The following is a 453675-nucleotide window of genomic DNA, read 5'->3' on the forward strand; positions in this document are numbered from 1 at the left end:
ACCCGCGTGCAGGTGATCCCAGTGCAGTGGTACACCTGACCCATGTCTGAAGTGCCCCAACTCAATAAGATTAAGTGATTTGCCCAAGGCCATAATGGCCATCTGGAGCAGAGCAGGCATCTGAACCCAGACCTCCAGAATCTGCAGGCTGCTGCAAGGGGGTGGTTCAGTGAGTGAAAAACATGGATGCTACTAGCCTATATATAATCTAACTGAAACACTCTGAAGACAAAGGTTGGAATATTTAGGAACACCGTTTTTCATTTGCACTATTGCAGCTAGATCCCAGAAAGTAATCTGTATACATTATTAGTATAACAAAATCATTTTACCAATCGCTCTTTCCACTCAACTGTTTCATTAACCTCTCTTACGCACACTCATTGCATGGATATTCCAAACTCCTTCATATTTAAAAACACTGGGGTCCCATTTACAAAAAGCACAGAAGTTCCTGCATACAGGCCTGAGAAAATACAGAAGGAAAAGGTATTTGCTTGTTCCCATAACACAAGCACTGGTGGGGGGGCACCAAATGAAATAAACAGGTAGCATGTTTAATATCAACAAAAGGAAGTATTTCTTCACACAACACACAATCAACCTGTGGAACTCCTCACCAGAGGATACTGTGAGGATCAGGACTTTGAAGGAGGCTCAAAAAAAGAACGATATAAATACATGGAGTTTAGGTCCATTGGTAGCTATTAGCCAGGATGGGTGGGAATGGGGTCTGCAACCTGAGACTCTTTAAGGACTTCTTTGTGGCTCCCAACACTATAATGGCAAAGTACAAGAATAAATAAATAAATAAAACCCTTCCTGATTATTTTCAATAAACAGTGAAGGTCTAAAAGCCCAACAATGAACAACTCCGATCTAAATAGCAAACCATATGTGATCTCAAAACGCTGGATAACTCCCCCTTTAAATATGTGCAGTGCATTGTGGAACAGGACACTGTATCTGTGTTTTGATCATGTTGCTAATAAAGTCTTGATTTTGAAAAGGAAAAGGAAGCTTGCATCATTCTGCTGGGAAGGGGGCCTGCAACCTGAGCCTCTTTAAGGACTTCTTTGTGGCTGGGAAGGGCAACAGGAATTTTAAGAAAGAAAACAAATTAAATGTGAAATAAAATTGGAATAAATAAAATAGCTTTGGGAGTGAAAGTCAGGGGTGATACAAATACACTTGTGTAAACTGTGAGGAAATAGAATACGTTAAAAGTTTGTGACTGTCCTGCAGTAAACATGTATCACGTTACAAATGATTGTGTGCACTGTTCTTAAAATAGGGGCTGCAGAAAGGATGGCTTCACATTATTTATTAAAGACCATCTCGTATTCACATACGCTGCGGATCTTGAATTATTGAGTTTTTACCGAATTTGGAATTTCTCACTATTTTGGTTGCTGGTCCCTGCTCTCGCCTCTCTTTGTCATAAGGTGGGGTGGGCAACAGGACATGGTGATAGCCCGTTCTGTTCATTCCCTCTTCAGGGCCTGTCATCGGCCACTGACAGATGGACCTCTGGTCTGATTCAGAATGGCCATTCTTCTGTCAGGTGACCTCTGATGCAGCATGAATGATAATACTGAATTGCAAGGTATTATGACAGCATGAAACATACAGGCATAAACAAACCCCACCACCCATGTGCAGACAACACACACGCCACCTACGTCTCAAACCTTTCACTTTCACTCAGCCGGTAACTTCTGCACCTTAGCCCAGAACTTCAGCTCATCAAAATGAGCGTATCTCCACTGAAGTGAACGAAGCTAAAGCTGATGTACACCAGCTTAGAATCTGGCTCTTTGCCTGCACGTCCTAACACCCTTGTGTCATTTTCTGTCCTCTCTGAACATTCCTAATGTATTGGTGACTGTTTCAAACATGCCTCCGTACAGTCTCTCCCTCAGCAGGACCTTTCTAGTCTCATCAGCTCATGGAAGATGTGGGTCTTGCTCTGGCAGCAGCTGTTCAGTAACCTGTTCCTCTGGATGCGTGAGTGAGAGCAGGTTGAACACATTTAGTCTAAAGCCTTTTATTTATCATTTTAAAACTATCCATTTTTTAATCAACAGCAGTATGAGTTTCTCTGCTGTATTATCCATGCATAACTAAGAGGCTTAGAGAGGGTGAATCACTGCTTATCTCACGTGGCCTTAAAGAATAAATCCACAGCAGCTATTCAGCAACAGGGGGAGGGAAGGAATTCAAGGTCTGTGCATTATCCAGCAATGGATGGCAGCACCATTCCAACACCCACCTCCACCAGTTCCCACCTGCAGTGAGCACCTCAGACTCTCTTCTGCTTCCCTCTGGGCCTTGATCCCTCAGGAGGAAGAGATGGGAAGGGGAGGAGTCCAGGAGACAAGGGTCTGAAACTAGCCTGCCTCCAAGTCACATTCGGGATTCTTCATCCATCAAAGGACAGGCCATGCAAAGTCCAGTCAAGAGTGAACAGGTGGTACACCCGGGCCATGACACGGGCCAACAGCAACAGTCATCTTCATTTGAGATGTTCATTCCAGAAACAGCCCCGGACTGCCTGCTAGCACACCTTGCCCTCAACCCAGGTTTCCTGTACCCCCCTGCAAACACCGTCCAGCCTCAAATCCACCATACTCTTCCGTCCCCCGGCCTCTCCAATTCCCAAACTCAGCCTTTCCTAGGAGTGTGCATTCAAGGCACTTACACTGAAGCTGAGTCTACATTGTAGATTTTTCTTGACAAAACTGGGGTTTTGTCGACAAAACTCTGGAGCATCTACACTTAAAATGCATTCTGCTGAGAAACTGTCGACAGAAGGCAGCAGTTTTCTCAGGAGAGTTCTGTTGCTCCCGTACAAGGCAGAACGCCTCTGCTGAAAACTGCAGTGCAGACACTCCTGTGGGCTCTCTGTCGACAGACAGGGCTTCCAGTTCACCAGGCAGCCCTGTTTGCAGAGCTTCCGTTCAGACGTTCTGTTGAGAAAGGGCCAGAAAGCGTGGCTGCGACTGCTCTTTTGAGGTGCTTTTATGTGTAGATGTGATCTGTCGACTGAGGTTTTGTTGGAAGATATCTTCCGAGAGTAACTTCTGTAAACAGATAACTATAGTGTAGGTACAGCCTCACTGTCCCACTGGGGCAGAGTGAGTGGTAACTAGCCTGGACCAAAGTCACATTGACTTGCCAGGGCAAAAAAGCAGTCCAGTAGCACTTCAAAGACTAACAAAATAATTTATTAGGTGAGCTTTCGTGGGACAGACCCACTTCTTCAGCCCATAGCCATACCAGAACAGACTCAATATTTAAAGCACAGGGAACCAAAAATAGTAATCAAGGTTGACAAATCAGAAAAAAATGATCAAGGTGAGCAAATCAGAGAGTAAAGGGGCCGCGCGGGGGGGTGGGGAGTGAAGAATTAGATTAAGACAAGTATGCAAAAAGCCCCTATCATGACCCAGAAAATTCCCATCCCAGTTCAAACCACGTGTTAATGTGTCGAATTTGAACATAAAAGAGAGTTCAGCAGCCTCTCTTTCAAGACCGTTGTGAAAATTCCTCTTCAGTAGGATGCAGACTTTTAAGTCTTTAACAGAATGGCCCACTCCATTAAAATGCTGGCTGACCAATTTGTGAATCAGGAGTGTTTTGATGTCTGTTTTGTACCCATTAACTCTTTGTCTAAGAGAGTTTGAAGTCTGTCCAATATACAAAGCATCTGGGCATTGTTGGCACATGATGGCATATATGAGGAATTATAGGGGCTCTTTTGCATACTTGGCTTAATCTAATTCTTGAGTCCCCTCCCCCCACAACTCTACTCTCTGATTTGCTCACCTTGATAATTTTTTTTCTGATGTCAACCTTGATTACTATTTTTGGTTCTCTGTGCCTTAAATATTGAGTCTGTTCTGGTATGGCTATGGTCTGAAGAAGTGGGTCTGTCCCACAAAAGCTCACTTAATAAATTGTTAGTCTTTGAAGTGCTACTTTACTGCTTTTTTGTTTTGATAGCATATAGACTAGCATGGCTTTCTCTCTGTTACTATTCAACATGCATGACTTCCTAGGAATTCACTGGAGCTGTGTCAGAGAAGCAAGGGGGATGTGATGCCTTGTTCCCATCTAGATTCTTCTGCTGATGGAGAACTGGGTGATTTAGGATGAAGCTAAATGTCGTTGGCCTGTGGAGTGAAGGTTCCTGTTCCCTACACCCATCTGCAAAGAGGAAAAAATCACGTTAAAAGGAGCTTTGATTTTCCAACCATCAGTGAAGCACAAGAAGTGGAAGAATGCTGCTTTGTTGGAATACGCCGTTTAAGTCACACTGCCTGCAATGCAGGCTAACGTGAGATTATGTGCATCATCGACTATCCCTGACCTTCTAAACCACACAATTCCTCAACGTCCCGGACCAAGCCACCTCTTGCAGTGCTGAAAACAGCAGAACCCAAGCCTAAGACACCCAGAACATCTTGACTCCCAACATCAGAACTTCCCCTCCTGCGATCCCTAAGTCAATATTTATTTATGTTGGGTACAAGCTCAGAAGTACCCATGTGAATTGGGCGCTTAAGTTCCATTGACTTGCAACGGGATTTAGGCACTTACACATGTAAGAATTTAGCTGTCTCCAACACAGCCATAAGCAGAGAATTAGCCACGAATTGTGCCCAGGCTTTTTTGGGAGCATGTGATAAGTGTCCTGATCCCTGCTTGGTCCCTTTTGCCCCGACAATGGCATAACCCAGAAGCCATCCATCTGGGATTACTGATGTGTACCGCGGTCTCTTGCATTCGCAGTCGATAGCTGTTAATGCACCATAATTGGCACTAATGAAGAAATATGTTAATGTTCCAATTATTAATTCAGGCTACGCTTTAATGTGATTTGAATGATCTACATTATCGTATGCTGAACTATGCATTAATTGCACATCAAATTCACCAGGCTCAAAGCTGCTATCAGGACATTCAGTAAATGAATGGCTGAATAATGACAGCGTTTTGCACTAACACAGCGCCTTTCATCTCTTGATCTCAAAGCACTTGAACAGGCAAGAAGCCTGACAACCAGGACTGTGATAGGCATTGTTACAGTTTTAAAGGTGGGTAATAAAGGGCACCAAAGGTGTAAGTGATTTGCTTGAAGTCATGTGGCAAATCAAGAGAACAGCAGTCCATAGCCCCAGCCCCTTAGTCAAACCCCTAAGGCTCTCTCCTTTCCTGTTAACCTCTCCTGGTGTATCATGAGAAACAGAAGTAGAGAGTTACAGTATAGCCTCTCTGTTGGGCAGGCAAACAGAATGGGTAGGAGAAAACTCAGCTCAAGCCAGCAGTGATACAAAGCTGGAATACAACAGGAAAAGAAAGCTCAGCACAGTATGAAAACAACCCTGATTTTTAATAGCCCAATTTAAAACACTCTCAGTCTGGAAAACAAACACGGAAGGTCCCAGCTGGACCAGGAACGCACAGAAAGGGAAGCAAAGAGGAGGGCTGGGAAGGAAATGGTTAAAGGGAAGACCTCGATGAAGCAAAAGAAAAGAGGGGAAAAAAGAAATGCTCTACGTTCAGCTCCTCACCCCAGGGCTGCTGTAACACAAGGTTCCCCAGCACCCTGCTTCTATCCCGGGAGCCTACTGGGTCCGTAGGCTTGGCATCACACAAGCAGCTCAGGATGGTTTGCAGCAACACAGAGAAAGACAACAGCCAAGTGCCTGTTTCGAGACATGAGGGCAGGGAGAGAGGTATTTGGGGGGCTTGTGCTTGACGGAGCTGGGTCTGAAGCAGGATGACTGGCTTTTTTCTCGCTTAGACGCCCGGCATGGAGAAAAACATTCTGTGACTAATGCGGGACCTTCACTCGGGTTTGCATTCAAAAGCCTCTCACTGGGGTGCACCATCCAGCCTCTGAACATTCAGACCCCGACCACAGCCCCCCTGCCCTCCTAGGTTTACTGGGACAAAGTGGGGATTTGATTCCCCTTGTTATGGTGCATGCGATTTCTACTGCCCTGTAGTAACCTGTGTGTGTGCCTCAGTTTCCCCGGGCATAGCACCAAAACCAAGGTGGTGATGGGAATTTTAGATGTGACTTCCACCGTGGGAAGGCAGGTGGCCAAGGCCCTTCCTAACCTGAGCCTGGGAGCGGGTATGACCAGCTGACACCTTTTGCCCCGAGAAGGACAGCAGGGAGTGGGTCATTCTCAGTTGGCTTGGAGGGCAGGTGGAGGACCAGGTCTCTGCCTCTGTCACTCCCAGAGATGGATGAGGGGTTGTACTACCTGCTGCGGGTTCCTGTGCTGAAAAGTCTGTTCTATACTGCATCCCTGTCGACTAATAAACCTTCTCTTCTCCCTGCTGAGTGAGAGCCACATCCGATTGCAGATGGGGATGGGGCAGTGACTCCCCCTGCTTCACTGACACCGACCCCACGCATGCAGAGGTCATTCAGCTCCATTAAAGAGTTGCCCTGCTTTACCCAAATTCTGATTCGACCCAGTCAGCCCCACATCCTTCATTCTGCTGAGAGAAATGGGTTCTGACTCTGCCTCTCCCTTTAACAAGATAAATCAAAAGGGCCAAATTCACCTCTGGCATTGCCAGATAACTTTTGACTTGAGTGGAGCTTCATTAGAGGTAGCTCCAGCCCGGGCACTAGGATTTCCCTGTTCACTACTGATCCCGGGTCTTCTGCATTAACAGCTTGTCTCTTTGTCTGATCCAACGCTGAAAATGCCATTGATCTTTGCAACTGACACATAGGTCTGGAGCTAAGAAATCGCCGCTGATTTATTCCTCTGTTATCTACAACGTTACTTGAAATCAGCTCCCACCTATTGATTTCTACTCAGATGATTTAAAACACCTTGTAAAATGCAAGAGCAGTGATTTAACTGCCTGGCTGCCTGGTATTGGATTTCAGAGAGGAGATCAGGAAAGGAGCCCTCTCGGTCATCTTAAAAACTTGATAATATTGATCACATGGGCATGTCCAAATGGATGTCAGTTTCCAGAAATGATTAACAGACTATGAAATCAGATCATTTGTCCAGTATTTAAACTGTTGGCTCAGGCACAATGTGCAGGAAGTAACCCCCACATTCACCACTGCCAGAGGATGGGGGATTTCACGATGCTGTGCATTTGTAACTCCTCTGGGCAAACTGCAGGCTACAGTCACCAGGCACTGGGCAGCCAGAGACCTCTCCCATGAACAGAACTCACCCAGCCCTGTAAGAAGTACTCCGCACAGAGGTTAGCTGCACGCAGCTCAGAAACAGAGAAGTGACTGATAAAAACAGAAGAAAAGGAGGGAAAGACAAACAATGAAGGATGAAAGCAAAGCAGGAAACGCAAGAAATGTAAGTGGTGAAGAAAGGAGGTGAAGCACAGTTATATACCATATTTTAGATACATACGCAATATCCACACGGGGTGTGCATGTACTCACATACACACACGTAATACACACATATCCCGGAGAGAGAGAGCGTTGCTTTAACAGAATTGTAATATACGTAAAACATGTTAACCTCCTACTTCCAGCTCCTTCTAATTAAATTGAATATACACCTTTGGAGCTGAATTCTCTCCTGCTTGGTCGCCGATCAAAAGTGATTTGTTTTTTAAAAATTCATCCCTTCACCCACTTCTTAGAACATTGTGTGCTACATTATAATTAAACCAACAAATGTGGAGAGTTTTTAACTAACAAAGAGAATGAAAAATAGGAAGTGAAGACTGCTCCTGTAGGTGGCCATTTCAGAAACACCTCCACAGACACACCTATTCCATGGCTAAGCAGTCTGCTGCAACATAATGGGGGCTTACGAAGGGTTGCAAGGTCCTCAGATGCAACGTGTGAAAGAGACAAAGACTGCTACTTTTATTAACAATTATTACCGCCAATAGAATGGTAACAAGCCCAGCAATTCATACAGCACAGAGAGTACTTACCTCAACTCTTCTTTATTCAGCCCGGTTATGCCAGCTGCTCTTCTGTAATAAATCTGTCATTTTTGGACAGTTTTTAGGTTGTTAGAAAAATTTCAAACATCATGTCCCCTCCTATCTCCCTTGCATACATTTTGTCTTTTAAAATGATCTGAAAATACCTTTTGTGCATGTTTGTTTTACCTAACAACCAACCCTTTAAAACAAAAAGTTTGCAAATTTCTACAGTACATTTGCAAAAGTCTAATTTACTTTGCAAATTCCACTGTTGCTACTTCAGAGTTTGTTGCTATTGCTGCAGAACATAAGGCTTTTTATGTATAAGGGAATTCTTTTTAAAAAATGATGCTGTCCTTAACCTTCACATTCACATTCTACTTTATTTCAAAATTTGATTGGCATCAGTGTAAGTAATTCTGTTCCCTTTGGAAAGATGTGAGATCTAAACTGAAATGAAGCACGAGAAACGCATCTACATAGCTAGCCTGGGTCAGTAGCAGAGAGCTAAAGAGATGAAAAAAAAAAAAAACATCTGGGGACAAGTAGCCTCATCTGCATGTCTTTAAATAATTTAGCAATTGATAAGAGGTACTTGGCACTAGAAAGCACCCAGACCAGGGGTTTTGAACAAATCAAGTGCCTTTTTAATGACAGCATTGCTATCCAAGCTGCAACTGTGAATCATTATTTCAAGCTGAAATGCAAGGAAAGGAAAAGCGAACCTGAAAGCAAAGAATTAAATTCCAAAAAGTGCCAGATTCAGGGAAATGCAAAACTAACACACACACACACACACACACACACACACACACACACACACACAGGCGCATGCGGCTGGATAGATGGATACACACACACACACAGCTGGTATCTAACCTGTGTGTTCCTCCCAGTTCCTGGAGAGCTCCCCACCTGTGGCAAAGTTGGATGGAAAGTTTATTCTGGGCTCTGCAGGCTCCCTGAGAAGGTTGAAGGGTCTCTGCAGATTCTTTCTGCCTCCTTTCCTCAGCTTTCGGTTAATCTGGTCATGAGTGAGGGTGAGGTGGGAGGAAATCACTCTCTTTCTGCAGCTGTAGCTTTGTAGCTCTGTTGTCCCCTGACTTCGGTAGAGCAGCTGACACCGAGAATGGCAGAGCACCGATTGTTCCCCTTTGGAACTGCAGCTCCACTCTTTCTACCCCTCTTTTTATTGACACGGAGCTTCCTCCTGTCACTGAGCACCAGCTCAGCATAGGCTCTCCAGAGCCAATAGGGGGAGACGGAAGCTCTGAATAATCAGTCACACAGACTCCTCTACACCTCCCTGAGACGGGCTCCCAATGAGCCCCAGACCCCTTAAGCAGTAACTCCCTGTAGCCTTCATGAGGCACCTGCTCACAGCAACAGTGTGCAAAAGGGGGCGTGAAGGAGAGTAAAAACAGGTAAAAACACACACGCACGTGCGTGCACTCCTGAATGTAGCTTAGATTTGCAGATTGTCACGTCTTACCCATCCAGCCTGCCGTGTGCCTGCCTGCCCAAGTGGCTCTCCACTGATGCTGTTGGGCTGTGCGACTGCTGGCAGTAGCAGGATAAGATAGAGGATGCACCAGGCTGGGAGACAGGCCCTTCCACAGCAACCTGGAACTTACTGGTGAAAGTATCTAGCATGACAGAATGGGGCGAGGGGCTTCTCACCTCTGGTAGCTGATTCAAATCCAGTCTAGACTAGTAGCAACCTTAACGTCACCCATCGGCTGGCGAGCCAGTGTGAGATGAGCTTGGTGGGTGTCTGCCCAGCTCCTAGAAAACAGGTGAAACTCACTGTGAACGCACTGTGACTAAGATGCCCAGGACTGGAACTGAACTTCCCGCCGCTCACCAATAACGGCCCCTTTGGATCAGAGAGGAGGCCATCTTGGCAGGAGGCAGTCTATGGAGAAGGCACTGCCAGAGCCCTGCTCAGTCCTGTTCTGTGGCTCAGTAAAGGAATTCAGGCCTGCTGATCTCTCTCTAGTACTACATTCAAACACTATCGATAAGAATAAAAACCAGCAGAGCTGCCACCCGCCCTTGCCCATTTTCCAAACGTCAGATTGCCTTCATCTGCTAAGTAACGTCTCCGAGATGGAGTCCAGCTCCCACAGCTCTGGCAACAAGAAGAGAGAATGGGCAGTCAAAGGCCTGGCTCAACAAACCACCTGTGCATTTCCCAACTTGACACCCTGGGTCACAGGGCCCATCCCCTTCAGATTCCTGCCCACTCCAGCCCCACTCTCTTTCCCCTACTCCCACCACTCAGCCACCCTCATGCTGCTGAGACATTCATCACCAGGCCAGGAGGCCTCAAAGGCCCCTCCCAGGTTGTACTTCTGATAGAGGCTGTGCCAAGACACCAATGTTCTCCAGCTGCTGTCTTCTCAGAAAAGCACCAGAGAGGATCCAGCCAGGCAGCGCCAGGGCTCCTCTCCATTGCTTCCTTTCCCTCCTCCCTCCATTTTGTCTATTCAGTGGTCCCTGACCTTGACCTTCCAAGGCTGCCTACGGAACAAGCCTCTTTGTTTGTTCTAAAGCTTCCGCCTGCGCTTGCTTTTGAAAGGCAGGGCTTTATTCACAGCCCGGAGTTGTCCTACCACACACTCCACCTCCTCCCTCCCTGCACAGTGAGCTATTGACAATTACCTTGGAAAACAGACAAAGAGATGGGAATCCCATTAACATAGAGGAGGGGAGTGGGAGTTGGCCGGACATGGGAGAGACAGAAATGCACTACATTCTACTCCCAGCCCTGATTTTCATTCACGAGGGCCCAGCTTGGCATCACGGCAATTTTAAACACAGGCCAACCCTTTATACAGGTGTACAAATTAAGCCTTGAATTGCACACATGCATCAGGGGTTAAGCTTGAGAAGACTGGACATAGTCTGAAGTACATTGTGGAAAATCTAGGCCTGCAGGCACGTCACTCTGGGCCTCGCTTTTCCCATCTGTAATATGGGGATTCAATTTATCTGAGAGGAGAGTACTCATCCTATAATGGCATTAGATGAAAGACTACAAGGGCAGTGTTCCCTGTAAGCTGAGCTCTTGGAAAGCCACCCAGAGAGATTCAGGTGCCACAGAACTGATTAGCAGAGCATCCACAGCTACACACAGCCAACAGCATATGTTTCTATTAGTGGTGCACATCAGCAGGTGACTTGGTGCACATAATAATTTATTCCACCCATGGATGGAAAAAGTTAGAGGGACGACTGCACAAGGGGCATTTTTTTATCATTAAATCTTCCTGTTGCCATTCTTCATCCCAAACAGCAATTGTAGCCACAGAAACACACTGGGCTGAGGTTACAGCTTATCAGTAGTGGCTTGGGGGGTTGTCATTTAACTTTTCCTCTTCTAGACAATTGTGAAAATTGGGAACCCACTCACCATCTTTTCCTCTCTTGTCTCAGCAAATCTCAGATGAAAGAAACTAGCAGGGCCCACAAAGCAGGAGATGCCCAGTTGGGGTGATGGCTCCAGAGGTTATATAGCTGCATATCCTTTGTACCAGCATGGACACCTGGGTACAAACAGAAGTCCTCTCACCTCCGAGAAAAGCTTATACCTTAAACATGAAAGAGGTTCTGACATGATTACTGCACATGATGCCTTATAAATATTAGTGATAATCCAGGATTTGAAGAATGTACTATTTTTACCCTCTCTCCCCAGAGGGATGTTTCCCAGCAACCTTCCATTCTCTTTAGCTTGAAAACTGGCTTGCTGGATACTTCCTGTGAATAAAGGATTAGATTGGATGAGCAGATACATCTGAGTTCTCTACGAAAGCCTCGGGAGGCCACTTGGTAGGAATAGAAAGATGCCTGTGAGATTTCAGACACATTCAGCTTTTAGTACAAGGACTTTAAATCCCCACCCTGTCAAAGAGCTTCTCATTGGGTCGTGCATAAAGGGTGATTTTACACCTCCTAGGCCAGGCCTATTGCATATACAAACTCACCATTTGCATGTAAAGATGGGGAGCCATGCAGAGGTTAGCTTGTTAGGTGCACCACCACCCAACTGTTACGTAAATCTGAATTTTGCTCATGCTAACTTTGCAGGTGCACAGTTTGCAAGTCCTCAGGAAATCCAATCCCAGTTCAGAGCCAGTTACAGGGAACATCTGTGTAATCACACCTTGCTGCTAGGAGTATATTTAACCCTATGTTACTAGCCATTGAATTCCAAGAGAATTCAGTGTAACTATTGTTATTCCAAAGGCGGCGAGTGGAAGGGAATGGCCATGGGATACTAGACTACGAGACAGAACTCTCTTTTTGTGTGCAGGACCTTCGGCTCACCAGCCCAAGAGGAGAAATGCAGGGACAGCAGCATTTTCTGCCTCTCCATAAGATGCTTCAAGTCACAGAAGGTTAATGCCTTTGCGTTAATACTCTGAGAAAGAGCTACGATTGTTTCCAAAAACAGTCCTCGGGGACAGATAATGGGGTTTCATTTATCCACTGGAAAGACAAGCAGCTGCTCTCCACTTGACTGCTCTGGCCACGGAGTTTGAAAGAGGGGTTCCATAACCTACCCAAGGAGCAGAGAATCCAGCTGGCTGCTCACATCTGACTGGCTAACATGTATTAGATATGAATAGTTATGAGATCGGTCATGCCCCCTGTGCCCCTGCCAAAATTTTAATTGCTAAATGGGGGGCCCCTACATGCCTTTGGGGCAACCCCCCCTCCCCAGGCACCACCATCTTAACTCATCCCATTCTTCTGCTGGATTTGCACAGCTGGGCTCAGGCAGCAGAGTAACTAAAAGCAGCTGCCAACCACAAACACCCTGATTTTGAGGGCTGGCTGGTTACGATCATAGTTATCCTGAGAGAGAGTCAACCCTTGCTGTTAAGGCCCAGATCCACTGATGGGGGCAGGGGGACCTACAAAGGGAGCAGCTGTCCCAGGGCCCAGCATTTCAAAGGGACCTGAGGCTGCAGCCACTACCACCGCTACTTTGGCAGCAGCAGCTGGAGCTTTGGGCCCCTTTGAAACACTGCAGCATCGCCGCTCCGCCACTCCATGCATCTCTGAGGGGGAAAGGGGGCTCAGCGCCGTGGACCATGGCCTGAGCGGTGCGGAAGGTCACTGCCTGAGGCCCCACCCCTTCGCCCCTGGCTTCGCAGGGAGCTGGGTCTCCCCGCACCTCGCCATGGCGCAGCCCCACTGGTTAGGGCTGCTGGGCATGACTCTAAACCCACTGAGAGCAAGCCAAAGAATCGCATTAACTCCAATGGGCTCTGGATAAGGCTCTATGTGAGTTTAACTCTTAATACGGAAAAATATTCTCCATACGCTGAAAACTGTCATTCCTAGCAACCAACTCTCCCAAATTAAAGCCTGGGCTCCCTTTGACACCTATAATTATGTGGACACATCAGATGTCATGCCAGTGCCTGATCCCCTCTCAAAGACACCAATTGCCCGTCCACATGCCTGCGCAACTGTGGCCACGAAATGCAGAGCAGGCCAGGCCTGATTTGAAGCAGAACCTCACCTCAGCCATCCATGTTGCACCAGCTCTTGTGCGAGCTGAGACTGCTGTCAGATCCATCGCTCCCTGACTGTAACGCACCACTTAATCAAACACTGATATGACATCTGTTGTGCCCACACAACTGCAAGTGCAAAACCAAGAAGCTGGAGTGTTTTTTTTTTTTCTTCAAATCTCTCCCCAAAGGTATGACACATTTGAATGCACGCGTGCTCTGTGCAAGTCACAAATAAGGACAAGAAGGAGAGACAAGCTGCCTGCTCCCCATTCAACCTGTTCACCTTTAGAGATGCCAGTGCCATGACCAAATTCACAGGGAGAGTCGTGGCTGTCGGGTGGAATTCAGCCTCCACAGAAAGGCACCTGGAAGTCCTCACAGCTGCTTTGGTTTGAATCGGTTTAGTTCCTCCTTGGAAAAATCTGCTGTGGGAGACTAAGCACCAGGGTTGGTTTACTCATCCCCCCATTAAAGTATCTGGAAATAAGATTTCTTAGTAAGAGTTTGTTTCCTTTGGCTAGAGGGGCAGGTTAAATTGCTTCTGTTCCTCAAGTAGATGGAGTTCATTATTACTGTCGATTTATGTTGCAAATTCTCTCTCTCATTGTCAGCCTCTGCTGCAGCTAGTGCTGAGACTTCTCTCAACTCCCACTGCTGGGTTCCCTTCCATCTCCCACGGTCTGACTGCCGGGGCCACTCACTGTTCACTGACCATCTGGTGCCAGCTCAACTGCTCAGGCCAGGGAACAGCTAACGACAGGGCCTTCAGCGGAGTCAGGGAAATGACAAAAAAGAAAACCCACTCACCAGTAAGTGTAATTAATATTCATCTGTCTCTTCCTAATGGGAGACTGTCTCTGACTCATGCTGACATTTTGCTGGGACAATGGTAATTAAGCACCTGGGTAAAGGAGACAAATGTGCAGTAATAGAAAAGTTAAGTTTGCTCAACTAGAGCAGTTAAGAGCTGGTTAGGAGGGAGGAGGGATTAGCATGAGTTGCAGGCTAGTGAAGTAAGTGGGAGTCAATTTCAGCTAATGTCACACAGCAGTGCCTCTCTTTATCATTCTAGCTCCTCTCCACCACGGCCAACCAGTAGCTCCTTGAAAACCCCGAACTTTTTGTTGCCACTTGCAGCATTTCCTGGAACTTTCCCTATTTCCCTGAACAAAATCAGCTTCTTCCTGAGTCCCCCAGTTTTGATGGCCAAACTGATCCTCCAAGAATAGGGCGTGTCACCTTTGGTAAATCCCAAAGAGAACCCAAGGTGACCATTTGGACAACTTGCTCCAACCACTATACGAGCCTGAGGAGGTGGGCGCCAAGGACTACCAAATACCAGGAGCAGCAGAACGTTAAGGGGCTGCTGCTTTGCATTGGAAGCCGCATGTTGTAGCTGTGGCGGCAAAATAGAGTGAGCAGATGCAACAGCTACTGGGAAACAGTAAAGCAACAAACCCTGGGAAGGGCCCGGCAGAGCTGTTGTGTCGTAGCAAGTTCACTTAAAATCCAGCCACACCCAACTACCTGAATCTCAGCTCTACCAAGACAGATCCATATTTATAGGGCTGTCCCCAAACAAAGTACAAATGGCATCACCTAAACAGACAACCACTCAATTCAGAGAGGGGCAGGTAACTCAACACCCAGGAGCCACGCCTAGCTGCAAGTCCCCATGCAATTGTCACCAACATGCCCAAATGTGGAACAGTTCTGGGAAGGGTGTCCATCAAGACAGAGGTTACCGCTGCAATCTGCAGACAGGCAAAGTGGCACTGCTGCTGGCTAGACCCGAATGCAGAATGTGGTGGTCTCTTTGACAGACCAGCTATTCAGAGACCAGCTATTTCCTGAAGGCTGTTGAGCAGCTCTGATGGAACTACAATGGATTAAAAAAAAGCCGCAGCCATTGGAGATGGGATGGTCCACAGGCTTGGTCACAGGGATACAGCATCAGTAGGGTGCCAGTTTTCTTCCAATCTGTACTGAATATGACTGAAAATTCTTACTTTCTGATCACACGTTGGTGCTGAATGAGCAATGAGTTTTCTTGGCCTCTCTCTTGTTCCTTTATCATAAAACAACCCTAAAAGTGACAACTTGCCCTAAATTGCTCCTTTGTTGGCAGACTCAGCACACAGGCGGAAGGAGAAAGTATGTTATGTACAATGAGCTTCTCTCAACATACACGAGACTAAGAAGCGCAGTGGACATAAACAGCCCTTTGGAAGCTCTATATTATTGGCTCAGGAAGGCTGGGCACCAAGCTCCCTTCTCTTTCCCTTTACCAGAGCCCCAGCCTCCGTACCAAGTTTCCCACTTTGGACCTCCAGTGCTTAGACCCTACTTCTGTTCAATCTTTAAGCACCACGGACAGCAGCAGAGACCCACACAAAGAGCTGAGAATGAACAGGGGTGGGCAAAGGAGAGAGAAAGGGAGGTAAAGAAATCAGGAGGAGTCAGCAGGAGAAGCCCACATCCAGCTTTGTAAGGAGGCAGAACACTGTCTCCAGGGGGCTGGCAGAGGCCTCGCACTGTGGAGAAGTGGAAGGCAGTGACAGGCACCCAGCAGGTGAGTACCTCTCTTGGCTACCTTGCAGAGCTCCATCTGCCTTCACCTTGGGCCCAGCTACCTCCCATCCTACAACAGGGGGCCTCAATCATACAACAGTAGAACTAAGACCTGTACAATGGGGAGCGTGTAAAAACATGGGTAGATCAATCTTCGAGACAATGCCATTGTCATGCAGCAGAGAAAAGCCAGAGCTTCTTCCCATGAGGATGAGAGGGGGATGATTTCTTGGGTTAGCCAATGGCAGAGAGATCTGCCAACAATCCAGTGGTTCTCTACCAAGCAGGAGAGAAGAATTCACAGAGGCTGTGTCTACACTAGCTCTTCAAAGGGACCATGGTAAGTAGGGTGTTGGGAGATTACTAATGAAGTGCTGCGGTGCATATGCAGCACTTCATTAACCTAATTCTCCCCCACCGGCAACTTCAAAGCAGCAAACTTTGAAGTGCTGGCTTGCATGTAGCCACGACTAACCAGCCGGTACTTTGAAGTGACCAGGCTACTTTGAAGTCCCTTTACTCCTCAAGAAAGGGACTTTGAAGTAGCCTGGGCACTTCAAGGTACCAGCGGGTTAGCTGCTGCTACTGGCAAGCCAGCACTTCGAAGTTTGCCGCGGGGGAAAATTAGCTTAATGAAATGCTGCATAAGCACTGCAGCACTTCATTAGTAATCTCCCGACACCCTACTTACCATGCTCCCTTTGAAGTTGGGAGCTAGTGTCGACACAGCTAGAGTTCCTACAATGCTCTCTGCCACCAAAGAACAGAGCAGCCATGCCCAGGCCTGCTGGGAAGGGGCTCAAGCAACAGAGAACACTCAGGACCAGGCTTCCTGCTAAAATTGTCCATCCGTGGACAGAATAAATTTTGTTATGCACAGAGGCATGTGCACGTGTACCACAAGCAGAAAAGTGCTGCTGCCTGTGGGTGCTCTGCTAATCAGCTGGGTGGCACCTGAATCTCTCCTGAACTGATGCCCAAGCACTCAGCTGAGAGGAAACATTGCTCAGGACCAAGGTGTATTCCTCCTCCTGGGTAGGACCAGTCAAGAAGAGCCCACACTGATGAGGCAGACATTTGGTGGGTGCTGGTGGTAGTAGACTTTTGGTGGAATATGACAGAGCTCCCAGCTGCTCCTGAAGTTGCAGCTAAACCCAATTTAATTCCATCTTCCACACAGGTTTTTTCACTAATTATCTTTTACTCAAACAACAAGGAGCTCTGCCTAAGGAGGGACAGCGGCGGCAATTTTTTTTTTAAACCAAAGCTACTCTGGCTACTCAGAACAAAACTCTTCCTAATGCTTGGTGTCCATCAGTCTCACCACTCACCTCCCTGCCCAATGCCAGCAGCTGCTGTCCAAAGAGCTCCTTTCTCAGTGGGTCTACAGCTCTACTTCTTGCGGTGGCTTTCGGGAGACACCAGACACTCTTCCACTGGGAGAAGGAAATGTCTGTCTGGCATTTCGGTGGCGGGTACAGGGGAGTCTGGAGCAATTGGGCTGTTTTGTCACTTGACAGCCAAATACACCCTTCTACAATTAAATCCAGCTACTAACTGGATCAGAACAAACAAAATGCAACAAGCTCGAACAGCAAGAAGGTCTCATTTTACGTGCCGCCTCCATCCCAGCACTAGTCACAGTTGAGACGTTGCTGGTTTGAGACATCCCATGCCTATACATGTGCAGTAACTACATGGTCAGGGCGGTTCTTAGCACTCTGTGAACCCCATGGCCAACCTGGGGAGCTAATGCAAGGGTTAGTTGTCCCACAGTGAGAGACAGACTCAGAAAAAAGCACTGTGTTGTAGAAGGGGGATTGAGCCAGCAGAGGGAGCTGTATGCTGAGGTTTTCTAACATATCTTGATCTTTGGTGGTACCTCCCACCCTCCCCTCTGCAGTGGCCATCAAGTGTCCCTGGGGCTAGGCTGGGCATGAGTTGCAAGCCTCTCAGCCACAGTGTGCCCAAAGAAGGACATTACCCAATCTGAATAGAAGCCTGAGACAGAGAAATCACTGCTGCTACAATTAAAGTCTGCTTCTCTGATAACTGTAGGAGCTACACATTAACAGCAGGCAACTGCAAACGCTGCAGATGCCCACCAGCCCGACTTATAGCACTGAAAAGAAAAACCTGTCCCATTGAGCTCATTCCATAGCAGGGATACAAATGCTCTATTAAACATGGTACAACTGCAATAAAATTCTGTTGCATTATGGAGCAGAAAGGAGACATTGCTCTGGTTGTAAAAGCAATTTCTAAAGGACTCTGTTGGCTTCAATCCTGTTATGGTCCATGATTTTCCCAGAAAAGGTCTGTGCTAGAGAGCTTGTACACCCATCACTGTCCCTGAGCAAATGTAACCTGCTGCCCCACTAGGCAAGTAGGCGTGAAGACAGTGAATACAGGATGAGGAAGGACAGAGGTAAAGCAGAGGATAGGAAAAGCCACTGGCAGCCTTTGTGGGACAGGGACTAGGATCAAATATCCATTTATAGCAGCATCCCTTGTAGGATTCCACAGCACAGCCCAGAAGCCTCAGTGCACTGGTCATTTTGCAAAAATGTTAGTTGTTTACAAACCCCAATAAAATCCAGTGCTGTGAAACATCTCATGTGAGGGACAGGCCCTTTCCCTGGGGAATTCAGCTGCCTGCGCTTCCCAACACTCTGCGGCAGGGGTGGGCGAGAACTTTTGATGTGGCGGGGCATGCCAAGATTTGTAAGTGGTGAAGGGCCACGCTTTTGTACGATGGGCTGCGGGGTCGGGGATGGAGGGTGGGGTACAGAAGGGAGCTCAGGGTAGGGGACTGGGGTGCAGTAGAGGTTGGGGAATCAGAGACTGGATGAAGGAGGAGGGTGTGACCTGGGACAGAGGTCTGGGGTGCATGGTCAGGGGTGTGGTGCAGGAGAGGATTCTGGCCTGGGGGAAGCATATAGGAAGGGGTGCAGGATCCGGCTGCGAGGTGTGACCCAGGGATGGCAGGCACAGATGGTTTGGGTGGTAACCTTGGACAAGGAGTTTGGGTGTGGGAGGGAGCACAGCGCCAGATGCAGGCTCTGGCCAGGAGGTGCTCTCCTGGACGGCTCCCAGCCAGCAGCCCACCGGGATATCCCAGCAGACTCCCTGCCTGCCACAGCTCCAAGCTGCTCAAAGGGCCTCTCTGCTTTGTGGGCTGGAGGGAAGAGAGACTCTGAACTTTGCCCCCACTCCCAGCACAATCCTCACAGCTCCCTAAGGGAGCCTGCCTCCAGGTCCTGGCAGAGCAGGCCAGATCCAGCCTGCAGACCATCTTGCCCACCCCTGCTCTGTAGGAGGGCATCACACCAGCAATGTCAGTGAATCCAGGGTACATGTATTCTACCTTCAAGACCAGCAGTTTGGGGCAGCAGCTGGTAGAGGGCCATGCTTCTACCTCGCAGGCCAAGTGTGAAGCTGCACCGACATTTGCGAAGTACTTTGAGACCCTCAGATGAATTCTCATCCCATCTGCTTGTCCCACCCTAGCATCTATTATCCACCACCCACGCTCAGCATTCATTGTACCAGGCAGAACAAAGACAGTCCATACCCCAAAGAGCTGCAACTTCAGCATGTGAGGAAGGAACAGGTGGAGAAAACTTGAGATAGTGGAAGGCAAAATCACAGTAAAACGAATGCAGCTGGTATGCAGTGGGGTGGCTGCCCCACTCCAGCAAGGAAAGGGTCAAAGGCAGGCCAGAGGGAGCTTGTGCAAAGCCCCTCCAACGAGGGAGAGACTTATAAGGAAACGACCAAATGGGGGCTTGCTTGGGCAGCCCAGTTTATAAGGAGCTGCACAGCAGAGCACAGGGCAGTCGGGTTCTGACCAGTGAAGGGGAAGGACTGGTTCCCTGGGAGAAGCATCTTAGGGGGAGCTGGGCTGGGCAAGCTTGAGGGGGGCAGGAGAGATGCTCCTGCCGGACACCTCCTTGGCTGAGGGCCTGGATACAGGGGCGGAGACAATGTGAGGATCACAGGGAAGTGGCCCAGGGAATGCTGAGGGGAGTAAAGGAGGGCAGGATAAGCTGCCACCAGAGTTCCCTGGACCTGCCCCCACCCCACCTAACCACACTGCAGCGTGGCCTATTCACACTGTGGCTTCCCCCCAAGGCAAGGGGCTAGATGGGGCTGCAGCTGGCCAGAGTGGTGGGATAAGGTCTGAACTGCTGCTACTCTGGAAAGTGGTGAGAATGGAGAGGTGTGCTCTGCTGGAGGGCAGTGTCCTAAAGAGGACATCATGGTCCATGGAGCGGTGCAGGTCCACGAGAGCGCTGGCGTGGAGCAATGACAGATGGGACATCGGCCAGAAGGCACTGTGCTCAGTGGTCAGAATTAATTCCCAGTGTGACCAGCAGGAGGCACTGGGGCAGTGAGTCAACCCGGCTCCATAGTAAACTCAACCCTGACTGCTTGCTCTCTCATGTGTGTGGGCCCTGCAGCATAGGTGTGAGGTACCACCGTGCGCGTGTGGTGTTCTCTGAGTTGCTGAGGAGGAGCTGGATTATTAGAGAGCTACAATGGACATGCATTGGGGTCCTGTCTCAGTATACTGCCCAAGGCCATTGCTAAGCACTGGACGGGGTGATCCAGTGACAATATAAATAGCTGCCACATGCCAAGTACTGAGTTAAGCATCAACACAAATACATGTTCAGTTCCTGGGAGAAGCAGCAGCTAATGGGGTTGAGAGTGAGCCATGGAGCCCTTCTAGGTCATTGGCAGTGACTGGAACTTGGCATCACTCAACAGCTGTTTGGTGGCCCACGTGCAGTGAGACTGGAGGTCTCAACCCACTGCTGATAGACAGGTACCTGCATCACCATACTCTGAAGAGAGGCCAGAAACGGAGAAGCCAATGGGGACAACTAGCATCAGTTCTCTCCAGATCATGGCTAAAGCACGTTTATGGGTTTGCCCTCTTGATGCTCACATTGTAGCTGCCCTGTAGCCAAATCCAGCCAGTCCCCTGGTCCAGCTACTCAACGGTATTTATACACTTATTTCTCATTTTAAAAAAATCAATGGGCGCTAGGCCCCTAAATACGTTTGAAGATCTGGCTCAAGTTCTGACATATGCAGCTCTCTCTTCTTTGGGTTCCTCAGCAACTGAAAGCATGGGCTGCATCACTCTGGCCATCTACAAAACTGATTGAAAGCCCAAAGAAATCAGTACAAAGACTCCCATTTACCTTGAGAGTTGGTTCAGACTATCAAGAGAAATCCAGCCAGGAACTGGTTTCATGGGTGGAATTCTAAGATTTAGAAGCACCTGCTGAATTAGCCTGTCTCCAGTCACGTGGGTTATTCCTCTATGTGGACAAGATGAAGGATTCCCAAAGAAACAATGGTACAAACAAAGGGGTTAGACCACTCAGATAAGCCAAACCATCAGCTTCCTGTCCTGATGACACTATGAAACCACTATACACGCTGTTATCTCTGCACCTATGAATACCTTCTGATTCATTTCAGCCTTGGGAATTGAGACTGTGTGACACCTTGCTCAGTGCCGTCATCAAGAACTCTATTCAGTGGAATTCAGATGCCTGTGCTTGAGATGAAGTGACGTGGAAGTGAAAAAAACAGCTGTTGCTAATGAAGGAAATGAATGCCTCACAAGTGACCCGTTCCTTAGTTACCGCAAATGCACGTAACCCTGAGAGGATGCACCCGGCTAAAATAAGCCATTGCATTTTTAACATTCGTGGTGAAAATAGCCTTGATTTCCTTTCCACCTGAAGTCAATGCTGGGGAAAGGTGTCATACTGATGGCTCAAGAGAGCCTTTGTGCGAGTCCACTGGTGCTGAATAGGGTGAGTCTGACACCTCTACTTAACCACAGAGCAGCTGCAGTGGAAAGGCAAGCTGCCCCTCATTGCCCCACCAGCATGGCTTCACCCTAACCTGCAGAGACCACGGGCGTCACTTGCCCTCCAGGCCAAACCACTCAGAGCTCCTGTACGGGCATCTTCAACAAAATCACTTGTTCCTGCTGGTTACTGTGCTATCCATAGAATCAAAGAAATGTCAGCCCAGAAGGGACCTCAAGAGACTATAGTCCAGCTCCCTCCGCTCAGGCTGGGACCAAGGTAAACTTGAGACAATCCTGACAAAATGTTTCCTCAAAATCATCTTGAATAATTTATTGGAAAACCAAAGCAAATGCTGAAGGACCCAGGAATGGATGGCAGAAATGCATTAGATTTCTCCTGTGTTCTCCTCTTTGTTAAAAGACCTGAGCTTTACCTTATCTTAATGGGTACTTCACCACGAGGACCTCCCACTGTGTTTCAAGGGCCACAGGGAGGTGAAATGACTCTCTCTCCCCAGGACTACCAGCTCATCACTGTGTATGTAGGTGCACGAGAGGTAAGAGTATTGTCTCTTTCTACATCCTGGGCCTAATCCTTCAATATATCAAATGCCCTCCACGCACAGCATAGGCAGCAAGAGCCTAATGAGGGCATTCAGCATCTCAGCAGTAGTAGATGCAAGATTAGAAGTCAGAATCCCCTGCTTAGTAATTCCATATGCTACCCAGAGAGACACACGATAGCAAACTGGCAGTGCTCCTTCAGGAGGGAAGCAGGGATGATGCACGGTGGCAAACCCAGGAACACCACATAGAAACAGCCCCATTAGCCATAAATTCAAAGTGCATCTTCAACCGGTTTCTGCGTCTGGGTTTACAAAAAAACACTTGACCCAGTTCTTCATAAAATCCACCATAAATGTTCAAAGACTAAGGGAGTATCTACATACATGCCTCATGTACCTGCATTAACTAACCATTTACGTACATAGTTCTCACAACTGTGCAAAGTGAACCGTTTGCATTGGCGCTAAAACAAGCAGCTATATGGTGCAGTTATGAAAAGATGAGCCTGAGTAAACAAAAGACTCACACAACTTCCATTATGCCTGACATGTCACTGAGAACATTGTGAACCTCTTAAAAGTGATTACGCCAGCCTCTGATGCCCTGGACTCGGAACTCTGTCTTTGCTAACAAGGCATTACTGCAAGGGCTTGGCTGTTAGACATATTGAAGAGTCAGAATGGGCCCTCTCATTCAGAAGCAAGAGATTAAGTGGCTCTGTTTAAAAGTGAATCGAGTTTAAAAGTTTGATCTCTGCAGCCACCTACTCTCACTTTGTAACTTCAGCCGAATCTGAGCTTAATCAGATCTTCCATCACAGCATGTGCCAAGTGATCTGACACCAAACTGCAATTTCCATCCATCACTCTGCTCCTTCATATAAAATTAACTAGTGCAGAAGCTGCCAACTGCACCAACAAACCCTTCCAATCTTGTAATTAGAATCCCTTGCCTTGATAAACAGCCCTCCTGTTGGCAGGATAGTCAGGCATCCATATAATTTGTTACAAAGCTGCACTGGCACCAACGCACAACTAGTCCTGCAAACCCGTCCTCGCCAACAGCCAAGACAAACGGAACCTGCAGGCAAGTATCTCCCCCTATTAACCTGTCCACTTAAAGAAATAAATGTCTCTCTTTAACCTCCACCACTTCGTATCTGAAGACTTGAGGAAGTGGTGAGAGAGTAACCCTGCAGGATTTAACTGATCCGCCTTGACGACCGACTCCTTATGGACACAGTATGCAAAACTGGGGGAGCTCAGCTCCAAAGCGGAAAGTTCCCTGCTGCCTCAGTAGTGATGGAAAACCACTGAAAAAATACCAAAGGGAACTGACTACAAGCTCCTCAACCACAGAATGGTCAATGTGACCCACGGACCATAAGCAAGAGAGATGGGTATAACAAAACACAAAGCCCCTGCTTTAAGCGTGGTCCACACAGGATCTTCGCAGGCCCATCAGCTTCCCTGTGGCATCCCTCCTCCAGCCCCTTCTAAAAAAAATGTGATCTTCTTCCACAATGGTCACAACCACTAAACCATGCTCTAGTGTCACTCCAGCATGTGGAGCCGGTCCAGGAACTTTCTGAAGGGGCACTGCAGTAAGGAGCAGGCGGGTTCTTTCAAATCTTACAATTTTTGCTCAGCAACATTGAGTGCAGAGCAGGACGTCTGACAGTGCAGATTCAACCCCCAGCATCAAAGCCAAGTGAGACATGCAGCAAATCCGAGAGAGGTTGACCATTCGAAAAACGGTGACGTAGCTGTGACTGTGTAACAGCTGTCTCTTAGCATGGTAAGCATCTCTGACACTGAAGCCAGCAAGCGTTTTGCAGATACCAGGAACAACCATGAAGCTGGATTAGACCCATGGATTAATAAAGGAATATTTGCTTTTAAGGCTTCACTGCTTAGAGCAGTGAGCGGTTCCCCAACTTTTCGGCATCACGCCCCACCCTTTTGATTTTTGAGAAAGCCTCGTGCCCCTTTACCTCTTCTTTACCATCACCCAACCCCCTTTCCACAAAAAATTCAATTCATAGTTTAAAATAAACACAAAATCTTGATACAAAAATGTTATTTGAAATTTAAAATAAGTACAAATAGTTTTTCTTGGCCCCTCGTGGGTGCCTGGTACAACCCCAGCTGGCCAGCTGCTTGAGCCCCATGCCAGCCGGCAGAGCTGCCTGCCTGCCTGCCTGGGCCCTGACCCGCCAAAGCCACCCATTCAAGCTGAGCTCCACACTGCCAGAGCCAGCCACCCTCCTACCAGCCTGAGCTGCCCAAGCCCTGTAATGCCAGAGCCAGCCACCCAAGCCGGCTACCCGAAACCCATGAGCCCCCTGCCCAAGCCCATCCCCTCCCCAAAAGTCAGGCACCTCCAGTCCCTCACTACTCCATCCCCCTCCCACAAGCCAGGCACCCCTAGCCCCCATCTACCCCATCCTTCTCCTCCCCCCCCGCATGCACACTCACTGCCCTTTGCAAGAGGCAGCTCGCTCCATGTGAGTCTTTGCCAGCTGCCTGCTTTTCAGAGCGGCTGCACCGGGTCACTCACATAAAATGGCAGGGGATGAGAACTGGAAGCAAACGCCAGCTTTTTCTTTGGGTGGGGGAAATGATGGAGGGGCTGGGTCACCTCACGCTCCCCCTGGAATTTCTTCATGCCCCCCCAGTTTGGAAAACCATGGCTTGGTGGCAGGATTACTTAGTGAGACAGGTACCAGATACCCTACAACCAGATTCAAATCTTGGTTGGAGCTATTCTACACAAACCTTCCTCCTACCAAGATCTAGTAGATAAAATGACAATAATACAGTTGAAGATACAGCGGTCTTTTGGATGACCTAGCTACTCTGTATGGACATTACTGGCTAGCTCTTATAAGAGGGGGAAGGAGGCAGGCATGTAAAATATACATGGAATTATATATTCAATTTAAATACGCCATTCTGATTGCATGCACGGTTAGCTAATTTGTGTGCACAACTGGCTAATTAGGTGCATTTATATGAACAATGCAGGCAAATCAAACGTAGTCAGTGGCAAGAGGACTGAAATGGTAAGACAGTGACTTCTCAGCATGTGAAAATCAAATGCATCTTCCCACTTCTCAAGTTCACATCAAAAAAAGCTAAGAAACAAATTCCCCAGCCTGGTAGGGTTGCCAGTTCTGGCTGGATATATTTTCATTTAATACATAATTAAAGATTAATCTTTAATTCCTTGAAAATCCAGAACAATCCCAAAGGGTTAGCAACACAGCATCCCAGCACCCGCCATCACTGGTCATTCTGTACTTTCACCCAGCTTGACATAGTCCTGGCTGGGATGATTTAGTTGGGATTGACCCTGCTTTAGGCAGGGGGCTGGACTAGATGACCTCCTAAGGTCCCTTCCAGCTATGATTCTATCCATCACACAACACTTGAACCAGAACAGTCACAAAAGGACCATCTTCCAAGGAGGCCTGTTTTTTCCCCAACATATTGATCACCAGTGCTGTTTTTCAGACAACAGCGAAGGCTTAACACCACTTGTAAGGAGCTTTTTAATGCTGCAGATGGAGCACCCTTGCCCAAGATTCCACTCACGATGGGATCATTTTAAACAAATAAGAGGAGGAGGAATGCCAAGAAAATTATAATACTAAAACTCATGTTTAAGGTAACTGCCTCCAACTTTATGTGCCCATTTTTAAAGGCCTTCAATGTCACGTGGTACGAGAAAAGAAAGGAATGAAAAAGCAGCAAAAGAAACACTACTTTTCTTGTTTAATAAGAAGCTTTTTGTGGTAAGCTTTGTAAACGTGCAGGAAGTAATCTAGGGGATAGTGTGCTAGCAGGCTTCAAGGAAAGCAATGCAGGGAGAGAGAGAGAAAGAGAGAGAGAGAAAAAAAAGAGAATGTCAGGATACTAGCTATAATTATGAGTTATTACCAAAGCATCATAAGTTCAATGGCTGGATGAGGGAGGGCTTTGCATAAAAGCACTCATCTGTCAGCCTGAGTCCATGTGTGTACCTGGAGGGAGGAGGACTGCATTTTATGCTACCAGTATCAGCCTCATACAAGGCATAAACCTTGAATGCTCTGCTGAAGCTCAATGGGAAATCCCACGAGACTTCCTCCACCATGAGTTTGTTTTGCTGCCCTTCCCTTCTGCCTTTCCCCTTGCCAAACATCCCTGCTTTCCCTCAGCCTCCATGACTGGACCCCTTCTGGGTCTGCTCAGCTTTTGATTCGCTCTTGAAATGCACCTCCATCTCTGCCATTTTTTAAATGCTGAACTAACACCCTCTGTCACGAATGCTCCATTGGGAATTATCCCTGCCCCAGCACTTACCCATGCTGTCCTCATTCAGCATCTCCCTTGCCTTCAGAGCATTTGGGCATTGTTAGCAGTCTTTAAGCCCACAAATGGACACCTATAATAGGCACTGGAAACTAGGGGACCCCATAGGATGTTCATGATCAGCGTTCACAAGGAATTCTCTGTTTGAAAACAAGTTTATTAAATCATTGATAAGCTGGGTATGGGGAGCAGACATTTGCTTATCTTTGTCAGAAGAAACTAGGATTTGAAAATATCAAGTGAACTGGATGAACTCTGAGACAGATTTCTCAGCATCTTATATTCAAATGGGCGATCAGGCGATGCTGAACTACCATTGGGATTCACAAGACAATAAAGGCCTTTGCAAATTGCATTTGTTGGGTGTTGGGAACTACTGTAGCAATGCTATGTTGCACAGCAAACATATTCAGAAGATATCTGAGGGACCTGAAGTTTTCTGTATCAGCCTCCAGAAACAGAATAGACATTAGCAAAAATAAGTGGTTCCAATATCTAGTGCTACAGTACCTATGTTCCAGAGTACAGTAATCCCTTGATTTATGAGGAGGCTGCATTCTGGGCAACCTTGGCATAAGTAGAAATCTGCATAAACTGGGGAGGGTTTGGGGGACACGACAGGTGGGTGAAGTGTGGTGGGGCAGCCATGCAGCCCCCAGGCTTCTCCCAGCTGGAGGGCACACAGCTGCTTGCGGCGTGGTTTCTAAGAAACCATGCCACAAGCATCAGTCTGTATGCTGGGCTCCCGGAGCCCAGCACGTAGACAGAAGCTTGCAGCATGGTGTGCGCTGGGCTCCCCAGCTAGGAAAGGTTTGGGGCACAGTTTCTCAGGCCCATGCTGCAAGCCTCTGTCTGTATGCCAGGCTCCCCTGCTTGGGGGGCCTGGTGCACAGAAAGCTGCTTGCAGCGCCGGTTCTCTCAGCTGGGAGAACCAGTGCTGCAAGCAGCTGTCTCTCAGAGGCAGCAGCCTGACTCGCGGGCTGCTGCCCCTGACAGGAAACCGCTCTCATCAGGGGGGCAGCTGTGAGACAGGCTGCCGTCCCTGACAGGAGCGGATTTTTTCCTGCTCCTGTCAGGGACAATAGCTAGACTCATGGCTGCTGCCCTTGACAGGAGTGGCTGCCGCCCCTGACAAGGGCAGGAAACCGTTCCTGCCAAGGGCTGCAAGATTCAGGCTGTTTCCCCGCTCCTGTCAGGGATGGCAGCCTGACTCGTGGCTGCTGCCTGACAGCGGACGTTTCCCACTCCTGTCAGGGGCGACAACTGTGTTAACCGGAGACGTAACTGCGCATACCTCGAGGATTTATTGTACATCAAAGAACCAAAACTGTGGCAGATTTTAAAGTGATCTATACAGTTCAGTAGCACTACAGCAGAATATATTACTTGAAGACAAATTGGAGAAGGTCCAGAGAAGAGCAACAAAAATGATTAAAGGCCTCGAAAACGTGACATATGAGTGAAAGCTGAAATAATTGTTTGTTTAGTCTGGAAAAGATTAGACTGAGACATGACTTCATAACAGCTTTTAAGTAGCTAAAAGATTGTTACAAGCAGGGAAAAAATTATTTTCCTTAACCTCTGATGATAGGACAAGAAGCAATGGGCTGAAATTGCAGCAATGGAGGTTTAGGTTGGACATTAGGAAAAAAAACTTCCTCTCTGGGTGGTTAAGGACTAGAATAAATTAGCTAGGGAGTTGTGGACTCTCCATCTTCGGGAATTTTTAAGAGCAAATTAGACAAACACCTGTCAGAAATGGTCTAGAACTTGATGGTGCTTGGTTCTGTCATGCGTGTGGGGGACTAGACTTGATGACCTCTTGAGGTTCCTTCCAGTTCTATGATTCAAAGATTGGGCCCAATGTCTGTAGGCTTTATGAAACGTTTGATACCAATCTCGCAGACTAATTCATAGTGTGGATGAAAAATATTTGTCCAGAAATAAACCTATTAATTACCACCACGTGAACCTTAAAATCCACACATCGCTCACCTGGCCTGCTATCATCCTTGTTTTTCTCAGCTTCATCTTGTGTCTGTCCTCTTGTTTTCACCTTTAAATCATAAGCATTTCAAAGCCACTAGAGGCTTAAACAGACAGTTCCCATTAAAATCAATGTGAGTTATGCCACCAAATACTATGAGTCCTTAAAGAGTTCAGCCTCAGTCTTTCTAAGAAAGCATCATGTGCATTTGTGGCATTGCATAAATAAAAACAACAGATGGACCAAAACTGATTATTTTCAGCCGAACTATGGTCCTCTTTAAAAAACTATGGTGATTTAAATAATACTAGACCTGATTTGAATCACCTCTGGCTTTGGGTATTACAAAATCAAAACACGACCTCCAGTTCATCATTTAACCAACCGTTTCCTCTCAGTGCAGACTGCCACTCTCTGTGGAATATCCCAGGAAGTGGTGTTGTGTCCACAACTGAGAGTTAATGGTTTTGAGAAAGCAGTGACTAGCAATCTATGGACAAAACAAAGCTACTTTAGACTAATGCATGTAAAGGAGAATTTTGAGACAGTGCTGCTAAACACATTCAACTATAGGGTAATAACAGAGAGATAGCTGTGTTAGTCTATATTTTATCCAAACAAAAAAGCAGTCCAGCAGCACTTTAAAGACTAACAAAATAATTTATTAGGTGATGACCTTTCGTGGGACAGGCCCACTTCTCCCGTCCCACAAAAGCTCATCACCTAATAAGTTATTTTGTTAGTCTTTAAAGTGCTCCTGGACTGCTTTTTTGCTCCAACTATAGGGTAAGTTATTATGCAGCTAATAATCACAGGACACCCTCCTTTTCAGTACTGTTTGTTGATTTTCATTTCACCTTAAGAAAGGCCCAGCAGAGACTAAAAACCACCTAAAGCTCCCTATGATATCTGCAAATATGGCTGTCGCTTCCCAATTAACACAAATCAAACTCTTTCCTCTCTTCTCTCAAAGAGCCTGGTGCTGGGCTTCTGCTTGTACCATGATATAGTGGACATATGCAGCTCTTCAACTTTGAGCTGTTCAGGACAGAGAAGCTCTTCCATAGCCTTCACCTAAGAACACAGAGTGCACAGCTGGGTTTACAGCTCTGTCCCAAACAACTCTTACCCCATGGTACCATGGAAGGCCCCAGTCTGAAGTGCCCCATTCACACCCCCAGCCCATCCCTTCACTCCTCCGTCCTGCAGCAGCCCTCCCATTCACAGGCCCAGCCAGTCGCAGCCCAACCCTCCCCCTGCACCTTCCCGCAGCTCTCCATCACTCCCCCCACCCCACCACTGCCCAGAGCTCCCAGTCACACCCCAGTCACGCCCCCACACCCCTGCTCAACCCTCCCATTCACCCCATCACTCCCCATTCACACCCCTGCCCATTCCCGCCCATTCACGGCCCAGCTCGCGCCTCGCGCGCTGAAGGGAGGATTCAAGCCCCCACCCTGCAGCCGGGCCACCGTTACATAAGCGGTTACGTAAGCCGCTGCTGCGCTCCAGATCCAATCCCAGCAGCCCCCGCTGCTCAGGCGCGCGCAGCGCCCAGAGCCTAGCACTGCGCCGGTGGGGGGAGTTGGCGCGCAGTGGCGGCTCCGCAGCGCCCTGCGCCGCACCGGTGTGGGCCCTGCAGCAGCAGCTCCACCTCATAGACCGTCGCGACACCGGCTCCAGGCCCAGCCCCGCAAGTTTTGCAGTGGTAGGGAGAAAAATAAGTGCTTTATTCCCTCACTCCCTCCCCTGGTGCAGAATGGACTCTCCCACCTCTCGGCAGCCTGGTGCGGAGTGTTTACACTGCTGGGCACAAACCATTCTACGGGGGGGTGGGGCTAAACACTGGGCTGGGAGCTGAGCCAGTGGTAGCGCTTGGAAGGCTACTAAGGCCCTACTAGGGTACTGAGTTCGTTTGTCTACAACTGTCTGTGGAACCAGAGCCTTCTGTTTGTCCTAGAGGCGTTTAGAATGCGCGACCCCACTGCTGGCCTCCCTCTCCCCCCTAAATGGTTCGGTCTCACTCGCCTCGGCCGCCGCTATTGGCTCAACCCTTAAAGGGGCAGGGAGGGCGCGCTTTTCTGTCCGCCGACTCAGCTCCACGCCCCCTATCTCCATCCCAGTCTGTCGGGCTTGTCTCGTTCGCAGGCTCCGGTTGCCGGAGACGGCCTATGCTCCCCGCGCCCCGAGCGGAGGGATGAGGAGTGGGGGTCCGGAGCGGCAGCAGCCAGGGCCCCCGGCGGCGCAGCAGCCATGGAAACGGCCGCGGCGGACGGTGGCCGCAGAGGGACACAAAGGCCCACGGCGGAGCGGAGGCGGCGGCCGGGCCCGGTGCTGAGGGGCCCCATGGAAGCGGCGGCGGGTGGCGGGGCCGGGGCGCCGCGCTACAGCCTGGTGGCGGAGATCGGGCGCGGCTCCTACGGGGTGGTGTACGAGGCCGTGTCGGGCCGCAGCGGCGCCCGCCTGGCCGTCAAGCGCATCCGCTGCGACGCGCCCGAGAACGTGGAGCTGGCGCTGGCCGAGTTCTGGGCCCTGACCAGCCTGCGCCGCCGCCACCCCAACGTGGTGCGCTTCGAGGAGTGCGTGCTGCAGCGCGACGGGCTGGGCCAGCGCATGAGCCACGGCAACAAGCAGAGCCAGCTCTACCTGCGCCTGGTGGAGACCTCCCTGAAAGGTACCGGCCGCGGGCACCCAGCCGGCCCCCTGGTATAACTCCCTCCCCAGCCAGCTCTGCCTGCGCCTGGTGGAGAGCTCTCTACAAAGTACCGGCCACAGGCACCCAACTGGCCCCCAGCCCTGGTATCCCAACCCCCCCGTATAACCCCCTCCCCCGGGCATTCCACCGGCCCCCCAGTATAATCCCCCCAACAGCTAGACCTGCCTGCGCCTACCGGTGACCTCTCTGAAACGTACCGAACCCCCAGCCCTGGGATGCCAAACCTGCAGTATAATTCTCCCTCCCCAGCCACCAGCTCTAGCTGCACCTGGTGGAGACCTCCCCCCCCAGCCATCTAACAGGCCCCCCAGCACTTGGACCCCGACTCCCCCCCCAAGTCTAACCACTCCCTCTAGCCAGCTCTACCTGCATCTGGTGGAAGACTCCCTGAAAGGTACCGATCATCCCCTCCTCCGCCCAGTATAACCCCCCTGGCACCCCCCAGCCAGCCTCCTAGTCCTGGTATCTGACCCACCAGTGTAACTCCCCTCACCGGCCAGCTCTATCTGCGCTGGGTGGATACCTCCCTGTATAACTTCCCCCCATCGGGGGCCCCCCAGTATAACTCCCCTGGTCACCCAGCTGGCTCTTCAGTATAACCCCCCCTATAGCTAGATCTGTGCGCATGGTGGAGACCTTTCTGAAAAGTCCTGCCTTCTCCCCACCCCCACTGGCTGGCTAACACCCTCCCCACCCCCCCAGCACCAGGCACCCAACTGAGTCCCCTCGGACCCCAGCTGGCCCCAAGTATAATCCACTGGGACCCCGACTCCCCAGTATAATCCAGATCCCCCCAGTCCCCCAAATGCCGCCCCCCCAGTATAACCCCCGTGCCAGGCTCCCAACCTGCCCCCTACTATAACACCCCTCCCCGCTGGGCTCCCAGCCATCCCCCAAGCCCTGGGACCTTTAACCCTCCAGTATAACCTTCTCAGCCAGCATGACCTGTGCCTGGTGGAAAGCACCCTGTAAGGTACCAGCCCCCCACCCCCAGCTCCCAGCCTGCCCCCAAGCCCTGGAACCCTCACCCCACCAGTGTAACCCTCTCAGCCAGCTCTACCTGCACCTGGTGGAGACCTCCCTGAAAGGTACCAGCTCCCCAGCCCCAGGACCCTTGACACCCCCCCTGCCACCAGTATAACCTCCATCTCAATCACAGCCAGCTCTGCCTGCACCTGCTGGAGACCTCCCTGGAAGGTACCACTCTCTCCCGGGCCCCCATCCCTGGGATCCCCATCCCCCTAGCATAAATCCCCCAATGCAGCTAGCTCTGTCTGCACCTGGTGCAGACCTCCTTGAAAGGTACCACCCAGGCCTTGAGACCCCATCCATCCAATATTACGCCCCCCTAGACCTGGAACCCCTAACCCCCCCAGACACAGCCAGCTCTACTTGTGTCTAGAGGAGAGCTCCCTGAAAAGTAGAGCACCTCTCCAGCCCTGGGCCCCCCCCAACTCCTCTCTGCTGTAAAACCCCTCAGCCTGTGACTGGTGGTGATCACCCTGGAAGCTATTGCCCCCAGACTCCCAACCTTGGGACCCCAAACTCCCTAATATAATCTCCTCAGTCACAGCCAACTCTGTGTGCACCTTCCTGAAAGATATCCGCCAACCCTGGGACCCCTAGACCCCCATTGAACTGCCCCCAATATAAACCGTCCCAGCAACAGCCAGCTCTACCAGCACTTGGTGAGTGGTGGAGACAAGGCCCACAGAACCCCCAGCCTGTAGACCCCTAATCCCCCCAGTATAACCCCCGTGGTCACAGTCAGCTCTTCGTGCCCCTAGAGGAGACCCCCTGAAAGGTACTACCCACCCCCCCCGGATCCCCAGTATCCTCCCATGGGCCCCCCAGCCGAGGTACTGCTAACCCCACTGTATAAAACACCCCGCCATAGCCAGCTCTACTTGTATCTAGTGGAGACCTCCCCAGGACCTCCAAACCCCCCCTTAACCCTCCCTCAGCCACATCCAGCTCTACCTGCATCTGATGGAGAGCTCCCTGAAAGGTACTGCCCCAACCTCTCGATGGGGACTATACATGGGGAGGGGTGGGGGTCCAACAGCCAACTCTGCCTGCACCTGGTGGAGATCTCCTGGAAAGGTACTACACCCTCTGCCCCCTTCCCTGGCTCTGCATGCAGCCTCTGCAGGCTCCCCAGCTGCCCCATTCCCCAGCCTCTCAGTCACGCCTGGGTCATTTAAAAGAGCCCAGGCTTGGGGGAAGACTGCTGCTACCACCAGCAGCACAGTATGGTTAGAGTGGCTTTTGGCTCCTCTCTCCACCCAGCTGCCAGTAACACCATTGCATCCCTGTGGCCCCAAGCAAAGGGGGGCATCTCCTTCCCCTGTACCCTCTTGCACACGCTTTTCTTCCCCAGGTGCCTGTGCACCTATGCTGCCATTCTCTGCCCCAACCCAGAGCCCAGCCCCTCACCCCTTTTACGTATCAATCCCGTCTCCAGCCCTGAGCCTGCACTCAACACACCAACTCCCTCCCAATGCTTGCACCCCTCCCCTGCCTAAACTCCCAGAATCTTGGCCAGGTGGGGGGGTGACAGTTTGAGTGCAGGCTCTGGGTACCACCAAAACTTCTGCAAATCTGGTGCCCCTGCCTCCTGGGCCTTTCATAACACCCTCCTGTAAAGCAACAAGCAGTCAGCTTCAGCTGCTCTTAGTGGAGGTAGCCCTGGGGAGATTTGCTGTCACCCACCATAGCCCCAAATTAGGGCCTGCTTATCCTCAGAGAGATCCTCCAGAAACCCCTTCAAATATAGTGACAAGCCCAGGTTGCTGTGTCTGGGAGGGATCCTCCCCCAGCTGCCACACAACCCCTCCCTCCATAAAACTTCAGCTGGGGTACTTCCAGAACTCCTATATTGCTGCTCAGGTACAAAGACCAGCTGTTGCCTGTACCACACACCTGAGCCCCACTACATGCCCCCAGCCCCAAGGGAGTGGGGAAGCTCCCATAGCTTTGACAGTGATTCCTCCACATGCACCCAGGAACAGGCAAAGGCGACTATATCTGTTCCTCATGGAGAACTTTCTGAAAGGTAACTGGAACTCTATACATGGGTACCACCCTTGGCGGGGGGGCCACCGGTCCTCCACTGGGACCCACCTCATTTGTAGTAAGCAGAGCCAGCCGTCTCTGAGCTTGGCAGCCAGGTGGTAGGGCTATCCCTGTAATAGACTCTTTCCCTGGAAATGGTGGGGAAGAGGGCCCCAGGACAATATTCTCCTCTGGAAGAGTTTTCTATTTTCTTGTCTACTCTAGCAGCTCCTTCACTCAGAGGTCTGAAAGCCAGCCTCTCCCTGAGCCCTTTCCTCTTAGCGGCAAGTGAAGCCAGGTGTATATGAAAGTAAAAATTTTTTTTTTTTTTTTGAAGGAGGCTATAAATTGGAAAGGCCACCCTGGAACCCCAGTCCCCTTCTTATTCCCAAGGTGCAGACATGCAGTGTATTGCAACAAGTGAAGACAGATTGAACCTATGTTTGGTGAGAATTACTGCACCCTCCTCCTCCCCTTACGGATCTTGCCATCCCAGCCCTGTTGGGAAGCTTGAATTCTGTTACTTGCTAGGTGAAGCCCCCACATCTCACAACTCAGCCAGCTTTGGAGCTGTGTAACTCGCCCAGTGAGAAGGTACTGAGAGGTATTTTTAAAGTAGGTAGACAACAGGTGACGGAGACCTCCCCAGAAGCTACTGTACCTCATTCCCTCTTTCCCAGTCATCCACGGTGCTGGTGCTTGATTGTGCCCATCTTGTTCCAGGCCACTAACAGTGCTCTGGCCAATGTGCCAAGCACTTATAATCCCTGCCCTGCCATTCTGCAAGGCCACAGCTGGGCTCTTCACAATCATCTACAGATGCTGTGCTGACATGCCAAGTTTCACAACGTTGGAATTAACTGGAGACTCATCTAAAGTGAGGAACACACATAAGGGCCCACTAGACTTCTGGGTTCCAGTTCTTTACATGACAGATGTTATGATCTGAAATTCATTATTCTGAATGTACTGAGTAAAGCAAATGAGAGCTGAAACTGCACAGCTGGATTGGAATTCCAGTAGTCTCAGCTGAGGCCCTTTTGAGAGGGGAGCACACGCATGGCAATGTGCAGAGGTCCAGCCTTCATGCGGACACATGATCAGGGCTTGTGTTTGACCATGTGCATTCTCAGCTGTTCAAAGCCAATTGTGCCTGTGTACAGAACAAGTTTATTAGAGGGAAGCTGAGCATAAATAGGGCAGTGCTTACTCGCCTGTCAGCCAGCATGTTACAGCCTGGCTGGCAGCAGCCTGGACTCAATGCAGTAGCTCTCCAAACAATTCTACGGTGTCGGTGGTTATTCAGCCTGCACTCTAGCTGTAATGCAGCTGTGCATACCTCGTTAGTTTCAAACACCACCAGACCCTGCCCCTGTCTGTGGCCATCTCTTCTCAGTGCAGTGTGTTGGCCATGTCTGTTTGCCACGTGAATCTTAACAGCAGGTACCTTGAGCTAACAAATGTATTTCAAGATTACATCTAATTGCCGCAATGGAGAAGGGGACTCCAGTTCAAAAGCTGTTAAATTTGATCAGTGATTTGACTGAATTAAGGCACTTTGAAATATTGAGATTCTAGTCGGTATTTCAGGAGACCGTCGCTACAGCAATGCAGGGCACCGTGCACGTTGCGCATCTTACACCACTGAGGATGGAGTGTAGTGTCACTGAATTCGGCGAGACTTTGTGTAATAGCAGGTTTTGAGACTGGATGTAAATCACTTACTTTTTCCTCTTAGTCCCACTCTGCTGCCAGATCTCAGTCTAAAAACCTAGAAGCAGAAGAATGTTCCCAGTAATCTCCATGCAAAGTTCGAAAACTAACTAGAACCCAGTCCTTCCATGGGGCCTTCAGAGACAAAAAACCTGGGGACAGACCCCCAACAATGGGGGAGGGCAGAGGAGAATGTTTGGTGATTCATCCAAAAAGCTATCTGGTACAAATAAAGGGTGAAGCTCAAGGGAGGAGTGAAGGTGTGGCCAGATGAGGAAGAAGGCAGATAAAGGATAGATGGTGGGGACGGAGGGCTGGTGTTTCATATTGATTTTTTGCATCTTTTCTACAAAAGGCTTGCTGCTCTTGCTGGTCACGTGCGGCATTGCTGTGTAAGTCAAAATAGGAGACTGGGTCATTAGCAGAATTTAAAGTCGTGCCGTAGGGTAATGGCCTATCCTGCATGTGTAGGAGTCCTGTGAATATTTCCAATGTAGTTTATGGTATGAGTGTTAACCATCCAGCCCAACAATCGGCATCCTCCTCAAACCTCAGCACCTTGCAGGCATGCCACTGTAATGGTGAGAATGTGCACATGCAATTTGAGCACAACGTTAGTCCTAAAGTATTGTGTATACTGAGCTACTTTCTTCGCTTCAGTACCCTTCAGCTGACTTGCACCATCTCAATAGCATAGCAGTGCTTGAGAGCAGCCCTAAAGGCCATTGCCAGTCCTGTGCCACTCACCTGGTTTGTGGGTAAAGGTACGTGCCAGAGATGAGGGCTGAGCAGTGCTTATGGGATCACTGTAACCAGCCTAACTCAAAGCATCCCAAGGACTTCCCTACGTTATACTGAGAGCCATTTTGGTCCCCATCTGGCCCTGGATTTGGGGAGTAGTGAGGTGGCTTGGAGCTGCTTTTTCCCAGCTCTCATCACAATCTGACCTATTGTCTGAACTTCATTGTTCTTAGACACTTTAGGAGATTCCACTTTAGCTACTAATTGTTCAGCTCTTTATTTTGAAAGTAGCAATTTAAAAATAACTGTCTTCTGGGTCATAGAAAATATTGCTCTTGGCATAGACCTGATCAGTGTTCCACTCCAAGTTACTAGCACTGTACTTGGCCTACTGCTGTTGGTGCAGCTGTCTGGACCTGAGTGCTTGGCTTGCGGGAGTCCAGTGGCAGAGAAGTGCTTCAAAATTCAGCAGTTCTCACTTTGCTCTTAAACTGAATGCTTTTCCTGCATTGCAAAACCAGCATTTCAGCTTGGTGGCCAAGCTCAGAAACAGTAATTTGCCAACATCACATTGTAGAAAGGGGCCCATCAACAGCATTAGAAATCTGAGTGCTTTTGCATTCCCGCATGAGCCCTATGTGCTGGTACTGCCTGCACTCCTACTCCCATAAGCCATGCACACAAGGACTGTGGTGTTGCTGTTGATAAGCAGAGTCCTTACATCTTTCTTCACAGAATACCCAAAGCACAGAACAGCTGTTCAGTTACTACCAAAAACAGTCTAATTCTTTGCCAGGAATAGCCATCCCACCCAAAAATCTTAGTCAGGGCTGCTCCAGCCCCTGTAGTGACAGTTATACACACATTCTTGTGTCTCTAAGTGATGGTATAAGGGTTTTAATTAAGATTAATTTAAATATATATAAACACAAGTGCATGTAACTGTTTTGACTGTGCAGATGTTTCTGTTCCCAAGACAAGTGGCTCTCTTTGGTTTTCCATTCTGTCACACCCTTTTCCCCTTCTCCTGCCAAAGGCGGCTCAGACACTGGATAGTGTTCTCACCTTCTGAGTTTTCATCTCCAGAAACAAATAACTCTTCCCTCTCCAACAGATGGTTTGTTTGCCACAGGAACTCTTAACTTGGAGACTTTTTCCCTCTTTATTATCTTATTGCAGGCCCTTGATTTAGCCTGTCCAGCAAATCCCAACAGCACCCCACATGCTGAGGTCTTGTTAGAAGCAGAGACTCAACCTTTTTCATTCTGAGGCCCTCCCAAGATGCTATTAAAAACTCTCGGGCCCAACTATGCCATGACAGCTTTTCTGTATATAAATAAAGCCAGTGTTAGAGGGAAGCAGGGCAGTTGTCCAGAGCCCGATGCCATGAGAGGTCCCTCAAAACTAAATTGCTCCTGCTTTGGTTGTCTGCCCTGAGCCCCAGTGAATCTAATGCTGGCAGACTGCTTGAAACCTTGGACTGTTGGTTGAAAACTGCTGGTTCTAAGGGTCTCCCTCCCATTTCTCATTCTGATCTAACTTTCATCATTCACATAGGGCAGGAAGGTGCAGCCAGATTCTTTTTTTTCCCAATTTCCATAGCAGTAGTCTTGGTTACAGACTGTTTATGCAAATAACTAATTTCTCCCTCTTCACCCAAACTGATCACTGACCATCACAGAGACAGACATTAATAAGCCAGTGGCTTGGCTGGTTTGGTGTTCTTTGGCTTTCCTTACCATTGGAAATCCTGGTTTCTTTCTTGTGTGTTCTCTGGGATCTGTTACTAGAATGTTTATTTGCTGGAGGGTGGAGACATTTAACACTTTAAATTTTCAGCTTCGCTCATGAGGTGCAATAGAAAAAGTAGAGGCAGTCAAGTTCAGTGCTCTGGGTTTTTGGTTAAAATTAATATCCAGTGTCTTATGAGGAGATGCTTCAGTTGCCCTAGGAGGTTCTGTCTGTATGGCCACAGCTGACTTTCTGAATATAAAGTACTGACATGATGCAGGAGAGAAGATGGAAGTGCTGTGTGCTGGAAGGCAGCTGTTCGGGATTCCTCTGTCCCTCTGCTGGGAGTATGGCTGTTGGCAGAGGTATCATCTCAAGTAGTCTCTAATGGTAATCAGGCTGTATATTGGCACAACTACATCTACATGAGCTTTTACCAATATACATCTATGGGGGGGGGGATCATACCCCTCACCAACAGAGCAGTGCCAGTAAAACTTCAAGAGTAGGCCAGCCCGTAGTGGCTCCAGGCCCCCAGCAGAGGAAACGCTGCTATAGGAGAGCAAGCTCGAGTCTCTTGTGACTCCATCAGTAGCAGGGCCAAGAATTTGAACTGCAGAATCTTACTGGTGATAAGTTCAGGAGCTGACAAGCATTGGCTTGATCTTTCAGACTCCAGGTGGGGCCTCCAGGACTGATAGTAAAACTGTTCGCTTGCTGCAATCTGAGCTCTCTAGAAACTAGGGAGGATGGGTCCTTGCTTGTCTTCTCTTGGCACTTCTTATGGAACAACTTTTTGAAGCAAACCTTTTTTTTTAAACTGGTGTCTGGGATATGGTTGTGAGTGAGGAAGTGCAGAATGTTCTATGGCCCCCTTGTTCCACAGGACAGCAAAGCAGTTAAGCTATAGAGGTGAGGGGATCAGTCAGCAGCCTTCTGCATAACTTACAATGGTCACCAGCACGGGGTGGGGGGTGGGGTTCGGGCTAGACTCACCAGGGCTTTCCACTGCATTTAAAATGTAAGTGTCCTAACCTCTTGATGGTGCTGACATTACTATCTCTCTTTTTTGGTAAGGTGAGAGAATCTTGGGCTATGCAGAGGAGCCCTGTTATCTCTGGTTCGTCATGGAGTTCTGCGAAGGGGGAGATCTGAATCAGTACGTGCTCTCGCGGCGACCAGACCCAGCCACTAACAAGAGTTTCATGCTCCAGCTAACCAGCGCAATTGCCTTCCTGCACAAGAACCACATTGTGCACAGAGACCTCAAGCCAGACAACATCTTGATCACAGAAAAGTCTGGCACCCCTGTTCTCAAGGTGGCAGACTTTGGACTTAGCAAGGTCTGTGCAGGCCTGACAGCTCGGGGCAAGGAAGGTGGGAATGATAACAAAAATGTGAATGTGAACAAGTACTGGCTGTCGTCAGCCTGTGGCTCTGACTTCTATATGGCCCCTGAGGTCTGGGAGGGACACTACACAGCCAAGGCAGACATCTTTGCCTTGGGCATCATCATCTGGGCCATGATTGAGAGGATAACTTTCATCGACGCAGAGACCAAGAAGGAGCTACTGGGGACCTACATCAAGCAGGGCACAGAGATTGTGCCTGTCGGGGAAGCACTGCTAGAAAACCCAAAGATGGAGTTGCATATCCCCCAGAAACGCAGGACTTCCATGTCTGAGGGGATTAAGCAACTCTTGAAAGACATGTTAGCTGCTAACCCACAGGATCGACCTGATGCCTTTGAGCTTGAAACCAGAATGGACCAGGTTACATGTGCTGCTTAAATTCAGGGCAACGCGTTAGCGCGTTTTGCATTTGGGTAAGTGCGCTACAGTTCTCCAACTCTTCTCTTCCCCTGCTGTACCCACTTAATAGCTGTACTGTGTAATGACACAAGGTAGCTTTATATACCTTGTTTATTCACTGACTTGTGTAAGAACTAGCTCCTGAGGCTTTCATCCACCTTTACTTAAATTAAAAAAAAAAAAAAAAATCAGAAAGGAGATGGGACTGCTGATAGAACTGTCTCCAGCAAATGCTCTCCAAACCTTGTGTTGGAAACAGCGTCCAACAAAAGTCTCAGTTGCCTGAGAGGACCCCACCTCATTCACTCGCCAACAGAGCTGGCTAGTGTGTGGGTGAGGCAAGGGACCACTCAAACAGTTGGGACAGAACTTTCCTGCTGGCTCAGTCTCTGTGCATTGACCAACCAGAGGAAGATCCTGCAGGGTACGAATAATATGCTCTTCACATGATACAAGGATCAGAGGAGACTGAAGGCTTCACTGGCAGCCTTGTCAATAATTAGTGCTTCCCCTTGCAGCCGTGAAGTTCTCTTGACTGTGGTGTTTGCATGTAGTCTAGCAGCTGTCTTCTGCTTGTATACAAGTGGAGCTCCTTGCTGTTCTGAGACCTACGGCAGCTGTCCTAGGCTAAGGTGCCCTGTGCTGCTCACTGGCTATCTTTTTGGATATGATACAGTTCTGCTCAGCTACTTCATCATCCTTTTTTTCCCTCACACCAAAGAGCCTCCATTATGTAATGGTTGCAGTCAGGCTGACCTGAGTTTAAGCAGCTATGAAGCTAGCATAGTGCACATCTGATCTCCGGGGCTCTGTCTGTCCATCCCACCCCCAGGGATGGATAACATCCATATTGAGTTTGAAGTGCTAAAACAGTTGTGCAAACTGCTTTGGGACATGCTAGGTAAGGTGACAGGTGAGTTTTCTACATGCCCAATTGTGCTTTGCCTAGAAGGAATGTAGTTGGTCTTGTTTCATTTCTACTTTCTATTCTCAGAACAAAATAAGAGCTCCTTCTAGCGTGAAATACACTTGTGCAATGCCAGACATGTTCCCGTACTTGGCACAGTTGGGCAATATGTGCCTTCGCAGGCAGCAAGTTTACAGAACTGTTGTATTTTAACATATTGCTCTCAGCTCTGTTGAAATGGCACCTCTTTCTTTCCAAGCTCAGTTCCCTCAACCACATCTAGGAGCTCCAGGATTGAAAAGGAAAGATCTCGTAGGTTGCTGCTGCCACTGTTGTATTCAGAACCTAAAGGATTCCAGTAGCCAGAAGCATAATCTGTCAGAGCTGTGGAACTAGGGAGTGAGGTTACATTGAACTGGTGTCCTTTGAAACTGGGAAGTATTTATAGTAAATTCACTTTGATGCAGAAAGTTACCAGCAAGTGTTCTCCACACCAACCCCTTCCATTGCAGCCAAAGAACGGGGATGAAACTGGAAAATTGCAGATCTGGGAGAGAAAAGTAAAATTCTGGGGAGTCTTGGTCTGTCTTAAGGTCTTGCAGTGCTGCCTGTATTACACTGATCAGGAGAGATCTGTGATACTTTATTAGTGGAGGGGGGAACATGACTAAGCTGGAGTTTAGCTCACCTGTTCTGCTTGCTGTGATCAGTAGACTGAGGAGTTTGTACTTCAGTATTACAAGGAAATTACAAATTGGAGCTGCCTTGGCCCACTTCACCATTTTCCCCCTGCTCCTCATGGTGTTGTGCCATGCATAGTAAGATCACCTCCTAGACTAGACAGGGCTCTGCAATAATATGTATGTACAACAGGGTTAGTTCAGGGCACTTTGGCAGCCCTGGTTCCTAATTTCCTCACTGCTTAGTTCAGGGCACTTTGGCAGCTCAGGCTCCCTGCTGCTGATTTGTCTTGACCTGAAGTGAGCATTCCAGAGATCATGGAATAAATATGTGCTTCCCCCTGCCCCTGTTCTCCAGACATCAGTTTGAAATATGCCCAGAGAAGTATGTTACTTGGGGCATTTTTGACCAGTGTCAGAAATTGGCAGCTCATTTCTCAGCTGCAGAGCTGCTGTGATAAACTAGGATTTTTTGGTAGGAATCTGACTTAACCCAAGACAGGATGCTCGCCCTCTAGTACTTATGTATGTGATAAAAGTTACATCATAGTGAGTGACTGAATGGTGGGGCTCCTTTAGTGCATCGTGTGTTGACTCATTAGCTATGTGTAATGCAGGTTCCTGATGGGATTGGGGAAGGGAGTTAAGAATGAATCAGCAGACCTGTGAACCCTTGAAATGGCCTTGACTGATACTGATCCTTACCTGTTCCAGTATGAGTAGGCTATTCACCTGCTTCACTTTCTGGTCTTAAGGGAAGAAGTGAATGTTTTCCTCTTGTGGGGCCTGGGGAGATGCTATTTTTAAAGCAGCTGGCATCATGCATCTCCCAAGAGGTCCATGTTTTCCCTCTGCTCTTGCCATCTGTGATCAGTCCTGCTCTGCTAACATGATGCTGCTGAGTTATGTAATAAGCCAGTGCCCTCTGGGGAAAATCCATTCTGCACATATCTGCAGAATAGTAAATGCAGAGATAATAAACAGAGGACAATCCTATCCTGCAGCTGTTTACTTAAAACCCTAGCTGCTTGTTCACGTCCCCCACCCCACAACTCCCAATCCATGGATAGAACCAGCAATGAGCCTTCACCAGATGTTTCATTTACTTACATAAGGATAACCACCTCCACTACAGCTGGGTCACTAAACTGAACGTGCCATTGTGTCTCTAGTAGGTGTGCTGAATGCCAGGCATATGTTCATTGTAGCTTTGGTGCTGCCTGTTGCTGAGATTTCTCTGGTTCCTTCCCTGGGCGGCAGCACTCTTGCATGCATACACCTCATCGAGCTGGAAGGGACCTCAGATGGTCACTGAGTCTAGTCTCCTGCCTTCTTGGCAGGACCAAGCACCATCCCCCTTTTTTTTTTTTTTTTTTTTTTAAAAAGTCTCTTTGCCCCCTCCCCTGCCAAATCTCTAAATAGCCCCCCCTCAAGGGCTGAGCTCACAACCCTGGATTTAGCAGGCCAATGCTCAAGCCACTGAGCTATTCCTCCCCCTAGTACATGGCTTTGTAAAAAGAGCATTCATACCCTCTGTAGGTACCATTCCTTGTCACTGAGCTTTAGTGTAACATTCCCAGCTTGGTAAATCTGAAACTGCCTGATAAGCCTAAACGGAACTTAAATCACTGCCTGAGGCCAACACTATTGCCTCAGCAGCTGAGCATTTAACCACAAGACCATTACCACAGCAAGTGTATCTTTGATCCTTACAAGCTTTGTATCTCGAATTGCTGTACATGCCATTCAGAACTGTCCTCTCCCTGCTGTCTGAAAGAATTAATGGCAAGAGGCTTCAGACTTTCAAGTTCATGTCCTAATGCAGACAGCCCCTCATGCTGCCAGCCACAGCTTGCCAATTCTTGGTGTGGTACTGGCTCCTCAAGGTCCTAGGAGGCTCTTGTCTCTAAATTTAAGCAACAGCTATTGCAGATCTATCTGGGCAGATTATACACTTCAGTATTGGTTATGGTTTTGTGTAGGGAGGTGTTCCTGCTAGTCTGCTGAAGCCAGACCGAACCAACAGGAGACAGTGAAGTTGATCTTCCTACTTGGTTTTACAGCCTGGCTGAAGACCCCCCCAGTTATCCCTCCCACCTGGTTACTATAGTTGTTCCTGGCTCTGCAAAAACTGATTTTCTCTGTAAGAGTAGAAGGCGTTCCCTGCAATGTTTGTGTGCATATTTCACTGAAATGAAAGAAGTATTTTTTTTTCCTCTTCCTCATTTGAGTAGATGATGACAAGGAGTAAGATTTTCACAGGAGCCTGCTTCTGGAGGGTGCTGTCATTGTTACCTGAGGTTTTATGCACAATTTTACAACCTTTCCCTCTGTAAGTAGATGATATAAAAGCCATTATAGTACAAACAGAGTTCATTGATCCTGATGGGTGACCTCAGGTTAATCCCTTGATTCCTGTAGGTGTTTAGCATTGTTCCAGCACCTACCTTACACATTAACAATTACTTAAACTCACATGCCTCAAGTGGGGGGGCTGGCCGTGAGCACAGAAGTGATTGGTAAGTAGTTGGCGGCATTAATGTGGATTCCATCTGATTCTGCCTTTGTAACTTTGCCATGTTCTTTGGTGTAGAGCAACACTAAAGGGGCAGAAGCAGCCCAGTCAGCTCATTCATGGCTAGAGACAGGATTTCCTTCCTTGTTCCCTCAGCAGTTATCCTATGGGGGGAGGGATAGCTGAGAGGTTTGAGCATTGCCCTGCTATACCTGGGGTTGTAAGGTCAACCCTTGAGGAGACCCTTTAGGGATTGGGGCATATAGATGCCAGGGATGGTGCTTGGTCCTGCCAAGAGTAGGGGATTGGACTAGGTGACCTCCCAAGGTCCCTTCCAGTTCTAGGAGATGTGTATATCCAATTTTTTTTCCCATTTTTAAATTCTGGGGGAAGGATGTCCTGCTTGATCACAGACAGTGGCATCAGTTCCTCCCTTTCCCAGCTGCGCACTGTGTTCTAGCCTTGTGGCCACTGTGGAATATGTACATGTTGCGCTTCCCTTGCCTTGTGGTCACTGTGACAGCAAACCACACGTTGGCCCTGTCTACACTGGCCCAAAACTTCAAAATGGCCATGCAAATTGTCATTTCAAAGATTAGTAATGAAGCGCTGAAATACATATTCAGCGCCTTGTTAGCATGCAGGCAGCCACAGCACTTCAAAATTGCCACGGCTCATCCAGACAGGGGTCCTTTTCAAACGGACCCTGGGAACTTCAAAATCCCCTTATTCCTAACAGCATATAGGAATAAGGGGATTTTGAAGTTGGTGGGGTCCTTTCAAAAAGGGCCTCCCTCTGGACGAGTCATTTGCATGGCCATTTCAAAGTTTTGGGCTAGTGTAGATGTAGCCATTATGTTTACAAGCGAGGCAAGTTACTTACAGTTAAACATCCATTTTAGCATTGGACATATTTATGCAGCGAGGAACATTGGACAACTCATGCCTGCCAGGGTGCCCTCAGAACTCACTCTGCTCAGGTGAATGACATTTGGGGGTGTAGCACAAAAGTGAGAGCTCAGAGTTTGGGTGGTTTTTTCCTTCATCTCAGTGGTTCTAGTGACATTTAACAATAGAGCTACGCGGGTGAGAGATCTTGCCCCATCTATCTTCTGTGCCCTTCTGACAGCTGAGGTTTTGATCCCTCTAGAGTGAGCTTGCAAAATTACCTTTCAAAGTCTATATGCATCCTGATGGGCGCGCTCCTTATATTGCTTCAAGAGCTGCTTTTCTCTGAGCATGGAAAGGGCAATTTTTAGAACAGCTGAAGTGTGTTTGGAGGGCTGTGCAGAACCGCTAGCACACTGCTCCCTGGTCAGTAAGGCTAAGGCAGCTGTGCAATGCCTTGTGTCCTTCAAGAAGAGGGAGAGAAGCTAAAAATCACATCTGTACACTCTTTTCCTGCCCTATTTGAGTGAGGCTATAATGTTCCCATAGCATACGTGTTGGTGTGCTGGTCCTGCAGCTTGTGAAGAACACTCTGCCCTTTGATCTCACAGATGATGGGGTGGGAGTGGGCCTCTGACTCCATTAACCACCCCTCCACAATCTCAGATCTGTCAGGTGCTCTAGCTAATCCCTCACCCCTTCAGCAGGGCTGTAGCTAGCACTCTGAATGTAGCAGAAGTGCATGTAGCTAATTCCCTGTGGCTATTGCCCATTCCATGGGGGCAGAGTTAAGCTTGCAGTGCTGTGTGTTTTCACTGCATGTCCCTGGTTTTCAGAGGTTTATGTGTAGCCCCTCTTTGCACTAGGGAAGGGCTTGAAGCACCATGGGGTAACCTGAACTCTGCTCAGAATTTTTTGTTTTTAAAACAATTGAATAACCAAGAGTTTTATATGACCAGCTCTTGTCCTGGCACTGCCCCAGGCTCTCAGCTGTTATTAGCCTAGCCACAGAATGGGCTGGCTGCATGTTGGTACCATATCGGCGGCCTTGTGTTGTCTGCAGTGTCTGTCTAGCACAGCCAGCTTTGTCTTGAACTGTTCACCCTCTGCCTGGAGAGGCAGGCATCATCATGGGACCCACAGATTGAGGAGCTGCGGAGAGGTAGCAGGAATTGTGGTTGGGAATAGCAGGGGAGTTGAGAGACCTCTTTTTGAAGAGAACGTCAGAAATGGGAGGATGATCATACAGTTTGGTTTAGTGGTTGCAGGAGACCTGGGTTCCAATACCTGCTCTGCAACAGACTCCCTGTGTGCCCAGAGACATGTCTACTCTTGCTGGCTTTCAGCTCTTTGAGGATAACACTGGCCACAGGAGGATTAAGGCTAATTACATTAATGAGCATGAGATGCTACAGCAATAGGGGTCATACAGGGACCTATGACTGGAGATTTTCTTTCCATCTCACTCTTCCTTACTCTGTTCCAGCACCCAGGATGGCTGGCTCTAGGGCCTCCCAAGTGGTGCTCTGACCTTGGACTGCAGAGAAATAATGGGAATGATGGTGATAATCACTGGGCCAGAGAGGGAATAACTGCAGTCCAGGGGTTAGAGCACCACTTGGGAAGTGGGAAACTTTGGCCCCAGTCCCGCTGTTCTAACCACTTTCATTACCCACAGAGTGCAATAGCTGCTACCAGAGAGACTCTGAGAGCCCCACTTCAGAATTACTTCTAGCTCAAGGGCTAGACCTCTCCCAAGAGGTGGGAAGCTCTTGTTCAGATCCCTTCTGAAGTGAACCTGACCCTTACTACCACCCTCACCACCTTGTCCAGCCAGATTTCAAAAAGGCCTCATCAGGTTGTTGGCCTCTGAGCATGTGGCATAGGCAGTCAAATGCCCTCTAGGAGATGGGCCTCCAGTCATCCAGTGGGAGGCAGCAGTGCATATGCTCAGAGGCAGAAACACAGGCACTTAGGTAACTTTTTTAATCTGGGGGTGGGGAAGGTGCTGAGTCAGTTCAGGCATTTCTGGGTCATTCTTTTATCCTCCTCCTAGTTAATCAGTGCTGGAATGCTCCTTTAATAATGCTGCAGGTGGAAGAATGGCTACAGATCCAGCAATCCTCCTCAGAGCTGCATAGAACATCTAATTTATCTTTCAGAGACTAGTTAGAGGCCCTTCTCAATGAGCTGAACTACCCAGGACATGTAGCACAGCATATTAAGTCACCTTGATAGACAGATAGTAGCTAGGTGCCCACTGATCACTCAAACTTCTGCCAGACCAAAGTTTAAATTTATAGCGTGTACAACTGTGGCTTAGTAACAGAGGTAGCTGTGTTAGTTGGTATTCTAAAAAACCAAACCAGCAGTCATGTATATACTGGAAACGCTATTTATCTGAAGAAGTGTGTCTGTCCCACAAAAGCTCATCACCTAATAAATTATTTTTATTAGTCTTTAAAGTGCTACATAGAATCATACAACACTAGACTGGAAGGGACCTTGAGAGACCTTTAGATCCATAAGTATATTAAAAACAAGAGGAAGACCAAGGACCGGGTAGGGCCACTGCTCAGTGAAGAGGGAGAAACAATATCAGGAAACTTGAAAATTATGGTCTTCGCCAAGAAGTCTTCTGGAGAAATGACGAGAGCTAGTGGGAAGGGGTAGGTTGAGGATTTAAAAAAAAAAGTTAAAAATTACTTAGAAAAATGAGATGTCTTCAAGTCACCAGGGCCTGATGAAATGCATCCTAGAGTACTCAAAAGCTGATAGAGGAGGTATCAGAACCTTTAGCTATCATCTTGGAAAAACACTGGAAGTCAGGAGAGATTCTGGAAGAATGGAAAAGGGCAAATATAGTGCACATCTATAAAAAGGGAAAAAAGAACAACCCACAAAACTCCAGATAAGTCATTTTAACTTCTGTGCTGGGAAAGGTAATAGAGCAAGTAACTAAGGAATTCATCTGTGAACATCTGGAAGCAAATAAGGTAATAGGTAATAGCCAGCATGGATTTGTGAAGCACAAATCATGCCAGACCAATTTGATAGCTTTCTTTGATAGGATAACCATGTGGATACAGGAGAAGCAGTGGATGTGGTATACCTAGACTTTAGTAAGGCATTTGATTTGGTCTGTCATGATCTTATCAATAAACTAGGCAAATACAACTTAGATGGGGCTACTATAAGGTATGTGCATAACTGGCTGGATATCCCTTCTCAGAGAGTAGTTATTTAATGATTTAACAGTAATGCTGGAAAGGCATAACAAGTGGGGTTACCCAGGGGTCTGTTTTGGGACCAGTTATGTTCAGTGTCTTTGTCAATGAATTTGATATTGGCATGGAGAGTATGCTTATTAAGTTTGTAGATTATATCAAGCTGTGAGAGGTTGCAACTGCTTTGGAATATAGGGTCAGAATTATGTGGGCAAACTGGAGAAATGGTCTGAGGGATGAAGGTTAATAAGGCCAAATGCCAAGTGCTCCACTTAGGAAGGAACAATCAGCTTCATACATGCAAAATGGGAAGCAACTGTCTAGGAAGAAGTACCGCAGAAAGGGATTTAGCAGTCATAGTGGACCACAAGCCAAATGAGTCAAGTGTGATGCTGTTGCCAAAAAAGCAAACGTGATTCTGGGATGTAACGGGAGTGTTGAGAGCAAGACAGGAGAAGTCATTCTTCCATTCTACTCAGTGATCATTAGGTCTCAATTGGAGTACTGTGTCCAGTTCTAGGCACCACACTTCAAGAAAGATGTGGAGAAATTGGAGAAGGTCCAGAGAAGAGCAACAAGAATGATTAAAGGCCTAGAGATTGAGGGAAGACTGGAAGAACTAAGCTTGTTTAGTTTAGAAAAGAGAAGACTTAGAGGGAACATGATAGCAGTTTTCAAGTACCTCAAAGAGGGTTACAAGGAGGAGGGAGAAATCGTTCTCCTGGGCCTCTGAGCACAGGACAAGGAGCAATGGGCTTAAACTGCAGCAAGGGAGGTTTAGGTTGGACATGAGGAAAAACTTAACTGTTAGGGTGGTTAAACACTAGAATAAATTGCCTAGGGAGGTTGTGGAATCTCCATCACTGGAGATATTTAAGAGCAGGTTAGACAGACCTCTGTTAGGGATGGCCTAGACGGTTCTTGGCCCTCCTCTGAGAGCAGGGGACTGGACTCAATGACCTCTTGAGGTCCCTTCCAGTCTAGCGTTGTATGATTCTATGTAGCACTTTAAAGACTAACAAAATAATTTATTAGGTGATGAGATTTCATGGGACAGACCCACTTCAGATCTATAGCATTTCTGGTACAGACTGACAGTTATATCGCATGAAGGTCCAAAAAAAGAAACATGGAACTGAAGGAAGGGCAGTGAGAGAGAGCGCTATTAAGTATCTTTCCTGAAATCATTACAAATACCAAAGGAAGGGAAACAGTCCTTGCAATGTGTGAGATAATTGCTCTCTCTATTGAGACCAATTGTTAACATATCAAATTTGAGCATGAACTCCAGTTCACACATCTCCCTTTGTAATCTGCTGTTAAAGTCTCTTTGTTGTAGGATGCATATTCTCAGGACTTTAACAGAATGGCCCACTCCACTGAAATGCTCACTGACAGGTTTGTGTATGAAGATTCCTAATGTTTGCTCTGTGACCATTCATTCTTTGGCAAAGTGTTTTCCCAGTTCATTCAATGTACACAATAGAGGGGCATTGCGGGCACACAATGGCATATATAACACTCATGCATCTGATGAAGCAGGTCTTTGCTCATGAAAGCTTATGCTCCAAAATATTTCTTTGTATATAAGGTGCCACAGGACTTCTTGTTGTTTTTCAAGATACAGACTAACTCAGCTACCCCTCTGATACATATAACATTGTTTGAGGTACAGGAGAATAATTAACATGGTTAGGTCCAGAACAAATACGTGGACAAAGATGGCAATGGGATTTGCTGCAAGGAAAAGTTCCAGGATTAGTATTACAGTGATATGGCCTATGGTTGCTAATGAGAATTTTCATTAGGTTAGGAGGTTGTCTATAGGAGAGAACAGGCCTCTCACTTAGGGCCTTCGGGAGCTACCATGGAATTCTTCCAGAGTCTCTTTACCATGGGTCCAAATGACAAAGATGTCATTGATGTAGTGTAAGTAAAGGAGGGGTAACAAGATGAGAGCTGAGGAAATGTTGTTCTAAGTCAGCCATAAAAATGTTAGCATACTGTGGAGCCATGCGGGTGCTCAGGTACAGTGTCCACAGCATGTCCCCTTCAGCCACAGAGTTACTGTCAGAGCATGCTACCTGGAAATCCTCTTGCTCTAATCTTGATGTACCTGCACATCTCTGTCTCTTTGGCTTATGCCATTGTGATGATTTCCAAACAATAACTTTCCTGGATCACTTCCTCAGAGGTGCCCTGCCCTAGATGAGCAGCTTCAGACTGGTTAGAGACAAAGCTTGAGACCTGTGAGAACTTCCAAAAAAGCTGTAGGAGCTAGGTGAGTTTGTAAAATGGAATGGGGGTTGAGTATCTTGGGGACCATTTGTTCACATGACTCCCAGATTTGAACCACAACGCCTGTCTGTGTGCTTCTGAGGCACAGCAAATTTGAAGGCAAGCCACATAAATCAGAGGATTTTGCAGCTCCTTGAATCTGTTTTTAACCAGAAAGTGTTGCTCAGCCAAAGCTGTAAAAGCAATAGTGTTCCATTAGGATTAGGCATGTTTCTATTGGAGCTCAGGTGGGTTTTCCAATCTTTGACTAGCACAGCAGGGCAAGGGGTTAGATGAGAGACTGAACCACTGGAAGAGCAGCTGTGGCCTTTAACATAAATGAAGAGTGGTCTGACTACAAAGCACTTTGCAGCCTGAGGTGTGTGTGGAGTAGTGGGCAAGTAATGATTTGGTGGGATTTCAGTGCTCAGCAAAAGTTGTCTTTCTCTGAAATTGACGTGGTCTGTTGAATTATCCTTCCATTACCTCTTCTTTCCCCTTTGAACTACTATCTTAATTCTAAGAACGGGGCTGAGAGGTTCAATACTCCCCTGGAGTTTTGCTGAATGTCTTTACAAGCTGTATACATTTTTTTTTTCCATGACTTTATTGCCTGTTCATCAGTCACATCACTGTTAAGTGAGGTGGCGGGTTTTCTCCCACCTCACAATTGTATTAATGCCCATTTATTGTTTTTATGCAAAATCACAGAGACATCTTCAATCTTCTTTCTGATTTGCTGACTCATCTGTCTTGTGCCAAGTATGGACTGAGATGCCACTTCCATGTGTCTATCCATGAAGAATTCCTGCAACGCTTTTTGCGTTTGTTTCTTCTGATGCTTTTTTCTTTCCCAATTTGCAACTCGTGACATAGGAATCTGGTGTCTCATACTCAGCAAGAAATTCACCCACTCTCTCAACCTTGCTGTACTTTTCCATAAGATCAGTAGCCCCTTTATGTTCTCTGCTCCTCCAATTATGGCAGCCACAGCTGAACCCCCTTCTCTTTAGGGGCTAATTGTAGTTTGTAGTTTCAGAGGCCCTCTTGGAGAGTTGGTTTCTTTTACCAAGGCTTATACAGTAGGTGCTAATTACCATGTATTCTAACAGCTGTGTTCTGCTCAGGGCTTCCTTCAGCTAATTGAGAGTTCCAATGGGCCTCTGTCCTAATGAGCACATTTTACTGAACTAGGTGTTGTAACACAGATTAACCCAAACACGCTGCCATTGAGGAAATGCCTCTTGAGGGCCAGGTGCATGGGAATGGAGCTCACAAACAAGTCTAGTAATCTTCTGGCTTTAAAACAAAATGTTTGTTTTTTCTGTTCCTCTTATTTTCAAAAATAAATTTCTTGGGTCTTGATACCTCTACAGTGACTGGCGCAATCTTCTGGTCTCTTGTGGTGTCATTGCCGTACTTCACAGCTCTCCAGCTGCAACAGAAATGAGGACACTAAGGCTTGGTCTTCACTGTGAGGGCCCAATGACCTAAATTACGCAATTTCAGCGACGTGCATAACATAGCTGAAGTCAGCATACTCAGATCTACTTACTGTAGTGTGTTTGCAGTGGTAAATTGATAGCTGATGCTATTCCATCTCCACATCCTATTCTGGTGGAGTACTGGAGTTGATGGGACTCCTGCTGAATCGATGGCTACCTGTGGATCTGGTGAGTAGTGTAGACAAGTCCTTAGCAGTGACTGGCGTCCTAGTAGCTGACATCTTCCGACTCTTCCAGTCTCAACAGATCTGGCTTGGTAGTTGTAAAATCCAAACAGTTAGTGGGGAAAAAGAGAAGTAAAGGCAAGGACTGTCTCCCCACCGTCCCGTTAGGCATGCAGTAGTTTAGTGGCTTGCTCTGTCTCAGATGATGGGAGACTTTGGTACATCTATAGACATTCCAGTGGCACAGCTGCAGCTTCGCCCCAGTGTGGACACTTATTCTAGCAACAGATGGGGTTTTTATGTCACCATTCCTTTGAGAAGCTGTAGGTAGGTAGACAGAATTCCTCTATTGATGTAGAGGGGCCTACATTGGCACTTAGGCTGGTTTAACTATGTCGCTCTAAGGATAGATCTGCACTATGGGGTAATGTACAACTAAGGTAAGCAACGCTACCTACCTAAATAGCAGAGGGGTTGTAACTGAAGTTGATGTACTTTTATTTAGAGTTACTGCGGTGTCCCCACTATGGGGTTTGACAGGAGTACTGGAGTTGATGAGAGCGCAGTCAGTGGTCCATTTAGCAGTTTTTTACTAGACCCACTAAATCTACCCCGGGTGATCGATCTCCGCAGTCTGTCTTCCAGTAAGTGTGGACAGGGCCTAAGGCCGTAGACCAGGCTTCTGAAAACAAACGAGCTGATACTAACTTCAGAGCTGAACCTCCAGCTGCAATGCAAGGTAGAAGGGAATTGGTTCCTCTATGGTGCTATCTTTACCAGCTGCTTGATCTCTCAGGGGGTCCCTGGTTGTGGCCAGCCAATCTCCCGTCCATTCCCTCAGAAGAGATGGGTAGCAAACAGCACCTTTCAGATCAGGGTTACAGACTCCAAAGAAAGGAAGCAACCAACAAACCCCAAACTCTTACCCCTTTCAGGGGCCAAATAAGAAATTTCCCCCTCAGCTTACTGCAGCTAAGGTTCCAGGAACAAGAGTGGCATACCTCAGCCCAAAGCAAAATGATCCCGTCTGTCTTGGTTCAGTATAGTCCAAGAACACACAGCCCTCACCTTGCCTTCAGCTATCTGCCAGACCTGCTTGTTCCCTATGGAATTCAGTAATTCACCACAGCCAGTCCCACTGCCCTTCCGTCCTCAGCTTACAGAGGCTCCCACAATATCAGAGAGGTGAATTAACTGCTGTGCTGTTGGCTATCATTCAGTTCTATCTCGTGCTAAAATGTAGCAACAAAGGAACACCATTAATAGAAAATTATTAATCTAAACAGCCTTCGCACATTTGAACTAAGTCACGCAAATAACTTGCAGTCCCCTAAAGAGTAGTCTCTTGCTTTGTCTTTCATTTTTTTGAGTTCAGTTTTAAAAATGCTCAATCAACTGTCTTGGAGGAAAAAATATTCTCTATCATCAGAACAAATCAAGTTCCAGGTTGCTAAACAAAGAGATGTCAACCACCATCTGGAAGGACCTTTTGTGGGACTGAAGGAGCTCACCCTATCTCTTGTCTGAGCAACATGACTACACGTAATGTTGCATGTTGCTTTTGTCATTGGATGCTTATCTCCTGGAAAGTGGTCTGAAACAACACTCAGTTCACCCGGGTCTCAGACATACACTATCCAAAAATGACACTTGTTCACTACAAACCTGAGCTGAATTAATGTCTTTAGCCATTGTTAAACTTCAACCCCCTTCAAGTGCTTGGGCCTGGGAAAATTTTTTGGGAAACTCCATAAAGAATCCCAGTAATGTAGTGCTGGAGAGAGCTCATGAGGTCATCAAGGCAGCCTTCAGTTGGGACACAATGAAGTAAACCTGGACCATCCATGATTGGTGTATATCCCACCTCTTCTTAAAAACTTTCAATAATGGAGATTCCACAGCCTCTTCTGGAAGTCTGTTCCAGAACTAAACTAGCCTACTATTCCTAACAATCCATAACAGAGCAGAAAACTTATCAGGTCCCCTTTCTGCCATCTCGGGCTCAGGTTGTTTTAGTCCTTCCCCATAGGTTGGGTTTTCTAAATCTTTTCTCATTATTGTAACTCTTCTCTGGGCTCTCTCCAGGTTATCCACATCTTTCCTAAAATGTGATGCCCAGCATTGAACACAGTGCTCTAACTGCGGCTCCGCCACTGCTGAGTAGAGCAGGACACCTCAGGTGTCTTTATAGCACCCCTGTTAATATACTCCAGAGCGATACTAGCCTTTTTCACAACTTCACACTATAGACTTATACTTGTGATTCACTGTACTCTTCAGACCCTTTCAGGAGTGCTACCTCCTAGACAGTTATTTTGTAATTGTGCATTTGATTTTTTTCCTTCCTGAGTGCAGAAAATTTCACTTACCTTTACTGAACGTCATCTAGTTATTTCAGACCAATTTTAATGTGTAGAGGTTATTTTGATTCTAATCCTGTCCTTCAAAGTGCTTGCAGCCCCTCCAAACTTAGTGTCACCTGCAGATTTTTTTAAGCATCCTCTCAGCTTTGTTATCCAAATCAGTAATGGAAATACTGAACAGTACCAGGTGCTTGAAGTACCATTGTATCTATCTACTCAAGTTGACAGAAGCCCCTTGATAACTACTCTTTGCGGACAGCCTTTCAGTCAGCTTGATTTTTAGTAAAGCCACCCACCTTATCAGTAATTTCCGTTAGATCATATTTCCCTGGGGTGGGACTGTTTCAGAAGCCTTATTAAAATCAAGCTATATCACAGGCACTGCTTCTTCTCCCCTAGTCCCCTGACCGTCACAGAAGGCAGTTGGGTTGCTTTGTTTATGTATAATACTAAAGCAGCAAGCTGTAGAACTCAACAAACTCAGGTAGTGATTAACTCCCTCCCACCCTTCTTCCGTGCCCTTTCCTCCCTTCTGGGGGCGATAATATGATTAATATGAGAATCTGCAGGTTAATCTCTGCCTGACGCACATTAGTAAGAACGCACTGCTACCAAAAATAACTTCTGCCCAGTGCAGGACTACCCATATGCCATCGACTGCTGTCCTCAGTGTGATCTCTGCCATGGGTGCCCTCCTGTGCTGGGCACCATGTACAGGAGTTCCCACTTGTATGCTCCAAGTCACAGGATAATAATTGATATGCTATTGATGCCCCCTTGAATTTGTATAGCTAATTAACAGTGTAAGTGTCATAAGTGAAGGTTTAAAAACTGTTACAGGACCTCTTACCCAGTGTGCATCACCTCAGCTCTCCTTTTGTCAAAAGCTATTTTGAGAAACTTTGAACTTCGAGAAACCTGAATGCCTCAAATGAGGGATCTCTCTTGAGATCTCCTGTTTTAAGAAAAGCTCCAACAGAAGAGCCAGACTATCCCAGTTATGAGGCTGCAGCATAAGAGAAACATTCTAGATTTTTTCCTCCATAACTTCCTTTAAGAAGCATGCTCCTGACATTCCAGCTGCCTCTGCGTGCTGCAGAATGTTTTCCTTCGTAATGAGTTTATCCTGGAAGGCATGCAGTTAAATACAGGTTGAATCTCTCTAATCTGGCACACTCTCACCTAGCAATATCCGTGGTCCAGCATGATTTTAGTTAGCCAGACAACCACTTACATGCCAAGTTTCCCATGGTTCCATATAATTTTGTCTACAGCTATCAGTCCTGGCTCTGTGTTCTGTGCAGTTACTTAGCTCTAATTTGCCCCAAATGTCTTCCAAGAGCCTAGTAAGCCATGGAAATTTTGATAATGCTGCTAGACAATATTGACTTCCTGAGGTTTGGCAAATTCCCTCAGTCGGCACCAGGCAGATCCTGACGGTGCAGACTAAAGAGGTTCAACCTGTACACATGTTCCTATTTCACTGCTTCAAGCTAAAGTGGATATACTGATGAAAGTGATTTTTATTGAAAATTTTTGTTTTTAAAAAATCAACCTATTAAAATTTGACAACTTACACTTAAGAGCAAAAGTTACTCTGATTTATTAAAATAAAAATGTTTCAGCTGTACACGTCTACTGCCAACATTTAAAAGAAATCATCACTGACCTGCTGGAACCCAGAGTTTGTGGAAGTGGTAAACCAGATTTTGTCAGTAGTAATTGCTTTTACAGCTATAGACAATATCTTCTTCTTTTGTTTGTTCAATTAACTTTGTTCATTGATTAGTATAATCAAAGTTAAGCAATCAATTAGGAATTGAAAAAGCAGGAAAGTGTTTTTTTTAAACTTCCAATTAATGACTAAAAATTAGGTGAGAGAGGATAAGATTTACTAGTTCTAAAATCCTGAAAGACATAACCAGAAACAGTTACTTCAGTTTCACTAACTCTGTATAATGTCAAGTGCATTGGGCAGGGCAACAGCCGGAACCCAGTACAGCAGGGGTGAGGCTGTGGCAGGTGGGAGTTTCATCACGTGACATAACCTTTAATATTTATTTCTGGAGACACCAGGACAACCCTGAAGGTTTGACTATCCTATCTTCCCTGGCAATAATGTGTGCCTGACTCTAGTACTATTGGTTGAGCAAAATGAGACCCTGTATTCAGCGTGATGGCATTTCTCTGTTGGGATCTAACAATGTCAGGGAATGCACTTCCCATCTGGTTAGTGCAGACATCAGCATCCATTACTTACGTGGACAGGTGGAAGGAGACCTGGCTTATGCAATGAACTTGGCCTGCAGAAACAACAAAGTGTGTGACCTCCAGTGATTTGTTACCAGTCACATATGGAACAAAGGCATTTGGACACTCTCTCTTTGCTAGTGTAGCCCCTTTGAAACCTGACTTCTTGTTCTGTTCTGTAGGTCCCAGGAGTGTGCTAACTAGCAGGCCTTGGCTATTAGCATGGAGAGATGGAATCTAATATCCTGGCGAGCTAACATTCACAGCCAATAAGAAACATTCTCTGTTCCTCTTGAGTTTCTCACTGTGGCTGTGCCTAGATTGCTGATAACTATCAGCAAAAGATACGCAAACTGCACAACACATTTGCGTATCTCCTGCCGACCGTTCTGTTGGGAGATGCTTTCCCAACAGTTGGGCCGTCCACATGGGGCCAAGTCTCAGGACTGCTGAGTCATCCCTTCCTCATGGAATGAGGAAGACCGGGATGTTGGCAGAATGCTCCCGATGCAGCAGACTTCTGCCAAGAGACCTCTGGTCTCCTGATGGAAGCCTGCAGTGCAGACATAGGCTGGGTGTTCAGCAAAAAGGATTTTTTAAATGGCCTCCCATACAACAGTTGGAGAAGCCTAAGATGCTTTCTCGCTATTAGGGCAGTATACTGAAGATGTTCCTACCTGAGCGTGACAGCCACACTGGCCCTCTTTTAGTTGGACATTTGTATGTACAGTTGAATGTTTTTTCAATGGACATGCTTATGAGCATATCATACGGAGCCTCAGGAAAATAGGCTTTCACACTGAAATAGATCCAGCGCACCAGGGCAAGCCCCTTTTAGGATGTGGCTACATTATTTAAATATAATGTGGTGTTATCCATGGCTACGGGACTGATTTCTGTGATCCAACACAGTTTGGGCATTTATAACTAGTGTGTTGCCAAGATAGATACATAGATTATCTGTGAATATGTGTTGGAGAAGGAAAATGACATTCCAAGATCCAGGCCTGCAGTTGCAAGAGTGCAGGGCTGAGGGATGGGTGACAGTTTTACAGACAATATTTCAGACTTGAGGGCTGCAAACAAGTACTTATGTACTTAAATCTCTCTGCAGCAGTATCTACAGTCAGTTCCACCCGTGGCCAGATTTTGAAGTCAGAGACTTGGTAATGTGAACTCTGTTATGGTTTTACTTTTCCCTTCCCAGTTGACTTACAGACTAATTTTTTTTTTTTAAACACAACTGTTTTACACCTCTCAAAGCCATTGGTTTATATTGCTTTATATTGGATGAAAGCAAGTTGAATAGCTGATTCCAATCTGGGTGAAGCATTAATCTCCAATTTTTATTAGCTATCATCAACAAGGAGGCAAAAATGGTGCAAGTGAAATGCAGAGAGGTCAGAAAGCACAGTGAACAGAATGACATGATTTGACTGCTCACGTGCCAGGGCCAGCTACTTGGGCTGGCCCATGGAGAAGTTTTCACTTCACTATGTCTTTTCAAGTACAATCTCTAGAGCCGTGATTGGAATGGCACAATGGCAATATCTGATCTCCTGTTTTTGTTTTTGTTTTTCCAGGTTTATTTACCAGGGACCTACAGTCTCCATTACTTACATGCACAGAGGGAAGCAGATGGTGTGGAAGACCACCTGACAACAGACTCTCTGGCAATGAGAAGTTTTCCATTTGTTTGGGTTACATGAGATTTCAGAGGAGCAGAATCTTTTCAGCCCGTTTGGTTACAAGATTATTGAATAAGGTCAAGAAGAGCATGCCTCTCCTTCCACATCCTCACCCTTTATCTCCTCCTTTCAGCCTTGTTATTCAGTGCTACAGGTTCTTCTGAAAAGGACCTATGTCTTTTTACCAACACAGATTGGAATTAGAATCTCTGCAAAGCATTCCCTCAGTTGCAGACAAATGTCAAGGCTCAAAGTCAGGATGTGCTAGAGGTGTGGTTTTGTTTTTTTTTTTTTTGTAAAGTTAATATTCTTTATCTCGGGGAGAGAGGCTCGCTGGTGGCTCTGTAGTTGGGAGATGGTAGAAGAAGTAAAGTCTTGGAAGCTCCATGTTGCAAACACATGGCCATGTGGCTCAGAACCTAACGTCTCCTTAACAGGTGGGTGCTGCCCAGGCTATCAAGCAAGTGACACAAAAATAGGTAGCCCAACTATGAGATGGAAAGGAAATTGATTAAACAAGTTTGGTGTCATAGTGGAAAGATCCCTTATCACCCTCTGCGTGCCCCCCCCCCCCCCCCCAAAAATAAATTGGCAATTAAGAGCCTAGTTCTGTAATGAGCCTGTGGAGTGGATGGGACAGAGCGTCAGGTAACCAACTGATCCTTAGGGTGGATGTATACAGCAAAACCAGAAAGGAACAGAGTAAAGATCGAAGTCACTTGTGCCAAACTTCAGCTGTGCAGGATTTGGCAGGATTTGGGGCAGAGGGCCCCGAACGCTAGTCACTGTATGGTTTCAAGGCTCCTGTGGAAGACTGTTTGCCCTTTGCTGGAGAACTGTGGTCTACAAAGGGCAAAGAGAATGCTGGTCAGGCTGGGTCACTCAGTGATAGGCATCGGGGTACGAGGTTAAGGCGGTAGGAATCTCAAGCTGGCCAGTTAACGATTACTTTCCTGACCTGTAGTTGGAGAGCACTGCCATTCTGGGATTGACTGTACGTGATGGCTTTGGTAGCTCTTTAGACCTTGCTCACTGTAAATGCGGCGTAAAGCACAACATCCTTTTTACCCTGTGGTTCCTTAAACACACTAGAAAAGTCTTCCTCAACTGTAACAACCCCCTGCTGAGATACTGGGCTAGGAGACACTAGTTTGTGCTTTCAGACTAAGTATCTCCCACCTCGTTACCTAAATATTCCACTGTCGAATGGACTGACCCAATCCTGCAGGAGCTTTACGTTACTAACATGCTTGCCGTCTGGGTGGACGCTTCAGAATTATTTCTTTTCATTGACGCATGTGCGTACCTGTCTCTCAATATGTTGAACCATCCCATAAAAGCGACTGCAAATGCAATAACTCCTTTAGGCTGAGATTAAGGATGGTGTCTAGTTTTCGTTTTGTTTTCTTAATAACCAGTAAGCCTTGACACCTCTGCTGAGGGTGAATGCAGTGACCAGAGAAAATGTGGGTGGTGCCTTACCAGGAAGGTTGAGCTGTGCATTGGGAAACCAGCAGAGCAGTAGCATACAATTCTATTTATGTGCCACCCCACCCCACACCTGACTGAACACTTTTAGGCTTGGAAGTTTTCACACAGATGGGGTAACCAGCACAGAACAAGCAGGGGAATGGGACCCAGTCCCTGTTTTCTGCACTCCACTAAGATGTTTTTCTGTCCCATGCAGAGCAACGGTCGGACTTTGAACACATTCACCTCTTCCCAAGATAACTGTGTGGTTAAGCAGTCTGGGTTTGGTTACCAACCACAGGGGAGTGTCTGGCTTTCTAACACCTCAGTTCAGTTTGGTTAGTTTTACTCTTGATTTCCATCTTAGTCCGGGGCTGTTGTGGCAACATCTGAGCTTCCCTCTCCTTCTGGAGTAATGAAGTGAGGGGTTTTCTCACTATTGAATGCTGCTCGTCAGTGGCATAGTGCATGGAAACAGAAGGCAGGCTTAAGTGCCGTTCTGCCCAAGTTGTTTTCCCATTCCCCTTGCTGACCTGTGTTCTCCAGAAGCATCCCAAGACTCCTGTATTCTTGCTCACAAGAGAATTTGTCTTCCATGTGATGGCCTACAGCAGCAGCCAGCACCTTCCTGCAGGTGGAGGCTCTTTTCCCCACCAAGGACAAGGCTGTATTAACTACAGTTGTCTTGTGATCAGGATCTCATGCTTGTATTTAAACACTCTTTAGGGCACTTAGGCCACACTAGCTGTGCATGGAGGGGACGGCTAAGAGCAGAAGCCAGGCTTGAATAGCATGGCTACTCTGTGCAGTCTTTACAGTGGTTGGCTGCTAACGCTACACCTGTGGCTACGCCTGAAGAGTAGAGAGGACCTCCCCTTACTGTGCATGCTCACACATGCCTTCCCTGCCAGAAGGAAACCCAAGAGGGGTTTTGTGGCTCAGAAGACAATTTCCAGGCAGATTCCTAGGAGAGCTGTTTTGCTTGTCTCAAAACATCCCATTTAACTGGCTCACCACCTCCCAGAGGCTCCTGGGTCTGGCACTACCTCGGAGGCTGGGGGCTGTCTCCAGCACTGCTGTATTCAGTGGGAGCTGCAGTCCTAAAGCGAGGCACATTTCAAGCAGAGCGCCATTTGCTTCAAGTCCTCGCTTGCAGATGAGGTAGGAAGGAATGCTTTTCATTGGGTATCGCTGAGTGCCCAGACTCAAAAATGCACTGCTGGCATAGTGTGGGGCTAGTCTCTTGGATTGTATAACATCACCCTCTCAGCCCTGCCATGACCTCAAGCCACCTTCCGATCTCACATTTATGCCTCAGCTGTTGCATTTTAAGTATGTTTTTAAAATAGCTTGACATTAGCAAGATAGACCGTAGTGCCTTATAGGAGTTAGAAACCACTTCCTAGGAAGACTTCTGGGGCTGCTAGCCTTTGGCCATTGGGCCGTTTCCCCTTTAGTTCGTCATTTTAAATGTGCTTCTCTCCATTGGTTTCCTGCCTGAGACAGCTTTGTTGCAGATTGCTCGAAGTGCACTAAAATAGTGAGGAAGTCGCATATGGTCTGCAGATACTAGTGTCTCAGCCCATCCGTTCTCTGAGCCCTCTGGGCCTTGCCACTGTTCAAAGAGGGAATTATTCTAACCTGCAGCTTTTGCAAGTACGTAAAGCTTTCTGGGGAGGGGCACCTCTTTCCACTTGCTTGACAACATCTGTCTGCCCAGCTGTGCTGCCATGCTGAAACATCTCGCCACTCATCTATGTTTTTGGCATTGGGCTTTATAGCTGAGGATGTTCCAGCTTCCAGGCGAAGGGGAGCTCAGCCAGAGATTCAGGACTGTCTGGTCTCAGCAGCTCATGTTCATACAATGGTGCCTCCTGATTTCCGACTGACCACGCTTGATACTGAACTTAAAAACTGATGCTGGAAGGACAACTCTAGGTATCTGGAGAGCTAACCCTAGCCAGAGTGGGCGGAGCTAGGGGCTCCCACCAAGGAAGTTCCACTGATTTAAGATTTGCTCTCACTAGCCACGTTTTTGGTAGGGTCATGTCATCTATTCTGTCATGTACTAGGATTGTATTACAACTGTTTACTTCTCATAAGCCTGTTTGCAGTGGGGATGAGAAGAACTGGCCACGTGTCCGGAGGACTTTGAAACGCATTAGCTACACCAACCTGCAATGGAGGCCTACACCTCCAGTCTCACACCAGCAGGGGCATGGCTGTAATACCACATATGTATTCCATAAGGAGAAGGGTGCTGAAATGGGCTCAGTAGGCTGGTTAGTGAAGAGGTCAAACTAGTTTCCCCCTTGTTCTCCTGCTGCTGTGTTTAAAGATCAGAGGGGTGAGTGACAGCTAGATAGTGGTCGCCTTTTAGTCTTCCTTTACTCCTCAGGATCCAGCTCCTTAACATATCCGGAGGCTCCCAGAGCCTTTGTGGAGCAATAAGAGACTTTAATGAAAGTTACTCTCATTGTGGAATTCCTCATTCGTGTTTCTTGTAACTCTTCTCCATATGCAGTATCTGCTCTGGGTTTAAGCCTGCCCAGGAACATGGTGCAGCTGCAAAAGAGACCCAGCAGCTGCAAGGGGGTCAAAAATCAAAACATATGAAGTTTAATTTGCAGAGGCCATACTAGTGAGGAAACATTGCTGCTTTGTTTTGGTTTCCTCCTCTAGCTGCACTGGTAAAGCATGTTGAGCAAACCCCTCCTGGGGCTAATGGTCTTACTGTTGCTTTAACGCTTGGCTTTAAAGCCAGTCTCCCAGTCCGTCTGGAGTTGGCTTGGTGATCTTCAGAGACTTTTTTTTTCCCCCAAAAGGCTAGTCAAGCACTTACTCCATTCCTCAGCATCTGCCCCTACATCACCATCTGTTTATGGCTCTAGGCCATGCTGCTCAAATTCCCCTCAGTCCAACCAACCTTTTCGCAGACATTGATATTTTTATTGAAGCAATTCAGATTTGAGGCTTAGCTGCAGTACCCTGTAGCTGGTCCCCTTGTTTTGTCTGATACTTGGCAACACTGGTTTGTGTAGCTGAACAAAGCAAATTATTTGACACTTTGTATTTTATCCATTCCTTCCCTATTGCAAGCAACACACCCACTGCTGATGATTCTGGCTATGATTCCTGGAGCTCATTGCATTGGCTATTCTATTCTCTATGCTACAGTGCTTACTATTTCCTGTGTAAACTGGTGCCTGCTTAGCTGTGCTGCCCACTTGACTGCAGTGTAAAATGAGTCTGCCACCTTCCTGAAACAAGCAGCTTCACCAGTCGGATCTAAAAGCATTTTCACATTTTTTAGAGGCAAAGAGGGGAAGGAATGCAGGTGAAAAGCACAGTAGAAAAGTGACCTATTCTGACATCTTCCTGCAATTTGTTGTCTAGATACTTTTAACGCTAAGGTCTGGCTCCCAAGAGATTTGTGGTTGGACATGTAATACATCTTCTCTACTGAACTGGGTAGACAGGGAAGGCTTAAACCCAGACTCCAAACTTAAGTTAGTTCATGATACTAGTTAAGAAGTCTGTATTTTTTCTTTTTTTGCACAGAAGCTGGTAATCTAGGACCTATGTGTGAACTTTATATAAATATTTTTTGTACTTGGTTTACTTGGGTTGGTATGAGATGTATTTAAGTACCTTGAACACTGTGGATACCCTGATGTGTATGAATGGCAGAGGCATTGTAAATTAAGAGACGTTTGTGTGAATAAAGCTCTTTGATGGGGTTGAAAAGCCATATGCAATTTGAAAGGAGGATTTTGTTTCTTTGTGCTCACTCTTCCAGCTGATTAAGAGAAGGGAATCAATGGAACGGCAGCATGCACCAGGGTCTCAACAATCCTGACCCAGCCCTGCTGTTCTTTCTTTGACTTCCCCATAAGGTGTCTTCCAGCCCTGAGCTTCAACAGAGAAATGGCAAAGGTGTTCTTAAGACAGCAAGTAGCATCTCCCAGAGCTGTGACAGAAAAGGTAACCTACAGCTCTCCTCTCTCTGCTGCCCCAGAGAAGAGGGTGGGAGACAGCAATATGAAATCCCGTTTAATTGGTTAACTAGTTAAAGGGATGCGGGGCTGGGGAGCATCTCTTCCCATGGTTCAGCTACAGCTGGGGATTGCTGTGGCCTCGCTGACGCAGATGCCTAGCACGGGAGCTGCAGCGGTCAGGGACTACTTTGGCCCAGCTGAAGCAGTCCTGGTCCTGGCATACTGTAGCTGGGGCACTCCAACCTGGCCAAAGCAGCCCCTGTCCACAGCATACCCAGCTGCCCCGCCTCCCCCTCTAGAGGTGCCATAGCTGGGGCTATTCCAGCATGGCACCCCCATCTGTGGTGGCCCTGTGGGGTGAGAGCAATCCCCTGCCTGGGGGCGGGGGGGAGTTTGCTCTAGCCTACATTAACTGGTAAGCCTCATTCTAAGCACCTGAGGCTTGCCAGTTACAGTTAAAACAGTCCTAGTGGGAGAATGGAGCTGTCAGTCGCCATGGCATTTAGAACAGGAGCGAGGGAAAGAGAGGAGCAAGGCTGCCCTTCTGCCTCTGTCGTGTTCAAATTTAAACTACAGAAGCTGCTATTAATAAGCCCTAGTTTACTCACCACCTTTGAATGAGCCCCAAGCACTTTCCAAACCATTTGGCAACTGCTTAAAAAGGTGCAGGCAGTCTGGGGTGGAGGTCAGACACACAGCAGCAGTTCAGGCCAGGAAGAGAGAACTTCTGGAAACTGGGGGTGGGGTATATGTGTTGGGGGGATAGATGCTGGAACACACAAGTCACTGCTGGACAAGAGCTTTCAACCATTGCTCTGACTTTACTTGGGCTCAGATTTGGGAAGAGAAACATGATGGGGTTGGAAAAGGGGTTTACAGAAGACCTAGGCTAGTCAAGAGGAAAGCCAAGTACTAGGGCAAGTCTCCTGAAGTGCCATTAGAGTCTCCCAGAAAGGCACAGTTGTCTGGTGTATGCCTTTCCCCCACCCACTCAGAAGTTGAGGCTCAGGACAATACAGACAGTTCTTCCTCCAGCTTTTGAGATGCCAGCACCCCACCCTGTCTTGGAAGGCTCTCCTCTCCCACCCTGCTGGAAGACAAATCACAGCCCTAGCAACACGTCCCTCTTTCCCTGTGTTGTGTAATTTGGATGGAGTTTTATAGCTGTCGCTCCCATTCTGTTACCACAGCTTGGCAAGATCCTGCCCTTCTGGGGATGGGAGGTTAAATAATCAATTGAAATATGCTGGACTGAGTGCACATGTGCACCCACACCCAAAGGCAGGACCTTATATAAGATGTCTGATGTGGTACTGCACCATTCAGCATGCTTTTACAGACCTATTTCTCCAACAACTTGCTTTTTTCAGCGCTAGTCACCCTGAAAGCACAAACTGCACCTAGTATATACAGCACCACAGAGATGCAGACAGCCTTTGGGGTGATAGACTGCAAGCTGCATACAGTACCACAGTTGATTAGCTAAGCTATCCATTGGATGCTTCCGATGGCCCCAAGACATTCACGTCTTAAGCGCAGATTATTTTTATGCTTCACATCTCACCTGTTATTGAAATGCCCTCAGGCTTTTGCTTTCTGGAACACAAACTGCTTTTACTCCTAAGCCAGCATCCTGCTTTCATTTTTTTCTTATTAAAGTTTTAGGTAACCGCTCTTGCTTTGGCCACATGGCTCTAAGGGCAGAAGGATAACAGACAAAAGTAGGTATTGCGGAAGGGGAGGAAGTCTAATTAAAGAGGACTGATCCAGTAACCACTGCTCACACTGATCCAGGGTTCATGGGAGCATGGGTTTGGGGAATCAGATCCTGACATTTCAATACCATGATGAGTGTACCAGAAGCAGGTCAGATTCTCTAGCTTCAGACCCCCTCGGAAAGCTACCATCTTTCTGATCACTCATCGCAGTATCAAGCTAACACTACTGTGTGTTCCATTTAGGGAGATGATCAGGACAGACCAGCTTCCACATGCAGCAGACACTGGCGGTTCAAGTTGTACACCACAACCCCCACCCCAATATTCAGTGCTGTTACAGCAGAAGGCTGGAAAGCTGTGTGAGCTCAGTTGGGAGCTGACCCTGTAGTCCAAGAATATCCAGGTGGACTGAAGATCAGGGCACAAAGCCAACATGCTCAGGCCAGTGATTACCTGTAATGCTTTTTCCTGGCATACTATATCATCTACAGCAACAAGAGAAAACTGCTGAGGACAGGATGAGCTTTGTTCTTGCCAGGACAGATACAATGCAGGCCCAAGCATACAGCATCTCAGACACTAAACAGGGAATTCACAGTAGCATTTCCCTGTAGCTGGGGGTCCTGTGCAGGTGAGAGAGTGGAGGTCATGAAGTGGGGCTGATGCTCCCAGAGAGGTCCTCCTGTTCCCCCCCCGCCCTTCCCCCCAACAATCTACTGCACATCAGTAAATGGGGAATGTGCGTTCTGTGCAGCACAAGGAAAGCACTGGCTCAAAGCCACAACAATGCACTCACCCAAACAGTTACAGCTTCGCTGCTTACATCAGACTTATTCGGTAGAATCCCCCTGCTCGCTCTCCCCCAAGCAGACACAAATCAGTGCATTCAGAGCCACCCATTCAGCATGAGAGATGTGTAAATGCACTTTTAAATAAAGGTCACAAAGCAAGTCCATGGCAAAGCTAGCAATATGAACCAGGTGTCCCGAGTCTTGGCCCCATTCTAACCACTAGAACAGAGCTTCTCAAACTGCATTGCATTGGGACCCCTTTCTGATAACCATTACTGCCTGACCTGGGGAGCGGGAGAGGGAAGGGCCCTTTGAAAACCACCACACTGGAGGATCCCACTGTTATTTCCAAACAACGCAACAAAGGTCTGAGGGAATGCAGCTCCTGCTCTGCTAAGAACTAGGGCATCACAAACTCTACCTGGCTATGCGTGGCAAGACTGGCCTCTGGCAGGCACATCCATCACTATCTGGAATGCTGGAACTCAAGGCACCCCTCCCTCCAGGCAGTGACTACTCTGAGGTTTGCCATTGCTTGAACCCTTGTGGCACTGCTGTCACAGACACCAGACAAGTCCCCACCAGCTGGGCTGAGAGCAAGCTGGCTGGGGAACACAGCTGTCAAGTGGCAGCATGGCAATATGCAAGACGAAAAGTAACAACCAAGTTACTAAGACTTAAGAGACCATTGGTGTCCTCTAATCTATTGGTACCCACACCACCTAGATGAGAGCTCTCCCGGGTCCACCTCCGCATGCTGCAGTCACCACCCCCGACTACAGTGCAGACAGACTCAGTGATGTGAATGGGGTGAAAACCTCCATGTGGCGAAGACACCAGTGGGAGTCACGGTTTGGGTGGGCAGAGGGGCAGGGCAGGTCAGCCAATAGCTCTGTGGCACAGGTGGAAACAGCCCAGTCCCAGCCTGATGGCCTGTCATTGGCAAATCCAGTCAGCTGCCTCCTGCTGAAAGTGCCAACCACCCCCAGCAGATGAGCGTTCAGACATCCCAGTGTTGCTTGCTGGGCGGCCTGTCAGTGCCAGTAGCCTCAGGCCGTTGTGAGCACAATGCTCAGCGCTCCCCACCACACCACACACACACACACCCCTGAAATTCTCCTGGCAGCTGCAGCAGAACCCAGGTTCCTCTGCAGGTGCCAGGCAGCATCCTTGGCTATCCAGGTAAGCAGGTGGTCTGCTGAGCACCCCGGAGAGCTAAGGAGCCACATGACACAGCCCCAGCTCTTGCATAACAGCTGCCAGCAACTTTACCACGTTATGTAAACGAGCACAAGCCCAATCCCAGAGCCCACTGCGGCTTGGTTTTGACTGTGCTTCCTTCCCACTCCCTGCCCTGCCCTGGGGAACCAAAACAGCCCAGAAAACACAAACCACCCTGGCCACAGGCTCCCCAAACAGACCTCATCACCATTGTGCGCTGTAATCACTTCTGACAATGATCTTAAACGGATACATTCAGCCCGACTAGGCCTGAATGGGCCTTGTCAGTCCCAGTGAAGCGTAGTGAGAGACAAGGCTCAGGCGCTGAGCTGAAGAGAGCATCCTTCGTGCCAAGGTGCATCACACCCACCCCTAGCCACACAGGGCTTCAGCAGTCACCAGGCTGTGACCCATGGCTCTGCAGAACCACACAGTACCAGCAGGGGAAAACCAAAATCAAACCCACCCAACACGAGTATGAAATGGAAAACCGCAGTTCATAGCAGCACAGGGCCCATGACACAGCTGAAGAGCTTGGGAATGACCCACTACAGGTCAGCAGTGTGCACATTGCCCACACGAGACACGGTTGGCCTATGAATAACGTGAATGGTGTTTGTGAGGGGTGGTCGGCCCTGACAGAGAGCCCAGGAGACAGTGAAATCCACAAAGCAGAGACATCCGCAGTGCAAGCCCCTGGAGGTGCCACCTCTACGGACAAGGGGGAAGTTCATTCTCCATCCATGGCCTCTCTCTGTGTCACCAACAGCCAGGGTAATGTGGCTGCCCGGCCACGAGGGGCTGTACTGAGCTCGTTTCACAATGGCTGCCAGTCCTCCAAGCACCATCAGGCTCCTCAGCAGCTTGGTCTGACTGACAGTTGCTATGTCTCTGCGTCAGCAGCTCGGGAGTCCTCCCTGTGCCCTCCGATGGGTCCCTGAGGAGATTTATTTTAAAGAGAAGCCAAAGAACCTGGCACAAAGCAGGTCAGTGAACCTCCTCTGTGACCCAGCCATAGAGCAGAAACGGCCTCTGCACGGACCTCACCAGCCCCCATCCCAGCCACTGTGCAGCTCTGTGTGTCTGGCGTGCATTTGAGATGCAGGACTGGACCAGCCATTGTGCTCCAGGATGCTGGTGGTGGGGTGGAGTCTGGGTGTCTGGATGGAGGTGCCTGAGCAGAGGTGAGGGAGGATGTCTGCACAGTGCTCGCTGGAATCGTGGCTCAGCTCGTGCTGCTGGCCCCTCCTTTGGGGAGCTGACAAAGGAGATGGGGAGCCCTAGAATGTTCCAGCTTTCTTGGGATTGCTGCATGCAGGGGCCTGTCTCTTGGTCTTTCTAGGTACATCTTTTTTCCCCCCTCACCACCACTGCCCCTCCCAGCTGTTTCAGAGTCAGGTTCTCCGCAGGCTCACAACGGAACAGCCTGCGGTACATAAGCTGAGTCCTCGCCAGTTTTCAAACAGCAGCCGTTGTTCTACACAGAGGTCACGCGATCGGTCCAGCAGCATGGGCGATACCGTCAAGGGGCCCATGGTGACAGGCACCTGTCATGTCATCTCATTAACCCACCCGGGAGAGCGAGTGCCGGTACATTCAGACATGCTGCTCTGCCATCTCCTGTCTGAGCCTGCCCTTCAGTCAAGGGAGGAAGAGCTGTCACACCTCGTTAGTGGATTTTTCCAGTTAGTGCTTAAAAATGGATCTGGTGTGTCGAGAGACCTTTGAGTGGGAGCCTGTAGCAAGGACGTCAAGGGCCAGCTGCTGCTTCACACCCGATGTGGCCAACAGCTGGGATCCGCGCTCAGCCTCACTTCCCGGGGCTTCTCTGGAATACAGCTCAGCAACGACAGGTACTCAGGTCACTCCAAGCTCTGTCAGCGCTGCAGCTTCTTTGAAGTCTCTTCTGAATCTCTTCCATTACTAGGGCATCATGGTACACTGCCCGGGAGGGCAAGTAAAGAGGAGGGACTCTCTCACATCTCATTATAGCAGTTACACCCCAGATTCCCAGGACTACAGACAACATCAGGCAGGCACAAAGGTTACCAGTGAAGATGCACAGGGCATTTTCTCCAAGGATAAACTCCTGCAGGCACACTCGCCCCAGGAAACCTTCTCTTGCTTAACAGACATGCCTGGCAGCCCACGTCACTCAAGTGCCAAAGGCCGTCCAGTGGAGGGACAGTGAGTCAGGTCTGGGCTGTGCATCCCGGAGCTCCAGCCACCAAACCAGAGCTTAGCCCTGCAGAGCACTGGGAAGGGCTGCTCTAGTAATCGCACACACCCCAGTGGGTCTCACCCACTCTAGTTCCTAATGGCCAAATGTCCACATCACAATCAAATCCCCCAGGCTGGAGCCCTTGTGGGCTGAGACTGTCAAGGTCTGAACAGGCCATGGATTCCCAACTGATCCTCCAGGTGTGGATAAAGTCCCAGGCATGAGGAGTTGCACATCTACTGTCCATACTGTATCTCTTCTGTGTGTGGAAGGCTGCAAGCACCCAATCCAGGCGCCTTCCATCCCTTCAGGTGCTGCTGCTGCTGCTGGGAGTTTCGAACCTCTCCTATGTGCTGTACTCACACCGCACAGGGCCAGGCTCCGAGATGCTTGCCAGCAGAATCTTCCCAGATCCTCTTCTGTTGCTTATTCCCCCCGGCTGTCTGATTGAACAGAATTACCAAGGAGAGGCTCCCCCGACCCGCTTGTGCATTGTCCCCCAGGACACCATGGTGCCAGTTGAGCTAATTGCGTCTGCTGCTTCCCTGCATCACACAGCTGGGGAACTGTCTGGAAAAGCTAAAGCGAATGGTGCCAAAGGGAAACAAACAGCCTTATCTTCCCAGAGAGGAGTTTGGGAGCCCACACCTCTCATCACACATGCATGGCTGCACGCATGCACACATGCACTGTGCAGATGAATAAGTTGTAAAGGAGGAAATAACAAGAGGACACTAAAAACCTAGATCTGCTCTAGAGACGAGGTGATGGCCAATGACATCTGATACAGTAGCCTTCCTTGGTCCAGGTGGCACGGAAGACTCGGGAGAAGAGATTCGGGATCCACCAAGGATCGAGGACCAGGATGGAGAGCGAAACGCACACTGAGGTGCAAGCCATAGTGTCTCCACGTTGACTACGCTACAGCCTGGCGTCATCACTGGCCAAAGCAGGCAGAGACTCTCCCTCTGTGTCCAAGGCCAAGTCCAATTGATTAGGAGTTTGAGTTCCTCAGAGGAGATGATACTTCCAAGGACCTAGCAATACAGTGAACCGCCTCAGCACTTGCCGAGGTTGTAAACTCACAGATGAGCATTTTGCTTCCTCTCCCATGCGGGCTGAAAAGAGTTGAGTATGCCACAGCAGGTTCTGACACCCACTCTGCTGGAAGGGCTCCTAGCATTTTCCACTGGGTGCAGGGAGGAAGCACTAGCTGCGTGGGACAACCACCCAGATCATTGTGAGGAGCTCATGGAGTCTGGTAGCTAGAGGTGGAACAGAGCCCAGTTACTAGATTCCATGTCTGCAATAGCAGCTGAGCCATGTGAATTCTCTCAGCTGGGGCACTGGTAAAACTGGCTGCGGAGCTGGGTCTGTCTGAGAGCCAGCAGCTGCATCCAGGCTGATCTCTCTGGATACACAGATTCCACCCACATAGGGAGTGATGCCTCAGCACTGCAATGTTCTGCTGTGGGCATCGGTAATCCCAGGAGCACAAGCTGAATCACAGAGAGCCGTCCAGTCACACGGTGCCAGATCCTACTTTGTAGCTGTGAAAGGGTGTTAGAATAGCTAGAAATACATTAAATGCTCCTGCCGCACTTTGCCACAGGACTGACATTCAGTTTCCAGTGTGCAAAAGGCAGCTGTGATGCTGCATGGTGGCAATGGGGCAGTCCCATTATGTAATCTCTTAAAATATTAAAAAAATATGGAGATACACATCTTATAGATCTGTAAGGGCCCTCAGGAGGAAATCAAGTCCAGTCCCCTGCCCTCTTGGCAGGGCCAAGCACCATCCTCCTTTTTCTTTCTTTACCTATTTGTCCCAGATCCCTAAATGGCCCCTTCAAGGATTGAACTCACAACCCTGGGTTTAGCAGGCCAATGCTCAAACCACAGTAGGGAAGGACTAAAGAATTTAAAGAGATTCTCCTGGGAGTTTAGGCTGCATACAGGGAAGGGCAGTTTGGAACTGATTAAATGAAGGCTGTCGAAAACACAGCCAGTGCTAGGAACATACGCCCCATGAGCCCTAAAGGCATGAGGTAGTCTCTGAAGAAAATAACCACTGATCAGTAAAGAACTACAAAATTAATTGGTGGCACCAGCAGTTGGGATTTGCTGGCACTGTTGCTCATCTCTTTGCACAACTAACTCACAGAGACGCGCTGCCTACAGACAACATTTTCCCATTTCACAATGGGGAAGCTGCACCATGCGAGAGCATGCGCCCCCCTGCTGTCACTCCAGCAGATCCAGCTCCAGTGTCTGGGAACAAAGGCCCAGGTCTTTGCCATGTGCAGGCAGGGGGGCTGACAGATTGACTGGGCAAGGTGGGGGAGCGGCTCTATGCACCCTGAAGGTGGAAGGGGCGGTGCCTGGGTGGAAGAGGCGGGGCTGCTGCTAGCCTCCCCCAGGCAGCCCTAGCACTGCTCGGAGCATGCCACACAGGGCTCCAGCTGTGATTTAAATGGCCCTGTGGTCCCACCAACAGCAGCTGGCTGGGAAGTCTGCAAGCCCATGGAAGTGTCACACTCCCAAAAGAGAGGGGACATCCCACAACTGAGGGCCTGGCTACTCAAGCCATTGGCTTTTGCAGCTGAGTGGCTGTTACAGGCATTTAACATAGCACTCAGAGCCCTGCCAATGCTGGCTAGTTTAGCTTTCTCTTGGTGGCATTTCAGCTTACTTAGGTCCTGGCCTTCTCCCACTGGCCAGCCTGGAGCCCTCCCTTCTACCCACATAAAAACAGATGCTGTTTCTACCACACTTCCACTGTCAGCCTCACCTGCTCCCACGTACCTGGGTTCCCAACCCTGCTGTGCAGGAATCCCCATCTCCAGGAGAGCCAATAGGATTAGTCCTCCGTGTTAGCTCAGTCTCAGCCGGCTTAAAATTGCATGACCTAAACCTCCCTCTAGTGGAATTCTCATCCCCAGGCCTCAAAGGGCCCAAGAATCACCATCTTTGCCTGGTTCTTCCTTTTCCTCTGCTCTACCTTAGATTGACTGAAACTCCATCATCTCCCTGTGATAGAGGAACTTTCTGAGTCACTATAGGGGCTTGTTTGCATACTTGCCTCAATCTAATTCTTGACCTTCCCCCCCACCCCTCCACTCTCTGATTTGCTCACCTTGATTATCTTTTTCTGATTTGTCCTCCTTGCTTACTGTTTTTGGTTCTCTGTGCCTTAAATATTGAGTCTGTTCTGGTCTGGATATGGTCTGAAGAAGTGGGTCTGTCCCACAAAAGCTCACCTAATAAACCATTTTGCTAGTCTTTAAAGTGCTACTTGATTGCTTTTTGTTTCCGTCATCTCCATGCTACTTCCTTACTGAGTTCCCCCCACTGAGTCTTGCCAAGGGCCCCCAGCCCTGACGTGGACGGACCATTAACCCCATGCAACCCCTGCCCCAACTGGCTGGGGAGAGTGGGCTTCCCATGGTGAATGTTCTGCTGGGTGGAACCTCCTTTCCTCATCTCTCTATGCAGAACATGCTCAGAAGTGCTCACCTGCAGACCAGACCTCTGGCTGGGAGATAGGAAGCCCCAGTTCAGCTGGTTTTATGTTCTCCCAATTGACTTCTTCCCCTTGGCTTTCTCTGAATTGATAATTTGGGGGGAAAGAACCAAGCTTCTCCATGAAACCATACTAAAAAATGAGGCTGTCTGAAATTCCATCCCACCCCATTTCCAGGCAAAAAAGTGGCTGAGAACAAGGACATTCTCATGTTTCCTTTTGCTGCTCTAGTGTGGGGAGAATTCTTCAAGCCTCAGCTCTTCAAGAGTCAGTTCCCAGATCCCCAAAACAGCCCCTGCTCAGGACACCCAGGAGGAAGGAGAGAGAACAAACAAACCCCACAATGGCTGGGAATCCCACCGCTCCCTGTGCTAGAGGAAGCTGCTCAACTTGGCAGTGGTGACAGCGGTCAAAGACCCTGCAGAGAGGAGAGTGGAAAGGGAGAAGAGAAAACCCTCTGGCTAGCATTCATTTGCTGCCTCCACTGGCAAAATGGAAAAGGGAACAAAGGGAGACAGGGAGGAAAAATTGGCAGGAAGGTGATTTTGTGATTTTTAAGTGCAAATGGCTCCATCTAAAAACCTGGAGAAGAAGAGTTGTTTCCCACTGTCTTCTGCACAATTCTTGGCCTCCATCCTTAGCAAGAACGCAGCCCTCATCTTCCAAGTCTGACCTCCACCGAGGCAGCAGCACTTGCTCTGAACCCTCCTTGGCATCACGCCACTCGCTCCGTGGTCTCTCGGTGGGTTTTTGAAGTTCTGTTCCATTCAAATGGTTCACCTTCACCCTGACCAGCCAGTTGCCACAGCAACAGCAGCAAGCTTCCATGCACTTCAGGCAAGTCTCTGGAAACTGTCCTTAGAAACCACAGGCCAAATTCTGCTTCAGTTTGCAGGTGTAACCCTGCTGATGTCTGTGGAGTTGCTCCTGACTTACACCGGCAAAAGCAAGGGCAGGAGTTGAGGGCAAGCCCTGACCTACTCCCTAATCAGTGATGTCAGGACAAAAGGCCTTTCGTTCCCAAGGCAAATGGTGGTGCTCAGTAACCCTTTCCCAGCTGCAGCTCGGGTGCAGCCCATCTGTTGTCTGAAGCACCTGCCATTCAGAGGAGACTGGCCAGTTACATGGTGTAGCACAGACAGATGAGAAATGCCATCACCACGCAAATCCCTTCACTGCTTTGCCAGCTCCTTCAGCTCCCAGAGAATCGGCTCAGCTGAGGCCAGGTCCCAGGACCTTAAAGCACAAGGTGTCTTGGATGCGAGTTCTCTGGCACATGAGCTCTGCTTCCAGGACAAGACATCTCCTTCGCTGGAGCTTCTCTCTCCTTCCAGTACCAAGGGTCCCTGTTCTTACTTGGAACGCAGCAAAGTGAGACTCCTTAGCTGCCAGCAATGCCACCAGGAACTAGTTCTGCTTCTCCCCAGGGCTCAGGCAGCCCCATGTGTTCTCCAGTTCATTGTAACTGGATCAACCAAGTGATGCCAGCCACATCCACAGTCATTTTCTCATCCCCTCTGAAGGCAGGATTCCTCCCCAAGGTTTCACCAGGTTAGCGGGAATTGACTCAGTTAATAGAACTCTCGCTACTTCCCTCGGGAGTGAGTTCCACTGTCTAAGATCTCCATGTCGGGACACTGGTCCTCCCCACGACACACCAATACTAAGTCAGTTTTTCCTTCCTCACCCTCCTCATTAGTCCTCATGGTCCTTCCCCTTACAGCTGCCTAAACACTTCCTGGCCCTGGCATTCCTCTCCCAGGCAGTAATTGCAGCCTTCCTTGGCCAGCATGTAACCAAGACATACATGCATATGTATGTGCATGCATGTGTGCGTGCGCGCGCCTATATGCCTGTGTTCAGTTTGGGCTCCTGACACACCTCCACCCTTACCTCTGTCCTCTGGGCCCTCCACTTTATGTGGCACTTCTGTGAATTTCCTTCCCGTCGTGAACATCTCGCCCTGCCCTGAATGCCACATTCCAGCTCTGGCTCCCCTAGTTCTGGGGAGGGTGCTCGCGATCAGTGCCCTCTCTGCCAGGGGAGGGCACTGCCATGGCACGCAGGGGGCTAAGGCGAGCCGAAGACAGGACGGGACTGACGGGATGGTCTTGTTCTGTCCTGTTTGAAGGTGCCACTCCTATCGTCAGTGGCCCTCTGCCCGTGCACTGGGTCAACTGTCCAGAGATCTGCTGCCCTTGCTTCAGGATGAGTGGAAGGGACCCATGGCCAGCCACTGCAGGCCTGGGGGCAAGGTGGGAGGGGGGCCCAGCTCCCTGCCCCAGAAGGAGCAGGGCCCAGGGCAGAAGGGGATGGGGTTTAGAGCAGTTAGCTGTGGGGCCCTCCTCCCACACTGTGTGCAGAGCAGTGGCACAGCACTCCACTGCGTTTCAAAGGGGCCTGGAGCTGCGGCCACTGATGCTGCTACTTCGTCAGTGACAGCAGCTGCAGCTGCAGGCCCCCTTGGGCTTCCTGGGCTTGGGGGGAACTGCCCCTTTTGCCACCCCCACTCCCCAGTAGGGTCTGCCCACAGCCATTATTAACCAAAGGAAAAAGCATAACTGCAAAGCTCAGGCATGTATGCAACACCCCAAGTTGACACTAATAACCCCGGCGGTCAGGGAACACCCCCTCTGCCCAGGGCTGGCTAATGGGAACCAGATAGAGCTTGGCTTTCCTGCTGGTTGCTGGGATCACCAACCCTTTGAAATAGAAAGCTGTCCACAGTGCAGCAAATCAAACGGGGGCTGGCATGAATTACAGCACAAGGACCAAGCCACTAGAGGCATGGCAGGACATCAGCTCTGCCTTTCAGGCCAAGGGGGAGGCTGCCCGTGTAACAGCTGAGGCCCAGCTTCATGACAGGCGGGGATGAGCGGGCGTTTGAGAGGTTTTCACACATGAAGGGGGAGCTGCCTCCAGAAATCCCAGGGCACAAAACACACTCACCATTCCCCCTCCATCCCCCACAAATAGAGTAGGGACCCCAGATTATGCAACACTGAAGGATGTCCTGGGCAAGTGGGCAATAGCGTCCAGCAACTGGATGTGCTTTGCACACAAGTGTGGGCTTGTCCATTGAAAGAGCACTGCTCGCACACACACTCACTGAGCAACACTGCACACATACTTTGTACAATCAGCTATTCGGGCGGCTACCTGGCTGCCTGCATGCACTTTGCCAATTTGCATGTGCCAAGGAGGTGCTCAACTGCACGCGTTTGTTCAACTAGGCCCACATGGGCACGTCCTCCTCTCTACCTTGATACATGAATAGAAAGTGCTGTTTGAGTCCTCACCTTTGCCCTACCCCATTCCTACCCCCAACCAGGAGCAAGGGCTGCCTTTTGATTGGAGAGGAACCAAAAATGGAGACTTTAATCCACATGCCTTGGAATTTCATCAGCTGGGACTGGTCCCTGGGTACAAGCCCTCCCTACAGTTTGGGTTCCAGGATGAATTTAGAACTGAAAGGATGCTACATTCCAGGGCCAATTTGGAGACAGCCAAATCTGGACAAGAATGGTTGTTCCCACAAGTTCCTGCCCCAGAATGGTGGCACGCTCCCCAGGCTCGCTGCTCTCGGCAGATTTCTCTAGTCCTGATCCCAATCCTGCTGAGAACTGCTTTGCTGGGCATCGATACGCAACGCCCCCCAGGTCTGCTCTACCCCAAACCCAGCACTGGCCTAAACTGAATTTGAAAACAGATCAGAGCACTGCTTCTTGGCACGTTTTAATGTAAAGATTCCTCAGGTCACAATCTGTGTTGTCCCATCACGTCAAAAGCCACATTTCTTCAACCCTCCGTCAGTAACTACCCTGGAAGCGAGTTTTCTTGAGCTGTGGCTCAGGCCCTACATTCCAGCTGCCAGTTTCAGGTCAATAAGCATACTGGTCTGTCTTCCCCACCCACAATTTCCCCATAATCCCCTCGGGGACCCCTGGCTTTCCCATAACACAATTGTCTGCCCAGCAGGTACAAATGCAGTAACGAACAAACCGTTTGATTAAAGATCCACCAAAGAACAAAGCCACCATCCAGCCATTATAGCAACATCATCCCAGGTCGAGAAGACTCTCACCTGCTAGAGTTTTCAACATGCTCCTGCGTACACCCACACTGGTAAGTGCTTTTCAGAGACATGCACAGGGATTGAGTCACCGGCAGCAAGACTGGGAGAGGTAAGATTGTGCATTTCTGCTGATGACTGGACACTACAGACCATGGGGATGATAAAAGTCCTACCAGGTGCTCTACTGGTCATTGGTTTCACTCCTTTTAAACCAGTAAAGCTTCAAGAGACATTTCTTTGCAGTTTGCCAAATGACGCTGATTTCAAAGGCAAATTCTCATCCGGGCTGGCGTGTTTTGCACACACATCTAATTTGCATGTGCAAACATTTTAGAACACAGCACTAAGGCTAATTTATAACTGGCTAATCCAGGTACACCAGTGACCGGGTGTACAAATGTAAGCTGGTGTGCATCTCACAAGTGCCATTTCAGAGGCCATGTTTGAAAACGTGATTCTCAAACTGTCATAGTGTCTGCAGCAGTCACACCTGTCATTCCAACAAAACAAGGCTTCGTCCATCTGTAGCATATGTTGTGATAATCTACAACACAAAAACAGGCTGAACCTCTCTAATCCAGAACTCTCTCAGCCGACAACATCCATAATCCGGCGTGATTTTAGTTAGCCAGACGACCACTTATCATGGGCATGACCAAATTTCCTGTGGTCCCATAAGGTCTGTTTATAGCCACCAGTCCTGGCTCTCAGTGTTCCGTGCTGCTATTTAGCTGTAATTTACCCCTAAATATCTCCTAAGACCCCAGGAAGCCGTGGAAGTGTTGGTAATGTGCTAGACAGTATTGCTCTTCTGTGGCCTGGCAAATTCTCTCGTTCAGTGCTGGTCAGGTCCTGAGAGTTCTGGATGAGAGAAGTTCAACCTGTACACTATCAGGTAGGTCCACGTTATCCTTTCCTCTCAAGCCACCTTGTCAGGTTTGGAGGCTACTCTGGCTCTGTAGCAGCCAGCCCACTCCCTGCAAAAAGATGATCTCTGTCTGTGGCAGGGCTGTTGAAAAAGAGCAGCAGCTCCATCAGGAAACTTCCACACCACCACAGCCCCAGCAGCAGATCAGTAAACAGGGCCGATGCTGCTCCCTTGTGGCCAAAGGAATAGCAGCAGCATTGAGAAGCAGAGGAGAGCAAAGCAGGGCCCCATCCCACATGGAATGCCTCAGACAGTCTCCTGTCAGATGGATTTAAAACCTAACCTGGCCAGGGAGAAGTCGTTCCCTTAGGGACATCCCGAGGGTATGCGAGCCCTCATCGGGGGGTATGCAAGAAAAATCCTGTAATGGCGGGCAATGTGTTTGATGTGATAAGACGTGGCAATCTAATGAGAGGTTCGCTATGGCCCCATCTGAGATGGGAGTGTGCAGTACACTAGCTTATTTGGACAGGGCTACACACCCTACAAGCACAGTGAACCACAGAACCTTAAAGGACAGAAACGAGCACACTCACCAGTGGTGGCCTGCATGGCTGGGTCGGGGGAAGCAGGCTCTTTCTTTGTTACCACCCTCAGAATAGTCTCTCCCGATAATCAAGTCCTCCCAGGGTATTGAGTCTGGAAAATCAAAGTCCAACATCCCCGCATCAGGTCTCCAGGCTGACTCTGGGTCCCATGGTCTGTAGGCTCTGGGCATTGCAACGTCCTTAGTCCCTCACCTCAAGGGCTTCCTACCACATCCACCAGTGGCTGGCTTAGAAGCCTGGGCCCTCCCACTCCCCAGGGCTCTGGGTAGTGAGACGGACAGATCCCTCTGGCCACAACTGCCCCAGCTACCTCCCTGGGCTTCTTTCTGACCCAGGCCTTCCCCTGCCCCCAGCCTCACCTTCTCTCAGGGTGCTGCCCTGGGATTCCCTAACAAAGCCGCACTGCTTTTACCCAACTTGGGTTTGGCCTCTTATGTGTCCCTCACAATTCCTCCACTGCCCATTAACCCTTCCAGAGTCAGTATGGGACTCCCCTAACCCCCATATAACTACAGCCATCAGTCCTTGTCTGGCATCTCCCCTTGTGTTCTCACAGCCCTGGCTTTGTACCAGGGCAGGCCTACTGCTCTGAGTGCTGCCCCACAGGTCCTGAGGGACCAGCTCTTGTCCATCTCCTCCCAGGGTTCTCAACCTTATATCTCACAAGCAGCCAGTTCCTGCTCCCTTCTATCCCTAGGCCATTCTGAGCAACAGTTCCCCCTGTAGCCAGCCATTAACTGAGCCCTCTTCAACTTGCGCACACCAGGAGGAGGAAATGGGCCTGGAGCACTGGTTCCTATGCGGAGCATGTGGAAGGACAATTGCTCTGTTGCTCCTTATGCTCTACATCAGGTTTCCACTAAGGCCCTAGGACATTCAGGTCATCCACAGTCCTTCGTGCTGAGGGCTTCGTTAACTCACCCCAAGTCAGCACTGCAAATGCTACCACACCCCCTGTGAAACAGCTGAAGGCAGTGACTGATTTCTGTTGGCTGTTTGATGGCTTCTGGGAGATTAGGTCACCCCAGTGAGCAGGTCTCATCACAGAAACCATGCCAGGGAGTTTCCAGAGACCATGCAGGCTGAATTCACCCATTCTCCTGCCTTGGGGCAGTGGCCTCTGCCCTGGTGGGAGGTGGAGCATAGCCTGGAGTAGGGAACTTTGCACTGGCACCCTCTTGCGGAAAAGCAGAAGGTTCCACCCCCCAGTTCCCTCTAAGGCAGAGATTCCCAACCCATGGGTCGCCACTGCATTTTCTAAAGGTCACTGGCTGGTTGGCTCCAAGGTACATGTGGCTCTTTAAGGAGCCATTTGTGGCTCCCGATGCTGCCACTGGTCTCTCCTCCGGCTCCCAGTCACTGCCCTGCTGCACTGAAATGGAACTCAATTTAATTAGTTTAGCAGCCAGCAGGAGGGATCCAGCCATAAAACCAATTAAATTGAGCCCCATTTCAGCACGGCAGGGCAGCAAACTGCCTGCGCTGTAGGTGGGGGAAAGGAGCGGAAGGGATGGAGGTGGTGGTGGCCCAGCAAAGAAGCAGCAGAGGCACGCATGTGAGGTAGGTGGGGGGTGGCATTTTGAGGCTGCGAGGGTTTTAAGCCTAGGGGTGGGGAGGCGAATCAAGATTTATAAAAAAAAATGTTTCCAGGGGAGAATCCCTCCCCCGGTTGTGAATTGCTTTGGGTCACAAAGTCTTCTGAATTGTCTCCTGGAAAAGGTTGGGAACCAGTGCTCTAAGTAGTGCTAAGTTCCTGCCCTTGGAAGAGAGCTTTCTGAAGGTGCACATTAAGGGCCTAATCCTGTTAAGTGCTAGGTACTCTTGACTCCACCTGGCTTCAAGATGCCTGGCACCTAGCGGGACCAAGCCTGTGTGGCGCCGTGTGGGGGGAACCAGCATCTCCAAGGATGAGCTCAGATGGGCCCACAAAGCACAGCTAAGACAAACCCAGGAGTCTTTGGTGGTGAGAACCCCAGTTCAGCCTTTATGTAACATGGCTGATGAGCCAACCGCCAAGTACGGCAGTGAGTGGGTATGAGCCAGTGACCGCACCCAGCTGAAAAGCTTTTAAAATCATTAGCAGGGAGCTTGGTGTCAGTCAGTCACCTGGAGAGATGGATGACGCTGGAGCTGCTCCCCTGAGACCTTCCATTTCATATGCAAAGAGGGCTGCTAAATGCCGTGAAGACTTCAAGGAACAATTCCACTGCTGCCAAAACCCCTCTCCCTTTCTCCTGGGGTGCAGGGCAACCCTCGGGTCTGGTTCAACCTCTCAGGCTGCCTGAGGCCGTTTGGATTGAGGGAGGAGGGTGGTCCTTGTGGGATGGAAGGAGCACGGCAGGATGAGGAGTCCACTATACAGCCCTATGGGATAGCCCGGGGACTCCCGGAGCACTGCACAGACAGATCCGGCTAACAAGCAGTCATCTCCACTAGTTCCCAAAGGAGAAGCGGGGTAAGTCTGCGGACTCCCACACTGACCTCAGCCCCCAGAGCAGAGTCAGCCTCTCAGCGCCGCAGGATGAGCACGTGGTTTTAGAACGCCGCCTCTGGCATGACATTTTAAGGCTGGGACTCTAGATCATTCCACTCCCACCATGGCTGGGGGCCTGAATCCATACATCTCTCACCACTGGGAGCACTGCGGTCCCCACAGCAGGGTCCACATATGAGGGGCCAGCTCTGGCCAGAGGACTGGCTGAGCACGAAGCCTGTTTTATGGCAGCAGGAGCTCATCCTGGCTCATCAACGGGCTGATAAATAGCCCTGGCTGAACCGGCCTCAGGCGTGGCGAAGGCAGAGATAAATAGGCTACCGCTGACGCCAGCCCACGCACTCCCTGTGAGCAGGAAGATGACTCAGCTGAGGCGCACTGTGCAGGAGGAGCTGTAAATGAGATTTGGACTCTGCTAAACTTTACAGGTTGACAAGTGCAAGGTGGGAGCGGGTCAGCTCTACTGTCTGCCCTTCGCACTGGGCTCTTGGGAATGCTGGTGGAGGACACCAGAGCTGAGGCCATGTGCTTACCAAAACAGGAAGGAGCATGTAAGTTGGAAGGAACCTGACTGAGGGCTTCTTTTTCCCACCACCTGTCCCACCCGACTACCTCACCACTTCTGGGATGACTCGGCAGAGCTGGTCCCCATCAGCATTATCCTCCATGTGCCTCTGCTCTGGGGAGTGGAAAAATCTACCTCTGATCTCTGCCCTGCAGACAGCTGGAGACAGAACAGCTGCCAGGTGTTCAGCTGTGTGTAAGTCACATGTTGCACTACTGCAAGCGGCTTTTCCATGTTCCCCCGCCCCTCCCCAACAGGCATCTGTCAGGAATGGTGGATGTCCACTAGTTGTGAGAACAAGAAGAAGTCTTGCGGCACCTTACAGACTAACACATAAGGTGCGACAAGACTTCTTTTTGTTCTCGAAGCTACAGACTAACACAGCTCCCTCTCTGACACTAGTTGTGGAGGGTTCACAGCCACACCCGGCAGAGATCGTTGCAGGGAAGGTATTGGAAGTATTAGATTCGGGGAGCTCCCGTCTCCTCCAGTCTCATCCTCTGCCAGCAGCAAACACCAAGTGGGATGGAGTGAGGAAGAGGAACTGTAACTATCTTCAGAAGCCTGGCTTCCTATTGGCATTGAGGCAGCAGATCATGTCCTCTCTCTAGCGTATTTTAAGCGCTGCGCCCTGTCCCAGGTTGCAGGGGCTGCTCTGGAGTGGGAGGAGGCTGAAGGAGCAGGCAGGATTCAGACACACAACTGGAACTACGGGCCTGGAATAGCAGGAGGATCTGCGCAGGATAATGGAGGTGCAGAAGCAGAGTTCTGTGAAGATGCAGCACTGGCACAGTTGAGCCAGGACTGGGGAACTGGGCTGGGGGTGAGGGTGGAAATACACAAATGGGCCCCAAGTGTTCTGCAGGGCACTGGCCACCATTATTACACCATCAATTTCACAGACCCAAACAGCAAGATCCCATTCCGGGTCAACCCCAAGTCCAGAAAGCAAAGACACTTCTCATGGAAGTTTCCCTTCAGGGCGAATAGCCTGGCTGTCTCCTCCGTGGGCTAAGCATCAGCGAACAGAGACAGCGGGAGGCAAATGGCAACAGGGAATTAAGCCCTCCTTCCCTTACCAGAGAGCTTACAACTAGCTTTCAGCCCCGCACTTTAATATGGAACAAATTACCAGGGAATGTTGCTCTCCAGAATTGCATCCGCCCCCAAGCCACTTAGCACTGTCGAGGCCTGTGCCTCCCCCAGGACGAGCAGCAGAGACGGATGAGCTGACACAGGCATGACTTCACCTGCCTGCCCCACAGCGTGTGTGTAAGGGGGTGGGGGTAGCGGAGTGATGGGACAGACCTCTCCCCCTCCTGTTAGCACACAGCAACACACCGTGGCCAGGGCGCAGGGGGCTGGTACGGGGTTGCCCAGCAATAGCTCCAGCATGGCCATGCTCGGGTACCTGCTGTGCATGCCCCAGGCAGACAGCGCCACCAACGTCTGCTGGCTATTGCAGGTGCTGGAGTGCAGGGAAAGGTTGTTGTTCCTCCTGCCCTTTAGAACAGTGTCTAAGCTCCATGGCTCACTACCCAGCTGAGGAACCACGAACCTTCCTGTGATGTTCCAGATCCTCATACTTCAAAGTCCCTTTCCCAACAAAGGCCCTGGCTAGCCTGCCTTGTTAGAGCCCTCCTGGCTCCCAGGCAGGTGCCCTCTCTTGCCACATGGGCCTCCAGTTAGCACAAGGGCTTGGAAAGACAAGAACCCTTCGCTCCAAAGCAAAAGCCAACCAGTCACCTTCTCCGTGGCCAGAGGCAGGCTGACAGGCAGATGGGTCCCCACAGGAGGGGAGGGCTCATGATGCAGGGTGCAGTGCAAGGCTGAACAACTCTTGGAGGGTTCAGAGTACGGAAGGGTCCCTCCTGTCAGAAATGGCTGACTCCTGTCCGTAGAACTGACCCCGCCAACCCTGGAACCAAGGCCTCAGACCTCCGAGCTGCCTGAAATCCAGCCTGGAGCAGGGGATGGGCTTCGGTGCTCGAGCCCACCTCTGATTAAATCTGAGACTTCAAGAACGTCCAAACCCAAGCTGCACCCCACCCATTGCCCCTGCTGCCCCCTCCTTCCGCCCCAAGACTGATATGTGCAGGAGCCAAGAACACGCCTTAAACTGGAATGACCCACACGCACACATTCTGATCCAGTTGGCCTTGGACGCAGACTCGCTGGGGAGACATCAAAGGAACAAACTCTGCCCCTCCCAAGCATGTGTGACAGGAGTTTCTGTGGTAACAAGGGCTGGGATGATGCCCCCATTCAGCCATTCCAGCCCCTCACCCTCTCAGCCTCTGCTGGCTTCATTGAGAAAAGATCTCCCACGGTTCAGCTTGGGATTTGGGAGACCTAAGTTCAAACCCCTGCTCCACTACATGCCCCTTGTCTGACCTCAGACCTGTCACCTCATTGCTTTCTGCCTCAGTTTCCCATCTTTACTAATAACAGCCCTGCCTGGCCACATGGGGGGAGCTCAGTGGATGACTACAGTAGCAAACGGTGAGGTGCTCGGATGAGAAGTCTTGAACCCCAAATAACACAAACCCCAATCAAAGAGCGCGAACAAGGCAAGACAAAAGCATGGGCCTGAGACAGCAGCAGCCCACTCCCTGCTCAGCTGTATGACTACTGCCTTGCTGTTCTCCCCGGGACAGGCGCTGGGCAGAATCTGCTCCCCTCTCTGATTGGGGCTGTGACACTTGGCGTGGATTTACACTGTGCACTGGTGCTGTAAATTGAAGTGAGGGATCAGAGTGAAAGGCAGCCCGGAGCATGCTATAAATTACAGGGAAACAGGCTCCAAACCCAGAATGCGCATTTCATCTGGAGGTATTAGTCAGCGGGTTCCCAGCCAGGCTTGCAAACCCAAAAGCTCCAATCTCAAAGCAACTCCTTTGCCTGCTGCCCCTGCAGGGAGTGGGGAATTTCTACCAGGTCAATGAACTAAAGCCCAGCAGTGTCCCCCTGCACACAGCAGGGCAGTTTGGCAATGAAGTGGGGTGGTGTGTGATGAATTTCTGGAGAGCTGGGTGGAGGTAGAACACCTTGCTCAACAGGGCTGCGCTCAGTTCCCAGCAGTAACTGGCTTCAATGGAGGCCAGGATGGTCCCACACCACCAGGCACTGTTAGGAAAAGAGCCTTTTTCCTTACACCCGTCCCAGCACCCTGGTCTGAGTTCATATGGACAGGGGGCAGCACTGGGCTGCCCCTTTCTTCTTCAGAGGCCCTGCTCTCTCAGGTTCTCCCATTCCCCACTGGTCAAGCAGCTTGTTCCCAGAAGAAGCAGACACCTATGGACAGAGTTAGCTGAAGAATCCTAGCCAACCGCACCTGCTCCCCAAGAGATCAGTGTAATCACTGAGCCAGTCTTGCCTTGTCTGTGGCAACCCCTTGTCCTACCAAACTCAGCACTCCTCCAGCAGGAACCCAGCCTGCTTCCTCCTTTGCCCTGTGCCTCCTCGTGACTGCAAGAGTGCAAGGCTCTGCCACCAGTAGCAGCCGTTGTGGGGTGGGGTAGATTTAAAACACTGGCTCTGGCACAGACCATCAGCCCCTCTGCCTCTCCGGCCCAGTGTTGGGGATTTGTATAGCTCATCACACTCCTGCTTTTTTCCGGGACCACCCTCTTCCCATGCTCGAGGTGGCAAAACATGACTTTGAGACAATGTGCAAGGCAAGCGTGAAACACAGGAGCAAAGACAAACAGCGAGGACCAAGGCCCCGTTGTGCAGATGTAACCACTGAGAGGGGGACTCAAACCTAGGACCTCTGGAGCTTAGTGCAGGAGCCCCTAGAGTAAGAGCTAAAAGCCACCTGGCTCTCAGCTAAGGCTGCAGGGGACACTCATTCTTTCTCTTTGTAATTAGTCAAAGTGCCACTCCATGGGAGAATGAACCACCCGCAATAGGTGTGTGGGTTTCACAGTCCCTTGTGATGACAGGGGAATGACCGTACTGGATGCAGCCAGTTGAGCATGACAGCCCATCCCTTCTTGATGCTACAGAGGAAATTCTCCCAATGTCCCAGCCAGTATGGCATGGAGACCAACTCCCTCCAGGCCCTATAGTAGGTCAGCAGGCTGGGTGATGAGTCAGGTGGAGAGCACTGTCCAGCTGGGGGAACACAGAGCTGCACTGCACTACTTGCCAGGAATGGATGTGACCCCCTAATCGCCAGTGGCAGGGCAGTACAATGTTATTAACAAGGCATTCCAAAGGCTCAAATCCCCAGGGGCTGTGCTCCGCTGCACACAGAAAGCACAAAACAGACCCTGTCCAGAGAGCTCATAGTCTAGTTTTTCCCCCAGCGCTCTACAGCTTTCAAAGCAACTCCATTTGCCCCAGCATTTTAAAGTAGGCAGGAGCAGAACAATAGGCTTAAAAAGAATACAGACTGTTTGCCTTTCTCCCCGATATTTTATTTAGCACTAAATTACTATTTCATAAAAGTAATAGACAAAAGATGAGGACAGAGATTGCCTTTGACTTTTAATTTGGGCACTGCTGACTCCTTTGTTCCAAGTATTGATTCTCCATAAAGATGAATCCCAGCTCCTCAGCCCACCATGACAGGCAGCATCGAAGCATTTTGCTCACTCCTCAAGACTGGAAATATTTGTTTTATTTATTGTCACATCTCACTAATGAGGAAAGGAGAAAAATCAATTGGCTCCTTATATTTTGATCTTCAAGACAGAACCACCAAGTTCTTAATTTTGATGGTGTGGGAAAAGAGATAGGGCAGAATGACAGACTGATGCCACAGACAGCAGTTCTCAGCACTTCTTCAGCTCAACTTGGCTTGATGGGAGGAGGGGGAGAAACACCATACACAGAGTTTGATTTATAGTCACATTAACTTATAGAGATTCACAGTCTTATAAATTCTCATGGGCAAACTGATCCCTGGCGTAAAGCCGCCAAAGGCAGTGGAGTTACAACAGGGATGACAAGAAAGTAAGATCATCCGCCAGTCTATATTTATAGATTTATAAGGTCAAGATGGAGGCCCATCAGGCCATCTGGGATTCTGTGGAGGGGGAGAATTTTTAAGTGGAGGGGGGAAATTTAAAGAGGACCGGTCAGCCTTACTTCAGTCTCTGGAAAAATCACAGGGAGGATCCTAAGGAATCCATTTTGAAGCACTTGGAAGAAGAGAAAGAGATCGAGAGTAGTCAACATGGATTCACCAAGGGCAAGTTGTGCCTGACCAATCTGATTAGCTTCTATGGTGAGGTAACTGGCTCTGCAGATACAGGGAAGTCAATGGACATGACATACTTGACTTTAGCAAAGCTTTTGATACAGTCTCTCACAACATTCTTGCCCATAAATTAAAGAAGCATGGATTGGATACATGGACTGTAAGATGGATAGAAAGCTCTAGACAGTCGGGCCCAATAGGTAGTGATCAACAGCTCTACATCTGGTTGGCGGTTGGTTTCAAGTGGGGTGCCCCAAGGATCGGTTTTAGGGTTGGTATTGTTCAACATTTTTACTGTTTTTACCATTGCTGGACTGCACCCTTAGCAAATTTGCAAATGACACTAAGTGAGGGGGAGAAGTAGATATGCCGGAGGGTAGAGATAAGGTCCAGAGTGACCTAGATATATTGGAGGATTGGGCCAAAAAGAAATCTGATGAAATTCAACAAGGACAAGAGCAGAGTTCTGCACTTCAGACAAAAGAATCCCAAGCATTGTTACAGGCTGGAGATCAACTGCCTATGTAGCAGTGCAGCAGAAAAGGACCTGGGGATTACAGTGGATGAGAGGGTGGATAGGAGTCAACGTGCCCTTGTAGCCAAGAAGGCTAACGGCATATTGGGATGTGTTAGAAGAAGCATTTCCAGCAGGTCTAGAGAAGTTATCATTCCCCTCTACTTGGCACTGGTGAGGCCACATCTGGAATATTGCATTCAGTTCTGGGCCCCCCCAGTATAGAAGGGATTTGGATGCATTGGAATGGGTTCAGCAGAGGGCAATGAAAGTGATTAAGGGGCTGGAGAACATGACCTATGAGGAGAGGCTGAGAGATTTGGGCTTTTTTAGTTTGCAGAAGAGAAGACTGAGGGGCGATTTGATAGCAGCTTTCAACTTCCTGGAAGGGCACTCTAAAGAGGATGGAGAGAGCCTGTTCTCAGTGGTGACAGATGGCATAACAGGGAGCAATGGTCTGAAGTTACAGAGGAGGAGGTCTAGGTTGGATATTAGGAAAAACTATTTCACCAGGCGGGTGGTGAAGCACTGGAATGAGTTACCAAGACAGGTGGTGGAATCTCCATCCCTCGAGGTTATTAAGTCCCGGCTTGACAAGTTCCTAGTGGGGATGATTTAGTTGGGGTTGATCCTGCTTGAAGCAGGGGACTGGACTCAACAACCTCCTGAGGTCCCTTCCAGCCCTAGGAGTCTAGGATTCTTTTTCATATTTAATTTGGGGAGATTGCTGGTATTAATGGCTATGAGGAAGTGATGGAGCTGGCTGGAGCAAGGTCTGTGTAAGTTTCTCCACAAGCTCTAGCAATGCCCCAGTTCAGACAGACAACCCCCTGACTGTTAAAAAGTCCTGGAGGTGAAATCCTTGGCCTATCCAAGGCAATGGGAAAACTCTCATTGACCTCAGTGGGGCCAGAATTTCACCCGATGGCCCTAAAGAGCTCTGACAATGCATCCGCTTCAGACTTGCAACATTTCTAGTCTTATGCAACCCACCCACACCTTTTTCAGTTCAATTCTGACCTACGGTAACATCCCTGCTCTCCAATTCCTTGGCCTCTCCTGCCCAAAGATTCTGATGCAATGCATCATAGTGTGGCAGCCTTCTCTGCCGGAGAAACACGTGCTGGGGGCCAAAAGGAGGCCACGTTGCTTATTTCACTCATGACCTACTTCAGATTTGCCCATTATCCTCCAGACGTGAACCTCTGCTCCAGCACTTGATCTTTTCAGATGAAGTCCTTTTAAACATTACATGGCTTTGCAAAAAGCTCCTGCACTGTACAGGCTGGGGGCAAAGGACAACACCAAACAGTAATACGCAAGGACCAAACACCAGCATCTGGGCCTATGAACTGTATGAATTTCATCGGTTCCGTTATAGATTATGCACATCCTCTCTCCTCCCCATCAGCACCTGCTGCCCCTGGAAAAGTACTCTCTGCTTTCCTTTCTACCCATCTCTATCATCCTCCAAATCTGCAGCAGGGCTGCATCTGACCATTATCTACTCACTCTCGCCCTGACTGGGGAATGGCAAACTCAAGCTGCCTTGGAAAAGTGCATGGATTTTCTGAAGCAACAGCTCTCCTATTCCCACGTTCTTCCAACCCTTTCTCTGCTAAGGCCTGGAGATTGGAGACTGAAGAAAGCTATGAAGCTCAACTCTCATTCAGTTAAGAAACTTCCATAGAGATGTGTCTATGATTTCTGCAGAGAGTCAGCAAGCTGCTTCAGAGGACAGGATACACAGACTGGATTTGCTGATGAAAGCACCAGTCATTACACTCCATTGTCTACCAGAAGTGACAGCAGAAGGTCTTTTACTTGTAATACAGAACCAATCACATCCCTTCAGTGACAGCATATTCAAATCTCATCACTTAGAAAAGAGGTTGGATTGGGCAACATATGCCCAGTCCTGCTGTCACTCTGGTGAGGGTGGTCCTTACCAGAGGTGGCTTTATTTGCTTAAGAAGTTACAAAACTCCAAGATACTTTATGAAATAGCAACAGTGCCATGGTCAGGGGGCTGCAACTGTGACTCTTTAAGGACTTCTTTGTGGCTACCAATGCTTTCATTGCCAAGTAAAGAAAAAAAACTTCCTACTCTTTTTTTGATACATGGTGAACGTCTACAAGCCCTAGTATGAACAACTCATATCTAAATAGCAAACTATAAGTGATCTCGAAACATTGGATAAGTACCCCCGCCGGCATTGTCCAAAGATAGAAGGTTCAGGAGTGAAAATTAGGAAGACAGTGGTACACACACACACAGATGTAAAGTGTAAGGAAACAGAACATGTAAACGGTCTGTGAACGTCCTACAATAAACATGTATCACATTACAAATCATTGTGTGCGCACTGGTCTTAAAATAGGGATTACAAAAAGTACGGTTTGACATTATTTACTAAGGACTGTCTCATATTCACATGCACTGCAGCTCTTGAATTATTGAGGTTTTCACTGAATTGGAAAAAATGGCTCTTCTTGTTATTTCGGTTGCTGACACCTGCCTATGGTGGATGGCAAAACCCCGGCATACCAGAGTCATGTCAGACAGACTGTCAGCACGACCACAAAGACAGATATTCACTTCTGTCTACAACTAGCCAGGTGAACATGCCCCACTTTATCAAGCAGGGCACTGCCTATAGGGCTCCATGTCTCAAGGCAGGATCACTGCAACTCACTCCACCAAGGAACAGACACACCAAGCTTAAGGAAGTCCAAAAATGCAGCATCTACTTCCTTGGCATAACCCGGCGCTGTGCTCACCACACTGACTTTGCAGAATGCCAGGCCAAATTCCAGAGTTAATCTTCAGAGCCAGTTCTATGGGTGATCCCAGGGACTCCAGAAACTACCTCCCCCTTTGTGACCACCTCCCTCCACAGCTCCGAGGCAGCTGCTGCTCTCAAAGGCGAAGCTCAAGAGACCAGCAGATGGACTTTCTCAGCCAGAGTCAAGGCTTGGAGTCTTAGATTGACCACAAATCACACAGTCCTCAGGATGCAGTACAGTAAACCCTCACCATATGTGGCTTCAAGTTGCATGTAACTTGTTTTGACATGAGTTAAGCACAACTTGACACAGCCCTGCAGCCCCTTCTCCCAGCCACAGGCTGCCAGATTGACAGCGGTGCAGCTGGGAGAAAGTAGGGAGAAGTAGCCAGGAAATTGACCAGTCCTGGTGGGTGATCACACTCCCGGGTCTCCAAGCGGAGGGGAGCTGGGAACCAAGTGGCAGCCTGGTTCCCGTCTCCCCCCAAAGATGCATGAAAATTTGAGTTATACAGTGGGTGCAGGAACTCAACCTCCATGTAACTCGAGGGTTTACTGTACAGAACTCACATTAACAACTTAACATTCCTGCAGCCCAACTGGAAGCGGCAAGGAGAAGTAACAGTGAATCAAAATCTGCCTGATTACTTGGGGGAAAGCAGGGAGGAAATTAGGCTCAGGTCCGCAAAGGCATTAGAAGTTATGAGCCACAAGCTCTGAGCCTTGCTCCACAGGTCTTTGTGACTTCTCTTTTTCAAGGTCCTGAAGGACTGAAAGTCTCTTCCAGCTCTATGAGATGTGATATGACAGCCAGGCAGTCCCTGTAAAGATCCTCCCAGCAGAGACAGATGCCTTCCATTTGAAAGGTAAGATCTGGCAACATATTAAATGCCTCATTCTTAATCATGCTATCCAGCCTCTGTCCTCCTGCTCATTCCCAGCTGCCTGAGTCACATCTTCAGAATGAAAACAAACATATCCCATTCAAAAGGCAAACATCCCTCTCCCCCAAACAGACTCCAGGGAAGAACACAGAGGCCAGCTCCTGACTCCCTGGGAAAGAGGTTCTCATCTCCTCCAGTACCAAATTGCTTTCACACATGAAGCCCGCACTGTGGGACATGAAGAAAGTATGCCTGCAGGCAGCATAGCCAATTGGTTTGGAGTAGGAGCCAGGACACCTCAGCAAAATTTCTGTCTCATTTGCTGCCCCCCAGGGGTGTTTTGAGGCTGTTTGTGATAATTTGAGACACCTGAGCGAAAGGCACTGTAGAACTGCAAAGTACTACATGTGATTAGTTGGAGTGTGGCAGGAGCAGGGCTGTTTGGGAACACGTGCTACCACCAGCAAGAGTACTGGCGAACCAGTTCAAAGACCGATCGGGACGACCTCTGAGTGCTGCAGCTTTGCCCTTCCCAAGGATGAAGAGAAGCAGCTGGGTACTGAGCTGTTGAGTTCCCTGCACTCTGCCAAGATGGGAGGCATCAATGTGAACAAAGAGGGCACGAATAAAATATGAGACTCCCCAGGGCGATAATCTCAGTGACTGAAACAGGCCCAGGCACCTGACCACAAAACGAAATCCTGGGACCAGACACTGTGTGTGACATGCCACGCTGCCACCACACACACGTTATAGTGGAGCGACCAAGAGTGCTGTGCCAGTCATCACTTTCAAAAGCAGAAATCTGGAAGAGATCTCAGCAGGTGCATCCTGCAGACACCATCCAGAGACACACCAAACTCTAACACACCCATGAAGGAAACAGACGGAGGTCTCGTATCAGGGCTGTGAAACAGCAGCCATGGGTAGCCATGAGCACAGAATACAGATATTTACGGCAGTCATGGGACAGCCGCTGCTTTTCTGTTCGTGGTGATGCGTCTATGGCTGCACCTTAGTAACCAGGACACAAAGCAGGATTTTCAAAAGCTCTTGAGACTGACTTTCCATTTACCCTACATCTGCTGCAAGAAATCTCCTCCAAGTGTGATTCCCTGCCCTACTATACACTGGTACCTTGTGTGATTTCACGTCCCTGCACTGATGATGGGAAATCTCACTAATTAAAAAACACCAGGGATTGCATAGATGGCTTTAGTCAAGAGCACTTTAGCACAATAGGCCTAGGACCTCTTGGGAGTAGTGATCCTTTATTCTGCACCTTCAACAAGACCTAGGGGGAGGGGCACAGGTCTTCTAACTCTTGGAGACAGCTTAGCAGATAGCCACTTGGAAGAGCTTGCTGAAGTCTTTTGTCTCAATTCAAACGCAGCAGAAATTTAGTGCGATGTCCCTGGTGGATAAAAGTTATAAAGTGCCCATCACTTGCATCAGAACTGTGGAAGCCAGATGAGTCCATTGTAAATACAAAGTGCATTATGCAGTCAGGGGCAAAGGAAGACCCTTTAAAATGTGGAGGGGCCGCTGGCCCCTGAATCAAGGCCATCCTTCCCATGCTGCCCCCTCTTCCTGAGCTCCTCCCCACTACCAATTCCAAGGTGCTGCTCCTGTGCCCCCTCTACCCCTAACGCCCCATCCCCCACTCACTCCTTTCTACTACCTCTCTCCCACTTCTTACCCTTATGGCCCCCTGGCCTCCTCTGTTTCGATGCCCTATACACAATTACAACAGCCAGAGCCTGTGCTGGCCAGTGGAAGGGGTACAGGGGCAGGAGCCAGGAATGTCTCAATTCTAAGGTTGCCCTGCCAATCACCTAGTGTCACAGATCCACAGGAGGGTGGTACTATGTCCCAGCTTTAAAACAATGTCCTGGAGAAACCCCACCAGCCTTCTAGCCCCTGAAGACTCACCCTTCCTTCTTGGTAGCCACGTGGTTTCAACATCTCCAAAAGGGACCCTCTGGACTCAAGCACTCCTTCCTCACACCCTGAGGTCTGCCCTGGGAGTGCAAGCTGAGAGAGACTCCTGGGCAGCCACTTGTACCCTCGCTAGGACTAATGCAGCTCCACACATTTTTCAGTGACTCCACGTGGTGCTTTGAGAATGGAGCAGCGTTCGACACCCGGAACTCGGCACTGGGAATGCTGAGGTTAGCATGGAAAAATGAAGGTTGAAGATAGTCCTTCTGGTCAAGCCAGAGCAATCCACCAGTCAAGGGGTCTCCATTTTTTGTCTCTCCCTGGCTCCTTGGGCAGCCCCCAGTTCAAGCAGCCAGCTCTTCCAGAACCCTAGACATTGTCCTGGGTCTCCAGGCAAGGCTACACTGAGTTCACAACCCCACACACTGGAGTTCCCCAGCTGTTGAGTATCTATTGTTCAATCAGTGGAGCTTCCTGGCTGCCTGCAAATCCCTCAGCCATCTGGGTCAGTTTCAACCAGTTTCTTCAACGACCTATTCATGGTGACCCAGCCAGCCAGGTGACACCCTCATCTCATGCTCTGCTGTTAACCCTTTTGCTCCCACTGCCTAGCAACACAAAGGACAGAGGGAAGCTGAGGCCAACAGAGTTCAAAAAACATACAAAAAATTCCCACTTGGTGATACCGAGGACAAACAAACAGTCATGGGCCCGCGCTCCTTGGTGCTCATCAAAGAGGTTCCAACAGACCTCAGGGGAGCTTCAGCACCTCTGAAAAACAGGCCAATAACTGCTGTGCCTTAGTTCTTTCTCTGGGAGATAGAGCTGCAGGGGTGGGGGGGGGGCTTGCCTCGTGGGGCACTGTAAAGGCATGGCTGATGTTTGACAGCCTTCTGAAGACAGCATGCCAGAGCAGAACTAGGTAGCAGCTTCACCAAGGGAGTCAGAGAGCAGCAAGAGGAGGAATGCGCATGGATCAGGGTAAAGTGTGTGCGAGAGGAGAAATTGTGGGTGGCAGGTGAAAGTCCTGGATAGCGAATATTTACTGTGGGTGCTGTGCATGAAAAGGGCAGAGTGGGCAGCAGCACTGCAAAAGCCGGGTGGGGGGGAAGTGAGCAGCGTGCCTGCAGTGGGTGAAAGGTGAGCCTAGAGGTGACAGAGTGAGGACTCTGCTGTGGGTGGCTCCACTGCTCTGGGGGCTCATTAAAGAGAAATGAGCAGTTCAGTTCTCTCTCTGCACTGGACCTGACACTCCCAAACTCAGCTTCTCGTTTGTCCTGTTCTGTTCTGGGATGTTGTGGGGAGGTGACATGGACACTTCATGCTGAATAGCCAAAAAAAACATCTCACCCATATTTCTTCTCTTGTGCAGAAAAACCCTGTCCAGTCACTATTCAACAGCACGCTTGCACTGCAGCGAGGCAAAATTTAAAGCCGCACACACGTCTTCCTTCTGCAGTAATTGTCTTACACACTTATCTGCCTTTGTATTTCCACTCCAGTTCATCTGACAAAGTGGAATTTACCCACGAAAGCTCATGCTCAAAGAAACGTGTTGATCTCTAAGGTGCTACAGGACTCATTTTTATAACTCTTTCAGTGCTTTCGATGGATGGGGAGGGAAAAGAGGGACAATTGTGCTGCCCTCTTGTGGAGGAAGGATATAGAACATTTTAGAAAATCAATTATATTATTATGAATTATAGAAAATTATCTTTCACCATTTCAGATCTAAGAATCCAGAACAACGGCCTCCCCCAACACTTGTTTTTTCCACAAAGTTAATTGCTGGAAACCAAACCCCATGGACTTTAAGAGACCAGCACTCACCTGCTAGCCCATGAGGCCACTTACGATTGACTGAGACACTCCATCCGTCCCAACTGCAGAAATTCCCAGGAGTGGATGCACAGCAATCTCAGGAGAAGGTCCCTTGCCCCGTCTGGCTGCTTCATAAGTTTTTCAATACCCCTTCAGGGTAGTTCTCTGTCCACATTGCGATATGCTTCCTCCCTTCCTATACAGAACTGAAATGTTAAGGGCCATATTCTGATCTCCTTCCTCAAACTCACTAACTCCTCTCTGCCAGGAAGACCTCAGACAGCTCCCGAAGTCAGGTCCTCTGCAGTTCTGCGGTTGGGATCTGGTCCTAAGGCAGGAACTGCTTTAATCCCCTTTAAAGAAAATTAATTGAAAATGGCCTCAGGGTTAGGTATCTGCACTGGGGTCGTTTCGTTCAACAAGGCATCTTTATTAGGGCCTAAGCCTAGTTCTCAGAGCCCGAAATCCCTCCCCCAGGCAGATGAGGATGAGATCTATAGCTGTAGGTACCCCCCACCCCCTGGGGCACATGCAGGAAGGGACACAGGGTCCAAAGCCAGGCAAGCAGGAGCGCCATAAGAAACAAATGCTGCAAAACGAAAAAAATCAGGGCCGGCCTTAGTTCCTCAGAGAACATCTGCGCTGCTGTTTCCGGGCACAGACCCATCCCAGGGTGCCAGAAGGTGGAGGGGGCCATGTCCTCCCCCAACTTTTGGGAAGGCTCTGCTGCCTGTCATTCACCCACTCCCCTCAGGAGTCTTCTGCTCCCAACTCAGACCCCCTCGTCCCGCCCTGTGCTGCAGCACCATCCCAGCTGCCCCCCAGCCCCTCCCCACCTCCCCACTCACCTGCCCCTGTGCCTCTCCCACCTCACCTCTACCCCTCCCCAGTCCCCCTCCCACCCCACCTCAGCATCAGCCCCCCAGTGCCTCTCCCACCCCACCTCTACCCCTCCCCACCCCACCTCTGCCTCAGCCCCCCAGTGCTCCTCCCACCCCACCTCTGCCTCAGCCCCCCAGTGCTCCTCCCACCTCACCTCTACCCCTCCCCAGTCCCCCTCCCACCTCACCTCTGCCTCAGCCCCTCCCACCCCACCTCAGCATCAGCCCCCCAGTGCCTCTCCCACCCCACCTCTACCCCTCCCCACCTCACCTCTGCCTCAGCCCCTCCCACCTCACCTCTGCCTCAGCCCCCCAGTGCCCCTCCCACCCCACCTCTGCCTCAGCCCCCCAGTGCCTCTCCCAACCCCACCTCTGCCTCAGCCCCCCAGTGCCCCTCCCACCCATCTGCCCCAGCCCCCCAGTGCCCCTCCCACCCCACCTCTGTCCCAACCCCCCCAGTGCCTCTCCCTGCCCCGACGCGGGGTCCGCCCCGCCTCCCCCCTCGGGCGGGCTCCAGAACCCGGGGCGGGCGCGCACGAACAATGGGTTCCCATAGCAGCGGCCGGGGTGTGCCCGCGCGGAGAGCCCGGCCCGGGCCAGGAGGGGGGCGGCGGGAGCTGGCCCGGGACACGCTGCCCGGCTCGGCCACAGGTCAGGCGCCAGAGGGAGCCCGGGGGCGGGGGAGCGACGGAAGGAGTATGTGGGGGAGGGGCAGGATTGGGAGCCCCCCGGGGGGGGGCACGGAGATGGGGGGGCAGGATAGGGAACCCCCCGGGGAGGGGCACGGAGAGGGAAGGGGGGACAGGAGAGGGAACCCCCCGGGGAGGGGCACGTGGGGGAGGGACCCCCCAGGGCCGGGGTCTGAGCAGATTGGGTGGACACCCCCCCACCCCAGAAGCCGCCCCATGACCAAGAGGGGACCCGGGGCTCCCCACCACCAGCTGGGGAGTGCCAGTCCTCTGCGGCTTTTGCCCTCTGTGCCCAGCGCAGGGAGGCACCGAGAAGGGGCACCCCATACGCACCTTGGGGGCTCTCCTGAGCCTCTGCGCCGGCCCAGCTGTCTCCTTCTTGCCCCTCAACTTCCCCACTGCTGGAGCACCCTACTGGGTACCCCCTCTGGCAGGATGGCTGGTGTGCTCGTCAGCTGGGGCAGCAGGCACCGGCCGGCCCTGGGCTGCCTGCCGGAGGGGGACAATTTTCTGTCTTGGGTAAAAGAGAAAAAAAACCCACCAAAGCAGCTGCAGTTCAGCACTATCAGACCCTGTGTACTTTACTGACAGCCCCAGGCGCTCCTGAGCCACCCCGAAGGCCGGCTGGCTGGGATTGTCTGAAGGGCACCTGGCCCCCCCTCCCACTCCCAAACTACATCAGCCTCCATCACTAAAGCCAAACACCCTGTTAAAATCTAAGCTCGCCTCTTCTTCCTCCTGCTGCCTCTTCATTTGTCTGTCTCTGGCCAAATGGCCAGGTATAAGCCCCTTTCACTAGCAACGACAGGCAGCTACGCTATCGGCATTTCCCTGGTTTTATTTTTAGGCCCCAATTCCTACACTTGTTGCGTGCAGCTGGAGTCTCACTCTGCAGGTGCTTTAAAAACCTCTCTGCCCAACCCAATGCAGAAATAATTCCAGAACAGTTCTGTTTGATTTAGCTGAGTAAAAGCTTGTTTTTACATCAGGTAAAATAGTAGGCTACACGACCCAGTGAGCTTCAGGGAGGTAGCCCTGTTAGTCTATTTTTGCTGGAACAATGAGTGTGGTGGCACCTTAAAGACTAACAAACATATTTTAGGCATCAGCTTCTGTGGGCTTGTGGATCAGACATAAAGTGGGCTCCAGTCACTGAAAGCTGATACCCAAGTACATTTGTTGGTCTTTAAGGTGCCATAGGATTCCTCATTGTCATAACCCAGGAAGCAACTAGCTCATATTGTGGGCCCTAGGACCATGTCTCAGATTGTTGGATTTATATATTTTTTCCTGCATCACCTTTGTTAGAAATAAAGTTTAAAAAAAATCAGGACCAGTTTGAATTGGCAATATTTTTGAAAAGGCGTTATTGGGAATGAAGGGATTATCATGGGAAATAAGTGTATGCAGTATCGTTGCAGACATTTTGGTCTCAGGACATCAGAGACAAGATAAGAGAGGCAATTTCTTGAATTGGACCAACTTTTGCTGGTGGGAAAGATGAGCTTTCTGTCTCTTCAGAGATCTTCAGGTCTAGGAAAGGTGCACCCTTAAAGCCGAGAAGCTTCTCTATTGCACCAACAGAATCTGGTCCAATAAAACTTAATATCTCACTCACTGTGAGAAATAAGTGACACTTGTTTTTTTATAATCCAAAGGTCTGAAAGTACATTACAAATTTAATTCCACCTCACAACTTCCTCTTGGGGCATTAAAGTATTACCAGTCATATTATTTAAATGGGAATAATGGGCCATGGCTTGCTTTTGTTCTAGCCCCTAGGTAACAAAGTCTTGTCAGAAAACATGTAAACAGGAAAAATAAAATATCAGCGTTAACTGTAAAAACTGTATTTAAAAAAATCTGAAAATCTGATAATGGCCTGGATGTGGGATGGCTACCTGAGAACTATTATTGGTGTGTATCGCTAGCACTCGCTTTGTGGGACTGACTTGTAGCTAAGGCTAGCAAAGGAACATTTTGACATTGAACACTCCTTTTCTAATGTACCATGTTCAGTTTTCAAGTCTAAATACGAGCTGCAAACAGGAACCCACAACCAGCTGCATTCTGGTTCAATCATCACAGAGAGATGATTCAAGAACCAGAATTTAGCTGACAATTCTGTTTTTGATACCTGCACCATAGATATAGTATAGGCAGGTCTTCCATAACTACATCAGCTCAGCTGTGATATCCAACAGTACTCTTCCTTACCTTGGTCAGTGTAGGAAACATATGTTGAAGGAGACAGAGCAGAAGAGGAGTTGCAAAGGGCAATTTCCTTTGTCACTTCTCTGACCATTAACCATTACTTTGTTCATGTTTGTTTTTCATGTGTTTTATATCATGTTGTTACAATGAAATGTTTATGAAACATGTAATTCCATCACATGAAAATGAATATTATTCATTCTGAACCATTCTAGTGTAAATTAAACAAAAATGGGGGGGCGGGGAGAGAAGGATTTGTCATTCAAAACATTGATTTTCGATACTGAGGTGCAGACTGTCAAACAGAAAGGATAGGTGGTAGTTTTTCTCTTTACAACTCTGGTGAGGCTGTACTGGGACTGTCACATTCAGTTCAGGCCACTGCAATCCCACAGAGAAACGGATATATTGGAGTGGTTTTAAAGAGCAGCAGCCAAGTTGATTTGAAGCAAATTCCCTGCAGCTGCCTAAAAGGAAAGCCTGAGACCTACACATGTGTATAGTTTGGCTAAGCAAACTAAGGGAAGGGTGTAGACATGTACAGCTATGAGAAATGTGAATGACCAGGGGATGTAACGGAGTAAAAGATAACTTGGGATGGTACAGAGGGTTCCCATTAGCACTAATGGGATGACAATAAGGGGAAAATGTGAGCATATCAAGATCAGATATTTACCTCTTCACATAACACAAGTAGGGGGTCATCCAATTAGATTAGGAGGTGGGTTTAAAACAAAAGGAAGTAGATCTCCTTGTCAGAGGATGTCCAAAATTACAGCAGGCTTAAAAATAAAGATAAGATCATGAAAAAGATAGGTCCATCGAAGGCTATTAGCCAAGATAGCTAAGGATGCAGCCCCATCTGCTGACTATCCCTAGCCTCTGATTGATAGAAGCTAGGTGTGGACAATGAGATGGATCAGTTAATTGTCCTGTTCTGTTTATTGTCAGTGAAGCATCTGGCATTGGCCACTAGCGGAATACAGGACACTGGGCTAGATGGACTGACTCAGTATGACCATGTTTATGTCAACTATTAAATGAAGGTATAGTCTCTCAAGGGAAATAGTAAGAGCCCCATTGATTGGGATATTTTGGAGTAGACTAAACAAAACACTCAAAAATCAATGTTCGAAGGAAACATTTGTGCATTGGCAGGAAGACTGAGTAACAGTTCTTATCCTAGCTGTAATTTCTAAGCTATTTAATGTTAAAGGAGTATAAAGGAAACTGCAGTCATCATCATGGTATGCTCCATATGGACAGCTTTTTCCTTTGGTTCTCAAGTCTTGTTATTGCTTTCCTGCACAGCAACAATGAGTTTTGGAACCATGGATGCGTACTTGAATGAGATAGAGAACAATCTGCAGAGCATTTTGTACAACGAAGAGGAAGATCAGGAGAATGAAACCTGGAAGATGTACATGGAGAGGAAGAACATTGTGCTAGAGTTCCTGCACTCGGACTTGAGTGTCCACCTGCTGAAACGCCACCACAAGAGAATAGAGCTTCTGAAAAAGTGCTCTTATTACATTGAAATTCTGCCCAAACATTTGGCACTGGGAGACCAGAACCACCTCATGCTTCCTACCACTATGTTCCAGCTGATTGACCCCTGGAGATTCCAGAGGATGAAGAAGGTGGGAACCATCCAGACCAAAATCCAGCTGTTGCTTTTAACTGACCTGTTAGAACAACTGGAACAAGGGCGGGAGGAGTTGGTCCACTTCCTAGAGAACTATGACATGGTCACGTTCCTCGCCAGGTGGGATTTGGTCAAGCAAAAGCTGTCAAGTCTGTCTGAGCTGATGGATAATTTCCTTGCCATGCTAGTGCCTGGAAGGCTGTATGTCAAGCACCGTCTGGTGTCGGATGTTGGTGCTACTAAAATCCCACACATTAGGCTTGTTCTGAGTACCAGGATGCCAGTGATATTTGATCGAAAGGAATCTGTGGCACATGAGGACTGGGTGAGCCTCCGGTGGTTTATCACATGTCCACAGTCACAGCCTGAACATTATGAACTCAGGTTTAAGCTACTGGAACCCCAAACCCAGCAAGAGAGGATCCAGTGTGGAATAATGCCGGTCACATCCAACACATGTGAAATCCGGAACCTGCTGTCAGATAGCTCATACAGATTCACCATTAAAAGGGCAGAGACTTACATGCTTGTCTATGAACAGTGGCGTGATTCCATCACATTGAAGACAAAACCTTACTTGGATGAAGACATGGAGAGTACCATATGTGAACCCTAATGGACGAGACAGCAGATGAGAAATTTCTAATTTTATCAGTTCAAAAAAGTTGAATAATTAAAAATGTATTTTTAAAGGTTTTTACACAAAACTGAGCTTGTTCTGTCTTAAACTGTAAGTTTACGAAGTGACTCACATACATTTTATGGACTAAACACACCACAGTTTAACAGACAACACAACCCACCAGCACATTCACTAGGACTCTACCCCATCCTTTGCACCATCTGTTGCCAATAAAGGCCAGCTACACCTCAAAAGGAGCAGGCGAAGACGACTATAGCCATGGGTTAAAATACAAGCAACACATCGTGTCAGACACAAAACAATTTAGGGACAGGTTATCCACTGTCCAGGAGCCTTTCTACAACAAACAGAGGATCCCAAGAGCCTTCTTCCAATGCAACGTCCTCTTTTCATTGTCCTTTCCCCCCACTTCTCATGTCCCCTCCTCACTGTCCATCTACACACTCAGGGCACTCCCTTTCTGCACACAACTCACCTGAATCCCAGCCCCTAAGATCCCTCACCACTGTCCAGTCTCCATCCCCAGGTTCCTCTCACTAGCCTCTGCCCTTTCATTACCCATCCCATGGTAATGTTCTGAAGTGCAGAAAAAGATCTTTCTTTGACTTAAAGCAGGAGAGGGCAAAATCTCCAGGGGCTCTATAAAACTGTTTCCTCTGTTGAATATTGAGGTTCATGCTCACTTCCCCGTCTCCCATCTGTTTCAGTCCAGACTCCGTTCTGCAGAATCCTTTCAATTAAGGTACAGCACAGATTCTATTCAAGCACAGACACAAAGAGCCATCTTCCAATTGTCAGAAACAAAACATTTTTCATTTAATAAATTCACTTAATAAATTCAATTATCTTTACAATTATGGCTTAAATATGAAACAGGAAAGTTGAGGTTCTTATTTAAAAACATTAGATGCAGATAAAAATATTTGTATCCAAAATGTAGATTTAAAGCTTTTACAAGTCACGTTATGGACACACACAAGATTAAGAAAAGCCTGTCACATTTAAGGTGCCTTAATTTGCATTTCACAACATGCAACATTTTATTTCCATTTAAAAACTGATTTATTGCAGAGGATCATTCTGTGCACAGCTCCGTGGCTTCTCCAGAACAGCATAATAGGCCCAGGCCTACTCCGACCGAAGCGGCCAAAGAGGATTTTTTTGTGTGTGGTTTCACTGGGAATAAGAGCAACCCCAAGAGAGATTGCTAAAAATCACAACTCAGACAGACTGACACCTGAGATGCTGTTTCCACTAGATGTAGGTCGCCCTTCCTGAACTCACGTTCTAGGTAGTGCTGAGGAAAGTGATTCTACCATTCTGCAGAGACATGTCCCACAAAGCCAATTTTAATGTGTGCTTATCTTCTGGCTGAGAACCAAAGACAGCTACTCACCCCAATGTATTAGGTCCTGCAGAAACAGCAACCACTCTGGGGTGGGGACAGGAAGGGTGCTCTACTTAGATTATATTCCAATCTCTTCCACTATAAAACTGTAATCACACCATCATGACTCCTGTCAGAAGAGTTGCAGAGTGGGCTCCGCAGAACATTTAAGCAATTTCAGCCCATATGGCAACCATCATGCTGTTCTTTGGGCACACCCCTACGGGCAGCACCAGCTGGAGATCAAGTCAAGGTGTTCATGATGAAAGGATGTATGCCCCCATGTTCATGATCTCCCGTCATCGCATCTCTCTTGGAAACCATTCTGATCTCCTATTTTACCATTTGCAAGCTTGATTTTATCAAGCTCCAAGATATGGTGCTTTTGATGCCAGCCACATCCCTCTGGATGCGACATCCCCCCCACCAACTCCCCATAAAAAAAGGTTTGCCCTATGTCAACAGTTTTGTGTAAAAATATGTCCATCATAAATACCTGATTCAAACCTCTCTGCACATGTGAAGCTAGATTACATGTAATGAGTCTATTCCATATTAACTTTTGTGATTCTGATTCTCCATAACCACAGTGAAGAAAATATCCATAACGCACTATTCAGTTATCAGTAATAGTCTCTACAGAACCTTATGTTAATTGCACTTCCTGCTAACCCCAGCTACTGAGGCTGCATGATCAATTGCACAATTACCTATTTATAACATCCGTGTAAACCAGCCGTCTGAGCTGTGGTTTGTAGGCTGCAGGGCAGCATTTTCTAAACACAAAAGTTATGAGACCTACTGCCTTCAAAATAAGTTTCTTGAGAAGATGCTGATCTGCTGCCTTGTATGAGAAATGACTGAACAAAGTACTTCACTCCAGGCTTTTTTTTATCTCCTGAGGTATAGTAGTTTGGCTGTGGGGAGGAAAAGGTGAAAAGGAGGTTTTATTTTTCTTTTGATACAAGCAGGTGGGAAATGGTCCATGAAAAGGTAATGCAGCTAAATAATTCTCAGCAGTAACAAACTAAACCCCAAGGGGGCATCTGATTTGCCTCTCTTCTATACCAGTTGTCGGCTCGTGTCATCTACATACCGGAGTTGTAAAAAAAATTAGTTTGCAAAAACAAGGTCCCATTTGGAATTCTTGAGATAAGAGGCTTCAGTGATGGCCAACTGTCAGGCCTAAGAACTCCCCTGTTCTCTGCCTGTGGCACACAATATTCCAGTCTCCACAGAGCTGTAATACTTCAGTTGCTGGGCTTAGTGTGGGAATGGTGTGAAATGTTTGTGGCCTGTGATGTACAAGAGGTCGATCTGGATGAGCCAGTGATCCCTGCTGGCCTCAGATTCTAGGACCAGCCTTTACCTAATGCCCTTTAGGAATAGCCAGGCAGCTTTTTACATTCTTTCCTCAGCTGTGCGACTTGGACCCTTAGGCTACAGCACTAGGAGAGCAGAGGTGCATGTTCCCTGTCACTGTTAACGAAGTCTATCACATGCAAGACAGCAAGGAAGCCATTTCAAAACAAGAAGCAGGAGGAGAACTTTCTCCACAGATTCTGTCCTTTCCATGGCTGCACATGAGACAAACCTAACAGGGAGGAACAAAACACTGAAATGGAGCATGACATGACATTGCCTATTCCTTCATGTTGGGAAAGGAGCCCTGCAAAACCCCAGTCCATCCGTGGTGTAACTCTTGGTGAAGTTCCATAGGTCAGTAATTACACCAAGGATGACACTTGGCTCACCTGGTTTTCGTTTGATACACAAATGCTGCAATGGCAGCTTGGCTCAGTTTAACACAGACATCCCTCTACAGGTGTCCATGTGTTTGGTCTCAGGAAGTGTGGAGGTAGGCAGCATACACTCAGAACTGGAATTATGAGATAACGGTCTTATCTCGCCCTCTGTATAAATACCAGGCATCCATAAGCAGTTGCAGCTTAACAAGGCTCAGTTCTGAATGCTATTTCATTACAACACATGCAGTCAGAAATTATTTCTTGTGAAAAATCATTCCTGTTCCAGTCAGCCTCCTGTTCTCTAGTGATCCACATCTCCCAAATCATAACTATTTACAATATATATACACTTACGTACAAGCCACCTGCACAAGCATGGGTCACCAATTGTGAAGCAAATATTCACTGAGTTAAAAGTCAATAAGTTAAAAGCAGCTTTTAAAAAAGAAAAATAAAAAAAAGGAAACAGTCTTTACTAGAGGTAACATTTTCAAGTAAAACTAGAAGGCAGTTTTAAAATATCTTTACAAAGTAAAAATCTGCTGGTAGAAGTCATCCTCCACATTCTTCATTCAATTGATACTGCTATGACTTCCTTTGCACTAAGAGTCAATGAGCCTGTTTATAAAAATACTTGGCCTTGACTGAGTAACATTTACCCATTCTGAAAGGACACAAATATTTCATGATCTGAGTCTTGTTCTTCATTTAAAACTAAAACAAAGATTGTTTATTCTACTTTGAGAAATGAGATGCCTTGATAGTTTCCTGGCCTTGGTTTTAGATTTGGTGGTAGCACTCAGCAGCCTGAGTCGTGGTATATCAGATCATGGCTCAGACTGTAGCTCTACCATAGGCCATTGCTCAGCTCCTGATAAAGAAGAAATATCTATTTGGTCCCCCAAAGAATAGCTGCTCCCTGAAAAAGGCAGGATGGGAATTCCACTAAGGATTGCTGGGTTCTCACAAAACAGAACAATCTCCTCCCATATTCATCAGCTTCCAAAGGTTTTTGGTTTGCAAATGCTGAAAGTTTTGATCCAAGATTGCCCTTTCATTAAAAAAAAAAAAATAAAAAATTAAAGTGAGTGGTCAATATACAAGGAAAGTGCAGCTGTCAGTCCCTGGTGCATTCTCTACACTGGTGAATGCTTGATGGTCAGAAAAGAGGCTTGAGCACAGCATTGTTCCCTGATGGGCCCATCAAACATTTCAGGCAGGGAGTGGTTGATCCGGCTGTGATCCATTCACCTCAGTGGAGGGCTAACCTCCTCCTGACCCGAATGTCTGGAGCTGAAGTGAAGTATCCCATCTGTTTGTAATGTGCCAGCAGTCTTCTCCACAAAGGGTTACATTCCAGGAGGTAACGGTTTCCTGTAGGGAAAAGAAAAGAGTGAGCAGAAAAGGCTGTTTGCATCACGGACAGAGGAGCACCGAGGGGACCTCTGTCTATAACCTTTGGGCCTACAGAAAAAAGCCAGACTGTCCTGAATGGCCTTGAGGAACATTTGCTTCCCCCTCAAAGTCCCCAACCATGGCCCTATCAGCCACACTCTCACCCTGGCACATCACGGTAAACCTGTCAGGGACATAGCAACAGGTCAACTTCTGCTGGACTAGAGTTCCAGCATGCAAGCACTGAAAGAATATGATCAAAAACAGAGAAGCAAGGCAATATATGCTGAACAATATGCACGACCACCCACATGACCATTGCTCTTCACTCTGAGGAGTGCCCATATTTGGCTGGTTTTCAGCCATTCCAATTTCAAAATCACTGACATTGTAAAAGATAAAACAATGAAGCAAGACTATCTTCTTTGGCCTGTAAAGACAAGTCTTCACTACAGGAAGATCGACCCTGCCACAGTCAATGTTCCGGAGTTCAGTTTAGCACACTTCGTGGGGATGCACTAAATCGAACTTCCAGAGTGCCTGCGTCAGCACTCCAGCCTCCTGTTAAGCCTAAGAGAAGTGGACAGGAGCATGCACCTAACTTAGTGAAGACAGCACATAATCCTGAATTAAGATATGTCGACTCTAGCTATGTAATTAATGTACCTTGATTCAACCTTCCACTGTAGCATAGACCTGCCCTCGGTCTGGATCCCTTCTCCCTTCTACAGCTTTTCCTCTTCCACCCTAGTCCATGCCCTGTCCCCGGACACTCACCTATAATGCAGAGTCCCTCTTGAGCCCGAGTGATGGCTACATTGATCAGGTTTGGGTCAATAACAAACCCAAGATTCTTCTTCTGCCAGCTTTTGGTGGGTTTCCTATCAATTTCCGAACGAGAGCAGGAACGTACAGTGGACAGGATCACATACCTCCATTCACTCCCTAGACAAAAGGAATTGCACCAGTTGTATTGCTGGGGAAATTAAAGAGGTTTAAAGTGTACAAATATGCTGCCCTACTGGAATAACATCCATTCCTCTACTGGAAAAATATCACAGCCTACAGCTGTGTTCCTACAGCATTTGGAGCCATTGCTGCATGCCACTGTCATTTTCTGGTGAGCAGTTGCCATAGTGCAGACCCTGGCTCACTGAAGAATGCTCATGTTAGCAACTCCTGTGGGCTCTCCCGGCATCAATCACATTAAACTTCCTTGTTTATGTTCAACAACTGTGTTCCACCCATGCGGCTGGCTTTTGGGGACACAAATGCTTCAGGGTTTCTTTAAATAGGCTGCTGATTTTGACCAAGTCAACCAGAAAGCAGGCTCTGCAGGGTCTCTCCAGGCGGCTGAGGCAAGCCCTGTCCCCCACATCGCTTACTTGACACCAGCTGGAAGATTAAACAGAGAATGCTGCCACTCCTTACGGACCTTACCTTGGCTTTTCGTGATGGTGCAAACGGTCATCCCACGGACACCCTCCTGGGCGAGACGCTTGTTAATCTCAGACACCTGGGCGCTGTACGGACTCAGGATGGCAATGTTCTCCGGCTTGATGGTGCGATCCAGAGTCAGCTGCTTTGCTATCCTCACCTGTGGGGGGACACAACATAAGCTGCTGCTCATATGGGGGAACCAGCAGCCATTTCCATCGTTCCATGTACGGGTGGAGGAGCAGAGGAGAACAGGCCCCCTCTGGCTTCAGACTGGGAAGGAAGGAGTAAGAGAAGAGAAGATGATGTTCCCTTTCAGCTTTGTACAAACCCACTGAGTGATCATTCCAGTTTCCTGTCCACCCAGCCTCTTTCATCAATGCTGTTTTGGCATGCAGTTGCACCGCTGATCCCACCCCTTCACCAATCTCTGTCCACAAGGCCCAGAGACCAGGGCAGTGAAGGAAGAAGCTGGTGCTGAGCTCGTCTCGGACAGCAAAGACAGAGATTTTAATGTTAAAGCAAGAAAACACGATCTGACTTTCCTAGTTGGCAATGGTGCTTTCCTAGCAGAGCAAGGCCTGGTACAGCTCTTGGCTGAAAAATGTGTCAACTGGGGAACAAGACAAATAAAACAAAAAAAACAGATGCAGGATGATCACATCTTTGCTTCATGCCAGCAGCTGCATTAACTAGAGGTGAGTGAGAGGTTGAGGAGCACCTTTGCTAGCCACGATATCAACAACTCGTTTGAACTAGAGCTGAGTATTTCAGCAACCATGACGGACCAGAGCTGTGCTAGCTATGGCAGCGTTTAAAGGCAACAGTGGTTAGCAACAGAAAGCCCTCTGCTGCTGCTAGCCATCAGGGAAGGGAATGCCTCCGGGAGGTAGGGATAGTCTGTGCCTAGCAGGGACTTGCTGGACAGAGGGAATAGGGGAGCTGCCTGCGGGACAGAAATACAGGAGGCTCCCCTATCTCCCTCCCACCCCAGCAGAGTCCCTTGGTGGGACTCAGACTCCCTCTTCCATTACCACTTCAATCCTAGCTGGATAAGCTCCACGCGTGGAAACCTGTTGCTGCATCTCAGCGGGAAACATTGTGGTATTTCATAGATAGTTGATGTGTACAAAGACTGTCTCCAGCGTACACGAAGGTGGGGCCAAAGCTCACTTGTTTTGAGGAAAACAGGGAGGGATGGCAAGACACGTGAGACTCTCTGGGAGAATTTTGTAAACACAGAACGATCAAGGGTTTAAGGCAAAAAGTCAGTCCCCATTGGCACCAGCCTCAGAGATGGTGCAAAAACCATATTGCTGCAGTTCAGACGGCCAGCACAAGGACAGTTGTGCTGTTTCAATGGATGTGCTGACCTTTTTAAGGCTGAGTTCTCACACATCTCTTAGCAATTCCTTCCAATGACAAGAACATCACCAACGTTTATAGCTGACTGGCTGAAGAGCATTTCTGGCTGGATAACTACTAAATGGGATCCACCCAGCAAGCAAACAATACCAGTATGTCCGTAAATGCAAGTGCTCCCTCCCTTCCTGTTTGCCATTTGCCAGCAGAAAACGCCCTCTTAGTTACTCACCACCTGTTCCACTTCTTCCAGGTTAGCCTTAGAATTCTCGTTTCCCTCCTCAGTGGAGACCATCAGACTCTGCTGCTTCCCTTCTATGTGCCCAAAGATGATTGGACAGCTTCTGCCTCGGTGTTCAAGGGCACTTCTCGGGCGTTCAAGCTGAGACCAGGTTGTCAGCTGACTGTCATAAAACTCCTGGGATGGGAAACTACAGATGTCCTTTTGCTGAAAGATTAAAGGAGAGAACCTCGGGTAAGTAACAAAAGTGATGTTTCCAGGATCTACAGCCCTTCTTCAAACAGACTATCGACCACCAGTTTTTCAAGCCCTAGCTCTTCACACATCAAGCCACACAGACACTCTTGAGAGCTTCCAAAATGTTGCCCCGATTGAAAGGGCAAGAAAGTTGGTGTCATATGTATGCAGATAACTTATTTTCTAACTCAAGGCTCAGTCGAACAGAAGAACAAGACACGCATTTTGCAAGTGCAGTCAGTCATGACAGCTAGTTACCCAGCTCCTGAGTTGTGGGTTCCCATATCAATTCCAAATCTCAAAATCAGAGGCCACCCAAAATTTTGCCCATCTGCTATTTATAATATGGCCAATGTTAAACCAGAAGGCAAGGCCTCCTCACACAACATTGTGGCTACCAAACTGACCGGAGTCACCTAGATCAGCACCTGCACATTCTATCATCAGCAATTCCTCCAGAACAGAACCCACTGAAGGCAGCTATTGATAATTAATTCATCCAGGACTGTCCCACAGCCTGAGTTATATAAGAGGTCAGGTTGGGATCACAATGGTCTATTCCGCCCTTATAGTCTGTGTATTACAGGTATTGTGACAGCACTCGAAGGCCTGAGTCAGTGGAGTAGGTACATTGGGACAGAGGCTGTCTTTCCATAAGAGATTACAGTCTAATTTAGGACAAACAAGAGGATGGGGAAGGGCACTAGTGATAGAAATGTGTATTTATGTTGGCTAACAACATGCCAGTCAAGTCATCTAAAGAGAAACTGAACACATCAGCAACCCCCACTGCCTGTACATACCCATTATTAGTTTGCATTTACAAGGGGGCTTTGGTCGTTGTACTAGGGAAGCTTGGAAAATCACATTCAGAAAGCTCCCCTGCAGTGGAGTGCGTCCAATCCTGAACGAAGACACAGGTCAGAAATTTCCCCTAACGATAAATACTGAGGGCAGAAGAACATCATTTCTGAACCTGGGCACTCAGGATCTTACAGCAGAATACTCTCATCCTACCTGGGTGCAGCAACTCAGTAGCACACCCTATAGCAAAGGGACGAGAAAGACCACAGGGGACTCCTACCATGCGGTACTGCGTATCCAGCATACGAGCTTGGTGTCGATAACGTTCGAAGAGGGAAGTCTCCATGCCAAGGTTCTTGCAGAAATCATTCTGGATCACGGGCCGCAGTTGCTTATGGTCCCCAAGCAAAACAACCTAGAATACATGGAGTGAATGTGTCAGCTCTGGTTCTGTGCCTCTCCCACCCAACTCCCAGGAAGGAGTACGTGCGCAGGTACAGGCATTGTTACTACTTAATTCCCTTAGGGCAGGACCTAGGAATGCCAATCAAGGTCCAGAATCCCACCAAAGAACCTGGTCTCCAGCTCACAGAGTAGGAGTCACTTTTTATTCAAGAAGCTCTGCTGAGCAAGAGCTTGCCAGAATCTCTCATATTCTTCAACAACAGAGAAAGTGTCAAAGGGGTCAGTACCACCACCACAGCCCATCTCATCACACTGAGATGGCCTATCCAGGTGAGCATGTTCTCTGCTTGCACAACCCATGCCTCTTCCCAGGAATGCCGAAATAGCATCACGTCTTCCGTCTACCTCTCTCTGCAGCTCCATGTGTACTTGTAGAGGAGTCAAGCCAAAATATGGCTTTACCTTGTTTGACAGATTGCATGTAGATACCTCAGTCAAGTAAAACATAAAAGCAGGTCTTGTTAAAGACTAACAAAATGATTTATTCGGCGATGGGCTTTCATGGGACAGACCCATTTCTACTGAATTTCCAGATCCAAACAAGTGGGTCTGTCCCATGAAAGCTCATCCCCTAATAAATCAATTTAAGTCAAGTCTTTAAAGAGCTACAAAAGCACTTTTTTGTTTTGTGAAAATACAGACTAACACGGCTACCTCTCTGTGACTATTCAGTCAAGTAATTCACTAGTGAGCATATGAATCAGTTTTATATAGAGGCTGTCACCATCATAACAGACCCCATTAAGCGCGTGTGTGTGTGTGGCTGTGTCTACACTAGCCCCAAACTTCGAAATGGCCACGCAAATGGCCATTTCGAAGTTTACTAATGAAGCGCTGAAGTGCATATTCAGTGCTTCGTTAGCATGTGGGCGGCCGCGGCACTTCGAAATTGACGTGCCTCGCCGCTGTGCGGCTCGTCCTGACAGGGCTCCTTTTCAGAAGGAGCCCGCTTACTTCGAAGTCCCCTTATTCCCATGAGCTGATGGGAATAAGGGGACTTCGAAGTAGCCGGGGTCCTTTCGAAAAGGAGCGTGGCCATTTCAAAGTTTGGGGCTAGTGTAGACGTAGCCTCTGTGTGTGTGTGTGTGTGTGTGTGTGTGTGTGTGTGTGTGTGTGTGTGTGTGTGTGTGTGTGTGTGTGTGTACATACGTACGTACGTACGTACACACCATGTATTGATTGGGTGTGGATGATGTACTTAGGGGTGTGTGTTTGTGCAGATGAGTGTGAACTGGAAAGCGCAACATATGCCTCAGACTGTGATGCATCCTATCGTTTGACTGGATTTGAGCTTCATTTGCAAGTGCAAAGGGTCCACAATGGGCTAGAACGCCCAGCATGCTAGTGTTTCCGTGTGGTGCTCCTCCCTGCTGAGCGTAAGAGGAGCTGCTGCAGGAGTCCCTGTTCCACACCGGAGCCATCAGGGATGACCTTGTAATATGACTGCATAATCTGATGAGTAGTGTGGCATTGTCCAGAACTAATGCAGAGCCTGGAGAAAGCTGCTGAGCAATCCCAGGGACAACTAACAGCACACCCTAATGCCTTGCCTTCAAGAGGGACTCACCTTCTCAGCCTTGTCATAGCTGGCCAGAGGTATGAGGGTCTCTGGCTCCGTGGACATGGCACACTCGTCAATGAGGATCTGCTTGACGTTCAGGTTGTCCACGAGGCTGGCAGCAGAGGCAGCAGAGCATGTGCACAGGATGACATTGTGACGTTGTAGCTCATGCACACGGGCGTTTAACAATAGGCTTTTGTACCTGAGGGGAAGGTGGAGTGTCAGATTTGGCACCAGCAGCAGGCTTTGCTCAGTTCCTACTCTGGAAATACTCTTTTGGGGGGGGGGGGGGGGGGGGGGGAGGGGGAGAAATCTCAGCGGTTAGAACACCAGCCTTGTAAACTCAGGGTTGTGAGCTCGGTCCTTGAGGGGGCCTTCCAAGGGTCTGGGGTGGGCTAGATTTAAAAAAATAAAATAAACTAAAAATATTAAAAAATTAAAAAAAAACCTATCAGGGATGGCGATAGGCCCTGGTGTGAGTGCAGGGGACTGGACTCGATGAGCTCTCAAGATCCCTTCCAGTTCTATGAGATGTGTATATTTCCATATTAACAAAGGGGAAACACCTGCCCAAAGGATTACATCTGCCCCCTCCCCTCAGTGTGGGGCTCCCTGTAAAGGCTTTCTGACAGGCCCAGCTGGAGACACGCTGTGGGCTGCCACCAGTAGGACCTATGGCTTCAGGATATAAATGCAATCCGAAGTTCTTCTACTTCCCCCGTCCCAGCAGCTTCACCTCCCAGACTGACAACACCCCCGCCCCCGCCCCCGCCCCCGGGGAGTGGGGGAGGTGCCTGAAGGACCACACCAAGCAGCTGTCTCTAGAAGCACCCTCAGCTTGCACTGTCACACCAAGGGAGTAGCCCTTTGTGCTCAGTTCACCACAAAAGCTGCTCCATCTAATGCACACTTCCTCAGAGCAGTCAGAGCCCTACTGTCTCCGCAATGGATTCTGTGCTACGATTTGAACAGGATCGGGTAAAATACCTTTTTTTTCCCTAAAGCAACTTCATGAACAGGACATCATTTGTTTTGTTCTTGGCAGAAGTTCAGAGGGACAGATTCGGAGCTGGTGTAAATCAGCCTAACTCCATTGACTTCTGTGCAGATATGCTGATTTACACTAGCTGAGAGTCTGGCTCAGCAACTGCATCCCAAACCCCTCTGGGGGGTGGTATTTGAGTAATTACACTGTGTTGCACACAGGGACTGGCTCTTTCCTGCTAACACATGTTCCAATACAGCCAAGGACAGCCAAGTCTCACATGGGTCTCTTTTCACTCACTTCTTAACTTCGTCTTCTGTTATTGGCTCTCCTCTTTTCACTCGAGCATCAAACTCACGGATTTGTTGTGAGTGTGGATTCAACAGCTGCCGGATTCGGTGGTGCAAGATTATTTCACTGAATTTAAGAAAAGGAGGTGGAGAATTCTCAATATAAACATCGTAACCATGTCCCTCCTCCCACAATCCATGCACATCAGGAGACATCCAGTAACAATGGAGCGTACCAGCTTGGTTACGCCACCAGCATCCCTGAGAAAATACCTGTCAGCTTTTACACATGCTCCAGCCATCTGTTTATTTCTCTCTCAGGCTACATCTACACATGAACGCTACATCGAAATAGGCTATTTCGATGAATAACGTCTACACATCCTCCAGGGCTGGCAACGTCGACGTTCAACATCGACATTGCGCAGCACCACATCGAAATAGGCGCTGCGAGGGAACGTCTACACGCCACAGTAGCGCACATCGAAATAAGGGTGCCAGGCACAGCTGCAGACAGGGTCACAGGGCAGACTCAACAGCAAGCCGCTCCCTTAAAGGGCCCCTCCCAGACACAGTTGCACTAAACAACACAAGATCCACAGAGCCAACAACTGGTTGCAGACCCCGTGCATGCAGCATGGATCCCCAGCTGCAGCAGCCAGAAGCCCTGGGCTGAGGGCTGCTGCACACGGTGACCATACAGCCCCGCACGGGCTGGAGAGAGAGCGTCTCTCAACCCCTCAGCTGATGGCCACCATGGAGGACCCTGCAATTTCGATGTTGCGGGACGCGCAACGACTACACAGTCCCTACTTCGACGCTGAACGTCGAAGTAGGGCGCTATTCCTATCCCCTCATGGGGTTAGCAGCTTCGACGTCTCGCTGCTTAACATCGATGTTAACATCGAAATAGCGCCCAACACGTGTAGCCGTGACGGGCGCTATTTCGAAGTTAGTGCCGCTACTTCGAAGTAGCGTGCACGTGTAGACACGGCTCCAATGGGCCCTAAAGATTTTCTTATTTGTAGTCCAGTTAGTAAATTGAATTAATTTACAACAAATGTCAATTTGTTCAAGGGCGCAGCAACCTCTTATTGCTATAGTTATCCAACATAGGCAACGGCTTCATTCTAAATACATGTCTCAGGTATGTCCAAGCACCTTCCAGGGCAGGTGTGACACTGGGTGCCTGGGACATGCAAAAGAGTCCAATGGAAAGAAAACCCTCCACTGAACTTAACTCAGAGAGGGAAAACTTGTGGGACTTAACAGAGGACATGCAGAGCCTGGCCTGGCACAGGAAGAGAGGGAGGAGCCTTGATCGTGATTAAGTGGCATCTGATGGCCCCAGAGGGATTCCGATTCCATGCCCTAGATGAGGGTCAGCAGCCTTTCCAAGGCAGAGGGCCAAAATTTGACCTTTTGACCTCTGTACAGGCCAAGTGCCAGTGATGCTTTTTAAAGTCACTAACAGTCCTACTTACAACAGCTTCATTAATAAATAAACGAAGAGACAGAGCTTTACCGTGCAGGGTGGTTGGATTAGCTGGTCTTTTGTTAATCCACAGACGGCATGGCTCTGAGCAAGCTCCTGGCTACTTGGGGCAGGAGGGGCAGGGCTGAGCTCCCGCCTCATGTGCTAATGAAAATCAGCTTGTATGCCACTCTTGGCATGTGTAATGAGGGCTGCTGATCCTTGAGCTCTAGATTCTACACACCCAGCATGCAACTCCCCTGTACACGACAATCTGATGCATTTCCCCTCTCCTGGGCAGACCACAGGATGGCGTCCAGGGTGGGGTGAACTCAAGTACACGCTCTCACTTTAATCTGTTGTCCTACCTGAGCTCCGGCTTAGGTTTCGCATCCCGCAGGGCCTTCCGTGAGAAGTGCCGGGTGCTCCCAGGGTAGGGGAATTCCAGTGACTCCATTGCCTCACCATAAACCCTCAGGGGCTTCAGATTCCCCCTCATCTTCAACAACATCTCTGGGGAAGGAGCGGAAGAGACTCCATTGAACGACACCTGGATCCCTGACCAAACTCTGCTCAAGTGGCCCCTCAGGCAATAAGCTCTTTCAGACTCAAGGTCTCACGATACAATCAGGCACTCAAAAGGCACAGGTCCTCAAGCTCCTCTGAGAGCACCTCTGGGAGGGGTCCTTTATAGAACAAAGGGATGCTGGAGCAATCCCAAAACGTCAATGTAACCTGCACCAGTGTTCCCTGTAAAGTGAGTGCTTGTGCAGCCACCCAGGAGCAATTCAGATGCCACCCACCTGATTAGCAGAGCACCCACAGCGGGCAGCCTGTGCTTCTCTTGGGCTACGTCTACACCAGCCAAAAACTTCGAAATGGCCATGCAAATGGCCATTTCGAAGTTTACTAATGAAGCACTGAAATACATACTCAGCGCCTCGTTAGCATGCGGGCGGCCACGGCACTTCGAAATTGATGCGGCTCGTCCAGACAGGGCTCCTTTTCGAAAGGACCCTGGCTACTATGAAGTCCCCTTATTCCTATGAGCAGATGAGAGTAAGGGGACTTCGAAGTAGGTGGGGTCCTTTCGAAAAGGAGCCCCGTCTGGATGAGCTGTGCGGCGGCGAGCCGCATCAATTTCAAAGTGCCATGGCCGCCCGCATGCTAATGAGGCGCTGAGTATGTATTTCAGCGCTTCATTAGTAAACTTCGAAATGGCCATTTGCATGGCCATTTCGAAGTTTTTGGCTAGTGTAGACACGGCTTTGGTGGTGCACATAGCAAAATTTATTCCACCTATGGGTAGAAAAAATTAGAAGGAACACTGGTAGAGACCCTCTGCTCTTTCAGAAAGTGCACATTCTCGCTTTGTCAGATGGCTTGTTCCTACCCCCTCTCCAACTTCTGCTCTGCTCCTGCCTTCTTCACCTTCACGAACTTCAGCCCAAAAAGGGATCAAAAACAGGTCCTCTTCCCCCATCGTACTGTATCATGTGACCCCAAGCGGTCAGCGTGCCACTTTACCTGCAACAACGTCGACAGACTTGTTGGAGGGGCCACAATACAAGATGCATTTCTGTCCCTTTTCCGGGTCCTCAAGAGAAGGTTCCTTCTCTGACGTCTCCTCATTCAGCTTGTTGAGCCAGTAGACAATGTGGACCCCCACCACAGTCTTCCCAGTGCCTGGATGAAACAAGAAAGGGCTTCTGAGATCGCTCCCACAGACCCTCATCATCGAGTGGAAGAGCGAGACTTCCAAGTGGCAGGTATGAGAATTTAGAAGGGAATGAATTGGTGGAACCTTGAGTACTACTGCCCCAGCTCAGCTCTGTATCGCTTGCGTGTGGTTCCACAAAGAACACTTGACCTCAACGACTTGACTCTAATGTCACAAGCAGAGGCCTCAAGGACCTGCAGGCCCTGCCTCAAGCTGCTTCCAGAAAAAGTAGCGTTGCCCATGTGCATTGTGGCAGACCCCAGGTAGCACGCTACACGAGCCTGCTGGAAGGCAAATGCACCGGGAGCTGAGTCAGCGCCTTTTTGTTCCCCACCCAGGCTCTCAGAGTGCGGCCCAGCCATCAGGTCAGGCAGCTGGGGCTCATTAAGAATTAGTCTTCATCAACAAAGAAAAAAATTTTCCGCTAGGGCAGCTCTCCAGTGACAGTGGGGAGTGGACCAGGAAGAGGCTGGAGGGCCAGGGTTTGGAAGAGAGAAGCAGCTCAGCAAGGTGCAGGGGGAAGATGCTAAAGGGAAGTGGCCCAGGGGAAGGCTGCTGTGTTTGGGGGAAGGGAAAAGCCCCACATCACCTGCCTCCCATCTAGGGTCCCTAGGCCAGAGCCCATAGTAGTGGGTGGGCCTGGGCTCCTCCCACCCTTCCCCTGGAGACCTGCCCTAGCAGAAAAACAGGGGTGCCCGAACCTTCTGACGGGGTCTCCCCGACCTTGTGACTTGCCTGTGATCAGAATGGCTTGGTAAGTGGAGACCCCAGCCTCTGGAAAGACCCAAGGCAGGGGAATGTCCAGCGTCAGTCTCTGAGGCACACGATAAAATCTGCCAAGAAGCACAGGGCCAAGCAGCACGAACCCGTTCCTCTCCTCTCACCTGGTGGTCCCTGGATGAGCATGAAGGGTTTTCTCAGCGCTTCACTAATTGCCTGGTTCTGACTTTGGTTGAGCTTCCTCTGGCTCCCAGCGATATCAAAGGTCTTTTGAGTCAGGAGTTTGGATTTTTTCCCAGCTATGTTTTAAAAAAACAAAAACCAAACAAAAAACAACTTTACACTAAGATTACATGGTATTGTCCAAGAACTCCCTCCTTTAATCCTACTTTCACACCAACTCCCTCTGCCGCTGACCCAGCTGCAAAGAGCTGGAGGGTTAAATGTTACCTATTCTAACAAGGGGTATAAGGCTTGGGACTCCACTCCCCTTGGGGAAGAGGAATCCCTAGCCACAAAACAGAGGAAAGGCGATAAAGAGCAGAGCACCCTCGCTTCTCTAGCATAAGGACCCAGACAGACAGCTGCAACTACTGAGGATGTACCTAATGGAAGCAGATGACCACAAAGGGAGCTGACCCAGCCCTATCATGAACCACCTGCTTTTTGGCTACCCCTAACAAAAGTAACCTGTGTCAAACCTACAACCAAGATGGCGCATATCTCTGGGACCTGGCAGATCTCAGTTAAGCGACCCCACACAGGAACCAAAGGAGATTTTTTTTTTTTTTTTACTTTTTCTGCCCAAGTTCCCCCATTCACAGAGAACTCTTATTCCACTGCCTCACAGGGCCATTAATTAATGACTCCCAATGGCTCCAATGACAGTGGTACAAGCACAATGGATGCGACAGTATGGCCTAGTGGATAGGATACTAAATTGGGACTCAAGATTCAGTTCCTGGCTCTGCCACTGGCCTGTTGAGTAATTTTAGGCTGTCACTGCCTCAGTTTCCCCATGGGAAGAATGATACTTGAGCTCTTTCGCGTGTACCTGGAAAACTACACATGAATAGCACTGTGTAAAGCGCCACGTAGTTTTATCATTACCGCCAAGCAAGGTGTTCAACACTGCCCGTTTCTTTCGGCAACAGAGCCATGGAAGCCCGCTGGGTCCTCCGAACATTTTCCCTTACCTGTCTGAGGAGGCTCCTTGCCCAGCGCGATACTTTTGGCGAGTGCAGAGGCATACTGCAGCTTCCAGATTGCATTCTCCTTCCGGCTGGAAGAAGGAAAAACAGCTACTGAAACACAGCACCATGGGATGAAAGCCAGAAGGCCCAGCTCTGTGGCCTTGCCTTATCCCACCCTATTCAACACAGGTGCTAAACTGAGAGCTTAAAACCATTTTGTGAAGCAGCTGTATTGGAATCGGGTTACTCTGCACAGAGAGCCAAGCCAGGGGACGGGAGAGGCAGGGAAGACGGGGAATAATATTTCACAGAGCAGCAGGGAGCACACATCACATCCCAGCTGTTTTTAATGAATGGAACAAGCTGATTATCCTGACTGTTTCTGATGCTCAAGACACCAAGGGAGAGGTCACTCCAGGAGGAGAGAAGCTGGGGGGCTGTGCAGGGCTGCTGTAACTATGCCGGTCCCAGGATATTAGGAAGACAAGGTGGTTGAGGTGATATCTTTTACTAGGCAAATTGCTGGTGACAGACACAAGCTTTCAAGCCACACAGAGCTCATCTACCTCTGCTCGAACAATCACTAGTGGGATCAGCCACCCAGCTAGCTAATGAGGCTTGACTCTAAAAGCCAGCAAGGTACCCACGAAGCTACTCTAACAGTGGCTGTCCCAACAAGGCTTGGCTGCAAAAGGATCCAGCATAGAGGGACATAACAGTGAGAAATTGGGGCACGGGGCTGCCAAAGAAAGCACAAAGAGCCAGTCATACTGGGCTGTTTGTGATGCTGTATGACAGGTGAGGGTAACTGAAGCTGGCGCTGTTACTCCAAGGCTGCTTCCTTTCCTAGCCCCACAACCCGCTGCTCTAAGACAGCATAGGCAGCAGTATGGAGGCACAGCTCAGTGGTTAGGGTCTTGAGGGTCCTGAGGGGGTCCTTGAGGGTCATGGGCAGGCTAAATAAAAAAAAAACACACAACCCCAACACCTGTCAGAAATGGTGATAGGTCCTGCTGCGAGGGCAGAGGACTGGACTCACTGACAGCTCAAGGTCCCTTCCACTCCTATGATATGACCTGATCTGTCACTTCCATACGAGCTAGTTGGGCATTTGGAGAACGCCCCTGAAAAGGCGACAACGCAGAGCGCCAAGAGCCAGGGCTGAGTAAGCACCCAGAACTTCCACTGGACTGGCCAACTTTCCTGAGAAGACCCTCCATCCCCTCTGGGAAGACAGCCTGGGGAAAGCTATAGCCATGCACCTGCTTTGGTTTTCAAATTACTGAGATTACTAGCTGCACACTGAATGTTGCCAATGCACTTACACGTCTGGAAGCATCTTTGGAATGAGCTCCACAGTAAACCTTGCTGAGTCCTGGGAGATCTCCACAGGAACCTCCTCCATGGACATAAAATGGACATAAAAATTCACCGTCTTCAGTCCAGTTCTGTCCACCTTCTCATTGTCACTGAACTCTTCAGTCAGGCCGTGGGCTACCCACGTGTATGTAGCTGGATCGACCATGAAGATGCCATCCACTGTGGTGTCGTTGGCCAAGCTGAGTTTCTGGAGGCTGTGGCTAAGACATGCCTCCTCATTGTGGCATCCATGGAGCGTCAAACCTTCTAGCCGGATGCACAGGTAGCAGTGGTTGAAGTCTACTTCTATGGCACACTCCTCCAAGAAGGTTTTGGTTAAGGAGAAAGTGCCCTGTAGCTGCCCTTTGCTGGTCCTTTGCTTTTCCCAGGTTACTTTGACATCCTGAAGCACAATGGAGTCATTTTCCGCCACGGCGCATGAAGCCGATTCCATTGCGCTCAGTGGCTTCCACACCTTGGCATATTCTGATGGGCTCTTGTACTTGTCCTTTGACGCTTGCATGGCGTAATCTGAGAAGCACTCGATGGGCTTTTCAGTGTGCTCCAAACAGACGTCGAAACCTGGCGTCACGGTCCACAGCTGCACGAAAGGCACCAGAAATCCCCGAACAACATCCGTGGTGAGCTGCAGAAGCAGAGCATCGCCGGCGCTCAGCTCTAGAGAGAGCCCCGTGTAGTGCGAGCACTTGCTTCTCTCCATTCTCCCCACCTGCCTCTGGCGCAGGGTCCGGCCCTCTCGGAGGAGAGCCATCGCTTTCTTAAAGTCTTCACCTCTGATGGCCGCCAACACCTCTTGCCACACCTGAGCACTGAAGAGGGTGATGTGGCGGTCACTGACGGGCAAGGACCGTGGAACGTGCTCCTTTGAGCTTGCCATTGAGTACATTCTCCTCCTCCACGTTAGCCTCATGCTGTTCCGCTCTTGGATAAATGAGGGCTGCTCCACTAGCTGCAGAGCCCTGTAGTTGATCACTTGGGGATCTGGCAGGGTGTCTGTGTTTAGGGGGAACAATGCTTTAAAGAACCGATTAACTTCCTCGACACTCACAACGAATGCGATTTTCTGCAGCGCTTGGTATCTCAGCCGGGTGGCCATCTGCAGGGAATGCGCCCTCTTCTGGTACGTGGCTGCCCGTACGCTCTTCCTGTTGAAGTCGTGGCAGAGAAACTCGATGTCCTCTGAAGAGTACAGCACTGGCTTCTTGCTGAGCACGGAACGAAGGTGCCGCTGGACCACCACATCCACGTATCGGCGGATGGGGGAGGAGGCCCAGGTGTAAGAGTCAACGTGCAAAGAGTAATGACCGGCCTTTGACTGAGCCGTCGAGTTGGAGCGACTGAAGTAGGAGCGGCTCAGCAGCTTTCGGAACTCCAGGATGACAGGGGCAAGCTTCGGGTGAATGTCGTCGGTCACGATGAGGTCAAGTACCTTGTGGACGTTGCGAGCATCAGCAGCTGACTGGAGTTGCTCCCACAGCGGGGTCAGGAGGCTGAATTCACCACCCCCAGCAGGGGCTGGGCCAGCCGGCAAAGCTCCCAGGTGATGCGAGAGGTGGATGGACAAAGGGATGATGTGGCTGTATTTGCTCTTCATCTGAGCCACTTGCTGGGGGTTGGGCTCCATTTGGCACCGGAGAGGGGTGAGGTTCTTGGTGTAGTCTTTGTTCGTTAGATACTCAGCCACGAAGCTGTTGAACATGATCATCAACTCCTCAATCATCTGGTGGGATCCCCTGTTGCCTGGGATACTTTCCTCATCCAGCCGATCATAGTAACAGTCTTCCTGCAGCCTGCACTTTCGATGGACCTGGGAGAAGTGATAAGCCACAGCTATGCAGCCCTCGAGGGTGTCAAAGTGAAGACCCTCCAGCTTCCCACCATAGTGGTTCTTAATGATGCTCTCTGCCTCCTCGTAGGACAGCTGCCGGTCTGAGTGGATTGTGGACATGGCAAAGATCCCTCTCACCACCCGGTCTGTCTTCTTTTCTATGGTGACAAACAGGGAGATCACTTGACGATCCTTTTGTGGCAGGAGGCTGCAGAGGTCTTGGCTGATTTGGGGTGGGAACATGCACAGCGGCTCCATACCAGGGGCGTAATAAGTAACACCTCGTTTCCTCGCCTCCAGGTCCACAGCACTGTCTTTGGGAACAAAGCCAGCCACATCTGCGATATGGACCCCAATCTCGTAACAACTGCCCTTGTCTCGGATACTTATGGCATCGTCCAAATCTCTAGAGCCTGGGGGGTCAACAGTGAAAGTCAGGTGACTTCGGCAGTCCCTCACATTCTCCTTAAGAGGCTTGGGTTTGCTGGCAATGAATTTGGCCAGCTCCTTGGTCACCTCACTTGGGTACTTTTTTGCCAGAGAGTATTCCAGATCGAGGATCTTCAGGCCTTCTTCTAGCGTCAAAGCCATGGGCTGGATATCCGTTACTACGCCCAGAGGGTAGTAAAAACCTTCCCGCCAGGAGATAATTTGCACGTAGAAGAGTCGACTTCTTTTCATCTCCTGGCTTATCTTCTGACAGCTGACCACCTGGTACTTCCCCTTCACCAGCTTGCGGATGGGGACAACGTTGGGTTTTTCTTTCAGCCCCGGAACAAATATTTTGGTGATGGTGCGGTCGATGGGGATCATCACGCGGGGGTCAAATTCATCCATCATACAGACAAAGTTCCGCTCTCCCTCGGCCTGCTGAAGCACACCCACCACTTTCCCCTGGGGACGGAGGTTACCCTCCACAGCCATGGTTTGTAGGATCTGCACGAGCACTTGGTCGCCGGTGAAGGCCATGCCACAGTTGACTCGGCCTTTAATCTGAATGCTCAGGGGAGGTGAGTCCTCAAAGGCAATGGCAGATGCTCTGTCAAACCACTCCTTGATCAGCTCACACCTCTTGTATATTTTGGGCTGCATGCGAAGATAGTCCTGCATTGTGCGAAGGGAGAAGTTGACGTAGTCCAGCCGACCGTTCTGCTGGGATGATGCCTCAGACCTCACGTTCAACAAGCCTTCTTCCGAAACAGTCACCAAGACGTTCTTGCTCTCATCCAGGAGCTCCTGGAGAATGGGATCCTCGGCATTTGCGTTGTCAAACTCGGATGTCCAGGAATCTGTGTCGCTGTCGTCATCCTCGTCCTCACAGAGCTGCTGCTGGTCCGCACTCTTCCTGGCCCAGCTCTGCTGATCAGACACTGCCTGCTTAATCTGCTCCAGCGACAGCGTTTCGGGAGTCACGCTGCCCTTCTCAATGCATTCCTGGATGAAACGCTTCCAGATCTTGCTGCACTGGCCATGGGAGCACAAGGCCACAGCATCTCCCACCACAATGACCTGTGACTGGGCCCGGGTCATGATGGTGTTCAGCACCCTGGCTTCGTTGAAGAGCTCCATGTTGGAAGAGGCGGCGCTGAGCACGCTTTCTTTGGTGTGAACTGTGCTGATGATGATCACCCTAAACTCCCTCCCTGCATGGATCAAGAGGAGAGAGAGGAAGAGGTTAGCTAGGGGAACGGAGCGAGGAGGAGTCTCTCTGGGTGGAGCAGGTACCTACACAACAATGCATGTGGACTCGCAGAAGTGACAGGCTAAAACACACCACCCCCAGGTTATTTCCCCGAGTTATAAAAGTAACTCGAGAGTTAACCAGATGGAACAGATTCCTTGGAATTGCAAAGGCCTCACTCTGGCGAGCCACAACACAGACCAGCACCCAGACACCACGTGAGGAGCCGGAAATAAACCGAGAGGCAGAGCCAAGTGCCTAATAACAGAGCAGTGTTTGTGGGCTAACACTCCAATCTCAAACCGCTCTTTGATTGGACAACCTTCTGCCTCCTTGTTCTCGGCTCCTTGGGAACACCTGTGAGAATGGGACTTGTTCACAGGGGCATTTGAGAAAGTGATTTTCTTTCCAAAAATCCCCGGGGAAGCTCTGGTGCAGGAAGAGAAGCATTTCACCATTCACCTGTCTGAGAAAAGTAAGTTTGGTCATCCAGTTCGGGAGCAAAAACAATCCCATCTGGCTCTGGCAACCACCAACCCTAGGGACAACAAACGGCCAATTGAGGAGTTCATAAACCTCCCAGAGGCTGAAAATGGCTTATGCGAAGAGGGGAAACCCCCACCAGGCACTCTTTATTCCTGCCACAAGATGTGGCAGACACTCCATAAAATCGAACACCCAATAAAGAACTAGATCAACCGTTCTAGGCTCGATGAGATAAAATACAAACCAAACCAAACCCCCTTGTCCTCCTTCAGCTCCCACTGCAGAGTCACATTTTGGCTGACTCACATTTCAGCAAGCAGCCTCACTGGGAAGTCATGTGTCAGTGCCCAGAGCCCTTTGCACAGGGATACCCTGCTGGTTACAACATATCCCTTTCTACTACATCATTATTAGACTCTCCCCTTGGTACCATGGGAAACTCCAGTGTGGACATAAATGATATCTAGATACCCAGTCCCCGTGGCTCAGACAAATAGTGACATCTCTGCTTGTATGGCTGCATGCTGGGATTATAAGAGTGTGCTAAATTTTCATACTTCTAAGGAAATAAACAGATAATCAACTAATTTCACAGGCAGAGACTAGGCTATGGATGTGCATCAGGAGGCCAGGTTTCACTCTAAAATCCTCTTCCCATGTAAAAAGTTTTATGATAAAGTACTACTGGTAACCACTGTAAATTGGCTGGGTCAGTTTGGTGCCCCATACTCCTGCGACCATCACTGCATGCTGCTGATGCCTGGCATGACCAAGTAGTGAGGAGGTGGCAGGTAATGTGGCTGGGGGGAGGGGAGGCAGGAAGAGATTTTCAACACTGCTGGTGAGGGCTGAAAAGGAAGCAGAACCTTCTAAGCCACATGTTAAGGGGTTAAAAGCCACTCACCGATTTCTTGGGGGTATGGGAAAGCACTCAGAGCAACAAGAACGATTAAAAGTCGAGAGAATGTGAGCTCTGAGGGAAGACTGAAAGAACTGGGCTTGTTTAGTTCAGAAAAGAGAAGACTTAGAGGGGACATGAAAGAGGGTTACAAGGAGGAGGGAGAAAAATTGTTCTCCTTGGCTTCCGAGGATAGGACAAGGAGCAATGGGCTTAAACCGCAGCAAGGGAAGTGTAGGTTGGACATTAGGAGAAACTTCCTAACGGTCAGGGAGGGTAAACACTGAAATAAATTGCCTGGGGGAGGTTGTGGACTCTCCATCGCTGGAGATATTTAAGAGCAAGTTAGACAGACATCTATTGAGGATACTCAAGATGGTGCTTGGTCCTGCCATGAGGGCAGGGGACTGGACTCAATGACCTCCTGAGGTCCCTTCCAGTTCTAGTGTTCTATGATGCTCTATCCTATATAAGAATATGGCCAAGATTTTAAAACCACCAGCAATTCTGGGCACCTAATTTAGGTGCTCTAAAGGGGCCAGAGTCTCAGGGTGTGGTGCTCACCAAGATTGCTTTACAGGGATCTCCAGTAATATCATACTGATATCATATATGCACAGAACAGCACTAGAAGGCCCAGTTGCATGGTGGGCAGTTGCATGGTGGGCACAGCATAGGAATCTGAACAGAACGGCACCAGATGTTTGTGTGGCTGTCCCATATCCATAGGGATGCATCTGTTCTCCCTCTGCTGCTTTACAGAGGAGGATTCTGAAAGTGCCGGAACCACCTCTGCTAGCCTGCCAGCGTTCACTCTGTGCTGCCCTTTCCCATCTGCAACTTGGGAATATTCCCCCTGCTTTGCCCAAGGGTTCTCACTAGACTAGGCGGGGAGGCTGAAGTAGAACAGTGCCTTTTTCCTGTCATTGGCAATGGATTCCACTCCTGCCAGGGCAACAACAGCTGCTCAGCAAGATACAGACCTGGTAAGTTTTCAAAGTTTTCCACTGCCACCTCTCCCAGATGCTTCTTCCTCAGCTCTTGCCTGATCACATTAACCTGGTGGGAAAGGGAGGTACAAAGTCACAAATCAGGGAGCAGCTCAACAGCTCCCCCCAGCTTGCACCCAGCCCCTGGTCTCAGAAGAGCAAGTGACATGTAGCCACCGGGTGAGAAGATTCAATATGGCTTTATTTCCACCAACATGCAATGCAAGAGGACCTTGTTTAACAATCCAAAGTTCATCAGTTGCCTGGAAAAGCCTTTGTGTGAAGGAAGGACATCAAGGACAAGGGCAGGAGAATTCTGGATTGCCAGCTGAGCTGACGAATTCAGCCAATTCGCTGTACTATAGACTCTCTGCCCTCCCTACAGCTGTCCCACCCCACAGGCCCCCCTGCTCCACCCTTCCCTTATAGCCCCGGGGCAAAACACACAGGATGAAGAGGAATTCATGCTTCCAGCACCCAGGGTTTGTGAACAACGGTGGGGGGGGGGGTTGCAGCAAACCATCCAAGCCCAGGGTTTGGCATTTACAGGCAATAAAGCCTCCCATGCAGCTGTTGTGCAGAAGGATGTTTAGGCAACTCACCGGCTCACCCTGCCTACCTGCATGCCATGGGAGACCACACAGATCCTCCTGAGGTCACGGGCTCCCCATTCATCCGGCCACTTTTGGTGCATCTCCTGCACTTTCTCGACCACCTGCACGATCTCGGAGACGTTGTAACAGGATATCATGGCCATATCCCGCTCAGTGGAGCCCAGCACGTGGCAAAACATGAGCGGGTGGAGCTCAGGGTGGGGAGGGATGTTGCCGCTGGCATGGATGGCATTGCCTTTGCTGATGTAGAAGTTCTTGGAGACAAACTCGATGATGCCCGCAGTGGAGCGGTAGTTCTCATTGAAGATGATCCTGCTTTTCAGAGCCACGTCATGTTTCTCCTTCTGGTAGTACTGGAAGAGACGGTTCAGCAGGGTGTAGTCGGCTGACTGTTCACCTCCCAGGCAGAACAGCTTCGGGGTCACTTGCATATGGTCCCCAGCTAGGACGATTCGGGTCTCGAAAGTCGCATACGACAGCGGGATAAGCGCTTCGCATTCCAGCATCTGAGCCGCCTCATCTATCAAGATGTGGGTGAAATATCCAGGGGGAACCCTCAGGCTCTTGGAAAGCATGGATGTGGTGATGATAACACGATGCCTGCCGAGCTCCTCAAGAGTGGGTTGCCGGAAGGCAGTCTGATCCGGGGTAAGGCAGCAATATAGCCGCGTGATGGGGTCAGTCGTGCTGATGGAACGGTCTGTGTTTTTGATACTCAGTGGGACGGCCCAGGGGTGCCCTTGGGTGACATACTCATGGAAGTACTCACGGATGTAGATGTCAGCCGCACTGGAAGTGAGAGAGAACAGGAGAGGGATGCTGGTAAACCACCTGCCAGCTCTGACCAAGACCACACGCATGAGTTAAGAGCTGACAAACCAATAGCTAGAAAGTGAACCAGCACACTCATATGTTAGCTTTGTGCAAAATTCCTATACGAATTAATGCATGTTCAGACTCTGAAAGGCTTGAATGTATGCACCAACTCACATCTCCTTGGCAAAGTCTGAATTCCACACCATACGGAAATAAGTACATTTCAGTTTATAACTCTGCAGATGTTTGCTCTGAATCTATGAACCCAGACAAGAAAATCATCCCCCACTGCCCATCCAGGAGGGCTCTCAAAAATGAAGTGGGCCATCACCACTGTTCCCTCTAATTTATTCCAAGTGTGGAATAAATTTTGTGATGTGCACCTCCAGTAGAAACACAGGCTGCTGATTGTAGGCCCTCTGTGAATCAGCTGTGCAGCACTTGACTCTCCCCTGGGCAGCCGCCCAAGCGCTCAGCTTACAGGAAGCACTGGTCTCCACCCACCCCTTCTTCCTGCCCCTGTCTACCCTCCCATTTCTACTGAGACTGGGATAATGCTTTTCTCTAAGAAATAATGTTGTCATTTAAATAAGGGTCCAAATGTCTCAACTATTTGAAAAATTCTTCACATCAAAAGACAAATGTAGTCTCCTTACGGAAACTCTCATGTCCCTTCATCCCTATCATGGGTGAATCTGGCACAGCTGGGGCGTGTCTACACTAGGAACTAACTTTGAAGTTGGGCACTACATTGATGTAACCAGCAAAGAGTCTACACACATTTCCCTTACTTCGAAGGAGCCCAACTTCAAAATCCTTACTCCATTCTTCAGAGTGTGTAGATACTCAGTTTCGAAGTTGTGATGTAAGCAATTTCAAAGTTATTTCTGTAGTGTAGACACAACCCTGAGCACCCAGTTTTCCATCTACGACCGCTCGGCAGCCTCCCTTGAAGAACAGCTGGGAGGAAGCTTAGGAAGTTACCTGTTGGTGTGGGTGCAGATCAGCACTCGCATGTTGGGCTGCTTGATGATTTCCCTGGTGGCCATGGCCAAGGTGAAGGTCTTTCCTGTACCGAATGGCCCATAGATAAGAAGAGGAGGGACCTGTCTGGGGCTGGTGGCCTGGCCGGTGATGAAGGAGATGGCTTGCTTCTGCTTCTTATTTCCGCTCAGCAGGTGCGCAGGGGAGTGAGGGATGGAACAGGCTGCAACATCAGGCAGGATCAGCCGCTCATCCAGCAGCTGGTCCACGGCATAATGCCACAGCCGAAACTGCAGCCGGTCGATCTGGAACTGGATCTGCACCTGGCGGGAGGTGCCCTGCTGGAAGCCGAGCTCAACGCAGCATCGCTTGGGGATGAGGAGCCAGATGCTCTTCTCCGTCATGGCCTTGCTCTCCACCTTGACCTCATATACTCGGTTGTCTGTGGGGGGGTCCGGTGCCAGGAATGCCGTGCTCACAGACCGGCTCAGGAGGTACCCCTCATTGGTGTCTAGTGTTAGCATGTAAGGGATTGGTACTTCAGCAAAGAGCTCACCTGGAAGGGCAAACTTCATCCCCATGGAAAGGGTCTGCAGCATTGGGGTCAGGGAGATGGTGACCTGCAGGTTGAGCCTGAAACACAGAAAGCACCACACTGACTGCGCACGTCAATTCATCAGCAATATTGCAGGAGGGATGCAATCTTTCTCCCTCGTAGCCATTCAGAAAGCTGCTAGGATGCTACAGTAATACACACAACAAATAGGCAACAGTTGTGGAGAGGGCAGGCTCCCGATCCCAGACCCTTGCCCTGTTTACACTCAGCCTAGCAGAACATAGCCCTTTCATTCTTCTTTTACCTGTTCCAGTGCCCCACTTCTCTATGACAATCTGGCCTTTAGCTCTCCCGTGGGTCCATTCCTGTGCAAGGGGGCGTGTTGACTAGATTTGAAGTAGCCCCACAAATGCAGGGGCAGAATTCGCAGTGGCACTGGGACCACAGCAGGCAGGCCCCTGACTTGGATGTGCCCTTCACCCATCCAGACCTGCCACTACTGCCAGGACACTCACTTGTCAATCAGGGACTGCTCGGCTTCCTCTTCTCGGAGCAGGAAGTCATGCATCCTCTCCCTGTAGTTGAGGTGGGTGACGGGCGTGCTCCTGGTGCTGCCACGCTGGAGCATGAGGGACAGCGCTGGTGCTTTGTACTTGGCTAGCAGGTCTACCTCATGACTGGTCATCTCCACACTGGGAACGATCACCCGGTTGCCACTATGCCAGCGCTCAAAGTTCACAAAGCAGCTGCCCTTCATCCCTGCCGGGACGTGCTGGGGGAGCTCCCGCCTGCCAATCTTAGCCTGGATTTTCCGCACCAGGACAGGGCGGCTATCAAAGTCAAAGACCACCCACTGCTCGTAGACGCCGAACGTGCAGCACTCCATGCAGACCTCCACCAGCCATGAGAGCGACGGGGATGGCAGAACCTTCAACCGCTCCCCCCGGATGTAGGTGAGATCCCGCGGGAAACCATCCCCTGCAAGGAAGAAGGTGGCTCCGGGGTCTCTCTTCAGTAATGCCACGTGCCTCAGCGGCATCTGCCAGTCAGAAGGGAAGAGGAAGAAGTGGTGGAGAATTCCCCTGCGGGAGAACCGCCAGCTGGCCACCCTCCCCAAACAGCCCAACAGAAACAAGCAGGGAGTGAGATTTTGTCTTTTCCCAGCTGTCCTATGGAATTCCATCGCAGGGAGAGAATTCCAGGTTGGAACCTACCAAATGGTCCCAGAATCCTAGAGACCCAGTGTTTCTTAGACTATGTTTCGTACAAGACTGGTATTCCATGAACAACTCACAGGTGTGCTGCGAGCATCTGACACTTTCTTGATATCATACACTTATGGTCTATATTTTTGAGGGAGGAATAGCTCAGTGATTTGAGCATGGGCCTGCTAAACCTAGGGTTGTGAGCTCAATCCTTGAGGAGGCCATTTATAGGTCTGGAGCAAATAGATTTAAAAAAAAAAAGAAAAATCTGTCAGGGGTGGTACATGGTCCTGCCAAGAGGACAGGGGACTGGACTCAATTGACCTCCCAAGGTCCCTTCCAGCTCCATGAAATGTGTGTATCTCCTGTTATTAAAACCAGATACAATGTTACTTCCTCATTGCTATGATACCTGATTAAATTACTTCATTTTTTTTTTTTTAAGAAAATGTTCATAGGCATTGCACATAACAAATATCATTGTTTGATGTTTCATGGTCTCAGAAAGTTTAAGAAACTCTGCTACAGAAAGGTTTCCATTCCCTCGTCCTTTTTATAAGGGTGTACAGTAATGCCTGTGGACTGCTGTGTGGTTTCCTCTCTATTAAATGCTAACGGGTCAATCTGCAAAGGGAGCAGAGGTGGAATGTCAGAAGACAAAATCTCTCCTTAGCCCCACTGGCTCCCAACAAAACCTGCACAGGCTTAAGAACATTTCCATTTGCCCTGAGAGCCACAGCGGGCAGTAAAAGGGCTTGGCCAGCACAGCCAGGCCCTCAGCACGTCCCCAGCCCTGGTTGCAAAGCCTGGCTCCAAGACAGCCCAGGTCACAACTGCAGCAGCTGTGGGCAGAGCTCTCTCCCACCCTCTCAGTGAGCTCAGATCCTCACCCGCCTGCCCCATGCCCTAACCGGACAGAGGCTCTCCTGAGGCGCCGCTCAGGTGGCAAAGCAGGCAAGTCTCTAATGGTGAGGAAGACGCCCTACGCAGGGACACACCCACACCAACACTCTGGACTTGCTTTACACAGAATCCAACATACCTGAGAGTGAACTTTGAATTTCCATCTGTACCGCATCTTCCTGTCCTCTGAATGCACCCGCATGGGCTGCTCGCAGGTAACCCGGACACCCTCCACCTCCTCAGAAAGCTAAGGGAGAGGAGTCAGGAAGAGCCAGGTGTTTCACCCTGTCATCACATGCAACCGCGAGACAGGGGAGCATGACCGAGGACCCAGGCTATTCAACTCTATACACCGCCACCTTCTTCCCTTCCTGTCTCCCTCTCCCCCATCCGCCTGGCTCCCCCCAGCTATGTCAGCAGCAGCAGGGTGGTTGATAGGGCAGGGCAAGGGATTCAGGCCCAAATCCTTCTCCAACTTAGCCAACGAGGGCTTGGAAAGGTGGATGGACAAAGAGTGGAGCAGGACAGCTTGCTGTGCAGCGTGGGGCAGGCTGGGGAAGGGAGAGCACACACACAAGATTAAGAGTCGGGTACAGTTTTAAGAGCTAACTGACACATCACCATTTATCCCCTTGGTTTGCTCTCTGCCTCTCTCACTGCCTGCAACGAAAACAGACTCAGCTAATCAATTTCACATTCATTTCTAGCCCACTTCACTCCCAGGCATCAGGCGGTGGGGTGCACACAGGGCAAGGGAGGGTTTATTTAGGGTCGGGCCTCAGCGGGGATTGGCCCACATTGCTGAGGTAGGTGGAGGGATATTGGGAGGCACTTTTCCAAGACCCTCCAAAAACAGCCCCCTCCAAAAGCACAGCCAGCACTCCCGGGGTATCAGGCCCTCCAGCAGGTAGCCGGTTAGTGCAGTTGTGGGGATTTCACGTGCGTTAACACTGCCTCCATGTTTTCACAAGGCCCTTTATTGGGATTCGACGTGGAGCAAACTGCCAATCAGCTGGATCAGCCCGGGTCCCCCCAGCCGCTGGCAACGTACCACAAACACCTCGTTGCGGCTCTCCTGGTACTCAGCAACGAGCCGATCCTGGTAGGAAAGGAGCCCCTCTCTCTTGGCTGATTTCTTGCTCCTCTGGGCAGCCTTTGCTCGCTGGATCCACTCCTGCAGCTCCTCCATGGAATGGGCCTTCGTGCACCGGTCGCCATAATCACAGATCTCTCCCCTGCAGGGAACAAATGCCACATGCAAAACCAAGCACGCAGGACTGAGCAGCCTGAAACTGCATGGGAATGATGCGTGTCCCCCGAGCCCCCCGCAGGCTGCTCATCACCGGCTGCACAAGCCTGCCCTTGTACCTGCTGCACAGTGTGAATGCTGTCAGCCCATAGGGAGGGGTGCGGTAAGTCCACTGGACCATAGTGTCAGTTGAGACCATCTGCATGTGTTCCACCATGGAGCAGTGGTTCTCGAAGCTCTCCTGGGAGCTGAAGGTCACCAGGCAGACTCGGCAGTAGAACTGGACTTGGGGCTGGGCTGGCTGTGCGGCGTTCTCACTGCTCGTCACCGAAGCTAGCAGCAGGTCTGAGCGCACCAGGCCGCGCTTCTGCTCAGCCTCCCAGACCGCCATCTCCACCTCACTGTGCGCGTAGTTGCACCGCTGTGCCCCATGCTTGCACAGGCTGCCTCTGGAGACAAACATACAGTAGCGGAGCTGTGACATGAACTGAGGCCGCGGTCTGATGGCAACGTACTGCTTCTTCCTCTGTCCATCAGCAACCACATGGACCAGGAGAGGTTCCCAAGCTCTGTGCTCCTCGCAGAGGCTCGCCAGTCCCCTGGAGCAGATTTTCTGGGGACTTTGGTAAAAGCACGACTTGCAGATCTCCTGGAACTGGCCCCCAAACTCATTCCGGATTTCCCCTGCGGCGCTGGGCGCCTCCTGGCTCGGGAGGCCATTCGTGCTGCCTGCCACCTGCGCCTGGAGCACCAGGGCTTTCAGCACCCGCCGCTCCAGCTCGTGCTCCTTCTCAAAGTTCCACACCAGCGCCTCCTCCTTGCTGGTGGCAAAGGTGCACTGATTCCGGTGCCTGTTGCAACCTGCGCCCGGGGAGTAGTACCTGCAGACCTCATAACGCGCTGGTTTTGGGAAGCCTGGCCTTCTGCCCACCTTCTTCCATAGCTGGCTCCCCTTGCTTCGGCACCGGGCCAGGAGGATCTCGTGCATGCAGCGATGGTCAACCTCTCTCCTCCCATAGGTGCTTTCGTTCTCCCTCACGCTGCACTTGGAGCACACCAGGCACAGCTCCAGCTGCTTCTGCAGGCCATCCAGCGGCACTGGCAGGAGTCCGTTTGCGGCCGGCATTTCCCCACAGAGGGACAAGTAAACACAACTGCAAATCTCTACAAGTGGATCAGAGGCTCGGGGAGGCCCCCAGGAGCGGGCAGGGTCCTAGCTCGGCGTGTCCGTCCTGGCCATTGACGAACGTATAAAAACCTAGAGAGAAACAAGCAACATGTGAGGTATATGGATTATCAGCCTCCCTCTTGGCTGGGTGCACCCTGAGGCGCTGGGATGGGTTGCTGAATGTCTCAGTTTCCTGAAGTGAACAAGGAAAAATGCCACAGGAAAACCAAGCCAAACACCCGCTCAGTGCTTGGTCAGATTTTAGTGAAACTACACGCCTTGATGTTTGCATATTAACTCCACCTGACTGCTGTCCCCCTGCAATGGTACAGGGGGTCATCCTGCCAGACACATACCTCAGGGGCCACATCTACACAGCAGTGTTATTTTGGAATAAGCTATTCCAGAGGGGCTTATTTCGAATGAACGCTGTTACATACAAAAGACATATTGAAATAGCACTCGGCTCTTTCGAAATAGAGTGTCCACACACAATAGAGCTATTTTGGATTAGAGCCCTGGACGCACTATAGCTCATTTTGAAATAGCTCCTACTCCCTGTTTCAGAACAGGCACTCTTCCTTGTAGAATGAAGTTTACCAAATTCGAAATAAGTCATCCACTATTTTGAATTTCTTTTTTTTCCCTTATGTAAACGCTGACCAAGTTATTTTGCAAGAGCGGCCGTTATTCCAAAATCACTCTGCTGCGTAGACACACTCAGGCAGACTTACACAACAGACAAAAGGGACCTTCCAGTCCTAGTATTTTATGACCCTTCACTCAGTGACTCCTGCCTCCAGCCCCTCAGTGAAGCTGTTCCATGTGGCACCCTCCCTGTGAGACCCAGACATTCGAGTCACGGCTCCAGCCCTTGCCGCTGGACGGTCACGTGGGACTCTCCCCAAACCTCAGGCCTCCACACACGTTGCCACCTCTGCCTCCTGGGTGACCCCTCCTTCCTGGTGCACTTTCCCTTTCTCTTCTCCGTTTTTTCATATTTTTAGTTGACTCTCCGCCCCCCTTTAGTCTCTGCCCACTGCCCCTCCCCCCCCCCACACATGCTGGAAGCCTGCCTGAGGCTGGGGCAGAGCAATGTGAGCGGAGCAGCTCACCCTTGTGGTGCTGCAAGCTGCAAAACCCAGGCTTCCCCTCCCTGCAGCCTGGGGAAGCCTGGGCTTTGCAGCTTGCAACACCACAGGGGTGAGCTGCTCCCGCAGTCTGTAGCAGTAGAGATCTCACAGGAGGCAACCGCACCAAGCTTGGGATGGACGTGGGAATGAGGCGGCGCAAGGGTCCTGAAGCTGTCCTCACCCACAGTGGCCCTCTTCTGTCTGCAACGCCTGTAATCAGCCTGCCCCTCACCCCCCCACCGTTTAGGAAATGCTGCCCCAAAGGAACATGGCATCCCACTGCACCCTTCACAGCTGCACCTTCGTTCTACCCGCACCAGGGGCCTTCTGCGCTTCGCTGCAGCCTACCTGCTCTCAGGCTTCGCTCCATCTCAGCGCCAAGTGCTCACAGGTTTCCCCTCCATGCCAGCAGCCTCAGAATCTTGCTGCCTTTTTGTCCCATCAATGCTCCCCCACCCCCGCCCGAACTCCTGCTTCGGTTGCGCCTACCAAAGGCGAGCTTGACTCTCCCAGCAGTGATTCTCAGCTGCTGCACCCAACAGCTCAACACCAAGGTGACAGACACACTCATGAAACCATCCCCCAGCCCCCCGGAATCCAGGGCTGGGAAGGTGACTAGCGGCTCAATGCACAGCCCCATGGGTAACGGGCTGGAAGCCTTCTGCGGGCTATTTCCTGGGCAACCAGTGACTGGGAGCATCCCATAAACGACAGCTCATGTCTCAGGAGAAAGATGGAAAATGATGGTGGTTGCAGAGCTGCCAGCATGATGGGGCCTTGCTCCCAACAGGGAAGCCCACCCCCAGCCTACTTGACCACAAGACAAAGCTCCTGTGGTAGACAGTGTGTGCAGGGCCAGGGATGTGCCAGCCCTCTTAAATAAATCCAGAACATCACCTTGCTTCAACATCAAGTGGTGGAATCTCCAGAGACAGGAGGCTCAGTATTTACACCAGGGCAGAAGCTACTGTAAAGAATGAAACTGAGCACAGCAGCTTGCTTTCATTTGACAGAGAAATGCCTCATTGCAAAGCTTTTTCACAAACAAAGATCCTTTCACCCAGTTCTGGGGCGGAGCACAGCTGCTGTTTAACACGGCACAGAAGAACCATAGCCCACATCTAACTGAAACTACAGGGGGGATTCGGGCCCCCCTGCCCCAATTACAGATGTTGAAAGTGCCTCAGGATTTTTAGCGACCATACATGACCAAGTCCTTTGTCGTCTTCCTACCCAAACGCCCCTACTATGCTGGCCTCAGTTCAGTGCTCACTCAGAAGTCAGGCTGTGACCTACCGAAACCTCAGATACCACGCCACGATTTTCCTACCATGCCCTGACCAGGCCTGATCACAGGATCACTTGCTGAAACAAAAAGTAGTCATTAAAGCCAGCACGAAGTCAGCACATCAGAACTTCTCCATTCCGACTCAGCAGCCATCTACGCTGTACGTAGAAGTAAATCACCCTGACTAATCTGTGCGTGTTTGTTACAAAATCTTTGCAGGCAACACATGCAATTAGATGATCACATCTCAGACCGGAAGGCTGAGCTGAGAAGCTGTGTGCTTTTATTTAGCACGAGTGGCACCCTCTCTCTTACTGTAGAGGTTCTATTCAGGGATGGGGAACCCCCAGCCTGAGGTCTGGATCCAGCCCATGGCTTGCCTGGATGCAGACCCCAAGGCTCAGGGCTCCCCTGCCCAGCATTCAACTTGTGATGGGGTTGAGGGTGGGGAGCCCTGAGCCCCACAGGCCACATCAGGCAAGTGGCCTCTCAAGCCTGCAAGCTGTTAAATGGAATCAATTCCTATTTGCCAATGAGACCACCCAATAACTTATACAACTGTGCAGCACCAAGAGCAGCTTGGCTTTACTTTGTGGGGAAGCTGCTAGGTACTGCAGCAAAATGGATGCAGATGTTTTCCACGCAGGTGGAGGGTGGGTTGCAAGGAGCACAGGGGAACACTCAAAGGGCCATTTCCCAGACCAGTCCGATTGGAAGAAGGATGCACTTGGGGTGGGGGCAGCAGACTGGGACTTGGAAATCCATCCCTGCTCTGCCCAGCCTCCCAAGGGTGAGCGATTTCACTGCTCTGCATCTCACCGCCCATCAGTGCAATGGGAACAACAAGATTGATTTTCCCACCCTTTGCCCATCTAGGTGCAGAATGCTCCCAATTCACCAAACAGCAGCAAGAACACGAGTTTTATGCAGCTAACCCGTGCAGGTAACAGAGAGGGGAGGGCTGCAGGGGGCTCCCTGAACTGTCACAGGAATCAGGCAGCTGCCAGAAACTACTCCCACCTCAGGGGGTTCTCTGCTCTCTTCCCCACACCTCCACGTGGCCCAAACTCCTCCCTTGCATCCCCACCCTCTCCCCAGCAGGCAGTGTGGGGTTCCAATAATAGGGTTCCATAAAATCAAGCACAGTCTACACTACATACTCTCTGCAGCTAGGCCTGTCTCCCCACAGGCGTATGTACATCACTTAGCACAAAGAGCATTCAGTGGGGATGCTACTGCGATAGAAATAACTCATAATAACTCCACTCCTCAGCCTCTTAGTATGGTGGTCCATTCACTGATCACCCCTCACACCATCCCTGCCAGGAATACAGGTGCAATCCTCCTCACCTGTGCTACTGGGACACCAACGCAGACCCGTTTGGGATCAGAGCGGAGATGGTAGCCTGGCATTCCTGGAACCTCAGCTGGGTGAAATCCCAGTTAGACGCTGCTTTCCTCCCCAGCAGTCACAACCACAGTGGGATAAAAGCAGTAGACAGGCTGACCTCCACAGACCTCTCAGACATTGGCCCTACAGTATTAGAGTAGTTGCTTAGTCTGCCAGCAGCAACAGCTAGCTCCTAGCCCTGTATGCCTCCTGGGCTCCCCAAGGCCAGAACAAGTAACAGCGCTGGGAGTGTAACCAAAGCTCCCCTCCAAGCACAACAAGGAGAAATTCCTCAGGGGCACAGTATGGGAAAGGCCAAGGAGAGATTAGCAGCACACCCATGCTTTGGGGCAGGGCCGTCATTTACTGTGCGCGTCCCGGGACTGGCCCAAGGGGACTATGACCTGGTAGCCAGGTGCTTTCTGTACACGAGAGTTAAACAGTACAGGGACGGTGTGAACTGGAGGTTTCAGAGTTAGATTATGAAGCAAGTAGGGAAAACTATGAGCCTCTTGCTCGACCCCGTGCACACTGCCAGCCTCCGGCCATCCCTGCAGTAACTCCTATGTGAAGCATATCAGAACTTTTAGAAAAACCTGCCCTCTGGCCAGGGCTGCAGAACACCATTTAAAGTATAGGCGAGTGTGTGTGTGTGTCTGTGAAAGACAGAGAGAGAGAGAGAGAGAAGACCTGCCCCTTGCAGAAATGGGAGAAGGAGGAGTCCACGCTGCTCTCACCCCTCAGCAGCTCCTGTCCCGCTTCGTCCTGCCCCAGCACCACCAGTGGCGAGCCCACAGCCCAGTTGCTCTCTCAGCTCTGCAACCCTTGCAATTGTCATTTAAAAATGCCAGCAATGGAGCATCCCCCACAACCCAGCACTGTGGATGGAGAACACAGGGTGGCTGCACGACTGGACCAAGTGAGAGGATGGGAGTCATACCGTGAGCACAGAGCTCCATGGCCAGGATAGGCGTGGAATGGACTGAAGGAGAAATGGAACTGTATGACCCAGCCAACTGGAGGCGAGCTGATGTATGAGCAGCTGCACAACATCAAGTTCTCCAGCTACCAGAGAGCAACATATGCTGGCCTGGGAAGGACAGTCACCCTGAAATGCCGACACTCTGTGCAGGTCCTTGCAGTAACTCTCCAGCAGCCTGCAGTCCTGTTTTCCCCCAGTGTTCACTGCTTCACTGAGGACATTTCCTCCCTGCCACACAATCCCCATCCATGCAACTGCTTTGTATTTCTATCAGGGGGTAGCCCTGTTAGGCTTGTTGTCTCTGTGGCTAGAGAAGTCCTGTGGCACCTTACAGACTAACAGATTCATTGGAGCATAAGCTTTCGTGGGCAAAGACCTGCTTCATCAGATGCATGTCTGACAAAGTAGGTCCCTGCCCACAAAAACTTATGCTCCAAAAAATCCATTACTCTATAAGGTGCCACAGGACTTCTCATTGTCTTTGTATTTTTGTTACCCTGCTTCAAAATTTCACCAAGAAAACATCTAGCAGGAGGAAGTGTGCTTGGAGATAAGAGCAAGGCAGTTCTGCTTCGTTTCTCTTGGTTCCAAGCTCAATGGGGCACTACCTAATGCAGACATAGTTAAAAAGCTCACACTTACCCAACTCTAACTCTCAGAACTCCAGGCTAGAAGTTCAGGAATAAACACTGGAATGTATCCACAAGGCAAGCACCTTTGGAACCCAGCAAAGCTCTTTGGGTCCTAGAGCTGATGTGAGGCTGGCATTTCTGACTTTAAAAAAAAATGTTAAGGGGGCATAAGCGGTGTGGTGTGTGCGGCAGGGGGAGGATATCTAAATCTGCCTGGGACAAATGAATTTGCAGTTGCAGAGAATACCCTGACATGGAGGAGCCATTGTGAGACTGTCTGGGCTCTTCTGGGGGCTGTGGCTGTCCGGATAACCTGCTGATGTGCTAATAGCAAAGCAAAGATAATAGAATATTGACGGGGCTCTGGAGTCCCTGAATCCTAGGCCACCCACCTCAACAGGAAAACAAAAAGGCAGTCACGTAGCACTTTAAAGACTAACAAAATAATTTATTAGGAGATGAGCTTTCATGGGACAGACCCACTTCTTCAGATCTATACCCTTACCAGAACAACTCACTATATAAAGCACAGGAGGTCCAAAAATCGTAATCCAGATTGGCAAACCAGAAGAGTTTGGGGGGATGCTACAATCTGAGGCAGTGGGTCTGTCCCAGGAAAGCTCATCACCTAATCATTCATTCTGTTGTTGGCCTTTAAAGTGCTACATGACTGCTTTTTTGTTTTGACAGAATACAGACTAACACAGCTCTCTCTCTGTCACTTTGATAGCAGAAGGCAGAAGACATTGAGTCTATTGATTACACAGCTTTAGGCTGGGAATTGGGAATGACAAAAGCTTTTGTCATTCACAAGTGCTTAACCAGCTCCTCCCGCTTCCAAGAGTGACAAAAGCTTTGCCCCAGCAAGTCACTAGGTAAACAGAACCTTGTGGGAAGGAGTATTCTGCTGCCAACAAAGCGAGGTGTGTACATTTTTAAATGGCGTTTGCACTGCCTGACTTGTAGCTATACAGCTCTGTCACTACAAGCGTGTAGCACAGCCATATCCAGAAACAGTAGTCCTCAGGCCTGCTCTTTTCAGCCTTTCACCAACAGCCACGCTGGCAGAGCCATGTTTCCTGCCTCAATTGGCTACTGAACTTTAAAAATAAATTCCATCTGCATCAGTACCAAGGTCGTTCCCACGGGCGGGGGGGGGGGGGGGGGGGCGATATGTTTGGCTCAATCCAGAGTAATCCTAAAGTGAGTCACCCTCCCAACTTCAGGGAGCTACAGCCTGCTATCTCCGACACAGGCACCACCCAGCCTAAGGGCATCACCAAGGCAAAGTCTACACTTAAAACGTTACAGCGGGGGAAAGCATGGCCCCGGGGCCACCCCAGCACTATGTAAACCACCTAAATGAGGGGCCTGGCTCCCAGTGCTGTGAGTCTGGCCCTACACCAGTGCTCACAGCTGTGTTTGGGGGCTGTTTAACACCCGCTCAAGAAAGTTGCAGCCCACCAAAGTGGCAGTGTGGACATGGCCCTGTTATCATCTGCTGCCCCATGGCCACACACAATTCTCCCTTTGACCCAGCAAGTTCCATGTATATGGATCAGGCAGTATACGGCCATCAGGCCTGATTTTCTGCTTGGTGCACTTAATTCTCTCCTGCAAATTCCAAAGGACATACAAAGTCCTTCTTGGGAGAACACAGGAAGCCCCCTCTACAGTGCATGGGAGGGGAGCATTTGAGCACGCAGATAGGGTGCTGACAATGCTTCAATACCAACTGAGTTTAACTCCCCCACTTCACAACAATCACTGTTCTCTCCTACGGACAACCACCTAACCTCAGGAAAATTCTCACTATCAACCACAGGCCATACCACAGTAATACTAATCCTGGAACACTTCCTTGCAACAACCCTGTTACCAACTTTTTCCACATATTTATTCTGGAGACACCAATCACTGGACCCAACCATGTTAATTACAGGATCAGGGGCTCATACGCCTGCACCTCCACCAATCTGATATATGCCATTGTGTGCCAGCAATGCCCCTCTGCTATGTATATCAGACAAACGGGACAATCACTTCACCAAAGAACGAATGGACACAAATCAGACGTTAGAAAGCTGCATACACACAAACCTGTCAGTGAGCACTTCAATGGAGTGGGCCATTCTATTAAAGAATGTGCGCCTTACAACGAGACTTTAACAGCAGATTACAGAGGGAGATGTGTGAACTGCAGCTTATGCTCCAATTTGATAGGCCGAAGCTTGGTCTTGATCGAGGTAGCAAATACTACACACATTACAATGGAGAGTTTACCTGTCTTTGGCTGTGTCTACACTAGCCAAAAACTTGGAAATGGCCAGGCAAATGGCCATTTCGAAGTTTACTAATGAAGCGCTGAAATACATATCCAGCGCCTCATTAGCACGCGGGCGGCCGCAGCACTTCGAAATTGATGCGGCTCACCGCTGCATGGCTCCTTTTCGAAAGGACCCCGGCAACTTTGAAGTCCCCTTATTCCTACGAGCAGATGGGAATAAAGGGACTTCGAAGTAGCCAGGGTCCTTTTGAAAAGGAGCCATGCCAATTTCAAAGTGCCGCAGCCGCCCGCGTGCTAATGAGGCGCTGAATATGTATTTCAGCGCTTCATTAGTAAACTTCGAAATGGCCATTTGCATGGCCATTTCAAAGTTTTTGGCTAGTGTAGACACGGCATTTGATATCAGTAGTGATCTCAGGCAGGACACTTTAGTATTTCGCTTCCCTCCTTCCCACCCCTCACCCCCTCCCCTTTTCAGTCCTATGTTTCTGATGTCAGTTTTTATTTCAATTTTTTTTCGGCTTTCTGTGTTATAAAATCGTCCATGCTGTACTGGAAACGATGTATCTCCAGCTCTGAAGAAGTGGGTCTGCCCCACAAAAGCTCATCACTTAATAAATTATTTTCTTAGTCTTTAAAGTGTTGCATGACTGCTTGTTTGTTTTGTCAGTCCTTCCAAAGGAGGGTAATCAGGGAGGCTGGAAGTAAGCCCAGCCTGAACAGAATTGGGTGCTTAGATAATGGTTTACACCTCTGAATTTGCTACTAGTTAGTATTAGCAGGACAGAGTGACCAACACCACCATCCTCAAGCAAGCTGGAATCCCAACCATGCATACCCTCCTCAGGCAGCGTCAGCTCCGCTGGCTTGGCCACGTCCACAGGATGAATGATGGAAGGATTCCAAAAGACATCCTGTGTGGTGAGCTAGCCTCCGGCAAAAGACCTCCCGGACGCCCCCAGTTGCGCTACAAAGATGTCTGCAAGAGAGACCTCAGAGAGGTAGACATTGAGCTGGACAACTGGGAAGAACTAGCAGACGACCGCAGCAGATGGAGGCAGGGGTTACACAAGGGCCTTCAGAAGGGCGAGATGAGGATCAGACAGCTAGCAGAGGAGAAGCGAGCGCACAGAAAGCACACTAAGGACTTGCCAGACACCCACCACATCTGCAAGAGATGCAGCAAGGACTGTCACTCTCGTGTGGGTCTTCATAATCACAGTAGACGCTGTAAATGAAGTCCTCAATTGAACCTATAAAGGGCGCGATCCATAGTCTATGCAGACTGAAGGATGCCTACTACTACTAGTACTAGCACTAGCACCAGAAAGAAGTGAGTCTTAACCCAGGAAAGCTCATTACCTAACAAACAAAATTGTTAGTCTTTAAAGGTGCTACAGGACTGCTTGGGGTTTTTTGTTTTGTTTTTGAAGCTACAGACTAACACAGCTACCTCTCCGAGACTAGCACCAGGAGGGTTAACTAAGCTTCCACCCTGACAGCTTTGTCCCAGTCAGAAGAGTTGGAGACATGTTCCTTAATTTTAAAACTGAACCTTGGTCTCTTCAACAACAGAACCACAGGAGAAGTTACAGGAAGACTGTACAGATTCTCTGAGTCTCTGTGAGCACAGCTTAGCTAAGCACATATGTCCATGCTCAAACCTGAGGTGTGCGTTAGTTCAGGTTCACTTTTGCTACCAAGATTTCATCCTTATTTCTTTGGAGCCTTTAAAACGGAGTGCCTCAAAACAGGTCTTTCAATAACAATGACCAGATTTCTTCCAGGTATGTAGAACTCCCTACTGCGTGGAGTTCACCTAGAGAAGATTTCAGTACCTGATGCCTCAAAATCTATCTGACATCATGGGACTGAGGCTTGGATGCGAGTCAAAGCTATGCCACTGGTCTGCTGAGTGACCTTCATATCCCCACATCCTCATTTCTCCCCATGAGGATAATAGTCCTGTCCGTCCTTTGCAAAGCACTTGGAGATCTGCTGACAAGCACAGACACTACTTTGGGTGGGGGTCTAGGCAGGGAAGGTCTCAAACATGAACATTTTGGCCTAGGAGCCTTGCTTTTGTTTTGAAAGGCCATTTCTGGCCCTTTGTACTGTAAAGGAAATGCTCAGAACGTGGCCTGACCATCCCACCTGCACAAAGACAGCTCTGAAACCTCTCATTCTTTGCAGGGGTACCCTAACTCTAAAAACCTAATGAAAGGCTGGTTCCCACGGCTTGCATCCAGTCTGCATGGAGTTAAAGCCCAGGGAGCTTTTGAAAGCCACAAGCAGGCAGAGAAGCAAACCAGTGCACTGGGCAGTGTAAAGAGTGGCCATCTCATACGTTATCATGGGAATGTTTTTTCGCCAAGCCATTGTCGATGGTATTGTGAATCCTGGCTTTCTAAGTGCTAAGCCTCATGGGGATGCTGTCAGAACTCAACCACCAAGATCATTCACCACTCCATGGGGACCAGCCTTGTGGATAGTTTTCACTTGCCTGTAGAAGTGCACTCACACTTCCGTGGGAGACCACTCTGAAGCACGGCCCTGTATTTTAAGCAAGTTCTGTGCTGCTCTCAGGCTTAGATATCAATCACGGATCGTGACAGAGGAGGCCGGTTTATTACACCCCGACCAAAGTCCAACACATACGTGTCGTCATCCTGCCTCATCAGTATTAACAACTAGGCTTATTTCCCATAGGCTGTATTCTTCTCCTCGCACAAAGCCCTGCTACGCTGCACTGCCACTACTCCAGCCTTCTCCCAAGCAGCTCCTGGAGCCCAGTCTGCAACATTCAGCTTGTTTATCACTACCTCACCTGCTGCTTAAAACAAAAACCACACCAACGCACAACCAAATAGGAACATGCCCTTTAAATGCCAAAACAACAGGCACTTGGGATCAGGGCTGTGCACATTACGTCTGGAGGGCACCTAACACAAGTATCCATTCTGGCTGAAGCCTCCAGGTGTTAAGTTGATATGAATAATAAACAATTTCCTGGGAAGGAGAGAGCCCTGAATTTAAGGCACAGCCTCCCACACTCGTGCAGAGAAACATATTAATTGTACTTAAGGGGTCAGATTCTGCTCTTCAGCCGATCCTTGCAACCCTAATGAGAGCTTTGGAAACCCATGAACATTTGCTTTATATCTGCAAATAGCTCATGGACTTGGCTCAGACTGGGATACAAATTTTGTAGCAATCAGACGTGGATACAAGGTCTGCAGCCGCATAAGGCTTTCATGGTAATTCCAAAGAGGTTGAGAAAAAAATTGGCCTAGTATCTTTATCGTTACACTTTGCTTTGATTAATTATTTACCACTGATTCTCCAGCCTGTTGCTCAAAAGAGAGCCACCTACCTCCTTCAACAGGGGTGAGTTACGCAGGTCATAATCAGCGTTCCCTGGAAGCCTAACACTTGGGTGGCCGCCCAGGTGCTGCCCAGTTGACTTTGGCAGAGCATCCTCAGCTATCTACAGTGGGCAGCACGTATTTCCATTGGGGGTGTGCATCCGCACTTGCCTGGGTGGGCATAACTAGATTTATTCTGCCCATGGATGGAAAAAATTAGAAGGAAGCGCAGGTCATAATTTCAAGAGTGTACTCAGTGCGGGTTTGACACACCTGGTATATGGGCAGATTACAGCCCCTTCTGTTTGTGCCACCCATGGTTTTGGTAGCAGCGGCTCACCCCATCTCTGGGTGCAAACCTCAGTCCTACCCCACAGGCAGTGCCAGGCACGCTTTTGAGCTCCAGGGGAGGAGAGGTCTAGAAGAGGCCCTGAAGTGGTGGGCAGGCAGGCAGCTTCTCACTTCCTGACCCAGTGTCCTGCAGGGTGAGGCCATTTTAACCCAGCTGGCCTCTCTGTTCTGTCTAAGAGCTTAAAGCAGAGGGCTGGAAAATAAACCCAGCTGTTAAGAGCCACCAGTGGGCTGCCTGGGACGGGTCCCCGACGTGAGAAGGGACCAGTTGGGAGAGAGGCAGCCCAGCACATCCCTCAGGGCCCGCCACCTGGGGGCTGCACCGCACCCTCTCCTCGTGGTGCAAACGCCTCGCAGAGGCGCCCGCACCGGAGAGGTCCTTGCTCCCTCCACCCCGCGCCGAGCCGATGCGCCCCTCGATCGCGCCCCGAAACGCGCTGCCGTGCGCCTGGCGCGGGAGCTGCTAACTTCGCGGGGCCAAGACCGCAGAGGCTCCAGCCGGCCCGCGCCCGGGCTGCTCCGGGGGGCTCCCCGCAGGGCGCGCGGGGCAAGGGCTGCCCCAGCGGAGGAGCGCTCCACCGCAGCGACAAACTTCCCCCAACTTCCCGCGGGCCCGGCGGGGACCTGGGCAGACTGGCTCCCGCCTAACACTGCCCGAGCCCGCCTCGCTGCTGGCCCGGGGGCGGCCGGAGACCTGGGGCCGCATCCCCGTCCCCTGCCGCCCCGAGAGCGCCCACGCGGCCCGGCCGCCCCGGGGGACACACAGGGGCCGGGAGCCAGCGGGGGAGCTGGGCACCCTCGTCCCCCCACCCTGCCCGGAGCGCTCCCCTCCCCGGGCAGCCCAGCGCCTCACCCCGGCGGCCGCATGGAGAGAAGGGACTTTGCGTCCTCGGCCCGGCGGCGCGTCGGCTCCTGCCCCCGGCGCTGGCGGGTCCCGGGCGGCGGCGCGGAGGGGAGGGGAGAGATGGGCTGGGGCTGGCTGCGGCTCCCTATAAGCCGGGCTGCGCGGCGATCAGTTTCGTTTCTGGGCCCTCGCTGCATTCAAACCTATAGCAGCGCGTCGCGGAAATTACATCACTGCCGCCCCGGGGGGCCGGGCCGGGCCGGCCCCCGCCTGCCTCCCGCTCCCGGGGTGGGGGGGGGGAAAACCAGCACCGCCCCCATGCACTGCCGCCCCCTCCAGCACCGCCCCCTCCGTGCACGGCCACGCCTGCAGCACCGCCCCCTCCGTGCACGGCCCCCCACTCCTTACACGGCCTTCCCCCAAGGCTGGGGATGGGGGATAGAGGCGGCATCACCTGCTACACACACAACCACCCTCCACTTGTCTTCAGGCTGGGTGCAGGGGCAGAGCCAGCAACAGCCAGCCCACTCCACCCATCTCCTTCCCAGGCCTGGGGGAGGCCATGTCCTTGCCAGCACCCTGTCTCTCCAGGTTCTGCAGCTCTCCGCTTCTTCCCCTCTCCTGCTTCCACCCCATCCCTAGGCAACTTCTTCCCCTCCCCTTTCTCTGTACAGCTGCTTCCTTCCCTGCCCTAAGGGGCAGAAAACACCCAAACATGCTGCACACCCACAGCCCCTGCCTAGCCACTGTCCTCTGCAGGGTTAATGCCAGTGCTGATTTACTAATGGTCTCTGGGGTCCAAAGGCAGATCCATGGATTCCAAAGCCAGCAGCAGTTGCTGTGATCATCTGGTCTGAGCACCTGTATAACCCACACAGCTGGGGCAGTTCACTGTCCCATGGAGTGGCACCCAGCTCACTTGCACAGAGAAAGAACAAGTCTCCTCTCCAGCCTCAGCTGACAGCCAGCTGGCTTTTAGCTCAAACCATACAGGCTTCTGCACTGAGCTCCAGCGGTGCCAGGTTTGAGTCCATCTCCAGGCATAGTACACCCCTTGAGCCTCCCTGAATCAGTTCATGTCGCCCTAGAGCAACTCTTTTAGAAAAACACCCACTCTTGATCTAACCCTGGGCAGTGGTAGAGCATCTACCACAACCCACGGTGAATTGTTCCAATGGTTACTTACCCTCATTCATAGGTGATGGGTGTGGGGGGGGTGCAAATGGGGTTGCGGGGGCCTCCCCAGGAGCGGCACAGCACGACAGCAGCACAAGCTTCCTAGTTCACACTACTCCTAGGCCACCCTGCTCCAGGGAAGAAGGTACTGCCCCCCATGCACCAGAAGCAGAGGGTGGGGATAGAGCAAGGGGGCTGATCCAGAGCAGGGAAGGGTAGAGCAAGAGCAGGAGGGGGAAGGGCATGGTTGGAGAAGGGGTAGAGCATGGGAGGAGCAGGGCAGGGTGCACATAGCTGGTGTCCCACCTGTAATCCCCACACAGCTGCTATTGTTCAAAGGTTGCACCTTATTTGCAGTCCATATTTGTCCAGTAGAAGTGGAAGCTGGACAAAAGTTAGAACTGGATCTTGGTAGACCTGTCTGTACGAGCACAGAGGCCATGCCCTCCACTTCCCCCCAAGACCTGGAATGGTCAGAAGGAAAAGCTGGTGGGAGGCTTGTGTGGGACCCCCTTCCTGCCTATCCCCACCTTGGGTCAGCCCCACGGAGAAGCCAGCAGACAGAACACATGGTTCCCCTCCTGCTCCCTGAGCGGGAAACAGCAGGTAAGTTGTCTAGTCAGGCAGAAAAGTCAGAAATAGTTACAAGAAAAATAGAAGTTAAAATGTTTACTGGTGCCTAATTTAACAAATTATATTAGGTTCTATCAAAGTTTGTCACCACAGGCTTCAGCAGCTCTGTGGCCCAACTCACCCACAGTCCAATAACGGCCATTTTCCTTTGTTGTAGGTGAGATGCCAGAGACAGGTTGAGAGAGGAGCGGTCACCCTTCAGTAATCCTCAAGGCTGGGAGGAGCCTGGGTGCAGCTGACTGGTCGCTGCACAAACAAACATAGCTGGGAGTGATTTACATGCTATGGCTGTTTGTGAACATTCTGGGCTGGAAGAGAGAGCAGCTAGACACAGCAAAGGGTACCCCAGCTTACAGGGCAAAAGTGACACAGCTACTCGTTTGGCTGGATTGTCTCCTGGTATGCTACTGGGATTCATTTGTATCGTTGTAATTTCTTAATCAAAATCTTGTATGGTACCAAGTCAAAATGTCTAAGTATATTACATCAACACTATTACTTCATCTTATCTCATGTGAAAATATCACACTAGTTTGACTAGATCTATTTTCAGTAACCCATTCTGAATGAAAACAAAAAGCAGTCAAGTAGCACTTTAAAGACTAGCAAAAGGGTTTATTAGGTGAGCTTTCGTGGGACAGACCCACTTCTTCAGACCATAGCCAGACCAAAACAGAACAGAACGGCTTCCTCTTTGTTACCATTCTGACTGGTATTTGTTATATTACTAGTCTTTAACTTTTACATGAATAAAGTCCCATACCAACTGTCCAATTATTTTGTCCAGGATCGCTATTAAACTGACAGGTCTATAATTGCATGAGTTTTCCCTTTGAGCCTTTTTTAAATACCGGCACAACATACCTTTCTTCCAGTCTTGTGAAACGTCACCACTGGTCCAAACTTCTTGGAAAAAAACTCCCAACATTCATGGTACAAAGAACTCCTTAGCCAGCAGTTTTAATGCTCTTGGATGCAGGTTATCCAGACCTGATGATTTTAAAATATCTGGTAGTTGCTGTTTAACATCCACCAGAGTCCCTGTTGGAACAGAAAGTAGTTCATTCTCATCAATAATGACTAAATCATCTTGTTTTTTTCCCCGCCACTGAACATAAATATTAGTTGATCACTTTTGCTTTTTCTGCATTAATACTGAACAGACTACTAGTCCCATCTAATAGTGGCAAATACCATTGTTATGATTCCTTCTGTTCTTAATATAGGTTTAAAACTCCTTTTTATTTCCTTAGGTCTGCTGATAGAATTCTTGTGTTCTTTTGCTTCCCATAGCTATTTTGTACAACTCAATTCTTTCACTGTCTTTCTAAGTCAGGGGTTTGTTAACTAATATGGATTTCTTTTCAGCTGTCGCTTTCTGTGCATCTACTAAAACATTTTGAAATTGTTCCTAATTATCAACTTTTTCCTCAAATGCTCTCTCTCAATTATCATCAGCTTTGTTAAGTTGGCCCTTTGAAAGCATCATATATATATTTTTTTAATTGGTTTGGATTTTATTCTGTATGCACCAAACATGATTAAGTCATGATCACCTTGTGCTCAAGCTACTATAGGATAAAAATTTGAAGTAGGCCACAATATTTGCTAAGAACCACTGTTCCAAAATGGAGTCTGGTAAGCTCCCCCCAACCCCAGCTATCTGGGGAGGGCACCCCAGTTATGTACAAGTCCCTAGGCAGCCACATTCCAGGAAGGGACCCAGTGGGGAGGGTAATTGGACTATAGTTAAAGGGTGACTGACACGATTCTTTCACTAACTTCTGCTTTGATCCTGTATTGCCCACTTGCTCGGTTCTGTAGAGGTAACACGAATGATCATGCCCCTACGAAGATTACATCAGGATGCCAGACGAGACATCGCTGCTGTACACATCGGTGTATTACAGATGAGATATCACTTTATACATCGGTGTTGGGGACTGCACTCTTCAAAGGACTTGTTTGTAGATAAAATGTTCTGTAAACTGTGCACAGAAACTCTCTGTAACTCCCAGATTGTTTGTTAATTCACGTGGATTTCTCATTGATTGTTCATGGATTATGCTCATTTCCTTACTGTCTGCTCCTATCCTTTCCTCTGTCTATCAGCTCTCTGTACAACCAATCACAACTTGATGCCTGTCAGGGCATTCTGAAACTTAACCAAGTTCAGAATCACTCCGCCAGCTGGTTGTAATAAACCTTTGTTGCTTCACATACGGTATCCAGACTTTATTCCAACAGCTACCAATAATTTTTTTTTGCCCAATCAGTTCGTTATCATCTGTCAAAAGACATCCAATATATAAATACCCCCATGGAGGATACAAAATCTCTTGAGTTGGGAAGTTATCACCTATAATATTTGGAAATGACAAGGCTATTTTGCACTAGCCCCATGAACCCACTAGCGTGTCACTATAATTTATTTTTTGTCTGTTAATAAGGAGCCAGTTATCCTGCTCTGCAATGCGATTTGATGGTCTGTAGCAGATGCCAACTTGTGCTTTATCTCTCGGGACATGGATCCTGAATCCATTCAAGATTACTTGTTTCCACGTTGACTCAAACAGGTAATGCCATTTTGACATAGAATGCTGCTCCCACTCTTCTTTTGCCCACTCCACCTTTTCTATATTGGTTACAACCATTGATCTGAACATCACAATCATATGAATCTCCTCAGCAGGCAGAGTTCAATAAAACCAATTAGATCAAATTCATGCTTATAAATATGCAATTCCAATTGCTCTTGTTTACTACCCAGGCTCCTAAAATTGGTACATAAACAACTTCAGAATTTTTTCGCTTCCCCTATTTGGGAAGTTGGATAATTTTGTTCATAGCATCTTGATTTTGTTGCAAATAAATGCTTTTTTGTTCCCTTTTTTCACCCTCTCCTTTTGTTACTAGTTTAACACCCTCCTGCGTAGCCTGATAGCCTGTCCTTGAGAAGACTGCATCTTTTAATAAGATAATCAAACAGTAATAAATAATTTCAGTGACCCAATTCAAAGCACATTTTGCTGATTTAAGAACATGTTACAATAGACAGATTGTAACATGTTAGCTATGACAATGCAGGTAAAGTGGTACCATTTTGGCACATAGACAAGGTCCAATCTGTTTCCCTTCTCTGGGTAAAGCATTTTCATTTTCCATTTCTTAGTGTCACTAGCACTTTTGCACAGGATTGCGGAGAAAAGTTCAAATCCAGGCCAAATTAATTTCTTTAATTAATTAATTTGAACTGAGCGCAGGCCTCGGTATCAACATTCCTGTTCATAGGAATTTCAATAAACTTTTAATCAGAAAACAAATTTTGTACTGAGACAACAGGGGACATCCTGAGAGATGCTAAAATACCCTCCACTCCCACATCAAGAGGTGCCTGGCCCCCGACTGGTTTGGGCACAGAATCCCTTTAGAGTTTTAGGCTTTCCACCCTTCTAATTTGTTTGACACTCATTTGTTTCATCTTGCTTTAAATTAGATTGCAAACTCTTTGGGGCAGGGATCTTGGCATTGTGGACAGCATTTAGAGCAGCCTTTATATGACATCTTAGTACATATCATAACGATTGTCAGAAAAGTTACTGAAGAAAATGCCACTTGATGTGACCCCTCACTCCCATGATAGCTGCTTCCTTTGCACCTTCAGGTCATGGCTGCTCACTTTACTGCCAGCTCTAAAGCCGTGTCTACACTAGCCAAAAACTTGGAAATGGCCATGCAAATGGCCATTTCGAAGTTTACTAATGAAGCACTGAAATACATATTCTGCACCTCATTAGCATGCGGGCAGCCGCGGCACTTCAAAATTGACGCAGCTCGCCGCCGCGCGGGTCATCCAGACGAGGCTCCTTGTTGAAAGGACCCTGGCTACTTCGAAGTCCCCTTATTGCTAATCAGCAGAATAGTCTTCTCTCCCAGCCTAAAACAGCTGTTCTTACATGACCTCTGCCTATGGACACCCAAGGGGCAGCCCATTCTGCTACCAGGGCCTTAACACAATTCCTCAATTATTCTCGAGCACTCATAAAATCCTGTTACTGGTGCACAATGGAACAGCAAGATCGGGGCCACTCTTGATGCAAATGGTTCTTTTAGATGTAGCTCTGTTGGTTGGCTGGGTCTTTCACTCAAGAAGTACGCCACTCATTCTCGGCTATTTCGTCTTTCAGCGGGAACGTGGTTGGGCCTGAGTGTCCCTGAATGCTGCATAATTGTGTTTCTGTGACTGGCCATTTCCACAAACTCCTTAGCCAGAGTTCAGCTGATAATGAGGTGTGTATTCAGCAGATAGGAATAAGGGGATTTTGAAGTTGATGGGGTCCTTTCGAAAACGACCCGTGTGGACGAGCCATGGGCAGCGAAAAGCGGCAATTTTGAAGAGCTGCGGCCACCAGCATGCTAACGAGGCGCTGAATATGCATTTCAGCGCCTCACTAGTAATCTTCGAAATGGCCATTTTTACAGGCATTTCAAAGATTTGGGCTAGTGTAGACACACCCATTGTGTAGCTAGAATCAACACATTTCTAGCTGTCCACGTAGCAGGAGGTCGATGGGAGAAACTCTTCCATCAATCTCCCTTACTCCTCACGGTAGTAAGCCAGGGTTGACTGTAGAGCCCTGAGGGTCCAATTTAGTACATCCCCACTAGGCATGCTAAATCAAACCCCAAAAGATTGATGCTGAATGAATTGATCTTCTGGTAAATATAGATGTATCCTTATAAAATCCATGTCTGGACGTGTAAAGTGAGCAAAGCTGATCTAGTAGTGGAATAAATACAAAATCCCACTATCTTCCCAGCAGTAACTTTTCTGTCCGTACCTCTCCTCTCAGGCAGTTACAGTCAAAATGGACTTAGTGCAAAATACACATCCCATTATCAGCTGAACTCTGGCTAAGGCGTTTGTGGAAATGGCCAGTCACACAAACACAATTATGCAGCATGCAGGGATGCTCGAGCCCAATCACATTCCCACTGAAAGACGTAATAGCCCAGAATGAGTGGCGTACTTCTCGAGGGAAAGACCCTGCCAGCCAACAGAGCTACAACCAAAAGAACTATTTGCATCAAGGGTGGCCCCTGATCTTGCTGTTCCATTGTGCACCACTAACAGGATTTTATCAGTGCTCGAGAGTAATTGAGGAATTGTGTTAAGGCCCTGGTAGCAGAGTGGGCTGCCCCTTGTTTTCCATAGGCAGAAGCCATGTAAGAACAGCTGTTTTAGGCTGGGAGAGAAGATTATCAAACCCAGATGGAAAGGGGTCTGGTCACTGAATCCTATAGAGAGCTGGAAGTGCTCATGTGAGGGGTTGCAGGATGGAGGCTGTCTCCTATGACAAAGCCCTGGAATGGGGAGAGATGTAAGGGGAAAGAACTCTGAGCTTCTGCAGCCTGCTTGGGTCACAGGAATAGCTTTTGATGTTGCTTAATGTTTGGTGAATAAACTGTGCCCTGAAGGAAGAGTCTGAACGGACCTGTGGATGTGACATTCACCCTATCTGGGCTGGAGCAGAGAGAAGTCAGCTGCTATTACTTCATACCCCATGTACAGAAACCAGCCATGTTGAGACCCCCACCAACAACATTTTGCTTCCATCTGGGAAAACTGTATCATCAAAGTCCTTGCACAAGTGCTGAGGGATGATGGCTGCAAACCCCGAAAGGCCTCAGCATTGTTTGCAGTTATGATTTTATCCTGAATCTCACACTCCTGGCTGTTTTTCCTTAAAGTCACAGCTCCTGGAGTCATGGGATTAGGGAAGAATCCAAGCTTTCTTTAAAAACACCCCACTCCCACACAGACACACAGATATACACACTACCACCTTCTAGACCTCCTTGCTGGGGAGAAAACTGTGGGGAAAAAAAGTGGTCCATAAAAGCCCAATAAAAACAGAAGAAAAATACCTCCCCATTCCAGCATTTAAGAAATCACATTATTTTTTAAACTCTAATCTTATCATTACTCAGGGTGGGAGGCTTGACTCATTATTTTGAGTCGAGTGCCTTCATGTCTGCTTCAAAAAAAACTATAAACAACGCCCTGAAACCTAAACAGAGAGGCAGAAAGGGGAAATGAGAGAACAGCTGAGGTGTCATGTGTTGGGCCAGCTGTGTATTCAGCTGATGCAAGAGCAGTTCATCCTAAGCGCCCAGCAACAGGACTGTGGCCATGGGAACCATGACAGAAAACACAGAAGGACCACTCCACCGTGGATGCAAAGTTAGACAGAAAAGAAATGCTGCACAGTTCCCATTCTCTGCAGACAGTTCCCTTGCAGGGGATTGTCTGAGCTACAGGAGAGAGGTGTTTAGTGCTCACCACACAGAGAAAAAGCAGGGGAGTGGCTGGGCTCCTGATGGGTGATTTCATAAAGAAGGGCGCTGGGAGAAGGATTCTGGGAAAAAAAAAAACAAACCAGGCTGAGTCACTGCGTGTTGCAATTTGGTTCTTATGAAACACAAAGCAAAACATTCCAGGAAGCTACAAGTTTTGGTTTCCATTTCTTACAATGACTGCCAGAGGACAGGCAGCCTCTGAGGCTGTGTTGACATAGCTTTCCCTGCCACCCCTCCCCAGAGGGAGGGCCTCGTTTGTTGAGATAGAGGGAACACAGCATTTGCTTAGCTCTTACGTAAGTTGTTTCTGTGTTTGGTTGAGAGCATAAGGTTGTAAGAGAATAGAGAGAACCCAGCAGCTCCTTAATGATGAATGGCTAGTGAAGGAGAACAGCAATGGAGCACAGAAGGGAGACATCCCAAGCCAGGGCAAGAGACCACCTGCCAAAGCTGGAAAATGATGGGAGTGGGACTTGGCAGCTGTCTGCCTTGTATCCACATCATCCTGTGGATAGCAGTAGTGCGGTAGCTGGTGGTTGCTCCTGGTTTATCATCAAGTGCACGTGCTCCAGCAAGACTTCAGAACCAGCGGTGTCTCCTGACCAACAAAGAAATGCAGCCAGGCCTTGGAGCGAGTCAACATTATGCTGTTGCCCTCAAAGGGCTCTTCTGCAAGCATCTCTCTGGGAGCTAGTTATTCACAGGATGTGACTAACCAGGTCACCCCAGGACGCAGCCCCCTGTGTGCGGCCCAGAGGGATCCCACCCTGCTGTGCACATTGGAAAGGGGTAAGAACAGGAGACAGCTCACTCTATTTGTGGGTGCATATACAAATAAAGCGCTCAGCATAAAGGGCTGACACTGAGAAAACCTGAGCTCTGGGCCCTGCCCTGATTTGTGGCTTTGAGAGAACCTTTCCACCTTGGGCAGATATTTCCTCACTGCACCATTAGCCTCCTTTAACAAATGGCAGCTACACTGTGACATTACATTCAAGCTGCTGTGTCCATACCAGCACTGTATGAACCCCACGTGGGGCTGGGACATTTGGGCACAATTTCCAGGGTTCTTTGGGCTGCAGTGAGCTGAGCCTCTCTCTCAGTTCTTTTGCACTAACTTGTGGGGGACCTTGTCTGTCCTTTCTGGACACCTAGGGAAAGACATAGGAGGAACTGCATCAGTTAGTCCATACCTGCAATAACAACAGGAAGTCCTGTGGCACCTTATAGATGAACATATTTTGGAGCATAAGCTTTCGTGAGCAAAGACCAGGTTCATCAGATGCAGCGTAGTGGAGATTTCAGAAGTCTAATTATACAGGCTCATGAAAAGGTGGGAATGACAAGGTCAGTTCAGTCAGGGAGGATGTGGCCCATTGCCAGCACCTAATGTGGAGGTGTGAACACCAAGAGAGGAGAAACTGCTTTTGTAGTTGGCCAGCCATTCTGAGTCTCTGTTCAATCCTTGACTGACAGTGTCAAATTTCCAGATGAATTGCAGCTCTGCAGTTTATCTTTGCAGTCTGTTTTTGATTTTTTTTTGAATTTTTATTTCATTTTGTTGTTGTTGTTGCAGGATGGCTACTTTTAAATCTGTTACTGAGCATCCAGGAAGACTGAAGTGTTCTCCTATAGGTTTTTGTATGTTACCTTTCCTGATATCTGATTGGTGTCTATTTATTCTTTTATGTAGAGACTGTCCAGCTTGGCCAATATATATGGTGGTGGGGCATTGCTGGCACATGATGGCATACATCACATTAGTCGATGTACAAGTGAAGTGAATGAGCCCTTGATGGTGTGGCTGATATCAGGAAAGGTAACATACAAAAACCTGTAGAACACTTCAATCTCGCTGGACACTCACTAACAGATTTAAAAGTAGCCATCCTGCAACAAAAAACCTTAAAAAATAGACTCCAAAGATAAACTACTCTCTTGGTGCTCACGCCTCCACATTAGCAGCTGGAAGATGGCAACATCCTCCTGACTGAATCGACCTCATCAGCTCTGGCCTTCTTCTTGACTGGGACTCTCTTCTTTTCACAAGTCTGTATAATTAGACCTCTGAAATCCCCAGCACATGCATCTGACGAAGTGGGTCTTTGCCCATGAAAGCTTTTGCTCCAAAATATCTGTTAGTCTACAGGAGGACCTGCAGCACGAGCTTTTTAGCCTGTTTTATCTTAGGTGCTTGTGTAGTCCTTGTCACTGGGGCATCTGAACACTTCATGCTTGCAGGAGGTTCGTCCTTGGGACACCCGTGTGCAGCAGCACAGGGCTAGGCCCACTGATGGCACTTTTGGGCCTCAGGGCAGATCACTGCCTGCCCCCCACCCCACATACACACAAGCCATGCCCACGTGGACAGAGTCTGCCTGACATTTGGACAGTGCCATTTCTGTGCTCACCCCATTTGTGTGTCTACATCACACGAATCCAAAGACCCTTACTCTGCTCCCTGCTCCATCCCTTCTCTGAGGCCATGTGCCTGTATCACCTCTTCTCAAAGGCCCTGCCCCAGGCTCACTCCATCCCTACCTCTTGGTCACTCAATCCTCCCCCACCAACTTCATCTCAGCAGGCAGGGGCAGCGAGATGGGGGCCAGGGGATATGGGCAGCACATATCAGAACAACACGTGGGGGTGCATAAAGGGTCATGAGCAGCCCCTGCCCCCCCAGCTCCTACCCCTCTACACTTATCATCAGAGCCATGCCCCTTCCAGTGAGCACAGGGCTGGTTCCGCTCCTCCCGCAGAGCAGCATGGTCTGAGAACAGCACGAGCTAGACCCTCCTTGTTCTGCTCTAGGGCCATGCTGCTCCCCTTAAGCATTGTGACATTGCCAGAGGAAGAGGCATGTGAGGTCAAGATGGGGTTGAGACAAGAGTGGGGAGGGGACATGGGGGCTGCTCTGGCCCTTCCCCAGGCTGGGGAGGCATGTGGCTGGTGCCTCCCACCCTGAGTCTCCCTCACCAGTCACTGCTGGTACATACGCCCTCCAGATAGCGGCACCTAGGCGAGAGGAGCAAGGGGAGCCATTGCTGCCCACAGGTACCACTCCTCCAGCTCTCATTGGCCACAGTTCCCAGCCAATGGGAGCTGTGGAGTCAGCTCTTGGGATGGGGGCAGCACACAGAAACACCTCCTCCCCACAGTGGACTTGGGGATATGCTGACTGCTTCAGAGTAAGGGTGGGCAGAAAGCTTGCTTTAGCTGTGCTCTACTGCCATGGGTCCAAAGGGCCTTTTGAATCACACAGGCCCCAGGGCAATTACCCCTCCTCCCATTAGTGGGCCTGGGCAGGGCTATGGTCACCTTTCACAGATGGAAACTGGAAGCCAGAGAGACTTGTCCAAGGTCATAGTCTATGACAGAGCTGGTACCTGAAGGAGGTCTCCCAAGCACTAGGTCAGCACCCTCACCTTTGAGCCATCCTTATCTTCAGCAGAAAAATCTTCTACTAGCAGTGTCACGAGACTGAGCTGTACCACTGTAAGTGGTTTTATGTCTCACTAGCAGGTGCAATTAAAGCAGAGCAACTTTGGCTTGTAGAGAGGGTCTTAGAATGAATACTTCAGTGTGCACTGCCGTCCTCCCTGTAACCTATTGTACAGTAAGCAGCATGGCTAAGTCCTGCCTATAAAGTGGCAGATGTACACCCTTGGATGACAGAGGAACCTATCAGCAAAACCAAAAGACAGCCCGTTAATGCAGGGAAAATTGAAAGGGACAAACACCCAAGACTGTTAGCCAAGTGTGAGACCTGCCAACCCCCAAAGTCTGCTCACCTGACTTTACCATGGCCATTGTGGCAAGGACCTCATCCTATTCCCCTTTCCGATACTTACTGTGCTCTGCTCAAGCACAATTTTGCAAGGCTGGGCCAGAACTGGCGAACAGAACTGACCACAGTGAGCTCTGTTCCTCGGTTTGTGCCAAATGAAATGTCAAAAGAATGGGCTTACCAATGAGATATACATCTGCTGTTAAAACACGGAGAAGTCCTGTGGCACCTTGTAACAGACTAAAAGACTAAGACTTTTTGGAGCTTAAGCTTTTGTGGGCAAAGACCCATTTCATCACATGCACCTGAAGAAGTGGGTCTTTGCCCATGAAAGCTTTTGCTCCAAAAAAATCTGTTAGCCTACAGAAGGTACCACAGGACTTCTTGTTTATGTGGATACAGACTAACACGACTACCTCTCCGATACTTGTCCTCTGTTGCTACAGTCCTTCACAGTGCACTAACCTCAGCTATTAATAATCAGAGGTATTTTAAGAAAAATTTCACTATGTTTTTGTACCTTGACGTGACCTCTGAATTACCACAATGGCATTCACAAGAAATAGGTGCTGTCTGCTCACAGTGCATTGGGAGTCGGTCTCGAAGCTGGTGGAAACTGCCACAGATGCTTTATCACCAGAGAATCTGGTCCCCCAAGACTCAGGGGTATTGGACTGAAACGCCAACTCTGAAGAAGCAAAACAAATCACATTATGGGGAGGAAAAATAAACCTGACAAAACCTATTTGGTGCAGGGTGTAGCGATACCACTAGGTATCACTCCACCTCGGGAGTGCCACAGAGACACAATGAGGAGGTTTTAACAGTATCTCTGGCTGGGTTATTTTGGTCCATCTGCCACACCCTCTTGTGTCTTACTCCCAGCTATGCAGAACACACTATTTGTCACACAGATGGAAGCAGGTGTCATCTTTCAGTCACTACAATCAAAGTGTCAGGTACTCACATCAATTTGGAATTGAAAATGGGGCTTCATCATTTTAAATTGAGAGTCGGTATTTTCATAGGTAGGGAGGTCTCTTCTTGAAAGACACTGAACTAGGAATGTAAAAGGGTAAATGATTAATTGGTTACCTGGTAAGGATTGGGCTTAGCCCAAATACTACTAACCAGTAAACCAGACTGCCAGCAGTGCCGGGCTGCATGGGACCATCCGGCTGGACCCTACCTCTGTTAGGGTAGCAGGTGGGTGGACCCCTGCTGTGCCTGCATCAGAGGGATCCAGCAAGTTGGTGGGACTCCAGGAGTGGCCCTGGTGGGCAACCAGGACCCTGGCCTCAGCAGGCAGGCTGGCCTGGAGCAACATCCACCACGGCTGTCCACAGGGCCAGCAGGAACCCCAGTCATAGTGAAACCCCAGTACTGGCTACCCTGCACTAGCCCACCAACCATTAACTGGTGATGTGATATCATTTTGATCATTTAGCCAGTTAACTGTTTTGATTGCTACTTACATCCCTACACTCAACCTAGCAATAAACTAATAGTAAATATGGTGACAGTCACTACCTGTACCATGACCATTATTCATTATAATTATTGAAAGAGTAAAGATGGTTCTCTGGTTAGGGCCTGAGAATTGAGAGTTTGAGATTTGGTTCCCAACTTCACTACCGACTTGCTTGTGTAACCTGGGATGAGTCACTTAGGGTCACATTTTTAAATATTTGAGCACCTAATGCTGCCACTGGGAATTAGGCCCCTACATAGTTGGCACCTATCTACTTCTTTACACTCATAGATACCTCTGAAAAACTGGCCCTTCGTCTGCCTTTGGTCCCCATTCAGTAGGGATAACGGCACTGCCCTATCCAGGGATGTGCAAAGTATGGGGTGGGCCTCCTCAGCTGGCAGGAGGCTGGGGACCAGGCACAATCAGCTGCTGGGTCTCAGACTCATTTATCTAATTGAAAGTGTTGAAACTGGTTACTGTTTTTATATATGTGTATTCATATTTATACACCACTTACTAAAAGTTTTTACATTGTACATATTTATTTTCTTACATGGGCCAAAGGGTTTTTTTTCTCATACGAACATAACCAAAGTTTCTGTTGGTTTGGATTATATTAGACATATGCGGGGGCAGGGGCTGCTACTTGTGAAGACAAAAAGTGAGGACCAACAAAAAAAAGTTTGCTCACCTCAGAATTAGAGAATGAAGCACTGGGATCTCTCTTCCCTGAGTGCAGCCTCACAAGCCTCCTTGCAGCCGATGCTCATCCAGTCCCATCACTTACCTGCCACAGCTGTTGCCTCGCAGCATTCTGTGGGTCCCACTGCTGCTCTCTCAGTGCAGCCTCACAAACCTGCTTTCTGCTCATTTGCAACTACAAGATAACTTTTTTTTTGCTGGAAACCAAGGATTTGTTAATAAGCAGTGAAGAAAATGGGAAGAATACCGATTCCCTTGAGACATCAGGATTGTAGGTGTACTTATCCCTGTGCACTAAAAATAAAAAAGCATGCCCTGAAATATTAGAAAGCTGGTGACTTAAGAACCTACCATCTATTAAGCCAATATAACTCTTTTGCATACCAGGGAGACACTGTTTAAAGACCACTTGGTTGCAGTCAGTAGCTCCTAATTCGAATTTTCTAGCACTTTAGTGTGTAAATCCAGACACTAGATCCTGTCTATACAGCCTTTTGTCACCCAGATATACACATACAGAATAAATTAACGTTAATAGAACTCAAATATACATACAGTATGTGGGGAGAAGAGAGCCCTCCCAACCTTCTGTCTTTCAGCTGCTGTGTCCTGGCAAGCAGCACAATATGCTTCTCACCAGCCACACCTACTGGCCTCAATGGGAAGTGCACCATTAAATTGTATTTTCCATAATGCTTTATATCTCCTTATATGATTTACAACATCTACAGCTGTACTGCCAAAATATACATATGAGCAAAATAGTAGTTTCCTGACAATCATTAACAAACATTCCTTTCAGACAACACTTCACAGCCTTGGGTATCACATACCTTTGGGAAAACATTACAAAACCCTCCACAACAAATCAGGAATATTGGTCAGATTTCCTAGAGTTGCCAGTGTCTGGCCAACAAACAGTCCAATAAAGTGAGGGAGGGGATCAGATACTGAAGCAAATTCGGTTGAATTAATTTGAATGCTGGATAGTTTTTTTTTTTTTTTAAAAGGCTTTAGACCCAGGCTGTTCAACCCCAGAAGTTTCAGACACAAAATAATTCTTGTGCAACATCCTGGTTTCACGTTGCAGTGTTTCCATAGTGAGACAGCATCTGTGTGTGACATCACAATTTAACAGTCCAGTACAGCAGCACACAAGACCACACCCTGAGATATTGAAAAGTCAGTGATTCCAGGCCCTAATAGCCATCAAACCAACAACTATTTTAGTGACAGCTAAAGGTCACAATCTTAATTCTTTCAGGACATCCCATTGGGACTGTGCAGCAGCTCAGCTATTTCATCTACTCGCTTCCTGCCCTTCCTGGTAAGAGTGTTTTCCTCCCCTACTTTTACCCAACTGATTATGAGGGGGGGAATCCAACCATGCAACTCCTTTGCTCCCCGGTGTCGAGTGGGGATGGGGGACTAGATCCCCACATTGGCCTGTTTGGCCATCCCTTGCCCCCACATAATGGCCATAGACAGCTCTCCTGCTGTCATCATGCTGCCTCCTATCAGAGATACAGGCAGTGTTGATCAGAACCCCAGGCTCAAAAGCTGTAGGCTGAATATCACATCTAAGAGGCACACAAGGGACATATGTGCATCATGATTATTTCCGCTGACAAGACACCATTTGCTAAAGAGCACAAAATACATGAAAGGTCCTCAGCGTTAATAGCTGTGCTGGTTCTTTCACAGAGTAGAAGGCTGGTGTTGCTAGAATTTGTTTACAGGTGATGCTCTGGAGTCATCATCTTCTGCCAAACAGATGTGTGGACACTCAAGATGTTGCTTTAATAGTTTCAATGAAGCTTGAACTCAGGAAAGCAAGAGCTAGTGATTTCTGAACCATGTCCCTGTTGCTAACAAAGAGACTCTACAGAAACATGGACACTTGCCTTACTGAGGATCAAAAGCTGTCCTCTGTTTTTTTGTTTTGTTTTTGGGGAGGTGGTGAAGTTTGCTATAGGAATGGCGATTTACCTATCATGTTGCAGGATTAAAGAATCCAGTCATCTGCTATGTACTTCTGTTGCATGTCCCTGTTGTGCCTCCATCCCCCAGACAGAACAGGACCCTTCCAGTAACTGTAGGCAATCCAGCATAGGGCTCAAGTCTTTCACATTGCAGTGTCATAACATGCTACTCTCTCCCACTTCCTACCCCACCCACCAATAACCCTCTCTAATTTTTTCCCCATTTCCTCCAACCACCTCTCTTGTCTATAGGGGCGCAACTGCTTTTCCAGATTGCTAATCCCATTTATTACTGAAGCCATGCTCAGCAACATTTCATACGCCAAACGGGGAAGAGAGAACAAAAATTAGAAGTCTTTCAAGGGTTGTTAATTTCCCCTCAAACTAGTCACGTTTGCATGATTATCATAAATGTCCCACCTATTTCCAGCTTCCTGGAATTAAAAGCATCAGCCACAAAGAGAGCCCAACACACATTCAATAACAAGTAACAGAGAGTAAGCCGTGCTAGTCTATACACTATCAAAAAAAAAAGCAGTCAAGTAGCACTTTAAAGACTAGCAAAATAGTTTATTAGGTGAGCTTTCGTGGGACAGACCCTCTGAAGAAGTGGGTCTGTCCCACGAAAGCTCACCTAATAAACTATTTTGCTAGTCTTTAAAGTGCTATTTGACTGCTTTTTGTTTCAATAACAAGTGTTAGACTAAACTTCTTTCCATTCACAAAATGAAGTGATAATGCTACAATTCACGTTTCTGGAAAGCCCTGTTCTGTTGGCAGATTCAAGCACTGTCTACCGCTCAATAGAAGAGGAGAAAGAAGACTCCCCTGCAATCATTTAAATTGTATTCCTTATTCTATTACAGAGTCCTAAAATGTTTTAAAATGCTATGAAAAGACACTAACAATAGCCTGCCCTCATCCCTTCTTAGGGTTTTGTTAGTAACAACATGTAGAATTCCAGGCTGGCCGAGGAAAAAAAAAAAAGTAGCAAAGAAAGTTTCAGGGGACGCCAATCCCAAATCTAAAGCTTTGCCACTATTAACTCTTCACAAAGGTCTAAGAGGCACCAAACAAAGGGCATTTCTTCCCACCAAACACCCAATCTAGGCCTCCAGTGACATTCACTTCACTTTGCTAACACACCAAAAACTATGTTCACATGAGGGGAAGCACCCTAAGCTTTTTCCTACCCTCACAGCACAAGGGAAATCACTTCCTAAATACAATCTGAAATACTTTATGGCCAGTATTTCGGAAGGATTGGCAATATTTGTTCAAGTGTGCATGGAGGGCACAGAAGACAGGGAAGAGGATACTGTTCATTCTTGGAGCTGGTTACGTGTTTTAATACTAGCTGTAACAAATCAGACACAAACAAGGAGATGCACTAAGCCAGCAGCACTCTTTCAAAAATATTTATTAGCTTATTAAAGTGACCAGTTGCTGCTGCTTTTGCTGCCAGATCAAGCTGATAGAAAACCAATGCTACAGGAATCCAGCCCCTTTAACACCGTCTCCAACTGAAATGTCACTTTCATGCATGCACGCACACACATACACACCCCTTTTACAAAAATAAGGACAGTAGTGAGCCTTTCAACGAGCTGAATAATCAAAGGAATTTTGATATTTGAATATTCTATTTGCATATTCAAACCTTGCAGCCTACAAAACATCCTTTTACATACATTGGGAGGGGACAAGTACATCCAGCCACACTAGATAAGGCTCAATGGCTCGATGCTTCTCATCAGAGATTAGCAGAGACATGGAGATGATTAGATTTCACAGTTAATACCTGCCAAGATGAAAGAAGTCTTGATGTCTCTTGGTTCTATTATTTACTTGGCTTCTCTGCAACTCAACAGTACAACTGTGCCCTGGGCATCATTTTCACAACCAGAAGGGCTGTAAGAGTTTCCTTTTTTAAAAAACCCAAAACAACATTTTTTTTTTTTTAGAAAAAAAAACAGGAGACGCTAAATCATCAGAAGATAGTTTTCCACACCAGTCCCTAGATGGAACCAAAACCTTTAACAACTGTCCTCCCACCCCCAGGCAATGATCAGACTTGGGAGACCAGCATCTCTCTCACAAAGAGGAGACTACACACTTGGCAATATTGAGATACTGCATTTAACTACCCTAGCTCAATGTTACGTGCAGAAACCAGCAGCAAGGGTCATTTGGCTCAGACCCATGAGGACCATCCCTGGTCCAGGGCTGCTTTACCTCAACTGTCATGCACATTCTTCATGCCCAGTTATGCACTTTGTACCAGCTCAGCCTCCAAATCACCAACTTCACAAACTGCCCCCTGATGTGAAGGGGATGCAGCAGACACCCTAGGATTGTCTGCCTATATGCAGGGCTGAATCATGCTAGAACGCAGGAGTGCCCCTTGGCCGCTTACCTCTTTGCTTCTGGTAAAATGCCTCATCATCTATTGTTTCCTTAACCTTTCTCTACTTTCTGCTCCTTCCCTGTTCAGGACCTGCCTGCATCTGCTTTTCTTAATGCTCTGTTCCAGCTGAGATGTCTAGAGAGGATGCAGAGCTAGTGAACTAAACGTGGAGATAAAGTGTATTCCAGGAAGAGGTAAGTTTTATATTTAAACCATTAATGGGTCAGTGTGATTATTCTCCCACCCCACTCTTTTTTTTTTTTGGTCTCTTTTCCCCTTTCTTTGGCTCAAACCTTACTATTACTCCTTTTAGCCAATGTCAGTCTCAATTCCCTGTACCCTCTTTACACTGTTCCCTCTTCCTCCAGCACTGGCAGAAAAAAAGGCAGTTCAAGCCAGAGACTATGCCAAAAAAAATGTCCCTCCAGGCAAGTCCCCGTTTCATTTCTGTTCTGGCTCTTCTGCCACTGTTGTCACCTCGATGGTGGTCGTGTGTTCATCTGACGCTGTGGCACCCTCGACAGCACTAGATGGCACTGTCACAATTGTGCTCCCACTGGGAGACATTTGTGTTACGTTCTGTATGGTGGTGCCCAGTCCTGGGAGGGTGAGCAACTGGAAAGGGCTCACCACTTTCACTACAGTGCTGCCATCTTGTATGGCTGCTGTGCTGAGGACTGTCAGGTTGGAAGCGTCGGGATGGATCTCAACGGTGTTGGGGAAACTAGAGCCTGAGGAGGCCAGTACAGTGTAGCCTCCCAATAACGGTGAGGCAGGGGAGCTGGCTGAGGGAGCTTGGGGTGTACTTTTCCCAAGCACAGAGGTTGGAAGAGCAGACACCACTTTGCCAAGAGGGAGGCTGGCAAGCGGAGAGACAGGCACTCCAGGGGCCAAGGCAATTTGTGCTGACTGGGTCAGGACTTGCGATGTGATAGCAGCTGGCCCAGATGTGGCCCTGGTAAGTCTGGGGCGTTTTAAAGGTGCTGGGATGGACACTGGAGTCAGAGTCATCAGCACATTGTTGAGGTGCTGTGATTTGTGCTTCAGCTCCTTTGCTCGCTTGCGGTGCTCATCACATTGCTGTTCCAGTGCTAAAAGCAAGAGACCATAATAAGTGTTAGTACAGTACTCGCCTACCTGCACCTGGCCTAAGCATCCCAGTGGCTAGCTTCCTTGTTTTAAAAACATAGCAACAACTGACAGTACAATAAGCAAGGCAATTTAGCTAATTCTTTGGCATCATGCCAAGCTACACAGATATAGCATGCACTGACTTAGCCAAAAATGTACTTTTCTATACAGAAGCCTCCAGTGATGCCAACAGAAGAGATACTGAAATAGATATACCTGCTAAATCCCGCGTGTATTGTTCTCTTGAGCGATCCATCTGGCACTTGTGACTAGCTAGAACTTTCTTTACCAGGTCCAGCATGCCAAAATTTTGGACTATGTTGTTAAGTAAAACAGCATCTTGAAAACAGAAAAACAGATACAGATCACTGAGGAAAGAATCATTCCCTCCAGAAAGAATTTACCTTTTTCTTGGTATAACCCAAATATGTTAAGGCAGCAGTCCTCAAACTCTAAGATGGGTCCTCAAAGTGTGTTGTGATCCTATTTTAAAGGGATCACCAGAGCTGGTATTAAGACTTTCTGGGGTCCGGATCTGAAGCCCAAGTCCAATCACCTGGGGTTGAATCCCAAAGCCTTCAGTCCTGGAAGGTAGGGTTCAGGTCACAGGTCCCACACCAGGGGCTGATGCTCTTGTGCTTTGGCAACCCTGCCCTAGGCGGCGGGGCTCAGGCAGGTCAAGTCTTCAGGCCCCCTCCTGGGGGCATGTAGTACTTTTTTGTTGTCAGAACAGGGTCACAGTGCAATGAAGTTTGAGAAACACCGTATTTGGACACAGACTGGCTAACTAGTGAGGAGGGCTTTAAACTAGGTTCGACAGGGGGCAGGGGAGCAAAGCCCACAGGCAAGTGGAGAACATGGAAACCTGGGTGCTGGGTCAGAAATGGGAGGCAGCATGGGCAACAATGTCAGAGTAAAAAGGGGTCAGGGCAAAACAGGGAGGCAAGATCAAATCAATATCTTAGATGCCTCTATACAAATGCAAGAAGTGCTAATAAATAAATATATGTAACTATGACATCGTTGGCATCACAGAAACTTGGTGGGATAATACACGATTGGAATGTTGGTATTGAAGGGTACAGCCTGCTTAGGAAGGATAGACAGGGAAGAAAGGGGTGAGGTGTTGCCTTATATATTAAAAATGTACACACTTGGACAGAGGTGGAGATGGACGTAGGAGATGGACGTGTTGACAGTCTCTGGGTTAGACTAAGAGGGGTAAAAAACAAGGGTGATGTCCTGCTAGGCGTCTACCACAGGCCGCCTGGCCAGGTAGAAGAGGCGGATGAGGCTTTGTTTTTTAAAAAAAACTAACAAAGTCAAGCAGGGCCCCAGATTTGGTGGTAATGAGGGACTTCAACTATCCAGATATATGCTGGGAAACTAATACAGCGGGGCACAGACTATCCAGTAAGTTCTTGGATTATATTGGAGACAACTTTTTATTCCAAAAGGTTGAAAAAGCTACCGGGGGGGATGCTGTTTTAGATTTGATTTTAACAAATAGGGAGGAATTGGTAGAGAACTTGAAAGTGGAAGGCAGCTTGGGTGAAAGTGATCATGAAATCATAGAGTTCACAATCCTAAGGAAGGGTAGAACAGAAAATAGCAAAATAGAGATAATGGATTTCAGGAGGGCAGATTTTGGTAAACTCAGAGAGCTGGTAGGTAAGGTCCCATGGGAAGCAAAACTGAGGGAAAAAACAGCTGAGGAGAGTTGGCAGTTTTTCAAAGGGATATTATTAAGGGCCCAAAAGCAAGCTATCCCGCTGTGTAGGAAAGATAAAAAATATGGAAAAAGACCGCCTTGGCTTAACCAGGAGATCTTGCATGATCTCCAAATAAAAAAGGAATTGGATAAAAAATGGAAACAAGGAAAAATTACAAAGGATGAATATAGGCAAACAACACAGGAATGCAGGAGAAAGATTAGAAGGGCTAAGGCACAAAATGAGCCCAAACTAGCTACAGGCATAAAGGGAAACAAGAAGGCTTTTTATAAATATATTAGAAACAAGAGGAAGACCAGGGACAGGTTAGGGCCATTGCTCAGTGAGGAGGGAGAAACAGTAACACGGAACTTGGAAATGGCAGAGGTGCTTAATGACTTCTTTGTTTCGGTCTTCACTGAGTAGTCTGATGAAGGAATGCCCAACATAGTGAATGCTAGTGGGAAAGGGGTAGGGTTAGAAGTTGAAATAAAAAAAGAACAAGTTAAAAATCACTTAGGAAAATTAGATGTCTGCAAGTCACCAGGGCCTGATGAAATGCACCGTAGAATACTCAAAGAGCTGATAGAGGAGGTATCTGAGCCTTTATCTATCATCTTTGGAAAATCATGGGAGACAGGAGAGATTCCAGAAGACTGGAAAAGGGCAAATATAGTGCCCATCTATAAAAAGGGGAATAAGAATAACCCAGGAAACTACAGGCCAGTCAGCTTAACTTCAGTGCCAGGAAAGATAATGGAATAGGTAATTAAAGAAATCATCTGCAAGCACTTGGAAGGTGGTAAGGTAATAGGAAACAGCCAGCATGGATTTGTAAAGAATAAATCTTGTTAAACTAATCTGATAGCTTTCTTTCATAGGATAACGAGCCTTGTGGATAGGGGAGAAGCGGTAGATGTGGTATACCTAGACTTTAGTAAAGCATTTGATACGGTCTCTCATGATATTCTTATCAAAAAACTAGGCAAATACAATTTAGATGAGGCTACTATAAGGTAGGTACATAACTAGCTGGATAACTGTACCCAGAGAGTAGTTGCTAATGGTTCTCAATCCTGCTGGAAAAGTATGAGTAGGGGTCCGCAAGGGTCTGTGTTAGGACCGGGTCTGTTCAATGTCTTCATCAACGATTTAGATATTGGCATAGAAAGTACGCTTATTAAGTTTGCAGATGATACCAAAGTTGGGAGGGGCTGCAACTGCTTTGGAGGCTAGGGTCATAATTCAAAATGATCTGGATAAATTGGAGAAATGGTCTCAGGTAAACAGGATGAAGTTTAATAAGGACAAATGCAAAATGCTCCACTTGGGAAGGAACAATCAGTTTCACACATACAGAATGGGGAGAGACTGTCTAGGAACTACTACAGCAGAAAGGGATCTAGGGATTATAGTGGACCACAAGCTAAATATGAGTCAACAGTGTGATGCTGTTGCAAAAAAAGCAAACATGATTCTGGGATGCATTAACAGGTGTGTTGTGAACAAGACAAGAGAAGTCATTCTTCCGCTCTACTCTGCGCTGGTTAGGCCTCAGCTGGAGTATTGTGTCCAGTTCTGGGCACCGCAGTTCAAAAAAGATGTGGAGAAACTAGAGAGGGTCCAGAAAAGAGTGACAAGAATGATTAACGGTCTAGAGAATGTGACCTATGAAAAAAGGTTGAAAGAATTGGGCTTGTTTAGTTTGGAAAAGAGAAGATTGAGGGGAGACATGATAGCGGTTTTCAGGTAGCTAAAAGGAAGTCATAAGAAGGAAGGAGAAAACTTGTTCTTCTTGGCCTCTGAGGATAGAACAAGAGGCAACGGGCTTAAACTGCAGCAAGGGAGGTTTAGGTTGGACATTAGGAAAAAGTTCCTAACTGTCAGGGCGGTCAAACAGTGGAATAAATTGCCAAGGGAGGTTGTGGAATCTCCATCGCTGGAGATATTTAAGAGAACAGGTTAGACAGATGTCTGTCAGGGATGGTTTAGACAGTACTTGGTCCTGACATTGGGGCAGGGGGCTGGACTCAATGGCCTCTAGAGGTCCCTTCCAGTCCTAGTGTTCTATGATTCTATAAAGTGATGTAGTCAAATCTGTTTTAGGATAATGCAAGACAACAGAGCTTAAGAGTTCATTCATACTTATGCTTAAAATACTGAGACAGGAAGAATGGGCAGAAGCATGAAGGGATGATTAAGAGACAATAGTTTGCTCTTCCCAGACAGAGATTGAAGAGAGAGGTCTTGGGCCACAGAGCAAGTTGCTATCTGGACAAGCAGCACTGCTGACGGGCTGACCAAAGCGTGGTCAAAGAGACTTGCACAGGCTGCAAACTAGAAACATTTTTCTCCCCCCTATATCAAACCTGAAAATGCCTTATCTAGTTCAGTTTATGGGAAGCATAAATCTAGATGAGTTTAGCAATCAACTACTTTCTTTTCCTTCTGTTTCCTTAGTGCTTGTAATACATTTTGTAACTAAGAGGACTGTTCTCGGACAACCCTCCACAAAAAGATAATCCCATAACAGAAGAGAAAAGAGTTTCTCAAAGTGACACTGCTGCTTCATTTCAGTGATGTAGTAGGGCCAGGTGTACCACCTCCCAGTGAGACATGCTGCAAAAGGCCATGGCAAGCCACATACCAGGAGAAAAGCTCAGACTAAAGAAGATACAATAGCAGACGCTAGTGTTGGTCCCAAGTGCCAAACATTCCAAAATATGCAACAGTCATAGGAAGTTATTTTTTCTGTATTCAGTGGCATGCGAGGGTGGGAAAGACAGTCTGCTTCCTCCAGTCTCTGACTATATCACATGATGTGACATCTTCATAACAGTCCACTACAACGAATTGCAGAAAATGGCTCAATTTAACAGGGCATGTGCACCGATGGCAAAAACAGTGGGAATCTGTTTGTCAGCTGCTGGAAACATTTTTTTACCACACAGTGTATTGAAGAGTCCACCGAAACTGGCCACAAAATTATTCTGCACCACTGACACACTGCCCAGCACAGCCAGTTATTTGCAAACCTCACCCCGCATTTGAGAATTGACCTTTGGCGTGCCTAATGGGGTACAGGGTTCTGTTAATGATTCAAATTTGGGGTCATCTGACCAATGTGGTCCCAAGACACATTCCCCAAAATGAAAGCTGAGAGATTCTAACAACTTCTTTTGGCTCAAATAATCATAGGAGATCTGCAATGTGACACCTACCAACCCTTTGTGTCGGGTGACCCCATTTCCCCAGGGTAAATATGGAACACCCTAGGAGCAGGGATTGTGCCTGCTAAAATGGGACAGATGGTCACCCTGCATCAGGCAACGGCTGCACCCTTCTTCCCATCCAGACCTCTCACCTCCAGCCCGCTCCTGAACCCCCACCCCACTGCTGCACTTTACCTCCCGCCCAAACCCCAGCCTCAGCCCATTCCTGCACCCTCTCTCCCAGCCAGAACCACACACTCACCCCCGGCCCACTGGGGCTGGGGAAAGAAACAAGCCTGCAGCAGGTTCTTCAGGGCTCAGTGCTGCAGACTGCAGAGGGGCTCTGGCCCTAGCCCCATGCCATGCAGGGCTCCAGGGCGGGGAGGGGCTCCAGCCCTGAGGTATGCCTGGGGGGGAACCTGGCCCCACAAGGTACAAGGCTTCAGCCGTGGCCTTGTGATAAGGCAAGGGCTGGCAGGTGGCTCCACCCTCGTGCCAGGCAGGGCTCTGGCTCTCGAGCCGCAGCAGTGCCTGCTCCAGTGGGGTTTCAGCCCTAGCTCCACCCTAGCCTTGTGATGGGACTTTGGAAGTGTGATGTGGTGGGGGTTGGGGGAAGCTCTGCCCCCATGCTGTGCAGGACTCTGGCTGCAGTAGGGCTCTGGTTCCACCCCAGTCCCACGGTGGGGACTGGGGGGGGGAGGGGGCTCCAGCGATGGCCCCAGCCCTGCACTGTGACTGCCCCAGATGCCTCACTCCAGCCTCCACTTTCCCTGTGCTGGCTGAAGACTTGTGGGGCTTTTTTTCTGGCCACCGCCATTTTTAAAATGTAGCTCCCTGCCTGCTGCACCACTGGGACGCCACTGCCAGCCCCAGCCTTGCTCAGGTGTGTGGTTGGGCTGCAGACGGAGCTGGGGGTGGGAAAGGTCAGCTGGGGGCGGGGCATGGCAAATATGGGACAATTGGTCCCATTTAAAAAATAAGTCAGGACAACCATTTTGGCTCCCTAAATATGGGACTGTCCTGTCTAACACAGGACAGATGGTCACCTTACCTTTGTGGGAAATCAAAGTACACCGCCATTTCAAAGACCTTCCTTCTTATCACAACCCCCACATACTGATTCTTGCTCCTAAGGTATTACACTCAGCATGTGCAGAGTCACAGGCTATTTATCTGGAAAACTACTTCTAGGTCACAGGACCTGGGAGTTCTGAGGGAAATGTAGCCTTTATGGAATCTGATCCCCACCCCAGGGAAGAAATCTGAATTGGAAAAAGCAGGCATGGGGCCCAATCTGTCTCTATCAAAGGGTTTTTTTATTCTGAGGAAATATACTCTAAGTACAGCAGAATATTCAGGAGGCACTGAAACGGTTTTCTGAAAAGAAATTACACATGTGAATGCATATGGGGAGGGGAGGCTGATCAGAGGGCCCAGAGAAAGAGGGAACAGAAGAGGAATCTGGTGCTTAGCGAAGGATGGGGCTATTATAGATAGCTCGGGCTGCATAACCAAGGTAGCATGAAGCCATCTAATAAACTACTGCCCATTATGAATAGTAGCAGACAGAAAGCTGTGCTAGTCTATATACTATCAAAACAAGACAGCAGTCCAATAGCACTTTAAAGACTAACAAAATAATTTATTAGGTGATGAGCTTTCGTGGGACAGACCCACTTCTTCAGATCATAGCCATACCAGAACAGACTCAATATTTAAGGTACAGAGAAACAAAAATAGTAATCAAGGTTGACAAATCAGAAAAATATTGTCAAACAAATCAGAGAGTAGAGGGGCAGAAGGGTGCTGGGGGGGAAGTCAAGAATTAGATTAAGCCAAGTATGCAAAAGAGCCCCTATAATGAGCTAAAAAATTCCCATCCCGATTCAAACCACGTTAATGTGTTGAATTTGAACATAAAAGAGAGTTTAGCAGCCTCTTTTTTCAAAGTGTTACGAAAATTCCTCCTCAGTAAGACGCAAACTTTCAGGTCATTAACAGAATGGCCCACTCCATTTAAGTGGCGACTGACCGGTTTGTGGATCAGGAGTGTCTTTATGTCTGTTTTATGCCCATTAATTCTTTGGCTAAGAGATTTTGAAGTCTGTCCAACGTGGTTTGAACTGGGATGGGAATTTTTTTGGTCATTATAGGGGCTCTTTTGCATACTTGGCTTAATCTAATTCTTTACTTCCCTCCCCACTCACCCCTCTACTCTCCGATTTGCTCACCTAGATATTTTTTTGATTTGTCAACCTTGATTACTATTTTTGGTTCTCTGTGCCTTAAATATTGAGTCTGTTCTGGTATGGCTATGGTCTGAAGAGGTGGGTCTGTCCCACGAAAACTCAACACCTAATAAATTATTTTGTTAATACTTCCCATTATATGTGTACATAGCAGCACAGTACAGGAGTTGGCAAGGAGCTGCTTTTTACATGTTAATGGCTAATCTACATTGCCAACTAATGACCTAACGGAATGGAAAAGGGCCCTGGAAGTGTAGAGAGGAGCGGGAAGTTATTCTTTAGAGAATGGTGGGGCCGGGTTAGAGAAGGAAAGAGACACCATGGTACTCCCTATGCAACCTTAGCTCTGCCTCCCCGGAGCTGGCAAGAACCATTGAAATGATCTGCATGCATTCCATATGCAGTTACTGTGTCAGATGCAGCTGTACTGAATAGTGGAGGAATAAACTGGAGCAACTTGGAGCAGCTATGATTGTGATAGGAGAAGATCTGAGTCTGGATCATGGATTGCACTAAGTTATGTTTCGGTTTCATTTCAGTGCAGAATCATGTACAGTCTCAGTAGTAAGATGGAATCTATGGATGTAATGATGGATAGGGAGATACAGGCATAGGTGGTGAACCACCTGCACATGTGAAGGGTTGTAAAATGGTCCAAAGAGTCTCTCGAGTGTGATAAATGCAGTGCTCTGTAGGGAGAAGAGGCTCAACATTTCAGTGCGGGTAATCCTACCCACCACAATGACAAGGGAGAGTGGAAATGTGTGATGGGTACTGTGCGGACCATGTTCAAAGAAGACAGAGGTAAGATTGTGTTGGTGTTTACCATAACTGCATTTCTCCTGGTTTTCAGAAGACTCAGTTTCGCTGAACTGAGTGTTCTGAGAAGGCATGAGCTATCATCCAGCAACCGTAATGCTGCATTCACAAAGTTTTTTTGCCATTTAATAATAAATAATAACAACAGTGACACAAAGATGCTGCTCATTAGCTCCAGCAAACAAGCTCTTACCGCTGAGCTGTAAGGGAGGATCCTGGACACGCTGCTGTAAGCCCTTCATGGTCTCCACAAGCTCCTGATGAAACTCTTCAATCACTTCCTCCAGCAGCCCTGCATCCTTCAGACCTCGCCAGAATGCAAATGTGTCATCTGAAGGAACAACAAGTGCAAGGGAGAATCTGAGGGTACTAGAAATACGTGGTATATGTGTGTGGTAATCTGAGGGACGGATACATCAAATGTCTTATTGTGATACTAAAGGGGTGCACATCCAGCAATCTGGTCAAAAGGCAGGGGCTCATCCTAAACTTTGCAAGTGTGGGAGTAGAGGCAGAAGCCATTTTGTTCCTAGGGAAGTGGAGGTGGGACAAAACCTGGTAGGAACAGGCATCCTGTGGCAATGGAGGAAAAGCCACGTCAACTGCACAGTTTTAAAGGAAGAACATACATTTCCCTTATAGTCCTCCCATTCGCCATATCATACTGAACTGATTCTGCCCAAGAGAATCCCTGTGAATCCCTTTGAACTTTGAGGCAGAGCTCCTCCTAGGAGTCTCACTCATGAAGCGAGTCTTTGCCCATGAAAGCTTATGCTCCAAAATATCTGTTAGTCTATAAGGTGCCACAGGACTTCTTTTTGTTCTCACTCTTTCCGCAATCCAGCACAAACAACTGGATCCAGCACCACAAATCCCTGGACCATTTTGGTGTTCTACTCCATGACACTCCCCAATTCTGTTGAATCAGAGAAGCATGCGAGAAAGCTCAGGACTCACACTCAGGTTCCTCTGATGGCAGTGGCCAGAATTTAACCCACACTTGGGCATTCTGACACCTGGAAGCAATGTCATGCCAAGAAGATGCTGTGGCCCCTCTGGAAACACAAAGGATTTAGTCCTACACTACAATAAACTAAGCTGTGGCAAATAAATATTGTAAAGATCACGCAGCTGAGTATGGGACCACCTAACAGGTAGAAAGAGTTTTCCTACTCACCCTATTTTTTTTCTCTTCCTCAACCTTCTCCCCCTACATCCCTTTCAAACGTGGGTAGCCCACATGGAGTATGACAGGAGATATTGACAGCATTGTGTCTTGTGGTTTTCCTGAACTGTACCTCCAATGCTAGTGGTCCAATCACTGGGTTCCTCACAAGTTTCTATGGTGATTGTAGCAGGTGATCCATTTACTGCAACCAAGATCAAAAAGGAAAAGAAAACACACTGAGTCATGGTTTTTCCCTTGTCTTGCCACAAAGTGTCAGGTTGTCCCTGCATTATATACTCACACTCTGTTACATCCAAGAAAATAGGCAAGTCCACACAGTAATCAGTGTTTTATAAACTTATCTCCTCCAGCCAAAAGCCAAATAAACAGAGACTCTGAAGTGGGAAATAAGAGTCATATGAGGCCACAGTATGACCTTTGCTTACCTTTCCCTACAGCTGGGCAATACCCTTGGTACTATTTACACAACTCTTGCAAAATTCTATTTGCCTCAAGCGGAGTAATTTCTTCATTACATTAATTGTCTATTATTATAACAGAGGGTTGGCAAGTAGAATTTGTATCTTGTCTGGTAAGTGTTCAGCACAATTACCTAGCTTGTTGCCAATCTAGAGAACACAGAAGAGGCATAAAATTTATAATAGAATGCCTTAGACCTGCACATTGACAGGCTTGAAGACCGAACTGGCTCCTGATACACTTTGGGATACTGTTCTACCCTTGCTGCTTCCATCATATGTGACTAATTATACCCGCATTCAGCCATTCTTGTGATTTCTTCTTTCCACAGCCCTTCCCAATCTCTATGGTATTGTTATTATAGAGATGAAGGATTCGTATGTCCATTGAGTGGCCAGGAGGATGTCAAGCTACGTGCAGGAGCTGTAAAGCTCAAAATCTGGGATGGAGATTCAGTGATCATGCTCTCCTGACAGACAAGCGCAGTTTGTAACACTAACTTTCACATAACTCCCTGAGGAGTTTGCTCCTTCCACTCTGCAAATTTGGTTTTCCCCATTTGTGCCAAACACAGGCTGATACAAACAACATGGAAACTTCTTGGTCTGCATATTAAATCTTGGACTATATTAATAGAACTGCTCACAGCAACAAGAGTTAGAGTCACACTGTGAAGTGGACCAACCACTGAAACAAACAATGGGTTACACATATATAGCAACCATAAATACTAGCCCAAAGCATGGGAATCAACCATTGAATGTTCTGGGCAGAACCAAGACAGAGGTATGAATTTTCTTTTTTTTTTTTTTTGCTATTCTCTTACAAAAAATACATCTGATAATCATAGAGTTTTGGACATTCTCAATGGGTGAAAAGGGATTTGCAATATTAAGTACAGTAAAACCCCTATTTACATGATTTTGACTTGCACGTTACTTGAATTAATGTGAGTTGAAATCATGAGTGGTGGGGAGCTGGGAACCAGGTAGCTCCCAGCTTCCCTCCACTTAAGAGAGCTGGAAAACTGACCAGTGCTGCTGCACTAGTCAATTTCCTAGCTCCCAGGAGCCCAGAACCAGAGGACAGCCTGGTTCCTGACTCCACTCCCCTCCACTTGTGGGAGCCAGGAAACTGACCAGTGCAGCAACACTGGTCAGTTTCCTGGATCCCCCAACTTGCACGAAATGTGACTTACACATGGTTGCACAGAACGCAACCTACGTTTAAGTTGGGGGTTTACTGTGTTTAGAAATAGGAGCACATTTCCATAGACCATTCCCTGCTTAAGACAAATCAAATTTAGATCTTAAACTTCAAACCAGTGTCCTTTTAAATTCATTTTTCCATTCTTTAGCTGTATTTAATCTTTCCTCAGATAAAAGAAATAAATGATTCAACCTTAAATGAAAATATCTTAATTATTCAGAAGGAAACCAGGTATAATCTTTGAAGGAAAAAAGGGAGGTGGGGGGGGAAATGGGGGTCTCTATCTACAGCATGCTGTGGGAAATAAATCATGCTCCACCCCACAGTGTACTGTCATGAACACTGAGGGCAGCCAGCAGCTGATCAGATGCTGGCAGCAAAGGAGGAACATATCATGAGTGGCAATTGCATTCTTGCAGATTATCTGGAGGCCACTGCTTTGGCTACACAGTTCTTAGTAAGCCAGGATGTAGTAAGGGTAACGCTTTAGAAGGAGCATCATTCCTTCAGAGCACCCAAGTGTCTTCCATCCAGGCAGCTACTGCTCTTCTGTGCAGCATTACAATGGATTCTTCTGCATAGGTCCACTATGAGAGTAACGGGGAGGGAAGAAGTGCAGGAGGAAAAAGCAGCAGCAAAAACAACAAACAGGATAGAAACAACAGTTAAGGAAACAGTCAGCAAGCTTGACTCTTAAGAGCCGCAGGAGCAAGGGCTGTGGAAAGCACTAAACATACCATCTGCAGAAGCAGGAGTGAGAGGAATATATTCTGTAGATGTCTGGCTGGTCAGTGACACTCTTGCTCCAGTCAGGTCAATTTTAGTGCTTCGGCAGGTGTTTGAACAGACCTTGGTATGTTGGTAGAAATCCAGCTCTCCAGAGTCCATGATCTTCCTGCAGCACAAGGAATGAGTGTAAGTACGCACTCTTAGCAGTACGGAACAGACACACAGACAGACTGATGACAACCAGCTTCCATTCTGAAGTTTTTAACTGCATTTAATCGCATTTCAAACATCTGAACCTCACAAAATGACTCTGCATTTCTGCTGCCTGTCCGTCTTTGCCTTTAATTTTCCGACTGGCCTGGTGGAAAGGAAGCAGGACTTGAGATTGTCCAGTGTAACCAACTACTGAGGAGCCCTTCAGGTCTCGCTCACAGAGCCAGCGGTCGCACAAGAACACTTTCAGTAGTGGAGGCACTGAAACCCAGAATCCTTACTCCTTTTTCAGCCTCCCCTGATTGCCAGTGCTGGGGGGTAGGCAAGGGGCCAGAGCAGAGCCCTGAGGTTCGCTGCCAAGATCCTAGGGGATGGATGTGGGAAAAACAGGAGAGGTGGTTGCTGGGACTCAAGGGTGGTGGGGAAGATGATTGTTGGGATACCTGGCACAGGGCAGAAGCTGCCAGGACTGGGATACAAGGCAGGCAGTGCAACCCTCCCTAAAATCTGGGGGTGCTGAAGTAGCCCCTGTACCCCTAGTTCCTACATATAATAATAAAATAATAATAATAGGAGATACACATCTCCTGGAACTGGAAGGGACCTCTGGAGGTCATCTAGTCCAGTCCCCTTCCCTCTTGGCAGGACCAAGCACCACCCCTGATATCTATTTGTCCCAATCCCTAAATAGCCTCCTCAAGGATTAAGCTCACAACCTGGGGTTTAGCAGGCCAGTGCTCAAACCACTGAGCTATCCCTCCTCCCTATGGAAGCCAATAAAGATCAGAGGTGATGGGCCAATAATTGTTGCTCTTTTCTCCCTATTACCCGATTCTGGAGGTAACATTAACCAAATTAGTGGCCCATAAACCAAAGTGTGAGTGAGAGATGTCCCCTCTGACAAGAAAAGAGGAGGAAAATGTTTAAAACAACTTGAGCATTTAATCCCCTTCTATACAGCTCTTACATGCAAGTTTAACAGCTATACCTCTCTTGACTGGTGAACAACATGCCAGTACATTGTGGACAAGGCAGAACTGTCAGAATAGCTCATTCAAGCCAAGAGGGACATAGGAGTGTGATTTCTAAACATTATTCTATCCTGGCTTGAACCTACAGGCTGAGCAAAGCATATCAGAAGCTGGTTTGACAACAAGTGGGTCTGAACTGTGAGGAGCACGAGATTAGAGTCAGCTGCAAGTCCTGTAGAGTCTTTGTATGCAAGAGTCTGTGTAGAGAGAGAGTTTATTGTAGAGCCTTCATATGCAAGCATTTGCGTGGAGAGGTCATCGATCAGCCTGTCCAAACATGACCTTTGCAAGAAATGGAAAGGTATGGAGTGCTCTACAGAAAAGTGTTTGCTAGACATACTCTCTGTCTGCTCTATAGGGAAATGTCACACAATGCTAACGATGAGGAAAGCCTGAACTCTTCATTGGTGAAGAGCACCATGCTGCAGGTGCTTTCATTCACTCCTTCAGTGCACATGGATACGTTAGCAACGTCAAGTGATGGCAGAAATAAGGGAGCCTGAGAAGAAGATAAAAACTGATTTAATTTTTAAGGGCTGGATACTGCCTGACAGGAGACACCTTGTTGAATGAGCACAGTGTCATGTACATAGACAGAATGTACACAGCAGGTCAATGAAATCAAGAAGTAGCTATGACCCAGGTAGAATAAGGTTCCAGACGACGCCTCAGCAGCAGACTTGAATTACAGACTGCACACCTGTATCTACAGGTGACTGATTAAGAGTGTGAAAATTCTGCATGCACACTGGCAGAATCTATGCTTGTATGCACACAGATGAGAAGTCAGGCTGAAACCTTCTGAAAGTCAGGCCCTTGGAACAGGATTTAATCCCTGATCACCATTCAATAGATGTTAAGTGACTCTCCAACCCTGGCAGATTAGTCGAGAGGACAAATTTCCTTAACTCAAGATGCCACAAGTCGGAGGCTAAATATACCGAAATAGCTCTAATCAAGGCCATAAGAAACAGGATACAGCATGAGCTCTTACAGGAACACACAGTTATAAATAATATGAAAAAACTAGATGTCTGAAAATATCTAAGATTATCAAAAGGAGACTCTTGCTGCAAGCCATTGCTCTCATTCCTGCTAGATGGAATAGCATTCATATAGTGAAACTTGTCTTGAGTCTCTGGAATAATTGTGTTTAATAAAGCACATGCACACTGAACGTCAGGAGCACCATGCGATAGTAGCTGAAGATGCAGCTGGCACACAGACATATGCCAGTGCTTTGAATACATGAATGGCAGTGGGTACTTCCTGTCCCTGAGTTGATACGTGGGGGTTTAGAAGGGCTGATGGGGACATCAGAATGAGATTTATTGGGAACTAGGGTCAAGCACACAGAGTTCTCTGCCTACTGCCTGAATGCCCCAAGAAGGGGCCATTTAGATGATAATATGCTCAGCTGAGGGAGGGAGAGAAAGTGGAAATTAAGTCAAAATGGGCTTATTTTGACAAGCTTCAGGTTTAGTTACCAAATGGGAGGAGAAGGAAGAGGGCAGATCTTACTCTGGTCCTATTGGACATCTAATGCTAACACATTTCCCCATCATCACAGAACTTCTTTAAAGTATGGCACAATGACAGACTCAAACTAACAGCGAAATAGCAGGAAGTTGGTTTCCCCTTCATAGCACATCCATCTACCCTGCCTCCTGGACATGGGATGACTTAGTGGGGGTTGATCCTGCTTGAAGCACAGGGCTGGACTAGATGACCTCCTGAGGTCCCTTCCAGCCCTATGATTCTGTGACATCCACCCTCAGTGCAAAGAAGGGCTGACTGCAGCTCCTTTTGGAATCTAAAAATAACTCAGCAGGTGGGTGAGTACTGCTTTGAGAGGACCATGGAGCCATTGACAATTCCAGGGTAGGAGACAACGTCTTTTTGTGTTTGGCTACAGATGAGGAAACAAGTGTATTTTGGTCAGACAGATGTCTGCAGCTTGCAATCTGGGAAATCATAAAGAGGGGAATTCCTGTAGTCAAGGCCAGAGAAGAGGAAGGCACAAATAAGTAGTTTGGGGAAAAAAGTGGTTTAAGAGAGACATAATACAAACAGTGCATGCATTCATGTATGGCTAGGCTAATCTCCTACTGCAGGGAGTGAAGATTCAGCAGGTGGCACTCTTCTCTCAATCAGTAGTGAACCAATGTTCAGAACAGTGCTTGAGAGGGCTCTGCTGCATGCAAGCTGTGAGCTTTCCCTTCACTCTCTGATAGTCATAAGAACATAAGAATGGCCATACTGGGTCAGACCAAAGGTCCATCCAGCCCAGTATCCTGTCTGCCGACAGTGGCCAATGCCAGGTGCCCCAGAGAAGGAGAACAGAAGACAATGATCAAGTGATTTATCTCCTGCCATCCATCTCCTGCCCTTGTACTGAAGGCTAGGGCACCATACTTTACCCCTGGCTAATAGCCATTTATAGACCTAACCTGCAAAAATTTATCAAGCTCTTTTTTAAACCCTAATAGAGTCCTGGCCTTCACAACCTCCTCCAGCAAGGAGTTCCACAGGTTGACTGTGCGCTGTGTGAAGAAAAGTTTCCTTTTATTAGTTTTGAACCTACGTCCCATCAATTTCATTTGGTGTCCCCTAGTTCTTGTATTATGGGAAAAGGTAAATAATTTTTCTATATTCACTTCCTCCACACCATTCATGATTTTATACACCTCTATCATATCGCTCCTCAGTCGCCTCTTTTCCAGACTGAAAAGTCCCAGTCTCTCTAGCCTCTCCCCATATGGGACCCATTCCAAACCCCTAAATCATCTTAGTCGCCCTTTTCTGAACCTTTTCTAATGCCAATATATCTTTTTTGAGGTGAGGAGACCACATCTGCACGCAGTACTCAAGATGTGGGCGTACCATAGTTTTACATAGGGGAAGTATGATATCTTTTGTCTTATTATCTATCCCTTTTTTAATAATTCCTAACATCCTATTTGCTTTACTAACTGCCGCTGCACACTGCGTGGATGTCTTCAGACAACTATCCACTATAACTCCAAGATCCCTTTCCTGATCTGTCATAGCTAAATTTGACCCCATCATGTTGTACGTGTAATTTGGGTTATTTTTTCCAATGCGCATTACCTTACACTTACCCACATTAAATTTCATTTGCCTTTTTGCTGCCCGATCACTCAGTTTGCTAAGATCTTTTTGTAGTTCTTCACAATCCCTTTTGGTTTTGACTGTCCTGAACAACTTGGTGTCATCTGCAAACTTGGCCACCTCACTGCTTACCTCATTTTCTAGATCATTGATGAACAAGTTGAACAGGATCGGTCCCAGGACTGACCCCTGGGGAACACCACTAGTTACGCCCCCCCATTGTGAAAATAGTCAGGGGAAGGCGAGCAACAGAGTATTGGGTATGCACAACTGCAGCTCCCCTGCCCTCCTGATATGGCATCCTGACATGTGGGAAGCCCAGGACTGGGGCAGTCCTGGACTACCATGTGTATGGGAAATGGGGGGGCCGTGCCCTCAGCCAGCCCCTTTCACTTGCCAGGCTGCCTGCTGCTTAGCATGGCAGCCTGCAGGAGATCCCCAGGAGCTGTACTGGTGGGGGCAGCCACTTTTCTGCCTGCAGCCAAGCATCCCATCTGGCTGACTCTTCTTTCTTGCAGGAGAGACACACTAGCTTATGTTCATCTTTGCTCTCAAAAGAAATGTAAACAGTACAGCCTGACAACCAATTGGGCTAACAGACCTGCCAGGGCCCTGGACAAGGCAGGGGAGCTAGCTCGATGCCCTCAAAAGGGCTGGGACCTCACGCAGAAGGAGTGAGACTGTGGCTAGCCTCTTCCCAGGCAGCTCTCGGCATGGCCTGGAGCACACTGCATGGGGCTCCAGCAGTGATTTCAAGGGCCCAGGCCACCACTACTGCTGGAGCCTCAGGCCCTTTTGAATCACAGGGCCTCAGTGCAGTTACCTCCTTTGCTCTCCTCCATCAGTGAGCCTTCTGACAACTTGTGGGCCATTAAAAGATCTCCTGAGGCTATTTGTAAGAGAAGCTGTGGTTTGAATTCTCATCAAGTTCCAGATAAAGAAATTAATGTTTGGTCTTTCCAAATTTCCTCTGCATTCCAGCCAGACAGTGTATTCCCTTCACTTCCTCTTCTAAAACTAGTAACAGAGAGGGAGCCATGCTAGTCTATATACTATCAAAACAAAAAAGCAGTCAAGTAGCACTTTAAAGACTAGCAAAATAATGTATTCGGTGAGCTTTTGTGGGACACGAAAGCTCACCGAATAAATTATTTTGCTAGTCTTTAGAGGGCTGTTTGACTGCTTTCTTCTAAAACTGTTATGCCCCGTCATTGTGGAGCTGTTAAACAACTGCCATGAACCACTCCAGAGGCAGCTGCATATTTGCATATCACACTATGGCCCTGAGACTATCACAGGTAGGTGACAGGCCTTAATTTCTTAACTGTCTTGCCTACTGCAACAAAGAAAACATTTATAGAAAACTGATCACTGGCTGAATAGACAGCTATTGCTACAAATTTCCAGTCTATTTAGTGGCACACACAGCCACTCCTTTCCTTAACAGCTGTATCAGAGCATGCGGAGCCATCCTCCTGGATTTTCCCAGAAAGAAGTTAACCATGGCCATCCATGCATACATACAAGCAAACAATGAGACTAACCTGAGCATAATCCCATTCATCCGGATTGCTCGTTTCCAGTCCTTCAAGGTTGATTTGCCAGCCAAGTGGACAAACTCTTTGGGACTAATTAGGTGATCATCATACTGCAAAGGGGAGAAATGCACAGTGGTGTGATGCAGCAGGAAAATGCAGACTGGTTCCACATGAGAGGGCAGGCACATATTATGCCAGGGTGCATAAACTATATTTAGCACTGTGCCTGGTGACAGAGCAGAATGACTCTGATGACCAAGTTTCAATAGTATTTTTAAAATCAAAGCTGTGCTAATACCAAACTCGTGATCTGAACCACCCCAAACTTTGGGAAGGGTGACTGGACTTGTGGGTAAGGCCCATCTCTAGTGCAAATCACCCCCGACCGGGGTTCCCTGTAAGCTGGGCACTTGTGTGGCTGCTCAGGAGAGATTCAAATGCTGCCCAGCTGATCAGCAAAGTGCCCACAGCTCGGTTTACCGTTTCTACTGACTGTGTGCATTCACACAAGCCTTGGAATGCATAAAAAATATCTTTGTTCTGCCAATGGATGGAAAAAATTTGCACATGGATGGAAAAGATTAGAGGGAACACTGCCCACCATTGTACTACGTTTACACTAAAACATATCCTACTAGATAGAAGCCAAGAGCCTGAATTTTGGCAGAAATTGGTTACAATTTTTCCTCCCAGCCCTGTATGCACCACAAAGCATCACATAGTAAGGCCATAAAACGTGATTTGTGCAAAATATAATTAGAATCATAGAACAATAGAGCTGGAAGAGACCTAAATAAGCCATTAAGTCCAGCCCCCTGCCCTAGGCAGGGCCAAACCCCTCAGATCAGCCCAGCCAGGGCTTTGTTGAGGCAAGACTTAAACACCTCCAGGGATGGAGACTCCACTACTTCCCTGGGAGGACCATTCCAATGCTTCACCACCCTCCTAGTGAAAAAGTTTTTCCTAATGCTCAACCTGGACCTTCCCAACTGCAACCTGAGACCATTGTTCCGTGTTCTGCCATCTGTGACCACTGTGAACAGCCTCTCCCCAGCCCCTTTGCAATCTCCCTTCAGTAAGTTGAAGGCTGTTATCAAGCCCCCCCTCAGTCTTCTCTTCTGCAGACTAAACAGTCCCAGTTCCCTTAACCTTTCTTCATAGGTCATATGTTCCAGCCCCCTAATTACTTTGGTCGCCCTCTGCTGGACCCTCTCCAGTGTATCCACATCCCTCCTATAACTGGGGGCTGAGAACTGGACACCGTACTCCAGACGCAGCCTCACCAAAGCTGAATAAAGAGGAATAATCACTTCTCTGGATCTACTGGTAACGCTCCTCTTGATGCCACCTAATATGCCATTAGCCTTCTTGGCTACAACGGCACACTGTTGACTCATGTCCAGCTTCTTGTCCACTACAACTCCTGGGTCCTTTTCTGCAGTACTACTGTCGGACCCCAGCCTGTAACAATGCTTGGTATTCTTCCGGCCCAAATGCAGGACTCTGCACTTGTCCTTATTGAACCTCATCAGATTTCTTGCAGCCCAGTCTTCCAATTTGTCTAAGTCACTCTGGACCCTGTCCCTACCCTCCAGCGTATCTACCTCTCCCCCTAGCTTAGTGTCATCCACAAACTTGCTGAGGGTGCAACCCCACCCCTCATCCAGGTCATTGATACATATGTTGAACAGAACAGGACCCAGAACCGAACCTTGGGGCACTCCACTAGAAACTGACTGCCATCCTGACATTAAGCCGTTGATCACTACCTGCTGGGCCTGACCTTCTAGCCAGCTTTCTATCCATCTTACCGTCCATTTATCCAGTCCACATTCCTTTTTCTTGTCAGCAAGTTAATTGTGGGAGACCGTACCAAAAGCTTTGCTAAAATCAAGATAAACACATCCACTGACGTGCTGCTCCATACCATGTGCAGCTAACACACTGCTTTGTTTAGCTCTCATCCGCTCCCCCTATCAAGCAGGCTAGTGACAAAAACCAGATTGGTCCCACTCACTGTTAGTATCCAGTTTTCCGAGCAGCATGTGGCCCAGCAGTCAACCCCACAAAGGGCTTCAACAATGACTTGACCCACACAGTTGCAAAGATTCAGGCTCTTTGGCTGCTCAGTCTTTGGCCTCTGTAGAGTTTCATCAACAGGCATAATTAATGCCAACTGCAGCAGCCGCTTGTAGGATGCGGACATTTGTCCCACTGGAAGCTAGACAGAGACAACTGGCTTATTTCATATTAACTAGCCATGTGAGGATGACGCCTTCCCTTTATTACTGACCAGGTGGCTTTGAATTGGTGACATAGGACTTTGCACACTGTTATCAGTCTTCTAAGATATTCTTTAATAAAATTCTATGGGGAATTCCAATAGTGATTTGCTTCCTCTAGGTCTCTTTAGATTCCCTTTTACGTTAACTAATAAATCAGATATTCCCAAATGCTGCATGACATGAACCACTTCTCTATAGCAGGAACTACAGAAAAGGGCAATGAGGAAACTGATCTCTGGTGATAGGAAGCATAACTGATCTGTTCCAGTCTCTACTGTTTGCTTTGGGGAGAAAGACACAGAAAGACCCATCTCTCCAGGAGGATGGAGAGAAAGCCATCTCAGCAAATGCTCTCTGGCAGCACAGCCTGAAAGCATACATTATTTAATGAACAGATTACGGTTTACCATTGATGCCTTAGTTTATTATCATGAAACATATGCTCTGGGACATGTACAGTGCCACCACTCATGAAGATTTTTTTTCACCCTCAACCATCTGGGTGGAAAAAGAGTGGAAATTGGTCAATATCTTTACCAAAAAGATCTGCATCGCCATGTCAATTTCTTTTAACCTACTAATGATAAAAGGAGTGTCTATGTTTTAGAAAACTGCTGAAAGGCAGAACCCAGGTTGAAGTTGAAGCACCTATAAAGAGTGCTTCATAGGAAAACTTAACAGCTAAGTTATGTAACAGACAGCATGAAGACAATGATACTCAGAATAACAAGAAATCCTGTGGCACCTTATAGACTAACGTATTTTGGAGCATAAGCTTTCATGGGCAAAGACCCACTTCATCAGATGCATGAATCGGGGATGGTGGGTGGTTCAGAGGAGTAATTAAAGAGGTGGGTCCCAGTAAAAGGGAGGGCCAGAGCTGGCAAGGTCTGTTTAGTCAGGGTGGAAATGGCCCATTATCAGTAGTATACATCAGGAGAGGAGAAAACAAGTCAGATCAGTTAGGGGGATGTGGCCCATTGTCTGATTCTAATATGGAGGTGTGAAAATTCAGAGCAGAGAGGCTGTTTTTGCAAAGGGCCAGCCACTCCCAGTCTCTGTTCAATCCTTGGCTGATGGAGTCGAATTTGCAAATGAATTGCAGCTAGGGATTTCTCTCTCCCTTTTATAAAAAAAATTATAACATTTTTATTTTATTTTATAAAATAAAATGGAAAGAGAAATTTTGATTTCATTTTAATTTTATAAAATAAAATGGAGAAATCTCTGAGCTGCAATTCATTTGCAAAATTGACTCCATCAACCAAGGATTAAACATAGACTGGGAGTAGCTGGGCCCTTACAAAAGCAGCCTCTCTGCTCTGGATTTTCACACCTCCATATTAGAATCTGACAATGGGCCACATCCTCCCTGTCTGATCTGACTTGTTTTCTCCTCTCTTGATGTATACTCCTGATAATGCGCCATTTCCACCCTGACTGAACCGACCTTGTCAGCTCTGGCCCTCCCTTTCGCCAAGGCCCCCATCTTTAAACACTGTTCTGAAACTCCCCCGCCCCCAAGCCACTCATGCATCTGATGAAGTGGATCTTTGCCCACAAAAGCTTATGCTCCAAAATATCTGTTAGTCTATAAGGTGCCACAGGACTTCTTGCTGTTCTTGAAGATACAGACTAACACAGCTACCTCTCTGATACTTGGTCCTCAGAATAGCGTTCTTCTCATTTCTCCCCAAAGCAGGCTCTCAAAACAGCTATAATAGAGCCCCGATTCCAGACACAAACAGAACCCACATGCGGGTGGCATTTAGCAAATAGGTGGAGTGCTTTAGACAGGTTTATGACAATAGCTCTGGAATGCTAGATTTCATTCATTTCTATGGTCCTTATTCTCCTCCCTGGAGAAGAATAACTTAAGAACTCACACATGAGCCTTCCTTATGGACCTTCAGAGAACTCTGTAGTCTCACCTGGACACACTTCACATTAATGCCAGGGCACACAAACTTCCTCCATATCAAGTTGGCTTTACTATCTCCACAGGTGATGGGGTAAACAATCTCAGCTTCCAAGCTGTCCTCTTCTTCAGCCATCTTCACTTCTCACAGGGAATGAGGGACAAGGAGAGGGGTGGGTCAAAAGGAAAATGAGTTACAACTATTGATTACCATCAAGAGTTAAAGACATTTTGGGACAGAGTGCTCATGCCAGGAAGCACAAAAGGAAGGCAAGCAGACAGGAAAATTAATCTCAGACAAATTTTTAGCCAGCCTTCAACACCAAGAAACCAGCTGATCTCAGGCAAAATGAGTGCATGACTACTTTTGCAGGTTCACAAACATCAGAATGAAAGAAGTCAGTGTCTGTGACTGAACATTTGATCCTTTATGTGAAGGAGATTGGAGACAGATAATACAGTCACACATATTAAACGGCAACTGTCTATTTTAAAGGTAGGTGGGTCTTCTACAGTATCCAAGAGGGCTTATAAGCTGGTAACACTGTCTTTTGCATCACTAAATCCTTGCAAACCCAGTTGGTGTGTACCCCTTGTATGCCTGGACTGGAGCAAAACCTCTGCAGTGAGAGGTACAGGAACATTCCAAGATATAAAAGCATCAGCGTCCAAGCTTAAGTATCAGTACTTTATTACAGGAATCAGAGAGGCTTTGGGAGTCACCATTTTTATTACTATAATAAATTCATTAAACTCAGTCCAAATAATGAAGGGGCTGGCAAACCTCAAAGACACCTTCCCAATTAAACTGGTTCAGATCACTGCTGCCCAACAGTACAATTTTTCAGAGATGAATTATCCTTCTGCTTGCCTTTGAAACCTGTAATACTCTTTCATGTAAATAGACAATCTGATCCCATGGTGGAACACGTAAGTAGCAGATTTAATGTGGAATAAACTCAAGCAATCCCAGCCTAAACCACGAGAGGGCAGCAGAATGCTATGAACCAAGGGTCTGCAAACTGTGGCTTCTGAGCCACATGTGGCTCTTTAAGGACTTTTGTGGCTCCCAATTCTATAATTGCAAAATAAAAAAAAAAATCCTGATTATTTTTGCTAAACGATGAACAACTCATTTAAATAGCAAACTATACGTGATCTCAAAACAGACTGACTGACTCCTCCTTTAATATGCGTAGTGCATTGTGGGATATGATACCGTATCTGTGTTTTGATCATGTTGGTAATAAAGTCTCGATTTTGAAAAGGAAAAAGAAGCCTGCAGCATTCCTGCTGTGAAGGGCAACATGCATTTTAAGAAAGAAAACAAATTAAATATGAAGTAAAATTGGTATAATTAAAATACGTTTGGGAGTGAAAGTCAGAAAGATAGTGGTACAAATATACATGAGTGAAGTGTGAGGAAACACAATATATAAAAAGTTTGTGACTGTCCTGCAATAAACATGTATCACATTACAAATCATTGTGTGTGCACTGTTCTTAAAACAGGGGCTACAAAAAGTACAATTTGACATTATTTATTAAAGGCCATCTCCTATTCACATGCACTGCAGTTCTTGAATTATTGAGTGTTTTACTGAATTTGAAAAAAGGGCTCTTCTTGATATTTTGGTTGCTGATTCGTGCTATGAACATATCCATTCACTCTCCCTTTTGGGTCTTCTCTCATTCCTTTTTGTCACATGCAGTTAACGAGACACAATTATGATTTTACTCCTGTTTCTTTAAGCAAATGGCAGCTACAGTAATGCTGCAGAAAATGTGCAAAACCATAACCTGATCCTGAAAGCATCAGTCTGCCTGCTCTGCAAGGAGGCTCCTGGGTTCTCACTGGTAGTGCAGTGCGCTCCCAGGCAGCTGGGCCAGGCAGACCTGCAGCACTCAAACCCTTAACCAGCAGGACTGCTGATGCTGTGACATTGGCAAGAGAAAGGCTGCAAAGGCCAGCGCAGTTCACTGAACCTACCTAAAACAGCTTCTTTCAGATGTGTGGAAGCTGTGAAGGCAGCAGCAGCTGCAGCAGCTGCATTTTCTGTCTCCAGAGTATCTTCATTTAGGTCACCACTAGTAAGAGAATTGGAGATAAAAAAAAAAAAATTAAGCAATTTAGATGAATCATTGCAATGTCTTATACCTGGAGCGAGCCCCACTTCAAAGATCATGTGCAATACACTTTACTGTGAGCCTAAAGAGGGCTCTGTACTCCCTAGAAATGCAGAGCTCTATTTTAAAAAGCTTCATTTGAAAAAAAAAAATAAGTTCACCTTTCCTTTCGGCCTGGTGTTGCTAACTCCAGCCTAGTACATAACATGTGTGTGATCCCTGTGCTGCAATTTCCTGATGTGCTTATAGGAAGTTGGCTATTTCCCTCTGCCAGCACAGTGGAAATCAAAAGCATACTGTTGCCAGCCACTGGCAGCCTCTTTTAAAAAGATTCTCAAGGGAAGCAAGTAGTCATCAGTCCTCGGGTGATTCAGTGATAAACTAGATGGCCCAACAGGTCTCCTTTTCCAGCTCTAATTTCTGGGATTCTGTTTCTTAGGAATAGGATGAGAGAGGGATGGAAGAATAGTACACTATTTCATTAAAGCTTTTTTCCCCTAATATGGATTAGGAAAAAAAGGAGGAAAAAATTAACAGACTATGCCTGGAAGCAAGAGTCTGTTACTTTTCTGTCTTAATTTGAGTGAAACTTGATGACCTTGGAAAAATGAGGAAGTGGCATGGTGTGCATATCAGAAGGATCCAGTGTGATCAGCATCTACAGGAGCTGATCATTGTGAATCGATATATACACATTTGGCTCATCAACGTACTTGCTCAATATTAAAAGCTACCAGTTCATACTGAATAGGAAAAGGGAAGCAGCAAAATAAACTACATAGAACTTTTAGCATCCTGTGAAAAACTATGCTTAAGTATGTATTAAAGTTGATTACCTGGGTTATAACCAGTCCTGCCAGCTGATGAATGAGAGCAAATTATGTCCTACCGGGTGTCTAATGTTTTATCTCAGGTGGGAGAGCAAAGCTACAAGGATTCTAAACCTGGAATGAATGGAATTTGACCTTGTCCATACTGACAGGTGAACAGAAGGCTTGAATTGATACACTGAGCAAGCACAGGAAGACCAAACCATTAATTTCTGCGATGAGTTGTTTTAAGTTAAGTTTCTAGACCCTACAGTTTCAAGGATAATTCTGCAAATGTGAACCAAATGCAAATCGGGACAGTGCTGCTTCCAAGGACCCAAACAGCTCCAGCATCACCTCTGCTGCTGCTCGGTAATTTTGGTCAAACTTCAGAGTGAAATTAATAAAACCCTGACCAACTTCATTTCTTGTTTTCAGAAACTTGTGGGCCATGTCAAGGGCCATGTCAGTGCCGCACTGCTGGTGCTGGAGAATGGTTTACGTAGCAGCAGCAACGGAGACAGGCACCAGCCTTACTCAGAGTAGGAAGATCCAGAAAATGAGGGCCTGAGGAAGGAGTAGTGAGACGTGCCATGCTTGCAACGATCAAAAGGCTCCAGAGGAACAAAAAAAAACAGGAAGCACCTCTGCTCTCACAAAAGAGGAAGGCATGCCATCCATTTCATTTACTAACCAGAGGCTGATATATAAGATGGTACCTCCACAGAGGAAATAGGGTCAGCCACCAGGTATAAATCCCCACAGCCTACTGATTCTATAAGGAGCTGGACAATATCCTCAATGGGAACTCCACCCCGATGAGCACCACTGAGACTCTGGCATGCCTGGAGGTGGTAGAAAGAACCTAAGCTGGAGGACAAAAGTCATGGATGAAGAGGTGAAGTTAGAGGATGATGTAAAACACCAGGTGGCATCACCCAGTAGGGCAGACTCAGCAGCTGGCCTTCAGTGAGCAAGAAAGAGGAGAACAGATGCCTACTAAGTGGGTGTGATTTGTGTAGTACACAGGTGGGTTCAAGGTATAGAAATGTACAAGGCTTGCTGTGTTTCTGAGTGGGGGACATTGCCCCTGAAGCTAATCATTATAGTTCATGCATGCTGAGATCTTACGGGAATCCTCAGAGAGATCTCTAGGAAAGGTCCCTGGAGGTATGCAGCAGTTGATACAATTCGGTCTCAGTAAATATCTAAATCAGGGATGTAAAATCCTGTTTAATTAGTTAACTAGTTAAACATTAAGTTACGGGGGAGAGAGGCCTCCTCCAGCCTGGCTGGGTTGGAGTGCTGTTCCCCTCCCTGCTTTCCATGGATGGAGGCTACTCTGGTAGGGCTGGAGTGCCTCTGCCCAGGGCTTGGCCAGTACTGATGCTCTGGAGCACACCACAGGGCCTGCAGTGAGCCCTGTGGGGCTGGAGCATGCCCCTGCCTGCAGTGGTTATGAGGCCATTCAGACCCCACAGGTTAACTGTTAACACCTTTAAATCTCAATTGGTTAACACTTTACAGAAACAACTTTCTCTCAGTGGATATCCATATCTCCCCACCAGCTACACTGAGTGACCACAATCACACTGACTGATCACCCTAATTTACGAGTAGCAGCTTTTTTCTTCTGCAGCAATTTTCTTACATATACATCTGCCTTTGTTCTTCTCCTCTAATCCAGCTGATGAAGTGGGGTTTACCTAGAAAAGCTCATGCCCAAATAAATCTGCTGGTCCCTAAGGTGCTATAGGACTACTCACTGTTTTTACAGATATAGACTAACTCGGCTACCCCCTGAGATTTTTCAGGTAGGAGCAAGTGCAGATGCTTATGTCCTTTACAATTCTCTCCCCTGCAGCATTTTCAGAACTTTTGCAACCCCACCCCTCATCCCTCCATCTTCTGCCCACACAGTCCTTTCTGTTTTCTGGGGATTCTCTATTTACCATTCACCCCACACCCTCAGGCAACTTTCAAAATAAAATGAACATACATGCAGCTCTAAAAGTCTGCCCTTCCCTGGTACCTCCTTGCTTACCAAGCGCATATGCATGCATGTCTGTCCATGTTGTTTCTTGTGCAATAAAAGCTAAGTTTTGAACAGTAACTCTTTTGTTTCCTACGAATTGCGATAATAGGCACTACCAATATATACCCAGACAGTGTAATCATTTGCTTACTGGCACATAAGGCCCCAAATGTCATCATTGCTTCCCAGGAAAACTACATGTAATGTAAACAAAAAAGCAGTCCAAAGAAGTGGGTCTGCCCCACGAAAGCTCATCACCTAATACATTATTTAGTTAGTCTTTAAAGTGCTACTGGACTGAATTTTTGTTTTCATAGTATATAGACTAGCATGGCTATCTCTCTGTTACTATTCTACATGCAATATGAGACTCATGCATCTGCCAAAGTGGGTCTTTGCCCACGAAAGCTTACGCTCCAAAATATCTGTTAGTCTATAAGGTGTCACAGGACTTCTTATTGTTTTTGAAGATACAGACTAACTCAGCTGCCTCTCTGATACATGTAATATAACATTGCAGCACCAATCACAGAGATGTGCGTTACTGGTTCTCATTTCCAACATGTTGCATCAAAGACTGACTGTAATTGCCTCCTCTGATAGCTCTACTTTCTGGCTGCTCAAAAGAAGCAGCCAGATGGTCTGCTTCAATAGTCCTCCATTGAGCACCCTTAGCTTCACAGATAATGCAGTGTACAATACACAGCTATGACTCCGGGAACATTATTCTGATTGAGGTCTAGCCTGCCATAAAGACATTGCCAGTACAGGTTTAATCTGCCAAAGGTGCATTCCATTGTCAACTGGCACCTGCTCAACCTTCTGTTGAGTCAGTCCTTACTGCTGTCCAAGTTTCCAGTGTAAGGTTTCATGAGCTACAGCTATAACGGATACACTGAGTCTACCAGGATCATTATAGGCCTTTCAACATCACCCATTGTAGCCTTCTGGTCCAGAAAGAAAGTGCCTGCTTACAGCTTTCTGTACAGGTCAGCGTACCTGAAGATGTGCATGCCATGCACCTTCCTGGACTACCCCATTTTCACGTCACTGAAACATGCAGGGTGATCCACAAGCACCTTCAGCACCATGGAGAAACTCTCCTTCCTATTGATGTTCTTTGTCATAGGATGCTCTGTTGCCATAATTAGAATGTGTGCCATCTGTTGACCCTCCACAGTTAGGGAAACCCATTTCTGCAAACAACAGGCAGTCCTGTAGCACTTTGAAGAGTAAAACAAATTATTAGGTAATGAGCTTTAGGGGGAAAGACCCACTTCTTACCCACAAAAGCTCGTTACCTAATAAATGTTATTTTTTAAGGTGGCACAGGACTGATTGTTCTGATCAACACTGCTACCCCTCTGAGACCATTTCTGCACAGTCATCCAGTATTTTACACACACATCCCACAAACATGGTTCTTCACAGAAGGATGGAATTAATTGCCCAGCACACTTGTATTAACAGTCTGAAGAGTCAGCTTCCCAACACCAAATTGATTCATGGCCAAATAGTACCAGTCTGGAGTTGCCAGCTTCCATGCAGCAATTGCCACGTCTCTCTAGGAATACAGCAGGTCTCATTCTAGTGTCCTTGCATGGGAACGCTGTAGCAAGCTCTGCACGCATTTCCAGGAAGTTAGATCTCTGCAGCTGAATGTTCTGTAGCCACCAATCATCATCCCAGACATGCACGGTGATATAATCTCACCATTCAGTGCTTGTTTCCCAAGCCGAAAAGCAATGGCCCAACATCTGTAGCATTCTGTGAATGCCAAAAGCAATCTAAAGTTACTCCTATATATATCACACAACATATCAAGCCACTGTGAATCTTCTTCAGTCAGGAATGTTGTGATTAACTTCACAGCCATCCGCAATGTCATCATGACACTTATCAGAGCATAGTGTAGCAACCCTAAATAGTTAGGTATATTTTAATAGAAACTTTGCATTACCATGTAACTTTATATTCCCCTGTATCTTTTCATAGAAGCTTTGTACTACTTTGCATCTAACTCCATACTGTACCTAAGACTCCATTTTGAGGGATATGCTCTACTGTATTAGCCTGTAAACCTTGTGCTGTCTCTGGGTGAGGATGGGTATGTGTCAGATGCATCTGGAAGCGCGAATGTGGATGCTTACTAAATTAGCCTCTGGAGCCAGCCTGTCTGGACTACAAAGACTTGGAGGCTGAAGAACAACAAGAACTGGACTCTACAGCAGTGACCCACCCAGAGAGGAAGATTAAGTCCCATCTGCAGGTGACTAGTCACAGAAAAACCTGGGGCAGTGAGAAAGGATCAAACCCATCTGCCACTGACTGGTGACTCATACTGCCTGGGGCAGTGGGACAGAACCAGGAATACTGACCAAAAGCTATAAAAGATGTGTGCACCACTACAGGATTGGGCTCTTCTCACCCTTTTCAACATCGGAGCATTGATCCAGATCAACAAAACCCCATTCCCCACTCCCGTCTAGTAGATTAGAGTGAGCAACTTTGGATAACTATAAGCAACCATAAGACTCTGTGTGTGTGTGTGTGTGTGTGTGTGTGTGTGTGTGTGTGTGTGTGTGTGTGTGTGTGTGTGTGTGTGTGTGTGTGTGTGTGTGTGTGTGTGTGTGTGTGTGTGTGTGTGTGTAAACCAAGTATATTACATGCATATAATATAACATTGCTGTATTCTCAATAAATGCGGCGTTCTTGCCTTACTCATCTAAAAAGATCACATGTGCTTCTTACAAGCATAACAATAGGAAAGCAGTGTGGGATACAAACTTTCTCATAAAGATGCCAGGGTGCACAGCAAACAAGGGCTGTTGGAAAAAAATGTGGTGAAAGAAAGCTGGAAGCCCATGCAATGCTGGGACAGAAAGCTATGTGTCATAAGACACTGAGCAAGGTACCAAGATGTGCCACAATCTGCTCCATCTTCCCAGAACATCTAGCGACAGAAGTTGTTGAGCTGAACTGCACGATAGGTACCCTCAGTGCATTAGACACTGTAATTCACAGTGTGAGCAAATGGTGAATGCTCTCCGCTGATAGCAAGAAAGAATGCATGTTACACACTGATCTTTATCATAGTGATTTTTGAGTGTTCACCCCACTTTTGGTGACAAAACTCTGCAGACAAGGCCTAACTTCTTCCTTGCAACTGAAAGTGTTTATTAAAAGATCTGTGAACAAGTCAACCAACCCATTTTTAGAGATTTGCATTTTATAGCATCTCTGTGTACCTCACAGCTCAGGCTGCCTGGCCTCCTATAAGTTACGCACAAAAGCTGTGGCCACACTACCATGTTGCTTCCAAAAAGAGGAAGCTAATGAGGTATTTTGGAATATGCTAATGAGGCACTTATATGAATATGCAGCGTCTCATTAGCATAATGGCAGCCGCACGCTCTTTGAAAGTGCCGCTTTTGAAACACATGCTGCCCGAGTAGCCGGGGGCCTTTCGAAAAGACCCCTTAATTTTGAAAGCCCCTTCTTCCCATTTGGTTTTGGCAAGAAGAGGCTTTCGAAATCAGGGGGTTGTTTTGAAAGCCTCCCCCCACTACAAGGGTGACATGCATTTTGAATCATGCATGGCTGCCATTATGTTAATGAGGTGCTGCATATTCTTGACAGTGCCTTATTAGCATTTGCCAAAGTCCCTCATTACCATGCCCCTTCCAAAGGAGGGGGCTAGCATGGCCAGAGCTGTATAGTATAAGCCACTGCACCTACAGGCAAAAAAGTTAATTAAAGACAATATATCAAAGTGTTCCTCTACTTTCTACCTTGTACTAGTGTCCCTCCCCAACCTTCAGTGCTTGCTAAGGGAAGGAAAGAGAACTGACTCTGCAGTTAGTCCCTGGCCTGCATCAGCTTAATCTCACAGTACATGCAAAATTAAAAATCTACACCAACTGGAAACCCGTGTAGGCTACTTTGGACTGTAAATATTTCTTCTCAACACTCACAGGATGCCATTGCAATCTTAGCTAGAACAGAACACAGGTGCTATGTGTGTTAATCTTTCACAGTAGGTTTCCATGCAAGGAAGCAAGGGCACGATGGCCAATTGACATCTGCAACTTGTACAAGATCTGGATATTATTCTGCATGACCAGCTCTACTGGATTTGACACATGTACACTCGGATTTTTTGGCAAAGAGGCCCAGTCTAATTATTGCTGCACATTCTCTCCACCCATCTCTTAAGTCCGCGGGGATCAAGGGAGGAAGAGGAAATGACAACCAACTTTCCTGACACTTCAGCAGTTTCACTCTGCATAAACTGCGCGTCTGAAGCAGGAGTTTAAGGAGGATGTAAATCTAAAGGCTGTCCAGCTCTGATAAAGAGGGACAGATGCGGGGTGTGAAAAGACTGACTTTGTGATTCATTGGCTGATTTTGTGTAGTCTAGTGCTGTCTTACATAAAGTTCTCAGCAGATGACTGTAGGTTAAAACGACAATGTTAAGAAATTGCTCTCGTTACAGCCACAGGACATGTACGCTGTTCACAGGCAGCAGGGGCAGCTCTAATGTGGAGATAGGGGATCTTTTGGAGTCATGAGGTAGGTGAAAACTCTCCTAGGATTCCAGAGATACTGATTTGGACCAGTATCAGAGAGGTAGCCGAGTTAGTCTGTATCTTCAAAAACAACAAGAAATCCCGTGGCACCTTCTAGACTAACAGATATTTTGGAACATAAGCTTTCATTGGCAAAGACCCGCTTTGTCATCTGCCTGCTTTGTCTTTGCCCACAAAAAGCTTACGCTCCAAAATATGTTAGTCTATAAGATGCCACAGGACTTCTTGCTTTGGACAAGTAACAGCATGGGAGAGGAGCAGATATTATATTCTGACACATGGTTCTCTCAAACTCTCCTGCTGAAGCTGTTCCACTGTCTATAAACAATTAAACAAAGGAGTAGGTAACTACGTAAAATGGAGGACACTAATTAGGCAGAAATTAAAAAGAGCAGTCACAAGAGTAAAGTGTCTGAATGCAGCATGGAGACTACTTAAAAATACCAAAAGAGAAGCTCAGACTAAACATATACCCAAAAATAAAAAAGGCAACAAAAACACCAAAATAATGCCACTATAGCTTTAAAAAAATAACAGAGGCTGCTAGATGCAAAAATGCATCCTTTAAAAGTTGGGATCAAATTCTAACGAAGAAAATAGGGAAGAGCACAAACTCTGTATACTTTTACAAGTTAGTAGTCAGAGAGAAGTCAGGAAAGAATTTGAGAAGCAATTTGCCAAAGGGGTAAAAACCTAAGAAGCCGTAAGCCTGCCAAACAGGCAGTACAGATGCTAGATGACAAACATGTTAAAAAGAGCACCACTTAAGAAAGACAAGACCATTTCGGAGAGGCTAAATTAATTCTTTATATTGGTCTTCACTGCAGAGGATGTAGGGGAGATATGCAAGATGGTGGTGGAAATCTTGGTTCCCCCCAGTCCCAGAGACAAGTCAAACACAGGCAAGATCACAAGGGACTGACTCAACTCCCACTCTGACTTCTATATTTCCACTGTTATTTGAAGTCTGTTTTGATTGAATGTTAAAGCCCAAACCTCAATGTCACTTCCACCGTATAGGATGAAACCACTTCTTACCCATGTTGAGACAAGTTTGTGGTCACTAGCACAGTTTTCACTTCTTCTACACCACTGCCATCAACCACATTGTCAGGTGTGGTTACCACGACCACCTCCTCCATGTGAACGCTCACTTCTGGGGTTGCCATATTTAGTCAGGAGAGCACAGCAACCACCAGCTACGTGGAGAGGTCCCTCTGTGAACTGGTTTCCTATTATGAAAGAAAGAAAGAAAGACAAAAAATGTGATATATAAGATTATTCCCACTAGTAAAAATGGCTAGAAAGAGAAGAGCCAACATAAATCAGGAGCAAGACTTCATCACATGTAAATCCTGCATTTCAAACAAAATATTAGCAGTTCCCATCCCACTGGTTCCCTCTTGAGAACAGTCAAAGGGAAAAATATATGAACCATAGGCCAGGATGACAGAAAACACAGTATAGGCTTTGTTATTGTGTGGTTGCTATTTCAGAAGCTATTTGAGAACACAAAATTACATGGTTGCTGGACTTCTGCCAGTTAAGCCTCCATTCACAAAGTAAAAGCAATAGGAGAGGCCAGACCTTGCATTGTTTTGGTCCCATGAAATGACACCCTGGGAAAAAATATTGAGGGAGCAGACCCCGCCCATGTCACTTGTATCTTCAACTGGCAAGCTTCACCTAACACAAAAAGCGCTATTCACCAGCAAACTATTTTCTGACAACTGTCTGCCTTATGACTATTGGACTGCATTTTGTTATCTGAAACTCTTCACTTGTTATTCTTTCCTCCCCACAAAATCTACTTTACCAAGGAGACAGGCATCTCCTAGATTTTTCCTGCTATAAATTGTGAGGACACCTCAACTGTTATTGAGTTGCAGCAGCTAAAGTTTACAAGGCTCTGACACAGCCCAGCATCCTCTTTGCCAGCACCTATGGTACTTCACAAAATAGGAACTGCTTTCAGAATCATTAAAAAGGGATAGAAAATAAGACAGAGAACATCTTATTGCCCTTATATAAAGCCATGCTATGCTCACATCTTGAATACTGCATTCAGATGTGGTCTCCTCATCTCCAAAAAGATATATTGGCATTAAAAAATGTTCAGAAAAGGGCAACTAAAATGATTAGGGGTTTAGAAGGGTCTCATATGAAGAGAGATTAAAGAGACAAGGATTTATCTTAGAAAAGAGGGCACTAACAGGTGATATGACAGAGGTATATAAAATTATGAGTGGTGTGGAGAAAGCAAAACAAGGAAAAATTACTTACTTGTTCTCATAATATCAGAACTAGAGGACACCAAATGAAATTAATGGGCAGCAGGTTTAAAAGAAATACAAGGAAGTTCTTCTCACAGCACTCAGTCAATCTGTGGAACTCCTTGCCAGAGGAGGCTGTGAAGGCTAGGACTATAACATGGTTTAAATAACATAGTTTAAAAAAAAGAGCTAGATAAATTCCTGGAGGTTAGGTCCATTATTGACTATTAGCCAGGACGGGTAAGGAATGATGTCCTTAGCCTCTGTTTGTCAGAAACTGCAGATGGATGGCATAGAGAGATCGCATGATCATTACCTGTTCGGTCCACTCCTTCTGGGGTACCTAGCATTGGCAATTGTTGGCAGATATGATCCTGGGCTGGGTGGACCTTTGGGCTGATTCAGTATGGCTGTTCTTATGTTTACCAGATCAAACCACTGGTTATTCTAATTCAGTAGTCTGTCTCTGACAGTAGCCTGTACCAGATGCCTCAAAGTAAAGAGAGAGAAACTTCATAACGATTACTTAACATGAGTGCAAGTAGCATCTTTTTAATCCTATCAGTTAAGAGTTGGCTTCAAAGAGTTACATATACTAGAAAATTCAAGGCAAAAAGATCTCTCAGGATACTTTTTACTGATACTAAAAGGCTGCGTCCACACTAACAAGTTATTTCGAAAGAAGAAGGCTCTTTCAAAAGAGCCCATCAAGCGTCTACACACAAAAAGCATTCTTTCAAAAGTAAATCAATAGAATGTGGCACTCCTTTCGAAACTACTCTTCCTTTCCTGCTTCATGAAGAGAGCCCCCTTTTGAAAGTGACTTTCGAAAGAAAATGTGTGCAGACACTCGGCAGGGTCTTTCTTTCGAAAGAGCAGTCCTCTATTTTCAAACCCTGGCCCATTCTTTTGAAAAAGCAGGGGCTGCATGGATGCTCTTTCAAAAGAGCTGATCGCTCTTTTGATCCACTTTTTTGTGTGTGGACACACTCTTTCGAAAGAACTTCTTCCTGAAGAGCCTCTTTTGAAAGATCTCTGTAGTGCAGAGATAGCCAGAGTTTTAAAACAACAATCCTGGCTACTCTGAAAAAAGTTAAAGACTGTCCATGCACAGCCCAGAGGTGCCCATGGCAGCAACTTAGAGCGAGAAACCCAACTATTAATAATGAAAATAGTTTCTCTCTCTCTCTCTCTCTCACATACACACACACACACACACACACACAATGGAGCAGATAAAACTATCTGCCAAGGGAAGCAATGATATATGATAGAAATAAAATAAAAATTGGTGTACATATGTGTGTGGATACTGTCTCTTCTTTGCCCTGTTTTAAAGAGTAATTAAATATGCATCGGCTGATGGGCCAGATGGTAAGTTGGAGAGGGACATTCAGGCAGAAGAACTTGCATGGTAAAGGAAGGAAAGCAATAATGATCTCGAAAAGGTGAGGGAACAGCAATAGTGGCTATGTACAGCATCTAGGCCAAGGGGGCCCTCAGCTTGGTAGGACTGTAGAGGCTACCACAGTATAAATATCAAAGGATGATACAAAGCTTTCGGGTGTGTACCAGAGAAACAGAGGAGTGGACAATTGTTAAGAAAGCAGAAACTCTGGGCGGCAGCAGAAATGGACTGGAGACAGGGCTTTTTGGGGTGGCATAGCTAAGTCAGGAACTGGAATTAATGGCTAGTGGGCAAGCTTCAAGGGGAAGAGGAAGGGAGGAGGTGAGAGCTCCTCCTTAAGAGGTGGTGAAAAGTGCAATGTGTAAAAGTCTTAAGCACCTGAAAATAGGAAACATGCAAAGTTTTAAACATAAATGTACCGACATTCACACAATACATTAAACAACGATAAAAGAGACATTAAAGATTGAGGGTCTACTCCAAAATTTGTCTAATTTCTTGTAAGGAACAGAAGAGAGTGTCTTCAGGTTTCTGGAAGTCAAAGTGCTTTCTGTATATTGATTGATGGAAACCAGTCAGCTGCAAGATGTAAATGGAAATACCTTCCATTCTCAGAAGGGTTAGCCCAAAACAAAATTTTGCAGAACCGCGTAAAGTGACAGAAAAAACTGTTTTCAAATCAGTGTTACTAAGGGACCAGTAACCAATTTAAGAGGAAAATGTTTTTAAATTTCTGATTTTAATGTTAATGGTGTCCCTTTAAAGACACAACAGTCTCAGCAAACTCTTGCTATCAGCTCTCAATTTTTCTTCCACATTACTGGCTCACCTTCTAATTGCTACTGATTAACGGGACTGGGGGAGAGAAACTCCCTGAAGGATGAGAAGTCTTCTCTGCCTTATTATTCACTGTGGGGAATCTCTTACGCTATGATGTCCAGATTGCCAAGAATTGTCAGCAGAAGATACAAAATTGCACAAAGTATTTGCATATCTCCTGCTGAAAATTCTGTTAGGAGAGGCGTTCCTGATATTTGGCCCGTCTACACAGAGCCATATATCAGGAAAACTCCCTCTGCTGACACATCCCTTTTTCCTTGTGGAATGAGGATGACCAGGATGTCAGCAGAAGGCTCTTGGAGTGGCAATCCTTGCAATCTAGACATAGCCTTTGTTTTCTGGTATAGACAAGGTTATGTTGATCCATGAAGCAGTCACACTGCACCTACGCAGAGCTTAACATTTCCAATATTCTGCATTGCTATGCTCTTTGTTAGAAAGTCGTGTATAATAGATTGCGCTACAGTTGAGTCTTCAGCTATTAATGGACTATTTATTATTCAAAGTTCAGATCTACTTGCAAATATGATTATGCAAAAATGCCATACTCATACTGAGCGGATCTGCTCCTTCCTGCTCTGAATCTCACTTTATTTACCAATGTTATTACAGCAATTATCCCTGCAGAATCAATAAATTTAATCTGAAGTGTAAACTTAAGAACATAAGAACAGCCATGCTGGGTCAGACATCTAGGCCAGTACCGTGTTTTTCAACAGGGGCCAATGCCACAACCCCAGAAGGAGTGAACAGAACAGTGACCCCTCTCCTGACATCCATTTGCAGCCTCTGACAAACAGAGGCTAAGGACACCATTCTTACCCATGCTAGCTAATAAGTATTAGATACTCTTGGCTCTTGTGCCATGAACAAAACTATTAACTAAGTTCTAGTTGTGGGGTCATCTGTGTAAATCTGGTTTACCAAAAGTAGAACCTCATCATTCTTTAAAGAAAAAAAAAATCACTTTTCAGAGCAGATGAATGCCAAGGATGCCATCTTAAACACTTGTGGAACTACTTTCACAGGTGCAAAATAGAAAATTGCAGATAGTTTGGACTGGGGGTTTAGAGATTCAAATATAATCGTTTTCTCGAGTGACAAAAGAGGAAACACCTAACAGAAGCTTACTTAGCGCACTGTCCCTCTCTCACACACACAGCCTCTTCTTCACAGCTAGACTATGTTATACTACCCTACTAAACACACACACACACACACACAAATTTCTATTGCTTCCTGTCTTCAAAAAGGATACCAACACCTGCCTATCCTCTCCTTTCCAGGGTGAGCACTGTTGCTCCCAGCTGCTGGCCTGGCTGTCTTTGCCTTCTTGGCTACAAACCTAAATCAGCCACCCACTTTCTAACCCTTAAGTGCCCAATCCCTGCCTCTACAGAAAGTTGTGGAATCTCCTCTTGCATAAGAATCACAGAGCTCTGAATCATCATCATAATCTGCCAACTCTAGGCAAGAAGCCAACGTAGGCACGGCACTACAGCACACACGGAGAAGGGCTGCTGTTGAACAGCTCCAAACCCATAGATCCAGCCTCTGCCTGCCATCTCCCCTGGCTCTCTGTACCCTTATTATATCATCATCAACCATGGGCTCAGCACCTGTTGATGTTCAATGCCTCCCTCACTATTCCTTCCATCTTTCCCTGCCCAGTGCGGAGAGGCTTAGTTTCTGTAGACTAGCTGTGCACCAGTCTACTATATCATCTACCCATTCTCTGTGGGATCTGCCTCTCCTATTCAAACCATCCATCATGCTGAATACCAGGGCCTTGATTTTTTCTTTGCTGTTCATTATGCAGATATGCCCCAATAGTTGTAACTTACATTGTATAACCTTTTGCAGTAGGTTCTCTTTCGGCTGAATCTTCCTGTATAATTCCCCATTGGTAACCTTCTGCATCTATCCTATTCTCGGGATCTTTCTGTAACAACTCCTGTCAAATGCCAATATCCTTCTCTTCAAATCTTTTGTTATCGTGTGTGTCACACATCCATACAACATGCTGCTGAATATGCACTTTTGAAGATGCTCGGCTCTGTTCCTAAGCTAACTGCTTTGCTTTTCCAGATCTTACCCACCACCTTCAAACTCGCTTTTGCTTTCGCTATTCTAGTCGCTATTTCCTTCTTAAAGGCTAGATCATATATTACGTTGTTTGCCAGGTATGTGAACTTCTCTAGGTTCTCCAGTTCGATCCCATCTATAATGATCTTCCTTCCTATTTCCTTATCTCCAAACACAACTGTTTTTGTTTTATTGATCCTCATAAACAGTCCATACCACTTCTCTTCCTCGTTTAAGACCTTCACTGTTCTTGCTAGCTTCTCATCATCTTCTTCAATGACAACTATATCATTTGCAAACTTCAAGTTGTTGATTCTCATCCCATGCACAGATATCCCTTCTACCTCTTCCTTGATCTTGTCCATTGCTCTCTCTATATGTGCGATGAAGATACTGGGTGATACTGGATCTCTTTGCCTTTCACTTTTACTCATTCTAAACCAACTTCCCATCTTGCCTCACGTTCTCACCACTGCCGCCGCATTGTCGTTGATATCCTTCAACAACCAAATCAATCTCCATACGACTCCAACACCGCCCAAGTCACTTTCTAATCTATACTGTCAAATTCGTTCTGAAAAAAGTTGACAAAGCAAATTGTAGATATCCTTGTTCTTTCATTAAGCTTTCTCCGCTATCAATCTTAGTGAAAATATGTGCTATATAGTACTTCTGTCTTTCCTGAATCCCGCTTGCTCATAGAGGTTCTTCTATCTGCAATCACAGTCTCTCGGTCAGTATCATCATCAGCATCTTGCCTAGAGGACTTATTTAGGGCAATCATTCTGGAGTTCTTCAATTCCAATGCACTTCCTTTCTTGTGTATTGTCACTAGCACAGACCTTGCCCATTCCTTAGGTGCATTCCTTTCTTTCCATGCTGTATTACATAGTTGATGTATTTCCTGAATCATGCTTTCTCCTCCATACTTGATCTTATTTCCAGGGCTCTCTTTGTTCTTTAATCGTTTCACTGCTCTTCCTACTGCCTCCTTCAAAATATTGGTCTTGCTCGGCAGAGAGATCTCTTTCAGCTCTTCGATCAGTTCCTCTGAAACACACGGGTCCAACTGTGCTTTGTACAAATTGGTGCAATATCTCATCCGTCGTTGCACAACCTTCTCCTTGTCCTTACTGTATGCCTTCTACAAACTCCTGGCTTCTCTTGTTCCCCTTTTTTACCTATTCATCCCTCTTTCTTTGACAGCAGCTGATGTCTTTACCCAGAGTCCTGCTTTCCAAAACCAACAGACATTCTTTTCTACATATAGCTCCCTATGTTCAGGCAGAGTCCCAGTGAAATCAGCAGAGCTCAGACCAGGAAAGAGAGTCCACACATGCGGAACTTGCTGCAGATCAGGGCCCCAGCTTTGTATTCCTATACTCATCCTACAGAAAAGCAGAGCAAGAGATAGGCTAAGACAGTTTAAGGCTGCTTGCCAAAAACAAAACAAGTTGCCCTGGATCCTTCCCTTCCCCCTACTTCTTCGCAGCCATGTGGATTATTTAAAAAAAGAGAGAGAAAAAATTGTTTTATATGTCCCCCTACCTCCCACAAGGACTAGCTGCAGATCTGTACTGACCTACATTTAAAAATCTCGATTGTAGTGGTTGACCAATATAAAGATGAGAAAGAGAACTATCATTTCAGCTTCCTTGTACTGTACATACAACCAGTCATGGCACTTTGGGAACAACACTGCAGTCAGCTGTAGTTTTGCTTCCCAAAGGGCAGTACAGGCAACAGCGGTATGAGCTGAGCCAGAACAAGAATTCAGTCAAGCGGATGTACAGATAGCTTTTGCGACCAGTCAGTGCCACTTTCAAACACTAAGTGGGAGGCTGGTTTTTATTTTCAGCTTCAGACTGGACGTGATTGTAACCTGTGTTTCCTGTAAGCTGAGCGCTTGAGCAGCCACACAGAAGAGATTCAGGTGTTGCTCAGCTGATTAACAGCACTCCCACAGCCACCACAGTGGACAACATGTGTTTGCCTTGGTACACATAGAATTTATTTTGCCCAAGGATGGAAAACATTAGGAGGGAACACTGGTTGTAATTCAGGCCCAAATCTTCAGAAAGCTGCACATCTGTGAAATGGGGATTACTACTTCTCCTACATTGGTCGGTCTAGTTTATTTTGAATAGAAGTTCTTTAGGGTAGGAAATGTTTCTTACTGTACATATACAGCATCGAGCATAATGGAGCCTCTAGTTGCTACCAACACCATTACTACATCACATTTAAAACTAAAAATTTGGAGCAAAAAATCTTAAATCAACCCTAACTCTGCCCTCTTATTCCCAGCCTTAAGTCCTTTAAACCAGGGTTTCTCCAAACTTTGTTTACGTTGGAACCCGGATTTTTTTCAGTTTTTTTTTTTGCAGTCCAAAAATGTACATGCATATTAAAAAAAAAAAATGAATGAAAAATTAATAAATTTTCACTGTTTATTATTTATTCACAATAATAATAAATAGTACATAATAATATAAAAACTTGATATAAAATACTTAAGTGCCTAACTTATTGTTTTTACCTTAATTACAATTTAACCAGTATCAGAGGGGTAGCCGAGTTAAGTCTGTATCTTCAAAAACAACAAGAAGTCCAGTGGCACCTTATAGACTAACAGATATTTTGGAGCATAAGCTTTCATGGGCAAAGGCCCGCTTCGTCAGTAGAATTTTAAGAGTTGTAAAGTTTAAGGACCAGTACTTTTTTTCCCCCAAGGATCAGTACTGGGCCGCAGACCACACTTTGGGAAACGCTGCTTTAAACTATAACATCTGCCCACTCGTTTTCTCTGAAAACAATGTGGAGCCTTCAAAAAGGTAAGTCCCGCAAAGTCTGTTGGAATTCATGACGAAGTCCCAGCTCTCGGAGCCAAGAACTTCTCCTCATAGGTACTCCTGTGGCTATGGTGCATGCCACTGCATCCACTCCATCAACAGCTTCCTGCAAAGAAGTCCTCACTATTAGTTTACAGTCCTCCACCAAGGAGGTAAATTCGGGATGGGAATCTGGTGACAGTATAGGAATCTGTGTATATGCTGAATTATGTCTTCCCTTTTTCTTTCTAGTTCATTCCACTGTTGCTTTCTACGCTGTCTCTGTCCTTTTCAATATATTGTCTCTCTGCCTTTAAGACAATGTCTAACTAACTTCTCTGCTGTGCTTGGCCAAGGTTCATCACCACATAAGCACAGAACCAAAACAATCCTATCCAGCTTGTGTCTGTCTTTACAATATGATTTTTTAGTCTACGGAGACATTGAAAACCCAAAGCTTTCAAGCAGCATCAGCTAGTAGTTAGGCTGGACAGACTAGAGCAGTGTTTCTTAACCTTTTTCAGACCATGGAACACCAAACAATAACATTTTTATGAGGCACACTTATGAAAATTTTTCTTCAAAACAAAAAAGTGTCAGGCCAAAAAAAAAAAAAAAAAAAAAGCCAAAGAGCAATATACAGCAAAAAGAATATAAGTAATTTAATCAGGTATCATAGCAACAAAAAAGCAACACTGTATATGGTTTTAATAACAGAAAATATATACCATTAGTGTATTCTTCCAAACACTTACAGCACACCTGAGTGTTGTTTGCAGAGCGTACTTTAAGAAACACTGGACTAGAGCCATTAATTAATTTTTATGAAACTGTAGGCATGTGTGTTGCATGTTTGTGATGAGATTTAATTATAACTATTCTTTTGAAGTGAGAAATTTAGTATTTTATTGATGATTTTGTAAAAAATCTTAATTTTTAAATCATCCAATTTTATCCACCCTCACTATCACTAACAAATTAAACACTGACTGACTATTAACATACCAATGGCATACTGCTAATGGGGCTTTCCTGAGCAAGAGCAAGAGGCTCCAACTGCCATCAGGGGGTGGTAAGAAGGAACCAGGGAATCAGCAGGGCTATATATTAGGCACCATAATGGTCCCATTCTAGGGGGCACCCAGACTGACCCAATGGATGCTGCTCAGTGAAAAATCTCCTGGTGTCTGTACATGCACATGTGCACACACTTAAGTACAATGCACATGAACAAGGACTTGGAACAAAGCAAAGGGTCTTTTCTCATGATCTTTAAGTACAAATGCATTGTCAAGTCTGTTCTACAATTAATGTTACAACAATTGTAGTGAATTAGTGTGCTTTATTTACAACATCAAACATTTCTAAGTAGTTTTTTTATTCCTTTGTTTTACCATGAAATATACTTCAGGCCTGTCCCAGGAGTGAAATCTGTTTCTCATGTATACCCATTACTACAGTGTCTGGGCGAAAATATTTAATTTTACACTAAAATCTAGCATTTGAAGAAGTTAAAAATGGATGAGCTATTTAGTGTATATATAATGTTTTAGAGAAATTAATGCAATGCTCTACCCTACCCAACACTGAATCACAGAACAGTGACAAGGGAGAACTTAGATTTGTTAAAATCAGAAATGTAGGGGTTGAAAAATGGCTCAAAAAATAACTCACCTAGTCCATTTCCCAACACGGAGGCAGAAGTAAGTACACCTAGACTATTCCCAACAGGTATCTAAATTTATACTTAATAAAACTTGAAGTGATAGAAATTCTACAACTTGACTAGGTAATCTGGACAGTGATTAACCATCCTTACAGATGGAAAGTTTTGCCTCATATTTAGGTTTCTTTAGCTGTAAACTCAGCTGACTACTTTTTGCCCATCCCTCAATGGGCACAGAGAACACCTGATTACCATCCTCTCTATTACAATCCTTCAGATATTTGAAGACTTTGTCACTCTCATTCTTCTCTTTTCTAGATTAAACTTGCCCCATTTTTTCAACCTTAAAGAAGTGTTCTCCCTGCCCCACGCCCCCGCCCCCTGAAAGTTTGGTGGCTAAATTAAATATTGGTGAAAGACAGGCTCTTACAAATTACAACTTGAGCCAAAAGAGTACAAGGAATTGCTGGGAAAGCATTCTCTCTTGCTTTGCAGCATACCTCCATGGTCAGAGCAACATCAGGCTGTCGATACATAACAAGGCATTTACTGGGTGAAGCCAGCCAATCATGCCAACTTACATGGTGCTTATAAGAGGCAAACAGGGAGGATATAGGATGAGAAACAACAAAATTAATTTCCTGTTAAGACCTCAGCAAATTTCTACACAACAAAAATTCAAACATCATGCAGATTCTATTTTCTTTTATAATAGCAAATTAAAGGCATATTTTATGTCAACAGCTGCAGCATGGACCATGATGAACTAATCATGCAGTTTTCCTGAAAGTCTGTGTTTCATCCACTTAAAAGGCACAGCAATGTTTGCAACACAATTAATGGCATGCAAAGGCCTCTCATTCCATCCCACAGGACTTTTGCCTGAATGGTACACTACTGCATGTCTGAGTTAACAAGGGCTTTATGTGATTGGGGGGTGAAAGTTGTTTATTATTTAAAATAGGCACACATTTCCTGAGAAGGCAAAGCAGATAGAAGGCCAAGAGAAAAAAAACATTTAAACTTTAGGCAGCAACAGGTTACAAGCAAGGGCAGGGCAGCTAGACTAAGCAAAAGCAGGAGGGGAGTGGATTTATACACATTTCCAGTAGTTATTAAAACTACTGTCAGTTGTGCACTAAACATCCAATGATCCACTACATAATACAGCCATTTATGTTATTTCTTCCACTGTTCAGCAAGGTCTTTTGCCAGTGACTGATTTTACATCTGTAAAATGCCTAGAACATTATGGATACTATATAAACACCTGCTAATGATGTCTAGTAACAGAGAGGAAGCCGTGCTAGTCTATACACTATCAAAACAAAAAGCAGTCAAGTAGCACTTTAAAAAGACTAGCCAAACAGTTTATTAGGTGAGCTTTCATGGGACAGACCCACTTCTTCAGACCATAGCCAGACCAGAACAGACTCAATATTTAAGACACAGAGAACCAAAAACAATAAGCAAGGAGGACAAATCAGAAAAAGGTAATCAAGGTGAGCAAATCAGAGAGTGGAGGGGTGGGGAGGGGGGGAAGGTCAAGAATTAGATTGAGCCAAGCATGCAGACGAGCCCCCATAGTGACTCAAAGTTCCCATCACGATTTAAACCATGTGTTAATGTGCCGAATTTGAATATAAAAGCCAGCTCGACTGCTTCTCTTTCCAGAACGATATGATAGTTCTTCTTCAGTAACACACATACCTTGAGGTCATTGACAGAATGCCCCATTCCATTCAAATGTTGACTAACTGGTTTGTGGATCTGGAGTGTTTTGATGTCTGTTTTGCGCCCGTTGCCCCTTTGTCTAAGGGAGTTAGAAGTCTGTCCAATATATAAAGCATCTCGGCATTGTTGGCACATGATGGCATATATGATGTTAGTAGAGGAGCATGAGAAAGTGCCCATGATTCTGTGAGTAACCTGGTTAGGTCCAGTGATGGTATTTCCAGAGAAGATATGTGGACAAAGCTGGCAGCGGGCTTTATTATTAAAGACCTAAAACCTATTCTTAATCAGGATGCTACACTGCAGAAGGCCCTGGGTGACATGCCTGTTCTCTCCTACAGACAACCTCCCAACCTCATGAGGATCCTCACTAACAGGCACAGTCTATACCCCAAGAACACCAGTCCTGGAAACTTTCCCTGCAACAAGCCCGCTGCCAGCTTTGTCCACATATCTTCTCTGGAAATACCACCACTGGACCTAACCAGGTTATTCACAGAATCACGGGCACTTTCTCATGCTCCTCTACTAACATCATATATGCCATCATGTGCCAACAATGCCCAGATGCTTTGTATATTGGACAGACTTCTAACTCCCTTAGACAAAGGGTCAACGGGCACAAAACAGACATCAAAACACTCCAGATCCACAAACCAGTTAGTCAACATTTGAATGGAATGGGGCATTCTGTCAATGACCTAAAGGTATGTGTGTTACTGAAGAGGAATTATCGCACCGTTCTGGAAAGAGAAGCAGTCGAGCTGGCTTTTATATTCAAATTCGGCACATTAACACATGGTTTAAATCGTGATGGGAACTTTGAGTCACTATGGGGGCTCGTCTGCATGCTTGGCTCAATCTAATTCTTGACCTTCCCCCCCTCCCCACTCTCTGATTTGCTCACCTTGATTATCTTTTTCTGATTTGTCCTCCTTGCTTACTGTTTTTGGTTCTCTGTGTCTTAAATATTGAGTCTGTTCTGGTCTGGCTATGGTCTGAAGAAGTGGGTCTGTCCCACGAAAGCTCACTTAATAAACTATTTGGCTAGTCTTTAAAGTGCTACTTGACTGCTTTTTGTTTTGCTAATGATGTCCTGCAGTACCTTAAAAACTAAAACTCATTTATTAAGTAATAAACTTTTGAGAGTAAGACCAAGTGGTTCTTATCCATGAGAACCCATTATCTAAAAGATAAATAAATTTGTTAGTCTTCAAGATGCTATAGGACTACTTGTTATTTGTGAAGCTACAGATTAATGCAGCTACCCTCTGAGACTGCTAATGATGTAACATGCAATACAGATGTTAAGAAGCCAATGCCAGGCACAACAGTGAATCACAGAGACCACACAAAAGCAGCCCATCAAGGCCTTTTATCAGAGCTTATCAAAAATTTGCAAGTGGAACCAAATATTCCTTAGGCTGCCTAGTTCTCTTGATGCCCACCTAGTGAGTTCCCAGGTTTCCTCTGGGCAGCAGCCTCAAAAATTTTGACAGGAAGAATTTTTTCTCTAGCCAGTTCTAGTATCTATGCTTCCCTGCTCAGGGAATCTTTGTACCACTGAGTAAAAGTGGAATCCAAGCACTCTGGCAGAACTAACTGCTGCCCAGGTAATGCATAGGCCCATTGAAGGGAAGATAGAAAGGGAAAGGAGTAAGGGAAGAGGGAAATGCTTTTGCATTTTTCAGTCACCTCTATTAAGGATACTAATACTTGAGAGCTGGGTATTCCCGATGCTTTTGTCAAAAGTTGTGGCACGGAAAGATACACCTCCAAAATATAATTACAGGTGATCCTCCACCCTCAATATACAGTATGCATGCATCATACAGGAAAAGGCATCACTGGCGTGATTTCATATGGCCTCTCAGCAATTGGCGGGGGCTCAAAAGATACCTGTTCATAAAAAGTGCTTGATGTATCTGACTGCTCTTTGTTTTAGCTCATCCCCTCTGCTGGTTCCCACTCTGCTCCTTTGAGCACTTGTCTATATCAGAATATTTAAAAGTGTTCAAACCATCAGTTAATATAGTTACAAATTCTAGTGCAGCCCTCACATTAAATAAAACTATAAACAAGTGTGGTGGGGTTAGCTCTGGACACTGCAATAAGAAAGACTTTGTTCTGCTGGTTGTTTATTATGGTTTCTGTAATTTATGGCAGAGCCATCCTGGGTTTTCATACAAATCTAAAGGGAATAGTTACAGATACAGTATAATCTAGAATCTACTTGAATGCACAATTCAATGGCAGCTGCCTTAGCTTATTTTTAACATTTCAATTAAGGAATGAAAATTTAAACATTGTCCACCACACATAATACAATACTAATATAACAAAGTCAAGGCCTCTCACACTTGCTAATAAAAAGGTGGAACTCTTTCCCTCCTCCCCATTCTTTGTCTCCTAGAATGCAATGAGATGGAGTTGGGATCCAAATACTCCTTATCATTTCTTCCCTTTCCCCAACTATTAAAAAAATACCCTGGTATTTTGTTTTGTGCACCTTTGGAAAAGGCTCAACCCTACTGCAATTCCAGCAGCTGCAGAATCTTCCCAGTGAGGGAATCACGAAGGTCCATCTCCCAGGACTCTCACACAGCTTGCCAGAGCAGAGGAATCATTCTGAGTGCTCTGGTCACCCTGTCTGCCATTGAAGTGGGGCCGATTCCTTCTCTCTTCACAGTTCCAGCCAAGGAAGTAGACAAAGGAGAAGCTAAATCTACAACCAGTGAAGCTGCCTGCCTGCCTGTGTGGATGGAAAGAGGGATAAAGAAGAGCTGGTATGCAGAAGAATTACCATTCCTTGGACAAGACTCCAAACAGCCAAAAGGAGAGGTAGAACACCCCACCCCTGCAAATTGTGCTCTCTGGAAACAAGCATAGAACTGCTTATTCTGGAACTGCTAAGAGGTTCCACCCCCCAACTCATTTCTGAAGGGTATGCAGTATGGAATTCCGCATCAAGTTGGAAGTTACGCAGCAGTATAAAATTCTTGTAAACACAATTTTAGGTTATTACAGAATCAATGTTAGTCTAAATTTTCAAATATGTTTGTGCTTTTCACAATACCAGAGCAATTCCTCGCTGTGACTATGTTAAGACATGAGTAATCAGAAAGATTTACTTCAGATATCAGGTCGACTGTACAGAGAACTCAAGGAGTTACCAGAAACCTTTCTGTTTAGTTTTGTTGCACACAGCTTGAAGTGACTAAGGATGAACTTGAAGTAGGATGGTTGATGCACAAGGTGAACATACTGCTTACACAGGTGAGATCTTGGAATTCGGGTGTATCGGTAGGGAGATTACAATACTAACCAGGAGAAAAAAGGGCTTCCCCAGAATTTCTGAGGTACTTTTGAGTATGAGAGGGTGAACATATCGCTTGCAGTCCATACAGTGCTCAAGGTTATGTTTGCAATTGGAATGGTGGCACAGAGCATGCAAAGCATGTTGGCTGCAATGAAAGAAAGGCTACAGCGTACCTTTCATATAATACCCCAAAAATTAAATGGGGGCAAGATGCAAATATTGCACGTACCACCTACAGAGAGTAAGGTATTATAGCGTTAGGAAGCATTGTAACGCAACACCCAGGAAGGGCGTACTGTAAGGGGAGGGGGTGATACAAAACCAGCAGGCAATGGCCAGAGGAGAATGAACACAGTGCACGCACTAGTGGAAAGCAGGCGGGACGGCGTGGGAGCGGAGTGCATGCCCCATGCAATGCCTTGGGGGGGGAAGCACACGGAGACGCGAGCTGATGCCGACGATCCGTTCAGGGTACGGGGAGCGCCTCTCTCGAGCCAGCGTGGTCCGACGCCGCAGTCGGAAAGGGAGGGCGGGGGCATATGTGGAGGCGAGGTGGTGCAGCAAACCCTACACACCCCGGGTCTCGTGCACGCGGCGGCGCGCGCTGCTGCCGGCAGTGCCCCAGCAGCCGGAGGAGCGGGCAGCGCGCGCACCCCACGGCGGGTGGGGGGCATTTCCACAGGCGGCGCGTGCCTCCCGCCCGCGGAGGGGAGGTGCCGCAAACAACGCCCGCGCCGGGGACCCCGCAGTCCCATCGCAGGCGGGGGCGGGGGGAAATGAGGGAAAGGTGGGGGCGCGCTCACGCTGGCCGCGCCAGACAAGGGGGGCGGGGGCGCGCTCACGCTGGCAGCGCCGGGCGGGGGGGGGGACGGGGCGGGCGGCCGGGCGCTGCCGCCGTCTCCCTGCCGCTGCCGTAACGTCCTGACGCTCCGCAGGGACCCGCTGGCCGGACGGTGCGTACGGAGGCCCCACGGCGGCGCCGGGCCCGGCTCTTACCTCAGGCTCGGGCTCCCGTTGCCCCGCGCAGGCTCCGGCTCCTTGTTAGGCGACGGGTGGGAGAAGGGGGGAGCCGGGGCTCCGGCGCGCGCCGCTTTGCCGCGCGCAGGCGCAGGCGGGAGCAAGGCAGCGCCGCTAGGACTTATTTAGCGGGGGTGGCAGAGTTGTGCGGGCCGTGAAATAGGTGCTGGCCAGGCTTAGCGCGCCTGCGCGGCAGTGGAGCTGACGGCTGGGCTGTGGCGCGCGGCGGGAGGGCGCCCCTGGTCCTGTCCGCGCGCCTTCCTACTCGGCCGGGGGTAACGCGCGCGCGCCCGACCTCTTTTTCCCTGCCGCAGCACCTGCTGCGCTGGGCTCGTGCGTTGGCCACCTGCCTTGCCTGCCTAGGGCAGCGGGCGTTGTGCGTGCACTCTGCTCTGCATGCCGGGGCCCTGGTCCTAGCCTCGGTTGGGGGCTGGTGCATGGTGCTATGCTGATGTGCTGATCCTTCCCCCCCCTTATCCGCTCCTGTGACGGGCTCACATGGTGCCTACAGGCCTGGCATTTCCGTGCTGATCGGCCTGCGCTCCCTTTTGTGCAAGCGTTGCGTGTGTGTACGTGCGTTTCCTATGCTTGGTGCCTCTGCAGGCATTTGCACCCGTGCATGCATTTTGCTCCTGAGCCTCTCAGGAGGGCTACACCTTGCCTGCTGGCAGTCCAGGGGCTTCTGTTAGTATTGGTGGGGGTTGAAATAAGGTCCTCTTGCAGCTGTGTTCAGGGAGGCAGGTTTGTTGACATTTTGGTGGCACCCCTCCGTACTAACTCACCCCTCCACCACCTCAGCTAAGGCTCCGTAAGGAATTTTTTGGTGGGGGCATGCAGGATCTTGGTTTGTGGGAGGGAGTTTGGGTGCTAGTGGTAGGTTCTGGGCTTGGGCAGGAAACTGGCATACAGAAGATGGTGCAGGCTCTGGGAGGAAGTTTGGGGGTAGGGTGTAGGTGCCGGGAGAGAGCTGAGGGTGCTATGTTTATGCAGGGGAGCATGGGGGGGTTTCATGTTCTGCTGCCTGCAGGCACTGCCCTCATAGTTTCTTACTGGCCACAGGGATATTCTGGGCTGAGGCACCTTCTCCCCCTTCCCCCCCCCAACACACAAGGTTGGCTGTGCTGACAGCTGTGAGTAGGCAGGAAGCTGCTAGAGTTCTGCTGTGGCTGGTGGTGGCAGGGGCCCCTGGGTTGTTTTAAATTGCCTGGAGGTGGCAGGCAGGGCTGGAGTAGGGACTGAGCCTCAAACTTTGCTGGAGCTGGGCCCCCAGACCAGGACCCATATAACTTGCCATCCCTGGATGTATACTAGAATGCCCCAAGTGACCTTGCAGCCTCGTTTTTGGGGCCTTACTCCCCTAGAGCTTACAGTGAAGGACAATTAGGGGGCATCTAGTTCCTGCTGGTGAGATAATATAGTCCAGTGTACTGTGAGAATAATGCAAATCTTTAGACTTGTGTAAAAAAAATCCATAAAAAAACCCTGACAAGGCTGGTTGAATGGGGGTGTGGGGAGGTAAGGTGGAGTGGTGATGGCTCTTTGCTCCCAGAGTGGATGGGCTCTGTTGTGGAAGGAGGTGCTGGCGGTGGCTAACCCTCGCTGCTGCCCGAGGCCCCAGTGGTGATTTAAAGGGCTCAGGGCTCTGGCTCTTGCTGCTGCCCAATAATAGCAGCACTTACCAGGAGTCCTGGGCTCTTTTGAATCAGTGGGCCCCCCAGGGCAGCCACCCCCCTTCCCCCAGCCCTGCATTGGCATTCTTGTGGTCAGATGCTGGTAAGCCTAGATGTCTTGAATGTGCCCATTGGATGCAGCGTAGAGGTAGGTTTGATGTTATCGCTGTAACTTCTGTTGGGGGGAGACGTTGCAGCATTCTTTGAGTTGGGGTTTCCTGAGGGGTGCTAACTTCATGCACAGGAGGTGACTAAGGCATGAGTCACTGAGGCCAGGTTAGTGTTCTCCAGCAGGAGATGGAATTGCCTCATGAGCCCAAGATGTTACACTCGTGGGGAAACTCTATGACACGGTGCATGTGCAGATGTGATGTCCAAAGTGCAATTTATTTTCTATGCTGACAATACATTCTGCCTGAGAAGGGCTGAAATGCCACCTGTTGCCCACCAGTGGCTGCTGTGGCATTGGAACAGACAGCTGCAGCTGACCACCAGTAATTCTGCCTGTGGAGCCACTTTAAGAGGGATGGGATGAGGGCGTTTGGGTGGAGGGACAGCACAGACTGGAGTTCAGAAGTGCAAGTGATGGGGACAGGCTGGGGCAGGAGCTCAGGAGATAGTGGGATGAGAGCATTGAGCCAGAGACTGAATGGGAGAGGAGCTGCAAGGGGACTTAGGGACAGAGTGACACATGAGGATGGGGGGCAGTTGTGCCTGACTGCACGGGAGAGGCTTAATGGGTCTGTGAGGATGACACAAGGAAAACTCTGGACCTGAGTGACCAGGTCTAGAGAAGGTGACATAAACCAAGGAGAATGGGGTTAATTAGTCTAGTTACAGATAATGAAAATGGTCTTTTATGATGTCTAGGCGTCATGCCTACATTCTGGGAGTAGGATCTAGTTTGACCTTCCTTCAGTAGTGTTTTAAAAAAAAAATCCTGAGGTAGGCTCAGTGGTTTATTGTGGAACATATGGAAAACCAGAGGTAGTGCTCTCTCTCCAGTTAGGGTATAGACTGTGCTGTAAAAGGTAGAATTTCCCCCTCCTGCTGTGTTCATGTGCACATGCAGGGGATGTCCTGGAGCCTCAAGCTCTTCAGGATTTGGTGCATAAATGCTGACACAGTAATAGGTTCATGGCTATTTTCAATGTCCTTTCTACATTGGTCTTATGGGAGATTCCTCTGTTAGGAAATGGAGTCCCGTATTCCTTGTAAAGCTGCCACACCACATCTTCCACTTTGGTTCTCATCTACCAAATTATGTGTCTTGAATTCTGTCACATTTGTGCTATTTTAATGGGATCGTTAAAAGCTTTCTCTGTCTAGAGGGCTATGCACTTTTATAGGTGTTTCCATACAAAGTAGGGTTGTGACATTGGCCTTTTGCCAGATTAGCCCTTCTCTTCCAGCAGTGAAAGCAAAAATGGATGTGAGATGAGGTGTCAACAGCACACAGGGAATTTAGCCAAACAGCTTCCATTTGAATGAAGACATCCCCTGAGCCGCATTGAAAAATCTCGTCTGCAGCTCCTCTTTCTCCTCTCTAGACGTCCTCCACGCCCTTCCCTGTGCTACATGGTCTTAAGTGCAGACAACTGGTTTGAAAGGTCAGTATTGCATTCCTGTCTCCCGACCAGGACTGCGTATAGTCTGCACCTGTGACTTCCAGTTTCTTGGAGCCCATTGTAAGACACTGAACTTCAGATACTGTTGAAATCAATAGGCACCCTGGGGTGCCTCAGATCCCAGGAGGGAGGTGCCTTTCCAAGGAGATTAGAGCAGATACAAAGCGCAGCATTTTTGACTGAGGTTTTTCTTTAAAAATTTAAAGGCAAAAGTTGCTTCTGCTGAGCTGAGTAGGTTCCAGTGTTTGAGAGAGGGTGGTAGGTTTCCTAGAATGTTAGCCTTTTTTGACAATTGACTGCTGGGTCCTTGATCCCTTGCTCCCCATGAAAAGGCTTTGAATGCCTCACTTCCCCAAGGTCAGGAGAAGGTAAGATAATGGTGTTATCTGCATCAAAGTGTTTAATTAGTCTTTTTCCTGGAGTCTCTAGTCAAATTAACAGATCTGGGAGATGTCTTTAAGGATGTGCATAAAGGACTGTTTAGCTCAACAGAGACCTAAATTCCATACTTTGCCTTTGAGCCAGTTCTATATTCTGGTGAGTTATTTTTCCAACAACAAGAATATTTTAATAGATTAAAATAAATTAGGAGAAAGAAAAAAGATGTGGTTTCATACCAAGTTTATTTCTTTTTGTTTTTCATAATCACTTCTTTTGCACAACAACAACCTCAAGTTGACAATTAAATGCAGGCGGTAGACCTAAAGGAACCAGGCAAGGCTCCATTACAGTGATGGAAAGTCTGTTCATAACACCATTTACAGTATCTTATTGAGCTGTCTATTTGGGAAGAACAAAAATAGCACACACTGGGTCAGGAAGAGTGAAGCCTGCACAAGGCCAAAGACATTCAAAACCTAACTGGCTCCAGAGAAGATACTAGAGCAACTCTGGAGAACCGTATGCATCTGTTGTTTAATTTTTGTCTTTGCAAGGAGGTGGGAGATGATGTAATGGTAATAATACTCAGCACTTGCAGCGTGCTTTCCACCTTCAAAGTGCTGCTCAGGCGTTAACTTGTCAGTCCTCACACCACCCTGTGAGGTAGGGAAACATTATTATACCCATGTTACAGAAGAGGGAACTGAGACAGAGGTGGAGGGGACAGCTATACTGCAAGAAAAACTGCCGCAGTGAGTCTCTGAGCCTGGATCATGTGATGCAGGGTCAGGGGGCGGGGAGACGAGTTATGGAGCAAAAGAGCAATTCAGACATGTCTGCTTGGGCAGGTGCTTAAGCACTGAAACCTAGTGAGATTTTTGTAGATGCCACTATTTTTAGCTCCCCAGTGCCAGCCCAAGTCAATTGATCTGAGCTCTGAGACTCCTATCACAGTTTTTTTTTTTTCCCCCCTCTAGTGTAGATTTACCCCAAATGACTTGCTCAGGACAGTTTGGATAAGAAGCGCTGTGTTCCTGGCTTCACCTAATACATCTCTCCAGCTGCTCTCTAGCCTCAGCCTCCAGTAGGCTCTGGGTTATAAAAACCTAAATGTTGGCCTATGCCCCACAGCTATGTTACATAGACTGCTGTGCAGAGATGGAGTGTATTGGTCTTAATGTGATGCTGTCCCTAACGTGGTTAGCAATAGGTATTAATAGCACCATAAACAGCCATTCCCAGATGCTTGTTTCAAGTTTGACGTGGTGCAGCATGAGCATGGCATGTAGACGTGCACACATCTTTTGACATATGGGCACATGCACACATCACCACTGCAAGTGCTGCTTAGTGGAAAGATACAAATTATATGAGACAGCACAGTCAAACACAAGCAGGGCAGAGATTCTCTGGTAAATGCAAGAGCAAAAACCTGAAATTTACATTTTACAGGAGGTGGGGCAGTGTCACAGCTGGGATCTCCTGTTGTAACATGCATGCAATTGTCTGGGAGAGGTCAGTGGCATGGAAAGACTAACATTTGGGGTAACTCCCATACCCTTATTGCAGCAAGGTGTGTCTGAAGGCACAACAAAAGCACAGAGTGAAAATTTCCAAACAGATATGAACAAGCAGCACTCCATTATAAGTTTATGGGCCAGATAGCCTGAAGGGGACCCCTTTAAAGCCAAATCTAGACACTTGCTCAAGGTATGCAGAAGGTCTAGTGTTTGGAACTTGAGGGAGACTTCTAGTTTTTGCCCCAGAATTGCTAATCAAGATACTTGAGCTAGTTGGGAAGTAAATTTATCTCCAAGTTCATCTTTTCCAGCACAGGGCAGGAGTCTCTAGTTTGCCCAGGAGAACAGGGAGGGAGTTAGCACTTTGAAATGTGCATACGCACTGATCAGTCTTTTGCCACCTCAATCTTTCTGTCACACCTGCAATATACGCTGGGCTAAATATTGACTTCAGCTGAGCTATACCTAGAGAATGTGGCCTAAACTAGATATGCTGTGACACAATTGGGTAAAATTAAGGTTGGAAGAGAGCTCAGGAGGTCATCTAGCCCAACTTGCTGCTCACAGAATGAGCATCCCCAACCATCACAGTCAGGGCTTTGTCAAGCCTGATCTTAAAAACCTTTACAGCTGGAGGGTCTAGCACCTCCCTAGGCAACCCATTCCAGTGCTTTCCCTAATCTCCAATTTAGAACTCCCACACTACAATGTGAGACCATTGCTTCTTGTTCTGTCCTCTACCAGCACCAAGGACAGCCTCTTCCCATCCTCTTTGGAACCCTGCTTCAGGGAGTTGAAGGCTGCTATCAAATCCCCCCTCCACCATTCTTCTCTTCTGCAGACTGAATAAGTACATATACTCTTATGTGTGGTTACTAACAGCAAGTAAAGTTAACAATTTCCATCACTGAGTGTCTAAGGGTATCACTGCACAGCAGTGAAATACCCATGGTTGGCCCATGTCAGCTAAATTGGTCTGCTGGTCTCAGGTTCTTGGGCTGTCTCATGACAGTGTAGATGTTCAGGCTTAGAGTGAAGTGTGGGCTCTGGGATCTTGTGACAGGGAAGGTCCCAGAGTTGGGTCCAGCCCATGGCTGTATATCTACACAAATTTTATAGCCTTACATTCTAAGCCGAAGTCACCTGACACAAGACAGCCGAAGGTATTTTGCTGCAAAGTTGATAGCCCTTAAAAGGCCACTGAAGAATTTTGAGCCCAGTCACAAGACATGATGTTTCAGGAATTTGTGAATTGCAGACCACGGAATATACCTGAAGATGGCAATATGTGGGAGCGGGAGGAAAAAATAAGTTGTATGGAAATAGAATGTAATTGTATGGGAGCGTGGGGGTAAGAAATGGCTAGGCAGCCACAAACTACTCACTAGCAATCTCAGGAAGTCCACAGGAATCAAATACTTATCATCTGAAGTGGACTTCTGAACTGGAGATCAAAGAAATGTGTGATGCTCTCAGGCACAATGGTAAGTTCAGGCATGTGTCTTGTGTCCGTCATTAATCTCTTCTCTGCAGTCTGGACTGTGCAAACATTTCATTTGCAGTACTAGTGGGATGTTCCTCCAAGCAGCAGGCATTCCATTTCAGAGGCACACAGCCACAGAAATCAAACACATTTTCCTGATACATCCAGTGACCCTGGGCAAACTCATTTCCCTGGCACATTCAATTGCATGAGGCAGTCGCAGCTCCATGTTATACCCAATTCACCTGAGTACACCAGACAAGCCCGTCTCCTTGACATATCCCATCAGACGTAACAAACCTTTCCCTGACACAACTGATGCAAACCTCTACCTGTTTCTCTGCCTGAGACATCCATTTAGACTGCACTAGTGCATTTTCCTGACATGCCCAGAGTACCTCACAGCACTAAAGATGTTAAGGGGAAGAAAAAGAAGTTCCCACCCTGCCTGCCTGCAGAGCACCATATCCTGGGTGCCTCCCTGGCCAGGTCTTTTGTGTTACCACCAGTCTGAGCATTGGGCAAGCTACTGTAAGAATAAGTCTTCACCTGAGCTCAAAATTGGCCTGTAACTGTGAATGAGCTTAAACTGGGAGCTTCATGGGAGTCTGAGATGGAAGATACAAGCATGGACAAAAATTGACACCCAGTCACAGTACAGGATAGGGGAAGTAAGGCCCCCAAAAAAGAACAGCAGCAGTTCACTTTCTTCTGCATTGTACATCCATTCTCAGTCTGCGTCCACAGTTACAGGACTGAATTACCTGTCCAAAGGCAACATTGGATCAACACTAAATTGCACCTACTGCATTTTAGGGCTGTATTTAAAACATCACCTCCCATGAGTTTTTTTTTTTTCTGACCCACTTCTGGAATGGATTCTCCCACTTCCCTACTCACCCTGCTTGAATGACTGTTAGTCTGTCTTCGACTTGAGTCCCTGATTTGCCTTCTGCCTGAAGCAGCCAAGCCCCCTTAGCAGGTGGCAAACAGTTGTGCATTGTGCCAGCGCTTGCTTCTCTAATGTACCGCTCTCCCTGGGCTGGATCCCAAAGCCCCACATATCCTGCTTTCAGCTGGCCTTGCGTCCAAATCTTTTGAGCCCAGTGGATAATCAGTGTAAATGGTTGTTTCTCATTAGTTTTAATCTCATGCTCATGAGTACAACATTTCTGATCATCGTCATCATACTAAAAACAGTATTTACAACAAGCTTGAGGTCAGTATTACACACCAAGCAAACACTCAGCACTACAGAGTAGGACAGGGTTAATATCTTGCAAACACCTTCTCAGCTCCCACTGGCGTGAGACACGGACATTTGACAGTTTCAACCATTTCTTACACACAAACATTTTATTTATTCATTAGCTTTTTAAAATTTATTGTCACTATATGGATGAGATGATTCTGGCTGCGGTTCTGCGGAGTACACAGACGCTTATCTAAGACAACTGCTACTTATAAACTGATCATTAGCTACTGTTAAGAAATTCAACCCTCAGTTTCCTTGTCCCCATCCTACCCCTAATATGCATCCTGGTCCTGGACACTACAAGGGCCTAATAACAGTCTGGCCCTTTCTCTGAGCCTGGCAGAGGGGTTTATGAGTAAGGGTGCTCTTCCCTTATGGAGCAGAGGTTTCCCCAATAGCCATAAACGTGGCTATGGAGAGATCTTCTCTAGTTAAAAGGAGAATTTATTCTCTTGTAGATTAGGGAGAGGTTAGCGGCCTTATTTCCACCAGCAGCTGCCATTTCTTTGCTATGCTTTTGGGGTTATGTGACCAGTTGCTACCCGTCCGGTTTGGGATGTAGCAGATTCCTTACACTGCCATCTCATGGTGCATTGAAAGCCTGAAGCTTCAGAGCTCAGCATATATTTGGGGAGGCAAGGGGAACAAACCAAACATGAAATCCCAGCTGCCTTGGTGTCTTGACACCACCTGGCTCTTTTGTGCAATGTGGCACTCCAGTGTTGCCTATCCCAGCTCCCCCTTCGGTGCCCCCTTAGTACTTGCCCTAATACACAATGGACAGGAACCATGGTCTGTGAAAGGAAGCTGTATATACAAGTCCACTGCACCCAGTAACATATGGGTCTTTGCACAACTTAGTTCCTTTAGCGACATTGCCTCCACAGACCCCATTGGAGTAATGCGCCTCACCTCTTGTGTGGCTTTTGGAAGGCAACGTGTGCCAAGCACACCAGTCACTGGAAAGTAACCTCCTGTTCCCTTGTAGCCCTGCTAGTTCACCCTGGGTTCTGAAACAGCATCCATTACAGCCATTGGGAGAGGGGAAGCTTGTGACACACTAAGAATGAATTTCAGTCCATGAATCCTTCCCCTGTCTGTGCCCATATCCCTAACCCTGCTCCCATTCCCTTGCTCTGGACACACTCTACTGGCCTGGAAGAAAGGTACCAGCATGCTGCCGAAGGTGGGAGGAAGGAATCTTTGCAGCTCTATGTTCCAAAAGGCAGAAGAGCAGCCATGTTCTCCTCCACGAAACCCTCCCACAAGGGAATGGCTTGCACAAGCCAAATCCTGCACAAACACCCCACAACAAGGCTTCACTGAGTTTAACATGGCACCTTCTCACACTTTCACCATAGAAATAAAAATGCCAGTTGACATATCAAGTCAGGTTCAGATGTGGCATGAAGTGTCTGCAGCTCTGTTGCCCTCTCTGATGGAAAGGCAGGCGCCTGACAGTGTCTCGTAGTCTGCCTCTACTGCGACCATCTCTGTATTCAACGACCTGCCATAACGTGCTTATACCAGAAACCATTACCAGGCTTGGCTGCACACTTTTAATCCTCATTAACGTGGGCTTCCCTGGTGAGAGCCAGCTGAATGAAACCCTTACGTTTCAGTCTCCCTGACTACAACAGAAACAGGGCTACAAATATCTCCCAACCCCTTCTGGCCCCTCCCTGGCAACATCCACACGCACCCCCCCCAGCCCATCTTGACTTTTCTGAAGCAGCAGTTCTGGAAACGCCACTGCAGAGATCAATGTTTCCTTCCCCACAATGCGAGGATGAGGAGCCAGACCTCTCTTGTCCAGTCTGTGATCTTTGGTCCAAGTGTCTCTCTTGTAATGGTATTGAAGGGTCACATCCATCTTTGGGAAGAGGGAACAAGTGTTCTTCCAAATTAGAGTTTCTCTGAAGGCCAGCAAACCGACTGGCAGTCATACACCCTTTCTCATTATTTACTTACTGAAGTGAAATGGGGTTGGTTGTGAAAAGCACTGGACTGACAGCCCTGGAGACTTGAGCTGCTGTGATTGTCCATAGAACCAGATTCAACACAGGCAGTAACAGTATAGGCCTCTGTGATACTGCCTAGTCAGTGTGCCCCAGCCTTGCCTCTGCAACAGAGAGGGTAGTTCAGTCTACAGGCTCATTCAACCCATGATCAATTTGGTTATGCACTAATGCCTGTGGTGATGGTGGTTTTTGTGAGGTGGGCACCTGTATACTAGGCTCTGGTCCGAAACCCCCAGCTAATTTCACGTGGGTTACCAAAGAGCTATCAGAAAGGAATGACTAAGTCACTACTTATTTGGGCTTGGTTCAAACCAGTGACTCAAAGTGAAAGGTTCTGCATGAAATAACCAATTCCTTGAGCCATCTGTCCCCCTGTCTATCTGCTGGTAAAAAAATGAATCTGTTAACCACTCCCTCCCAAGGAAAAAATCCTCACTATTTACTGCCCATTGTCTTGACACTGAAAACTGGCTCAGAGCAAACCCCAGGAGTAGTAAAAGCTCCTGATAGGAAATACATATCTCTACCACACTGCTGGTTGAATTTATTACTAACAGAATTTACATCAGTTTAAGAAAGATTTTTTAAAAAAAGAACAAAATCCCAAAAAGAAGCTGATTGGTTATTGATTAATTCTATACTTCATATGAATTAGCTGCTATTCTGCTTAGAGGTAACCTATGGCCTGTGATCCCCCACAAGTACTGAACAGTTAAGGATGGAGAGAGAGAGAAGCGTGTAGCTAGGGAACTAACACCAGAGGGTGAGGTGGGGGGGATAGGAAACCAAATGTTGCATCTAGACAAACAAAATAAAATGTGTTGGGTTGGTTGATTTGTTTATCAGGAACCAGGTGCTAGATGTGTAGAAAAGCCCTTTATCCAGAGATCTCCTCCCGCTGTTCCTTGTTCCTGCGAACCTCAGCTGCGTGCAGCTCCTGCAAAGATGTGGAAAGGGTTACAGCATCTGTAGGCTGCCTAAGGTGAACCCAAGGCTGTTTCCCATCTCCCCTCAATTTTGTCTGCAATTTAATAGTGGGTCTGGTTTTGTGCATGCATCTCTTCATCTCCTCTTTCTCAGGCATCTGCCACTATCAAACAGATGCACTAGATCAATGTCACAGTTGGTATGATTCCACTGAAGCCGCTAGAGTTACACTTAGGGTAAGTTCAGTCCACACCTGCAGACAGCTCAGAAAAGCAGGTGCAGCACATGAATGTCTTCCATACCAGTCTTCACAACCTGCTGCAGATGTTTCATAGAAAGAGCCCCACACAAATGATGTCCCACCCACCCCCCTAAGGTCAGAAGAAGTTGTACCTCTGGCCCCAGAGATGAGCAGTTATGACTCCACTGGGCAATAGAGGTGGCCTGAGTTCAGTGCTGCCTTTGGGCTCCCAATGAAGGAGCAGCAGAAGATAAGGGAATGTTCTCTGCCATTAGACCAGAAGTGAGGGAGCCTGAGCCTGCCACACTGATCTCAGGGGCATCTCTCTTCCACCTCATGGTATCCTCAGCTACTGCTGAAGAGCTCTTTTAGTACTCGCTCAGACAGAGCAGAGGTCAGATGTGGCAAGAAAGAGCCCAAACCTCAGTGCTCACTTGCACACAGCCAAGTATAGAATCCCACCCCCTTCCAAAAACTAACACAAGATGGTACAAGGCAGCATGAGAGAGGAAGACGGAAGGAAACGGGAGTAGGGCTCCAGAGGGAAAGGGTTGTTAGCGCACATTGGACACCTTGGGGAAGGAGACCTGTACAAGCCAAGCTAGGAAAATGGGGGTACAAGAGACGCAAATTGCATCCAGAGCTCTGCTCTGATGTGGACTCTTCCTGTTTCATCCAAGGGAGCAGGCCAGGCTATGGATGCTAGGCAATGGCTTTAGCGCCTTCAGCTGCTATAGGCAGGTGCCCTGTCCGCTGTCTAGGTGCGCCTGGACACAGGAATCTAGCACTTGCCTTTTCACGCAGTCGCTCCCTCAAGGCAGCTAGGTGAGCTTCACGGATCTCCTTGCTCAGCTCCATCTTGTAGTTGAGCTTCTCCTCAGCCAGTCGGCTGAAGTTATTGTTCTCCTCCAGGGCCTTGTGCAGCACCTCCCTCTCATGCTCTCGTTTCTCTGCCAGCTGCTTCAGCACTTGGGCCTCCTGAGTCTGTGGGAAGCCAGGAGATCGGGGGTATGTGTGCGTGTGCAAAAGGATTTCATTTTCCTTCTCGCAGGGATGCTTCCTTCATCTGATCTGGAACATCTCCCAGGAGGTTCCACAACCCCCTCCCTTGCAAGTCTGTCCAAAGCTTAGCTGCTCTGTTACAAGATTTACACTTGATATTTACCCTGAACTAATTTACCCCTGCTTCTTCTGGCTACCCTCTCTGTTCAGTGGATGGTATTTAGACACTGTGATCATGTTCTTCCCCACTCCCCCAAACATTTTCTAGATCACATGGGACCTCTCTTCAAACCTCTACCTTTGCACCGGCATTTCAGGCAAGTAGATATCAAACATCCAAAATTCTATCTTTGCTGTGTGAGCAACACTGTTGGTGCGGTTGGAAACCTGTGTAGAGACCCTCTGGAAATCTGTCCCTGTACCGTAAATTGCTGCACCTTCTCCTGCTCTTACCCACAAGTTTTTCTTGTGTTGTGGTTTCCTCTCTTTTTGTTTTTCTACTTTTCCAATATTCTTCAAAATTAAGATTTCCAATTAGGCTCAGAAACACAGTGCAAAAATAGCATTTCCACCTGTTAAAAAAATCAGTGATGTGGTACAAAAGGCACCAATTCTAAGCTTTACTGGAAGTGTGGCTTATATTTATATCTCCTAAAAAGATAGCTAGCAATAGAGATTTTCATGCTGAAGCAGCAAAAGGGCACACATATAACACTATGAAAATCGGCATCAGAGGACTACAGGATTCCATAGATTATAAGGCCATTAGGGATCATTGTGATAATCTGTTCTAGTCTGCTGCATAACACAAGCCAGAGAATTCCATCCAGTGATGCCTATGTCACTCCTAGCAGCTGGGGATTGACCATGAGTGTAAAACACAACACTATTTCCAATCATAAGACATGGCTCCTAAATAAAATCAACTGTGTTTCTTCCTCTCCAGCACTTGGTCAGTTTTTCATGCCCCCAACTGTGTAATAGGGTCACTTGGTTAAAACATGACTGGTTATGTAAATGAGCATTTCCCTAAAATATTCTGTTACCTTCCTCCTCTCCTCTGCAGCTTCCAGCCTCTTCTGCAGCTCCTCCAGGGACAGGTCCTTCTTCTTAGGGGGGGAAGAGAGGATTGGGCTCTCAGGGGACAAGTCCGAAGGGGACTTCAGGATCACTTCAAAGCTCTGGCCAGAGGCCCTTTTGTCCAACTGTTTCACCTCCATGTCTGGGAGAGAGGAAAAGCAGCACTGTAGGGACTAGGGGACACTCATGAGATGGCTAATTTGATAAAGTCACCTTGCTAAAGCTGCTGTACCATGCCTGGAAGCTAACATCATCCAGTGGGACCTGGCTGTGACAATACGCTTCTAAATGGGACATACTGTCACTCGAGTCATTGTTGGAGTAGTGCAGACAGGGTGTCCTGTGGAGGCTCAGAGAGTTCTCTTTCCACTATCGGCCCAGTCCCAATACATTATCTGGTTCGGGCCCAAGCCCCATCTGTAGCTTAGTTAATCAAGCCCTGTAATATATTTGTGTCTCATCTCTAAATCTCCATCACTGTCACTCCAAACAGTTCCTGTGAAAAGCCCCTTACTGGGCAGAGAGATGCTGCTGCTGCTGCTGAGTTTTTCGGAGTGTAAGACCAAGATATCGCCCTCCTGTGGCCACCAAACACCCAATGGTCCTTTTTCTAAGCGGGGAAGTTAATTCTGGTGTCATGGCCAGATTCTAACCTGGGTAATCCCATTCTGCCTCCCAGAATTCCCCCGGCTGGTTCCACTGGATCCCCAAGTCCCCTCGACTTTCAGACCACCTGCTGTTGCTCTGCAACAACACATTTGACAATGGCGCTCCTACTTCTAATTTGTAGTGTCATTGTCCCTTTTGCTAGCAATTAATGATTGGCTTCAAATTCTCACTAATGAATGAAGTTAATCTTACATACCTAGAATAAATACAGCATAGCTGACAGCAGCTACAGACAGCACATACTGTGGATAACACAGAGGTTATACATATAATGGTGCTCCTTGGGAACAATCATGCAGTTTCCCATGGGTAAATGTGTGTCATGTTTTAAGAAATTATGCTAAGGAAGTGGACCAAAGTCTTGTGGCTCTAGTAATAGGGAAAACTTGGGTCAGGACATGGAAATTGTCTCTCTCCCAACTTGGGGTCCCAGTCGAACATTCTGAAGTTGTCCCAGGTTTACAGAAGTAGCCTGCAGCTTGGCCCTGCAAGAGAATGTGCATGTGCATCATTTACCTCCATACTGGTAGATGGTATTGGGGTGCGGTTGAGTGTGGAAACAGGAGCAGATCAGTGAGAGCAAGGACAGCTCCTTCATCTTCTCCTTGTAGGCTGAAAAGAGAGAAACTGCAATGAATAGAGGGTCTACAGGCTGTCTCATGTCATTCTCAGGGGGAAGAAACTGGGGGCAGGGGGACACACAGAGGCCCATCTGCAGCTATTGAATTCTGAAGGCTTTTTATCGGATGCAGCTGAAAGCCCTCCAGAAATCTCTGTGCAAGTGTTTCCCACGCTCACTGGAGGTACAACAAACATCACAGGGAGATGCCTTAGAAAGGTTTTCCCATCCCTGCCAGTGTGAATCATGCAGGAGGAATCCTTCCCCCTGCTGCAAGAAAGGCAGCTTGGCAGCTGGTAATTTCAGCACTTAGAAATAACGATGCCACTAAGGCTACCCAGCTACCCACCTACAAACAGTTCCCAGCTCAGTGATTAAGAATGACATTTACAGAGTCCCACTAAAACATTGCCAGTCAGTGCCTATAATTGGTCTTGTCCCTTGGTGGGGCAAACCCCTGTCACCTGTAGAGAGGGTCCCCTCTATTTTATGATCCTGCATTTCTGATGTCAATAATTCATCATAAAAGAAGAGATCTCAGGGCAAATAAGGTAGGTCTGGGTCCAGAATGAGGAGTGAAGCTGGGAACTGGAACCATGATGCACGTGAATGGCTTTTAACTGTAGCTTGCAGGGTGCACAAATGTGGGCACATGTCTGGTTTATGCTGCGTCCTGAACCACAGCCCAGGAACAGACTCGGCAATAGAGACTGAGTGATGCTAAGGGCCGTCTGGTGCTAACCAGGTAATGCACAGGGGTTGCCATCAATGACCCAATGTTCTGCAAGATAAAAGAGTGTTCAGTTAACCCCATGCCGCCACTGTCCATCTCTGTGACAAGCCCCTGTCACCTGGGATATGACACTCCCAGGAAAATGGACCTCTGCTGGAGGCACTGACAAAAGAATGCCGATTCAGCACACTGAAGCCAAGAGCCCAGGAGGGTAGCAGGGACAGAGTGGAGATCCCTGAACCTGTAACTGTCAAAGGCAATAGCATCTCTATTGCCAATGCTTGAGTCCTTTATCTCAGCAGCAGATTAGAGGGGATTTAAATGGACCCTGTCCTCATCCTGGACCACTCCCTTGGTCTGCAATGATGGTAAAACCTGCCCATTTCTCCCACCTCACAACTGTCTGAGAGTGAGGTTGATCCTTCCCAGCTGAGCCCCAGGGCAGCTGCTAGCATGGGGTCTGCTCACCATTGTTGCACCAGAAGGTTGCAGCTGCACCAGTCCTTGGTGGAACTGAGCATGATAAGCTGCTGCCCTAACCAGAATGAAACACACACCATCTGCAGAGAGTTGGTCTTCCCAACGTGGCAGGCACCCACATTTTCTGAGCTTAACTCATTCTCCCCTTTATGGAGATGAGCTCCTGGAGTGAACTAGCTGAACCAGTGCAAAATATAGCACACGGTACTAAACACTTTCTCCCTTTTCCCCCATTAGGCTTAATCCCCACTGCACGACAAGCAGATGTGGAAATATCTCCATTTTACAGCTGGAGAAACTGAAACAGCACAAATTTTGGTTGCAAGTGAGTGTCAGAATTAAGAGTAGAACCTGGGTATCTTGAGTCTCCTCCCTTGCCCACTAGACATTGCTGTTAATACAACAGTCAAAGCATCAAGTGCATGGTGGGAAGAACTTGCAGACTGATGGAGGCTCCAATAAGTTCCAGACAAAGGAACATGCTGTTGTTAAGAATTGTTGTTGAGGAGAATTATACAAACCCAGCCAAGCCAAAGCTCCTCCCCAGGAGTGCCATCGGGTACAACGTGTCCCAGCCTCTCGTTGCCCTGTTTGTATGCAGGTTACAAAGGAGCCGCACAACCTCTGGCTGTGTCTAGATTGCTGAGAGCTGTTGGCAAAAGATACACAAATAGAGTGCGCAATTTGTGTATCTCTTACCAACAATTCTGTTGGGAGAGGCTTTCCCAACATTTAGCCAATCCACACAGGGCCAAATGGTGGGAAAAAACCCTCTGCCAAGACATCACTTCTTCCTCCTGGAACGAGGAAGACAGGGATGTTGGCAGAGTATTCCCGATGCAGAAGACTTCTGCACAGACCTCCGATCTCCCGACACAAGCCTGCAGTTTAGACACAGCCTCAGTGAGTCAGGAGTGAGGAACAGGCTGCTCTCTGCAGGCTCCCAACACTGGCTAATGGGGGAACGGCACTTCTCACCTACACTTCAAGCCTCTACAAAGTACCAAGTGCAAGGGCATTTCCACAAACATGCCCATCCCCTTCCCTCTGCTGAGCTGTGCCTGGATGAAGCTTTAGAAGAGATGCAGGGCTAAGGCAATCATTTTCCAACACTGGCATGGTCTGCACCAAGTCCTTTAATGGACACCTCTATTCCCAGCCTCCCAAGCCTGATCCCCCAACTGTGCCCAGGCAATATGTATTTGGAAAGGTGACAGCTGTAGGACACTACAAAGGACATAACTTACATACTCTCATCTCAGTGCTATGTGGTCCTTTCCCAGTTGTCTCATCTCCTTGCTGTGGCTGCAAGCCTTTGTATTTATTAGGAGAAGCTCTGCCTTTGCTACCCCACAGTCGCCCAGATCAAATTTCTCCCAAACAATCTGCATCTCTCTCCATCTTACCAGTTCTAGTAACAAACAAGGTTGATCTGGTTTAAATTTACTCCAGAAAAGACCAACATGCTTCAGCAATGCAAGCTGCAGGAAGGGGCAGGTGACCGTTTTAATTTGGCTGATCAAGAAAGCTTTTGGCAGTCCTGTGAGAGCCTTGTGTTGGGCTACAGCTAGCCACAAGCATCACTGACTGGTGACTGGGGGATGTTTCCCCATTATGACAGAGGCAGCTTTGTGGACCGCCCAAGAATGGTTCATGGGGCACTAATAATCTACAGACCACAGCTGAGAACCACTGAGCTGAGAAGCTGTTCCATGCCTAGAGGCTGTGCAACTGTAACAACACATAGCTAGCAGGCAACACCGGGAGAAAGACAGCATGTGCCCGAAAGAAAAATTATACAGAATGTATTTGGGAAGTTCTTATTTCAACTTGCTCTTTCCTGCAAAGGAAGCTTTTCCTTTCATGGTACACCTTGTCCTTCTGGACCATCTGTAATGAGAAAGCAGAGGTAATGCATCATTTGCACCTTTCTGCATGGACATTTGAGACTTTCTGTCTCCTGAAGACGCAGGCAGAGGGTCTTAATGAGGAATGATTCTTGTTGCTCTAATGTGTGGGCTTAGCAGGCTCCTCCAGAAACTGGAACTAGGAAGAAATTTTCCCCTGAGCATTTTACCAGGAACTATTCCTCCTTTTTTCTGGCATACTGAAAAAGGATCTTCCATCAGGATCAAGTGCGTCAGTCTCTTAGCATTTCAGTGGGTCCAGGAAGCAGTCAGTATTAGGTCTTTGGCCTTTCCCATCTCTCCCTTTTGGAGAAGGCCAACCTCAGCTCTTCCTGGCAGACTGAGCAAGGATTTTTTATGGGGCTTAGGAAAACTGGGTCAGTCTCCTGTGATTTCAAGACTTTGGTTGTCATGTGCTATTGTGTAATTTGGACATGCACATTTGAACATTGTGTTAGAAGTAGGTTTCAAACCATCCCAGGGTTCACTAATTTAGCTCCCATTGCATGTCACAGTACTGCCATGCTGTGGCTGTTATCCCTAGTGCTACCAATAAAGGAAAAAGGAGCATCCACCAAGCTACAGTAAAAGAACTTATCACTGTAATAGAAACAAACCAGATTAAGAGACTGTTACTTTGAGATCTACCTCAGGCACTGTGTGTGATAGAGAGGAATTAAACAGAGCACCCTGCTGCATGGCACACTGGTTCCATTGGTTGGTAACTCTCATTGCCTTGTGTTTGGTTACCTGAACTTTACGCTGTCTCCACAGAGCCAGTTTCCTGGTCTCCCTTCACTCCTTTGCAAGTTACAGCTTCTTCCTTCCAGCAGTTCTCTTAGCATTTACCAGCTGTCCCCAGTCCATGTGGAGCTCTCCTGACCTGTTCTCCCTCCCGCAAATTGGCCACCCCCATCTGTCAATTAAAATGAAAGGGAGCAAGGGGACAAAAGGACGTCACTTGGTCGAGCTGCTGCCAATAGCCTAATGAGCTAGGAAAGGGGTGTGTGAACATCTCCTGGCACTTGAGACTCTGCAGCTCCATCCTGGCGCCAGCTATCAGATGCAATTAACAAAATCCAGACACACAGGTCAGGGGAGGGGAGCAGGAGGCGCTTGGCTTTGAAGGCCCCAGCAAGTGCCCAGCAAAGAGGAGGGGGAAGAGCCCCCAGGGGAGAAAAAAAACACAGAGGAACTGTGCCCTGTGGTTTGTCTCTTGCTACTGAATAAAGCACCTCAGGCTCAGCTGCAGGAATAATATCTTGCAGCAAAGCAGTGTGGTGAAAACAATGGGATTATATAGGGGAAGTGGGGAAAACTCCTCTGCTCTTCATCACATGTTCCCTTTCCTATACAGGAACCAAATTCATGTGCTCTAAGGGTGTATCTACCCTAAGAGCTCAGAGTGCCAGTCCCAGCTTACATGCACATACTTGCACTAGCCTGGAGAGGGCTGGCGCCATCATAAATAGTTGTTTAGGTGGGGTACAGGCAATAGCAGCTCAGATTAGCTGTGCTGAGCAGAAACCTGCCCAAACCCCATGTGTACATACTTGGCATGACTAAGCCATGCCACCACAACCCATGCAGCTGTGTGCTTGCTGTAGTTCTCATCAAACTGTCTGCATATGAGGTACATGGGCTGGGAATCACCCTTAGTGTAGGTTTAGCCATAGGCTTGGTCTAGACTAGGCAGAATGGTCATTGCAGATGCTCAGCTCTAGTTATGCAATTGCCGTTGCTAGAACTGACTTATCTGCAATCGACTTACCTGGCCATCTTCACTCAAGATATTATTTCCACAGTTTCTCCCGTCAACCTATCTGACCTCTGATAGGTCAATTTTGCACGTCCCTACCAGGCACACAAAATCAAACCCCAGAAGATCCTGAGCAGGTTGATCATCTGGGTAATGCAGATACGGCCTTAGTTACTCAAATCAGCCAGTAGGACAGGCATCACCGGGAAGTGGAGCTGTCCATTCAGCACCACCCCACTGTGACGACCGGTTACCCTCTGAATGAGGCTGCTGTCTCAGGTATCGGGCAGCATCAGCACAGTCCATTTACCTACAACCCACAGCTTCTAACTGAACCCTCAAAGAAGGCCCACCTGGGCAGGTTCAGCCTACTAGGGCAGCAGCTGGGACTGCCTCTGGAATCAAGAGCTGGATAAGAAATAATCACTTGTATGACCTAGCGAGGAGGTTCAGAGTTCACCTTGTAGGCAATCATAGTGATGCTCTGTTCCTCTCTACAATCTTCTTCCCAAAGCTCTCAACACCTTTTGCAAACAGTGACTCAGCCTGATTTGGGAGGTGCGCAGGACTATCCCCATTCTACAGAAGTTTGAAACTGAGACAGAGTTTCAGTACCTGACTTGCTCAAGGTAAGAGAGGTAAGACTAGAACTACAGAAGAGTCCTCTTGACTCCAAGTCCTCTTCTCTAACTGCTAGGTTACCCTCCCATCCCAGAGCCACAAATAGAATGAAGGAAACCTGAATTCCAGTCCTCATGTTCTAACCAGCAGAATGCACACCAAACTGCTCTGGAGGAGAAGATGGACGCATAGGGATCCAAACAAACCTTTAACTCTCATTGCCTTGTTTAGTTATCTGAGCTTTACTCTGTCTCCACAGGGCCAGTTGCCTGGTCTCCCTTCAGACTTCTGGAGAAAACAGCTTCCTTTCAGCTGTCCTGTCCAGACAGTCCCCAGCTGTACTCTTTCCATTGGGAACTGTCCTTCCCTTCTGCAAACTGGCCAAACCTGTCCTCCCAACTCTTAGTCCCAAAGGCTGGAACAACTGCTCTGAGAAACTTCTGACAGCACTGGAGTGAAAATACTTCAGCTAGGCAAGGATATCAGATGCAAATTCTAGCTGCCCTACAGATAGCAAAGGGGAGCTTAAGGGAACATAAGGAAGCCACAGCTAAATGAAATAGTCTGATGGCTCCAAACCTCTTTGGGATCTAGAATGGCTTCAGTGCAAAGTCCTAGAATGGTGGAGTGGGGTAGCCCATCGCCCCCTCCTTACCATGGGGCAGATTGTAAAGATAGAAAAGAGTCCAAGGAAAGTGCAGAAGGCCCAGAGCAGTGACTCACACAGGCCATCCGTCCCCAGCTTTGCAAGGGAACTAGAAATACCCAAGGTTCAAAACTGGGGTGCTGTCTAAATTCCATTTTAAGAAGCCCAGGCTCCCAGTCAAATGAATGAACACCTGCCTGCTTTGGCTGCCCGATACCTGAGACAGCAGCAAGCCTGATAGTTACAGACACACCTCTGGCTGCGATTTCAAAAGGTGTCTCATGCAAGGCCTGCTGGTTACCAATGGCTGTACGCTAGCACTGAAGGATACTAGCAAGAGGGGAGGAGTAGCACAGGCCTTTGCTCTCCAGAAGGGTTGAGTCATCTTGCCAGGAGATGGGGAAATATCACAGTGTTGGGTCATGTTCTGACGATCTTCCCTTCAGCCCACTGCACTCCAGCAGGTCCCAAACACTGGGAAGCAGCCAGTGGAGATGAGCGGAGTTGCATTAGCCCAGGCATCACACACATATGGTCTTTGGTGCCAGACCATCCGCTTTGTGTTATTCTGAAAGTGCAAAGGAGATGGCAGCTGCACCGACAGACCAGCTGGGGAATTCTCGGATGTAGGGCTAAGGTTTTAGGACACGTTTCCTCCTCTCACTCATATTCCAGGGTGGGCTGAGTGGGACTGATGGCATGTCAAAAGCTAGAGCTGCTTTAAGTCTGAGCTGATTCAGCCCCCACCCTCCATCAGCCTCAGGTCTGGAGAATGAAGAGGTGGCTTCTCCCCATTCCCTCGCAGGTCCTGCAGCAAGCACAACCCATCTACACCTGGACATCTGACCCCAATGTTTCAGAAGAGCCTCTCTGTACAGCATGTGCATGAACATTCACACATATTAATCATGCAAACATTAGGTATGCAAACACTGAATTAGGGTAATTCCTGAAAGGTGGAAAAGAGTGACTGAGGCTGCTATAGAGCTTGAAGAGGTCGTTGGGTCTGCATCAAGCTCTCTGACCCACAGTAACAATGACAGCATCCAAATGTATTACCATCCACATTATCCCACCAGCAGTTGAAACAGGTATTAAAGGGCTTTCTATACAGATGAGCCAGAAAATAAGGACATGAAAATCTCTCCACACAGGCCAGATATAGTCAAACCAACCTCCTTACTGGTATAAACCAGACACTTGTAGGGAATCAGAACCAGAATATTACTGAACAGTTCTCTGATATCTTTCACTCCTCTTTCGGTTTTCTTTTCCCATCATAACCCAGGTCTACACACAGGTGTTGTATGGACCTAACTAGTCTGTGAATTTCTCCCAAAATGGTTCATCAGTTCAGCATGTAGTGTGGGTGCAGCTGTATCCATAAAAAGATCCTTACAGCAGGATGGCTTATCCCTTTCCCCTTTATGTTGGTATAACTGCATCCATACTAGAAGGAACTGTATTTTTATTCTTCTAAGAATAAAGGGCATAAAAGGCAAGATTAAGGCCTCCCAAAGCGGTAATATTTGTAATTCACATCTGTTCAGAAAGAACCCGCTTACAATTCCCAGGGTACAAAAAGGCCAACGATTCTAAATGTTAATATAATGGAGCAACTACACCTCACCATTTGATATGCCTGCACACAAATTAGACAGGCACTTGTGCACCTACTTATTTGTATGTGCAAATCCCCTCTTATGCACCTTAGTGTGAACTTTTGTGGGTATAATGAGTACGTATTTTTGCAGGCATGCCCACTGCATCCACTTTTGACAGTTTGTTGGTCAGGGTACTACATAACTAGAGCCCTGTGTGGATACAAAATTAATATCCACATCTACAAAAATGAGCCGTTGATATCCATGGATTTGCAGGGCTCTCTATATAACAAACATGCATATAGGATTGTGTTAGAAGCAGGTGGGTCTCTCCATTTAATCACTCATTTGCATTTCCCAGCTTCCCTTAGGTTTTGAAGGCAAGACAAGGTCAGCTGACATAACAAAGTCTTGTAGCACCTTAAAGACTAACAAATTTATTTATTTATTAGATAATGGGCTTTCATGGGTCAGACCCACTTCCTCAGATTGACATGTGCATGTACCAGTTAAAGCAGGGAGTTTCCAGCCCTTCACTTTAAGTGCTTTTAGACGGATAAGGATCAGAAAGCCAATAACAGGCAGAGAAAGGAGATAATTCACACGTGCCCTTCCAGCCTTTTAATCCAGCCCATGGCCCACCCCTGCAGCATGGCGCTGCACCATTCAAAGCACCTATCTGTTCCCTATGGCCCTCTGCACTGCAGAGGGCAGGGAAGGGCTTCGCACATTTCCCCCACCTCCAAAAAATCTCACAGCTCCTATTGGCCAGTCTGGGGCTCCTGGCAGGCAGTGAAGCCTGTTAGAGTGCTGCTGGCCAGGAGCTGCCAAGGTAAGTGTCTCCTGTCCAGACCCTGTCTCTGACATCCTCCTCCTGCACCCCAACTATCTCCCACCCCCTGCTACCCCTCTCCCCAGGCCAGAATCCTCACCTGCATCCATAACCCCTCCTGGACCCTGCACCTCAATCCCCTGCCCCAGGTCACAACGCTTCCTTCACCCAAACCACCCAAACTCCCATCTCAGACCCCATACCCTCTCCAGCACTCCAAGCTTCCTTCTGCATCCAACCTACATCCCAGACCCTGCATCTCTTCCACAGAAAAGTGCCGCCCTTGACCACTTACAAAATTTTGGAGTGGCCCCCATCAAAAATTATTGCCCACCTCCGGGCTAGTGGGTAGCTTGGGATTCTCTAGGCATCTTATGTTATAAAGATACAAAACACTGGGCGTTAGACCTGTATATTGCCAAGGCATAATTGGTTAAGCCACCACAGAGAGTAATTGTTAACAGAATGTTGTTAGATTGGAAGGAAACCTCAAGTGGGGTTCCACAGGGATCTGTTCTGGGTCTGGTGTCATTGAACATCTTTATTCATGACCTGATTATAGGAATAGAATGCATAATGATCAAATCTGCAGATGACACAAAGCTTGGGGAGTCGCCAACAGTGTGGAGAATAGAGCTAAAGTTCAGACAGCTCTTGATAAATAGGAGACCTGAATTATAGACAATAAAATGAAACTCAGTGAAGTTGCACGAAGATGTTACACCTCCACAAGAAGAAAAAAAGCCAAATGCACTAACGTAAAATGGGGGATAACTGGACTGGTAGCAGCACTGCTGAGAAGGATCTGGGAGTTATGATGTCTCACAACTTCAGCATGAATCAGCAATGCCATGCTGTTGCAAAAAATATATATATATAATTGTAGGTTGAGCACACAATTGAGGCATAGCACGCAAGTCATGGGGGGTGATGGCCACACTCTGCTCAAAGCTGGTTAGGCCTTGACTAAAGTATTCCATCCAGTTTTAGCTACCAATGTATAGAAGGTATGTAGAGAAATTGTAAAGGCTCCAGAGATGAGTGGCAAAGGTGATCAAAAGGATGAAATGCAGGCCATAGGAGCAAAGGCTAAAGCAGCTGGGTATGTTTAGTTTGGAAAATGAGAGACTAAGGGAGGATGTAACATCAATCTGCAAATACTTGAAAAGATGCCATAAAAAGGATGGAATAAATCTGTTTTTTGCCACACAGGGTAAAATAAGGGGCAATAGGTTCAAACTACAGCATAGCAGATGGAGATTACATCTCAAGAAAAACTTTCTAACTGTAAAATCAGCAGGACAATGGAACAGACTGCCTTCAGAAACTGTGGAAGCGCCTTCACTGGAGGCTTTCAAAATGAGGCTGGATAGCCATCTGTCTTGGATACTTAAGACATCATAAATCCTGCATCTTGCAGTACCTTCTAACCAGTGTTCCCTCCCAGCTAAGTGCTTGGGCAGCTGCTCAGGAGAGGTTCAGGTGCTGCCCAAGTGACTAGCAGCCTATAGTGGGCAGCATGTGTTTCTACTGGTGGTACACATCTACACATGCCTTGGTGCACATAAAAATGTATTCCGTCCATGGATGAAAAAAATTACAGGGAACACTGCTTCCAATCCTATAATTATATGGCCAGCTACTGTTTATTTGCTTCCCTTTCCCTATCTCCCTTCTCTCTGTCCTGTTCTTGTTTGAGTATGTAAGCACTTCAGGGAAGGGATCAGGCCATCTGTTATGTATGGAGTGAGCCTAGCACCTTTTGGACTGTAAAAAAAAAAAAAGCAATTAATAAATAATTGTTGTTCCCTTATGGATGCTGGGACTTAATTTCCCCTCAACCTGTACAAGATGTAGGCTGGTGTCAAATTTCTCTCTGACTCAGGATATGTCTATACTTACTGGTCAGGGGTGATTTTCTGGAGCTCAATTTTGTATGCCTGGTAGAGACATGCAAAATTAAATTACCTGGGCTTTGCAGTCAATCCCTGTACTCCTGGGTATCGCGAGGAGTAAGGAAGGTTGATGGGAGATTTTCCCCCATGTACCTCCTGTGAAGACAGCCAAGTAAGTCAACTACAGATAAGCTGATTCTAGCTACGCAATTGCCATAGCTAGAACTGAGTTTCTGCAGTCAACTCAGCACCTTAGTGTAGACCAAGGCTCAGTCACACACAAACTCACTTCACATGAACCGCTCGGTCCTCAGAAAGAATCAGGAATATTTCTAATTCACAGCTGCTTCAGAAAGAACCTCCATATAATATCCAGGGGACTAAAAGGCCAGCATTTCCAAATGCCAGAACAATGAGGGTTCATACAATGAATTTCACATTTTGATATAGCTGGATGCAAATTGGGCCCACAATTGTGCACTGTGGTCAGGTCCCAAGTGGCTAAGTAGCCTAGTAGGCAGGCTGAAAATGGGGATGAGGTGGTCCCCTGATCCCGGTGGTGTCCCATGGATGCTGAACTACTCCATTACTGTTCCCTAAGTTTGGGTCGTGGCTCCAATATCCAAATTCCCCCTTAGTTGAAGGTCTCACAGGGATTTTTCCCCTGATCCAGAAGGGATAGGGTGGGGTCTTGCATGCTTCCCTGTCTGCTAAGCAGGTAGGCTGTGGTTCCTCTGCTGAACCTCCTTCTCCTCCTGCCTGTATGAAGGTCAGCCCCAACCTAAGCCAGGCTCATTCCTTTTATCCTCCCTCCAGTACTGGCACTGGTTGCAAATAAAGCAGGGCAGCTCTAGCTAGGCCCAGAGGCTCACTTGCATGCCAGGCCCATATGTACCTATTTGTTTTCACATACATACCCCTCCTTTGTGCACCTAAATGCGTGATTTTGTGGGTATGATGGGCACATTCATATTTTGTGGGCATATACCCATTGCAACCATGTTGAAGTTTGCTGATTAGTGTACTGCATAACAAGCTTGTTATTTAAAACAGGAATGTATAAGAGCACATTTTTACACGGTTTTAAAATAGCTGTGTAGAAGCAGGTAGAGCTCTCCAATTAGTCACCTATTTGCATATTTCTGTTTCCGTTAAGTTTTGAAGGAAGAACAGAGTCGGCTGAGTTAGCACGGTTATTGTGTATGTGTCTAAATTAGGGCAGGAAGGCTTCCAACCCTGCACTTTAAATGCTTTTATTGATTTAACGGTCAGAAAGCCAATAACTGAAACAAAGAGGAAAAAATAACACACAAACTGCAGCTCTTTTGGGACTTCATGCCAGAGCCTCATTTTGGGTTTTGGTGAGATTGGAAATGTCATGGAGGTGCAGCCAGGGATTTTACTCAGAGTAAAATGGAAGACGTTATTACAGACAGTGGATCTGTGCATGCCCTTCCAAGGCAGAAATAGCCAGCATTTTACTTTTCCTATAGACACACAGCTTCAGTACAAGGTTATGAGAGACGTTCATTAAGCCTGGCTATAGATTTTATCACTGGGCAGTAGAATGTTTTTGTGATCCTTTGGGAATAGTTGTGTTCTGCAAATCAGTATGTGAACAAACACAATGTAAAAGGCACAGAAAACACATTCCAAAACGAAGAACCTGACCTCACAAAGAACAAAGCATCCTTATATCCTATTGCCTTCACAGAGTAATATCTTTGCAACCTGTGATGACACAAACTTAGCTCAGAAATTGCGTAGTTGATCTCAGAGCTCGGGTGTATATAGGCAAATAAGCTCTGCTCTGATTCTGCTCTGTTCGTATTACCTGACTGGCACAAGCCACAACCCTTTGATAAACCCCTTGTGCAAAATTACATATACACTGCTCCTGTTGCATGAACATAATGACTCTCAGTTGTATTCTGAATGAACTAAACATCTAAACTAAAGTATTTGAGCATCTGCCAGAAGTGCAGTGTTTGCACATTTATTCTCTCATCCTCTCCCCAGAGACAAAAACACATGCACTGGAGTGTCTGGTTTGCTGGGGGGGTTGGCATGTGTTTGTTTTTTCTAAATACACGTTGCCACCTATTAATGATAAAAATTTATTATGTGCATAGATTAGTTATGATGCTTCAAGGAATTACCAGCATTTACCATTGGAATGTCATCTCCTTATGATCCCTTCATTTTCTCCCCTATTTCCTTCATCTCTGTGTTAAACTTGGACTCTCTGTATTGGTGGGCCTCCCTTCCTTTGAAGCACCTCCTTATTCCAGCAGTTGGGGGGTTAAAGGAAGGGCAAAATAGCAGAGATCAACTCAGGTCCATCCATTGAACAGTCACAGGTCAGAGAGAGGGAGATTTTGTGTGTGTGCATGTGTTCGTGTGTGGAGAAACAACACTCCTTCTCTCTTTCAGCACCCAGAGGAGAAACACTTCAAACTGATCAACCTCATATGTCCTGGAGGTTGGTACAAATAACAGAGCCATCAAGAAGAAACCACAGACAGTATTTTGGTGGGTATTTCAACACCTTATTCACAGCTAGAAAATGGGCAGCTTGAGGAGGTTGGATTTCCTTGACGGTGTTGCATTTGGAAAGTGGGGTGCCCAATCTTTCATGTATCAGTCAATTTAGTTCTCTGGCTGTTGGGGCGTTAGTAAATGTAGAGTGTAGCTGTAAAAGGTGGTGACTGTCTTTTTGTTATCAAAAACAGAACAGGGGTCTCAAGGCAATAAGGCACTACAAATTAAACAAATAATATTAATAAGCAAAATATTACAGGCCAACATGATAAAGCTTCATCATGTGACATCAAGAAGTTCATAAATGGACAAAATAGAGCATGGTTTCCCAAACTGGGGGGCAGTGTGAAGAAATTCCGGGGGGGGGGGGGAAACGTGAGATGACCCAGCCCCCACATCTTTCCCCCAACCTGAAGAAGAGCTGGCCTTTGCTTCCAGCTCTCAGACCTTGCCATTTTATGTGGGTGACCCAGCACAGCTGCTATAAAAAGCAAGCAGCTGGTGAAGACCCATGTGCAAAGGTGAGTTAGTGTGGGTTGAGGGAGGTGGGAGGAGGAGGACGATGGGGTTTGATGGGGGGCTGGTGGTGCCTGGCTTTGTGGAAGGGGAGGGACTTGGGTGGGTGGCTCATGGGGCTTGCAGTACTCAGGCAGCTGGCCCCAGCATCACAGGGCTCAGGCAACTCAGGCTGGTGGGCAGGTGGTTGGCCCCAGCAGTGTGGGGCTCGGGCAGCTGGCCCCAGCAGCTTGGAGCTCGAGCGGCTTGGGCTGCTGGGCAGGCCGCTGGCTCTGGCAGCATGGGGCTTGGGCAGGCGGCTCAGGCGGCTGCCTGAGGCTGGAGCAGGCTGCTGGAGGGTGGGCGGCTGGTCCGAGCAGCATGGGGCTCGGGTAGCCAGTGGCTGGGTGAGTGGCTGGCCCTGGCAGTGCGGGGCTCAGTTAGGCAGCTCAGGTCTCAGGTGGGCAGGCAGCTAGCACGGGGCTCAGGCAGCTGGCCAGCTGCGGCTGCACCAGGCACCCACAAGGACCAAAAAAAACCTATTTGGGCTTATTTTTAATTTTAAATAACCTATTTATATCAAGTTTTTGTATTTACTTTAAATTATGACTTTTTTTTGTTAAAGGAGGGTTGGATGATGGTAAAGAAGAGGTGGGGGAGCGTGAGGGTGTCTCAAAAATCAAAAGGGGGGCGTAATGCTGAAAAGTTTGGGAATCACTGAAATAGATGTCAATAACCACTAACAAGGTCAACACAAAGTTATTGCAAGAAATTGACTTTGCAGAGAACAGTGGGTATTCGCTAGGAGGGCTAGCAAAAATGGTATTTCCTAAAGAGAGTGTTACCAAACAATGAAAGAACAATACTGCTTCCAGTTAAAAAGGCAGACCAATGCATAAACACAGAATAATCAACTGACGAAGACTAGGAACCAGCTGTTCAGGCTGGGTAAAAAGACGTAGCTCCACTTAAGCCAATGGAACTGAAGTGGGTTATGCCACCACAGGATCTGACCCAGGATTTGTTTGACAGAAAGGTACCCCATACAAATAGTGCAGGGTCTTGAATGCAATTAAAGCAACCTTTCTTCAGCAATGTGCTGCTTTCCACACAGACTATTAGGAAATTCAGAATGCAAAAACACTTTCTTGCATATAAATACAAGGACAAAGCTTTGATGAGGATGATGATGAAGAAGAAGAAACAGCATCTGAGTCTCTCAAAGCAATGCTCTACAATAAATTTGACAATGATCTTGGAAACCAAGAAGTTTATTTTAAAAACCAACAATGAAACATCATGTCATAATACCAAAATCATAAGATAATAAGTGTGAAACATAATGCACAATGCCAGTCTGGGCACTGAGCTATAAGATAATAATCAGATCTTCAACTGCCAATTTAGCTCCTTTGCATTGCTTCTGTGGCACCTGTACTAGCACAGGGCAGCTGTGGATTCTCCATGCACAGGGAAACCCCAAAATCACAAGCCAGCACAACTTCTAGGCTTCCTCATCCACATCCAGAATTTAATCACTACTAATTTAAAACCACCTCCACTTCCCTCTCCTCCCCTCCTCAGGTGCACTGCGAACAGGTATGGCATACCTGCAGCTCTGGGCCAACGCATTATGAAATCCACGACATATACAGAAAACAGAATGCAAAAGAACGACTGAAATCATTTGAGATTCTGATCCACTCCCAGGCCAAGGCTGACACATATCTATTTGACTAACATGGGAAAGATTCCCTGTATTAATGGTCTACTACTACATCTTGGTTTGAAAGTGAGTTGTTGCACAGCACAAGTAGCAATGCAACAACATCTAGTAAATTGCAGTTTACTCACCCTGAGATTTCAGATGAAGTAGTAACAAATAATGATCTGGAGCTAATTTAGAACAAACTCTTTCATATATAAATTCAAGTATTCCACACACTAAACCCTCATAGTTAAGGGGGCTAGCAGAAAAAACAGTAAAAATAAATAAAAGCCCCAGTAAATTCAAGAGATCCATATTTAGCATTGTTAGTATATTGCAACAAATTTCCAATGCTTTATTAAGATCATGAGCCCAAAGGGGCCTGCAGTGTATGGCCGTGTCTACACATGCCCCAAACTTCGAAATGGCCACGCAAATGGCCATTTCGAAGTTTACTAATGAAGCGCTGAAATGCATATTCAGCGCTTCATTAGAACGCGGGCGGCAGCGGCACTTCGAAATTGACGCGGCTCGCTGCTGCGCAGCTCGTCCAGACGGGGCTCCTTTTCAAAAGGACCCTGCCTACTTCGAAGTCCCCTTATTCCCATGAGCTGATGGGAATAAGGGGACTTTGAAGTAGCCGGAGTCCTTTCGTAAAGGAGCCCTGTCTGGATGTGCCGCGCGGCGGCGAGCCGCATCAATTTCGAAGTGCCGCAGCCGCCCGCATGCCAATGAAGCGCTGAATATGCATTTCAGCGCTTCATTAGTAAACTTTGAAATGGCCATTTGCGTGGCCATTTCGAAGTTTGGGGCACGTGTAGACACGGCCTATGTGTCTTAATCCTGTTCAGAGAAGGAATTGTTTTGAGAACTAGAATCGTCATGAAAAAAAAAGTCACTGCAGTCCAAGAAGATACCAAGAAGAAGCAGAATGATCTTCCCATTGCTGCAATTTCTGTCACCTATCCTGTCATTTCCCTTTGCGTGATGTTACTTGGCTGCAAGAGGACTGTGTTATTTCTAGACAGACTGATGTTTAGCTTTACTTGTGTTCGACTTTCAGAAGGAAAAAGGGAGATGTAACAGTCGTCACTTAATGCAGAAGATCTGAACTGTATTATGCAATGAGGATCTTAATTAGCCTTGTGTTACCCTTCAGGAAACTGTGGCCAAGTCAGTTCAATCCTTGAGAAGGGCCATTAGGGTTCTGGGCCAAAGAGATTAAAAAAAAAACTGTCAGGGAGGGTGTTTGGTCCTGCTGAAAGGGCAGGGGACTGGACCTTATGACCTCTCAAGGTCCCTTCCAGTTCTATGAGATATGTCTATCTCCATATATGATAAGTCATACAGATCTGTCTCTCCCCAGCATGCCTATGCTGGAACATTTAGAAGATCTTCAAGTACATTTTTGTAAATGGGGTTTTGCTAATACGGGGCCAGAGTCTGATTGGCCCTTCTTTGGATGACCAAGGAGGAATGGGCACAAGAAAGCTTCTCTCAACTTCTGATCTCTGCCCAGGCACCAACAATACTGTAGTCATCCCTACCAACTCCTATCCTTGAATCATAGCCCCACCCACTTCTGCACCAGCCATTAATGCTGGCTAGGCACAGAGAAGAGATAGGAGGATGCTACATTGTTCTCAGGAGGAGTTCCCCAAATATGCACTGCCCCCCTGCATGCCTGTGAGATCCAGGAGGGGTTAAGTCCCCAAGGCAATATAACTTTACACAATCCCTAATGTAGGGGTGTGTCTATCAGGCCCAAGAAAGCCCATGCAGTGGAAGTAATTTGTGCAATGCATTGGAAACACAGATTTCATATGATAATAGCCATATACTTCTGGGACTGCATCTGTCTGTCAGGAGCCTATTTAAAATCTCACGGGAAAATCTGAAGAGTGCCATGGAGGAGGTGAATGAAAGTCTTATGCATATTAGCCATGATTCAGGAGGCAAGAAAGAGAGATGAAAATTACCCATCCCCCCGCAGACACATAATGCAAAACAGAACTGTCATGGGAGCTGGGGGGAGACAGAGGAGGAGGGAGAGACAGAAAGAAAAATAATGTGAGAAAAAGAGGCAGAGCTTTTGGGACCAGAAGTGACAACTTGGGCCTATGCACCCACATGATGCAGGGCCTTATATATTCACTAACTTTGAACTTAAGGCCTTCCTCCCCATTTCTGCTTCTAGAGTTGCAGGGGATAGAAAAGGCACAACATGGGTGAGAATATTACTTGCCTCCCACATCTGGTTCCAATGGTAAAAGTAGGATTTGTGAAGACCAGGACTTTAACAAGGTTAAAAAAAGAGCTAGATAAATTCCTGGAGTTTAGGTCCATCAATAGCTATTAGCCAGGATGGGTAGCAGTGGCGTCCGTAGCCTTTGTTTGTCAGAGACTGGAAATGGATGACAAGAGAGGGATCACTTGATGACTGCTCTTCTGTTCACTTCCTCTGGGCATATGGCTTTGGACTCTGTCAGAAGATAGCACACTGCGCTAGATAGAACTTTGGTTTGACCCAATGTGGCTGTTCTTGTGATTCGGAATATGCCTTTCTGGATGGGTTCACAGGGAGCTAACTAGGTGGCTGATGACACCCTTTGAGAGAGCAGATAATGCAATGGTATTTGGATTAAAAGCAAGAGAGATATAAAATAGCAAAGGACAGTCTGGACTCAAGGTAGGAGAGAGCAGTTTGAGTCATTTGGATTACTTCTCATCCTATTTTGAATGACAAGAGAGAGATAGCAAGAGAACTCAGGCTCCAGTGCCACAACAACTAGGTCCTCCCACTAAAAAAAACTTAGTTTGTGCCCATCTCTCAGTGAGGCCATGGAAAGAGGACAAGAACCCCCAAGGCCCACATCTGACATGGACTACGTGGACTAGATGCAGCAATTGAGTCAATGAGAAACCACAAATCTCTAGTTAGTCAAGAGAAGCTGGGAGGTGAGGAGGGATAGACACGATGTAAGGGTAGGGTGTTTGAGAAAGGAAAATCAAGGCATACAAATGGGAGCAGCTAACCCAAGGTTTTGGTGTTTATGGTACCAATTTAGGACAAGATTCACAACTGTAGCTGACAAAGGGAGACACCCAGAAGCCTGGAGAAAGATGTTCCAGCAGTTAAGTTCGTGAGACTTGAGACATGTTGGTTCATGTGCCTGCTTTGCCACAGACTCGCTATGTGACTGTGAATAAGTCATTTGCTCTCTGGACTTTTGTTCCCTATCTGTACAATGGTAATTATAGCACTGGTTGCCACACAGGATTGTAGTCAGGATAAGGTAAATTCCAGAACATAAGAACTGGTGGTCACCAAATGAAAGTAATAGGTAGTAGGTTTAAAACTAACAAAAGGATATTTTTCTTCAGGCAGCATGTAGCAGACCTGTGGAACTCCTTGCCAGAGGATGTTGTGAAGACCAGGACTTTAACAAGGTTCAAGAAAAAACTAAATAAATCCATCAACATTAGAACCATCAATGGCTATTAGCCAGGGTGGACAGGAATGGCGTCCCTAGCCAAGAGGGATCACTTTGATGATTACCTGTTCTGTTCACTCCCTTGGAGGCAGCAAGCATTGGCCTCTGTCAGAGGATAGGATGCTGGGCTGAATGGACCTGTGGTCCGGCTCAGTGTGGCCTTATATTCCCATAGGGGTCTGCTTTGAAGCATGCCAGCTGATAATGGACTTTAAAAGCTGTTACCCAACTGGGAAATGCTGACATGCACCAGAAAGAACAAGAAGTCCTGTGATACCTTATAGACTTAACAGATGTTTTGGAGCATAAGCCTCCATGGGCAAAGACCCACTTCATCTGATATATACCCGCTTCATCTGCCAGGCTATGCTGACAGAAGAGCCCTCACACATGCTCTGGTGAATCTTTAGAGAGTCACTGAGCCTGAACAGCATCTTTTTGTATACCCGGAAAGCATAGCTCAGGCCACACAGCTGTGTTCCATTCATCCATCACTGAAAGATTTTTTGGGATATGTGAATAGGTAAAGGAGGTTTTGTGACCTCTCCTAGGGATTGTGAAATGGTGCAGTATTGTGGAAGTCTTGTGGACTCTTCTGATACATGAGTGCATGTGGTGTGGTGGAGCCATGCTGAATCACTGGTGTCTCTTATATTGTTGTCCACAGGTGGATACCTGATCTGATGGATGGATCTGAAGAAGCGGGTCTTTGCCCATGGAGGCTTATGCTCCAAAATATCTGTTAAGTCTATAAGGTGCCACAGGACTTCTTGTTCTTCTCTTAGTGCTATAAGGTATCCATCTGTGGACAACAATATAAGAGACACCAGTGATTCAGCATGGCTCCACACCACATGCACTCATGTATCAGAAGAGTCCACAAGACTTCCACAATACTGCACCATTTCACAATCCCTAGGAGAGGTCACAAAACCTTCTTTACCTATTCACATATCCCAAAAAATCTTTCAGTGATGGATGAATGGAACACAGCTGTGTTGCCTGAGCTATGCTTTCGGGGTATACAAAAAGATGCTGTTCAGGCTCAGTGACTCTCTAAAGATTCACCAGAGCATGTGTGAGGGCTCTTCTGTCAGCATAGCCTGGCCATGGCTGCAGCTGAGCTTGTACTGAGCATGTGCTGCTGCTTCTACTGCTTCATCACACAAGTTGACAATCATGGCTAGAAGAAGGTGCCTAAAGAGGATGGTGAAAAATTGAAACAAACTGGTGAAGCAGGGCATGCAGGACTGGCTTCCTTTTCATCTGAGGGATTTGTTTATCTTAACAGACCCAATGACATCTTCCCTAGGGACACAAGCCCATGGGCATTGCTTGCAAACAGTTACAGCTGCTCTCTCTTCAGCACTGATTTGTTTTTTGCTCCCGATAAAGAGAGAAATAAAGCAGAAAGGTTTTTACTTTCTTTCTCTTTCACTTACAAAACCTGCCTGTTTTGCCTGCCTTTACAGCCTTCATCCTATTCCCATTGTAAGTGCAGCACTAAATAGAGAGCTGACTCCTGCAAAATCCACTGAATGAAACTCAGCCCTGCTCCTTTCCATACACCGAGAGTTTCTGTTTTCTCTCTCCCCCCTCTGTTATCACACTGTTGTCTCTTGAATTTTCTTCTCTGGTACCTATGCATCACCACCTCATTCACGTCAGATTCGATGCAATCTTGGCTTAGATTGTTGAACTCCCTGCACTTCAATCAGACCAGAACCAGTTCTGTAATAAAGCAGGATGGATGGGTGGGGCCTTCAGAATAAACACTAGCACACATTCAGTCACATAGGCACAGGGATGCTCCCTCTCCCCCTCACATGCATCCCCGCCCATGTCTGCAGATTTTCTAGCATAAGGAAGAACATTTTTAACAATGGCTCATTTTGGCTTCATAATCATATATAAAGCCTGCTTTGGATTAGAAGCATCCCTGCACACACCCCTCCATCCTTTCTCCACAGCCTTTTTTTCTTTTCTTTTTGGATTTGGTGGTCCTTTTTAAAAGGACAGAAGAACAGAAAATGCACAGCAGGAAGCACATGGGGAAGCTAGAGAATGCACCAAGAAGGGCAGCTGTGTCTTCAGTGCTTGCCATGGATGGCAGAGGGTCTAGGGCAGAATACACCTTCTGGTTTTTTTCTCAAGTCCCGTTCAGCTTTCCACCGTTTATGATTATTTTGTCTACTTCATCTCTCCCAAAAACCCCCTCCTCTTTAATACATCACAGGAGGAATCAGAACTCTTTCAAGAAAGGGATTGATTTAAAGACTCTCAACAAACATCCACTGTTCAGGTATAAATCCACACTTTTATTTTCTCTCTCACCAAGTGCAGTTCCATACAAATGAACCCCTCCCTTATCTCCCACTTGCATAGCTCCCCAGCAAGGTGCTGCAATACCAGTCTCTAAAAAGCAGTTTCAGAGAATGGGTGCAGCATTCTCACTACAGCTGAAATGCTGCAGGCTTATCTGAGCCTCAAAGCCAGATAATGCCTAACCTGGGAAAACAAGAGGCAGCAGTGCTATTATTCGCAGTGTTACTGCAGGAAGAAGGAAGGGCTTCTCTTGCAGCACTGACTTTCACACAGCACCAGCAGAGGACCACTCCCCTAGAGTGCTTTATAATGAATGCACAACAAGCTAGTTGGATTTTTTAAAGCATATTTTTTTTAAATTTCTTACTTATGTCTCTTTTCTTGACCCACTTGTGCAGTAGCTGGTCTTTAATAAAGTAAAAATGCAATTCCCAGCCCCTCCCTATCCCTTCTTCCCAAAATGACAAGATGATTTTTTTAAATTTCCATATAATACAACCACAAAATATTATTTAAAAAGCAATATTATCGGATATGCACCAAGTGTATCTCAGTGCCACATTTTAAGGTCAGGAATTTTTTTTAAAGGCAGGTTTAACAACTGTGGATACAGGTGAAAAACAAAATCCCACCCAGCTTTCATACATCAAATGGGGGAAAAAAAGATAATGCTGCCAAACCAGCTGTCTGCCCCTCTGAGAACTCTCCTAGCGTGAAAGGAAAATCCACACTGGAAACAATAATAAATAACAGTAATGAAGTTTTAAAAGATTGATTTTTAAAAAATCCATGCTGGTCCTACCTGACACAGTGCTTGCCATGGTGCTGAGGTGGAGAGCAGAGTGGATGCTGTAGGCGAGATGCAGCAGTAGGGAGGAGTGAGAGAACGCCTTGCTGGCTTTCTGCTGAAGTGCTGCAATGCTGTGGAAAAGGAAGAACTGACTCAGCGGTAGGGGGCTGCAGCCATCTGAAGGGAGGAGAGAGAGGGAGATTGAGAGAAGGGGGTGGGAAGAAACAGACGGGGGTCACCAGTTCAGAATATTAATTGGCGAATCTGGCCTTCTTTCTTGGATAACTGATGTCAGAATCTTCCCAGAGCCAGAGTTTTACTGCTATAAATACAGAGAGAATCAATGAGGGGGGAGGGCCAGCAGCTACACCCAATCTTGGGCTCTGCGAAAAGAGATTTTTCTCTCTCCTTTCCTCCCTTGTCAGCTGTAGATGGACTAGCCCGGCACTTTCTTGTTTGTTTTGATTTTTGGACAATTAAAAGCTAATATGCAGATCCATTTAATTTATTTTTCCTTTTAAAAATTAAAAACTCTCTCAAAGACAACCACCACTTGAGGGAACATGTCTGGCATCTGGGAGAACCAGCAAAAAGCTATCCAGCTCCTTTAACACAGACCATGAAGGGAAGAGTGACCTGAGAAAAATGGACATCTGTACATCTGATTCTCTTTTTACTTGTAAACCAGAAGGTCTACTGGAGTCAGTGGGACTACACTGCTGTTAAACTGAAGTGAGGGAGAGGAGACTCAAGCCGTCTGAATCCAAGACTAATTTTTTTTTCCTTCTGGGTATTTGGACTTTTACATTTTGTTGACAGGGGGTCAATACAATCTATGTTTTATGATTGTTTCCAAGTCTATTTCACACACCCATTCAGGAGGTAGAACAGGTCCCCCATCTGTCACATGAACATCTGTATAATCCTCATTGCATTTTTTAATCACTGTTAACCTCATCAGCTTTAGGTCCTTCAGATTATTCTGCTAGCAGCACCTATCTTTCCTCTTCAAACACCCCCAGATTATCCTATATGCTGCAATACAGACATTCCCAAGCTGTTACAGCAGCCGCAGGGAACTACAGGTTGTTCAAGAAGCCACTGACAGCACTGCTTAGTACAAAAGTCACAGACAATACCTGCCTCTCAAAGGAAATTGAAAAGACAGATATTTTCCCCTGCTGCTAAATTCTGCCTCCAATCCCTGTTTGTCCTAGTGTCAGGTTTGGGGCTGGGGATGTGGGAAACAGGTGTCTATCAAGAACAACTTACAAGAAACAAGTACAAATTAAAATTTAAATTCAAGGAAGTAATTTTAATATATCTGCAAACAAAAGGAATCTGGACAACGCTGGGCTATAGAACAGGTTTCTTTGTGGCGTGTCTGGATGCTTTGTTTCCCTCCTTCCACTGCCTGTTTCATGGCTGTAGCAACTACAGCCATCCCCCAGGCCCTTAGGACAAGGTGTGCAAAGCGGTTGCTTTGGTCACTGCACCTTCAGGGCCCCACACTCAGACTGACAGTAGCATCTGCGCACTACCCAGGCCTACCGTCAGTGTGCCGCCTTGGGCCCAGCCCACCAGCCACCATCTGCTGGACTAGCTCTGCCACCCCCACCTTCTGGGCTGAAAGTCCCCAGCGTTAACAAGTAGTCCCAAGAAATCCCCAAAAAGCTTGTATCTGAGACCAATAGCCTAAAGTTAGATAGTAATAATTTACAGGCATTAATAGCTCATTTCCCTATTTCCAGATGCAGATGGAATAATTGTTGCTCTTTACTAGATAACAATGCTTTCTTTGATTTACTCAACCAATCTAAAAGGATCTAGTTTTTTCTTTCCACATCCCAGGCTTATGACTGTCTTTATTTAAAAGAATATGGAACACTTTCAAGGTGGTAAGTTAGCTTTGTAGCATTTGCCATAATTACATGCCATTCTATGGCACACAGGAGGGGATGGGACAGATTAACAAGTGAATGTGTTATGATGCTCCTTCTAAGAGATTGGGGAGTTGTGTGTGATGGGTTGTGTCACAGAGATGCCCTTGAGACTGTCACCTGATGGACTGATTGTTTGAGCCCACTTACCTGATTTCTGGAGCACCCCACCCATTTGACCTGCTGAGAGAGAATCTCTGGTCTCCCCCACCAATGGCAGAACTGGGGTCACAACCCATAGCAGAGCAACAGACACTGACATCCACTTAGTTGTGGGCAGGTTCAGTCAAAGAGATGTGACACAGTATCCAGGTGCACAGCCTCAGTGGGACTCAAACCCCAGATAAATTGGTCTCAGTATGCATAACGTTTATTTATACTGAAGGAGCTCTTAAGTTGTTCAACCCCTTTATCAGGGAAAGAGAGATATGAATAGCTGTTGACCCCCCTCAGGTAACAATTATTTACACTGGATTTATTAATAAACAAAAGTGGTTTTATTAGGTATAAAAACAGGGATTTAAATGACTGCAAGCAATAGCAGACAGATCAAAGTAAGTTACTGAGCAAAACAAAACCTGCCAGTGAATACATTAAGAAACTTGTTAAGTTAAATGTCTTACCTTAACAGTAGTTCTCATCACCTTTTCTCACAAGCTATAGACAGCCTCCCAGCTTGGGCTTGATCCTTCTGTCTGTACAGCCTCAGATTTTTCCAGCAGTCATCTCAGATAGCAATCAAGGTCTCCTGGTGTCTGGCAGCACCCCCTATATGGCTAGCACCACCAAATATGGATTCAGTTTCCTGTTATAACTTAAAAAAAGGTCAGGATTTGGTGGTCCCAGGACAATGGGATATTCCTGGAATCGATTGTTGCCATCAAACTCAAAGAGAGGGCTCTGATAGCAGAGACAATTATACTCTAGAATGACTTCAGGGGGTAGCAAGTGCACCAGCCCCAGGGAGAAGTGCACCCCCCTCAAGGGCATCCCCTGTACTCATGCATCTGACAAAGTGGGTCTTTGCCCACAAAAGCTTATGCTCCAAAATATCTGTTAGTCTGTAAGGTGTTACAAGACTTCTTGTTTAGGGAGAAGTCAGGCAGCACAGCTCCCATTGACCCAGCTGGCCTTGGGGAGCAGCCACCAGCCAGGCAGCATGGCTCCTGCCACCTCTACGGAGCGCCCCCCCCAACTCCCAACCCCCTACCATGACTTCTGCTCTCCCACACCCTTCTCTGAGCCCCCCCCACCTCCCAACCTGCTGCCCTAACTCATGCACACCTGACCCCCTGCCCTTAGTGCCCCACCTCCCATCTTGAGCCCCTCTTCACTCCCCAACTTTGACTCTTGCACCCCCCACCCTGAACCCCTACTCATCCCCCTACCCTGACTTCTGCACTCCCCACACACTCAGCCTCCTTCCATGAAGCACTGCCAGGTAAACTTTTTAGTAAATAATATTAAAATAATGACTGTAGACAGATGTCTAATGTTCTGAGTAATTTTTAATTCCCTATTTCAAACTCTTTTTTTTTTTTCTAAGCTGTCCCAGTTTTGGCTAGGACAAGTTTGAAAGTATCAGACAGGGAAAAAAGTCTGCAGCATTTTATAAAGAGATTCAGGAAAAGAGATGTGTATATTCCACTGATATGACTGGTCCCCCTCTGCCTTCATGGCATGTGATGACTAATCAAGCATATTATGGGGAATGATGGGTATGCAAATAGAATCAGTAGAGAAACTGGTTTGTGGCATGCATGTCCTTCAGACTTTCTCATTAAGAATGTGTCTTTTTTTTTTTAATCTATCATTAAAATTTCCTGGACTTCTTGCCCTATGAGAAGTATTTTCCTAGCACCTCATCCTTTCAGTTTTGCTGAAAAGAGCTCCCAACTATGCACCACAGGAAAGGTGCAGATCACAAACAGAAGGTCTCTGATTCTCCTTTTAGTCTAAACAGCTCAAAGGATCAATTTCAGAAGAAAATTCCACCTGAAATTTTCTATCCTTCCTGATGACAGGAGTAGCCTCACCAATATATTCTGCATCTCTATAGGAGTCCACATTAATCCCCTCTAAGTCTTATTATATTATAATGTACATACGGTGCTGGTTGCCTAGGAGCTGGTAAAACTAGATATAAAGATGGAAACCAGTCTTTGATGGTAAAGAGTACAAACTGTAGTCATTAGCCTGTGAAATATATGCAAACCCAACAAAAAACAACAACTTACATTTAGGATCCAAATTCACATCACAAGTATCAGAAAACAGAAAATTAAAAGTAGACTACTATGATTCTCTATTATGGGCAATAGAATGATAAAAGTCTTAATGATCCTGTATTTATTTAGCACCTTTCCTTCAAATTGATCTCAATGGACTTTACAGGTTTTACCAACTCACTGAATTTACAACGTAAAACCTAATCACCTTCTCCAACACTGAAGCTGGGAAGGGGAAGTAACACAACAGTTGTTTAGTCAGCAGAATGTCACACAGCTGAATTTGTCCATGACATTGAGGTTAATATTCTTAGCACTCCGAAGTAGGAGTGGAAGGCAAGGAAGGATCTGCTTCTCTCAGCACTGTCCTGAAGAGGTAACTAGGAAATGCTGTGAAGAAGGCTGCAACATGCAAAAGGACAATGCAGTGTGAATATGACCTCATATCACTGAGGTGCTCAGGAATCACAATCCCACTCTGAATTTTACATGGGGCAGTGTCTTCTTTACAGCTGGATGAATAATGGACTTTTGGTTTGCAGGAAATTCCTAAAGGTCAGGTGGAATCATTCTGAGTATTTCTAAATGTTTCTAAATTTTCAAAAATAAAATTAAAGAATATTTCTAAACAAGAAATTGTTTTGAATTGAAAAATCAAAATGTTTCATTTAGAGAATACCGAAAAATGCAATATTTAATTTTTTTTGCCTTTGTGTCACTAAAGCTAATATTAGTGCAGCACCTTTCAGACTTCTGTCCTCCAAGAGGACTTAACCAGTGAAGGTTTGTTTGATCTGTCTGTTGGACGTGCAGTGCACTGAGCACCACTACTACGGTGTATGGTGTGGTTATTTGGCTGGTTGAGTGGTGCCAGATGGCCTGAAAAATATAAACTCAAAACCAACATTTTTTAAAATCAAAAGCCAAAAATTTTCAGAGCATTCTGTTGGCATTAAAAGACAAGAACTGTATGTGTTGGGAGTCTCACAAATTATTTACATTTTCAGAATAATGTGGCTAGTTCACACTAGCAGTAGCTGCTGTAGTGCTGACTGCTTCAGAACAGGTTGGATACCATGGCTACGTCTACACGTGAAGCCTACATCGAATAGGCTATTTTGATGAATAACGTCTACACGTCCTCCAGGGCTGACAACGTCGATGTTCAACTTCGACGTTGCGCGGCACCACATCGAAATAGGCGCTGCGAGGGAACGTCTACATGCCAAAGTAGCACACATTGAAATAAGGGTGCCAGGCACAGCTGCAGACAGGGTCACAGGGCGGACTCAACAAGAAGCCGCTCCCTTAAAGGGCCCCTCCCAGACACAGTTGCACTAAACAACACAAGGTACACAGAGCTGACAACTGGTTGCAGACCCTGTGCCTGCAGCATGGATCCCCAGCTGCGGCAGCAGCAGCCAGAAGCCCTGGGCTAAGGGCTGCTGCCCACGGTGACCATAGAGCCCCGCAGGGGCTCGAGAGAGAGCGTCTCTCAACCCCTCAGCTGATGGTCGCCATGGCGGACCCTGCTATTTCGAAGTTGCGGGACGCGCAACGACTACACGGTCCCTACTTCGACGTTGAACGTCGAAGTAGGGCGCTATTCCTATCCCCTCATGGGGTTAGCGACTTCGACGTCTTGCCGCCTAACGTCGAAGTTAACTTCGAAATAGCGCCCGGCGCGTGTAGCCGTGACGGCGCTATTTCGAAGTTAGTGCCGCTACTTCGAAGTAGCGTGCACGTGTAGACACGGCTCATGGGTATAAAGTAATCATGCTGCTAAGCAGTATAGCTTTAAGATCAACAAGGTTCAACAATACACAGAGTAACTACAGTCCTGACAGAATGTAAAGCATCCCAGAAGCTGCACTAAGTGGTGCAGCTAGTCAAACTAGCACCCAGAACTAGGGGTACAGGAGATATAATACACCTTCTGGCAAGAGCAGATTCATTTTGACACACCTGAGAATATAACCCTTGATCTATTCATAACAAATAGATGTTGAATTGATGGATTATATCAACCAATATTCAGTTACCTCAAAGTGAAATTGCTGACAGCCATAGGAGCCTGGCCAACAATGGTGCTCCCATTCTTGAGTTTTACCTTTCCTCTCACTGTCCTCTTTTGTACAGAGCAGACACATCACCTTCAGTCCCCATTTTTAATGACTGTTTTTCAGGGTGGTCTGTAAACGCCGATGATCAAAATAATCAATTAGAGCTTTTATGTCTTCAGGGATATCTCTGGATTTGTCTCCTGAAAATTCCTAACCACCTCAGATACTGTCCTGAGTTGGAAGAGGACAGTGCACCTAGCCTGACACCATAACATCATAAAATTAATAAGTAATACATGCTTTTTCTAACTTTCTTCTTTGATTGTCTAGAAGGAAATCCAGCTGAGCCCAGCCTGCAGGGTCCTATAGTGTCTTTAGAAACTGAAAGGGGGAAAAACAAAAAAACAAACAAATAAACAAAAAAACAGTGATAGCAACATCACGTTTAAATCAGAAAAATGTCTCCCTAAAGACAAAAGAAACAACTGGGACATCCTGACTGATTTATTTTTGGTGCCTGTCATGTGCATTTCAGACAGGAAAGCAAATGAGGCTAAGTTGCATAAAAGATCTAGATCAGGAGGAGGAACTGTATCAAATCAACCGGGTGAATTGAAGCCTGGATTCTCTGGGCATATTAGAATCTCCTTCCTATTGTCTTATCTGTACAAATCACAGACTTTAAGGAAATCACTACAAAATGCAGGTAAAAATTGTCATCTCATCTTGTAGTCTAGTCTGCATAAACCACAATCCAATATGAAATGCTCCAATGTGCCTTCTTTTGGAAAGGTCAGTGTATTACAAATACAGCATTTTCAGAGAGGGACAAATACATCTAAAACTGGTTAAAGGCCTGTTTAAAAAAAGCTGTCAGTCCTGACCTGGATCATTATGACTAGAGGGTGCAAACAAAAAAATGATGCATTGCTTTATAGCCTGAGCACATAAGTGAAAGCTAAGAATTTCTACAGGTCAGTCTGGATTCCAGCACTGACAAGGTATAGCCTTGGGCAAATCCCCTATCCTCCCATCCTCAGTTTCCCAGTTTGTGAAAAGAGATGTTTCCACTTTTGCAAAAACAGATATTTATACATCCACCTTTTATATAGATCCATTGTAAGTAACATTAAACCGTGAAAGGAGGAAGACAATTTATTATAGGTGCTTCCTGAAAAGTTGAAGAAACAAAGGATGCTGGCCCCATCTAGATTTCAAGAAACTGAACAATAATGCGGTCAAACAAAAGCTCAACTTGGTTACCCTGGGAACCATTATGCCTCTTCAAGAGGATGGTGACTGGCATCTTTAATCTGCTCTTCTGTCTATAAAGAAGAAAAAATTACCTTCACACTATTGGCATTGCTTTTATGGCTGATCTGATCTATGATTTCATTTTCATTACATCCCAAGATTCTTACTTTCCAGGAGCAGGAATCGTGAACAGATGGTCTCTGCATCTCTATAGTGAATGGAAAATGTCTTATCCTGTAATTATGCTTCTCCAAAAATGTCATCTTGCATGATCCACTCGCTCATCAATCTACCTCTGGTAAAAGATAAAACATCCATCTTCAGCTTTCATGTGTTGATTTTAAATGCACTAATCTTACAATATGCAAATACTGAACTCTTTTCTGGCACACAGAACATTTATATGAGCTCCAAGTTTATTAAAATTCTTTATGAATTATAAATATGGTAGCTTTACAAAAGCACTGTGACATAGTAGGTATTACTATCGTTTTTAATAGGAAGAACCCTGCCAATGCTGGGCTGCAGATTTGGTCAAATAAGGTAAATGGTGCAGAGAAATAATCATGAAGAAAGATAAGAGAAAGTCCAGGAATGCTGAGTCACATCAGTCCCTGAACAAGAGCTTAAGCTGACTCATTTATGTTTTTGCTAGGACAGCAGTAACTGCTATTATATTAATTTAAATTTTAGCAAATAAAATACAATTCAGTGGAATGCTTACATTATTCTGCATTGTATAACAATAAATAATTACAAAGAAATACAACAACAAGAAATCTTGTGGCATCTTATAGACAAACAGATATTTTGGAGCATAAGCTTTTGTGGGCAAAGACCTGCTTCATCAGATGCCTGAGTGGGGAGGTGGTTTCAGAGGGGTATTTAAAGAGTGGGGTCCCAGTAAGAGGGAGGGCCAGATCTGACAAGGTCTATTCAGCAAGGTGGAAATGGCCCAGTATCAACAGTACTTATCAAAAGAAGAAAAAACAAGTCAGATCAGACAGAGGGATGTGAGCCTTTGTCAGAGTCTAATGGGGAGTTGTTAGCACCCAAAGCAGAAAAACTGCCTTTGTAAACTGTGAGCCACTCCCAGTCTCTGTTTAATCCATGGTTAATGGAGTCAAATTTGCAAATAAATTGCAGCTCAGAGATTTCTCTCTCCATTTGATTTTTAAATTTTTTTTGTTTCAGAACTGTCACCCTTAAACCTGCCACTGAATGTCCAGGAAGACTGAAGTGTTCGCCCACAGGCTTCTGTACATTACCGTTCCTGATGTCTGATTTATGTCCATTTATTCTTTTATGGAGAGACTGTCCACTTTGGCCAATGTAAATTGCAGCAGGGCATTGCTGGCACGATGGCATATATTATATTAGTAGATGTGCAGGTAAAGGAGCCCCTGACGGTATAGTTGGTGTTAAGTCCTGTGGTAATGTCAATGATGTAGATATGTGAGCAGAGTTGGCAGCAAGGACTGTTGCAGGGGCTGGTTCCAGGCCTAGAGTCACTGGTTTGTGATTTGTAGCGGCTGGTGAGGATTTGTTTAAGGTTGGCAGGCTGTCTATAGGCGAGGACAGGCCTGCCTCCTAAGGTCTGTGAGAGTGAAAGGTCATTGTTCAGGATGGGTTGCAGATCACTGATGATGCGCTGGAGAGGCCTTAGGTGAGGGCTGTATGTGATGGTCAGTGGATATAAAGAGATACAACGTATATGAAAAGGATACTGGGTGCCCCCCCTACTCATTATAGAGAATAAATTCAAATTTTCACTCTATACTTTTTCTTCCCACCACTTTTATAGTATGGTGCTGTCCAACCAGTTCAGGAGCAGCAACCACTATAGTGAACTAGCCAAATTATTCTGAAAATGTAAATAATTTTGTGAGACTTCCCGAACATACCAATACTTGTCTTTTAACACCAACAGAACATTTCAACATTGCTTTTTATCAACAGAAATCATCACATTTGACAGAAATTCAATCAATGGAATACTCAACATTTTATTTTCACTGCTAAACCTCTGAAACCAGGCAAAATCTTGTCCCTGACAGCGCACCTCAACTCAGCCTCCATATTTTCATAAAGTATCCACAACCAGTACTTCAGCTTCATGTATGTCATGACAAAATACAATGCTTCACAAAGCCATGTTGAACCAAACATGGAAAAAAGTTTGGTGACTGTAGTTTTCAAAATACCAAACTGATTTTGTTGTAAAAGTGCATCCCACGTTATCAAAAACGATTCATTTTTTGACTGATCGAGCTGACTTTGAAGTATGAGTATATCTTTGTCAAACAAACATTTGTCCAGGCCAAGCAAATTGACAAGGTGTGAGAATTAGCAATGGAATTTTCGTGAATTGAAATGCCAACATGAAGCTTTCAAAATCTGTAAAATGCTGGCTGAATTTCATTGCCAGGTTTTCAGGCCATCTCACATAATGTTGACAATCAAAGTCATCTCACTCAAATTGAGTGTCTCCAGCAATTTTCTGCAAATTTGGGGAGTGAATCCTCCCGCTTTTATCTGAATAATGAATAGCTGTACCTTAGAAGTGAACCCCAAATGTGCTGTACCATATAATAAATCAGCTTCCCCCTGTCCTGGAGTTTCAGATTGAGTTGACTCAAATGACAGATGATACCACTCAGGAAACAACCAATCAAATTGCCACTGCTTCTCTTCAATAGCAGAAAAACTGTCCAACTTTCCTTTCTCAATAAGAAGGTCTCTGACTGAAGTAAGCAGGGCAAGGGACCACTAAACACCTTTCTACAACTCAGGCATTGCACATTAGCAAAATAGATTTCAGAATGCTCAGATTCAATTTCTTTCAAAAAGTCCATACATTGGTAATGGTTCAGAGCACTGCTTGGAATGAAATTCATAATTTTGATCACAGTATCCATCAAGTTTTTCAGAGTATCAATTTTGGACATATGAGTCCACAAATTTTCTTGAAGTAAAATACAGTGGCAGAAAAGAAATTTGCTCTTCATTTTATTAGATTGCAGGTGTTATTTCAGAAGACAGACAAATCCAGATTTTTTCCCCTTCACAGCTGATGCAGTCAGTTGTAGCAGAAGCCAGTTTCACTAAATCCAAGTTGAAATCATTTGAGACACTTTTGAAAACATCAAATATATCAGATCCATGGGTATGATCTCTCAACCTACCCACTGATAGCAGTTTTCATGAATCTGGAAATCTGTTACAAAATGAATCCAGAAGATATGATGAGCAGTATCACTATGTCAAATGACTCATCCAGGGCCAATGAGCTGGCCAACATCGATCAAGTTCAACATGCCATCTGGATTTTGAGATCAACAGACAAATCCTTCGAGTGACATGGAAGTGTTTGGTGAATCTGCTGCAAATTTCAAATACTCAGCAAGCTGTAATTTCACATCTGTTCATTATAAGTTCAATACAAAGACAGGCTTCCCAGACAAAGCCAGCAGAAGCTGCAATCTCCACTAGTCTGAATACCTCTTGAAAAAGAATTTTAGTAGGTTGGCTGGAAAAGAGGTCAGATCTTGAAATATGCTGAAGCTCTGCACTGTCTGTTTTTATCTTGCATATTTTCCAGTATCTGGTGAAACATGATTTAGGGTATTTCTGTATAGACACAAGACCATCTGTGATTGGCTAGAAATGGAGAGTACCTGTAATTGACTGGAAACGGATGGTTTTGCGCCTTTTTTTTTTTTTTGGAATCTATAGAACAGCTGTCTAGTGGTACCAGGAGATGCAAAAAACGTCACAGGTATTAACAGGGTGGTTTACAGGCAGCTGTACTGGATCTGTTAACGTTCTCTTCCTATGTCTGGGCTCTATGAGAGCATTAAATAGGATCTTACGAGAACCACATGCCTCCTTCTATTACAAATATGTACCGGCCCCAGAATCTTCCTGGCCCTAGACGAACCCCTCTGCCCAGAACGGCTGAGGACTTCATTCGGAGCATATACCTCTGAGTAAGCTCCTGGTCTGAGTGAGAGAGAAGCAGCAAACAGCTCCTGGACAGGTGCAGCACCAAGGAACTCGTGCCGCGAAAGCAGGAAACAAAGGCGTGAGGCTCCCCGCTGACGAGCCGCAGGGCGGATCGCCTTGCCCAGCGGACAGGCCGCCGCGCTGGGACTAGGCACAAACGTGCCGTGAGGGGGAGGGACGGGACTCTGCGGTGTTTTACACTAGTAGCGGGTCCGGGATGCACAGCGCGTGCGCGGGGGGGTTTCCACGGTAACCGGATCCGCCGGCTCACACGAGGTGACCCGACGTGAGGGAGCCCTCCGCCTCACACGGGAAGGACGCTCTGCTGCGGCGGGGAGCCGAACATTTGGTTTCTTTCCCCGAGAGAAGGGGGCATCCCAAAATGGCGCCGCTCTCTCCGCTCGCTCTCTCCCCCCTTGCCCAGGAAACGCCCGGTGTCCATCTCCCGCTCGCCTCCCAACACCTCAGCACCGGCCACCGCATTACCGGCTACCCCTCACCCCGCTGAAAGGGCCCCCCCCCAAAACCAGGCACGGCGAAACCTCGCGAGAGGGGGAAGGCGCGGGACAGAGAAGTCGGAAGTGATGTACCGGACAGCGGGGGACTCAGGAAGTGCGTCACGGTCGCGCGGGCATTGCGAATGCCGGAACGGGAGGTAAGGGACGGACGGACTGAAGCTGTTCCTCACTGATCGCGTCTTGGGCCACGGTTGTCCGGGAACGCGAGCCCCGACTCCGCGCCTCAGCCTCGTCTGGCGGCTCCGAGCCGGGGAGTGGGGGGGAAACAGTGTTAACGCGCGCGGTGTTTCCATGGTAACCGGTTAAGCGGCGCCCTTGGAGTCCCATCCCAGTCCTCCATTAGGCGGCTTGGGAAGCAGGCTGCGGCGGCTCCTTGGCAAACGCCGCACGTGGGGTCGTCCTCCCTCGAGCGGCTGGAGCAGCGTGCAGTGAGCCTGGAACTCCCAAAGGGCGCTGCACCGCCATTAGAAAAGCGTTACGCGTCTGCAAACGAAGAACGGTTGTCATCCACGGCCTGAGAATAAGACTGTGTTACAGTGTTACAGCTGCAATGCAAGGCAGGCCAGATGCCTGATTTTATGCAAGATAGTTCCCTTTTTGGGTGGTTATTGTCCCCGGCTACTGCTGGAACAAAACTGGACAGGGCCTTGTCAGCATTAGCTGGAGGAATGCTATTTTGAGCAGTACTTTTTTCCTGCCTTCCTGACCCTGTGAACTTTGTGCATGCAAGTCAGGTAGATGCAGGGATATGTTCTTCACACTGTTCCTCGGTGGGCTGAATTGTTCAGTATTTCAGGAACATGTAAGTGACCACCTGATACTGCTCTGTAACTGTGGCACTGTAGCATCGTAGCATAAATGCTGCTTACGTCAACAGAAAGGTTTTTTATCAATATAGTTAATCCACCTCTTTATAGGCACTTAGGCCTGTGGAAGAATTCTTCTCTCAGTCTAGCTGTGTCTATGGTGGGAACTTAGGTCAGCCTAATTATGTTGCGCAAGGTGTGAATATTTTTACAACTTTGAGCAAAGTAGCCAAACCTAAAGAGGCTTCCCTTAAAATGACAGAGGCCTTTTTTAGGTGTCGGCCTGACCTAATGAAGCTACCCTTAAAATGACATGAGAGGGTCTGTGTAGATTTTTGCATCCATTTAAACCCACAACTTTAGTCAAATCTTTGCAACTTTTTCATGTTGGTAAAGCTTCGTGCAAAGTACTTTTGATACATGTGCACACTTAGGAGATTAAATAAAGGTATGTGAAACTTGGGACAAAAGTGACAAGATTCCAGGACTTGTATAGATAAGGATTCTGGAAGCCTGTGCAATTTGAACAACGGACACTTTTTTTTTTTTAAGACGAGATGTAAAATATTCTAAGATATCAATAGCATATTTCTAGAAACAGATCCTCAAATAGGCGTGAGGCAACGTCCCAAAGCAGGGAGGCTTTGAAGGACTAGGAGTATTGGATGTAACCAAGTCATTTATGCCTTCCGATGTAAATGTTTGACATTAAACTATATGTACTACTTCCACCTGGTCTGGATGTACACAACTTTAAAGTGACAATCTCAGTTTAGTTTCAGTGTCCAGTGATGGACTTCCCATTCTATTCCACTAAATGTCCGCAACAAACAAACACAGAATAATAAAATTGGTGTATTCCATGGCCCGTTACAAAGATTCAAGCTCTGAATAACTCTACCCCTGAGGATAGCTGCATTGCACGCGTTGGACTCTTTACAAGAGTGTGCTGAGATCTTTGCAGGATTGGGCCCTAAGTCCTTGTGAAATTTGTACCTGTTATAAGTAATGGTTTGCTGGTAATGTTGCCTAAAAATTAAATGACAGTACTTCATTATATCACATCAGAGTTATTTGCATTAATTTTAACACGTTGCAGTGCAGCAAGGTTGTGAACATTTGTGAATTTAGTTATTTGTGAGTGGCTCGTCATCCCCTGCACCGTAGCTGCCTGCGCAGCACTGCTATGGCTGCTGCACAGTGCAAGGCACCATAGCCCCCTGTGCAGTGCTTCTGGAGCCGGTGTGAAATGCCCTAGCCACCTGTGCAGTGTGTCCAAATATATGCGAAATTCAACGTTCGTGAGGGTTCTCAACACTGAACCCTTTGCAAATACTATGACCCTACTGTATGTACATAATTAGCATATATGGCCTGTGTGTGCTGTAAATTATGCACAATAAAGTATGCTACTGGTTTCTGTGATTTCAGTGTATAAGATAAAGTATGCCCAAGATAACGCTCAATGGTATCACAGTGGACTTTCCTTTTCAACCATACAAATGTCAGGAGGAATACATGACCAAAGTGCTTGAGTGTCTCCAGAAGGTAAGCACTGGGAGAGGCTCTAGTAATTGTTCCGGCTCTGGCTGGGTGCTATGGGATCCGTTCCTAATGGGTGGGAGGAGCAATATAAGATTTGGAGTGTCAGTGTTTCCAAAATAATGCAACTTTTACCATGTCAAGTGACGGGATTTTACCTGTGATCCGACTGAATTATAACCATGTTTCAGAATGCTCTTTATAGGGCTTCAGTCCAGGTTTTTGTATTGAGTTTATAATGCAATTTGGTTCTGTCCTGAAATAGTAGTGAGCCATGATAGGGCAGTCCCAAGAGGGTGAAATTTATAATGTAGATTTGAGGTTCATAGCTGGGGATTTGTTGTCCATTAGAGTTGGCCAGGTCTGATCCCAAGAGCAAACCCATTTATTTATTTTAAAATGATTTTTAAGGTAAATGAACATAAACGGACAAACACAAATAGGTTAGTGTATCAAATGTTTTGAAGGTATAGTAATGTTTAAAGGTTGTTTGAGTAGCATGGCAGGTAAATCATTTTGAAAATGTGAAAAAAAATTAAAATGGTTTTTAAGAAAGACGATGTTTAGAAACCTTTTCCCTGGCGATTTATTATAGAATTTTAATTGTTGTCTTTAATAAAAATCACAGTTTGTATGAGCTGCCGTACAATTTATGTAATATGTTGTTCTTATCTGGTTTGCAAACTGTGAAAGGAGAGCCTCATAATTTAAATTACTGATTGGAAAAAATACTAGTTTTTCTCCTTCTTTGTCCATATACTCTCTGCTTTCCACTCCACTCAACTTTATTTTTAAAGATACATATTTTTTAGCATGCAATTAAAAATAGTGCCAAAAATATTATAGTGTTAAATCTTTTGGCAGAAATGTAGGTGTGTTTTTTTTCATGTCTATATCCAAAACTTGGAAAAAGAAAAGAAAACTAAGTAAGTAGTCCTTATGTTCATGCAATCTGTCCATAATTAAAAAAAATGGTGTACTTGTGGTATTATCTACTTGGCATCTCTGCAATATAGTCCTAGTGAATGTCAAACAAATAAGGAAGCATTTTCCAAAATGCTGATAATTTTTTGCCTAGGGTGCCTAAAGCAGTTTTTTTCTGAGATTCATGCGCTTTGTTCCATCCTATCCAAGACTTGAGCTTTTTGTGGCTGAAGAGAAGTTTTACTCTCCACAACGTTCCAGCATTCAGCCTCAGTACAGCTGTATGGTGTCAAGTGTTGGAGGGGTAGCCGGTATGGTGTCAAGTGTCGGAGGGGTAGCCGTGTTAGTCTGGATCTGTAACAAGAACGAAGGGTCCTGTGGCACCTTATAGACTAACAGAAAAGTTTTGAGCATGAGCTTTCGTGAGCACAGGCTCACTTCATCAGATGAGCATCTGATGAGGTGAGTCTGTGCTCACGAAAGCTCATGCTCAGAACTTTTCTGTTAGTCTATAAGGTGCCACAGGACCCTTCGTTCTTAGTACAGCTGTAGTGTTAGTTGCTGAGTAGACCTCCATATCTACTGAAAGTAAAAGTAGATACCTGTTTTATGAATGGCCATTCTTAATAGTGTTTAGACATGATTTGCCCTAGCCAGTGTATAATAAACTGCAGTTTGTAGAACCATTTGAAAACTACAATGTCCGATAGACACAAGATATTTAAAAATGGGTCCACTTACACAGTTAAGTTCCTGATGTTAACTATCTCTATTGCCTCAGGGAGGTAGCTGTGTTAGTCTATATCTTCACAAAACAAAAAAAGCAAACCTGTAGCACATTTAAGACTAAAGACTCCTTCTCCAGATCTGAAGAAGTGAGTCTTTCTCACAAAAGCTCATCACCTTATGAATTATATTGTTAGTCTTTAAGGTGCTTTTTTATCTCTACTGCATTATTCAATCTTATGATATGTAGTGTATGTTTAAACTGCTAACTTGCTTTGCAAGTTAAGTCCCCATCTACAGTCTGATAATCATTCCAATTTTAGTTTAAGGCAGTTTATAATATTTTCATTTCTTTTAACTTGAAATTTGTCATATGCGAAGCAAAGTATGGAGAATTTCGGTGCTAAGTAAAGGATAAAATAGCCCATGAATCTGTGTTTTAGGTTGAGCTCCACTGTCTGGGGTAGAGGCTCTTTCAGATTGTACCCATATGTGTTTTTAGTGGAAGACAGATACTACATAAATCTGTACAGTGATGGGGTTACTCTTTTGCTGGGAAAATATTGTACTTTAAGGTGATCAATGCTAGGCAAATATCTGAGTTGTTCCCAGATTTTCATTCCTTCTCCCTGTCTTTCTCAACATTAAAGAAGGTGAATGGCATTTTGGAGAGTCCCACAGGTACAGGGAAGACACTGTGCCTTCTATGTGCCACTCTGGCTTGGCGGGAGCATTTTAAAGATTCCATCTCGGCACAGAAAATTGCACAGCGAATGAATGGAGTGGAACTCTTTCCTGACAGACCCTTGTCATCTTGGGGTGACTTGGCGAAAGATACTGAAATCCTGGGTATGTATCCCAGCAAGCAGGCTTTGACCATGTAGGGAATGATTAGTGTTGTGGGTTTTTTTAAGTCTTTGTCATGTACTTGTGAATACTTCACTGGCATTATTTAGCGGCTAAATCATTATTTCACACTTACATTTTACCAATGTGAATCTGAAGATGCCTCCCATAACTTTCTCCTTATTCAGGGCAGTAAAAATATCCTCTTAGCTCATTACTTGTTGGTGAGTAGTTGCATTTTATAATTCCTTGCTGTCTCCATAATCCACACTGTTACCATAGCACCCACTGGGAAAAACAGGAGAGTGATATCTTTAGTTCTTCCTTCTGTTTAGTGTTAATAATTTTTTTTTCTTTTTTATCCTTTTGGCAGCTTATTATACTGATGTTCCTAAAATAATTTATGCCTCCAGAACACATTCTCAACTTACTCAGGTCATCAGTGAGTTAAAGAGCACTGTCTACAGGTAAATACTCATTAAGAAAATGGTTTTCAGTCAGAGTAAAAGGGTAGAAACCCAGTTATTTCAGGGATTATTTGAATTGTCATGGATGAATAATGCAGATCTGATGATATATTGCTTGGAGTGCAATTTTCATAATGCAGATGGATGGAAAGTGAATTTCTATGGCTCACAGCATAGCTTTCCTCCATGCTAAGGATTATGCTTCCCGTTCCTCTTTATTCATTCCTATACCAAAGTTTCCTATCTACATTCCCCTTCTAACTTTTTTCTTTGAAAAAGTGTGGGTTTTTCCTGCTAAGCCTGTAAACTTATGTGTTTGAAAAGAAATCCTTCATATATGCTTCTTATTTTTCTTTGTTCAGGGAGAGATGGAGTTTTCATTTTAACTGGGTTAATAGACTATTTTTCTTATATTCCTACCTATATAGTGCTGTTTCATTCACATAACTCTTTAGTTCTGATTTTTGTGTTTGAGTAAGTTACTTCAATACTGAACTTCTTATATAGTGTACAGAGCCTTGATTTTACCACACCAGAGTCTTAGTTCTTTGTCACAGACATGGCAAATGTTTGTCAGTAACCGTCGGCATATCTGTATGGATGTATCTTTTCAATGAACAAAGCTGTTTTGAATGCTTGTTTTTAGTCACAGCTTCACAGTAAGTTATCATTGATCCAATCTCCATGCTGTCTCAGAAATAGATTATTGTGGGGGAGCGTTTTTTTTTAAAGGTCCATGGTATTTAGATGTGGGATTCTGTGCTGTTATAATGAGATCTAGATTTTGTCGGGGCGCTTTTCGAGAGAGTCAGTCAAAGTTGTTATTGACTGACTACTGCCCCATCTCAATAATTTAATGATGGTTAACATTGAGAATTGATTGCTTCTACAAAAAACGTACTGTGATTTTGTAAATGAGAAATGTTGCTTTTGAAAAGCATTGAGATTCCCAAATTTCTGATGCCTACTTTTATTCTCCACGGCCAACCTTTCACATTTGACACATTTGAAGCAAGCCAGTAACACGTGTTCAGAATTGTTTTTCTCTTTCCCTCTTTTTATAATACTAGATATTTGTGTATTTTGTTTGAACAGGCCAAAAGTTTGTGTTTTGGGCTCCAGAGAGCAGCTTTGTATTAACCCAGAAGTTAAGAGGCAGGAGAGTAACCATATGCAGGTAAGAACACAACACTGAACTTGTGAACCACTCATATGTAAGTGACCATGTCTTAGCTTTAAGTCATGTAACTCTATGCTGAAATTAATTTCAAGCCTTGGCAAAACTCAGGCGTACAGCTTGTACCTCCTTGGTCTGGCACCTGAGTGGTCCTGAACAAGGGGATTGGCCAGACTAAGGGAGGTCAGGCCTCTAGGCTACCCTGGGTGGTGGGGGCCACCGTCCAACTGGCCAGGTTCCCCTTCTGCCTGCTTTTGCTCCCTATGCCAGGCTGCTTGGGGGCAGGGGAGCGGGGCTCCTCTCCTGCTGAGTGTCCACTTCTGCTGGGCTACTGGCCAGGGCTCCCAGCTACGTGGAGGCCAGCAGGGCTCTGTATCCCAGTGGAGCTCCCTGTCCGGGTTCTCCTTGGGCCCTCTGCTTCCATGGGGCTGCTAGTGGGGCAAGCTCCCTGGCCAGCTCCCTCCCAGGGGCCTGTGGGCCTCCCCTGCCTTCATGGGGCTCCCTGCCCCAGCAGGGCTCCCCAGCCTGGCTCCCCTTATGGGGCTCTTAGGAGGGCTCCTCGGCATGGGCTGGCTCCCCAGCCCTGGCTGGGCTCGTCACAGTGGGGCTCTCTGACCCAGCCCAGCTTCCCACTGCAGGGCTCCCTACCACTACCAAGGCTCTACTCCTCCAGCTGTGCGGGACTGGTCTCAGCTCCAGGTGCTCTCTGGTCCAGCATCAATCATGGTCCTGTCAGATCAGGGATGTTGCCGGTGGAAAGGGTGGCAAATGAGAGAGTTTCACCCTGTGTTAATTGGAGTGCTACAGAAAGTTTATATTCTTGTTCTGCTCTGTTAGACGGCTAGGAGGAAAAGGTGGTTGTAAAACTGCAAAAATTGGCCAAACGAATTGTAGGCCGGTGTAAGCCTTTCAATGATATTTAATTTATTACACGACATTGACTAAATTTAAATTGGTGGTGTTCTCTTTTCTCTGCCTTAGTTTTCTTATTTTTAAATTGGGTTCAGTACTACTATCCTTACACGGCTAAATATATGTAAGGCACTTAGGTCTATATATCAAAGGTGCTATAGAAATCTCTAACATACTGGTGATGCTCAGAGGAGTGTTTTCTCTTTTTCTTTTTCTTTAGCAGGACAACTTGGTGGTGTAACCCTATTTAATTCTCTTTGATGATCTGGTATCATTGGTTCTAGCTTGGCCCTCAGGGCATACTGCATTTCTGCAGCCACTCCTGGTAGCTGAATAAAGGGGCAGTATTAGAAGAGTCTCAGATGGCAGTTTGGTCTCTTCTTTAGGCAGGTGGTTGCCGTTGGGGAGGGTTCTTATTTGGGTAACTGAGGGCTTACTTCAGGAGTACAAAAGAAATCCTTAGAGTTGGAGAAATTTGGGACCAAATGTATCTTCATGGAGGAGTCCAGTCAAGCAGCTGTTTAACAGGCTGTTGTTTATGACCTAATCCTCCATTGTGCTTAGTTGGGGATCTGTTTGTTTGGGGGTTTTTTTTATGCGCAAAGAAAAGTGATTGGGTTTTCAGAAAAACCCTTCCCATGCATTTATCCTGAACTGGTGTCACTGAATATGGTCGATTACTGTGCTTCTCCCTCCAAAGAGGGAGCTGTGGCTTCATGCCTTGAAATGTGCTTTGTCTTGCAGATTCACATGTGCCGAATGAAAGTGATGGCTCACTCTTGCCACTTCTATAATAATGTGGAGGGTAAGTTTGACTATAGAGACAGTGCCGTGATTTTAGACAGATATGCCTGACAGGTGGATGGGGAGGTGGAAGAGAAGTGATAGAAGCCATCTGCACCTGAATATATGTGTGCACATTTACTTTTAATGGGCTTTTAAGCTAATTTAATGCTCAGGAAAGGTACAGAATTGATATCTCTGAAGGCTTAAATCCTTTTAATTTATCAATAAAACACATCAGGGGCAGTAACAGTGCAAATTATTCATATAATGTGGATGATATGCTTCACCCCAACCTCGTGAGGCCAAAGAGTGAGAAAGTATTTTGTTCTACGTGCTTGTTCAGCTGTCAGCCTCTTTGCTGTGGCTGTTAGCTACTGAGCTAAATATGAAAGACATCGTAGACATTTGGATCAGGCCACAAATTAATTTTGTTAGTCGCCAAACAGTTGTCAGCGTTGATGAAGTGTAACTCAAGATACAACCAAATGTTGTTGCAGAACTATTGTCAATAAACCTTATTGCGCTTACTGTGTCCTATGAAGGATGATGGTCTGAGTTGGTTGTGCTGGGGTTCAAACCTATGTGCTGTATGATTTAAGATGAGCTTAGACAAGTAAACTGTGTCCTGCTGGATTTTCACTAATACAAACACACCTGTGCATGCACAAAGTTCTTCAGCACCAGACTAAGTTAAGTTAAGGAAAGGATAGAAGTTTCTCATGCCTGTGTGAGTTATATGTTGTTCAGGTTGATGAATTTTGGGCCATAGGAACTGAGCAAACCAGAAATTAGGTTAGGACTAAACATTTGATTAAATTATGGCACCAAGATATTTGTAAGCTCATAAACTAACACCTACACGTGTTTTGGTTTAAGAAAATTGAGTTCACGTTTTCTTGGAGGCTTTCTTGGAATTTGGAAGCAGCAGGGTATGGTTTCATAGAACAATAGAAACTAAAGAGGGAAAAGGACGTATTATGTCACATTTAGACTGTCCCAAGAGGTTCAATGTAGAACTGTTTTATGAAATACGTACATGAGTGTAAAATCAAACTAGTTATAAAACAGTTAGTTCTCTGAGGAGTGGGAGGAACAAAATACAAAATTTTGGGGCATACCAAATGGCAAATCTTCAAATGCTAATGTGCGTGTGCCTGAAGTTTGTGCATTGAGAACTAGATAACAGCTAGGACAATTGTTGGTGATGGAGCTATAGCACAGGTGTCTCTAGATTATTGCACAGAGAATAACCTCAGGTATTAGTTTCAATCCAGGGAATCAAGACAAGACACTTTTCTAGAATCCAGTGGGTGTAGAGGGAAGTGATTATGATTATGTAATTATTTGCTTTGATTTCTGTAACTGTTTGTTCTGTCCTTCACAGAGAAGAGTACAGAGAAGGAACTGAACAACTCCATCTTAGATATTGAGGACCTGGTTAAAAATGGAAACAAGCACAGGTAAAAATTCCTCACTGTCCTCCTTGCTTTGGGGAAACTTTCTGTAAAAATGGAATTGTATGAACATGATATGCTTGAAAGTTGCCTATGAGCATCACTGACAAGAGCCAAGTAATTACACGTTATGCAAATAACACTGCAGAAATCCATCTCTGCTCTGGGGCATTAAGGCCTAGTCTTAGAGTTGATGGTGTGTTTGAGTCCTGACTTGTGCAGGGATGAAATACTGATACCAGAGAAGTATCAGAGAGGCAGCCGTGTTAGTCTGTATCTTCGAGAACAACGAGAAGTCCTGTGGCACCTTATAGACTAACAGATATTTTGGAGCATAAGCTTTCGCGGGACAAAGACCCACTTCATCAGATGCATCTTCTCAATGATACCAGAGAAGAAACTGCTGATTATACAGGTGATGTGGAGGTTTTATGAGGTGGATGAGACCACAAAATCTCATACAGTTAGAGATGTAATGATTAAACCATCATTGAATTGGGGTCTCCAAGGGAGAAAGATTATTACATTAACCACCAAGCTATCTAATTTTTCGTCTTTGGTGTCTTGAGCTGTGTTTTTATAAACTGCACAGTTAGGTATTAAGTCTGACACTTGCTTTTACTGAAGTATAAATAAGAAGGGCCCACATGGATAAAGCTAGACATGTGTTTTAAGATCTAATGTGCCAGGTCCAATCCATTACAAATCCAATTAGAAACTTTGAGAGCCTGAAACATAACTATTGAAGGCAGAGTGCACTTTAGTGTTTCTGTGGATACCATTTTATAGTTCATACTTTTTTTTTTTTTTAATAAACAGAGTTTGTCCTTATTATCTATCTCGGAATCTGAAGCAGCAAGCAGATATTATTTTTATGCCTTACAACTATTTACTAGACTCAAAGGTAACATTTTAATTTTTAAATTCAAATGTTTTTATTGATCTTGTATCAGATTTCAGTGGATATGCCAAAAAGAACGTGCATAGTAAGTAAATTCGTGGTGTAGTACACTTAAAAACTAGCTAAAGCACTGCAGAGTATGAGACAAAACTTCGTAACTTAATTCAAATCAAGAACCTTAAAGATGGCTCACTTACTCATCTTGCACTTTGAAATTCCTCCTCCTTTACAGTTAAGGAGCGTTGGGTTTTTTGTTTTGTTTTAATAGGTGCTCAGTGTCATCCAGTCAGTGTGACTCATGCCACAGGGCACAAAATTCCCTTATGTTGCATGTGTTGATCCTGCAATAAACCATAATTTGCAACTGTATTGCATGATCATCTCATTAAAACACATCTAGGGAAATACAGCTTAGTCTAGATGGAGCTACTACAAGATGGGTGCACAATTGGTTGGAAAACTCTTCCCAGAGAGTTATCATCAGTGGTTCACAGTTATTCTGAAAGGGCATGATGACTGGGGTACTACAGGAATCAGTTCTGAATCTGATTGTTTAATATCTTCATCACTGATTTAGATAATGGTATAGAGGCAGACCCCACAAAGAATGAGTAGATGATGTAGTAGATTGGTGTGAAGCTTGTCTACAAAAATTAAGCCACTCTGCACTGGACAGGAAAGATGAGAAGAAATAGTGAGTGAGCCCATGGTTATTGATGATGACTATGGTAGAGAGTACACTTACAAAGTTTGCATATGATACTAAGCTGGAAGGGCTTGCAAGTACTTTGGGGGATACGATTATAATTCATAACGAGCTGGACAACCTGGAGAAATGTTCTGGAGTAAATAGGATGCAATTTATTAAGGACAAAGACAAAGCACTCCACTTAGGAAGGAATAGTTAGTTGCACACACACAAATGGTAAATGATTGTCTTGGAAGAAGTATTGCTGAAAGGGATCTAAGGGTCATAGGGGGTCACAGGTTAATATGAGTCAATGGTGTAGTATTTTTTCAAAAAACGAAAAGCCAAACATGATTTTCGGGTGTTTCAACAAGAGTGTCATAATCAAAATACAAAAAATAATTCTTCTGCTGTACTCCACACTAATTAAGCCTCAACTAGAGTTTGTGTCCGGTTATGGGTACCACATTTCAGGAATGATGTGGACAAACTGGAGAAACTCCAGAGAAAAGCAGTTACAAGTAGTTAGCAGGAAGAGAGAGAAATGTTGTTCTTAAGCCTTAAGGATAGGAGAAGCAGCAATGGACTTAAATTGCAGCAAGGGAGGTTTAGGTTGTGCATTAGGAAAAGCTTCCTAATTGATATCATAGTATTAAATGAATGTTAGGGCAGTTACAGCCTTGTACCAGTCTCTCTTTTCATATTTAAATGTAAATAAACATTACTTTTCATACTGCATGTAAATAGCACATATTAGTCTTTTACTATCACTGAAGTGGCTCTTCTGGAGATACTTATTTCAACATATGCCACAAGTGGCTAAAAACTGTCAGGATATAATTCAGGTTTAGAATCATAGAACGGCAAGGGACCTTGGAAGGACATCTTATCAAGTTCCCTACACTCATGGCAGGACCAAGCACCATCTAGACTATCCCTGACAGGTTTTTGTCTAACCTTCTCTTAATAATCTCCACTGATGGGCATTCTACAACCTTCCTAGGCAATTTGTTCCAGTGCTCAACTGCCCTGACAGTTAAGCAGATCCACAGGCCGTTCTACCTTAAACTCAACGTAGAGATCAATGGGCAGTGAATGCAGATCCCAGAACACTGATGTCTTGTGCTTCTTGCAAGATGCTATGTTCCTTAAGAGAATCTCTGTTGATTATTTATGTAATGCCTCCATAGAAATGTAGGGCTGAAAGTGACTTCAAGTGATCATCAGATGCAGTCACCACTAAACCTAGACCATCCCTGAAATGTATTTGTCTAACCTTTTCTTAAAACCCTTCAATGACGACAGTAATTCTACAACCTCTCTTGGGGCTTGTCTACACTACCACCTTCCGTCGAAGGAAGGATGGAAATTAGGGTGTTGGGAGTTTACTAATGAAGTGCTGCGCTGCATACGCAGCACTTCATTAAGCAAATTCCCTCTGCGGTAACTTCGAAGTTTTAAACTTTTGAGGAGTAAAATTTTTAGGAGTAAAGGGACTTCGAATTTGCCCCAGCACTTCGAAGTACCAGCAGGTGTGCCGCGGCTAGACACGAGCCAGTACTACGAAGTTTAAAACTTCAGAGTTGCTGCGGGGGGGAATTTGCTTAATAAAGTGCTGCGTATGCAGCTCAGCCCTTTGTTAGTAAACTCCCAACACCCTCATTACCATCCTTCCTTCGAAAGAAGGTGGTAGTGTAGACAAGTCCTTGGTGACCTATTCAAATGCATAACTAACTTTATAATGAGAAATTTTTATTCTTCGTATCTAACCTAAAGCTCCCTGGCTGCAGACTAAATCATCATTTCTTGTCCTGTCTTCAGTGGGCACTGAGAACAATTGATCCCAGTCATTTTTTAAGAGCTCTGAATGTATTCGAAGATAGTTACTCAGCCATTTTTTCTTAAAACTAAACATGTCCAGTTTTGTTAATCTTTCCTCACAGATCGGAATTTATAAAGCTTTTATAATTTTTCTATCACTCCTTTGGACTCTCTGCAGGTTGTCCCTATTTTTCCTAAGGGTGGATGCCCAAGACTATATGCACTAGCTCCAGCTGAGGTATCACCAGTGCTGAGTCGAGCAAGCTGGTCTTGTAGAGGTGTTTAGCTGTTTAGAGGATATTAGGTGTTTAGGTGTTTAGGATATTAGGTGTTTAGGTGCTTAGAGGGTATTATCTCCATTTCAAGAGAATACAGTAAACTCTTGTATCCTATATTCCTTCAGCTGGAACTTTCAAATAACTGATACAATCATGCCGCTTGTTCTGAGAGCAAAACTGATCAGAAGTCACTCCCGGCCATCACTGCCACAGTTTCCTCAGCGAGGTCCCTAGCCCCAGAATTGCTGGCGCTCCTATGGTGCTTCTGGTGCTCCCCTGCACCCTGGCCAGCTCCCTGGCCCTGCCAGCACTCCCCTGGTCTCTGCCCCAGCCAGCAGAGGCACTCCCCCAGCCCCTGCTGACTTCCTGGCCCTGGCACTGTTGGCACCCCTATGGTGCTGCCAGCACTCCCCCACGCCACAGCTGGTTTCCCGGTGCTCCCGTAGCCTCAGGCCCGGTGAGGTCCCTGGCTCTGGAGTTGCTGCAGCTCCCCAGCACCCCAGTGGGGTTCCCAGTGCCAGAGTTGCTGGTGCTGCCCTGCTCCCTGGTGGTGTTCCCAGCGCTGGAGGTGCTGGCGCTGTTCCATGCCCGGCAGCGTCCCTGGACTCAGAGCTGCCAGCATTCCCCTGGCCCCAGCCAGGGAGCTTGCATCTTTCTCTGTCTTCACTGCCTATGCCCCCCCCAGCTGCTCTCTGTTAACCTGCATATCTGAATATCCAGCAACCTCCTGGTCCCGAGGTTGCTGGATATGAAACTGTTTACTGTATATTGCAACCTAAGCAGCCAAAACTATTTTGCTCGCCACATTCCATAGTGAATTGTACCCTTTCCAAACTCTCCCATGGTCTAGTTCACCAAGATGTGTCTCAAAGCTGTGTTGCTATCTCACCCTTGTCCCATTTGTTTTTGTTTTTAGAGTCGGAGAGCACACAACTTAGACCTGAAAGGGAGTGTGGTAATACTTGATGAAGCTCACAATGTGGTAAATCATTGAGATGGGTTTTTTCACCATTTCATTTTCCTTCCCCACCAAAACACAAAGCTAGGCCTTTGCAGGCTACTTGTAACGAGGTAAAAGCTATAGTTAAAAGAAATTTAAGCTGTTACGGCTTGAACCTCTTAAATATGGTACTTTCTCATCTGACAACACGTGGTCTGGCAAGACCACAGATGTTGCAGGACCGGGAAATCCCAGGGCTGGGGCTGACCAGCATCCACAGGGCAGGGTCTGGGTCTGGGGCAGCAGCTGGTAGCATGGTCAGAGCTGTAGCCCCTGTGTGCCCCATAGCAGCCTGGGGCTGGAGGGTCCACTCCATGGCGGCATCAGGAGTGTGGGGACACGGGATGGAAGCATATGGCAGCCTAAAGTCCTGGCGTGCAGGAGGCTGGGGCTGTCTGGAGCAGAAGCCCTGGACCTCCCTGGTCTGGCAGATTCTGTTGTTCGGGATCTGTCAGGTCCCAACCATGCCACACCAGAGAAAAGGAATCTATTGTATGATCAGTTTAGGTAGGTAGTTATTAAGTATACATTTCAATCATCTGTGTTGAAGTAGGTTTGTGTTCTGTGTGACTAAACTAACTGGGTGCCTTTCTTTGATGAGATTACAAATTGGTAATAGAAGTTATAAAAAATATTTAGATTTGATAACAATATTTTGATTAAGAAATTAATTTTACAAAATCAAATGGCACACATGAAATGGATTAAAAATGACTGACAGGTCCCAAAATGTAATTGTAACAAGGGAATTGTGATGAAATGTGTTGGTTTTACATGGGGTTTTGCAGGGATTCATTCTTGGCTCTGCTATTTAGTATTTTATCAATGACCTGGGAAAAAATAATCACTGATGAGGTTTGTAGGTGAGACAAAACTTGGGGGAGTTGTAAATAATGAAGAAGACCTTCATTTAGAGCGAGCCAGATCCTTTGGCAGGCTGAATGCAAGCAATCAATATTTCTTTTAATGTGGCCAAATGCAAAGTGATACATCTAGAAACGATGGTAGGCCACAATTTCAAGATTAGGGAGTCAACTCTGGGAAGCAGTGACTCTGAAAAGTGGAAGGAAGTGTGAAAAATTGCAAAGAATTCAGAGAAAAACCACAACAATGATTAAAGGTTGGAAAATATGCCTTGCAGTGAGACACTCAGGAAGTTTCCTTTATTTAGTTATTGAAGAGAAGAAGAAGGGTACTGTAGTGAGTCGGTATGGCCTCCTGCTGACTCAGAGGCAGAGGAGGCTGTGCAGAGGCCCTGGTGGGCGGGCCCGGAGCCAGAACACCAGTGGCCCGCCCCTCAGAGGGCGGGGCCTAGGGCTAGAAGGTCCAAGGGCAGGGCTCGGGGCCCATTAAAGCCTGGGCCTCCGGGCAGGGAGGAGGCGCCTGCGCGAGCTCCCCGGCACCAGGGGCAGAGGGCCTGCCGCCGCCTGGCCGGGTCGGAGGAGCAACCCCCCAGCGGCCCAGAGCAACCACGGATCCAGATGCCCCAGGGGGTCTACCCGGACTTTCCAGACCTGCCAGGACCCTCACGCCGGTGGAGACCCCCTGCCTTGGAGGAAACCCCAGGAGTGGCCTGCCCTGGAGTCCCGGCGGACCCCTGCAGCCCCCAGGCTCAGGATCACCTCGGGCCCACCGTGCTACCGCCGCCAGACTACCCCAATGATGTCGACATGAGCGACTGGCCGGAGCCCCCAGAGGTGGACGATCTGGAGGGGGCCGACCCTGCGGGACCCCCTGACCAGATGGACTGGGACCTTCTTCCAGTGGAGGTAGAGGTAGGAAGTGGCCCGGGGAACGACGTTCCCGAACCCATGGCGGTGTGTTGCAGCCTGGATCCCCACCGCCGTGGTCGTGTGTGAGCGACCCCCCCCGGGCCAGGTGGCAGTGGAGTGGGAGGGCCTGCGACCCCCTACCCCCTCCTTGACGGGGCAAGCCCGTGCTGGCCCTGTGCTCAAACCCTTGTGCTGCTGCCCTGCCCTGAACTGAGGGCTGGGCTGGGATTATATTACAACTGTGAACTGCTGCCCCGCCCCAGACTGAGGGCTGGGCCGGTGTTATAACCCTCTTTGGTTGCCGCCCCGCCCTAGGCCAAGGGCTGGGCATCCCAGGACTCCTACATGTGGTGGAGAATGTGGGTACTCGGTCCCCACCCCTGACGTAAGGGTTGAGGGACTGGGCTCGTGGGCCGACAGAGCAGAAGAAACCCCCAGACGGTGCAGGTAACTATCCACTGTTTGTTTTTTTTTGGCGTTGTTGCTATCCCCGCTCCAATGGTAGAGATTGACAAGCTGCTGAAGTACTTAGCTGAAAGTCAGCAAAAGCAGCAGACTGCCCAGCAACAGCAGCTGCTCCAGCGGCTGGGAGCACATCAGACACAGCTGCTGACTGAACTGATGACCCAGAACCAGGAGCACCAGAGACAATGTCGGCAGCAACTGGCAGCCCTGGTGCCGTTGCTGGCCAAGCCACGGCAGGGAACCCAAGGGGAGGGCCCTGCATCAGTCCTGCCGGTATGGTTAACAAAGATGGGTCCACTGGATGATCCAGAGGCCTTCCTAGTCACCTTTGAACGAGTAGCGGTGGTGGCTGGGTGGCCTCGGAACCAGTGGGCTACGTTGCTGGCCCCTTATTTGACCGGGGGGGCCCAGAAAGCTTACCGGGCACTATCTATTGAAGACACCCAAGATTATGACGGGGTGAAAGCAGTCATCCTCGATGCCCTGAACGTTAGCCCTGAGACCTTCCACCGGCTCTTCCGGACCTTGACCTACACCCCGGGGGCTCGGCTGCGGTGTGTGGCGCAGGAGTTGCGGGACGCGTGCCGGCGGTGGCTACAACCGGAGGTGAGGACCCCCGTAGAGCTCATGGAGCAAGTCGTTTTGGAGCAGTTCCTCTGCATCCTCCCACCAAGAGGGTGGGCTTGGGTGCGGCGCCACCGACCTACCACCGTTCAAGCTGTCATCAACCTCATGGAGGACTTTCTCGCCGCGGAGGAGCCAGAGGCACCCAGGGGCTCGGCCCTGTCGTCACGGCCCCCGCGCCGGGGAGTCGAGAAGCCGGGGGAGCCCTGCTCCGAACTGCCCAGCCTGCTACGGGAGTCACCTGGTCTTCATCGGAGGCCACCGCGGAAGCCAGGCCCCGGTAACCCCCAGGTGGGACCTGAGGGGGCCACCAACACGCGGCCACCGGGTCCACAGGGGTGCCAGGCCCACAGGGGGCCCCAACCAGCTCTAGGACCCTGCTTCATCTGTGGGCAACGGGGACATCTCCAACGGGACTGTCCGGAACACTTCTGTAGTTTTGGCCGGGTATGGACAGCCGAAAGGAGGGCCCGACCCCAGCAGGCGCCCCCAGTTACAGTCCTGGTCCTCGTTGGAATGGAGCCCACGACCACCTTAGTGGACTCAGGATGCAGCCAGACCCTGGTCCACCGATGGGCAGCCTGGAGGCTGACCCTGCTCTAGGGACCATTCAATTACAGTGCATCCATGGCGACGTGCGTCCCTACCCCAGACTACGGGTGGCCCTGACCGTTGTGGGGGTGACCCATCAGGTGGTGGCCGGCTTAGCATCCCGACTGGCGTACCCAGTAGTATTAGGGCAGGACTGGCTGGGTTCGTAGGCATCGTCCGCCCGGCCGCCGGACTTCAGGGAGAAGCGACCCCTGTCCTGGAGGGGAATACGCTGGAGGATCCGCCCGAGGAGCGGGTAGGGCTGGACCTGGGACCCCTAACTGAAGGACCCACTGAAGGCTCAAAGGGGACCAGCCCCGATGACGGGGTAACCTCAGATTTCTTCCAGGACCAGAGAGACGACCCCACGCTAAGCCGGGCCCGCGCCCAGGTTGCGGCAGTCGACGGGGTGGCAACGGACCCTCAGCTCGTTGCACAGTGGCCCCACTTCGAGCTGCGCCAGGAGTAGCTGTACCGGGTGGACTGGGACCCCCAGACCCAGGAGCAACGAACGCAGCTACTGGTGCCGAAATGCCACTGACGGGCCGTAATGAAGTTGGCCCATGATATCCCTGCCGCCAGCCACTTGGGCCAAGAAAAGACATTAGCCCGGATACTTTCCCGGTTCTTTTGGCCAGGGGTCCACCAGGAGGTCAAGAACAATTGCAGTTCCTGCTCCGTGTGCCAGCTTGCTGCTCCCCCGCGGGTTCCTAAGGCCCCGTTAATCCCAATGCCAGTTGTGGGGACCCCGTTCGAGCGGGTGGCCATGGATCTGATGGGCTTGCTCCCTAAGAGCGTGGCAGGGTATCAGTTCGTGTTGGTCCTCGTAGACTATGCCACCCATTTCCCGGAAGCCGTCGCACTGCGCAATATTACAGCCTGCACCATCGCGGGAGAGCTAATGAAGGTCTTCACCCGGGTAGGGCTGCCACGGGAACTTCTCACCGATCAGGGAACCAATTTTACATCCCACCTGATGAAGCAGGTCTGTGCGCTCTTGGGGATCAAACAACTACATACCTCTGTGTACCACCCCCAGACAGATGGCCTGGTAGAATGCTTTAATCGTACTCTGAAGGATATGATGCGCAAATTTCCGCCAGAGGACCTGCGCCGGTGGGATCAGCTGCTACCTCCCTTGCTTTTGGCTATCCGGGAGGTTCCCCAGTCCTCCACGCGTTTCTCTCCATTCGAGTTACTGTACGGACGCCGCCCCTGGGGAGTATTCAACCTTATGTGGGAGGTCTGGGAGCGAACCGCGTCCCCCTCAAAGGGGCTACTACAATATGTTTTCCAGCTCCAGAAGTGCCTGGAACAGGTAGGGGCCCTCGCAGAGGAAAACCTGAAAGCTGCACAGGCGTCCCAAGCCCGGACCTACAACCAGGAGGCGTGGAGCTGCAGTTTCGAGCCAGGTGACCGGGTCCTAGTCCTGCTACCCTCCAGTGAATCTAAGTTGCTGGCTAGGTGGCAGGGACCTTACGAGATTATTCAAGCCGTGGGGCCTGTCACCTAAGAAGTTCACCAACCTGACCGCCATAAGAAAACGCAGCAATACCATATCAACCTCTTAAAACTGTGGCGGGACCGGGAGGGCTTCATGACAAACCCCTGCCCCCCGGATCCCAAATTGGGACCCCAGGTGCCTCTCGGGGAGGAACCTGCACAACCGGCCCTTGGGGCAATGCTGCAAGAAGAGCAACGGAAGCAGGCCCAGTACCTCCTCCAAGCATTCCAGGATAACTTTACCTCCCTCCCCTGACACACCTCCCTGGTCTGCCATGTCATCTGTACAGAGCCTGGGAAGGTGGTTCGCGACGCCACGCGCCCACTACCCTTCCGGATGCGGGAAGTAGTGGAAGAGGAGGTACGGGCAATGCTGGCCCTGGAAGTGATAGAACCGTCCCAAAGTGAGTGGCGCAGCCCCGTAGTACTCGTGCCTAAGCCCGACGGCACTCGGAGATTCTGCATCGACTTTAGGCGGGTGAACGCGATCTCCAAATTTGACGCGTATCCAATGCCCCGGGTCGACGAGTTGTTGGCACGTCTGGGGGCGGCCCGCTATTTCAGCACCCTTGACCTCAGTAAAGGGTACTGACGGATCCCCTTAGTGCCTTCTTCGTGAGAGAAGACAGCCTTTGCCACTCCATCAGGTCTGTACCAGTTTACCCGAATGCCCTTTGGTCTCCACGGTGCCCCGGCGACCTTCCAGCGGCTCATGGACCTTCTACTTCAGCCCCACCGGGACTACGCCGCGGCCTACCTCGACGACATCGTGGTATATAGTCGCCATTGGGAGGAACACCTGGACCGGGTAGCCGCGGTCCTTAGATCCCTGAGGGCAGCCGGCCTGACGATGAATCCGAAGAAGTGCCGCATTGGATGACAAGAGACAACCTATCTCGGGTACGCTATAGGAGGGGGCCAGGTAAAGCCCCTCGTGGACAAGGTGCAAGCCCTAGCGGCCTGTCCTCCCCCCAATACCAAATGGCAGGTGCAATGGTTCTTGGCACTGGCAGGTTACTATCGACTCTTTATCCCGCAGTTTGCCTCAATCACTGCCCCCCGACGCAGCTGTTGACAAAGGCCCAGCCGCAAAGGGTGGTATGGACCACAGCTACAGAGAAGGCGTTCCGAACATTGAAACAGTGCCTAATGCAGGAACCCGTCCTCTATAGCCCCAACTTCACCCGTCCGTTTATCCTGCAAACCGATGCCTTGGGGGTAGGCCTAGGGGCTGTCCTATCCCAGGAGATTGACGGAGGAGACCATCCGGTAGTCTATATAAGCTGGAAGCTTTTCCCAAGAGAACGACACTACTCGGTAATAGAAAGGGAGGCCCTGGCTGTGAAGTGGGCCTGTGATGCCCTTAGATGTTACCTATTGGGAGCCTCCTTCACCCTAGTTATGGACCATGCTCCTTTACAGTGGCTGTCCCGGAGGAAGGATACCAATGCCCGAATCATGCATTGGTATTTGGCGTTACAGCCTTACGCCTTCGACGTACATCATCGGGCAGCTGAGGACCATACAAACGCTGACTTCCTTTCCCGCCTGGGGGAGATGGAGGAGTCCGCCCCCATGGCACGGGAGATGGACTTGGGGCTGAGGGGGAGTGTAGTGAGTCGGTGTGGCCTCCTGCTGACTCAGAGGCAGAGGAGGCTGCGCAGAGGCCCTGGTGGGCGCGCCTGGAGCCAGAACACCAGTGGCCCACCCCTCAGAGGGCAGGGCCTAGGGCTAGAAGGGCCAAGGGCAGGGCTCGGGACCCATTAAAGCCTGAGCCTCCGGGCAGGGAGGAGGCGCCTGCGCGAGCTCGCCGGGGCAGAGGGCCTGTCACCGCCTGGCTGGGCCGGAGGAGCAAGCCCCTAGTGGCCCAGAGCAACCACAAATTCAGATGCCCCAGGGGGACTACCCGGACTTCCCAGACCTGCCAGGACCCTCACGCCGGTGGAGACCCCCCGCCTTGGAGGAAACCCCAGACGCGGCCAGACCGGTGAGGGTGAGCGCCCACGAGGCCCCAGGAGCGGCCAGCCCTGGAGTCCCAGCGGACCCCTGCAGCCCCCAGGCCCAGGATTGCCTCGGGCCCACCGTGCTACCACCGCCAGACTACCCCAATGACGTTAACATGAGCGACTGGCCGGAGCCCCTAGAGGTGGACAATCTGGAGGGAGCCAACCCCACTGGGACCCCCTGACCAGATGGACTGGGACCTTCCTCCGGTGGAGGTAGAGGTAGGAAGTGGCCCGGGGAACGACGTTCCCGAACCCATGGCGGTGTGTTGCGGCCTGGATCCCCACCGCCGTGGTCGTGTGTGAGCGACCCCCTGGGCCAGGTCGCAGTGGAGTGCGAGGGCCTGTGACCCCCTACCCCCTCCTTGACAGGGCAAGCCCGTGCTGGCCCTGTGCTCAAACCCTTGTGCTGCTGCCCCGCCCTGAACTGAGGGCTGGGCTGGGATTATATTACAATTGGGAACTGCTGCCCCGCCCTGGACTGAGGGCTGGGCTGGGATTATATTACAACTGTGAACTGTTGCCCCGCCCTGGACTGAGGGCTGGGCCGGGATTGTGTTACAATTATGAACTGCTGCCCCGCCCCAAACTGAGGGCTGGGCCGGTGTTATAACCCTTTTTGGTTGCCGCCCCGCCCTAGGCCAAGGGCTGGGCATCCCAGGTCTCCTACAGGTACCTATAAGTGCATATATGGGGAATAGAAATATAGTAATAAAAAGTTCCAGTCTATCAGGCAAAGGCATAACAAGATCCAGTGGGCAAGAGTTGAAGCTAGACAAATGTAGGTCTTGTGTACGCTGCCATAGTAATTCAACATAAATTACATTACTTCGATTACATAAAAATATAACTGAACTTGATGTAGCTTGGGTTGACTTACTGTGGTGCGTACATCACACTGTGTTGACAGGAAAAACTCTCTTGCTGACTTAACATAACTGTTCTTGTGGAGATGGAATATTACAATTGATAGGCGAGCACTTTGCCATCAGTTTAGTGGGTCTTCAGGAGCCCACCAAATTGACACCACTGCATTGATTGCAATATGTATGATTTACCAGTAAGTGTAGACATGACCTCAGACTGAAAATAAGGAGCACTTTTTAATAGTGAGGATAATTAACCATTGGAACAATTTACCAGGGGTCATGGTGCATTCTTTGTCACTGGAAGCTTAAATATATTTGGTTGCAAATAAAAACCAAACAGTCAGATCAGAGTAAATTACTAAATTAAAATAAACAACAAAAAAGCCAGTTAATCCTCATCCACTAAGAGACTTGTATGCAAATTCGCAGAATAGGCAGTTGTTCTAAACAACTTTCTTACAAGCTAAGCAGCCTCCTAGCTTGGGTCTGATCTTTCCCCTGTTCAGTTTTAGACATTTCAAGCCAGCAAGTGTTTGGGGGGGAATCCCGGCATCTGGAAGGTGCCTCTATTGTTTGGTTCCCCCCACTCCGCACCCATATCCCTTGTGCCCAAGGCTGCAATTCTTTGTGCTCAGTTGAAACTTTCCTCACCTTGAGTATAAAACTGCTAGCTTCAAAATGGATTTGAGAAGCAGATGTCCTGGCCATATGTCTTTATAGGACCAACCACAGGTTGGTCTTACAGAGCAAACAAGAATATTCACAGGCCACTGACTCGATCACCAAGCCATTAAGTTTCAGGGAGCGCCAGTAATGGCCTTCATTTGCACACTTAGAATTATAAACAGATTCACACTTTTTGTGGTAGAGCTCCTGTCATGCCCTTTGGGTCCCACGCCTTCCTGGCAACTTTTCTCAGGGGCCACAGTGGCTCTCAGCAACCCTTTCACTGCCTCAGGCCTTTCCAGAGGCAAGGGTCTCCGCTTACCAAGCCACCCTCATCACAGGCAAGTCACTAGTATGGGGCAAGGCCCCTCATATGGTCCTGGCACCTATCATGCTAGGGCTGCACTCCAGGGGAAGGGTGAGGGGAGTCTAGGCCTTCCCACTACTCTGGGCTCTGGCCTAGGGACCCTAAATAGCAGCAGCTGAGGGGGTATCTTTTCCTCTGCCCCAGTCAAAGCAGCGTTTCCCTGGGCTACATCCATCTCACACCATTTCCCAAGTATCTAGTTGAGTCTTCACTTTCCTCCAAACCTCTCTTCTCCAGCCTCATTTCCTGATCTCTTCCTTTTCTCCTTTACCTGATAGGGACCCTTTTAAAAGTGAGCCTGTCAGGCCTAACTGGCTGCAGGTGTGTAATTAACCTGCTGCTGCAGGCCTAACTGGCTGCAGGTGTGTAATTAACCTGCTGCTGCAGGCCTAACTGGCTGCAGGTGTCTAACTTGCTGCTGCAGGCCAGCTCTGAATGAGCCTCAAGTACTCTTTTTTTTTTATGTGGGAAACAGAAACCCACTCACACAAGTACCAGTGTATCTGCCCTTGATAAGGCTCCTATAGCCCACTGCTTTCAGTCTGCAACACTTCACATACAAGAACAATACATTTAGAAAAATAGGATGTACAAATTCAGAGAATTTTAACTTTTAAATTGGCATGTTACTTGATGCATTTTGTATAAAGTATCTTCAAGTTATGCTTATTCATTTTCATAAGCCAATTTTCATTAAACATGGAGGGTGGTGGCAGTCCCTGTGGTTCTTTCTGGCCTTACAAACTTTGAAGTGCCCACAGACCCAGGGCACTACTAGAATCCAAATAACAAATTCTTTATGTTCTTGGAATTTCAGGAGAAATTGTGTGAAGAGTCATCTTCCTTTGACCTGACACCCTATGACTTGGCTTCAGCCATGGAAGCTATAAATGTGGTACTGGAAGAACAAGCCAAAGTAGTTCAACAAAATGAAATCCATGCTGAGTTCAATATGGAGTTTGCCAGCTCAGGTGTGTTGATAGCTGGCAGTGGGCTAAAGGTTTGCAAGAGATGTGGGCGTAGTGGTGTCCACAAATTTGGAGAATAACTCTTTCCCTTGGCTCTTGGAAATCCTGTTGGTAGATAGAAGAACCTGATTACATGGCCAAGATTGTGGCTGTTCATCTAACCTATGGTAACCAAACACGTCAATGTTTAGCCTAACCTTTTAATGTGAGATAAGGAACCAAGGAGGAGAAAAATAAGTAGACTAAAAAAGACATAATTTTATGAACACTGGAGTTTACCTTTCAAAAATTATGCTATTCATAAAGGCAGTTGGAAGAAATGAAAAATTAATCTGAGGAAGCTGGAATTAAGTTAGACAAATGCTTCAACTGCTGAACACTTCGTGTCATCCCTGTACAATTATGAATGACTTGTTTTTTCTTTCTCAAACAGGGCTCAGCATGGAGCTTGAAGATATAGCAAAGATAAAGAGTAAGTACCATTTCTTCTGTGTTAAATTACCTCAAAAATTCCTTGTGATACAAGAGCAAAAACAGAGGTGCTCTGGGAAAAAGATGGTAAATCAACCTCATGCAGCCTTTCCTTAACACATTTTGAATGGTAACAGAGAGGTAGGGATGTTAGTCTGTATAGCAACAAAACAAAAAAAGCAGTCATGTAGCACTTTAAAGACTAACAAAATAATTTATTAGATCTGAAGAAGTGGGTCTGCTTTTTAATTTTGACACATTTTGGCATCTGTTAGGTGCATGGTTGAAAACTTCATGGAAGAGGTGAAGGTCTTCTATTTTAGAGAGAGATTTTGTTAAGTGTTCTGGTCCTTTGAGCATGCAGCCTTTTTCCGCATAGGTGACAGGTTTGCATACATGACAGAAGATTACCTTCTAAAGGTAGTCATTTTCACTATTGCAAAGACTTTATAAATTTTGTAACCCGTCTGTCTTTTGGAGTTGCATTGATACTACCGCTCTACTGCAATGACAGTTCTGCCAGACAACAGCTGAATTTGTACTAGAGAGTTTGACCTTAAATAATATTTTTCGTCCCACTATAAAAGAATACATTCTGATATAGAAAATAACATTTCTGGCAATAACAGAGTAGCTTTTTGAAATTTGATGCCATTGCACATTGATTCTGGGAACATTTCCACAATGTTTGAGGAAAAATGGTAGTTTGCAATTCCTGCAACAGTATTCTGTCTTCTGATTCCTCATGTTGTTGCCTGGGCATAGTGCGGTGAGTTTGAGATCTGTAATGCTAGATTGTGCTTTTAGGAAGTAAGTGCAATGGAAGCCGTGATATTGTTTGTAAACTCAGCAAACCAGAAAACTTTAGGATCCAATACGTTACCAGAGTAGCTTTAAGGGCAAGTTAAATGGGGGCTTTTTAATATTTTTATTGTCAGCAAATATTTTCAAACATTTATTTCCACAGTTCTATTCTACAACTCCAGTGTAATCACAGAAATTACTCTGCATGGCCTAGACAGTATTTTAGCTGTTAGGGGGTGCTGTTCACATTTGCTGTTTTTTGCCTGTTCATTGGGCTCTCACATAATAATAAAACTTCTAATAAGCCCACAGGGGATCAGTAATAGTAGTTTAGAGAGTCATGTCATAAAGTGGTCTGTAAAATCTGGTTACTGTATAATCAGATGCCCTTAATATAAAGTTCATTGTTATGAATAGGCAATATGGGCCAATGGATAAAGCACTGAAGTGAGACTGAGACACACAAGTTCTGTTCCTGGCTCTGCCACTGGCCTGCAAGGTGGCCTTGAGCAAGTGATTTCAAATCCATCTGCCTCAGTTTTTCCATCTCTAAAATGTGGATACTAACTTTCTTTGTAAAGTACTTTGAGGTTTAGTGATGCAAAAGTACATTAAAAGGGCTAGGTATTCTTATTATGCCGCCTTTGTATTGTCTGTTAACCATCCATGGTTGCATAATCCTCATCTCCTATATATATAGGGTCAGCTATACAAGAATAGTAACTTGCCACTGAATTAAAGGTCTTTAGTGAGAGAAATTTGCAAAGGTGTCAGAGTGAATGCAAGATTCTGTATTATTAAAATCTTATGTACTACACACTTGTCTTAGATGTGAGACTCCCATGCAAGGAAAGAGGCAGACATACATATGGTCAGTGGTGGATTAACATAAAGGCAGTTGCCCCAGAGTCCCCAAGTGTGAGTGGGCCCCAAGGCTCCATACCTCCATTTTATTTAGGCACTTGAGTGTAATTTTATGATGCATCATGAGTAATAGATTTTAAAGCATAAATAGTGATGCTATGTTATATTTTCATATATTGGTGGTCGGGCCGTCATGACTGTGTAGTCTTAGGGCCCCATCTGTTCTTAATCTGCCCCGTACATGGTCAGTGTATATGTTTAGAAATTTTAAAAATTATACATTTGAAATACAGATTGAACCTCTCTGGTTTGGCACTCTCATCTGACAACATCAGTAATTCAGCATGATTTTAGTTAGCTGGATGACCGCTTATCATGGGTGTGGCCAAGTTTTCCATGAAGTTTGCTTACAGCCACCAGTCCTGGCTCTGTTTAGCTATAATTTGCCCCCTAAATGTCTTTTGAGGGCCCAGTAAGTGAAAATGTTGGCAAGGCTGCTAGACAGTACTGATCTCCTGTGGTCTGGCACAGGGGTGAGCAAACCTTTTACATCAGGCCCTGCTTTTCATCCCTGTAGTTTGCAGAACCCCCTAAACCTGTCTGATATAATCCAAACTGATGGAAGTTTTGGTTACGTTCATGTGAAAAACCCCTTTCGGCACATGTAAGAAAATAAGTATGGAGAATGTCAAAACTTTATCAATTGGTATGTACATGTCAATAGATATACATAAGAAGAGTAACATATTTCAACCTTTTTAAGGAGATGGAAGATCCTGAGATCCAGCAGCTGATCATATTGTGGGCCCACCCTCCCACTTACTAAATTTCACATCCCGGCTCAGGAGCCTCTCCCACACTTTGCTCACCTCTGGTCTGACAAAGTCTCTCGTTCGGCACTGGTCAAGTCCTGATGGAGATTTCGATGGTTGTGTATTTTTCATTTACTGTGAATTGAGCTGCTTTTCCCTTTAATTGCTTTAAAAAGGGATTCTTCTTCAACTGGAAAATGCTATTGATGCTGTACAGCTGCCTGCAAATGGAAATGGAGTCACTAAAGAAGGGAGGTGGGTGCCAACTGGTGATTCTGCTCTAATTGTATTACCCTCATCATTTGTGTGCCTATACGTTAGGAGAAGAGACTTCTGGCCTAATGGGACTGTCTCCAATGTGAATTTCTTTTCCACATTTCCAAGTGAAAGTAATGCTGTGCTCTAAAATAGGAAGCCTCCAAAACAGCAAGTAGCTATATACGTTTAAAAGGCATACTAGCTGTTAAAATTAATAACATTACCCTAGGTCTGGGAACTCCTCCCCATAAAAATTTTCTGCATTGTACTTGCTTATGCTCATGTTGTTTCAGTAACTTAGGTTTTTAACTCTGAAGAGCATTTCAGCATCAGATTATACTCATTATGAAATCTATCAAATGTGACCCTAAATCACTTAACCCCATAACTTTAAGAATAATGAGCAGTTTATTATACTATGATGGTTTCAATACAGTATTTTCCTATTGTGATTAGGATCTTGCCATTTAGACTTTCACTTTTTAGTAATGGGAAGGGCCAACCATGTTATTAGCTTGACCCCAGCTCCTATAAAAACAATAAGTTAAAGTTTGGAAGATCAGGCATGGAATGTGTGGGTGATTAATAAAATATGTTGAACTAGAACAGTGGTCTTTACTTGTTTCTCTCTGAGAGGGTGTGGAAATAGTGCAGGAATGAGTTCGCCCTGTCCTTCAAGCTTCCCTCTGTCTCTAAACTGTGAGACCTAAGGCCTGAAGTCTCTAGAGATGCCCTGTTCTGCAGAGCTTTAAGGCCCAATGGCCGGACTATGTAGGGGTATGTAATTGTCCTGATCCATGGGACAGTAAGGTGAGATGGCAAACATTGGGGTATGAGGATCTCTTGTCTACAGGGCTGTAAAGCTCAGCAGTCAGAGTCCACAGAGGTACCCAAAGTTTAAAAGACAGCCAAAGTTAATGTATATACCCAGGGTCTGCAGGACAGTCATGCCTAACAGTCAGAGCCATTAACAATACTTGGGATTTGCCAGTAGTAAGGCCTAGTGCCTGGAGTCACTCTGGTTGTGGCTGTATGGTCTAGTGGCCAAATAGGGAGTGTGAGCTGCCACCTGGGTGCACGTGTGTTTTGAAATCAATTAGTGGGACCCAGGTCCTTCCTGCGACACCTGGTCCCAGTGAAGGGACTTTGTGTGGCTAGTGTGTCTGTCACTAGGTCAGTGGGGGTCTGCCACAGGAGGCTGAGCAGCCTCAGGTCATTGACTACTCCTGCCCCAGGCTTTCCCCTATCATGTTATCTCTATTGACGATCTGTGCATCTTTGGGGTCTCCGGGTCCCATGGCTAGCACAGTTTCCTGTAACTCGGATCTCCCTGCAATGTCGACAGCTAAGCTTGATCTCAGTTCCTCTGTCTTCCATGGTTTGAGACTCTGGTCGTTGCTGGGTATGCACCAGTAGGGTATGTCCTTCCCCGCTGGAGGACAGTCCAGACTAAACTGAGCTCTTATACTGATGCTACACCTGGAACATGCCAACTAGGAATGTGGGGGCATAGCTTGCTGTGTCTGCAGTGAGGAGTTAACCATTCCCTGTCGAGTGCAGGGTGAGTCTACCCCATCACACTGTCAAATGCTCGCTTGAGAAATACCAATTCATATTTAAGTACCAGTGTAACTATGGTTGAGGTACTTCAAGATTTGCAGAACTGTTTGTAAACCGCAGGAAATTTTGTGTTGTAATAAGATGTGTGTGAAATTAATTGCAAATGATGTGGTGATGATTCATTGGGCTTTCAAACAAAAATATCCCATCATTGTCTCCTTTAACCTCGAAAAAGTGTTTACTATTTTTATTCCTCATACAGAAGGAAATACAAGTGAAAGATAAGGGCAAGGTGTGATGGGGTTCAGGGGTCCCCAAGCACTGCACCCCAACCACAGCCAGAAGTGATTCTCAGCATGTAGAACAAGGAGTTTATTAGTCAACAGAGGCACAGCATAATACAGAGCAGTCAGTACAGCAGGCAGAGACAGTCATTCCAATCCATCTTGGGGAGAGGAGCCTGAGGGGTGCCCCATCTGGGGTCTCCTTTCTCCCTCTTCCCCCCAGCTTCCAACGGCTGCCTCTGATTCAAAACCCAGCTTGGCTCCTCCCTGCTCTTTGTTTGGGGACAGAGGTATTAGCTGCCAGCTTACCTTAGAGACAGCAGGGGGTCATCCTTAGCCATTGTAAGCTGTCCAGCCTGTCACATAGATATCCAGCCTGACTCTCTCTCTCTCTCTCTCTCTCTCTCCACCCCCCACACACATGCACCCCCCACAAGGTATTACTTTTATTAAATAATAATATAGGGTTGTTCATGATGTTTGTCCAATTGTGTTTTTCGTCTTGAGTTGCAGCTACATCTTCGATCTGTTTGCAGAGGCCCAGATCACATTCCAAACCAAAGCCTCCCTCTTGGAGTCGCTGGAACAGATTGAACAATTTCTATCAGGCCGTAAGTACAGTCATACCCTGAGATACACCCATTTGGGTTATGAGAATTCAAGTTTACAAGGAGTTTGATTTAAACCCCTACCTCGTCTTCCAAGGTATTTCCTCAAATTTACAAGGACTGGTTTCAATTTCGTGCGCCTCAGCAGGAGGCAGCTGCAGCTGCATCCCGCCCAGCACGTCTCTCCGTAGCACACAGTGGCGGTTTCCCGGAGCCACCAGCCCAGCCTTTACCTGTGGCTGGTGAGAGTCTCTGCCTCGGCCCTGCAGCGGCGGCGCGCACCAGCCCAGTCGGCGGCTGCGAGCTCCCAGGTGCTCCCGTGAGATGTGGCTGCTGGGCGCGCAGCCCATCCTGGCCCCACCCCTGCCGGTTGCTCCCTGGGCAGCTAGGGGGCCGCCGCTGCCGACCTGCGCAGCTATGCCTCAGGCATCACTTGCCGCCTGTGGCATTCCTTGCATTTAGCGCCTCGGCTGCTGCTGGTGGGGCCTCTCTGCTGCACAGCCCTGCGCAAGCGAGGCATCGCCCTTTGACAACTGGGGGCCTCCTGCGCCTGCCTAGCTCCCCGCACAGCCAGCCCCTGACACTGTCCCCTCCCCACTTAACCTAAGCTGCACTCAGGCTGGGCTGCCTCCCTGTGCCTTGCTCTGCCCTGCCTGCCCCCTTGTACTGGCCCTGCTTCTGTGGCTGTGGGCAGCTACCTGGCTTTGTGCCCCCCTCCCAGGTGCTCTTCGATTTCCATTCCCCTGTCTTTACAGGTAAACAGATATATTGTAGAGTAATTAATGAAGGGAAAATGCCTTGTTAGGTTGTGTTATGTTAACTATTGAAGTAATTGTGTTCATTTTAATGGGATTTGGTGGTGTTTTAGCATAAATGGGTATAAATTTTGGGGCTCAGGAACGCATAAAATTTTTTCCCGTTGAAATTTATGGTAATTACATTTTTGACTTGTGAGAATTCGCCCTAAGAGGAGTTTTTCGGGAACAAATTACCCTCATAAGGCAGGGGAAGACTGTATAAGCTTGTCACTCTGACTACTACGTTGCATAGTGCTTTAAATTATAGATGATGGCACTTTCCCCGAAATGCCAAAAAATGGAAACTTCCGGATGTGGGAGGCAAAAAAGAGAAAGGGAGAATGGGTGCTATTCACATAATGTTCTTATTTTCTTTTTGCATGGGATCAACATTAATTTTTCTGTAAGCTTGTGAAAAGGCAGAAAGGAATGTCCACCCACTCATCTCTCTGAGTTTCAGAAAGTGGAAAATTTAGCACTTGAAAATTGTTTATTCTCAAATGCCTGCTTATGTGCATAATCTGCAGGATATTTCTCAGTGCTTCACTGATACTAGTCAAGTGATTTTTTTTTCAGAACTATATATGCTATTTTCTTAACAGGGCAATAATACTCAGTTGGAGGTGTTCAGGTACTTATCAAGGGGTAGAGAGCCTTAGTATACTCAAAGAAAGCAAATGGCATAAAGCTCCCTTCTGAAATGTCTTATAAATAGCTATCATCCATTACTTCCAAAACTCCAGGTTCTCAATTTAGAGAACAGCCATTTACATTACAGCTTCTCAGTGCAGGATGGAGATGAAACAAAATAGTATGAAATCAAGTCATGCTCTGTTTGCACACCAAATCGTTCTGGCAGTGTGTTGGTTTAATTTATTCTTTGTTACCCAATAATGTTTTAATCCTCTTTCTTCATAATCATTGAAGTAGGGAATGAGCTATGACTATATGAACTGCACATTTATGTATGTGTTCACTCTCACTTGAAGGTATATATGGGTGTGTGCATTTGTCTATAAAAAACATTAATATACCGTCATCTCTAGGTACTGGGATATTTACCAGCACAGCCGGATTACATAAACTTTCAGACATTATTCAGGTAAATATTCTGAACTGCTTCCTCATTATAATTCTCAAAGATTAAAAAGGTGGTAGAGGATGTGGAAAGACATCAAAGGATTGTTTTTTCTCTGAAGTGTGTGTTGTTTTTTAAGCATGTGGGAGCTGACATGTTATTGAGGGAAGAATTTCAATCTGACTATAGACTTGCGCATAGCTGCCTCTCTGTGGCTTCTAGGTAGCTTGGTAGTGTGTTTCAGCAGAAATTTCTTGTCTTTCAGTGTATTAAAGTGTGAAAGTAGCTGTTCTAGGTAGTTTTCTCTACTGAGAAATTGATTCTACTTATGTAATTAAGTGGGACATATGGAATATAGGTGACAATTTATTTAAAAAAAATCTAAAATGACACTATTCTAAATTTCCTCTGCATACAGCAAATAGTCTGTAAAGGAAGTCTATAAGTGAATTTAATTTTTTAGCTTCTATGACCAGCCATTCTTTGCATCTTGTGGACTTAAAGTGCATTCAAGGGAAACAGAACTGATTTGTGGCAGTCCGAAACCAACTATAAAAGAGCTGTGTACTTTTGATACTTGATATAGTAGGAAATAAGGGAAAGTGAAAATCTTTTGATATTTCTCTCTACTGTGATGAGATAAACCTGTCTTCTTGAGATTGAAGGTTGATTCAGTTGTTTCTAACCTCCACCAGGAGGAGCTGGATATGCATATAGCATATCCTACCAGCAATATTTGAATAGAAGAGATTTTTCCTTGAAAAATAAAATGAATTTGTTGGCTGGATGGGGCATGTAGATAATCCTAACTTTTTTTTTTGATTGTTTATTGAATGTAGGAAACTTTTAAAAAAGAACACCAATACAATGTTTGTACTGTAGCTGACCTCTGATTTGAATGGAACCTTTTCCTGAGAGCTGATAGTGAAATTTGACTGGGCACTCTCACCTTTTTCTTTTGGATCAGAACAGATTTTCCTCTGACTTGTTCTGGAAGGTGGTGGTGATTGTTGGAAAGATTTGGATACTTGTCTTGCTACTTCATTCTTGCTCATTGCACTATTGTTTATATATAGTGCTCACTGATAAATTCAGTGTAATCATTTGGACATCCAAACAAACCAAAAAAATAGTCATGTAACACTTTAAAGACTAGCAAAATAATTTATTAGGTGATGAGCTTTTGTGGGGCAGACCCATTTCTTCAGATCTGGAGATAGTGAAATACTGGAAATGTTGTTGAAAGGGAATTGGCATGACGATTATATAACACAGAGATAATGAACAAAAAATTGAAATAAAAACTGAAAAATCAGATACATAGGACAGAAAGGGGGGGTGAAGCGGGGAAGAGGGGAGGGAAAATTACTAACTGTAAGAGTCTATTAAGTTAAGTGACCTGCCTGAGATCACTATGAATATCAAAGTTGGGGAAGTTGTCTTTGTACTGTGTAAAATAATTGTGCTATCACACCACACGATCCACTGTTTATAGTCAAGCCCTTAGATACAATCGCATCTGCTCCTATCTTACTGATGGAGTACAAAAACTTCAGGATCTCTACCAAGCATTTGTAAAACTTAATTTCCCACCAGAAGTTTAAAAAAAAAAAAAAAGATTGGCAGGGCCAGACAGATACTCAGAAACCAACTATTTCAAGATAAGCCCAAGAAGGCCAATAACAGAACACCACTTGTCATTACCTATGGCTCCAAACTCAAGCCCCTGCAGCACATCATCAACAACCTATAATGGAATGTGATGCTAAGCTCTGGCAGGCTCTGGGTGAGAGGCCTGTTCTCTCTTACAGACAACCAGGAAAATTCTCACTATCAACCACAGGCTATACCACACTAATACTAAACCTAGAACTTTTCCTTGCAACAAACCCCATTGCCAGCTTTGTACACACATTTATTCTGGACACACCATCACTGGACCGAATCACATTAGTTACAGGATCAGGGGCTCATGTTCCTGTACCTCAATCAATGTTATATGTGCCCGCAATGCCCCTCTGCTATGTATATTGGACAGATTGGACAATCACTTTGCCAAAGAATGAATGGACACAAAACAGACATTAGGAATCTGAATACACATAAACCTGTCAGTGAGCATTTCAATGGAGTGGACCATACTGCTGAAGACCTGAGAATATGCACCTTACAAAAAGAGGCTTTAACGCCATATTACAATAGGAAACATGTAAACTGCAATTTATGCTCAAATTCAATATTTTGATACTTGGTCTTAATAGAGATAGCAATTACCTTGCACATTACAAAGATAGCTTCCCCATCTTTGATATTTGTAGTGATCTCAGGTAGGTCACGTAACTCAATAGACTCTTATAGTCAGTAATTTTCTTTCCCCTTCGCGCCCCCCTCTGTCCTATGTATCTGGTTTGTCAGTTTTTATTTCAATTTTTTTATTTCAATTTTTTTTGCTTGTATCTCTGTGTTATATAATAATCATGTCAATTCACTTTCAGCAACATGTCCAAATCTCCAAATCTATCTCCAAATCCAAAGAAGTGGGTCTGCCCCATGAACACTCATCACCTAATAAATTATTTTCTTAGTCTTTAAAGTGCTACATGACTGCTTTTTTGTTTTGTTAGGATACAGATTAACACAGCTACCTCTCTGTTACCATTTGGACATCCGGGTAGAGATGTAAGAAATAAATTCAGATTGACAAATGACACTTACAGTAATTGAAAAATACATGAAACCAGTGACCCTATATAGTCAGTAGTTGCCCTATTCCCACCTTCCACTCCAGTGACCCTGAGGACTGCTGTAGTTGGTTGTGACCCACTGTCTCCCTCCAACTGTTGGAGCTGTATGAACTTTCCCTAATGTCTGGTAGTCCCCCTCTCTTTTTACTCCTGTTGATGTATCCTAAGTGCATTTTGTCACCTCTACTTGGATCATTTGGTAGCGTTCAAGTAGTTAAATATGTTTTCACCTCATTGGTGATTCTTGGAAACATGATAAGCAGGAATAGTGAATTTCCCAGTAATTGTCAGTTTGTTTTGTTTGTTTGTTTGTTTTACCAAGTATTGCAGAGTTTGGCAACTAAATAAATTTTCTCCTTTGTTTTAGAGTGAGAATGTGACAGGAAGGGAAGATCTTGTTACCTATTGTGTAGTTTTCTTGGAAAACCTAACTAGCTTTGTGCAACAGAACAGGCTGTCCATTCATCACAGTATTGTATCTCCCTCTTTTGCAAGTTGATACTTTTTATCCTCAAAGGCATTGGCCTTTCTTTACTTGTAGCAGCCATTATTTACTGGTCTTGCTTAGGTCAGGTGTGCTACCAGAAAGCAAATGTCCAAAAGCCAATTACAGAAAACACCCGCTTGAAGGTCACTTGATGAAGTGGAGTGAACGTATTAAATCTCCGTCTTGCATGACAAAGAGCAAATCAATGGTTCTCAACCTTCAGACTCTTATAGCCCAATCAGGGTCACACAGGTAATATATATATATATATTGTATGAATGTAGCCCACATAGCACAAAAAGAGCTGCATATACACTCCCTAGTGGGTTGAAAATCACTGGATCAGTTACAGATCTGTATTCCTGTCTGCCTGCCAGCTCTGGGTCATTGACACCTTAAACAGCTTTTATCTATGCAGTCAGATTTGGGAACAAATATTTGCGTACTTGCACACCTAGATTTACGTCAAGTGCTGTTCTGAATCTTGGATCGCTACTCAGATGGATATATGATGTGATGAACATGTTTGATCAGCCTCGCTGGGTTCAATGTCTCCTCAGCAAACTAATCAGGCTACCCTTCATTCATCAGCAGAGGGTCTCATTCCTCTTACAGTCAATCTGTTTGGAAATACACGGTTCAGAAACTCAGCATAAAGAGGAGGTTTAGTGGGGAGTATATGGGATATATCACGTGAAGAGCTTCAAGTGTTTGTTGATGTCCATTCCACATTAGGTGTGCGTTCCTGCTATATGAGCCAGTGTTGGAAGTATTTCCCTTAGCAACATCCATAGAGGAGCGGCTCTGGCAGCTCCTGGAGTGGCACCACAATGGCATGGTATAAAGAATGTGGTGCACCCCCTTGACTCGTTCTTCTTGCCACCAGTAGCAGTGAATTGGCACTGCTTGCTTTGACTTGTTGTGATGGAGTGGGGGATACCTGTGTGTGTGTGGGGCTCCTGCTGAGGGTAACCTTGATGACCAGGTAACACCTTTGTACTGCAGACAAAGGAGGAGGTGGAGCCTGAGGGGTTTGAATTGGAACTGGGATTTGGGAAGCAGTTAGTCTGGGCTGAGGGAGAGCGAGACAAGGGAGGGGGCAAGTCCCCGGCTCTGGGGGCCCCTCGGGGCCTCCTCTCCCCAACATGAATTGGACTGGCTGTCTCTGCCTGCTGCACTGACTCCTCTGTACGATGCTGTGTTCTGTCGGCTAATAAACCCGCTGTTATCATAAGAACATAAGAACATAAGAATGGCCATACTGGGTCAGACCAAAGGTCCATCAAGCCCAGCATCCCATCTGCCGACAGTGGCCAATGCCAGGTGCCCCAGAGAAGGAGAACAGAAGACAATGATCAAGTGATTTATCTCCTGCCATCCATCTCCTGCCCTTGTACTGAAGGCTAGGGCACCATACTTTATCCCTGGCTAATAGCCATTTATGGACCTAACCTGCAAAAATTTATCAAGCTCTTTTTTAAACCCTAATAGAGTCCTGGCCTTCACAGCCTCCTCGGGCAAGGAGTTCCACAGGTTGACTGTGCGCTGTGTGAAGAAAAATTTCCTTTTATTAGTTTTGAACCTACTACCCATCAATTTCATTTGGTGTCCCCTAGTTCTTGTATTATGGGAAAAGGTAAATAATTTTTCTATATTCACTTTCTCCACACCATTCATGATTTTATATACCTCTATCATATCGCCCCTCAATCGCCTTTTTTCCAAACTGAAAAGTCCCAGTCTCTCTAGCCTCTCCCCATATGGGACCCTTTCCAAGCCCCTAATCATCTTAGTCGCCCTTTTCTGAACCTTTTCTAATGCCAATATATCTTTTTTGAGGTGAGGAGACCACATCTGCACGCAGTACTCGAGATGTGGGCGTACCATAGTTTTATATAGGGGAAGTATGATATCTTTTGTCTTATTATCGATCCCTTTTTTAATAATTCCTAACATCCTATTCGCCTTACTAACTGCCGCTGCACACTGCGTGGATGTCTTCAGAGAACTATCCACTATAACTCCAAGATCCCTTTCCTGATCTGTCGTAGCTAAATTTGACCCCATCATGTAGTACGTGTAATTTGGGTTATTTTTTCTGACATGCATTACCTTACACTTACCCACATTAAATTTCATTTGCCATTTTGCTGCCCAATCACTCAGTTTGCTGAGATCTTTTTGTAGTTCTTCACAATCCCTTTTGCTTTTGACTGTCCTGAACAACTTGGTGTCATCTGCAAACTTTGCCACCTCACCGCTTACCTCATTTTCTAGATCATTGATGAACAAGTTGAACAGGATCGGTCCCAGGACTGAGCCCTGGGGAACACCACTAGTTACCCCCCTCCATTGTGAAAATTTACCATTTATTCCAACCCTTTGTTTTCTGTCTTTTAACCAATTCCCGATCCATGAAAGGACCTTTCCTCCTATCCCATGACCACCTAATTTACATAAAAGCCTTTGGTGTGGGACCGTGTCAAAGGCTTTCTGGAAATCTAGGTATATTATGTCCACTGGGTGCCCCTTGTCCGCATGTTTATTAACCCCTTCAAAGAATTCTAATAGATTAGACAGACACGACTTCCCTCTGCAGAAACCATGCTGACTTTTGCCCAACAATTCGTGCTCTTCTATGTGCCTTGCAATTTTACTCTTTACTAGTGTTTCTACTAATTTGCCTGGTACTGATGTTAAACTTATCGGTCTATAATTGCCAGGATCTCCTCTAGAGCCTTTTTTAAATATTGGTGTTATATTGGCCGTCTTCCAGTCATTTGGTACCAAAGTGGATTTAAAGGATAGGTTACAAACCACTGTTAATAACTCCGCAATTTCACATTTGAGTTCTTTCAGAACCCTTGGGTGAATGCCGTCTGGTCCTGGAGACTTGTTACTATTCAGCTTATCAATTAATTCCAAAACCTCCTCTAATGTCACTTCAATCTGAGTGAGTTCCTCAGATTTGTTGCCTAAAAAGGCTGGCTCAGATTTAGGAACCTCTGTAACATCTTCAGCCGTGAAGACTGAAGCAAAGAAATCATTTAATCGCTCCGCAATGGCACTGTCTTCCTTGATCGCTCCTTTTATATCTTTATCATCCAAGGGCCCCACTGCTTTTTTAGCAGGCTTCCTGCTTCTAATGTATTTAAAAAACATTTTACTATTGTTTTTTGAATTTTTGGCTAGCTGTTCCTCAAACTCTTTTTTGGCTTTTCTTACTACATTATGACAGTTAATTTGGGAGTGTTTATGTTCCTTTCTATTTTCCTCACTAGGATTTGACTTCCACTTTTTAAAAGCTGCCCTTTTCTCTCTCACTGCCTTTTTAACATGGCTGTTTAGCCATGGTGGTTCTTTGTTAGGTCTCTTACTGTGTTTTTTTATTTGGGGTATACATTTAAGTTGGGCCTCTAGTATGGTGTCTTTAAACAGTTTCCATGCAGCTTCCAGGGATTTTAGTTTGATTACTCTACCTTTTAGTTTCTGTTTAACTAGCTTCCTCATTTTAGTGTAATTCCCCTTTTTGAAATTAAATGCCAGAGTGTTTGACCGCTGCGGTGTTCTTCCCAACACAGGAATATTAAAAGTTATTATATTGTGGTCACTATTTCCAAGCGGTCCAGTAACAGTTACCTCTTGGACCAGATCCTGCGTTCCAGTCAAAACTAGATCGAGAATCGACTCTCCCCTTGTGGGTTCCTGTACTAGCTGCTCCAAGAAGCAGTCATTTAAGGCATCAAGAAATTTAATCTCTGAATCCCGTCCTGAGGTGACATGCACCCAATCAATATGGGGATAATTGAAATCTCCTATTATTACTGTGTTTTTTATTTTGATAGCCTCTCTAATCTCCCTCATCATTTCAGCATCACTATCACTGTCCTGGTTAGGTGGTCGGTAATATATTCCTAATGCCATATTCATATTAGAGGAATGAATTGTTATCCATAATGATTCTATGGAACATTTTGATTCCTTTAGGATTTTTACTTCATTTGATTCTATATTATCCTTCACATATAGTACCACTCTGCCACCCGCACGACCTGTTCTGTCTTTCCGATATAATTTATATCCCGGTATGATAGTGTCCCACTGATTTTCCTCATTCCACCATGTTTCTGAGATATCCTGCTAAGTGAGAAACTCTCCTGCCTGCGGACAGGGTGCAGAGCTTTGGGGACCCCAGAACCCCATCACACTGGTGTCAGGAGTGGGATGTTCTGCACCCTGAGGATGGCGCATCCAGCAGTAATTAACCGGGGCCCCGGAAGAAGTGGGGCCTGCGAGACCCAGGTGTGCTGAAGGGCAGTGAGGTGCAGCTCCCCAAGGCGGAGGGGCCTGCGGCCGAACCCAAGCAACTGTGGTCGTGGTTCTCGAGAGCGGGTGTCACACTGAAGAGGGGGTTCCTCTGAGAGTCTGTTGGAGTCGGTCCCAGAGGGCAGAGGGGCCTACGGCCTAACCCCGGGGAGCTTGTGACCCGCAAGGAGCCTGGCACACTGAAGGGATTCTTCCAGGAAGCGTGGGGTGCAGAGGGCATCAGCCTGAGAGCCTGCAACCACGCTCAGCAACTCCGCTGTGAAGTGGCAGCACCTGGAAACTGAATCGAGATTAAAGAAGCTGGACAAGGCAGCGTGGATGTGCAGTGGCAGAGCTGAGGGTTAAGGAAAATCCTGCAGAGGTGAGCCCGGATCGGGGCAGGGAACCCTGGACTGCATGGAGCTCTGAACCCCGAGTGGCCTGCCACAGCTCAAGGAAGGAAGGAGCGATTCCAACCCATCATCTACTAGTGGCCAAGACAGACCTGCGAAGAGTTTTTCAGGCCTGGGCCGAGGAAGGTGCCTGTGTGTCTGTGCAGGAAAGCAGCTTGTCCACTGGGAATGGCAAGTTGTCTGTGAGAGAAGCTGCACCACCTTCTGTGTGTGTGTGGAGACCAGCCGGGAGGCTGGGACAAAGGAGAGAGTGTCTCCCATTGTCTGTCTGTGTTGAACAGCAGCAGCAGCCTGGGGAGAGAGCAGAGCCTGCATTTGGAAAAGGTGCCAATGAGGAAACTAGCCCATTGTTTAAGGAAGATTCCCCAGCCTGGGGTGGCTGGAGAAGGAACCACCAGGAAAGAGCATTCCAGGTGTGACTCTGAATCCAGCCATGGGGGCTGGAGCAGAGGGAATGGCTCTGGGATGGGCAGTGGTATCCCTGCTAAGGACACTGGTCCTTGGTGCAAAAAAAGTGCTTCTGCTTCTGGGGAAGTGAATCCTTTGCCTGAGCCTGTGGGGGCTCGAGATGGAGCCAAGATCCCAGAGCTGGATCTGAGGGCGGCTGAAGCCCAGATGGGAAGTGGGCCTGCCTCTGTGTCTCTCAGGGGGGATGATGCTTTAACTCGGTCTGATCCAGTTAGTATCATCAGGGAATCCCAGAGACCAGACGATTCTGGTACTTGTTCTTTGCCTGATGCTGAGGTGTTACTGGGAAGGGGTGAGAGGACTCTGTCCTACCAGAGTCATCCTCTCGCCAGGACACAGGAAGAGCAGACTGGCAATGGAGTTATGCTGACTGATGAAGATAAAGGAGCTGGTAGCAGAAGGGAGGAAAGGGACCCTGACCTTCTGTCCGGTGGTACTGGATGTCTGCCTGGAGGGGGATTACGTGGGAATCTGCCTGATGGGCCAGAAGTGATCCTGGGTGTAGGTGAAACCCAGGAGCTGGTTGTGGCTCAAGGGAGCAGTGTCCCCGTGGAGGCAAACAGGGGTGAGTTATTGTTTGGGGGAGCTCTTGAGGAAGAGAATTTCCCTGAAACTTTTCCTGACCCGTCTGTGGGGACTGCAGAAAATGGGAGTGAGGTGAAGGAGAGTGAACAGGAAAGGTGCATGTCTGTAAGAGCCAGAGCAGCCCTTTGCCTGGGGAGAAGTTTGTTTCAGCTCCTGATGGCCAGGACCTGCCTGAGTGTGAAACCACTGGCTGTGCTCTGGAAGGGTCCAAAGCAGGCAGTGTAAAAGTTTCTCAGGAATTGGAAGCTGGTGCAAGTAAAGTAAAAACTATCAGGGAATGTGAGCAGCCCTGTGAGAACCAAGTAAAACAGCTGCACAGCCAATCTCTGTAGGATGCAGGAGAGCGCCAGCAATTCCCCATCTCCAGATGGTGGAAACACTTATATTCTCATACTGGATTCGACTTCTGATTCCATGGGGAGGCAGTAGTTGGAGGTGGAAGGACGAAGGAGCTGTGGGCCTGGTGGGCCAGTAAGGGATAAACAGGGATTCCTTCATGTGGATTCTGCGTCTGGGACTCACAAAACAACTCTCAGAAAGCAGTTTGGTTTGCAAATTTCCAGACTGGCAGGAAGGGGGCTGTCTCCCTGAGATCATCAATGGCCCAGCTCTTGTTAGAAGGGAGGGCACAGCCAGAGAGATCAGATTTCCACCCCAGGGGGCAAGGGAGAAGATTAGAACTTGATGGTGCTAAGAAACGCCTCAGCCATTTATCCCCAAAATACCAGATTCTCAAGGAGGTTACACAAAAGTTGTGGTCTACCAAAGAGCAACGTAAATGTACAGTTGCAATGGGTTTGTTCTGTTGCTCACGCTGACTGCTGTAACCAAGGGGTGCTGCTACCAAAAGCTGTAGAATTGTACCATGCACTGAATGTTTGAAAAGAGCCATGTGACGTGATGACATTGATGTAGAAGCATGAATTGTATGTTGAAGGAGTCTGTAACTCTGAAATGTCACCATTGTTCCCTGTAACTAGTCTTGCAACCTCTGACATGAGAAGGAACATTCCAAACCTATTGTGTGGCATGGAAGGGGAAACTGAGGCACACAACCATTGTGGTGGTCTGGCTAAATGCCAAGGATGGAAGCATTTGTACCTTCCGTTACTGGACTGTAACTGAATTCCAGACATTGGCTGGAGCAGCTGTATGGACTGGTGGTCAGATGGGGCAGGACCCAGACCACAAAAGACCTGTTTGATCTGTTGGTGCTGCAGCATCTGTATGGGCTCTGCCCGCCCGACTTGAGAACGTGGCTGACGGACCGGGGCCGAAGCAGCGAGACCAACCAACCCAAGGGAACTAAAGGGACTTGCCCAGCTGCATCACATGAAAAGGGCCAAGACCAAGCTCCTGACTTGGAGCCTCCCCCAGCAAGACTATGATGTGGAGGTGGTGCACATCGAGGGGAGAACAGAGGGTACAGCTGATGCCCTGTCACAAGGGGAGAGCCGCGAACTTCCCCAGGTCACCAGTTGAGTGACCCCGCTCAGTTCTGTCTGGAAGGGGGGAGAGATGTGATGGAGTGGGGGATACCTGTGTGTGTGTGGGGCTCACACAGGGTGTGGGGCTCCTGCTGAGGGTAACCTTGATGACCAGGTAACACCTTTGTACTGCAGACAAAGGAGGAGGTGGAGCCTGAGGGGTTTGAATTGGAACTGGGATTTGGGAAGCAGTTAGTCTGGGCTGAGGGAGAGCGAGACAAGGGAGGGGGCAAGTCCCCGGCTCTGGGGGCCCCTCGGGGCCTCTTCTCCCCAACATGAATTGGACTGGCTGTCTCTGCCTGCTGCACTGACTCCTCTGTACGATGCTGTGTCCTGTCGGCTAATAAACCCACTGTTATCCTGCTAAGTGAGAAACTCTCCTGCCTGCGGACAGGGTGCAGAGCTTTGGGGACCCCAGAACCCCATCACACTTGTCATAGCTAGATCTCCTCAGTGTAGCAACTCTGTAGATAGTTCTTCAACCAGTGAATATGTTAGTTTAGGTAGAGTTTGTTGTCCTGGGCTTCATACCTTGTGTTTTGTGCACACTTCCTATGTGACCTGCATGATAGTTGTCTGTGGTGCCTTGGAAAGGGACATGTTAGTGACAAATGCCAATTTGTAGATCATTCAATGTCAATACCATTAAGAAAAGGGATATTTGCTTGCAGGCATTGCTAATGGAGTCAGTGCAGTTCCGGGGGGGCGGGGGGGCTGGGCAAATGTTCCCCCTCAGGCTCCTTCTTGCTATCATGATCCAAGAGCCTGCTGTATACATTTCCACCAATCCCTCTTATCAGCAGGGTCCTTTTTGAGATCAACAGGATAAGGCGCAGGTCATCCTGATTGCCCCAGCCTGGCCTTACCACCATTCGTTGAGAAATTACTGTACTTGGTAATATATTGCCCTGGCCCCTCCCTATCTGTCCAGACCTGATAGGACCTGTGCCAGCTCCTCCATCCTGACCTCACATCCTTGCACCTCACCGCGTGGATGCTCCAGAGTTGAGGAAGATGGAATGTAGCTGCTCAGAACAGGTCCAAGAGGGAAGCAGGAAACCTTTGACAAGTCTGACCTACCAAATGAAGTGTGCAAGATTCTCCCACGAGGTGGAGGAGTAAGACAGTGCTCCGGAACAGGTTCCAGTGCTGTCAGTTCTCCATTACCTGCTGCAGCTTCAGTGCCAAGGCCTGGGGTATTTCTCCATTAAGGTGCATCTTGTGGCCATCACTGCTTTCTGCGGTCTGAGCCAAGGGCAGACAGTGTTCTAGCACAAAATGATGGTGAAGTTCCTGCATGGTCTCTACCAACTGTGTCCACAGGTGCGGAACCATGTCTCTCAGTGGTATCTTAACTTAGTCCTCTCCCAACTTCCATGGCCTCCCTTTGAGCCACTTAATGTCTGCTCACTCTTCCATTTGTCCTGGAAGGTGGCATTTCTGGTTGCTGTGACATCGGTGACACAGTTTTGGAAATTCAGGCCTTAACTTCAGAACCCCTGTAGGCTGTTTTCTTCAAGGACAAGTTCTGTCTACAGCCCCACTCTGCCTTCCTACTGAAGGTAGTCTCCTCCTTCCATATGAATCACGGTATCACCTTACCTGTGTTCTGCCTCACATTTCACAAGACAGAAGAGAAGCAGCTGCACATCTTGTAATTCAGGAGGCCTGTGGTCTTTTACCTGGAATGCACTAAACTGTTTTGCAATTCATCACAGCCTTATGTCGCTATGGCTGACAGGATGAAGGGCATGCCAGTGTCCACACGGCTGCTGGCCAACTGGATTACCTCATATATTCAGACCTATGACCTAGCCAGTGTTCCCTGCTGCAGATAGGATTGGCCCATTCAACCAGAGCCCAGACATCATCAGTGGCCTTCTTGACGCATGTGCTGATCCAATACATCTATAGAACCATGACATAATCCTCAGTCTACACATTCACAGCCCACTATGCCCTCATGCAGCAGGCTCAAGAGGCCACTGGGTTCGTGGGCCTACGCTGCAGTCAGTGAGGCCATGAACTCCTACCCACCTCTGTTCATGCTACTTATAGTCATCTGATGTGGAATGGACATGAGCAATCACTTGAAGAAGAAGAATTATTACCTTTTTTGTAACTGGTGTTCAAGATGCGTTGCTCATGTCCATTCCATGCCCTGTCCTCCTTCCCCACTGTCAGAGTTGTTGGGAGGAAGGAACTGAGGGGAGGGGAATGTGCAGTGACTTCTATACCATGCCATGGTAGTGCCTCTACAGGGGTCTCTTATGGATGCTGCTAGGTGAAAAATATCATGACATCAGTGCACATGGTGAGCACACGCCATAATGTGGAATGGTCATGAGCAATACATCTGGAAGAACCAGCTCTTTCTCTCATGTCTGGTGAGATGGGCACTCCTAAATTCTGTAAGTTCTATAAGTGAGGTGTTTTGAATTCTGGTTCCTCAGATCATTGAGCCACTAGAGAAGGTTGGTTTGTAAAGCTGAGTTGGTCATGTGTTCATGTGTGTGAAATGTGTCCAGCTGTGTAAGGGTGTGTTGTATTATATGTGTGTTCTGAAATAACAGTAGCACTTTGTATCCATCTGTCTCAATGATTTATAAAAGAAGGCAAATTTCGTCATCTCCATGTGAGTAAGGTAAGGCACAGAGATGTAATTGTTTGCCCAGAGGTACGCAGCAATTAAGTAGTAGAACCAGAAATAGAAATTGAGTTTCCTGACTCAGTTCAGAGCCCTGTTCTCTGGGCCTCATTGTTTCCTTGTTCTACAACTCTGCATTCAGTTTATCAGGTTTTGTTTTTGTTTGTTGGGGGAAAAAAAATCTATTTAAACATTTGGTAAAACTCCGTTTGACCATGCTAAGGTTAATCTTCACTGGTTACACTTTCCAAGAATGCTGTTTTTATTTTATTCTTCTTCACTATAGTGGGAAACGCCTTCCTTTTACTATAACCTGTATCTTCATGAGCACTGTTAATGCCTTGTGAACGTCTCCAGAAACTTGGCTTACAAAATTGCTATTATAAACAATGTTTTTTTTATGAAGCAGGCTGTTTTTTATTGAAATGATGCTGACTGTAGGGTAAAACAATATTCAGCAGTATACATTGATTCATGTGCCCCATGGTTATCACAGAATCACAGGGCTGGAAGGGGCCTCAGGAGGTCATCTAGTCCAGCCCCCTGCTTCAAGCAGGATCAACCCCTACTAAGTCATCCTACCCAGGACCTTGTCCAGCTGGGACTTAAAAACCTCAAGGGATGGAGAATCCACCACCTCTCTAGGCAACGCATTCCAGTGCTTCACCACTCGCCTGGTGAAGTAGTTTTTCCTAATATCTAACCTACACCTTTCCCTCTTCAACTTCTGACCATTACTCCTTGTTCTGCCATCTAACACCACTGAGGACAGTTTCTCATCCTGCTTTTCAGAGCTCACCTTCAGGAAGTTGAAGGCTGCTATTAGATCACCTCTGAGTCTTCTCTTCTGTAAACTAAACAAGCCCAAATCCCTCAGCCTATCCTCATAGGTCTTGTGCTCCAGACCCTTAATCATTTTTGTTGCCCTTCCCTGAACCTGCTCCAGCAAATCTACATCCTTTTTATACTGGGGGGCCCAAAACTGAACACAATATTCCAGATGTGGCCTCACCAGTGCCGAATAAAGAGGAATAACTACTTCTCTAGATCTGCTCGAAATGCTCCTCCTAGTGCACCCCACTATGCCATTAGCTTTCATGGCTCCAAGGGCACACTGTTTGCTCATATCCAGCCATTCATATACCATAACTCCTAGGTCCCTTTCCATCGTACTGCTGCTGAGCCAGTCAGTCCCCAGCCTGTAACAATGTTTGGGATTCTTCCGCCCCAGGTCCAGGAGTCTACACTTCTGCTTATTGAACTGCATCAGATTTCTCTTGGCCCAGTCCTCCAATTTATCCAGGTCACTCTGGATTCTCTCTCTACCCTCCAACATGTCTACCTCTCCCCCGAGTTTTGTGTCATCCGCAAACTTGCTGAGGGTGCGACCCAGTCCCTCATCCAGGTCATTAATAAAGATGTTGAATAACACCGGCCCCAGAACCGAGCCTTGCGGCACTCTGCTTGAAACAGACCACCATCCAGATACTGAGCCATTGACCACTATCCGTTGGGCCCGACCATCAAACCAGCTTTCTATGCATCTTATAGTCCAAGGATCCAATCCATATTTCCTTAATTTATGGACAAGAATGTTGTGGGAGACCATATCAAAAGCCTTGCTGAAGTCAAGGTATATCACATCCACTGACTTCCCCATGTCCACAGAGCTTGTTACCTCGTCATAGAAGCTAATCAGATTGGTCAGGCAGGACTTGCCCCTGGTGAATCCATGTTGGCTACTTTTGATCACTTTCCCCTCTTCCAAGTGCTTCAAAATGGATTCCTTGAGGATTCCCTCCATTATTTTCCCAGGGATTGAGGTAAGGCTGACGGGTGTATAGTTCCCTGGTTTGTCCTTCTTTCCTTTTTTAGAGATGGGCACTGCGTTTGCCTTCTTCCAGTCATCCGGTATCTCCCCCGATCTCCAGGAGTCATCAAGAATAATGGCCAAAGGTTCAGCAATGACCTCTGCCAATTCCCTCAGTACCCTGGGTTGCATTAAATCCAGACCCATGGACTTGTGCACATCTAGTTTTTTTAGATAGCTCAGAACTTGTTCCTTCCCCACAGATGGCTGCCCTCCACCTTCCCATACTGCATCATCTAGGACTGTCATGGGGAAGTTGACTTTGTCCGTGAAGACTGAGGCAAAAAAAGCATTGAGTACTTCAGCTTTTCCTGCATCTGTCACTAGGTTACCTCCCTCATCTAGTAATAGCCCCACACCTTCTCTGATAACCTGTTTATTGTTCACATGCCTGTAGAAACCCTTCTTGGATTATCATGGATTAGCCTCCATTTTCCATAGAGCAATGGCAGAGGCCATAGCACAGGTATGGAGACACAGTAATACTGCAGTTTGAATTTGCAGTTCCATAAGTTTAATAAAAGCCTTGCCATTTGGTAAAAGACATGAAACTTAGAAAGAGAGGAGAAGCACAGTCGTTTCAGAGCAAATGCTACAGTTTATTTGGCATGTGGCATTTATATACAATACTGGATGTAATGTAAATGGAGAGATGGAAATAGGTAGAGGGTAACGTTATTTTGCTTTTTTCCTGCAAAGAACATTGTTTGGGCACTATTGTGTGGCTGAGATTTTTGAGCATAAGTCAGGAAATACAGACTTTTTTTCTCAAAGCAGCTGTAGCCCCATCATTGCTGGCTTGTGTATTTGTAGTTTTTTCCTACTCAGAAAATTAATGAAAATCACGTTCAGTTGTGTATAACATAGAATAAACAATGTAGGCCTGGAACAGACCTCCATAGTCCAGTCCCCTTCAATGAAGAACTAAGTATTACCAAGACGTTACATGTGCATTGTTACTTCTGCTGTTTGCATAAATTTGGTATTTGTTCACAGAAATGGCTGACTAGTTCTGTAGCTATCTGTTTGTTTTATGGACTCTGGTGCCATAATTCTGTTCACAAAAATAGATGGAATGGTGAGAGTATCTTTGACAATCAAGACAAATATGTTTAAATACTAGCACACCTGTTTAGGTTCTGATTATACATTTTAATACTTATTTTACCTTTCTGCTTAGTATTGTCACAGGTACTTGCAGTTCACAGTGAAGAAGGCCCTATGGGAACTTATAATATTTAAAAATATTTGTCCTGATTGTTGCAGGTACTTTCGTCATTAGGTCTATTTTTTTTAAACAGAATTACAGAATCTGAATATAGAAACCAAATACCAAAAGGTATATTTTAAAGTTGTAGCAGCAGTTTTACGTAATTGTTCGAGATGTTATTGATATTGCTGGAGGCGTTTTTTAAAAATCTCTGTGCTTTGTCCATCTGCTTCTTAGATTGTTTTTAGCGTTGATCCTTCAGAAGGTACATCCAGCTCCGTGCCAGTTCATTCAGTATCCAAGTATTATAAGGTATGAAATGCTTGGTGTGTTTTGGCTTTTTCTCTTCTTCTCTGGTGTTTGTGGGGTGGGGTAAACTGTTGCAATGAAGAGCACACAGTGCAGAAATCAGTGCAAAAGGACTATGTAACATCAAATTATGTTGCTGAATTCCAGCAGATGAGAATGTATAAATCCCACAAGTGCAAGTCAAAGGGGTTTCAAATCTTTGAGTACTGCTTGGGGTTAGAGTCCCCTGCTCATGTTCCAAGAAGAAGAGAACATCTGACTTTTAGCTTTAAATTTCTCCTAAGAACCTAGAAAGCACGAAGATGCTCTGATGATGGGAAAACTTTGATGCCACATGTTTTCATTTGAGAATTAGTCCGTGTCCACACAATGGGTGCTCCAGGCATAGCTGTAGCACCATAGTTATCCTGTTATAACATCATAGTGTAGATGCTTTCTACATTGATGGATGGGAGAGTTTTCTTTTGCTGGAGGAATTCTACCTTCCTGGGCAGCAGTATCTAGGTCTTCAGAAGCATTATTTCATCAAACTGGTTGCATCTTCAAAAAGGAGCTAGATCAGCACAGCTGCCGTGTTCAGGGTCAGGGCTGAATTGTTTACATCCCTGAGAGTTGAACTAACTTTTAAATATAGATTTGGCCTTAATGTATTCCTAAACTAGTCTCTTGAGCGGCTAAAGTTTTGCAGTCCCACTTATGATGAAATGCATACCCTCATCACCCTTAAAATTAACAAGGCCTCTTCCTTCTGGCATGGAAAATCCATGCAACAGAGTGCATGTTCTTTTAAAAAATGGATGCTCTGATTCTTTCATGTCCACCGAGAGATACATACTTTGCTGATAAAAGTGTGTCATTCCCTGCTCTCCCTTTCACCCAAAAATTGGACAGATTATGAAATTGGTCATGACCAGTTTAAAATGAACTGTCCTGCATAGTGCTTGGAAAGACTAAACTTGATTCTCATGGAAGAACTTAATTCACTATGGTATGATTTTATTTTTCTTTTCCCACACTAAGGCTACGTCTACATGTGAAGCCAACATCGAAATAGCTTATTTCGATGTCGCAACATCGAAATAGGCTATTTCGATGAATAACGTCTATACGTCCTCCAGGGCTGGCAACGTCGATGTTCAACTTCGACGTTGCGCGGCACCACATCGAAATAGGCGCTGCGAGGGTACGTCTACACGCCAGAGTAGCACACATCGAAATAAGGGTGGCAGGCACAGCTGCAGACAGGGTCACAGGGCGGACTCAACAGCAAGCCGCTCCCTTAAAGGGCCCCTCCCAGACACAGTTGCACTAAACAACACAAGATACACAGAGCTGACAACTGGTTGCAGACCCTGTGCCTGCAGCATAGATCCCCAGCTGCCGCAGAAGCAGCCAGAAGCCCTGGGCTAAGGGCTGCTGCCCATGGTGACCATAGAGCCCCGCAGGGGCTGGAGAGAGAGCATCTCTCAACCCCCCAGCTGATGGCCACCATGGAGGACCCAGCAATTTCGATGTTGTGGGACGCAGATCGTCTACACAGTCCCTACTTCGACGTTCAACGTCGAAGTAGGGCGCTATTCCGATCCCCTCATGAGGTTAGCAACTTCGACGTCTTGCCGCCTAATGTCGAAGTTGGTGCCACTACTTCGAAGTAGCGTGCACGTGTAGACACAGCTTAAATGTAGTAAAACACAGCCTATCAAAAGAGAGCAAGAGAATGTAATTTATGTAAATAAAAGGAGTGTGGGATACACTGACCTTTCAGTGCAATGCAAAATGTTAGGACATGTCTTAATTCTAAATAGATCTCTTAGAGGGGGTTGCATAAATTAGCTTCTACTGCATTTGGTAAATTGCTCTCTTTTGGTTGATCTTAATCTTACCTTGCATTTTTATCAGTCTCCCCTCTATCCTTTCCTTCTCCAAAAATGTCTGTTTTTCATACTCTTAGCAACAGTCGTTTTCGCTGATACTTTACTGCATGTTTTTACCCCACACTTGAAATTATTGTACTGTTGTTCATCCTTAACTCCCAACTGCTGACTTTTAGATCACCCTGTAGCTTTTGAGGTCTTTACCTACATGAGCATTTTCTTTTGGATTTTTCCTTCATTTTCCTTATTTTGAAAATATCTGAGGGACGATCCCTCACCACACCCAGTGAAGAGAAGCTAGTCTTATCAGAAATTTGATTTTTTTGGGATTTTATATTTTTATTGCCCTATGTGCAGCCTGTTGTTCTAATAATATTCTTATTGTACACTACAGCCCAATGGGAGGTAACAAGTACCATACTAAATAATTGTATTTTTGCTTTTGGTTTGTGCAAACTAGGAAATTTGGCTCCAGTAATTTGTTCAAGAAAGGAATTTGGTGGTGCACACTTGTAGTTCTTGTGGGGTGTTTTTGGGAGTGTGAGGGAGAAACGAGGAAAGGAAATTACCAGATACTACAGGTTGAATCTCTCTAGGCCAACACCCTCAGGACCCGGCTGGTGGTGAACAAGAGAATTTGCAGGACCATGGGAGATCAATATTGTCTAGCAGTATTACTAGCACTTTCACTGCTTACTAGGTTCTTGGAAGACATTTAGGGGTAAATTAGAACTAAATAACAGCATAGAACACTGAGCGTCAGGACTGATGGCTGTAAACAAACTTTATGGGACCACAGGAAACTTGGCCACACCCATGATAAGTGCTCATCTGGCTAATTAAAATCATGCTGGATGTCGCCTGTTGCCAGATGAGAGAGTGCTGGGCTAGAGATGTTCAACCTGTGTAAGCATTACAAGAACTGCTGGTGAACCTCTGTTATCCCCGTGCAGAATCTAGGCTTATGCGGGAACAGATATATCTCATTTATTCAGCAGTCTGTGGGAAGATGTTGTCACGCATCTATTTTTTCCACAGGTGCATATTCATCTGGATACCAGTAATCAGAAAAAAAAACAGAGGACTGACCTATGGAGTTCATCAGTAACAAAAAAAGAAGGTGCAGGAGTGGGCTGTGGTGGGAGGCTAAGACAAGTGCCAATTAACAAGGCTTTCACTGACTTAAATAAAATAAAGTATTGCAAACTGCCCCAAAGGTTGAAAATGCTCATCCAGCAAGCCTTCCAGTCTGTAGGGCCTCATGTCTTTCAGCAGGAAGCTCCCTGGCTGCTAGAGCGCACCATCGCAGGGCTGTGCAGGAAGCTCCACCTAATCTTTCTTAAATGTAAAAGCAGCTGTTCTGGGTGGTAGGGCAGAACAGACTAGCTCTTTACAGCACTTTGCGGGTTTGCCTGAACAAAAGTTTCCCTGCTTTTAGCTGTATTAAACCAGTTATATTGATGGTACCCCTCTGATGTGAACACAGTTATATCACTTCAGATATATATATCAGGGCACCTGTTCCCATGTAGGAATGTGAATAAGCTACATGGGCATAAGGCACTTTTATGCCAGTCAAACTGTGCCCTTGCTAGGGGATGCAAAAGTCAGTCCCATAAATGAAATGGTTATATCTGTACAAAGAATGTTCGTAAGAGTTAGGGAGGAAATTGAGATTTTCCTCTTGCTTGTTGAACGTATGCATGCTTTTCTAGTGTTTAAACGATTGATTGAGACTGCAGCAGTAGCTCTGTAAGACTTAACATGGGATATTAATAAGGTGTAAGGTTAATTGGCTCCTTGGAATCTTTGCAAGCCAGTGAAGTTATTCGTCTTTTAACTGTCTTCGGTTCTGGGTAAGAATCTGGAATTGGTTCTCTCATTCTAACCATCTATTATCCGGCTCTTGTAATGTGCCAGAAAAATTACCCTTTGGAAATAAATCTCCCATGCTCATTTTCTTAGAGGTAGCATGCCAAATAGCACCATCACAGCACCAGTATGCTATATGAGGAACATCTCAGGACTTCAGCATAACAGTAAATTTTGAGCCTTTCATAATTTAATGATGGTTTTCTTTTGTTGTTACTACAGCTCCTTACATCTGCTATCTGGCACCTTTTTAGTATAGCACTGCTGCAGAACAAAACAGATTCAGAAGCCAAGTTTCTCTGTGAACTTGAGGCTTTTCCTCAAGCCACTAAGCCAGCTCCAAGCTCGATTTAGTAAGGCTATAATGCTCCTTTTTAAAAATATACAAACTTTTATCAGGCCAAACAAAACAGACCTTTTGTCAATCACTGATAAGAGCATAAATATTCAGAAGTATGTTGGGGTTCCATATATTTAAGTTTCCTACAGAAGGTGATGCACTGTGCGAGAAGGAAATGATATGGTTGGCTGCAGGCCTAAGCATACATTTGACGTTGAAGCTGAAAGGTATAATATCCTGCTCGATTATGTATATCTGCACTAGTTTGGCTAGAGTTATTGGGCTAAAATTAGAAGTTTAATTGCAGCAACGTGAGTCATGGGAGGAGCAGCTGTCCAAGTACAAACCTAGGATCACAGATGAAAATGTACTCTGGTCAGCTAGCCTGTACTTCCAGTCCCTGCACAGTGATTACGTATTATTTTCAATGCACTGGCTTTATTAGTGCTAACTCCACTCTTTCCTTAAGTTGGAAATTATACTTGTTTTTCCAGAATCAAGATAATTGAAGAACTTGTTGTGCTTTGTTGATTAGTATCTTGTTCCATAGCTTTGACACTAACCAGTATTTGTTCTTTCCATGTAAAAATACTCATGTTGAGGCCAAAACCAACCCATTTCTAGGAATATCAGTAGTCATCACCCTTCGGATACTGTTTTGGAACCTCCTCCCCTAAGTATTTCCATGAAATAAGTGTTGACTTTAGTGATGTCAGTTCTAAATGGAAACAGGGTTCTCTGATAAGTTTCAGGTTTTGTTTTTTTCAGATGTTGTGTAATCTTATTTTTCTTTTACCGGAATTCTCATTGACAAACTTCCTTACATTGCATTGTGGTGGGGTGGGCAGGGGACGGGGATCCAAACAGCATTGTGTATCTTGGTTTGTTTCCTTTGCATTGTTTATGTGTTTTATACACATCAGCCTTGCAAATGCCACAAAAATCTTCTACAGTTTACCAGGGGCAAAATATTTTCTTTATCTTTCTTTCAAAATAATAAATTACTCATGATGAGCTAGTTAATAGACTTACAATGTATACAAATCCTACAAATGGGAAAAAATAGCCAAAAGCAAATATTTCTTCACTTAGGATAGTAATGCTCTTGTTAGGCTAGTCTGTAGGAATAACGGGAGGTGCCGGAAGAATGATGCTTTTCGGTGGATTTTATACATCTCTTTCTTGGCTCAGCTCACTAAAAGGAGTTCAGCACCTGGAGCTAAATTCTGATTTTGAGCTACTTGTATGGTCACAAAGTCCCAGCCAGTGGAGGAATGACAAGCAGTATCTGTTGTGGTCCAACCTTAGCTCCCCCCAAAAACCCATAGAACTGACACTTTGAAAGCTCCATGTATGTTCAAAGAGAGAGGATGTTTCAGATATGGGCTTAAGAGATGGGGGTGGGATATTCTCTCTGGGTATCTGAGTGGTAGCCTTGTTAGTCTGTAGTTGCAAAAACAACAAGAAGTCCTGTGGCACCTTATAGACGAACATATTTTGGGGCATAAGCTTTGGTGTGCAAAGACCCGCTTCATCAGATGCATGAGACCTCTCTCTCAGCCTCCCACATTCTCCCTCATCCTCCTCCTCACCTGGCGCTACCTGTGCTCCTTGCGTGTGTCTACTAGGGATGTTAACAGGTTAAACAACAGCACTTAATTAGTTAACTGTTTTAATGTAGATCCCACTGTAAGGCTCAGCGATGCCGGAGTACCTCTGGTTGTTCAGTCCGAGTGAATGTAAATAGTAACAGAAATGTCCTGGGATTCATAAGCTAGGACAGCTCTAACTGATTCCACCTCAGCTGTTTGGTCAGAACTGGGGGCAAGCTGGTCCTTGGAGCATCTCTCCATCATTTATGCGGATGGCTCCATATCCTGCCTGGGGATGACCCATATGGTAAAAACTCAAGCCATCTGTAAACCAAACTGCAAATCCCTTTTGTTTTGCATCTGTGAGCTTCATGCCTCCCTTGACTGGCCACTTGAAGTGTTTTACAAGGGGTAGGCGGCAGGTATGTTCCTCTCCTATGATTAGCCCATGTGTGGCTGGTGAAACAGCTTGCTCCTGTGTTGGGCAGAATAGCTTCATTGGGAGGGAATTAGCAGAAGGGGGAAGTGAAGCTCCTTAGGAACACCAGTGTCACAGGATACACTGATAGAATTGTTCACCTCTGCCCCTATAATCCCAAATAAATAAGCATACTCCAGAGTAATCAGCAAATCTAGTAACAGCCTCCACCGCAGTAGTGTGTACCAGTTTTAGTATATAGTGAGAGGTTTGCTCACTGTGTCTGAATAGAAATCCAATGCTTTCAGTATCTCGGGTATTTGCTCAAGGGGTTGTGTGAGGGCAGAAGGGTGGAGAATAAAACGTACGTTTAAAATAATTCATTTCCTGCTCCCTATCCTCTGCCTTAACTTGAGAAGCACAGCTTGGTCAGGGTTGGACAAATCTTTTACTTCTTCTTTGAGTGACGTCCCTGGGGGTGCTCCACTGTAGATGTTGGGCCCTCTTCCGGCACCACAGATGGAAGATTTTGATAGCTGTAGTCAGTCGGACCGCACAAGCACGATTAGCATCTCACTCCATTTGTGCCCTTTTAGTTACATGTATGGTCCAGCTCAAGCTAATTCCTTTCAGCCGCCCTGGCCATAGATGGAGCTAATGGTTCTCCTCTCGTCAGAGTTATTTTCCTCTGAAATACTTGTTACATAGTTCTCCAGTTAGTCATAGTTAGTAACTACTTATTAGTTAGTGTTAGTTAATTATTTTGTCATTTTAAAAAAAAAAGTTTTTACTTCATCGATATACTTCGGTAGTCAGTGGTTACTTTTTTGTGTTAAAACATTTTCCTAGAATGTTAACTGTGATGGTTTAAAAAAAAAACCCGACAGAAAATCGATCAAACAAGATGTCTGCTTCCCCGTCTTCAAAAAGTGTGATTTGTGCCACAAGGCAATGCTGGCCTCTAATGGCCACTCTTCATGCATTCGTTGTTTGGGCAAAGCGCATGTTCCCCAGAAGTGCCCTCACCGTTCAAAACTTATGAGAGGGCCTGCTGAGACAGAGAAACATGGCTTAGAATGATTTTGTTTGATAAAGTACTGCAGGCAGCGGAATCACTAATGGGCTCAGATAATGCTACCACTCAGAAATGAAGAGAGTCGTCACTGGGTTTGCTCCCTTCAGAAAAGATGAGAGCATTGCCCACCAGGTCCCTGCTATTCCTTTCAAGTAGCAGGGTAGGCGATGCCAGTAAATCTGAGGCCTCCGCCAACATCCCTTCTCAATGAAAGGTGACAAAGGGGCCAAAGAATAACAACCCATCATTCCCAGTGCTGACGGCACAGGACCAAATCACAAACAAAAGTAACCTCGGCACCAACCACGGTAACCAAGCCGGGGTGCTGACTACCTCAGCACCAACATTTGTCTGCACTGGTACCAATTGTCTTGGAGTCAAAGATCTGTATGTCACTGCAGCTCTTGGCACCGTGTGCGTCAGCTACCCCTTCAGAACCAAATAAAGCAGCCTCCAAATCCAAAAAGGAGCCCAGCCCTATGCCAGATTTGCCTTCACCAGTGTTCTGTCTGGCATTCTTGCCCTTGCCTCTGGTACCGCGGTCGCCTGTTTTGCCCACCCATGCTGTAAGACAGTCTGGTTCCCCACTCTCGCCTTATCTGTGACCACCGTGTCTCTTCCCAAAGGAACTGGAACAAGGGTGTCATCCTTCCAGGCACATCTTTCTGTCGCATCCACCTTCGCCCAGGACCTCATACAGCCATTCTTACCATCCTGTATCGCCTCGAGCACGACATTGGCATGACTACATGCATCATTACTCATCATGATATTCCTCACTGGACAGACTGTGTCACCACTATGATGACTGCTACCATCACAGATCTCATCACTATCATTCCTATAGATGGAGAACTTCCAAATGGTTACCTTACGCATGCAGATTTCCACAGGAACCTCACCCTCCCTCCTCGCTTCCAGACCATCCTCCCATCTCTGAAACTCAACCTTTATCACCTCATTGCCCCCATTCTGAGTTTGAGGAGGCAACAATCTCCGAGCCAGAAGATGTCCCAGCAGATGTGTCCCCAACAGAGATATCCTCTTCTTCCCATATGAGGCAGTCATTCCAGGTGACATTTCTCACCCCCCCCGACAATCTCAGACAATTTCGGGAGCTATTTATAAGGGTTGCTGAAAGCCAAGAGGTCCAACCTACTGAAGTGCAGGAGAAGCAACACCGGATTCTCAGGAACTTACGACCTGCAGAAAGTTCTAAAATGGCTATCCACTTGGACAACGCTATACTAGACGCTGGAGGCGATATTTGGCAAATGCCTTCTTCAGACCCACCAACAAACAAGAAGATGATAGGAAGTATTTTGTCCCCTCAAAAGGCATGGAATTCCTCTTTATGCATCCCCCAGCCTAATTCTCTAATCATGGGTGCTGCACAGCATAGATCAAAGACCCCAGAAATCAAGAACACATATATGGATAAGGACAGTAAAAGACTGATTTACTTGAAAGAAAAATTTATGCGTCTGCCACACTTTTACTGCAAATGACAAATTATGCAGCTCACCTCTCCAATCATGACAGTTATACTAAATTAACTACTCTTATGGACCATCTTCCAGACTCTAAAAAGCCCATAATCAAGGCAATTGCCCAAGAGGGATACTCATCTTCTAGAACAGGCCTCCAAACAGCTTTAGTTATTGCAAATACCACCGCCTGGTCCATGGCAGTGGTGGTCGTGATATGCAGAACTTCCTACTTACAAATGACAGGCGTTCCCAGGGACCTGCAAAATAAAGTGGAGGGCTTACCCTTTGGCAAATTAAAACTCCTTGCAGAAAGGATGGATGAAGTCCTCCATTTCAGAAAGGACTCCCATACTTCCCTCTGTACCCTGGTATGTAGACACCACCATACCGCCGCCAACATTACCCACCATACCAGTGATGGTATGACTAACCACTTGACAGACAACATTATCAGTCTCAACAGTGGGGTTTTGACCAATTTCCACCTTGACAGAGGCCTCAGACTCCAAAACCAGCCTGCTCATAACCAGTCTCAACCATACAATAAGCAGCAGGCTTAGCTCCTTGGTCAAGAGCCACAAAACTGCTGCCTTTGTCTCGAAACCCCTTCCGTCAACACCCATCTTCCATCACAGATTCAGACCCTTCTTCGACCAATGGTCAATGATCACATCAGATCAATGTGTTTCAGAGATAATTTGATTGGGTTGCTCCATTTCCTTCCTTTCCGTTCCACTAACCACCCCTCCCATCCTGTCCCTCTTCAGGAGCCCCTCTCCCCAGACTTTGTTGAGAAGTGAAGTCAATCATCTCCTTTCTGTTGGAGCTGGGGAGAGGGTACCACATGAGTTCGAGGGAAGAGGGTTTTATTCTCACTACTTCCTTACTTGGAAGAAAACAGGTGGATGGTGACCCAGACTAGATTCTAAATTTAAACCAGTCTCTCCAGAAACAGCAGTTCATGATGGTAATCCTTGCCTCAATAATCCTTTCTCTAGATAAAGGCAACTAGTTTGAAGCCCTTGACCTTCAGTGTAGTAATGCCGCCATTCCATATATGAGATTCCTTGCGATGGTGGACAAATCAAGGGTACCTACTGTCAGGGTATATCCTTTCATCAACCGCAACCTTCACATATAACAACGGATGCTTCTCTATTAGGATGGGGGGCCCTATGGACAGATGGTCAGTCAAGGCCCATGGTGACCTTGAGAGATATCACTACATATAAATCTTCTGGAACTCGGAGCAGTTTTCAGTGCTTTCAGGCACCTGCGCGCACACATCCACAAAACGAGTAAGAATACTCACAGACAACATTGCCATAATGCATTACATCAATCAGCAAGTCAAAACATGATCCTGCTCCCTTTGTGCAGAAGCAATTCGCCTCTGGATCTGGTGCATTCAAAAATATCTCGTTGGTAGCATTGTACCTTTCTGGTATCAACAATATTACAGCCGGCTCCCTTGGCTGACATTTTGCACCAGATAATGAGTGGGAGCTGTGTGACAATGTCCTTCAACCCATCTTTTGGCATTGGGGATACCCATGCATAGAGCTCTTTGCAACCTGTCACAACAAGAAATGCCACCAGTATTTTTCCAGAGCCGGTGTGGGCCCATGCTTCCTGGCTGATGCATTCCTTCTCAATTGCAGGGGACCACTTCTCTATGCCTTCCCTCCTACAGTACTCATACCCAAAGTTCTACAAAAAGTCAAAACGGAAGGGGCCACAATTATATTGGTAGCATCTGTGTGGGCTCATCCATCTTTGTTTCTGTTTCTTCAGAGGATATCGCCTTACCCTCAATACCCCCTTCCCACCCTAGCAGATCTCTTAACATAGAATCAGGGAACCTTACTGTACCCTCAGCCTCATACACTTCTCCTCAGTGTGTGGTTCTTAATTGGTTAAATGCAGGCCTCCAAGTTCTGCTCAAGCCAAACCACATGAATTACTTACCTTTCCAAAACAAAAAGCAGTCAAGTAGCACTTTAAAGACTAGCAAAATAGTAAAGTGCTACTTGACTGCTTTTTGTTTTGATAGTCTATAGACTAGCACGGCTTCCTCTCTGTTACCTTTCCAAGTGGAAGAGATCTGTCTTCTTGTGTTCCTTGCACCAAACTGACCAGAACACAGCTCCACTGCATACAGTCTTCGACTGTGTCTTGCACACGCAACAGACCAGTCTAGGGATAGCATCATTGAAAGTACATCTTGCAGCAGTTACAGCTTTTCCACCTTCCATTGATGTCACCCCCTTCTTCACCCACCCTCTTACAAAACACTTCCTCAAGGGACTTGCAAACCTTTAACCCCTCAGAGGTTCCCTCATCGTGGCTCATGGACTTGGTACTTTCAGTACCAGCCAGACCACCCTTTGAACCAATGGCCACTGTTTTCTTTCAAATTTTGACCCTAAGAACCATTTTCTTGCTGTGTATAACATCTGCTCAAAGGGTTAGTGAAATAGGCGTCCTGATGGCGGTTCCGTACATTTTCTTATCAAAGGAGTGGTACTATGGCCCCACCTGTCCTTCATTCCCAAGATCTCATCCACCTTTAATATTAACGAGCCTATCATGTTGCCCTCCTTTTATCTGAAACCACATGCTTCAATGCAAGAAGCAGTGCTTCACTCTCTGGATGTCCATAGAGCATTGACTTTCTGTACAGACAGAACTAAGCCATTCCGCAAGACAGACCCACAAATAGTCTTGATAGCCATTTGGTCCAAAGGTGAAGTATTATGTCCTCAATGCATTGCAAAACTCATTGCCTATTGTATTACATTGTGCTACTCGGAATGGCACATACTGCTCCCAACTCACCCAAAAGCTCATTCTGCGAGAGCAATGGCTGCATCGACAGCTTTCCTGAAAGATGTTTTCCCTCGAAGACATTTGCTGAGCAGTGGCGCGGTCTTCCCATGATACCTTTGCAAAGCATTACGCCATCCAACACCATTTAAACATGGACACATCATTAGCAATGGCAGTATTGTCATCTGCTTCAAAGGTGTAACCCCAAGACCCTCCTTCCAATCTCTAGGGTACTGCCATGCAGTCACCTGCAGTGGAGCACCCACGGGGACATCACTTGAAATAAAAAGAGAGGTTACTCTCCTTGGTGCAGTAACGATTGTTCTTTGAGATGTGAGTCTCCATGGGTGCTCCACTACCCATCCTCCTCCCCGCTCCAGAGTTTTTCTTTTGTATTTTTCAGATTCTGGAGCAGATTCAAGGAACTGGCTTGAGCCAGACTATGCATGTGACTACTAGGGCATGAACGGAGTGACGCGCTAACCGCACATGCACTGTCCAGCTGACTACAGCTATCAAAATCTCTGATCTGTGGTGCCGGGACAGGGTGCAACACCCACAGTGGAGCACCCACAGGGGGACACATCTCAAAGAACAATCGTTACTGCACCAAGGTGAGTAACTTCTCTTTAGCTCCTGGGCAGAAGAGCAATTGCTGTCTTTGGACCAGAAAGGGTGTAATGACCTTCCTTCTGTCATTCATTGTATTCCACAGTGGGGTATTCAAAAGCAAAGTTGCTTGCTTTTTGATCTTATCACCAAGTGTGAGCCGATGCCCAGGTGTCAGCTAAAGGTCTGGTGGGGAAAAGGGGGTGATGCCACAACAGCAGCTACGCTAAGCAGCCAGGGCAGGCTGGGTTCTTTGGTTTGTGTTTAGTTCAGGTACAGCAGCAAGAGGAAAATTACACTTAGAGAGCCTTTAACAGTTACTTCTTATTTATACGAAGATAGAAACAATTTAACTAAGACAAATGATTCAAGTACAAGTTAGTACTCGTGGTTTTTTTAAAGGGGAAACAACACAATTTAACTTAAGAAAAGTTTTAGACAAACTAGCTAGCTTAAACTAATACAAGTAATGTGTACACAGAAAGGCACGTTGCAGGTGTGATTTTTCACCCCTGCCTCTTAGACCTGGTGGAACCAGAGTCTTTCCCTCAATTCCTATAGGAAAGAAGTGTAATACAGGTGTAATTCTTACCCCTGCCTCCTAGATCCGGTGTGACCCAGAATCTTTCTCTCAGTCCCTCGGGAAGGAGTAGATACGAACCAGGCGTCCCGAGTCTCGGGAGTTAATTCCAGACCTGGCCAGCAGGTGTAGGTGATTGAAACTGAAAGGGGGGTGGGCTGCCAAACCCCTTTATACCCGTTTTGTCACGTTGGCTTCTTCCTGGTCTCAAGTGGCCAATCGGGAGGAATGTGTTTTGAACCCCAGGTTTCCCAGGGAAGGTGCGTGGCTCAATTTGCACCTGTGAATTGTGGACAGTTAGGCACCTTTGGAGGTGATGGGCGGGGGTTCCCCGTTCTTCCTGAGGAAGTGATCAGGCGTGTCAATCACCGTGATAGCCAGAAGGGCGGCCATTAGCTAGCCCATTCACTGTCTGGTTTTTGCGTATAGTAGAGAGGCTGGGCGAGACAGCACACCTGTGTTCCCAGGACATCAAAGGCTACCTGTCTCCCTTGCTTGTTTCTCTCTCTGTCTCTCCCAGCTGGGGGCGGGGGGAGGGGGGGAGAAGAAGAAAAGGCCAAATAGGGGGTTCATATCTGGCTACATTCCACCCCCTTGACACGCCTTATTACGTCCCAGGATACAAGGTGAAGGTGATGCCAGCACCTCTTGCCCTCCTTGGAGGAAGCTAAAACCGCCCTGTTGGCAGGGTCTGATTAGGTAGTTTTGGATCAAGGGATTGATTAGGATCACTTGCCAATGCCATATACCGGATTTGTGCAGAAGAGACAGCTGTGTATACAAAACGCCTAACAATACATAGAAGTATACAGCAAGCAATTACAATGAGTAAAATGGTTAATATAGTATTTACAATAGAGTGAAGGAATGGAGTTAATCAAAGTCCTAAGTGTTGGGCTAGCCAATCTAGCCATGAGATTTTCCCGTCCTCAGTTACAGCATGTAGTACCTTAATAGCGCCCTTTATAGCGAGTACATCTTGTTCAATTTGTCCTGATTTATTTACATAAAAACAGCAAGACTGGTTAATTACTGTACATACTCCCCCTTGTTGGGCTAAAACTGCATCTAAGGCTATTCTGTTTTATAGGGCATAACGGGCTACTGATTGTATTTGCTCATTAAGCAGGCCTAGGGCATCTGCAGTGCGGTTTAGAGCCTGCTCTGGTTGCCCAAATACATTTACTAGTGCCTTTTCCAGCTCAGCTACTCCAAGCCAGGGCAGGAATGCACGGGTGAACTGGTGGAAACCTGTAGGGCGTTCTATAAGGGGGTTTGTGGTAAATCTTCTTGGCATTGGGTGCAAGAAACTTCCAAGGTTAGTAACACCTGGAGCCATAGTGTGGGGGTGTACAGTAAGTCCAGCAGGGGCAGCGTGCCCTAGTGAGCAGCGCCCTATCCAGTTTAGTGGTAGATACTTGTAGGTTTGCTGCCCACAGATGAAAAATAGTCCTGGCTCTTTAGGATAGGGGAATAGGGTCCCTTATACCACCCTGTTCTAGCAGGTCCTTTTTTCGGAATATGGTGGGTAGCACAGTGACTGTCATTAGCAGTTGTGCAATGGAAGGCAAACAGCAGGTCCTGTAGGACTTGGTCTGCCGCAAAAAGGTCTGCTCTGGCGCACTGGTTTGAGAGTAGGGTATTACTGGTTACCAGTGTGGGGTTGTATATTTGTCCAGCGGTGGGAATTATGAATAGGGAATGATTGTACCAGGCTTTTTCCTCAGGGTATTGACTAAAGTTTAGGGGAAATAACAGTGACATCCCTCTGCAATAATGTGCCAGTGTGGGAGATGTTATATCCCCAGCACCTTAAGGGTTTTTGGGGGGTTGTACTGGGATAGATATCCCAGATTTTTAATTTCTCATTAAAATTTACAACGTGGGTGCATTGCTGATCCCTTAACCACCCGAGGTGGGGTCCTGTGCCATTTTTATTCTCAAAGCAGATGGGGTACACTTCCCTGGAGGTTCCTGTTATATATTCCAAAGGTTGACCCCACAGTGTAGGTCTCCATTGTCCATGCCACCCCCAAGTTCCCTTCCCAGAGTCATTTAAAAGGTTGTGATCGTTGGGGTTGCTGTCATCAAACCAGGCTGGTCCCCACTGGAAAAAGTCGCTTTTGTTCCACCAGTCATTTAAGTTTAAAGGAACAAATTCAACTCCAAGTCCTGTGGAGGAATTTAGCAGGGTGCACATCCAGCAGTTTGTAGCACCAGCAGCAGAGGCAATGGTCTGGATGGCGTTTTTGAGTGGGTGCTCAGGTGCAGCTGAGATCACAGTGATCAGGAGGAACATTGCAGCTAATTCAGGCATCATGCTATTGTGTGTGTTGGGATCGGCTCAGGCTGATAAGTGAAGAGCCCTTAAGGTGTATTTGCAAGTCCTGTGTGGGTTGTTATCTTGTTAACTCCTTTCCTGAAAGAAAGCACAAAGTCAGCAGGTCTTGGATACAATCCAAGTCTCAGAAATGGTTAGTGGCAACTTGTGGGGGTTTGCAATAATCCAAACTCCCTTTCCTTTGTAAGACTGGAGTATACAAGTGTGTGTGCCCAGGCTGGGGTGCTTAACTACCACAGTATCCCCAGGGGCATATTTGGAGCTTGCTAGTGGTGCTGCTGGAGTCAGAGAGGCTTTTCTTGTAGGGAAGAATCCCTTGCTAATTGGGCTACCCGTAGGGGTCTGCCGGTTGTTAAGCCTCTGGACCACAGTATCTAACCTGTCTCCCCAGGTACCGTCCGTAGGCTTCGGATGGTATTTTAGCAGTCCATTCCATCGCTCAGCTATGCCACTGGACTGAAGTCGGTATGGGAGGTGAAAGGTCCATTGAATTCCATTCTGGAGAGCCCACTCCTGGACAGGCTTGTTTTTAAAGTGTGAGCCGTTGTCAGACTGAATTTCCTGGGGTGTTGAGACAAGTGCTATTAGGCGGTTTAGTCCCATAGTTGTGCACAGTCCTGTTGCTAAATGAGCAGGGTAAGCAAACCCTATTCCTGAGATGACTTCCACCCCTGTGAGAATATATTTCCACCTTTGTCTGGTGCCAGGCAATGGTCCCACATAATCAACCTGCCAGGTTCCCCATAGTGTTTTCCCATCCCTTAGTGTGGCAAACCGTTGTCCCTCAGTGATATGCCTCCTGGTCTCAGCACATGTAGTGCAGGCTTGTACCAAATCCCTAGCCTGTTGGTGGGTGAGGGGCCACCCCCTGATATGTGCCTGCCTTACCAGCTCCCCACTTCCTGTGTGTCCAGAGTTTCATGCAGCCAGATATACAGGCGTTCCCAATCCACCTGGGTAACAGAGATCTGAGCTGCTGCATCAGCCAGGTTATTCAGCTGTGCAGCTGGAGTGCTGTTCTTTTGGTGGGCTGACACATGTCCTATGCTTAGGGGTTGCTGGGTGGCATGATTATAAAGCCATTTCCAGTGTTCCAGTCCCCATACAGGCTTTCCTCCTATTTTCCAGTTATTATTTTTCCAGTTAGTGATCCACTGGGTGGCACCTGCCCATACAGCATATGAATCAGTGTATACAGTGTGAGCACCAGCTTTACAAGCAAGTTTAATTGCTACCAGCTCTGCAAGTTGGGCGGAGCTGTCAATCTCAGTAGTTAAGGGTGTGGTGGAATTGTCTGCTGGGATGGCTGCAGCTTTTCCCTTCCACTTTCCTTTGATTAATTTAGCACTGCCGTCTGTGAACCACACTCCCTCAGGGTGAGATGAGTCAAGTGGAGCAGCATCTCGTATAGGAGATGGTTGTGGGGGTAGGTGGTATTCCTCGGGCATGCCCACCCTCCATAAAGATTCTTTAATCTTGGTGGGGTTTTGTGCAGTGTCTGCACCACCTACCCTGTGGTGTATGTACAGTGCCCACCTTTGAATTGTCATTTTCTGTGCCACACCTGGTGGTAGCTCCTTTCCTTCCAATATGGGTTTAATAACTGGAAGAGGGGTGTGAATAGTTATGTTTCGAGTTTGAGTCAGTTCCTCAGTTTCCCTTAAAGCCGTGTAGGCTGCCAGGAGCACTTTCTCACATGGAGTGTAATTTGCCTGTGACCCCTGCCATGACTTTGAACCGAATTGAATGGGGCATCTGGGTGCAGTGTCACGCTCTTGCCGTAGGGCATAAGACATTCCTGTGACTCCTACAGTAATATACAAATGAAATGGGGCATCAGGGTGTATTGGACCCAGGGCTTGATAAGTATGAATTTCACTTATCAATTGCCTTAATGCCTCCTCATGAGTGGAGGTCCATTCCCAAGTGGCACTTTTCTTTAACACATTGTATAGTGGCTGGGCAATTACAGCAAAGCCTGGCACATGTTTTCTCCAAAACCCCAAAGTTCCTAGAATCTGTCTCGGTTGAACCTTGTTCTCAGGTGACAGTGCCTGGCTGAGTTCTTTTACAGTTTCATCAGGCACTGACCTTCTCCCTCCCATCCAGACAGTGCCTAGGAATTTTACCTCCTGGGAGGGACCTTGGCACTTATCTGGAGTTAAATCTAATCCAAGGTTTTCTAGTGCTGTCTTTACCCTGTCCATGGCTTCCTGTACCTCTTCACATGAATCCCCACCAATCAAAATGTCATCAATATACTGTAATATTTGGACATTATGTGGCATGGTCAAACCATCTAGGACTTTTGATAATGCACCATGTCATATTGTAGGTGAATGTTTGAATCCCTGTGGCATCCTAGTGAAAGTATATTGGACGCCTTTCCAGGTGAAAGCAAATCTGTCCTGATCTGCAGGCTGTAGGGGGACCATGAAAAACATGTCCTTTACATCCAGTACAGCTAGCCACTGTTTTGTTCCAGGTTTGTATGTTATTTACAATGTCTACTATACTGGGGACTGCTGCAGTTAGGGGTCCAGTGTTGCTATTCAGTTTGCGGTAGTCTACAGTGAGCCTCCAGTTGCCATTAGGCTTCTTTACTGGCCACACTGGTGAATTGTATGGGGAGTGTGTCCGAATTAATATTCCCTGTTTCTCTAGGTCTTTAATCAATTCTGTTACAGGAGCCACAGCTTCAGCTGGGACATTATACTGCTTTACATTAGTCACAGCTGATGGGGGGAGGGGAGGAGCTTGGGCTAGCAAGTTTACATGACAGAGGGAAGCTTTTCCCTCCTCCAGGATTGTTGTGCTGGGCTTGCAGCCGGCTCCAAATGCCCACCTTTCCCCACCAATGATTCCCTCCTTGCCCCTTAGGATGTCCATACCAAGTATATTGGCATTCCCAAGTATTAATTCATGTTTTCGGGGTTGCCTATAGGAGTTTAAAGGGATATCTAGCTTTATTTTGACCAGTGGGTAAGACACAGTAGTGCCATTCACTCCAGTAATCAAAATCTGCTTTCGATTGGAAGGTGGAGGTCCAGAAAAGTCCTCTTTTTTAATCATGGATAATTGGGCTCCAGTGTCTACCAGGAAGGAGACAGTAATCTTATCATTTACTGTTACTAGGATCCGGGGGTCATTGCTTTGATTCTCTCTCCCTGCTGGTTTGAGCTCATTTATAGAGAGAGAGATTTGTTCCCCTGCTAGTCAACTTTCCTGGTCAGTTTCAACTAGCAGCTGCAGCTCTTGTAATTGCTGCCGCAGCTGCGTGTAAGGGGTATCGGAGCTGGGGGGTGTACTAGGAGTAATCGCCTCCCTCCCTTGCTTAGCCCCTTTTAAGGCAGCCAGGAGCTTTAGCTTCCCGGTAGGCATTCCGTGCAGCAAATTTCGGGGGTATCCTAGATCTAAACACTGTTTCCACAGTTTAGTTCTTAATTCCTTTTCCTCTGGGTTTATCTCACGCCTAGGCTTAAAGCCTTCTTGCTGTCTTTTATGATTTCCCTTTAAATTTCACATCTTAACTTTGGCCTGTGGTGCCTCAGTTTCCCCAAACTCTCGGCGGTCTCTTAGCACAAGTTCAAATAGCTCCTGATAGGAATAGTTATGCTCCTGAGCAGGATTTCTGATGGCTAACATTATTGCCCTATGAGGTCCAGGAGCCCCTTTAAGCACTGGTCTCAAATCCTCGGTTTTTACCCCCTGTTCCCATGGGCTCTCCTCCTCAACCCCATTCTCTGGACTAGCTCGGTTGAGCAGAGCTGTTATGGACACAGTCTGCAGGGCTCCTTTAAGTTCATCCCATTTGTCCACGGGGTGACAGTGGGTTCACCTCTATCAGTGCGGTGGAGTCCCCTAGCCCATCTACAGGCAAAGGTCCAAATAGACTTTGGACCCTCCTTATTCCTGGGGGTAAGGAATACTCCTGCACCCAGATTTACCCTCCCACATTCCCAGAAGGACAGCTGTGTATGGCCTGCTCCTGTATCCCATATTCTGCCTAGCCATTCTATCACTCCTTCCCCAGGCTTTTCGACAAACTCATCTTGGATCTTTCTCAATTCTGCAGGCTCATAGCTGCGGGTAGTGATTCGGGTGGGTCGTGGCTCTGCCTTTTTGCTAGACTCACCCTCTCTCTGCTCAGTGAGACCTTTTTGGTAGGTGATGATGGGTCTCATGTGGATGAGGGGTTTTCCTAACTCAGGGGAGGAATAGGTGGAATATACCTCATCATCAGAGGAATCCCAGATGTCCCCATCCCAATCCTCTGTATCTAGCCAGAGAGCAGCCTCTACTTTAGCTTGATTAATTGTTTGGGGCTTGCTCTCTAATCTCGCCCTCCGCTCCACTCCTTCCTTCTTTATTAACGGAGTGAGGTGCTGTTCTAATTGGTGCAAATCATTACTTAGCAGGCGCCCCCGTGTGTCTAGGTTCTGGCAGTGCCGCTCTAACTCATCTTTCCCTTTTTACTCTTTCTAATTCTGCTTCCGGATTAGCGTGGCTGTTACATGCTGCTTGACTTTTAAATAGCCAGATACAAGCTCCTTTTCCCTTTTTCTGCTTTATTCTACAAGCGGTTCTCCAACTACAGAACTGCGACCACAGTTCCTCTGGATTTTCCCATTCCCTTTCTAATATTTCTTTATCCCATTTTGGGTCAGCCCAACCTTCCTGGGCAAAGCTCTTTTCTACCTTGCTGAAATCAGTGACTGGCTTCATGCTGCTGTATTGGAATGAAGAGCACAAACCCTGCTCGCTGCGCCAATTCTGTGAGCCGATGCCCAGGTGCCAGCTAAAGATCCGGTGGGGCAAAGGGGGTGATGCCACACCAGCAGCTACGCTAAGCAGCCAGAGCAGGCTGGGTTCTTTGGTTTGTGTTTAGTTCAGGTACAGCAGCAAGAGGAAAATTACACTTAGAGAGGCTTTAACAGTTACTTTTTATTTATACGAAGATAGAAACAATTTAACTAAGACACATGATTCAAGTACAAGTTAGTACTCGTGGTTTTTTTAAAGGGGAAACAACACAATTTAACTTAAGAAAAGTGTTAGACAAACTAGCTAGCTTAAACTAATACAAGTAATGTGTACACAGAAAGGCACGTTGCAGGTGTGATTTTTCACCCCTGCCTCTTAGACCTGGTGGAACCAGGGTCTTTCCCTCAATTCCTATAGGAAAGAAGTGTAATACAGGTGTAATTCTTACCCCTGCCTCCTAGATCCGGTGTGACCCAGAATCTTTCTCTCAATCCCTCGGGAAGAAGTAGATACGAACCAGGCGTCCCGAGTCTCGGGAGTTAATTCCAGACCTGGCCAGCAGGTGTAGGTGATTGAAACTCAAAGGGGGGTGGGCTGCCAAACCCCTTTATACCCCTTTTGTCACGTCGGCTTCTTCCTGGTCTCAAGTGGCCAATCGGGAGGAATGTGTTTTGAACCCCAGGTTTCCCAGGGAAGGTGCATGGCTCAATTTGCACCTGTGGATTGTGGACAATTAGGCACCTTTGGAGGTGATGGGCGGGGGTTCCCCGTTCTTCCTGGGGAAGTGGTCAGGCGTGTCAATCACCGAGATCAGCCAGAAGGGCGGCCATTAGCTAGCCCATTCACTGTCTGGTTTTTGTGGATAGTAGAGAGGCTGGGTGAGAGAGCACACCTGTGTTCCCAGGACATCAAAGGCTACCTGTCTCCCTTGCTTGTTTCTCTCTCTGTCTCTCCCAGCTGGGGGCCGGGGGAGGGGGAGAGAAGAAGAAAAGGCCAAATGGGGGGTTCATGTCTGGCTACACCAAGGTAGATTAAAAACACCGCAGCATGCTGTGCTCCCAAATTCTCCATCAGTGCTTGAAAGGGTGCACCTGTTGATCCTACCAGATCCTGCCTGTGGGGATGACCCAGATACTCTTGGATTCCTAGAACCAAGCCAGTTCTGGGAGATTCACTGTACATCGTGCCTGATGCAGTGCCATCAACCTTGGTTACATGGGTTGGCACAAGGGTCTTTAGTAGATTGTATATTTGAAGACTAGTCTCTTGTTGAAATTTGAAACTATGAAAATTGGGGTGGGTGTTGACCTTTCAACCCTGCTTTGAATTGACAAAGCTAAGTTTGGAGACAAACTGAAGCAGAAATCCCAGGCCCAGACACCCCCTAAATGGATGTGAAAGCTTACCTCTAGGTTCTGGCTTTGTGGTTTGTGCCTAGCTCCAGTTATAGAACTTCAAATACTGATTTATACCACATGCAACTCAGCCTAGAGCCGCACTACCGCAGAAGACCAACCCGCTCAGGGTCTGTTTCCCAGGTTTTAGTTTCACGCATGTGTGAAACTGCACTTTATGTGGTCAAAGCAGCTCTGGAATTCCTCACAAACAGTAAGGGATAAGGAAAGTCAACCTTCCTCTGTGTAGGCAGACATCAAAGTCAACCACCGATAAGTTGATGTTAGCTAAAATTGCTTATCAGCAGTCGACTTCTGTGTTTAGTGTAGACATAACTCAGACATGTTGTCTCCCCTGTAGAGATGGACCTCGGTTCATAGTGTATTTATTTTATTTGGTACAGGGAAGGTCTTGAGCTACTGGTGTTTCAGCCCTGGGTACAGTATGCACGAGCTGGTTCGTCAAGGAGTCCGGACAATCATTCTCACAAGTGGGACCCTCTCCCCACTCTCCTCGTTCACCATGGAAATGCAAATGTAAGTTCATTTCTTTGGGTGCTCTATCAAGTCATTTGATGGCATTATTGGAAATGAGGTGGTAGCTTGGAATTGCCATGAAGAGGATAATTAGAGATCATTTCTCTCCTGTCTCCTCAGCCCTTTCCCTGTTTGCTTGGAGAATCCACATGTTATTGATAAACACCAGATCTGGGTGGGGATAATTCCCAAAGGACCAGATGGAGGTCTGCTCAGCTCTACCTATGAAAAAAGGTAATTAGTTCTTCCATTGAAATACTACTTTGAAGTCTTGGGTATCAGTATATGAGTTCTTTAAAAGAGAGTTTTTGTGGAATCTGCAAAGTTGATTTCTTAAATGAAAAGGCTGCTAATTAGTAACAGAGAGGTAGCTGTGTTAGTCTGTATTTCCCGCCCCCCCACCAAAAAAAAGGTCATGTAGCACTTTAAAGACTAACAAAATAACTTTTTAGGTGATGAGCTTTCGTGGGGCAGATCCACTTCTCCAGATCTATCCAGTACAGCGCTATCTCCAGATCTGAAAAAGTGGATCTGCCTCATGAAAGCTCATCACTTAACAGATTATTTTGTTAGTCTTTAAAATGCTATATGACTGCTTATTTGCTTTGTTAGGCTGCTAATTCATCACAGGCAGCAGCAGAAGGTGAGGTTGTAGAGAAATGGGCTGCTGCTACGTTTCATTTAGTGCTTAGGCAATCTGGAGAAACAGAGAATTTTTGTGCTTGGAAAAAATAAATATAAGTGCTGTGAGTAGAAAAGTGAAGTTATCAAATTAAGAATCCACCGTTTGTCCTCTTTCTAGTCTATAAAACTGATTTTTGCTTAAAAACCTATTTGCAGAGTTTTAAATACAGTAAACCCCCCCCCCGATATGCACAATTTCGACTTGTGCTTATCTTGTGTTAACATGATTTAAGTGCAAGTTGAAATCCTGGGACTCCCAGGGGCTGGGGACTGGTGGGAGCGCAGCTCCCGCCAGCTCCCTGCTGCAGCCCCCAGATTCCGCAGCTGGGGGAAGCCAGCTAGAAGCCACTCTGCTGCAGCTGTCTGCTTGCCAGGGGAAGCCCGGCAGACAGCCATGCTGCTGTGGCTTCTCCCTGTCTTCCCTGAGCTGGGGGAGCCAGGAGACAGACAGCTGTGAAGGCGCAGCTTTTCCCTGGCTTCCCCTAGCTGGGAGAAGCTGTGCTGCTGTGGCTGTCTGCCCGCCTGGCTTCCCCCAGCTTTCAGAAGCTAGGGAGAAGCTGTGCTTGGCTCCCCACCACTGGCAGGAGCTAGGAAACTGACCAGTGCTGGTCGGTTTCCCAGCTCCTGCAAGCCCAGAGGAGCTGGGAAACAAATGGGAGCCAGGCTCCAGCTTCCCACACTCACAGGAAACAGGAAATTGTCTACTGTGAGCAGCAGAGAGCTGTGAGTCAGAGTCCTTGTGCTCACAGAAGCCAGAAAACTGACCAACCCTAGTGCTGGTCAGTTTCCCGGCTCCCACAAGCAGGGGGAAGCCAGGAGCTATGCTGCAGCCTGGTTCCCGGCTCCTCCCTGACTTGAGTAAAATTTCAGCAACGCAAGGGTGTGCAGGAGCGCAACCCTCCTGTAATTCTGGGGTCTACTGTACAGTAAACTCTATTGTATCCAGCAGCCTAGCTAGCTTAGAGAAGGTGTAAGACACAGTCTAAAAAAAGAAGAGACTAGGCAAGGAAGAAATAGGGAGTCCATACAGAGCAGTGCTCAAAGAGAAGATTAGGAATGCGGCCATAGAGAAAGACTTAGATAAGAGAGTCAAAGGGATGGCCACCAAGATAGAAGAGGCAATTGAGTAGAGGGTTCCGGAAGAAGGAAAGATCAGTGGGAAGTGGATTATGCAGAAGATAGTGAAGTTGGTCCAAGAGAAGATAGCAATAAAGATCAGAAGGGATGTTTCCTAGAGGGCAGAACAGCAATATAGGGTGATGTGCAGCGAGGTAAGGAAAGGGGCCAGAAAGGATACGGCAAAATGGTTAGACGAGCTGTGCAAAATGTAGAGAGGTATTACAACAGATGTAAGACCAGGGAAGTGTATAAAATGATTAGGAATATTAATAAGAAGAGGCAACCAAAGCAGATGGCGATCAAAGATGAGAAGGAAGAGGTGCTCGTGAACAAGAACATTGTGCAGTGATGGACGAGATATTGCACCGATTTATACAAAGCGCAGTTGGACCTGAGTGTCTGAGAGACTGACTGAAGAACTGAGCATCAAGACTGAGACCGATATTTTGAAGGAGGAGGTAGAAAGGGCACTGAAACGACCAAAGAACAGCAAGAGCCCTGGAAATGATAAAATCACTGGAGAGATGATTAAATGTGTCGGAGAAAGTATGATTCAGGAAATACACTATGTAATATAGCATGGAAAGAAGGGAAGGTGCCTAAGGAATGGACAAGGTCTGTGCTAGTGACAATACACAAAGTGCAAGAACTACAGAATGATTGCCCTAATGAGTCATCTAGGCAAGATGCAACTGATGATACTGAGGGAGAGACTAAGATCACAGATAGAACATTTAGCAGATGAGCAAGCGGGATTCAGGAAAGACAGAAGTACTATACAGCAGATGTTGGCACTAAGATTGATAGCAGAGAGAGCTCGATACAAGAACATCTACACTTGCTCCACCAGTTTTTCAGAAGACATATGACAGTATAGATCGGAAAGTGACTTGGGCAGTGTTGGAGTCGTATGGAGTGAATAGCAGACTGATAGAGTTGTTGAAAGATATCAGTGACAATGCAGAGGCAGTGGTGTGAATGTGTGGAGAGTTGGAAGGTTGGTTTAGACAAGGAGATCCAATATCGCTGAGTATCTTCATCATGCATCTAGAGAGAGCGATGGACAAGATCTAGGAAGAGGTAGAAGGGATGTCTGTTCATGGGATAAGAATTAGCAACTTGAGGTTTGTGGATGATATGGTTATCATTGAAGATGATGATGATAAGCTAGTGAAAGTGGTGCAGGTGCTAAATGAGGAAGGAAAGCAGCGTGGACTGATTATGAACGTCCGTAAAACAAAAATAATGTTATTTGGAGATAAGGAAATAGGAAGGAAGATGGGTGTAGATGGGCTTGAACTATAGACTGTAGAGAAGTTTGCATATCTGGGGAGCAACATAACACGTGATCTAGACGGTAAGAAGGAAATAGCGACTAGAATAGCGAAAGCAGGAGTGAGTTTGAAGGCGATGGATAAGATCTGGAAAAGCAATGGTGATTATTTTAGGAACAAAGCTGCGTATCTTGAAAATGTGTGTATTCAGTAGCATGTTGCACAGATGGGTTCCAAGGTTGTCATGCCGAGGGCGATTGTGGGGATAAGCTCCCATAGCCTATAAAATTCCTGGAATGGCGCGTATCTCTAAAAGCCTCTGACAACCATGTCCAGCTCCTGGCCTTCTCATGAGGCTTAGTTTTTAAGCCTGGCGGAACCGTTTCTGCTGACAGGAGAAGGGGCGAAAGGCGGCACACTGGTGCCTTAAAACCGGTTGCTTCGGGCAGGTGAGGCTCGTTAGCCTTGGTCAGTCGCTCACCTAGGAAAAGGTAGACTCTGATTTCAAACCCCTGCTGCCTTGCGGTCACATCCATTCTAGGGAAGGGCTTCGGGAGTTAACCCTGAGGAAAAATCCAGAGTTGGAGACACGAAGGCAGCCTGATGTTACTTTTGACGTCTTCCTGGCAACTCCTGCGATGCTGCTGATGCCAAACTGTACCGGCTCGCTGTTCCTTTGAATTCATCAGCAACATGGAGAGGGGGGATCTGCTATGTGGGCAACAGCTCATCCTCCATACAAAATTTGCCCAGGCATGCGCCCTGGAGAGGACACTCCAGTGTTGCCTCACAGCGTCGGCATAACACAGGAAGCAACAGTATACCGGTCATAAGTCATAGCTCGTTGGCGAAGAGCTTGATGCCAGGGGTTGCTTCCGATGGTGGGAGGGGTCATCATAGCCTCATTGGAGAGCTACCGCACACCTCAAACTGGACGGCCCCCAGCCAATAAGGTGCTGTCTCGCCACAGTCCATTTGCTTCACTGGGTGCGTGGAGCTTAGGGATCAATCCCAACAGGTGGTCTGAAATCTGTGCACCAAACGAAAAGAAAAAAATACAAAAGCACCCGGTTCTTAGACTGGGCATCTGGAATGTTAGAACCATGATAACTGGACTTTCAGACAACCTTGAAGACGTAGATGATATCCGCAAGACAGCGGTTATTAACAACGAACTGAGAAGGTTAAAAATGGACATTGTCGCCCTTCAGCAGACAAGACTCTCATCTTCTGGCAGTCTAAAGGAGAAAGATTTCACTTTTTTCTGGATGGGAAAACCCCCTAGTGAGACCAAAGAGCACGGCATGGGTTTTGCAATCAAGAATAGCCTGATTGGCTCCATCACACCACCCACAGGGCGCTCGGAAGGGCTTATACAACTCCAGGTGCAACCATCTGCAGGCCTGACCAACATCATCAGTGCCTATGCTCCAACAGTGACCTCTTCCCAAGAAGCTGAGTACAAGTTTTATGATGAGCTCAGCATTGCAATTGAAGCAATTCCAACTTGCGAGCCACTGATCATTCTTGGGGATTTTAACACAAGAGTTGGTGCTGACCATTCCAGCTGGCCCACATGCTTAGGGCAGTTCGGAGTTGCGAAGTTAAATGAGAATGGGCAGTGACTGCTGGAGCTTTGCTGCCAGCACAGTCTCTGTGTAACTAACACCTTTTTCAAGACCAAACCCCAGCACAGTGTGTCATGGCATCATCCCAGGTCCAAACACTGGCACCAGCTGGACTTGATCCTTGTAAGGCGTGCCTGCATAGGCAACGTCAAGCTGACTTGCAGCTATCATAGTGCAGACTGTGACTCCGACCATTCACTCGTTGCCAGTGAGATCAGGCTTCAACCTCGGAGGCTGTATGGAACAAAGAATGCAGGTAGGCCACGAATCAACATCTGCATGACCAAAGACCCCGAGGGGGTTGCACAGTTTACCCGTGCCCTCCATGAGGCCCTTCCTGGCCCAACCAGTGCAGATGCCAGTGGAAGGTGGGCATACCTTAGGGACACCATCTACAACACAGCGATGTCGACTTTTGGTAAGAAGCAGACGAAGTCAGCTGACTGGTTTGAAGCACACTCAGAAGAGCTGCTGCCCATTGTTGAGGAGAAGCAGCTTGCAGCGACAACATACAAGACATCCCCTAGCGAGAGGAACTTGCAGATACTCAGGGCCGCTTGTGGTAAAGTCCAAAGGACAGCCAGGCACTGTGCTAATGACTGCTGGCTTCAGCTCTGCTCCAGAATCCACACCTGTGCAGACAATGGCAACATAAAGGGCATGTATGATGGAATCAGGGAAGCCATTGGACCGATTCAAAATAAGATTGCTCCCCTGAAGGCACTCAATGGAGAGATCCTTAAGGACTGCTCCAAACAGATGGAAAGGTGGGTGGAGCATTACTCAGAGTTGTATGCTTCAGAGAACACTGTCACAGAAGCAGCACTGAATGCCGTTAGGTGCCTTCCAACTTTGTCAGAGCTTGACAATGTACCGACAGCACTGGAGGTCAGCCAGGCACTTGCCACACTGGCAGTTGGGAAAGCCCCAGGTAAAGATGGCATTCCATCAGAAATTCTCAAGTGTGCTAAGAGCAGCCTGATTCCAGAACTGCATGGGTTGCTGTGTCAGTGTTGGAAGGAGCGGAAAGTACCACAAGACATGAGAGATGCCAACATAGTCACTCTTTTACAAGAACAAGGGTGACAGGAGCGACTGTAACAACTATCGTGGTATATCCCTCCTTAGTATTGTTGGAAAGCTCTTTGCCCGGGTAGTGTTAAAGAGGCTCCGAGTCATTGCAGAACAAGTCTATCCTGAGTCACAATGTGGATTTAGAGCTAAAAGATCTACCATCGATAAGATATTTTCCCTTAGACAGCTGCAGGAAAAGTGCAGGGAACAGCAAAGGCCACTATGCATTGCATTCGTCGACCTAACCAAGGCTTTTGACCTTGTTAGCAGAAATGGTCTTTTTCAAATTTTGGAAAAGATTGGCTGTCCCCCCACCCTGCTCAATATTATCAAGTCTTTCCACGAGGACGTGAAGGGAGTCATTGTCTATGATGGATCCACCTCCGAACCTTTCAGTATCCACAGTGGAGTGAAGCAGGGTTGCGTTCTGGCCCCTACACTTTTTGGAATATTTTTTCCATCCTGCTCAAATATGCCTTTGGTTCAGCCACAACAAGCATTTACCTTCACACGAGATTTGATGGCAAGCTCTTCCAGCTGTCTAGGCTAAAAGCAAGGACCTAAGTGCAAACAAGATGCTTGTGAGACTTCCTCTTTGTGGATGATGCAGCTATTACAGCTCATACACAGGAGGAACTACAGCACCTCATGAATTGCTTTGCGAATACCTGCAAAGAGTTCGGGCTTATCATCAATATCAAGAAAACACAAGTGATGAGTCAGGACACTAACCATCAGCTTGCCATAAGCATCAGCGATCACCAGCCGGAAGTTGTCCACGAGTTCGTTTACCTGGGCTCCACAATATCCGACAACCTCTCCCTTGAAAGTGAGATTAACAAACGTATTGGAGTGGCTGCCACCACACTATTCAGGCTGACAAAGAGAGTATGGTCCAACAGGAAACTCAAAGAACACACCAAAGCACAAGTCTATAGAGCCTGCATACTGAGTACCCTCCTGTACGGCTGTGAAACTTGGACACTGAGCTCCAAGTATGAAAAGAGGCTCAACTGATTTCATATGCGTTCCCTGAGATGCATCCTGGGAATCTCCTGGTGGGACAAGGTGACCAACAACACTGTGCTTGAATGAGCAGGGACTGCCACCATGCACACTTTGATCAAGCAGAGACGCCTGCGATGGCTAGGTCACATGTCCTGCATGCAGGATGGTCGCGTACCTAAGGATTTGCTCTATGGTGAACTGGCAACAGGGACCAGGCCGGTTGGAAGACCTCATCTCCGCTACAAAGATGTGTGCAAGCGTGACTTGAAGGCTGCTAACATCGGCACTGCCACCTGGGAGGCACTCGCCACCGATTGATGCCTGTGGAAGCAATAGGTGAAAAAAGGACTGTCCCAGTATGAAGACAACCTCAGGCAACAAGCAGAAGAGAAAAGAACCCTGAGGAAGCCCCGCCCCCAGTCCATCAACCAGGGCTCAGTGTTCTCCTGTACCCTGTGTGGAAAAAACTGCCACTCAAGAATCAGACTTCACAGCCACACTAGACACTGATGTCGATCCAACCCCGGGTGCAACAACACACCATGGTCCTCCAGGACCTACCTACCTACCTGCACGGATGTCAGATGTGGGTGACTAACAAAAGATACAAAGAGAAGGATATTGGCATTCGAGAGGAGTTGTTATAGAAAGATCCTGAGAATAGGATGGATGCAGAAGGTCACTAGCAAGGAATTGTATAGGAAGATACATCCGAAAGAAAATCTACTGCAGCAGGTTATACAACGCACGTTACAGTTATTCGGGCATATTTGCAGAATGAATGATGAAAGAAAAATCAGGACCCCAGTATTCAACATAATGGACAGTTCTACTGGGAGAGGCAGATGCCCCCCCCCAGGAATGGGTAGATGATATAGTAGATAGTCTACAGAAGTTAAGCCACTCTGCACTGTGCAGGGAAAGATGGAAGGAAATAGTGAGAGAGACATCAGACACCAATGGGTGCTGAGCCCTTGGTGGTTGGTGGTGGTGGTGATGATGGCGCAGAGTTCTTTATTTGCCAACAACAGTAGTACTATACTCTGTAAACTTATACTGTGTTTGATGTATTTGTTTGTATTTTCTTTCTCTGTACTGTACTTATGGAAAACATAGTTAAAATGTACTTATGGTTAAAATGCTGGTTATTGGAGAGCTCCGGATAATAAAATGATGGATATGAAAGAGTTTACGATAGTAGTTTCATGCTTTGAATGTGTTTTGTGCTTATCAGTGCGTTATAAGAAAGTTGATTTACTTAACAGAATATCACAGTCTTGTTGGGGCCATTGTATTCACCTTTGTAAATAAATGGCTGTTAAAAGAGAGAATCCATTCTGAAGTTTCCGGGGTGAGGGTAGTATTCTTCTGACCATCATACATATATTCTTATTTTAATTACCTTTCCAAAATACCCAAAGCAATTATATCCTGAGGTTTTTTTCATTCATTTCAGGTTCAACTTTAAATACTTATTCCCCTCCTGTAGTTTTGTTTCAGTTTAGGCAGAGCAAATGTGGCCTTTTTCATGATATACTAAACCCTCAAAATGCATCAACACAAGTTAAGCGCAACTCAAAATCCCGCTCTCCCTGGCCCTGACTCAACCCCCCTGGTCTGCACAGCCCTGGCTCAGCCCTTCCCCCCCGCCCTACCGCAGCCCCATTCCCAGTTCTGGTTCAAGCCCCTTGTGTGCAGCTCAGGTTCAACCCCCACAGCCCAGCTCACCACCCAAGCAGGGCTCTGGCTCACCAACCCCGTGCGTGGCTCTGGCTGAACCACTCCCACACTCTCTCTCTCTCTCTCTCTCTCTCTCTCATGCAAGGGTTCGTGGGAACGCAACACTCGTGTAAATGGAGGCTCCACTGTACTCAGAAAATCAAAACCATTACCCAAAGAAGACTTTTTACCGCATAAAAGGAGATATGCCAGAGATTCCCTGAAGTTTGCTCTTTCTGTTTTTAAGTGGAAGGCACTTAGTGATGGCTGATAATATATAGTCGTATGATAGATATTGTATTGCTAGTCCAAGAAACTAAGCTGCCCTGCTCTTTTTTGTTTTGATGTGATACCACTGAATTTTTTTCCCTTTCTGCAGCGTGTTGTGTGGAGTGAACGAAGCATACAGTGCTTGGTGTAGGTCCTACGATTTCTCAAGAGTAATAGTATTTGTAGAACTGTAAAAAATGCAGGCTTAATAAGAAAGGAGGGCATGCAAAACCGTCTGGAACTGAAGAAAAGGTTAACATAAGGCAATTGAAAGAGGGAGCAAATGTGGGGAATTTCCATAGAAACCAGCATAGACAGAGTGCTACTGTACATGCAGTGCTGAGCCAAAGAAAAAGCCTTTGGGGATTGTGACTAAATTTGTCATCACTATTAATACAGCAACGAAACGCATGTCCTTTTTTCCCCATGCTATGTCACGACCACACCTAGTTCATAATAAGTTAGTTTAGTCATCATAACTTTGGCAGCTTCTACAGATTGCTGCCTGGCAGGATTCTGTTCCTTAATACATTACTGTTAACAATGAGTCGTCTTATGTCGGGTTACGTGTACTCCCACTGTCTAAAGGTGGATAGGTTAGGACCTAGTAACACAGAAATAGCCGTGTTAGTCATTATACTATCAAAACAAAAAAGCTGTCCAGTAGCACTTTAAAGACTAACAAAATAATTTATTAGGTGGTGAACTTTTGTGGGACAGAGCCACTTCTACAGTCAAGCCCTTAGGTACAATTGCATTTGCTCTGATCCTACTGACAGAGACCAAAAACTAAAAGATCACTACCAAATATTCATAAACCTGAATTACCCACCAGGAGAAGTAAAAAAAACAAATCGACAGGGCCAGACGAACACCCAGAAACCAGCTACTTCAAGATAGGCCCATAAAAACCAACAACAGAACACCACTAGTCATTACCTACCGCCCCTAACTCAACCACTGCAATGCATCATTAAAGACCTACAACCCATCCTTAATCAGTATGCCACATTCCAGAAGGCCCTAGGTGACAGGCCTGTTCTCACCTACCGACAGCCTCCCAATCTTATGAGGATTCTCAACAGCAACCACAGACTATACCATAATAATATCAGTCCTGGAACTTTTCCTTGCAAACAGCCCTGTTGCCAGCTTTGTCCACATATTTATTCTGGAGATACTATCACTGGACCTAACCAGGTTATTCACAGAATCACGGGCACATTCTCATGTTCTTCTACTAACATCATATATGCCATCATGTGCCAACAATGCCCACATACTTTGTATATAGGATGAATGGTAAACATGCTTTGACAAAGAAGGAATGGACACAAAACAGACATCAAAAAGCTCTTAACTCACGAGCCTGTCAGCATTTTAATGGAGTGGGCCATTATGTTAATGACCTGAAAGTCCATGTTTCACTGAAAAGGAACTCTAAAAATTGACTGCAAAGATAGAGTGCCAAGCTCTCTTTTATATTCAAATTCAACACAGTAACACATGGTTTGAACTGGGATGTCAATTACCTGGGTCATTATATGGACTCTATTACATACTTTGTTTGATTTGATTCTTGACCCCCCCCCCCACCTCCCCTCTGCTCTTCTGATTTGCACACCCTGATTACATTTTTCTGATTTGTCAACCTAGGTAACTATTTTTAGTTCTCTGTGCCTTAAATATTGAGTCTGTTCTGGTATGGCTATGATCTGAAGAAGTGGGTCTATCCTATGAAAGCTCATCACCTAGTAAATTATTTTGTTAGTCTTTAAAGTGCTACTGGACTGCTTTTTTGTTTTGATAGGTTAGGACCTAGTTTTTCTTCACCGCCAAAACTGAAAATTTTGTAATTGTTACTGTTGCTGTTGATATAGGGTTCCTGAGTATTGCTGCTGACACACAGTGTCCAAAAGCTGGTTGTAGAAGGGTTTTCCTCAACAGCTGAAACTCCAAAATCAGTGATTCTCTCATCCAGCAATATCCACGGTCTGGTAGGACCATGGAGCTTCCAGGAACAGAGAATCCTGAATGGGGAGGAGCCAGCTAGACTAGCTGCCAGAGCCTGTGGTAGGGCAGCCACAACTGAGCTAGCGGCAAAGGAGGGACCAGTAGCAAGCAGCCAGGAAACCCAGGCCTGGAGCAGCAGTAAGCTTGCTTTGCCCCAGAAGCAGTGGCTGGGATAGGAAGCCAGCAGTCCAGGCTGGGGAGTGGCGGCTCGTGGCTGTGGCCAGGCAGGAAGCCCTGGCCCAGGGAAGCCATGGCTGGGCTAGGAGGTGGTTGGTTGGTGCCTGCATCTCATAGCCGGGGCCAGGAAATGACCACTGTAGCTGAGCCATGGCTGGGGAGCCTGCAGGAGTCAAGTGACAGCAGGGTGGGGAGACCAGGAGCAGGGGCTGGAATGCCAGCAGGGGGCATTGACCTCCCCTGCAGGCAAAATCCCCAGTCTGGGACAACTCAGATCCTGAGGGTGCTGGACCAGGGAAGGTTCAACCTGTATTTCTACATTGGTGCTTGGCTCTTGTTGAGCAATAAGTTATGTATTGCACTAATAGTGTCATAAACTGGCAGATAGTGGTGTCATAGAAGCATCTGGAGGGAGATCGTCTTCGGTGTTTGTTTCTTAGAGCATTGTGGGGTCATCTTTTTAAAGCAAGTTGGGAGAAATAGGTGAAGAAAATTTGGACATCATGGTTACTTTAGAGGTAATGCTTGAAAATGCTTATGACTTTGAGATTTTTCCATGAGGAAGGGAATGAAGGCACAGGAGAGAGAGAGAAGATGGAGGTTTATGTGTGCATTCATTATTCCCAACAAGAGTCAACTAATGAAAGGAAGTATGATGAGGATGCTGATGGGTATTGTCTTCTTTTTAGGTTTTCTGTGGAATGTCTGTCTTCTCTGGGCAAGACAATAGGTAAGTGAAATATACTCAGATTCAAGAAACAAGCTTGTGCGCTGAGTTATTTGTAAATGACTGGGCAATATGACTTCTAAACAAGCGTAAGCAGGTTTGAAACCCGGACATCTGGACTGTGTAAGGAATTTCATGTGTTTTCTTGAAGTCATTAGCCTATTATGCTAGAAGTATATTCCAATTTCTAATTACATGGTAGTTCACTGTAGTCCATTGATCAACCTTATGAGTCCATCTTACACGGCATAATTTTAAAGTATTTGAACAAAGCAAGGGTCACAATGGTTAAGTATCAGAGAGGTAGCTGTGTTAGTCTGTATCTTCAAAAACAACAAGAAGTCCTGTGGCACTTTTATAGACTAACAGATATTCTGGAGCATAAGCTTTTGTGGGCAAAGACGAAGAGGGTCTTTGCCCACAAAAGCATATGCTTCAAAATATCTGTTAGTCTATAAAGGTGCCACAGGACTTGTAATGGTTGAGTAAGTGTAAGGCAGCACTGAAGCAATAAAACAAGATCCAGTGTCTTAAATGAAATTGGAAGTGTTTGTCCCTAGCATGCAGTATAATACAGAACCTTAATCCTAATCTGCTGCATCCACATGGAACAATAATACATCCTACACTTAACAATGCATAAATATCTGAAGTGCCCATACTAATGTTTCTGATGTCTGAGTTGAGGATTTGGGTCATAGTGCAATTATAAAGAATGTATTAGGGATGTGTGGATATTATGATTTTGTGCCTTTGGAGTGTATGTGATATTTTTAGAGTAGCAGAATCTGTCAATAAAAGCTGTGATGTAACAGTTAGTGTTAATGATTTATTAGAGAAGGATAATTTAACTGGAGAACACCTTGCTGTTAAAGGTTTGGGTAGGTGGATATTCCCTGTAAGCTGCCTATGGGTTTAATCAAGTTTTTGTGTGAGGATTAAATGCGTTAAGTGCAACTCAAAATTGCACATTTTGAGCATTTACTGTAGTATCAGAGAAGGACAGTGCAGATTTGGGAAGCGTAGACTTGATGACATGGATCCTCTGCATATCTCGGCACAATTTTTACACTCATAAGAATGCTGGGAGACTTGACTTATAAAGAAAGAATAAAAGAATTGTAATAGAGAGGTAGCCTAACAAAACAAAAAAGCAGTCGTGTAGCACTTTTAAGACTAATAAAATAATTTATTAGGTGATGAGCTTTTGTGGGGCAGATCCACTTCTTCAGTTCTGAAGATAGTGCTGTGCTGGAAATGGCATGAAAGTTTTATAACACAGAGATCCAAGAAAAATTAAATAAAAACTGGCAAATCAGATACATAGGACCGAAAACAGTGGGTGGGGGGGGCTGCGGGCACAAAGGGTGGGGAGGAGAGGAGAGAATTACTAATTGTAAGGGTCCTGCCTGAGATCACTACGAATATCAAAGCTGAGGAGGCAGTCTTTGTAGTGCGCGAGGTAATTACTATCCTTATTAAGGCCAAGCCTCAAATTATTGAATATGAGCATAAATTGCAGTTCAGCTCTCTCTCTTTGTAATCTGCTGTTGATATCTCTCTGTTGTAGGACACACATTCTCAGGTCTTTAACAGTACGGCCCACTCCACTGAATGCTCATTGACATGTTTATGTGTACTCAGATTCCTAATGTCTGCATTGTGTCCATTTTTTCTTTGGCAAAGTGATTGTCCTGTGTATCCAATATACATAGAAGATGTGGCTCTGCCCATGAAAGCTCATCACCTAATACATTATTTTGTTAGTCTTTAAAGTACTACATGACTGCTATTTTGTTTTAAAAGAATTGTGTAAGAGGTATTTAAAAGGGAAATATGTTAAGTCTAGAAATGTTTGAAAGAGGTAAACACAAGAGAGGAAGATATTTATGGTGGAATGAAGGTGTCTAAATAGGCAAAATGGGATGAAGCGGAGAGAACAGTTTGACTCAATATCAGGAAAACATCTCGTCAGTGAGATATATAGTATAATATTATAGAAGTCTTCCTAGGAAAGTGGACAAAACACCAAAAAACATCTCGTAGGAAACAGTCCATCTTTGGCACAGAGATGGCCAGGACAACTTATTAAGTATTTTCCATTTCTTATATATAGCATACAAATGAGGTATGTGCTATGTTGTGTCAGAATTGTTCAATGAAATGCTAACCAGGCTAAAATAGTGACAAAAATGTCGTCCTTTTGCAACACTCCTTTGTTTCTTCCCACCTAGAAGATGGAGAGGAGTTGTAGGCAGATTAGTATGGGCCCTGAGAAAAGTATGATCCCTACCAATATTTCAGAATGAAAATGCGCGAATAGGTGAGGTACTATGCACCATCTTTCTTGTTGCAGGTAATCTTGTACGAATTGTACCACATGGTCTGCTGGTGTTCTTCCCTTCGTATCCAGTCATGGATAAAAGCCTGGAATACTGGAGGGTATGTTCATTCGTTCTTTGTCTATGAATTGTAGTTATACACTTGGGACCAAATTTTCCCAGACAGGTGCTTATAGGGCAGTTCCTGGGATTGCAGTCTAGCACTGACTTTCCCAGATACCCGTTTTATGCATCTCAGTGTTCAGTATCATTTATTGTCTATATTGTGAGAGAAGGTTGTAAGCAGCACTCCCAAGTCCATGTTTTCCCAAACTGGGGGGATTCAGAAATTCCAGGGGGAGCGCAGGGTGACCCAGCTCCTCCCCCGTCATTCCCCCCACCCAAAGAAAAAGCTTGCCTTTGCTTCCAGCTCTCAGCCCCTGCCATTTTACATGGGTGACCCGGCACAGCTGCTATAAAAAGCAGGCAGCCATCAAAGACCGACGTGGAGCCAGCTGCCTCCTGCAAATGTGAGTGAGTGTGGGTGGAGGGAGGGGAGGATAGAGGAAGGAGAAGGAGAAGGATGGGGTTAGATGTGGGGGCTGGAGGTGCCTGTCTCAGGGGAGGGGAATGGGGTGAGAGTGAGAGGCTGGTGGTGCCTGGCTTTGGGACAGGAGAGGGGCTTGGGCAGGGGACTAGCAGGGCTTGAGCATCAGGCCTGTGGGGCCTGTGAGGCTTGGGTGGCTGGCCCTGGCATCATGGGGCTCAGGCAGCTGGCCCCAGCGGTGCGGGGCTCAGGCTGGCAGGTGGGCAATTGGCTCTGGCAGCATGGGGTTTGGGTGAGTGGCTGGCACCAGCAGCATGGGGTAGAGTTGGCTGGCCCACTCTTGGGGTGGTCTGCTGACCCCAGCAGCGTGGAGCTCCGGTGGTGCGTGGGGAGGCAGCCTGCTGGCCTCAGCAGTGCGGGGCTCAGATGGGCGGCTCTGGCAATGGCACAGGGCTCAGGCACCTGGCCTGCTGGGGCTGCACCAGGCACCAAGAAAACCTGTTTGTACTTATTTTAAATTTTAAATAACATTTTTATATCAAGATTTTGTGATTATTTTAAATTATGAATTGAATATTTTGTTAAAATGGGGTTGGATGATGGTAGTGAAGAGTTGGGGGTTGTGAGGCTTTCTCAGAAATCAAAAGGGGCGGGGTCATGATGCTGAAAAGTTTTGGCACCACTGCTCTAGACAAATGAGCCCTACCCTTAAAAACCTTAGTCATAATTCCAGAGTGCTGAACAATGAGAACTGAGGGAACAAGAAGAATAAGAGACAAAAGAAGCTTTGTTAATTAGCTACCTAGTGATAGTTCTAAAAATCAATATATATTTAAGGTGGGACTGATAATACCACCTGTTAAGGTTGGCCAACACATCCTATGTTTTTGGTTCTGGTAGCTGACACACTTTAACCTAGGGTTGGTAAAAGTTAACTGGTAAACCACACCTTAAATAGATGAGGCTTCCTCGTTATGGTTAACTGGTGAGGGCTGGAGCAGCCCCTCACCCACTGTGGGCAGGGAGCTCCTCTAGCCCCATGAGCTTGCCGTGGGTGGGGGGCACTTCAGCCCAAACAGAGCAGTCTGCAGCTGCTCCTGACCCTCTTTAATTGGTTAACTGGAAAAATTTAATGTTTAACCAGTTAACTAAACAGGGTTTCACATCCCTTCTTAAACCATTTGGAGTGAAATGATTCCTAGCAGATGTCTGCTGAGGCTGAATATTTTGTTTTACTCACATTTAATAAATTCTGGTGACCTTTCCTTTGGAATGTGCTGTTGCTTTGGAGTGGGGACTTGGAATTTGCAGTGGCCTTTGTGTCAGGGAGTTATTTTTGCTGTTCCTTTGAAAATGTGCACAATTCTGATTGAGTTATTAGCTTTTGCAAAATGTGTTTGAGCATGCTCAGTAAAAACTTAGAATCTTTGGGAATGTAGCTGCCAAAATCTGCACATACTAGTCATGCTCTAGCTTGAGGCCCCACAGGAATCCCCTACAATATCAGCTCTCTGGGGTGCTGCTGGAAATGCAAGTAGGGGTTTATGCAGGGAGATTATCTTGTTTGCTCTCTGATTCCACCCCTGGGCTCAGGAATCATGGAGGAATAAACTACCAGATTTGGATACAGAGGGGACAAAAGACAAGGGCTTCAGGAGCAATTTTAATTCTGGAATTTCCCAACTTCAGAGTGCTTGACTTGGCAACATTAATGGCTTTTAACGTAGTTTTTTTATGTATAAGATATACAGAAGAAAATTTACAACTGTGGATCTGGGGTCCCAACTATTAGTTGGGCCCACTATGTGTATCTGTAATATAATGTCTGCACTTCCTTAAACAGTCATCTTTTTCTGGGAGGAGTTGGGGGAAAAAAAAAGCTTCAAAATAAGTTACTAGATTATATAATAAACTTGCCTGTTTCACCTCAAAATGGGATAACTGTTGTTCTTAGGCTTCCCTGCCCCTTGAAGATATTCCCCCATTAGCCAAGACAGGGTACTTGGTTCTACTTCCTGTCTTCATGGTAATGCCTTCCCAGAGAGGGTTTTCACACAGATCTGGTGCCTTCTCAGGCTTTTATTTCTTGAAGGCTCGGCTCCTTGACTTTTCAAAGTCGTGGAGTTAAACTGTTTGTCCTGTGTTCAGAATCTATTCTTAATAAGATTTTGCTACTGAAGTAGAAAAGCTTCCATTCTTGGTATTCTCACCACCCTTTGAAAGCCTCAGAAGTTCCACTTTTAAAGATCTGAAGTGAGTCTGTGCTCACGAAAGCTCATGCTCAAAACTTTTCTGTTAGTCTATAAGGTGCCACAGGACCCTTCGTTGCTTTTAAAGATCGTAGGCTACCTGATTCTCAGACATTGTGTGTTTAAGTCCATGAGTTCAGTTAGAATGCACCCTGGATGCTGGTACAGCCTTCCTTTTGCCTTTAGAAGGGCTTTCAGTTTTTGCTCATCCAATCATGATCAAATTCGTTAAGGGTTTTTACAGTTATTTTCACCTGTCCAAAACCCATCTTTTTCAATGGACCTTAATCTGGTGTTCAGTGCCTTGAGGCCCGCTCCCATTACCACATTTGATCCCAGGACTCTGTGTCTTCTCTTCTACTTCTCCCGTGAAATTTCCTTTCTGGTAGTTTTCACCTTACCCAGAAGAATGAGAAAATTCAGGGGCTCTCATGACAGACCCACAATATGCTGCTGTCTACTGTGACAAGTGACATTATGCCCCTTGATTCTTCCCTAAAGGCTTTTCAGAGTGTCATATCAACTTAGAGATTTGATTTAGTATTTTTTCTGAAGCCTCATACCTCAGGAGAGGAAGTTTGTCTCCTCACACTAGATGACAAGAGGGCTCTCACCTTCTGTTTGGATGGAACCAAGAGCTTTAGAGTTCCTGCCGGATTCATTGATTTCTTTGCTGAAAGGAGACTGGGACAGTTAGTTTTCACTCAGACTGCTGAAGTGGATTTTGGATTTTGTCTTGACTTGCGATGAAGCCGGTGAGATACATCCACTTGATAGAACGAAAATCCACTCCAGCAGGTCTCAGAACAAACACTTCTAAGTCCTTCTAAAGGTATCCCCGTAGCATAAATCTGCAATCTGGTCCTTGGTCCACACATTCACCAAATACACTGTGATGCCTGCATCAAGAGCTGGTGCTGCCTTTGGTGATGCAGTTCCCCACACTGCCTTGCATTTGCCTCCTCAGAACTTGCCTCCATGTTGAGATACTGCTTGAGTCAAAGGAGAAGTGCTTATTTACCCATACAGTAACTTGAGGTCTTTAAGTTGTTTTGCCCTTAGGGGTATTCCACCTACTACTCTCTCCTCTTCTGCTGTAGAATCTTTCAGGCTTCTTATCTGAGAAGTAAGTGGAGTGGCAGCCAATCCGTATCTTCTTATTAGTCCTCGCCTGGGAGAGCACAAGATGGTGCCCTGCACAGTCCTCTTGCTTGCCTTCTGTCAAGTACACTCATTGTTTGCTTAATGGATTAAAATGAAGATTCTAAGGAATGTGTATCATCTTAATTAGCTGATTATTACCACTGACTTCACTGGTTGCAAAGTCAAACCAATATTGGGGCATTTTGGAAGATCTCACTGTTTGCTTATCATGGCAGACCTCTACCTGGAAGCTGCAGGAGCCTTTAGGAAAGAAGGTATACTGGGTAGTGAGCTAATGCCTTTTTGTTTTCTGATTAAGCCCAATTAGGGCAGGCAGCGGGGACCTCCTTAGGAATCAGCCACAGCTGAGTCGAATCAGCACTCATGGTCAGCTGAGGCCCTGTGCTCCCTACAAAAGGCTCCCCCGCCTGGTAGCGGGGGAAGGTTTTGGAAGGTGCACCGGAGGGCAGGAGCAGGAGCAAGAGCAAGAAGGTGCCACGGGGAAGCAGTCGGTGAAGTGGCCTAGGGTGAGGTTGCTACATTGGGGCAGGGGCCAGAGTCCAGGGTAGAGGGTGAGTGTGGACTCACCCCACCCTTCCCCAGAGGGTTACTCCACTGGAGCAGGCATGGGCCTGCAAGGGGACTAGCTTTGTCCTCCCCATTCTGGAATTGCCTATGATGAGGATGGCTCACTAGGCGGAGACACCTGCCTCTGGAAAGGCTGGGCAGATAGGGAATGAGTTTCTCCATGAGTTTCTGAGGCGTAACAGAGAACCACCAGGAAGCGCAGGGCCCCACAAGGGCTGACAGGGGAAATTGTCCCATTATATAAACAGTATAGAGTCTGGGAGAAGTTTTGGAACATTGTTCTCTTGGTAAACGATCCAAAAGATAAACAGGTTTTCTTCAGATGCGATCATTTAAGGCATGCTGAGGAACAGAAGATGAGAACCAGACAACTCCTATAGTTTCCCTTAGTTTTCTTTACTACTTTCCCTAGAGAAAATCACTAACCAACTTTCTTCTTGTTTATTGTTTGAATCAACCCCGTATTAAGGATACATTGATGTTTTGAAGCTGAGTTTTGAGTGGATTCTTGTCCATTTGGAGGCTTTCCTTAGAGACGTATCAGAGAGGGAGCTGTGTTAGTCTGTAGCTTCAAGGACAAGAAGAAGTCTTGTGGTACCTTGTAGACTAACAGATATTTTGGAGTATAAGCTTTCGTGGGCAAAGACCAGCTTCATCAGATGCCTGAGTGGGGGGAGGGGGTGTTTTCAGAGGGGTATTTAAAGAGTGGGGTCCCAGTAAGAGGGGGGGCCAGAGCTGACAAGGTCTATTCAGCAGGTGGAAATGGCCCAGTATCAACAGTACTTATCAAAAGAGGAAAAAACAAGTCTCCCCATTAGACTCTGACAAAGGCTCACATCCCCCTGTCTGATCTGACTTGTTTTTAGCTCTTGAGACTTGTTTTTTCCTATTTTGATAAGTACTGTTGATACTGGGCCATTTCCACCTTGCTGAATAGACCTTGTCAGCTCTGGCCCTGCCTCTTACTGGGACCCCCCCTCTTTAAATACCCCTCTGGAACCATCCCCCCACTCATGCATCTGATGAAGTGGGTCTTTGCCCACAAAAGCTTATGCTCCAAAATATCTGTTAGTCTATAAGATGCCACAGGGCTTCTTGTTGTTAAAGACAGATATACTCATGAGTGGTAATATTTCCCAACTGACTTGTTTGAGAAATAGTTGATAGTTAAAAATCCTTGCTAGTAAACTCCCAGGGTTGGTTATTTTATTTTAATTATAATGACTGTGTTGTAGTTAGTACCTTCTGTTGGTGACTCTTGCTCATATCCCCTCCCTTTATTTCTGGGTGAAATCAGGGATGTTTTTCTCATGTGAGTTGTGTCCTCCAGCAGAAGCTGTAGCAGGACTGTTGCTTCCCTTCTAAGGTGCCAACTTGGGGCAGTGGTGGGGAGCAGGGAACCGATTGTTCAGTGCATACTGCAGGATGAGTATGCAGGAGGCAGATGTTGGGCACCAAGGGTCTGCAAGTTGGAATGGAAGGTGATCTGCCTACTGGCATGGCTTCTGAAAAGATGCACAAAGTGTGGAAAAAGCGTCTTGGACATTTTGTCAAAACTACCAGTGTTGGAACTGCTGCTTTGGAGCCAGCTTCAGGAAATTCCTAGCATTAGGAGCTGCATGCCTGTGCCTCTATCTCCATCTGGGAAGAGGAGAATAGATGAGGCGGGGGGGGGGGGGGGGGCACAAAATTACCACTCACAGTAGCTTCCTTTCCTATATGTTCTGCTGACTTGCTGCTTGTTTAATTAGGAGCATGACTTTGCTAAAAGAATAGAAGAGGTGAAGCCAATGTTTGTGGAACCAAGGAATAAAGGAACCTTCACAGAGGTTGGTTTTTGTTGTCTGTCTCATTTCTTAAATTCTCCTTCCTATGCTTAAGTACGTCTTCCAAGATGTGTTTTGCAGCAGTCAGTACAGAACTGCATATTGCTGAGTTAAAACCAAAAGAGCTAAGAGGGCCTTGAAACACAGATCTTTGCTTTTCCTTTCTGCCTTCCTTTATGCTCTGATTCTCCTGAGGAGGTGCACTAACACAGTCATGGTCTGAAATCTGCCGACACTCAAGATTTTCACACCATATGCTTAGACATCTTGCTGAAGGATAGGATAGAAAAACATAGTTCTGTCGTTGTAGTACAAACACTGGAAAATCAGTTTTTGGGTATTCTAAAGGGTGTTTACCTCCAACTTGTTGCATTTTTATTTTTATTAGGAAACTTTTCTAACTGTGAAATGTTTTTTTGTTTGTTTTTTTTTTATTCAAAATGCTTTTCACTTGGGTGGACGACACTAACTTTTGCCCTGGGTCCCATTGCTGCCATCTGGGCAACCTTAGGGTCTGTCTTTGTGGAAGCAACTCAACTGTAACCTCATTCCTATAGTGTGTTCCTTTCCTTTTACACCAGTATTGAACTCAGTAAATTTGCAATGGGATGGAAAGCCATTTGATTCGGGTGTAAAGATACTGTGGAGTGTATCCTCCCACTGAACTCTTGAAAAAAATCTAACATGATGCATTTCCAAAGCATGCACACACCCTGTACTCAATAAAGGAGGATGGTTTAGAAGCAACCAAAGAGGAAAGGCAGTGACTTCCAGTAGAGGGAAGGGAAACTCCTATTACTCTTCAGTATAAATAATACTCTGTGTTTGTGTCTGTGTTTATACAGTGTTTTTGGGACTGCATTGCTAGAATATACTGGTATTCAGTAGTTGTAACAAATGAGGCCAGCTGTTACACTCACAGGCGGACCATTTGTAAAGGGAGGAAGGAAACAGCTTCCTGATTACATGCAGTCCCTGGGCTGATGGCCTACAGTATTTTTTCCTATTTCAGTTGTTTTTATTGAAAAGAAACAGTTACAAAATTAGATGAAAGTGACCTAATTTAGAAACAAGATTAGATTTGAGAGTGTTTCAGGTTAGTCTTCCTCTGCTAAAAAGATGGCAAAAGTTCAATACCAACAACTTAATGCTTAGTGAAAAAAATGTTGGTAGCCGAGGAAGGTGCTAGGTAGAATTTATATCAGTTTTCATGGAAACATTGCTGCTTCTGAGGCAGTAAGCCTTTAAACACATTAAAGGAAATTCCTGACTAAATTACTGGTTTACTTTTGAGTCTAAGAAGTTAACAAAATCAGGGTCTTGCAGGTTATTCCAATTAATAAGAAGAATTGGTGCTGGAGTCAGGTGATTCTCTGATAGAACCCTGTTTGTTTGCAAAGAAGTGTATAGAGTCCTGTTTCCTTGAAAGCAGCAGGAATCAAATGTGCGACAGTGTCCTTTTTCATAGTTCCAACATCATTTACCAAATAGCACTTAGTTCACACAAATGAGTGCCTTAAAATCTGCATTTGCATATCAATCCTTGAGAAAACCCCTTGTCCCAAATGGTATATTTTCTGCTTCCATGCACATTTGTGTTTTGTTCTCTGTTTTCACTACTAATAAAAGAAAGGGGCATTTTAACTGCTTATTTATATATTGTGAATAGAGGGGATGTTAAGCCCACCTTTTTTGAATGGGTTTTAAACATAATGTATCCTAGATATGAATGGTTTTATATTGGTTGTCTCTAGGAGGCATAACCACAGCGCGATAGCTACACTGCTGTGGAGTAGATGCTTAGTACAGTGATGGAAGAGGTTCTTCCATTACCGTAGTAAATCCATGTCCTTGAAAGGTGTTAAGTTGGTCAAACTGGCTTTGTTTTGTTTGCTTCTTTGCCAGCATAGAGTCATAAGAATACTGCATAGTAAGTTTTGTTCTTCTTCGAGTGTCCCCGTGGGTGCTCCACATTAGGTGGTGTCGGGCTCGCCCGGCGCCGCAGATTGGATCTTCCAAGCAGTTTCTGCCGGACCGCACATGCACCGGTGTGCGCCGCTCCCTTGCGCACTCCTGGCCACGTGTGCGATCCGGTCCCCGCCAGTTCCTCTTAACCGCTGTCGGCTGCAGATGGAATCCAACTAGGCTACGGCCAAGTTAGCGTATTCAATGGTTTTAACTGTTTTCTTTAAAGTGTTTTCAAGTTCTTAGGCTATTGTTAAGTTAGCCAGTTGTTATTTTCACAAAAAAAAAAACAAGTGGGACGGCATTCAGTCCAGTCCTAGTAACAAGCGGAGCACCGGAGGCCAGGAGCCTAGGGCCATTAGCCTTCCTGCCGCGGCAGGCTATCGGAGAGGGGGAAAACAGCACAGAGAAGGTGCTAAGTACCCCATTAACAACTAAAAGACTCACCAACAATGTCCTCTTCAGGATTCAAGAAATGTGAGTCTTGCCGAGAGGCAATGCCAGCGTCTGATGGGCACAGTCACTGCATAAGGTGCCTTGGGGAGTCCCATGTCACGCAGAAATGCTCCTTCTGTGCAAAATTAACAGCCAGAGCAAGGAAGGACAGGGAGATGCGGCTTAAAATGCTGCTATTCGACAAGGCCCTCCAGCCAGATGTGCCGGAGCGGCCGCAGCAGGAGGGACCCTCTGGGGCCCATAAAAGGGAAGCTGCCTCCCTCACCCCATCAGCGGAAAAACGGAGGAAAGTTTCCCCAACCCGATCCCTGCCGGCAACAACAGCGAGCGGGACGCGAGGAGCTCACAGCCCCCAGCCGCAGCAACAGCTGATCGGCGGCGGCACGGAGAGCCACGTGGAGGCGGCTCAGCCTCCGATGATCAAACAGCTGCCCCGCACCGCAGGCAGAGCGGCGGCTAAACAAGCGCCGGTACCGGCGGTACCGCAGGCAGCGGCACCGACCCCGGGGAACCGGCGGTGCAGAGCGCGCAGGCACTGGAGGACGCCGCCTGTGCGGCACCGCCCATGAGCGTGCCGAGCGCGGCGCGGACGGGGCCGAGATCCCCTGCATGTCAGGGGGCGGAGCCACCCCCTCAAGGGAGGGGGAAAGCTGCACAGAAAACAAGGCACCGCAGCCCCTCTCCAGACAGGGCTGCAGAGTTGCTTTCTCTCAGCCCTCCGCTCATGCTGCAGACTCCAACTAGAAGGCAGGGGTCCCCTCTAGCCTACCCGGAGCCCCCGTCTCCATTTTTGCAACCAGCCTCACCCTGGCTGGGACCACCTTCACTCTTCTTGGGGTTTGAGCCGCTGGAGTACTATCACAAATCGCTCTCTCCAGTGTCCCAGGTCTCTCGACGATCTCGCTCCCCCAGACGCAGAGGGTATGCACCAAGGGAGTGGTCCAGGTCACCTTCCCAAGAACAGTGCCCATGCTGCCATGGTCGTCCCTATTACGCGGGGCATAGACACCACCAGCAGTCTACCAGGGAAAGATCCCCACAGACGGTCCCGTATCCCCGAGGGCAATCGCGAACGGGGACAGAGACTCAAGTATCTCAGGGGGAACTGGTTATGGAACCCCGAGATTTTCCCTTGCAAGCTTCCAGCGAGCGGATGTACCATCACCAACAGGAACCAGAAGGGTCCAGAGAGGTGTATCCTAGTGGTTCCTCGCTCTCCTCACCGGACGAGGCTACGGCCCCGGGGAGGTCCACCCTCCGGACGATCTCAAACAGTTTCAAGAGCTGTTTAAAAGGGTGGCCTTCACGCAAGGCATCCAGACAGCAGAGGTGCAAAAGAAACACCATAACCTCCTCAAAAATCTGAGACCTCCGGCCTCCTCCAAAATAGCAATACCGCTTGACGAAGCAGTCTTGGGAGTCCGCCACTATGATATGGCAGACCCCTGCGACTATTCCGCCTGTCCACAAGAGAGCGGATAAGAAATACTTCGTGCCGGCGAAGGGCATGGAGTTCCTGTTCAGCCACCCACAACCAAATTTTTGGTGGTAGAGTCGTCGCAACAAAGATCAAAGACATCTCAATTCAAGACAGGGGGAACAGACAAAGATGCCAAGAAGCTAGAGCTGTTCGGCAGAAAGGTCTACTCCTCCTCCACTCTACTGTTGCGAATGGCAAATTACGCAGCGCATCTAGCGAACCACAATTTCGACAACTACACTGGGTTAACCTCCCTCATGGACTCGCTTCCAGAGGACAAGAAACCGGTGCTCAAGGCCATCGTGCAAGAAGGCTACGCGGCCTCGAGGACGGGAGTTCAGATCGCCCTGGATGTTGCGGACACAGCAGCATGCTCCACAGCTACGGCAGTGGTGATGTGAAGGGAGTCCTGGCTCCAGACTTCGGGTATACCGAGGGATCTGCAGGCAAAGATCGTTGATCTTCCCTTCGACTCGCAGAAGCTGTTTGCTGAATCAACTCACTCGGTCCTTCATTTCAGTAAAGATTCAAGAGCCACACTTAGGACCCTGGGGATTTACACCCCTCCATACAGAAAGAAAAAGTACTACCCTCAACAAAGACGGTACCAGTACCAGCAACAGCGTCCCCAGTACCAGAGGGGTTACGAGCAAGGGCGACATCAACAGCACCAGCAGTACAGAACTCCCAGGCGATGTTCCCAACAGAGCTGTGCGTCCTCAGGGCAGGGCCAAAGGCCACAAGTTTGACACACAGATCCAGGGCTGCGCCATCACTACCATTGCACAAGGTCATCCGAAGCAGTTATTCCACCATCGCCTCCGACCATTCTACGACCAATGGCAAAGGATCACCACAGACAAATGGGTGCTGGAGATCATAGCCACGGGGTACGCCATCCCGTTCCAGTCGCTCCCACCGCCATGACCTCCACCCAGGCCCCACCTCCAGGAGGCCTCCCACGTAGCGAGGCTCAAGCAGGAGGTAGACCATTTCATGCTCATAGGGGCAGTGGAAAGAGTGCCGGAGCAACTGCAAGGGAAAGGGTTCTACTGGAGGTACTTCCTCACGGAGAAGAAGACAGGAGGCTGGAGGCCCATCTTAGATCTTCGAGGCCTCAACCAGTACCTGCGCAATCAACGCTTTCGGATGATCACAATCGCCTCCATCCTTACGGCACTAGACGATGGAGATTGGTTCGCAGCCCTCGACTTACAAGATGCGTATTTTCACATAACTGTCCATCCAGCTCACCGGCGATTCCTCTGGTTCATGGTAGGCAAAGAACATTTTCAATACAAGGTCCTACCGTTTGGCCTCTCCTCGGCCCCCAGAGTCTTCACCAAGACCTTGGCAGTGGTGTCAACCTACCTGCACAGACAGGGGGTATTTATATTCCCGTATCTGGACGACTGCCTACTCAAAGGGGCCTCGAAGGAGGAGGTACTACGCATGATATGCGTCACAGCAGGCACGTTCTCTTCGCTCGGCCTGGTTATCAATCTGACAAAATCAAAGATAAACCCCACACAGGACATAGAGTTCATAGGGGCACGCATAAATTCTATTACAGCGAGAGTGTATCTACCAGAGACACGCTTTCGGGCATCGGCTCCCTCGTGCAAGTTATCACCTTCAGCCCTACGGTGCCGGTTCTTTCGTGCTTACAGCTGCTGGGCCACATGGCAGCAGCGACGTTCGTAGTACAGAACGCCAGGTTACACATGCGCAGCATGCAGCACTGGCTGGTGAGCGTATACAAACCGGCAGCACACACCCGTTCACAGGGTGGTGTCGCCCACAACAGAGGTGCGCAAATCCCTGCAGTGGTGGGTAAACCCCAAGAACTTGCTAACAGGGGTACTCTTCCACCAACCACAAATATCGGTTTTTCTTACCACAGATGCCTCCCTCATAGGGTGGGGAGCGCACATGGGCGAAGAGGTGACGCAAGGACTGTGGTCCTCCACGGAGCAGTCACTGCACATAAATATACTGGAGCTCAGAGCAGTGTTCAACGCCTGCAGACACTTTCGAGACCATATACAAGGCAAAGTAGTCAGGATCAGTACAGACAATACCTCCACCATGTTTTATATAAATTGGCAAGGAGTAGCTCGGTCCCGTGCCTTATGTGCGGAAGCAGTCTGGTTGTGGAACTGCTGCATCGCCAACAATATAACCTTGAAAGCCTTGTACTTATCAGGCGCTCACAATGTGAAGGCAGACCAGCTGAGCAGGCATTTTGCACTCACGCACGAGTGGCAGATCCGTCCCGATCTGCTACGACCGATTTTTCACGCATGGGGTTTTCCCCAGATAGACCTGTTTGCTACTCAACACAACAAGAAGTGCCCACGATTCTGCTCCAGGGCAGGACTGGGACGGGATCCCTGGGGGACGCATTCGCGATCTCCTGGAGGGGCCCCCTGCTTTATGCTTCCCTCCCACAGTGCTCATCCACAAAGTCTTGCAGAAAGCCAGGAGGGAAGGAGCCCGAATGATCCTGATAGTCCCAACATGGGATCGACAGCAATGGTTCCCCCTACTCCTGCGCCTGTTGGACCGGCCACCGATGCCCCTTCCGGTGGTGCCGGATCTGCTCACGCAAGCCCAGGGGTCCATAGTGCATCCGCACCCCCAAGGCCTGCGACTACAAGCGTGGTTAATCTATGGCTCAGCTCCCTAGAGAGCACATGTACGGAGGAAGTGCAACAAGTCCTAGAAAATAGCAGGAGGACTTCCACCAGGAAGACCTACAAGCAGAAATGGACTCGCTTCACGGCATGGTGTTCTACCAAACAGCTAGCCCCTCTTTCGGTGCCTATACCTGTGATATTAGAGTATTTACTGGACCTCAAGAGAGGAGGACTCTCTCACTATCCTCGTTAAAGGTCCACCTTGCCGCCATTTCGGTGTTCAGATACGAGGAGGAAGGGCACACGGTGTTCACCCATCCCATGGTTACCAGGTTCCTCAAAGGGTTGGTAAACCTATACCCCCTTCGGAAACCACTTCCACCTTCGTGGAACTTGGACCTGGTGCTTAATGCGTTAACGGGACCACCGTTCGAGCCTTTGGCCACGGTTTCCCTCCGCCTCCTTACGATAAAGACGACCTTTTTTCTCGCAATCACGTCAGCTCGCAGGGTGAGCAAGCTTGCAGCAGTTATGGCAACGCGACCCTGCACTGTTTTTTCCAAGGAGGCGGTAACCATACGGCTGCATCCAGCCTTTGTTCCTAAAGTTTCTTCTGAGTTTCATATTAATGAACCTATTGTTTTACCCTCGTTTTATCCAAAGCCTCATAGCTCTAACAAAGAGGTGCGCCTACACCTCCTGGACGTGAGGAGGGCGCTAGCCTTCTATATAGACAGGACCAAGTCCTTCCGGAAAACAGATAGACTCCTAGTCTCTATCGCTCCCAAATCAAAAGGAGAAGGTCTCTCTTCACAGAGAATCTCTAAGCACATCGTATCCTGCATAAAAATGTGCTACGAACTCAGAGACTCCTTTACTGGCCACGCCCAGGGCTCACTCCACTAGGGCGGTGGCGGCATCAACAGCCTTTTTCAAGGGCATTGCGCTAAAAGACATTTGCAGAGCGGCGACCTAGTCATCCTATGACACCTTCGCCAAGCACTACGCCCTTCACAGGGTATTCCAAGAGGATACCCAGCTCTCGACAGCGGTCCTCTTGGGGACAAGCTGTACATGATCCGATTACCCACCTCCTATCTTGGGTTACTGCTGGGTAGTCACCTAATGTGGAGCACCCACGGGGACACTCAAAGAAGAAAGAAAGGTTACTCACTGTAGTAACGGTGGTTCTTCGAGATGTGTCCCCGTGGGTGCTCCACTACCCGCCCATCCTCCCCGCTTCGGATCTCTGTTTAGTGTTTTGCAGGAGCATCCGAGGCTGTTGGTCAAGGAACTGGCGGGGACCGGATCGCGCACATGGCCAGGAGCGCGCAAGGGAGCGGCGTGCAGTGGCGCATGTGCGGTCCGGCAGAAACTGCTTGGAAGATCCGATCTGCGGCGCCGGGCGAGCCTGACACCACCTAATGTGGAGCACCCACGGGGACGCATCTCGAAGAACCACCGTTACTACGGTGAGTAACCTTTCTTTTTCCCTTCAAAGATGGGTGACATCACAATGTTAGGTCTGTTAGAAGATCTGTGGGCTCCTTTGTAATAAGGGAATGTTGCGAAACAAATATTTCTCACATTCATAATTATACTCCAGTAAGGAAACATACTTAGCCTAGTTATCCCATCTTGAGTCTTAGTATGTGAGCCAAACTTTATGGTGTACAAGTTTGTTTGTATGAGCAAACAAGAATGTGTGAGTGAGTGAGAGAAAAAGGTGGTTTTTCCCCCTTCCTCTTACCTAACTTGTTTATCTTTGTAGATCATGGATGCATATTATGAAAAAATTGTCTGTCCCAAGTCTAATGGAGCTACTTTCTTGGCAGTGTGTCGGGGGAAGGTGACGTAAAACACAATTTTTGTCGTTCTCGGTAGCAAGCTGCTTTTTACATCGTCTATGGAAGAATATAGTTCTTCCGGATACTGTTTTTAGCACAGAGAAGTATGTGTTTGTGTGTCTGTCAATAATCACAAGCATAAAAAAGCTCAGCTGAAATAAAGGAGCAGATGCAGGATGTTTTTTCAAATAGATTTCAGGTGCGTAAGTCTGTTCATGTTTTTACTAGTGATATTCACATGATCTCAAAGGTGACTGGCTTTATACTTTTCCTACGTTTTCTGTTCGTTGCTCACAGAAGAGGTATATTCCTGTAGGAGAAGGATGGTATTAAACAAAACTTGACAAATGTTTTTGTCAGCCTAACATTGTAAAGAAACAACTGTCTGAAATGTTGCCAATTAAAGTTAGGTCAAACCCACTGTGAGCCTTGGGGCCACTTTTGGTAGTCTAACAGATATATTTTCCCAGTTTTGGATATTAATTTGATTCTCTCGAAATGGTTGTATTTGTTTTTAATGTTGAGGGAGGTCTGTTCTGTTCTTGTTATTGGTTTTTCTTTCACATTGCATCAGAAAAGGAGCACCCTTTGTAACTAGATGGTATGCATGGTCATCCTCTGGTTTATTAACAGTTCAGAAAGTTCAGGCATGAAACACATAATTGGTAATGGGTATGCTGGGAACCCAACCTGGAAATCAGGAAGATGTTTGAAATGTGTACTGTTTCAGAATCCATACTTCTGAAAGAACCCATAGTTCAGAGAGAAGCAGCAAAACCTCTCCTTTTGACCTGGATGAGGCGTCACTCGGTCATGACCTGGTACTAGAAACCCACTGGGATTAAAGCCTAGGCAGTAAAAGCAAGGAGTCCAGTTCAAGCTGTTTACACTACACTCCGGCTGTATTTGCTAGATGTGTAATTTAAGGCAGAGAAGCCACCAGCCCTGAACTTTTCTGAAATATTCCCTGAAGATTTGAATGGAATTAAATCCCTGTTTGTGATTGAAAGCACTGTTCATCTTCAGGCCAGTGAAGGCTTGGACTTTGCAGATATGAATGGACGAGCAGTTATCATCACTGGGCTTCCATTTCCCCCTCGCATGGAGCCAAGAGTCATTTTAAAGATGCAGTTCCTGGATGAAATGAAAAGACAAAGTTCAAGGGTGCAGGTAAGAGTGAGGAATTTTCACAGAAGTTTTTTTGGCTGTTCACCATCTCATAATTTCTCTCTGAAGCATAGGCTTTTTTCCTGTCTCTGGAGCCACACTAACCAAAACTGCTCTACCAGAGAATATTAATTTGATCCCCTTCTGCCTCAACACCCCCTGGGGGAGTGCGCTGACATTCTAAATTCTTGATGTGATTGTGTATGTCCAATACACTTGAATCTTGTGTGTGCCTGCTGCACAGGGTGCATGCACTCCTGAAGTAGAGTGAATATGTGCAACACATCTCAGAGAACAGTAGTGACAGTTCAGGTTAATGATTGGTTGCTTTACTTTTATTTCCTATGTTTATAGGAGACATGGGCTGTAAATTCCTTGAACACAATTGCAGTCAAAGTACAGCATGGTAACCATTATCTTTCAAAGAACGTATTTGGCCTAGAACATGATTTTTTTCAGGAAGCAAAAACCATGGTTGTCACGGGCTATATTTGGCAGTCTTTCAGGTTTGAGTGCAAATGCTACATAATTCTTTATCATTTTGCAGTGTAGCTAATGACATGGAAAGAGAGTTGTAGGACCAGGGCTACAGCCCTAATTTAGTGGATAATCAGCAGAGCTATATTAATGACTAGGTCAGGATTCCATAGCAAGAAGTAATGACTAAGTCAAACAGGATTGCATTAGCAGAGTCCTCCCCTTGAGTATCTTAGGATTCTTACCTTTTAGAGATACATTTACATCATGCATTGGTGACTGAGACAAGTAGCCCCTGCACTGAGAATATATTTAGTTATTTGAATAGCGTGATTCTCTCTCTCTCTCCCCCCTCTACCTCTTGCCCTTTTTTAGTATTTATCTGGCCGTGAATGGTACCGGCAACAGGCTTCTCGGGCTGTGAACCAGGCTATTGGCAGGGTTATCAGACATCGCCAGGACTACGGAGCCATTTTCCTTTGTGACCACAGGTGAATTTTTGTGTTAAATAGAATGGGTTATAAATTATGTACACATCAACATTCCTGCATCCCAGCTTATACATGCACACTCTTGCAGGTACTGTTTGTAGAAGTGCATTAGTTTAACTAGTTTGAAGACTGCAGTTCATTAGTGATCATCAACAATAAGCTAGGTACCATTCTTTCTAATAAGTGAAAGTAACATAATGTTCTTCCTCTCCCAAAATCTTCTCGTGCCCCATTCCCTCCACAAGGCTGGTAGTACTGTTAACAGATGCAAAATAAGATGCTAGTGTGTTAGTAGTGACTATTTGTGTGGACCTGTGTGTATGTATGTATATCTTTAACTGTTTTCATGCCAGAAGCTAGAATTTCCTGAAATGGTAACACAAGTTTTGTGAATACAGAGTTTCCGGTACTGAGAAGGCAGTGAACAGTAATTGCAATTTTGAAAAGCGGTGCCATATTGTCAGAGAATCTAAAACTGGTCTCATTTGTATTTCTACCCAGAATCCTGTTTCGAGGATATGAGTTAACTCCTGCTGTTACTGTGACCAATGTCTGCTTGAGTAGGAGTTTTGTACAACCATTTTGCGTGGTGTGTCTTTAGCTACGTTGTGATGTTTCTCAGCTTGCATAGATCCTTCTTGTTTTTCTGGGAATGAGATTCATTGACCACTTTGTACTTTACATACCGCCCATTTCAGTTTCTGAAGAAGAAAGCTGACTATTTCCCTTTACTTAACAATGTTCTGCTTCTCAGACCTTTTATCTGGTTTCTCTACTGCTTGCATCATCTTCCTTTGTTTATTTTTGATTTAGTCCCTAGAAACTTCTAGATACAAGAAAAGTTTCATTTATCAATAAACTACTTCAGGATTGAATAGTAATAGAGAGGGAGCCGTGCTACTCTAGATACTATCAAAACAAAAAAGCAGTCACGTAGCACTTTAAAGACTAACAAAATAATTTATTAGGTGAGCTTTCGTGGGACAGACCAGTTGATCTGAAGAAGTGGGTCTGTCCCATGAAAGCTCACCAAATAAATTATTTTGTTAGTCTTAGAAGAGCAGTCAAGTAGTACTTTAGTTTTGATACTTCAGGATTGATGTTAGTGGTTATAGGGTAGGTTACTCAGAGAAATAATGGTCTAGAACAGTGATGGGTAACCAAGAATAGCGAGTGGGCTGCATGGGTGGCCCTCCATCTTAGTGGGCTGCAACGGCCCATGGCCCACTGGGGGTTCCACCAGCAGCCTATGAACCCCTGTCTGCCCCCTCCCCCATTAGCCTTGCATGCATTGTGGCACTGGATCCCCTCACTTTCTACACCTCCACTTTCCTCACAGTACTTTGGAGTGCTGTGAATTGCTGGGTTTTCTCTCTGTCCCCACTCCTTCCCCTCTTTCCCAGAGCTTGAACATTTGTGAACAATTGAGTCACAGCTTTCCAGCTCTGGGGTGGGGGGAGGAAGGAGCGGGGTTGGAACACAAATCAGCAGATTCATAGCGCTACAAAAGTGTTGGGAGGGAGGGTGAGGAATAGGAAGAGCAGGGCTCTAGTGCCCCAGAGCAGGAAAAGCATGTGGGGGTGGGGGACACTGGAGCCTCAGGGGGTGGCAGGTTGCCCACCACTGATCTAGAATGAGCCTTTCATTTCTAGACAGCTAGGTATGAATTGTGGTCTCTGTTCACAGATGGAAATAAATTTGGTGGTGTCTGTCCAATACCTAATGATCATTTTTCTCTTATGCAGCTGCCACTCACGATCAGTGAAGGAGAGCCACTCATACAGCCTAGCATGATGTGTATAACTGGTGCCTAACAGGAGCTTTGCAGTTCAGTACAGAGGTGTAGTAATAGAGGCGGATACCTGGCTCCAGCTGATTATTCTTATTGTTTTTGCTTAGCTTCTTGGTTTTTTACTTGGCATTCTCAAGAGTACAGCCATAGTTTTACTATGAAATTTAGTTCACCATGTTGTAGTTGGTGTCTATGTATGCCCTTAAGATTTCACTCACATCCCTGTTCTAGCCCCTCAGGAGAGATGTTGCAAGCAGCCTTCTGTTGAGAAGTTAATTTTAATGGAGCTGTCTGAGAAATTTTTTTCTTTTTTCTAATTCTCCACAGGTTCGTGAGCAATGATGTAAGATCCCAGCTGCCCTCTTGGGTCCGCCCTTACGTCAAGGTTTATGACAATTTTGGACATGTAGTCAGAGAGGTCTCCCAGTTCTTCCGTGTTGCTCAAAAAATCGTAGGTATTATCAGACAAAGAAGGCATTTGAGTCTAAGGGTGTCAGGGACAAGGTGCACGCATCCATAAGAGGGCTGGGCAGATGGTCACATCATTCTTGACTCTGAGGTGCACTGGGGGATTCTGGGGTCTGCCTTCCCCAGGAAGGGCAGGTTATGTGTCACAAAGCTCCTGGGCCTTTTGGGTTAGATTTCAAAGGAAAAAAAACTTGTTTTCCTGTCTTCCTTCCATCTGGCCTGTCCCTACAGATAAGTTGGTTTGGTGTGGTATATAAAATGAAAATGTAAAGTTAATGATATACTTCTTAAAATTCCCCTTCTCAAACAAATGAAGAAGATAAAAGTTTGGAAAAATCACTCAGCCTCTCAAATTATTTAAGTGCAACCTGGCTGTTACGTAAAATCAGAAGCAGCAGCAGTTAATAATACAGGGCAGTAATCATCTGATCATTTGCCCTTTTGAAACTAGGACGTCTTTAATGCTTTGGTATTAAAGAGCTTTTTGATTAGTTTGCGTGCTAAACTGAGGCAAGGCTGATAAAGGATTTTGAAGTTGACGACTAAGTGTAAGATGGTTCCTTCAAAAGAATACATTGTAAAGGTGGTGGGATATTCTGTGTAAGTATCTGTGTGTAAGAGGTGTGAGCCTGAAATTGAGCTTAGAATTGTCATGCAATTAGGAGGGTTCAAAAGAGAGCTATCTTATTGGAAGGGGACAGCGAAGGAAGGACAGTACATCTGTATCAGACACTGCTGCATTGCAGGGAGAACATCATCAAGATTTTGTGTGATGTTTCCCATTCTGATCTCCCTCTATAGTTTCATGATCCCCTATTCCACCTACATCTTCCTGTGCTGAACCCCTCCCTCTCCACTGCCCATGCTGGTTCTATTTATTCAGTCACATATCGGGTGCATATGTGTTTAGAATCCACCATAAAAATTCAGCTTACCTTCAATTCTTTCATTGAAAAACAGTCTCTGAAGTGGAACAGTAGTGCTTGCCTAGTGTAATATTTTCCACTCTTTATGCAGATGCCCCCACCCACAATACGGAGCTCTTCCTGCTTTAGCGCCATATGTGAAGGGGACCCAATGTCATCCACATCATCTGGGCAGCTCCTCTCCCTGACAAAAGCCAAGAATTTAGATGACCATGTTCCTAGTTTGAAGAGGAAGCGAATGGGTAAGTGTGTGTGTGTGGTTCTACATCGTTTTCTACTGTGCCTTCCTTATAATATAGGAAAACAGAGTGTAAAGATTTTTTTTAATCCAAAGATTCTGGGCCAAGCCAGATGTTGAGCAAGAAGATTGGAAATGCAGAGGTACCAGAATCTAGGATGGATTAAACAGGGTGACACCAAGAATCAAAAGAGATCTAAATTCCCAGGAGAGGACTGGGAAAGGACAGGGGGAAAGGAGAGCCTTAACAGTCTAAGATAACTAGTTAATGTTTACCTTTTTAAACTCCATTAGGTGTTCAAAAAAAATTCAAAATAGACAGAGAACTTTAGTTCTTAGAGTGATTGTCATATGCACTCCAAACTGGGTGTGTGCTGGCGTATGTCCAGGTGTTGGAAAGCTTTTTGTCCTAGCCAGTAGCCATTGGGTCAGAGTGGCACTCCCTGGAGTGGTACCGATATGGCAACCAACATATGCACCGTCCAACCCACACCCCACTCAGTTCCTTCTCCCCACGCTGTTGGTTGCTGGAGCACGCTCTCTCTTTGTCTCTAGTTGTTGGTTGGTAGCCTTGTTTTTGGTGTAAATAGTTCTTAGTGGCAGATAGTTACTGTTCAGTTGTCGAGAGAGCCGACACCGGAGTTTTTCCCTCTTGGTGCCCAGGCTCCGGGAGGTGCCTGGCTCTCCAGGTTTTAAAAACTGCTCTGAATGTCACAAGTGGATGCCAAAAAATGATCCGCACCTGACTTGCCTGAGCTGTCTCGGTGTGAGGGGCATCTCAGAGACCACTGCCCCATCTGTAAAACTTTTAAACCCAGGACTCTGAAAAACAGAGCACATAGTCTTAAAGTCCTGCTTGTGGAGGTAGCCCTGTAGCCTGACATGTCTCCAGTGGGGGCTCACAGCAGAGTCTCATTGGCGCAGAGTGCTCCAGCCTAACACTCCAAGGAGCCATAGGAGCCAGTCCCTGGTGCCTCAGAAGAAAAAGAGGCACGATAGGGGCTGATCCCTAGTGGACGCAAAGCGCTGGGATGCACATAAGGCACCTGTTCAGCCATGCCATGCACTAGAGCACGAGGCATGTGCGCCGTTGCAACGCGGGATCCTGCACTTGCCTAGATGACCCTTGACGCTAGAGGCTTTTAGCCTGGTGCAGGGCTTTATTGCAGATCACAGTGCAGGGCCCATCACTGCCGGAAGAAAGTGCACTCGCGTCTGAGGTGCTGCCCGAGGTGCCAGCACCAACAGAAGGTGCCACACAGGCAGTGTGTCTGTCGGCGTTGATGTTGTCTTTCCTGGTGCCAGAACAGTTTCAACAGCTCTGTTTAACATGCCTTCTTCCGTGGCAACAGCAAGGCACAGGTCCACCCGAGGTCGGTGCAGGTACTGAAACGTGTGGCACTGCCATGGTCTTCTGAATCGGACTCCTACTACTCCATCTCAGTGCAGTGTGAGAGCACAAGGACATCTCACTGCAGTCATCACAGGCACCGAAGCCGAAACTCAGTGGATGACAGGTGACCCCTTCGGCTTTCCATGAAACACAGGGACGGGTTGTAGGACTCCCAGCTAGGGTGCCCTGTTATCCCGAAGTGCCGCGCTCAGTGCCATTGGCATCACTGGGCACACCCCCACAAGAACAGCCACAGGATTCCCCCAGCACATCGGAAGCTTCTCCCTCGGCACCTGCGGCATCGGTACTTTCAATGTCATCGGCACCAGTGCAGGCACCATCTCAGCTGTGAGTGCCAGCTGCATCATTGCCAGGGCCCCGGCACCATCATTGCCAGCACCGTCGGGCCTGTTGCCAAGCCAGTGCCATCCCATCAAGTTGTGTTCTCACTGCAGTCCTCCCCGGTGTGTTACCATTGATGCTAGGCGCCATTCCTCAGGTACCACAGGCGGTACCAGGACCTCAGATGCGGGACTTGGGCTTGCTAGTTTTACCCTTTCAAACTGACGTAAAAGGCATTTCCTCCTCCTTTTACCCGGACAAAGCAGTTGCGGGGTCCTCGGCATCCCCAGTCCTGGAAGATGGCAGGGCTTTTCAACACTTATTACACCGGGTGAGCCAAGGCCTGAGCATCCAGGCAGAGGAGTTAGGGATGAGACGGACTCTGTAACGGATATCCTATCCTCCTTGGGCCTTATGAGGGTGGCTCTGCCCATAGTTAAAACAATTGCCAATATGGCAAAAACAGTTTGGCAAATTCTGGCCTCCGCCTTGCCCGTTGGGGAGAGGAATGAACGACATTATTTTGTTCCCTTCCAGGGCAATGAACACCTTTTTACTCGCCCTCCTCCCGACTTCCTGGCAGTGGATGCAGCGAACCATACGGAGAGACAGGGATTCCATGGGCCCTCCGCAAAGAACAGAGAAACCAAACACCCGGACCTTTATGGCAAGAAGGTTTATTCAACGGGAGACTTAAAGTTGCAGATTGCTGACCAACATGCGCTGATTAACAGTATTGTACGATATCTGCTAGTTTTCTGTCTTACTTTTCAGATCTGGTTCCTCCTGAGGCCAAGCCGGAGCGTACAGCAGTGGTGGAGTAAAATAAACTTATATCTTGGGCAGCACCGCAGGTGGTGCTGGACGCAGCAGATGCTGCCACCCAGGTCATGGCCTCCGGAGTGGCCATGTGCAGGGGGACATGGGTGCAAGTGTCTGGACTCCCATATGAGATCCAGCAGACCATACAGGACCTTCCCTTCGAAGGCCCTTCTTTATTTTTGGAAAAGACCGATAAAAGACTTCACAGCCTGAAGGACTCGAGGGCCACTCTGCATTTGCTACATCTGCATGCTCCGTTGACCCAGTGCAGGCACTTTACCCCTCGATTTCCTAATAGGCAGTTCCCCTCAAAAAAGAGGCAGGAGCAGGAACTGCACAGGCAGAAGGCACCCTAACCACCAGACCCAAGGCCAGGGTCATCAGAAACCCCCACTGGGGTCAAAACAAGCATTTCAGTGGTGCGGTCGGGAGCAGCACACCAATTTCCATTGCAGTTCCAGCTCGTCCCTTGTTTTCCTTCTGCCTATTCCCTTTCTACCCTGCTTGGTGCAACATAACTTTGAACCATGGGTCGTGCGGAAAGGGGATATGCCATTCAAAGGGGATATACAATCCAGTTTTCTTCATCTTCCCCCCACCCCCTTTTCCCATCCCTCTTCAGGGACCCCTCTCACGAGAGTCTGCTAAGGCAGGAGATACAATTCCTCCTTCAACAGTGGCCTATAGAAGAGGTTCCACATCAGTTTTGTGAGGGCAGGGGTTCTATTCCCGATATGTCCTAATTCCGAAGTCAAAAGGGGGGCCTAAGGCCCATACTGGACTTACGAGACCTGAACAGGTTTGTAAAAAAAAGATAAGATTTCATATATCCTTGGATCTCATCATTCCAATGCTGGAACAGGGGCGTTGGTTTGCTGTTCTCAACTTACAGGACACTTATTTCCACATAACAATTTATTCACCCCACAGGAGGTTTCTTCAGTTTGTGGTAGACAGAGTTTATTATCAGTTCACAGTCCTTCCATTTGGTCTGTCCTCTGCCCCTAGGATCTTTACCAAATGCATGGCACTGGCGGTGGCCTTCCTGCACAGGTGTAGGATACAACTGTGTTCCCGTACCTGGACGATTGTTTGGTCAGGGAGTGCACACAGAACCAAGTATTCCAGCATGTGCAGCTGATCCACCAAATGTTTGTCAATCTCTGCCTCCTGGTCAACGAGGAAAAGTCAGTTTTGGTTCCCACAGTCCACTGAGTTGGTAGGGGCCTTCCTGGATGCGGTGTGCACCAGAGCCTTCCTGCCAGACAAGTTTCAGGCTATGGCATCTCTTAGCTGCGAGATAATCAGGTTCCCTACCATAACAGTCAGATGCTGCATGAGGTTGCTGGGTGACATGGCGGTATGCACGTTTGTAGCCCAGCGCGCCAGACTGCAGATGCATCCTCTTCACCTGTGGCTTGCCTCTGTGTCAGAGACCATATAGATTTGTTGGTGATGGTGCCAGCGCAGATTTTTGTCAACCTTGCACGGGTGGCTAGTTGCCCAAACGGTTAACGCGGGAATTTCCTGCAGCCCTCTCTCTCCCTAGTAACGGACGCCTCAGACCTGGGGCGTGTGGTACATTTGGGGGAGCACTGGACTCAGGCTTTGTGGGACAAGGCACATGTCCACCTCCACATAAATGTTCAGGAGCTCATGGCCATCAGGCTCGCTTGGAGGATGTTTCAGGACAGTCTAGTGGGACATTGCATGTCAATCATTTTAGACAACATGACAGCAATGTACTATATAAACAAATGGGCGTGCACCTTCCTCTCCCCTGTGTCATGAGGCCCTCAGGCTCTGGGATTTCTGCATTTAACATCAGATCCTTCTGCAGGCCTGTTATCTTCCAGGAGTCCACAACTTGAGTCTCAGCATATCCTTCATGGACAATGAGTCGTCGTTACACCCAGATGTGCTGCATTCAATTTTCCAGAAGTGGGGGCCATCCCCAAGTGGACCCATTTGCCTCACATCTCAATGCGAAGTGCTGTTTGTTTTGTTCTTACTGGAACCGGAGTCCAGGTTCCTGAGCAGATGCATTCAGCATTCACTGGTCAGGCCTGCTGCTATATGTTTTCCCTCCAATGCTGCTCATCCACAAGGTCCTTCTCAAAATTCGGTCAGATCGGGCATCTGTCATCCTAGTGGCCCCAGCGTGGGCCCAGCAGCACTGGTACTCAGCCCTCCTGGAATTGTTGGTCTGCAAACCAATGATTCTCCTGTTACGCCTGGACCTGTTGATGCAGGAGGAGGGGCGGCTGCCGCACCCCAACTTTTGTTTCTTGCACTTCACAGCTTGGAAGCTCCATGGCTGAAGGCCGTGGGGCTCTCATCCTCAGACCGTGTAAGGAAGGTGACGTTTAAATAACAGAAAACTTTCCATGAGGGTGGTCTGCATGGCCAAACGGAAAAGGTTCTCTATATGGATATCTCAGAAGGGGTTGTTCCCATGACAGACCTCAATACCTGTCATTCTGGATTACTTGTTGTATTTCAGCCAAGAAGGACTATCATCATTTTCCATCAAGCTGCATTTGGCAGCCAGTTCAGCCTTTCACCCCAGTCCTGGCATATCATCAAATTTCTCAGGCCGAGTGGTTAAAAGATTTATGGAGGGCCTGGAGAGGGTCAAACTGCAGGTGTCGGCCCATTTCTCTGTTTGGGATCTTAATCTGGTATTGTCAAAACTTATGGGGGCTCTCTTCAAATCCTGTGCAGCTTGTTCCCTGCTGTTTCTAAGCTCTTAGAGATTGGCCAAGCAGAGGAGGCACACCCAGTCCCTGCAGCCCAGGATACTGGAGGAAAGCAAACTCTGAGTGATAGGCTATGCACAGGGGTTCTCTCACCCACACACACCAGCTGTGAGCACAGGAGAAAAACACCAGAGACCTGATAGAAAGAGAAACCTGTAGCCCTGGGCACCAACGGGGGGGCAGGGGAAGAATCCCAAATCCAAAACTATGGAGTGTTTGGCCATCTCTCTGCATCCAGGACACTGTGCCCCCTGCTTTGAGTGGTCTTCAGTAGGGGCTGCACATCGCCTCAGAAGCCTGAGACAGTCAGGCTGTGAAGAGACAAATGGTGCTACCCTACCATTTCTAAAAGAGTGGCACTCACTGGCACAGGTGTGAGAAAACTCCCTTCTAGAGGCTGCTCTGCATCTTCCCAGCCATTACGACTGACAGTGTATTATGAACACTTCTCTGAGGTACCTTGTGAGCCCCTGGTAACACATGAGTGCTCCTGTAACCCTCCCAAACATTAGTACTGGTAAAGTGTCGTGGACACTCCTCTTTTTGTACCCTGGGCTCACTCTGTACCAGTGAATTCTGGTACCCTACAGACCAGATAGTTGGGAAATAACAGCAATCCCCATTACACAATACCAGGGCCCCGGTACTGAGCACATCCAGGCACCAAGAATCACTAGGCACTGAGCTGTATACCGCCAATACCCCAGTCAGTGCTGCCTCTACCTAGAGACAAATCTGTCAGTTGCCAGGAGAATTCATGACCCGGTGACACAATACAAGGATCCTCCCCTGTTCCATCAAGCCAACCCATAATTGTGGTATGGGACCAATGGGGTAACTCACCTGCATCCCATTACCTTATTTCAATCCTTGAGCAATAGGCACATACATGTCACAGCCATCCAGTGTCTCTGAGTCCATCAGATGGTCCCTATAGCCTGGCTGGCCAGAGCCCTGGAGCCAGGCCTGGAGGAAGCTTTTCAGAACAGGATAAAAGACTCAAAGGGGGAGCTCCCTGTCCATCTAGCATCTCTTTATCTCCACCAGAAATGTCCCCTTCTATAGGCCGTTCTTAAGCAAATCAGGTAATAATCACACTGGGGTCAACCCTGTATGTAGCTGATACAACAGCCTGTCCAGTCTACGTGACAGTGGTACTGTGGCAGGCTTCTTGACTACAGCTCTCTGGTTTGCCCAGAGAGGTGAAGAGGGCTTCCACAATAAAGGGCCCAAACTCTTCACGGAGAAGACGGATCCTTCTCTCCAATCCTGGATTCCTGGACCACATTATGCTCCCTGGAAATCTATACTGGAAGGCAGAAAAGAAGATATACTCCCCAGCCACTCAGTACTCACAATCTGAGCACAGTTATGAGCCATAGGCCGTGTCTACACGTGCCCCAAACTTCGAAATGGCCACGCAAATGGCCATTTCGAAGTTTACTAATGAAGCGCTGAAATGCATATTCAGCTCTTCATTAGCATGCGGGCGGCAGCGGCGCTTCGAAATTGACACGCCTCGCCGCGCGCTGGCGCGTCCAGACGGGGCTCCTTTTCAAAAGGACCCCACCTACTTCGAAGTCCCCTTATTCCAATGAGCTGATGGGAATAAGGGGACTTCGAAGTAGGCGGGGTCCTTTTGAAAAGGAGCCCCGTCTGGACGCGCCAGCGCGCGGCGAGGCGCGTCAATTTTGAAGCGCCGCTGCCGCCCGCATGCTAATGAAGAGCTGAATATGCATTTCAGCGCTTCATTAGTAAACTTCGAAATGGCCATTTGCGTGGCCATTTCGAAGTTTGGGGCATGTGTAGACGTAGCCATAGTGTAAGAGGATCAGGCCTCAAAAGCAGAAGCAGCCTATGCCCCAGTCCACTGCCTATGAAGCCACCTCTTCTAAGCACTTCTCATGCAGCGATCATGGAGCCTGAATAATTATATGTTGCAACTCAGCTGCCATCTACGCACAGTCACACCCTTCAGAAGTCTGGTGGCCTTGTTTCACACCTCTGAAAGTCCGGGGATCATTTCAGAGTTGCACCATTCTATTTGCGTCCCTTCCCCATTCCAACTTTCCTTCCCCGTTCCCTGTCAGGGACCTGTCTCATGAGAACCTATTTCATCAGAAAATATATCAAGTTGTTGCGCCATTGAACCACTCCTGGTGCAACTCAGGAGCACAAGGGGGTTCTCTCCCATTATTTCAGATCTTCAAAGAGAAGCAAGGTTGGAATCCCATTCTAGATATCAGGGCATTAAACAATATAGGAAGACGTAGATGTTCAAGATGGTCCTGGTAGCAACCATTGTTTCAGCTCTAGAACTTCAAGATTTCCTACAGTCTACCTTGGGGCAGGACCACTATCAATACAGACTGCTCCACCCAGATTATTTGTCAAGAACATAAGAACATAAGAATGGCCATACTGGGTCAGACCAAAGGTCCATCAAGCCCAGCATCCCATCTGCCGACGGTGGCCAATGCCAGGTGCCCCAGAGAAGGAGAACAGAAGACAAGTAATTTATCTCCTGCCATCCATCTCCTGCCCTTGTTATGAAGGCTAGGGCACCATACTTTATCCCTGGCTAATAGCCATTTATGGACCTGACCTGCAAAAATTTATCAAGCTCTTTTTTAAACCCTAATAGAGTCCTGGCCTTCACAGCCTCCTCGGGCAAGGAGTTCCACAGGTTGACTGTGCGCTGTGTGAAGAAAAATTTCCTTTTATTAGTTTTGAACCTACTACCCATCAATTTCATTTGGTGTCCCCTAGTTCTTGTATTATGGGAAAAGGTAAATAATTTTTCTATATTCACTTTCTCCACACCGTTCATGATTTTATATACCTCTATCATATCGCCCCTCAATCGCCTTTTTTCCAAACTGAAAAGTCCCAGTCTCTCTAGCCTCTCCCCATATGGGACCCTTTCCAAGCCCCTAATCATCTTAGTCGCCCTTTTCTGAACCTTTTCTAATGCCAATATATCTTTTTTGAGGTGAGGAGACCACATCTGCACGCAGTACTCGAGATGTGGGCGTACCATAGTTTTATATAGGGGAAGTATGATATCTTTTGTCTTATTATCGATCCCTTTTTTAATAATTCCTAACATCCTATTTGCCTTACTAACTGCCGCTGCACACTGCGTGGATGTCTTCAGAGAACTATCCACTATAACTCCAAGATCCCTTTCCTGATCTGTCGTAGCTAAATTTGACCCCATCATGTAGTACGTGTAATTTGGGTTATTTTTTCCAACATGCATTACCTTACACTTACCCACATTAAATTTCATTTGCCATTTTGTCATTTTGTCATTTGCCATTTGCCATTTTGTCAAGGTTCTCATTGAACTGAAGCACTAACCCTGGTACAACGACCAGAGCTTATCAGTGGCACACTCACTACAGTAGACAGATTCATCATCCTGAGACAGATGCCTTCCCAATAGCATGGTGGGCCTGCCTATACAACCACAAGGTTCAGGGCAAATAGCTTCCACAGAAATGGCCCTCCATATCACTTTGGAGCTAAGAGCTAGCAGGAATGCTTGTACAAACTGCTGCCTTTCATCAGGAATGCCCACATGAATATCACAATGGACCTCTAAGTTCTACATAAATCGCATAGGGTAGGGGAGTCCAGCCTTTTTTCATTGGGGACCACAATGTAGCCCCAACATCTCACCCCCAGGCTTAACCCCTCTCAGCCCCAAACCTACTCCCACCCCACTCCTAGGCTTAACCCCCACATCCCCAAACCACTCCCCTACGCGCAACCTTAACTGCAACATAAAACCTCAAACAAGTCACTTTGTAATAATGTGGCTGGATCTGATTTTCTCCACATGTACATTTTTCAAGCATCATTGTTCAATTAATATTTCATACTGTAAAGAGAGGACACAAGCCCCCAGGCTTAACTCCCCACCGCCACAGTCCCAAGCTGCCCCCAGGCTTAAACTTCCTCACAGCCCCAAACCACCCCCAGTTTCTCCCAGGCTTAAGCCCCTGCAGCCCTAAATCACCCCTGCCCCAAACCCAGGATTCACTTACCTTGCACAGGAACTCCATGTGATGCCACCCTCCACTGCTCTTTTGCCATCTCCTCTTCACTGTGGCTGTGCAGCTCTCCCAGACCTTCAGCTTCCCACATGGCAAGGGTAGCTCTCAAGGATAGCCCTGCCATGCTGAAACAATAGGATTAATTTAATTGGTTTAATGGCCATTAAACCAATTAAATCAAGTGCTATGCTTTCAGTGCACCAGGCAAGAGGAGTCAGGCAGTAGCTGTGTGAGGTGCAAATGGCTCCTTAAAGAGCCATAAGCAGCTCAGAGCCACTCAGACACCTTTTAAAAATGGCACTGCTGCCAGCTTCTGGCCTGCAGGACAAGTGTTGGACTCCCCTGGCTTAGGGTGTTCTTAATCTTCTTCCCTCTTCAAGGAAGTACTTAGCCTTCCAGATGTTTGTCTACCAGGCATACAGAACGTGGTAGCCAACAGCCTCAGTCAGAATTTCTGGCCCAACCACGAACAGAAAGTGAAATTGGAGCAGTTTTTCACATGTATTTTCCCCTTTAGGGAGAAATGACTGTAGATCTTTTCAGTGGAAAAATAAATATACTCATTTCTACCCCAGGCCTGGCCTGTGGAAATATTCCCTCGGGCGTGCCCTTATCCTCCCATGGCACAGGGACCTTTTTGTATACCTGTTCCCAGTTTTCTCTTCTTTCCAAGACCCTGCTGAAAATTCAACAAGACACATTGAGAGTTACTGTCTCCTTTTGGCCGAGATCAGTGGGACTTTTGTACCTGACACAGATGGCAGTATGTCCTCCTGTTCCTCCTCAGCTTATTCTTCACCTGATCTTTCAGAGCAGTGAGCTGCTCCTTTACCTCAGCCTGAGAGTCTTAGGCCTGCAGGTGTGGCTCCTTTTTAGTTCAAGACCTAGAGGCAGAAAGTTCTGAGGAGGTGAAAGATGTGTCACTACACAGCCAAAGTAACTGTGACATACCTGCAAAATGGAAACTAACAGGACGTAGCTGTTCTGCTCAGATGGACCTGACCTCATCTTCCCTCCCTCTGATTTTACACCACATTTTAGATGTCAGAAGGTCAAAACTTTCAGATGTCTCTGTTGAGGCACGTCTTACAGTGAAAATGTCCTTCCACCACCAGGTAGACAAATACTCTGTGTTTGCTCACCTGCTAGATGCACAGATTCCTTCAGGGCATTGAGAATCTCTTCTCACTTATAACAGCATCTTTTCTGCGATGTCAACCTAGTTCTCAAGGCTTTGACTAGACCTTCCTTCGAGTCCATGGAAACGTGTTCTCTCACATGTCTGGGAAGACACATGTATGAGAGGAGATCTCCTCAACGAGGCAGGTAAGAGAAATGGCAGCCCTGGAGACACACCTGGCACTCATGGCCCTTTAAAAACATCATCTAAGGCCATATCTCAAGTTTTTTCTCACAACTATCTGCAGTTCCAGGTAAATCAACAAATCCATCTCCCAGTTTTTCTACAAAAGCACTTTGAGACAACAGATAGATGATCCTGCATATGCTACATATTAGAACACTAGCATTGTACTTGCACTGGATTAAGGACTGTAGGAAATCCCCTGAACTCTTCCTTTCATCCACAGAATGATTTCTAAACTGTGAGATTATCTCAGACTATCCAGTGGGTGTCTGATTGTATTAATCACTATTAGCAAGGACACCGTGTGTTTCCGTCTTGGGTCCGTATGCCCTTGCTGAGGTCATTTTCTACCTTGGTTGCATTCCTTACAGATATTCCTCACCTCTGTCCACACACACACGGAACATTATGTGATCAGTGAAGATTTGGCTCCTAATGTCATCTTCAACTCCATAGTAGCCTGTGTAGTATGACTCCACTCTGAAGTCCCAGCCTCTAGTGTTGAGTACTGCTTAGGAGTCTCTAGCAGTGGAGCACCTGTATGGACACTGCTCAGAGAAGAAGAGTAAGTTACTCACCTTGTGCAGTAATGATGTTTCTTTAAGCTGTGTCCCCCTAGGCTGCTTCTACATCTGCCACCTTCCCTCAGAGGGGGCCTGGTAATGAGGCAATTCGAAGCAGGCTAATGAGGTACTAACTTGCATATTCAGTGCCTCATTAGCATAACGGCAGCTGCGTGAACAAATGTCGATTTTCAAATTGACAGTGAAGATGGGGGCAGCTTCGAAATAAGTGCCCCGCTTCAACATTCCCTTCCTCCCACAGAACTAGAACGGACTAAGGGAATGTCAAAGTGGGGCACTTATTTCAAAGCTGCCCCCATCTTCACTGTCAATCTGCAATTCCAAGTCTCCACTTTGAAATTCACGTGGCCGCCATGATGCTAATGAGGCGCTGAATATGCACGTTAGCACCTCATTAGACTGCTTCGAATTGCCTCATTACCATGCCACCTCCAACGGGAGTTAGCATGTGTAGAAGCAGCCTCCGCGTGCTCCACAACCCACCCTCCTCCCCTCTACTTTGGAGTTCTCTATAGGGCTCTGTGATAGAGAAGGAAGCGAGGGGCTTACGCACGTGCACTGCTAGATAGCCTCAAGGCAGACCCCATGGGAGGGAGAGCACACGCGCAGGTTCAAGAGACACCGCTACCAAAAATCTCCCATTAGAGGTGCAGCGGTATACATACACCTACAGTGGAGCGCTCATAGGTAGGGGGACACACTTTAAAGAACAATGATTACTGCCCAAAGTTGAGTAACTTTCTCTTATTTGCATTTTAAAAACTCCAGGCACCTCAAAATTTTTATCTGTATAAGTCACCTTTCATTGTGAACAAATGCATGCCTTCTCCCGCTTCATTGGCAGAAGTGTCTGAGGATCTTTCTCTTAAGGGTTCTAAAAAGGAACTGGCAAAAAAAAAAATCTGACAGGCTGCTGAGATGTGTCAGAGTTGTTGCCTCACAGGAAATATTTTGGTGGCTTTCTTCCTTGATGAACAGCCTTGAAGAAGTGAGGTTTCAACAGGTTGAATTTCATCATGGATGTATTTGCCATGACTTGAATTCTGACCAGGAGTGATTATTTTGGAAGGCAACATTAGCCACTGACTTCCCATCTTGACCCTTTTCCTCCATTTTTCCATCCACAAAATGGGTGTGATTCTTATTCACCTTTTTACAGTATCTAAATCTTCCTAATAAAGATACTAAACACTCTAAGTTACATACTGCTCTCTCATTCTGTTGAATAGCAGTCACCTTTACATGGTTATAGCTCAGAAAACAAAACCAGGACAATGAACCAGTGACCTAAAAAGTTGAGCTTAACTCATATCAAAGGTAGAATATTTTTCATGCCAAAGAAGCTAGAACAGATCATTCTCCTGTGTTCACATCACTTGCTGTTCCTGAATTTGGTAGTTTCATTGCACAGTCATTTCTGAGCCATTTGGTGATGATTGGAATTATTCTTTCATTCCTGTTACTTTCTCCCTGTCACCAAGCAAGCAACTGAACATCCAGGCACACTCCACCAGAGCAAAGGCAGAAGCATCTGACTGCTTCAGGAATGTGCTAGTCTCTGAGTTCTGCAAGGCAACTACACTAACTTTTTTAGTTCTTTGAAATCCCATAGAATTCCCTTTGGATCCCACGACCCGCCTTTCATCCCTACTCTTCAGATTCCTCAGCAACACAGTCTTTGAATTGTGAGGAAACTCAAGGAGGATTGCAGCAGCCCCATGTTACATGCCCTCTGGTGGGAGCACGAGGAGTCATAGTTCCTAGATGCAGTGCCAATAGACACAGCTAGTCAGTCTCCTCCACCCCTCACACACTCATGTGTATATACATGTCTTGTGCATGTAAGGCATGTACTCACCTGTTGAAGAATCCACCCTGGCTGCCTACAATATATTGGAAAACTGCAGTTATTGCCAAGTAAGTAACAGATCTATTTACATTCTCTCTTGATTGTTGTAGGGCTACTGGCAAATGGGGATGGAGCTACCAGTCTGTGTGTAGAGTACGATCAACAACTCAACTCATCAAGGAGGCAGCCCTTTGGGCTCCTAGATGCATTGGAGCATAATGAGAAGAGCAATGAAGGGTCAGAAGACGACCACTTGCCAGGAGAGGAAAAGGTAATGGTAATACGTGCAGAAGAGCTGTATATAGATTTAAGTGAACTACCGATATTAAAGGTAAATGTTTGACAACTTAGTTGGGAGCTGGATCCAACTCCCCAAAAAATGCTCTGGAATTCACCATCTTTAACAAGAAAAGTCTAGGGATGAGCTTGAATATTAGCTTATCTTCCGAGAAAGACCCCGTATCTTCCATGTTCCCATTTATAGTAATAATGCACATTCACTGCTGTAGGTGAGACACAGACTCTTAAAAGTTAGAACTAGAATTCCTTTTGAATTTGTATTTGCTTGTGGAGTAGCATTCAAATGCAAAATGGACTCCATCTGAGCAGGAGGTAGGACTGATCTAATGCCATGGCTCGAAGAGCCCACACTGCACAGACGTGAGCTTATCACTGTTAGGCTGCTGTTACACTGCCATGGTCCCATCGGAGGGGCCATGGTAATGAGGCAATTCGAAGCAAAGTGATGAGGTGTTGACAGGCATATTCAGCACCTCATTAGCATAATGGCAGCTGCATGAACAAATGTCAATTTTCAGGTTAATAGTGGAGATGGTGGCAACTTTGAAATAAGTGCCCAGCTTTGACATTCCCTTACTCCCGTAGAACTAGAATGGAGTAAGGGAATGTTGAAGTGGGGTGCTTATTTCGAAGCTGCCCCCATTTTCACTATCAATCTGAAAACTGAAGTTTGTTCATGTGGCCGCCATTATGCTAAGGAGATGTTGAATATGCATGTCAGCACCTCACTAGCTTGCTCTGAATTGCCTCATTACCATGGCCCCTCTGATGGCACCATGGTAGTGTAGCAGCAGCCTTAGTAAGCTTCTTCTCTGCTCCTGCTTTTCCTTAGGTCTCCTCTAAAGAGAGAGCAGTCACTAAGCAGGAGGGCTAAATGAAATAATATGTTTCAGATTAGGCTGGGTTTCCTCCTGCCGTTTCAAAAGTTATTTTTTTTTTGCAATTGGTGGTGGAGTTATCTTGGAGTAGCCTGGTTTCCTGACTCAGGAAGGCCTTGGACTCCCTTGCACAAAGGAATAATTGTATTGTTTCTGCTAAACAGTGTTCTTGAACACAGAGATGTCTGCTTTGGAAATGCAAGTTGAATTCTGTAGTCCGGCACTCTATGGTCTGGCAACATCCATGGTCTGGCTTGATGTTAGTTAGTTGGCTGCCCCTTATCATGGGTATGGCCAAGTTTCCTGTGGTCTCATAAGTTTGTTTGTGGTCACCAGTCCTGGCTCTCAGTGTTCTGCTATGTTCTTTAGCTCTAATTTATACCTAAATGTTTTTTTAAGAGCCCAGTAAGCAGTAGAAATGTGGGTTGTGCTGCCAGAGAATACTGACCTCCTGTGGTTCAGCATATTCTCTGATTTGACACTGATCAGATCCCAAGGGTAATGGACCAGAGAGGTTAAACCTGTACTTCTTTCTGGGTTATTTCTTTTGCACAATACTGTTCAATATGGGGTGCCATATGGCAGTGCAGGGAGATAAGCATGTACCTCTTCTTTCCTCCATCCCTTCATCTGAACCTGATTGATTCATTTTGTCTTGATCCATATTTCTCATTCTGTAACACAGCATTATTTAAATCAAATAAAAGCCATATGGCACTTTTGTTTATCCTGCTCATACTCTCTCAGTTCTGAGCATCATTAGGCAATGAAAACTGCAGTTCTGAAAGAGAGCATCAGTGAGCTGGTCTTAAATCCAGCATACGTTAAGGATACTTTTATCGTCTAAATTTAAATCAAAAAATTAAATATGAACAATAATCTTGGTGAATGACACGGTAAGTATACAGTCATACATAAACAAGAAAAATTGTATTAATACCCTGTTGAATATGCAGATGTTAGTCAGCAGCCTGAAAATGCACTGGCTGCTATGTTTTCAGTAAGTTAATCTTTTCTTGGACAAGCAGTGAGAAAATAAGTCATTTGATCCGTCTGCTTTCTCTGAGAAAATAATGTAGAGACCTTAACATTTGGAATCTCCCCCTGCTTCATCGGTGTTGTTCACCTAGGCGTTTTCGCTATCTTTGATCCTGCTTACACTACTAAGGGTATGTGTTGCAATTAAAAGCTTGTATCTCTCTCTGGACTTCCCCAGCCCATCTATTTTCCTCTAGACGCTTGTCTAGATTAACAGTTTTAAAGAAAAGTTAGCTGTGCAATTTAGTAGTCTCTGCTAGCAGTGGTGACAGCTCTAGGGGAGGTCTGCCATCAGTGTTTTTCATCACCATCTCACCTGATCCTGCTCTGACTGTCTTTGAAAGGTAAAATTTCTGTGTGACTGCATTAGGGTTTTACTTTTACCATGGTAGGCAGTGTTGTAGTCCAGTGTATCCATTGAAAGGAGGGATTTCAGAGCAATGCCACAGTCACTTCAAAATAAAAAATACATATGCCTGACACAGAACAATTCACACAGGTTAGGTTTATCTGTAATGTTCTTTGGTATGAGGATCTCTGGCAGGAGTATAAAGGAACAAGAGTAGCCTCTGCCTAATTCATTGACTCTGATGCCAACATCATTTTCTAGTAAGTGCCACTGTAGACATTCAAATGAATGTGTTCTTTTTCTCTGAACTGTCCCATATCTTACTTCCTTGTTCCTTTGCTTCATTCACTGTCTTCTGTATCATCCAGTAAGTGAGTGCCCTTCCAGGAACTCCAATTCATGCCATGGCCCATTGACACAGTTTGTCATGATTTGCTTTGTCTCCTTGGAGTGATGTCACTTTGGGGGATTACTTATCTTTATTACAGAAAAAGGCAAGAAGGGGCTGGGGGTATGATAAAATAAGCAAAATGTTAAATGTTGTCTTTACAGGCAAAACGTTTATCAACGCTCTCCCTTCAGCATGAGAAGAGGTTAACAGATGAGCAGAAAGGAGGACGAAAGAAAATAAAAATAGTCAATAATCTGGTATGTGTTTGTATTCAATGGTTTTTTGGAAGGTGGTATCTGAGGGTGAAAAAGGCTGCATCTGATTGTTTACATATTTTATAGGCAGTGCAGGTAGCAATCCTGGATGCTGACAACTTTGTCTTCCCCACACACTAAGACCCTACCCCTGTGCCTGTCTCTCTGCTCCTGTTCTCTCTATCCTGGTTCTCTCTCTCTTTCCCATCTGCTTTCATCATTCCCAACCTTGGGTCCTGCCTCTCCCTTCATCTCTCCTGGAGCTCCTCCTCCTAGTTCTACCCAGGCTCCTGCCTTATTCCCCAGCTTTGCATCTCTTACCACCTGTCCCTCTGTTCTTTACTACTCTGCATCCCAGTCCAGGTTGTTTCAGCTTCCCTCCATGTTGTCTGGGTGCCAGCAAGGAAAGCAACACTAAGAGCAAAGGAGAGATGTCTGAGTTTCTATGCCATGCACCACAAAGAGTCACTGCTAGGAGGAGCTGCAAGGAAAGTACTGCTTGGGCTCTCCAGCCATGCGCTAATGTGCTCTGGGGGGATGATGGTCATCACACAGAATGTGAAGAGCTGGAACTGTTTTCATATAGCTAAATGTGGATGTATATGCCTGGGAACAAAGAATATAGGTCATATTTACAGGATGGGGGCACTATCTTGGAAAACAGTGATTCTAAAAACGATTTGGGGGTCACAGTGGATAATCAGCTGAACATGAGCTCCCAGCGTGATGCAGTGGCCAAAAAAGCTTATGTTCTTCTTCGAGTGGTCCCCGTGGGTGCTCCACAATAGGTGTCGGGCTCGCCCGGCGCTGCAGATCGGAATTCTTCTAGCAGTTTCTATTGGATCGCGCATGCACCGACGCGCGCCACTCCCTTGTGCGCCCCCGGCCATGTGCGCGATCCAGTCCCTGCCAGTTCCTTCTCAGCCGCCATCGGCTGCAGACGGAATCCACTCCGGCTAAAGCCAGAGACAGATAAGATAGTCGGTTTTTACGTGTAGTTCGTTTGTTTTGTCACTATTAAAAAAAAAAAAAAAGAAGAGAAAGAAAGAGAATATTAGACAGCAGAGAGAAGAGGAACGAAGGAGAGAGGGGCGGGCAAGAAGGCTGTTAAGCCGTCCGCTGCCCTGAAGGCCGTGAATGTTATTTTGGGTTAGAAAGCACTGATTAGTGGCTAAGTACCCTATTAACACTAAAGACTCACCGCGATGGCTTTTTCGGGGTTTAAGAAGTGTGAGTCATGCCGCGAGGCTATGCCGGCCTCTGATGGGCATAGTGAATGCATTCGCTGCCTGGGAGAGTCGCACGTTACCCAGAAGTGTTCCCACTGCGCTAAGCTTACAGCCAGGGCCAGGAAAGACAGAGAGATGAGGCTCAAAATGATCTTGTTTGATAAGGCTCTCCAGCCTGAACCGCTGGAGAAGCCTCACGCAGAAGGGCCCTCTGGGTCGCATAAAAGGAAGGCAGCCTCTTTGACCCCCGCTGTGCAGAAGAGGAGGAAACTCTCCCTGGCTCGATCCTTGCCGGCAGGCCCAGCGGGCAGGACGAGCGGAACACAGAGCCCCCAGCCACGAGCTCATGAAAGCGGCAGCGCAGCAGCGCACGTGGCAGAGGCCGAGCCTCCGATTACACAACAGGCGGCACGGAAGGCACCGCGAGCACCAGCGCAGCAAGCGCCGGAATCGGTGGCACCGACACATGCGGCACCGGCTTCCGCGGCGCCGACAGCACAGGGGCACCCGGCACGGAGCCTATCGGCACCGGAGGAAGCTACCTGCGCGGCACCGCCACTGACGGTGCCGAGCGTGGCGCCGACAATGGGGCCGAGATCCCCGGTACAGGAGGGGGCGGCGCCCACTCCACAGGGGAGGAGCAAGGCAAAAGCAAAAACTCGGCACCTTAGTCCATCTCCAGGCAGGGCCGCGCTGCCCTTATCACCCAGGTTCCCTCCCCCGCCCCCGAGATACACACGCTGCACCATCGGGCTGTAACTCCACCAGCTTATCTCGGGCCTCCCTCTCCGTTCCTCCAACCAATTTTGCCGTGGCTCGGGCCACCTTCACCATTTTTGGGCATGGATCCCCTTGAGTACTGTCACAAACCGGCTTCACCACTATCTATGTTGTCATGGAGGTCCCGCTCTCCCAGACATCATGGGTACACTCCCCGATCATCGTCCAGGTCTCCATCACCGGGCCCTTGCCCATGCTGCCATGGTCGTCGTCATCATGCTGAACACAGACACCGCAGGTCTAGATCCAGGGGCAGGTCCTCTCCTACTACTTGTCAATACTCCTGTGTACACTCTTGCTCTGGGACGGGAACACAGTTGTCCCAGGGGGAATTAGGTCCAGAATCCCGAGACTTCCCTTCACAGTCCTCCAGGGAGCAAGTATATCACTAAACTCGGGAGCCAGAGGATTTGGGGGAGGTTTACCCCAGCAGTTCTTCCTCATCCTCCCCAGATGAGGCCATGGCCCCCGGGGATGTCTCCCCTCCGGATGACCTTAAACAATTCCAGGAGCTGTTCAAAAGAGTAGCTTTCACACAGGACATTCAAATAGCAGAGGTGCAGGAGAAGCACCATAAACTCCTGAAAAATTTGAGACCCCCGGCTTCATCTAAAATCGCTATCCTGCTGGACGAAGCCATTATGGAGTCAGCCACTAACATATGGCAGACTCCAGCCTCTATTCCACCTACGAACAAGAGAGTGGATAAGAAGTACTTCGTCCCAGCCAAGGGCATGGAGTTCCTCTTTAGTCACCCGCAACCCAATTCTTTGGTGGTCAAATCATCCCAGCAGAGGTCAAAGACGTCTCAGTACAAATCGGGGGGGTTGGATAAAGATGCTAAGAAGCTAGAGCTGTTTGGCAGGAAGGTCTATTCCTCCTGTACCCTATTATTGAGAATGGCAAATTACGCTGCACATCTATCAAACCATAACTTTGACAATTACTCTAGACTCACTCCCCTCATGGTTTCACTCCCAGAGGACAGGAAGCCAGTGTTAAAGGCGATTGTCCAAGAGGGCTATGCGGCGTCGCGGATGGGAGTCCAGATTGCCCGGGACGTGGCAGACACAGTGGCACATTCAACAGCCGCAGCAGTGGTAATGCATAGGGAATCCTGGCTCCAAACGTCTGGTATCCCCAGAGACCTACAGGCGAAGATTGTGGATCTTCCTTTTGATAAGCAAAAGCTGTTTGCGGACTCAACCGACTCGGTCCTCCACTCCAGCAAAGACTCGAGGGCCACACTTAGGACCTTAAGTATTTATTCTCCCCCATACAAGAAAAAGAAATTTTATCCTCAGCAAAGACGCTGTGCTTACCAACCACAGCGCGCTCAATATCAGCGAGGCTACGACCAAGGGCGCCATCAACAGCAGCAGCAGTACAGGGCTCCCAGGCGACGTTATCAACAAAGCCGTACACCCTCGGGACAGGCCCAGAGACAGCAAGTTTGACGGGTATGTTGGGGGCTGCACTATCAATACCATCGCTCAATGCCACTCTCATCTCATGTTCCATCATCGCCTCAAACCTTTCCATTCCCAATGGCAAAAGATCACCACAGACAAATGGGTGCTAGAAATTATAGCCATGGGTTACACGATCCCTTTCCAGTCACTTCCACCGACGAAGCCTCCTGCCCGGCCTCATCTCAGGGACGCTGCCCACGAGGCGAGGCTGAAGCAGGAGGTAGATCACCTAATGTTCATAGGGGCGGTGGAAAGAGTTCCGGAACAATTCCAAGGGAAAGGTTTTTATTCACGCTATTTCCTAACAGAGAAGAAAACAGGAGGCTGGAGGCCGATTTTGGATCTACGGGGCCTCAACCGTTACTTGCGCAAGCAACGCTTTCGGATGATCACAGTTGCCTCCATACTTATGGCACTGGATGATGGAGACTGGTTTGCAGCCCTCGACTTACAAGATGCTTACTCTCATATAACAATCCACCCGGCACACAGGCGCTTCCTCCGCTTCACGGTCGGCGGGGAACATTTCCAGTACAGGGTTCTTCCGTTTGGCCTATCCTCGGCACCCAGAGTCTTTACCAAAACCCTGGCAGTGGTATCAGCTTACCTGCACAGGCAGGGGGTGTTTATTTTCCCATATCTGGATGACTGTCTACTGAAAGGGGCCTCAAAGGCAGAGGTGCTACGCATGATACGCGTCACCACGAACACATTTACTTCGCTGGGCCTAGTTATCAACCTCGCAAAGTCAAAGACCGAACCCACGCAAGATATAGAGTTCATAGGGGCACGCATAAACTCTATCACAGCAAGAGTATATTTGCCCAACGCCCACTTCCCCGCTATCAACTCCCTGGTGCAAGTCATGACGTACAGCCCCACGGTGCCGGTCCTAACGTGTCTGCAACTGTTGGGGTACATGGCGGCAGCGACGTGTGTGGCACAGAATGCCAGGTTACACACGCGAAGCCTGCAGCATTGGCTGGCGAGTGATTACAAACCAGCATCCCACACTGTCCACAGGGTAGTGTTGTCCACGACAGAGGTGTGCAGATCCCTAGCGTGGTGGGAGAATCCCGAGAATCTGCTAGTGGGGGTGCCTTTCCACCAACCACAAATTTCTATTTTTCTTACTACCGACGCCTCCCACATAGGATGGGGAGCGCACATTAGCAGCAAGGTGACACAAGGGCTATGGTCCCCTGTGGAACAGACACTGCACATAAACATACTGGAGCTCAGAGCAGTGTTCAACGCGTGCAGGCATTTTCGAGAATACCTGCATGGCAAAGTAGTCAGGATCAATACCGACAATACCTCCACTATGTTCTACATCAATCGACAAGGAGGGGCACGATCCCGTGCGTTATGTGCGGAAGCAGTCCGATTGTGAAACTGGTGCATCGCCAACAACATAACATTGAAAACCTCATACTTGCCAGGCGCCCACAACGTGAAGGCAGATTGGCTGAGCAGGCGCTTCACACTCACGCACGAATGGCAGATCCGCTCCGACCTGCTACGGCGCATATTTCATACATGGGGGTTTCCCCAAGTCGATTTGTTTGCCACCCAGTACAACGAGAAGTGTCCCCAGTACTGCTCCAGAGCAGGAATAGGGCGGGGGTCCCTGGGGGACGCATTCATGATTTCATGGAAGGGCCCTCTACTCTACGCGTTTCCCCCCACAACGCTTATCCACAAGGTTCTGCAGAAAGCCAGAAGGGAGAGAGCTTGCATGATACTCATAGTTCCAGCTTGGGACCGGCAACAATGGTTTCCCTTGCTTCAGCGCATGTCGGATCGTCCACCACTCCCCTTACCGGTGGTGCCGGACTTACTCAGGGGTCCATAGTGCACCCGCACCCTCATGGACTGCGCCTACAAGCATGATTAACCCATGGCTCAGCGCCTTAGAGAGCACGTGTACGGAGGGAGTACAACAAGTCTTGGAGTGTAGCCGAAGGACCTCCACCAGGAGGACTTATGAACAGAAATGGACTCGATTTACAGCCTGGTGTTCCGCCAAACAGTTAGCTCCCCTTGACGTTCCTATAACCGTACTACTAGAATACCTATTGGACCTCAAACGAGACGGGATTTCTCTATCCTCGCTAACGGTCCACCTCACTGCTATATCAGCTTTACGGCATACAGAGGAAGGGCCTACTGTATTCGCCCACCCTATCATCACAAGGTTCTTGAAGGGGCTGGTAAACCTGTACCATCCTCGAAAACCTCTTCCGCCGTCGTGGATTTTGGACTTGGTGCTCAGCACGCTATCGGGACCACCCTTCGAACCATTAGCCACGGTACCCCTCCGACTCCTTACGATGAAAACAACCTTCCTCCTTGCAATTACGTCAGCCCGCAGGGTGAGCGAGCTCGCGGCAGTGATGGCAACGCTGCCCTGCACAGTATTCTCAAAGGAGGCGGTAACCTTACGGTTACACCCAGCCTTCGTTCCAAAAGTTTCCTCGGAGTTCCATCTTAACAAACCAATAGTTTTACCCTCGTTTTACCCGAAGCCTCACAGCTCCAGCAAGGAGGCGCGCCTACATCTCCTAGACGTGAGAAGGGCGTTGGCCTTTTACATAGACAGAACTAAGTCCTTCCGGAAAACGGACAGGCTTCTGGTGTCTCTCGCTCCCAGGTCAAAAGGGAAAGGCCTCTCTTCACAGAGAATTTCAAAGCACATTGTGTCCTGTATAAAAATGTGCTACGAGCTTCGAAAGACCCCTTTGCTGGCCCTGCCTAGGGCTCACTCCACCAGGGCGGTGGCGGCGTCAACAGCCTTCTTCAAGGGCATCGCGTTAAAAGACATCTGTAGAGCGGCGACCTGGTCATCCTACGACACCTTTGCCAAGCATTATGTCCTGCATCGGGTATTCGAGGAGGATACCCGTCTGTCGACAGCAGTCCTCTCGGAGTCAAGCTGCACATGAATTGATTACCCACCTCCTTACTTGGGTTACTGCTGGGTAGTCACCTATTGTGGAGCACCCATGGGGACCACTCGAAGAAGAAAGAGAAGTTACTCACCTGTAGTAACGATGGTTCTTCGAGAAGTGTCCCCGTGGGTGCTCCACCACCCGCCCATCCTCCCCACTTCGGATCTCTGTCTGGTGTTTTTCAGGAGCATCCGAGGCAGTTGGTCAAGGAACTGGCGGGGACCGGATCACGCACATGGCCAGGGGCGCGCAAGGGAGCGGCGCGTGTCAGTGCATGCGCAATCCAATAGAAACTGCTAGAAGAATTCCAATCTGCGGCGCCGGGCGAGCCTGACACCTATTGTGGAGCACCCACGGGGACACATCTCGAACAACCATCGTTACTACAGGTGAGTAACTTCTCTTTATTCTTGGATGCATAAACAGAGGACTTCCAAGTAGACGCAGAGAGATTGTTTCACCTCCCTGTTTTACACTGCTGGAATCTATTTGATCTCTGCTGGAATCCTGTGTACACGTGGCAAGTGATCACAAAATTTGGGCCTTCTGTCCCAGAGGATTTGAAGAAGGAATTTTGGGCCTGGCAGAGGAAGGAGTTACAGCAACGAGGGTGGCACTTCAGGCTGCTTCAGATGCGGCAGATGCATGGGACAGTGGTATCCATGTGAAGGACGTCCTGGCCGCTCCTCATCAGTCTCTCTGCATAGGTGCAGCAGTCCTTACAGGATCTCCCCTTGGATGGGGCAGCCCAGTTTGTGGCGCAGACTAGACACCAAGCTGCAGAGTTTGAAAGACTCCCACACCATCTTCTGCACGCTCGGGTTGCACATCCTGGGGCCTGCGAGCAAAACGTTTTAAGTCCCAGTCCCTTGTGCTCAGCCTTCCCAATCCCGTCAGGGCATGGAGCAGGGCAAATATAAGGATTGAGAAAGAAATCATCTAAACCTTACTCTTCCTCCCAACGGGGCTTCTCCTGTCCCAACGCTGCCTCTAAGTGCCCCTTTCGAGGGTACACTCAAGGATCACGTTCCTCTCAGATAACTGAATCCTTCCCCGCTCCTCTTCTTCCACCTTTTACGCCCTTTCCTACCTGCATGACACTATGGAACCTGCTGGGTTCTCAGCATGTGCAGTAGGGCTGTATGCTGCCACTCCCCTCCAACTCTCTTCCTCTTTATGGATCCTTCTTATCAAACGCTTCTTCTGCAAGAAGTAGGAGGGTTGCTGTGAATCGGAGTAATGAGGAAGGTCCTGCACTGCTACAGGAATCAATGGTCTTATTCTATCCATTGATGACCCTCAAAGCCTAGGAAGGGCTCCAGTCCATTCTGGACTTTTTCAGCTTGGACTTGTACCTGGTGAGGCTCTTTGTCACATGTGCTGAAAGAATGAAAGGGCTGCTGATATCCACACAAAGAATCTCCAGCTGGATAACTTTGTGCGTTCGCACATGCGATCAGATGGCAGATGCTCAGCTGCCCTCTGCTTTTCAGGACATATTCAACCAGAGCACAAGCCGCCTCCTGCAGCCTTCCCTCACCAGTGTTCCTGTCCTGGACACATGTAACTCTGTAACATGGTTCTTGGTGCACATTATACCCTCATTCAACATGCCCCAGGAGATGCTGCCTTTGGAAGAGCTGTGTTGCAATCAGCATGTCAGTGAACTTCTGCTACCTCCCGAGATCCTGCTTGCAGTCACTGACGGTGAATGGACATGAACAAGCACTTGAAAAAGAAAAGACAATTACCGATTTCTGTAACTGGTGTTCTTTGAGATGTGTTGCTCATTTCCATTTGAAACTCTGCCCTCCTTTCTCCACTGTCAGGAGTTTTCCATCAATAAAGGCACTGAGTATGGAGGGGCTGGAGATGCCCTATATCGGGTGGCATATGTGCAGCACTCCACAGGGCACCTGAGCAGGCTCCACCACGGATCCTGCTAATGGAAACTCTTCCAGCACCACTGCATGTAGCAAGGGCACACAGTTATGCTGAGCAGACATGAGTGACACATCTCAAAGAACACCAGCTGCAGAAACAGTTAAATATGGTTTTCTGAGACTCATCATTCCTTTGCTGTCTGGCAGCTAGCTGTGAAACTCACTGGCAAACTGTGTGTGTCTTCCCCCCACCAGAGGTATGTGCACAGAGATGATACTACCTTTCTGTTGCTACTAGTTATGCCAGAAAGCTGGAGTGTAGAGGACTTTGCTAGGAGTTTAAAGATCCTAATGCTGCTAATGACTTGTGTGTGCATCAGTATAATTGCACATGGTGACCTTTTTTCTATCTTAAAAACAGAACAAAACAGGAAATTACATTTAAATACAACATTAAATACACTTTAAGGAGTCCAAGTCAAGGGCTCATTTGGTAGGGAATGCCCACGCCAAGGTTGCTTGTGAAGTCTGAATTAGACTCCCTTGCATAGAAGTTTTATAGTATACATTTTTAATTACATTATCTCATGCTGTTTTTCCCAGCAGGATTCCTACCTCATTCAGTGCACAGAGACTAACAGTGCCTTGGGAATAAGACAGAGTTGCATAGTGTTGGTTATTGTTTTTGGTAGGACCTCTACCTCATTTCTGCAAGGTGTGTGGTGAATGAGATGCTCGTTACATAATTAAAGATTGTTTTATAATGACAAGTATCAGAGGGATAGCCATCTCAGTCTGTATCTGCAAAAACAAGAAGTCCTGTGGCATCTTATAGACTAACAGATTTATTGGATTTATTTGAGCCATAAGCTTTTGTGAGCAAACACCCACTTCGTGCATCTGACGAAGTGGGTCTTTGCCCATGAAAGCTTATGCTCCAATAAATCTGGTAGTCTATAAGGTGCCACAGGACTTCTTGTTTTATAATGCAGATTCACCAGTTGTAGGAGGGGGCTGAATTAAGGTTGGTGCTACAGCGATGTCATTACTATCCTTTTGACATCCAGCTTTGTCTCCTTTTTATCAAGAGTAGACAGTACTGAGCTCACTGAGGATAGGCAGAAGTAATTAATGTCCATTGTCGTCAGGATGAAGTACTTCGAGGCTTTTCCTAGAGCTGTGGCTGCCCTTTAATTAGGGGACATCTTCTCACCCATTCAGAATGGCACGCAACCTCTGTTCTTTTGCACTCTGCATGGAGGCACAGATAGCAGCCTGACCAGCTCTGACTGACTGACAGAGTTTACACACACAGGTTTACCACAGTGCGCCGTGCTTTTGTCACCTCGGGGCTGAGCTATTGCAGTGCACTCAGAAGATGATGCAGACGTTATGCAAGGTTCATCATGCAGCTGTGTGCCTGCGAGGCAGGCCAAACTGATATGAGCACTGTACACGTGCATGTATGTATATGCTTCTGGAACCATGTCAGGATACTGGTGTGTGTCTTCAAAGCTTGAAACAGATTAGGAACCAGCTACTGAAGTGGCCACTTGTCACTCCACCTCCCACCATGGCAGTTGTGCTTGGTGATGCTGAGCCTGACAGAATCGAGGCCCAAACAGGAATGAGAGCAGGTTGCTTTCAGCAGAGGAATTTACTGGCACCCAGATCAGAATGAAGCCTTCAAGGTGTAATTCAAGACCTCTCTCAGCCCGCCTTCTCCAAAGAACAGAGTTGTGCAGTGAGACCTGGCTACCTCCCCAGAAAGCAATTCCCCCAAAGTTCAAGTCCTCTAAAGCAGGCATCAGTAATCTATGAGCAAGGGGATTAGAATTCGTTGCTCTTCCTTGAGGGAGGGAACACGTAAACATCAAAATTTTACCTGAGTGACCCAGATGTTACGGGGATGAATGTTTTACAAGTATATATAATAAGAGTCTGGGAAGCTGTTGTACTCACACTGGAATTCCCCAGGGAGTCACCATTGGTTGCCCTGAGGATATAACTGTGGGGAAAGGCTTATGAGAAAAGGGTGTATTAAAACATGCAGAAGGCTTTTTGTTCTGACTCTATAAGCACTCTGTGATTCAGACCCAATTAACACAGCTCTTATCACAATAAGTAAGGAATTAGTAATAGAAATAAGTTGTATCCATAGGAAAATCCCAACTGCGTTCCTTTATACAAGCTTAGCTGCTGAAATTCCTGCTTCCATTTTGGAGTGACTGTGGCCAAACATTAAACCCTGCTAGCACTGATACCCCATCTGGTGTAGAAGCACTGGGACAGACAGAGAAGGATCATCCAAGTATTCAGTGAGGGGTCATTGGCACAGCTTCCTCTTCACAAAGGGATCCCCCTTTTTAGCGGGCTGGTTTGTGGCGTTTTTCAAATTCTCTACTTTTTCTGATAGAAGAAATAAGTTTTACAATGCTAGATTCATCTCATTACCTCACTTCTGTGCATGCATGTGTGTTTGTCAGCATCTTAAAGTAACCAAAATGAGCTGAACTCCACTTGTTTCATGGAGCCCATACTGTATATACACACAGGATATCTAAATTCTTCCAGGGGGCTGTGAATTTCCAGCAGCCAGACCCACCTGGATTTGTGTTTCCTCCTGCAGAATTGAAACCTGTTTGTCAGGAGATTATGCACTGGTAATACAACTGCTGTTGTTTATAGTAGAGTTAACATGATGTTAGTTGCAAAGAAACTCGGCATAATGTTCTGTGCTGTTTAGTTAACTCATGTCCCCTTTAATGATGACCATTCTGCATCTACTTGAAGCGCAGTATGTTGAAACAAAGTTTCTTGGATTACTTATTCCCAGTTCTGTTAATCTGGCCAATGTGTCCCATTTACCAAAAAACCTCTGTGGTCTTTTTGCAGCAAGCTGACAAAGTAATGGATCCCACTGAGCCAAAGAAGACCAGGGCCACGTTGTTCATTGCAACAGTGAAGCAAGCCCTGAGCCAGCTACACTATGATCTCTTCTCAAAGGCTCTCCAGCAATACAAGAGAACAGATGACTTCAAAGCCATGTTATCGCAAATGAGCGCTCTCTTCCTGGAGGACCAGAAAAAGCATAGCCTGCTGCGAGGTATGAGGTTCTCCCTGAGTATATCCCATGGAACACGGCTATTTTGTCTTGGGATCTTGCATTCCCAAAGTAAGCACTGCTCTGTGAAGTACGATGCAGAAAAATCCATTAATAATCCTTAGCGGTTATATAGCACCTTACGTTTTCAAAGCACTGTGCAAACATCACTCAATTTAGCCATTGTAAGTTAGGTTATATATAGGGCAACCGTATCTCCCTGTCCCAAATATGGGACAGGGAGATATGGGAAGGGAGGGGTGGCTCCTTCCAGCTTCACCAAGCCCCAGGAAGTTGGCACTCCCCCCTCCCCCAGCCCTGGGGAAGTGTTGGCTGGGGGCGCTCCCCTCCCAGAGCCCCGAGGAGGTGGCGGCCAGGGTGCACTCCCCTCCCAGAGCCCCAGGGAAGTGGCAGCCATGGGCACTCACCACCCGGAGCAGCGGCAGCCACAGGCACTCCCACCCACAGCCCCCAAGGGTCTAAATATGGGAAAATTTGTTCCTTTTAAAAAAATAAGTTGGGACGCCTTTTTGGCATCCCAAATACGGGACTGTCCCACCTGATTTAATATTTAACATTCCTGGGGTGGGAAGAACATCTCAACAGTCCAACACTGTGGCATTTAACTTTAGAAAAGGAAACTAAGCATGGAGGCTGCAGAAGGAGGTTGAGACTAAACCTAGGGGTAGGGGGTGAGGGGTGAGGGTGTGGGATTGGGGTGGATTTGAGGGCTGAGGTGGGTAAAGCCTGGAGATGGGGGTAACTTAACTTTCTAACTAGTACAAATAATTGCGCGCGCATCTGCACAGTTATTAAAAGGGGGGTGATAAAAAGCGTGGGTTGACGTTATTTGTTAAGGACTGTCTCCTATTCGCATGCATTGTGGCTCTTGAAGGATCCGTTTTGTAACTGAATTTGAAAAAATGGCTTTTCTTGTGATTTGGGTTGCAGACCCTTGTTCTAGAATGTGCCCTGCATTGTTGTTAATGTCTCAGAATGAGAGTTAGTATCAGTATATTTTTAGGCATTATGAAACTTTGGTTTCTTAGCTTTTGCTGTGGATAAGAGAAGTTACTAGTGTAGGATGTGTAAAAGCAAATGTTAGTGGGTTAGAACAGAGGGGAACAAACTGCAGCCCCAGACCATATCCTGCACCTGAACCATACCTCACCCTTGACCCTCCTATCCTGCCCTCCAAACCCCTCTGTCCCAGTCTGGAGCCACCTCCTACCCTCCAAACCATTCATTCAGCCTCAGCCCCCAGAGCCTGTCCCCCTGCTGCTCTCCAACCCTCTGCAACAGCTAGGAGCCACCTCCCACATCCTGAACTCACTTCTGTCCCTATCCTGGAGCCAGACCCAAAGCTAGAGCACTCCCCCTCCCCCATACCCCAAGCCCAGTTTTCTGAGCATTCTTGACCCTCCATACAATTTCCATGCCTTGATATAGCCACCAGGCCAAAAACTTTGCCCATGACTGACGTAGAAGGAACATGTGTCTGATGTGATAGAGGCAGAATCTGCTATGGGAAGGCATAAGAGAGGCCTTCCAGGGATTTTTTGTTTTTAAATTACATTTCTGAGTGGATGATGTTAATATTTTCCTCGTATCTTTATAGAATTTGTTTTTGTGGTTCATTTCTTTTGGACAAAATATTTTTTTAAATCTCAGACATTTATGACCTCATTCTGATGCTGTTGGTGTCCTTTATGGTCACTTCTCTCCAAATGGCAATAGGCCTTTTTAACACAATCAGAATTGACAAAACGGAAAAGCACTCGTGTAGCACTCTGTGAATAAGAATTGAGTTAGTGGCACAGTAGATGTCAGGTTTTTATCTTTTGTTTTTCTGACTCATAGTTCATGCATTTCCCCCATACTTTACTGTTTTTAAAAAACAGAAATAGAGGAACAAAGGGTTTGGTTAAGGCAATTTCCAACCTGTACTCTTTTATTTTCTAACATCATGATTAGGAAATGGAGGGCACAGGACTGCTAGTTAGGAAACGTGCGTTTTATCCTTTGCTCTTTTGATGACTTGCTGTGTGATCGTGGTCATGTGATTTTAACCTCTCTTTGCCTGAGGGCTTGTACGTGCTACAAAATCAAGTTGCTACTCAGCTGCTGCAGTAATTAAAATGATGATTCATTCCTTCTGTCAGCAGGCACATGCTCACCAGCAGCATTTACACTGACTGAAGTGGGCCACTGTGAGACACTGATAGCTGGAGCCCAACAGCCCTGGGGCTGACTGCTTCAGCTTTAGGCATGGGACTCACAGGTGTGACTCTTGCCCCAACAGCCCAAGGAGTCACCTCAGTGTGGGATCACAAATGTGAGTTCCCCACCCACATGCTAGCAGCCCAAGCAGTGAGTCCAAAGGTGGCTCAGTTTCACAGCTGGGAGCCTACTAACCACGAAACTGAGATTGTCAGTCTCGTGGATGTCATTTCACATTTCTGCTATCAGCCTGAGAGGGTTTCACCCTTTCCCCAGTCCTTCACCATGAAGGGGCAGCTGTGCTCTGGTCTGTTAGCAAGGGGATTAGGGAGGAAGAGTTCCTCTTGTGAATCCCGTCGCTGCCTACTGGTGAGGGGTGTGGAAGGAGGACAGGCCAGGACCCCTCTCCTCACCGCCTCCTCCTACTGAGGGGCTGAGAGCAGGAGAAGAGCCCAAGTCTGGGTGGTAGCTGTGCTTGGGCTCTCTCTCCCCAGTCTGTCACTGAGAGGCAGCAATAGGACTGGGAGCATCAATAAGCCTGCATCCTGCTGACAGCTCAGGCTGTCAGCCCCAGGGATGGGAGGAGAAGGGCCCCAGCTGTTAGCCGCCTTGGCTGACAAAGACACTGTGTGGCCCTAAATACGTCAACATAAGTACCGTGCCTCTCGTGGAGGTGGAGTTACTATGTCAGTGCAGCAAGCCATTACTTTGATAGCAGCTGCATTATGGTGTAGCTGCTGTATGTCAACCTAACTCTAGCGCAGGCCATGCCATAGTTGTACCCCCTTTTTGTAAAGTGCTTTAGACCAAGGAGTAAGAAGTACTGTCTAAGCCAAGGGTGGGCAAACTTCAGTCCATGGGCTACATCTGGCCCATCGGTTGTTTTAATTCAGCCCTCCAGCTCCTGCTGGAGGGGCAGGATCTGGGGTGTGCCCTGCTCTGCTTGTATCATGCCTCTTCACAGCTCCCAGAAGCAGCAGCCTGTTTTCCCCTCCTCCCCCAGCTGCTACATGTAGGGGCAGCCAGAGAGCTTTGTGCACTGTTGCTGCCCCCACAGTTCCCATTGGCTGGGAATCACGGCCAATGGGAGGTTCAGGGGAGCATCTGTGATTGGGAGGGTAGGGCAGTGCATAGAGCTGCCTGGCTGCAGCACTGGATTGTTGCTGGATGGAAAGTGCTGCTTCTGGGAACTGCTTGAGACTATAAGTGCAGTTCAGAGCCTGCACCCCAGCCCTCAACCTCTCCCATCCTCTTAACCACTTGACCTCATCCCCCTCCAACACCCCAGCCCCCTCATCCGCAACCCCACCACAGAGCCCACAACCCCAGTCAGAGCCCACACTCCACCCCCTTGCCCTAGCTCCGAGCCTCCTCCCACACCCCAGCTCCAGTTTTGTGAGCATTCCTGGCTCTCCATACAATTTCCATACCCTGATGTATTGGCCCTTGGGCCAAAAATGTTTGTCCACACCTGATACAAGCATTTAGTAGCAACAACAGCAGTAACAGATTTTTTCCCAAGGTGTCCATAGCGTATAAATACGTGCAACTGTGACATAAGGAAACACCTGCAAAAACATCTAAATCCCATTTTCTAAAGTAACTCGGACGCTTACGAACCTGCAATTCATTGAGACTGAAATGGACTTGGTCTTTTAAGTTCCTCGGTCACTTCTGAAAGTGGAGCTCAGATATGGCTTGAAACTCTGTCTTTTGCTAACAGTGGTTGGTCCAACAAAAGATATTACGCTCCCATGCCTTGTCTCTGTTTGATACCAGATGCCTGAACTGCAGGTCTGCCAGCAGCAAGGTCTCTGTGGAATTTTCTGTGTGTTGGCTATATAAACTGCATGTGTGAACTTACTATTCCTCTTTCTTTAATGAAAGAATTTTACCAGTTTGTTCGACCTCAGCATAAAAAGCAGTTTGATGAAGCATGTTGTAGTCTGACTGGGATGGGATGTGGCTACAAACCTGAGCACAGCCTCCTGAGAGAGGAAAGAGAAGTGTTGGCCAACAAGGCAGGTAAGGCACATTTTCCAACACTAGAAATACAGCCGAGTGCTTTAATAGATGTTTTTTCGTCAACTAAAAAGTATTGGTACAGTAAAAGCTTGATTATCTGGCATCCCCGGGGAGCAACTGCTGACCCTGGAGGGAATGGGAGACTGTCCTGCTGCTGCCAGCCCTGCAGCACAGCTGGCCCCGGCTGGGGAGACCACACCATGGCACTCGCATTTTGTGAAAATCGGGAGGAGTCGGGAGCCAGGCGGCAGCTTGCAGCTCCCCTGCACTTGTGGGAACTGGGAAACTGAACAGCACATCGCTGGCCAGTTTCCCTGCTCCTGTCAAGGGCAGCAGTCAAGAGTCAGGTTGACCTGACTCTTTGCTGCCACCCCTGACAGGAGCTGGGAAAGTAATCAGCCGCGGCGCAGCCCAGAGCCAGGTGCCAGCTCCCCGCTGCTCAAAGTCGCATTAACCCAAGATATGTGCAAATCAAGTGTGCATACCTTAGGGTTCTCTTGTACTTTCTAAACTCCCAAGCCATCAGAAGTTCACTGTTAGCTGACTAGTTTAATTTAATAGGGGAAAAACACTGTCTGCAGAAAACAACGTTCTCGGAGGATCCATCTAACCAGCTAAACTCCCAGCTACACCTCAACAAGGGAGGTTCCCACATGGTCTGCAGCCTGAATAAAGCAGGTATGCTTTCCTTAAAGGGCTGATTCCCTATTTTGTTGTTTTCTTACACTCCCTTGTTGATATGTCAATATCCATGTGTTGTTTCTTGTCTTGAATTTAGATTGTAAGCTGTCAGGGGAGAGACCGTCTTCTTGTTCTGTTTGTACAGCACTTAGCAGGAGGTGTCCAGGTCCATGACTGATGACACAAATAAATAATAAGGGGTATAGGCTGCAAATGGATTTGAGGCCAGTAAAATATTCTAGCATTTTATAAAACAAAAAATCAAGCATGTGATTTAAACCAAATGTATGTGAAGGAATAAACCTCTCAGAAGTTAGAATGAAGGGTGTTTCTTTGCGTCTGATTTATTCCAGCATTGGAAGTGTGATCTGAACACCAAACATTTAAGGAACAATAACCTTCCAACCACTGAGCAGGCCCTGTTTGTTTTCCCAGAATTTCAAGAAGGAAGCAGTTTAGGAAGGTGGCTAGGTATGTGCCAATGGCAGCCTGGCCAGTGAGTGGCTAGAATAGCACAAATGATGTGTTGTGGTTGATTCATCCATCAGCCCTCACAAAGACTGTGCCAGTCAAGGTGATGGTTAGGAAGGACAGGCTGAGGGGCATTTTGGTGGTGATATTTCACTTGTAATGAATGTGTGTCCATGGAGTTCTGAATGCGGTCAGACCTGTGAGAGGTTGTCACCCATTACCCCATAATCCTGAGGGCCTCGCAGTCACAATACACTGGTACAGCAGCTTGCAGCCTGGGACTCTCACAATCAACAAGAAACATGCAGGTCACACCTCGAGTGTCTGTGTGCTATGCAGCCAGTCCTGGTTCAGCCACTGACCATAACAGCCTTTTCTACAGCCCCACTATTCTATAGAACCATAGACTACCAAAAACTGAAAGGAACTGAGGGAGGTCATCAAGTCCTGTGCCTTGCATTCATGGCAGGACCAAGCACCATCTAGACCACCCCGATAGTCTAACCTGCTCTTAAAGTCTCCAGTGCTTAGCCGTCCTGATGGGAAGTTTTTCCTAATGTCCAACCTAAACCTCCTTTGCTGCAATTTAAGCCCATTGCGTCTTATTCTGTCATGAGAGGTTAAGGAGAATAATTATTCTCCCCCCTTGTAACAATTTTTGGGTATTTGAAAGCTGTCATATCCCCTCTCCATCTTCTCTTTTCTAGACTAAACTAAGCCAATTCTATCAATCTTCTCTTATAGGTCAATTTTTGTAGACCTTTAATAATTTTTGTTGTTCCTCTCTGGACCTTCTCCAATTTTTCCACATCTTTCCTGAAATATGGTGCCCAGACCTGGCCACAGAACTCAGATGAGGTCTAATCAGTACAAAATAGAGTGGAAGAATCATTTTGTGTCTTGCTTACAACACTCCTGTTAATGCATTCCCAAATGATGATTGGTTTTTTTTGCAACATTGTCACACTCTTAACTCATATTTAGCTTGTGGTCCACTATTACCCCAGGGTCTCTTTCAACAATACTCCTTCCTAGACAGTCATTTACCATTTTTATGTGTGAAACTGACTGTTCCTTCCCAACTGGCATACTTCGCATTTGTCCTTATTGATTTTTTTCCTATTTACCCTAGGCCATTTTTCCACATTGTCCATATTATTTTTAATTATAACCCAACCATCCAAAGCACTTGCAACCCCTCACTGGTTGGTATCATCCACAAACTTCATAAGTTACTTTCTGTATCATTATCTAAATCAGTGACGAAAATATGGAAAAGAACCAATCGCCAAACTGATACCCGTGGAACCCCATTTGTTATGCCCTTCCAGCACGACTGTGAACCATTAATAACTACTCTCTGGTAATGTTTATCCAGCCAGTTATGCACCCACCTTATAGTAGACCCATCTAACTTCCCTAGTTTATTTCCCTAGTTTATTTATAAGAAGGTCATGCAAAACTATATGAAATGCTTCATTAAAGTCAAGTTATACCACATCTACTCCTTCTCCCTTATCCTCAAGACTTTTTATTCTGTCAAAGAAAGCTATCAGGTAATGTGCTGACTATTACTTATTACATGTCTTCCACGTGTTTGCAAATAGATTCCTTAATTATTTTCTCTATTATCTTTCCTGACACAGATATTAAACTGACTAGGTTGTAGTTTCCTGGGTTGTCTTTATTTCCCTTTTCATAGATAGGCACTATATTTGCCCTTTTCTAGTCTTCTGGAATCTCTCTCATCTTCCACGACCTTTCAAAGATGATAGCTACTGTCTCACATAGCTCCTTTATCAGTTTGTTCAGTATTTCAGGACGCTTTTGATCAAGCCCTGCTTGATACCTTATTTCCACTAAAGACTGCTCCATGATTACACTTACATGTATTTTATTAAATGCCATCGTTGGATGAAAGAAAAAAGGTGAACTAGCTTTCAAGCACATGCCCACACACACTGATGTTCTTCTGCACTCACACACTTAACACAGGTGAACTCGTGCAGGTGAAGAGTTCCATGGAGACAGCAGTGTGTGTCCAGTGTGCCTTCCTGCAGTCATGAATCCACAGCAGCGAGTTGATCACACAACCCTATTATCATCTTGTTCTCTTGTCAGCTTGTGCTCCCTTGTCAGTTTAGTACTCAGGAGCAATCAGTATTATCCATCCTGAGGAGAGGGGGAGTGGGCCAGGGCCGTGAGCCACCTCCTGCATTCCCAGCCAGCCAAGACTCCTGTCGAGTGGTGATGGTAAGAAGAACCCCCAGACCTGTAGCTTTGCATCCATCTTTTTATATGTTTCAGTCCGTAGCTCTTGATCTGTTCCACTGCCCCAGGACTCTGTGGCCGTGTCTACACTAGCCCCAAACTTCGAAATGGCCACGCAAATGGCCATTTCGAAGTTTACTAATGAAGCACTGAAATGCATTTTCAGCGCTTCATTAGCATGCGGGCGGCCGCGGCATTTCGAAATTGACGCACCTCGCCGCCGCGTGGCTCGTCCCGACGGGGCTCCTTTTCGAAAGGACCCCGCCTACTTCGAAGTCCTCTTATTCCCATCAGCTCATCGGGACGTCAATTTCGAAATGCCGCAGCCGCCCGCATGCTAATGAAGCGCTGAATATGCATTTCAGCGCTTCATTAGTAAACTTCGAAATGGCCATTTGCGTGGCCATTTCGAAGTTTGGGGCTAGTGTAGACGTAGCCTGTATGACCATGAGTGATCAGCTAACAGGATATGGAGCTTTGATCTTCTCTTTACCGGGCCTCTTTCTCTTTCTTGGGTAGGCTCTTTTGAAGAGCTCAGCTTCTATTATTCTCTGCCCATCAAGGTGCTGCTGGCACCTGGTTGTCCCAACAGGCTGGCTTGGGGGACTGATTCCATTGCGTGTGCACACATCTTCATTCACACTTCTAAATTAAATTGCAAACCCACCTAACTTTCTAAAATGGATTTTCAGTTACAATTATGTTTTAAAATGAAGTTGCAGTTTCGATCACACATTCTTGCAAGGTAATTGTTGACAAGCTACTAACAAATCATTACATTATAAGACCAATACACAAGTTTCTCTGGCTACTTCTGCACTAGTCAAAAACTTTGAAATGGCCATCCAAATGGCCATTTCGAAGTTTACTAATGAAGCGCTGAAATACATATTCATTGCCTCATTAGCATGCGGGCGGCCGCGGCGCTTCGAAATTGACGCGGGTCACCGCCTCACAGCTTGTGCAGACGGGGCTCCTTTTCGAAAGGACCCCAGCTACTTCGAAGTCCCCTTATTCCTATGATCAGATAGGAATAAGCAGACTTCGAAGTTGCCATTTGTGTGGCCGTTTTAAAGTTTTTGGCTAGTGTAGATGCAGCCTATATGATGGAATTGGGTGGAGGCTTTGCACAACACTGGTGACTTAAGACATGTAGCTTTTCTAAGTAATTTTAACTTGTTTTTTCCCTAATTTAACTCCTGAGCCTCTCGTTTTCGCCAGCATTCGCTATGCTGAGCATCCAGTCATCACCCAGCTGTTTTGGTGAAATGCAAAACAAAGACGACATTAAGCACCTCTGCCATTTCTGCTTTTTCTGTTATTGTTTTTCTCTCTTCATTGGGCTGTGTCTACACTACCACCTGCCTTCGAAGGAAGGATGGTAATTAGGGTGTTGGGAGTTTACTAATGAAGTGCTGCCGTGCATAGGCAGCACTTCATTAAGCAAATTCCCCCTGCAGCAACTTCGAAGTTTTAAACTTTGAAGTACTGGCTTGCGTCTAGCCGCAACAGTTACCATATTATTCATTTCTCCGAGAAGCAAGAGGCAGTCCAGCCCCAGCACTTCGAAGTCCCCTTACTCCTCCAAACTTTTAGTCAAAAAGAGTAAGGGGACTTCGAAGTTGCCCCGGCACTTTGAAGTACCAGCGAGCGCACAGTGGCTAGATGCGTGCCGGTACTTCGAAGTTTAAAATATCAAAGTTGCTGCGGGGTGGGGGGGGATTTGCTTCATGAAGTGCTGCCTGTGCACAGCAGCACTTCATTAGTAAACTCCCAACACCCTAATTACCGTCCTTCCTCCTACCATCCATCCTTCCTTCCTTCCACAGCCATTTAGTAATCGTCCTACCTTGTCCTTGGACTGCCTCTTGCTTCTCAGAGAATGAATAATATGGTAACTGTTCTTATCAGCTGATGCAACCAAAACTCTTCTCTTAATTGCTCACTGAACATGCCCCTTGGAAGTAATCAGTACCTGTGAAATGTTAACATTTATGGAATTTTAAACAGTATAGTTTTGTGATCATCTTGCTAAGAGCTGCTGGCATTTCATCAATAGCTTTACAAGATTTTCTTTTAAGCAGTCATTCTAGTTTTATTGTTTCCTATTTCCCTCTCTGATTTATTTTTTGGAATGCTTGTCTGAGAAAAGGATCTTTGTTTTCATGGTTTTGTCATCTCTTGTTGCTTAGTTCTAACCTGAGATCATAGTTCTCTATGACATGGTAAACAAGTTTGATGGCTTGGAAGCTTTGTGTGGGGAAACAAGCAGCTGGAACAGAAAAGCCATTAATAAACCGATCAAGTTTTTGAGCAAATATGTCCTCAGTACTAAAAAAGAGTTTCTACATTTCTCTGTTATTTAGGCTCCCCTAAAAAACAAAATATTCCCTTATGAGAGAGGGTGTCAGATGATTCTACAGTATGCACTGCTGTAAAAAAAAAAAATACAGATATAAAATTTTCCCTTTGCTCTGCAGTCAAATTCACTTCATTCCACCCCTCCTCCTTCAGGGAACTGAGCTGAATCAGGTCTGTTCCTTTTAAAAGAGAATTTCAATTTATGTTCTGGTTTTTTTGTCAATCGTTTTTAAAAGTTATCTGTCAGCATGTGGTCACTTAAGAACTTGAAACTGTTGATTCGTATTGTGCTGAGAGACAAATGACAATTGTATCTCTGTATGAAGGCTCAGTGGTCTGTTAATCAGAGCACTCCTTTAGACTGAAAAAAAATATGCCTAATTATGCAATTGAAAGAGTGGCATCAGCTGCTTTGACTGTGATCAGTTTTGTACACTATTGAATATGGTTCTGTTTTTTTAATTTTTGAAATAATTAGTCTTCTTGAAGGGTCCCAGAGGGTGTTCCACCTTTGGGTGCACCAGTTCTGCTGTGCTAACTGGTTGGAGATTTTTTGGTAGCAGTGGTCCCCTAGCCTCCCACGTGCACAGAGCATGAGCATGAGACTCTTGGAGTGGCTACTGCGAATGCATGGTCAGCTGGCTCCTCACTTCTTCTCTGACTGCCTCTGGCTTCGGTCATAGCTACAGCAGTCCCCTCACACCTACTTCACTCAATAACTATATAAGACCTAACAACTTACCCATTCATATTGGAGGGAAAAAAAAAAGTGAGAGAGAACAGAGAATAGTCAGATGTCACTTTTCTCAAGTGGCTGTAGCCACTTTCAGCAGCTCTGCTCAATCATGGAGCTCGTCTAGTCAGTTTCATTTCAGCATGCCCAGTTCTGTGGGCTTCAAGAAGTGATGTGCCCTGTCTATCTCTGTGGCAGATGGCCACTCTTCTTGTGTCCACTGCTTGGGACAGCAGCATGATGTCAACAGCTGTGTACACTGAAAGAAACTTAGAAAGGAGATCAAGGTGAGCTAGACAGTAGCAACTCCACATTTGGCAGATGGAGCAAGTTCTGAAACCTGCAGACTCCTGCACAACCTCCCTCCCCCTCTTAGAGATAGTCATAGAACACTAGAACTGGACTTGATGACCTCTTGAGATACCTTCCAGTTCCCTGCCCTCTTGGCAGGTCCAAATGATCATCCCTGATAGGTGTCTATCTCACCTGCTCTTAAATATCTGCAGTGATGAAGATTCCACAACCTCCCTAGGTATGCATCTTCTGGAACCGGAAGGGACCTTGGGAGGTTATCTAGGCCAGTCCCCTGCCCTCCTGGAAGGATCAAGCACCATCCCTGGCATCTATTTGCCCCAATCCCTAAATGGCCTCCTCGAGGACTGAACTCACAACCCTGGGTTTAGTAGGCTAATGCTCAAGCCACTGAGCTATCCCTCCCCCAAATGGTGATGCATGGTAACTTATTTCAATGTGTAACCACCCCGACAGTTAGGAAGTTTTTCCTAATGTCTAATCTAAACCTCCCTTGCTGCAGTTTAAGCCCATTATTCCTTGTCCTATCCTCAGAAGCCAAGGAGAGCAATTTTTCTCCCTCCTTCTTGTAACCCTCTTTGAAGTACTTGAAAACCACCAGCATGCCCCTCCAAATCTTCTCTTTTCTAAACTAAATAAGCTCAGTTCTTTCAGTCTTCCATCATAGGCTTATATTCTCTAGACCTTTAATCATTCTTGTTGCTCTTCTCTGGACAATTTCTCCACATCTTTCTTGAAATATGGTGCCCAGAACTGGACACACTACTCCAGTTGAGGCCTAATGAGCACTGAGTAGAGCAGAAGAATGACTTCTCATGTCTTGCTCACAACACTCCTGTTAATACATCCCAGAATCATGTTTGCTTTTTTGGCAACAGCATCACACTATTGACTCATGTTTAGCTTGTTGTCCACTATGACCCCTAAGTCCCTTTTTGCAGTGCTCCTTCCTAGACAGTTGCTTCCCATTCTAAATGTATGAAGCTGATTGTTTCTTCCTAAGTGGAGCACTTTGCATTTGTCCTTATTAAACTTCATCCTGTTTGCCTCAGACCACTTCTCCAGATTGTCCAGATCATTCTGAATTATGAGCCTATCCTTCAAAGCAGTTGCAACCCCTCCCAGCTTGATCATCAGCAAACTTAAGCACACTCTTTATGCCAATATCTAAATCGTTGATGAAGATGTTGAATAGAACTGGTCCCAAAACAGATCCCTGCGGAACTCTATTTGTTATGCCCTTCCAGCATTACTCCGAACCATTGATAACTGTTGTCAGAGTTGCCACCAGCGTGGTGCTCTGCTCTCTCCGATGTATCACTCGGCTGCGTGCATGTGTTCCCTCTGTGTGCTGCCCCAGCTCTGCAGATTGCTGACACAGCAGACCCGAGGAGAACCCCCAATGACCACAGAGTCTAGTAAGGTGCGAAGGCACGTCGGCCAGGTTTATTGCCGTATTGGACACAATAGTAGTTCCCTGTAGACTCCTCAGTCTAAGTCAGGGCATACTACAAATATGCACCCATGGTCAATGGACTCGGCTCAGTCAGTGGCGGGACTTTCCACTGCCCCCTCGGCCGGACCCAGACCACATCCCAGAAGTACATTCTTATGCACAGGTACAAACAATTTACACGTCACTCCTGACATATTGAGGTACAACCCTTCTACGTAGTTAGGTGCCGCCTCCCCCTTTGTACATGTTGGTTTGAACAAAACAACTCTATCCATCATATTACCCTTTTGCCCCTGTCATTGGGATGTATTGGCCTATTCTTTCTTATCTGTGGGATGTTCCAGGGTAGGGAGTTCTGGTACCATGTACCTGCCATACTACCCTTTTGCCGCTGTCATTGGGATGTATTGGCCTATTCTTTCTTATCTGTGCGATGTTCCAGGGTAGGAAGTTCTGGTACCATGTACCTACTTCAGTATGCTAGGTAGATATGTTTATGCACCAGCAACTCTCTTCTTGCCAACTTCTGTGAGTACTGCATTCCTTTAGCTCACAGCTGCACTTTGCTTTCTGTTAGCAAAGTCTTGACCATTACTTTGGTTCAGGCCTAAGGCCTCATACTGGGCCTGTACTTACCACAATAACTACTCTCTGAAAACAGGTATCCAGCCAGTTATGCACCCACCTTATAGTGGCCCCATCTAAGTTGTATTTGCTTAGTTTATGGATAAGAGGATCATGTGAGACTGTGTCAAATGCCTCACTAAAGTCTAGGTATACCACATCCACCACCCCTCCCTTATCCACGGGGGGTCAAAGGCACTGACAGGGTTCTTACTCAGGCAAGTCCTAGAAATAAGGGGAAATCCCCTTTGACCAGGAAGAGGCTGCATACTTTATCAGCGTCGGCCTCCCCAACAAGCAAGGCAACCTCATCAAGGCACTGCTCTGCCTCCCTTATCGCTTCAAAGGGGGCAGTGAATATTGCTCCTCCTAACAACCATACTGTTCGGGAGCACAAGAGGATTCACCCCTCTTCAACTGACAAAGCAATTGGGCTCTTTAACACAGCCACCAATTTAGCACCGAGGAAAAAGCACAGAAAAACAGTGGGTGCCAGCTTCCGCACACACTGCGCTGGCACCGTCAGCTGTTAGTGCTCCCCCACCCTTTGACAAGCCGGCACTGGGGAAGCATGCCAAACGCGGCTCCAGTGTTTTCTGCTCTGCCAGCACTGACAGCAAAGGGGGCTGTAGTACCAAAGCTGACGCCTCCATTCCTAGCACAGTATATTACAAAGGGACGCTCTCTGTCATCTCGGTACCAGGTACCGCGTTATTCAGCACGGATGGCTTCTTGCATAGCTTGAGGCTTCCTTGTTCAGTGACTCCAGCCTCCACGTCTCCAAGGTGCTCTGACTCAGACAAAGATATTTTACCTGTGAGAAGAGTAGAAAAATCTTCTACATCTAAGCAATTATAACTACAGTGGTGGGCAACAACAGTAGATGCCACCCCCCATGCCACCCAACTGGCCATACTGGGATCTATGGGCAGGTTTTTGTCAGCAGCCCTTTCTCCAGCTGTTACCTCAACCTCTACCACTGAATAGACTTCAACCCCCTAGTATTCAGTCACTGGACAGGTCTGAGATCTTGGAAACTGATGACTATGGCAGTTATACAAAGGGAAATGAATGGTCGAATTCTCCACTTCCCCAACAGTTCTCTCGCTCCTCCTCCTCCACAGACTCAATCTTTCCACCACCATGTTGGGTGACGACCCCAGGTTGTTTCAAGACCTCTTCAGGAGGATCTCAGATAAGCTGAAGATATCCCTGTTGACTCCTGCAGATACTCAGCATAAGCTGACTAACATCCTGCATTCATCCACACACAATAGGGTGGCAATACTGATTAATGAAGCCCTCCTGGACCCACCTAAGCTTCAATGGAACACCCAGGCCACCTTTTCACCTACATCAAAGAGGCTAGATTGAAAATATTGTGTGGCCTGTAAGGGTGCTGAGTTCCTCTTCTCCCTCCCATCCTACAACTCACTAATAGAAGAAGGTGTAAACCAGAGGGGTAGGCAGCAGAATTCCATATTTACCCTGGGGCATAAAGAATGGAAAAGGCTGGACGCCAGCCTACAATTCCACGTTGCCAATTATGTGGCATTGATTGCGAAATAACTCACACCACATTTTTGACCAACTTCATATTTCTATTGAGAAGAAACCAGACAACAAAAGAGATCAATATAAAGCCCTTATGGGAGAAGGCTCTCTCGTCTCAAGAACCAGCCCTTCAGTCGGCACTGGTCCCAGAAGACACCACTGCTAGGTCCCTGGCATTGGCAGCCATCGTGAGGTGGGTGTCTTTGGCTACAGCTGTCCGGGTTTCCTAGTGATATCCAAACCACTGTTGAGGACCTTCCTTTTGAAATGTCTCAGCTCTTTGCTGAGACCACGAACACAACACTTCACTCCCTCGAGGACTCAAGTGTCACCTTGCATACCCTGAGCATCCAAACAATTACTATGAGACAAAAGCAAAACAGACCATTCAGTTATAGGTAACATTCAGTAACAGACATTGTGATAACAGACGACACCAGAAACAGCCAAGGAGGAGACAAACCATGGAACAGTCTCTGATCCACCAGGCTTCAGCCCACCAGTTGTTTTGAAATTTTGAGAGTTGGACAACCCCCACAATTCTTGGGACCCGGTCCAAGTCTCACACAGTCTTTGGATCAAGGCTAGCAGCATTACACCCTGCCTGGCAAGCCATCACCACCACGTGGGTCTTAGACATCGTACACACCAGTTATGTCATCCCATTCATCTCAAATCCCCAACCACCATTCCTGTCCCTTTTCAGGGACCCCTCTCACGAGTCAGTACTCTTAACAGAAGTGCAACATCCAGTGGGAGTCAAAGAAGAGCTACTCACCGAGCAGAGGGGAATGGGCTTCTACTCACACTACCTCCTCACACAGAAGAAAACGGGGTTGGAGACCCATGCTAGACCTCAGAAAACTGAATCAGTGTGTACTTTGTCAAAGATTCAAGATTGGAACCTTAGCCACAGTCACCCCCTCCCTACAGAAAGAGGATTGGCTGTCCACTCTCAGCCTGCAAAATACTTATTTTCACATCACCATTCACCCATTGCACAGATGATATTCCTCATGTTCATGATAGTGAAACGACATTTCCAATACAGGGTGCTACCCTTTGGTCTGGGATTCCACATATACTCACATGCTTCACCTTCAGCAAACGGACAATTCCATCAGCAGAATCAAGGTTCACCTGGCAGCCATGTTGGCTTTCCACCTGACTATCCAAAACCAGTTGGTTTTCACCCACCGTTGTGTGGAGCGGTTTCTCAAGAGCCACAACAATATGCTCCTGCCAATTAAAGAACCAACACCAGCAAGGGGCCTCAACCTGGTCCTCAGGGCCTTAACAGGCACAACTTCTGAGCCACTAGCCATGTGCTTCTTCCTGCACTTCTCTATGAAGGCGGCTTTCCTTGTGCTGATTACCTTAGCACAGAGGGTTGGAGAGCTTTGTGCATTAATGTTGGAGCCACCATATACGCAACCTTCTACAAAGACAAAGTAGTCATCTGCACCCACCCTCAATTCTTCCATAAAGTACTTACCAATTTCCACTGCAATGAGACAGGATGCTTACCAGTCTTCCCTAAACCTCTTCCAGATGACAGTGGCAGAGCCATGTATATGCTTAATGTTCGCAAGACCTTGGCCTCTTACTTACAGAAGATGCAGCCATTCCACAAAACAACCTAACTCTTTGTCTTCACAGGTGAAAGATGTCGTGGTGGGCCTATCTCCAAACAAAGGCTGTCCAAGTGGATCAGCAAGTTTAACAAAGACCCCCATGGTGAACGTTCATGCCTGTTCTGCACGGACAATAGCTGCCTCTACAGCGTTCCTTCAAGCCGCATCCACTGATGACAGTCGTCGAGCAGCTACATGGACATCTGCTTACATGTTCACTCACCATTACGCTACACAGACTCTTGCTGGCACACACACTGTATTCAGCCGAAGTGTACTATCATTGGTCAATTTACACCATCTTCAGGTCCCGCCTCCAAGCAATGGCACTGCTTTGCAGTCATCTAAAGGTGCAGCACCCATGGGGATCCTCGAAGAAGAAGGGAAGGTTACTCACCCTGTGCAGTAATGAGTTCTTCGAGATGATGTCCCTGTGCGTGCTCCACCAGCCACCCTCGTCCCCTCTGCTTCAGATTCCTCCTTTGGCTTCCAGATCAGAGAACTGAGGAGATGGCGAGCCACTCATGCGCAGTAGATGCTCCAGGCATCCGATGCTCATGCCCTGCCTTGTATAGCCAGCCGGGGTGCATTGCTGCTAGCAAATCTCTGAGCGGTAGGTGCAGGGACGCTGGCAAACTGAAAGGTGGAGCACCCACAGGGACAACATCTTGAAGAAGTTCAGTTGCTGCACAGCGTGCGTAACCTTCCCTTCCCTTTTGATGATGATTTCCTATCTGACAAATATTTTTTTCTTGCTTTATTTGAAATAAGCAGTGCATCAGGGTGGTACACAGGGTCAAGAGTCTCCCCTATAGTTGCCTGTGTGGGAGGAGGAAGGAGCGCTGCCAGACAGAGCCTAGCTCTGGTAACAGGCTGCCTCCTGGCCAGGCTCAGCTTCCAGGAACATCAGCTGAGTAAACTGGAGCCCCCTCATTCCCTAGTATATTTAGCCCCTGTCCTTAGAAGCTGAGCTTGGGCAGAGAGTGGCTGCTTCCCCTCCACAGCCAGGCTTTCCAAGGCAAGGAGAAGTTCTGACTCAACCTCTGCCTGGCCTGATTGCCAGGGAGGGCAGCCAAATATGTTGGGGGATGGGGAGAGAGCTGGTGCATCAGGACAGAGTTCCTCCCACAGAGGTAATGTGTGGAGTGGGGGAGTGCAGATGCCCAGATTGGAAGTGGGTTGGTGAGGCAGCACATGGAGAGGTCACACGTCCTCTCCTTTTGCTAGTGTGCCACCCCTGTCCAGAGAGGCACTGGCCAACCTGTAATAAATTAGGCATTTTTCTTGTTTCTTTGGCATGCCAGCTCTATTTGTTAGCACAGCTTTTTGGAAGATGGCTACTTGCTGCCTATGGGAAAATACAATACAATAGGGTCTCGACATTCGCAAGTGCCACATTCAATTACTTACGAGTGGCCTCGCTTCCCTGGAGCTCCGGGGCTGGGAGTGCCAGCGGCTGCCGCGGGTTCCACAGGGGTCTGAGGCCAGGAGCTCCGGCTGCTGTGGCGGCTTCTCCAGGGCAGGTAGGAGCACTGTCAGCCGCCACTTCCCTGGGGCTCTGGGGTCAGAGCGCCGGCAGCCGCTGCCGCTTCCCAGGGCTCCGAACTCCCCTGCCTCCCCAGCTTTTGTGAAAATCAACATTTGTGCGGGTTCTGAACACCGAACCCTCGTGAATGTTGAGACCCTACTGTACATCATTTTATTACTGACCTCACACATGGTGGCTGTTGCAGCTTTTGCTAATTTTCCATTGATTTAACAGTCCTAGAATATGCATGCAGGGTACAAAGATGCAAATGATATATCTCCTTTAAAAATTCTAGACTGTCCTTTCCAACGTGTTGATGATGTGTTGTCTGTCTCAGGTGAAAATCACACCCCTATCCCTAAAGAGGACCCTGAAGAGGGATCAAGCTCTCTCAGAGAGGACCCCCATGAGCTGGTCAGGGTTGCATATCTCAGTGATCTGAAAAAAGCTTTGGACAAAAACAGTTACAGCCGCTTCTGTGCAGCGCTGTCGGCATATAAGAAAACAGATGATTATGATGCTATGGTGTTGGTGGTAGCTGCCCTCACCACCGAAAAGCCAGAAGACTTTCACCTCCTACAACGCAAGTATTTTTATTGATTTTGTTTTTTGTTTTGTTTTGTTTTGGTTTCAAAAGAGATGTAAGTGCTGTGATCCTCTCCTTCATGTACCCCAAATGTATACAGTGTATTGTCACTTACTGGCAGGAATTGGTTTGCAAACTCTATCCATGCTGTGAACTTAGTGCCACCAATAGAATACAATGCTTCTTTTCTCTCTGCATTCACCACTGTAAGCAAATGGAACTTCCTGTTTAGAAGTGTTAGCGAGATCCAGGTAATTTTGAAGCTGTAAAATTGGACGTTGCTTCCACTTGTTCTATTTAGACTCAGCCTGAAAAAACCCAAGATAAAAACTGAGAGAATATTTCCACAACTACCCTTTCTTCCTCCAGGTGGGATTCTTTCACGCATGATTTCATTGCATTGTTTTTCTCCTTTCTGCAAGGGCTGCTCTAGAGCTGGTGATTTTGGTTATTGCAGAAATAGTACTCTCAGTTATCTGACTCGGAGCCACATTTGCAACCACCATTCACCAAAAGAGCCACATTGGTACAGTATGTCTTGTGCACTATCCCCCCCCCAACACATACATACAATAATGTTAAATATGTATAATTATAACCAAATCTAAAAGTTCAAATATATTTTCAATATGAAGAAAAATAAATGGCACTAAACATTGGTTGGATGAGCACATTGTGCTGTTTATTTTGTTCTCTCCACTAACAACTCTATCATTCCATGCAGCAGGATTATTTACAACATCCCTGGTATCCTCAGCCCTTGTACCAGGTCAACAAGGAGAAGAGCTCCTTCTCTCTCCCTATCTCTCTGTCTCCCTCTCTCCCCACGCCCCTCTCTCAGAGCTTGCACTGTCTCTGAGCTCAGCTCACCATGTTCTTCCAGGAAGCTGATTTGCTGAGTTTCAGGAGGGAGGAGGAAGAACAGGGAACTTGCTCCTTCCAGGAACACAGGGATTTAGCTGTTTGCAGTATTCTGGGCAAGAGCACTCAAGGGCTTCAGGTTATACCTGAAAGAACCACATGTGGCTTGAGAGCTGCAGACCGTCACTGGCATAGACTCTCAGACTACTGTTCTCATGGCTTTTGGTTGCCTTATCTTATGATGTGCCCTAAAAACCTTTCACCTTCTAGGGATAGACCTTCTCAACTCTAATTCACTTTTTTTTCCAGGTCTTTTACATGGACACAGATAAGGAATTTTGTCATGATTAACACTCTTTATTTACTGCTATTTATAATAAACTTTTAGGAACCTGAGACTGACTTATTTCCTTAAAAGAAATTTTTTCCTTCTTGCCAATAGATGCTTGTTTATTATCGTAGTGTGTGTCATGTATGCTAGATTACTGACATGGAAAATTTAAGGTTAGGTTTTGATTTAACTTAAATAATACACACAGATTTTCAAATACATAAAGGGAAAGTAACTCATATCCCTGTGGGGCCTAACCACTTTGAAGTAGGATCTCTAATTCCACTACTGTAATATTTCATTACTGTCCTCTTATTGACCTGTGGTCATCCTACTGCTTTCTTCATGGAGTAGTGGTTATGCCAGGCAGCTGAAGGATGACAGGAAGAAACAGGAGTAGAAAATACTGAAATTTAACTGTTTGGTGTCCTGCAAGAAATGGTGCTAAAGTTCAAAATTCTGAAACTTGAGTTGGGAGATAGGGTGTTTACTCTGTTAAGTATGGAAGTCATATTTCTTCACAGCTGAAGTGTGAAGTGGAAATAAACCACATAATGCAATCAGTCAGAATTTCCTGTAGGATGTCACTTTATTGAATATGCAATATTAGAGTAGCTGTGTTGGTCCCAGGATGCTAGATGAGGATGATATGTTTTTATTGGACCAACTTCTGTTTGTGGGAGAACCTAAAGCTTGTCTCTCTCACCAACAAAAGCCATTCCAATAAAATATATTATCTCTACCACTGTGTCTTTTTTTTTAAATATGATGCATCAGTTTTTTTAGTGAGCAGGCGTTTTCAAATTTAAATATTACAAAGGAATTGTCTAAGTCTGGCAATAACCCATAATGGGACTTTTTAAAATGTCTGTACTCATGGTTTGATTCTTTCCCAGTGACCATACCATAGCAAGAGGATTTCTTCGTGAGACAATCTTCCTGGGCACTGAACTTGTCTGACTTATCTGTAACGCTTTGTGGTACAGACTGCCGCACCATAACAGAATTAATGTCTCTTTCAGGCAATGGAAGCAAATTTTCTGACAACCGGATGTTGCTATCAATGCAAAAACTTTATCCATCCTCTAGTGAGGGAAAAAAAAATGAAGCATTGACCTTTCCAGAAATCATTAGACATTCCCAAAACCTTCAGCTACCTTGGGGAGAGGGGGTAAATCGATGGCCATTCTGTTTCCAAACAGGGTTCTTCTTTTCCAAAAAGCAATGAACAATCTGTGTTAAACTGGTTCATTTGACCTATATGTGACTTCTTAAAACATTTTGGACAGGCTTCTATATGTTTGTGCGGCCTCATCACAAAGAGCGGTTCAGGCAGATGTGTAAAGAATTGACTGGAATGAGCTGCTGCAGTGAGGGGAAGAAGAAATTACAACAGGAGGTACAAGAGGAGAAGAGCCATGGGAATTTGGAGAGTTCATGTTCCAAAGCAGAAAAGAGTGAAACTCAGGAAAAAGCTGTCAGCCACACACCAGGTTTGGAATGAACATTTTCTTCTGACATTTAGTTGCTACTTATTATTATTATGGTAGAAAAAAAACGTGGATGTAGGCTCCATTATATTAGGTGGTGTACAAAAACAAAACACAACAACAATCCCTGCTCCAAAGAGCTTACAAACTAAATATCAGACAAGAGAGAACAAGTGGGTACAGAAAGGCAAGTGGATGAGCACTAGGAAATAATGAGGCAATCACCTGAAGAATAAATTCTTAGACTCTTCTGGGGAAAATAAGGCAAGATCCTTTCATGTGAGGGGAACAGGATAGCGTCAAAGTCCATATCTCTAGATAGAATGGTTTCCTTGGAAGGTTCTTCATGTTTTCAGTGATAATTTTGGGTGGGTTAATATGAATAAGAAATTTGTTTTATGGAAAATGTGATTAAGGGGAAAAAGTCGTTTTTATGACAGGCTTCTAAATGGAAACTTCATGGAAATTCCAGCTGGTCAAATTTCACAAAGAGTGGAGGTTTCTCTATTATTATGCATTGCACCATGTTATATATTATGTGATATGTATTCATGTGCAGCTACTTCCAAGAATGATATGCGAAGAAAAACCCAGAGCAAGATTTTCGCCTTCTGCAGTAATCAGAGCAGCAAACCTGAATCTCAAAAGCAAGATACATTGACAGGCCCCAGCAGCATAAGAGCACCTACCAGCCCTTGCAGTTTGCCTGTCTTGCCTCTTGACATGGAGCCAGATTGTGGTAGGTGAATGTGTGTTGGGTGGAAATTTTACCTTCTACTGTAAAGAATGTGTAGGAAATCCATATTATTTTTAGAACACTGTGAAGCCATCTTTTAATCACCACAGTTGTTATTGTGTATTGAAGCACTGAGATACCGCCATGATGAGTGTGGTATGAAAGTCCATATAGAATGAAATCAAATTTGGGTTTTCTTGTTCAGTCATGCCCATTCTAAGTACTTATATGGCCTCCGGTATCACAGGGTGAGTGTCTTGAGTACTAATTCAGTTATCGTTACAACTCCTCTGTGAGTTCAGTAGCATTAGCCCTGTTTTATAGATGGAAAATTGAGGCATAGAAAAATTGAGTGAGGTTACAGAAAGAACTGTGTGATGAGGCCAGGAATTGCAACGTTAAGATACTTGAGTCTTGTAAAACACATTGCACATGCACACCTTCAGCCATTACGTTCTGCAAAATGTACTGGAAGCATGAAAATATAAGAACTTCTGAAACAGAGAGTTACTGGAATTTAGTGTCTCTCTCTCTTTTTCTTTCTCTCCTTCAATTCTGTCTTCCCCTTATTCCCCACCCTGGTATCTTCTTTCTCAATTGCTATTTTAGGAAGATTCCTGTGCTCTAAATGCAAATCTGAGGATGATGTGCCTTTTAAATGCCAGTTATGTGCCTTCACTTGCTGCAAAACATGCTGGGAACAGCTCTTAAAGGTTGGCTTTGCTTATTAGTTTCAGTTAGTTTCTGAAACTTTTAATTTTGTGCTGGTATAAGGACGCAGATGGAAAGCCCCGGAGTCTGAAGTCCACTCCTTACCAATAACACATGTAATTCATGTTTCCACAGGGCTTTGCCACTGTGACTCCATCTCCACTCTTCAGTAACAGAAGGCAGACCATAACTTTTGTCCTGGCTGAGACATACAGCCTCACCCCATTTGAGTCTTCCCCATTTTTCTCTGCCTTCAGAGAGGTGAAAGTGGCAATCTGCAGAACTTAATTTGTCAGATTGTTTTCAGATGTCTTAGCTCTTATTTTAAACATTTTCTTTGCCGGATTTCATTTCATTCCCGAAGTGTCTTCTCTGAGGCAACCTTCCTGCCATAATAGCGTCATCATGCTACTTTGGCATTCTCCTGGTTTGGAGAGATGTCTGCCTTCCCTGAGGATAAGAAGATGAAAGCATTTCTGCAATGCCTCTCTGGTAGCATCCTGTATAACAGAGGCTTTTCTAGATTGCCTGTGCTGTACAACACTCAGTAATGCAAGTAAAATAGCCCAACAGGATCAATGGCTCTGCCCATGAAAAGCAGGTGAGAGGATACAAAGGCTTGTCAGCTTCCATGTGCTTGGGGATGAGGATAAGGGAAGTAATTAGAGAGCCTGGAGACAAGTTGGTCACAAGGGCAGCAATGAAGAAAGAGAAATCACTCCCCTCTTACCCACAAAGCGTAGTATAGAAGGGATCATTAGCAGACATTCAGAAATGGGCAGGCTTCTAAGCTTCAGAGAGACTGTTTGTCAGGAAGACGACACTGGAATATATTGATGAAGTGTGGAAGATCAAAATTAAATTAAAATCCGTGGCACCCATACCCACAGCACGATGCAGAGAAACCCAGTCCAAAAAGGTGGCAGAGTTGTACAGGTATCTTAATAAAAACATCTTTGGACAAATGAGTTCTAGAATTGATTCAGAACAGCTGTCTTCTCCCTCCCAAAACAGGTGATATTCTCAACATTAACGAATTCAGGAAATGGGTCATTTTTGACAGCTGACTGGGACCTATAGAACCAGTCCCATCAAATAAGCAATCTCATCGAGTGTTTTTTATTGTTTCATTTTGATTCAAAATAGGACGGAGCCATCATGGATCGCAAAGCACTCAACTTTTTTTTTTTTCTTTTAAAGCAAAACTTCAATATAGAGGCCTTGTCCATCATAGAAGCTCTGCATCCCCAGATAGAGCCAAAGCAGGAGACTCTCCACTTCCCCATACAAGTGTCATTCCAAGTGTCTAAATTTCTGCCACTGCCAGAGATACTTTGAACATACGGCTCTTCTTTTCAGTTTGTGGACTTTGCCATGGATTTCTACTGAGGTCTTAGTGGCAGCTGTCCAAGAAACAAAAATACTTCTGTCTGCTATTCACGGACAGTTTGTTCATAAGGCTTCTCTTGGGGAAGAAAGCTGCTGAAACCAGCATTCTGCTGGTATGTGCTTTCTTTATCTTTTTTGCAGTGGGCAGCTGATTACAAAATAGGATCATATCCCTAGATTCCTCAGAGCTGGCGAATGCACAGGTTTGTTCCCTGTTTGCTCCAGACATTTATAAATCCTTTCTTGAACCTCTGAGGAGGGAGTTTTGTGACTTTCCTAATAACCATTATGTGAGACGGGTGTGTTTCTGGAGAGAAGGCATGATTATTGAGCCACACTGCATTTTTCAGTAGAATGAGCTGGGGTTCTTAGCGCTGAATGAGGCAAGGCCTTAATTCCAACAAATAGTTTTTCTTAGCTCATGAGTAGATGAACCTTCCCTCCTTCTGCCAGGGTTTTCAGCAGCCTGTGGAGATGAAATGGCACACACTTGTTGGATAGTGAGTAGTTATAACCTACCTGAAGTGTATGTAATGCTAGCTGTATGTCCGGTCCTAAGAAGTGACGGAATGGGAAAAAAGTGTCTTATTACTAAACTGTATTAAGTAACTGAGGTTAAAATAGCGAGAGAATGTGGCAATTTTGTTTTTTAACTAAGGTTAACAGATTGAATTCAACCACAGGCTCCCTTATAGGCTTTAACTCATGCTGCTCTAACACAAGTTAGAAGTGGAGCTGCTATGTCTTCATGGTGATCTTAATCCAAGTCATATAATTGGGATTAGCTAATCCAAATTAGGAGCACATCTTTTTTTCAATTAAGACCTATTGCTTTTGGTTTCTTTGAATGCACATAGCATATGTCTGGGTCTCCTCGACCTGTCTCATGAAGGAAATGTGATCTTCTACTCAGGATAGGATTTGGCTACACTACCTCATGTATACTAGCCACTTATCCTACAGGGCCAACTGGTTTTTGAGAACCTGCATTTCCTCTCTTTGGGAACCTGCAACCAGTAATACAGGATATGTATACACTGCAGCTGGGAGTTTGCTCACTTGCTAAAAGTAGCAGCATGCTGGTTGCTGGCTAGGGAGCCATTTGGGCTGCTCCCTTGAGTGCAGATACAGGAGGTCGGATGTACTTGGACTGGGATGGTTGGTGAAAGCTGCTTCCCATGCTGCAACATCGACATTGCTATATTTAGCAGGTAATCTTGAGCAAAATTAGCAGAAGTGCTGGGAGACACTCTCTGCAGTTGCTGTGTTTTCAGGCCTATTTCCAGATGGAGACAGTTCAGTTTACTTTGTGGCATGATTCTGGCAGAGTTTGGTTCAGAAATTGAGTATGTTGCTGTTTTGGAATCTGTCATTCTTGGAAAGGCCTGGGGTGGGGCTGTGAGCCATGTGACAGGATGAAAGGTCTGTTCTGCATCCTGTCACCTAGGCAAAAGGAGTATATTGAGTGTTAATATCATGGCACAAGAAAGGTCTCGGGGAGAAAACAATTCTTCCCATTTCTCTAAAGCCTGGAGGAGGAGGAGAAGCTGCTTCTCAATAATATAATTTTCATTTTTTATTCAATTCTTGATTCAGCTTTATTCTCAGTGGTGATTTGTTTTGTGGTTTCCTTACCAGCAGGAAATGAACAGCAGGCACCCACTTTATTTCCTTTGGGCCCCCGAAACACCATCAGATGGTAGCAGCATTTGATCACAACTGACCTGTCCTGGATTCAAACTAGTAACTTGTAAACTAAACTTTGTTCCTTTACAACAGGTTACTTATGAGTTCATTCTTTCTAAATAATCAATTCAAGCCTGCTGTGTTTAATGAGGAAATCACTAACAATCCATCATACTGTATATGATGACTTTTCTTTACCCTAACTTTGAGGCTCTTCCCAGCCACTATTATGTTGTGGAAAGACTGATGGTAAATCATTGAAACTTTCCACAAAGGAGGATGTCCAACACATTGTGTGTGCACCAGGAAGAGCTCATATGGAAAGGTATCTCCAGGGAATTCTTTCAAGACCCATTTGGCAAGCTGACCATCATGCACATGATGTGTACTGTAGGGCTCTCTTTGTCTTTAAATGCTGTGTTTAACTGATGGTCTTTAATGCACTCTGTGAGCCTGATATAAAATAAACAGGTAAATGTCATGGAGTTTTTTTTCCACACAGCTCTTCCAGTGTACCAGGAGTCCTCATCCCAAAGTTCCTAGGAGGAGGTGGAAAATTTGATTCTACACTGTTTCATCTTTGAACAGAAAGATCTATCCCTGTTAAGTAAGGTCATTATAAGGAGTCTCAGGGGATCAAATTAATAAAGGCTAGAACTGTTTCACAGTAGAAGCAGTGAGACCAACCAGTTTTAACCTTCACATCAGAGGTCTTTAACCCACAAGCTTTGTCTTCACTTCCTGCAAAAGGTGTTTTTTACAGTGAGGTAATTAACATGCATCAAATCCATTTTTTCACAGGAAAGAAATAGCTGCAGTCAGCTCATAACTTGTTCTACCACCACACCTTGGTCATGACCATAAATATCACTGGTTGCTTTGCATCTCAAATAAGTCATTTCCCTCCTCTAAGGCTTGAATTGTACAAGAGGAAGTGGGAGCTGGCTGCTATCTTATTTGTTTTTGCAAAGACCATATATTTTTGTATTTTGCAACAGCTGTTGCATATTTTGCATTTGCTTTTATTATTTTGGCCTTCTAGAAATTGCACTATTGGCATTGGTTTAACTGAAACTATTCCTGTGGAATGAGTTGCTACAAGAGCTGGGCAGAATTTTTATGATGGCTAATTTCTAGAGAGTGCATTTTTAGAGCACCATAATTATTTGAAAATCTTGGTCAAATTTAGCAGATAGTGTTGTGTTTAAAAAAAAAAGTCAAAACATTTTGATTTTGTCATTTTTAAGTTAAACAGCTTTTTTAACTTCTCATTTTGAAAAGTGTGTCGTTTAGAAATTTAGCTAACTTAAAAGCTAAACTTAAAAAAGCTAGAAAAATGCTTGTATAGCCTGAAACAACAAACTGAAAACCAATTTTCTGATCAGAATAAATATTTTGTTTCAGTGAAATAAAACAAAAGAGCCTCAGTTTTCAGTTTGAACTTCACTACATTTTTTCACATTTTCTATTGGTTTTGGATTTGGTTTGTTTGGGTTTTGGTTGGTCTGGGTTTGTTTTGTTTTTATTTGACTTTGGGTCAGCACCTGAACAAAAAATGTTTTTTTCTCCCAGCAGAAATGGCTGCTGCATTGGTATAGATTTCCTTTTCCTTCTTGTGTGACAACCAATAAATGCTTTACACGTGGAGTACATTTGTAGCAAGCATGGACTGTGTTGGGGACTGGCCAATGGTGGGCATGGCTTGCTATTCAGTAGACTTCTTGCTTTGCAGATCTTCTCTGTGCAGACATTTGATAGGAAATGTAATGAATGCAATCTGTGTAATTTGTTCATCTCTCTCTCCAGATTGTTAAAAAGTGTCCAGAATGCCAAACTGATACAAAGAGGAAGCATTTAGCCCAAGTTTTCTTTCTGCCATAACCTCACTGAAAAGAGGCAAATACGTCAGCTGTGGTTAAAACACCAGCAGAAAAGGAGCGGGGAGAAAGAAGTAAGGTGTACAGTCTTTTACGAAGCCTTGATCTCATCATTTTACAGCATCGTTCCTCTCCTTGGAAAAGTTCATCATTCATGCAAGACCTCTTCTCGTTTCTCTTTCAGTGAAAGGGGAAGGAGACAACACCCTTAGAATTGCAGTGAAATGCAGATCTTTTTTTCTTGTCTGTTTTAATCAACAGATTCTCCTGCAGTCAGTTCTGTTCCTTTTAGGTTAACCTTTGATAGTTTGGAGGAATTTTTCAGCAGTTGTGTCCTCTCAAATATTTACTCAATCATGAAAAATTCCCAGCAGCGGTAGTGCCCATTGGAATGAGCATGCTGACTAAATGTGCTAGGCCATGTGTCCTTACCAGTTTGAGTCGCCTTTTCCAGGAATACCACTTTCCTTTGGCAACTGACAGGAGATGTTGCTGCCAGGAATTTCAGAGATGTAAGATGGTGGAAAGCCTTCTTTTAAAATCCAATAATGTTTAATGTACTTCACTAGTAGTACATTCCAAATATACCTTGTGCTTGCATCAACTCATTCATGCCTGTTCTGCTCCAATCAGAAGCCTGTTTCCTGTGTTGCTGTAAGTACTGATTGCTGCTCTGAGCATGTTTCCCAGGAGGAATTGTCTTCTGAAGCCTTTGCACACTCCTTTTGTGTTTCATGCACATGTCAGGGAGAGCAAAAGAACTATTCCTGCTCTTTCAAAGTGAACACATAAACTGATTTTAAACTCTTATCAAGCTGCAAAAGAGAATCACTTTGGTATTTTCCTCTCTGACTGAGGATATTATTGTTTTGCTAATTTAAGGAATTGTATCATTTTAAAATGTAAGTGGAAATTCTAAAACTGTAAATAAAAATGAACCAGATTGCACATCCATAGTGAATGTACATGGCTTTTAGTTTTTCACTGTATCTAGAAGTGGGCACTGAATCCAAGTAAATAGAAGTGATTTTGATACTGTATTTAATTTTAAATACTCTGATTTTTGGCAGCAATTCTTTAATAATATTTTTTCACTTCCCTTGAGTTTTCAGTTGTTAAACTGTAAAACATACTGTAGTGGCTGGAATTTGAAACTAGACAAATTCAGACAGGAAATAATGCATGTGTTTTTATTGATGAGAGTAATTAATCACTGGCCAATGTTCCAAGTATTGTGATAGATTTTCCATAGCTGACAAAATTTTAAATCAAGACTGGATGTTTTTCGAAAAAATCACCAGCTCTAACAAATATTTTGGGGGATGTTCTATGTCCTGTGTTATACAAGAGGTCAACTCGATCACAATGGCCCTTCCTGGCTATAGAGCAGTGGTGGGCAACCTGGGGCCCACTCATGCACCGCATGTAGCCCACAGGCCCCATCTGCTCCACCCATGTGCCTCTCTTGTCCTGGGGCATTCCAGGAGCCCTGCACTTCCTTGTTCCACCCCCTCCCAGCATTTTCAAAGCATGCAAATCACCTGATTTGCTCTCTGCCCTCATTCCTCCCTCCCAAAGGTGGAACAGCTGTGAATGTCTTAGAATTTTTTTCAAAGGGAAGGAGAAGGAACTTCTCTTTTGGTAATTTTGATTTTCTTTTACTTAGCTCAAAGGTGGATTTTGGGTGGAAATTTAGGTATAATTCCCTTTGCCCTTTTTCAAAATATTCAAAAATGAAGGGTGCCTGATAGTTTCAGACATAGAGGGTCCTCTTTTCTCATTTGGATAACTCAGAGTTGACATTTTTGAAACTTCACTCTTGCTGTTGACTTTGTCCACAATTAGGCAAGTGCTTTTAACAAATTAGAAGAAATTTTAGTTAGAAACATCTGATTTGTTTGTGTCTGGTATGTGACTTTTAGTGAGTCAGGGTGTAGTATTGCAGGTATCTGCACTGTGCTGAGATCTGAATTCACATCTGTTGGTTTTGACTGCTTCTGTCTTTCTCCCAATAAACTCAGACTGAAAAAGGATGGGGGAATTCTGTTTTTCCATTGATGATGATAGAAAAGTCGTCTTTACTACCTGATTGAATAATTAGAAAGGGAAGATACATCTAAAGCCAGTCTTGAACTGGTATAGATTCTCTCAGACTTTTTGACGTGTGGGCATATATTGTACTATACATTTAAATTTGCCAGCATCTTGCAATAAGTATCATCTAGGTCAGTGGTGGGCAATAACTGGCCTGTGTGTTGGCTGCAGTTCACCCGTTAGACCCTAGCAGGCCACTGACAGTTTATTTAACTGCGCTTCTGCAGGTATGGCCGTTTGAAGTTCCTGTTGGCCGCAGATCACTGTTGCCAGCCATTTGGAGCTTCAAGAAGTGGTATTGTGGTCCGCACCACTTCCTGCAGTTTTCATTGGCCAGGAACAGCAATCCTCAGCCAATGGGAGTTTCAGGCAGCTGTACCTGCTGTAGTGCAGGTAAATAAAGCACCAGCAGGCTCCTGGAGCTAACCCAGGTGAAGTGCCTCTGGAGTATTGCCCTCCACAGTCTAGATGTTGTTTGGTCCTGCCATGAGTGCAGGGGCTTGGATCTGATTAGCCCTCAAGGTTCCTCTCAATTCTGTGAGTCTGTATTAGTTTATTTGTGTGGTCTGTTGGGCTTTTCTGAGTACATGAATGTCACTTTTTCCCCTTCGTTTTTTGGAAAGTGGCCTCATGATTTTGAGGTCTTAAGCCACACTGTATTCTTTCTGACTTTTTTTAAACCTTTTTGTCAGTTCTGCTGGTACTAAGCTAGGTATGGGAGACATCAGCCAGGATGAATAAAGCAAAGGGAAGTTGGGGGGTATAAACGTTTCTGGGAAGCAGAGTGCCCTCTTATTTTCTCCATCCATGGGCAGAATAAATTTTATGTTCACCAATGCATATATAGATGTGCACCACCAATTAAAATACACGCTGCCCTCTGTGGGCACTCTGCTATCAGCTGTGTGGCAGCTGAACCTTTCCTGGATGGCTGTCCAAGCACTCAGCTTACAGGGAACACTGGTGGAAAATAATGACATAATGTTTCAACAAGGAAGCTTATTCTAATGCAGGGAAAACAAGATGAAAGAGATTTAGCAAATGATAGTGTTGACATGGCCCTAGGGCTGAACAATGTCCAGCAACAGACTGCCTTTTTAAAGCCTCCATGGTCTTGTAACAGATTGATACCACAAAACCTTTTGTGATTAGCAAGGGAGAGGCTGTCTTTCACACAATGGGGTAGAGAGAAACAGGAGTAGGTGTGGAGAAACCAAGCAGTCCAGATAAGCTGTCTCCATGCATTAAATATAATGAAATCTTTGGTGGTGACATTTTCCTTATTTTGGACCCACGTGTCACCAGTCTCACACTACGTACTTTTTCTAATCGTGAGTCCCCTTTATGCCTTTTTAGTGATAAACGTATCAGTCATCATGACTTTGTGGAAATCAAAAATGCTTTCATTGAAAAGCAGCTTAGATTAATACTGCCATTCCCAGGGCACTTTTGTAAGTGACCTGAGATCATCACAGAAATCACAACTGCTCCAATGTGTTCAGTTCCACTGATACTGCTTGTGTTAGGCCTGTGGAACTTCTGGCATATGATGTTTAAGACTAGGCAAAAATACATAATTATAATGAAACTCTTTCTGAGGGAGTAGAATATTTTTATGCACTGCAGCATGCAGTCTGTGATTTCTGGTTCGGAAGAACTTCAGTAAATGCCTCAGGCCGTGTCTACACTAGCCCAGAAAATCGACCCACTCAGGATCAGTTTTCCAGGGTTTGATTTTGCACATCTGGTAGGGACATGTGAAATCGACCTCTCAAGTGTCTCAGTCAATCCCTGTACTTCTCCCAAGACACTAAGAGTAATGGAGGTTGACAGAAGAGTTTTTCCCAGTGACCTTGTTCAGTAGGGTCAGCCTAATAAGCTGAGTGCAGATACATCAATTTTAGATGCAGTTGCCGTAGCTAGAATTCTGTATCTGCAGTCAACTTACTTTACCTAGTGTAGACACAGCCTTTGTCATTTAAAAGAACTGCATGCACCTAGCTCCTTTCACCGTTAGAGGGTAACTGTAGTACAGCATAGTATGTGCATTTTAACTGAAGAGTATTATTTTGGACTTTCTGTGGTGGAGATACCCTTTGAAATGGTAACCTCAGCTGTGTTTATTTAAGAGAGCTTTAACTGGTGCAAATTCATACAGCTGGCTTTTATTTCATGTCTCACTTTTCCACAGCCTGGTGAAATTATTCAGGTAATAACTTAGAAAATATTCAGTAAAGTTGTGGGGAGTGAACCAGGTAAGTGACCTTGTTATTTTCCCCATCCATCCCAAAACGTAAACCCTCAAACTAAGCCATCTTCATTTCCTACTCCTCAGCATGAATATCTTCAGGAGAGAGGTGATAGTTGGATCCTAAAAAGACATGTGGAGACCCTGGATTTATTAACCTTCTAGGTATAAATCTCCATACATATCACAAGTGTTTGTGGAAGGGATGGTTTGAGGAACACAAAGTGGTCGTTGGAGACATTGGTGACTATGGTGAGCAAAGTTGTTATGATTTATTATATTTTATATTACCACACCATCCAGGCACACTCAAGTCATTGTGCTAAGCAGTGTACAAAGACAGAGCAAAATGATGGCACACTGCATGATCTGCTCAGTTCAGTGTGTGGACTTCATTTTTATCTGATGAATGTTTTTTGACTATAAAGCATCTAAAGCTACAGCAAGGTATTCCGTGATTCCAGAATAGATTAAATAAATGTAACAAGGGAAATTTATTTGAACAAAAGAGGGCTACAGTTATTTTAAACAATGACAGTGTCTCATGCTCTAAACTTTTCTGCTAGTCTATAAGGTGCCACAGGACCCTTCGTTGCTCTACAGATCCAGACTAACACGGCTACCCCTCTGATACTTGTCTCAGTCCTATGATCCTACTAATAGAGGGGTCTCTTGCTGGCTTCTGAATTAACAGAGTTTAGGATAATTTGTCCTGCCCATTCTGCCCCTGGGTGACAAGGACTGTGCTCATGCCAGCTTTGCAAAACAGATTCACTGAAAAGCTCCGCTGCCATAGTAGTTAGTTGCATGCTGCTGCGTACATTGCATGCAGTTGTAGGGGCAACATAGCACAGGCCTCCCGTCTGCTCAGCAGGAAGGTAGTGTAGCTTTAGAATACCCTTCGTCCTCCTGTCTCTAAGCACAGATGTCCAAAACAAGTGGTGGCCCCCAGGATATCCTTCAGGAAAACCAAATTAGAGGATGTAAAGACATTTGCACATTCCCTTTCTTGCGATTTAGCATGCCTTCCCAACCAAGCACCACCTTCCCTGTGATCAAAGCTTCTGATGCTTTACTCTTCTTCCAAACCCTCTCCCAAGAAGCTAAGCTAGCACACTTTTGGAAGCACTCCCAGTTCCAGTTTCCCCACGGATTTGTATCATTAGGGGTTACTCATGGCCCTGGTTAGATAATACTGATGCAGAAATACACCAGATTATATCAATTGATGTTTTAGATGACATCTTTTTATTCTGCAGACATTTTTTATTAGCTTTGTGGACTAACTGCTACCAAAGGTTGTACCTGTTGTGGTCTAGTTTCTGCATTTCCTGTAGCTGCTGATGCGATCCATTTCCCTTTTCCCCTACCTCAAAATTGATGTGGGTACGTTTTGGTTCATATGTGCGTATTGAAACCACGTGCTCCCCATATGTTTACTCACGGAAAATGTATTCTAGGAAACAGTACCTGGGATGGAGAGCATGCTGGTATGTTGTGTCTTCAGCATAATTTTTAGGACTCAGGACGGTGTCCCGCTCAGTTCAAAAATAATTATGTTGCGGTCATTAATTTACTATACTCTTTTGTCTTCCTAAAGGTCAGAGGTGAGGAGGGTGAGGAAAACTGCTGCTGTTCCAAGGATGCAGAATTTCACTTTCTAGCTGTGTCAGTGCAGCAACTCTAATGAACACTACAATCATAAAAGCAAAAATCAACTAATATTTTGGGTTTGGCTGCAGGTCCAGAAGCCGCTCACTGCCTAGCTCTCCCCAGAAAGTATCCAAGTGTCAGGGTTAAACGGAACATCGGTGGCTCACCATACAGATGAACCAGTTGTCGTCACTTAGCAAATCCAATGGCCTCATTCATCAGAATGACTGTGCTGTTTAAACTGCGGCTTACTGCAGTAGAGGGTGTTGATTCAGATCTATTTTTCATCTAAAATAGTGGGAAGGTAGGGGAAAATCTTGCAGATAAACACTTTGACTTGTTTGACTTAAACAATCATATTCTAGTGATGTTGACCATTTCAGCTTGTTGAGAGATTTGCAAATGTTTACATACGTTCCAGTCTCTCGCAGTTTCTTGGAAATGGCTGCATGGGCCAGTGAATGGATTACTAACAGGCTGTGAAAATTTATTATATTCTGATGGAAGTTATTTAACCTTTTGGTTACCAGAGATAAAGTGTATCAAATGCTATTGAAACAGGTAGGGAAGCAGTCCTCATGGCATCTTTCTAGGGAATGGTTGCTACTTTCAAATGTTTTGACATTCGTAGCTTGTATGCTTACTATACACATGTATGTAATTTTGTTCTAATAAAATGACGTAGATAAGGGCATACTGAGGGAGCAAATGTCTACCAGACTTGTGACTCAATTGAGTGAGGTTGCAAATCATCCTGGTTAGTATCCATATCGTGCTTCCTAAATATAACTGCAATAAAGCTAAAACTCATTTGGAGTATGGACCTCTAAAAGGTCAACTTGTAACTTCTCCATCATATGGTAAGAATTACCAGAACAGCCCAGAGCAGCGTTTGTTAAGCTGCATTCTGAGGAATGCCAGTGATCTATGAATGGCCCGCAGGTGTGCCGCCAGTGTTTGGAAAAATTATTCAAAGTTTTACAATAAGACTGTATTCTCCGTCATTAAAACCGTATACAATGTTACTTCTTCATTGCTATGATACCTGATTCAATTATCTTTTTTTTTCTATGTATGCTGCTGTTTATTCTTTTTTGTCTGTTTTTTGATCTGACTTTTTTTCTTTGAAGAAAAATTTTGTAGGTGTTCCGCATAAAAAAAAATATTGCTTGGTGTTGTGTGGTCTCAAAAAGTTTAAGAAACGCTGGCCTAGGCCACATTTTCATCTAATGCAGTATTGTGTCTTGGACAGTGGCCAGAATTGGATGCATTTAGAGGGAATGTAAAAGAAATCCTGCAGTAGTCACGTGAAATAACCACTTCAGTAATAGTTGCAGCCTATTCCTATCCCTGGTTTATGCCTTGAGGCAGGAAGGCGTCTGTCCCTTCCAAACACTGGCTTGTAGTTTTAACCTTGTATGACATTCCATATGAATGTCCAGTCCTTTTTCAAATTCTGATAAAACGATTAAATTGATCTTTGACAGAGCCAGTGGCTGTAAGAACAAGGACTCAGATGTGGATTCACCTTTCAGAAAGAGCAGAGCCAACGCTGACCTGGACTTGGAGGTAAGATAGATTTTGTACAGCCTTTGAAGGCTATTGAATGCTTTGACTGGGAGATCTGTAGGAATACTGCCTCTTCCTCTGAGGGGCAGTGCTGGGCCCCTTGCAGTGGTTGCACTCATTACTCTGTTCCCTGTCTGTGCAAGATGTTTATATCACACACATTCTTTAATGGGGGTAAGAAGGCAGTACCAGTAGGCATCCTTCAGTCTGCATAGACTATGGATCGCGCCCTTTATAGTTTCAATTGAGGACTTCATTTACAGCATCTACTGTGACTATGAAGACCCACACGAGAGTAACAGTCCTTGCTGCATCTCTTGCAGATGTGGTGGGTGTCTGGCAAGTCCTTAGTGTGCTTTCTGTGCGCTCGCTTCTCTGCTAGCTGTCTGATCCTCGTCTCACCCTTCTGAAGGCCCTTGTGTAACCCCTGCCTCCATCTGCTGCGGTCGTCTGCTAGTTCTTCCCAGTTGTCCAGCTCGATGTCTACCTCTCTGAGGTCTCTCTTGCAGACATCTTTGTAGCGCAACTGGGGGCATCCGGGAGGTCTTTTGCCAGAGGCTAGCTCACCATACAGGATGTCTTTTGGAATCCTTCCATCATTCATCCTGTGGACGTGGCCAAGCCAGCGGAGCCGATGCTGCCTGAGGAGGGTGTGCATGGTTGGGATTCCAGCTTGCTCAAGAATAGCGGTGTTGGTCACTCTGTCCTTCCGTGATATTCCAAGGATGCGCCTGAGGCAGCGCAAGTGGAAGACGTTCAGCCTCTTTTCCTGGCGGGCATACAGGGTCCAAGTCTCACTGCCATAAAGGAGGGTGCTGAGGATGCAGGCTCTGTAGACTTGCATTTTGGTGTGAGTGTACAGCTTGTTTTTATTCCACACTCTCTTGCTGAGTCTGGACAGAGTTGTGGCCGCTTTTCTGATCCTCCTATTTAGCTCAGTGTCCAACGACAGGATGTCAGTGATGGTGGACCCAAGGTAAACGAACTCGTGGATGACCTCTAATGTATAGTTGTCAATGCTTATTGATGGGGATTCAGCAACATCCTGACCAAGTACGTTTGTCTTCTTTAGGCTGATGGTAAGCCCAAAGTCCTTGCACACTTTGGAGAACTGATCCAGCAGTTTTTGAAGCTGGTCTTCTGTGTGAGACACTACAGCAGCATCGTCTGCGAACAGCATGTCTCAGATGAGGACTTCCCTCATCTTAGACTTAGCTTTCAGCCTTGCAAGATGAAACAGTTTCCCATCAGATCTTGTGTGCAGCAAGATGCCCTTTGTTGAAGATCCAACGTCATGCTTCAGGAGGAGTTCGAAGAAGGTCCCGAACAATGTCGGAGCAAGCACGCATCCTTGTTTGACACTGCTCCTGATTCCGAAAGCATCCGATAATGCGCCGTCATATTGGATGGTTCCTCTCGTGTCATCGTGGAATGACTGGATCATCTTGAGTAACCGTGGAGGACAGCCTATCTTGTGGAGCAGTTTGAACAGACCATCCCTGCTGACCAAGTCAAAGGCCTTGGTCAGGTCGATGAAGGCTATGTAGAGTGGCTTCCTCTGCTCCCTGCACTTCTCCTGCAGGTGCCTTAGAGAGAAGACCATGTCAACGGTAGACCTCTCTGCGCGGAATCCGCACTGCGATTCGGGGTACACCCTCTCAGCAATCTTCTGGAGTCTGCCAAGGATGACGTGAGCGAACAGTTTACCAGTGACGCTTAGGAGGGAGATTCCACGGTAGTTGTTGCAGTCGCTTCTGTCTCCTTTGTTCTTATACAAAGAAGGCAGGCTGAACAGTAATGTACACAGCACATATAATATATAGATATGGTGTGTGTTTCACAGCATCATAGAAGCCTAAGGCTGGAAGGACCTCAGGAGGTCATCGAGTCCAAACCTCTGCCCAAATCAGGATCAACCCCAACTAAATCATCCCAGCCAGGACTTTGTCAAGCTGGGACTTAAAAAACCTCTAGGGATGGAGATTCCACCACTTCTCTAGGTAACACATTCCAGTGCTTCACCACCCCCCAGTGAAATAGTTTTTCCTAATATCCAACCTACACCTCCCCACTGCAACTTGTGACCATTCTTCTTGTTCCGCAATCCATCACTACTGAGAACAGCCTCTCTCCATGCTCTTTAGAGCCCCCCTTCAGGAAGTTGAAGGCTGCTATCAAATCACCCCTCTCTTTTCTTCTGCAGACTAAATAAGCCCAAATCCCTCAGCCTCTCCTCATAGGTCATGTGCTTCAGCCCCCTAATAATTTTCATTGCCCTCCACTGGACTCCCTCCAGTGCATCCACATCCTTTCTATACTGGAGTGACCAGAACTGGACACAATATAAATAAGACAGTGAGAGAGCATTTGTGCTTAGGCAGAGAACTGTATATATAGAATGTTACACTACTTGACTGCTTTTTTGTTTTAATGTTGCACCTGTATTAAAATATCAATGTGGTGGATGTTGAGTGATTTGGACATTGGATATGCAAAGTTCTCAGTGAACCCATAACATACCATGCCTCTTCCTGGTCTAAGTGCAAATTGCATTTCTTTGAGCTGCCTTCTGTAACCTGAATACACAGCAACATGACTACAGTAAACCCTTGAGTTACACGAGGGTTGCATTTCTGCAACCCTGCATAACTTGAATTTTTGTGCAAGTTGAGGGGGTGACTGGTTCCTGACTCTCCTGGTCTTGCCCGAGCCAGGAAACTGACCAGCCCTGCTGGGCTGGTCAGTTTCCTGGCTCCCAGAGTGGCAGGGAGTTGGGAACCAGGGAGTAGCCTGGTTCCTGTCTCTTGTCCTTGCGGGACCCAGGAAACTGACTAGCTGGTGAGTTTCCCGAGTCCTGCAAGCAGCAGGAAGCTGGGAACCAGGCAGCAGCCTGGCTCCTGGCTTCCCTCACCTTGCAGAGAGGGGAAACCCCTCAGCGCAGCAGCCCTGGTCAGTTTCCTGGCTCCAGCCAATGGAGGGAAGCTGGGAACTAGGGGCAGCCTGGCTACCCTCCACTCCTTTGAGCCAGGAAACTAACCAAGGCTGCTGCCTGCTCAGTTTCCTGGCTCTGCAACTAGAGGGGAGCCAGGCTACCGCCTGGTTGCCAGCTACCCACCACTTCAGGGACTGGGAAACTGCTCATGTCAGGGGCAGCAGCTGAACCCTGAGGGGAGCAGTTTCCTGATGGGGTGGCAGCTGCAAGTCAGGCTGCCATCCCTGACAGGAGCAGGGAAAACACGCTCTTGTCTGGGGTGGCAGTCACGTTTACCTGAGGCACAAGCAGCTTGATTGCATGTATCTCAAGGGTTTACTGTATTTATTAAAGAAAGAAGAGACCCGAACAAAGAATGCACTCCGTTGTACGTGCTTCTCGCACCAAGAAGGAAGAAAGAACCAACACAGGATAGGATAGAAGTTGGTTGTGTTGCTTAATACTGATGGAGGATGCTGAGATACTATGGTAAGTAAGGGCGATTAAAGCCTATGTAGGAGAGTTTGTAAGAAATAGAGCTTTGAGCCTGTAAAGCGGAGTCTTATTTGAAAAGTGTCTAAACATGGCATTTTGTATGGTTGATGTCCCAGTGATGTCTAGATAAATATGTCCAGTTGCAAGTAAAGCGATTTTTTATTTTTTGGGTCAGCAGATGGTCTAACTGGGCCAGTTTTGGCAGTCTGTCTTTTTGGCTTGTGAGTCACAGGTATTAATCTTTGATAGGAATTTAAGTCTAAATCCTGTTTATGTGCAAACCTGAATAGAATTCAACTCCATCTCCCATACCATGTCCGTTCTGCAGAGCTAGCAAGAATGAAAGAGTGAAGCAAAATGTTAAGTAAAATACCAGCAACTGATTGGCAAAGTAAGAATGTGCCATTCTACATAATCACTTTTCACAGAAACACATTTGAAGTTGAATTTATGTCCTAACACTGAATGGTTTGTTACACAAACTAATGCATGGTTTTTGTGTTTGTTTCTGACGCAGGAGATGCTCAGAAATGCTTAGTCATTGTTGTCTAACCATTTGTTTAGAAACATCACTGTAACATCATCTCCAGAGAAACGAGGAAAAACAATTTAGGCTTATGGATCATAAGGTGTGTGGATGTGTTGTTACATGCACTTGTCTGTCCATGGGCATCAATTGCCAAATCAGAGGGGGATAAAAATTCCATGACAGATCTCCCACAGGTAAATGTAGACTGTGACACTGCAGGGCTTTGTAAATATAACACTTCCTTTTCTCCTTTTAGAAGGAAATGAAAAGAGTACCAGTAGTTCCTGTTTTCCGCCTAGCACTGTGCTATCAACTTGTCTTTCTTGCCGCCTCTGCTCTGCTTTTCTCCCTCACTGATGTAAGATCAAATGTTTGGAGAGTGGCAGCAGAGAGTAAGAGGAGATTAGGGGCAAGATATCAGCTTGGTAGGGAAACGCTTCTGCCCCTATACTCAACAATGATATAGTGCCTACAGTCTGGAATAACCATGTTCATGCTCCTTCCACCTATGCTAGAAAAATGGGGACAGAAATACTTCCAAGTAGAATGAGGCACAAGGAGCAGATTCACTGCCTTGGAGTGCACAGAGGCCATCGCGGAAATACCTGATTTTGCCTGGATTGTGAGGGGTTGTTAAGGTAGCATGGGTCAGAAATGAGAAGCAGCTGCTGCTCTCTCAGGTTTCTGATGGAAACTCAACATGGGGCATTGGTTCTCACAGGACCAGAATTAGGGCATTCTGCTTTAGTACCCCTCCTGGCACTCCACCCACACCTCCCATCACTTGGTGGGACAAGCGCGTGGCAGAGGCGGCTCCTAGTTACAGACTCCTGTGGCAATGCAGACTCCCGTGGTGGGGCAGCTTGCGCAGCAGCAGCGACTCCAGTGAGTAATCTCCGGGGTGGCACTTGGCTGGGGGCGACAGCGGATGGGGCATATGGTGATCCATTCAGTTTCTTGTGGACACCATTAATTTACACATTGACTTTCTCATTTTATGTTGAACACCCAACAAAAGTGCGTTTATGACCAAAAAGCCAATGCAAACAAGCACTTTACCAATATCATTGGAAGGTGATTAGTCTTGTGGTCAGTCTCAGGCCTTGTGTAGGAGAATGCAATGAGAATGATCTGTCCCTGTTCCTGAGTGTTTCAACCATAGATCACATGGCTAAATTTATGGAGTGGGACAATGTGGTGGCAATTGCTGAAGGGAAACAGGAGTGCTTGGGGAAGGTTTTCTCTGAAATATTCCTCTTCCTCTAGTAGTGACCGTGACCATGACCTCTGTGGCCTATGATGCCAGGCAGGCATCTTGCGACATTGTGGAATGGGACACATCAGGGGAGCGTCAGCCACATTTAGCTTTCGTTGATACATCCAACAAACACTAAGTGACAAAATCATTCCGACTGGGAAGTTGTTGAACATTTACAGCTAGGAAAGCAAATGTATAGCGGGGGAATTTCCCTGTTTTCCCCCCTGCTACATCAATCACTGCATCCTAGTAAAAGCTGTGGTAGTCAAAGAAGGGGGTGCACGTTGTGCATATGCAAAATTTAAGATGTGATTTGCTTCTTGGACAAATATTTCAGTGAAATACACATGGGCAAGCACAGTTTTGAATCAAATACAGTGTATACAAACTGGTGCCAGGACTCGGGATTTCTTTTTTATTCACATGAGAAGATGGAAGTCCCTGCCCCAGTTTGAATTGGAAAGTGGAGCCCAGCTTTCTAGGACCATTTTTAATTGATTGGTGGTAAAAGCGTTCTCATACAAAGAGAGATCAGTGGTGCTAGGCTGGCTTCTGGATCTCCCTTGGACCTGGGTGCTCAGTACTGGAGTTTGAATCCAGTCCTGCTCTGGAGGGAGTTGTGCCCTTGACTTCAGTGGAAACAGGTCCAGATAGCAGGGAAAGAGAACTCCCGAGTTGCTAGGGTTCCTAATGATTCTGGGCGCTTCAGCTGTGAGAAAGGGGCCAGCGTCCCGCCCCTGCTGCTCCCAGGCCCTTTAGTCTGCATTCAAACACAGCCCCAAGCCCAGCAAGCTGCAGAAGGGGAGGTAACACTCCTGGCACTGCCCAGGGCGTTTTAGAGCCCCGTTTCCCTGGGGACCGTCCGGGGGAAGCCCATGGCCTCTTGTGCTTCCACCCCTGCACAGGTCGTTATGCCCGCCGGCCCGGGGAGGGACAGCGGCTCCCTAGGTGAGGCAGGCACCTGTCTCCAGGTGGCGCTGCTCGCCCGCGGCGTGCGTGCCGGTCAGGGCGCACTCAGCCTGCAGCGGCTGAGGACCGAGCAAGCAAGCGCCGCAGGCAGCTGGCCCGGGACCGCGGAAACAGGGATGGCCTCTGGCGGCTCCGCCCGCAGAGTGGCCCGGGCTGTGCGGGCCAGAGAGGAGCCCGCAAGAGCTGTAAGCCCTCGGGCGCGAGATGATTCAGCTGGCGCTTGCGTAAGAGGGAATTCCGGGAGTGGGGAGGGGGCAGGGCCTCGACCTCGGCCTTATAAAGTGCCTGGCGATGGACCAGGAAAGCAGAGACTGCAAGGGCAGCAGCTGTGCGCACCAGCGCCCAGCCCGGTAAGGCGGGGGAAAGCAGGCGCTGCCTCCCTCCGCGCAGCCTGGCCGCAGTAGGTGGCGGGGGGTAGATGCGGAGCCCTGGGTGTGGGAACTCGCGTTGGGGAGCGAGCTGGGTGGAGCCGTGTCTGAGTTTTCGTGCAGCTGCCCAGAAATCAGAGCGTTTCCTCTGGGAACGCCAGCGCCGTGCGCATGTGTGTTACCCAGGCCAGAGGCGCGCACGCTGTGGGGCTCTTTGTCGCCCTCCTCAGCACGCTTAAACGTCCCGGCGTTCAGGGCCTCTAGTACAGCACTCAAGGGAGACTTTGAGCCGCACCAGGGACTGTATAGGTGCAACGCAAGAGTGGCCCTCTGGAAATCTTGCTTCCCGCAAGCTGCATTGCGGCTCTGTAGATAAGCCCTTATTGACCTGTAATAATTTCCAGTGTTGGTTCTGGGGTTTATGGGCTACACACACATTTATTTATTTTTGCATGGGGATGTTTTAGCTGTGTTTTTATCTGAAGCTGAAATCAGAACCCCTAGAAGGTACAGGACAGCACAGAGAGCCAAATGTGCAGCTGGGTTTGTTTTTTTCATCGTTGTGTACTTGTGTGCTTAGCACTGATTTTTACAAGTGTGTGTCATACATATCTGTATCTTATATGATCATGGATATAACTGTGAGTGTCTGAAGAGGTATAGATACAGCAGGCTGATTTTTTCAGAGGCATGGAAACCGCTCAGGTCCCAGTAACCTCAAGAGGAGTTGGGAGTGATCAATGCCTTTGTAGACCAAGTTGATGAAATATGTATGGTGTTCTCCTTGACTATCAGTGACAATATGGCTCCTACATCATACAGTTAAAAAGGGTACAATTTTCAAGTATCATTTGTATTCAGAAAATTGTAAGAGCTTTAGTATGGAATTACAGACTTCGTAAAGGAGGTGGTTTTAAATGGATCACAAGTCACTGAATAACTTCCCTCCTTTAAGACACCATCTGTACTACACAATGGCTCAGTGTTGCATCCTTCATGGTGCAATCATATATAACATTCTTGTGTTCCAGAGCATCCTGTGCATGTTGGAAATATGCCCCCACAACTCTGGAGCCGATGGAGTATTACAGCCAAGATCCCAATAAAAGGGAACTCTGCTAATTTAGGCTGGATCAGTGACCTCTCAAGGTCCCTTCCAGTCTAGTGTTCTGTGATTCTATGATAATTTAAAATCTTAGCCAGGAGTAGACACACTGCGGGGAGGAGCTGTAACCCTTGTTCTCCTTGGGTTTCTTCAGCTGAGCTTTTGAACACCATTGAGATCCAAACAGTGCATCACTTCTGTATAGTGATACTGATAGTATCCTGAATTAGAGTTCTCCACTAACATGGTCTTTCCTGTGTCTCTCTCTAAACACAGCAGAGCTGGTGCTTTGGCAGAGATTAGCATCACTGCTTCCCAGGAGAAGAGAAGCAGCCTGAACATTATTCTAAGTCCTGATCCAAGCATCTGGAGATCTCTCCAAATACCATGAGTGCTAATCCTGATAACAGCCGCCATGCTGTACAGTCCAGCCACACACTGAATGGGAGACGTTCATCCAAGGTAAGACGCTGTTTTGCTCTTGATGTTGGCCTACTCTTTTTAATGAGGGCAGGGGGAGACAAAAGGAGCTTTTGCTCTCCAGACTTTTAATGAAGCCCCTCCCTTGTGTCTCAAAGGGCCTTACATTTGTATGAAAACGTTAATGTCTCTTTATTGAATGGAAAACTTCCTCTACCCCATCGCACATCCCAGGGCCTTCAGTCCTTAGTCAAGCCTCACATTCTAAATTATAGTTTTGTCCCATCGCTTTCCGACTCATCCCTGGTCTCGTAAAGCTGGCAGGAGGTTAGTCAGGCAGTTAGGTAAGTTGCACTGCTCTTCTGTTAGATTTCTGTAGCTGAGTGTCTTTGTTTTCTGTTTTTCATGGTAAAATTCGCTTTACCACTGGAAGCTGGGGAAGACCTGTAACCACAAAGTAGCTCTATTAACCCAACACTGCACTAAGGTTTACTAAGAGCTATGTCCTCTCCCCATTGAAGACAATGTCAAAACTCCACTTAGGACCAGGGCAGGGCGCTAAGGAGGGATGTGTAGAATAGATACTTGTTCAGGGAGTTCCAGGAATTTGGCCGTTTGCCTAGGTCTTTGTCTGCATTGTGCTGTATAAGGCACAACATGGAGACGCCCTACACTGAAAGGCTAAGAGCCAGCAGGAACCCGGGGGTGGGGGTCATGCTGGGTAGTCCAGGAGGAGGAGGAATGAAGTGTGCATATGTGGGGCAGGGGGCATTTAAAAGTGGTTGCAATCATGTCTTAAGGGCCTGGCAAGATGCAGGTCTAAAGGAGTCACTTAGCATGGGCGGAGGTGATGGGTTAGTGAGCTAAGATGAGGGGTGCGCTCTGTGCATATGGGGCAGCATGGAAAAGGGGAGTGGGTGGAGGAGATGGGTGTGGCAAATAACTTTGTGATCCAGAAAGATTTCTCATGGCCTCAATACTAACAAGAAGCTATTCCAGTACACAGAGGTGGTAATTGTGGTGCCCCGCTGCAGGAAGGCCAGTGAAAGGCTGACAGATAGGTCTCTGTGTCTTTTCCCCATAGTGGATGGTTGGTGCTATTGTGCTTTTCCTGGCTCTGCCTAGCTCCAGCACCACTCCCACTTACCCCTGGAAAGATCCTGTGACAAACAACAAAGTGGTGTGTCATCAGTGCCCACCAGGAACCTTTGTGGCCCAGCACTGCACCAGAGACAAACCCACAGTGTGCGCCCCATGTCCAGAACTGCACTATACACAGTACTGGAACTACCTGGAGAAATGCCGGTACTGCAATGTCATCTGTGGAGAGCTGCAGGTCGAACTACATCAGTGCAACTCCACCCACAACAGAGTGTGCCGGTGCCAGGACGGGTACTACTACGAGTCCGAGTTCTGCATCGAGCACTCCAAGTGTCCCGCTGGGTCAGGAGTAGTGAAGCTAGGTACGTGTTACAGTGGGAGTTCTCAGTCTTAAGTCTTGTTTGTTCTTACGGTATCGTTGTCCGGTCAATGTGATAGATAGCAGTAGTGGGTAATCTGACTTTACACGTGTGTGTTCGCACCATATATTCATGCAGCACTGCCGTCTGCTGGATGGGATGTCAGACCCACTCAAGGGAATAAGAGACTGTCACGATCTAGGGGCAACATCCTACTTTTGTGGTCCAAGTATATGTGGTTCCTGCTACTTTAGCTGCCGTCTCTTGTGGGCCCCCGGGGCTGATGGCAGTAAGGCATCTGAGCAAGGAAGATTCATTGTGAGAAACAGAAGAGGTTTGCTTGGTGTCTCAATCCTGACATAGGACTGACAAATGAACTTAGTGTTGGGGATGGGGTTGCTGTGAAAGTCCCCTTGTGAGGTCCTCCTGGTGTGCTGACACCTGCCTTCCTTCTCTCTGGGGCTCTCAACTACCTGTTCTGCTGGGTCAGATGCTCTGGTCTCTCCCAGCCAAGGCACAGAATTGGGGTTACCACACACACACCATGCCCACAGAGCAACACAGACACTGAACCAGATCATTTTCAGGAGGGCTTGTGATAAGGGCTGAGCACCCGGGAAACCAACCCTGCCAAATGGAACTAAAACTCCAAACAAACCCATCTTACTCTATGTAAAAGTTTTGTACAGAGAAGCTTATAAGGATATCCATGCTCCTGTTCAATGATAGAGAGATCTGCACAGTACTCACTCTGCCCCACTGTCCCCCAGGTAACAATAATTTACACTGGGTTTGGTAATAATCAAAAATGTTTGCATCAAATATAAAAAGGAGGATTTAAGTAGCTGCAAGTAAAAACAAATGAACTCAGCAATAGGGCTGCTTTCTAGAATCCCTATTTGGGAATTTTGGGAGCCCATAATAAAGTTATTAAAGGGTCAGATAGAAATAATACTGATATATGTCTTCTCCCCCCAAAAAGGCAGTACTGTGAGAAGAGCATTTTCAGTGTGATTCAGAAGCATAGGTCTGGATGATGCATAGATTAATGAAGGATAGTAGGGATTTTTCATCTTTTCCTTTGTGCAACTTTGTCTAGTTCTAATATTACCTCCCATTCCTGCAGTATTTGTGTGTTTTCCAAGATTACGACACGTACACAAAGACATATTTGTCTCTCTCTCTCTTTCTCTTGCCCATTCCAGTCATCAAGGACTGACCTCTATTTATTTTGGTTTTAAGCAGCAGCTTTTTAGTAGGCAGCTTTGGTCTAGCTGGGACTTTTCTTCAGATTCTGAAGACACTGAGGTTTGTGGTCATGTTTCCCTGGCAGTCTCCATGAGAGCATTCAAGATTTATAAGCCAGTCACCAGGAAAGCCCCATCTTCTGTGCACACAAGTCTTGTGTGAGGTTGATGGCTTGTTCCTAGAACATGGCTATTGAAAGGGGCTTTGATTGGGCAGGGTGAATGAGGTGCCCAAGTCACTTAGGCCAGCCTGAAGTAGGTTGAATTTAACCAACTGCATAGATGACAGTGATTAGGGCCATACAGGTAGGATGGGAAGCCAGTGAAACCGGGGTGTGATGGACTCTGCAGCTCTGCTGGGCTCCTGGATTCTGCACTAACTGTGCTGTTTTTGAGGATAGTGGCTTCATATCAAGCACAGTACCTTTCTACATGGGCAATATGGTAAAGAATCCCAGAAGTTATGAAGATGAACTGCACTGAGGTGCAGGCAGGCTCCTCAGTATAGCTAGAAAGGGTATTTTCATGTTTGCAATTTCTTGGCTGTCCAGAAATAGAGCGGAATCTAGATGTGCAATAAGAGGGTGGGATGACTTTACAGAGGTGGCAAGTTCTTCAGAGGGCTTTGCACCAGGATGTGGGCTGCATGCTTTGGAGCAGTGACTCCTGAGAGCAGCAGTTCTCCTGTCAATGTCGGATGTGGAGCTCGTTAGCTTCCGTAAAGGCTGAGTGCTCCAGGCCGCATATGGCTTTCCTTGCTGCTGCCTGTTTTCTTACAATTTGATTGTCTGCCTCATTTGTTTCTGGTCATTAAGGCATAAGTCAGTGATCCCAGTCCCTCTGAGTGGGATGCCAGCACTGGGCTTTTTCTCGGTCAGATCCTAAGTTTAGCAACTGCTCTTTCTCCTTAAAGGCTGGGGATTGGACTCGGGTCTTGTGAATGTTGTGTGCCAAGAGCCTAATCTCTCTGACAACAATGCATCGCCTTAGGTGCAGAGGGAGCTCAGGGCACTGGCAGGTGCAGACTTAGGGCTTTTTACCTTGAGCACTCCCCTACACCAGTTGGTGCTAGGTAACAGATAGTGACTTGTGCTCAGTTTAGGCTGGTGCAGATGAGTACATCAGGCACAGGACAGTGGTAAATCAGGCCACTTTCTTCTACCACGCTCCCTAGGGGGCCTTTATACCAAACACAATGAGCACGTACAACAGGTATTTCACTGCTTTCTGTGACCAATTTTTCAGGTACTCCCTATCACGACACAAAATGTGAGAAGTGCCCTTCAGGGTTCTTCTCATCCTCCAGCTCCAGCACTGAGCCATGCAAGGAGCACCAGTGCTGCTCACAGCAGGGGAAGGAGACTAATGTGCTTGGAAACCAGTTCCATGACAACCTGTGCACCACCTGCAAGATGTTCAAAGGAAACAACACCCAGGAACCAGGTGAGGAGCCAAGTTCCCTCATGGATGGAACAGTGTTAGCAGGTTGGGGGTGGGGCCTATTCATGTCTGCCTGGGGTAGGGGAGACTCCAGCACTAGAATTACATTGCAACCAGAGCTGGAATGAAGCTTTCCAGTGCCAATTCTTTTACTCAATGTGTAGGGTTAATTCCAGCAATATTTAAAACTATACAATTGCTTTTAATTAAACTACAAAAAAGATAACTTAATCCCCCACCACTTTACTGGAAGCTGAGCTAAGATCATCTTACACAGGAGTCCCTGGCACCCTCTCCAGACAGTATCCCAGTCAGTTCCTATTGGATTGTGCCTGTCCCTGTATATCTGCCATTCTGATCTCTCTGCCTCGCTGGAGGGAAGATCTCCCTGTTGGCACCTCTTGTTTTTGCCAATCTCCTGCCCCCGGATACTGTGGGAATGAGAGCTGGAGGTATTTCAGTTTCATTCAGCCTGTTTGTACAGTCAGAGCCTGCAGGGAAGTATCTGGCATTGTCCTCCTGACACTCAGCCCAGAGTCATAAAGGAAGCTGAAAATAGGTCAGGAGTCTGCCACAGGTGCAGAAGGAGTGTGTCGTAGACTGGCCAGCTTGTGCTGCCTTTCCTGACGGCAGCTACCAGTGTCTATTTTTAACGTCTTGTAATTTTAGTTTCGCTTCTGGTGAGTGAGTCCTTCCCGTGTAGCCTTCATTCGGAAGGAAGATGAAGGATTTGCTCCCAGTTTATAGTGAGTCTGTCCTTGTGGCTTCCACGAGGCAGTATAGGTGTAAGAAAACAGCATGCAGCCTTCACATCTTCCACTACCCATAGTTTTCCTTTGGCCAACATGCAGCAGAAGGGAAACAAGGCAGAAGGAATCGCTTGTTTTCCTCCCCTCCATAGACTTGCTCCCTGGTCAGTATTGTCTCATTAAGAATTTGATGCAACCAAATTTCAATAAATACCAGTCAGAACAGGCATTGTCAGGTCTACAATGGGACTCATGATCATGCTCCTTCCCTGAGTCAGCTTCTTCCCAGCGGGGGAAAGGTAGCAGCTAAAACGTTAATCGGAAACTAAGCGACTGTCAGTCATCAGCACGTGCCCTGGCGAAGTATCAGCAACTGGCTCTGAGCCCTGCCCTGTGGTTGTTTATATATGGAGTCTTCTCTCTTGAGCAATGGTGTGATTGCAAAACAAGAAACTTATGAATGGAGTGATATTTTTAACTCCCAGTTTCTAAAAGTGTAGTTGTTTAGCAGGGCGGTGTACTCTGCCTATATCTGTATTTACATAGGTACAGATGTACACAGGGACACCAGCAGTTCTATGCAAATACAAACTTGGTAGTTCAGGTGACACGCTTGGGTCGTGTAAAGTGATACAGCTTTATTGAAGTCAAAGGAATTCTTCCAATTTACGCCATCAGAAAAACTGACCCAACCCATCCCTCCGTGGGTTCAAATTCTGCTGTAAAGTAGGCAGGAAAAGCCCCTCAGCGCTCCACCAAACGTTCAGACTAGGCGAAGCCAAATCCCCAGGTCTGGACAGTGCAGCATTTTGGGAGCATTTCAATTCAGATCTCTTCAGTCCATCTCTGTTGTGAGTCTCCAGCTTGCAGTACGCCATGGGATCAAGCCCAGAATGTCAAATTCACTCTGGTGCCACACCACTCCTCTCAAATCAGTGCATTTACCCAAGATGAATGTTGTCCTTTAACTTAAACACAGGGTTAGTGGGACTTGTCAGTTGGCCCTGGTTAGGAAGCCTGGGCTTGAGTGTCTATGCTGTATTTTAACCATAAGTTAAGACTTTTTTTTTAACACTTGCTTAAACCTCAGGCTCTGACATCTATACTGCTGTGTGTTGACCCAAATCAAAGTTAACCATATCCCAGTGTCCCTAGTGCCCCATCTTCCTAAAATATGGCCCCCGTAGCCCTAGGAATGTGGGTCTAAGATTGACCAATAAGGTACTTTCCCCTCTGTCTCCCTCCTTCCCCATTTTCTAGTTTGCAAACTCCAGTGTACACACTCTGAGTATTCACTTAAGTATTTTTACATGGGGCCTGAATACTTAATTTTAACGAAACAAGTGCCATTTCCTTAACCCATCAGAGCTGAGTGTAGAACTGACTTTTCGTTTGGAGGTGGAATTGAACAATTGGAGAAAAAAAAAAAAAAGTTTGCTTTTAAACAAAACTGAAATTTTTAATTTTTTCTCCCCCTGAAACAAAAACTTTAAATTGCTTTGGGTTGAACAAAACAGTGCAACCCAAGAATTTTTATTGGCAGTTCGTTATGTTTTGGGTCTATTTTACCATAATTTTTTTTTAAACAAAGCTGTCTAAATTTAAGAAAAAATTGAAATGAAAAATTGAACAATTTTGATTTTATAACATTATTTGGCTGACATGAGACAAAAAGGGGCCATATCACTTACCTAATTCAACCCAAACTCATGAAGAGATTTGGCCCCCCAAAATTACATTTTTTAATGGTTCTGCTTTTTAATTATACATTTTTTCCCAGTTCTACGTGTCACTGACCAATCCAGCTGCTCCCGCAGGCTATCAGTAGTCTCTCCTGAGCTGGTCTGATTTACAGTGAACAAACAAGCCTGCCTAATTCTGGTGCTTTTGTGTAGGCTGGAGCGGATAATCATCTGCTATGTCAATGCACTCCTGTGACCCTGCTTTTTACAGCCGCATGCAGTGCAGGGTGTGTGTGGGTGCACATATAAACACTTGTAGCCACACAGGTTTCTGGCTGCATGCACACACCCAGGCATTGTCACGTGTCTATCTGGTAGTACGGGATACCCTGATTTTCAGACCTTGGCTATCTTTACAGCAGGCCTTTTACAAGAATCAGTAGGACAAATACATCGAAGGAAGCTGTAGGGTGAGATGAGTAGGTATAACATGGGGTAAATGTCAGGGTCAAAAGTTGACTAATTTGAACTGTATTCCTTTAAGAGCTTGGGCTGTACCCCTCGGCCTGACAGTAGGTTGACTGGCTACCTGAGACTCAGCTGCAGACCTCAGGTCGTGAGTCTCTCCATCTGCATTAGTGTTTGCCTCTTTGCTGTGCTCCATAGAGAGTAATGGGGTTGGCTCTTTCATCACTGTGCTCCAAACCTCACACTGGTGTTTTCTTCCCCCACTCTAGGAAATGCCGACTGTGAAAGAGCAGTGATTGATTTTGTGGTTTACCAGAACATCCCAGTGAAAAAGCTGAAGCGCCTTCAGCAAATCCTCGAGCGGCGCTCAAAGGGCATCCAGAGCAAGGACACCCAGGCTGCCCTCCAGGAGAAGTTCCACACATATCTCACTGGGTTGAAGAAGGATCACTTGGAGGTCATCAAAGAGCTGCTGGAGGCGCTCCGGACAGTGAAGCTGCATTCAGTAGAAGAGAAGGTGCGGAGGCGCTTCTCTTTGGAACTGGAGAATTAACAGGACTGATTGGGGTTGGTTGGTTTTGTTTTGTTCTGGCTTGTTTAATTTATTAACCTTCTACAAACTAACTCGAGTTGCACCTTGGAGAAGACATGGGCAGGGGGTAGAGTTAAGATGCAGTGTCTGACTTGTTCCTGATCCTCTCCATTCTGGCAGCTAACTGTTGTCCCAGTGTGTGTGTGCGCGCGCGTGTGTGTGTGTGCGCGCGTGCGTGCTATCTGTCCAACCTGACCACAGGGGAAGTCTGTGATGCAGTCTGCACGTGGGCTGGAGCAACTACACTGCAAGTGGAGCTGACTGAGATTTCTGGGAGAAACCTGCACTATGAACATTAACCTCCCAACCTCTGGGGGGAGGGTAGATGTTGCTCTTACTTGATCAGAAATGTGTAAGATCCCCGGAGAGCACTTTGTATCTCCTGACTGCCTGAGGATCCCTGGTGCCCTTTTTCATGCTACTGAGCAGTTTGATTTTAAAATGAACCATGTTTTTAAAATGATTCTGAAATGTTTCCTTGGGAAACCTGCCTTTCCCCTTCCAACGTAAAGTTTCTTTCCTTTCCTTTCCTTTCTAAGCGGGGTTCACGCTGAGAGATGCATCAGGTATAAGATACCCCTGAAGTCACAAGGTTACAGCCTTTTTTTACATGTATTTTTGCAGTGCCTTGTTTTGTATAGTCTGTTGTACTTGTTTGATACGGAGAAATGCAAAAACAACATGTGCCTTAGACTTCATGTTATCTTCATCTGGCTCTGCCTTGGAATACCTGATGTGTGCATGTGCGCACACGCCATGACTGCAAAAACAAATCCTCCTCTGTACTCCGGTGCAAGGTCAATTTCAGCCACTGATGCAATTTCCCAACAAGGAGGCAGGCAAAATACTGCCTGTGGGCCATCTTCAGCCCATCACTGTCCTGCAGCCCAGGGGGACCCTCAGGCAGGCTCTCTGCCTGCCACACCCCTACATCTCACTCAAAGTGGCCAACTCTAGGGGCCAGGTGTGTCTCTGCACACCATGTGCCACTGTGGGGGACTTCACACACTGCCCCCGCCCCCAAATAATCTCACAGCTCCCATTAGCCGGTTTCAGTTGGGTTGCTGGCTGGGAGCCGCCTAAGGCAAGCAACTCCTGACAGAGCCTGTACCTGGCACCTCAGTCCCTCCCTTCCCCCAGTGCCCTGCTCTAGGTCACAACCCAAAGCCTCTGCATCACTGCTCCTGCACGCATGCTCCTATCACAGACCCTGCATTCCTGTACCCCAATCCACTGCCCCAGCTCACAGCTCCTTGCCGCCCTAGGTCACAGCCCAAGCCCCTGCACCTCCTTCTGCACCCCTCTTTCGGGTCAGAATCCTCTTCTGCATCCATACCCCCGTCCTGCACCCCAATCCCCTGCTGCAGGCCACAATCACCTGCTTCACCTGAGCTCCCTCCCAGACCCACACCCCCTCTTACACACCGCTCCCTTCTATACCCAACCTCCATCTCTGACCCTTCACCTCCTCCATTAATATCATAAAAGAGTGCAGCCCTTGCCACTTACCAAATGCTTGAAGTGCCCCCTCCCCATCAAAATCCTTGCCCTTTTGCTGCCAAGCATGGGCAGGAACACTTTGAAAAGACACAGTTCCACCAGAATAATTTCAAGCTGGCATGACTGGCATCGTCCACTTTTCCTGTCTACAGTAGGGTTTGCACTGCTGGCTGGAACCAAGGGAAACTCACTGTGTAGACACAGCCCTAGACTCCGGCTGCCTGAGTCCAGTTGCACTGAACAGATGTGCTGCTTGTTCCTGACCTGACCTCTGCGTTAAAAAGACAGCATGGGGGCAGGTGTCATTTGGTGACCTCACAGGCGTGTTCTCTCCTGCTCCACGGGGGCAAGGATCATTGCCACACATCCATCTTTCAGTGAGTGCTCACATTGCTACGAAGCCAGCATAGTTACATAATCTAATCAATGGCTTTCCTCAAAGTCCGGGCCTGAGGGGCTGTGTCTCATGCCCCACATTAGCTGGAAGGGAGATTTTTTTTTTTTTAAACACTGTAAATGTCACTTAGGGAAGTCCGTGGGCATGACCACCTTATGTACACTCTAGCTGATCTGCCATGATGTCACACAACCACTGCTTCCCCTCAGACAAGTTTAGCTTTTTATAGCTATTTGACAGCTTGCCAGAAAGAGGCTATGGGTTTCCCCCATCACTGGCTGTTTAAAGGACTCAGAAAATTTCCTCAGCTGGAGCAGCCTCTGTGCTCAAGATCCAATTTATACAGCTCTCTGCACAACGGGCTCTTTTGAGCCTTAATTCATCTGCTCCTGAATCTATTCCTCCAGTGTGACTTATAGTACAAGGAAGTCTGGCTAAATACCAGCTCTCTCAGTACAAACGGCCAGGATATGGAGATCCGCAGGGGAATATTACACTTGGAAACCCAAATGGTTTTCGAGTCATTCTGCGTGTTATTTCAGATCATTCAAAGCCTGGGACTAACCCAGTGGCCAGGCTCTGCAAGTCCCAGCATCTAGCCACAACCCAGCTAGAAAATTAAGGTGCTCGGGGATGTGACACATTTAATGTAGAGAGGCAGCTACCCACCTGAGTGTGTCCACTCCCTTCCACATGTGCCCCACACTACAACTCCCTGAGCCTTGCCTTGACCCCTGCAAGGAAGTCCACTGGGGAGAGTGTTGAATGCAGTCAGGAATACAGGCTGTGGGAAGGTATTTACCAGGAGGTTCCCCTGTTCCATGAGACATTGAGTCAGCTTTACGCAATGGAGAAAGCCCAGAGCTGATGGTCAGGAACGCTGTACCACAATCGTAGCTGGAGAACTGGGGTTTCTGAATAGATCATGTACAGAAATCCCCCGATCTCACCATGTGTTCCAACCAGCCGGTGCAGCAAACAGCTCCTGTAACTCAGACCTCAGTTGTTTGGAGCCAACTTAGTGATCAGCATGACCCAGAAGACCCACAGCAGTGTGAATTCATGGTTTCATTTGCTATAGTGCTACAGATTCCAATTTAAACAGTAGGACAGGTTAATAACTTAGTGCAAGTGAGTACTTGGTTAAAAACCCAATAGAAGCACCCCAGTTGGTTAATAATGAAATCACAGCATTTCAATATTGTGAAACACAAAGAGCTGCAGGAGACACATTGCTTGCAACCCCCTGAGTGCAATGAAGAGGTAGGGCTATGGGATGAAATTCCTTTTCACAACACTTAAATCCTCTTCAAATCCATAGGGTCTTTACCCGAGGGAATTTCACCTGCAGCAGGGCAACGTCTCACAAAACCTGCCCCCTGGACCCTTCGTTCTGTCCCACTACCAGTCTAGGTTCTTTGGACTATTGGTACCTTCCCACCACCTGCCTGTCCCCACTCTGGCCCCAGCCCCTCCAAATAGGAGATCTTGGATCTACTAAGAGATTTAAAAAAATAAACTACTGATGTCCCATTCCTTCCCCTTCTAAAAGAGAGAGGAGGAGCCATTGCTGAGAATGGGACAGATACCCCTGCAAGGAGCACTCAAGGACAGGACTGCTTTGTCAGCAAGGCACAAGCTAACAGAGGTGTGGGCGGAGAAGGTTGGGTAGATGCTACCAGTAGGTATTCTTCCATGGTGCTGGGGAAAAGGGGAGAGTCCATGTGAGGTGAGAGGACAACAAGCAGCTGCTGGCCTCCAGCTCAATGGATTTCATCAATTCAGCCCTGCGTAGCCAAAGACCTGCCTTCACCTCCAGCCCCCTGCCACGCTGCCCCGGTTGCCATCTGCGCCTGTGTTCTCAGGTTAAAACTGGGGGGCTGGTGGCATGGCTTTGTCCCTCCAGAGGGAGTTTAGGAACTGCAGGGCTGAACCAGTCCCAGGTATGGGCGGGGGCTGTCACAGGGGAGGGGGTGGTTTGTTCTCCTGGGGGCTCCTGGTTTGCCTGGACGATCTCTAACATGAGTCAGTGGCTTTTTTCTCTGTTTTGTTTAAAGCAAGAGGTTCAAATGCAATTTACCTTAAGGCCTGTGCCAGACCTCCAATCCCCCTCACTGGTCAGCAGGCACTGCTCTGGCAGGGCCCCAGTGGGCGTGTCTGTGCAGTCTCTAATTTCTAATGCCCTGCCTGTCCACACACTCCTCCCCACATGAGTCTCCAAGCCCCACCTGCCGCCCTTCCTTGGCAATTCCCCGCTCCCCCAGGAACGTAACAGGGCCAGAGGGGCTTCCAGCAGCTAGCTCTGCACCACTGCTGGCATGTCCCTGTGGCCCGGGAGAAGTATGTGCAGAGCCGGCCTGTCCATTGGGTGGCTTAGCATGGCGGCCTGGGCCTGGGCTTCAGGGACTCCCACAGTGGCTGCCCCAACTGTTCTATAAACAGAGGACAGTTCCCCAGGCTCCAGTTAGCCTGCAGGGCCCTCGGTGGGCGGGGGCTGGCAGCAAGAATCAGTTCCCACCCACCCTCCTGGAGGCAGGAGCCAGAGGAAAGCGGAGCTACCCTGCAGCCAGCTCAGGTCTAGTGCCATCTCCCAGCCCAGCCTAGCCCAGCCCACGCTGGGGCTGGGGTGCTCTGCTCCCTGCGGCTGCAGTGAGGTAGAGCCACCGGGCTGGCCTGGGAGATGACAGTAGAGCAGAGATTGCTGCATCATTGGCTTCCCCCCCGGGACTTCCATTGCTGTGGCAATTGGGTGGGGGTATCAGCCCCCCAGTAATCCCCAAGTCCATGTCCCTTAGGAGAATGGGCTTGTGGGAAGGGGTGCAATTGGGGTGGCGGAGGACAAAGAAGGGTCAGGAAGAGGCAGGGGGTGGAGTAGAGGCTGGAGTTTACTGAAGAAGGGTACAGGCTCTCCCCACCCTTATGCCATAAGTCTGAGATCCCTGGTTTAAAAATTGAAATCGCTAACAAGGAAGCTCTTCTGTGCTGTTCTTCTGTGTCCCCAGGGCCTGTGCAGCTCAGGGTTGTAAAGCGCATAAGCAAGGCCCACATCACCCCTGGCAGGCAAGAGCATGGCATGACCTCCGTGGGACAGATGCGGAAGCTGTGGCCCAAGGAAACAGATGGGTTTGCTTGTGGTCATGCAGGGAGTTGGCTGCCAACCTTGGAAAAAACACTCAGCTCTCTTGACTGCTCATCGTGTGATCTACCCAGACAAGTATCCATCTCCTGACCTGCAAAGCAACAGCCGGCCCTGAAGTCTGGAAGTCCTCAGAGACAGCATCTCCGCCTGAGGCCATCTTTGTCAGACTAGAAAGCACATCCCTGCAGTAAGCAGGAGGAGAATGGAATCCTAACAACCCCTGGAGCCAGGTGTCACCCCCTCAGCTGTAGGTCCAGCCTGTGGTGGGTGTCGTATGAAGAGGTGCATGGATTCCGTGCCTTCCTCTGAACGAGTATAATCCGGATGATGGAGGTGCCCTTGAGACAGGGACCCACTTTGCCAGGTGCGTCAGCATTGCCCTTTTCGGATTTGGGGAGAGCACCTCATTATTCTGCTTGCGGCAGGGAAAACTAGGGAGTGGCCTCTAGACATTGTCCCCCTCGGTGTACGTTTGTCGGGAACCAACGTCACCCAGTGTTACTCTCAGAACATCTAACCAGAGCAGCATCTCCACCCCGGTATTAGGACAGGGCCAACCACACACCCATCCATCCTGTTTTCGCCCTGCCAGCGTGTGCCATTCGAGTGGCTGGCCCTGCATAGCTGCAGGTGCCATTTTGCATGGGCCAGGCTGGTGGCAGGCAGGGAGGGCGTGGTCCTCACTCGGTCAGGGGGTGGTGATTGCCAGGTTTGTCCCACTTGTCTCTGTATTTTGCAAGGAGTTGGACACTGCGCTTTGTGTACCAGGGGCTTTATCGCCTCACATCTAATTCCCATCCCTGCAGGCTCTGGGCACTGCAGGCTGACCCCTTTGGTGCCATGTAATGGGGAAATAGCCTGATGCATCTGAGCTTGTTTCCTAGAGCTGTAGGGCATGTTGCACAGAATGGGCTTTGTGCTGGGGTACTTACATTGTCTGGCATTTTGAAGGGTTAACCTGGGGTAGAGCTGCCTGAAAGGGAAACATTCTGTTGATGCGGATGTGTCTTGGAAATGCTTTACAAATCCCTTCTTGTAGGTGCGCTGGGGTGAGTCTGTTTTGGCAACATCCTCGCCTGGAGTGGGATGGGTTGGGGTGAGTCTGTAGGGAGGGTTTGTGAGCTGGGATTCAACAGGGATCGCCTGTTTCCAGGACTGCTTTTCAGGCAGGGGTGTGAGACTTTGGGGAACTCTTCATCAAGCAGGGCTGCTTTGGCATGCGATTGTGTTTCTAGGTTGCTGGGAAGAATCAGGATTGTGGCTGGGGTGGGCGTTGTGATTCCTCTGGTGAAGCTTCATCATGATTTACACAGAATTTCTACAAGCTGAAAATATCTCCTTGCGACATGAACTTGCAGAGCAAGGGGCTGCTCTCTCATTCACAAGCCTCTCCGATTCACATAGCACCTATTCCTGGAAACCGTTATGCTTCCAGGAAGCTTCCTCTTGATGTCAAATCCTGCATGTTAGTGGTGTCAGTGAATTCAGCCTGCCTGGAAACAGCACAATTTCCCCCAGACCCGCGCAATATTCACTTCCTCCAATCTCAGTCAGTGCTTCTCATTCCAGGCCATTTTCTGAACCCAAAGAACCTGACTCAGACTGCTCCCCCTGGTCATATCCCCCAGCTGCTAAGAATTGGGATGGTGGAAAGGAAAGTAGTTTGGACCATAGTGACTGGCAATCTGAATTATCTGAATGACTCTATTCCTCCAGGCTCTTGCCTCTCCACTGAGGGAAAGAGTAAGAATCCTACTGCAGCAGATATAGGATAAGTTTACCTCTCCCTCTGCCACCCTCCACCCCATTCCAGTCTCTAAAAGGACAGAGGGTGTGTTAAGCACCAAAGCATGAGGTTTAATATCAGTTACAATAGCTTTGTTTTGATAAATACTCTCCAGTAAAAGGCTTTATTATCCGGCATCCCCAGGAAACGAGGATGCCAGCTAATAAAACGTGCTGGTTAGTAGAATAGGACCAGCAGCCAGCCCTGCTCTGCCCTCACCCCTGGTCGAACAGTGAGCAGCACACCCCACAGCAGACACCATTGCCTTGGTGGCCAGCCCCAGCTGATCATGCCAATTAACTAAATGTGCCAGTTATCCGAATGCAGGATAACCAGCCTTTTACCATCTTCAGGCTGAGAACTCGGCTTGTGGGTGAAAGAGTTTGGGAAAGCCCAGAGAAGAGCTTTTTTTCCCCAGAGGAGTGATTAGAAACCCCTTTATGGATTCCAGTAGGGCTTCCTTAAAGCCACAACAGGGCTAGGGCAAAAGGTACCCCAGAAAGGCAAATTACAGAAGGGAAAAAATGTCTCCCATTGAAGAGAAAGCCCCCAGCAAGCAAGTTCTAGCTCCCTAAAACAGGGCTGAGAAAATATGTATCTTGTGGGTGAGTTATTGATCTTCCTTTTTGTGCTGGATAAAGCAGTGGACTCTTTAATAGCCGATATTAACATTTTTTTGACTGAGTCATGTTTCATTGCTTTATCATAGCTGACTGAGCGTCTCTCCACCCACATGGGCATACGTGAAATGCAAATAGTGACTAAGCCATGAGATAAACTCCATTAGGCCAATCTTATCAGCACAAAAGGGTATTTGTGGTACAGATGAAAAGACAACCCACCAGGCTGCACAATCCCCAGCTCCATTCCCCTCTTGCGAGGAGCATGGCCAGTGATAATGATCCTGGCACCCTGGCATTCAGGAGATGCTGCTGCCACCACCTGAATACTCCCCACTAACATACAGCCTCCTCATTTCCCTTTTTGGTTGCTGTATCCAGGGTTTGGTGCACTGGGTAGACCAGGGCCCATATGAACAGTTTGCCCTAATAACCCAAAGAAGATTGAGCCAGAGCGTGCTCCTGAGAGAATATTTGTTTTACTGTGGTAAAGAGCTATCACGCACAAACATTGCTTCAGGTGGGGTGATTCATGCTTCTGTTATAAACAGCATAAGCAGCTTTCCCAAGCATTGGGCGCACGGCATACACCACCCAATCACCTGCCAGTCCCAGGGTTTGGTTTTCTTTACAAACTAGCACTTCAATAAAACCAGCTCATATTTCTTCTAATACTTGTTTACTTCTGGGGTTCCTCCCGCAGGACGGCTCAGCCCGCACCGTAGGTTCTTTCTCCCCACTTACACCCCTTTTCCAGGTGTGGTAATGAGTCACCCGCCTCAGAAGGTCATCATCAAAACTCAGACACTCAGTGTGGGGTGGCAGTTTCAGGTGAAAGCTGCCCACTTATGACAAGGCAGTGCAGGCTGTTCTTTTCAATGACACACAGATGACGCTATTCACTCTTGCAATGCTGAAGGGCTTGACTCCACCTCAGTGCCCAGTACCCCCAGGTATATTCCTGTCATCAGTGCTCCTTAAGCTTAGCACTAACAGCTCTGGAGGAACATCTAGATTAGTGGTTCCCAAACTTTTTGGCATCATGCCCCGCTTTTGATTTTTGAGAAA

The 453675-nt window shown here is 46.9% G+C and overlaps 7 protein-coding genes and 2 long non-coding RNA genes across 20 annotated transcripts; 5 read left to right on the top strand and 4 right to left on the bottom strand.

The window, feature by feature from the left end:
• Window positions 1–30926: 30926 nt before the first annotated feature.
• STK35 (serine/threonine kinase 35) lies at window positions 30927–59053 on the top strand. 2 transcript variants are annotated; one of them, XM_075012042.1, is made up of 3 exons: window positions 30927–31468; window positions 39827–40574; window positions 58920–59053. In XM_075012042.1, the coding sequence occupies exons 1-2, from the start codon at window positions 31048–31050 to the stop codon at window positions 40537–40539; spliced, it is 1134 nt and encodes a 377-aa protein (XP_074868143.1). In that variant the 5' UTR covers window positions 30927–31047; the 3' UTR covers window positions 40540–40574; window positions 58920–59053. The 2 variants fall into 2 exon arrangements, with proteins under 2 accessions (XP_074868143.1, XP_074868142.1); XM_075012041.1 differs by lacking the exon at window positions 58920–59053 and having other exon boundaries at window positions 39827–40699.
• A 38098-nt stretch (window positions 59054–97151) lies between these two features.
• On the top strand, window positions 97152–101773 carry FNDC11 (fibronectin type III domain containing 11). The gene is made up of 2 exons (XM_075011358.1): window positions 97152–97260; window positions 100824–101773. Exons 1-2 carry the CDS (start codon window positions 97152–97154, stop codon window positions 101771–101773), a joined length of 1059 nt encoding a protein of 352 aa, XP_074867459.1.
• An 827-nt stretch (window positions 101774–102600) lies between these two features.
• Window positions 102601–160556, bottom strand: HELZ2 (helicase with zinc finger 2). Of its 2 annotated transcripts, XM_075011820.1 has the most exons (24): window positions 159970–160556; window positions 158772–158863; window positions 158325–158492; window positions 148522–148698; window positions 147779–147903; window positions 132528–133666; window positions 132211–132394; window positions 131299–131406; window positions 129567–130090; window positions 128496–129128; window positions 126701–127484; window positions 126076–126151; window positions 120145–123670; window positions 118823–118908; window positions 117791–117925; window positions 116714–116872; window positions 115555–115699; window positions 113723–113839; window positions 112444–112639; window positions 110692–110826; window positions 109362–109577; window positions 107771–107927; window positions 107108–107275; window positions 102601–106309 (listed from the first exon to the last, which is right to left on the bottom strand). In XM_075011820.1, exons 6-24 carry the CDS (start codon window positions 133532–133534, stop codon window positions 106188–106190), a joined length of 8478 nt encoding a protein of 2825 aa, XP_074867921.1. In that variant the 5' UTR covers window positions 133535–133666; window positions 147779–147903; window positions 148522–148698; window positions 158325–158492; window positions 158772–158863; window positions 159970–160556; the 3' UTR covers window positions 102601–106187. The 2 variants fall into 2 exon arrangements, 1 of the variants encoding a protein (XP_074867921.1); XR_012647889.1 differs by lacking the exons at window positions 102601–106309; window positions 107108–107275; window positions 107771–107927; ... (1 more) ...; window positions 110692–110826; window positions 115555–115699 and having other exon boundaries at window positions 112610–112639.
• Window positions 160557–162724: 2168 nt separating this feature from the next.
• GMEB2 (glucocorticoid modulatory element binding protein 2) lies at window positions 162725–213991 on the bottom strand. Of its 3 annotated transcripts, none has more exons than XM_075011537.1 (10): window positions 212102–212214; window positions 197794–197987; window positions 189186–189283; window positions 187209–187336; window positions 182999–183102; window positions 177087–177244; window positions 174791–174862; window positions 173686–173823; window positions 165717–165839; window positions 162725–165460 (listed from the first exon to the last, which is right to left on the bottom strand). In XM_075011537.1, exons 2-10 carry the CDS (start codon window positions 197922–197924, stop codon window positions 164811–164813), a joined length of 1602 nt encoding a protein of 533 aa, XP_074867638.1. In that variant the 5' UTR covers window positions 197925–197987; window positions 212102–212214; the 3' UTR covers window positions 162725–164810. The 3 variants fall into 3 exon arrangements, with proteins under 3 accessions (XP_074867638.1, XP_074867637.1, XP_074867639.1); XM_075011536.1 differs by lacking the exon at window positions 212102–212214 and adding an exon at window positions 213908–213991 and having other exon boundaries at window positions 162726–165460; XM_075011538.1 differs by lacking the exon at window positions 212102–212214 and having other exon boundaries at window positions 162726–165460; window positions 187209–187331; window positions 197794–197834.
• LOC142022070 (uncharacterized) lies at window positions 213792–260305 on the top strand. Its single transcript, XR_012647845.1, has 5 exons — window positions 213792–213864; window positions 229875–229962; window positions 241335–241433; window positions 257914–258037; window positions 258934–260305. It is a non-coding gene; the product is annotated as an uncharacterized LOC142022070 (long non-coding RNA).
• On the bottom strand, window positions 223659–253355 carry STMN3 (stathmin 3). Of its 2 annotated transcripts, XM_075011540.1 has the most exons (6): window positions 252818–253355; window positions 250267–250431; window positions 228322–228417; window positions 227103–227278; window positions 225847–226038; window positions 223659–224823 (listed from the first exon to the last, which is right to left on the bottom strand). In XM_075011540.1, the coding sequence occupies exons 2-6, from the start codon at window positions 250283–250285 to the stop codon at window positions 224764–224766; spliced, it is 543 nt and encodes a 180-aa protein (XP_074867641.1). In that variant the 5' UTR covers window positions 250286–250431; window positions 252818–253355; the 3' UTR covers window positions 223659–224763. The 2 variants fall into 2 exon arrangements, with proteins under 2 accessions (XP_074867641.1, XP_074867640.1); XM_075011539.1 differs by lacking the exons at window positions 250267–250431; window positions 252818–253355 and having other exon boundaries at window positions 228322–228678.
• Window positions 256174–262094, bottom strand: LOC142022071 (uncharacterized). 2 transcript variants are annotated; one of them, XR_012647847.1, is made up of 4 exons: window positions 261723–262094; window positions 257907–258034; window positions 257749–257810; window positions 256174–256866 (listed from the first exon to the last, which is right to left on the bottom strand). It is a non-coding gene; the product is annotated as an uncharacterized LOC142022071 (long non-coding RNA). The 2 variants fall into 2 exon arrangements; XR_012647846.1 differs by lacking the exon at window positions 261723–262094 and adding an exon at window positions 260296–260426.
• Window positions 262095–262379: 285 nt separating this feature from the next.
• Window positions 262380–423868, top strand: RTEL1 (regulator of telomere elongation helicase 1). Its single transcript, XM_075011522.1, has 36 exons — window positions 262380–262399; window positions 264500–264616; window positions 266911–267109; window positions 267480–267573; window positions 268669–268750; window positions 270407–270467; window positions 271833–271908; window positions 272722–272806; window positions 276507–276572; window positions 286268–286421; window positions 286852–286890; window positions 289546–289624; window positions 291985–292082; window positions 293923–293978; window positions 310408–310482; window positions 313392–313473; window positions 332062–332194; window positions 332315–332428; window positions 343850–343890; window positions 346244–346329; window positions 352487–352564; window positions 360873–360950; window positions 361975–362118; window positions 362968–363083; window positions 365203–365326; window positions 366361–366511; window positions 379794–379954; window positions 382801–382896; window positions 394104–394314; window positions 398419–398556; window positions 399118–399234; window positions 412519–412764; window positions 415249–415452; window positions 416009–416188; window positions 416795–416898; window positions 421778–423868. Exons 2-36 carry the CDS (start codon window positions 264515–264517, stop codon window positions 421850–421852), a joined length of 3945 nt encoding a protein of 1314 aa, XP_074867623.1. The 5' UTR covers window positions 262380–262399; window positions 264500–264514; the 3' UTR covers window positions 421853–423868.
• Window positions 423869–433489: 9621 nt separating this feature from the next.
• TNFRSF6B (TNF receptor superfamily member 6b) lies at window positions 433490–445858 on the top strand. 6 transcript variants are annotated; one of them, XM_075011678.1, is made up of 5 exons: window positions 433490–433507; window positions 437384–437569; window positions 438612–438990; window positions 441480–441677; window positions 444843–445858. In XM_075011678.1, the coding sequence occupies exons 2-5, from the start codon at window positions 437495–437497 to the stop codon at window positions 445124–445126; spliced, it is 936 nt and encodes a 311-aa protein (XP_074867779.1). In that variant the 5' UTR covers window positions 433490–433507; window positions 437384–437494; the 3' UTR covers window positions 445127–445858. The 6 variants fall into 6 exon arrangements, with proteins under 6 accessions (XP_074867779.1, XP_074867778.1, XP_074867781.1 ...); XM_075011677.1 differs by lacking the exon at window positions 433490–433507 and adding an exon at window positions 435550–435613; XM_075011680.1 differs by lacking the exon at window positions 433490–433507 and adding an exon at window positions 435550–435613 and having other exon boundaries at window positions 438653–438990.
• The last annotated feature ends 7817 nt before the right edge of the window (window positions 445859–453675 follow it).

This window comes from Carettochelys insculpta, chromosome 17, assembly GCF_033958435.1.
Source record: "Carettochelys insculpta isolate YL-2023 chromosome 17, ASM3395843v1, whole genome shotgun sequence".
Classification (NCBI taxonomy): Eukaryota; Metazoa; Chordata; order Testudines; family Carettochelyidae; genus Carettochelys; species Carettochelys insculpta.

Bases quoted from the DNA above. Each gene is read 5' to 3' on its own strand.
- STK35 (XM_075012042.1), top strand. From the start codon at position 31,048: ATGGAAACGGCCGCGGCGGACGGTGGCCGCAGAGGGACACAAAGGCCC. The intron at 31,469-39,826 runs GTACCGGCCGCG...TTTTTTGGTAAG, and splicing joins GGTGGAGACCTCCCTGAAAG to GTGAGAGAATCTTGGGCTAT.
- FNDC11 (XM_075011358.1), top strand. From the start codon at position 97,152: ATGGGTTCCCATAGCAGCGGCCGGGGTGTGCCCGCGCGGAGAGCCCGG. The intron at 97,261-100,823 runs GTCAGGCGCCAG...TTTCCTGCACAG, and splicing joins GCTGCCCGGCTCGGCCACAG to CAACAATGAGTTTTGGAACC.
- HELZ2 (XM_075011820.1), bottom strand. From the start codon at position 133,534: ATGCCGGCCGCAAACGGACTCCTGCCAGTGCCGCTGGATGGCCTGCAG. The intron at 123,671-126,075 runs GTCTGTATCTTG...TGATCCATGCAG, and splicing joins AAACTTTGAAAACTTACCAG to GGAGGGAGTTTAGGGTGATC. The intron at 107,928-109,361 runs GTGAGTAACTAA...GTCCCCCCACAG, and splicing joins TGGAAGAAGTGGAACAGGTG to GTGAGGATAGCAAAGCAGCT.
- GMEB2 (XM_075011537.1), bottom strand. From the start codon at position 197,924: ATGGCAACCCCAGAAGTGAGCGTTCACATGGAGGAGGTGGTCGTGGTA. The intron at 174,863-177,086 runs GTATGTTTAGTG...TCTTGGTTGCAG, and splicing joins CACTCCTGCTTCTGCAGATG to TAAATGGATCACCTGCTACA. The intron at 165,461-165,716 runs GTATATCTATTT...TCTTGCTTTTAG, and splicing joins ATACACGCGGGATTTAGCAG to CACTGGAACAGCAATGTGAT.
- STMN3 (XM_075011539.1), bottom strand. From the start codon at position 228,517: ATGGGCCTCTGTGTGTCCCCCTGCCCCCAGTTTCTTCCCCCTGAGAAT. The intron at 226,039-227,102 runs GTAACAGAATAT...GGCTTCCCACAG, and splicing joins CTGCAGAGGAGAGGAGGAAG to ACTCAGGAGGCCCAAGTGCT. The intron at 224,824-225,846 runs GCAAGTGCTAGA...ACATCTTTGCAG, and splicing joins GGGAGCGACTGCGTGAAAAG to GAGCTGCACGCAGCTGAGGT.
- RTEL1 (XM_075011522.1), top strand. From the start codon at position 264,515: ATGCCCAAGATAACGCTCAATGGTATCACAGTGGACTTTCCTTTTCAA. The intron at 286,422-286,851 runs GTGTGTTGATAG...TTTCTCAAACAG, and splicing joins TATGGAGTTTGCCAGCTCAG to GGCTCAGCATGGAGCTTGAA. The intron at 416,189-416,794 runs GTAGGTGAATGT...TTGCTATTTTAG, and splicing joins TGACATGGAGCCAGATTGTG to GAAGATTCCTGTGCTCTAAA.
- TNFRSF6B (XM_075011678.1), top strand. From the start codon at position 437,495: ATGAGTGCTAATCCTGATAACAGCCGCCATGCTGTACAGTCCAGCCAC. The intron at 438,991-441,479 runs GTACGTGTTACA...CCAATTTTTCAG, and splicing joins GTCAGGAGTAGTGAAGCTAG to GTACTCCCTATCACGACACA. The intron at 441,678-444,842 runs GTGAGGAGCCAA...CCCCCACTCTAG, and splicing joins AAACAACACCCAGGAACCAG to GAAATGCCGACTGTGAAAGA.